General features: G+C 44.3%; 5 protein-coding genes, 1 non-coding gene and 4 pseudogenes across 11 annotated transcripts; 6 read left to right on the forward strand and 4 right to left on the reverse strand.

Moving 5' to 3' along the window:
* The first annotated feature begins 7,055 nt into the window (after nt 1–7,055).
* On the forward strand, nt 7,056–41,337 carry BBS2 (Bardet-Biedl syndrome 2). 2 transcript variants are annotated; one of them, XM_061594561.1, is made up of 17 exons: nt 7,056–7,408; nt 10,738–10,965; nt 12,949–13,074; nt 16,488–16,550; nt 18,192–18,269; nt 20,156–20,260; nt 21,217–21,303; nt 21,961–22,096; nt 23,180–23,319; nt 23,983–24,130; nt 26,260–26,431; nt 28,430–28,559; nt 29,697–29,828; nt 34,074–34,211; nt 37,292–37,404; nt 38,909–39,012; nt 40,825–41,337. In XM_061594561.1, exons 1-17 carry the CDS (start codon nt 7,292–7,294, stop codon nt 40,965–40,967), a joined length of 2,160 nt encoding a protein of 719 aa, XP_061450545.1. In that variant the 5' UTR covers nt 7,056–7,291; the 3' UTR covers nt 40,968–41,337. The 2 variants fall into 2 exon arrangements, with proteins under 2 accessions (XP_061450545.1, XP_061450544.1); XM_061594560.1 differs by having other exon boundaries at nt 7,059–7,408; nt 38,864–39,012.
* On the reverse strand, nt 40,297–68,873 carry OGFOD1 (2-oxoglutarate and iron dependent oxygenase domain containing 1). Of its 4 annotated transcripts, none has more exons than XM_061594563.1 (13): nt 68,603–68,873; nt 61,950–62,125; nt 59,757–59,803; nt 58,851–58,951; nt 58,517–58,633; nt 57,778–57,869; nt 56,889–57,017; nt 54,939–55,052; nt 51,351–51,430; nt 48,822–49,111; nt 47,721–47,843; nt 46,546–46,604; nt 40,297–44,366 (listed from the first exon to the last, which is right to left on the reverse strand). In XM_061594563.1, exons 1-13 carry the CDS (start codon nt 68,787–68,789, stop codon nt 44,205–44,207), a joined length of 1,677 nt encoding a protein of 558 aa, XP_061450547.1. In that variant the 5' UTR covers nt 68,790–68,873; the 3' UTR covers nt 40,297–44,204. The 4 variants fall into 4 exon arrangements, with proteins under 4 accessions (XP_061450547.1, XP_061450546.1, XP_061450549.1 ...); XM_061594562.1 differs by having other exon boundaries at nt 57,778–57,872; XM_061594565.1 differs by having other exon boundaries at nt 40,298–44,366; nt 61,950–62,095; nt 68,603–68,870.
* A 287-nt stretch (nt 68,874–69,160) lies between these two features.
* NUDT21 (nudix hydrolase 21) lies at nt 69,161–90,328 on the forward strand. The gene is made up of 7 exons (XM_061594407.1): nt 69,161–69,510; nt 71,376–71,576; nt 81,353–81,416; nt 84,595–84,684; nt 86,051–86,126; nt 87,412–87,526; nt 90,059–90,328. Exons 1-7 carry the CDS (start codon nt 69,395–69,397, stop codon nt 90,078–90,080), a joined length of 684 nt encoding a protein of 227 aa, XP_061450391.1. The 5' UTR covers nt 69,161–69,394; the 3' UTR covers nt 90,081–90,328.
* Nucleotides 90,329–99,279: 8,951 nt separating this feature from the next.
* Nucleotides 99,280–145,006, forward strand: AMFR (autocrine motility factor receptor). The gene is made up of 14 exons (XM_061593799.1): nt 99,280–100,056; nt 109,623–109,715; nt 113,046–113,210; nt 113,792–113,944; nt 116,691–116,731; nt 119,669–119,801; nt 121,658–121,791; nt 127,284–127,394; nt 128,958–129,148; nt 131,140–131,243; nt 134,821–134,955; nt 136,320–136,403; nt 139,863–140,047; nt 143,438–145,006. The coding sequence occupies exons 1-14, from the start codon at nt 99,799–99,801 to the stop codon at nt 143,580–143,582; spliced, it is 1,932 nt and encodes a 643-aa protein (XP_061449783.1). The 5' UTR covers nt 99,280–99,798; the 3' UTR covers nt 143,583–145,006.
* Nucleotides 145,007–159,431: 14,425 nt separating this feature from the next.
* Nucleotides 159,432–159,540, forward strand: LOC133369507 (5S ribosomal RNA; annotated as a pseudogene).
* Nucleotides 159,541–163,024: 3,484 nt separating this feature from the next.
* Nucleotides 163,025–465,115, reverse strand: GNAO1 (G protein subunit alpha o1). 2 transcript variants are annotated; one of them, XM_061594079.1, is made up of 8 exons: nt 464,090–465,115; nt 463,190–463,232; nt 349,842–349,983; nt 259,164–259,324; nt 219,699–219,827; nt 216,622–216,751; nt 168,820–168,973; nt 163,025–163,246 (listed from the first exon to the last, which is right to left on the reverse strand). In XM_061594079.1, exons 1-8 carry the CDS (start codon nt 464,205–464,207, stop codon nt 163,059–163,061), a joined length of 1,065 nt encoding a protein of 354 aa, XP_061450063.1. In that variant the 5' UTR covers nt 464,208–465,115; the 3' UTR covers nt 163,025–163,058. The 2 variants fall into 2 exon arrangements, with proteins under 2 accessions (XP_061450063.1, XP_061450062.1); XM_061594078.1 differs by lacking the exons at nt 163,025–163,246; nt 168,820–168,973 and adding exons at nt 195,001–195,188; nt 205,688–205,841.
* LOC133369475 (5S ribosomal RNA) lies at nt 223,477–223,595 on the reverse strand (annotated as a pseudogene).
* On the reverse strand, nt 228,694–228,812 carry LOC133369488 (5S ribosomal RNA). Its single transcript, XR_009758906.1, has one exon. It is a non-coding gene; the product is annotated as a 5S ribosomal RNA (ribosomal RNA).
* Nucleotides 238,932–239,228, forward strand: LOC133369201 (dynein light chain roadblock-type 1-like; annotated as a pseudogene).
* A 16,458-nt stretch (nt 465,116–481,573) lies between the features above and the next one.
* On the forward strand, nt 481,574–482,962 carry LOC133369382 (bifunctional epoxide hydrolase 2-like; annotated as a pseudogene).
* Nucleotides 482,963–576,716: the final 93,754 nt, after the last annotated feature.

Here is a 576,716-nt window from a genome sequence, read left to right on the forward strand (position 1 = left end):
TCTGGAAGGGCAGAAAGACACAGCAATGCTCTTTTACAGGACCGTTTCATGCACCATAAGGATTTTGTATCTGATAAAGGCAAGAATGGAACATGAATGCTACAAAAGATGGATGGCAGGCCCAATCAAGTATGCACAGCGGGAGAATTCATCAGTGTTACATCATACTATATGCGTGCTCATTGTACGTGTGATCTAAATTTGCAACATGTTCCTTGATGTCTCAGGGGAAAAAACAGTTCTGTAAAACCTAACCAAATAGGTTCATCACAGAAAAGCTGCATATGTGCAAAAACAGCTTTGAAGTTTCTTTTTTCCCAGACGATTGGGTGGTTTTTAAAATACAGTAGGGCCCCGCTTTTTGGCGTTCCGCTAATATGGCGGCTAAAATTAGAGTAAGGCCCCACTCATACGGCACTTGTTCCGCTTTTATGGCGTTTTTCAGGCGTTGGGCACCATTTTATTGAAGGAGTTCCACTTTTCGGCGGGTTTCGCTTTTAGGTGGGGGTCTGGAATGTAACCTGCCGTTTGAGTGGGGCCCTACTGTATGTGATTTGTTTTTATAGGTACTTTGGCTTGGTTTGAAAATGTATTTGGTAAGGAAAATAGAATGCTAGTAAAAATGTGAATAACGTCAGTAAAGTTCACTCCAGTGAGGTAGGTAAGATTTAACCACCTATTTTAATAGGAAACCTAAATGCCCTGTTCCAGATATTGTGGTGTAATCATGCCAAGGTGCTCTGAGGTGTACAGAGAGCTGTCAAGTATGAAGTATGGAATCCCAAACCTATTTATGATGGAGAGGTCCCACTGACTAATGGATCTCTTGAATAAATAGTCCATATATTGCTTCCAGTTTGGACTGAGCATAGTGTAGACTTGCATGGTTAGAACATACTGTGAAAATTCAGGCTGAGTGATTTGGGAAATTGGCACCTGAGGAAAATGTGCTTCCTTTTAGTCTACATTGTCTTTGATGTGCACCCCCCTGCCTTCTTTGCAGGTGCCTCTTACAAAGATTTTTATGGAAACTGGACCAAAACTGGACAGAACATTCCCCACTACAGACTTCATCAGCCTGGTTCCTTCCATTAGCTCCAGCCAGGACTATCCTAACATAACATGTATGAAGACTGAGGGTCAACTCAGGCGCAAACAGTATTCAAAGTGGGATTGTGTATGACTAGGGATGGGATCTTTTGGCCAGTGCCAGTTTGAAAGCATTCCATCAACCTAGCAGGCTGGTATCGACTCGAGTTTGTTCTTTGTTTGCAAGCCGCTGCTTTAACCGATCTGTTTTTGTCTTGCAAAAAATATTGATATTATTGATATTTTAAAAGGAAGTATCAATAAATGAAAGGAAGTATCGATAACATTGTCTTTCTCAATATCAGTATTTTGAAAATAGTCGCCGAAAATCACTACATAAAAATCCGAGTCGCAACAATAGAAAATAAGCGAATTGATGGAAAATTTGGTACCAAATCCAAATTGGGTGGAATTCTAGCACATCCCTATGTATGGCCACCCTGACAGAATCATGAGCAGAAATAATAATGAATGTGCCGTAAAAAGGATGTCTGGAGGGGCCTTGGGTAGGTCTGTTCTATATGGATTTATGACATGATGAAATGCATGTTTGATGGAGCTTTGTGTGCTCGTGGGTGGATCTGCGGGACTCTTGGAAAAGACAAGATGTCTGTTCTACAGGAGTAAAGTTCTGCGGATGTGCAGAGAGTATCTGTTTAATGAGAATTGGTGTTTTTGAGTATTGCCTAGTCTGTCAGTATGAATGGCCAGATAGTCATTGTGCTATGAATTTTTTTTAAAAATTGAACTGAGATGTCTAAGGCCTGGTCCACACACGCAGCAGAATGAGATAGTAGGATGCTGAGGAGGTAGAATGGCCTATACAGCACTGGGTGGCAGGTGTACGAGTGTGTTCATATTTTTGAAAATTATCAAAATGGTACCGTGTGTCCAAAATGGTAACTCAGGACTCTCATTCTATTGCATGTGTAGTCCATGTTCTGCAGGCTGGAGCTGATGGGAGTTGTAGTCCAAAACATATGGAGGGTGCCAGGCTGGTGGAGGGTGATCTACACTATAGATCTGGGATGGGGAACCTCAGGCTTGGGGGTCAAATGTGGCCTTCCAGGGACCGCTATTTGACCCTTGTGACTTTCCTGAGGCCATACAGCCCTCACCCCCTGCCACATCCCTTACCAGCCCTGCTTGCATCCTCATTGAACGTTTTTGCCAGGCTGGAATGTGTTTTCGAGTCTGAAAATGGCTCTTGCTTGCTTTGATGGAGGACTGGGAGAGGGGTGTGTGTATGTGTGACTTTGACTTTCATCTGCTTGGGTCTCCTGGGTGACTGAAATATTATCCAACAGGTTTCTGGATGTTGCCATTTTATGTTATCAGATTTGTGCCCATTTAATCTGAAGTGTCTATCCCAGGTAGACTGCAGACAGGCCCTGTTGGCAGATGATGGCGTATCACACTGGGAGGAGAATGAGCAGGTGGAATGCATCCCTGAAGGTGTGATGACTGCGGTTATTAGCTTTTGCAAGAGTTTTTGCAGACAAGAGGAACAGGAAGACCTGCTGTTGTCAGTCTGGTGAAACTTGGGTTGCTACCTCTTTGTCTCCTGAGAAATCTCCCCATTAAAAAAAATGAAGACAGCATGAGGAAGAATACCTGTTGAAGAGGTTAAATGAGAACAGCAAAGGGAACATTACTTGTTACAATCTAGGGTTATTTCAACATGTTTTAAATTAGTTTCACATAACCGGTGAATGAAACTGATTTTAATATGTTTATCGTAACCAGAATATAATTTATTCTTGTGTGATGCAGTACCTAGCATAGTGTAGTGGCCAAGGCTGCAACCCTATGCATATGTGCCTGAGAGTAAAAGATCCCACTGAATTCAGCGGGATTTCTTACTCTCAGGCACGCATGCGTGCACACACAGAGCATTATTTCAAATTGTCATTCATAGCTTACTTCATTGGTTCCCAACCTTTACGAGAACGGGACCCCCTTTATAAGCTGAAAAAAAATTGTGGCCCCCTCCCCCCAGGGAGGCAGGCTGGCTGCCAGGAAGGAAGGGGGAAAGCAGCCTTTCTGTGCACCCTTGCTTCTTTTGCTTCACAAAAAGCCCTCTCCTCTCATTCTAAGCAAGGGCGCTGCCAGTAGCGGCAGTGCAAGGAGACGGGAATCAGTGATAGTAATCCCCTCTTCTTCCTGGTTGCTCCACCCTCAGCCTCCTTTGGCATCTGCCATGTATTTTATAGGCAGATGCCTGCCCTTAGTGCGCCTGAAAGACGCTCTGGAGCTTCAGCAAAAGGCCTCCCCTCTTGTTTGCAGCAAGGAGGAGGTGTCATCTGCAGCAGAAGTGGAAAGCAGACAGTGTCGAGGGAGTGAAGACTTTCTTAAAAATATTAATAAATAATTCATTTCTTTACTGTTCATGGCCCCCTCTGGATTACTTCACGCCCCCCCGGGGGTCCCGGCCCCCAGGTTGGGAACCACTGGCTTACTTGATCTATCTGTTGACTCTCAAGTTTTAGGCTCCGCAATCCTAACTCCACTTACCTGCTGTAAGTAGCCCCCACTGAATTCAATAGGATTTATGAGTTAGACATGGGCAAGGTTTACACTGAAGAGCACTTTGAATCCTTTTAGACGGCAATCACAACACCACTTATCTAGAAGTAAGCCCTGATGAGTTCACTAGGACTTACTTATGAGTAATTAGTTAGGACTGCACTGTAAAGCCTTTTTCACCCTTACTTGTAGTCAGACAGCAATCCTAACACCACTTTTCTGGCAGTAAGCCCTGCTGCATTCAATTGGATTTACTTATGTGTAGATGTGGGCTAGTGACAGGGGTGTAGTCATCCGGGGTGTGTGTGCGTGAGGTTATAGATCCCTTACTTTTTTGGGAGCAGGGTCCCTATGTACAAGCCAATTGGCATGAAAGGGGAACATGTTAGCCACTAAGAAGAGACTTCTCACTTGGCAAACAACATGCTTCCTTGTCTTTTTGTGCTGACTGAAGCCAATCAGAGTGAAAGGAGGTGAGTCAGTCACTGAGAAGACTCTTCTCAGTAGCTAACCCATGCCTCCCCTTTCATGCTGATAGGCTCCTAGGGTAAGTGAGAAGGGAGCTTTATGGCAAAGTACTTTGGTCTCCCAAATCCTCGTCCCACACTTGGTTTCATTTCAGAATCCTTAAAATCAAAAGGTTTGTGGCAACATTTAGCCCTCAGAGACAGAAATTTGAGGGAGTGGGAAGTCTATGCACACAGCAGTTTTATTCTGGTTCTGTAACTTTGTAATTGCAGAAAAGACAGTGAATCCTGGGATTGTGCCTGTGAGGGGCATTCTTCTAAGCTTTCCCCCCTACTGCACGTGCAGCTGCCTGCCCGCGAACAAGTCAAGTAATTTATCCCATAAATTACTGCATTTGCTGCCCATACCAGCCATTTTGTGCCAGCACCCACAGTACCTTTACCAAGATATAAGTACTGGCACCTTGATTTTTTTCACCAAAAGAGTGCTGCCTTTTAGTTAAAGATTATGAAGATTTAAAAGGAACCAGCATTTATCTTCATTTTCTATTTCTTTTTATCTTTTCTCATATATTTGACCTTGACTCCAGTATTGTAACAGTTGAACCTAACGAGGTGTCCAGAACACAGTGTTGTTCTGTTTTATTGGATGAGTTTCAGTTGGTACAGCTCAAGGATGTGGACAAGGTCCTTGGACAGGTGCGGGCGACCACTTCTGCTCTGGATCCTTGCCCTTCATGGCTAATAAAAGCTAGCAGGAATGGGACAGCCGGTTGGGCCAAGGAGGTGATCAATGCCTCTTTACGAGAGGGAGTGGTCCCACTCCGCCTGAAACAGGCGGTGGTGAGACCGCTCCTAAAAAAACCATCCTTGGACCCTGATAATCTTGACAACTATAGGCCGGTAGCAAATGTCCCATTCTTGGGCAAGGTTCTAGAGCGTGTGGTCGCTCGCCAACTCCAGGCTCTCTTGGATGAAACTGATTATCTGGATCCACTTCAATCGGGCTTTCGGCTGGGGTTTGGTACAGAAACGGCCTTGGTCGCCCTGTATGATGACCTCTGTCAGGAGAAAGACAGAGGGAGTGTAACTCTGTTGGTTCTCCTTGATCTCTCAGCAGCTTTTGATACCATCGACCATGGTATTCTTTTGGAGCGACTCTCGGATTTGGAAGTTGGAGGCACTGCCTGGCAGTGGCTGTGCTCCTATCTTGAGGGTCGTCTCCAGAAGGTGGTGCTTGGGGAGCATTGCTCGAGTCCCTGGGTACTCCAGTATGGGGTCCCGCAGGGCTCAGTTCTGTCCCCCATGCTCTTTAATATCTATATGAAGCCGCTGGGCGAGGTCATTAGGAGATTTGGAGTGCGTTTCCAGCAATATGCTGATGATACGCAACTCTACTTCTCCTTTTCATCTTCTTCAGGTGAGGCTGTGGATGTATTAAACCGCTGCCTGGCCACGATAATGGACTGGATGAGAGCCAATAAACTGAAGCTCAATCCTGACAAGACTGAGATGCTGTTGGTTGGGGGCTCTCTGCCCAGATGGCTGATGTCCGACCTGCCCTAGATGGGGTTACACTCCCCCTAAAGGAGCAGGTCTGTAGTTTGGGGATTTTATTAGATCCGCTCCTGTCACTTGAGGCTCAGGTAGCCTCGGTGGCACGGAATGCGTTCTACCAGCTTCGGCTGGTAGCCCAACTACGACCCTATCTGGACAGGGAGAATCTTGCCTCAGTTATCCATGCTCTGGTTACCTCTAGATTGGACTACTGTAATGCACTCTGCGTAGGGCTACCTTTGAAGATGGTTCGGAAACTTCAGCTAGTGCAGAATGCTGCGGCCAGAGTTCTTACTGGGACAAAGAAATTTGACCATATAACACCTATTCTGGCCCAACTGCACTGGCTACCAATATGTTTCCGGGCCAGATTCAAAGTGTTGGTTCTTACCTATAACGCCTTAAATGGCATCGGACCGCAATACCTGGTGGAACGCCTCTCCCGCTATGTGCCTACCCGTTCGCTCCGCTCGACCTCGAAGGCTCTTCTCCGGGTCCCGACTCATAAGGAGGCCCGGAGAACGACAACTAGATCTAGAGCCTTCTCAGTGGTAGCCCCCGAATTATGGAATGCCCTCCCTGACGAGATACGCCTGGCGCCTTCTCTTCTATCTTTTCGGCGCCAGGTAAAAACCTACCTCTTCGCCCAGGCATTTTAAATGCATTTTAAGCTTAAACTTTGTAATTGATATTCTTATTTTAATCTTTTAATCTTGTGCTTAACATGTTTTATAACTGTACAATGAAATTCACACTTGCTCGTATTTTAAACGTATTTTATTCTGTTGTACACCGCCCTGAGAGCTCAATGCTATAGGGCAGTCTAAAAATGTAATTAAATAAATAATAAATTTCCTTTTTTGTTTTTAGAAGCTACCTAGCTCCTTACTAAATCAACTGCACAAAAGCTTATTTCACACTGCACAATTTATTTTGACACTGCACAAAATGTGTCTAGTGGCACATTTAGAATCACTAGTGTAAATGGCAAGTTCAAAGTTCAGAAGTTAAGGACAGTCACAGCCACAGCGCCCTCCCTCTTTTTTTGGCTGCAGAGATGAGAATGAGATCCTTGTTAATGCCTTCTCCCACAACAACAGAGTTCCCTGGGAGCCAGGAAGCGTGAAAGATGAGTGTTAGCGCCTGAGAAGAGTCTTCTCAGTGGCTGACCCACCACCTTTCACTTTGAGTGGCTCCAATCAGCAAGAAAAACAAGCATGTTGGATGACTCTTATCAGTGGCTAACACACTCCCCTCTCGTGCTGATTGGGTTGTAGGATGCTGGAGACATAGGGACCCTATTGGGAACTGGCTCCCCAAAAAAGTAAGGGGTCTATGACACACACACACATCCCGACGACTACACCCCTGGTTAGAATAAACCCTGTCTTCTTCTCCTCCTCCTGTCCACGGGCGCCCTCTCGCCTTCCACAGGCAAGCCGGGGCGCTCTCCCACATCTTCTTTGCGGCCTCCGGCTGCTGCTGCTGTTTCCATAGCAACGCTCCCAAATGGCCGCCACGTCGGCGCCGTGACGCGGAGGCCCAGCTCGGCCCGGGCCTCGCAGCGGCAGCGGCGGCGGCTTAGTTGTCGTCCTCCCTCTTAGCCGAGCCGGCCCGGGTTGCCCAGGGCCTCGGCCTCCTTCACTGCCGCCATGCTGGTGCCCGTCTTCACTCTCAAGCTCAACCACAAGATCCTGCCCCGCATGGTGGCGGTGGGCAAGTACGACGGCTCCCACCCGTGCCTGACGGCGGCCACGCAGGCCGGCAAGGTAACAAAGCCGGCGTTCCCCCCTCCCCCGTGGGTGCCCCCCGCCGGGCACCGCTTCCTTCCCCTCCTGGGGAAAACCTAGTTTGTTCTGAAGGCCCCCTTTCCATTTGGAGCCCTGTAAAAAATGGCCGCGCATCTCTCCCCCTACCGGGATATTTCACAGAGGAAAATAAAGCACGGCCGCGATATATGCATGGCTTTCCTCTAAGGAGCACAAGGCGACGTCCAGTGGGATTCTCCCCCCCTCCCAGTTTAACATTGCAACAACCCTGCGAGGTAGGTCAGGGCAGATAGAGTATGTGTGATTGGCCCAATGAGCGGTGGTGGCATCACTGCAGGGCTATGGGGCAAGAGGCCCACTCAGCAGCATGAGCACCAGGTGCTTCTAATTGGCGTAAGGCTATTAAGTCCAGAATCCAGTATTGTAGTGGCAAATTCAGAAGCGTGGGGTCCCTTCATGATAATCACAGGTACACCCCTCCCCCCCTTTTTTGCTGCTGGGTTGAGAATGAGATCCTTGTTAATGCCTTCTCCCACAGCAACAGATGGCCCTAGGAGCCAATAAGCATGCAAAGGGAGAATGTTAGCTACTGAGAAGAGTCTTTGCAGTGGCTGACTCATCTTCTGTCACTCTGGCTTCAAACAGCAAAGGACAAGGAAGCATGTTAACAGACTCTTCTCAATGGTTAACACACTCCTCTTTCACGCTGATTGACTCACACGATGCTGGAGACATTGGGACCCTGCTCCCAAAAAAGTAAGGGTTCTAAGACCCCCTGAGACCCTTAACTACTACACCCTTGCTGTAATCCCCACTGCTTCTAGACAGGTGTTTGGAAGTATCAAGCATACTTTTTTTAATACTGTCCACATGGGAAGCTGCCTTATACTGAGTCAGACCATTGATTCCACCAAGCTCAGTACTCTCTACACTGGCTGGCAGCATCTTTACAGGGTTTCAAGCAAGTGTTTTATTTTTCCTACCTGTAAATGCCTGGGGTTCAATCTGCAATCTTATGCATGCATGTCAGATGCTCTACTACTGAGTTGGCAACAAAATGCCAGGCCATATTGTCCCCTCCCCCTTTAAGCTTGGCTTATCCTTTCTGGAAAAAATCCAACGTCAAAATTGCTAAACGACCCATTTGCTAAGTCTCAGTGACCTGTTTACAGTAAGGCCACAGGTCTGGAAGCACTTCAGTGCCTCTGCCTGAGCAGCATGTTGAGTGGGGGGGGGACTTGAACCTGTATCTCCCCAGTCTTAGACCAACATTGTATAACCACTACACTCTAGCACCCTCCTGGCATCATTATTATATTCCAGGAACCCCACCTTCTTTAACTGTTACACATTGTCAAAGTCTCCCCAGTGTCTGCAGTCTGCTGTTTTTATTTACTCAGCAATAGCCTGTCTGGCACTGATTTAAAAGCCAATGAGATCTTTAGGTGAAAGATACACTCAAAAAACATAATTTCCCAACATTTCAAAATATACCTTGGCAGCTGTAATGTGGCAGATGTGTCAAGGCTATGTAGTGTGTCTTGGTGTTCCTGCACATACATTGACAGAGATGTGTGCTAGAGGCTGCATGCATCTTTGCCCACATGGAGGCTTACTTTCTAGAGCAGGGGTGGAAAACCGGTAGCCGTCCAGATACTGCTGGACTACAGCTTCCATCATCCCAAGTTATTGACCAGGATGACTGGGACTGATGGTATCTCAAGTATCTCACAGGTCACTGGTCACATATTCCCTATCCCTGCACTAGACACTAGGAAGTTAAACCAAGAAGGGAATCAACAAGGCGTCCGAAGAGGCAAAAATAAGGACAAAACAAGGGTGGTGATTTTCAAGGGACTAATACCTCAAAATAGGGGCTGGCCTTAGAAAACAGGAACAGTAGGAACGGATGTGATTGGATAAGGTGAGGCTGGGCAGATTGCACTTCTTTCCCCAGTGAGTAATAATCTTAATGAAAAGAGATCTACATGTACATCCATCTGGCCCAGGAATATTTTGGATCAGGGTCCAACTACTTTCCAGACGGGTCTAACTTTTTAGTTCTATGATTCTGTGATATTTCTTTCCGCAGTGAAATGATCTTATCAGGGTGGAGATGCCTCTGAGCACAGACAGAGTGCATTTGTCTCACCACGGACTAATGATGGCTATAAACTTTTTCCAAGTATGCCTCTGAATGCCATGCCTTACTTGTGAGCTTCCAAACGGTGCATCTGTCCACTGTGGGAAACAGAATGTTGGATTAGATAGGCCTTTGGTCTGATACAGCAGGGTTCTTATGCTCTTAATCAGCATGAAAAGAGATGCATGCACACCACACACAGCCCAGGAACATCTTGATGCAGGGGCTTTCTGCTTTCCAGAAGGGCATGACCCTCTCTGAAATTAATAGCCACCCTTACTCCTCATTTGACGTAATAATGGGCTCAAGTTACAGGAAGCCAGATTTTGGCTGAACGTCAGGAGAAACTTCCTAACAGAACAGTATGACAATGGAACCAATGACCTGGGGAGGTGATGGGCTCTCCAGCCTTGGAGGGGTTCAAGAGGCAGCTGGACAGCCACCTGTAGGGGTTGCTTTGACTTGGATTCCTCCATTGAGCAGGGTGTTGGATTTGATAGCCTTATAGGCCCCTTTCAACTCTACTATTCTATGATTCTGTGGTGCAGTGGACACATGCTGTGACCCCAAGATACAGTACCTCTATATTTATGTGGTGTTTCTGTGGGTGATGGGAAGGCTTCCAGTCCCACTGAGTGCCCAGTACTCAACAGCTTTGCCTTTCCACCTCACCTATTTTGGGCACCCCAGCAATCTAATAGCCTGTCATTCTGAAGTTGTTGCTGTTCCCTAAATATTTTCTCCCACTTCCTCTTGCCATTGCGCATATTATAGATCCTGATGAGATCCAAAGTGGCCTCTCACTGAACTGCGACTGTCCATATAGAGAACCTACGCTCTTATGGTCCCATCGACACACATCACAGACCCCTATCCCAGATAGACACATCCAGCAGTTGGAAAACCTACACAGATAGAGCGGTTTGCCTTAGAGAGACTTCATTCCAATGCATGGGACCACTTTCTCACCTGTACACACTGAGAGGAAGTCCTCCTATAGACATCCTAACCTTCTGTTCTTCCATGATGCGCACAGATTGCGCTGCACCACAAACAGGCATGAGAAACCCAAATGATGCTAGGTCCATTCATAAGACTGCTCTCTTTGTGGATCTTGACAGGAGATAATTTTTTATGGTTCACAAATGCTGTTGTGGCTGTCTTCACACAGTTTTTTTTCTTACAGGTTTTTATTCATAATCCTCATGCACGTGGCCAGCGCATTACTGCAAACCGTTTAGCGCCCAGTACCCAGGATGCTGATATTTCTCTTCTGAACATTAATGAGGCAGTCAGCTGCTTAACTGCAGGGGTGCTCAACCCCAACCTTGGCTGCGATTCCCTTCTAATTGGTACACGTACCAGCTTGTTGGCATATGATGTTCACAACAATGCTGACTTATTTTATGCTGGGGTGAGTTAATTCCTCTTGTTTGTCCCTCCCCTCGATGTGTTTATAGCAGAACAGCTTGGAATGCTTCAGTTAATTTATTCATAGAATGTATATGGAATGGGCCAGCATTTTTCATACTTTTCATTCTTTGGTAACAGTATATGTAATGCAATGACTTGTATTCCAAGGAACCCCAACTTGGTGTGGAGGGTTTGGGGGCACGTTTTAAGGCAGGGGTGGGAACCTCAGGCCAGGGGCCAAAAGTTACCCTCCAGGCTTCTCTACCTGGCCCTTGAAGCTCTCCCCAGGCTATACCTCTCACCAGTCCTGCTCAAAAACACCCTTGGAGTGTTTTTGCGTCTCTGAGATATGTTCTTCAGCAGTCATGCCTCTTGCTTTCCTAAATGGGGGGAGAGAGAGAGGTAGGAGTGTATGGTGTGTGTGTGTGTAAACTCCTACATGGCTGGAATGTAGCTTAGTGTTCAAAGGTAAGAGCTGTGTATATCACTCTGCCCACTTCTTGCAATGGGCATAATGTTTTCAGGGAAACATGTCTACCATGACTGATAGGAACCGTCTACAAGTGTCAAAGGTATCACAGGGTTCCCCTGAAATACAGTTGAAAGATAATATAGTTTTCCTCCCCACATGATTGACTCCATGGGCCACTGTTCAGCAGTTGGCTATTGTTATGGATGGGCTGAATTCAGCGTTCATTGCTGAAAGGGCTTATGGGCTACATTATGGTACATTTTCATACCTATGTGTGGAAATGCATGATTAATGGCATAATACTGTCATTGTTCCTGTGGACTAGTTCTAGTTCACTTTTCGCCATGTGAAAGTCACCTGTGAGAGTCACTGAGAAGATAATGAAATTGACAGAAAACCCACAATTTGTCAAAGCCCATCCCACAACACACTTTGGAATTTAAGCCAGGGTACTGTACCAGCAGCTATGTAAGAGTAGTATAACTCCTGTCCCCAAAGTAACATTACAGCACCAGTACTGTTAAATACACTGGGTAAATAATTGGGATTGCTGAGCTGGTGTTCTGAAGTCAGAGGGTTTAAACCCAAGTACTTTGCAAGGACATGACTTTCAGGTTGCAGTTCTCACTCTGAAATGGCAGGCCAGCAGGAGAGCTTGGAAAAGTTACTTTTTTAAACTACAACTCCCATCAGCCCCAGCCAGCATGGCCACTGGATTGGGCTGATGGGAGTTGTACTTCAAAAAAGTAACTTTTCCAAGCTCTGGGCCAGCTTAGGCAAGAGAGCTGGGTGGAGGGACACCTCTGCCTAATCCAACCCCCACCCTTCATCCTGGCACAAGGGATGTCTGGATTGCTCTGTCCAATTTTAGATGTCTGAAGGTATCTAAAGATTCACTTTTTAACCATGCATGGTTAAACATAACCTAGCATTTAGTGTTTTCTTTTGAAATTTGCAGTTGTCTGGTTCTTATTGGATGTTAATTTTTGGTTTTGGATAATTAATAATATATCCGTTCTGAACAATATAGGAATATTTGTTCTGCACAATATAGGAAACGGACCTTTAGTGTGGCAGCACATACCCTGTGGAATTCCCTCCCTTTGAATATTAGGCAGGCTATCTTTTCGGCGCCTTTTGAAGACTTTCCTCTTTCAACAAGCCTTTTAGGTTGAGACCTTATCCCAGACTGCGTCTGTGTTAGAATTGCTTAATATGCTTTTTAATAATGTTTTTAACCCTTTTTTAAAGTTGTTTTTTTAAAAATGTTTTTAACGCTGTTTTGTTTTAATGTATTTTAAGATGTTTTTATGATGTTTTAAAGTGTTTTTAGCGCTTTGTTTGCCGCCCTGGGCTCCTGCTGGGAGGAAGGGCAGGATACAAATTAAATAATAAATAAATAAATAAATCCTTCCCCCGTTGTAACCAATGAGCAACTTTTGAACATGCTTCCCGGTATGTTGTGTGGGAGCGGAGGCAGCGTTACTATATTTCTGTATTGTCTCTTTGTAGGTTCCTGACGGAGCAAACACGATAGTGCTGGGAACATTAGGAGACATTTCCTCACCTCTTGCTATTATTGGTGGAAACTGTTCCTTGCAAGGCTTTAATCATGAAGGAAAAGACCTTTTCTGGACGGTGAGGGTTCACGTGTGTTGGGCAGTTTTATTTTGATTTTATTTGACAAGAGTTATAGACCACTTCATCAGCAAAACCCTCTAAGTATGTTTATGTACACCGCCCAGAGAGCCTTTTTGGCTTAGGGCGGTATATAAATTAAATAAAATAAATAAAAATAAATAAATAAATAATAAGTGGTTTACATAAAAAATATAAAATGTTCATTTAAAAATACAGAAAAAATCTGGATAGGCTTGCCTAACCAAAAATGTTTTAGCAGGTGCTGAAAACAATGCCGTTTAATACATAAAGCTCTTTTTTACCTTCACAACAATTTGGGTGAGGAAGTTCCTATTATTTCAGCTTTACAGTTGATTGACTTGCCCAGGCCATTAAGGGATTTTGTGGCTGAGCAAGTAAGATGGAAGTGTTAGCTGCCTGAAAGCTCCTTCCCGTTAGGTTCAAGGTGCTACACTCAAGGTTACTAACCTTTGGTGCCTTGGGAAGGCAGCGTTCCTGGTCAGGGCTTTTCCTGCTAAGGAAGGAGAGGAGGGGAATTTCCTCACCCAGAACAAAAAGTAGAGGAGAGCCAGCACACTTTGAGTCCTTATGTATTTTTTTTCCCCATGACAACTGACTCTCTGGATCTCTTCTATCGCAATCTTGTGGTAATATGAAGGCAGGCTTTTTCACTTGGTGGAACCAGTGCTGTGGAAAGTCTTCCTGCTGAAATAAGAGAGGCTCTGTCAGTATTGGCGTTCTGCTGGCTCTTGAAGACACACCTGTTTAGACAAGCGTTCCCCTTATCTCCTGACTTGAACCTCCCCCAGTTTTAATTGCTTTCCTTGTTGTGCTGTTTTAATGGGCTTGTTTTGTTTTTTTGTTGTACATTTTAATTGTGGATGCTTATTGTTTTGATGAAATTGTTTTATTGTGTATTATAATTAGGCTTGTGTTTTTGCAATTGATTTTAGACTCCTTAGAAGCCACTTAGGGAATTAAACAGTACGTAAATTAATTAATTAATAATAACAATAAGCTTTTTCAAGTGGTGGGAGAAGAGGGGCCATTAAGGCAACTCATTGGCAGCAAAGAATATAACTTAGCTTGGGCAAGCCCTTTTTATTTACATGCGGGAAGAAGAGTAAACCTTCAGTTTAATCCTTAGGACACATTAAAGCAGTTGAAAGATTTAGTAGTACAAAAGGGATGTGCTTCCAAATTCTTTAGTTACAGATGTGTGGAGGGGCTTGGTGCTGTTTCAGTTATACCACCAAGGAGGATTGACGCTTATCTACACTAACCATGCAGACTGTGTCATTGGCCTTCTATTTCCAGAGCAAGGAAGCGGAATTCTTTTTCTGTACACTTACAAAGTGGTTTACAAATCAATAAAAATAGCATAGTCTTTGTCCTAAGCCGTGTAGTACAGTCTAAAAAGATATGACATAGAAGGAAAAAGAGAGGAGGAGGGAAGAGGAAAACAAGCAAACTCAGACACCAAATTCTTAATATTACAAGGTTGTTATTATAACCAGCTTGGATGGAAATGACAGCTCACAATTAAAAACAACAAAGTGCCTTGGTGGCCCCTGAGAAAAATCCATCATTACCCAAGCTTCCTGGGAGTGACTCTTAATGCAGCCATAATTTGATTTGATTTGATTTTGATTTGATTTGGTTTTAATATTTCTACCCCGCCTTCCGGCCAAAAGGCCCTCAAGGCGGCTTACAAAAAGAGCATCAAAATAAAGATACACCAATAAAACATCAATAATATATCAATAAAACAACAGTAATAGATCAATAAAACAATAAACAATAAAAACAATACAATTTATAATACATTTCAAGGTTAACACAAACTACCTCCCCCCTCACTTTGGCAAAATAGGTATTGTAGGCATTGGGCTACTTTCCAAGGCTAGCCACACTCTTTCAGTCATAGTCCTATCCCCATAGTTCTGGGTGTGGCATGGCCCTCTCAGCCTGCAGAAGCCAGGGCTCCTGCTTACGATGGTGACGGGATGGCAGTTCTGGCCCTGGAGCCGCTGGTTCGGCTTGCGAGAGTCCTGAAGGTGAAGCCCGATGGGGGGAGGGAGGGAGAGTGAGGAGCCGCCGGAGGCCTTTCCTCGCTGTGGTCTTCCTGTGTCTTGGGCCGCATCATCCGGACAAGAAGCTAGCAGCCCCCGAGAGGAGACAGGTGCCGGAATAGCTTGCAGCATGGCCTCCAGTTTCCTCCTGTCCACGTGGAACCTCTCCTCGCCTCACCTGGGGCCGGCCAAGGAGGAGCCACCGCCGTTGTCGGGCAAAGAAGGAACGTTCTTGGTGTCCTGCTCACCGACGGTGGGTAACGGCGTGCGGGTGGACATCCTGCACCGGAGGTGCCCCCGCAGCTGCTGGAGATAGCTTGATGCAGGTCTATTCTGTTGGTTCCAATGTGTCTCCACATCTCTTTTCTGAAAACGGGCACCCAGTTGTGCTCAAGTATGGAAGGTCTTGATGACCCATTATGTCTATCCCTCGCTGTGGCGACACGGGCGCAGCTAACAAGACAACCCGAGCAGGAGCCATCGCGGAAGACACCTGGCATGCATCTTGAACAAATACAAATTTGTTGACTTCACAGGCCCTCTGGACTAGCTGGAATCTGCTGGCTTCTTGTCATTTTCTCGTATGATTGGTAGGGTCACAGGAGCCCAATTGATACCATCATCTGCTTCCCTTCCTCGCAGAGCCGGTAGAACTGATGGCCTCTGTGAGGGGGAGGAGGAGACCAGCCCAACACTACTGGTGAGAGCAGCAGCGACTACTGATGGTAGCTCCTTGCTGTCTGCTGCTGCTTCTGCAGCCCTTTGGGGCTTCTCACCTGGCCCCCAGTGTGGTCCCCAGGCCTAGGTACTCCCCCTTGTTAGGCAAATCAAGTACTTCCAACTGGGCAAGAAGTGGACACTGCCAAGGGGCAATTAAACTCTCTTCCCCCTGATCCTTCCAGCACAAGAAGAGCAGCAGAGAGACAATCACAATTCTCATTTTATGCACCTTAGTCCGGTTTATCTATACCCTCACATAATCATGAGAGTGAGCAGGCTGGGATGCTGACGAGGGGAACTGCTTCAGAGCGGTTAATTAATCTGGGACTGTGTGTGGGTGTGTGTGGAGATTAAAGTCTTTGGCCTGTTGTTTTGGAATGGGTAGCTGTGCATAGTAAGGGATGGTTCTGCCGAAGCCCTCCTTGAGGAAGAAGACTTTCCCTGTGCCTCTGCTTGTACAAGAATAAGTCACTGAGCAGAGCCACTGTTGCTGGCTGTCCACCCCTTGTTCAGTCCAAGAAAGGAGTAAGCAGCATTTAAATGTCCTGTTGATGCTACCCATAGCGTGAGACTGATAAGCAGAAATACTGACTTATATTTTTAAAATCCTGATTATAGGTCACTGGTGACAATGTCCGCTCACTGGCATTGTGTGACTTTGATGGTGATGGGAAAAAAGAGGTAAGTGTTTTGCTTATGGGATTTGATATATATATATATATTTCAAACAATTATTGTCTCCCAGAGTGGCCTGCATCAGTTAAAAAAAGAGAGACAGGTGCTGCCCATCAGGCCTACCAAGAAAACGAAGGAAGAGAAGGAGGGAAAAGGCAGAGGAGAGAGATCAGATCTTTAAGGCCAGGATGAGTGGAGAACCTATCAGCAGGCATTTATATCTCATTGGGGCCAGGGTGTTCTTTCCTTGCTGGCGTTCCTGCTGGAACAGCTGTTGGTGGTTCTTGTCTTTTTGGCAGAGGGATGTAGGCCAGAGCGTCCTTTTCCCTGAGTTCCACAGCCCCAGGGCAACTTACCTGTTAGTTGGAGTTGAGTGTTCTTTCTGGCAGGGGGCCGGGGTAGCAAGCTCCCTGCAGCTGGTCCTCTGGTCAATGGATGGGCCAGGTTGGTCTCCCCCTTGCCGGGATGCTATTCTTGGAAGGCAGGGAGAGCAGGCACATCTGTGCTACATGATGAACTTGGTTTAACTTTAAGCTGACATGGCGTTCTCCCAAATAACCCTGGAGAAACATGGGGAATTCTGTAGGTGTCATGCTAATCACCAACAGAGTTTTCTCAGCATCCTCAGAAGGCTATAATCTCTGGGGCTTTTTTGAGAATTACAGTTGCCTGTTAATCTGATTACAAACCAAGTCAAGCTCAAAATGTATATATGCCATTATGTGGAGCAAAGGGGTGGTTCTTTTTAGAACAGTTTCACAACCTGACTTCTTTGTACAGTTTTTTAAAAGGGCAAAAAAAAGAAAAGAAAACTCCCTCATTTGAATTAAAGAGAATTTCATAAAGTCACCCAGCTAATTTCAATCACAGAATTTAACTTCTTTGGTTGCAGAATATGCATGTATGTGAGATGCTGTTCTCACACCACCATCACCCAATCCCTTTTTGGGTAATAGTACATAGTATAATGGCCCTTGCTTTATCTCAACAGCTTTCTCAGCCTATTCCCTTCCCAGGGCAGGAATGCAAGCAGACTTGCTGGAGGAGCTATACGTGTGAGGGCAGAGCGCACCAATGATCTCTCCCTAGTCAAAGGGAGTATATTCTTGTAATCCAAAGCCACATTATACTTATTTTTCCACTGTGCAGTTTGGTAGTTAGAACTGACATTTCTGATCTGGCTTGTACTTTAACAATGGTTGTCATACTTAAGGTTCAGGATCGACCAAGATGGCTCTCCAGAAATAAGTTTCCCACATCTCTTGGGGTCTGATCACAAACCACTTTGCACTGCTTTTTCACTTGTGACTGTCATGAACATGTCTGAATAGGCTCATGTTGAGCTTGCAGCTTCCAGAAGTTGTTACAGCTAAGATCGAGGATATATTTCAGAGCCTAAATGATCAGGAAATTGCTGAAGCGGTGTGTGATCTAGAAGATACCGGTTCATATACTGCAAGTGGACAGTTCCTATGAGTAAAATAGGCATCCTGAGGGACACAAAAAGGCTCTTAAACGTTGCAGAGAATTTAGGGTCAAATTTCTGGACTTGGGTTTCTAAGATTGGGTTGTTTGTTAGAGAGGCAGGTTCTGATTGGTATGGGATACCATGTATTAAATGTCTTGTGTTCCCCCCCTCCTTTTTAGCTACTTGTTGGGTCTGAAGATTTTGACATTAGAGTTTTTAAAGAAGACGAGATCGTGGCAGAAATGTCAGAGACAGAGGTAAAGAGAAAAATGAAATGGCAAAAACACCCCATTGTTATGTGGCAAAGGATTCAATTTGGATAGGAAGGTCAAAGAAGTGATGTGAAGTTATGGTAATACAAGATGGCCACACAACCTTTGCCTCTGGAACAGTCTTTAAATAGATGAGAACATCATCTTGGTGCTCTGAAGGTTTTGAAGTGAGGAGGTGAGGTCCTGTTCTTTCCCCCTTTTTCATCCTGGCAGTTTTTGATGGATTTATGGAGGCCAGACATGACAATAATTCCTTTCCATCCAAACTAAAAGTGCAAAAATGGATACTGGGGGGGGGAGTGCACGGACAGGAGGATGAGAGAGCAGGATGACAACAGCTGACTTTTTCAAAAAATACATTTTATTGGAATTTTTGAAGCTTACACAAAATACAGAACCAATCCAAAGCTTACCATAGCAATCAAACTCTGTGGCACATGTCTTGGACGTAATCACAGTTGACAGGAGGAAGCGCCAACCCTCAGTGTCAACACAGCAGACGTCTCAAGGCAAAAAGATCACAGCTATCTTCTGATATATTATGGGTTGCAATGGTGTTCCCTTGTCTGGGAGTGACCTCCGCCTTTTTCATTCTATTAAGACCTGCTCAGTAGCAGCACTTAAAATGGATTACACTCTAAGCTACAGTGGTGGGGGCTGAGTGCAGGGGGCCCTTTCAAAATGGACAGGAGGAGAAAACATGTAGAATGTGCTGTCTGCTGTGTTGACATTTTGATTGGTCTAAAAAAAGATATCACACGGCTGTTTTTTCCCCCCTCTAATGGACCAATGCTGCTACTAGTTCAGTGACGCATGCTTTGCATACAGAAAGTCCCAGAACCAATCCCCGGCGTCTCCAGGTAGGGCTATGAGACACCCCTGCCTGAAACCCCGGAGAGCCACTGCCAGTTCCTGGAGATGATACTGAGCTGGATGGACCAGTGGTCCAACTCGGTATAAGGTTCCTACGTTCTGACTCGCTGAGTGTGAAAACTGAATAGGGAGGTGAACAGGGTGGGTGCAGTGGGGATCACACATGACCCATCCTATGGATGCAGGCCTCACCATCTGCCCAGGAGGCCAGAGTGCCATGGAATCCAGCGCAATTGCTAGTTGATGGCCGTCGCTACAACTTTTGCAGAAGCAAACTCCACAGTTTTAACTATGTGCCGCGTGAAAAAGAGGGGGCTGTCCTCAGTCTCCTCCAAACAAAGCTGCTGCCAGCATTGTAAATAAGCCCACTAATGTTACTAGCACACACAAAGTAGTCCCAGCCGTCCTGTCCATGTATACATCTGTGTTTGTCGTTTGTGGCCTGAAAAGGCATGGAGGAGGGGAAAACCAATTTTTGAAAGCTTTCCTCCCTGCTCACCCTGACACCATTCTTAATGAGACAGAGCTGTTTGTGCATTGCTTTCTGTGGCAGCATAAGGGCTGGAGCAGATCTGTTCATGTGGGGCATTTTTGCCTTTAAACAATCTATGAGGAAGTTTTATAGGAGAAATACTGCTTTTCTGGGAACCGTTTGGCTCTGTTGTTTAAGACTTTTATTTATTTATTTACTGCTTTAATGGTTTAATCCTTCCTGCCTCAACAGGTTCCTTTGATGCTAACTCCTTCAGGCAGGCACTTTGCCTGAGGTCTTGTTTGAAGAAAATAGTAAGGGAATTGGGGGTGGAAATTCCCACCGCTACTTTCATTGGTTCCCTTCTCCCAAGGCTGATAACATAGTGGGACACTTGCCTGATCTGAGCAGGTGTTAGAATACTTTGAGAGTTTAGATATGCAGCTTTTATCCCAGGAAGGCATTAGTCGAGATTTGCTGTTTTGCTGCAGCAGGAGTTGATAATCTTTTTGTCTTTGTTTCCCAGACCGTCACTGCGCTAAGCCCAATGTGCAGCAGTCATTTTGGCTATGCACTTTCTAATGGGACAGTTGGCATTTATAACCGAACAGCCCGCTACTGGAGAATTAAAGTTAGTATGATCAAACTGGAAATCGGGAGGGGTAAAATCAGAACAGTGTGTGTGTGTTTGGGGGGGGGCATCTAGTTCCTGTGAAAGGATGCTAGTGAGGATTGCTTGCCAAGGTCACTATAAAAATGTGATGTAGGGTAAAAACCATCTAGCACACACATATTCATAGTTTATCTTTGCACTTTTATCTGTGTATAGACAACAGTTCTGATCTACCCCACATTTTTGCAGCAAGCAGTACTGTAGTGACAAATTCAGAAGTGCAGGGTCCCTTCATGATAGTCTTGCCACACATGCCTCACAGCCACACCCTCTTTTCTACTTTCCCTCGCCTCCCTTGCTGTCCCTGTTATCTCGTGAGCCAATCAGCATGAAAGGAAAGTCTGTGTGTTAGCTATTGAGAAGAGTCTTCTGAGTGGTTGGCCCACCTCCTTCCATTCATTCATTTTATGCTCCAGTCAGCATAAAAGAAGAAGGACTCAGTGGCTAACACTCCCTTTTCATGCTGATTGGCTTTGGCTCACGCATAGGGACCTGACTGGGACCCTGCTCCCAAAAAAAGAATGAGTCTATGACCCCCTGCGTCCCTGGACGACTACAGCCCTGGCGGCAAGGATAGCTGAGATGGTACATATAAAGCCATCGAACCCTTAAAAAGTACTATATGATTTATCAGGGCAATTATATAGCACTTTCTGAGTGTTCAAGGCACTTTGCGTATTACTTCAGTCATCTGTACAGCAACTCTGGGGGGCTGGGTTAGCATTGTTGTCTCTGTCTTGTTGGGTGGGTGGTAGGGCATGCCTTCATGCTTGTCAGGAGCCACCCAGACAGCTCATGGTGGGAGCAAGACTTGAGCACTTGCTTACATTAGCAACATTAGCCAATGGATGTGTGAAAAGGTTAAAGTTAGTTCATGGAAATTGCTTTACTCATAACTGTATTTTTCCCTCCAGTCTAAAAATCAGGCAATGAGCATACATGCATATGATATCAACTCTGACGGTGTGTGTGAGCTGATCACTGGGTGGTCCAGCGGGAAGGTGAGGTTGTATGACAGTTTGTCATTTAAGCAATTCCCCCTTCCTTTACAATTGTAATCTTTCCAGCTAGAATATCATTATAATGCTGACATTGCTTAGAATTTTGCAGCTAGATAAATCATCTGCAGTCAGAATATATATAAAACATATTAGGCAAATTTGCCTATATGGGTTTTTTGGATATTTTCTTTTGCTTCGCTCCTGCCCCGCCCCCCAGATTACTGCTTGTTACAGACTATGGAAGGAAGGCAACTGAAATACATATGGAGAAGGAATAGGATTCTATAGAGGGATATTGACTTGAACTGAGTGAAGTTTTGTATGCTTGGAAACCCTGCCTGATGTGTTTCTAATAGAAATGTCCCTCTTTTAAAATATTTTTTTTGTAACAATGAGGACTAGAGGTTTTGAAAAACATACAAATTAGGATTCCTGGACTCTTTATTGGAAGTGATACTCTGTGGTATGGTGACAGTTGCGCAAACTTCACAGAGGGATTTTCGGCTTCAGTCCTAAACCTTACCAGCATTTATTTGGAAGTAAGCCTCATTTATACTCAATGAGATTTACTTCTGGGTAGTCATGTATAGGATCACAGAGTTACTTCTTTTTTCCCTTTCCCTTTAATGTTGTCTTGGGGAATGCTTTGTGTTATAGGTCGATGCACGCAGTGACCGAACCGGAGAGGTCATCTTCAAGGATAATTTTGCTTCATCAGTTGCAGGAATAGTGCAGGGGGATTATCGAATGGATGGTAATAACCAGTTAATCTGCTGTTCTGTTGATGGTGAAGGTAAGAGTATCAAGTACCCTTTGCAGGTTTAAGGCCTTTTGACTAATATGAGGTGAAACTGTGTGGGTGTTTGTATTAAATGAAAAGTATGTCTTGTTGCTTCTAGAGCAACTGGTTTTTCAAGTCCTAGGGAATATAAAGGATTTGGGATGAAATAAAATAAGAGTTTACCCTGGATTTTGCGAAATGTTCAAGTGTTCCATACAAACGATCATCCCTGAGTTTTCTGGGAGTCCTTATGGAACTTTGGTGCACAGCTGTAAACTGAATGCTTTAGCATGTTGAGGAAAAACATGAGTTGGATGCAGTTGCACCTAGTTGCATGTTTGAAATCAGTGGGGAAAAATTTAACTCATTACAGTAGGGCCCCACTCATACAGCGGGTTACGTTCTGGACCCCCGCTGTAAAGCGAAAACCTCTGTAAAGCGGAACGCACTGAAGATAATGGTGCGCATCGCATGAAAATGACGTGAAAATGGCACGTGACAAGCAAAAACCGCTGTAAAAGCGGAACAAGTGCCATAAGAGCGGGGCTTTTCTGCAATTGACAACCGCTGTGTTAGCGGAACGCTGTAAAGCGAAGCGCTGTAAAGTGGGGCCCTACTGTACTAACTTCCCACTGGTTTCAGTGGAATCTAAATTCCAACTAACTTAGTCTGGCTCCAGCCCAATGTGTTCATACAGGCAACTGCTCTGCATAAAGCACTTTGCCAAGCTGGGGATAATGAAACCTTCCTGTTGTATGTCATTTACTTTGATTCTGCCCTTTAACTAGAGTTTCTTACTTTCTTTATATACATGAGAGGCCTTGGAACAGGATTTGTCATACTTCAGGGGGATTGTGACAGCAGGTTGGAAGTTAATTGTGTTGGGCTGAACTCTGCATCCTGCTACATTTTGGGGACGGGCATTGCTTTATGCTGATTTGCTTTGGGCTGTTACGTTGAGTTCCATGTACTTTGAAAGGATTTGGTCTAATCTTTGTCGTTTTCTAATGAGCTGTTCTTGTGCAGTGACAACTTTTCTCCGGCAAGAGTCCCTCTAGCAGGCTCGTAAAACTTTTTTCCTTTGCTTTGGTGCAGTACGAGGCTACCTGCCAGCTAGCCAAGAGATGAAGGGGAAATTGCTGGACACCAGTGTGGACCAGGACTTGATTCGAGAGCTGAGTCAAAAGAAACAAAATCTGCTGCTTGAGTTACGAAACTATGAAGAAAACACAAAGGTATTTATTTGAGTACAAGGGAGGGTTCAGTCCTGATCTTAAACCAGAGTAAAACATGAGTATCTCTAGCACAAGCAGTTGCCTGCTCCTAACTGAGGTGTGTGTATGTTTGATTGAGAGTGAATGAATGAGAGAGACTCTATTAATGATTGTGTGACTGGGCATTCCTGCCATTGCTCTCCAGTGACCACATGATGCATTAAAAACAGGCTGCTGCTTACACGAGGTATTTGTGACTTCATGGAACATATGACGACATTTGTCTGTGATCAAATAAACAGATGGTCAGTTTGACTGTATCTGACAGGTCAAGTGACCAATATCCCAACTCCAAAAAGTAACGTCTGGGATTTTTTGTCCAGCTAAACAAGGGTTGTTGAGCTGCTGTTCTCCATCAGTAGCCTTCGATAGTCTTGACTGGGTTCACATTTCCTAGGAGCTAAATTAGGGGACTTCAGAAGGTGGCAATAATAGCAATTCAAGCCTAATTTCAAAGCTGCCTGCCTCAGTAAAAGAACCATAGCTAAAATATTCTGTGAGTGATTAGGTGCATTTCTAGGGTGTGTAATCCCATTTTAGATGCATTGTGTGTAAGCACTTCTGAAATTACAGTCACAATAATCCAGTTTTGGGGATGACTGAATTTGGACTCATGTTTTACAGCAAGTGGAATTGAACATTCAAGTGAATGAGATGGATGTACAAAGAGGTGTGATTCCTGCAAACACCCAGCTCCAAACAGCACTCTCGGTCAACCTGGGCTCAGAGAGTGAATCTGCTCACGTTGAATTACGCATTTCCACATCCAATGGTGAGAGAGTCTTAGCACAAGAACTTATTTCCGTATATCAACCTCTCATCTTTTCTAGTCCTTGGCCTGAGCCCCTTCCAGCCATGAGGTACACATTTCTTTTTGTTTGGAGGATTCCTGGATATGATGAGTTAACACCCCACTACCGCCTAGGAAAAACAGAGATACAAGGTCTGAAATTCAATACTGGGCGGCCCCCATGGCTTCTACTCCAGTTTCTCTTCCTCACCTGGCCTTGGAAGAGCAGCTTTTCAACTATACTTGCTTAAAGCATATTTTTTTTTTTGGACTGTTTGATCTGGAGTGCGCTGACCGTTTTGAGCTTTTAGCACACTTTTGCATTAGAAGATCAAGGGTTCTTCTTCTTCTTCATTTGATTTATATCCCGCCCCTTCTCCCAGTAGAAGCCCAGGGTGGCAAACAAAAGCACTAAAAACACTTTAAAACATCTTAAAAACAGACTTTAACACATATTAAAACACAACCATTAAAAACATATTGAAAACAAAACATCTTTAAAAACATTTTTAAAAAAGCTTTAAAACATTTTAAAAAGAAGGTTCAAAAATATATTATTATGATTATGATTTGATTTATATCCTGCCCTTCCTCCAGCAGGAGCCCAGGGTGGCAAACAAAAACACTAAAAACTCTTTAAAATATCATAAAAACAGACTTTAAAATACATTAAAACAAAACATCTTTAAAAACATTTTTTTTTAAAAAAGCTTTCAAGACATCTTAAAAAAAGGTTAAAAACATTGTTTTTTTAAAAAAAGGATTAAAAATATATTAAAAAGCAATTCCAACACAGATGCAGACTGGGATAAGGTCTCAACTTAAAAGGCTTGTTGAAAGAGGAAGGTCTTCAATAGGCGCCAAAAGATAACAGAGCACCTGTCTAATATTTAAGGGGAGGGAATACCACACTAAAGGTCCATTTCCTATGTTGTGCAGAACGGACCTCCTGAGAAGATGGTATCTGCAGGAGGCCCTCACCTGCAGAGTGCCGTGATCGGCTGGGTATATAAGGGATAAAACGGTCTTTCAGGTATCCTGGTCCCAAGGTGTATAGGGCTTTGTACACCAAGACTAGAACCTTGAACATGGCCTGGTTTAAAAAGCAATTCCAACACAGATGCAGACTGAAACATTATCACATGGAATTTCTCCACGGCAAAAAAAACCCCAGACTGTTGGGGGGGGAAGGCATCCCCAGTTACAAAGAATATACACATCTGAAATGTGGTTAGCACCAGAAGCCTTTTACCCCACTGTTTAGCCACAACAGCTCCCAGAGCAGCTTCCATGGATCATTAGTAAGAGAAGTCCTTGCTCCCAGGCTTTCAGTATAAAAGACACAAGGAAAAAGGAATGGGGAGGAAGGAGGAAAAAGCAAACTCTCACACCACTTCTTATAGTACTTACAATGACCAGTTGGGATAGAGACGGTTCAGAGTGACCCTTGAGGGAGGGCGCTAGGCACTGGTCTTTCAGTGAAGGCAATGGAATAGCCCTGCTTTTCTTTGCTCTGCAACCTGATGGAGTGGCTGCCACTAGTTACTTAAGGGGAAGACCCTACAGATATATTCTACATTTTGAGGCATCAGGTGAAACAGGTGGGCAGCATCCCTTACTAGCTGCTTTTAAAGGCAGCAGCTGATGCTGTTTCTCCTTTGGTTCCTTTTTGCTGCTTCCTCTCTGTCCTTCACAAGCTCTTTGGGTCCCGGGACAGGAATGTTGAGTAACTCAGTGCTGCAGAGAACTGGGTATTGCTCTCTTGGAGAGTTGCCACAAATCTTAGATGCTGTGAATCCCATCCTGAAGGGGTGTGTGCATGTGGTGTCTGTTTTATGAAGGCCAATTAATATCGTGGTCATCCCCTCTCCCTCCTCATCTAAGCAATAGTATGTTCCTTTACTGCATGTCCTAGGGTTGGAGGGTGCTGGAAGAAAGGGAGCAGTTGACAGCTATGAAGGACTCTGATAAAAGGGACTCCTTCATAGTTGTCATGCTTTCATTGTGTTCCGGTATGCTGCAGTGTTTCTCACAATATGGTCTGCATTTTACCTCTGGAAAACATGCCAAAGAAAAGCCACTAATTGTTCAGGTCTTTTCTCCCTTTTAAGACACCATCATCCGAGCTGTCCTGATCTTTGCTGAAGGAATATTTGAAGGCGAGAGTCACGTGATCCATCCTAGTCTCCAAAACCTCTCGAGCCGCATTAAAATCCCACTCATCCCTCCTAAAGACATGCCAGTGGAGCTGAACATCAAGGCCTTTGTCGGTTACAAGAATAGGTAAGGGTGATGCGGGCAGGTAGATACAAGAGAGGATGTGTGCTTGACACATTTGCTTGAGCTGTCTGTTCACTAACACTTTGGTGGGCTGCATCTTCTTCACTCTGCTGTCCCCTTGGGGACCAGGGCCATCTGAATCACGTGGGTTGATTGTTGAGTCCTACATGTCTACTAATATAACTGTCAGCATTTTCAGTTAATCTATTCTGCATATTTTAAAGGGAATGAAAAGGTTTTAAACAATACAGAATTGGAATTGTGTACATTGGGTCTGTTCATCCTGTGGGTGTCAAACTTTGGCTTTCATTGGTGGGAAAAGAAATCAAAGCAACCTGTCCCCTGCCTTGCCCTGCCCCGCAGTCATGCTCCTGGTCTTGAAGGACTTGTTTACTTGACAATTTGGATTCAAAGGAAGCTTTAATCATGGCCTCCAGTAGTTTGAGAAGGCTTCTGTCCAGGACATTTCCATGTCTCTCTCTCTGTCTCTCCCCCCTCCTGCCTGCACCAGTCTGTCTGTTCCAAAATAGTCTGAATTTTGCAGAAATGCAGATGAAAGTTTTGGGAATAATGTTTGCATTTTTTTAAAAAGTGCACATCCCCCACTCCCGCTTTAGTTTTGGATGCTCCACCATAGCAATCTCATTTGAAATATAGGCTCTTCAGCATCTTTAATTCTGCAGGTAACCAATGTGAATTCGACCTACATTGAAACAGAGAAGCCTGATCTGTGAGGTATAAAGTGCTCTGCTGCTGCTGTGTGCTTGTTTCTTGGTGCCCTGCAGGGGTGTTGTCGTCCAGGGTCTGAGGGGATCTTAGACACTTTACTCTTTTGGGAGCCAAGGTCCAGCAGGGTCCCTATGTCTCCAGTGTCCTATGAGCCAATCAGCATGAAAGGGGAGTGTGTTAGGCACTCAGAAGAGTCCCAATTAGTGTCTGTTGCAAGCAGGCCTTTATCAGTGCCACCTTCAAAAAGCCAAGACGAATTGTGGAGAGGGAGAATTCTGTAATTGCAGAAGAAGTGATAGTGAATCCTGATGATAGCATCCCGTCTACGCCATCAAGCATTTTGGTAGCTGAGGAGTTAACATGCAGAAACTTAATTCTGTAATTCAAACAATATCTCTGACAGTGAGAAAGGACAGTCAGATGATGATAACAGTGATAGAGAAGCAGAAAGCAGCATTCAAGCATAGCCAGATTATTCTATAATTTTAGAAGGGTGTGTGGCTGTGACTGTCATGAAGGGACCCTGCACTTCTGAGTTTGCTACTACACTACTGGTGCCCAGTGTCTACAATCTTGGCAGACAAACCGAATACTGGCAAACAGTAAAGATGATAGGAATTGGTATTGGCAGCAAGGGTGGGGGGAAAAGGGATAATATGTTGCAAAGAGTGAAACAAATCTCTCTCTCTGACCAGTGGAAACCCCTGCTTGCCTCAGACTCTTGAACACATTCTCCCATTACCCTTTAAAATGTATCTCTGTACCCATGAGGTCTAGAGGCTTACTCTTATTTTTAGAACGAAAGCACAGGTTTTCAGGAATTTGATGAATATTAGAGACTTAACACTTGGGGTTGTATTCAGCTAAGTCCTACTCAGAGTAGACCTGTTGAAATCAATTAACCTATCTTAGTCATGTCCATTAACTTCAATGGGTCTATTGTGAGCAGGACTAGCATTAGGACCACCCTTTCTATTAAACCATTACTCTATATTCTACCCGGCCAGCTTTATTAAGTGGTTCTGTACGCTTCTGTTGTAGAGTACGTGGTTGGACAGACTGTTGCCAAAATGAATAAACCTCTGAATTGGAGTTGATCAATATTTTCATTTCTAAGTCATTTTTTTCCCATGTGCAATGCCAGTGAATGTCAGACCTGGGGCTTCAGGGAATGCTGTAGCAGGGATCTTGAATTATTTAGATGCATTTTATGCCAGAAGGCAAGTGATACCAGTTGCGCCCTCTTGATGGTTCTGTTTGATGTCCTTCCAGTCTGCAGTTCCATGTCTTTGAGCTATCAAGGCAACTCCCTCGCTTCTCAATGTATACTCTGAGTAGTCCAGACTCTGCTTCTGGGCCTTTAAGCTTTGTACGATTCGCAATCAGTGAGAGGGTGCAAACAGTAAGTCTTCAGTTATTTTCTCATCTTGGATGTAGTTAAAACTTTTTAAAAAAATTACTTGTACAAAAGAAAAGAATGCCAACATAATGCCAGGTATATTCAGTCTTGGCAGTGGTGGGAGAAGTTGGAGAAATGAAAAATCAGCAGGTAATAAAGAGGAGCTAGAACAGGCTTTGGGATGGGATGGGGCTACAGTAATACAGCATGCAAAAGGATGGAATGTCTACCTAATTCTTACTTTTAAAAAAGGGGAAAGGAATATAGAAAAAATATTGTCCAATCTTATTAATTCATTAAAAAACTGCAAAAAAAAAATCTCAGGAGTGAGAACCAGGAGAATGGGTGTATGTTATCTTGGTAGATGTTGTTCCGATAATTAAATAAAATTCACTTATCTGTGAATTTATCTGTCCAATGTTCCCCGTGCTCAGGGGCACGTTACCAAATTCTTCCAAGCTACACAGGAAGTAGATTGGACTGTGAAAGACCAACCCAAATTGTGTTTGCATTTTGACAAAGTTGTAGGGCAGTACAATATCTCAGAGGTCAGGTCTCCTGCTCCCCTGGTGCATTCACTATAGCTGCCCAATTTCCCTGCTTTTTAAAGTTTGATAGAAATATCTGCTGGCTATAGGTACGTTCTTAAACTGCAAGGTTTTTTGCCTGTTACTGAATATTTCTTGACTTTTAAAAGTGCTTTCCTCTTTTTCTATTTAGTTTCAGAACAATTGGAAGGGGCAGTATTTTATTTTATTATTTCTGAAAACTCTTTTTCTTGGTTGTATGCCTGAGAGAAAAGAGTAATTCCTCATTGAGAGCTAAGCCCCCCCCTTGCATCCAGAGCACAATGGCTTCTGATAAAAGGCGGTGGTGGGAGGGGCAGCGTAGCATGGGTCTCCCGTGGGACCCTGGTAGGCAAAGGGCTTGAGTTTCCTGAGAGGCTCTTTGGCCAGAATGAATGCAGCTGCAAGTTCTTCCTTGCTGGTATGAATACAGCACTTAACTATGTCACTTCACAGCTAGCAGGACATGGAAAAACTGTACGCACTGGCTCCTTGTGCCAGGTGTGGTATATTTACATCAGAAGAGCTGTAAAGTCTTTGTAGAGGAGTCATGCTGTGAATTTATGTTTCAAAGGTCATCATGTGGCTGAAACAAAATTTCCTGTTACCAGAGGACATGGAGACCCAAAATGAGTCATTTGAAGCCTGCTTTACCTCCCTGCGTGATGCAGGGCAGCTGTGCATCAAAATGAAGCCCAACGGGGAGGTAACGTTTTGCTCTGTGGTGCTGTAATTAGCCTTGTAAATGTTGATGTGTGAGCGCTGTTGCGTGAAACAACACGTTACTTTGGAGTTAAGTTGAGCAAGAAACTTCACAGAGGCTTGAGAAAGTGTTAAGAGTCTTTACTAAGACATTACGGCCAAAGGCATAAGATAATAGATACAAGTAGAGTTTCTCCCCCCCTTCATGGAGAAGCTCTCAGTTCAGAGACAAGACACAGACAGCAGAAGAAGGAACCAACAGCAGGCTGTTACAACTTTCCCAGCTGTTATCTCCCGTTACCATGACAACCTGTCTGGCCTTGGATGTCTGCTCTCTCAGGCCAGGCATAGCTGATAACACAGCTCCTCTCCCATACATCTTGAAACATTTCAGACTTGATGAAAAAACACATTGGTAGTATGGCCTAGTAAGCCAACATTTCCCCCTTTCATCATGTCTGTAAATCCATTACAACAATAACAATAACAGTAATACATTTCTACAATACATCTTGCAATACATTTCAGTACATTACATCATACAAATCCAGTTTACATTTCAGTACATTTCAGAACATCTCTGTACATTTAGCTAGAACTTTATTCAATCAAACTTCGGCTGAACACAAGTCAGATACAGTGTCTCAGGATCCATCTAAACCTCTTTGTGCATCCCTGGACTGGTTATTAATCCCACCGTAAATCTTTGTGGCGGTTTTCCAATGTTAGATCTCTCAGAACGTCTCAAAGGCACTAGAGCTTCTGCTCTCTCAGCCCCCCCATTTGAGCTGGTGCTTGGTACAGCCTGCGCAGGACTTTCCATTTCCTCAGCCTTGCGTTTCTTTGATCTTCGTTTCCCACAAATGAGTTCATTTAATGCATCCCTGAGTGGAATTTGTGTGCCTTCCACTTTTATGTCAAGATTTGGTTTAAATGTTTGTGCTTGTGTTTGTGCTTGTGTGTCAGCTGATCCTGTAAGAATGACTGTTTGCCTTTGATCCCAAGGCTTTTCTGAGACTTTAATGCTTCTGCTCAGAATTAATTGCTGTGTTTCTGGTAACCACACTCTGAAATATGCATTCTGAAACCCCAGAACAAATCCCTGTTGTGCTCTGGGTGCAAGTTTGCCCCTTCTTTTTCCCTGTGGTATGTGGACCCAGCATCTAGCTCCAAATTTCTGAATGTGTTGCACTTTCGGCTTTCTCCCAGTGAGTTTCTCATAAGGTGACATTCCAAGTGCACTGTGTAACATCCTGTTGTGAATGTAATTCGCATACATGATTGCCTCTCCCCAGAAAGAATTCCCTAAACTGGAATCCATTAACATGGCTCTGATTGCTTCCTGAAGCACCCTGTTTTTTCTCTCAGCAGTTCCGTTGGAAAACGGGCTAAACGGAGCTGTGAAATTCTGGTTTATTCACTTATTCTCAAGGAAGTCACTCAATGCTTTGCTCGTGAATTCCCCTCCCTGGTCTGAGCGTATAGCCCCCACCGTGGTGCCATGTTGAGTTTCTATTCTCTTAATGAACAGTTTCAGCTTCTGCTCAGCTTCACTTTTATGCTTGAGCAAATAAAGATGAGTATATCTCAAAAAATCATCTACCACTACCATAAAAAACTTAGCACCTCCTCGTGAAGTTTTTATTGGCCCTGATAAATCAACATGAATGAGTTCATAGGGAGCTGATGTGGTCCTTTCAGCCTCCCGGTTTATGGGTGCAATTGTCATTTTCGCTTTATGGCACGCATCACAATCCATCATTAACTGTCCACAATCTTTCAAACGCATGTTTTCACTATGCATTGGGGTTTTCTTTATTGTGTCAAAGTTTGCATGCCCCAGCCTCTGATGCCATTCATGGACGCAGCCTTGATGTGTCTGTGCCTCAGCGTTTAACACAGCACACCCTGCTTGACTGCTCTTTATTACAAACTGGGAATCATTCAGGCTTCCCTGCAAGCACACTTGATCTCCCCTCATTACATAACATTTGTCTCTGTCAAACAACACTGAAAACCCACAACTGGTCAGTTTTCTCACAGACAACATGTTATGAGACAGTTCTGGTACAAACAAACAATCTGACAGTATTCCAAGCTTATCAAATCTCACCAGTCCTCGAGCCTCCACATTTTTCCGCGATCCATCCGCTAGTTGAACAAAGTCCTGCTCATCTGTAGACGAATAAAACAAACTCCTGTCTGTAATTAATATATGGCTCGCACCGCTGTCAAGAATCCAGTCAACAGGTCCTAAATCTTGAGACTTCTGTTTACAAACAAAGTTCGCACTGCCGCTATGCGTCTTCCAGCCTCCGTCCCTGGAGTTTCGCTTGACTGCATAGTCTCTCTGGAGATGCCCACGAGCTCCGCAGACATAACAAGCCTTTAGCCGCTGCTGCTTCTGCTTGTAATCCTGCTTGCTTCCGACTGCCTCCTTCGGCACGGCACTTTTCTTCGCCTCTTGTCTCCGCTGCCATTCCTGGCTCAGCGTTTCCTCAATAAACGCAACATTGAGCCCCCCATCGGGCATGGCTTCAATTCCCATAACAAAATTATTCCAACTCCCATCGAGTGAAGCCAGGATCAAATAGGTCTTCTGAAGTTCAGAGTGCTCGACTCCACAATCCTGTAACTCAGCAAACAAGCGCCTGAATTCCGTGAGATGCTCACTCATTTCGCACTCACCCGTGAAGCACATCTGGTACAGCTTCCGTGCCAAACACAATCTAGATCCCACGGTCTGTTGCACATGAAGGGCCTCCAACACGTCCCACATCTGTTTGGCGTTTGTAACATCTCTCACGTGTAGCAGTTGAGAGTCGGATAGAGCCAGGGTAATAAAAGCCTGCGCCCTCTCATCATTCCGTGTCCAGGCCGCTGTAAGGGGTGCAGGGGGTGTTCCTTCAATAGCTTCCCATAAATCCTCTTTTATTAGGAAAGCACGCATCCTTGGCTTCCAACTGCCATAATTCTTTTCCGTAAGTCGTTCCATCGGCAAGCCTCCAGACATGTTTACAGCAGCCATCTCTGCTCACCTCTGTCTGGCACAATCAATCACGCTGCCCTCTGGATCTCCGTCTGCCGTTCAGACCAGCCACTTACTCCTGTGTAATGCGCTGTGGATCTGGGCCCATAACCCTGTTGATGTGTGAGCGTTGTTGCGTGGAACAACACGTTACTTTGGAGTTAAGTTGAGCAAGAAACTTCACAGAGGCTTGAGAAAGTGTTAAGAGTCTTTACTAAGACATTACGGCCAAAGGCATAAGATAATAGATACAAGTAGAGTTTCTCCCCCCCTTCATGGAGAAGCTCTCAGTTCAGAGACAAGACACAGACAGCAGAAGAAGGAACCAACAGCAGGCTGTTACAACTTTCCCAGCTGTTATCTCCCGTTACCATGACAACCTGTCTGGCCTTGGATGTCTGCTCTCTCAACATTTCAGACTTGATGAAAAAACACATTGGTAGTACGGCCTAGTAAGCCAACAGTAAATAGGCACTTGCTTGGTCTGTTGGACCAACTCGGAAACTTATCTAGGCGACCAGGTAGGAAAATGTCCATTAAAGCCAAGGGGAGTTGTTTTGTTTTCCTCCTTTCTTTTGATGTGCCACAAATTATGAATGGACTAGTGAAAACATGTGTGGCTAATTACCTTTGTGGACTTACCTGCAAGATAAATTTTGCAAATAAATAAATAAATGGTTTTGTACCATATTGCATTTTTGGAAGAGTGCAGAGAGATTTCCAAGTGAGTACCTAAGTCAGATGCAGAGGAAGTGAAGGGGGAGGAGGACTGCTCAGAACGGCCCAGCCATGGCTTTCTGCCACACCTTCATCTACTTGGGCGGTCTTAGCACATCCTTTTATGTTGATTCTTAAGTGACACATTGGTAACCTTGCAGTGGACAACCAGGCACTAGGAGGCTTCTCAGTCAGAGTGGGACAGACAGGTTGGTCCCAAATAAAGACTGTGTTCTTTTGAGGGGTCCCATTAATGAAAAGCCCTTTAACCACTCTTCTCCCCCCCTCACACACTTCAAACTCTTCATTATACTTTTACATCCTGTTCTTACAAGGGTCTCTGAATAGTGTTCCATCCAAATGAATATTCAGGCCCACATCAGTCCTCAGCAGTGATGCAGCATCACGATTAAGGCAATTAATCCTGAGTATTGGTGTTGTGATATGCCATTTTTTTTGTGGGGCAGGTCTGATGTGTCTTTTGTTCTTTTTCTGGTCTGTCAGATCTCTATCAACACGGACAACATTGACTTGGCTGGTGACATTGTCCAGTCGATGGCCTCCTTTTGGGCAATTGAGGATTTGCAAGTTGAAGCAGATTTCCCAGCGTATTTTGAGGAGGTGCGCAAGGCCCTAATTGTGGTGAGTGAAACAGAGTTTTCCAGTATTGCTGAGGGATACGATGCACAAATTGGCATGGACAAGTCCTTGGCTTCAGTGGGCCTTGTTGAAGAGATGTTTTTGGAGAATTATGTGCACAATGTATTGTTCATTCTTTTACTAAAAACTGAGTGATCTTAAGTGAGGAACTACTCCTGAAACAGCACTATGCTCTAGTTATTTCTCCATCAGTAGAGCAGGTTCTTTCAGAATGGGCTACTTCTCTCACATACAGCTCCGTGGTATACCCCGGAGCTGAGAGTGATGAAGCAAGAGAGAAGGAGGCTGGAGTGCAGATGGAGACGAACTCCAGACGGATGCAATTATGCTTTGGTAAGTGCCTCTACTAAGTCGTACATAAAAGCGGTAAGGGCGGCGAAGAAGTCCTACTTCGCTGCCTCTATCAAGACATCTCTCTGCCGCCCAGCAGAGCTTTTTCGGGTTGTACGAGGACTCTTACATTCTGGTCCTCAAGATACCATTGAAACATCTGAAGCTCGCTGTAACGACATTGCAGGGCACTTCCAAAATAAAATTGCATGCATCCGTAGGGACCTAGACTCTGATGTTACGACAGATGAATCCATTGAAGTGTCCAGAACACGGTCTTGTCTTTCATTATTGGATGAATTTCAGTTGGTGCAGCTTGAGGAAGTGGACAAGGTGCTTGGAATGGTGCGGGCGACCACGTCTGCTCTAGATCCTTGTCCATCTTGGCTGGTCAAGGCTAGCAGGACTGGTACCACCGGCTGGGCCAAGGAAGTGATAAATGCCTCCTTGAGTGAGGGAGTAGTCCCTAGTAGCCTCAAGGAGGCAGTAGTGAGACCTCTTTTGAAGAAACCTTCCTTAGACCCAGATAACTTGAACAATTATAGACCGGTGGCAAATATCCCCTTTTTGGGCAAGGTTCTGGAGCGGGTGGTTGCCAATCAGCTCCAGGTGCTCTTGGATGAGACCGATTATCTGGATCCGTTTCAATCCGGTTTTAGGCCTGGTTTTGGCACTGAAACAGCCTTGGTCACCCTGTACGATGACCTCTGTCGGGAGAGGGACAGAGGGAGTGTGACTCTGTTGATTCTCCTTGATCTCTCAGCGGCGTTTGATACCATCGACCATGGTATCCTTCTGGGGAGACTCGCGGAGTTGGGAGTTGGAGGCACTGCTTGGCAGTGGTTCCGCTCCTACTTGGCGGATCGTCGCCAGAAGGTAGTACTTGGGGAACATTGCTCGACACCTTGGACTCTCCATTGTGGAGTTCCTCAGGGGTCGATTTTGTCCCCCATGCTTTTTAACATCTACATGCAGCCTCTGGGTGCCGTCATCAGGAGTTTTGGAGTGCGTTGCCACCAGTACGCTGATGACACGCAGCTCTATTTCTCCTTTTCATCTTCTACAGGTGAGTCTGTGGATGTGCTGAATCATTGCCTGACCGCGATAATGGACTGGATGAGAGCTAATAAACTGAGACTCAATCCAGACAAGATTGAGACACTGTTGGTGAGTGCCTCCCCTGCCCAGATGGTGGATGTTCACCCTGTTCTAGATGGGGTCACACTCCCCTTGAAGGAACAGGTTCGTAGTCTGGGCGTTCTTTTCGATCCTTCCTTGTCTCTTGAGGCGCAAGTGGCCTCGGTGACAAGGAATGCGTTCTACCACCTTCGGTTGGTAGCCCAGCTACGCCCCTATCTGGACAGGGATGACCTCGCCTCAGTTGTTCATGCTCTGGTAACTTCTAGGCTGGATTACTGTAATGCGCTCTACGTAGGGCTGCCCTTGAAGACAGTTCGGAAGCTTCAGCTAGTGCAAAACGCAGCAGCCAGACTGCTGACGAGGACCAGCCGGTCAGCACATATAACACCTGTTCTGGCCCGTTTGCACTGGCTACCTATTTGTTTCCGAGCCAGATTCAAGGTGCTGGTTTTGACCTATAAAGCCTTACACGGTGTGGGACCGCAATATCTTGTGGAACGCCTCTCCCGCTATGAACCTACCCGGTCACTTCGCTCAGCATCTAAGGCCCTCCTCCGGGTACCAACCCATCGAGAAGCCCGGAGGACAGTTACTCAATCTAGGGCCTTTTCTGTAGTGGCCCCCGAACTGTGGAACAGCCTCCCCGAAGAAGTACGCCTGGCGCCTACGCTTCTATCTTTTCGGCGCCAGGTTAAAACCTGGCTATGCTCCCAGGCATTTTAAGCGTTTATGTTATAATTTAAATTTTTTATTTTTTTCTTTAGTTGCTGCTTGTGTTTATTGTTTGTTGTCTGATTTTATTGTTGATATTTTGTATTTTAACCTTTTTGTACACTGCCCAGAGAGCCACTCGCTATGGGCGGTCTATAAATGAAACAAATAAAATAAATAAATAAATAGCTGGACTGTTTGGATCCATCCCTTATGTCGAGAGAGCTTCTGTCCAGTTTGGGACCTGCTTGCACGAGGAGGACAGGTTTCTCACAGCTTCAGTTTCAGTCCTTTTCTGCATTACATGAGAGTGTGACAGCCTTTTTTGTCATGCCCTCCCCCATTATGGTCACTTGAGCTGGATTGGGCAACAACAGGGATGGGGAGCTTGATGATTTTGGGTGCTGCAGGAGGAGGTCAATAGGGCAGAAGTCCAGCAACTCTCTGAAGTCTCAGGGAGGGCCTCTGCCATGAGGAGGGACTTGGCTCTTTGACCAAAGTGGGATGCCTATGAGAGCTCCAACATCATAGGGGCCTGAAGACATTAGGATCAAGGGTTGTATCCAGTGCACGCAGTGACCGGACCGGAGAGGTCATCTAGTCCTATTCAGAGTAGACCAATTGAAATTAGTGGACATGGCTAACTTAGGTCCTTTAATTTCATTTGGTCTCCTGTGAGTAATAGTTAGTTGGCTACAACCCTGAGAATCTGCACAATTCCCACTTTGGTTTCTGCATTTCATTGAGTGTCCCCACATAAGACAATATGCTCACAGGAACCATAGGCACCTCCCTCCTGTTGTAAATGTATTCTGAATCTTTTAGTCTGCTTGGTGTGTAGTTTTTGGCTGTCCTAAACTGTGGCTGGTCCTCCTTCGCAGGTGGATAATTCTCATACATTCTCTCAGAAGCTCACAGCTGACATGGCAGAACATTCCAATCTCATTCGTAGCATGTTGGTTCGAGCAGAAGATTCACGCCTCATGGGAGACATGTGAGTTGGCTGTTTGTCGCTTTCAATGTATTAATGTGCCTGACCGGCTATTGTTTTTCTTAGTTCAACTGAAAGCAGAAGTCGGGTTTCAGGATGTGCTATCGGATAGGGGAAATGGTCCGTCCGTGCAATTGGCTGTATGTGACTTCCACTCAAACATGGCATTTCCAGAGCTACCTGATAGGAGCTGCAGAAGTTGAATTCCTGGCAGTCTTCATTTGTTTGTATATAACAAAATTTCTCAGCCTGTGTGAAGATGTTTTCAAAAGTAATATGAAAGTTTGATGTGTAAAGGGGACAGGTTTCATGCCTTCGTTTCCCCTTCTGCTCTTGTTGGGCTGTGTGTGGCTTGATGCGTTCCTGCTCATCCTCCATGCATAGCGACCTGACATGGGCTTGATAAACATCTTGCTTCTAGGAACATAGGAACCTGCCTTCTACTGAGTCAAACCCTTGGTTCATTTAGCTCGGGATTGTCTCGACGGACAGGCAGTGGCTCTCCAGAGTTTCAGACTGGAGACATTCCCAGTCATACCTGGAGATGTCAGGGATAGAACTGGGAACCTTCTGCATGCAGATACCACTGAGCTGTCAAGCAAATACATGGGCCACAAATATAAAGGCCTTATTGTAAGAGCTTGTCCCTCATTTGATTTTAGTACATTGTCATAGCTTATTTTATATGGCATTAATGTCCCACTTTTCCTTCAAGGAGCTCAGAGGTACCCAGTTCTTCTCCTCTCCCCCTTTAAGTAATTTAGGCTTATTCAAGGTCACTCAGTGAGCTTCAGGGCCTTGGGGATCTGAACTGTATCTCTCCTAGTCCAACACTCTGACCCCTACACCACGCTGGCTTGAGGCCACTTCCAGCAGCAGGCATATGTCTTCGTCGTATGCAAGCAATGCACTTTTAACGACTTCACAAAACTGTACAGCAGTTTTCAACAGTAAATCTTCATAGTAATTTATGCGTTTAAGGACCAAGCTTTTTCCAATGGTGTGGGTTGTCTCACTCATCAGCACTGTCTCTGGCAAACATGGGAATTTCTTCCTCATGCAGCCTTGGCCCAAATTTGCTTGTTCTGCCCCTCAGTAGCCTGTTTGCCAGGTATCTACACATGCAAGGGTGGGAAGGTAGCCCTAACCTATTTCCTCCACGATTTGTGGAGGCAGTTCAATGGGGTGGGAAGATTCAGGGCCCTAGAAATCTGCCAAGGCTTTCATATACTAAAATTACCAGGACAGGAGAAGCTGCTCTGGGGAATGAAGTTGTGCCCTCCCTCTCTCCCTTCCATAGTGCATCCTGGCCTGTGTGAATAAATTGTTGCTCTAATGTCTAGAAGGCTTGAGCCATAGTGATGAATGCCACCTTAGTCACAGCCTGTTGCATGGCACTGGCTTTGGGCAGAGTTTGGTTTCTAAGGCCTGTAATTTACACTCTTTGTGCTTACCCGTACAGGAAAAATATGAAGAAACGATACAAAGATCTCTATTATCTCAACAGGGATTTACAGTCCCAGTACAACATTCGCTGCAGCAATAATACAGAGCTTTTAAGTAACCTCAAGGCTGTAAACCAGGCTATCCAAAGAGCAGGACGCTTGCGGGGTATGTCGAGGGAGTGTTTGTGTGTAGACTATTTTTTCCTGCTTGCTGCTCATCATCCCAGCTGGGCAGGTCACAGGTGTCCATTTTGCATGCAAGGACCTGTGGAGGTGAATACAGGGATGGGGAGCTTTTGGCCCTCCAGATGTTGCTGAACTACAACTCCCATCAGCCCTATTAAGCATGGCCAATGGTCAGGGATGATGAGAGTTGTAGTTCAGCAACAGCATAAGGGCCACAGGTTCCATACGACATGCTTTCTTTCCCCGAGATGTATTTATTTTTAGTTCACACATGACTTCTGGTTCTTTCAATAGAGATGCTTCTTGAGTTGTCCAAAAGTAATGTAAAAATGAAGATGTGACAGCAGTTTCAAGTATTTTGAGGCTGTAGAAAGGAAAAGGGTGGGTAGCTGTTCAACAAGTTGATGATGGTATTTCCTTTATTCTTGGGTGATTTAATCAGGGTTAGTTTATCATGGATAAGTGAAGTAACATTTTCCTACTTGGATGCAGAGTATATTACCTGAATTTTCATGGAGATCGTATTTCACAGTGAAAGGTAACATTTTGGGGTGTGTGAAGTTTTTTTTCTAAAAAGAGCAGTTGTCCACAAAAAACAAAGCACTTGCCAAGAGAAGGACCTTGCGGGTATCTGCTAATGCTATTGCTGTGCTTTGTCTTTCTTAAATTAGCAGCCATAGTCTGTTTAAGGGAGGCAACAGACCAAGTGCAAGCCACCCCTTGTCTCGCTAAGGGAAGGGGATGATCAGATTGTTTCCTGTATCGTGCTGCTGCTCTCATTGCCTCTCCAGTATCTTAGCAAAAGGACGATGGAGTTGTGTATAGCACTGCCACGGAGGCAAATATTGGCCCATCCCCCTCCCTGAAGGGTTGGTGAAGGAGGACACTTTCCACAAGTGGCCAAGACATTTTGTGTGTTGGGGCAGGGGATGGCACCTGTTGGCATTTAATGTAGTAGGTACCCAAAATCTTTATTGTACTAATTGAGGTAGTCCAGTGGTATATTTTACCAATCAAAAATGCTGCGATGATGAAGACAGTGCTCATTTTCTCTACCCATTGAGCATAGAGCAATGAGGGTAGTTCTCCTTGCCTTTAGCCATGGGTTTGTTTACACTGCATGATGTAAACCCCTTCCCTTCGCCTTTTTCTTCTGGATTATTACCAGTGGTCCTCTGTCCGGATCCTGTGGGAGTGTGGGGATACTAGCACACAGGTGCCACTGTAGCACTCCTTTCAGCTATAACTGGTCAAAGAGGACAACTAGACTTTATAGAAAAACCATGAAGTAGCAAGATGGGGAACAGTGGGTAACTTTCTGCACAAGCTGTCACTGCTGTGTATGAGAAAACCACAGTGGATTAACTGTGTCCTTGAACACATCCCTTATATCAACCGGTGCTGCAGAAGCTGGGTTGAAAAGAGATTCGTCTTGTTGCAGTACCTTTGTAATTTGAGAAGTGGATTTTTCAAGTGGCATGGGGAACAATTTCTGATTCCCAGTTTTTGACAGGAGAAAAATGGCTCTATAGTGATAAATTTCCCATTGTGCTCTCACGATCACACGTTTGTAGCAGCTCCCTTTTTGAAACAAGCTCAAAGGCCATGCCTTGTACTGTGACACACTACTGGAGAATAGACCTTTCGGGGAATTGTGACCTTTGCATTGGAAATTATTAGGCCCATCCAACCTTCTAAAAACTTTGTTCTTGTTTAAGGTTAAAAAGCTCATTATGTACTGCTGAATGCTTACAATAGAACAGTCTTCAACTGTTTTTTCTTTCACCCCCAGTTGGTAGGCCCAAGACACAGGTGATTGCTGCTTGCCGTGATGCTATTAAGAACAACGATGTCAATGTGCTTATCAAAATAATGCGCGCAGGAGTCACTTCCTCTTTATTAAAGAAAAGATTGATGGAGACTGCAGTGGGATGATCCTTGTCAGAAGCCAGCAGCTCAGCCAGATGGGCAAAGGGGTGGAGCAGCTGACAGACCAGCCCCCACTGCCTGCTTGGGTAAAGGAAGCCCAGCAGACTAGGATGCGCCTGTGATGCTTCTGTATAGAAAAATTACTGTGACAAACTGTTAGCAGGACCTGAAGTCTATGGCAGCAGTAGGAGAGAGAAGTGAAACAAGTCAGCTCATTCTCTTATAAACATTCTACCAGAGAGGACCAAAGCCTAGAACAGGGATGAAGATTATCACTTCACAAAGCTTATATAGCCACACTGACTTTTTATTGATGAAAGCAAGTAGTGTTGTGCAGCACTTGAGGCTGTAATCTTTAATAAACACTTTCCTCTTATCTGTCTTTTTTAGATGATATTCGCGATGATTAAATAATGGTAGTTAATCTACATGTTCAGGATCCGCAATCCACCCTTGTATACAGCAAGAAAACAATGAAGTATATCTTGACACCTCTATAAATGAAACCCAGGGCTTATCCACACAGGAGTCTAGCTTTGTACGTAAGAAGCTGCTTTTACCACTGCAATAGCTTTTCAAAGTCCACACTTCCTGCTCAATGCTACTTCCTATCTGCTATTTTCCTTTCACACAAGTAGGTGCTCCTCTGGAAATGTTTAGTATCACTGTGTTCCTTGTGGCCGCGTCCTCAATTTTACATGTTTCCTCCCTCAGGATATCTATACAGTATTGTGAATGGAGAAGAGTTTTTGTCAAGTTTCATTGTTTCTTGTCAATTGCACACCTCTGGTGAGGGAGAGTTGGGGTGCAATTGACACTATATGAAACTCAGAGGGGGAGTGAGTGAAAGGCAAAGTAGGCAGCTTTTGCAGGTGGCAGAGAGGGGGGGAGCAGGTGATAGGGTATAAGAGCCCATCCACTAAAAAAGCATCAAAGTAAAATGCCTACACAGAGAAGCACAGCAATGCTGAGACAGTTTTTCCTTTCCACATTATAATTGGATTGGGGTGATACAGATTTAAAGGGGACATCTGTGGTACAGCTTCCACTTGCTGCAGAAAGGGATGCGAGTAGCACCAGATGCACACTAAGCTGCTGTATGGATGAGCCCACTGTTACATTTGCTAAGGCCCATGTTTATCAAAATCCTGACACTTCAGCCTGTTTGAAATTCTGTTTTAAAACTGCAACTTCATGATTGTGACACCCCCTTTTTTAACCAGCCCCAGTGCTAGGACAAGTCCTTGCTCTGTTGAAATGTACCTTCAAGGTGCACTGCCCTGACATGCAACAACTCCCTCTGATGGCTACACTCTACAACAGCAGCAGCAACTGGCCAAGCCTCCTCCCTTTGTCTAGGAAAAAAAGTGTTTGGCTGCATTGCTACTGCCCTCTGGAAGGAACCGAAACTTGCCAACAGGTTCTTGTAGCTGTAAACAGATACAGGAGGAGTAAAAGTATGTCTCCCTCCCTCCCACCAATTAAGAGAATGGCTAAGAACTTTGCCTCTGCTCCTGTTTCTTAGGATGAGGTAATGGTACAGGGAATGAAATGCATATTCTAAAACACCAAGTAATTAGATGAAATTGAGATCCTCCTTTATTAACCCTGCGTTTCCCTTATGGTTTCTGCTTGCAGATTTATTTATGACAATAGGATCATTCAACCCATTCAGACCACCCACCATAGAACAAAGACCAGACCCTGGGTTTATCCCTCCTCGTGTGCTGGGCTGATGGCAACTTGAGGAAGCCCCACAAGGAGGCCTCAGCGTGATTACTGAAGTTGCTCAGGACTACTGTTCTAGGCTCCTCCAGCACCACATCCAAGCTTACCTTGGTCAGGGAGGTTGCTGGGCAGCAGGGTGGACGGTGCTCCACCTGCAGACCCTCCAAGCTTGCTCCAAGGGAGAGAGGTCTGAATCCCTCTAACAGACAGCAAGACACCCTCCCAAGCCTGTGTTAATGTTACAAGGAGAATCCAGCTGCGTAAGATCAATACACGCATTGCTTTCACAGCCAGGTCTCCATAATGCATGCCAGGTCAGCTCCCTCATCTATCAGCTAATGAATGAGTAAAGACTTCCTGTGAATTGACCCATTACACAACAGCACCGCCAGAGTGGAGGGCTCAGGGGTAGAGCAATCGGATATCACAACTGTTAGAAGGGCCTAGAATGGGCACACTGTGTACACACCTGTTTCTCCTTCTGCAGCAGCAACGTACTGCCCCACCAGCCCCTGGACACAAAAAACTGCAACTTGTGCCCCCCCCCACAGTGCCTTCCACAACAGCCAACTGACTCAGGCCCATTTGGAAGCAATCTACACCCCACTCATACTTGTAGCTGCCCACTAATCATAAAAGGACTTCAGTTTCTCTCCCAAAAAACAGGCTGACACGATGCAATCAAAAACCATGTGTAACTCATCCCATCTTGCACATGGGGCAACAGAGAGTCTTTTGGGCTTCTGTCATAAATAAAACACTATCCTTATACACTGAATCCCAGGGATGTTTTTCCCTAGCTTAAATCAGGTACTCACCCTACAGGGTGATGAAAGCACCAACATACCTGCTCGCTCCACATCTCCCATGGAACACTAGAATATTCAATCCAACATGGTCTCCAGTCAGCAGTAATCAGGCAGGTAAGGTATGCTGGGAGACAGCAGGTACTCTTAGTTTGTCTTCCCCTACCATTGTCTTCCTCACCTCCACTTCCTTCACGATGTTCCTTCTGCTGAACACCTATTTTGACACGATACTCAAAGACAGGCTATTCTTGGAATGTTTTTAGGAAGAGGGTCTATTTTGGGGTTGAAAAAATGGGAACTAAGATAACTTAGGGATGATCCTGCCACGCCACCTTTTTGAGGCTACTTAGGTATAATTACTTTAAGACACCCCCTCCCGCCCAATAATAAGGATCTCTGGGCAGCTTACAATAAAATCCGCTATAAGCCGGAGCTGAAATCCTGCCTCAGCCCAAACACTACTCTGAAGGTCTCACTCTTGACCTCTGTGGCCCAGAGCAGTTCAGAGTCAAGAGACCACAAATGGTCTACAACACATTCAAGTTTCATAAAAAGGCACAGTGGGACATTTGATAAAGGCACAGAATAAGACTGCTGGGAGGAGGTCGACAAGCCTGCGTAACAGGATCTTGCCCTCTAACAAAAGCGGCCCTGCTGATCTTTTTAGTAGGAGGTCTGATCCTCCACCACACCTGTGCACCAACAGTCATTCATAGTACACAAAGCAGAAGTCCCAGAATCCCGTTTCCTCAGGCCCTGCAGCTGTTTCCTTCAAGCTACGATGGTTAATGTACTTCACAAATTTCAGCGTCTCTCGGTCTCTGTAAACCAAGGCCAAACAGTTCATCTCTGGATTGACTGTCAGCAGCTTGAAGAAAGAAAATGATAGGAAGCGTTAAGGAAGCAAACTGGTATTGTTTACTTCTGCAGAGAGTGTTTAGAAGAGGCGACATTCCATCAGCCTCAGGTTAAAGAAGGCATTCCTACAGAAGAATTTAGAGCTACAGAGACTTGCAAAAGAAGTCAGACCCCTGACCAATGCTCTCATATTACTGAATTACAAATGGTACATTATTATTTTGTTCTGTATGATATTTTATTTTGAAACACAAACTCAAAATCAATTATTGTAAGGTGACATTGGTTTTATGATGGGAAATGTTTGTAAGAAACAAACAACTGAAACATGTCGGTTGCATAAGCATTCAACACCTGTGCTATAGAAGCTCCCAGTTTACACAGATGAAAGAAATTGCCCTATTGAGGACACCATTACCTTACCATTGGCCTTCACCTGTGAACCATTAAAGTTGCTGTCACATTGTCACGATGAAACCCCCACTGTTGAAGGATCATTAGTCAGGCTGTGAATCTGAAGGAAAATGCAGACCAAAGAGCATTCTACAGAAGTGAGAGATAATGTAATACAAATGCACAGATCAGGAAAACGGTACAAACTAATATCCAAGTGTTTGGATATCCCAGTGAGCAGAGATGGATCAATAACCAGGAAGTTGAAGCTGCATCACACCACCCAGGCTCTGCCCAGAAAAATTCAGCACTCGAACAAGGAGGAGACTTGTGAGAGAAGCCACAGAGAGGCCAACAATCACTTTGAAGGAGCTACAGAGTTCAGTGGCTGGGAGTGGAATAATGGTGTACCAGTCAACCCTATCAAGACTGGCCTGTATGGGAGGGTGGCAAGAAAGAAGCCATTACTCAAAAAGTACCATCTGAAAGCACATCTGGAGTTTGCCATAAGGCATGAGAGTGCCCCAGCTGTGATGTGGGAAAAGGTTTTGTGGTCAGATGAGACCAAGATAGAGCTTTTAGGCCAAAATTCAAAATGCTATGTGTGGCGCAAACCTAACACTGACTATGCCTCAAGACACACCATCCTTATAGTGAAGTATGGTGGTGGCAGCATCAGGCTGTGGGGATGCTTCTTATCAGCAGGGACTGGGCATCTTGTTAAAATCGAAGGAAGGATGGATGGAGCAATATACAAGGAAATACTCCAAGAGAACCTGCTTCAGTCCACTAAAAAACTGAAGCTTGGGAGGAAATTCCCTTTTCAGCAGGACAATGATCCCAAGGACAAGGCCAAAGCAACATTGGAGTGGCTCAAGAACAAAAAGGTGAATGTCCTACAGTAGTTCAGTCAGAGTCCTGATCTCAATCCCATTGAGAATCTGTGGCGCTCTTTGAAAATTGCGGTGCACAAGCCAACCAACGTCCAACCAACCTGAACAACCTGCAATGAATCTGCCAAGAAGAATGGGCCAAAATCCCTCTGATAGCATGTGCAAAGCTGGTACGTACCTACCCCAAAAGACTTCAAGTTGTTATTGCAGTGAAAGGTGGCTCTACCAAATATCGTGTGGGGGTTGAATATTTATGCAAGCAACATGTTTCAGTTTTTTATGTTTCTTACAAACACTTCCCAACATAAAACCAATGTCATGTTATTGATGTTGAGTTTCAGTATTTCAAAATGAAATACCATACAGAACAAAATTACAGTGTACCATTTGTAATTCAGTAATATGAGAGCATCAGTCAGGGGTCCGGTTACTTTTGCAAGGCACTGTATACGTGTAGAGTAAGTGAACTGTAATCCCCTGCCAAGTGTACATTAAAAATGAGCAGGCAATGTTACACAGCCCTCCCAAGAAGATTGCTAACCTCCAAACGGGAGCTCTGAGCACCAAGACCACCCCCATTTCCCCCCTGCAAAGCCTTGACAACTTTATGCTATGGTTCTCCATATTAGGTCTGCCCTTCATGTGATGTGCTGGTGATGTTACGAAAAACAAGCAGTACAGTTTGCTCACACTTCAGGAAGAAGTCTTCACTACCTCTGCACACGCCCCAAACTTGTGTATGTTTGGGGGGGGGAAGGGAGAGGATGGGGGGACATTCATGCAGATGTTCTGGCCAGAGGCTTCAACAAATCTGCTTTCAAAATGAGCGGTGGCCTAATCAAATTACTTGCTTCTGCTTCCAAAAAAAAAAAGGGAGGCGGGGGAGGAGAGAGAACTACTTACCTCTTCATCTTCACCTTTTGCGATGTATGAAGTAAAGCCACCACACTCCACATCCCAATCTTGAAAAAGAAAAGAGTAGCATCATTTACTAGTTTTGTAACATTTCCCCACACCGCTGCTCAAACCACACTGCCAGGGCCGGCCCCAGACATGCCGGGGGCTTGGGCACAATCCTGCCCTGGGCCCCGGCCCTTCCCTTACGTGATCTGCGGCAGGATGGCAAGGATGCGCAGGCATAGCACGCATGTGTGCCATCAGCCAAGATGGTGGCAGAGGTTTCAGCCCCTTAGGGAAGCCATCTTGGTTAAAGGCAGCGCTGGAAGTGCAACTACACGACAGCCGAGAAAGGTAGGTTAAAGCAAGGGAATGACAGGAGCTCCGAAGCTCTCGCTCTGTGATCCGCAGCAGCAATCCTGCCGAGAACTGCGGGAGGGGAGTGGAGGGGCCCCTGTAGCCCCAGGGGCCCTCAGCCAGGGCCCCACCTGGCCTCCCTTTGGAGCCAGCCCTGCACACTGGACTATTAAGAAAAACCTGTATGTGAAGCGAATGCATTTATTTATGATGTAGATGAGAAGAAATTCACCTCAAAAGAGCTTTCTAGGGGTAGCTTATGATTTTTAAAATGAATACACATATCTACAGGCTACCAAAGAAACATCATTACCATAATTAAGACCTTGACCAATTCTTAGCTTTAAAAAATATCAAGAGAATGAAGAGATTTTACAGTCTGCCTTAAACTTTCCAATATGTTTGGGGCAGCCAGTGCCAACCAATGCTGGCTTTGTCTGAGGGAAGCTGTAGTCCAAACCACGTGGAGGGCACCTGGTTGGTGAAGACTGCTTTACAGGATGGTGCTTCTGGGATGGCCAAAGGAAGTTGCATCACACCCCCTTTCCCCCAACTTCAAAGCATAGCCTTGGGCAGCTGAGCGAGTACGCTTACTCCCTTCCCACTCCTTTTAAATCTCACAGAGACAAAGCAAAAACGAAACGAAAGGCACCTGCCCCTGTCTGCTTGTGTGGTACAGTGCCCTAGATTGCTATCCTCTGGGCACACACCGAGAAAGAAACACTGCAGGGAGATGGAAACTTGGAATAAACCCATCTTGAACTATTTATGGGCCTCTACCCAGCCTCATAAAACTGCTCCAGGAGGCTTAAAGCCAAACCAACCTTCACACCCACTGAAGAGGAGCAGATCTAGGGCAAACTCTGTTGTTTGGGCATCGTGCACTAGAGTGTAGCAACCTTTCTTCCAATGCCTCAGCTCTCCGGAACACAGAGGGATACTTGAGCCTGAAGAGGAACACAACAATAAGAGGTATTCTTTGCACCCCATACTGGTCACACTGTATACCTGGTGGGTGGGGAACAAACCAGCCCCCTAAAATCTCCCGTCCAGATCTTAGCATAGCTTCGGATCCAGGAATTCCTCACACTTCCAGGCTTACTAGGCTAGCAATATACTTTCTAATCTTTTCCCCACCCAACAGGAACAGCAAGAGGCACTTTGGCAAAGAGCCCTTCCCTTTATGTGCACTTTAACTCCCCCCACAAGCACAAAACCAACAGAGAAATGGATGTGAGCTCTGGCAAGGCCCTACCAACAGGGCTGTGCATACTCCCAGGTAACACAAACTGCAATTTTGTGCCCAGGCAATTCAAATATGGCTGCAAAGAATGCTGAATTCTGCAACGTGTCTTAAAGTGCAATAGTTCTCAGTTGGCGTACAACTCCTCTCATTTTACATAATTCATTCTGGTTTTGTTAATCGTCAGGAGGGGCAAGAAGCTATGTAGGGCATTTGGCCACCTTTCTGGCTTTGGAGATTTCAGTAGGTGTTGCCTAGACAGTTTTAAACATACTCTGGCAACTATAAGAGCTACAAACTAGCTTATAAAAATTAAATCTGTGCCCTCCCGAGGAATCACAGAGTATACACAGACTTAAGTACTGATCACAGTAACATTTAAGACACACATGACAAAAATGCAACACTTAACAGTTCTTAGCTGAATTTCCTGTTCTGAATGCACAGCCTTCAGTATAGTCACTTACTTTAGGTCAAATGATATTGGATCAGCAGGTGCCAGTCTTGTGCAGCTAACGGGCACCCAAGCAAGTTACTCCAGCCAAAGTAGAACAGAGCCACTGTGGCTGGAGTGCAACTCCACGAACTGGGCCCTGAGCATTTCACACCAAGGCACACATGAAACAGAGCCCCTGTTGAAAAATAAGGTGTCACTGCAACTAGAACAGGATGCTTTACATACCACTTTCTTGGCTGACCTCACTGTCAGAGCTTCTCCCATGTTCCTCTGGCAGTAGAGAGGGCGTAGTTTCCTCTCGGCTGCTCTCTCCTTGTGTACATATGGAAGAATCTCCTCCTCCAGCTGTTCCTCCTTCCCCTTCCTTCTCATCCTCTTCCTCCCCAGGAGCTAAGAAGTGCAGCTTCAAGCCTGTGAAGTTGGAAAGCAGCAGGAAAAAGGCTTCTGAGCGGAACAGCTCCATGCAATCCTTCAAGATGGCCGGCAGGCTCTCCTCTTCGGCTCTCTCATAGTGCCTAAAAACAACAGCAAGCGTTATTAACAGGGGCAAGTTCATTCTATACCCCTCCAAAATAATGTGTTTAAATTCTGAACCAAGGCCATGAAAATTATACAGAGAGATTACATTGTGCAAATAAAGGAGGCGGTGGCTTATTTGTAAAGTTGGTTCTGCTTCCAAGATGCAGGTTTTCAAACATGCATTTGTCACAGAGGCAAGGAGTCAGACGATGGGCCTTTCAAATTTGTCTCCTGCCTTGCCTCTGGGGAGCACAGGGGGGCAGAGTACATGGGCTTCCATTCCATTGTCTCCTCACAATAACCCAATGGAGGCAGATTAGACTGAGAGAATGCGATTGGCTCAAGGTCATCCAGAGAGTTTCATGGGTCAGCAGGGATCTGGTTCTTCCTCGTCTCAAGTGCTGAATTATGCATTAGGTGTGGCATGGGTCTGCCACTAAATACGGTATTCTTGTGCTCTACCCGTAACATGCAGGAACGGCGGCCCAAGCCATGCCACACCAGCTGTACTTTGTACGTTATCCCTCACTCTGCTCTGCACTGTTGGCTGCTGCTGCTGCTGCTGGGCGCCTCCTTCCTGCCCTTGTGCAATGACATCACAACACAGGGGAAAGTCCACGTAAATCTTACGTGGAGAACATACAACATGAGGGGAGGGAGAGAAGTATCGTTTGCAGCCGCTTCTGCTTAACCATTTAGTTTTGCCCTCCCCCCCCCCACCAGTCCAACAATCCACCCACTATACCATGTTAGTTCTGTTTTAAGAGCTGGAACAGGAGAATGGTTCATCCAATTTATTGACTGTAGTCCTCAAAATGGCCAGCAGAATTTCTGAAACAAAAGATGTCCTGGCTCCCAACCAGAGAAGCAGACTCAGGACTGGGTGTCTCTGCATAAAGCTTTATTGCTCCTAGAACTTCACTGCCTAAATTTAGATCAGTGTGGGGGAGGAAGAGGTGAAGCTTGAATGTGAGCAAAATGCAGTTACGCATAACTTAGCCTGTGTTTTCTTCAGGGATTCAGATGCACATTAAACACTGTGTCAGTCTTAACAGTTACGGTGGAGTAGTGGAATTACTTGGTGTGGCCAAGGAGATCTTTCTTTAATGAAACAAGAGTTGTTTGCGCTGAATGTTCTCTGCAGGTGGGCGGGTGGATGGATTGCCTTGTCACTGGGCAGAGGGTTTGCCTAGATGTCCTCCTTATGGGAAGCTCTGGTGGGAGAGGGATGGAAAAGGAAGAAGCAGCTGTGTATATTCGTTGTTAATGTTTTAATTGTTGTGAACTGCCCAGACAGCTTCGGCTATGGGGCGGTATATAAATGCAATATATAAATAAATAAATAAATAAATAATAAATACAAGCAAGGTCACTGCTATATATACACTGAAAAGGGGTGGGCACTTGATACTATGAATTATTTCAGGTTCTTTTCAGCATGAGCTACAAGGCAGGGATTACGACTGGGGAGGGGGACACGGCAATCTCTGCCTCTGCTGAATTACTTTTATTTTCCACTGCTGGAGACATTCCAAAGTGTTCATCGGGGCAGGGCTCATCTCTTCAACCATTGTGCCTGGCCTTGATGCCAGCAGAAAATTCCCAGCAGCCAAGCTTCTGGAGACATTCTCTGTAACTCCTTCATTTCCTTCATCAGTGCTGGCTTCTCCATTGTCCCAAACTTGCCAAAGATTCTTCTTGGGGCCCACCTAAAAAGCACCTCATGCCCCCAAACCAAACCAACCAGCCCCCTGGGAGCAGGAGCTGGTGTCAGGCATTCCTTCCCATGAGGCAGCTGGTGTCAGTTGGCTCTGAATGTGTGTGTGTGTGTGTGTGTGTGTGTGAATGAGAGAGAGAGAGAGAGAGAGAGAGAGACACACACACAATTGGAGCAGGCCCCGATGTTGTCTTTGTCTCCCTCACCCTTCCCTTCAATATTAGCAGCAGGGAAGGATAAGAAGCAAAGCAGGATGCTGAAGCCCCAGCTCTAGGTCCCCAGGAATCCTGCACTGCCCTCAGGGAATTCAAGCAGCATGATACAAAGGTTGCTAAGTTGTTTTGCTGAAATTCTCAGATTGTCAAATTCCTTGTGGAGACACTCAAATTACAAATCACAGGACTCATCCCTTACAAATAACTGAAATACACACAGTACAGATCAGCTGGCATCGTCAAAGTCGACTGAACAATCCCAGAGAAGCAAAATGTGGCAGAAATGGCCTGAGAGGGGCCTACCTTTTGTTAGGGGGGCCCCTGCTGCTCCATCTGAGTCCTTCCTTCTTCAGTGCCTCACAGATGAGCTGGAACTTCTCTCTCTAGGAATGAAGCACATTCAAATGGCTTTTGTGGCAAGCCCCACATTTCTGCCTAAGCAGCACTAGCCATTCTGCTTCAGTTTGAGTTTTACTGTTGGGGAGAGCCTCAAAGGCTGGAGAGAGAACTCTAGAGGGCCACATTTGGACCCCAGGTCTGAGGTTCCCCACCCCTGCCTTAGAAGGTCACCTGCTACCAAGTTTGATGCCCCTCAAGTGGCAGGGCAAAATGATGTCTTTCATGGTTTTTAACCTTCATGAAGAGTTGTGGGGTGACTTCCGGGAAGGGTGACTTCGCTTGTGCCTGCTTTTTGAGACGAGCTCTCGTCTCAGAAGAAGGAATCAGTCAGAACGTTCTTTTTGACTGGTAAAGATTTTCTTCCGGGCAGGGAGAAACGTAGAGATTAACCACAAAAGCCTGTTTTTGTTGGGAGGACTGGATTTCATTAATTTATGAGAGAAGATTCAGCCAGCAAATGCCGGACGGACTTCCAACAAGCTCTAACTGATTAAGCGACACGTTTATCTTTTCTTCAAAGAAAAACGGACTTTAACAGGCAAGCATCCTTCTTTCTATTTTTTTTTCACTTGGTTTAAATCGTTGCAGCAAAAAGAGATTTGTCAATGAATCAGCTATAAAGAATTTCTGGGTGAGTTATAACTCTTCTCTTTTATTCACGAAATTAAGGAGGAAAGAAATTGAAAAAGCTTATCTTTGGTTTTATTGCAAAAAGCTGGCCTGGAAGTGCATTCTAAAGATACAAACGGAAGAGGGATTTCTATTTCGAGGAGGGAAAAAAAACAAATAAATTTGATTTATGAACTTGGAGTATTATATTTCCGGGACTATTTTCTTTTTGGTCTATTTCATTTTGACGAATCTACTTGTTCACGACGCCACTAACTGTTTTGAAGCTGGGAACTAAATTTGTTTTGTATTCCTGAACAAATAAGAGATAAGGCAGGCTGTACTGTCTACACTGTGATGTCATCAAGCCTGGAATATTAACCCAATTGTGGCTGAAATAATTTTTGTTTTCGTGGTTTTAAGAATGGCAATCAGGAAAGTGGCTGAGACCATGGAAGAAATTATGTTTCAGAAAATAATGGATGAGATTGAGATAACAAAACAAACCCTGAGACAGGGTAGACAGGAGATGAAAATTGAATTAGGCAAAATGACGCAGGAGCTTAAAGAAATAGGGGATCTTGTGAGAGAGGAGATTGATGAGACTAGAGATGAGAAAAGAAAAATTAAAGGGAAGATACAAGCTCTGGAGATTGGAACAAATGTGGAATTGGAAAAAGATCTGGAGTTTATGGATATTAGAAATAAAGTTTACTGTTTGGAATTCAACGTTGTCTCTGAAGAAGTTAATGAAGATATTAGAGATAAAGTTATCAATGTCTTGGATAATTTTCTGGTCTGGAATGATGTGATGGAGCTTGACATAGAAAAAATCTATGGAATTAACTACAGATATGTGACAATGGAAAAATTCTCAAGAGATGAACCAGTGCATTTTGTAAAAAAGAAGAACAGAGATATGACTTTACAACAATATTTCAGCAACATATTCAGAATTGATGGCAAGGAAATATTTGTGATAAAGGAAATTCCCATCAGACTCTTATTATATGACTATGGCTATGACAGCAAGATTAATATGGGATACTGATAATGGAAGAATGGATACTGAAATTACTGGACTGAACAGGACTATTGAAGATGGAAGATGGAATTAATATTGATAATGGAAGAATGGCTATTGAAATTATTGGATCTAACAGGTTTGATGAGATGGATTAATCTATATGTTTATTTGGACTATGGCTATGACAACAAGATTATTATGGGATACTGATAATGGAAGAATGGCTACTGAAATTACTGGACTTAACAGGATTATTGATAATGGAAGAATGGCTACTGAAATTACTGGACTTAACAGGATTATTGAAGATGGAATTAACATTGATAATGGAAGAATGGCTATTGAAATTATTGGATCTAACAGATTTGAACGAGATGGATTAATCGACATGTTTATTTGGAGAAAAATTGAAAGATATATCTCTCAAGGAATTGAAACCTCTCTGACTTTTTGTGGAAAGAATAAAGTAATGCTTATGAGATTTGATGATTAATTAAGATAACTACTGGAGGAAAGTGATTTTATAATATAATCTAAGAGACAGGATTGTTATATATTGTAGACCTATAACTGATCTGCGACAAATCGGAAATCAACATTTTATTTTATTGTTTAATTATTTTTGTTTTGTTTTTTGTCTTTGAAAATTTGAATAAAAATTAATGATAAAAAAAAGAAGAGTTGTGGGGTACTTTTTGACCCCAGGTGCACTTTTCATTGTGTAATTTACACGAGTAGACCTATAGGCTTGTTCTTTTAGGATATTTTCACAAACTGTCACCCATACAACATCCCCAAATTTCAGCCAGGTAACACCATTTCCTTCTAGAAACAAAAAAACACCTGGGGTCAAAATATACTCCAACAAAAAAGCTGCCTTGATTAAGATTTGTATCTTGAAAGGGGAGATATAAACAATTGTAATAAGCAAATATAAATATGACAAAGGAATCCTAACCCTGTTCACTCAGAAGTCCTACTGAATGCAGTGGGGCTTACTTTTAGGTAAATGGGCTGCAGTCCAATACACACTTTCCTGGAAGTAAGCTCCATTGGGTCCAATGGGACTTACTCACAGGTAAGAGTGTACTGGATTGCATTATTTATTTATTATTTGATCTACATTGATTTATGTAGCCTACTCAATGGCACTTATGTTAGTTGTGTAAGAACTTTTTGGTGATCCTCGGGGTTAACAGCCACTACTTTGTTACTTTATACATAATTAATACAAACACACAAATAATTATAACTAACGAGCTTAACGTCGATAAAACTTCAGCATACATATTCTCTTGCAGATAGTGCTTGTTTCAACTTTCCCCAACGCTTCAAAAAGTGAGAGATGTTTAAAAAACAAGCAACAAAAGAAGCCAGGCTATTTAAAAACAACTGCATTCACCTAATTAATAGCTTCCCATCACCCCAAAGTACTCCAGGCAGATAATAACATATTTAAGACCATATGTAAAAATATGTAATAAAAGTCTAAATTCCCAGTTCCTTACTATGCTTACAAGCAAGGAACACAAATCAAACAAGTCTTTTTACAATTCTAGAACAAGTGAGTCCTGCAGTCACTGGGCAGCTAACAAGAAAGCCTCTGTATACCCAAAGTATCCTAACTTTCTTAAGGTACATTAAGAGGGTGCTGTCATCAGATTTTGTGAAGTAAGATGGGCATTTAAAAGCCCAAATGATGAAGATTTTTCAAAAAAGCCAAATGACCTGGCGGGATGTTAATATAGACATCACAAAAATGAAAATAAAGTTTCTTCCTTCTACCCTCCTTGCTCCCATTACCCAGAAAGTAGTGCACAATATTACAGGACAGGAACTGAGTGTCCCAGACCCACCTTGAGAAAATCCTTCAGCAAGCTCTCAGACCGATCCTCAAACTCTTCCTGGATCTGGGCCTGGGAATCCATGTCCAGATATACTGGATTGATCCACTCATACAAAATCTCATGCTAGGGAAAAATGGAAAAAGGTGGAGGGGAAGAAAAAGAGGCCCAACAAAATCTCCACTACAGCATTGAACAAGCTTGTCCAAAAGAGTCCTTCCTGTCCTCAGCCTGAATCCCCTTGAGGGCAAGAATGCTGCCATTTGTCAGTCACATTCAGTGTGTTTTCACATACTTTTTGATACTCCCATAGTGTAAACTATCTTCACACACCAAGTGCTCAGAAGCCAGATAGCTTCTGGAAATCAAGAATCACTGCACATGAATTGTCACTGGAGGCTCAGGTGGCTGTATAATGTAAATGTACTGCCTTCAAGTCAATTCCAACTTATGGCAACCCTATGAATAGGGTTTTCATGAGGCTGAGAGGCAGTGACTGGCCCAAGGTCACCCAGTGAGTTTCATGGCTATGAGGGGATTCAAACCCTGGTCTCCCGGGTTGTAGTCCAACGCTCTAACCACTACACCACACTGGTTCTCTCAGGCAACTATAGGAGTGCCTATTTCCAGCTCTGAGTGGTTTGCCAGCTTTGGCAAAAGGCGAGAAGGCTGCAAAGGGGAGCCGCAGCCACAGGCTCCCAAGCCCAGGCTCGTCTCACGAGAAACTGAGAACTGAAAAGGGGGAATGGCAGCCACTGGAGCCCTCCTAAGGAGGAGGGAAGGAAAGTAAAAAAAAACCCACCACCGCCTGGAAAGAAACAAAGCTGGTGGCAAAAGGCGAGAAGGCTCCCAGCCCAGGCTCGTCTCGGGGGAACGGCAGCTGCTGGAGCCCTCAACAGGGCTGAGGAGGGGAGAGGTAAAAAATCCCCCAACAAACGCCCCAGACAAAACAAAACCATGTAACACTACACTAGTAAAATTAAAACAGTTGAGTGTCCGTCCTTGCGAAGCGTCAGTACGTAAACAGGGGAATGGTGCTACTGTAAATATGTCCATACTCGCGAGTGTCCATAAATTGAAGGTCCGTGTAGCGGGGTATTCCTGTACTCCATGCTCAGGTAACTTCCAGATTAGATTACTGCAATGGGGCTGCCCTTGAAAACGACTCAAAAACTTCAACTGGTCCAAAATGCAGCAGCCAGATTACTGGCTGGGGTTGCCTATAAATTTCATATAACCAGTTTTGAAACAGCTGCATTGGTTGCCAGTTCATTTCTGGGTCCAGTTGAAGGTGCTCACACTAGTGTTTAAAGCCATAAATGACTTAGGGCCCAAATCTCTGAAAGGCTGCCTCCTTCCCTACAGACCCTCTCGGGTATTGAGATCACCAGAGGGGGCAATTTTGGTAGTTCTGCCACCCTCAAAACCTCAGAGGGTAGAGACCTGGGAGAGGGCATTCTCTGTGGCAGCCCCAATGTTGTACAATTCCCTCCCCACTGAAGTGTGTATCGCATCTTCACTGTACAGTGTTCATTGTATGCTGAAGACACACTTCTTTATCCTGGCCTTTGACACCTGAGATGCATATTTGCAGGACCCGCCATATTTTGTGATTTTAGGTTGTTTTTAATGTTTTTAATGCTGTATTTTAAAATTATTGTAATTTGTCCTGGGACTTCTAGGGGAAGGGCACATAATAAATGTTTAATAATAATAATGTTCCTTCCTATGCTGGAGAAATTGATGGCCTCTGATTTGGCCTGCGAGCTGACAGTTGCCAAACTCCTGTTATATATGCACTATTTCCTGCCCCAACTTGAGTGGAATGAAACTTCAGTCCTAAAGGAATCTTTCTTTTATGGTCCAATTACTTGGCAGGGTAGAAGAGACACTCTAAGTAGTGAACATACTGTGGAACGAGGTCATTCAGACCCACTCAAAAAGGAAGTAACATTTACTTACATCAAAAGGGATGTGGGGGCTCCGTGGGAGGAGTGGCTCAACATGGCGTGCCGGCCTTGCTACTGAGGGGCCATGAAACCAGCCACTCACTGACAAGCGACACTTCCCTTTGGAAACAACTTCAGCCACCTGAGATGGGAACAATAACAAAAACCCTGCTGTTAGCACTAGTGTCTCCGACACAGGAACTTAATACAGATCACAAATAGGCCAAGAGCTGCCTCAGCTAATTTAGCATTTTGTCCTGCCCAATCCTCCAGACTGGGCCACGCAGAAATATTGGAAAATAAATCTAGTATCAATTATGACATAATAGCTAAATGAAATACCACAGACCAAGGCTGCATGAGCCAGATCAACCCAAGCATTGAAAATAAAACCAAAGCTTTTGTCCATGGGATGGCCAAGCTATGCCCTAGGAAAAACAGGCAGCGGTGATCTAGAGCACTCCTAGACTGACCCAAGCATCAGTCGGGGGATGCTACTCAGGGCAGCTCTCAGAGTGGAACTAACCTAGGAGTTGTGCCAAGGGGTCAGAGCTGGGAGGGTCAAGATAAGAGGCTAGGGGTTGTAGCCAACTAATTTTTACTCAAAGCAGACTTACTGAAAATAATGGCCATGATTAACTTAGGTCTGTTAATTTCAATGGGTCTACTCGGAGTACAAGTCATTTGGCTACAACCCTAAGAACTGAATTTGCAATGGCTTGGGAGAGGGTGTGGCCTGAGGTGAGCCTCAAGGCCCACCGATCACACGGAGAGTGCCTCAAATGAATTGGAAGGACAAGTCTCCTGGAACACAGGGAGGGCATCAGAGGATAGAGGAGAATATGGAGGGGCACTGTGGCACATTTGCAGAGGAAGTTCAAGAACAAAGAAAGGTTTCTTGCCTGGTGGAAGGAGACTGGTGATACTTCAAAGAAAGCGAGCGAGTTCCACGAAGGCACCAATGACTTGACAATCTGCAAAGGTTGGAAGTTATCTGCTGGGGGGGAAAGTATCACACCACATGTAGCACTGAGTAGACAGATCCAGTAGCATAACCCAGTCACATTTCTAACATCACATCTCCAGATGAACCACAAAGCCCAGGAGAAATTGCACTGTACTTTGCACCAAGATCTCGCCTGCTCCTACAGGCCAGTTGTTTACATTAACCCCCACCTTTACTGGCATTTATAGCTTGCTAGCTGAGACTTTATAATACTAGGGGCTCCAGCCCTGCTCGCTTCACTTACCAACCCCACCTACCATCACCAAAGCCCCCCTCCTCCCAAGGTTCGCTGTAGCTCTCCCCTGTTCCCCTCAGGAGTTGCCAGAGCTCCCTCCCTCCTCTCCACCATACCCAGGGGTTGCCACAGCTCCCCTTCTCCCCCCCATCCCAGGGTTGCCAGAACTTCCCTTCCCTTTCTCTTCCCACCCCACCCCACCCCTCCCCTGGCTGGCTTCCCACCCACCTGGTGAGGCTGAACTCCAGGCTTTACCATGTGGGCCTGCCACTGCTCTGGGCCTTGGGATATGTCCTTGCCTGCCTCACCTGTAAGCTTCACACTACCCGTGAATGCTTTACAAACATATAATGTAGGTAGAAATACTGCAGGAGGAACCGGATTACTATTTCCCACCTACCATCTGTGCTGAACAGGTCCAGGGTGCCGCCATCCCTTTTATCCCATGGTGGTACAAGGTAAAGGATGAAAGCAATTCGCCGCCCCTCTAATTCATCGTCATGACAGAGCAAGGTATCTGCAAAAGAGTATGATTTGAGACATCTGTGTCATGTATGTCACAGAAGAGCAAATGGGTCAAGGTGGAGACTATTGAAAAAGCCTGGCCAGACTGTAAGGCTTTAGTCTTTTGCTCAAACCGAAGCCAATAATGTCCATCAGAGATACTGTACCCAGACTCTCCTACCTATACAATGAGCTGTTCTCTGCAATGGAGATAGCAGGGGTTTGCTTACCTGTATATTCATATTTAGCACAGGACAGATCAATGGTTGGCTCCAGCTCTACTTGGACCACATCAGAAAGCCAAGACCGGAACTCTTCAAAGAGAACTTTTCTGGAAGAGGGACAATTAAATGCTGAATGTGAGCCTGCAAAATCTCAGCCTACTGCCTATTGCCTGTGGGATGAAACCTGACTGCTTACCCTTCTGATAAATTACCACAGTTCACTAGAAATGTCTCCATATGTTCAAATACAATTCGCTGGTTAAAAACCAGATGAAGGTTGAGCAGGAAAGGGGTTCCCAGTGATTAGGGATGTAGGACTCCACTCAGCACACATCCCAGTCGCCCCATTCTGTCTCTAGTTCTCCCCCACCCCTACTCTGGTCTTAAGAACATAACCAAGGCCCTGCCGGATCAGACCCAAGGCCCATCTGATCTCACTGTGGCCAATGATGCCTCTGGGAAGCCCATAAGCAGGACATGAGTGCAACAGCACTCTCTTATTTGGGTTCCCCAGAAATTGTATTCAGAGACATACCACCTCCAATACTGGAGGTATCTTTATATGGAAAGTAAAAAAAAAAAAAAAAGGCAGATGGAGATGTCAAGTGCTCAAAAACAAACATTGAAATGTGTGGCCTGTGATTATTGGCCAAGAAGCAAGTCCCACAGAGATCAGAAGGGCTTACTTCCAAGTAAACATGCTTAAGTTTTTAGCCCAAGTTGTATAACCAGCATAAAACACACCTAGCAGACCAAATTGGCACAAACTTTAGATATGTTAGAGAATAAGGTGGCAGCAGATGTCCAGTTGTTTAGGACTGAATTCCAGACACACAGGAACACCCATGCTTCTTTGACTAGACCATCATAATCCACAGTAGCCTTTGGCATATTACACAGCAGCAATTTTACCTTAAAGCGGCAATGTGAGGCTCCCTTCTCTTTTTCAGGTCATCAGACTTTGCATATGGAACAGAAAGCAACAAGAGTTACAACTTTTACCCTCTGCTCCAAATGGATTTTATGGTAACAACTAAAGGAAAGAAAATAACCTGATATTTTATCTGGGCGTTCTCCCTAAAACAGCGGGAGCTCGCAAGGCCAAATCCAGTCCCCAGTACCACGAGTTGCCATCTGAGAGGGAGGAGAGGACACTGTACCTGATCAGGTAGTTTAGGGGCCACAATCTCCTCCCAATATCCCCCCCCCCAAAAAGTACATGCTGGCTAGCTTTTCTGACTAAGGGTAATATTTCCTCCAGAAATATTGTCAAAGGAAGTCTGGAAAGGACAACACAGAATGAACTGGGGGCCATACTGGTCTCTCAGCAGCATTCCCGGTGGAGAGGTTGAGCAGGGGATGCAGCGGCTACAAGGGTAGCTATACAACTTGATGGGAGGTGCACAGAACAGACCTGATCCCCGATCTTTCATAACTGCTTCTGAAAAACAGGTGCTGCACTTAGATCAAGCCTGTTTAGGAATACTGGGTATCACCATGCAAAGCGACCTGATGAACAAGTGGACTGATAAGCCCAGTCCAAACCGTGCAGCTCTGTAAGCCAAATTTCTACCTCTGCACTAAGAAAGAGCTGGAGAACAGCTCTTTCTACCTACCAATTCTCTAAGTGGGGCTCATCAATGCAACCCCAAAGTCTCTCAAATTCATAGCAGCATCTTACAGTTCAAAATTCTGGTTCTGACAAACAACCGTAAGCAACTAGACTCTACCTAAATCAGCAGTGCCTGAAATGGACAGGAATAGCCCATCCTATACCCTGTCACCTATTGACCCTGATCAGCCCTTACCTTCTCAATTTCCCTTCATGAAAATCAGCACACATTAAAAATAGCAACCTCCCTGCCCCGGGCAATGCCGAAAGCCTGCTATGGAGAGTAGAAACAGCCTGAAGTCAACAAAACATTATAAAAAGTCCCCTTCCTCCTCCTTGGTCACAAATGATCAGCGTAAATACAAGTGGGCAAATGGCTTGGATGCTACCCTGGGGGATGTATCTGCAAAGCAGGCTTAGGCAAGAGTTCCATAACATTCCCCCGTTCTTGTCGCTGTCTTGTATTACCTCCTACAGCCTCAGAACCTTAAAAACAACAACACTTCAGTCCACTTCTTAGGACTGTTACTTATTTTTCTTATAAGATTATATTAAAACATAAATAATAAACAATAATCATAAAAACATAAAACATAAAAACGGGAAGAGGCAAGAAACAGCAGCGGCAATATTGTGTGGCATGCATATGGGCACATTAACCTATGAAAGTGCCTCAACCCAACTCAGCCCATAAAACTCAGTATTATTCCAACGTATATCTCACCCTTCCTCCCAAAGGAACTCAAGAGTGGTACCGTCTCCTCTAACAGCAGCTGTCCAAGGGCTCAAGGAGTCTTCCCAGTCCTTCCATCAAACATCCTGTACACCAGGATCTAATGGTTCTGCTGCAAAGCATAGCCCTATTCCAGCCTTGCCCACCTTAGTGCTCTCCAGCCGTTTCAGACTACAACTGCCACTAACCCCACCCAGCATGGCTGTGCTGGTTGGGGCTGATGGGAAGTATTGCCCAAAACCTCTGGAGGGCACCAGGCTAGGGAAGGCTGCCCTATTCAGTCATCACCCCCTTAAACCATTCCAGGCTGCTCTGTTGATCCCACCTCTTTCATCACATTCTAGATGAACAGTCCTTGTCACTCTCCACGTGTTTGCCTACAGCGGGGAGCCAATTCTTACTTGTGTTAGCTCCCTGCACATTTTAAATCCCTACACGAGCAGGGTTTTAAACTGCATGGGAAGCTAACATGTGCAGAGCCGATCCTATAGAGGGTGGAGCCAAAGAGTGTCCTCCACTCACTACTGTAGTGATTTGATGCTAAGGCTACCCTATGTGAATTTTGCAGCTAAAGAACTAGTGCCAGGGTTTGCTTTTTCCTCCACCCCTCAATCCCTTTTCTTTTGGTGTCATGTCTTTAGACCTTGCCTAAGAACAAGGATTAGTGATTGTTGTAAGCAGCTACGGCAGCTTTCTTTGGTTGGAGTGGGGGCGGGAGGAATACTTGAAATAAATAAATAAAATATCCCAAATAAAGCACCTGCTTGAATTTGTACAAGTCATTGCACTTCTTGTGGAAATCCAGGCTCAAAAGTTCCTTCTGCAGACCTTCTAAAAAGCCCTCATTTTGAATGAAGTTTGGGATGATACAGTGGTGGAAGGGAACAGGGTCCAACACAATGGCCTCTGGAGAAGACAAAACAAGACAACAGCTTCCTGAAACACATAACAACACAGCCTTGTTTGCATTTTATTCTTGTTATTTAGCTGTAGACATGCAAAATTCTTAATCTTGACAAGGCTGGTCATTCAACATCAATTATGCTCAAAATTACACACAACATTTAAGATTATAGTACGTTTGCAAATAACACACAGAAGTTATGGGCCATGTGGAATTTGTCATGGGCCACCACTGTTTCTGTGGATATTGGCCATCTTGAGCCTTTGTATATGGTGAATTATGTTAACAATAAGTGGTACAGGGGTATGGTTAAAACGCAAGCCGGGTTTGGTGCTTTAAAATAAATTTTACTGTCCACCCACCTTAATTCTCCCCTTTCTGGGAAGTTAGCCAATGTTTCCCCGGGAAGTGTAAACAATAAAACCTTGGTTTCTTTTTATGAATGCAGCTGTCCATGAGACTGCAGTACAGAGTCAAGATCTGAGATGGCAGTTAGCAGAAAGATTGAGGTGCCAGATATCTTTGGAGTAAAGAGATAGAGGACAGCCAGTGTGGTGTAGTAGTTAGAAGGTTGGACTACGACCTGGGAGACCAGGGTTCGAATCCCCACACAGCCATGAAGCTCACTGGGTGATCGTGGGCCAGTCACTGCCTCTCAGCCTCAGAGGAAGGCAATGGTAAACCACCACTGAACACCGCTTACCATGAAAACCCTATTCATAGGGTCACCATAAGTCGGGATCAACTTGAAGGCAGCCCATTTCCATTTTTCATAGAGATAGAAACAGTATTTAGAAGGAACACGTGGTATAAGACCTATTTAATGCCAACAGAGTAAGAGGTCAGGACCAGTTCTCTTAGCCTGGTCAGAAGAAACAGATGACATCTACTCTGAGCGTTGAAGGTCCACACACAATGAGGGTGACACAACGGCATTACTGATGGTGCAATGTGATGTAACTGTAATATGATGTATAACATGTATTGCCGATGTACATCCTCTGTATGTGAAACGTATGACCTAATATTCTGATTTCCGGCACTAGCCACTTGTATCATTATATGCAGATATGTTCACAATAAAGAGAACTTTATAAGAACTTCCGTTGCCAAACTCCCATTTTTCCTGAGATATCTCTAACTCTTAGTATGTTCTTTTGTGGGACCTCCGACCATTAGTTTGCCTGGACAGACCTAACTGCTGGCAAAACATGTAGAAGCTCACGTGACCGCAATGTTTTGTCATCTAAGTTGTCTGTGTAGATACTGACCAACAGGAGTATGCAAGAACCCTCAATTCAGTGCATTCATGATACAGAGATGGTTTGAGGCCATTTCACACTTAACCTAGGAATGCAACGGAAGCCAGAATCTGCACCCCTTAGCCCCAGATACACAAAAGCTGACTCATTTGTGAAAGAAGGACACTCTGAGCATGCTCCTTTTTGACCAAGTCATAAGGCATTGTCAACTATTTCCATAATGTGGGCAACTCCAGGGATTAACATGAACCTGGCTCAGCTCCAGAATTTCTTTTCAAGGACAACATTTATCCCTGGAACATTTGACTAATGAACCCTTTCCACATCAACGTGTGCACACATCTAAGGCCCAAAGGCCCATCTAATCCAGCATTCTTTTCCCACAGCAGCTGATCAGAAGTCCATGGAAAGCCCGCAAACAGGGCACAAGCACAATCACACTCACAACTCCCAGCAACTGGTATTCAGAAGCATAATAGTTCTGATCTGGGAAGCAGCATGCAGGCATCATAATACTAGCCACGGACGCTTTAACCTCCATTAAGTGGCCTAATCCTCTTTTAAAGCTATCTGAGTGAATGGCCATCATCATATCTTGCAGTCGCAAATTCCATAGTTTAAATATGTGCTGTGTGAAGAAGCACTACCTCTTGTCTGTCCTGAATGTCCTACCATTCTGCTTTATTAATGACCCTGAATTCTATTATTATGAGAGAGGGTAAAAGCCTTCTTTCTCTCCACAACCTGTGATTTTAGAATTATGCATTACCTGCCTTTTCCCTAAGCTAAAAAGCCCCAAATGCTGCAACCTTTCTTCATAGGGAGTTGCTCCAGCCCCTTGATCATTTTGGTTGGCCTTTTCAGCACCTTTTCTAGCTCTACAATATCCACTGAGCCCCTGCTATAGAGGACTCTGGAGATAGTGAAATGCTTGAAGATTCTGTACAGTACTCATTTGCTTGTATTCAGTACTACTCCTTTCAGAACTGACCCCCTGACATGACTAACTTTGAACCATAATTTTAAGTGGGTTGTAGACCCATTAAAATTAATGAACCTAAGTTGGTCATGTCCATTAACTTCAAGGAGTCTACTCTGAGTAGGACTAGCACCAGATACCCCCTTGGACAGGTATGTAAAGCATCCTTGCTGTGTGATCTGAGAACACATCTCCATCTGGAAAAGGGTGAGGTTTTGTATGCTATCCTTGCATTTTTGTACAGTAGGGCCCCGCTTTACAGAGCTTCGCTTTACAGCGCTTCGCTAATACAGCGGTCTCAATTAGACGCAATTAGACTAAAGCCCCACTGATACGGCGCTTGTTCCGCTTTTACGGCGGTTTTCGGGCATCGCGCGCCATTCTATTCGATGAGTTCCACTTTACAGTGGTTTTGGGCCCTACTGTATTGGTATCATTTTGTCATCTGTTTCGGTTCAGTTATTTATTTATGTTGGTTTATTCGTATTGCTTTATACAATGCTGTGTGGATGCTTTGTACTTAATGATATTTATTTAACAATATTTATATGCTGCTTGATTGTAAGAAAACCTTTAAGTGGTTTACAATTTGATTATTTGTAATTGTTTCTAATACGTTTTGTATGATTATTGTTCATTTGATACATTGTGAGGCACTTTAGGCACCATCGTGTGGAAAAGTGGCATACAAGTAAATGGCTCATAATCCCCTCACCTCAAAAAGGATATTGTAGGGTTGGAAAAGATTAAGAAAAGGATGAGGCAAAGCCACACAGCAGGATTTCCTTTTTTTTCTTTCACGGACAATGTGAAAATTGCTGAGGCTTTTGGCCGGCCACTTAATGATTTTTCTGCTTGTGTACCAATTGTCATGCATTGTGCTAGATGCTGTATGATTTTTAATTGTATTTTTACAGACACGCTGCACACCACCTGAATAAAGCTTGTGGGCCGTGGTGGTCCACAGACTGCAGTTTGGGCACCCCTGGTGAGGAGAAAGTGGACAGAGAAATGTTTTTCATTCTCTCTCATAACACCAGAACTCAGGGACATCTGATGAAACTGTATGTTGGAGAGTTAAACTCTGGAAATTACTTTCACAAGATGTAGTGACGGTTACAAACTTGGATGACTTTAAAAGAGGATTAGGCAAATTCATGGAGGATAAGGCTATTGATGGCTACTAGCCATGAGGGCTACGCTTCAACTCCATTGTCAGAAGCAGGATGGTGCCTCTGAATACCGGTTGCTGGGAATCACAAGTGGGGAGAGCACAGCGGCACTCAGGTCCTACTTCCAGGGTTCCCATTAGAGCAATTAGTTGGCAACTGTGAGAACAGGAAGCTGCATTAGATGGGTCTTTGGCCTGATCTGATGATATTTCTGGCTTAAATGAAAACCTGCCCGCTCCCTCTTCATCATCAATTATAAGGAGCTCAGATCAGCCTATATTCTCCCCCACTTAATTTATCCACTCTCCTACCCTAGAAAAATGAATTTATGATCTCTGCACAAGCTCTGCCAGCCTGGGAGAAGACCTGCCCTGCCCCTTTTACCCCAAAGTGATTCTGGAAGCCTACACCTGTATTGAAGGGGAGGAGTCCAAACCTCTGCTTACAAAGAGACTGTGCTGCTGAAGCCTTCCCTCCAAAACAAGCCTCTGCTCAGAATAATGAAGCTTTGTAGGAGACATAGTAGAAGGTTTTCCTTAGGGAGGGGGAGTTATGGTTACTTCTTTGTTTGTTTTTAGATTGCTCTATTATGTTCATAACATTGGAAAGTTTTTGCTTGCTGTTATATTTGTTGTTATGTTACTGTTTTATTATTTTTTGTTATTAGGAAATTGCTTTTGAGCTGTATTTCTGTTCATCTTGTTGAAAGCCACCTTCAGCACATTTTTTTGTGGAAAGGCAGCATACAAATAAAATAATGAATGAATGAATGTTGAGGGTGTGGGGCATATGTTTTGTAAATAAATAAGAAAATTATTCAATTTACACATAAAATGTATACAAAATTAAACCAAACTGGAGTATTAATTATAAGCACAAATATGCCCTTTTCCAGATTTAGGGTCCTGGATTCTCCTCCACTATTTTATCCTCACAACAACCCTGTGAGGTAGGCTAGGTTGAGAGACAGCGACCCTTGGATGATAAGGGAGTCAAAGGTGTCCTAAAGAACGATAAGGAGATTGCAGAGAAGCTAAATGAATTCTTTGCATCTGTCTTCACAGTGGAAGATATAGGGCAGATCCCTGAACCTGAACTAACATTTGCAGGAAGGGATTCTGAGGAACTGAGACAAATAGTGGTAACGAGAGAGGAAGTTCTAGGCTTAATGGACAATATAAAAACTGACAAATCACCGGGCCCGGATGGCATCCACCCGAGAGTTCTCAAAGAACTCAAAGGTGAAATTGCTGATCTGCTAACTAAAATATGTAACTTGTCCCTCGGGTCCTCCTCCGTGCCTGAGGACTGGAAAGTGGCAAATGTAACGCCAATCTTCAAAAAGGGATCCAGAGGGGATCCTGGAAATTACAGGCCAGTTAGCTTAACTTCTGTCCCTGGAAAACTGGAAGAAAGTATTATTAAAGCTAGATTAACTAAGCACATAGAAGAACAAGCCTTGCTGAAGCAGAGCCAGCATGGCTTCTGCAAGGGAAAGTCCTGTCTCAGTAACCTATTAGAATTCTTTGAGAGTGTCAACAAGTATATAGATAGAGGTGATCCAGTGGACATAGTGTACTTAGACTTTCAAAAAGCGTTTGACAAGGTACCTCACCAAAGACTTCTGAGGAAGCTTAGCAGTCATGGAATAAGAGGAGAGGTCCTCTTGTGGATAAGGAATTGGTTAAGAAGCAGAAAGCAGAGAGTAGGAATAAACGGACAGTTCTCCCAATGGAGGGCTGTAGAAAGTGGAGTCCCTCAAGGATCGGTATTGGGACCTGTACTTTTCAACTTGTTCATTAATGACCTAGAATTAGGAGTGAGCAGTGAAGTGGCCAAGTTTGCTGATGACACTAAATTGTTCAGGGTTGTTAAAACAAAAAGGGATTGCGAAGAGCTCCAAAAAGACCTCTCCAAACTGAGTGAATGGGCAGAAAAATGGCAAATGCAATTCAATATAAACAAGTGTAAAATTATGCATATTGGAGCAAAAAATCTGAATTTCACATATACGCTCATGGGGTCTGAACTGGCGGTGACCAACCAAGAGAGAGACCTCGGGGTTGTAGTGGACAGCACGATGAAAATGTCGACCCAGTGTGCGGCAGCTGTGAAAAAGGCAAATTCCATGCTAGCAATAATTAGGAAAGGTATTGAAAATAAAACAGCCGATATCATAATGCCATTGTATAAATCTATGGTGCGACCGCATTTGGAATACTGTGTACAGTTCTGGTCGCCTCATCTCAAAAAGGATATTATAGAGTTGGAAAAGGTTCAGAAGAGGGCAACCAGAATGATCAAGGGGATGGAGCGACTCCCTTACGAGGAAAGGTTGCAGCATTTGGGGCTTTTTAGTTTAGAGAAAAGGCGTGTCAGAGGAGACATGATAGAAGTGTATAAAATTATGCATGGCATTGAGAAAGTAGATAGAGAAAAGTTCTTCTCCCTCTCTCATAATACTAGAACTCGTGGACATTCAAAGAAGCTGAATGTTGGAAGATTCAGGACAGACAAAAGGAAGTACTTCTTTACTCAGCGCATAGTTAAACTATGGAATTTGCTCCCACAAGATGCAGTAATGGCCACCAGCTTGGATGGCTTTAAAAGAAGATTAGACAAATTCATGGAAGACAGGGCTATCAATGGCTACTAGCCATGATGGCTGTGCTGTGCCACCCTAGTCAGAGGCAGCATGCTTCTGAAAACCAGTTGCCGGAAGCCTCAGGAGGGGAGAGTGTTCTTGCACTCGGGTACTGCTTGCGGGCTTCCCCCAGGCACCTGGTTGGCCACTGTGAGAACAGGATGCTGGACTGGATGGGCCACTGGCCTGATCCAGCAGGCTCTTCTTATGTTCTTATGACTGGCCCAAGATCCACCCAGGAGCTTTACAGCCAAGAGGAGTTTGAACTCAGGTCCAAGTGCAAAATTCTGCTTAACCTACTATGCTGCCTCACAAAACGGTCCCTGTTACCCGCGCAAATACAACACAGACACAGTTTCCTCAATGAGATCTAGAGCCTTCGAGGCAGCCACTAAGGCTGGGTCCTCCTTCCGTCCCGCCTTGACTTTCCGTCCCAATCCCTCACCACCTACCGTGGTCGAGCGCCTTCTTGCAGGCCCAAGCCGCGGCTACCTTCTCCCGCAGGGCCTGCTCCCTCACGGGCGCGGAGAAGTCTGCACGCACCTCTCGCTTGACTCGCTTCTTAGCCGCTTCCCCGACGAGGGACGAAAGCGAACCCCCCTCAACCACCGACCGGTCTCGGCTGCGCCTTCCACTCATCACTCACGCGAACCCTCGACGACAAACTACGGCTCCCATCATGCCTTACGCTAAAGGCGGGCCTAAATCCTAGCTGTCCAATCCTAGCGCTGGGCGGGAGGCAGTAGGGCGAATGAGAGAGAGAAGCGAGTATATTTGTGTGGCCTCTTTAACAGCTTCTAGGAACGTAAGTTGAGGGGCAGAGCTGCCAGCAACAGCCAATGAAAATTCAAGGGCAGGTTTCTGTCAACCAATAGGCACAGTGGCTAGACAGCGACTTGCCCCCTGCGCATTCTCATTGGCTGTGGCTTTATACCGTTCGCCCTCGCGTGACGTCGCTGACGGGAGTGAGTTTCCTTCTCCATCCCCTCCTCCTTTTTTAAAAAAAATCTCTCTAGTAGTCGGGCTGCCTAGAGAGGCCAGCAACTTCTGAGATACAGGCTTATGCAGCTGGTTAGATAGATGCCGCTCCGTCGCACCTCTGCCTCTGTGGTCCCCGGAAGCGAGGCCTACTAGTTCCGGTGTGGGATTCGGCGGGTTTGAGGCGAGCGGTGTGCGGGACGGAGCGGAGGTTCAGCGCGGCCGGGGGATGCGCGTGGCCTTCTGAGCCACTTCCCGCCTTCACGATGTCCGTCGTGCCGCCCAATCGCTCCCAGACCGGCTGGCCTCGCGGGGTCAACCAGTTCGGTAACAAATATATCCAGCAAAGCAAGCCCCTCACGCTCGAGCGGACCATCAACCTGTGAGTGGCGCTCAGTGTCCTTCCCCGCCCGCCCGAGAACAGCGGCGGCGGCGGCGAAATACGCGGTCACGCCGCCTCCGCCTCTTCCTTCCTCTTCTCTGCTCCCCACCCCACGACTTCCCAGAAACATTCCTCCCCTCCCCCTACACGGTTGCATTCAGACGTGCATGATTTCGCGCGCTTCTCTGTGCTGGGATTTATTTGGGGGGCAGTGGCCTAGTTCGCCTACGCACGTGCCTTAGCGCACCTGCCTTTTCGTGCAGAAGGGCCCAGGTATCTTGTGGCAGGGCTGGGACAAAAAACCCTGCCTATGACCCTGGAGGAGTCATACCAGTTAGTGTGGAGGATAGCGAGCTAGATGGACTAATGGGTCTGATTCGGTATAAGGCGGCTTCCTTTCGCACTTGGCCTGAGATGGAGGCAGGACCTTTCTCCTCCTTAAGGGTTTTATAGTTTGCAGACACCCAAGTGTTGATAGGCACACATGTTGCAGTGACTCTGGCAAACGTGTGTGCGTGATCAGCCCTGAAACGAATTGCTTTCCTTACCTTCAGCACTTCCTTCCTGCCATTTATGGGGATTTTTCTTTCTCTTTCCCGCTCTCCCTTTGTAACTCTGCTGCCTCCAGGTCCATATGGCTGAGCTGTACTGCAACACAGTATAATCTGGAGCGGGTCATCCGCCTGTGAGGGATGGCTCTGTATTGCTCATTTCTGTCTGCTCGATTTTCCCTCCCACCTCATCTCTACAGGGTTGTCTTCTAGGGTTAATGCAGCAGTGGTGCATATGTTGAGTCATCTCCATCCTCGCAAGAAATACCCCCTCACACTTTTTGGAAGCAGACTTGGACCACTGCTCCGTCTAGCTCAGTACTGTCTGCACTGGCTGGCAGCTGCTCTTCAGGGTTTCAGATGGGATATTCCCAGCTTTGCCTGGAGATCAAGCCTGGCACCTGCATGCAAAAGAGTTGGTCTATCACTGGGCCGTAGCCTTTTCCCTCTTCTCTTGAGTGGCCATCTTCAGTCTCCCTATAATAGTTCCTCCCCCTTTCTGTGGATGCATTTTCAGTTTCTAGGAAGTGGAGCACAGCCATTACTTAGCAGGTTTGGAATTGCTGCTAAGACGAATTACAAGAAAAAGCTGGTCAATGCAGCAAGGGTTGAGTACAGGGCTCAACATATTTTAGATGGCTTTGGTGGCAAACCAAAAATGTGTGGTCACTAGGACACACTCCTGCTCTAAGGGTTACAGTTCTATACCTGATGTTATGTTGCACCTTTCTAACACAACAGAAGGTCAGGGACAAACAGAAGCTGTGCAGAGACAAGCCCGCACACCTCTGGTGGAGGGCAGCAGAGGCTTGGAGTTCCAGAGAGGACTGGAGAAAGCGTGCTGTCTGTCTTTGCCTCAGCACCTGACAGACAGTTGCGGCTCCAACAGCCCAGCAAGTACAGTCAAACCTCCATCCCTGTGCCATCCCCTTCCCCCTCAGAGCCAGAGGCTTGTTTTGGATCTCTGTAACTAGCCTAAATCAAATTGTTTCCACTCATGTTTGGGGCTGGGGAGGAGGCAGGGATATCCGTTCTGGTTTGCAGTTCCAGTGCGGGAAGGGAAGTTTTGGTGAGGTTGTTCAATACTGGTTAAGCACAGCAGCCTGCTCCTTTTCCTTTGCCAGTTGTCTCCACTTAATGCTGTTTTGTACAGTAGAAGCAATGGTTGCAGCTCAGAGATATATGGTGGAGATGGAAGTATGTAGCGTAACTCAGAGTCGCTGGCTACACACTGTTCTGTAGAGTTGTGTTCAACGCTTGAAATAGGCTGCCAGTTTGCATGAAGTACTGTATTCAAGGTATAATTCCTTTCAGGTACCCACTGACAAATTACACCTTTGGGACCAAGGAACCCCTATACGAGAAGGACAGTTCAGTGGCTGCCCGGTTCCAGCGCATGAGAGAGGAATTTGACAAGATTGGAATGAGGCGGACTGTCGAGGGGGTCCTGATTGTGCACGAACACAGACTGCCTCATGTGTTGCTGTTGCAGTTGGGCACAACTTTCTTCAAACTGTAAGCCAGCTTTGCCAAATCTAGCACTACACAGTGATGCATGTTTGAAACTCCATAGAGGAGGAAAGTGGTTTGTGGGAGGAAGAGGGATTTGAAGTGGAGAAGCAAGCAGTTGTGGGGAGGGGAGTGAAACACCACTCTCCCCACCCCCATTCTACCAGGGAGAGGTGAGATAGCGAGGGCTCTCTTTCAAGTTGGTTGGAACAAGTGGCTCTTTGGCTCCTCCCCTCCCAGAACTGTCTTCTGAAGTACCATTTCTCCTGGTTGTTACATAGCAGTGTGAAAGAGTAGGTCCATGAACTGGCTTATTTTCCCTTTATATCTCTTTCCTTGTACATCATGTCAACCTCAAGTGTTCTGCCAGAAAGGCAGATAAATATTTTAAGTAAATATTGAAGATTATAAAGAGCAGCCTTGTGAGATCCCTAGCATCCTTCCCTCTCCTTATATGGCAACTCTCTGCCCTCTGTCTCTACTATAGGAATATAGGGAGGTGCCTTAAACTGAGTGAGACGGTTGGTCATAATAACTAACTAAGGCTGCAGTCCATTTCATACTTACCTGGGAGAAAGTCCTATTGAACCCAGTGGAGCTTATTTCTGAGTAGACATAAACAGTAGGGCCCCGCTTTACAGCGCTTCACTTTACAGCGATTTGCTAATACAGCGGTCTCAATTAGACTCAATTAGACTAAAGCCCCACTCATACGGTGCTTGTTCTGCTTTTACGGTGGTTTTCGGGCATTGTGCGCCATTCTATTCAATGAGTTCCGCTTTACAGCGGTTTTCGCTTTACAGCGGGGGTCCAGAATGTAACCTGCCGTATGACTGGGGCCCTACTATATTGGATTGCAGCCCAAGTATAAACTGTTAGTCCCGGTAACGTGAATTAGGTAGCCTCTGGATTAGTTTGCAACAACTGGCCATTTTATTCTGTATCATTGCAATTGACAGGTCAAGCTGCAAAGCCATTTTACTTAATGACCCACCATTTGGGCACATGCAAATCAATCAGTGCTAATTTATTCAAATTTACCTTGTAATTTATCAGCCTTTTGCTAATTCCCCCAAGAAAGCAAGAGTGTTCTAGTGTTGGTAAATTGGTGTTGGCATAGTGCAGTAACTCCTGTGGTGTGCAACAGTGTCCATATCCCCAAAACGGGGCTTCCATGAGTACACGTGTAACATGCGAGTTCATATACATGTGGAAATGGGGACATGGGCAAGTTTGGTAACAAAAGGCACTGCTAGACATTCTTGCAAGTAAGTTTGCAAAAATTATTAGTCCTTGTCTCCATGCGTATCTTAACTTTTTGTGAAAAAAAAGGAGGCTGCAGAGATTAGTTGTTCTTCTGCTATGCTGTTGCTGGAGGTGACCAGGCTAATGGCTTTTTACATTTTCTCAATCAATTTTAAAATTGAGTAGCTTATTTCTTAGCATTATCACAATCTGCTGGCACTGAACTGGGCATTATGAGAAATTTAACTTTTGAAAGAGAAGTTTGAAGCCCTATTATGGCCTAAATACATGTCAGTATCAAATGTAAAGCAGGAGGATATTTTAAATAGTGGAGAACAGCTGTCGGGTGAGAGAGGTGCATAGCCTTTTTCCTGCCTGCTGCTTCCCCACTCCAAATTGCTTGTCCCTGAGTCCTGTCCCCATGAGCTACCCTGTAGGAAGAAAAAGTGGCTCAGGGAGGAGTAGTTTGGGGTGGAAAAGGTTAAGCATGTTGGAATATTATTTTGATTATAGCTCATTCTTGTAGTAGTGTATAGCCTCTTGTCTGTAATAATACATGATAGCTTTTCTTCGTGAGGGCTTCAGTCCTATTAACATTTACCTGGGAATAAGCTAATAGTTATGCATAATACTGTACGTGTTTGCAATTCCTTCACTATTCTGTAAAAGCACCTATATCGAGGGGTTGCTAATATCAGTCAGTTGATCAGCTAGTAAGCTACATAATTAGTTGAAGCTATTTCATTGGCCAGCTGCTTAATTACTGTGACCTATCATTATTGTATCAAGTTCAACAAATTATCATTTATCATTTTTATCATTCATTCTGAACAGTAGCCTTGGGAAGTAGGTTAGTCTTGGTGAAGCCACCAGCTTTCAGCCTTTCTGACACAATTTATGGATTGGTCAATGGAGATCTGAATTTGGTGTCTTATATTCAAACCTAAACGTTCCTTTGTTGGGGAGAGACCGCAGTTCAGTGCTTGACTGCATGTTTTGCCTGCAGAATATCTGAGGTTTATTGCTGCCCCCCCCCCCAGAAACCCTGGAGAACCACTGCCAGTCAGAGTAGATAGTTCTACCTGAGACTCTGGAGAGCCACTGCCAGTCAGAGTAGACAATACTAGCTTAGATGGGCAAATAGTGTGACCTGGTATAAGGCCACTTCTGACATTCCCATGTATTTCCTGTACCATGCTGGCAACGGACTGTGACAGCCATTCATTCATTGGTGATCACTCGTGGCCAAGTAAGACTGTCTTCCAGGGTAAGATCTTTAACAGTGGGTCCATAAGTGACTGTGGAGGCCAATTCTGGATCCACACAGCCTCCCACAGTGAGGACATAGGTTTCCAGATGGAAGATGGTCACGATGAGGATTTGCTTGACGTGCCTGCTGTTTAGCTTGTTTGTCCCTTTTGCCCTGTACTCGTGCTGCTTCAAAGTCCATAGCACCTTTGATAATGGCTGACCTCCAATTGGGATGCTCATGGGCCAAAACTTCCCAGTTCTCGATGCTCATGTTACATTTTTTTAGATTAGCTTTAAGAACATCTTTAAACCTCTTTTGCTGTCCACCGATATTCCGTTATCCGTTCTTAAGTTGGGAGTAAGGTAGCTGCTTCGGAAGACTGTGATCAGGCATTCGAACAACATGGGCGGTCCAGTGAAGTTGATGTTGGAAGATCATTGTTTCAACACTGATGGTCTTTGCTTCTTCCAATACGCTAACATTAGTCCGTCTGTCTTCCCAAGTAATTTGCAGAATTTTCCAGAGGCAGTGTTGGTGGAATCTTTCAAGAAGTTGGGAGTGGCGTTTATAGATGGTCCATGTTTCACAGGCATACAGTAAGGTCGTTAGTACAATGGCTTTGTAAATAAGCATTTTGGTCTCCCTGTGAATATCCCGATCCTTGAACACTCTGTGCTTCATTCGGGAGAATGCGGCACTCACGGACCTCAGACGATGCTGAATTTCAGCGTCGATGTCAGCCTTTACAGAGAGATTGCTGCCGAGATAAGAAAAGTGATCGACATTCTCCAGTGTCGCACCATTACGCAGGATTGATGGTGCTACAGAGGGATTGGTTCGCACTTGCTGATGAAGCACTTTGGTTTTTTTGATGTTAAGCAAGAGGCCAAACTTTTCATATGCTTCTGCAAAGACATTTAGGATAGTTTGAAGATCTTCCTCTGAATGTGCAGAGACTACATTATCATCGGCATATTGAAGTTCTACAACAGAGGTTGTAATTACCTTACTTTTTGCTTTCAGCCTACTGAGATTAAAAAGCTTTCCATCTGTTTGATATGTGATTTCCACACCAGTAGGAAGTTTCCCCTCAACAAAGTGTAGAATCATGGCAATGAAAGTAGCAAATAAGGTTGGAGCAATGACACATTCCTGTTTGACGCCTGATCGCACTTTGAATGGATCACTTTGAGAGCCATTGTTGTCCAAAATTGTCACTGTCATGTCATGGAGGAGTCGCAAAATATTCACAAATTTATCAGGGCATCCAATTTTCAGAAGGATGGTCCAGAGAGCAGTTCAATTTACAGTATTAAAGGCCTTAGTCAGATCAATAAATGCCATATACAGAGGTTGGTTTTGCTCTTTGCATTTTTCTTGAAGCTGTCGTGCAGTGAAGATCATGTCCACTGTCCCCCTGGAAGGGCGGAAACCATTTTGGGATTCAGGGAAATAGGTAGGAGGCGATTTGCGAGGATTCTTGCAAGGATTTTACCTGCGGTAGCTAGAAGAGAGATGCCTCGGTAGTTCCCAAATCTGTTCTATCAGTCTTCTTGAAAAGAGTGATAATTATGGCATCCCTGAAGTCTTCCGTGATCTCCTCCCTCATCCAGATTTTTTCGATGAGTTTATGAAGTTGTTGTGTAAATTCAGGCCCACCTTCTTTAAAGACTTCAGCAGGAATCCCATCAGGTCCACTAGCTTTGTTATTCTTCATTTGATTAATGGCTTTACTGACTTCATCCGAATTAGGGGATACTGCAAGCTCATCTCTAATTTGTTGTTGTGGGCTTTGCGAGAAGATCTCACCAGCCACAATAGAGTTACGATTAAGGAGGTTGTGGTAATGCTCTTTCCAATGCAGTGCAATATACTCTTTATCCCTTAGAAGTTTGGTACCATCTATTGAACGCAAGAGATTTGTACCATACCGTAGATTGCCTTTGTGGCATTAAAAAAGCCCCGTGCATCATGAGCATCTGCAAAATGCTGGATTTCTTGAGCTTTCTTTATCCACCAGGCGTTCTTTTCTCTAGTTCTTTGGACCTCAGCCGTTGCACTTGCATAGATGTTTTTCTTAGCTAATGTCTTTTTGCCATATCTGGAAGGCTTTCCTTTTCTTGTCAGTGATATGTTCAATCTCACTATCATTCTCATCAAACCAGTCCTGATGTTTCTTAGTTTGGTATCCAATAGTTTGTTCACATGCTGCAATAATGGAAGTCTTCAGTTTAATCCAGTGTTCCTCAATGTTTTCAGGGAGTTCTGTCGGTAGATGTTTCTTGAGAGTTGTTTGAAAGCAAGCTCGCTTAATAGGAACTTGAAGGGCGTGGATGTTCATTTTACGCCTTGGTTTTCTTCCTTGGAGCCTATGTTGAGGAACAATATTAATGGCCGTAGTGGATTGAATTCATTGGTGATCTGTCCAGCAGTCATCGGCACTCGTCATGGCCCTGCTGAGGAGTACATCACAACGATCTCTGGCATGGACAATTACGTAATCCAGGAGATGCCAGTGCTTCGACCGAGGGTGCTTCCATGATGTTTTAAATTTATCTTTCTGGCGAAAGAGTGTGTTTGTAATAACAAGATTATGCTCTGCACATTTAGTCAGAAGTAGAATGCCATTCAGGTTGCTATCGCCAACTCCTTCTTTCCCAATAGTTTCTGGCCATAAATCAAAATCACGCCCAACTCTTGCATTGAAATTGCCCAGGAGGATAATTTTATCCTCCTTAGGTATCTCTGATAAGATGGTGTCCAACTGGGTATAAAAATTTTCCTTGATGTCTTCATCAGCATCTAATGTTGGTGCATAAGCAATTGCCTTCTGGTTTTTGGCGAGTTTTAATTGGAGAGTTGAGAGTCGTTCATTAATGCCAATAGGAACTTCTGACAAGAGCTTCACAAGATGGATCCGTTTCAATCTGGTTTTAGGCCTGGTTTTGGCACTGAAACAGCCTTGGTCGCCCTGTACAATGACCTCTGTCGGGAGAGGGACAGAGGGAGTGTGGCTCTGTTGATTCTCCTTGATCTCTCAGCGGCGTTTGATACCATCGACCATGGTATCCTTCTGGGGAGACTCGCGGAGTTGGGAGTTGGAGGCACTGCTTGGCAGTGGTTCCGCTCCTACTTGGTGGATTGTCGCCAGAAGGTAGTACTTGGGAAACATTGCTCGACACCTTGGACTCTCCATTGTGGAATCCCTCAGGGGTCGATTTTGTCCCCCATGCTTTTTAACATCTACATGCAGCCTCTGGGTGCCGTCATCAGGAGTTTTGGAGTGCGTTGCCACCAGTACGCTGATGACACGCAGCTCTATTTCTCCTTTTCATCTTCTACAGGTGAGTCTGTGGATGTGCTGAATCATTGCCTGACCACGATAATGGACTGGATGAGAGCTAATAAACTGAGACTCAATCCAGACAAGATTGAGACACTGTTGGTGAGTGCCTCCCCTGCCCAGATGGTGGATGTTCACCCTGTTCTAGATGGGGTCACACTCCCCTTGAAGGAACAGGTTCGTAGTCTGGGCGTTCTTTTCGATCCTTCCTTGTGTCTTGAGGCGCAAGTGGCCTCGGTGGCAAGGAATGCGTTCTACCACCTTCGGTTGGTAGCCCAGCTACGCCCCTATCTGGACAGGGATGACCTCGCCTCAGTTGTTCATGCTCTGGTAACTTCTAGGCTGGATTACTGTAATGCGCTCTACGTAGGGCTGCCCTTGAAGACAGTTCGGAAGCTTCAGCTAGTGCAAAACGCAGCAGCCAGACTGCTGACGAGGACCAGCCGGTCAGCACATATAACACCTGTTCTGGCCCGTTTGCACTGGCTACCTATTTGTTTCCGAGCCAGATTCAAGGTGCTGGTTTTGACCTATAAAGCCTTACACGGCGTGGGACCGCAATATCTTGTGGAACGCCTCTCCCGCTATGAACCTACCCGGTCACTTCGCTCAGCATCTAAGGCCCTCCTCCGGGTACCAACCCATCGAGAAGCCCGGAGGACAGTTACTCGATCTAGGGCCTTTTCTGTAGTGGCCCCCGAACTGTGGAATAGCCTCCCCGAAGAAGTACGCCTGGCGCCTACGCTTCTATCTTTTCGGCGCCAGGTTAAGACCTGGCTATGCTCCCAGGCATTTTAAGCGTTTATGTTATAATTTAAATTTTTTATTTTTTTCTTTAGTTGCTGCTTGTGTTTATTGTTTGTTGTCTGATTTTATTGTTGATATTTTGTATTTTAACCTTTTTGTACACCGCCCAGAGAGCCACTCGCTATGGGTGGTCTATAAATGAAACAAATAAATAAATAATTATTTTTAATAGCAAAGCCTACTCCATGTATTCGTCCTTCTTGTTCAGGCAGTCCTTTCCAGAAGAAGGTGTCGCCTCCTTTTTCTTCCTTCAATTGTCCCTCTCCTTTCTTGGAGTGCGGCTGTGTCAATGTTAAAACGTCTCAACTCCCTCATGTTGATGGCAGTCCTGCGTTCAGGATGTTCACTATCTGTATTGTCCAGCAATGTCCGTATATTCCGTGTTCCAAAATTCAATTGTTTTTGGCGACTGCTAAGTGGTGACTCCACTGGATGCATTGATCCAGTCAGGGAGAGAGATGAGGCAGGCTATGTTTAGGGCACCTTTTCTAGCCCCCTCCCCATACAGGGTGAGCAGAGTGGATCCTGAATAGGACTGCTCAGTCGTGGATATAGCTGCTAAACTACTCAACTGCCTCAGTCCTTGAGCCAGACGACTGAGTCTGTATCCACCGCCTATGTGCCGGTCCATGACTAGGGGCTGACTAGTCCTGCCCCTGTCACCATTTGCCGATTGCCATGGGGCTTTTGTTCTGTTTTGTTTTGGTTGGAAGACGCCTGTGTGTGAATTTGTTTTATGTGGAGAGATCAGTGCACAACGATCAACACACAATCTTGACAGAAAAAGGCTTTGATCCAATGTCATGGATACCACAACGATTGGAAGTCTTTTATCCGCTGCAGCCTTTGTCCGCCTTCACAGCCGTTGTAACGTATACATTGTTATCCTCCGCCTGTTCTGCCGTTGAGGGCATTCTTGGATCATTCTTCATCTGGTTCCTCTCCCTTGTCCTTACCACCATGGGTGACCATGCTGGGAGTACATTACTCCGACAGCATCGCTCACAGGGTTCATTGGAATACACAAGCTCACTACTACAAGGTGATGATCCAGCGAGGGGACTGTGACAGTATTTGTAGCTGGAATCCCAAAACAACAATAAACAGAAAAAGTGGGGGAGCACCAAAATGCGTGCAGGCCATGAAGAGGGGGAATCCTTGAAGTGCCAAACCAAACCAAAATGCAAAAGTAACGAAGATGATTTATTGTAGCCTGGTGTGTTTCGGGTTAACACGCAACCCTTTATCAAGGGCAATCTTAAGGAGGCTTAAGCAACCCTGGATTTTGTATTTGTAGTTGTTTTGTTATGTGCCTTCAAGTCGATCACAACTTATGGTGACCCTATGAATCAGTGACCTCCAATAGCATCTGTTATAAACCACCCTGGTCAGATCTTGTAAGTTCAGGTCTGTGGCTTCCTTTATGGAATCAATCCATCTATTCTTTGGTCTTCCTCTTTTTCTACTCCCTTTTGTTTTTCCTAGTATTATTGTCTTTTCTAGTGAATCATGTCTTCTCATGATGTGTCCAAAGTATGATGACCTCAGTTTCATCATTTTAGCTTCTAATGATAGTTCTGGTTTAATTTGTTCTAACACCTAATTATTTGTCTTTTTGGTGGTCCATGGTATCCACAAAGCTATCCTCCAACACCACACTTCAAATGAGTTGATTTTTCTCTTACCTGCTTTTTTTCACTGTCCAACTTTCACATTCATACATAGAGAATGATCCTAACTTTAGTGTTCAGTGATACCTCTTTGCATTTGAGGACCTTTTCTAGTTCTCTCATAGCTGCCCTCCCCAGTCCTAGCCTTCTTCTGATTTCTTGACTATTGTCTCCATGCTGGCTAAGGACTGTGCTGAGGTATTGATCATCCTTGACAAGTTCAATGTCCTCATTGTCAACTTTAAAATTACATAAATCTTCTGTTGTCATTACTTTAGTAGTGGGCCATAATAGTAATTCTATGCTGCAGGTTACTTATACATGGGGAAATGGGAGGATACATCATACCTAACTTAAGTCCATTCATTTCAATGGTTCTACTCTGAGTAAGACTTGGTTAGATACAGACCATGGTCTTCAAATTTAATTTAAATAGATTGTTGGTGGTGAAGTACTCAAGTGAAAGAGAATCTTCTGGCTAACAGTGCAATCCCAACCATGCCTATTCAGAAGGAAGGCATGGATGCAGAAGATCTGAGCTTCACTTCCGTTGTGTTCCCCTCCCCAATAACGTAATAAGTAATGTGAGAATTGTACCTGAGGCTTACTCCCAGGTCTTTTGGGTTACTTCAGCTTTATTCCCCTACAAATTTTAAACCTTACAATTTAAAGACAACTGTTAAGGTATATATATGTTGTTGAAATAAATAATTGACTTTGGCCATCTATCCTTTCTGAACTTTGCTCATCGCCCTGCCCACTGTTTTTCTCAAAAAAAGGAAGAAGGCAATTGTGATCTAACCACCACACATGATTCTTCTAAAACATTAAAAGATGTCTGACACAAGGTGTGTAGTGAACATCATATACATAATTGTTTTGCTGAAAAATTAACTCATTGCATCTATACAGTATTCTGGGGCTTAAGATCTTCCTGAAAAGCATGGGGATATGTAATCTCTTTGTGGTAGTACCTACTTTAAAAGCTTGGGAATAGTTTCATAAGTTTCTGAAGTTAACCATCTTTGATACCCTCAACCAACATTCTGGGACAAAAAAAACAGGTTCTTTTGTGATTACAGATTTTGCACAGAAGTAAACCTACAACGTAGTCCTTCTAGGATATTGTCACGTGCACAATAGTAAACATTGTCTCCAAATTTCAGTTACCTACTATTTACAGTTTTCTTTATGTAAACAAAAAGAGTCCAGGACATAAAATGTCCCAGTAAATCCATTGGTTTTTGCCACTGGGATGCTTTTTTGTCCGAGTCAATGAAAAGCGTTGGGGTAAAAAGTTTTCCTTTGGATTTTACACAAATATTGGTCCAGGTTTGTTTTGAGACATTTTACTATCCTGAGAGTGTAATATTTGGCTTGGGATATTTTTGCAGTGTTACTTAAAGTATTTTTTATTATGATTGTGCCTAAAACATATCCTTTGTTATGCATTTGTTTTCAACAGGCCAGGTGGTGAACTTAATCCAGGAGAAGATGAGGTAGAAGGTCTCAAACGTTTAATGACAGAGGTAGATGACACATTTATTTGGATTTTTATCCTGAGGATTCAGGATGGATTACAATAAGCCATTTATGGTTACATTTACATGAACAAAGATGAATAGCGTTCAGTACATTTGTAAGGTAAATTCAGGAATTAAGCTCCTTAATTATTAATAAGTTGTTGTGTGCAGAAATATGTTTGCATTCTTCCCCATCCAGACAAAGTTCAATAAAGTCCTGAGAGTATATATTTGAGTCCTGAGCTTTTCTGGTTTTCCCCATAAAAGCTAACAAGCCCTCACTGCTACAAAAGCCCTTTTCAGTTGTTCTTTGCACCCACTTCACTTACTGTCATGTGAGGGGGGGAGTGAGGACAAGCCTCTTGAATCTGCCACTCCTTTGCATCCCCATTGCTGGCTTTTACCTTTCATATGTTGGGAAAGGAGCGTCTGCTGTGGGAAGCCCATTGTACTGGTCTAGGATGCCGAGGTGTTGCCGAGCCCTGGTCTTCCAGGATTCTAAATTGTGTAGGGAACCTAGACGAATACAGCAGGCCACATGTGGAAGGCAGTGAACTCTGCTATGGATGGAGTGGAGCTGATGGACTTGTCCCCACCCCTTCCTTCATGACGTGAGGCTTGAGCGCCTGAAGAGGGCTAGAGATTTCTTAAAGAGGACAGAGTTCTCCCTCTGCACTGGAGGGCGGCTTACAAAGAGAGGATGGAGGATGCCATTTAAAGGAAATATACATTCTGTTCCTTGCTAATTTGAATTCCTCTCAGTGATAACCGAAGCAAAAACATGTTAAAATAACTTGTGTGAAGCTCTCATGTTTAACACAGACTCCTTTCAATTATTTTGTGTGCCAAATAGAGTGTCATACCATGTTGAGACTCTTCCTGTTCCTTTCAGCATGCTAGCAAGGTACCCAACTAATTGATTCCAACCCTGCCCCCTGTGTCTCTCTTTTCCAATATTTGATGGTACTGGTACAGTGTGAGCACTGATCTCATCCAGGGTGAGGCCTTATGTAGGACTCAGGCTGTGCTGTAAGAGAGCAGAGCCCTGATGTTGCTTCAGCAATGGTCAGTCTTAGATGCAGTCGTGTGTAGGAGCTATAGTTCAGTTTCAACCCTCAGCTCTGCCTTTACTGAAAGGTGCCCCTTCAGTTAAAGGGGCCTGGCCTACTCCAGAAGTCTTTTACTCCAATGGGACATGGAAGGCTGTGATGGTACTGGGGCTTCCATTACGGTCTTCTGAGGATGGCAGTGTAACATCCTTGGGCTGGAGGGGCACTGGTACCACAGGCTTATCTTGCAAGCCTTCTAGATTTCACCCTGCGTGCAGTTCACCTTCTGACTCAGAGTTCTTGATCTCATCCCCTGAAGAAGGGGAATCTGATCCCAGTCTGTGCCTCAGCTGGCTCAGTGCACCGTCTTTCTCCTCGGGACTCTGTGCGCTAGTTGCATTTTCTTCAGCTGTGCTCTGTTTCACCTTTTTCTCCAGCTGCCTCTTCCTCCCCCTCCTCTTTTCCCCTTCCCTGTGTGTGAGCTTCATCTGCCTCTTCCACCTTCCCTGTACAGCTGGTGTTCAACTTGTCTCATTAATTTTAGTTATGCAAGCCATGTAAGTGTGTTTCCTTGGAAACAGAAAGGCAGGATATAATTTATTTATAGATCGATTAATTACATTTATATCTTACCCTTCCTCTCAAAAGGAGCCTAGGGGCAAACAACAAGCAGTAAAACCATAAAAGCATCTTAAAAACAATTTCAATACAGATGCAGATTGGGAAAGATTGCTACTTAAAAGAACTACTGGAAGAGGAAGGGCTTCAGTAGGTGCCGAAAATTAAATTGTCTAATATCCCCATGAGGGGGGACAGTGGATGCTTGCACCCTGGGCACCAGTTGTATTGAAAGGGCTGAGGGGAAGAGATTTGCGCAGTCGGCAACACCAATTGGTACTGGGAAGGGCAAGGGGTGGGGGAGGAGGCAGCTTCTCATGCATTTGGCATTGACCAGTGCTCAGAAGGGAAACCCAGGAAGAAGTGACAAGAGCACTAGCTTTGCTCCTTTAATGCTACTTTGTCTTTCGTAATTTCCCGCCCTTCTCCCCGCCCTTCTCCCACCCCCAAATCTCATCTGATGAAGAAATACACACAGTCTGCATTACATAAGAGAAGCAGTTGTAGCAACTGTTGGGGTATACACAGTTGTGGTGGGGGACGCAAGGCTTGGGGCTTCTCAGAGGTAATGCTTGGCCATTGTAAGGAACAGAATGCTGTACTATATGAATCCTTGATCTGTTCAAACAAGGTAGTTCTTAGCTATGTTTTTTCTGAGAATGGAATTTCCACTTGCAGAGGGACTATACCTCTGAATACCAGATGTTGAGGATAAATATTTTGTCATTGCATAATATTTTAAAAGCAAAGTATGCCTGACACTACATAATCATTTTCTGTTAGAAATCTCTTGTGCATCTGCAAGTTTATGAAAATTTAATTGTCTGACTTTTTAAAATCAAACAATCTAAGGTGTTTTTAATTAACAGCCCAGCTGCTTTTATTTCTATTACTTCATTCTTCCTTTACTGTGTTTTAAAGTACCCCCATTTTATAAAAAGTGAGTTCTGAGCTTCAAAGTACTATTGCAAATGATACTGTGAAGCAGCTTCTTTTTAACGGACTGGTTTGCATGTAATGCTAAGCCATGGTTTGTTTAACAAACTATAGAGTAACCTTGACTTGTCCCACAGACTGTTTTTTTAAAATGACTTGTTTGTCCAAAGCTTGCTTCGTTTTCCAGCCTTGTGCCTTTGTAGCTTGATGAGCGCCTGTGATGGGGTGTCCAAACAAACCATGACTAAGGAAGAGTGCTGGGTTCACACATAATGTCAAAACAAGCCAAAGTTCAGAAGCCAACAACAAATCATGGTTTCAGATCATGCTGTGGCAGTAAATAAATATTAATCAAGCTGTGGGCAGAGGCTGGGCAAATCATAGTTTAATAAACCATAGTTTAAAGAACCATGGCTTAGTGTTATGTGCAAACCAGCTCATTCAATTAACAAAGCTTTTAACTGTTTGCACTTCAATATTGATTACAGAAATTTAAGAAGTTAGACTAACGTATCACATTCTGTTTTGGTGAAATACTGGCAAAGAGCATGTCAGGATTTTCCTTGCATCTGTTTTGACAGATCCTGGGTCGCCAAGATGGAGTGCAGCAAGATTGGGTCATTGATGATTGCATTGGGAACTGGTGGCGACCGAATTTTGAGCCCCCACAGGTGAGAATTGAAGTTACCACTGGCATTTTCATTTATTTATTGGACTTGTAGCAAATCCTCTCCCAAGAGTTCGGTGTGGGTTATTTAATTATTCTGTGCTATGCCTCTGTATTGCTGGTAGCAAGGTTGAATAAAAAAATGTCTCATCGCTTCGGACGACATCTGGCTCAGGCTTTGATGAGTCTCCAGAGGAACAGAACTGAGTGAGTAGCTTAGTTTCTTTTAATAGAAATGGTATGAATGGGAAGTTGGCTTTCCTTTTGTGGATTTTAAAAATATTTGTTACGTTTATACACTGCCTTTCTGCCAAGGCACCCAAGGTGGTTTACAGTTTCAAAATAATAAAACAAAATAAATGGTATTAAAACAAAGAGCAACAGAGTCCTCCTAGCAGACTGATGGCCTCTTCTGGAGCTGGTGGGACTTGCTTCCTGGGTTTCTTTGCTTCTGCCTTCCATCAGGGCATGCAGGCCTTTCTTAAGCAGCCCCAAGGAATGTGGGCAGGGTGATGGGAAGAGGCTGCCCCAAAGGCCCTTGCAGGCTGTTGATGGTCCCTTCATGAGCCAATGGTATGTGCTCCCTGGCCTGGGCTTCCAGATTTCCTTTTTCCCTTTGGCTTTCAATTGAAATGTTTGGTTTGTTAATTCAAACCAAACTTGGAGTGACGTTTTTCATTAACTTTGAGTGAATGTGCAGTTCTGAAATAACCACATTGAAATACATATATTGTAGCAAATGTTTGTGCCACTTCTGTGCATGCATGGAATCAGCAGCATTGCATGCCACTCCGAAAATAACCAGATGTGTGTGTGCTGAAGACCCACTTTTTTCCTTAGGCTTTCCCTGATTAATAAAGCTGGATTTTACACTTTTTGTATAATGCTATATTGCAATTCTGTACTTTTTATTACTATTTTTAGTAAGTTGTATTGATGGTTTTAGTGTATATTTTAGTATTTTTTTCTGTAGTTGTACACCATTTAGAGATTTTTATATATTGGGTGATACAAAAATTGTTTTAAAAATAAATTTCTACCCAAACTTTGAAAATAAGCGTTTTGATCTGAAGCTGACTTTAAAGAAAGAAAAACTAATCATGCAAAATCTAGTGACACTGTTGATATTAGCTCTTAGCCAGTGTTAGAGTCTACCAGTATTTAAAAAGTCAATTACCTGATTTTACATTTGAAATGTGCATAGAAAATAACTTGAAATTTCTGCATTTAATGTGCGTGATCCAGAGCAACTATATTCTAACCAACCTGGTGCACCCCCAGGAGCCTTTACAACATGTCAGCTACTTCAGTTTCAGGAAAACTGCATACGTGGACATGAACTAATAATCCTTTTTTGTTGTTTCCCACAGTATCCATATATTCCAGCTCACATTACAAAGCCAAAAGAGCACAAGAAGCTCTTTTTGGTTCAGCTTCAAGAAAAGGGTAGGCATTTTATTATGTCTTTAATGTTCATATATGTCTTAACTAAGATATAGGAATGTAGATTTCAGTGCAAACAAAACCCTGGCGAGATAGCCTGTACCATCTAAACTTAAAGAGAATTCTGAAAACTTACCTCCACTGTAGTTCTTTTTGTGAAGAAACAACTTCAACACCATCATGCTCTTCTGCACATTGCATTAAGCCACAGTTTAAAGCAAACAATGCTTTAATGTGCACACTGCTCAAAAGTTCCCAAGGTGCTCTTCCTTGGCTCCAATTGCTGCCCTGCCATGGATGAAACAAACCAGGGTTTGTTGTCTGAATCAGAGCTTGTGATTTGTTTTTCTCCAAACAAACCATGAACCAGGTTTGGATGACATGAAAAGCCAGACTCTGACTTGTTTTACCCATGGCATGGCAGCAGCTGGAGTTGAGGAGTGCTGTGGGAACTTGCAAGGAGCATGCACATTAAACCACCCTTCATTTTAAATGATGGTTTTATTTATTTGTAGTGGTGACTTTATCATCCTATCACCTTTTTTCAGGTGTTTCTTAAGTCTGGGGGATAGTGTTATGGCCAGGGCTACCCAGTGATCTTTAGCCTGAGCGGTGGATCTTTATGCTGCCTCTGGAGCAAGCCCAACCTTCTTGTCCCTTGCATCAATCACCCGGCTTTTACACAAGTGTATTAAGAACATATAGCACTTACCATTATTCACACTCCCAGCAGTTTGGCAATGCAATTCTGTTGGGCTTTCTCTTCAGTTATTTTGCTGCTTTACTAAAGGCTCAATTCATCCAAACTTAAGCACTTTAAAAAACTGTTGATTTCAGTGGGGGAGCTTAGCATTTCTTCAAATCTTTCTCGTTGGACACTATCTATATCTATCTATCCTATTTGAATCGAATCTTCAGACTGATATTAAAAGGTGGGAAATAAATTCAGTTTCCGCTCTACCATTAGTCCCTCCCAAAGGCTCTCAGGAACAAGATGGTTTTCAGAAGTCTCCAGAAAACCATTAGGGTTTTATGATGTGTTCTGAATTACTTGCATTTTGTGTATTGCGCCTGGAGAAGTTAGGATGACCTGAGGAACTCTCATGCTACGCGTGACATCTATGCATTGAGATTGTACAAACCAAAATTCTAAATATTATTAATGTAATATTTATTAATATATTATGTGACTTTGGATTTAAGAATGCTAAAACCAGCCTTAACTATTCTCCTGGCCCTGCTTGAAGCAGACTTGCCTTTAATTAAGTCCTCTCTTGATTCCTCCTAGCTTTGTTTGCAGTCCCCAAAAACTACAAGCTGGTAGCAGCTCCATTGTTTGAGCTCTATGACAATGCACCAGGTTATGGACCTATCATTTCAAGCCTTCCGCAGCTTTTGAGCAGGTAGAGTATGCTGTGGGTTTCCATGTTATACTGGGTTCATACTGGTACTATGGAGAAGCTTTCTTGAGCTTTTTTTCTTGCTTCTGTGGATACTAGCTGGCTGAGTGCTTTGAGGATTATGGTGCTTATGTGTCCACATTGCCTTGGATTCTAAGATAAGTTAAGGAAGTTCACAGAGTGAAAATCTGTCCTCCCTGCAGCAACCTGAAAAGCCCATCCAAAGGGCTCGACCTCCTGAATGCAATGTCTGATGGGACGTTGAGAGGATGAGGGAATGAGAAAACTTCTTCCTGTGAACTTAAGTTAATTTACTCTAGGATCCAAGCCAATGTGTTTACATTACATCACTTGAATTAGTTTTGCATTACAAAAAGCACTTCACAACCTTCATAAGTACTTGACACAGCTGCTTATTTCTTTTGCATTTGTTTTTTATGTGATTGAATTGCATCACTATTATGTATATATTCTGCATACCCCTCAATGTTACTCCTGAATGCAGATGGGCTTAGTTATTCAGACTGGGGTATTGGAATGCTTCACTTAGAAATCTCCAGTTCCGTCACTAAAAAATGCCAAAGCTCTGCACAGATAATTTGTGGCTCTGGACATAATGTTTATTACTTCACTTATTTCAAAATGTGGTAAGGCAGTCGTACTGCATTTCGGAGCCCTCCTGCTTGTTCTACAGAGTGGGGTCCTAACGTCTGTCCCAAAGTCTTGTGCTGTTGACAATGGTAATGTGCAGATTTCACAAAAATTACTTAACTTTGTGTGCTCTGAAGTTTTTTGCAGAAATCTGAAATATGTTTATTTTTCTCTGAAAATTTGGAAATGGATTAGGAATAAGTGGGTTGATGGAGATGAATGAGAAGCAGGAGGCCACTATATGTGCTGGCATCCAGACCCCTTGAACATAGTTACAGTTCTCAGGATCCCATGTCTTAAAGACCATGGGTTGTATTCATCCAAGTACTACTCATACCCATGTAAATTAATGAACCTCTTGGAAAAATGGAAATGGACTGCCTTCAAGTTGATCCTGACTTATGGCGACCCTATGAATAGGGTTTTCATGGTAAGTGGTATTCAGAGGTGGTTTACCATTGTCCTCCTCTGAGGCAGAGAGGCAGTGACTGGCCCAAGGTCACCCAGTGAGCTTCATGGCTGTGTGGGGATTTGAACTGTGGTCTCCCAGGTCGTAGTCTAACACACTAACCACTACGCCAGACTGGCTCTTAGTCATGTCTATTAACTTTGATAGGTCTACTCCGAGTAGGACTAGCATTGAATACCACCCCATGTTCTCATTTTATGGTATAGTTATGGCAACGGAAATTCCTAACTAGTGAATCTCTTTCACTATTCAATCAAGGTACCTCAGTTACATTTTTGTACGTGTCTTTCTCCCAGGAGGACCCTGAGAAAAGGAGGGCCTTTTGTTTAGAACAAAGGCTCAACAATTAAGATATTCAAACCCTTTACTTCTAGGATGGGATTTGGCTACTCCTGATGTTGGGCAATGTTAACGCTCACTAGGGTACGGAAAACGATATCAGGCTGCAGGCTGGATTCATACCCAGCCAAGTTTCCAGGGGCCACAGTCCGGTGGTAGTGGTGGGAACCCAAATAAAACAATCATTGTCTCCAACCTTCCATTCCCTTCATCCACACATACAAAAGTACCCTCATGATCCTTGAGCCTCCACCTCCTTGTATAACACATTAGTAAGTAGCACGGTAAATAAGGGGTGTGGCAGGGAGAGAGGTGGAGGCAAAGCACAGCAAACAGCTTTGTCGGGGGAGCTGTCTAAGATGAGACCAAAGACTAGGTTCCCCATTAGATGTGGCAGAGGGTGGGTCCCTGTTCCTTTCTGCACTATGAGGAGCTAGAATACAGCTTTTTGGATGCTGCGAGATGAAGGTGGGTGGCCAAGCCCATTAGCAGCATTCTTAGAGGCAGTAGTTTTCTGTGGCTTCCTGGAGCAGGCCAGTATTGTAAGCAATACCTCCTGACCAGCAGCATCCCACTTCTTCCTAGAGTGCAACAAATTCAAAAGCAACTTCAAAATTCAATATTTTATGCCATAAAATGCCTTTGGTCAAGCTGGACAGCAGTTCTCAAGCAATGGCTTGCATAACAGCCATGTGCAAAGCTGCAGAACATGCGGCTTTGCACAGAATTGCTCCAAACTTGCCATGGTTACTTGCCGGCTGACATCACATGATGGACAGGTGGACATGATTTACCCCAAATGGCCTCAGGATTCAAAAAAGGAGGCCTCACAGGCCTAATCAGGTGCATGAGGCAGAGGTTCCCTACCGTTGCAAAAGGGCCTGGCTAGTGCTGTCTGTGAACCAAATGTACACCTGTAACATGCTCCAGAATCTTGTAGTTCCCAGGTGTTCCACAATGGAAAGGACTCCCTGGAGATAGGTAGTTAGAACTCTTGCCCAACTGATTAAGAAAATCAATATACAGTTCCTTGTTCAGGATGAGTAATCGCTACTTTTTTTCTCCCTCTTTGCCAGGTTCAATTTTATTTACAACTGAATTTCCTGAAATGTGTGGTAGAAGCCGTCTCTGTGAGAACAGCTTTAAAATGTAGAAGAGAACCTGATGCAAGGATTTTTTTTATGTCTCCCCTGCCCCCTTTCCCAAACTCTCTACCATCTGAATAGGAAAGTGAATCTTGACTGTTTAGATAGTGGAATGATGAGTGTAATTGCGTTTTAATTACCTATGTTGTAATAGTCCCTGACTTTTTTTTAAAAATAACATTAAAACAAAATGGACTCCTTTCTGCTTTGTACATTTCTTTTTTCAGTGAGACATCATGAGAGATCTCCGTCCACTGATTTATTGATACCACAACATTGTTTGTGAAGATGAGAGTATTGCTTTATCCACTTAAAATACCTTGGGAAATGCAAGGTACTTACAAGCTAACAGTGAGGGCCTTCATGTACAGGAAACTTAGCAGGGTGCCTGGATTCAACTCCGCAGTAGGACTTGAAACAGATGGGGAGATCCAACTTTGGTTCCATCGCTCAGCTCAGGGGAGAAAAACTAGCCAGGCCAGCAAGGAAGTGTCTGAACAACAAAGGAGAGTGGGTCTGGTGAGACTGCCTTGCCCTATAAAAGCTCCCAGCTCAGGTTTTCTTGCTAGTCTGACCAACAAGAGGACACAATCCTGCTGCTTTTGGAGCTGCTTACATGTGCGCTTTGTCTTTGTCTCCCCTCATCTTCAATTTGACAAGAACTGGTTGAAGGATAGAGGTGAAGAGACTGGGCAGGAGACAAAAGTGTATGCCAGGAAAGTTTGGAGTGGGCAAAACTTTTACAAGAGTGTTTGTTTATTTCAAGCCTTTACTGCCTGGCTCCCAGAGGAGTTTACAAATAATAACAAGCAGCCTTGGACCTGGAGTTGCTCAGGAATTCTAAGAAACCCCAACATCAGTGCAGTTTTAAAAGGTTAATTTTGTCATCTTGATTCAAAATGGCAGCTAATTGTATCTAAACATAGATAAAAACTTGCTCCTTCATCTCAGAAACCATCACACAAAATTTGTTCACAATATCCTAAGAGGTGTCCAACAGAAAAACATCTTTTGATAATTATAGGAGGCAAGAGTCCTACCTTGGACTTCCAATCGAAAATACATGAAAGAAAAGGAAAAAGTATTAGAGGAGGGGAAAATGCCAACTCTGTCACTAGTTCTTAGCTCTTGTAATGACCAGCTGCAATAGAGGAGAGAAGCCATAAGCTGCTGATCTCTCAGCTCAATTGGATGAGAGGCCCTGAGGTCCCACCTGTCCCTCTTAATGTTAGGGCAAGCATGGGGAACTTTGGTTCCCCAGTTGCTGCTGAACTGCAACTCCCATCAGCCCCAGTAAGTATGGTCAATGGCCAGGGATGATGGGAGTTATAGTTCAGCAACATCTGGAGGGCCACAGGTTCCTCACACTTGCTCTAGGACAGCCTTTCCCAACTGGTGCGCCTCCAGATGTTGTTGGACCACAACTCCCATCAGCCTCAGCCATTGGCAATGCTGGCTGAGGCTGATGGGAGTTGTGGTCCAACAACATCTGGAGGCACACTGGTTGGGAAAGGCTGCTCTAGGATGATGGAACAGCGGCTGCTAGGTGACAATTGAGAGATGTTTCAGTTAGAAAAACCAAGCTTCAATGGAGTGGGGGAGTCTGTGTTTCCTGAAGTTTCAAATAGGGGTGTGTTGTAAATGTGAAATCAAGCTGTCATGTTATTTTTTAAAATATCATAAATGCAGCTGAGTGAAACAGGAACCCATATCTGCTATCTGATCAGGCCAGTTAGTTAAAGTTGCTGCCACCTTGTATGCAAAAATGTTCATCTGTGGTTCACCACTATCATCTCTAGTATATAAGCTGAATGTACATGAGCAACAAAACTTCTGTTTTGGGTGCTGGTTAGTATTTCAGTATCTGTTTTCACCCTCCTGAATAACTGGATTCTTGATTTCCTATCTCCATAAATTCCAGATTGTGTTTTGGTTTTTTAACATGGTATAAAAAACCCTAGCTGCAGTTATGATGTCTCCACAACTGCAATCCTATATATGTCTCCTCAGAAATAAGTCCCACTGAGTTCAGGTAGACATACAGGATTACAGCCTAAACAGTAATGACATGCTACTTTTCAAATTGCAGCCCTGAATGTACAACAATCAGTTGCAGAGACTATTGATTTAATAAAGAGGTTATTTTTTATTATTATTATTATTTATTAAATTTATATACCGCCCGACTAGCAATAGCTCTCTGGGCGGTGAACATGGCAATACAATAACATAAGAAATACAATAAATGACACAATATAGTACAAAAATAATGCAATCTAAAATCAATACAATAACATTTTTTAAAATTAAATCAATTTAAATTAAAATGCTTCAGAGAATAAGAAGGTTTTAACCTGGCGCCGAAAAGAAAGCAGAGTCAGCGCCAGGCGCACTTCCTCAGGGAGACTGTTCCATAGTTCGGGGGCCACCACTGAGAAGGCCCTAGATCTTGTCACCACCCTCCGGGCCTCCCTATGAGTTGGAACCTGGAGGAGGGCCTTCGTAGTAGAACGTAGTGTACAGGCTGGTTCATATCGGAAGAGGCGTTCCGCAAGGTAATGTGGTCCTGCACCTTATAAGGCTTTATAGGTTAATACCAACACTTTGAATCTGGCCCGGAAACGTATTGGCAGCCAGTGCAAGTGGGCCAGAACAGGTGTTATATGCTCAGACCGCTTGGTCCTTGTTAGCAGTCTGGCTGCCGCGTTTTGCACTAGCTGTAGCTTCTGAACTGTCTTCAGAGGTAGCCCTACGTAGAGCGCATTGCAGTAATCCAAACGCGAGGTTACCAGATCATGTACCACTGATGTAAGGTCCTCTTTACTCAAATAGGAACGTAGCTGGGCTACCAACCGAAGTTGGTAAAACGCATTCCTTGCCACTGAGGCTACTTGAGCCTCAAGTGAGAGGGAAGAGTCTAAAAAGACTCCCAGACTACGAACCTGCTCCTTTAGGGGGAGTGTAACCCTGTCCAGGACAGGGTATATATCCACCATCCGATCAGAGAACCCATCCACCAACAGCATCTCAGTCTTGTCTGGATTGAGCTTCAGTTTGTTAACTCTCATCCAGTCCATTGTCGTAGCCAGGCAACGGTTCAGCACATCGACAGCCTCACCTGAGGAAGATGAAAAGGAGAATTAGAGCTGCGTGTCGTCAGCATACTGATGACAACGCGCTCCAAAACTCCTGATGACCTCTCCCAACGGCTTCATGTAAATATTAAAAAGCAGGGGGGACAAAACTGACCCCTGCGGGACCCCATATTGGAGAACCCACGGTGTCGAGCAATGTTCCCCAAGCACTACCTTCTGGAGACGACCCGCCAAGTAAGAGCGGAACCACTGCCAAGCAGTGCCTCCAACACCCCACTCCGCAAGCCTCTCCAGAAGGATACCATGGTAAATGGTATCAAAAGCCGCTGAGAGATCAAGGAGAATCAACAGAGTTACACTCCCTCTGTCTCTCTCCCGACATAGGTCATCATACAGGGCGACCAAGGCTGTCTCGGTGCCAAAACCGGGCCTAAAACCCGATTGAAATGGATCTAGATAATCGGTTTCATCCAATAGCGCCTGGATCTGGCCAGCAACCACTCGCTCCAAGACCTTGCCCTGGGTCCAAGGAAGGCTTTTTAAGGAGCGGTCTCACCACTGCCTCTTTCAGACAGCCAGACACCACTCCCTCTCGTAAAGAGGCATTTATCACTTCCTTGGCCCAGCTACCTGTTCCATCCCTGCTAGTTTTTATTAGCTAAGAGGGGCAAGGATCTAGTACCGAAGTGGTTGCACGTACCTGTCCAAGCACCTTGTCCACGTCCTCGAGCTGAACCAACTGGAACTCATCCAGCAAAACATGACAAGACTGTGCTCCGGACACCTCACTAGGATCAACTGCTATAACTTGAGAGTCTAAGTCCCGGCGGATACATGAGATCTTATCCTGGAAGTGATCAGCAAACTGATTGCAGCAGGCCTCCGATGATTCCACCGTGTCCGGAGGGTTTGAATGAAGAAGCCCCCGGACAACTCGAAAAAGCTCCGCTGGGCGGCAGAGAGATGATTTAATAGTGGCAGCAAAATGATGTTTTTTAGCTGCCTTCACCGCTCCTACATACAGCTTAGTCGAAGCACTAACCAGCGCATAATTGTATCCATCGGGAGTTCGCCTCCATTTCCGCTCAAGCCGCCTCCTATCTTGCTTCATCGCTCAGAGAGTATACCATGGAGCTGTATGAGCTCTACACAGGAGAGGGCGTGCAGGAGCGATCGTGTCAACCGCCCGGGTCATCTCCGTATTCCACAGAGCGACCAGGGCTTCAACAGGAGTGCCAGTCCTATCAGCCGGAAAATCCCCCAGAGCCCTTTGAAAATCTTCAGGATCCATTAGTCTCCAGGGGCGGACCAATTTAATAGGTCCCCCACCCTTGCAGAGGGAAGAGGTTACTGAAAGTCTAAACTTCAGCAAGCAGTGATCTGTCCATGACAGAGGGAGTGTTGTAAGACTCCCCACATCCAGATCACTATCCCTATGTTCAGGTTGACAATTTGGCAATGGATAGAATGAAAACTTTGTGTGGATCCTACCCATAAGCTCTGGAACTATAGTAACCTTTTTAACAAAAATGTATATCTCACCCTTCCTGGCAGTTGAAGGTGGCTAACTCATAAAATACAAAAGTATAACCATAAAAACTAATATAAAAATCACATATCCTTAAAATGTTAAGAAACATTAAAATTCAGCAGCAAGAAAACTATACTAGCTGCAAACCTATATACACACTTATCTGGGGGTAGGTCCCATTGAATTTAGCACAATTTACTTCTGAGTAAATGTGTAGGATTGCACTGACAAACAGTAAAACCAGTTGCAGACTAAAACAATCTAATTAAACCATTTGCTAAAAAGCACAGAAAAATGCAAGGTCACAAGAAGGTTAGCGAACAGAGGCAAATGAGCCTCATTCTAAAAAAAAAAAAAAATCCTTAAAAGTGTAATGATGCCCTAGAGACTACTGTGATTCTAAACATAGTTGCCCTCCACAAAGCTACTTCACACAGTAAAACCAACTTCTGTTAAAAGTACTGAGGGATTGGAGAATAGCTGTAATTAGCTCTTGTAATTGTATGAACATTCCAGGTTAATTATAGGACTGCAAAAGTGATCCTAAAGAGAATACGAACGAGTCATCTCCCTTCTGTTCTAATAATCTTCGCTTTGACTCAACAAAGGTAAGTCCCTGAAGTACTCCCTTACAGGAGAGACAGGCTCTTGTGGAAGTCTGCGATATATTACCAGGAGGAATCTAGGGCATGTCCACATCTTTTTATGCTAATAAAGATTTAGTCAGGAGCAGAGATCTAAATGTAAAATGAGACTATATTTATTACATTTATATACCGCCCCATAGCTGAAGCTCTCTGGGCGGTTTGCAGCAATTAAAAACATTAAAAACAAATATACAAATTTTAAAACAAAAAACAATTTAAAAAACTGCAAAAACAATTTAAAAACACATGCTAAAATGCCTGGGAGAAGTGGAAAGTGTTGTAGGTGTTTAATCGACCTCCCCCACTGAATTTTCTTACAGGTTTTAAGGCAGACAGAGCTTCCTTCCTAAATTGGATTTCTCTCTAGTCTTACATCAGGTAAACTTCTGTTGAATGCAATCATATCACTGGCCATTAGATTAAACTGGTTGATTTTAAAGAACTCTTTCATTTTTTCCTGATCATATTTGGGGATGACTGCCTTTCCCATCTCTCCAGGTCCTTCTTGGCTTCTTGACATAACTGCCCATAGAGCAGGCAGCAGAGACCTCTCTTTCTTGTCATCGCGTTTGTTACATTCACTGAAGTAAAAGGGCAGAACGACATCCACAAGCACCCACATCAGAGAAGTAGCAAGAACCACCTTGCAGTAGATAAATCTCATTCTGTTTTTAGTTATTAGTAGTAACGATGGGTACTGCTTCGATGATGTTCTATTTTTGTGTTTTATGTCTGTTCTTACTACAGAACCATACTCCATCACACCTTGATCCTCAAACTTACTATTTTTACCAATAATTTACCATGTATATGCTGCCTTTCTGGCCAAGAACTCAATATGACTGACTTTAAAATAGTTTACAAGCTTACTTTTTAAAAAAATCAACATTTTCTTGGGAAAACCCTACATAGGTAGTGAACAATAAAAAACCAAAAAAAACTGAGAAAATAACAGAAAAAGCAGCAAAATGTACAAAAAAGTAGCCTTCAATAACATGTCAGTCAACAAAAAGGGGGAATAAGCACAGCAATAGAGAAACAGCTTTTTAAAAAGCCAAATACCAAAAGCCATACTTTTTACAGGCAATAGAATATGATTAACAATGAGGCCAGGTGGGCTTTCCTTACTCCAAAGGGTGCCACAACTAAGAAGGACCCGGGTAAGCACAAGTGGGACTTTTATAAATGGAATATGTTGTCCTGATTCAGCATTCAACAGTGGTGCATAACTCACGTTGGGTAGGAATTAAACCTGTGAACTGAAATTTTGGGAATAGCTGGATGTCATCTTGCACTTTAAGATTAAAGGCTGGCATCTGTTGACGTGTGCTTCTTCTTCCAATTGCATTTTGTTCTAGAATGTTTCATCTATTTCTATATTTAAGGAATGATAGTACAAGTCTGGTTTTTGAGTCCTTACCCTTAACAGCTCTGAGGTTCTGGTAGGTCCTTCATGCCTGTTTACAGCTCACCACTTTGTTCTGACACTGTCAAATTGATCTATCTCCTCTTTTTCCTCTATTCCTTCCCCCCTGTGCACATTCCCTTCTCTACCGCATGCCATAAGTTTGTTAATCTTCAAGGTGCCACAAGACACTTTAACCTAATAAACAATGAAGAGTCTTACAGACTTGAAACTTACTAAGCATATGTTTTTGTGGACATCATCAGATGTACACAGAATAATCCTAAATTGGCAGGCATATATACATACACAGCTGGGTAGTTTCATGCTGGAGTTTCCCTTTGAAGTTCCCTTGTTAGGAGATATTAGTCAGAATGCCCTGGTATGTTGGAATGTTCTATTTGCAGAGGTGGGGAAGCTGTTCCTTGCAAACCACTGCTACCCGTCCTACACCTCACATTGTGTGAGGCAAGTACCCACATGGCTAGAAAAAAGCAATGGGGGGCTAAAGGTGAGCTCTGGATTGCTCCTCTGGGGTAGCAAGGGTGCTCCTACATCCATTAGCTGATAGAAGCACAGCTTACTCCCAACAACACAAAGCAGTTTGCACTGAAACCACTGCTAAAATGGTGCTTTATTCAATGAAAGCTTTGACAGGTGAGCAGGACAACCAACCTGAATCACCTGGTGTTAATGGGATCAGGTGATTAACAGGTGGGTTGTTCTACCCGTCTGTCAAAGTTTGGCCCACAGGAGTGGTGACAGATAAATATCTGTTCCACCCCAGGCCCAAGTGTTCCCTACTCCTATGGGTTTCTGAATGTTGCCATTTCTGATGTCAGATTTGTATCCATTTATTCTTTTGCCTAGAAATCTGTCTGTCCTCCATAAGGGCATTGCTGGCAGATACCTCATTAGAAGATGAGCAGGTGAATGAACTGTTGATGTGGCTAACATGGTTAGGTCCTGTAACTGTGTTGTCTGAGTAGATATACAGACAAAGTTGGCATCTGGGTTTGGTCGCTGTTTCCAACCTTATTACGCAGCCCATTGTTGCTGGTGAGTAGCTGTTTTAAGTTCGAGGGCTGTCTATGACCAAAGACAGGCCTACCACACAAGGCCTCTGAGAGGGAAGGGTAATTCTCATGGTTTGAAAGTGTGAGGGCAGGGTTTAATGTTCTGCGTTGATGTGAGCTCCTTTGAGAGCCTATCTGACTGGAAAAAAAGATTAAAAAAAGATTAGGTATATCAAAATAAAATGCAAAATGGATCCATGCTAGGTGGGAGTCTATCTGCTTCTGCTGGTGGAGCCCAGCTGTGCTGTGAGCCTGCTGGCTCAGCCAGGGGTCCACCACATCCAACTTCCCCCAGCCCTGTGCAAATACTTGTTAGATTGAGCCCCCAGTAACCAGTAAAAAAAAGAAAAACCCAATCGCTTTCCACAATTAGTTTCCCATTGCTTAGTTAGCCCTTTATATAGCAGGCAGTTAAAAAGTTTCCCCTTGATTGTCAAACAGGAAGGAAAATGTAAAGATCAGGACCAGGACCAGAAGGAGGGACTCTCAAGGAGTTAACAAACACACCCTAAATTGTTTTCTCTCTGCCCTTTCCTAAACTTGTAGTATGGACAAGCTTGGTTTTCAGCAGGAATTTAAAACTGAGATAACTAATCCAGCATCAAAGCCGAGCTCACAGTCCAAGAGACAGACCACAGGTGAAAAGAGGGCTGTAGCTATAGAAGTTAAGCTTTTTGCTATTGCTGGGGATCTCTCAAACAGGAGTGAGACAATTCAACATATTTATTTTTATTTATTAAATTTATTAGTTGCCCATCTGGCTGGGCGACGTACAAAATAAAAACATACAAATACAGTAGAACATTAAAAATCTCAACAATAATAATAAAACCTAACCCACCCCAAAAGCCTGCCTGAAGAGCCAGGTTTTCAAGGCCGGTCTGAAGCTCATCATAGAGGGGGCATGGCGGAGATCATTTGGGAGGGAATTCCACAAAGTGGGGGCCACAATTGAAAAAGCCCTCTCCCTAGGGCTTTATTAAACTTCACTAATGTAAGTTAACACACACTCTGCATGGAGGGGGAAGGTCCCTTCCCCTGGCCTGGCCCGGAGGGGGGGGCATTGGCTGGTGCTATGTGCCTCCCCCCCCAACTACCTCACCTAGAAACGTGGCTGCCCTACCTAACAAGAAAGGCTTGTATGAGTGTTTGCTTTAGTGTGGGTCTAATATATGTAAAATGCACTGCATGTATTATATACACGTGTTTGCATACGTGTGTCATACACACACTGCATTTGTGTGTGCGTAGATACATATGCGCACGTGTGTATGTGTGTTTGCTTTGCATGATACATATACGCATACACACACGCGCGCACAAATCTTGTGTTATATGTAACACCACACACAAGAGTTTGCGCGCGTGTCTAATCCACATATAATGGATTGTGGCCCGTGGGTGTCCGTTGGCTTCTACACGGGAGCACACACTAGCAGGGAAACCCGCCCCACGATCCACCCCGGCTTTTCTCGGTCCGTTTCCTCTCCACGTTTTTCGCTTCCACCCTCCGTACCCGGGTAGGGTCACGCTGGCTGGCCCGGTCCCTCGGCCGCCTCCCTCAGCGTCAGCCGCCTGGGAGCTTCCTCCTCCCCCGCCACGAGCCCAGCCCAGCCTCCCTCTCTTGGCTGCACCCGGCCGGAGGAGCCGGCTCTGCCTCCGTCTGCGGGCTGCCACGGCCACGACGGAGCGAGCGGCTTCCGGAGGGAGGCGCCCGTTCGCTCGAGAGGCCCCGGGGCGCCAAGCGAGCGTCCGGTGGCTTGTCGGTCGGTCCGCTGCGTGCCTTTTCGCTACAAGTTCCGTCCGTGCGGGCCGCAGTCAGCAGCTAGACCTCCCTCTGCGCTAGGCCGTTGCCGGGAGACTCCGCGGAGCGTTAAAGGGGTCGGGACTGGAGCCCGCCAGGCCGCCGCCGCCGCGATGCCGCTGCTCTTCCTGGAGCGCTTCCCTTGGCCCAGCTTGCGCACTTACACGGCGCTCAGCGCCCTGGCCTTGCTGGGCAGCAGCCTCAGCGCCTACCGCGCCCTCAGCCAGGCCGCCGCTGAGAACCAGGAAGACCTCGGACCGCCGTCACAGCAGCCGCACCCGCGGGAGGAGAGCGACCCGTCGCCGCGGCGGCTCGGGCCGACCGCCTTGGACGTTGCCTATTACTTGCTCTCCGACAGCCTTTGCGTCTGGGTGAGCCGCCCCGGAAGGGACGAAGGGGCCTCCCCTGAGGGGTTTTTTTTGGAGGGGTTTGTTGGATGGGGTATAATAGCCTGGGGAGGGGGCAAATATAGGGTCTGGAGGATGGGGAGGGGGCTGCGAGGGATGGGCGGGGGTATTTGGAAAGCAGGTGCGAGGAGTCTGCCCGGGGGCGTGTTAGGGAAGGGAATAGTGCGGGGGGGGGACCTGCTTTTTGGACTGTGTGTTATGGGGCAGAATGAGAGCCGTAATAGGGTCATATCTGGCCCACCTTTAAATGTGTGTGTGGCGGGGAGCAGCTGTGGGGAAGATGGGGCTGGATCGAAGAGCCCCATAGAAGGTAGTGGGTTGGATCCCACGTAGTTATTGCCCTCGGAGTGGATCCATGGAAATGAATAGGCCCCTAAGTTAAGTTTTGCCCGCATGACTTCCTCTGAGTAGGGCTAAGACTAGATGCAAGCCAGCAGGGCTAGTGGTGGTGGTGGTTCAACGCTAGCCCTACTCAAAGTAGACCCAAGGTAGGAGTCTTCAGCTTTTCCTAGAGATTCCAGGGATTTAACCTGGGAACGTAAAGCTATGTGCTCAAGCAGCGAGCAATAGAATTGCCTCATCACATGTGCAGATTGAAGCAGTTAGAATAGGTATCCATTATGTTAACACTCTTAAATCATTTTAAAGAGTTACTTTTAGTTCTGTTAATCAGAAGAGGGCAAACTAATTCGAATTAACTATTTTGGTGTGTTCACACCATAAAACATATAACCATAAAGTTGTCTGATCCTAGCTAAACACCTAGAGCAGGGGCTGGCCACCCTTTTGAGTTGAGGGCCACTTTCCCTTGGGGGGGAATCTGTCACGGCTGCATGCTGATGGTGGGCAAGTCCAAAGCTGATGATGGATGGAGCCAGAGATAAAAGTGTTTTGGGTCGACTAATCCAGAATAAAGACTACCCTGCTTCCATTTTCACCATGGCTACCTAAGAGTGGAATTCCAGATTTATGCAACTTTACAGTTGTCAATGTGGACATTGAACTTGTCAAGGATTATCAATACCTTGGCACAATCATTAACCAACATGGAGACAATAGTCAAGAAATCAGAAGAAGGCTAGGACTGGGGAGGGCAGCTATGAGAGAACTAGAAAAGGTCCTCAAATGCAGAGATGTATTGCTGAACACTAAAGTCAGGATAACTCATACCATGGTATTTCCGATTTCTATGTATGGATGTGAAAGTTGGACAGTGAAAAAAGCGGATAAGAGAAAAATAACTCATTTGAAATGTGGTGTTGAAGAAGAGCTTTGCGCATACCATGGACTGCAAAAAGACAAATACCTGAAGTATCACTAGAAGCTAAAATGATGAAATTGAGGTTATCATACTTTGGACGCATCATGAGAAGACATGATTCACTAGAAAAGATAATAATGCTTGGAAAAACAGAAGGAAGTAGAAAAAGAGGATGGCCAAACAAGAGATGGATTGATTCCATAAAGGAAGCCACAGACCTGAACTTAACAAGATCTGAACAAGGTGGTTCATGACAGATTCTATTGGAGGTCACTGATTCATAGGGTCACCATAAGTCATAATTGACTTGAAGGCACATAACAACAATAGGGTCTACTCAGAAGTAAGCTCCACTGCATTTGATGGAGTTCATCTTAAATATACAGTGGACTTTTTTTGTTTTTGTTTTTTAGTACAACAGACCAATAGAGCTGCTGTCATGGAAAGCAAGTGAAAGTAATTTCTTTCTTATTTCAGTTTGCTGTACACACACACTCATACATATATGGCACAAGCCTACCAATTTGTTCTCAGACATCTGCAGGGGAAAACGTCTTTTCCTCAAGCCCTACAACAAGGAAAAAAGGAATAAATAAATATATTTTATCAAATAAAACACTAACCCCGCCAGTTGTCCCGAAACTACATAGAAAGAGGGGGAAGCACTTTAAAAAGCCCGGAGAAATAAGTGGTTAACAGAAAGAAGGAACTCTGGAGGGATGGAAGAATGGGACAGTTTCAGGAGGCATCAAGGGCTACATAAAATGATTTCAGCCCAAGTCAAAAGTTCCACACCTGTCTTCTGCAGTTTGTCCTGCTCTGTAGCTCTCCCAGCATAATCTCCAACATTTTGGAATTTTGTGACACAGGGAATATGTTTGCTTTGGGCAGGGAGGGGACAGACTAGAATTATGGTTCCTTGGTGTCAAGGAAGTGATCCGTCTTTCTACTTAAGAACATTCTCTGACCAGTTTAAAACTTGAAGAGCAAGGCCATTGCCTTGAGGCTGGCATTAGTAGCTGTGCAACTACTCAGTGGTCTCAGTTCCATTGCCATGGGCTCGGATTGTGCTTGAGCTATGTGTCTTGTGTTTGCCTGGAGCGTGTGGGGAGGCATACACAGGCCTAGATTTTGCTGGCTGCGTCTTGAAGCTAATATGCAGTTCTTAACATGCTTTACCTGGTTGTGTAAGCAAAATAAGACAGTGCACTTGATGCCTCTGATAATTAATTACCTGTTATGCAATTAGAGCTCAATAAATAACGCAATTAGATAAAGCAATTAGAGCTCAATTCTGGACATCGGGGGTGGGGTGAGGAACCTCATGCCTGGGGCTCCCCCTGAATTTGGTCCTCCAGGCCTCTCTATTGGACCCTCAGGACTTTCTTAGGCCACACCCTGACCAGCCTTTCTCTGCAACCTCCTCAAGTGCTCTTTTCTTTCTGTAAAGTGTCCTTGAACTGTGATTATGGGTTGTATCTAACTTAGTTCTATTCAGAAATTACTCGACCTAAGTTAGTCATGGCCATGAATTTCAGTGGGTCTGCTCTGAGAGTATAACCCAACGGTTCTTCCTTGCTTGGATGGAGAGAGATTGTGCGTATGTACAAAAACCTCTGACATTTTGCATACCTGGAATGAACCCAATCCACTGTTTCATTGCCTGTGGCCCCACCCACCACTGGCATGTGGCCCCTGGAAGGTGGCCTGTGAGGGAAAGTACCCCTGGGGCTGAAAAGGTTGGCTACCCCTGCTATACATGTTTACTCAGAAGCAAGTTCCATTCTGGCCAGTAGCTTTTGCTGTTAGACAAACATGCATAGGAATGCAGCCTTAATCCCTAAGGTGCCACAGGCAGCATGCTTTGAGATAGAGATAAGGGCTGGATTAACACATGTGCTTTCACTTGGAAGGCAGTGCCATGTGGCAGTCCTAGGAGCAGCTTTTGTATCTAGCAAAGCAATGGCTTTACATAGCTTGAATCTCTGAATCGCCTGTGGGGTTATTTGAAAGGCAGCATGTGAGGTTTTAGATACCGCTTCGTATTTAGTAAGTGTTGGTTCTAAGCATATGAAATGTAATGCATGAACAAACTCAGCAGTAAATTCTTCCTTCAGCTTATTTGGGATAATACAGTCCTGGAGTTTCTTGTAATCACTGCACTTCTGGTATGTGTCCTCATTTGAGCCTCCTCTGTCCAGTTGTATTGTTAGGGCAGGATTTGGGGGCAGAAATATTGGGCCCCACTCACCAGAATCAGCAGCCCCCCCCCCAATGCAGCAAGGCTGGCTTACCACATTTTAAAGTTATGCACATTACCTCCTACTCCATAGGACTTTTAAATTTAAGGTCTTGTAAAATTTCCTAACCACACCACTACCTGTGCCAGAGTTGTACAGTGTTAGTAGCAAAACGTTCTGCCTTTTTCTTTGTTACCTGTAAAGGCTCATTCATGTACCGTAGCTGCTGGCTGTCTTGTGCAGTAATGTTTGTTGCATTCAAATTACACACTTGACCTAATATGTAGTATCTTCACTAATAACGTGATAGAGTGTTTCTCCAAACTTATCAGAGTCGTTTCAGTTTTTAAAATAGTTTGTAAGCTTTGAATGTCCTGCACATACATAGTGATAAGTGGAGTTGGCTGGTGTTAAGTGTGGTTGTGAAAGAGTAATGAACAGAATATTATTTGCCAAGGGAATTCTTCTCCTTGTGCTCAGATGTGTGATGCCCATCTCTTATACATTTAGGTGTTTGGTTAACATCAGCTACAGGATGGCTGGCAACTTCAAAACTTCTGAATTTGACTTTACATATGTAGAATTCTTTACCATTCCAGTGAAGGCAAGTTGTAAGTAGTAATAGTCTTGATTGCTGTTCCTCAGAGGTGTGCCCTCCAGATGTTTTGCGATACAACTTTGACATTATAGTCCAAAAGAGCTGGAGGGCACCAGTTTGAGGAAGGCTGGTCTTGATGAATGATCCCATAATGTAGCTGAATTGGTAATATCCAGTTAAAATCCGCCCCTGTCTTGTGAGAGGCAGTGATGTGGGTTTTTATCGCATAGAAAATTTTTCAGATACCCTAGTGAAGCCTTCTGCAACCCAGCCAGCATGTTGTAGTTGGGAGTTGTAGGCCAAAAGAGCTGGAGGGCACCAGGTTGGAGAAGGCTGCCTTAGAGAGTGATCTAGTAGCATGTTTGTTTTACTTGTATTTAGTAAATAAAATTAAAAACTTTGAAATTATCAAACTTGTCTAATATTTATTTTGCAATTGGCATCCATTATTTGTTGCTAATGGACTTATGGAATTTTTCCAGCCCACACCATTAGTCAGTGGTAGGATTTTATGTGGAATTAGATGATGATGATATTATCATGTATATTTAAATTTACATTTAAAAGTGTTAAAAGCTGTTCTGGCACTGAATCCAGTAGTGCAACTGCCTGGCCTCCTACTGGGAGAGGAAGGGCGGTATATAAATTTAATAAATAATAATAAGCAATAATTATATTTAGCTGTCATAGTTAAAACCTTTGAAGGCAAGTATACATAGGCAAAATGTAAGGTATATGCCAACAATATGTAAATTGTTAGTATATTTATTACTTGTTCATAATTGAACTGCCCCAGTAGTAGCAATATCCAGATCTAAAAATATTAGTGCATGTTCCTTCTTGATTTTTTAAATTAAGATATAGCTAAAATAAAAAAACCCTTAGCTTTTTCTCTTATATAACTTAAATACAATAACTTCTAAACATTTCAGTTTTTAGGAATAGTCATCTATTGTAAGTGACATTAGCAACAATAATTTGTCATGGTGATCTCAGTATCTCCTGTGTCAAATGGAGTAAAGATGGAACGTGGACTTGCTTTAGAGTTTTGGTCTTGTGTTTCATTTTCTCCAGGGAAATTGTCGCTGTGGTTGGTTGTGTTTGCACATTATGATAAGCGAGAGTTGCTGGATTATCATGGTTTATTGTGCACAGGCGGCATTCTGCTGCATGCTGCCTGATTACTCTTACTTTGCTCCTCCCCTAGCAGGTGAAACCAACCAGCAAGCTGCAATACATCTTGGCTTCCCATAGTGTCCAAATGCCCTGGGATCATAGTTTGTTAATGAAAAACAAGCCAGGACAAAAAACCATGGTTTAAGGCTAGCTAGTGATCCTGGTTTGTTAAGGGGCAACAGACCACAATATTGAGTTCAGGTGGAATGGGAAGCCAAGCTTAATTGCAGCTCCCTGGCTTGTTTCTTCTGCTCATGCCAGGAAAGGAATGAAGGCAAAGCAATTGTTCATACATGGTAAACCATGATAAGCTGGCAACCCTAGCTTATCATGATATGCAAGTGTGGCCAATGATTAAGGGTCAAACTACAGATGAGCCTTTCCTCTACTTGCTGCTTCCCCTCATAAAATTCTCCCAAGTTGTTTTGGGCCCCCAGAGCCAGGCTGAGAAAAAGCGTTCTGGAGAAGCTGGTGTAGAATCTTAATTCCACTGTTATGAATAAAGCAGTAAAGTTAGTCATAAGCACATCTTGCTGGTAAGTATGATTTTATTTTTTAAATGTAGAAAGAATAGATTTCCTTGTTTTTGAGAAATGTAGCTCTTTGCTTTTGGAACTGAATTCTCAGTTCAATTTGAAAATGCATTGAACTATCGTTCACACTGTGCTGTCTGGTTGACAAACCACAAACTTGAGTCTCCAGGTCTATTTACTTGGGAATTTAGAGCAACATCCGTTTCCGTGTAAAAAGGCAGAGGCAAACTGGCTCAGCCACATTTTTATGTTGTTTTGGTCTGTGCTCTTATGCAACATGGAAGTGATGGCAGTTTAGCAAAAGATCACTTATATTTTGATGCAATAACATAATGATGTATTTTAGTAAAATAGGCTCAAGATAGGAATATTCTGGATCAAGGACAGATTAACATTTAGTTCTGGAACCAAGTCAAATGTTACATGATATAAATGAGCATTGTTAATGTTTGTTAAGTAGCATGCTTTACTGAGTTTACAAAGATTCACTATTTTTGTCCTTATGTTTAGTTAAGTAAATGTTTTATATGAACAATTGTCAAGCAGATGTTCATGAAAACAGTTAGGATACTATTTCTGTAAACTCATAAGCACTGCCTCTTCCCATATGAACCTACCACTCTTTTAGGTCTGGGATTGAGGACTTGTTCTGAATGCCCCCTTCCCTATCATCTGAGGTTAGGTTGTCTTTGCCTTTCACTGAAACTTTGGAACACAGAGTGGTCTTCAATTCTAGTTCTACTTAAAGTAGACACATTGAAGTTAGTGGAATGATTAATTTAGGTTCATTAATTTCAGTGGGTCTTCTCTGGGTAGGACTTAATTGAATACCACCCATGCTTGCTTTCCCTGGCATGTTCACCCGGCTCCCTCACTCCTGTGTAAGATTTTAAAAAAAGTCAGAGGGCATTTAGGATTACCTGGCAAGGAGCACAGAAGCTTCGTTGTGATTTTTTAATGTGATGTTAGCTGCTTTGAATGTTAGTATTAAGATAGACCCACGACTGTCACCTTGGGGTTAGGGTTCTGATTACCACTGGAAGGATGTAGAAGATCTGGGGAGGTGGGGGGAAAGGAAGAGGCTCCACGGACTGGTTGGGGCAGCTCTGAAGGCCACTTGTTTAAATAATTTTTTTAAAAGTTGGTAATGTGATATGTCTTTTTGACGAGCAGTTAGAACCTACAGGTAGATTCTAAGAAAGAGAAGCACTAATAAATCATCTGGAAACTATTGATTAAATAATTGCAGTATTGCTATCTGTAGTATACAGATAACTGGGGGGTGATGATCTGAATTGTTATAAAGCCAGACTGTTCTGAGACTTTCACTGATGAGTTAGGGATGGATGTGACTAGAATGCCTTGAGCTTTGGCTCTTGGTTACCCTGAATAAACAACTTCAAGGCTGTAAGTTCTGTCTTTCTGGGTTATGACACAAAACTTCCTGTACTTGGAAAGTTGTACTCTGTTTTGTCAGCAAGTGTCAAACAATTTGACCCAGGTTCAGATCTCTGTTCAGCCACGAAACTCATTGAGCGATTGTTGGCCGGTCACCGTCTCTCAGCCTCACAGTGTGTTTGTGAGGATAAAATGGGACAACCATGCATGTTACCCTGAGATCTTGGAGGAAGGGTGGGATGAAAGTGCAATCTCTGTCTCTCTATCCTGTATTTTTGTAAGACGTTACGCTGTCATGACGTCATGCAGCATGACATGCAGGCGCAAAGTGTCTTACAAAAAGGGATGGCAACATAATTGTCAGGCCCAGGATGTGACTCAGGAACCAGACCAACGGCTGTAGTTAATTCGTGTTTTATTAGGGTAATGTCCAAACAAAGACTGCGTTTTCTCATGAAGCAATACAGGGATACAGGTCCTGCGGCATTGGGAGAAAGTTGACAGAGCAAGGGACTTCTTCCCGCCTGTTCTTTAAGAAGGGGCCAAACGGGCGCGCAATCTTTCGCTCCTCCTTAACTGCCCCTCAGGTACTGCCCGCCTTCCCCCCCCTTCTCTCCTGTCTTTTCAGCTGTCTGCGTGTGCGCGGTGAGGGGGGAAGCATCACCCCCTCCTCTTCTGAAGTTTCCGATTCCAGGATGGGGGATAGGGGAGGGGCTGATGGTAAACTGCCTCCCCGCTTTTCGGCTGTGAGCAGCCCTCCCTCTTCCCCCTCTTGCTCTGAGCCTGAAAGAGGAGGAGGCGTGAGAATGTCCAGGGAGGGCTCAGGCTCCCCGTTGCTAAGCGACCTTATCACTGGCAGTTCCTCTGTTTCGTCTTCGCTCCAAAGGGGGGAAGTTCCTCCCCCTTCCCTCTGCCATCCATCCGAATACTCTTCTCCCAACTCTCCGGGATCCAGCTCCCCGGGATTGGGACCCCAGCTCTGCCTTCCGACAATAATTGGCGGGGGAGTGAGCGGCAGCAGCAAGGTAAGGAGTGGAGGTGGGGCTGCGGTGAGTCCCTAGGGGGCAGTTTAGGGAGCTGCCTGTGGGTGAAGGCAGTGTTGGTGATGTGTATGGGGGTGGGGGGGGTACGTTGGAGATCGGAGGGGGGAGCGTTGGTGACAGTAGGTAGGGTTGGCGAGCAAAGCTCTTAGCAAATAAATAAAAAGGCCAATGTTATGCCAAGCTTATAAATTAGCCCCCCAAAGTTAAGTGCCTGCAAACATTTATTGCTCATCTTCTTTTTCCTTGTAACAGAGGTACTCCAGCCTTCCTTTTGCTAATACCTCTTATGAGTGAAAAGCAAGACAGTAAGACATTTTGCAGACTAGAAACAAGCGCCCCTTGCTTCTTCTACCACCCTTTGATTTCTGTGCTGAGCATGCAAGGGAGAAACTTTTAAGTTCTCATTCAGCATAGAAGTGCAGTGGAAGGAAGGAGTGTTTTCTCCTTCTGCCACCAGCCCTCTTGGTTTCTATCCTGCATACGTGTGTGGCAGTTTTGCCTGCTGCATGTCCAGTATGGAAACAGAATGGGTGCTAAAGGAAGGTTGAAGTGCTCCGTGCCTCTGCCAGCAGCTTGCTTGGTTTCTCTGCTTGGTGTGGAAGAGGGCACTTTGCCTCCTCCCTGCTCAGCATAGGAACCAAGCAGGCTGCCTGGTGAGGGGCCAAGTGCTTTGGCACTCTTGTGGAAACCTGCTTTCTTGCCTGGGTGAAATTCATAGTCACCTATGATGACCTGGTGAATGGTTAAAAATAAGACCGTGCTCTGGCAGTAGGGGTGCCCTGGATCAGTGTGCCCAGAATGGTAAGCTCTCTAATGTGAAAGTTTGGGGACTTTTTAATCAAAACAGGACCTTGCATATCTGCGATACTATTACCAAACTGCTAATTTTGTATTATAACACCTTTTAATTAGAATTTCATGGTTTCTCCTCCCACCCCCAATAGTTTAGCCCACCAGCTTAGTACATAATTGAATAACATCGGCTTCTGGAAGTATTTATTTGCAGCCTCTGGTGGCCTCTTTTTCAGGGAACTGTTGACATAGCCCTTCATGTTTTCTGCTCAGGAGGGAGAGAAGCTGATATCCACTCTCTTACATCATGAACACTTTGAGGAGGCAAAGGCTGATCATAATCAGGAGAAACACTCTTATGGTTCTTGATCCATTGAGCAGTTAGGCCAAGAGGTTCCAAACCACTGAGGTTTAAAGTAGAGGGGTTTCATCTTGAGCCTCAAAACAGGGTAGGCTAAATACCCAAACTGCCTTTACTTTTTGTTGCAGGTACTGGTGAATACTGCTTGTTGTATTTTGATGCTGATTGCTAAAGTAATACAGAGTGTTGTGTTTGGCCCTCTCCGTGTAAGCGAAAGACAGGTAAGAAAGGCTGGTGGGTCTTGCCGGTGGGTAGCCTTCCTGAATAACTTAATGGTGTGTTGCAGATGGGTTAGTGGTGTTCATCATTCAACTGGGAATATTTGGTGGTGTTCAGGATAAAATTAAAATCCTAAAATGGTGTTTGGACCCTACTTTCCTCCTTATTTTCCTGGTTATTAGAAGTTTCCTAATGACAAAAGTTACTTGAATATTTCTTTTATGTAACATTCTAAAGCCAAGCCACAGACTCCAGATTTTTTAAAAAATGATTCTGATACAAGTTCAGAAGAAACAAAATAATTCTCTTCATTTCTGTTTCACATATCTAAAATTGTGGGCAACTTCTTGGCTATGAATAACCACATTTTTGAAAGGGGATAAATAACATATAGAAATTTTTTATGTTTGCTCTAGCAGCCCAGCAAGTTAAGCAAATTAGGCTGTTCATGAGCTTATGGCTTGTTTCTCCCAGGCCAACCATGATTGTGAAGCCAAGAACAAATCATGAGCATTGGTTCAAATGTAGTGCTAAGCCAGCCACTCTGTGGCTTGTGTCCTTTCTGGGGGAAGGAAGAAAGGAGCAAAGCGGGAGAGCTCAAGCTGTATGCCCTAGCATACAGGCTTGTGCACAGACTAATTTGCTTGACTGTAGTTTATGGCTTAGCATTGCATCTGAATGCAGCCAGTGGGTGTAGCTCAGAATTATTTTCGCTGCTGTGAACAAGGTAAGGTGTTCTGAACAGAAGAGCAATGCAGTGTTCTGCCCTTGCAGTACAGAAAGGAACTCATATATATATATATATATATATATATATATATATATATATATATATATATATATATACACATACACAAAGTTATACATATATAGGCGGAAGCTGGAACGTTTTGTTAATACAATAAAAACCTCTGTTTTGTTAATCACAATTACGTTCATATATATATAGATCCTCCGTGGCGCAGAGTGGTAAGTGGCGGTAATGCAACTGAAGCTCTGCTCACGGCCGGAGTTCGATTCCAACGGAAGGAGGAAGTCGAAGCTCCAGTAAAAGGGGTCGAGCTCCACTCAGCCTTCCATCCGTGGTTGCTAAAATGAGTACCCGGCATACACTGGGGGCAAAGAAAGGCCGGGGACGGAACTGGCAATCCCACCCCATATATACGGTCTGCCTAGTAAACGTCACAAGACGTCACCCTAAGAGTCAGAAATGACTCGCACTATAAGTGCGGGGACACCTTTACTTTATTTATATATATATATATATATATATATACACACACACACACACACATGTCTTGTTTGTCTTGTTTACAAGTACATCTTGATCTCTTCATGGTATGCAGATTGATTAAAGTAATTATAGATAATACAGAGGTTCAAAGCTTACATTGTCTTGCTTGGAGAGGTGTCTGCTTTGATTATATTACAGCATGGATGGGGAACCTGTGGCCCTCCAGATGATGCTGGACTGCAGCTCCCATCATCCCTGACTGTTGTCCATTCTGGCTGCAACTCATTGGAGTTGTAGTCCAAGAACATCTAGAGGACCACAGGCTTCCTATCCCTGTATTAGAAGGTGCTGCTGAGTAATTAATGTCAGTAAAGGAAGATGGGTTATAGCAGCAGCCAATTACTGGGTTTTAGGAGCCAACTACTTATGTACTTCTCATAAAGCCTGAAAGACTTAGGCCATCCCAGTTAAGCCATAGGCTAGGTTTTCTTCATGCAGCTTAACACCCATATCCTGTTTATTGCAACTAACACCCAATTTTCCAATAGTTCTTGAGCTTCCAGCATATAAAAATATCCACATACAATCAAAGTAGTAATGTGGCCTTCTGAAGCTTGTGTGGACTAGGTTTTGACTAAAGTAATTAGAATTCCTCTCCTCCTTTAAAATGGATTTTATTTGAGTCCTCCTGGTTACAGGGATAAGCTTGATAACATAAAATAATAATCCTACAGAATGGGAATTAAATTACTTGATGTAATATTAAGTTCAAAAGATGTTTCAAAGGCATCCAGGTATCTTAATGGGCCAGTTGTAATTTTAGAAAAGAATCTGAAGTAAGTGATACATGTCCACCAACTGTAGTTTAGCATCCAACATCTTTATGAAAATAAGACGCTATGTTGCTTTCATACAAGCAGAGATGAAAGTTACCTGTGTCTCATTCCACCTCATGATATATTTTTTATATTTGGCATTCCACATTGAACAAATTGCCCATCCTCAGATGTTCACTGTAAAGGTCTCTCACAGATTAAAAACCTCCCTGTGAATCCACAACAAAAAAGATTGCCAAATATCCTTATTTCCTGGTCCACATCCCACCATTTCCTTAAGGCAGGGGTATCCACCGTGGTGCCCTCCAGAATTTGCACATTACACCTACTGTGATCCCTGATCATTGGCCAAGCTGACTGAGGTTGGTAGGAATTGTAGTCCACAACATCTGATAGGCACCACTTTGGCTGCCCCTGCCTTAAAGCGTTGTATAATCTGCACCACGTTTCTCTACCTCTTAATTGCTGGGAAGGACTTCTTGCCTTTCATAAGAATCAATGAATGTGAGGGTTAAATGACAAAGCTACATATTTATAGTTAATTCTTAGTTAAGAATGTGGGGAAAGCACTAAGCACAATAACTTGTGTTTCTGTAAGCTGCTTTGAGGATTATTTGTGAAAAAAGCAATGGGCAGAGCAATCCAACTTGGGAAGCTGGGCTAAGTGGTGCTGGCGCAAAAGAGGATGGCATAAAGCCCCCCCCGCATCCAATTGCTGTTCAGGAGCCTCTGGATTGGCTGAACACAGGCTCAGCCAGGAGCTGTGCTCAGGTACCAGAAAGTAAAAGCCTGCTCTCTCAAATATCCCTACCAGGAAGTAAACCCTCTCCATTGACTTTCTATTGTATTTATTTTCTTAGACCAGTTTTTTTCCTGGCGTAACTTTTGCCTGCATTGGGACTTTGAGGAGTGATTCAAACATGAGTTGGATATGGCCTAAGTCCCCTTACCCCGGCCCCTCCCCTGACATGCCCCCAACATGCCCCTTTTTCAGGACTTGCACTGACTTCACTTACACCGGTCTGGGCTGAACCCTGGCTGAGCCGGGCTGAGGGACTTATGCCAGCGTAGCCTGGCTGAGCTGGGATCTAGCCAGCTCAGCTGGAGATCCACTGCATCCAACTCCCCTCAGCCCAGCATAAGTGTGAGTGGGATTGTGCCCTAATAAATATAACAACATTATTAACAGCTGTTTTGATGTTTGTGTCAGTAGCTCTGTTCTTGAAGAATTATATTTAACTACATGTACAAATCTCTTTCAGCATCTCAAGGATAAATTCTGGAACTTCATCTTCTACAAGTTTATCTTTATTTTTGGTGTGCTAAATGTTCAGACAGTAGAAGAAGTGGTCATGTGGTGCCTTTGGTTCTCTGGGCTGGTATTTCTACATCTCATGGTTCAGCTCTGCAAGGATAGGTTTGAATATGTAAGTTTTTGGATAGTGGTTTGAAGTGGAGGATGGGGGTTTCATTTATAGGGGAGTATTTGTATTCTGTCGCCAAAGAAATCTAAATTTGATGTGTAGAACAAGTGATACAAATCAGTTTAAATTGTTTATTTTTATTAGAATTGTCAGTGACTTCTTTGTTCATTGACAAGTCAACAAATGAGTACTGGAAGCCCTCTCAGCATATACCTTCTGTTCAAGTTGCCCTTGAGAGTTAAGTCTGTGTGCCATTTTCCTGTGTTTCTGTTCAGAAATGAAGAAGTGCTTCTAGATAAGACAGGTGTTTTGTGTACTGGGGATAAACCTCTCCCCCCCAGTGCAGGAAGCCAGCCAGGTAGACTGCACAATCTGTGCTTAGTCTAATTGTATGGATGATGAATGTGAGTGAAGGATCCTACCTCTGCAGGAATTCAGTGTGCTGAAGCAGCTCACCTGATTTCCCCCTAAAGACAAGCTGTGAAGATGTCCCCTTGACACGTTTTTTGAATGGTCATAGCTGATAACTTTGGCAGCAAAAATGAGCAATTGATGTTTTCTAATGCTATTATTGTATATTGCAGCTCTCCTTTTCACCCACAACACCAATGAACAGCCATATCAGAGTCCTAGCCCTGCTAGTAGCTATGCTTCTTTCCTGCTGTGGGCTAGCAGTTGTGTGTGGTATTATTGGCTACACCCATGGAATGCACACATTGTCTTTCATGGCGGCAGAGGTGAGATTTCTCATTATTGTGAGATTAACGTGTTCTGCAGTTTCTGGTTAGCCCTGCTTTATTTGTGGCACGGCTCATGTGTTTTAGTTCTGTAGCCAGAATTGCCTTGGCATACTCTTCTGCACACTGAACAAATCCAGTTTCTTCACTCTTTCCTCAAATGCCAAATTCTGCAAGCCTTTTTGTTTCTGTTACTCTCTGGACTTCCCCCTCTAGGTTTTTGTGGGATGTATTGCAAAACATAGATGCAATACTCCAGCCAATGCTTCACCAATGGCAAGTTGAACAGGAGAGGAACTTGCCATATCTTGCTCATGAAATGCAATTCATTATAGTGTTTACTTTCTTTCCCCTGGCACTGCATTGTTGCCAGGTGTTCAGTGTGTCATCTGCTATGACCTCAGGTCCCCTCTGGCGCTGCTACATGTTAGGCAGATATTCTAAGTAGCAATTGTGCTTTTGGCTATTCTTACATGCATTCTATTAAATCCATCCAAATTATTTCTTCAGGTAGCTGATTTTTCTCCCCCCCAAGATCATCCTGCAAAGGATGTGAAATTCATTCCAGTATAGCAGTGTTGAAGTTCAGGCTTTGCGGCAAATATGGACGAATCCTCAGCTGACGTGGGTCACTTTGGACAGATTTGGAGCTTGTCTGAACTTAAGCAAAGATCTCTCTGAAATGCCCCAAACCAAAGTAGGGACCTCCAGATTGATTGGGAGTGATTCAGAGATTTGGAGGTTTTTTTAAAAAAATGCTGCAGATGGTGTGTCTGCAAAAATGGAAATGTTTGTTCTCAAGCTTGCCATATAATGAGAATGCCAGCCGAAGAGAGTAGGAAGGGACAGCTCCTTTGGGATTCACAGGTCTAGCGTCTAATCAGAGGGAATGAGTTTACCAGGGCTCTCCACTCTCAGTGATTTTAGGGAGAGAAGTTGAAGTAATGTATCACCTTGTTCTTGTTGTGTTCTATACTCTTTGCTACTTCTGCTTGTGATTCTTGTTTGCAAAATGCTGGACGGTCAAGTCCTTCTGCCTCTATGCCATCTGCCCATACATCCACTCCTGTCAAGTCAACTTTAAACAGTTTATGTGAGTTTTGCTGCCAAGTTCTGTCAAGCTGCAGAACGCAAGCTTGAAGCTGTTTTCTCCCTATCATTCCTCTTAGTTCCCTAGTCCCTGTATCCATCCTTCTGATATTTTGCAGGTTGCTGTCCCTCCAAACTAGGGGAGATTGAGTCCTTTTTTAACTACTGTAAAGGCTGCCCTTGCAGAAAAATCACTGCAGCTATCCTTCCCATATTTAGTAGGATTCATGCTAGCATGTGTGCAGATTTCCATTTCTGGCAAAAAATAAAAAAGGTCTAAAGCGGTTGAAATGTTACATCCAAACAAAGTCACAGCTTATTTGGAGACAATTCATTTGTAACATACATTTCCCTTGTGTTATTTAGCTATTAAGAAAAACAAATACGAAGGCATTCTAAACTGTTAAAATACTATTTTTTCATGCCTAAAAGCTGCATAACTATTTGCTTCTGAGGGATGGTCACCTGAAAAACATTAGATATTAGATTTGACTGGATATTGTGTCTGTTCTAGTTGTCCAGTTTGACTTTTCTTGTATTCATTAAGTTACTAAGTAATGAAAAAATGTATTTGTAACAATGGAAAATTTCCGCTCCACATCACTGTATGAGCCACACTGAGCTTCTCCATCTGGCCTTTGCCTCTCCCCCTGTGTGGTTCTCTTCCCTGCTTCCAGTGGTTTCAGTCTTCCAGTCACGTGCACATTTTCATGAGGATATGTGGTTGCTGGAAGAAGGGCAGTCTGGAAGGTGTGCAACACCTCAGAGGTGAGGCCAGTCAGGGTGCGGGATTGACCCACCTGTAAAAACCTCTTAGTTTCACTGCATTATGGAGCACCAGCATACATATTTTCAAATTCAACAGTTTTTAAAAAATTGGATAATGTTACAGAAAACTAGTAGGAAGCAGACTAGTCAAGCACCATTCAGTGCAGTAAATGTCTCACAAATAGCTGAACTCTGACACAACATTTTTCATGTTATATTTGGCTGCTTATTTGTACTGTATGTACAACTGCTCACTCAAGTGTCTCCTCACATAAGTGGTATAAACCTCCAAGCAGGCAACTTGCCCAATACTGCTGTAGTAGCAATTTCATTAACCTGAGAAGGAGCAGTTGAAAAAAGATGCGAGTTGCATCTGAACCGGCCATCAGGAACAGCCCTTTCATATTTGGCTTATTATTTCCTTAGGCAGTAAGCTACTACTTGTGACTCTGACTGATTTTTTTAAATAGATGGAAATATGGAGTAAATATGATCCTCTACTTTGTCTTATAATACTCCATATTGGGCTTCATTTCTGTCTTTGACCATTCTTAAGCTTACCCTTAAAATAATGAGAACCACTTGCAAACTGTATTCCTGCACTGTTCAGTCTCCCAGGGAGGAGAGCTCACAGCTGACCGATTATATGCCACCATTCTGTTTCTTATGAAGGGGTGTTTTTAATTCCCTTTCATATCTTGGGCATATGCAGGAAGACAACACAGACTTTAAGCAAGAGTTTAACAGTGAAACTTAAGAAGCGCATTATATACTATCAGTCTGGAAAAGCAGTTTCCTCGTTCTTCTAGTTCTCTGTCTCATGTTTCTAGTTCTCTGGCAGGTTTCAAATGATGTTCAGTGAATTGTTTTCTGCTTTTGTCTCCTGCAGTCCCTACTTGTTACTGTGAGAACTGTGCATGTGATTTTACGGTAAGTAAGAGATTGGAGTTTAGGTAGGTACAAAAGGCATGTGTATGATTTCACTTACAGAGCACATGTATGCGTTGGGGTGGAGAATGCCTATATACTTGATCTTTGGTTCAGCTGCCAAACTGTTTTTTTCTTTTTTAAAACTTGCTGTTATCAATAAATTACAGAAGGGGTTGGCAACTTATCGTCCTTCAGAGGTTGCAGAACTACAACTCCCATCATTGTCCCTGATCCTTGGCCATGCTGGCTGGGACTGATGGGAGTTGGAGTCTGTTGAGGATTCCCCTGGTTCCTCAGCCTCACTTCATGTAAAACAGGCTTCTGTAACCCTTTCACTGCCAGCAAGTCAAACAGAATACTTGAAACCCTTCTAGTAGTGTGTATGGAAGACTTTAGGCATGAGATGACACCGCCGCTGAGAGACACTATAAATCCTGGACTGTGTTGTAGGTTTATTAAAGGGATATTATTTACCAAAATCAATACTGTTACTTATTTTGGGACTTTGTAAGTGCTTTCTGACAGATTCTAAAGTCTCCAGAGACACTGTTGCTGACACCAGCCTCCAAGTGGCTCTCCCCACAAGCCAATTTCCCTAAACCTCCACCAGCCGTTACTTCCACAACCCAGTCCAGCTACTGGGGCCACTCGGCCTCTGTGCCCCAAAGCTCCTCCTGGCTGTGGGACAGTTTAGCTTAGCCATTGTTACACTCCCACTTGTGTCACTTCCTTCTGGCAAGACTGTTCTTCAGGGCTGCGCCTCAGACTCACTCAGTCACTGCCCCCCTTCTGATCTTCACCAAACCACTATTAGTGACACCCTGGGTAATGATATACAGGCCTCAGTCCTTCCCCCAGCTATTTCCGTCAACCAACTCCTTACTCTATCGCCAACTCCGACTCTCTAACTGATAATTGTCAGTTATCTTCGGCAGATCAGAAGGAATTTACCAGGTCAGGCCCCCATCTACTAGATTCTTAAAGTGATCTCTCCCCTCTCAGAAGCTGTCACTGAGTAACCACTGCCAATCAGGCTTGCAGTAATGTACCAAAACAAGGCCTCATGGCAGTCACAGAAGTCATAAAATATTTTTTATAACACAAACACACATAAACATAGCATTTCTCCACAGAGTCCCAACAACATCTGGAGGGCCACAGGTTGCCCACCTCTGAATTACAGGGCCGCATCAGTTGTTTTTATGTAAATGGCATACAATAAAACATTATATTGAAATGAAATAACCAGTGGCCTTATACTGAAACATTGGGTTAAAATATGGTGCTGTAAAAGGCATGCAGTAGAACAGGAATGGAGAGGCTGATCAGCGCTGAGGGCCACATCAGTGAATATCATTTAATTTTCATATTAAACGACAATAAAAATTGAGTACTCTCTCTCTTTTAATGATATAGTGACTTCCAAACTCTGGTTGGTGCACTTGTTCTTACATTTTTCTTCAGCGAATGAGTGAAATGAGTCAGTCTTGGAAAGATGTCTGATTCAGCATGAGTGCTGAATAGCATAATGAATCTGAGTATCTCCCCCCCCCCCCAATTGCCTTACCTTCTTTAAGGCTTAGTTTGTTTGCCTTGCAGTTTTCAGATGTATCTCTACAACTTTAAGGGCTTCAAACTTCTATAGAGAAAAATATGCTGTTAGAACAGGATGACTTTATGGAATTATTTAGGTACCCTTGGTCATCTGATCACGTCTCTAGTGCACGGATCTATTTCAGAGGATTTTTTTAAATGGGTGCTTTTAATTTAAATGAGAGTTTCTAAAATATAAGTGGATTTATGTTTTGAAAAATCAGTTCCTAAATTACTCAGGTTAATGTAAATTTAATACAGATATGTTAGTCTGCTCACTCATAATCTCTCCCAGCTGAATCTATGAATCTCTGTGAAACACATATGACAAAAACGTTGGTGGGCAAGCATTACAAATATATATTGTATATCTTGTGTGAGCTGTAAATATTTACTTACACTGTCAGCCAAAGGGTATGGACGTTTATTCCTCATCTCATAAGGAAGCACAGTTTTATGCACTAACTTACCAATCTTTGATCATTTGGGCACTTAACTTTCAAGTAAAGCTTTTGGCTGATGTCCTTTTGGGTATATAGAGAGAGCCAAACGTTCCCTGTTGCTCACCTATCTCTAACCAGATATAAATTATGTAATGCAATAAGGCATTGGGGCAGTTTGATGAGATTTTTGAATTATGCTCTTAAGTAGTATAAAGGCCTTTTAAACTGCAAATGGATCTGTTTTATTATAGCAACCAGTTACAATGCATGCTTGTTAAATATGAATTGGAAAATCGATTTAAACCATTGATTTAAACCAGCCTCTTCTGTTGGAGATTTGCAACATGTCTTAAATGGCATTGTATTAAACCAGCCCCCTCTACCATTCTGTGTTTGCTTTACTGCAGGTGGATCGACAGCATAGGCTAAATAAAAATATCCTTGTTTCATCAAGGGTAATTTACTGAGGGATAGAAGCTTTGTCCATTAATCTTATCCTTCACCCATAAACTCCTATCATGTCAGCTTAATCCCCACTTTTACCTTTGTTGCATTGTTCCTATTGACATATAACCATTACACATGGCACTTTCTACCTCATGTTGAGACACTTCTGATGTGCCTTCCAAATTCACATCTCTGAGCTTTGCCTCTCCTTATTTGCCTTTATCTTTCCCATCCTGGCTATGTAGGGGGAGAGGAGGGATGGGGAGATAAACCCATAGACCTCCAGCTGTATCATACTTCCTTACAGTTTATGTGCTGTAGGATTAGTAATAAGAGTGTAGTTAGGAGATGTGTGCCAGAGTTCTTTAGAAACGAGTGTTTTGTTGTTTTGTTATTTCTAAAACTGGTAAAACACTATTCAAATAATACCGTGATCTCTCCTACTGTCACGTAGGTACATCATTCATCTCTGGGATCTGAACCATGAAGGCACCTGGGAAAGCAAGGGAACATACGTTTATTACACGGATTTCATCATGGAGCTAATGCTTCTGTTACTGGATCTGATGCATCATATTCACATGCTGGTATGCAGGGTTAAGTGATAAATCACGTCCCATATAGAATAGACATATACAGAACTATGCACGCAACTTCAGCTTTGCTTGCTGTTTTTGGCGCAGCAAAAGAGACAAGCAACTTTCTAAACTGGACACCAGCTTGTCTCTTTGGCTGTGTGATCTGTTGTGGTGAAAACAGCATAAATAAAATCCATTTATTTATGGGTATCTATGCTGCAAAACAAAAAGTATTTCCGAAGAGGCATACAATCAGTGTCATTAAACATTTAAAAGCCATTTAGAAAACAACACCACACATTTAATCTAAAAAAACCCAGCAGCATAAAACAAATCATAATCCAGACCAGCACTCCAGATAAAATTGTTAAATGGAACATGATTCAACACGGAAGGCAGTAATAGTTTAAAAACCAGCCCATCATTTAACCAAAGGTAGATGAGATTAAAAAGGTCTTTAAGCCTACTTAAGTGAGAGAAGGAGCCAACCTTGCCTTCGTTGGGAGAGAGTTCCCTTTGTAGGGAACTACCATTGAAAAGGCCCTGCCTCTTGTGCCTCCCAACCTGACCTTTCTAATGGGCCTGCAAGCAGGGCCTCTGTGGTTGACTAGAATGCCTGAGCAGGTTCACACAGGTACAGACCATTGTTCTTCAACCTTGGGCCCCCAGAGGTTGTTGGATTACAACTCCCATCTTCCTTAGCTGTCGGCTAAGATGGCTGGGGTTGATGGGAGTTGTAGTCTAACAATATCTATGGATCCAAAGAAGGACAGTGATACAGAGTCCTTCAACTAACCTGGTCCCAAACCATTTGGGACTTTTAAAGGTCAATACCAGCACTTTAAACTGGACCTAGAAGTGAATAGGTAACCAGTGTAGCTGGTATATAAGATAATATGCTCTATATTATCCCCTGCATTCTGTACCAGCTGAAGCTTCTGAACAGTTCTCAAAGGCAGCCCACTTGAGAGTGTACTACCCTAGGTTACTGCATGTACCTGGGTCATGAGTAACTGAGACAAGGTCCATTATTTCTAGATAGCTGATGGTCTAGCTGGAGCCGGTAAAAGGCAAATACGTTATCTGTGGTCAGTATAAGTCAGTGGCCAACTTGATTTGGGGCCTACCCGTAAAACCAGCCTGAAACACGGGACCTATTGTCACCTTTTAATCTTTTATCTAAGCCTCACAAGTAAAGTTTCAGAGGTAATTTCCCACCCCTTTTCCTTTTGCTTGAGTCCTCCCCACAGTCCCCCAGCAACCCCCCCCAGGCTGTATTCCCCACTTCTGCAGGACTAATAAAGGAGCTGTAAGGGGCAACAGTGTTCTCCTTTGCACATTGTGTTGCTAATAAAGTTTTTCTTTTTTATTTGATCTTGCAAGCAGCATCTGAGATGCTGTTGTCCCTCTGAGCAGGGCTTCCTCCTCCTCCCTTCGTGCTGAGAGGAGGAAGAAGAAGAAAGTGCTTTTGCTATTGTTGTTTAGGCGCCCCAGCCAAGCAGCACTCTGAGACACCTCCACGAGCAGCTTGTTTGTAATAAACTCAGAAAGAGAGAGCCTCACTGGCTGGTTTTCGGATGTGGCTCTTTTGGGGCTACCTAGAGAGAGTCATGTGCACAGTAGGATAATTTCTGGCACTGGCTTTTTACGTGCTGGGGGGACACCCTCAGCCAGCAGCCCCAGGTGACTCCATTCAGCTGGCTGCTCCTCTCCCATAGAGTTATTTCTGCTTCCTGACTTGAAATATCATTGCTGTGTGTATTCACATGTCATTTTCTTCTGCCTCTCCTTGTCCTCTTCCTGCCCTCTTTCAGTTATGCGTTGCTGGATTACTTAATGCTCTCTTTTTAAAATTTATTTGGAAGCTGTTTGGCAATATTTGGTTGTCTATGGCCAGCCTGGTGATCTTTATGCAACTGCGTTACCTGTTCCACGAGGTTCAGCGCAGACTTCGCCGCCACAAGAACTACCTGCGTGTGGTTGGAAATATGGAAGCAAGGTGAGCAAGTTTCTTTAATTTTCAAATAGTAGGAGAGAGTCCAGACTCACAAACTGACTGTTCTTAGTCTTGCCCATTAATTTCAATGTCTAACTTACTAACTTTTTCAATTAATTTTTATTGTCCGAAAGATACCAGAGACAAGAATATGTTTACGGAGGACTAATGCATACGTGAAACACACACAAAAGAAAAACTTATATCACATATAGTCTTTGGATAAAACCTGAATACATGACACACCAGACACTCAAGACTGAATGATTTCACTCCTTGGTAAAACCAGACCTCTCCAAAGAGTGACATGGGAGACCTTGGGGAAAATGTGCAGGTTCTTATTAATGTAACAAAGGAATGGATACCAAATTTTATCAAAGTGATCCTTTTTCAAGGTGCCTTGGGTCGCCTTGCATATTGGGTGAGGCAATCTGAAAGTACAATGGCGGGTCAGAGGAGACATGATAGAAGTGTATAAAATTATGCATGGCATTGAGAAAGTGGATAGAGAAAAGTTCTTCTCCCTCTCTCATAATACTAGAACTCGTGGACATTCAAAGAAGCTGAATGTTGGAAGATTCAGGACAGACAAAAGGAAGTACTTCTTTACTCAGCGCATAGTTAAACTATGGAATTCGCTCCCACAAGACGCAGTAATGGTCACCAGCTTGGATGGCTTTAAAAGAAGATTAGACAAATTCATGGAGGACAAGGCTATCAATGGCTACTAGTCAGAGGCAGTATGCTTCTGAAAACCAGTTGCCGGAAGCCTCAGGAGGGGAGAGTGTTCTTGCACTCGGGTCCTGCTTGCAGGCTTCCCCCAGGCACCTGGTTGGCCACTGTGAGAACAGGATGCTGGACTAGATGGGCCACTGGCCTGATCCAGCAGGCTCTTCTTAAGTTCTTACGTTCTTACATCCATGATAGCCAGCTGAATGTGAAAGGCCTGCTATGCATTTCCAATGAAGTGCCACCTGCATTTGTGCCACTGCCAACAGGAGTGCGAGTTGTTGTTGTTATGCGCCTCCAAGTCGATTATGACTTATGGCGACCCTATGAATCAGTGACCTCCAAGAGCATCTGTCATGAACCACCCAGTTCAGATCTTGTAAGTTCAGGTCTGTGGCTTCCTTTATGGAATCAACCCATCTCTTGTTTGGCCTTCCTCTTTTTCTATACCCTGCTGTTTTCCCCAGCATTATTGTCTTTTCTAGTGAATCATGTCTTCTCATGATGTGTCCAAAGTATGATAACCTCTGTTTCATCATTTTAGCTTCTAATGACAGTTCTGGTTTAATTTGTTCTAACACCCAATTATTTGTCTTTTTCACAGTCCATGGTATGTGCAAAGCTCTCCTCCAACACCACATTTCAAATGAGTTGATTTTTCTCTTATCCGCTTTTTTCACTGTCCAACTTTCACATCCATACATAGAGATCAGGAATACCATGGTCTGAATGATCCTGAGTTTGGAGTTTGGTGATACATCTTTGCATTTGGGGACCTTTTCTAGTTCTCTCACAGCTGCCCTCCCCAGTCCTAGCCTTCTTCTCATTTCTTGAAACCTCCCATAACAAGGAGTAAAACCTGAAGCTGAGTAAAGTAATTGTTGCACCACCTCAAAAATGTTAAAGCCCAGGATCATAGATTTTGCACAATTAATTTCAAGACCAGCAACCTTGTGGAAGAGGTCTAATTCAGCTTGTGGTGAAGTGATTGCCTGATGTGGGTTAGCTAACATTGTAAGGATGTTGTCCGCAAACAAGTTTGCTCTCTGTTTGTTCGTTCATATGACATAATTGTTGGCTTTGATTGTGTTCACCAAGACTTCTGTTATTATCACAAAAAGCAGGGCCGCCCTAGTTTGGTCTCTCTGATAAGGTGACCATCCAGGGAGCAAAACCTGTTAGTGTAGTTTGTGGCCAACGATTCCCAATACTACTCGTCAGTAAGGTGTAAAAATAATCACTGCAAATGTCCATTTTTTCAGAGCTTTAAGGAAACCACATTCAGTGCAATCAAACGCCTTGAAGGCATCTAGTGACAGGAGCACTGCAGGGATTTTCTTAGAGGTAATTTCTTGTATCACATTGCGAGATCTCCAAACAGAGTTCTGCAGTATTCCTTCTCAGAATGAAGCCAGTTTGGTCCAGGCTAATAAACAGATGTAGCTTTTTAACTTAGATTGCAGAAAGCAGTTTGGCGTCCTGATTGATCAATGCGATTGGCCTGTAGGATCCCCACTAAGTTGGGTCCTTGCCTTGCTTAAGGAGGACTGCAGGTTTTTTTTTATTCCCTCCATGTACTGGGTATCTGACTCCCTTCAGATGTTATTAAAATAACTTAGTCAACCACGGAGTCAGTTCCACCTGGAATGCCTTGTAAAATGAACTGTTAAGCCATCAGGGCCCAGAAACTTAACATGTTTCAAATTTCTTATAGCATCTACCACCTCAGACTCCTCTGTGGGGTTGTTGAGGTATGCTCTGTGTTCATTAGCCAGGGTCTTAACAGTAATGTCATCCAAATAACTGCTTATGAGATGCAATTCTGGGTTGTCAGAAGTATATAAAGTCCCCAAACTCTTGATTAATGCCTGCAGTGTCAAAATAAATCTTTCTTCTCTCTTTCCAGCATTCCAGGTATAAGATTCCTATTGTGTTACTTCTAAACCGCGTGGGCATTTAGAACCCTTGTCCCTAAATTCCTAATATCTTTTCCTAAGATGAGCCAATGCAATATGAATCCTATTGGCTTCCAAATATTGCAGCTCACTGTGCTTCTCTTGGAGCAGCTGGAAACCCTTGGAGCTACCTGTGCATTTATATTTGGCTTCAAGAGCCAGGATGCCACTTGTTGCCCTGTCTTGCTCTTTCTGAAGTCTGCTTGCCTCTCCAGTACAATGGCCCGTCAATATGGTTTTCATGGCATCCTATAACAGTTGGAGGTTCCACATCGGGGGATGTGTTTTCCAAGAAGAAAAAGCCAATTGCCTTCTTTAAGTTCTCAGAGGCCACCATATTAGTCAGCAAGCCAGAATTAAAGCTCCATTGGCCAATGCCTGGGCAGGAGCAATCTAGAGCAAAGGTCACAGCGGCAGGTACATGGTCCGATACGGTAATAATTCCCACCCCCGTATCCAGCACTATGGGTCTGAGGTCTTTAAACATGAAAATGTAATCTAAGCATGAGTGGGACTTAAAACGATTAGAGTATAAAGTGAATTCTCTCCCCAAGGGATTAAGGTCTCTCCATACGTTTAGCAGATTGTGCTGATCAATGAGGTCAGCCAGGTGTGATGTCGAAGATTGAAGATGAGCGCATGAGAGAACCTTGACTCCTGTCCAAGAAGTCATTCAGACAGTCATTGAGGTCTCCACCCAATATATTCTGTCTGTGAAAGCCTGTAGGGAGACTAGTGTATCTTTCAGAAATGGATATTGACCCATATTGTGGAAGTATATGAATCAGGGTAAAAGGCTCACCATGAAGTGTACTGTTAACAAATGCAAACTGGCCACCAGGATCGGAGAGAATGTCTTGGATAACGAGCGGGCATTTCCTTGCAGTCACAATTGCCACTCCTCTCGACTTTGACATGACTGCTTCATAGACCTGTTAACCCAGCCAGCCTCCCTTGAGCAGCCTGAATTGAGAACATTTATGTTGATGTGTCTCTTGGAGGAAAAACACAGGCTGTTTCAACTTGCCCTCTTTAAATGGGATTGCAGTGAGAGAGGATGTGAGAGAGCTTGAGTAGCTGTGTAGTTAGACATTGATAAAACATTGGACACTGTGATAAATGCCAGCAAGGCTAGTGTGTGAAAACTGCATGTAAAAACCAGGAGGATCAGGAGAGCTCAAAAGTCGTATTATCTGATATAGTATCTCTCAATCCTCCTGGTTTTTGTATGCAGTTTCACTTTGCCCCCGTGCGGAAGTGGTCCATAATGACTTCATGCGACCTCAGCAACCCGACACACCCAATTTCGGTGTGAGGTGGCGCAGCTGCTGCATCTTGGCACTCCCACCTGTTGGGAGCTCCTCTGTGTTTGGACTCTGTCCACAGTTGTGGACACCCATTTTGTGTTACGGTTTTCTGTTTTCTCTGTAGAGTACTCATTGATACTGCTTTTGCTTTCACAATATATGTAGCTCAATCGTCTTTTTGCCATATTTCAGCTCCCAAAGTTTATGAAGGGCTTTGAAAAATCTGTCTCTCACACCAACCCTTTCAAAGCGGTATGATGTCCCTTGGCAGGTCCTCTGAGAGAGGCCACTGCAATAAGGCACAGTGCCCATTCTCTGTTGCAAGAGGAGTCCCAGTATTTAAGTCATTAGACCAAGCAACTATAAAGGAGGCTACATCCACCCTTTCCTATTTTTCAGAGATGCCTTTTACCTGAATGTTGTTTTGGTGGTTGCAATTTGCGTATTCCTCAGGCTTAGTTTCAAGTTCAGTGGTGTCCTATTTCCATGGCTACATTAGCTGTTTGGAATATATCGGCGAGTTGGGAGACCAATTCTTGCATAGTTTCCAATGGAAGCAAAGACACAGCACAGTTTGAGTGGGGAATTTTGTGGATTTTTTTCAAAGTAATAGTTTCACCGGGCTCTGTGAAAGAGCTTGTCAATGTCCTACCTCTAGTTGCTTTGCTGCCACCATGCACCAATATCCCTGTCTGACAGCTTTGTCAGATTCTGGCATTGCTCATGGCTGAAACTGACCATAGGAATTTTTGCGTTTTTCCAGCAGAAAGGTGGTTGCATTACTTTTATACTTCTCTCAAGGTAAAAGTGATCTCAGTTGCATAGAGTCAGCTCCTGGTGCTCTTAAACCCCTGGGATATAGGGAGCTCTGGTTCTAAGCCACCGTACTTTTGGCATGCTGGCCACACCCTGTGGTCCATTAACTTCAGGTAGTCTATTCTGAGTAATATGTTGTTGGATACCACCCTTAATTTCCTTGCAATGTGACAATTACATAGCTGGTTTGTAAGAAAAACTTGTTGATCCTCAGGTTTCCAGCCACCTCAAATAAGACTAAATGGTCAAAAACAGCATATAAATGGTAATAACAAGGATAGGCTCTTCACTGTGTTTTTCCTTACCAGTATTTCTTTTAAGGCTGTCACCAGATAAAATTAATCTTAGATGATTAATTGCCCGATACATAATTAATTTTAAATCAATTGGGAGGAGGCAGTGTGAGAATTTGAGGCTCCTCAGGGCCTTTTCGTGTAATGACCAGCTGTGGCCTGGCATTATCTCTGAATTAGACCCTTGGTGAATTGACTGAACAGATATTTTGAATCTCCCCAATTGCAAAGTAAATAGCTATGTACTGAAATGGCATCCTCCTTGAGTCTCAGGTAGATATCTTGGCCCAGATGATGTTTTAGTTTAGCTGATACATAGATTTCCATTTGGAATTCTTTATGTATAAATAGCCTTGCTGATGGTGTGATATTCCCCTTTGCTTTTCTTTGCCTAGGTTTGCAGTGGCAACTCCTGAGGAGCTAGCAGCCAACAATGATGACTGTGCCATTTGCTGGGACTCCATGCAGGCTGCACGTAAACTCCCTTGTGGACATCTTTTCCATAAGTACGCACCTGGGGAACAAATCAGGGTGGAATAAGTTGTGTGCTCTAATTGTCTGCAGTTAATTGTTGAGTCTGAGACCCAGTCTTTAATTTTCGTCTTCCATTTTTACAAAACATCTCAACCATAAACAATATTACTGGTTTTCCTTGTTACAGTTATGGAGAAATTGCTTGTCCTGCCCTGGCTCTACCCAGTATAGACACTGACACAGGAATATGGACTTCTAACAAAAGTCACTGGGCAGAATTTTTGTACACTTACCCAGGATTCCACAAATTTAAAGAACGAAAGCTAGCATTCGTCGTGCAGTCTAGCTCTTCTGAAATGAACTGGTAGTAGAGTCAGGTCAGATATATATTTTAAAAAACCCTACTATATAACTTTTGAGACTCACTGCCACAAAATATGGTGATAGCCACTGGTTTACTGTGTAATCCTAAGAATGTCTACTCAGAAGTATGTCCTATTGAATTAAATGGGGTTTACTCCCAGGTAAGTGAAGTCAGGATTGCTGCATTAGATGACTTGGAAAACTGATTTATTAGTGAAAGGCATGAAGGGTAGCTCTATTAGTGGTTGTTGGCCAGGTTCTGAGACAGTAAGCTGCCTGAATGCCAGTTGTTGGAGGAGGGCAAGGGTCAACACTAGGAGATGGCTGTTGCCTTAATGCCCTTCTGGTGAGCTCTTTCTTGACACTTTTGGAGACAGGATGCTGGGCTGGATAGACATTTATTACTATCCAACAGGACTTGTTTTATGTAGTATCTGAAACATCCCTCACTAGGTGTGTGGTTTTGGTAGGCACTTTTTAGTAGCTTCTCCTACTTGTGTGCCCGTTCTCCAAGCTATCATCAGTATCAAATTGGAGGAGGTTAAAATCCAAGGACCAATTTGTGGTAATTCATTGCAAGGTGTGCCATAAATACTTGTCAGTGTTTCAAGAATCCTCTAATAAGACGATTAGCCACTGCTAGCAGACACATCTGTTCCTCTGAGAAGTGTGGGCCACGCCCCTTCAGAACTGCTTTTCCGCATACCTAAAAAGGCAGCATTGCTTTTCCATGAGGTCAGCTTAGCATTATTGGGCTCTACTAGATAATGAACCAAGATGCATTTTGGATGTCTTAAGTCACAGAGGGTGGCGTTCGACAGCAGTCCTACCATTGAAGTCAACGGACACAACTAATTTAGGTTAATTAATTTCTGTGGGTTTAATCTGATTAGGGCTTGGTTGAATACAACCTACTATACCTTAAGAGTCAGCCAGTGTGCTTGTTATAATATGAGGAAAATCCTAGTTAAAGCCATATCCAGGGGAGCTCACTTATTTTGACCTTGGGCAATCCTATCCCATTTTGCAAGGTTGTTGAGGGAATAAATGTGATAAGTAGCATGTCTTACATACTGTAGTAACTCTTGACTATAATACAGTGTGCATGGTCTAGTACAATCTGTTTAATGATTATGGTAAAATACTGCATGATTTGTTTCTTCTTCTGAGAGCACAAGAACATTCTAGAACTTCTCCCCAAGAAATTAACTGAAATTTCTCTTTATTGTTAGCTCATGCCTACGTTCCTGGCTTGAACAAGACACTTCCTGTCCCACCTGTAGAATGTCCCTGAATATCACTGACAACCATCACACCAGAGAGGATCACCAAAGAGAGAACCTGGATGAAAATTTGGCTCCTGTGGCAGTAGCTGAAGGCAGACCTCACCTGAACCAGCACAATCACTTTTTCCATTTTGATGGTTGGTTTATTTGCTGTTTACTGGCTGACATGGCTAGAACATCTTTGGAGAAGCAGGGCGCTCGTTTTGAGAAACTTCTTTCTGGAGAATGGGTGAACACAGACATGCCATGTTTTGCTGCTTCCCCTCTGGATGGTTTGCATGTCATTCTGAACAACCACTGCCCACTTTACATAGCCTGGCGGCAGCTTCCACCCATAACTAGATAAAATCTGGGAGTCCCTATGTTTAACAGGAACAGGCTTTGTAATTTCTTTCAAGAAAAACCTTTTCTGCTTGATGTGCTTTGCAACAATGTCTTGGTAGCCATTATAAAACCATGTGTTCAAAATTGCCCACTTCTTTTAATGCCAATTCACATTTGCTGTTCCATAAGTTTAAGTAGGTGTTCTCAAATCAGTAGGGTTTTTAACTGTCAACCAAGATGATTAGTTGATGGCATATGTACTTTAAAAAAAAATCACCTACACTTTCTGAACAGACGCAAAAGTGAAGGGCTTAGTAATGTCAGACTTCCTTCATCGCTAGTTCACCTGGTATACACTAGTACATACACCTTACAGTATGCCCACCAAACTTTTTTGTAAACCCAACCAAACTGTACTCAGTTTAAATGTGGTTGGTTGTAGGGTGGGAACACAACTGGGGAGGGAAGGTTAAATCTTTCCTTGTGCACCACAACCCTCTGCTGAAAATGCCGTCATGCTGCAACTAGACTTAAAAAAGCCTTTTTGCTGGAGGGGGAAGTTGGAGGGAGGGTCTCTTTCTCTCTCTGTCTCTGTGTGTGTGTTGTGTGTGTGTGTGTTAATGAATTAATAAGTTTGAAGCACAAGGTGTGTATGCTGACTACCTGTTACATTGCCAAGAACACTTATTCACTCTGTCTTTGTACCAGTTTTGCATTATTTTTTTAAAAGTTGTATTTTTGTTGTAACTTTCAGGGGTGCAGATTATGATTAATCATATATAACAGTTGCTTTTCAAAAGAGGAAAATATAAAGGAGGATGGAATTGACGACAGCAGCTAAAATGCTCATAGCATATATTGAGCCTTGGAATAATAAGCAAGATTTGAGGAATCATTAAAAATATACATAGCAATATATCCATTTCCCTTTTTTCTTCAATTAATAGGGTAACAAATGATAAATAGGTGGACATTCATGCAGTGCTTTTAACAATGAAAAATGTGGGCAGCATGCTTATAGGGGCAGAGATTAGACTGGCGGCTGTGCCAGTATCTGATTTGTTGACTTACATGTCTGTCATCTCCATTGTGAAGCTGGCAGGAAGTCAGTCTGACACTGCAGTTGAAGGATTTGCTGTTATGACTGCACAGTTTGTTCCTCACAGCTTGTATCGTATATTATGAAGGAACCATTCAACAGAAAATGTTTTAAATGGACAACCTTTCTGTATTGATGTTAGCCAGGCTGTGAGCAGGCCTGTGTATATGCCATGTAAAAATTCATATTCTCTGCCCAGGTTGACTTCTGTGACTGGGATCAATTATGTAAATTTGTATATTTTTATTCTTCAGTTCTGACTACTCTACATAGCTCTCAGTCTTGCCAGTCCATGGAGAGCTGGCAGGGAGGTGTTGAAGCCTCACCCTTAAGAGATGAAAGCCTTAATCAGCCATCTCTCGGGCATCTTGAGATCTCAGCAGGACAGGCCCCATGTTTTCAAACATACCTTATACATTAGTCACTGATAGTTACAGTAAGTGTAGTAAATCTTACTTTTCTTCTCTGCTCCTGTGTTTTTGTAGGGTAGAATCCACCTTGCAAATGTCTGTAATAAAGTATAGACCAGATGCAGGGAACCTTCGCTAAGCCGCAACTTCCATCCCTGCCCATTAGCCATGCTTGTTGGGGCTGATGGAAGCTGTAGTGGGTTCCCCACACCCCACAATAGACGATTAGGGATAAACTTACAAATTACTCAGAAACACCTTTCAAGCGGCTCACCGTTTGCTTCCTCTTTTCCAGGCTCCCGCATCGCTAGCTGGCTGCCCAGCTTTTCAGTGGAGGTGATGCATACCACCAATATTCTTGGTATCGCACAGGCAAGCAACTCTCAGCTCAATCCTATGGTAAGCCCCATTATTATTTTGTATACTGCTGTGTTTATTCATTAACGTAGCATCATCATAGTGCTGTGAAGAATAATTGGACTTAAAATCTAAACAGTCCAGGGGCAAAAACAAGGAAAGGAAGAGGCAAAGGTAATTAGGGATGAATATGAGTAAATGCTGTTTCATTTACAGCATGGGTCTAGTTTTTATTGAGGATGGGGACCAAGGGTTTAGGTCAAAGGTGTTGTGGAAGAAGAGAGATTTGAAGGAAGAAAGGGGGAGTACCATATACATATTCTGGAAGGGCCAGCCAAGGTGAAGGGATAATGCCAGCCAGGCTTTTGTGCTGAAGATAGGGGTTGTTCAAGAAATGCCAGAAACAGAGGCTTTGTTTTGGAGTAGCGTTCTTATTTATGTCTTTAATTATTTATTGCTAGAATATATACCCTGATCGTCAGTCCAATTATCAAGGTGGCTTAATTAAATAATTAAAAATACAATTCAATTAAAACATTTTTGTAAAAAAGTTAAAAGCAGTAGTTCTATAAAGCAGGGTAACACAAAATGAGTCAGTTAATATAGTTCAACCAGAGTGAAAAGCCTGAGAAAATAAGAAGTTCCTCAGTTGGCAGGTGAACTTCTCTGGGACACCATTCCAAAGTCAGGGTGCCACCACTGAAAAGCCCTTTCCCTGGCATCCCATCCTGCCCCAGGCAGCTGAGGAGCTCAGAAAGGCTTATATGCTGAATGCTTTGACAAGTGTAAAACGTTCCTTTGTTCAGCTGGTACTGTGTTGATTCATGGTGGTGGTTTCTTTTTTTATTAAAGTCTAGTAATAATGAAGGACCTTGAGTGTCTTCAGCTGTGGTGCCACAAGATGGGGGAGCATGTAACCCCCCAGATAGTGTTGACCTATAACTTCCATCTTCCCTGTCTATGGGCTCTGCTGGCTGGGCTGGGCTGAGGGGAGCTTCAGTCCAACAGCGTCTGGAGGTTCAATGTGTCCCCATCCCTGGGCTAGAGGAGTGGAAGTTATCTGAGTCTTAGATAAAACTAATCATGCTGTTAAATTTAGATCTCTTTTTTTACCAGATAAAAGTTAAATCTCTGGTTGTTGCTTTGTGGTATAAGTATCTCATTATAAATTATTAATTGCATACTATAAAACGGAAGGTAAATTTGGAACAGTGCACATGGACAAAAGACAGTGTAGATCCAGAGAAGTCAAAGGCAAGGCCTGAGGGCGTCATCACAGTCCATATAAATTATGGAACTCTTATCAGGGCTACAAAGCCCAAGTCTTTACAAAGGGTACATTGGGTACAACCACTTGCTCCATGCCACAGCATCAACCATGTTCCCTCTTACTTAGTACTTACAGGTACAGAATTCAGTGAATAGCAAGAGTGGAGGGCTGTGCAGGCAATAATTGCCAAAACTGCAGGAAAGATGCATCTAATATTTCCAGTTTCAGTATCTGATGGAACTGAATTGATGGGTCTAGTGCAGGGGTGCGGAACCTCAGGCCCAGGAGCCAAATACAGCCCTCCAGGCCTCTCTGTCTAGCCCAGCCTTTCCCAACCAGTGTGCCTCCAGATGTTGTTGGACCACAACTCCCATCAGCCTCAGCCAGCATTGCCAAATGGTCAGGAAGATGGGAGTTGTGGTCTAACAACATCTGGAGGCACACTGGTTGGGAAAGGCTGGTCTAGCCCTTGGAACTCTCCCTAGGCCACACCCCCTCAATAGTTGCACTTCTTCTCTCCAAGCCACACCCCTCACCTGCCTTGCTTTGCACCCTTCTTTGAGTGTTTTCGCCTATCTGAAATGTGTCTTTGAACTCTGATAATTCTTCTTGATTGCCTAGATCAGCCTTTCCCAACCAGTGTGCCTCAAGATGTTGTTGGACCACAACTCCCATCAGCCTCGGCCAGCATTGCCAATGGTCAGGAAAGATGGGAATTGTGGTCCAACAACATCTGGAGGCACACTGGTTGGGGAAGGCTGGCCTAGATGGAGGACAAAGAGGGATATGTGAATAAATCAACATTTGTTGCTCCACCCACTTTTGCTCCTGGCCCTGCCCACCAGTGGTATGTGGTCCTCGAAGGGTTTCCTAGAAGGGAATGTGGCCTCAAAGCTGAAAAAGGTTCCCTTTTTCTGGTCTAGTGTTAAATTCAGATGGAACCGACATATTTGGCGAAATAGATGGGTTCCTTTGTAATCTGCTGAAAGGGGGAGTCTGGGCTTCCAACCCATTGATGTCAAGGATGCCCTTAATTGCTTCCTGAGCCAGCAGCCTTCAGTCAGAGAGCCATTTGTGTGCTGCAGTTTACCCCATGTCTCTACGTTGCTACAAATAGGCTTTCTGTTTCATTATTTCAAATGCATACTTGAAATGCTGACGGCTAGAGTATTGTACAATATGCAAAGTAATTTCAGCCTTGCCTGTCAAATGATATGTGTCTTGCAAATCGATTCCTTTAGTTTTTTGTTGTCAACTAAATTTTTTTCCTGTTATCGTCATGACTGCCTTCACACAGGCAGCAAAATGTACATTGAGTGCTATGCAAGTGCTGATAAATGATGGTAGTTCATAATTTCTCTACAAGTTCACATATTCCAATACAAAATTCCATGGCTAAATATGCATCAAGAGACTTCCAGTTTTTGAGTACTTCATCATTTGTCAGGCTCTAAAAAAATGCCTGGAAAGAGTTTATTGAAGGCAAATTTGCTTGCTATTCTTGACCAGATGGTAGTTATGCACTCAATTCTGTTTTGTTGGCATAAAATGATGTTATTTTTAGGATGATGAGTAAATAAAGAAAGGCAAACAAGGAAGCGAGGGGGGAGGCACCCAGAAACAACAGTAACAAAAAGAGAGGGGAACCGTTAAAGTACCAGGCCAGTGAAAAAAACAGTAGAAACAGGAGTTATTAAAAACATTCCTGTTTCTACTGCTGTTTTTTTCACTGGCTTGGCGCTTTGAGGGTTCCCCCCTCTTTTTGTTACTGTTAAATAAAGGCCAGCCTGTCACGATCACTGGGTCCCAAAGCCTGGAAACCGCAGCTGTTGTAAGGCACCCTCAGTTGCTGATTTTACCAGGGCTGAAAAACAACCGAAACCAACCCTGTAAGGTAGGTGACGCTGCCACAACCCCTTCTGTCCACCAGTTTGGGCCAAGGGAAATCCAAACTTTAAATTAAATGGATGTCCCTTGGATTCCACAGAGGCAAGAGCTAAAAGGCAGACTCAGCTTCTTGGAGCCTCAAGCCAAAACAGCTAAACTGTAGCAAATAGTCAGGTTGGATTTTGTATCAAGGCTTGCCTGGAAGCACACACACAAATAAATGTAAGGGCTCCTAGTTTTAAACACACCCTTGTTAGTTTAATAAACTGAGATTAATTTAGGTGATCAATGCGCATGAATGACTGCCATTAGAAAGAAGCCACTGTTGTGGATGCTTTTGTGCTCTAGTTGTGAAAGCCTGACCTTTTGGGATTTTTAAGGTTTTGTTTACTTACGTGTTTTTATAAAGCGTGCCACAGTTGGATCGCCAGATATAACAGTGTAAGCCTTTGGTTTTTTTAGGCACACCAGATTCAGGAAATGTTTCCTCAGGTTCCATACCACCTGATTCTGCAGGATCTGCAGCTGACACGTTCTGTGGAAATTACGACGGACAACATTTTAGAGGGGCGAATCCAAGTGCCTTTCCCGACACAGGTTGGTCAAACCACACATGTCAGCATATTTCTAGTGCCATCCCATCAGCAGCAGGCATGCTGCATTTGCTCTGCATCATTAACATTCTGAAATTGGTACCCTGACATGAAGGTTTTTGCCCATGTTACCTTGAGCAATATTGATCTATGGACATAATGATTGTGACCTGATTTTATATTGCTGTTTATCTCTCTGCAATGTTTTAATATTACCAAGAGGTCTCTTGTAGGCAAAAAACAACAGTCTTGTGGTATTTTAAAAACTGACCAGCGTATGTCACAATTTTAAGGTGCCGCAGGAGGATTCTTGTTTTTAAGTTTGCTCTGTCCAGTTTTCAACTTCTCAGCAACCATATGGAATATATTTTTTAAAAAACAAAACTTTTGTCTACTGTAAAAGCTTCTTTATTGCAGCCTCTGCATGTTGGTTATGTTTGAGGGTTACATGTGATTATTTTGTCACTGAGGAAGAATGGATAAAAATGCATCTTTGTGTCTTCTTTTCTCAAGCTGTGGTCTCTTGTCGTTTCACGAACTCATCCATCTTGAATGGACCATACCTTTTCTGTACCACTTTTAATATGCAAACCATCCTTAAGTCAAAAGCCATGCAAAAAGTAGCTTGTGGCTTGTTCCCATTTCATGGATGAGAACTTGAGTTAAGATAGCAGCTATTAACAAATTGGATAGTGATGTGTTGTCAACAACAAAAAATATGGAACCCTAGTTGTTAAGATACCCACAGGATAGCCTGTTGAAAATAAGATGATTTTATGGATTGGTATATTTTAGTTTTATTGATAGGATTTTAAATGAAGTGTGGTTTTTGATGGTTTTTCTGTATTTATTTAGTTTTCATTTATTTATAAGATTTCTTACCTGCCCTCCACCATAATGTCCCAGGATGGGTTACAAAAAGATACTCATACAATTAAAAACAGTGCATGCAGCGATAAAAATAATTGTTTGCGCTACATTATTTATTTATTTTTTGTACTAATACTAATTTATTTTTTGTACAAATCATACTAAATTATTCAAAGTAAATCAACATGACATAAAATGGAACATTACAGAATTCTTGAACAAGATCAAAGCTTGCAAATGCTGAAGTTACAATGTTCCATTAAGTTTTCCATGAATTCATGTATAAAAACACATTTATTTGAACCTATTGACGTTTTGTACTGCATTTTAATAGTAAACCTGTGGATGAAAGAGGTTTACACAGTAAGCCTCTGTGACAGCAAGGTTTTGAACATTGCTCCATCACTCATCCTACAGAATCAATTACTGTTTTAAAAAAAAGTGTGGGACCTTTTTTGCAATACACATCAGTTGTGTCAGTTTTGTTTATGCTTACAGCGTTCAGATAGCATCAGACCTGCGTTGAACAGTCCCCTGGAAAGACACAACACTGATCAGGAGGACACTGAAGAGGTTACTCAGGTAAACTTGGCAAAAGAAAAAGAGGTGTATTATAGCAGAAGAAAATTGGATAGTTAAATGTCCTCATAAGATCTCGTGATACATATTTGGAGATTTGGTTACAGAGAACTTCTGGCTTAAAAGTAGAAGCAGGCTGCCGCTGTAAACATAATTATGTTTTCTGGGACTGCCTGCATGGGTTCTTAATTGTATTTCTCTTGTGCTTTGATGGAGAAGGGCTCAAGAGATCTACAGAGAAGAGAATAGTTTTCTTGTAATTTTATTTATTTATTAGATTTATATCCCGCCCTTTCTCCCAGTAGGAGAACTTCTTGAGCAATTAAGCCAGGTGTAGCCAACATGGTGCCCTCCAAATGATGCTGAACTGTAACTCCCATCAGCCCCAGCCAGCATGGCCGGTGGTAAGGAAAAATGGAAGTTGTAGTCCAGCCACATCTGGAGGGCACCATGTTGCCTGTCCCTGGATTAAGCTATTGGCTGTTAAAGGGGATACATGTAGGCCATTGTTCCTCAGATGGTGCTGTATTAGCCATAAAGAGGATTTGAGCTTTTCAAGCTTCTGTTTCTTCCTCATTTATTTATTTTTCTAAAAAATATTAATTTAGTACAAAATTTTAAAAACACAGAAGAAAGTTATTTATTGAAAGCTGGTTATATCTAACAAAGTCATGGCATTTGCACAATGGCTTCTGCTTGCACAGTGGAACTTTACCTGCACACCCCACCTATCTCCTCCAAATCTGCTCTGGAAATTCCCCCAACTATCCAGAGTAGGTTACTGGGGGGAGGAGAGGAGGGGAAGTACTCTTGCCTGAGGGGATGTTACTTTGCTCATGTGGTGATTTCATTAGATTCAACCCACAATTTTTACCCCACTCTTTAGCAAAAAAAGCTCCCAGAAAGGCTTACTAAAATAAGGCATAAATTAGTTAAACGTAGGGAAGACATAAGGACATATTGTTCCAATACATTACAAATAGTTCTCAATAAATGGGTGTGTATGTAGTTCAGAATGATTCCTCATAAGGTAAGTTAATTTTAACCTATGTGTTATATGCCAAATACTCTTAAACCCCTCTGTCAGAGGTGGTACCTCTTGTTTTTTTCAGTAGGGCGATATATGTATCTCAGTGGCCATAAGTAATGTCATTATTAACACTAGGTCAGTGTTAACCTTTCGAGAGAGCTTTCTACACCATCTTAGCGTAATGTTATCGGATGTCCTGTCATTGATCTGGCCAATTATTTCTCTCCAAGAAGTCTGCATGGAGGAAGAAGTGTTCTTTCTCTTCTTTAGTAATTAATGCTTTTGTTTATAGCATACATTTTTCACAGCATTATTCAGATAAAGGTTACATAAGAAAGAGTCACTGTCTCTGCCTTACTGTCCCCTGAATCTCTGCCCCATCACATGCAGGTGTGCTAAAGTATAGCCCCTTCACAAATTCTTTCCATGCATTATAAATGAGGGTGGGGGGGGGAGGAGAGAAGAGGGCTGTACCTGCAGGCCCCACATGCAGTGTTGACATCCTGCTTGGCTCTAGTGGCCCAGCCTTCACATGTTAATTAGATTGTATGCAGGCTCCCCTTTCAGACACTCAGCTGACTGCTCCCCCCTCATGCCGCCTTCTGTCACACATGCAAAGGTTGGGACGGCAGAGTCAGCCAGGGCAGTGATGGTGGGGGCATCAGGCGTCCCCCCCCAATTAATGAATATGTGAGGTTAGATTATGTGTGGTTTGGGCAAGTGTGTTTGGCCTTGGAAAATCCCTTTTTTGAGCCTTTTCCAATACAGGAAAGAATTGGCTGTGACATTGTGTGTCTGTGTAGGCCTTCATTGTTTCATCTGTGTTCACTGTATACTTGTCCTTCCATATGTTGTGACAGGATGCTGCTGTTTTTGTTGCTGCTTCTTATGAAACAGGATTTGGTTGATAATCTTTGTTGCTGAAGAATAGGATTCAGCTAGTAGGACAGTTGGCTAACTTGGTATCGGTCTCCATTTTAGGAATGGGTGACCATGAGACGTGGGCAAGAAAAAAATATCCCCTTGGCCCCAGCCATGTGGGCTTAGTTTCCTTTCTGTCAGAGTTGGGGAACCTCAGGCCCGGGGGCCGAATGTGGCCCTCCAGGCCTCTCTGTCCCACCCGCAGGACTCTCCCTAGGCTGCACCTCTTCCTCAGCCACTCCCCTCACTGGCCCTGCCCTAGACCTTCCTTTAGTGCTTTGCCTGGTTGGAATGTGCCCTTGAACAGGGAAGGTGCCTCTGGATTACCTAGATGGAGTGTTCTGTGTTTTTGCCTGACTATGGCATGGCTGGAATGTAGCTTGCTGTGCAAAAAGCCACATCTGTTGCCCTGTCCACCTTTTGCCTCTGGCCTTCCCTCATTATTGGCATGTGGCTCCCGGAAGGTTGTCCATGATGGAATGTGGCCCTTGTGATGTTCCTGCTTATAGTGTAAATATGGTAAGTGCTATTTATATAGAAGACATATGGTAAGTGGAGTGAAAGAGGAGGGGGGAGTACATGAGCAGTAGAATGCTGGATGATTGGCTGAGCGTTTGAATGGCTGGGAGTATAAATGGAAGAATGACAGTTGAATGAGGGTGGAGGTCAGGAGTGTGGAGAAAGAGGGAGTTGGAGTTCTGATTAATAATAAGTCAAGTACAAAACAGGAATAGATGAAACCATATGCTTGTGAAACATTCTAAAACTAATCTTGTTATTTCTGATACTGAATAAATACTTATTTGGTTTACCAAAGGCCTGATCCTTGGCTGGGGGATATACATACCAGAAGGGAGGGCAAAGTAATTACCAAGGCTGAACAGAAACAGTATCTAATGGTGGCAGCGGTGAAGGGAGGAATAATAACAATTCAAGTATCCAGAGCAACCCAGAGTTGTATGCGTTCTCTATAAAGATACAAGGGGGTTGGGAACAGCATAAGCACGCAGTCACAAAAGTAACCAGCTAGAGAGAGACTCAGGCAAAGTCTCTGGGAGTATTGGTTATAGGACGTGACTGGTGGTGCTGCCTAGCAGGGGGATCTAGTGAGATCTGTGCTAGAGCGGAGTGAGAAACCATATAAAGGACGGTCCGGACTGGTGGTATCCCTGGTGGTGCCTAGTGAAAGGCAGTAGCCACAAGCAGGTGGGAACCTGACAGGGAGAACCAGGGAAGGACGTCACAGCCCTCAGGTTGGAAATGTTTTCCCATCCCTGCCGTATGTGAAGATCTGTCTGTCCGTCTGTCTGTCTGTCTGTCTGTCTCTCTCTCTCTCATATATATATATATTATTGGGAGGGAGAAAGCCTTTTCATTTATGTTGTCAGTCTGTGTTCACCATGTCAGCTCGGTAAGATAAACTCAGCTCAGACCTCTCCAGTTCTTTTGGAAGCATTGAATTAAATTATGGAAATCTACATTAATCCCCCCCATGTTCTTTTTCATGGAAGACTGAGAGAGACCCACTGGAACTCAACTCAAGGTTGGAAGAGATGGCAGAGTTTGACGAGACAGAAGCAGAATCTGCTGAGACGGAAGACTTTGAAGTGAGAGGGAGCCGTTTTTCCAAGTCAGCTGACGAAAGACAGAGGATGTTAGTCCAGAGGAAGGAAGACCTGTTGCAACAAGCTCGCAGGTGTGTTGTGTGTGCACATGCCCTTTCGCCGCCAGTATTTTCCAGTCATTGTAAATGAGGCCCATCTTTGTGAGGCTCTCCTATCACAGCCACATTAAATAGGAAGAGCTGTTTCATAGCGGGGCGGAGGGGCAGGAGGAGAAACAGTTTTCACTGGAGTTTGGTTTGGGTTCCACCTCTGGAGGAAAAGCACATTTTTTTATGGTGGTGCATGTGTATTTCCTGTCACAGATACATTAATCATGCAACTGCTCATCTGTGTCTGACTTGGGTTGAATGGAACATTTTGCTGGTCCTTTGACATCTGGAAGTCCAATCCTGCTTTCTGTGTGTCTCTTGCGGAGAACTTAAATCTTCACTGTGAAACTTGAGAGAAGAAACATAACTAGGTGACCTGGGCATAGCCAGTATCTGAGAGTGCCAACAGCTCAGGACTTGATGTTCCTAACAGGGAGATTGCCTGATCCCTGTTCAGGGAGAGGACTTGGTAGACTAAAAGAGCAGCAAAGAATGAAGCTGTTTTTATCAAACCCTCTTTGAACTGTGGACCATTTCTTAAACATGCTTTCTATTCAGATACAGATTCACAAATTAAAAATACACATTGTTACCTCTTAATAATGACTGTGCACCAGTACCTGTTGTAGTTCTTATCTTTTTAAAATGCAAGGGCCTTTGAGCTGTATTGCTTTCCTGGTCACCTCTTGTGCCTATTATAAAGAAAAGGCCACATCATTCTGCACTGGATGAGGGGATCCATAGATCTGTTCTTTCTCCCACTTACTCCACTAGGTAATGTTTAAATTAAATGTTGATACAAAAGGGGATGTTCTGTTCAGTGATTGGTTGTATTTATAGATTGTGTAGTGTTTTGTGTGTTTGCTGTTTGAGATGTTTTAATTAAACCAGAACTGTCACTAGAATTGATAGAATTGATGTATTGTTGTTAAATTGTACGTCGCCTAGAGTGGCCATTGGCCAGATAGGCGACCCACAAATTAAATTATTATTATTATTATTATTATTAGAAGCTAAAATGATGAAACTGAGGTTATCATACTTTGGACACATCATGAGAAGACAGGATTCACTAGAAAAGACAATAATGCTGGGGAAAACAGAAGGGAGTAGAAAAAGAGGAAGGCCAAACAAGAGATGGGTTGATTCCATAAAGGAAGCCACAGACCTGAACTTACAAGATCTGCACAGGGTGGATCATGACAGATGCTCTTGGAGGTCGCTGATTCATAGGGACGCCATAAGTCGCAGTCGACTTGGAGGCACATAACAACAACACCACATTTATGTTGTATTCCACTTAGAGTTTCATTTAAATATAAGCAGTATATAAATTGCCTAAATAAATAAATAGGCAGGACCAATCAGATTTTAGCTTGTGGCCCGCTGAACAGCCCTTCCAGTTTTCCTCCCTGCCTTGCTCTGATAGGGAGAACTTCGACAGAGCTCTCTCACCTTTTATAATAGCAGTTTTTTGTATGCACCAAACTTTTCTTCATTTCTCTTTAGAGGGGAGTCAGCGTGGAAAGAGAGATGATTGTAAAAAAGAAAAAAGTTGCTGCAGGCTCCTGTGAGCTCTGTGGTTTTCCTGGTCACTTTTGAAGGAAAGGGTCACAATTTGTGCATGCATGTGGCCTTCCTAACTAATGGAATATATGCACGTTTTGTACTTGGGTTTCAGGTACAAAATATTTCATATGGAGTGGCCCCAGGAGGGGATTTGTGGAAGTGTTATAAGGGAAAGTCATTTGGAGCTCTTTGCATGGCTAGCACCTTCTCCTTTATTGTGATGCTGTGGTCTGTGTTGTGTTGCCCTAAGGCCAGGGTGGAGAACCTGTGGCCCTCTGGATGTTGCTTGACTCTTGACTCCTCCCCTCTCTGACCTTTGGCCATAGTGGCTGGGGCTAATGGGAGTTGAAGACCTCTGGAGCACACAGTGTTTAGCTGTAACAAGCTGGCTAAACACTTTGAGGATAAGGTCACTCAGCTCCGCAGTGATTTAGACACTGCTATTGTGGCATTTCCAGCCGAGGTATTAAATGCAACATTGACCTCAGTGTCGGGGGATCAGTTTCAGTTAATGCGGCCCAATGATAAGGACAGGATGCCTGCAGTGATGCGTCCAACCACCTGCTCATTAGATCCTTGTCCATTCTGACTCCCATTAGTCCCAGCCACCATAGGGATGAGGAGAGTTTCTAGTAAAGCAACATCTGGAGGGCCAGAGGTTCCCCACCCCCTCTCCTAGTGCCTGGATGGCCCTGGCACTATGACTGGACGTTGAACTGATGGCCTTTTGGGTACCTTCAGACTTCATGATTCCAAGCAAAGGAGCTGGCTGGGAGGCTCTCCTAGGCACAGTCAGCAGGTGAGGCAGCAGGTGGGAGTGGCGCAGGAGAACTAACGGGGATCTAAGAATAACAACACAGCCATGTCTTTGGGCAGTAGCAGAACATTATCTGAGAGCATTGGATCGAACTGTAGATCTTGCTGTCACCCTAGAATCAGTATTTATCTCAGTGATCAAGCAGAAACATAAGGGTTCAGGTAGTCCCTAAGGTACCCTGTACTATGTTTATGCCATAATTCTGTGTGTGTGTATGTGCATGTACCCTGAATGTGGTATAGAGCACAGGATTCAGTTCTTTCAGGTTCTCAGCTTCATAAAAAGTAAAAAAAACTTTTTATGACTGAGAAGAAATGCTTGCAAATGTATTAGCAGTGTCTGCTGAAGTCTAAGGGACTCTGCAGACATCCTCCTTATTGTGCATCCATGATGATTTGTTCTCATGATGCTCTTGGGGTGGTTATACACGATTCCACTTTCAGTACTTTGTGCCTGCAAAGGTTTTGGGGTGGTCACACTGCTTCATTTCCAATCAGTGCCTGTCCCCTAACCTTTTATACCACAGATGTTCTCATTTATTTTTGTCCCGCTTTTGTTGCACCCCTCCAGATAGCGATAATGTAGTATTATTGGGGAAGCATCAGAACAACTAATAAAGCAGAATAAATCCACCACTACTGTGCCAAGAATATCTTGCAGAATGTACCCACAATAAAACACCAGTCTGGAGGGGGCCTTCGAAAGAGGGGTGGCTCAACAATATTTCCAGAGCAGAATAAATTATTCAAAATGGCAAGCTGGCCACTAACATGAGCACATTTTTCACTGTTTACATAATTTGTACAGGCCATAGCTTTTCTTGGTGCAGAATTTTTCATTTGGGTTTATGGCTGAGTATGTTCAGTCCCAAGCACTTTATTCCTTGGTCCAGTGGGAAAGGCTGAATGCAAACCAGGGCAGCCTCTATAGTCAGAGTGAACCTTTTCTTTGCTTCCCCTTCACCCATTTAAATTTTCTCCCTCCAGGCGTTACCTCAGCAAAAGCTCCGACGACCCTGCTTCAGATGTCTACTTGCAGGCTGAAGGAGCGGCTTCAGACCCCGTCACCCTGCGCCGCAGAATGCTGGCTGCTGCCGCAGAGCGAAGGCTTCAGAAGCAGCACCCATCTTAACGCTTCCCGTCTCCTCCTGTTCCTCTTCCACGCGAGCAACGTTTATGCCAACCTGCACTCTCCCTATCAGTGAGGAGGGTCTCTTCAGAGCTCAGCAAGTGCGCTGAGGACGAGTGATCTGGCTGCGTCTTCACTGTATAAAGCATGTGATCTAATAAGTGTTTGGACAGCTGACAAATTAACCTTCCTTGGGTAATTTTTTTTAAAGTGACACACATCCCTCCGCTCCCCACTTCACAAACAAAAAAATGCAGTCTTTACAGCCCTGGGCATGGTGTGCTGCTTAAAGCGAGATGCAGGGGACAGTGGCTGCGGAGGGCCAGGTCCATTTGCTGCTTCTGTTCACTGTGCTTGCTGGTACGTCCCAGTTAAGCTCTTTTAAAGTGGAAGCTGAGCAAGTGAGAAATGAAGGGTTATATTGACAAAAGTCCTCTCCTAAGTAAGCAAGCATCATTGCCAAGCCATCACACGTCTCAAGAATGAGGTGTTAGTTTTTTAAAACACAGATACAAGATGGATGCCTTTGCAGAGTCTTTAGGATAAAAGTGGCATTTCTAAGCACTGGAGCATGGAAGTAGAGTGCACCAACAGGAGGAGACATCTTAGAGTGGAAGATGTTAGGCTAAGTTTTAGAGCACTGGCTCCAAGATGGACAGGTTGAACATTCCTGGACTCTTTTTTTTTCTGCCAGGAGGCTGGTTTGTTTTTTCTATGCATTTCATTGCCAGCAACAAACCTACGGCCAAAGGAAAAACATAGGCATACAGGGCACGAGCCCAGCTATCTTAGGCATCTTTAATTCAACATTTCAGTAAGCACGTAAACAGTGATGAAGATTGTTCTCAGAGGCAATCTGCAAAGAAGGTTTCATACAGGAACGGAAGTTGGCCATTTGAGAGGCGAGGGAGCGCGCAAAAGTATATTTTTTTAATCTTGCATTTGGCAATACTACATATGCCCATTAGCTTAATCATATTTGAGAGAATTGAGGGCTACTAGACCTTAGGCTAAGCGTGATCAAACTTTATCTTAGTATTGTAAAACTCTGGTAGATGTATTGGAGATCTCTGGTCTTAGGTGCGTAAATGAGTTTTATAATGGCAACCAAGTCATTTTTAAGTGTTTGAGTATCATTGTCCTTCAGAACGTGCCCAGTATTAAAAAAAAAAAATGGAAATTTTTACAGCAGGTTTTTAGGGTATCTGAAGGTGACTTAAGAAAACATGAATTGTGTAAATGTTAAGTGAAGATAACTTATTTCAATAAACCCCTTTGGGAAGCCTTACCTTGCAACGCTGTTAGTAAACTTTGAAAGAAGAAAAAAAACTCTTGTGATTCAGTTTTGCTTAGAGCACAGCTCTTTGTTTTTATTGTTTTTTTAAAAAAGAAAATAAATTCTTGATCAGTGTTGGAAATGTTGCAAACATTCACATCTTCTTTCTCTCTGATCTCTGCCCAAGTTAATCAATCTGTCTTAATATATCACCCCGGGATAGCTTTGGAGTCTGTATTATCCTACCAACTGTTACAATTTAAATGCATATCAATTGCTAGTGTGTGGTGGATCATCTATGGACTCACTGTTGGACACTTGATCTGAAATTTGTTTCTCAAGTTACTTTGATAGATAAGTAAGTTTTAGGGACATACTTGAATACATTTGATGTAGAATGTGTGAATGCTGTATTACACATTATGAAAAACTGGTCCTACAGAAATTTTAGTCTGCTGAAAGCAGGGCCTACCTCTGTGTTGGTACCTTCATGTGCAGGCTGGGGTGGAGGCAGGGGCATTGGATAGATTTATTTTGTTGAGATATATGGCACTCCCATCTCTACAACTGTAAAAATAACAGTGATCTGCTTGTTCCCTTTAGTTGCTGTTAAGTTAGCTGCCCACAAGATGGCAGTCTTATACTAGGATTCTCCACCCAACTGACCCACTTCAGTAATCAGAAGGGTGAAAATGGGAGAGTGAAATATAAAGAGACTGGGAATGAACTCTGCTTCATTCAAAATAAGTGATCCAAAGTGAGCCTTGGTACAGTGCTCTTTGCTTCATAATGAGCACCCTTTCCCCTTGTTGCATTTTCAGGAGGGAAATTCCCTTGGTTGCGGGGAGGGCTGCTATGGGGGCATAGCCAAGTTCAGATTTTCTCTCCATCCTCTTCCCTTGCAAACATACTGTGGACCCTTAAGCACTGCAGTTTTAAAAATAGCACCTAACTAAACTGTAAAGTGTCTTTCTTTGGTCCCTGCTATCACAGTTGCTTCTCAGCTGGGAGAAAAGTTGTATGGCCTCCATCTGCAGTGGACACTTAAGCATTTCAGTTTTAGTAATACTTAGCACCCAACAGAATGTTAGTCCTATGTTCATGAGTAAGCCCCATAGAACACAGTGGGGTTTGATTACTTCTGAATAAGATGAAGAGGATTGTATTAGTAACCCGCAGTGCTTGGAAAATTCATTTTAAGAAAGGACAAAAAAGTTCAGTTCACGTTCATCCAACTGCACTTTTGCTGTTAAAGGCAAAAGAATGCTGCTCTCCCCCAGTGCCAACCTTAAACCATGCAAAGAACTCAAATGAAGAGTAAAAAGAAAACACACATTTTGGCAACTTGATAATATATTTTTAAATTAAAACATATTTAAAATGAGCATCTGCGATTGTATAAATGGTTAGAATGTTGGACTAGGACCTGGAAGACCACTTAAATGAACACAGTGGGACTTACTTCTAACTAAAATGAATAGGGTTGTGTTAGTTACTACAGCTAAATCATCTATTCCTTATTACAGTTAACCATTACATATGTAAGCTTGCATGGAGAAAACGGCAAATATTATGTTCAGGATCATTGTTTTATTTAAGCTGTACCTGGCTTATTCCTTGGTACACAGAAAAAACTCCCTGAGCTAAAATTCCCAGAGTTCTCTGGGAAGAGACTGACTGTCAAACCACTCTGGGAACTGTAGCTCAGTGAGGGGACTAGAGGGTCTCCTAACAACTCTCAGCACCCTTCACAAACTACAGTTTCCAGGATTCTTTGGGGAAAGCCATGACTGTTTAAAGTGGAATAACGGTGGAATAAATGTATGGTGTGAATGTGGCCACAGTAAATTTTTTGTTTCATGAGAAACCAACAGGAGGTGATTCTCACTGTGTCTACTCCTAACACAGTCTGTCACAGAAATGAAGAAAAGCACAAGATGGATGTTTACAGGGTCTCAAGGATATGGATAGACAGGGAGTTCTTACTGCGTTTCTCTCAGGGAATGGAAGTGCTCAGATCTGCCATTTTCAGATAGCCGAGCAAGTGCATGGTCCTCCACCTGGTTCACAAAAATATTACTTGAAAGCTGCAGCATCAAGAGAAGACTTCCAAGCCCATTATTTATTTATTTATTATTTATTAAATTTATATCCTGCCCTTTCGCCCAGAAGAAACCCAGAGTGGCAAACAAAAACACTGAAACATCTTAAAAACAGATTTTAAAATATATTAAAACAAAACATATTTTAAAAAAAGCTTTAAAAACATCTTAAAAAGCAATTTAGACACAGACTGGGATAAGGTCTCTACTTAAAAGGCTCGATGAACAAGGAAGGTCTTCAGTAGGCGCCAAAAAGTCAACAGAGATGGTGCCTGTCTAATATTTAAGGGGAGGAAATTCCAAAGGGTAGGTGCCACTGCACTAAACGTCAGTTTCCTATGTTGTGTGGAAAGGATCTTCTGATAAGATGGTATCTGGAGGAGGCCCTCACCAGCGGAGTGTAGTGATTGACTGGGTATATAAGGGGTAAGAAGGCGATCTTGCAGGTATCCAGGCTGCATAGAGCTTAGTACGCCAAAACTAGAACCTTGAACTTTAACCTGTGCCATGAGGCCCATTTCTATGTTTTTGGCCCCATAGATATGTACGTCCAAACTTCTTTCCCTCTGGGATCTTGGATCATCAGATGTAAAGGAGAAACGGGTTCTTATAAAAGATGGAAGAAGTTGTGGCAGCTGCAACTCACTACAAGAAACGTTGCATCTGCCACAACTCCTTCCTCTATATTGCTATGAAAGGAGTTCTGTCTTCCTTTGCAGTTGGCCTCTTGCAGTCTTTCTGTTTCCCTTTTTCCTCACTTTTCAACAAAAAAGGTGCCGATGCCATTGGTGTGAAATTTGCTCATAGGTCTCATCTTGGGATGGGAAGTTCGGTCAGATTCAGTTTTCTCCTGTTTCTCATTTTCCCAATCTTAAGTTTAGTTCTCCACATTTCTGCAGCAATTTGCAATTTGTTTTTTTTTTAAATCCTCATGAAAATTCTCCAGCATTTTAGTGTGAATTTTTAGTGCAAATCGACACATTTCGCAGGCAGTTTTGACTATGTCCTCCGTGGCGCAGAGTGGTAAGCTGTGGTAACGTAGCCGAAGCTCTGCTCACGGCCGGAGTTCGATTCCAACGGAAGGAGGAAGTCGAATCTCCGGTAAAAGGGGTCGAGGTCCACTCAGCCTTCCATCCATCTGTGGTCGGTAAAATGAGTACCTGGCATATGCTGGGGAGTAAAGAAAGGCCGGGGAAGGACCTGGCAATCCCACCCCATATATACGGTCTGCCTAGTAAACGTCGCAAGACGTCACCCTAAGAGTCGGAAATGACTCATACTATAAGTGCGGGGACACCTTTACCTTTGACTATGTACACATTTTTGTAAGCCATTTGTTGTCATAATGCATTTTTGTATGTTATCTTCACTCATATCTTCATTTTTATACATGCTTTCCCCTAATGTATGCATTATTGTAAACATTGGTTGGGGAACTGCATTGCAAAATTCAAGGAAGTGTGCATTTCAGAGGATGGCCATGTTTGGTTCTCATATTGTTTTGGAAAATGCGAATTTGCTAGATTCAAATATGAACTGAATCAAATTTCTCACCCATCCCTAGTTCCAAACCCACCAGCTAAAGCCCAGGGCGCTACTGAGCCTGTCAGCCTCCAGGGAGTTCTGTCCCTTCACCCAGTGAGAGTGAGCACCTCTGCTGTCCTGGAGAGCAGCATTCCCATCCCGGAAGGCATATGTAGCAATGCCCATGCACACACCCTTTCACAATATGTTACTTAGCTTACATCAGGGGTGGGGAACCTCAAGCCTCAGGGCCAAATATGGCCCTCTATATTTAGCCCTTGGGACTCTCCCTAGGCCATACCCCCCCTTGCTCTACTTCATGCCCTCCCTGAGTGCTTGTGCTTTGCTGGAATGCGTACTTTCATCAGGCAGTATCCTGCCCGAACTCAAAAAACCCAGACTCAGACACGGCTGTGGTTTTTTCTTTTATTGTAGTAAGAGACAGTTTCAATTCTTTGTGTTTCATGAATCTACCTATGACTTACTCAGGACTCGGCATCTCTCTAGGACTAACTAGGCACTACTTTGCAGCATTAAGGCATTGACTCAGCAACTACTCCCCCCCTCACTTGGCTTAAGTAAGGCTGGTGGGCACCCTGCTTGCGTGTGCTGTTACTGTTGGGAGCGTGCACGCAAGTGAAGACTCCGCCTCAGCTGTGTCTGTCGAATCTCCCGCCGCATTTGCCTTCTGGTGCAAAGTGAAGGCAGAGCCCCCATCAACGCCTTTACAGGGAGGAGGGCTGCCTGCTGGCAATGTGGGTGCAGGGGAAGGGGAAGCATCAGGCTGGGAAACAACCAGCTGGTCAGGTTGACTCTCCCCAGGGGTATCTGGAGCTGCTGCTGGGGTTGAACTGTCCAAGTCCAGAGGTGGGGTGCCTACTGGGTCCCACTCCGGGCTTGGCCCTTCACCGGCTCAAACATCCCACTCTAAGTCCCCCTCCTCCGCTTCGTTCCCATCTGTTCACTCCCTCCTAGCAGGGCTCATGACATGTAGATTGGTTGCCTGGATGGCGGATAGCATGTGACATACGTGTGTGTATGAGTGTGTGTGTGTGCATATTTATGTAAAGAAACTAGTGAACTCTGCAAAGGCAACACACCGGCATGTGACCTCTGGCAGATTGCCTTTGTCTTTTGGGGAGGGGCCATTGCTTTGCATGTATAAAGTCCTAGGTTCAATCCCCAGCGTCTCCAGGTAGAGATGGGAATGACTGACTCCTACCTAGGGATGTGCTAGAATTCTGCCCAATTTGGTTTTGGTAGCAAATTTCCCATTCATTCACTTATTCTCAATAATCGAGGATAGGATTTTAAAGCAGTGAATTTCCGTGGTTATTTTTGAAAATGGACTTTAAAAAAAAAATCCACGTATAAAACATCAGTTTTAAGAATGAAAATTTCTGTTTCCTTTAAAAATATTGATATTTCCTTCAACATATAGATACCAACTTTAAAAATATTGATAATATATCTTTTCCAAGCAACAAAACAAAAAACATGCATTTGGTAACAGCAGAAGCTAGCAGATAAAGAACGAATGTGAATTGATGCCAGCCTGTTAGGTTGACGGAATGCTATTGCACCCACCAACGGTTCCCATCCCTAGTCCCGCCTGAAAACCTGGAGATTCACTGCCAGTCAGTGTAGACAGTATTGAGCTAGATGGACCAGTACTGAGCTAGATGGACCAGTGGTCAGACTCGATGTAAGGCAGCTTACTTTGTTCCTATGTCCAGATTGGAATGCCGGCTTCAGTCTGAAAAAGGTTCCCTACCCCTGTCTTAGGGCTTATCCATCTGGGAACATTTCTTCATAGTAAAGTCACTGTTTTTTCTTTTGTCATTGATGTGCACCTTCCACAGTTCGTGCTCAATGGTACCTCCAAACACATTTTTTTTCTATTCATGCAATAGGCATTCCTTGATGAAGGATCCATTACGCTGTCTCTTAATGGCCCCACCCTCTGATTTAGTATTTACACTCCCTCTGGTTGCTAGGGACCTGGGCATGTGCAGTATATATCTTGACTCCCTCTCCCCAAAGCCACAATGCAACCTGGCAAAGAAAGTACAATGAATACTGAAGTTGAACGTTTGCTGCTTCTTTGTATTTGCAACTGAATGCAAATCTGCAGAGCCATCAGTCTCACAGTACAGTCAGTTTGTTTTGGCTGCAGAGAGTGAGCCCTACTGTGAAGTTGATACCTCTGCAGACTTGCGATCAGTAGCAAACAAGCACAAAGAGGCAGCAGTGTCCATTAATCAACCTCACAGTAGTTATTTTTCATGTTCCTGCAATGGTGGGTTGACCACTCTACTTCCATGAAAGAGGGAGAGGGAGGGAGAGAGGGAGAGAGAGGGCAACTACATCTGTTTAATGTTATATTTGCTGGTTTTTTTGTTTTTTAAAAAAAGCAAATCCCAGTGTTGGGGAACAGCCATGGAAACTCAAAGCATAAAGACTGGTTAGCAGTACATGGCAAATAGGGGACTAACCCAGGATGAATGCAGCATATAATTCTGTATTGCTTTGTGTTTGGTTTTAAAATGAAATAGGAACAGTCTCATAGTCCTATTTCTTAGCAGAGATATAAACGCAAGCAGCAGAACGAGAATAAACCAGCCCACCTTTCCCTCAGACACAAATAACAACAGAGACAATCTTCTTAGGTAAAAAGAGATAAAAGAATGTTTACTCATGACCTTTCATAGGTTACATAGGCTCTAGCTTAGACAGAGAAACAGAAGTCTTAGTCCATGATAACGGTCATCTTGGATGAGAAGCATGCTTCTCTCCTCAAGCTTACTGGAGAATATGCAAGAATCCCAGACAAAGGAGGAAGAAGAGAAAGCCAGGTAACCCCACCCTTTAGGAAGTTACATCACTGGTAAACAGGTACATGATATTCCCCATATATCCCTTAAAGGAAACATCTCCCTTTTTACAAGGGAACACGCAAGTTTGCTTATTCTAACACTCCTCCTCAAACTGGCATGCAAGAACCCAACAGTCCCATCTTGACACGAAGTCTCTGGAAACAGTCTCTTGGTAGTGGCTTTGTCAAGACGTCAGCTGTCATTCCTGTAGTTGGACAGGAGTTCATCTTGATGAACCCTTTCTCTTTCAACTTACACACAATATGGTACTTTATCGCTATATGTTTAGTGCGTGGTGTGATTCAGTCTGAGAAAGTCTAATACAACTTTGGTTGTCTTCCATCATCTGAATTGGCCTTTGCACTCTTATTCCAAAGTCCTTTAGTAATCTGTTAAACCAAATGGCCTCTTTGCACGCTTCTGCAGAAATTATGTACTCAAATTTTGTGGAAGAAAATGCTATTATATCTTGCTTGTGACTAGCCCAGGAGATAGGTCCATCTCCATACGTAAACAGAAAGCCACTAGTTGACTTGGAGTCTGAACTGTCTCCAGCCCAGTCAGCGTCAGTGTAACACACAAGTTTTGGATCACTATTAGCTGGCAATCTCAGCTTAAAGTCCATAGTCCCTTTCAAGTATCTAGCCACCCTTTTGACAGCAATCCAGTCCTTTTGTGTGGGTGTGCTAGTTTTCCTACATAGGATCCCTACTGCACTTGCTATGTCAGGTCTGGTGTGTGTTGATTAAGTACAGAAGCTTCCCTATTGCTGTTCTATACTTGTTATTTGGTAAAGGTTCACGTACATCATTGTCTTTAAGAACGTCTGTTGCCATGGGCGTTGCTACAGGATAGGCATCCTTGAGTTCTAAAGGTAAAGGTGTCCCCGCACTTGTAGTGTGAGTCGTTTCCGACTCTTAGGGTGACGTCTTGCGACATTTACTAGGCAGACCGTATATATGGGGTGGGATTGCCAGGTCCTTCCCCGGCCTTTCTTTACCCCCCAGCATATGCCAGGTACTCTAAAAGATAAACAATCTTTTGCCTTTGGTTGAGTAGGTAGGAGCCATCTGCTTCCCTTTCAATCTGAATGCCTAGGTAGTATGTTGCAGTGCCTAACTCTTCGATTTCAACCTCCTTGTTTAAATAATGTACAATTTCTGTGTAGTCTTGATCTCGTTGAGTCACCACGATCAAGTCATCAACATAAATCAGGATATAAATCGATCGTCCATCTTTGCTTCTGGTGTACAGGCATTGGTCTACCTCACCTTGCCTGAAGCCTTGCTCCTTGAGCATTTTATCGAGTTTCTCATTCCAGGCCCTTGCAGCTTGTTTGAGTACATACAAGCCCTTTTTAAGTTTGCACACAAGATGTGCTTGCTTCTGGTTCACTAAGCCTGGAGGTTGTTGCATGTACAACTCCTCTGTTGTTTCTCCATGCAGAAAGGCAGTTTTTGTAGCTGCAGGATCACCTTTGGATCATGATGTCCCAGTCGCCTATGCCAAAGTTCTAGGCTGGTCTCATTCTTGTCCACCATGGCTGCATTTGCTTGTTCAGCTGAAAGACTCAGTTCATAAACACCGTCATTTTCATAAGCTTGAGCATACAAAGTATTATCTTTAGTTATTGTACACTTTCCATCCTGGAAATGTATTGCAAATCCTTTCTTATCTAATGCGGTGACACTTAGCATGTTGCAACTTAATTCAGGAACAAATAAAACATGATCTGCTACATTTTCTATGGTTTCATGAGGTAGTTTGCACTTTAGAGCAACAGTTCCAGATCCATTAATATTCATATATTGACCATTGGCAGTCTGAATTCTTCCTTTAGTATCTCTGTTTATTTCTTCAAATAAGGCTTCATTATAAGAACTATGGCTTGTACATCCACTGTCTAAAATCCAATTGTTTGATTTTTGCTTATAATTATTTGCCACAAGACCTTTTCTTGTCTGTAAAATGGTATAGATTTGCACAAACTGCAAGGCACCGACATAAAAAATAATGGCATTGCTCAGCTGAGCAGAGCTGCCAGAAGTTGCTGGATAAACCACAGGAAACAAAATAGAATTCATAGAGCAGGGGAAGAATAGTGAGTGGGAAAAGGTGAGTAGCAGAGAGTGGCAATTCACCACCACCCCAAAATACAGAGAAAGAAAGCGCCTGTTCTCAACTTTTTGGATTATTTGTGGATTGGGTTACTCCATATTTACAGGGGGGAAACCGTGTGCTAGTTTGTGTTTATGAGTAACATCATGTAAACGATGAAGATTTAAGAAAGTATTGGAGGAGCTGCAAACACACAGTAAAGATGTGGCAGACTTTAACTTGCTGGTAAAGGGAACTTACCTTGGAGTTTATGCCATAATAAATACATTAGCCTTTAAGAGGCCACAAGACTTTGTGGGTTTTTCTGCCAGAGCTAGAGATGGAATGATCTGTCAGTTTCAATGCTCCCAGTTTCTCATTTTTCTAATCTACAGAGCTTGGAAGATTACTTTTAAAAAGTAATAAATCACAGTTACAATTACTTGGCCCAAAAAGTAGTAATTGCCGTTACAATTACAATTGCTCTGAAAGTAACTGATTACTTTACTTTTCCTCCAAAGTAATCTCTACAATTGCATTTCAGTTACTTTTAAAAAAAAAGCTTACAAGGTGCTGGCCTTGGCTGCTGCACATCTAAGTCGCCTAAAACAACATTAAAAATAAACAAACATACAGAGGTAGTAGAATAATTATTTTTATTCATAAGATAGCAATGGTGGTCTCTCCACTGGTAAGGGTGGTGTAGAGGGAGGCTGAGGCCACTACTCAGATTTTTGCACGTCAAACCAAGTGCAACCCCCCCACTCAGCCAGCCAGCATAATCTCTCTCACTTAACCACCTCCCGGATCCTGCCCTGCCACCAACTAAGGGATACTCACTCAAGCAAATATTTTCCCCTGAGATGCAAAAAAGTTAAAATACTGCAAATGCAGCCCAGTAGCCAGAGAGGGTGGCGGAGGCCACTTTGTGTGCCAAGTGCAAACACAGTATTCACACACACAGACACACACAGACACACACACACACACACACACATGTTGTCATATTTCACCACCACAGTTCTTTATCTCCATTCTGCCGCTGCCTCCTTCTCCTCCTTTATCCATGTTCTTGACCTCCGGATCCTTTTCCCCTCCACTCCATTCTTCACCACCACTATCTGTTTTTTTAAATAATTGTTTTCTCCACTCCACCCCGTCTCACTCTCTGCCTCCTCCCTCGTCACCTCTGACCCATCCACAGAGCATGAGGAAAGAGTGATGTTGCACAGAAGCCCAGTTTGAGACTTCCCCTGCTCCCCTCCCCAAGTAATGCCCAAAAGTAATTCTGGAAATGTTACAATTACTCCACAAAAGTAGTAAAGTTACTCCTAGTTCTATTACAATCAAAATGTAAAGGAATTACCCACTCGTTACTCAAAAAAGTAATGAATTACAAGTAATTCGTTACTTGTAACTAGTTACTTCCAAGCTCTGCTAATCTCAAATACGGCATTTTAGTGGGAATTTCTTCTAATAAATACATTTATATATGACGTTTTGACTAATGTACATTTTTGCAAGCAATTTATCCTAACATAATGCAATTTTTCATTGTATATTCATTTTGTGAACACTTTCCCCCAATATATGCATTTTTTGTAAACATTGGATGGAGAATTGCATCGCAAAATTTGGATAAGCACAAATGTTGAAGGATGGCTCTGTTTCAGAAAGTGCAAAGTTGATAAATTTGGGTTTAAATGTGAACTGAATCAAATGTATCCCGCATCTCTAAAAGCTACATGTGTGGATATGAAAGAATGCATCCTTCCCTAAACTCAGAAGAGCACTGTGATCTATAAAATTGCTGGATGAAGGGGAGGAAGGATATGTAGGGAGGGCCAAGTTTAGTTTTGTATGCAGAAGTCCTAGGTACAAATCCCGGCATCTCCAGATAGGGCTGGGAGAGACTCTTGCCTGAAGCCCTGAAGAGCCTCTGTGGACAATTCTGAGCTCAATGGACCAAGTGTCTGACTCAGGTGTAAGGCAGCTTCCTGTGTCTGTCTGCTTGTCTCTCCTGAGTGCCTTGTCAACTCGTTTCATGAACTGTGGCCTGCGTTTCCAATCTTGGGGACCACAGTCTGAGGTGGAGGCAGGTTGCCTGCCTGCAGATGAAGGGTTTTACCGCTTGTGAACCCCCCACTTTTTGGTACTAAATGGTGTGTTCCCATTTCCATGTGCATCCGTACCTTCCTTTGCTGCAAGTACCACTTTCAGGGGATTTTCAGTACAAAAAGTCATTGGTTAGCCCCCCTTCCCCTCTTCCCAATCCTGTGTAGCAGCTGTTTTAAACAGGGGAGGAGAATCCCAAACGGAAGATTTCAACACGTATGTGTGTAATCTCTCGTTTGGTCCATGAGGGAGGGCTGTTGCTCAGTGGCAGAGCATCTGCCTTGCATGCAGAAGGTCCCAGGTAGGGCTTGGAGATGCTGGGCCATCATTTTGCTTTGTGTGCTGAAGGTCCCAGTTACAATTCCCAGCGTCTCAGATAGGGCTGGAAGAACCTACCCTTGTCCTACAGATTAATAGTGTGCTCATTCCCCAAGTGTCAGTCTTTACATAGCCGAAAAGGCAGCACCCAGGCACAAGAAGTAACTATTTGCAGGCCTGGGGAACCCCAAAGTTTGCAGAAGTGCCAAAATAAAATCTTGGGGGAAAGTTAATGGGGTGTCTCTCGGGGAGGGGAAATGGAAAACTGGGGGGTTGGGGAATAGAATAGAAGAGGGATGGGGGGGCTTGTGGCCCTCTAGATGTTGCTGGACTCCCAGCCAGCATGGCCAGAGGTCAGAGATGGTGGGATCTGTAGTCCAACAGCACCTGGAGGGCCACAGGTTCCCCATCCCTGGAATGCAGCATACTGGAAAAGGGCACGGCTGGCTGGCTGAACAGAAGCAGTCCTTGGTGTCTCCAAGTAGGGCTGGGAAAAGCTCCTGCCTGAAACCCTGGAGAGCCACTGCCACTTAGTGTAGACAGTACTGAGCTAGTGTGGTGTAGTGGCTAAGGTGTAGGACTACAACCTGGGAGACCAGGGTTCGAATCCCCACATAGCCATGAAGCTCATTGGGTAACCTTGGGCCAGTCACTGCCTCTCAGCCTCATGAAAACCCTATTCATAAGGTCGCCATAAGTCAGAATCGACTTGAAGGCAGTGCATTGCTGATGGGCCCATGGCCTGACTCAGTATAAAGCAGCTTCCTGTGTCCCTAATCCTAAGAAACGTTCATATGTTCCTGCCTATGTAGGGCTACACATTGAAACAATTGAGTTGACCACACAGTCCCAATAGTTTCCTTTGGGTTGGTGTGTATGTGGTCCGGCCATGTGAGTATGTGGTTTGACAAGTGCAGATCCTAACCAGGGTGAGGGTGGGGAGAGTACTTTTAACTTTCATTGACCTCGACCTGCTAAAGGAAAAATGAAAGCAAGCAAACAAAAAGGTATGTTAAATGTGTGAATGCGTTCAGTGTGTCTGTCTCCATCTCCCCCTTTAACAGCAGCAGCAGCAGCGAGGTATAAAGGCAAGCAGAATTGGAGAGTGGGTTAAACCCAGCGGTGGCTGGGGCTCCATGTCAGTGGGGCAGTGGAATCTGCTCTGGGTTTTAGTCTGAAGCACCTCGGACAGCTCCTTGAAAGTTCAGACTAAAACCAGGAGCAGATTCCACTGCTTCACTGACATGGAAGCTTTCACCCATTGCCATGCTCCCAATTAAGCTCCTCTCTCTCCTGCTTCTGTGACTATTAGCCTCTCAGCCTCCTAGTTGGCATTTGTGCCCATAGAAGCTTTGGCCCTTGGGCAAATAGTAGCTCTGCAGCCGAAGTATTGGTGTCACTGTGGTAGGGAAAGGATTAAACCAGGTGTGGGGAACCTTTGGCTCTCCAGATGTTCCTAAACTACAACCTTAGGGCCATAGGTCAGTGGTGGAGCATCTGCTTTGAGTGGAGAACGTCCCAGATTCAGTCCCCAGCATCTCCAGGGAAAACGGAGAGAGACCCCTGCCTGAAACCCCGGAGAGCCACTGCCAGTCAGTGTAAACAATACTGAACTAGGTGGACAATGGTATGACTCAGTATAAGGCAGCTTCCTACATTCCATCATCCACGGTCATTGGCCGTGCTTGCTTGGGCTGATTAGGGTTATAGTTCAGCAACATCTGGAGGGCCAAAGTTTCCATGCCTGGGTTAAATCCCTTCCCCTACCCTGGTCCCAATCTTGCTCAACTCTTGGTACAGCTGCTTTTGCAAAAAGAAGGCCACAGGCCACAGTATGCATTTGTGCATTTAACAGCACCATCTGTCTTGGCCACATGAAATCAGCTTTGCTAAGGACAAACCCTCCAATTTACCAATCTGACCCGTGTGTTCTGCTTAGCATTACCGGCAGATCTGAATAACTGCTGGCATTTTACGTTCTCGAAAGGTGAATAACTTTCTCTTCGGTCTCTGGGTGCTTCCAGATGGCCTGTTTTACTGAGCATTCATCCTGATTTGTTTGAAGGGAAATAAGACAACATTGGCCATTGAATGAGCACATATTCAGATTTGTTTGCAGGGAGGTTAGATGGTGTTGTATTAAAGCAAGTGTTATCCCACACTTGCCAATGCATTTTCCTGTCTCTTTCCTTATTGCAAAAAGTCTGATCTTTTTTGGGGAAGCGGGATTATGGGACAGGACTTCCCAATCAACAATAACTGCACCTCCTGAATTTCCTGGTATGTGATTGAATTTCACACAACAATGGGACTGCACATGCCACACACCATACATTTAAAGAACATAATGTAAGAAGAGCCTTGTGGGATCAGTGGCCCATGTAGTCTAGTATCCTGTTCTCACAATGGCCAGCCAGATGCCTATAGGAATCTCACAAGCAGGACCTCAGCGCGAGAGCACTCTCCCCTCCTGTGGTTCCCAGCAACTGGTATTCAGTTCACTGCCTCCGACCGGGGAGGCAGTGCATAGACATCATGGCTAGTAGCCAATGATAGCCTTATCCTCCATGAATGGCCGTCACTGCCTCCTGTGGGAGCAAACTCCATACTTTAATGTTCGCTGTGTGAAGAAGCCCTTTCTTTTGTCTGTCCTGAATCTTCCAGCATTCAGCTTCATTGGATGTCCACGAGTTCTAGTGTTACAAGAGAGGGAGAAAAACTTTTCTCTATCCACTGTCTCCATGCCATGCATCATTTTATACACTTCTATTGTATCCCATCTTACTCAGCTTTTCTCTAACCTTAAAAAGCCCCTAAATGCTGCAACCTTTCCTCATGGGGGAGTTGTTCCATCCCTTTGATCATTTTGGCTGCCCCCTTCTGAACTTTTTCAAGCTTTACAGTATGTTTTTTGAGGTGACCAGAACCATGCACAGTATTAAGGCACATGGCTTTCCCCAAACAATCCTGGGAATTGTAGTTTACCCCTCACAGAGCTACAATTCCCAGCACCCTTTAATAAACTACAGTTCCTAGGATTTGGGGGCGGAAAGTCATGTGCTTTAAATGTATGGTGTGTACGCAGCCTCAGACTCTCATATTTGTTGGGTGGGAATGTGAGACTCAACCACACTCCCCCTGTAATCCTCCACAAGTTGGAAGACGCTTGTCTGAAGCAGGTCTCATGGAAATTCAGAGTTATACACCATGTGGTAAGGTCTGCAAGTACAGGAGGCTCCCCACTTCAGGCAGTCACTCTCCAACTTATGGGGGGGGGGAGACAATGGAAATGGCAATAGGAGGCAGAGCTAGTGCCGATGTCCCTGCTGCCTCCATCCCCATGAGTTTATTTAACAAACAGGCTGCATACACACCATACATTTAAATCACATTTAAAGCACAGGACTTCCCCCAAAGAATCCTGGTAACTATAATTCGTTAAGGGAGCTGGGAATTGTAGGGTGTGTATGCAGCCACAGTATGAATGCCTGCAGAAGGGCATTGACAGTACACCCCTTGGATTTGGCTGACCTAGGTATCCCTTGCCTACGGCCATACTACCCTGAACGTGCCTGATCTCGGAAGCTAAGCAGGGTCAGGCCTGGTTAGTACTTGGATGAGAGACCGCCTGGGAATACAGGGTGCCGTAGGCTTAGAGGAAGGCAATGGTGAACCACCTCTGAGTACCTCTTACCATGAAAACCCTATGAATATATCCATTAAAAGATTCATAGGGTCACCATAAGTCGTAATCGACTTGAAGGCATATAACAACAAGGTATCTACTGGAGTGCATAAGGACTCTTCAAGGGACCCCAGGATAATCTGTCTTTCACATCCACCCACCCACTCCTCCTCAAAAAGAAAACTAGGGAGGGAATGGATTAATTTTTACAATAAAACAACTGCAGTCTTGAATCATAAGGTGAGAGAGAACGAGCCTTAGTGGTACAGACAAACATTCTCTTTATTAAGCTACACATGATTTTTTTCCCATTAGTCAGAGAAAGAAATTGGCAGTGTCTAATAAGATCACAGAAACCTCACCAACTGGTAATAGAAAGGCTTAGAAAGGCCTGGCGCGTTTAGATATTATATATATATATATATTATATATATTATATATATATATTATTATCTCTTTAGTTTTTCCTCTTTATTTTATTCCCTTTTTTAGTTGAAAAGGTGCAGTTGGCTTTTTCCAGCAAAGGTACCTCCTAAAAGTGAAACCGTGAAGATGTCTGATTGCTAACCAAAAGCAGAAGTGATAAAAGGTCGGTCATGAAAATGGTGGCTTTTTAAATAATCGAACTACATTCAATTTTGTTTTAGTTTTTTGGTGGGTTTTTTTTTTCCGGTGGGGTGTATTTTTATTTTTTTAAGGTTGTTTTATAATTTTTTCTTTGTTTTTTGTAATTTTTTCTTTTGTTTTTGCAGGACGAACGCCCCCACATGACACACACACACACACACACAGAGAGAGAGAGAGAGAGAGAGAGAGAGAGAGAGAGAGAGAGAACATTCATTAAAAGGAAAGATTGTAGTGGGGCGTGGGGTGGGTAAACCAAGAGAGAATGAAAGAAAGGAAAGGAAAATGTGTATGCAAAACACAGTGTTCTTCAGAGGAAAACAGTGAAAACAAGGGCATTTGGGTAATTTTGGCCCCTGGAAGCCAGTGACACCTGTGCTTATTATTATTATTATTATTATTATTATTATTATTATTATTATTATTATTAAAAATACAAGTCCAGAGAGTGAATGAGACAGTTCAGAACAGTGAATCATCGTTAAACTGAAAAGGTAAGAGACATCCCTTTCTCCTCGCCTGGCCTGCTCTGAAGGCAGGTTTGTTTGATCATTGGATACGCAAGAAGTTTTTGGGAGGAAACGTTTTTCCTGGATGGCCATCTGGAGTCGAGATGGCAACAATTCATATAGCATTGATTAAAATGTGAAGAGCTGCTAATATTTCCGCACTGGGATTCCACTGCTGACTTTTTCTTTTTTCTTTTTGCATCTTTTATCGCCTAGAAGATCATGGCTAAGGTGAGAGGGATGCAGGAGGAAGGAGTTGGCCTCCCTTCTCCCTCCCTCCCAAACAAAAAAGCAGCACATGTAATAATGAGGCGGGAGAGGGAAACTGGGAGGCAGGATTGAGAGCCCCGTCACGCCTCTGTTTTTTTGCTGCATTCCCCATAGCTGTAGGGTGTCCTGTTTGCTGGGCAAGCAGTTCCTGAACGCTCCGGGCTGATAGCCAGCAACCTTCATCTGAAAGGTTGTCAGGTCCTCCATCTCAGTTTGCAAAGTTTTGCAAAGATGGCATTTTGCATGCCATTGGTCAAAGGTGTGACTCCCCTCCCCATGCCAACAAGCAATCACAACAACCAACTCAAATGGAGTGGCTTTCTCTTAGAATGGTTTCAGAATGTCCTTATGTGTGTGCACATGTGCAATGCTTATCTTTCTCTCTCGCTGTGTGTTTTGTGTGTGTTTTAAATAAAGCAGGGGGGGGGCGCATGAGAGTCCTGTCTGTTCTTTTCTTACTTACGAAGCACGCAGAGAAGGCAAATCTTTTCTCTTCTTTTCCTTTTTTAATTCTTTTGTTTGTCTTAGGTTCTGAATGCAAAGAGTCGCCTAAAACCAGGTGTTACACAGCATCCTACAGAAACGCACAGCCACCTTTCCAACAATTCAGGACGTCATACAGTGAGGCAATACCGAAGGAAGGCTGTGTGTCTTTATACAAAGACTCAACATCATGCTACTACCAAAGAGGACAGTAGTGAGAACGTCCAGTGCTAGAAAGACACAAATGGGGATGGGGGGGGACACAGGAGGCCTGGCATTAACATAAATATTGGGGGGGGGGGAGGGGGACACAGGATCCAATACATAAGAAACAGAATAATCCTCCAAATTAGAGCCAAATAAAACTATTTAAATTGGGTTATAATTTTGTGATAAAAGGGTGGGGGGATGTTCTCCCCACCATCTCTCCTTCATTAGAGTGCTTTGGCACTGACTGTTCCATTTTTTTTGGGGGGGGCGCTAGCTCCTGGCTTCAGGGGGACGCTGTTTCAGGTGCCGCTTTCAAGTTGTTGATAGAAGTTCCCATTCTGATAGTCTCCCATGCTGGTTTAAAGAGAGCAGAAATACGAGCGCCCATCTCCCTGGCCTTTCTTGGGAAGAAATTACACTCCTTAAGAAAAGGATCCTTTTTTACATAGTCATCTAAGGGTCCCGGACTGACATCTCTTTATTGGTGGTGAGGAAACAAGCCCTATCCTTTTTCTATCACCCAGAACGTTTTCCTTTTAATGGGTTTTAACTAATCCGGAGCTGAACAGAACTGAGAATCCCTGAAAGCCCAGCCCACACCTGGCAAAGGATGCACTGGAGCAACAACTTTGATGGTGGTACCTCTTTTTTTAAAAAAAAAAACCCACAGGAACTGGGGGGAAAAGGGATTCCCTCCCCCATACCCTAAAGCACCCTATGCACAAAGGAGTCTTAAAAAAATAATATTACCACTTTTTTTGTTTCCTTTTTTTTTTTAAGAAAGTTGATTCCTTTAAAACTCACAGAATATGCTACTTGGGTGCGAAGTTTAGAAAAAAATCAGAGTATGGTTTTGTGTTTTGTTTTCTGTTCTTTTCTTGGCGTTTTCTGAAAACGATTTTTGCATTAAATTACCTGCCATGAATAGTGCAATCCTATGCATGTCTACTCGGAGGTAAGTCCTACTGCATTCAATGGGACTAATCCCCAGGTAAATAGGTATAGGTTTGCAGGCTAAGTTACTTTAGCAGAAAGAAAGGATTAAGGCCGTGTCAGGGGCATCAGTTCTACCCAGAGCTCTTTTGAGGCAAACTAAAAAAAAACAAAAACCCAAAAGAAAAAGAAGTGTTTTTCTAATATATATATTATATATATATTTATATGTATATATATATATAATTTTTCATTATGCCTTTTTATTTACCAACTTGCATGATTCATTATTATTGTGTCTGTGTGCATGTGTGTTTGCATGTGTGTGTGAGAGAGACTCATATTTTATTTTGCCTTTCCCCCCCCCCAAATATTTTATTTTATTTTCCTCTCGTTGTGATTGTTTCCAAATAAGTTGCTTGCTATACAGGATGGGATGAAGTAAAGGGAGAGAAGGTCAGTATAAGCCGCAGCCTCGGAGGTTGTTGGCAATGATGATGTCGGTGACAGCATCGAAGACCACCTGGATGTTGCCTGTGTCTGTCGCACATGTCATGTGACAGTAAATCTCCTTGTTGGGCGAGCGGTTTTTGCTTTCGAATTGTGCTTGGATATAGGCTGCAGCATCCTCATATGTGTTGGGACCTGCATGGAGGGGAAAAGAAGGCAGAAGACAATTTTTTAAAAAATGATTATTACTCTTATCAGTGGTTGTTAACAGTAGTGTTGTGGCAAATTCAGAAGTGCAGGGTCCCTTCACGATAGTCACAGCCACCACCCCTTTTCCACTTTCCCTTGCTCTTCCTGTCATCTTGTGTGTCCGCACTCCATTGCAACAGATGTCCCTTGGAACCAAGCATGGAAGGGGAGGCTGTGTGTTAGATACTGAGAAGAGTCTTCTCAGTGGCTGAGTCACCTCCTTCCACTCTGATTGACAGCATGAAAGGACAAAGACACTTCTTAGTGGCTAACATGTTGCCTTGTCATGTTGATTGACTCATACATAGGGACTTGGCTAGGACCCTGCTCCCCAAAAAGTAATGGGTCTACGATCCCCCGTGCCCCCAGATGACTACACCCCTGGTTGTTAATTAGTTTTCTCTAAAAATAAAAAAAATCAAACTTAAGGAATGGTAGCTATGAACTGAGAACATTCTGAAGAGAAGAACATCCATTGGACCAGGCCAAGGGCCCATCTAGTCCAGCATCCTGTTCTCACAGTGGCCAGCCAGGTGCGTGTTTGAAGCCTGCATGCAGTACCTAAGCCCAACAGCACTCTCAGTGCATTCCAAAGAAAAATTCTTCTTTAGGGGAATGATTATTAATGCCAACCAAGCATACTTTTCTGGGCATATGGATTTTAGGATTTAGGAAGTGGCCTCACAGCAGGTCAGATTATTTATCCGTCTTGCCAATTAAATAAGAACATTAAGAAGAACCTGGCTACAGGATCAGGTCAAAGGCCTATCTTATCCAGCATCCTATTCTCATAGGGGCGAGCCAGAGGCCACCATGGGAAGCCCACAAAGAGGACCCAAGCACAACAGCCCTCTTCCCACTGGTATTTCAGAGGCCTGTCACAGTGGAGGCAGCACAGCTGTCATGGCTAGGAATCATTAGTAATGTTGCTACCTCGAAATAATCAGCCAGGGAAGCTGGTGAGGATGGTTGTATCGGGAATGATCCCTCTGCACATGCCCTGTGGCACACTCTCTTTATTGCTTAAGCAAGTTCTATTTCTTTTCATTTTCTTCCTCTTCTCTCGACCCCCCCTTTGAAAAATAGTGAAATAAAAAGATGCTGGGACTTAAACATTAGTGGAAGGGCCCCTCCTCTTGATCCCAAAATTGGCATAGGTGGAGGAGAGCTAACACTGCATATATTCTGGGACTGGGGATGTAAGAAGGCATTGGTTTTCATGCCACCCTGTATCCTTCACATGGAGCACTGCTTTCGTTCTGTTGCAGTTAATTCTTCTGCCCAAAACTGCATTATTCGTCTCACTGTCCACTGTGGTGAAATTACATAACGTACATAATTTACTTAATTGCGTAAATTATGTATGTTACATTGTCATTAACGTAATTCCACCCCATTCATTTCAAAGCAAAGGAAACACAAGGCAAATGAGGGGAAATGTAATCACTTATGTACTATTTGCATACTGACAGCAATAACAGCAGCAATTTCTGATTGTATTCACTGGATTGATTTCTGTTCTGGACAGGGGATGAATAAGCAAACACTGGCAATTTCCACCTGTGTTTCTGTTTGTCAGACTTCTTCAACTTCCTTATCTGGGACACTCCTTTTTTGGCCCTCCCCACCCCATCACTAAACAGACTGTAGTTTCTCTGATAGAAAGGAACATTGCAAAAACTAACATAATATACATGCATGCTGTTGGACAATCAGTTATATGAGAATGTTGCACCTCCAACATCTTTCCAGTTTATGTGATCTTCCTGTGAAGCCTTGCTGTGGATAGCCTTACCAAGAGGTAAGGTCTAATCCAGCATCCTGTTCTCACAGTGGTCAACCAGCCGGAAAACAGGACCTGAGTGCAACAGCCAGCGGTGGGCTCCATGTCAGTGAGGCAGGGAAATCTGCTCCAGATTTTAGTCTAAACTTTCACTGTCATGAAGCCACCAGCTGCCACTGGCAGCAGCACTCTCCCTGCTTGTGATCAGGGCCAGCACCAGGCATGCCAGGGTCCTTGGGCAGCAGCCTGCCCCGGGCCTCGGTACCCACACACACCTTCCACCTACCTACCTTCCACAATCCGCAGCAGTGTCGTCTCCCCACCCTGCCACGGATTGTGGAGAGGGAGCTCCCAGAAATCCCCCACACTGCTGCACAGACCCGGGATGCCCCCCTGCATGTTCTACCTCCCTCTCCCTTGACGTAAATGCTGGTTGCGCTGCGGGTGCAAGCCTGCCATCAACCAAGGTGGCAGAAGGGGAATCAGCCCCTTAGGGAAACCTTGGCTGCCATCTTAGTTGGTGGCAGGCTTGCGCCCGCAGTGCAACCAACATTTAGGTCAAGGGAGAGGTAGGTGGAGTGTGCAGGGGGGAGTCGAGGGCCTGCGTGGCAGTAGGGGGAGTGTCTGGGATCTCTCTCTCGCAATCTGCAGCAGGTGGGGAGCCAATGCTGCTGCGGATCGTGGAAGGAAGCATTACCCCTCCACCCTTCAGGGGGCCCTGGTCAGGGCCTGACCTGGCTGCCTTCTGGTACCGGCCCTGCTTGTGATTCTCAGCAGCTGATATTCAGATACACTGCTGGAGTAGCCACTGATGGCCTTACCCTCCATATATCTTATCCCCCTTTTAGAGCTGTCCAAGTTGGTGGCCATCACTACTTTTGTGGGGTAGCAAATCTTACCATTTAACTGTGCACTTTGTGAAGGAGTACCTCCTCTTGTCTGTTCTCAGTCTTTCAATATTCAGTTTTTATGTTTCATTTTATAATAAGATCCATAAAATGAGGCACAGTGTGGAGAAAATGGACAGAGAGGCATCTCTATCCCTCTCCCATAATACAGTAGGGCCCCGCTCATACAGCGGGTTACGTTCCGGACCCCTGCTGTAAAGCAAAAACCGCTGTAAAGCGGATCCCATTGACTTACATTGACCAAAATGGCGCCCGGCGGCAAAAAACCGCCGTAAAAGCGGAACAAGCGCTGTAAAGCGGGGCCTTTCTACAATTCACAACTGCTGTATTCGCGGAATGCTGTAAAGCGAAGCGCTGTAAAGCGGGGCCCTACTGTACTAGAATTTGGGGTCATCCAATGAAATGAATTGGCAGAAGATTCAGAAGAGACAAGCAAAGAAATGTAGGAAGCTGGTTTGTAGCTGAGTTGGACCTTTGGTCTGTCTAGTTCACTAGTGGCAACACTGACTGGAAGTGACTATCCAGGATTTCAAAGAAGGTTTCCCCCAAGCACTACCTGGAGATAGGAGTGAACCTGGGACCTTCTGCATGCAAAACAAATGTTCCACCAGTGAGCTATGGCTAGAGACAGGGGAGAAATTGGATTCAGTTCACATTTGAAGGTGAATATATCAAATGTTCACTTTTGGAAACAATATGAAATTTGCACTTATTTGAATTTTGTGATGCAGTTCTCCAACCAGTGCTTGTAAAAATGTGTATATTAAGGGAAAGTGGGCCTAAAAATCAACATATTAGTGAAAATAACATACAAAAGACGTTACACTGGGAAGAATTGCTTGCAAAAACATGTACGTTAGTCAAAACCGCACATTTAAATGTGTTTGTTAGGAGAAATTTGCATGAAAACTGATGAATTTTCATGAGGATTAAAAAAAATCGCAAGTTGCTGCAGAAACATGGAGAACTGAAGAATGGAAAAATGAGAAAGTGAGAGAACCAAAACTGACAAGAGTCTTCTATTCCTGATCAGTAGTTTAAAGCGTTTTGGGTGCTCTGTTGCTGCGCCACTACAGAGCTGTTGCTGTTTGACAACTTGACCAAAGGACATAGGGAGAGCCCAGAGTTCAGGAGCAAAGAGCATGCACTGCACGCATAACATCTGAGGTTCCGTTCCTGGCATCTTCACTTAAAAGGACCTCAGTCAGCATGGTGGGAAAGATCTCTTTTTGCCTAAAGACCTTGGAGAACTGCTGCCAGTCAGAGTAGAGAATGGCCCCCTCCAGATGCCCTTCTTATTGTGCATGCACAGTTATTTGTGCCCATGATGGGATCGGGGGGGCTGTATGGGATTCTGCTCTCAATACTGGTTGTGCCTGTAAAAGTTTCAGTGTGGACACACTGCTGCATCTGCAATAGAGGCGTGTGCCACAGCTTCCTGCTGAAATCATTTTTCATAGCACAAATGTTGTTGCAAGAGTGTTCCTCCAGAGAGCAATAATGCTGATAACTTTGGGGAAGCAGTGCAGAAGCGGAATGATGTGTGGATGGTCCAGTGTAAACCCACTACTTACGCTCTATTATTATTGCTGTTATTGTGAGTGACATGTTGCAGGATACACCCACAAAAAACTAGTCTGGAGGGGTCCAAGGCTAGTGATTTTTCCACTTCAGATATTAAACTAAGCATCTCAGCATCCTTCAACACTTGATGTCCTGAATCCTAGCATTCCGGGTTTCAAGGGCTCTGGGGGATGTAGTATTCCATAGTGTCTGAGTCCTTAATACGGACATCAGGTGCCCGAAAAAAATACATGTCCCAAATTCTTAAGAACATAAGAAGAGCTTGCTGGATTGGATCAGACCAGACCAGTGGCCCATCTAGTCCAGCATCCAGTTCTCACAGTGGCTCATCTTTATCCCTTGTTGCTGGGATAATGTTGTGAGCATACCTAGCAGCATCCCGGGTGACAGGAGCCCTGAGGCATGTAGTTGTCAGGGCCCATAGTGGTCATATTAAACATCTATTAGCTTAATTTCCCAAGGTTTCTGACACAGCATCCAAAGTGCCACAGAGGGAGGCTTCCCCTGTGCCACTGCTAGTTGAGTGGGAAGAGGGGGAGAAGTTGGATTTGTGAGGTTGTGGGGAATGTTATCAGGGATGTGATCTGATACCAATTTGGGAATTGGGCTCAGAATAAAATGAGTGATGTTCCCACTTTGGGGGAAATAGCTTTGTTTGCCAAATCCAGTTCTAAATCAAGATGAGGCAGGTGAGTTTGCCCATCAATAAGTTATGTGCACATGGATCATTTCTCCCTAATCTGAATCTGTATTTGAAATGCACACACACCCCTCTAATATGTTAAGACAAGATGTGAACTCATTTTCTCAACCTGTTAGTTTTTTTTAAAAAAAATGTACTGGGATTATTTTTATGTTGGGGAGGCAGGACTTCAAGCGCGCAACCCCTGACTTGCCCTCTGGAATGGCATGATCTGGCAGAAGCTATGTTGTGTGACTAGTCTGATTGCTTGTTTCTGCTCATAGACTGACACATCCTTCCCTGTAATGAGAATCTGCCAACATTCTGTGACGTCATGGCAGCTCAGCCAATGGCCGGGGCGAAAGAGGTAGGCAATGAGCCACAATATGTATTGTTTTCTAGGGGAGATACCTCTTGAGCTGTGCTGGATTAAAGATCTAGGAGTTTAATGCTGAATTGTATCCTTGGGCCCCACCATACTCGACTCCATGGTTATGGTCCATTGGACTTAGCTTGCTTCACCTCTGGGATCTTGAACAGCCCAGGCACTGCCACCACATACCTGTATATTCAGGGAAGCAGATGGTCAGCGGTGATTTCTTGATCTTCTCACCAAACAGGTCTTTCTTGTTGAGGAAGAGAATGATGGAGGTGTCGATGAAGAATTTGTTGTTACAGATGGAGTCGAAGAGCATTAGAGACTCATGCATGCGGTTCTATGGCACGGCATGTATTGGAAAGAGAGAAAAGAGAGACAGGCAAAAAATGAGAGAGAGAGAGAGACAGGAAGTTAGGCTTAGAGAAAGAGAATAGGTACCAAACCAGCATTTGAGAAATAACCATGGGTTGTATCTAAAGTTGATCCTACTCAGAGCAGACCCATTGAAATTAATGGACATGACTGATGTATGCCCATTAGCACACTTACCCCTAATATATGCATTTTTATAAACATTGTGTGGCTGGAGAGCTGCATTTCACAGTTTGCATAAGTGCAAATTTCGAAGGACAACTGGATTTCAGTTCTCATATTGTTTTGGGAAGTGTGAATTTGGTAATTTGGCTTCAAATGTGAACTGAATTGAATTTCTTCCCCATCTCCAATGAGTATCTTGTTTGTCACCTTGACCACCCTTACTATCACATGGGGAGGTGTTCGTTACTCTCGGACCTTGACTCCATTTGCCTTGGAGTGCTGGACAAAAGGGGGAAAAACCCAACCCCAACCAAGTTTTTAGAAAATGATTTATATGAAACACTTAGGCTGCAATCCAACACATGTCTACTCAGAAGTATGTTTCACGGGGTTCAATGGGACTCACTCCCAGGTAAGTGTGTATTGGATTGCCGCCTTATTTTTAAACAATATATATCTAGGCTTCCTTTCTAGGGTGTAATTTTTGAGATATAGCCCTTACAAGTTGCAATCAGAATTAAAAATATGTTAGAGCCTAAAAATATTAGGGCACAATTATAAATTATATAGAAGTATAAAATGTATACTTATTAAGTTATAAAATAGCAGTTTAAAAACAGACCAAAATCATTTTTAAAAATGGTTTATATCATTCAAGGATTTCACCAAAACAAAACAACCCACCGAAATAAATAAATAAATAAATAAATTGACCAGTCTTCCCCAATCTGGTGCCCTCCATATATTTTGCACTATAACTCCCATCAGCCCCAGCCAGATGCCTCCCCACTGTCCTATGCTTACAGGACAGACCACATTCATACCAGACATTTATTCCGCTATTATTCCTCTTTAAGCAGCCATGGTCTGTAAAGAGTGTTAACTGGACACACCTGGAGTGGCAATGGGGTTGATGGCCAATCAGTTTTGAAGTCTGTGTGAAGCTGACTTCAAGGCACAACATGCTTGAGTGACACATTCTGATGTTTTGGAGTAAAAAGGGGCAGAGCTTGCCTAGCGTCCCCACGTTCAGAAAATGGAGGTGGAGAGGCCTGGAGGCCAGCAAAACTGCAAGTGTGTCTTTAGCCTATCTGTTAAACCGACCTGCCAATTGTAGCTCTGTGACCCAAGAAGAGGGGTCTCCTAACAGCTCTCAGAACCTTTCACAAATGACTCTTCCCAGGATTCTTTGGGGGAAGCCACAATGATTTAAAGTGGTATAATAGTGGAATAAATGTATGGTGTGAATGTGGGCAAAGCCCCACTGAGGATGTCATGGAGTATTCGGTACACCTGGACACTCTGGAAAATGCAGAATTCAGGTCCTCAAATTAAAGAATTAAAGAAAGAACACTCACAGGCACCCTTTGGGCACCTTGGAAGGAAGGTAAATACAACAACCCCCCTGCACCCCATCCAAGAGAATTTCAGATATTTTCTCTCCCCTTTCATAATTTTTGGATGCCATTTCTTTTTTGCAGTGATGGAGCCTGGGTGGAGGAGAAAAAAAGGACCCTTTTTTGGCACAGCTGTAATGCCAACTGTATAGGTTCTATGTCTTCAGCAGCTTCAGGTGCATAAGTCAACAGGTGAAGCTTTTCACAGGGTGAGGGTCTACGCTCACGAGGGCATGTTGTGTGCTGCTGTTAAAAGAACAGCTACAGGGGCAGGTTGAAAAGCTGGCAACCTTGACCCAAAGGCACTCCTCTGCTTGAAGGCCGAAGACATCTGACTGCTCATTGGAACCCTGGCTCCCCCCTGCCTGCCATTGGGGCACACATAGGTTTTCAGCCCTTTAGCCATAATAATATTTCATTGTACTATTGGGAAAAAGCCTTGCTGGATCAGGCCAATGGGATTTTTGTGCAAACGTCATTTCAGAACATAAGAAGAGCTCACTGCATCGGGCCAGTGGCTTATCTAGTGCAACATCCTGTTCTCAGAGTGGCCAACCAGATGCACTCAGGTCTTGCTTGTGGGCTTCCTTTGGGCAACACCACTCTCCCCACTTGTGATTCCCAACATACTGCCTCCAACAGTGGAGGGAGAACATGGTTGTCATGGCTAGTAGCCTTATCGTCCATGAATGTGTCTAAAAGATAGCCAGGTTAGTGGCCATCACTGTCTCTTGTGTGTGCAAATTCCGTAATTGAGCAATGCACTGTCCTTTCTTTTGTCTGTCCTGACTCTTCCATCATCCAGCATGGCCCTGAGTTCTAGCATTAGGATAGTCTTCATAACCAAGTTCTCCACCCACACTATGCAGAATCTTACACACCTCTATCTGCCTCATATCACCTGTTTCCAAGGAGATGGGACAGACTCTCATTACTTTCCTCAATTAAGCCTGGCAGCAAATGGCTTCTAGCGCATGGCAGATGAAGAAGAACTTTGCAAATCTTGCAGCTATCTAAATGTCAGTCTTTTCTGGCTTTTGAAGAGACATTGCCAAACATAAGGGAAGCACATCAGTATCAGGGGAGAGAGCCCACGAGAGGCTTTTAAAGGGGCCTCTTTGACCTCCTGTTTCTTTGAACAGTTGGGCCTTTTGGCTTTTCTGCTGCACCATCATTAATTGGAAGGCAAGTGCATTGGAATGGCTCTGGCTTTTACAAAAACGCACTCACACTCAAAACCCCCAAATCCCAACCATCCTATAGAACAGGTTGGTAGCCACAGTTGTGGTGAGGAAATGAGAACTGACTGTCCAGAAACTCTGTAAATAACACCACTAAATGGAGCATGTCTCACTTCACGACGTTGTTTTCATGTTTTACATCAAGTTTTAACGGCTGGGGATCTTATGTATAGAAAGAACCTGTTACAGAAGCAGGTCATCCGAATGAATGGTGAATGTACTTGTGTAAAAAGATGAGTGTGTCTACTGTACTTCGGGACCTTCAGGACACACAAAGTGATATCTCCTTTGGAAGAAACATTTGTGTCTGCAGCATGAGGAGTTCATGGTGGAAGGGAGTGCCCTAGGAGGAATTTACATGATTGGTATTCAGGAATGTAAGGATCACCTTGCTGCAGCCTCCCCCAACCTGGTGCCTTCCACATGTTTTGGACTACAACTCTCATCAGCTCTAGCCAGCATGAACACCGATTGGTCCATCAGTCATCCTCCAGGAATTCATCTCATCCATGTTGTGCCGTCCAGATGGTGCTGGACCACAATTCTCATTGGCCATTCTGGCTGGGGCTGATGGGAGTCCAACAACATCTGGAGGGCGCCAGCTTGGTTACCTCTGATCAAATCCTTTTAAAAAGCCACATGCAGCACAGCCCTTTGGATGTTACACTAATGTTAGTCTCACTGTGGTCAATAGGACCGACTGACTCCCTGACAAGCCTGTTTAGGATTGCAGCCTTAATCTAGCAAGAACCGCTACAGCTGCAAATTAACTATGGCCTAGGGATGAGCAGATTTTCTGTTCTCTCCTTTTCTCCTTTTCCCAGTCTTAAATTCAGTTCTTCATATTTCTGCCATTTTTTTAAAAAAAAAATCCTCATGAAAAGTCTCCAGCATTTTAGTGTGAATTTCTCCTAATAAACGTATTTTTGTAGGCAGTTTTGATTCATATATACATTCTTGCAAACCATTTCACATCAAATAATGCATTTTTGCATGGTTTTTCCACTCAGATATTTTTATGCACACTTACCCCTAACACATGAATTTTTGTAAACATTATTTGGTTGGTGAACTGCATTGCAAAATTTGAATATTTGCAAATTTCAAAGGATGGCTGCGTTTCAGCTCTCATATTGTTTCAGAAAGTGCAAATTTGATAAATTCGGCTTTAAATGTGAACTGAATCTCACTAATCGCTACTATGACCCCATGTGCACTATACATTTAAAGTACTATGATACCATTTTAAACACTCATGGTTTCCCCCAAAGAATCATGGGAACGGTAGTTTTTTAAGGGTGCTGCAATTTGTTGGGAGACCTCTATTCCTCTCACATAGCAATAATTCCAAGGGCATGTACATATTGCATGATAATATCCATTCAGTGACTGATGCAAGCACGTTTTTGGGGTGCTGTGCACACAATGTCATTCCTATGCCATCCCTGTCTCACATTGTTTGCAGACTGAAGTGCATTCTACTGGAATAGTTATCATCCATTTTGTGCCAAGAATGCACTTCTCAAACACTTACAGAATACATGCAGTGGCCACTGGTGGCTTCACCACCTTGGACAGCTCCTTGAATGTTCAGACTAAAACCTGGAGCAGATTCCACTGCCCCACTGGCATGGAGCCACCACCAGCCACTGCATACATGTGGACACAGAGAGTGCTTTCTCAGGTCACCTCCTACTGGGGCAGACCTACTGACATTGCAGGGCTGTGCCACTCCCCCCTCATGTCTATAAATGAAATAGGCAACATAGGAAGCAGTACAGTCCCTTAGCTGCCTCTGCATACCAACATATAACCCTGTATATCAGGGCTCCTACTGGGAGGAAGGGAGGGATATAAATAAAACAATAACAAACAAACAAATATCAACAATGCACCATTTTACAGCCCCTCTCTTCTGAAAGACTGCATTAAATAAATACATCAAGTAAGTAGGTAGGTAGGTCTGGGAGGGGAGTTAGAAAACAAACCCACCTGCTTGTATTACTACAGACAGCATGGATAGTAGCTGCCACATCAGATGATGTTACTATGTGAAGGTGTGTACAATTGCAAACCGCCATGTACAAAAGCGTACTATAAGAAAACAACCCGTGTGTTTCAAAGGCTATGCGTGTACCGAGCCCGAGCGGTTTAACCACCAATCCCTCCTCTCATGGAACTCTGGGAATTGTAGCTCTGCTTCCCAAATGCTACCTGTTGATGTGCAACTTCAGTGCTCCCTTCTTAGCACCTTTAAACCAGACTTGGACTGGACCACCCTTCCGGTAGAGGACTATTCTCTGCAAAGTGGGACATGTGGGCACTCTAGCAATGATTCTAGTTTTTGTTCTTGGCCTCTGCATGGCCAGCTTCAGGTCTGAACACAGCAAAAGCCTCTAGCAGCCTTCCCCAACCTGGTGCCCTCCAGATGTTTTGGGCTACAACTCCCATCAGCCCCATCCAGTAAGGCCATATCATGATGGGGCTAGGGATGTCTGAGAATCCCACTGGAAATGGAAAGCGGAGTAGATATTGTCGCAACTTGCATGTTTGAGTTCAAAAACGGAAACCATGCAAGTGAACACAAGCATCCACAAATGTTACATAAAGAATTACATTATTTTCTGCATTGTTTTTGACATTTCCATTGTGGATAACAAGACAATGTAGATTTCAACAGAAACCGAACTGTAATGGAATGGCAACAGTGCTGATTACCACAAACCCAGGACAGGATGTAAGTCGCTGTCTCCTTACATACCTAGCTGGGACTCATGAGAGTCATAGTCCAAACCTCTGGAGGGCACCAGGTTGGGAAAGACTGGCCATTAAACTTCATACATGTGACTGGGGACCCTGCTCTTTGCAACTGTGCAGAGAAACCCTATATACAGACAACTTGGACATGCCTTGGTTCTGTTCACACCTTCAGCTGAATGTGTTGATGTTAGAAGTGGATACAGTTGCCACAAACCCAGAAGCCTTACCCCATGCATTCATGTAAAGTGCAAAAAGGAATTCTACTTACCTGGGAGTAATCCCCATTGGACACAGTAGAGCTTACTTCTGGAGAAACATGCACAACAGTGTACTGTTCACTCCCCAAGAAGTGTCACACAGGCTTGGTTCAGGCATAATGCCAAACCATGGTTTGGTGGGCCATGAGAATGTTGAATAGCTTCAGGCGAATGGGTTGTCACATCTCATGGGCAGTGATTCCCTCCCTCCTTTCCTGACCTGAAGCAAACCATAGTTTACCATTTCACCTGCATAGGCAAATCGTGGTTTGCATTTGCTCTACAAACCAAGATTATAGCCAGAGGATGGGGAATATTTTTTCCTGTGAAGGGCTGCTGTCCCTTAGGAAATGTCAACTGGAGACCACAATTGATGATGTGGAGCCTGATGGGGTAGGAGGAACCAGAGCCAGTGGTGGGTTGAGCTTCTAGTATTACAGGATTGCATTGCTCTTTCTCACTGTCTCGCTCTCTCTGATGTGTGCACACACACATGAAATGGTATAGTGCAGACAGCAAGAGTGAGGCTGCAGCATTTGGACAGCTAGAAGACAATGAGGGCTGCATGAAAGTAGATCAAGGGCTGCATACATCCCCTGGGCTGTAGTTTCCCCACTCCAAACTTAAGCTGTGTTTTCTAATTCTGATTTGCAGGACAAATGCATACAGGCTTGGATAAAACAGAAAACAATTATTTGTCTCAAACTAAGAAAGGAAGGAAGCAATCACTGCAAGTGACAAGAGGGTTGGAGGCGGAGAAGGGCCAAGTGTATGAGCCTGAGGCTCCTTGAAGGCTCATAGTGCCTGACTCAAACCACTGTCAATAAACGGACAGAATCCGGTCACCCCTTGGGTTGATTTGAGATGGATACCCATGCAACTATACTTGTACCACCATTTACAAGTACAGAAATATAGGCATTCATCTATCACTCATCCATCTGTATCTACCTATGATGGAGGAACATAAGAGCCCTGTTGCATCAGGCCAAAGGCCCATCTAGATCAGCATTCTTTTTTCATAGTGGTCAACCAGCTGCCTGTTCTGGGAAGCCCACAAGTGGGGCCTGAGTGCAACAGCAACACTCTCCCCTCTTGTGATTCCCAGCAACTGGTATTTAGAGGTTTCCTCTGACAGCGGAGGTAGATCATTTTGGCTAGTAGCCATTGATAGCCTTATCCTCTCTGAATTTGTCTAACCCTCTTTTAAAGCCATCCAAGTTGGCGGCCATCTTGTAGGAGCGACTGCCATACTTTAACTATGAGCTGTGTGAGGAAGTACCTCTTTTTGTGTGTAACAGACAAGACTGTCAATCATTTTGTGATTTCCTTGATGATGTCATGGTAGGGGAAAACCCAAGAAAATATCTAACACGCTAGAAAAGAGCTGGCACTTTATTAACATTTGGTAGCTAATAAATACATTACTGACAGCCAATAAATTATTACAATAAGAATCAAAAAGTCTATTAAACCAACGGACAGTCATTCACACTCCATACAAAATGACAGTTAATAACGGTTCAGAACAATCAAAGGTGCAAAAAATAAAGTAAGTTTCTGCAGCTAACTAGCAAAGAAAAAGTAGGATTTAGCAAGGTTCAGGAGTCTGTCAAAATCCATGTGTTTATTTATTTAAAGCATTTTTTTCTAAAAAAAAAGATTACTTTGGGGAAAAAGAAGTGAATAGTAAGGATGGGAGGCCAGTGAAGAGCAAGATGTTTTGGACTACAACGTCCATCAGCCCCAGCATTGTACAGCCATGCTGGCTGAGGACGATGGGAGCTGTAGTGCAAAATATCTAGAGGGGGCGATGTTAGGGTTGCCAGGTCAGAAGCAGAGCTTGGAAAAGTTACTTTTCTGAACTACAACTCCCATCAGCCCAATCCAGTGGCCATACTGGCTGGAGCTGATGGGAGTTGTAGTTTAAAAAAGTAACTTTTCCAAGCTCTGGTCAGACGCATTTCAAATCCTGAGATTTCAGGGGTGGGCCCTAGTGATATCATGGGGCGGGCCCTTGGAGACAACTGCATCCCATGGGACGGGCTAGGAGGATCTGCCTCCTTGCCCCCCCAATGGGATGCAGGCAGTTCCAAAGTGGAAGGGGTGCAACAACAGGCCTAAATCTCCCGGAAGAAGGGAGGTTTGGGTCTGTTGTCATGCCCCCCTGGCTAACCAGAAATCAAGAGATTGGGGTGACTTGCCTGGAGACCCAGGGAGGACCCCCAAAAATGGCAGTCTCTGGGTGAAATCTGGAGACATGGCAACATTTCACCAGGTTGGTGAAGGCTGCCCTTGTGGATAATGAGCTATGCATACAAATGTTGCATGTGGATCTTTCTGTAGTCCCTTTCCAGGGCTGCATGCATGTAACCTGGGGCAGGAATTTGGCAAACCTACCAGTTTATTATCTCCTTCCACTCTGTCCTCCCCATCAAACAACTAACTGACTGGTGCCATTGCTGATTTTCTGATTGGACTGTGTCTGCAGACAGTGGGATGGAGGATTTTGCTTGCAATCCTGTTCCAGAGGCAATTCCAAAGGGTTTATATGCGGGATGAGGAACCTCAGGTGTGGGGACAGCACTCAAAACTCTCTCCAAGTCAGAAAGAAAGACATAGGCTGCGTACACACCTTATCTTTGAAACACATTCAAAGCACATTTCCCTCTCCAAAGAATCCTGGGAACTGTAGTTTGTTAAGGTGGCTGGAAAGTGTGGCTCAGTGAGGGATAAACTACAGTTCCCAGGATTCTTTGGGGGGAACTAATGTGCTTTGAATGTGCATGAAAATAAAAGAGAAGTACAAAGTCATGTTAATATGAGACAGTCTGTTTTATTACACTGGCTGTCATTCTGCAAAAAAAGAAAAGAAAAAGGTTGTAAAATAGCAACCAAATTTATGGAGAAGAAAATTATTACAAGAGGAAAGTCCTCGGTGGGACAGCTTTTAAATAAATGGGGCCTAATTAAGACAAAGATGCCAAACCAGAAATTCTGCACAACAGCAGGAATCCCAGAAGTGCAAGGTGGGGTGGGTCTCTCAGGATTGGCCATCTGGGGCAGCTGCCTCACTCTGCTTAATGGTAGGGCTGGCCCTCATCAGTTTCATTTATACACAGGGCTTCTTCCCTGGAACACAAGGCAAGTTAGACAAGAGTTTCCATATGGTTTCCCTTGTAGATATTAGGGATGGCATCTGTCGGCCAGTGCCGGTTTAAAAGCATTCTGCTGACCTAACAAGCTGGTATCGATTTGAGTTCGTTCTTTGTCTGCAAGCTGCTGCTTTCACCAATCTGTTTCCCTCTCCCCTTAGAAAAAATATTTATATCAATATTGATATTTTGAAGGAAATATCTGGAAAGGAAATATTGATAAATTAAAGGAAACGTTGATAAATTGAAGGAAGTAGCAATAAAAATATCGATGTTAATATCAATATTTTAGGTGTGGATTTTAAAAAAAACAAACCCATTTCCTAAAATAGTTGCAGAAAATCACTACATAAAATTCTGATCTGCAACGATACTGAATAAGTGAGTTAATGGAAAATCTGGTGCTAAATCCTAGTTGGGCGGAAGTCCAGCACATCACCACTAGGTACTGACCCCAGCTAGTCCTGCTTGGCTTAGAAGGCTGCAGAGATCTTACAATGACTCTTTACAGCCTTTCCCCATAAAGAAGACAATGTGTGTGTGTGTGTGTTTAAAAAAAACACAGCTTGAAAATGTCTGGTTGCATCCACCCTGCTAAGGCTCTTCGGCACTGTGAAAGATTGCTTTCTTGGAACCAATTGGAACCAGAGCTAAAACAGTGGTTCCAAACAGCCATGAAAAGCACCTTGGACAGCTCCTTGAAAGTTCTGACTAAAACCCGGAGCAGATTCACTGCCCCACTGACATGAGAACCACCAACCTCCACTGAATACCAAACTCAGATGGTGCATGCAGACAGGACTGTAGCAAAATGAGCTGCTGAGAAAGAGGTGGGAGGCATCAGAATACTTGAGAAAAGACCCTCGGTTTGCAGAAGTACAATAAATCTTAAATAAAAAAGCTATAACAAAAACCAGCTCAACGAAGACTGATCATGCATAATAACTATGGATGATCATTGATGCACTCCTTGGACAGAATGAGTGGCTGGAACCCTGAACAGGAATATTGTAGCTCCCACTTATAGTTTAATAGTCATCCAGTTATACAACCCCCAAGGCCAAGATCTTTCTATAATTTTTATTTGGGAGGAGAACCTTAGGCCTGAGGGCCAAATGTGGCCCTCCAGGCCTCTCAATCTGGCCTTCAGGACTCTGCCCAGGTGACATCTCCTCCTCTTCTGCCACACCACCTTTCGCCAGGGCACAACCCTCACCTGTGCTACTTCACATTTTTTTGCTTAGCTGGAATGCACCCCTGAACTCTTGCAATGCCTCTTGCTCATCCGCATGGAGGACAAAGTGGGTTATGTGACCTACTGTGCAAACTAGCTTATTGTACAAAGGTAACATTTACACCTGTTGTTCCGCTAGCTTTTGCCTTTAGCCCCGCCCAGCATTGGCATGCGGCCCCCGGATAGTTGCCCAGAAGGGAATGCGGCCTTCAGTCTGAAAAAGATTCCCCACCCTGCTATAAGCGCTAGGCATTTGGGGGCTGGGAAATTCAAACAGATATTCTCAGGATGTCATGTGGTATGCCAGCAGAGCCGCAATAGACATTTTACAGTTTTAGCTGCAAGCACGTTGGCAGATACAGAATGGGCTGGAGCTGGACTAAGTTAGTTTCAATTAGGTCTCACTGAAATCGATGGGACTTAAGTTAATCATGATAACTAACTTTTCACCCTTGTTTCTGTGGTAAAAAGCAGTGACAACACTGGTCTGAGTACAACCCAATGGGCTTATTCCAGGTAGCCATGGGCTACTGGATTTCACTGGCACATGTCTTCACGTGTTTACAGACATGTCCTCTGCATCATGCCTTACTGCAAGGGTGGGGAGCTGGTGGGCTGAATTTGACCAGGGGGGCACTGTCAATCTCCTGACATCATAGTCATGTCAGGTGACACTTAGCTTTGAAGGCTCAATTGTCAGAGACTTTCACTTTGTAAAAAGCCCTGTGCTGCTCCTTAAATCCCCCAAACTAGAGGTTTAAGGAGCAGCACGGGGCTGTTTATAAAAGGCTTTCAAAGAGATGGTCTGGGAATGAGAAGTGGTTTCCACTGAATGGAAACCACCTCCCTCTCCTTGAGCAAGTTGTGCTTCTCCTGCCCATCAGCTGATTAGCAACTGGGAGTTCACCTTGCTCCAGCAAAGGAACAATTGGGAGTTCACTTTAAGGTCCCAATTGCTCCTTTGAAGCCTCATCCTTAAGTGCATCATGACTGACATCATGCATGATGTCAGGTGTAGGGCGGATGAGTATGGTTTTCCCAAACGACCTGGCAGGCTAAACTCCATTTCTTGGATGCAGAATGTCATCTTCTTTAAAGCCTTATTGTATTTATTGATGCTGTAAGGGAAATTCTAATGGTTTGGTTAATATGCCTGCTGTGCAAGGTATGAATTCAGCAGATCAGTATATTATTTTGTTTATTTATTTATTATTTGATTTATATCCCGTCCCTCCTCCCAGCAGGAGCCCAGGGCGGCAATATTATTTGGACATCAGTGTCACAGAGGGAATTCACATTTCAGCTTTGCACAATAATGGTGGCATAAGTGCTATCCATGAATATAGGGCAGACACATACATTCTGCTTAAGAATTTCACATTTCTTTACTTTTTCATTAAAAAGAACCCCCCCACACCAAAGTTTCTAGCTCTTATGGCTGTGAAGATGTGCTTGAATTTGAAAGTGCGTGGGCAACATTTCCTGAAATCCCAGAAGCCGGAGAGAGATGGCTTAGTAGTCGCAGGAGAGGCTTCAGTGATTTTGCCCCACCCCATTTATAGCAAAACCAGACTGAACTATGAAAAGTATTTTTTAAAAAAAGAAAAACTACAAAAGATGTTATGCAAAATAAGAGAATAAATTATGCTCATTTACTCAGTTGCATAATTTATACAGAACACGGAATCCAGATGAACTTGGCACAGAAATTGGATTTCTTGGATGCAGAATTTCAACTTCTTTAAAGCACAGACTATGCACGCATCCCTCATATAGGTATGACAGGTATGTTAATAATGGATAAAGGCACACACAATTTTTCTGGATGACCTCTATGGGGAATTGCTTTGGTGCTGAATTTTGATTTATTGCCGTAACACCCATCCTGCCCATGGAAAGGGTGAAGGGATGAGCACAGTGGAATGAAAGCGATCAGTTTACTGTGGTTGCCAGTGGTGGCTGGTGCCCATTGAGACTGATAGGGTGGAAGGCGTGGGGGATCAACGGCAGGTGAAACTAGAGCCACAGAGTTCTAGTTTTGTCCTCTTCCCTGCAGAGTTCTACAAGGACAACCCTGAGAGTAAGCAGAGGGAAGCTGGCAAGCAGTGCCACAGGTTGGAATTAGGAAGGCAGGGAGGTGGGGGCTCTCTGAGGGCGGACTGAGCTTGGTGGGGCAGTGCCCCATTTGCCCTAATGGACCAGTCTCTGCAGATTGGCCACTACAAAGTGAGGAATTTCGGTTGAAGATTTGGCACTGTATTAAGTGTATGGACACACACCTGGTTTTTCGCAGGGGCACAGCTTCACAAGGGCAATTAGTATACTGCTTCTTGAAAAAAAGGAAAGAAAGATCAAAGCCCTGTTGAATTGCCATGAGATTAAGACGACAGCAGATTAATATGAAAATGTGTGTGTGTGTAAGAATAATTGTTTTGTGCTACATACATGATTCTCTGTAATCATCATCATACTAAGCTTTTGTGAACACTTTAGAGCAGCTTTTGCCAACCTGGTGCTCTTCAGCTGTTTTACCCTACAACTCCCATCGGCCCCAGCATTTGGAGAGCACCAGGTTGGCAAAGGCTGCTGGTGAGTATCCAAATGCAGTCTCTTACTAATCATTACATACCCCTGTAAGGTAGGCCAGTATATAAATTCATGGCAGAGGTGAGATTTGAATGGATGCTTCTTGGTTTCCAGCTCACTTCCTTAATTGCAATTCTGTATTACCTTCAAGGCACCCCTGATTTTAGATTTCTGTAAGACCCACAATCCACTCCTTCCACACAATTCATCTCAGTCCTTCTCTTCCCTGGGAATGTTGACATTTAACTTCTCACACGTGCCCCGACCTTCAATGTGTCCCTCATTTCCTTTCTTCAGTGCCTCTTTAAAGTCTTTGTGCAAAAAAAGGTGCATTTGCTTCCTATTTGCTGTACGCAGGCCTTGCATTTTAATTAAAGGTTGCAGTTTTGTTGTGGGGATGTCACATTTGCCAAGCTCTCAGAGTGCTGACTTTTGGACCACAGAAAATGGGCCATCTCCCCAAAGGAACATTCATGTCATTTTATGAACCTTGAGAAAGTTTTTTTTTTTTTTTAAATGAAGAGCAAATCTTATTCTGCAAAGGGATAAACAGAAATATACCTCCTTGACTGGAAGAAGATCAGTCTGTTTTAACTGAAACACAATTTAAATGAGGATGCACAAGGGTACTTGTACACTGTTCTGTTCCTGGTCAAGAGGCTAGACTTAAGGGCTGTTCAGAAGAGCCCCCTCCGTATGGGTGCAATGGGGAGTGAGGTTCCTTCCATCTCCATCCCCAAATTTTATGCAGCTCACCAACATCCATGTGTTTGGTGCAGGGATGGGGGAGAAATTCAGTTCACATTTAAAGCTGAATCTAACAAAGTTGCACTTTCTGAAACAACATGAGAACTGAAACTCAGCCATCCCTCAAAATTCACACTTATCTGAATTTTGCAAAGCAGGTCTCCAGCCACTGTTTACAAAATGCATATATTAGGGGTAAGTTGCATAAAATGAATATGTTTGTGAAAACAACCCCAAAAAAGGCATGATGTAAGGAGAAATTGCTTGCAAAAATGTATCCATTAGTCGAAACTGCAGACAAAAATATGTTTATTAGGAGAAATTTGCACTAAAATGCTGAAGAATTTTCATGAGGTTTTTTTTTTTTTTTAAAAATGAATTGTAAATTTCTGCAGAAATGTGGAGAACTGAATTTAAGGTTGCAAAAAAAGAGAAACTGAGAGGACCGAACTGATATAACTTTCCATCCCTAGTTTAGTGCAACATAGAAAAAGGAACATACACAGCATGTTTTACAATATCTGACATCTGATGTTATGCTCAGTGTAGAAATTTGGGGGTGGCAGGAAGTGCATGGATGTTTGGGGACGGGACTGGCGGGTATGGCATTACCTGTACGCATGTAGGGGTCTTTTCTGAATAGCCCATCTGTCTTCTAGGTTTACAGAGATACATACAAATTGAGAAGTTATAACAGCATAACATAAGATGAGCCCAGCTGGATCAGGCCAGTGGCCCATCTAGTTCAGCATTCTGTTCTCACAGTGGCCAACTAGATGCTCTAATGGGACGCCCCAAGCAGGATCTGAATGCAACAGCACTCTCTATACTTGTGATTCCCAGCAACTGGTACTGAGAAACATCCTGCCTCTGATAATGAAGTTAGAACATAGCCTTCCCAGCTAGTAGACATTGACAGTTTTATCATCTGTTAATTTGTCTAATCCTCTTTTAAAGCCCTCCAAGTTGGTGGCCATCACTGCCTCTTATGGGAGCAAATTCCAGAGTTCAAATATGTGCTGTGTGAACCAGTACTTTCTTTGGTTTGTCCTGAATCTTTCAACATTCAGCTCCATCAGATGTTCCTGAATTCTGGTGTGATGAACAAAAACTTTTCTCTATCCACTGTCTCCATGCCATGCATATCAACTCGGTTCACATCCAGTCCTGACCCAGAGAAGTATCAGAAATGAATCTGCTTCCCCATTCAAAAATCCCTCCTCCTGTACAAGATTTGGCATGAATATTCACCAAATATTGTCTGGATGTATAAATATACAGCATTCAGCACCTGCATTTGACAATATCTGACATCTGATTTGCACAGCATATAGTAGATTTTGTGCTACATGTTGGTCATTCAAATCAGGGAATATGTAATAGGGGGGGAAGTGATGGTGAATTTTGGTTCCAAATATTGAATTTTGATATAAAATTTCAGAACTAATGTCCAAATTGTGACATTTGAAACATTGATCAAATTTCAATTTGTGTTTCCAAAAGTTAGTCTTATCCATAGCATGAGGGAACATGAAGTTTTAACACAGAAAGTCATTGCACGTGACTCAAAAGAAAGACAATTTCTGGAACCCTTTTCAAGGCTCAAGCTGATTGGTGAAATAGCAAAACCTTATTTCTTTTGAGTTCTTCTACACATCTCTGTGGGTTCAAGGCCCATTAGGATTTGCTACAAAGTTCAAATGTTGACGTTTGGGTTTATTGAGTCCCGTCTTTTAAGCACGCCTTTTGGTGCACGACTACAAGGTCTGGCAATCAAAAGCAGGACTTCCTCAATCACATGTGGCCATCAAGAGTGCACAGTTACACTGGAACTTGAGTTTCCAGCCAATGTTATAAAAGATATGTCAAAATTTGCATCTCAAAATTTGAATTTTAGAATTCACCCATCAGAATAAAAATATTCAATATCCTGAAATGTGCATATTTCAGACATGCACATTTCAGTCCCAATTAGCTTCAGCTCAACTTCGTTACCATTTTCGCCATTACTCAACCCCCCTTGTCTTCACTCTTCTCCTTGAGCCTGAGGTCTTTTCCTGTTTCTTTTCTTATTTCTGACAGCCTCCCTCTTTATTCTCTCACTGTCACCCACGCACCCATTGTTCTAAAACTACATTTTGCTGACTGACACTACAGAGGGAACCAAAATTTAAAAGTCCACATGCCCATCTGAATAACACTGCAATAGCAATGTGTGGATGACTCATCTGTGTGTGGGTATTAAAACTTCAGATAATGAAAAACTAGTCCCAGCTCCTGCAAAAACAAAACAAAAACAGAAGAGAATTTTATTGATGTCAACAGACCAACAGTGATGCACTGTTGAAAGTGTCCTTGCTCTGTTGACATATTATTCCTCTTTCTACCATTTTAACTTTCATGGATCCCCCCCCAATGAATCCTGGGAGTTGTAGTTTGGCAAAGGCAGGCTGCTGAGAATTGTTTGTTAGAGACCATAGCTCAAAATGTTTTTGATGCTTGAAGCAAAGCGCCAAATTTCCATGCTAAGGGCAACACTTTAAAGAATCTCATGGCACCCTTCAGTCATCATCAGTGCCCGCCTTCATCTGTCTTCCTGTTTCCCTTTTGCTGCTTTACTTTGCTGGGAAGTGAGGTCAGCCTTAATCCCATTACAACTTTGCTGAACTGCAGCCTCATGATTCCCGAGGGCCACATATGGCCCTCAGACTAATTTCCAAGCCCTCTGCAAGTGATCAGTTCAGAAGTACAATCTGCCCCCTTCTCCTGGCAGCCTGCTGGGCTGGGAGAGGGGGTGTGGATGTCAGAAATAGAGAGTAAAGGTGCATTTGGCAACCTCACTGCACAGCTTTAAGCGAATGCTGAAGAAGCACATCTTTATCCTGGCCTTTTGACACCTGAGACATATACTTTTAGGACCCACCCTATATTGTGACTCTAGTTGTTTTTAATTGTTTATACCACTGTATTTTAACCTGCTGTATTTAAACCTGTTGTTGTAACCTGCCCTGGGACCTCTGAATGAAGGGCAGACAATAAATGCTAATTCTTAATAATAATAGATGGTCCAGCCCACTTTTGGCTCTGGCTGCACCCACAGCTAGTGTCATGCCAACCACTGCCAAGATGAGGCCCGTGCCTAGATTTCCTCTAAGGGAATGCATCCCTCAATAGTACAAAGGTCGCCCACCCCTGCCTGTCGTGGGAAGGTGGAACTGTTATTACAAGTACAAATAGGAATATACATAGGAAGCTGCCTTATACTGAATCAGACCAGTGCTCCATCTAGCTCAGTATTGTCTGCACTGACTGGCAGCCACCTCTCCAGGGTTTCAAACAGAGGACATTCCCAGCCCTACCTGGAGATGCCGGGGATTTGAACCCGGGACCTTCTGCATGCAAAGCAGGTGCTCTGCCACTGAGCTATAGCCCCACCCTACATGAGCATAGGAAGACGGTTTCCTCACACCGAGCGAGACCATTGGTCCACCTGGTGTCTGCAGTGACTAGAAGTGGCTCTCCGGCCTTGCAGGCAGGGATCTTTCTCAGTCCTTGAGATTCCGGGAGCTGGGAACTTCTGCGTGCAAAAACATGCTCTAACCACTGAGCTGCAGCCCTTCCCCATCTGCCCTTTTTCCCAAGCACGAAAATGCTTTGGGCCAGGCCTGCTCAGGAAGGGCAAAGACCAGTCCAGCCTGCTTCAGCATGTGGGATGGGATGGTGGTGCCATCTTGCCCAGAGCTTGGAAGTAACTAGTTACAAGTAATGAATTACTTGCAATTTATTACTTTTTTGAGTAACGAGTGGGTAACTTCATTACATTTTGCTGGTAACAGAACGAATAGTAACTTCATTACTTTTGAGGAGTAATTATAATGTTTCCAGCATTACTTTTGCACATTACTTGGGGGGGGGAGCAGGGGAAGTCTTCTGCTCCTCTGATTTGTGAATAAAAATCATGTGTTTCAAATTGGGCTTCTGTGCAGCGTTGTTCTTCCTTAATGTTCTGTTGGTGCTTAGGAGGCCACAAAGGAGGAGGTGGAGAGCGAGACGGGGTGGAGAAAACAATTGTTTAAAAATTGACAGGAGTGGAAGGAGAAAAGAGCTGGAGGCAATATATATGTACAAAAATAAGTGTGTGGGGGTATCATCATTGCAGGGGGTGGGGTGAGGGGATGTGAGATTCTGTTATGCCATTCTGTTAATCTTATGGGGGGAAATTCTACTACCATCTCTGTGTGTGTGCTCATTTTTAATGTTGTTTTAGGATACTTAGATGTGCAGCAGCCAAGGCCAGCACCTTGTAGGCAATTTTTTAAAAAAAGTAACTAAAATGTAATTGTAGCAATTACTTTTGAGTAAAAGTAAAGTAATCAGTTACTTTCAGAGCAATTGTAATTGTAACGGTAATTACTACTTTTGGGGGGCCTTGTAACTGTAACTGTAATTTATTACTTTTTAAAAGTAATCTTCCAAGCTCTGATCTTGCCGCAGGCAATAAGGTGTCTGGAGGGCCGGCCCTATCTGGGTCTGGCCACCTTCCGAGCCAAGTCTTTGTGCACCTAGCCAGTGTTACTCACCTCTACTCTGACTGTCAACAGCTCTCCAGGGTTTCAGGCAGGAGTCTCTCCCAGCCACGCCTGGAGAAGCCGGGGATTGAACCTGGGACCTTCTGCATGCAAGGCAGATGCTCTACCACTGAGCTATGGCCCTTCCCCTATGTCCAGTACAGCTACTATCCTCAAATTTCAGCACAACTGGATAAAGTTTTCTTCATCTGTGTGTGTGGGTGGTGGTGACATGACACCTCTTATTAAGTATCTGCTTTGCATGCCACAGGTCCCAGGTTCCAATTCTGGGACCTCGACATAGGGCTGGGATTCTGGACAGCCACTGCCAGTCGGTCTTGACAATACTGCACTGGACGGACCAATGGTCCCACTCGGTGTACGGCACAGTCCTAAGTGCCTACCTCGTCAACCACCCACAGAGCAGCCTCTGCAAGCCCGCCTCTCCTCAACAGGGAAGTCTGACGGCACCTCACGCTACTTCCTCCACCTTCTAAACCCACCTGCCCGTCCTTGGACCTCTGCTTCCCCTTGCCTGGCCCTCTCCAGGAGACCTTCATGGAGCTCCTGGCCCTTCCTTCTGCCTCCCAGTATGCCTTGTCTGGCTGTTCCTGGCTCAGTCTGCTCCAGCATGCCCTTGGCCTGACCTCTCTCTGCCCTGGATTAAATCCCACTCGGTGCCTTCTATCTGGACCTGATTCCACCCTTGGATCTGCTTCTTTCTTGATCTGATCAGCAGCCTTAAGCCTGCCCATGCACTGGGCTCACTGCCTCCGCTTCCTGGCAAGTAGTCAAAGAACAGTGTTGCCGGAAGATTGCGCTGCACTGCCCTCCTCCCTGTTTCATTTGCCATATCTCTAGCCCTCCTGAAGAAACATTGCAGCCGCTCTAAGCAGGGCCAGTTCCAAGTTTGAGAAGGGCCCTTGGAACGGCACCCTTTGGTGGGCTTCCCTATGCTGGCTGGAGCCCTGCATGCTGACAGGCCCCCTATTGACAGACTCCTGGGCCATCTCCACCTATTTATTTCCACTGGATGCAAGAAGAGGGGTGAGTCCAATAGTGTAGTGGCAAATTCAGAAGCACAGAGTCCTTTCATGATAGCTATGCCACGCTCCCTCACTGCTACACCCCCTCACTCACTTTGCTTGCTCTCCATTGTCATCTCCACATTCCTCAGTCCTTTCTGTGTGTGCCTTCTCCCAGAACAACAGATGTCCCTAAGAGCCTATCAGCATGAAAGGGGATTGTGTTAGCTACTGCGAAGAGTCTTCTGATTGGTTCCAATCAACAGGAAAGGGCAAGGAAGCATATTAGAAGGTTCTTCTCAGTGGCTAACATACTCCCCCTTCATGCTGATCAGCTTGTAGGACTCTGGAGACATAGAGACCCTGCTCCCCCAAAAGTAAGGGGTCTAAGACCCCCCAAGATCCTGGACGATTACACTCCTGGAGGGATGAAGGTGGCGGTAAAAGGGGTCATCCAATGATTGCTTGCAGGGGTAGTTACCTTTGCCCACAATGCACCAGAGTGATGAAGCACCTCTCTGGGGTATTCTGGGCAATTTCAATGGTGGCACTCATCAGGGCTCTGGAAAAGGGGGCTCAGATGCGGCCTAAAGACACTGGGTCTGGCCCTAAGCCCCAGGCCCAACATTCAAGTCCCTTCAAAGTGCTTACTGCCCCGTCATACAAAATCCTGTTCAAAAATTATTTTGTAAAACTCTGTTGTTGTCTCAAAAAGGCCTACAAGTCAAACGTTGGCTGGTTTGTCCCAACCTCTTGTCTCCTTGACAACCAGGAGCCCAAGGAACAAAACTACCTACAGATAACCAGTGGTACCTCTCCGGGAAAACCTCAAAGTTCAGCGCTCGCTGAGGAAAAAGTGGAAAGAGGACTATAGAAAAGTTGTCTCCTGGGAAATATTTCATCCCTGAGCCAGCTTCCTGTGGTTTCTGTTCTTGCCCCCTGCTCCCCAGGAAAGGCAGCCAATTATTCTGGCACTTTTGCAATTTCAACCAGCTTTGACTGGGCTGGCTGATATCTGTGGAAGAGGTAGACTGTAGTTGGCTTAACCTAGTAGCAGCTGATTATATGGCAACAAAGTCATAAGTGTTACAGTATACTAAATACTACACTATATTAAAACATTATATATAGTCCAGCTTTCCCCTACCTGGTGCCCTCTGGATATTTTAAACTCCATGCTGGCTGGGGCTGATGGGAGCTGTAGTCCAAAACATCTGGAGGACACCAGGATGGTGAAGACTAGTACAGGCAAATATACTCATGAGCACACAGTCTCATCACCCTGCCGTCAGGGCGAGCTATATTTTGGGAGCCTGCCCTCAAGAAATGCGGCCTCGTAGCTGATAGAACAGACAGAAAAATGAATGCCAACAGAAATTTGACACTCTCTCCCTGCCTAACTGCAGTGATTGTGAGAGTCACCATTTGACGCTTGATCAGTCATTATGCTGCACACTGTATGTTGACGTTTCCAGTTACATGCGGTTTTCTCTGATGATGGGGCCACCCTTCAGCCCAGTTTACATTATCATATCTTAGTTTAATAAAGTAAGATATGAATGATCATGCTTGTTCCAGTGGACATAGCCTCTTTCCTTCTTCCTTCTTGGCATGTGATTTAAACCAGAAGCTTCCAATGAACCAGAGTTTGCTGTTATGTCTGAACCATGAAACTATGGTTAGCAGGCCCTGAACATGCCAGGATTTTCAACCATGGGATGACGTTTGTTTAAAACCCTCTCGTGTTTGAAACCTGCTAACCATAGTTTCTCGGTTTGGACAAAATGGGGACTATAGCTAATTGAATAATTAAATTCTTAGGGAAAATGGAAAAGGGCTGCTTCAATGGGCACAAGGCTTATTCCTGTGATCATCTTGAGAAATAAGGTCTAGGTGTGGGACCAAAGCTCTACGAAATGTTCCCCATTTTGCAGGTTGTAACCGTTACAATTTGCCACCCTCTGCCTATTTCAGCATTACTATAACCCATTTCCATTATTCATCTGTTGTGCTGAAAAAGTGTCTCTATCCCCAAACCATGAAGACAATGAGCTTCAGGGTTAGAAACCTCTTGCGAATATATTCCATGGAGAAAGTAACAATGAGCCTGTTATAGGTAACGGGTCGCGAGATGGGAATACATGGGCCCACCATTACAGAGCATGTAGCAACCAAGATAATATTGTGCATTATGGCTTCTAAAACACAATACCAGAAGGGCCCAATTCTAGGGTGGCCTGTTACACTTCACCAAAGAGCCCCCCCCCAAAGAAAAGAAAAGTGATTAATATTTGTATAAATGTTGTATTCTAAATAGAAATGCAATCAACTGTCATGAACCCTGCAGAGTGTTCCTGAAGTGATGAGGAGGAGGAGGAAGAGGAAGAGGAAGAAGAAGATACAGGATGGGACCCAGGAGAGGTCTTAGCAACTTGCAACCAGGAATTGCTGAGACAGGCGGCTTCAGCACTTTTGACAGTGACAGCTCCTCCCCCTTAGCTCCAGTTAACAACTGTTGTAATGCTGGCTGATCAGGATCCAGCCCCTTCTCCTCCCCTCCAGCCCCCTCTTCGCCCAAGCCACAGCTGCCGCACACACTTCCTCTAGAGGAGGAGGAACTTGATGAAGTGTCACTGCTGCCGTCGCCCCAGATACGCAGACAACTGTGCTGGCAGGCTCAATTGGCCCTCACTTTTTCAACTAGAAGGAAGGAATGCTTGCTTGTGCAGGCACCCCCGTTCTGTGACACCTTCCTCATGCAAGTAGAAAGAGTCCACCCGAACCTATTTAAGGGTTATAGGCTGTGTGTGTGTCTAACTGCAGTGACAATGTCTTAGCTTTGAGTAGTCATGCCTAGTTAGGCTGGGTAGAGGTGTAGAATCTTGGGTGGCCTGCAAGCTGATCCACGCAGCGCTCTAAAGTGACGTTTCTCATTAAGAAAAATGCACCAGTGAGTCTGATTCCAACGGGCTTGGCCAGGACATACACTGTGGCCAGGTGACCTGCTCTCCAGGGGCTGACTGTTGATGGGCAATGTCAAGCCCCCCCTCCACACCCCCATTCTCCCTTCTTAGAGTTTGTTATCTTTAAATCGGCTCAGGCAGCCTTTCAAATAGAGGAGGTCTTCAAACAGAGGACGACCTCTGACACGCAGGTATGCTGAAGAAATTTGGGTCAGTTTGCATTGTCATATAATCCTACATAATTTGCGCTTCTGGAATGTTCACTTCTCCAAATTTTGCAATGCAGCTCTCCCAGTGGAAAAATGTGCATAGCAATGCAGGGAAAGTGTGCATGAAAATGCATCCATTTGCGAAGATAACATATAAAATGCATTATATCAGGGGGAACTGCTTGGGGAGAAATGTGTATATTACAGGAGAAATGCACAGTAAAATGCTGATGAATTTTTGGGAGGACGTCAACGTTAATTAATTAATTAATTACAGATATATATTGCCTTCCTTCTCGCATGGATGCAGAAATATGGTGAACTGAACTTAAGATTGGGGGGGGGGAACACGAGGTCCTAAAAGAAACCAAAATGAACAAATTTCATCCATCTGTACTTCAAGAGGGATGGGATGACCTGCCAGTTTTGGTTCTCTCCATTTCTAAATTTTCTAATCTTAAATTGATTCTCCACATTTCTGCAGTCATTTGTATTTTAAAAAAAATCCTCATGTAATGTATTCAGCATTTTAGTTTGAATCTTTCCCAATAAATACATTGTTGTATGCAGTTCTGAATAATGCACACATTTTTGCAAGCAGGTTATCCTAATATAATGCACTTTTGTCTTATTTTTACCGACAAAATATACTTATTTTGTGAGCACTTTCCCCTAATCTATGCATTTTTGTGAACATTGCTTGGTTGGAGAGCTGCATTGCAACATTTTGGATAAGTGCAGATTTCAAAGGATGGCTCTGTTTCGGTTCTCATATTGTTTCGGAAAGTGCGAATATGACAAATTCGGCTTTAAATGCAAATTGAATTGAAGTTCTCCCCCATCTCTCACTGACAACACTTCAAAAAGACTGTAAAGTAGATCCCATGTCTATGCTACCTTGTTAAAAATGTACCCAGTTCCTGATCCATCTGCATGGTGGAATGGGCACATGCCTCTCTCCTCCAACATGCACCTATAGGAACACAGGAAGGGGGCAATGGAGGCTCTTCCACTGGGGCAAATGGGGAACTGCCCCACCAATGTCAGTCTGCCCCTAGTCAGCCCCCGCTTGCCTGTCTTCTTACTTACAACCAACAGTCTATTGGAGGACGGGGACAAAGCTAGAATTGGTTGGCTTTGCCTTTCATTGCCTCTGCCTCCGCCGACTGTTGGGCTCCCTGTCTTCCGCCCCACCAGTCCCAAATGTGCACCAGCTACCACTGGAAGGGGGTGCCCCATGGGCAGTGGCCCAAGTGGAACATTTCTTCCACTCAAAAATAGTGGTTGTGGTGGGGAAGACTTCATACAAACTAGATAATCATTATGTAGAGGCCACCAAATAGAGGCATGGCTGGCTAGAAGTTGGAGGAGATCCTTGGCAAAGTCCCTGTGGTGGGCTTCCTTCCTCTGTGGACAGCAATGGGGCTTACCTCCTGGGAGGTCCTCTGCTGATGCCTGCATGAACCCCCTTTTACTCCTGCACCCTTCCAGCTTTTCTCAGTGAAGAGCTGACAGGACCCTCCCTAGACCATGCCCCCTCCTGAGCCACAACCCTCACCAACCCTGCTTTGTGGCCTCCTTGAGTGTTTTTGCTTGGCCAGAATATACCCTGGAACTCTGATCATATTTCTTGCTTGCCTGGATGGAGGCTAGAGAGGGGTGGATGACTGAGTTTGTGGAAACTTGCCTACTTTAGGAGGGTAAACGTCACACAAGTTGCTCCTCCCACTTTTGACTCTGGCCCCACCCATCAGTGGCAGGTCTCCCAGGAGGTCATGTGACAAAGGTTCCCCGCTGCTGGACTCTGCCCTAGAACACAGAACACCCCGGGTGTTCTTTCCAAACAGGTTGTTGAGATATTGCAAATGGGTCATTTGCAACAGTTTCTTTTTTTTAATTTATTGGATTTTGCACAGACAGGACAGATCCAGATTAAATGGTGGGAAAATATGGGCTGGCATTTTGATGCAAACTTGCATGCACGAGGGGCAGCGATCCTACAATACACAACTGCCCTTTGCCAATTTCTTCTGAAGCTGTACATGGGCCCAAGAAGAATGGAGCGGGCAATTGCTCTCCCAGAGACACCTGTCCACTATTACTGTCTTTTATCATTGAAGGACCCTGGCAAACCACTTTCTTAGGTTATTCCAAATTACTATGTACATTCTTCTACTCATCTATATCCAGACCTCTCCTATTAAAAGACACTTCAGTAAGACTTTTGCAGGCACCCCATTAGTTGCCTCTAAAGCAAACACAAACACCCTCAGCCTCAGTCCAAGCCATCCTATTCTGTCCATGTAACTTTGGAATAGAAGCTGGAGTCCAAATGGGTCTCCAGAGGATGTGCTCTTCTTATGGAACTGGGGAAAAAGTGAGGAAACTAGGCAGACCTCCTACCGATTGGCTTTGGAGATTCAAACATTCATGTTTCAACAGTCATTTTGGGCCAAACCAGAGGTGATGCTGGCAGATCTGTGAATAGGGTGTGTTTGCATGTGCACACATGAATGCCTGTGCTATTTGGATCAGGGACGGTTGCTGCACTGAAGGACGGTTGATCTGTCCAGGGCCCCCCCAGATATCCTTTCGTATCGAACATTAGTCATGATTTGTACTCATGTTGTTACTGGGGCTGCCATAGGTGATCCCACTTTCAATACTTTGTGCTTGCAAAAATGTCAGGGTGGATGTACTGCTTCATTTGCTGTTGTTCCGCTTTTGTCGCAACAATGCAGTAACATTGGAGAGGCACTGCAGAACAACTAATAAAGTGGAATGGTGTGTGGATGGTCCAATATGAACTCATCACTAATGCACTATTACTGCGACAGTGACATGTTGCAGGATATACCAGAGAAAACCCACCAGTCTGAAGAGGCCCTAAGTCTGAGCCATTTTCTAAGAAAAGCAGTCCCTTCTGAAGTTGCTGTTTGCTCTGTGGAGCTCCCACATTTCAAACAGCAGCTTTTTTGGGTGGGTGGGTGGGGGCATTAACTGGAAAAGCGGTGCAGTGAAAATGGCTAACCCTCAGTCCTCTGGGTCCCACTCCAAATCAACTCCCCCCCTTCCTGGGTTGCCATTAACATTTTTTAAAATCATGGGCGATCTTATTCAGACCTCCCACATTACATCTAAAGTTTGGCCTTCTAATGTCAAATACTGAAGGTTTTGGATTGCCTGATTTTTTAAAAAAACTAGCAACCTGGCTCATGAAATATATGTAGTGAGAGGCTTTGTTAACCGCCATTGTGTTAGTTTCAGTAACTGCAGAAAGAGAAAGGTTTTTAAAAGCAGAGGGAAGAGAAGGGGGAGAGGAAGTTGGATTTTCTGGCAAGATTTTGGAGAGTCAGGAAAGGGGATTATTTTGCTATGTCTTCATTTCAGGAGGGGCAAGAGGCTACCTCCCCCCGCCCCGCCCCTGCTGGCAACATGTACATGATAAAACAATCCTTTGAATGCAAATGCTTATAGTGGGATATGGGATCATCCTTCCCAAACACAGCGGTAGGAATGGGCTTAAACGTTGAGGGGGGCAGCAAAGAAACAAACCTGTCAGCCTAACCAGCAAATTGCTTCCCAGAAGGGCGAAGGGATGAGGAAAGAAAGAAAGAAAGAAAGAAAGAAAGAAAGAAAGAAAGAAAGAAAGAAAGAAAGAAAGAAAGAAAGAAAGAAAGAAGCTTTAATACAATCCACATCCACGCAAATTGTTGGCAATTATGACATCAGTTACGGCATCAAAGACAAACTGGATATTGTTGGTATCAGTGGCACAGGTGACATGCGTATAGATCTCCTTGTTGGACGACTTATTCTTGCTCTCGTATTGGGACTGGATGTAACTCACGGCTTCGGTGAAAGAGTTGGGCCCTGCAACAAAGAGACATGAAAGCCAGCAGCAAGCCTGTTGGGAAGCACAGCTCTAAGCCCACCCACCCACACTGACTCCACATGGGGATGGGCCCATCTAATATCGGGATGGGATTAGACGCTGCACATAGCCACAGTTGGGATCTCTCTCAAAACTTACGCAACCCGTGGGCCCACAGGAAGTGCAATGCCAACACTCTCAGCAACACTTCTTGAACACCCCTCCCCTGCAATTGTGCTTTATAGTCCTTAGTTCGGTTGGGAATACGGATGTGTTCTGGATGATGCAATTCATGGTGATGCTTAGCATTTGTACAGTGCTCAAAACACTTCACATATGTGACCTAGGGTCCAAACAACACGTTATGTTAATTGTGTGAATGCAATCATCTTTGAAGTTTAAATTGCAGCTACAGAAATGCCTGGTTAGGATTGGGACTGTAGTTTGGTGAGGAAGGATGGCTTAACCTGAAGAAAATACCCCTCTCCCCATTATTGTGAAGGTCGCAGTAGTGCCAATGGAAGTTTCCATCTCAGGGATAACAGCACCTTGGTGAATGGAGAGGGATTTTCATTGGAACCACTGCATGGGTAGGAAAGTACCTCCACATCCTATGCTCCTGCTCCTGATTGGCCATCCCTCACCTCCTGGATGCAATTTAAACTTTAAAAACCCAAAGCATCTTAACTGCATGCACACAATTAATGTACCGTGAAGTTTGGCTCCCAGAAGTCCCTACAAAAAGGCTGAAAGGGAGGGCCATGATTCTTATCCCTATGTTGCAGAAAGCCAGAGGGAAAGTGGCTGCCGAGTGAATTAATGGAAGAGGTGAGATTTGAACATGGGGCCTGCTGGCTCATAGCAGAGTCTCCCTACACTCTCTCTCAGCATTTGCAACAATTTATTGAGAAGCAGCATGTTACATTGTTGAAGGTCCTGCATTAATCATCTTCTCATTGATGAACCCTTAAGAGTCTTCCTGGTGGGCCAGACTTTCCTGGAACACCATCTGAAAAGCACCGTAAAGTCATTGAGGGCAGGGATTTGTCTATGTTTGCCATATAAGCAGTCATGCAAACTGATGACATATTGTTGTTGTTGTTGTTGATGATGATGATGATGATGATAATAATAATGTAGGTTAATGTTGGTGGGCTCTTGTTGGGTTCATATCAGTGGTTTAGGAGCAGTCTTAGGAAGGAGGGACATGGGTGATGCCACCTCAGTTCCAGTGATCACAGATAGAGGGAGGTATAGCCATGGGGAGGTGGTGAACTACCACAGAAGACGAGGGCAACGCTATCTACGCCTTGTTCCTCGCTCCCACTCCACTCATGGATGGGTTTCTCATTGCTCATATGCTGTGCCACTGGCCTGTGTGTGCTGTTGTTTAATGCCAGATCGGTACACAATAAGACTACACTCATCCATGATTTGATTGTGGATGAAGGTGCCGATCTGGTGTGCATTACCGAGACTTGGGTGGGTGAGCTGAGAGGAGTTGATCTGATCCAGCTTTGCCCACCTGGATACTCGGTGCAACACCAACATAGGCTGCAGGGATGGGAAAGGAGGAGTTGCTGTGGTCTACAGAGCTTCCATCCCTGTCACCAGGAAACCACTCTGTCTTGGAGCTGGCTTTGAGGGCCTGCACCTGGTGTTGGGCCAAGGAGACAATACACTAGGGTTGCTGCTGGTGTGCCATCCACCCTGCTGCCCAGCAGCTTCTTTGATCGAGCTGGTGAAGGCTGTCTTGGCTGTGGTATTGGAGGAACCCGGAACGATAGTCCTGGGTGATTTCAATGTCCATGCTGAGGCTGCCTCTAGTGTTCCAGCTTGTGACTTCATGGCCTCCATGACACTGGACTGACACACAGGGTAGGGCATACCCTAGGAAGTGGTGGTCTGCAGATGGGTGGGTGGATGTCACCCCATTGTCATGGTCAGATCACTTCCTGGTAACATTTAGACTTATGGCTCTGATCCTCCCCTGCAGGGGTGGTGGACAGATTAAGATGGTCGGCCCCCCAGAGACTAATGGAATCCACAGGATTCCTGAATGCCCTGGGGGAGTTCCCAGTAGATAGAGCAGGTGACCCTGTTGAAGGCCTTGTCATGCTGTGGAACAGTGAGGCACATTGGGCTGTTGACAGGGTTGCCCCCGAGTGCCCTCTCCAGTATTGTGGAGCCCGGTTTGCACCTTGGTACACCAGTGAGCTAAGGGCAATGAAACAGGCTGGATGATGGCTAGAGTGCAAGTGGTGAAAGACATGCTGTGAGGCTGATTGGGCACGAGTAAAACATCATCACTGTGCCTACTGTGTGGTGGTGAGGGTGGTGAAGAAGGCCCACTTCTCTGCCACCATTGCATCCTCAAGTAGCCATCCAGTGGAGCTTTTTTGTATTGTCAGGGGTCTGTTGACATCAACCCCAGGAAATGGAGATTTAGACCCTTCGAAGGCCCACTGTGAATGTTTGTAAGGCACTTTGAGGGTAAAGTTGCTCGCCTCCATAGCAGTCTTGATGCCTCATCCGCATCTACTGTAATCCTCAGTGGGGTGTCCAGTGCAACGTCTGCTGCAACTTCTTGGGAATGGTTTGTTGATGTGGCCTGATGATGTGGACAAGGTGCTTTCGATGATGTGGCCAGCAACATGTCCTCTCGACCCTTGTCCTTCTTGGCTTATTAAAGCTTGCCGAGGGGGGTTGACCGAGTGGATCCAGGGTGTGGTCAACGCATCATTGCGGGAGGGTGTGGTTCCAGCTGCCCTGAAAGAGGCAGTGATCCAACCCCTCCTGAAAAACCCCACCCTGGACCCACTGGTTTGTGACAACTACCGACTGGTTGCAAATACCCCCTTCTTAGGGAAGGTGATTGAGAGGGTTGTGGCGCAGCAATTGCAACTACTCTTGGATGAAACAGATTATCTTGATCCATCCCAGTCTGGGTTCAGGCCTGGTTATGGGGCTGCATTGGCCTTGATCGCCCTGATGGATGACCTTTTTTGGGAAAACGACAGGGGGAGTGCGACCCTGTAATTCTTACTTGATCTCTCAGCAGATTTTCATACCATTGACCATGGTATCCTTCTGGGCCAACTTGGGGAGATGGGTATTGGAGGCACTGTTTTAGTGCTTCTGATCTGATCTCCACGGTCATTTTCAGAAAATGGCATTGGGTGATTGTCTTTTGGCCCTCTGGCAATTGTGATGTGGGGTGCTGCAGGGTACTATCTTGTCCCCCATGCTGTTCAACATCTATATGAAGCCCTTGGGAGTGGTCATCAGGAGATCTGGGCCGAGGTCTCAGCAGTACACTGACGATACCCAGCTCTGTTTCTCTGTAACATCTGAATTAGGAGAGGCCGTGCAAGCCCTGGACCGCTGCCTGGACTCGGTGGTGGGCTGGATGAAGGCCAATAAACTGAGTTGGAATCCTAGCAAGAAGGAGATGCTGTGGGATGGTAGTTCCTGAGTTCAGATTACTGGTCAGTTGCCTGTTTTGGATGGGGTCGTACTCCCTCTGAAAGAGCATGTCCATAGTCTGGGGGTGCTTCTGGATCCATCTTTGTCGCTAGATGCTCAGGTGACCTCAGTGGGTAGGAGTGCCTTTTACCAGCTTTGGCTGGTAAGACAGTTGCTGACATTTCTGGACCGGGATAGCCTGACCACTGTTGTCCATGCACTGATAATCTCCAGGCTGGATTACTGTAATGCACTCTATGTGGGGCTGCCCTTGAGGTTAGTCCGGAAGCAGCAGTTGGTGCAAAATGTGGTGGTGAGACTGCTCAGTGGGACAGGGTATTGCCAACATGTCACCCCACTGCTGAAAGAATTGCACTAGCTGCCCATTTGCTACTGGGCTAAGTTCAAGGTTCTAGTTTTGGTGTACAAAGCCCTATACAGCTTGGGACCAGGATACCTGAAAGACCATCTTACCCCTTATATACCCAGTTGATCACTGTGCTCTGCAGGTGAGGGCCTCCTGCAGATACCATCTTATCATGAGGTCCGCTCTGCACAACATAGGAAGTGGACCTTTAGTGCATTATGGCACCTACCCTTTGGAATTCCCTCCCTTTAAATATTAGACAGGCTGTTATCTTTTCGATGCCTACTGAAGTCCTTCCTCTTTCAACGAGCCTTTTAAGTCCAGAGGGTCACATCACTCGAAAATGCTTGGAAGTTGTTTAAAAACACTATATTAGAAGCTCAACTGGAGTGCATACCGCAGATCAGAAAAGGTACCGCCAGGGCTAAGAAGATGCCAGCATGGTTAACGAGCAAAGTCAAGGAAGCTCTTAGAGGCAAAAAGTCTTCCTTCAGAAAATGGAAGTCTTGTCCAAATGAAGAAAATAAAAAAGAACACAAACTCTGGCAAAAGAAATGCAAGAAGACAATAAGGGATGCTAAAAAAGAATTTGAGGAGCACATTGCTAAGAACATAAAAACCAACAACAAAAAATTCTATAAATACATTCAAAGCAGGAGACCATCTAGGGAGACAATTGGACCCTTGGATGATAAGGGAGTCAAAGGTGTACTAAAGAACGATAAGGAGATTGCAGAGAAGCTAAATGAATTCTTTGCATCTGTCTTCACAGTGGAAGATATAGGGCAGATCCCTGAACCTGAACTAACATTTGCAGGAAGGGATTCTGAGGAACTGAGACAAATAGTGGTAACGAGAGAGGAAGTTCTAAGCTTAATGGACAATATAAAAACTGACAAGTCACCGGGCCCGGATGGCATCCACCCGAGTGTTCTCAAAGAACTCAAATGTGAAATTGCTGATCTGCTAACTAAAATATGTAACTTGTCCCTTGGGTCCTCCTCCGTGCCTGAGGACTGGAAAGTGGCAAATGTAACGCCAATCTTCAAAAAGGGATCCAGAGGGGATCCCGGAAATTACAGGCCAGTTAGCTTAACTTCTGTCCCTGGAAAACTGGTAGAAAGTATTATTAAAGCTAGATTAACTAAGCACATAGAAGAACAAGCCTTGCTGAAGCAGAGCCAGCATGGCTTCTGCAAGGGGAAGTCCTGTCTCAGTAACCTATTAGAATTCTTTGAGAGTGTCAACAAGCATATAGATAGAGGTGATCCAGTGGACATAGTGTACTTAGACTTTCAAAAAGCATTTGACAAGGTACCTCACCAAAGGCTTCTGAGGAAGCTTAGCAGTCATGGAATAAGAGGAGAGGTCCTCTTGTGGATAAGGACTTGGTTAAGAAGCAGAAAGCAGAGAGTAGGAATAAACGGACAGTTCTCCCAATGGAGGGCTGTAGAAAGTGGAGTCCCTCAAGGATCGGTATTGGGACCTGTACTTTTCAACTTGTTCATTAATGACCTAGAATTAGGAGTGAGCAGTGAAGTGGCCAAGTTTGCTGATGACACTAAATTGTTCAGGGTTGTTAAAACAAAAAGGGATTGCGAAGAGCTCCAAAAAGACCTCTCCAAACTGAGTGAATGGGCAGAAAAATGGCAAATGCAATTCAATATAAACAAGTGTAAAATTATGCATATTGGAGCAAAAAATCTTAATTTCACATATACACTCATGGGGTCTGAACTGGGAGTGACCGACCAGGAGAGAGACCTCCGGGTTGTAGTGGACAGCACGATGAAAATGTCGACCCAGTGTGCGGCAGCTGTGAAAAAGGCAAATTCCATGCTAGCGATCATTAGGAAAGGTATTGAAAATAAAACAGCCGATATCATAATGCCGTTGTATAAATCTATGGTGCGGCCGCATTTGGAATACTGTGTACAGTTCTGGTCGCCTCATCTCAAAAAGGATATTATAGAGTTGGAAAAGGTTCAGAAGAGGGCAACCAGAATGATCAAGGGGATGGAGCGACTCCCTTACGAGGAAAGGTTGCAGCATTTGGGGCTTTTTAGTTTAGAGAAAAGGCGGGTCAGAGGAGACATGATAGAAGTGTATAAAATTATGCATGGCATTGAGAAAGTGGATAGAGAAAAGTTCTTCTCCCTCTCTCATAATACTAGAACTCGTGGACATTCAAAGAAGCTGAATGTTGGAAGATTCAGGACAGACAAAAGGAAGTACTTCTTTACTCAGTGCATAGTTAAACTATGGAATTTGCTCCCACAAGATGCAGTAATGGCCACCAGCTTGGACGGCTTTAAAAGAAGATTAGACAAATTCATGAAGGACAGGGCTATCAATGGCTACTAGCCATGATGGCTGTGCTCTGCCACCCTAGTCAGAGGCAGCATGCTTCTGAAAACCAGTTGCCGGAAGCCTCAGGAGGGGAGAGTGTTCTTGCACTCAGGTCCTGCTTGCAGGCTTCCCCCAGGCACCTGGTTGGCCACTGTGAGAACAGGATGCTGGACTAGATGGGCCACTGGCCTGATCCAGCAGGCTCTTCTTATGTTCTTATGTTCTTAAGCTGAGACCTTATCCCACTCTGCGCCTGTGTTGGAATTGCTTTTTAACATGTCTTTAAATCTTCTTTTTTTTTAAAAAAAATGTGTTTTTAAACTTTTTTTAAAAAAATATGTTTTTTAAAGCTTTTGTTAAAAATGGTTTTTGAAAGTTGTTTTGTTTTAATATATTTTAAAGTCTGTTTTTATGATATTTTAAAGTGTTTTTAGTGCTGTTGTTTGCCACCCTGGGCTCCTACTGGGAGGAAGGGTGGGATATAAACAAACAAACAAACAAACAAACAAATAAATAAATTTTTATTGCCATCAAGAAGAGTTATGTAGCTGACACTGCAAATTCTAGTCCAACAACCTGTTCTCACAGTGGAAAGTCCATAAGCAGGACCTGAGTGCCAGAGCATTCTCCCCTTCTGCAGTTTCCGGCCACTGGTATTTAGAAGCATACCAGCTCTGATTATGGAGGCAGAGCATAGCAATCACGGCTATCACCTCTACTTCTCCAGTGAGTTAATGATGCTTAAAGAACATAGGTAGCTGCCTTGATTCGAGTCAGACCAATGGTCCATCTAGTTCACTATTGTCTACACTGACTGGCAATGGTTCTCCAAGGTTTCAGAAAGGGGCTATCTCCAGCCCCACCTGGAGATGCCAGGGATTGAACCTGGGACCTTCTGCATGCAAAGCAGGTGCTCTACCATTGAGCTATGGTCCTTCTGCTGCGCAACCGCTCATCAGGGATGCTTATTCCTGGGTCAATAGGTATTGGATTGCAACTGGATACTTGGGTGACCATTTTCTTCTTGGCAGACCTCCCATGCCCATTAACAGCTCCGTGGCTAGCAGAAATCCAGGAGACAATGCTATCCCCATCACTGCCTCTTTAGGTTGGGAGGGGCAGAACCTGTTGCATTTTAATGTATTGATTACATTGGTGTCCTGCTTCTCCTTCTAGGGATTTGAGCCTGGCTTTCCTACAACCAAATATGCTACTGTGGTTGCTTCATTGCACTAGCTCTGTTGAATTTCAGCCCATCGTGTAAAGACACAGCAGCCCTGCCAGGCAAAAAGGTGGCAGCTCTACCGGATAGGGCAGCAGTTCAGTACAGAGAGTTGTTAGTTATAATTCCTTCCAGAGTTGAGAAACAGGAAAATGCTTCTCTACTTACAGCAACTGTAAGTCAAGAACTTTGGCTTAATGAACCTCACTGTGCTCATTCATGCAGTCTGGTTGCTTCTACTTTGCTCCTCCCCTGGTGCAAGTGGGTTAGAAACCGAGAAGGGAACAGTTCTTAGAACTGCGTCCAAACCTGGGATCATTTCCCCTTAAGACACCAGGATTGCCAGCTGGCTGTAAACCATCAGTTGCTTACAAATCCTGGCTTAGGGTGGAACAAACCACAAGCTTGGCTTCAAATGTAATGCTATACTATTCCCTCCCTGGTTTGTTTATGCCAGAGGTGGGAAGCCTAGGCCCAGAGCCAGCAGACACTCAGGCTGGCCCCTGCGACTTGCTGCAGGCCCCTGCAGCTGGAAGGGTGGACGGGGAGCTCTACTCTCCAGGGCAGCAACACCCCCACACAGCCGATACACGCTTAAACATGCCCACTTGCACCACCGCTTGCATCACTGTATCGGTGCACTGCATGGGCATGCCTAGTACCATCACCCAAGATGGCAGGCATGCATGTGCAGCACTCTGACATGATGACACAAGAGGTGGTGCGACCAGGTGTATTTAAGTGTGCATGCTCGGGAGAGGCGGGGCCCCACAGTGATCTGGTGCTGGCCCTGGGGGAGCCTCAGGCCTTGGGGCCAAATGCAGCCCTCCAGGCCTCTCCATCTGCACCTCAGAACCTTCCCCAGACCACACCCCTCTCCCCAGGCCACACCCCTCTCCCCAGGCCACACCCCCTATCTCCAGGCCACACCCCTCACTGGCCTTGCTTTGCACCCCAAGTGTTTTTGCCTGGCTGGAATGTGCCCTTGAAGTCAGATAATGCCTCTCACTTGTCTAGATGGAGGTCAGAGAGGGATGTGTGTGTGTGGGCAGAAACGAGCCTACTGCACAAGCATAAAACTTACTTTTGCCTCTGGCATGTGGCCCTTGGAAGGTTGTTTAGAAGGGAATGTCTTCCTCAGGCTGAAAAACGTTCTCCCTGCCTGCTTTACTCACTGATGCTAGGGAGGTGCAAAAGGGGAGTGCTCGGGCTATGTGCACCAACCTGCAGTTCATGCACAGCATGGCCTGCTTCTTGGCTTACCATTATGCGCAAAAGCAGCCTGTATCTTCATTTTCAATCCCTCCTCAAATCTGGAGTTAACTCAGTTCATGCTGGTGACAGATTTTGCAATAGCAAAGCAACCTTGACATGAAAGCGTCCCTGGTTAATTACTAGGGATGGGTGAATATGTCCACTTCTGTTTCTCATCTTTGCCAATCTTACTTTTCTCCACTTTTCCACATCAGTTTGTGATTTTTTTTTGATTTTTTTAAAAAAGCTCTCATTAACATTTATAGTGCAGATTACTCCTAGTATGCACATTTTGGCAAAGCAATTTTGCCTAATAGATACAGTTTTGCAAAGCAATTTCCCCTAACGTAAGACATTATTGTGTTATTTTCAGTAATGTTTACATTTCTATGCACAGTGTACCCTGCTATATGCATTTATGCACACATTAATTGGTTGGAGAACGGTATTGCAAATTTGGAGAAGTGCGCATTTTGAAAGATGTTTGTGGTTTGGTTCTCATACTGCTGTGGAAAGTGCACATTTAGTAAGTTTGCCTTTAAATACGAACTAAATCAAAGTCCTCCCCGTTCCCTACTCATTAGCATGGGCCAACCCCTCTTCAGTCTTATGTGCACATAGCACATAAGAGAACTGCCCTGCCTCATTTGTGCAAGAACTCCATTATCCTCTTGCCAGAAACAACCAGCCAGGTACCTCTGGAGATATATACACAATGGCCTTTCCCTGGCGCTTGTCACCAGCATCTAGAATCCAGAGGCATACTTCCTGTGAACGTGGAGATTCCATGGAGTCATCATGAGTATTAGCCATTGCTGAACCTATCCTCCACAAATCGATAAAATCTTTTTAATTCTATTTTTTTTATTTATTAAATCAGTTGCTTTTTTACACAAATATGTGCACTCAAAGCAACTTACAGTTAATAAAAATTAGAAGTAAAAGGTAATGCGGTGGAGCAACCTTTCTTAGGAAGGCTGCACAACAGAAGCCCTCCAAAGCCTTCCAAAGTTAAGAAGCAAATGCCTGGGAGAAGAGAAATGTTTTTGCTGGGCGCCTAAAGATGGATAATGGTAGTGCCGGGCGTACCTCCCTGGGGAGAGCGTTCCACAGATGGGGGGCTACCACTGAGAAGGCCCATTATTGTGTTGCCACTCTCCGCACCTCCTTCAATGGGGCATATGAAGAAGGACCTCTGATGTCGAGTGCAGGGTCTGGGCTGGTACTAAGGAGTGGTGGTCCTTCAGATACTTTGGTGGTCCTTGAGGCTTTATAGGTCAAAACCAGCACTTTGACTTGAGCCCAGAAACGAATTGTTATTCTGTGCAGTTGCGCCAGATTTGGTGTTATGTGCTCAAATTGTCTTGTCCCGGTGAGCAGTCTGGCTGCTGAACCAGCTGCAATTTCTGAACTATCTTCAAAGGCAGCCTCAAGTATAATGCATTGCAGTAATCTAACTTAGAGGTTACCAGAGCATAGACAACAGAAGTCAGGCTATCCATGTCCAGACAGGGTTGTAGCTGGGCCACCAGCTGCAGCTGATAGAAGGTACTCTTCGCCACCAAGGCCAGTTGTGCCTCAGGCGATAGTAGTGGATTCAGAAATGCTCCCAAGCTGTGTACCTGAACTATCTAAACTACTGCCCATCGTCACATTTTGTATAAGAACGTATCTTCTGTTTGGAGCACAGAGCTAAGGCCAGCAGGGAGAGGGAGGGAGGGAGGGGATCTGTGTGTCCTTCTAGATGTTGTTGGATTCAGCTGTTTGAATTGAAATGCATTTATTTATTTATTTATTTATTTATTTAAAGCTTTTTTGAAGGAAACCTATGTTTCCCTTACCTATGTAATCTGGAAAGCAGATAGTTAATGCAGACTTCTTAATCTTCTCTTCGAAGATGTCCTTTTTGTTGAGGAAAAGGATGATGGATGTATCCGTGAACCACTTGTTGTTACAGATACTATCAAAGAGCTTCAGTGACTCATGCATGCGGTTCTGCAACACAAAGGAGATGCCCAGTCAGGCCAGAGATAGTTTGAGTGCCATCTTCAACATGTAGGGAAGCATCTAAAACTAATAAAGGGAGAAAAAATAACGCAAAAGGAAGCAGACAACAGTGGATGTAATAAATCAATACTAGGATATGTGTATACATACATAAAGAGATGCAGTCCTTATAGCTCTGAAGTACAGTTAGTACAGAGCTGTATATGTTGCATAGCATTCTTTTTTTTTTACAAGATTCCAGCTCAGATCAATTTCATCATGCATCATGCATGTATGGCGGTGAGGAAAGGGGGAAGGGTGGAACTACTACTGCCCTTAAGGTCAAAAAAATCTAAACCGTAGATCATGCAGATTTTCTAGAACATTCTCATTAAAATGCCGATCATTTCATTGGTGAGTGTGTGTATGGGACACGTATTTGGTTGATACATTAACCAAGGACTGGTGAAATCCTTGAATTAATTGAGAGTTGAAAGCAGTCCACGAGGCGACGTTTTTGTGGCAGTGACCTTGCAGTGACCTTTGGCTTTAGTAGCTTGTTAATTTGTTTAGTGTTGACATTCTTCGGCTGATGCTTTTAAGTGTGAGTCTTGGTTGTTGTTGGGTTTTTTCTTTTTTTGGAAGACGGTTTGATTGAAAGCGTATCACAAAAATAAACAATAAAAATAAATGAAAATGAATTAAAGAAAGAGAAAAGGAGAAGAAAGCCAGAACACAGAACAACCAATGCACCAATCAGCAGACTACTTTGCTGATGTTAGCTCATGCCTTTAAGATAGAACGATTAGATTTGGGTTTTGGAGGGCAATGCCACAACAACAAATGCACGAATGAAAGGAAGGCAGCTTTTTAGTCGGAATTCATGCAACAAATAACAACAAAAAAGTAAAATAAAAACCAATGCTTTGGTGAAGAAGCTGCAGAGTCTGGTGCATAAGTATGGAGCTCACGGCAAAGTCAGCCTGTTGGCGCCACGTTCCTCCAGCTGCTTTCAACTCTTTTGGTTTTTCTCAGTTCAAGAGAAGCTTCATACCTGCCAAATTTGGAGGGTCTCTCAAAATCTCATTTTTTTGGCCTTTGTTTGGTTAGATAAGATCAGACGGCTGAGGAAAAGTAGTGATGGCGTGGAGGTCTGCTGGAGCGAGAGCTGTGCCACCTCTCCCGGCCGGAAACGGAAGAGCAGAGAGAAGCAGCCGTAATGGAGGCCGAAGGCAACCCAAAGAGTCAAGGGGTGATCAAAAGGCAAAGCAGGTTACAGAACAGAGAGTTTTCCTGTCTAGCATCCGCAGCACCTCGTCAAAGGGGCAGCAGTTCCCCACCGAATATGACTAGCACAAATTGCAATCAATAGAAGAAAGAGGATAGATGTAAATGTGTTCCGGGTGTCTAATGGAAGCTCTTTTGGAATAGCTGGAATGCAATCAACTCCCCGCCACCCTGCAAAGATTGCATAGTACGACTTAGATGACCCTTCCTCAACTTAGTGCCTTCCAGATCAGCTGAGTGGGGCTTGTAGTTGATGGGAATTGTAGTCCAAAATGGCCATGCTGGCTGGGGCTGGTGGGAGTTGTCATCCGAAATGGCCATGCTGGCTGGGGTTGATGGGAGTTGTAGTCCAAACATGTGGAGAGCACCAGGTAAGGGAATGTTGGACTCGACATTCCCCAACCTGGTTTCTCAGTGGAAGACACCAATGCATTGGTTTCCAAACTATGATCCAGGGAACTCAATGAGAAGATAACCACTAATGATGGACAAGCTCCCCTGAAAGGCATCTTCCCTGTCACTATTAATCTTCCCCATCCAATAGATATCTCTGGGGGAGTGCAGGGCAGTGATGGATCAAGCAGACTATTGTCTCGGTCAATTTAACACATTTATAAGCCCATTCCATCCTCATCAATCTGTAAATTAGGATTTTGTGTAAACCACAACAATAAACCCATAGAAAAGCTCATATTTGAAAAGGTATTTAAATATCAGTTTACATGTTCTGGGTTTTTTTGGAAAAAAAAAAGTATTTAAATACATATTTAAACATGCTCCAGAAATCCACTCTGGCATCCTCTCTGACATGCTTCAATGTGGAAAGGGCTCTGTGAAGGTACAATGTTTGAAAATGGCTACAAAGGTAAAGCTCTGATTTGCTCCATTGCTGCTGTTATGAGATAAGACTGCATTGTAGCCACTTCTATGTCCACTAACCATGTTCTCTGCCCACACCTGCAGCCACAGCTAAAGACCAGGTTGAGAGCCCCTGAAGCAGATGTACAATGCATATTTCTGCAGGGTCCATTTAGACCAGCCTTTCCCAACTAGTGGGCCACCAGATGTTGTTGGACCACAATTCCCATCTTTCCTGACCATTGGCAATGCTGGCTGAGGCTGATGGGAGTTGTGGTCCAACAACATCTGGTGGCCCACTAGTTGGGAAAGGCTGATTTAGACAGACATGGTCCCTGCTGTTACGACTACCTTGGCTCGTGTGACTACCAGTATAACTGGCCTAGGAGAATTAATTATAAACTGATTCTTGTCCCCCACCCCAACATGCCTTGTTTTAACTTGTGCAAAACATTTTCTTGAAATGAAAATAAGGTTATGCTCTTGTTCACTTAAGAGATGGCACTGTGAATCATTCGAAAAGTGTTAGGTTCCTTTTGTCTTACAGAATGAACAGTAATCCCTGCAAAGTATTTTCACTGCTGCCACGAATATGGCTTTTAAGTACGTGGTTGGACGCCTATGTGGTCTTATACGATGTATTTGCACAAAGTCTGTTTATGTACGTATGAATATATATGATTTGCATTCTTAACTCTTGTACAACAGCAACAATTTAAAGCTAAAAAACCACAACACTGGAGCTTCTGCATGAACATCTAACAACTGAATGCTCAAGGAAACATGTCAGCATCACATCTGCATGGAAGTCAAGGCGAAGGACAATAGCACCCCTTGAAATATACCATGGGTGGAGTGGATTGAACAGCAGTGCTATGTAGCAGATGCAGTATGACTAAAGATGCCTTTCGAAAGTGCTCAGTCAGGTGGTTCAGTACCTAGAAATCTGAGGAAACTTTATCCTTTCCAGAGGAAAAAGAGATGAGTTGTGGGATTTCTCACCCCAACATTGCACCTTGCCATGAGTAGGAAACCAATCTGTGTGCGTGATTTTTTTAAAGAAACCTAGTGTGCAATTGCATTCTCAGTTACTGAATTTGGGCAACAAGGTGGAAAGCCAGTTTGTTCACATGGGCCCAATCCGCAATGAACTCCACTGCCACCACAGTTTCTGCGGGCAAGATTTTTTGTTTTTGCTTCAGTCTGCCCCAAAGGGTGTTGAGGCCGCCTTGCTCAAGAAATGTTGGACTGCCTGAGGTGAAGGACAAAATGCTCCCTCCCCCCCACCATTCCATGCACTGAGAACAATTGCATTAGTAGTCATAAGAAAATAAAAAGACCGCCATAATAGTTCCTGGCCTGTTCCATTAAAGACCCCACCTGCTGTGATCCAGTACTACCATTCTCCCATGTGGGGTCTGCAAACTCTTCCAGGCAGTGCACTGAGAGAAAATGTGCATAAGACTCCCCAAATCTGGGGCATCCCCTTTATTTAGGTACACCTCAGTCTTCACTGACTATTTATTTATTTATTGCAATTATATCCCTCCTTTCCTCCAAGGAGCTCAAAGTGGTGTACATAGCTCTTCCCCACTCCATATTATCCTCACAACAACCCTGTGAGGTAGGCTAGGTTGAGAGTTGGGGATGGGCCCATGTCACCCAGCAAGGATCGTGGCTGAGTGGGGATTTGAACCCTGGTCTCCCAAGGTCCTAGTGAGACACTGTAACCACATCTCCACACTATGCTCCATCCTTTTGCCACAGGACTATTATGGGGATCTCCTGGACCAAGTTGCCCAAGGGACTGTGCCAAAAAGCTGCAACCAGCGTGAAGGCAACAGTTAGTGCATACAGGAACCTGTAAATCCTTTCATTCTGGAAGTAATGAAATGCTGTTGTGTTTACCAAGGATGGGAAAATGCACTGTTTTCTTAACTGGGTGAATCCCATCTTTATCGGTGTACCTGTTAGCTATACCAAGTGCGTAAATTCTATCCAAGGAAAAATATATCATTACAACCGTACTAGAGCTGCTAAACCCCTTTTTGTAGGCTTCAAAACAGCAAGTCTTGAAAAAGCCTTAAAATGGTTTTTTCACCCAATCTTGTGGAACGGAAGAAAGAAAGGAGCTGAGGGTGGGAAAGCACAAGAGATTTATAAAATGTTGGAATCGCTTTTCCTAGAGAAGAAATATCTGTGTTGTGTTTATGAAGGTATCTTTATTGCGTACCAAATGCAGGCATCTTTAAGGTGGAGCTCCTGAGCAATTCTTTGGGTTCCCTCCCTTCTTCCTCTCTCCCTCCCCCAAAGACCCCTCACCAATTTCCCCAAAGACCCCTGGATTCAGGCTTCATACTCCTTCTTCCCCACCATTTGACAAAGCCATAAACGTCAACTCTGCAAGGGCACTAGGAAATAGCTTTCCGTTGTTCTGCTTCTCGTTGGACACTATAAATCCCTGTAATGGTAACAATACTTACTGTTCTTTTTGTTTTGTTGTCCCCTAACCATGTTAGAATCAGGGGAAAAAAAATATTAGAAGAGGTTAAAGCAGAGGTGTAGGTGCACATGAATAAATACTGGTAATTTGTACCGTAATCAGAGCACACTGGATGACTTATGATGAGTAGCTGCTGAGAACCCCTTTTTCAGCAGGATTGGTTATCATCCTGCTTTGATACCACTTGAGATGCCTCCTGTTTCTTTAACAAGAACACTTCTTATAGCTAAGCAAGCCCACCAAGCCACCTGCTGCCAGGTCAAGATATAGCAACATAATGCACTTTTGTTAACTCACATGCAGACTGGATAGGAACCCCCCCCCCTAGAAACTGCCACCCGGGGAAATCATTAGTGGGTTCTTGTGAAGTGCACAATGAACATTTATTCCTCCACCGTGCAGCTTCACTGCTTTTCTATGCTTTACAATGACTTCTACATCCCTGATGTGTCAGAGCAGAGCAAAGAGAAAATGCTTCAGTCCCCAACATCTCCAGATAGGACTGGGAGAGACCTCCGCCGGGGAGCCTGGAGAGCTGCTGCCACTCAGTGGAGACCACACAGAGCAAGATGGTATGACTTAAGGCAGCGTCCTATGTTCCTATAGGGGAAGGGATGTAGCTCAGCGGTAGAGCATTTGCCTTGCATGCAGAAGGTCCCAGGTTCAATCCCGGGCATCTTCAGACAGGGCTGGGAATGTCCCGTCTTAAACCTTGGAGAGGAGCTGCTAGTCAGTGTAGACTAGAATACTGAGCCAGATGGACCAATGGCCTGATTCAGTATAAGGCAGCTGCCTACGCTCCTATGTCCCCCTAACAAAAAGCTTCTTCAGACCTGTGCCCTGAAAATGGAGACGCAACGCTGCTGTTCCTGGTAGATCACCAGTAAAGGAGGCCAGGACTCCACACACCTGGATGAATGCTGCCGGCCGGGCAGCTGGGCCCTGCTTGGGGTTACAGAGCTGTTCCTTGGTCTTTTATTCCAAAGGTTCCCACTCATCAATCCCAACCCCCTTTTGAGATTTGCTGTTCTTTGCTGCTGCTGCAGACATGTATGGCTAGACAGATTCATTAAGGCATTGCTCTTCAACCTTGGGTCCCCAGATATAGTTGGACTACCACTCCCATCACCCCTAGCCATTGCCTAACCATGAGAGTTGTAGTCCAAGCAGTAGCGTAACGCCAAATCCAGAAGTGTGGGGTTCCTTCATGATAGTCATGCCATGCCCCCTCACAGCCACACCCCTCACTCGCTTGCTTGCTCTCCATTGTCACCTCCACATTCCTCAGTCCTTCCCACACGTGCCTTCTCCCACAACAACAGTCATTCCTAGGAGCCAATCAGCATGCAAGGAGAGTGTGCTAGCTACTGTGAAGAGTCTTCTCAGTGGCTCTTTCACCTCTGTTCACTCTGATTGGCTTCAATCATCAGGAAAGAAAAAGGAAGCGTGTTAGAAGGTGGCCAACACATTCCCTTTTCATGCTGATTGGCTTACAGGATGCTGGAGACATAGGGATCCTGCTCCCAAAGAGGTAAGGGGTTCTAAGACCCCTTGAGACCTCAGACGACTACACCCCTGAGTCCAAGAACTGCAATAGGGTGAAGTTAGCATACTCTGTGATGAGGTTGTCAACCAGCCTGGATTCTATTGGTTCAGGACTGACATCAAGAGGTAGCAAGGGGTAGAGAATGCACCCCCAATATTTCCTTGCTGTCCTGTTCACTCCCCTTGCTTTCAATCACAGCGTCTTCTATTCTATATTCTTTGTATAGCATGGATTATATCCTTCCTCCCCTAATAATGGTCTCAGCTGCCCCTTTGATCCCTTGGAGTGAGGCATTCTAGGCGAGGTGGCATATGAAAGTGTCTGCATCTCTGCTGCTTGGCGAAGGCGGCTAGAAAATCTTTTTTAAAAAAAAAGTTTAGTTACTTTAAACTTTTTACTGTTTTTAAAAAAGATTTTCTAACCATTTTGGGAAGTGGCAGCAATGCAGGCCATCTCCTGGGCTACCTTTCCCAGAATGTTGTAAGGACCCCCATCCTCAGAGCAAGGGAGAGCGAGACAGAGTGTGTAAAACCAGTTAGAGAGGCAGTGAGGAGAGGAGTAGCAGCAGGCCACATCCTGTGGTGCTCTGCAGAGTCTTGTGGCCAAGGCAGGTGGCCGAGTGACAAGTGCGATTTGCCCAGGCCCTGCGCTCCCCTAGGGATGCCCCTGCCACCATGCTTGGGCAGGTTTGACTTCAACTTAGAAGTACTCTTCTCCCTCTCTTTTTGCATAGGTATGTGTCTGCATGCCTAAGAACATCAGAAGAGCCAAAGGCCCATCTAGTCCAGCATCCTGTTCTCACAGTGGCTAACCAGATGCCCATGGGAAGCCCGCAAGCAGAATATGAACGCAACAGCCTTCTCCCCAGCTATGATTCCATATTCCACACATATTCCATACATATTTGTAGTTGCATTCAGCTATAGTTCAAAGGGAAAAATACGTGAGGGGAATCTGGAAGAGTGCCTCTTCTAGAGTGCTTATGAAAGTAGCAGCAACAGTGAAGCGGTGAGGGGGAAGAGCTGAATTGCAGAAAGCCCCCTTGATTTCCTTGCTGGTGCGCCCATAGGGATCTTGGGGGTGACACCCCTCCCTACCCTGTACTTGTGACTGAAATTCCCTTTTCAGACATAACACCTGAACATGGCAACTCAGGTGAGGGCCTCCTGCAGATACTGTCTTATCAGGAGGTCCATTCCGCACAACATAGGAAGTGGACCTTTAGTGTAGTGGCACCGAACCTTTGGAATTCCCTCTCCTTAAATATTAGACAGGCACCATCTCTGTTATATTTTCAGCACCTACTGAAGACCTTCCTCTTTCAACAAGCCTTTTAAGTACAGACCTTATCCCAGTCTGCGTCTGTACTGCTTTCTAAGATGTTTTCAAAGTTGTTTTTTTAAAGGTGTTCTTAAGATGTTTTGTTTTAAAGTCTTTTGTTTTTCAATATGTTTTAAAGTGGTTTTAGGGTTTTGGTTGGCCACCCTGGGCTTCTTCTGAGAGGAAGGGTGGGATATAAATAAATAAATACATACATTTACAGTCAAGACTATAATGCTGCAATTACACCATTTTATTTATTAATTTATTATTTGATTTATATCCTGCTCTTCCTCCCAGCAGAAGCCCAGGGCAGCACTACAGATATTGATGATCTGAAGGCACACAGGCCATTGTTCAGTATCTTCTAATGGGAGCTAAACTTCAGATTGTGCTGCCCCTCTACCCTTTCCCTCCTCATTTCCAGCAAGATTTTAAACATTCTGGAATGTTATTGTGAAATTCTTGTAACCATCAAAATTACCTAGTTTTTGCTGTTTTCAGTGATATGTCCAGGTTTGAAACCAAAAAGACCAGTGAAGACTTCTCTTGTACACGGGACAGAACGCTAGACCATTGCTAATTTCTTGAGGCTATTCTTTGTTGCAAAATGTAGGAAAGCGTTTACACTGTCCTGCTTTAATGTTCTCCTTCTGGTTATTTTGGAATGAGGTTTCATGACATTCCATACAAGAATCATGTCTGTATGACAAGTATGTCTCTTACGTGGTTTTGATAGAGATGAAAACATCAGACTTGCTTATCTCTAGACTGCTGCCCTTCCCAGGAAGGGGTGAGGAACCTGTGGATCTCCAGATACTGCTGGACTATAGCTCCCATCATCCCTGACCATTGATCATACTGGTGGGGACTGAATGAGTCCAACATCTAGAGCAGCCTTTCCCAACCAGTGTGCCTCCAGATGTTGTTGGACCACAACTCCCATCTTTCCTGACCATTGGCAATGCTGACTGAGGCTGATGGGAGTTGTGGTCCAACAACATCTGGAGGCACACTGGTTGGGAAAGGCTAATCTAGAGGGACACAGCTTCCCCTTTACGGCCTTCTTAGTCATAGATTCACAACCACATGCAATTGAATCAGTTGCCAAGTTTGTATTCTGAGCTATAAAGATTTGTAAGCAACTTTTCCAGAATTGTTAAGGGATACTGGTTTTAACAGCATCCTTATCTCCTTTAAATTTTCAACAGTGATAAATGCACTCTTAGAAACATAAGAACGTAAGAAAAGCCCTGCTGGATCAGGCCAAAGACCCATCTAGTCCAGCTTCCTGTTCTCACAGTGGCTCACCAGATGCTTCTGAGCTGTCTTGTATTTTTGAGTATCATTCCTATTGTTGGACACAGTGGTGGCTCCATGTCAGAAGGGCAGTGGAATTCGCTCCAGGTTTTAGTCCGAAAGTTCATGGAGCTGCCCAAGGTGCTGAAGTGGACTCCGCTGCCCCAATGACATGAAGCCACTAGGTGCCATTGGATAGATGACATCAAACATATGGTCTGGGAATATGGAGGTCTGTGGACTATTAATAAATTAGATCTGAACATCTGCTTTACAGCTCAAGAAGCCAATGGAACAGTCATTGTGCACTTGGTGGGCTACAACCATGGCAACAACTTGCCAACCAACAGTGAATCCATTATGTGACTCTTCTTTGGGTTGTGACAGGTGTGGATCTCCTGACAGACTGCAACAACATCTGGAGGGCAACAGGTCATCCCCCCCCCACTTAGGAAGAATCCCCAAATGCAGGAGAAGCCGAGATTTGGAAACTGACAGCCAAGCACAATTCAGGGGACTGAGATTCAGGGGAAAGAGAGACCTGCTTCAAAACAACCCAACAAATATGAAATACATCATACTCAGTGTTGACTGGGAATTATACAAAACCAATATATCAGTGCAGTTTTGAAATCAGTGGTTTAAATCAGGGCAGTTTTGAAAAGATCTGTCAGCCTTCTTGATTCAAAATGGCATACAACTGCATCCAAACATAGGTGAAACATAGACAAAACTTCATCCTAGATCTCAGGAACTGTCAGGCAAAATTTGGTTGTGATACATTAGGAGGTGTTCTAATGCATAGTAAAGGGAGGAACAATTTTCCAAAATAGATAGTAGACAGATATACAGGAAAAGGAAATAGGATTAGCAAGGCTAGAATTTCACCAGGTCAAGAGTTCTGAATAATCCTTTGTACGCTGCAGGCACCAACGAATGTTAATTTAGAGTAGGAACAATCCAAAACAGTTCCCTGTTCAGAATATATTTTTTCCTTAAAAAACAATCAACAGTCCTGTGTGGCCCTTCCCAGCTTTGACCCACTGCTCCTTATTGTTTGAACATAAACCAGTTTTTCAAAAGAGACCCTATATCTCCCGTGCTCCCTCCTTTGGAGAAGACTCCCCATTCGCTGGCTTCCTCAAACAACCTGTTACTCAAGGGCGAGGGCGCGTCAACCAGTATGGCTCCATTTTGCTGAACAGCTGCGTTAATAGCATGCCTCAACCAAATGCACAGGCAAGTGAGTCGTTTGTTTAGGGTATGTATTCAATATATTTCAGCCTTCCGTTTTAGTATATTGGGATGCCCACTTTCACTCTTGCTCACCCGCCTCTAGAATTTCGGAGTCGGGCCCTGCCTTTTCATTTGTTTTTGTAGTGGAAATAGTGACTGCATGAATCCACTCAATAACCCAAGGACAGGCAGCAGAACGCTTGTCACTTAGGCCTTGCTTTGTCTACCTCTCTTGTAGTTTGTTTTCCCCACTGTAAGCACACTGGGGCAGGGACCCATATTGCTCCCTCTTTTGTTCTGCAAGTTCTCCATGAGCAGAACAGTAAACTGTCTGAGCAGAATAACAAAGAATAGCAACACTTCAGGGTTCCCTTTTTTTAAAAAAAAATGCTGTTCACAGGCAGCCCCTTCTCCACCAGGGATGCTTAGCATGGTAAAACCGAAGAGAAAGGGGAACGGATCTTGTGGCCCAAGTCTTTACCAACTGAAAGCAATCAAGGAGCGGTTACCTGGGCTAATGCCATCCTTGCAGAATGGAAGACTTAAATCCAACTGTCGGTGGTGGAGTGGGACCTCCATGGCATATAAGAGTCAAAGGAAGACGTGTGAGTGATAAAGGATATCTGTTAGATCCTTTCAGTCTCAGAATTGAGAACGGATTGCGAGATGACCTTGGGACAAATGCAAAAGGCAGAAAAGCAAGGATCTCTCAGGGACTCTTTTGCCCAGAGAATACTCACCGTAGTTTCATCTTCATGGAGCACTTGGTCATACCCGCTCAGTGCGACACAGAAAATGATTGCTGTGACATCCTCAAAACAGTGAATCCATTTCTTGCGTTCTGACCTCTGACCTCCAACGTCAAACAGCCTGAGGAAGAAACAGGGACAGTTGCTCATGATGCCCTAGATACAAAGAGTTATACTACTTGTTCTGTGAGGCCAAGCAGTGTTCGCTGTTGTGCCAGAGTGCAGGACTGGAACCAAAGAATGGAAATGGCAAGGGAGCAGTTTTTCAGACAAACCCTTAGCTCATGTTGTAACAGGGAGAGCTGGATGACAGTGGGAGAGACTACTTTGGGAGGTGGTGGGCTTTCCTTCACTGAAGGTATTTCAGCAGAGGCTGAACAGAGACACTGTACTTGCATCCTATCTTATCAATCAATCAATCAATCAATCAACTAACTAACAGATCCTTCACTGAGCAGGGGTTGGGCTAGATGACCTTCATGGACCCTTCTTGCAGATAGTTTGTTTTAATGTGGAAGCATATTCAAAAGAGGTTTCCTTCACCTGCAGTGTGCAGTGATACAGTCCTTCCTGCCACCTCAGGACTCTACCACCTCTTTTGTACCTCATTCTACGGGATGGGGAGGCCAGAACTTTGAGAGGTGATGGCTAGTACAAGACAAATGTTGTGATTATTATGGAATAGCTTTCCTATTATTATTATTATTATTATTATCATCATCATCATCATCATCATCCCACTCTTCCTCCTGAAAGAGCCCAGGGCAGCAAATACATCAACAAAACAAATAAAAAGTATTATAACAACAGTTAAAAACATTCTAAAACACATTTACAGTTAAACAGGAATGCTTTCAAATTTCTCCTGAAGGACACTAATGAGGGAGACAGATACACTGCACTGGGGAGGGCATTCCACTAATGGGGAGTTGCCACTGAAAAGGCCCTGTCACAGGTCAGCACCAACATTCTAGGGAACCTAAAGCAATTCATTGCTTTAAGTTTGCTGCAAAACACACACACCCTTTTTATTTCCCATGGGAGATTCCAGAATGGCTCTTTATTGTGCATTCATGCAGACATGTCTGCACCAATCCTGAATGGAAGCAACACAACGCCCCCTGCTTATGGAGCATTCGTCCTGATATGTTTGTGCAGAGGTTATAAGACAGGGGTGGGGCCCGAGGGCTACCTTCCCTTCCGGGCAACCTTCCGGGGGCCACATGCCAGTGGTGGAAGGAGCCAGAGACAAAAGTGGGCAGGGCAAGAAATCCAAATATTGGGTTGTATTCAACTGAGTCCCACTCAGAGCAGACCCAATGAAATTCATGAGCCTAAGTTAGTTATCTCCATTGCCTTCAATGGGCCTACTCTGAGTTGGACTAGCACTGAATTTCACCTTTTCTTTGTGTATAGTAGGCTAGGTTCTACTTGTCCTCCATCCAGACAAACAAGAGGCACTACCAGAGTTCAAGGACACACTGCAGCCAGGCAGGGCCACTGAGGGGTGTGGCCTAAGGGAGAGGGGCATGGCCCGAGGGAATTCTGAGGGACAGGTGGAGAGGCCTGTAGGGGCCACATTTGGCCCCTGGGTCTGAGGTTCCCTGCCCCTGTTACCAGACATTGCCAGCCAGTTGCAGGGGCGCAGTCGTCCAGGGGTGTGTGTCTGAGACCCTTTACTTTTTTGGGAGCAGGGTCCCAGCAGGGTTCCTAACTCTCCAGCATTCTGTGAGCCAATTAGCATGAAAGGAAGAGTCTTCTAACATGCGTCCTTATCATTTCCTGCTGACTGGAGCCCATCGGCGTTAAAAGAGGCAAGTCAGCCACTGAGAAGACTCTTTTCAGTAGTTAACACTCCTCCCTTTCATGCTCATTGGCTCCTAGGGTTATCTGTTGTTGGGGGAGAAGGCATGAACAAAGATCTCATTCTCAACCTAGCAGCAAAGAAGGGGGGAGGGGGCGTGGCTGTGGCTAACATGAAGCGACCCTGCACTTCTGAATTTGCCACTACGCGACTGGCCAGTTGTTGATCCCACACTTTCCAGTGCAATTTCCCATCACTGTTTTCTTTTTGCAGTTAGATTTTTTGCAGTTAGAAAGATTATAGGATAATTACACAAGAAGTGTGGGTTAACAACCAAATTTTGTGCGAATAAACAGCCCACCTGGAAAGGCCCCGAGTCATTTTGATTTGGAACTTTTTTCATGAGGTCGGTGTTGCTGTTTAATCTCATTTGCTGTGAACATTTATTGTTTTCAGATTTCTGTGATGCAACTGCTTTGCGTGTTTATACGTCTTCTTTCATTGTCTGTTCCTTTGAGGGTCAATAAATAACATATAAATAAATAAAGTTTGATGACACTGTAACAATGTCATGCAAACGCAGGAGGGAGGCACCGAAAACAATAAAACCAAAAAAGGAAACCAGTTCCTCAGGAACACTAAGGTCAGGCACAATTGAGTAAAAATGTCGTGTTGTCAACAGAAGGTTTTTATTAGAGCCCAACGTTTCAGGTCCAAATGACCTGAAAGGCCAGTCTTAGAGAACACTTCATGTCCAGGTTCCCTTTGCAATTGTAAGGCAACGAAAACAAAAGCTTCCAACTTTATGAAGTTTTCTCTAAGGATACCCTTGAAAAAAGGTCATTTAGACCTGAAAGCAGTGCTGGCTGGTGGCTCCATGTCAGTGGGGCAGTGGAATCTGTTCCGGGTTTAGTCTGAGCTTTCAAGGAGCTGTCCAAGGTGCTGAAACCCAGAGTGGATTCCACTGCCCCACTGTCATGGAGCCACTAGCCGCCGCTGCCTGAAAGGAACTGGTTTTCTTTTTTTGGACTTCACCAATGACAACACCACCAAAACGTAGTTTTGCAGTCTTTCACACTGATAGCACAAACATGCATTTGCTAGTTCAGGCTGGAATTTTGCTTTGTAAGTTTCTATGCTGTGTTAGGGTGCACAGTTATGAAATGTGAGCACTGTTGTCTGGCTGAGCAGTAGGACTGTAGTCACACAAGGCTGAGAGTTGCATAATCATAGTGATCTGATTGCATTTTTGCACCACACTAACCGGAAGTGGAGGTTTTTGAACGTGAAATGGGTTTCTACAATGCCAGTTGTTTTGACCCTGGTTCGAAGGATATCTTGCTCTGTCGGCTGGTAGTCAGCACCCCCGATTCGATCTAAGCTGTCCAGGTAGCTGTAAAGTAGAAAAAAAGAAAAGGTGTAAGGATAAAATATACTGCAATATTTTCATGGCTATAGATGCTTAAGGGGAAAAAATCCCTGTGAAAATGTAGTTTTCAACAACAGAGGTAAAACAGAACTATAACATACGAATTATCATTATTACTATTTAGAATTATATCCCCCTGTTCCTCCAAATGGCCAAGAGTAACTTTAGTAACTCTCTCCCTTGTGATGTTTCCTAGACTGTATGCCTCTTGGGGCAGAGACCTCTCATTCTCTGAAAAGTACCATGTACATTGTTATAATTATTGCTATTAATAACCCCAATGATAGCCACAATAATCAGCTATCACAAAGATGTCCTCCTTGTCTTAGCTTGTAGACACTGGCACAGATTCCCTGCATGTCAGAAACCAACATTATACAACCAGAAAGTTTGTATCCTGCTAATGCAGGGATTGCCAACTTGGTGCCCTCCAGATATTGTTGGGCACCAACTCCCAGGTGCCCCAGCTAGCATGGCCAATGGTCGGGGTGATGAGAGTTGTAATCCAGAAACATCTTGAGGGCACCACACTGGCTACCTCTTCATGAGCAAAATACATTATGGAAATAAAGTTGCACAGAGTTCATTTGAATGTGAACATTGATCCATTGAATTTGATTTGTTACAGTGTAGGTACAAATTCTGCTTCGTATCAGGGAGAAAACAGCTTTTTTAAAAACGCAAAAAACAAGACTCCTAGGGCACCTGGAAAACTAGCACATTTATTGTGACACGTGCTTTTGTGGATTAGTGGCCACCAGCAGTGGCTGGGAGAGTGAGGCAGAATTGCAGAACTGCCCTCTTGACCCCAGTGCCACTACAGCTTACCTTCCCTGGATGGGGATGCAGCTGGGCAGGGCGGTGACGAGGTTGGGACTGTGAGGATGCACTTCCAGGAGCACTGGATTGGCTCCACTGGTGTGTCCATACAGCCCTGAACTCGTTGCTGTGCTGCCCTGCCAAGTGCTGTTGAAGTAAGTTGTAGGGACACCAGTGTTGAGAGGGTAGTTCTACAGCTAGGGGTATTGTCATCCAGGGTCTCAGGGGGTCTTAGACCCCTTACCTTTTTTGGGAGCAGGGTTCCAGCAGGGTCCCTATGTCTTCAGCATCCTCTAGCCAATCAGCATGAAAGGGGAGTGTGTTAGCCACTGAGAAGAGTCTTCTAACTTGCTTCCTTGTCCTTTCCTGCTGATTGGAGCCAATCAGAGTGAAAGGAGGTGAGTCAGTCACTGAAAATACTATTCTCAGTGGCTAATACTCTCTCTTTTCATGCTTATTGGCCCCTTGGGATGTCAGGAGGGAGGGGTGTGGCTGTGACTATCATGAAGGGACCTGCACTTCTGAATTTGCCACTACATTACTGTCCAAGGCTCTGTCCCAGTCTAGGGGCCACTAGTAAAGACCACTTTGTCCAATGTTGCTTTGTCAGATGTAACAACTGTATTAGGTAGGGCCATATATTCCACTTACCAAACGGTAAATAGGTACGGAGGAGATTCAGTTCGCATTTAAAGATGAACCTTCTCAATTTGCACTTTCTAAAACAATATGTGAAGCGAAACACAGCCATGCTTTGAAATTCACACTTCTCTGAATTTTGCAACCCAGTTCCCCAACAAAGTAATGTGTACAAAAATGCATATAATGGGGTCATGTGTGCATAAAAAGGCATAGATTAGTGAAAATAACACACAAAAATGCATTCTGCTAGGAAAAATGGCTTTGCAAAATGTGCATATTAGGCAAAATTGCATACCAAAATGGCAAGACTGCAAGAAGTCTTTATTAGGGGAAATTTGCAGTGAAACGCTGATGAATGTTCATGAGAATGTTAAAATAATCACAGGCTGATGTGGAAATGTGAAGAACTGAAGATGGCAAAAAATGAGAAATGGAGAGGAATGGAAACGGGCAGGCTCGCCCATCTCTAGCCATAGTCCCCGAGGAAGAATGGTCCCATTTGAAGACTCCGCTGTCCTTGGGAAAAGTGTAGAGGGGAAGGATTGGCAGAAATGTGTCTTTTGTCCTGAGTGAGCACTTGATCTGCTGGAACAGACAACCTCAATACATGGAACCTACTTCACCATCTGACTCCCACTTCCGTGCAACTGAATTGAGCTGAGCTGAATGGAGAAAGCCACCTGCTTTTATGGCTTCATTCTGCCCATTTCTGTTTTTTCTCCGCTTCATTTCCATTATTCATTTCCAGGAAAGCGTTGCAAGAACTGCGTCACCCGAAGAACTGTGTAAGGTCCAAGTGGAATTGTTTCCCTTGTACCCTTTGCCAAGCATTTTTTCAAAAGGCATTCATCACCATCTGGAGGCAGGTGCTCACTTAATAGACTTGCAGCGGGCCAGGGATGTATGAATGGAGTTGTGAGAACTTATGTTTGTCATGCGATTCCTCGTTCTGATTCCTCAGCGGCAAGTATTCATCTTCCACTTGTCTTGTCTTTTTGTTATATGTGGGAGGCCTTTTTGAAAGTGGCTTAGGCTGCAATCCTATGCTTACTTACTTGGGAGGAAGTCCCACTGAACTCATCAGGGCTTGTGTCTGAGTAGATGTGTAGAAGATTGCACTCTAAAGCCCGAACTTTTGGTTGGCTTTCTCTATTAGGGCTGCCTCAAAATGACAACGATCATTTCGAAGCCATATCACTCCCGTTGAAATGGGTTGTTTCATTTCAATGGTCACAAAGATGCTTTATTTGAGAGCAGACCAAAAGGCTTTTTTTTGGGGGGGTAGGGAGGGGAGGATCAGAGTTTAGCAGTGCAACCGTATGTATGTCCAATCAAAAGTGAACCCCAGTGGAATTTACTCTCAAGCGAATGTACTGACTTTTCAACAGAAGCTGCATCATAGTCTGCTTCAAGGCCAAAGGCATGTACCCCTTCACCAAGGCAGATATTCATTAGGGGTATGCATCGGCTCTGCACACTTCTAGAATTACAAGATAAATAGGGGTGATTCAGGTGAGTTTTTCACATTCCTGAGTTGGATTGCACTCAGGAACTCCCTAAAAGCCAAATCCTGAGCCAGTCTGTGGACTTGGGTGCCCCAAACGCTGCACTTTTAAAGTGTCACACACACATAAAATTAAGCAGACTAAGCTCTCGTGGAGAGAGGGTGAGAGATGGGGGGAATATTTTTGGTGGGCAGGGTTAGGTTTTAATCGCAGTGCATTATTTTCCCAGGGCATTCTAATTACTGTGATTTTGGGGAGGGATATTGAAGTAAACATTAAAACTGTGTTTGTTTTTCACGTGGATCTATGCTGTGTTTTTTCACCACTACCCCTTTCCCAATTTAAGTCAATGGCAGGATCTCTCGCTCCTAGGGGAAGAGGATGTATCCTGCAACATTCACAAAGGGGATCAGAAGTCCACCCTCCAACAATGGCCCTTGGGGTAACAGGGTCTTTGCTGATGATGTGACATTTCTTGGGATACATGATCTTTTTTCCACCATGCCCCTCCATGATTCCTACTGTTGTTGTTGTTATATGCCTCCAAGTCGATTACGACTTATGGCGACCCTATGAATATATATATATATTCATAGGGTTTTCATGGTAAGAGGTATTCAGAGGTGGTTTTCCATTGCCTTCCTCTAGGCCTACGGCACCCAGTATTCCCAGGCGGTCTCCCATCCAGGTACTAACCAGGCCTGACCCTGCTTAGCTTCTGAGATCAGATGAGATCAATCATGTTCAGGGTAGTATGGCCATAGTGATTCCTACTGTACCCACCCCCAAATAGAAAAGTAGGAGTGGGGCAGCTTTTTGCAGCCCAAGGGTTGCATTCCCTTTGGGGCAACTTTCTGAGGGCCCCATGTCAATGGGGCCAGAGGCAAAAGTGGTTGGAGCAATGAATGCAAATGTTACCTTTGTACAGCAGGCTACTTACTACACCCACACCCAACCCCCCTCTCTATCCTCCATCCAGACAAGCAAGAGGCATTATCAGAGTTCAAGGGCAACTCCAGCTAGGCAAAAACACTCTCAGCATGTGAAGCAAGGCCAGTGCGGTGTGTGGCCTGGGAAGAGTTCCGAGGTCCAGATACGGAGGCTTGGAGAGTCGCATTTGGCATCCAGACCTGGGGTTCTCCACTCTTGTTCTCCATTCTTCATTCTGAAATTTGGCAGGCTTTCACGCCTGCAAATTACATCCAAGTCTGGCAGAAAATAAAAGAAACCTTTCCTTTTCTTTTTCTTTTTAACATCGAATTTTAAAAGGCCCTGCACCAAACCCCTTGGATATATCTGCCTACAGCTTGGGAGGCTTCATCCACTGGAGAGCTCCCATGCCTGCAAATTTTATCCACTTCTGTGAAAAGGAAAAAAAAGTAGTAGCTGTTTTTACAGTCTCCATTATAGTGAATGGGAAAACACAGAGCGTCATTTTTTAAACAGATCTAATTCAGTCCTGAATCATGAGTTGAACTGGAAAGACAGAGAGGGGCTCTGAAACAGAATTGGCTTCTTCCCAACACTACATATACAGGTCAATTTTTATGATTGGTGCACATGCCTAGCATGTATTACCCTCTCAGCCCGTGTGCGTAAGCCTGAAGGTGTCATCAGCCATGCTAGCAGGGGGTGGACCGGCAAGGAGGAGATGGGGGAGGACTTGGGCGGGAAGTTCCAGTCGGGGAAGGACCGAGTGAGGGGAGGGACACTGAAGTGACCCCCACTCTGGATGCTGACGGGTTACCTCCAGCAGTTCCAGACACCCCCCTGGAGAAACCACCAGACCCGCCGGTCATTCCTCCACCTGACCATGCTCATCTCCCAGTGCCCGCACTGCTGGTGGACAGCTCTCCCCTTGCAGAGGAAGAGGACGGGACAGTGACTGAGGCCCCGCCTTCACCCCAGTCCAGGAGGCAAATGCGGTGGGAGATTCAGCAATCCCAGCTGAGGAGGAATCTGCACATATGCACACGCATCCAACAGTGACTCAGGGTACACGCAAGCGGGGAGCCTGCCCAGCTCTACGTAAGGTGGGTGAGGGGGGAGGGATAGTTGCTGAGTCAACGTCTTAGAGCCACCAAGTTGTGCCTAGTTAGTTAGAGAGGGATGCTGAGTACTGAGTAAGTCGTAGGTAGATTCATGAAGCGCTCTGAACTGAAAATTTCTATTACTTCAGTAAAAGAAAAACTACAGCTGTGTCTGAGTTCTTTGAGTTTGGGCAGGACAGGTGTTGATTTTGTCTTAAACATTTTGTTGTGCAACTGAGTACCGTCTCCCTGAGTCATTTGCTTGAGGAGGCTAACAAGGGCCAAACTTTACTGTAGCTTGCTGCTGAAGGCAAAATTGCATCTCCTGGGGCACAGGAGGAAAGGAAGTCGCTGAACTATAGGAAAAGGCAGGAAACCTTTTAAGGAGCCACCCTTCTGGAAGACTTCACCTGTTAGTATTCCGTCTGCTGGAAAGATTTCCCCCTCTCCATTTTTTTAGGCTGGAGAGAGACAATATTTAAGAGGCACCACTGATTGGGATGTACACAAAACATTTATCCTATTCTACCATCATCTGTGGTCAATGAGGGTTTTCGAAGCACTTCACCAGCCTGGTGTCCTCCAGATGTTTTGGACTACAACTCCCTCCAGTCCCAAACAACAAAGCCAATGTGGCAAAGGCTGTAAAGTAGCTATACAATAATTCACAAAAACCTGTTTACCGAAGGTGATTGTAGGATGAGTGGACATACCCAGGGCAACAATGCCTCTCATGGACCATCTTTAGCAGACAAGTATTATAGTCACCGGATAAGAGGTTTCATTCTCCAGCTGCAGAATCTTGGCATTTTTCTGATGGAGGTGACAATGTGCCAGCCAATTTTTGCTCCCTAGCAAATCCTCAAGGCAGCAAACTGACCCTTTGAGCAATACCGATATACGGACCATGCCAGTAAAGTATCTTGGAGCCACACTGCACTGCTTGCATCTTGAGAGTATGTAAGCCTCCACTGCGATGAAGCAAATTCATGTTGTACGAGACAATTGGGAGGATTTCATCCTAATGAGCATCTCAGCAGGCAGCCTCAGATGAAAATTGCACTTGATACACTGAAACGATGCAGACCCGCGATTACCACAGGGGAACATCTGCAGTATGGGCTCATCAGAGTTCAGTCTGCCAACCATAGATGTTGACTTAAGAACACAGGAAGAGCCCTGCTGGATTTGGCCAAGAACCCAATGTTGCCAGCATTCTGTCCTCACGGTGATCAACCAGATGCCTATGGGAAGCCCGCAAGCAGGACCTGAGTGCAAGAGCATTACTTCCTCTACTATTACTGCTGCTGCTGCTATTAGTATGATTATTATTATTTAGATGTATTAGTTGCTTGTTGCCCAAAGGTCTCCATTAAAAACAAAAATAAATCTATCACACCCTAACACAAAATGATAAAAAAACCCATCAACAACCCATACAGCCACTGAAAGCTTTGTTAGCGCACTAATGCAAGCAGCATCATGTTAGTCTTCTCACTTGTGATTCCCAGCAACTGGTATTCAGAGGCTTACTGCCTCCAACCGTGGAGGCAGCACACAGCCATCATAGCTACTAATCGTTGGTAGCCTTCATGAATTTGTCTAACTAACCCTCTTTTAAAGCCATCCAAGTTGGTGGCCGTCCCTACATCCCGTGGGAGCAAATTCCATAGTTTAACTGTGCACTGCGTGAAGCAGAGCTTTCTGTTTCTCTGTCGGGAGAATCCCGACATTCAGCTTCATGGGCTGTGCGGGGCAGAAGGCAGGGAGACCGGGGTTAGGTGGAGCCAGAGCCAACGACAGGCTGCATACGCACCAATACATTGAAAGCAATTTTAAAGCACATGAATCTTTGGAACTGTAATGTGTTAAGGGTGCTGGCAAGTCTAGCTCTGTGAGGGGTGAGCCACACTTCCCAGGATTCTTTGGGGGAAGCTATCTGTTTTCAATGTGCATGCAGCCTAATTCTAGTTTTGTCCCAGTTGTCCTCCCTGCTGAGTTCCACAAAAGCAACACTGTGAGGAGAAGGGAGTTGGCACGAGTTCCTTCCCTGAACTGGTAGTACAAATGTAAGCAGATGGGGACTCACTAAGAGCAGACGGAGGCTGGTAGGGCAGTGGTAGGGATGGGCGAGAAATTCAGTTTGGTTTGCATTTGAAGCTATCAAATCTGCACTTTCCGAAACAATATGAAAACCAAGACACATTTCCAAGGCTTTCCTTGGAAATTCACACTTATCCGAATTTTGCAATGCAGTTTGTGCTCATGCAGCACAATCCTAGGGGAATGTGGAGCCACGTTCCATGTCATGCCTGTAGGGGGTGCTCTGTGTTAGGGATGGAGAGAATGGTCTATTTTCAGCCCATGCTAGTTTTCCATGAGTCCATTCAAAAGTCTGTTCTGTCCTGTTCCCACTTTTCCCACATCAATCTTTACTTTTTTTGTCCCTGCATGAAAATTTGCATTACGTATGTGTACACAGATTTGCATGCACTTTACCCTGAACTAGGGATGGGGGATAAATTCAGTTTTGTTTATATTTAAAGGCAGGCCTATCTAATTCAAACTTCTTGAACAATATGCAAACTGGAAAACAGCCATCCTTCAAAAATTCCACTTATCAAAATTTTACGACAGAGGTCTCCAGACAATGTGTACCAAAATGCATGTATTAGGGGAACGAGTGCATCAGTGAAAATAACATTAAAACGCATTCTGTTAGGAGAAATTGCTTGGAAAAATGTTTTCGTTAGTCAAAACTACATACAAAATCATGTTTGTTAGGAGAAATTTGCACTAAAATGCTAATGAATTTTCACAAGGATATATATATATTTTAAAAAGAAATTGCAAATTGGTGCAGAAATGTGGAGAGCTGAATGTAAGATTGGAAAAGAGAAACGGAGAGAACTGAAATTGACAGACCCTTCCATTCCTACCCTGAACTCTCAGTTTTGTACACATTTTATCTAATAGACGCACTGAAGCTTGAAATATGCACTTTTATATGCATGTTGGAATTTTGTTGGCCAAGAATTGTATTGCAAAATTTGGAGGAGTGCCAAACTGAAAGATAATTGTGTTCCAATTTGAACATGAATCCAGGAACCATGAATTCGTTCACTTACAAATGCAAACTGAATGAACTCCTTGCGGATCTGTACTCTGTTTATATGCAGAGCAAAAGAAGTAGGCAAGCCAGCAACACAGATGATTAAGAAAGGACCCAGTCTGCGTCTGTGTTAGAATTGCTTTTTAATGTTTTTTAATGATATGTTTTAACCCTTTCTTAAAAGATGTTTTTAAAGCTTTTAAAAAAAAACGTTTTAAACATTTTGTTTTAATGTATTTTAAGGTCTGTTTTATGATGTTTTAAAGTATTTTTAGCGTTTCTGTTTGCCGCCCTGGGCTCCTGCTGGGAGGAAGGGCAGGACATAAATCAAATAATAAGTAGATAGATAAATATTACAGTGCTGTGTCCAGGAGTTATTAATGTGACATACAGACAGAATAAACAGCCATACCTCCATTCCTGCCTAATCTACTCTTCAGAAACCTCCCTCCATTGTAGGGATGGGCAAATCTGTCCATTTCACTGTTTCACCGTTTCTCATTTTCCCAGTCTTAAATTCAGCTTCCAACATTTCCACATCAGTTTGCGATTTTTTTAAAAAAAGTCCTCATCAGCATTTTGGTGTAAATTTCTCTAAATTTTGCTGTTACATGCCTTCAAGTCAATGATGACTTATGGTGACCCTATAAATCTTTTGGATATATTCATAGGGTTTTCATGGTAAGAGGTATTCAGAGGTGGTTTACCATTGCCTTCCTCTAAGCCTATGGCACCCCATATTCCCAGGCGGTCTTCCATCCAAGTACTAACCAGGCCTTGCCCCGCTTAGCTTCTGAGATCAGACGAGATCAGGTGTGTTCAGGGTAGTATGGCCATAGGCTTCTCTAAATGTACACATTTTTATATGTAATTTTGCCAAATATGCACAGTTTTGCAAGCAATTTTCCCTAATATAATGCATTTTGTGGTGTTATTATCACTTATGTATGCATTCCTGTGCATACTTTCCCCTGGTAGGAAGGTTCCCAAACTGTGGTCCGTAAGCTTCATTCAGGTGGTCTGTGGCGTACCTGTAAAAATACAAAACTTCCTGCATCTAGCACAGAGCATTATGATTGCTACAACAGACAGAAAAATCATTAAGTGGTCTGCCAAGGCCACCAGCAATTTTTAGTTGGTCTGTGGGGGAAAATGTTTTGGGGCCACTGCCCTAGTATATGCATTTTTGTAGACACTACTTGGCTGGAGAACTGCATTGCAGAATTCAGAGACGTGTGAATTTCGCAGGACAAAATTCTGCAAATTGGGAAGGGTGCATTAGGTAGGTTCACCTTTAAATGCAAACTGAACCTGATTACTCCCCCATGCTTACTCCTAAGCCAGCCACTCCTATGCTTTTGCTCTCCACCTCAATTCCACGCTGCTGTTGATGTAGGGGGTGTCCCTCCCCCCCAATTTTGTTTTCCATGTCCCATCTTCCAGGAACAAACTCCCCTAGCAACCATCTATCTGAAAATGACATTTGTTCCCTTTATGGTAGACTTAAGCGCTTGTTAGCTGGTCTCTGCTGAATAACATGCTTGAATGGGTCTTGGTAAATGAGAGCCAGAGGAGGAGAACAGAGGTGCAAGCACACAGCCTCATTGGGTATTCCCGAGTTGTAAAGGAAAAGAGAATATGCTTGTCCTGCAGGGCTGGCACACCAGAGGCTTCTGTAAATGCCAACAATGAGGAGGCGTTTTGGAGAGTTGGAGGCTGCATACAGATGATAGATTTCCAGAGGCTTGAAGATGGCATGATCAGGGATGGAGAGGGGAGGTCAGAAGGCCCGTCCCATCTGCAAGGGCTGGATATTGACCAAGGGTGGGCCTGCTGTGACCAGAAGGTATCCCTTAGTGTGTGTGTAAGAGAATGGTTAACAGCACCGACTAAGGGCACAGACTGAAGTCATTTCTTTGCCATGGGAAGGGCTGCTTTGAGGACAGGAACTGTTTTTCTTCCTCTCTCATAATGCTAGATCCTGGGATCATCCAGTGAAGCTCAATGTTGGAAGATTCAGGACAGACAAAAGAAAGTCCTTCTTCACACAGTGCTAGGGATAGGTGAGAATTCTGCTGAATTTGGATTTAGCACTGGATTTTTCAAGGGTCCACATATTCAGATCCTGTTTGCTCCGAACTTCACTGGCTTTCCTCTGACTCCAGATTTCTTCCCCTTGAATGTTTTTATTTATTTTATTTATTTAATTACATTTCTAGACCGCCCTATAGCAGAAAGCTCTCAGGGCGGTGTACAACAAATAAAATCACAATTAAAATATGAGCAAGTGTGGAAAAATATATATATATATAGTACAATTATAAAACATTAATAAAATTGCCATTGAGATTTATAAATTAAGATCATATTAAGTTTAGAATGTTCAATTAAAATATTTAAAAATTTACAAAATTTAAAAAGCCTGGGCGAAAAGGTAAGTTTTTACCTGGCGCCGAAAAGATAACAGAGAAGGCGCCAGGCGTATCTCATCTGGGAGGGCATTCCATAGTTCGGGGGCCACCACCGAGAAGGCCCTAGATCTAGTTGTTGATCTCCGGGCCTCTTTATGGGTTTGGACCCGGAGAAGGGCCTTCGACGTCGAGCGTAGTGAACGGGTAGGTACATAGCGAGAGAGGCGCTCCATCAGGTATTGCGGTCCGATGCCGTTTAGGGCTTTATAGGTAAGAACCAACACTTTGAATCTGTTCTTTTAGTAATTTTACTCACAGCACAGCAGTGCAGGTCCCTTTCTGTCTGTCTGTCTGTCTTTCTTTCTGCCACCCCCCATCACTCAAACAATCCAAGCGAGGAGGAAGGAAGCCAAGCCTATAATAGCCTATAAAAGCGGAGGAGGAGGAGGCAGTGGCGAAGCTGCTTTCCTTTCAAAATATCAATTATTCCTTTCAAAATATTAATAACTTTCAAAATATTGATAGTTTCTTTCAACATACTGATAATTTCTTTCAAAATATCAATAATTCAATTTCAAAATATCAGTATTAATACTGATTTTTGTTTGGAGGCAAAAAAATCAGACCATAAAAGCAATGGATAGTGGACAAAGAATGAACTTGAACTGATACTCAGTGGAATGCTTTCAGAGCAGCACTGGTCAATGGATCCCATCCCTAGTGCATAGTTAAATTATGAATGCACTCCCACATGAGGAAGTGATGGCCACCAACTTGGATGGCTTTAAAAGTGGAGTAAACAAATTCATGGAGAATAATGCTATCAATACTTATGATGGCTGTGATGTGCCTCCCCTGTCGGAGGAAGGGTGCCTGTGCATACCAGTGGCTGAAAATCACAAGTGGGGAGAGTGCTGTTGCATTCAGGTCCTGCTTGTGGGCTTCCTACAGGCATTTGTGAGAACAGGGTGCTGGAGTAGGTTTTGTTTAATGTTGGAGTTATGGGAATTATAGTCAGGGATGGGCAATTCTACCAATTTCAGTCTTTTTTTGTTTGTTTCACACTTTTCCAATCTTAACTTCAGTTCACTACATTTCTCCACCAGTATGATTTTGTAAATGAAGTCCTCATGAAAATTTGTCATCATTTCAGCGCACATTTCTCTTAATATACATATTTTTGCACAAACTTTTTTTCTAATATAATGCCTTTCCCTCTAAGCTATTTTCACAAAACTATGCATTTTTATATAGACCTTTTTTGTACAAATTTTGTTGGTTGGACCACTGCATCATAAAATTTGGAGAGGTGCCATTCAGCAACTTGGGCAGCTCCTTGACTGCTCAGACTGAAACCCAGAGCGGATTCCATTGCCCCACTGACATGGAGCCACCTGCCGCCACTGCCTTCCGGCAACTTTCTGGGAGCCCCATGCCAGCAGTGGGGCCAGAGGCAAAACTGAGGAGGGCAGCAAATGAGAATTTACTTTTGTAGAGGAGGCTAGTTTCTACACACACACGTCTCTGTATCCTGCATCCAGGCCAGGAAGAAGCACAATCAGAGTTCAAGGACATATTAAGGCCAGGCAAAAACGTTCAAGATGATGACAAAACAGTGCTGGTGAGAGCTGTGGCCTGGAGAGAGTGGGTGTGGCCTGGAGAGAGTGGGTGTGGCTTGGAGAGAGTGGGTGTGGCCTGGAGAGTGGGTGTGGCCTGGAGAGAGTGGGTGTGGCCTGGAGAGAGTGGGTGTGGCCTGGAGAGAGTCCCAAGGGCCAGATAGACAGGCCTGGAAAGCTGCATTTGGCCCCCAGGCCTGAGGTTCTCCATGCGTGCCCTAAAACCAGGCCCAAGATTCTTCCCAAAGAGACTTTGCAAGGGAAGGGCTGACAGCCATATTAATTGCAGAGTTTATATTGGTGCAGATGGAGACAATCTCAATAAATAACATTGGCCTTCTGTGTATTGATTTCCCACTCAGTTTCTGGCATAGACTAAGTGCACCGTTTAGGAAGGCCCATGTGCTCTTATAGCAATTTGTTTCCTTAGTGTGTGCGGATGGTGATGATAAACAGAGACGGTTAGCTATCGATTCTTCCCGTTCTAGCTGCTGCCAATGCACGAAAACATCTGTGCACGTTCTCTTACCGTCTGCAGCATCTTTGAGCTGTGGAGGGAGGAGGCCCTCCAATGACTTACATATGCTACAGATCTTAAATAGGTTCACCCTCTCCTCCTTCTGCCCTTCCCTGGCCAAAGAACCCTGAATATTGGAGTTACACCTGCCTGGACTTTGAGATCATCAGGGCATGGTCCTTCTCACGGTGCTCCAGTTCTCTGAGATACAGTATGTGGCAACTCATGAGAGGGCATTTCCCATGATGCCATCCTGACTCTGGAATGCCCTCCTCTCTCCGGCGTTTCAGCACTAGGTACAAACGTGGCCATTCGCCCAAGCAGTTGGTTAAAGTGTTGTTCTGTGCTTGGCTGCTGTGGTGTGCGGTGCAATCCAAATCCAAGTTCTAGTGAGATGAGCAAGCTTGGAATAGGTGGATTTGGGGCTGCCCTGCCTGAGATGGGGCTATGTCGGTCTATGCCAGCATAACTCCTTCATCCTGGCTCAGCCAAGGCTGCACTGGTGTAATCCCTTAACTTGGCTGAGCTGGGTCTCAGCCAGTGGAATGTAAGCCAGCAGAGCTTACACCGGGGTAAGTCCCCCAAAAGGGGTGTTCTGAGGGTGGGGCAAGGACAGACTAACACAATAGTGTTGTAGCAAATTCAAAAGTGCAGAGTCCCTTCATGATAGTCACAGCCACACCCTTCCCCCCCTTTTTTTCTGCTAGGCTGAGAATGAGATCCTTGTTGATGCCTTCTCCCACAACAGCAATCTTTAGAAGCCAATCAGAATGAAAGGGGAGGTGTGTGTTAGCTACTGTAAAGAGTCTTCTCCGTGGCTGACTCGCCTCCTTTCACTCTGGCTCCAATCAGCAGAAAAGGATGAGGAAGCATAAGAACATAAGAACATAAGAAGAGCCTGCTGGATTAGGCCAGTGGCCCATCTAGTCCAGCATCCTGTTCTCACAGTGGCCAACCAGGTGCCTGGGGGAAGCCCGCAAGCAGGACCCGAGTGCAAGAACACTCTCCCCTCCTGAGGCTTCCAGCAACTGGTTTTCAGAAGCATGCTGCCTCTGACTAGGGTGGCAGAGCACAGCCATCACTGCTAGTAGCCATTGATAGCCCTGTCCTCCATGAATTTGTCTAATCTTCTTTTAAAGCCATCCAAGCTGGTGGCCATTACTGCATCTTGTGGGAGCAAATTCCATAGTTTAACTATGCGCTGAGTAAAGAAGTACTTCCTTTTGTCTGTCCTGAATCTTCCAACATTCAGCTTCTTTGAATGTCCACGAGTTCTAGTATTATGAGAGAGGGAGAAGAACTTTTCTCTATCCACTTTCTCAATGCCATGCATAATTTTATACACTTCTATCATGTCTCCTCTGACCCGCCTTTTCTCTAAACTAAAAAGCCCCAAATGCTGCAACCTTTCCTCGTAAGGGAGTCACTCCATCCCCTTGATCATTCTGGTTGCCCTCTTCTGAACCTTTTCCAACTCTATAATATCCTTTTTGAGATGAGGCGACCAGAACTGTACACAGCATTCCAAATGCGGCCGCACCATAGATTTATACAACGGCATTATGATATCGACTGTTTTATTTTCAATACCTTTCCTAATTATCGCTAGCATGGAATTTGCCTTTTTCACAGCTGCCGCACACTGGGTCGACATTTTCATTGTGCTGTCCACTACAACCCCGAGGTCTCTCTCCTGGTCGGTCACCGCCAGTTCAGACCCCATGAGCGTATATGTGAAATTCAGATTTTTTGCTCCAATATGCATAATTTTACACTTGTTTATATTGAATTGCATTTGCCATTTTTCTGCTCATTCACTCAGTTTGGAGAGGTCTTTTTGGAGCTCTTCACAATCCCTTTTTGTTTTAATAACCCTGAACAATTTAGTGTCGTCAGCAAACTTGGCCACTTCACTGCTCACTCCTAATTCTAGGTCATTAATGAACAAGTTGAAAAGTACAGGTCCCAATACCGATCCTTGAGGGACTCCACTTTCTACAGCCCTCCATTGGGAGAACTGTCCATTTATTCCTACTCTCTGCTTTCTGCTTCTTAACCAATTCCTTATCCACAAGAGGACCTCTCCTCTTATTCCATGACTGCTAAGCTTCCTCAGAAGCCTTTGGTGAGGTACCTTGTCAAACGCTTTTTGAAAGTCTAAGTACACTATGTCCACCGGATCACCTCTATCTATATGCTTGTTGACACTCTCAAAGAATTCTAATAGGTTACTGAGACAGGACTTTCCCTTGCAGAAACCATGCTGGCTCTGCTTCAGCAAGGCTTGTTCTTCTATGTGCTTAGTTAATCTAGCTTTAATAATACTTTCTACCAGTTTTCCAGGGACAGAAGTTAAGCTAACTGGCCTGTAATTTCCGGGATCCCCTCTGGATCCCTTTTTGAAGATTGGCGTTACATTTGCCACTTTCCAGTCCTCAGGCACGGAAGAGGACCCAAGGGACAAGTTACATATTTTAGTTAGCAGATCAGCAATTTCACATCTGAGTTCTTTGAGAACTCTCGGGTGGATGCCATCCGGGCCCGGTGATTTGTCAGTTTTTATATTGTCCATTAAGCTTAGAACTTCCTCTCTCGTTACCACTATTTGTCTCAGTTCCTCAGAATCCCTTCCTGCAAATGTTAGTTCAGGTTCAGGGATCTGCCCTATATCTTCCACTGTGAAGACAGATGCAAAGAATTCATTTAGCTTCTCTGCAATCTCCTTATCGTTCTTTAGTACACCTTTGACTCCCTTATCATCCAAGGGTCCAATTGTCTCCCTAGATGGTCTCCTGCTTTGAATGTATTTATAGAATTTTTTGTTGTTGGTTTTTATGTTCTTAGCAATGTGCTCCTCAAATTCTTTTTTAGCATCCCTTATTGTCTTCTTGCATTTCTTTTGCCAGAGTTTGTGTTCTTTTTTATTTTCTTCATTCGGACAAGACTTCCATTTTCTGAAGGAAGACTTTTTGCCTCTAAGAGCTTCCTTGACTTTGCTCGTTAACCATGCTGGCATCTTCTTGGCCCTGGCGGTACCTTTTCTGATCTGCAGTATGCACTCCAGTTGAGCTTCTAATATAGTGTTTTTAAACAACTTCCAAGCATTTTTGAGTGATGTGACCCTCTGGACTTTGTTTTTCAGCTTTCTTTTCACCAATCCCCTCATTTTTGTGAAGTTTCCTCTTTTGAAGTCAAATGTGACCGTGTTGGATTTTCTTGGCAATTGGCCATTTACATGTATGTTTAATTTAATAGCACTGTGGTCACTGCTCCCAATCGGTTCAACAACACTTACATCTCGCACCAGGTCCCGGTCCCCACTGAGGATTAAGTCCAGGGTTGCCGTCCCTCTGGTCGGTTCCATGACCAACTGGTCTAGGGAATAGTCATTTAGAATATCTAGAAACTTTGCTTCTTTGACATGACTGGAACACATATGCAGCCAGTCTATGTCCGGGTAGTTGAAGTCACCCATTACTACCACATTTCCTAGTTTGGATGCTTCCTCAATTTCATATCTCATCTCAAGGTCTCCCTGAGCATTTTGATCAGGGGGACGATAGATCATTCCCAGTATTAAGTCCCTCCTGGGGCATAGTATCACCACCCACAACAATTCTGTGGAGGAGTCTGCCTCTTTTGGGGTTTCGAGCTTGCTGGATTCAATGCCTTCTTTCACGTATAGAGCGACTCCGCCACCAATACGTCCTTCCCTGTCCTTCCGATATAGTTTATATCCAGGGATAACCGTATCCCACTGGTTTTCTCCATTCCACCAGGTCTCCGTTATGCTCACTATATCAATACTCTCCTCTAAGACCAAGCACTCCAGTTCTCCCATCTTGGTTGATGTTAGAAGACTCTTCTCAGTGGCTAACACACTCCCTTTCATACTGATTGGCTCATAGGATGCTGGAGACATAGGGACCCTGCTGGGACCTTGCTCCCAAAAAGTAAGGTGTGTAAGACCCCACAAGACCCTGGACTGCTACATCCCTGGACTGACACCTGTTCCACACCTCTTTCAGCTCAGTCATGCGACCTAACAACCAAAAAGAATGTATGCCAGCCAAAAGGGTGGTGTAAGTCAAACTCTTATTTTTAAGGCTTGTTTCCCCTCTGCCAAGCGTAGGGGCCAGTTCAGCCATCAGTAGCCCCGCTCCTGAACAGAGTTTGGAACAGGTGTATTATTATTATATTATTATATTATATTTATTAGTCGCCCATCTGGCTGGTTGACCAGCCACTCTGGGCGACGTACAAGATAAAATACATTGAACATTAAAAATTAAAATTTAAGAACCCAACAGTAAAACTTAACCCATTCCAAAGGCCTGCCGGAAAAGCCAAGTCTTCAAAGTCTGTCGGAAGCTCATCATAGAAGGGTCAGGTGTAAGGTCCACTAGCTCCCTGTACTGAGGTATGCGCTGCCTTTTATGTTAAGCTGTATTTAATTGAAATATTGTTATTGTATTGTTCTTGCTCGCTCTGGGATTGTGTGAACTCTGAAGAGCAGGTTATAACAAATTCAAATAATGCATGAAGAAATAAAATATTGTAGGGGCAGGGAAGGGCAAGCAAAATGTCCAAAGGGCTGGAGCAACGCTTGTGGTATTTTAATTGAAAAATATGGTGAGCATACGGGGACATGACAGAGGTGTATACAATTACGCATGATGTGGAGAAAGTGGAGAAAGAGTGGAAAAGGAGACATTTTACAAGAAATGGAGAGGATTCAATGACGTTGCATGTTGGGACGTTCAGGACTGCACACAGTTAAACTATGGACTCCATTGCCACAGGGGCAGTGATGGCCACCAGCTGAGAGGGCTTCATGCAAGGAAAATCAATCAATGGCTATCAGCCATAATGGCCATGTGAAACCTCCACAGTCTACCTCAGAATACCACAGGGATCAATGTAATGCCCGAGTTTGTTGTGCAGACCAGCAGGTGTGGGTCTCTCCTTTGCAGATTGCCTCTCGAATGTTAGGGTCTCTGTGGGATCTTGTATTTTGAAGCCTATTCCCTATGCAGCGGAGGGGCTCAATTATTACATCATTATTACAGAGAGGACATGACCAGGCTTGTACTGGCTGTCCCCTTTGAGGCGCATGAAGACTGTCAGCTCTGGGGAACATTCCATTTGCATTAGGTCACTCCACTGTCCATGGGGCAAGCATTCATACAGTTGCTGACCCCTCTGAGGGAGGGGGCCAGGCAGACTATAAGGAGCAGCCTGGCCCCAGAGCTTGGGAAAGTTACTGTTTTGAACTACAACTCCCATCAGCCCCAGCCAGCATGGCCACTGGATTGGGCTGATGGGAGTTGTAGTTCAAAAAAAGTAACTTTCCCAAGCTGTGCCTGGCACACAGACGGGGCAAAGGGCGGAGACACACAGCAGGAGAGTGAAGGAGAGAGGAGGAGACATAATGCTGCAGAGCCACAGCTCGAACAAAGTGGCGGAGGCCCTTCCCAGGAGTGGCAGAGTGGCAAGCAACCTGCCCCCGGGGGAGATCCTCAACACGGCTGCTCAGGGATGTGAGATATCAGTGTGGCATAGTGGTTAGAGTGCTGGACTACGATCTGGGAGACCGGGGTTCGAATCCCCACACAGCCATGAAGCTCACTGGGTGACCTTGGGCCAGTGACTGCCTCTCAGCCTAAGAGGAAGGCAATGGTAAACCACCACTGAACACCGCTTACCATGAAAACCCTATTCCTAGGGTAGCCATAAGTCAGGATCGACTTGAAGGCAGTCCATTTCCATTTTTTCATGCTTATTTCTATGTGTATGCTCAGCAATAAAAGCTACTAGACTGCTTACCTCTTGGTGTTTTAATGGCCTAACTGGGATTCACGAACTAACTGCCTCTTAACCATTGGATTGGCAGTAACTCTGAGCCAGGGCTAGCACCCTGTGACATAACAATCAACCATGGGAGAGGACTGCTCTCTTCATGGCCTGCTTGTGTGGGGCTTCCCATAGGTATCTGTTTGGCCACGTGGGTAAATGGGATGCTGGGCTGGCAATACTTTTGGTCTGATCCAAGAGGACTCATCTTATGTCCTTCAAGAAGTTTGGCAGTCTCACATTTTGTGTTCATTCACTGGAGAGCTAGTGTGATGTATTGGTTAAGAGTGACGGACTGGGACCTGGGAAACCAGGGTTCAAATCCCCACTTGCCCATGAAGCTCACTGGATAACTGTGGGGCAGTCACTGCCTCTCAGCCTAACCTACCTCACAGGGTTGTTGTGAAACTAAGAGGCTGGAGAACCATACATGCCACCTTGAGCTTCTTGAATGAAAGGTGAGATATAAATCTAATAAAACAAACAAATAAACAAGCAATATAGGCTCCATGTTTTAAGTGGATTATTATTATTTGGCTTTGCACTCTGTCCCTTCCTGCAACATGGCGGAGGTGGAAGAAATGCTGAAGTGAATTCAGAGTCAAAAGGGGGTCCAAGGAATCATTATTGTTAATTCAGGAGGTATTCCCATCAAAAGCACCACGGATAACTCCAGCACAGTGCAGTATGCAGGCTTAATGCACAACTTAATAATGAAGGCAAAGGGCACCATGCAAGATATTGATCCCCAGAATGACCTCACATTCTTCTGGATTTGCTCCAAGAAAAATGAGATCATGGTTACACCAGATAAGGACTATTTCCTGACTGTCATTCAGAATTCAACAGAGTGAAATCTACAGTTCTTTAAACAAAATGATCAATAGCTTTTCCTCTGAGGGCAGGGAGTGTTTTGTTTATTGTTTTTATTAATATTTTGTAAGCCACTTTGGGAGTGGGGTAAAAATGGCTTTAAATAAACAATTAAAACATTTTAAAAACAATTCCAATACAGACCCAAACTGGGATAAAGGTCCCTACTTAAAGGGCTTTTTGGTGCCAAAAAGACAACAGAGATGGTGCCTGATATTTTTTGTTGTGGTTATGTGCCTTCGATTACGACTTATGGAGACCCTATGAATCAGCGATCTCCAATGGCAGCTGTTATAAACCACTTTGTTCAGATCTTGTAAGTTTAGGTCGGTGGCTTCCTTTATGGAACCAATCCATCTCTTCTTTGGTCTTCCTCTTTTTCTACTAACAGAAGGGTTTTCCCCAGAATTATTGTCTTTTCTAGTGAATCATGTCTTCTCATTATGTCTTCAAAGTATGATAACCTCAGTTTCGTCATATTAGCTTCTAGTGATAGTTCTGGTTTAATTTGTTCTGTCACCCAATTATTTGTCTTTTTTGCAGTCCATGGTATGTGCAAAGCTCTCCTCCAACACCACATTTCAAATGAGTTGATTTTTCTTTTATCCGCTTTTTTCACTGTCCAACTTTCACATCCATACATAGAGATCGGGAATACCATGGTCTGAATGATCCTGACTTTGGTGTTCAGTGATACATCTTTGCATTTGAGGATCTTTTCTAGTTCTCTCACAGCTGCCCTCCCCAGTCCTAGCCTTCTTCTAATTTCTTGACTATTGTCTCCATTTTGGTTAATGACTGTGCCAAGGTATGGATCATCCTTGACAAGTTCAATGTCCTCATTGGCAACTTTAAAGTTACATAAATCTTCTGTTGTCATTACTTTGGTCTTTTTGACATTCAGCTGTAGTCCTGCTTTTGTGCTTTCCTCTTTAACTTTCAACAGCATTCGTTTCAAATCATTACTGGTTTCTGCTAGTAGTATGGTATCGTCTGCATATCTTCAATTATTGATATTTCTCCCTCCAACTTTCACAACTCCTTCATCTTGGTCCAATCTACTCTCCGTATGATATGTTCTGCATATAGAGTAAACAAATAGGGTGATAAAATACATCCCTCCAGGGCCGGCACCAGGCATGATTGGGCCTTTGGGCATGAGCCTGACCTGGGCTTGCGGTGCCCGCCTGCCCGCCCCACCTACCTCTCCCATAGCTGTGAATGCTATGTGCACTGTGTGCGCATGCCTACCATCAATCAATATTGCAGAGGGGACATCAGCCCCTTAGGGAATACATTGTCACCATCTTGGTTGATGGCAGGCATGTGTGCATAGTGCACATGACATTCACAGCAACAGAAGAGGTAGGTGGGGCGTGTGTGCCGGCTTATTGAAGTCCATGTTGTCCATATTGGGGATGCCTGGGAATGCCATCTCCTTGATCCATGGCAGGGTCAGTAGCTGCTGCTGCCACAGATTGCAGAATGGGAGCACTACCCTCTCACCCTAAGGAGGGACCACTCAGGGGCCCCTCTGCGCTGCAGGGGCCCTCAGCCAGGGCTCAATCTGGCCACCCTCTGACGCCAGCCCTGCACCCCTGTCTCCCACGCTTTCTGATGGGGAACCAATCGGTTTCTCCATATTCTGTCCGTGCAGTAGCCTCTTGTCCAGAGTATAGGTTGCACATGAGGACAATCAGATGCTGTGGCACCTGCATTTTTTTTAAAGCATTCCATAGTTTTTTGTGATCTACACAGTCAAAGGCTTTGCTGTAGTCTATAAAGCACAGGGTGATTTTCTTCTGAAATTCCTTGGTCCGTTCCATTATCCAACGTATGTTTGCAATATGATTTCTGGTACCTCTTCCCTTTCTAAATCCAGCTTGGACATCTGGCATTTCTCGCTCCATATATGGTAAGAGCCTTTGTTGTAGAATCTTGAGCATTATTTTACTAGCATGTGATATTAAGGCAATAGTTCGATAATTACTGCATTTCCTGGGATCCCCTTTCTTAGGACTTGGGATATATATTGAACGCTTCCAGTCTGTGGGCCGTGTTTTCCATATTTGTTGACACACTTTTGTCAAATTTGGACAGACTCCGTCTCAGTAATTTGTAGCAACATTGTTGGTATGCCATCTGTTCCTGGTGATTTGTTTCTTCCAAGTATTTTAAGAGCATCTTTCACCTCACATTCTAAAATTTCGTACATATTCTTCCATTTCTTCATCATACGGTTCCTCCGTGAATGCATCTGTCATCCTTGCATCTCTTTTATAGAGTTTTTCAGTGTATTGCTTACATCTTCCTTTTATTTTATTGTAACAGTAATTGTAATAGTATTGTAATAGTTTTCTTTGTCCCTACATACTAGTCGCTGTATTATTGCATTTAGGGTTCTGACCGTGTTTCTATCTCCTTTTGCTTTCCTTCTTTCTTTAAACATTTGAAGAGCTTTGTCAGTCATCCATTGAGGTCTTTTTCTCCTTTTAACTGTTGTCTTTTTGCATTTTCCCCTGATAATGTCTCTGACTTCAATTTATAGTTCTTCTGGTTCTCTATCAACTAAGTTTAAAGCCTCAAATCTGTTCCATATTTGATCTTTATATTCTTCTGGGATGTTATTGTATTTTGGCATTATGATTGCTTTGTTCTTCTTCTTTAGCTTTACTCTGATTTTCGATACAACCAGTTCATGATCTGTACCGCAGTCTGCTCCTGGTCTTGTTTTCGCAGAAAGTATGGAACTTCTCCATCTTCTGTTACCAATTAAATAGTCAATTTGATTCCTATATCGACCATTTGGTGATGCCCACTTGTACAGTCATCTTTTTGGCTGCGCAAAAAATGTGTTTACAAGAAACAAATTATTGGCTTCACAGAATTCAGTAAGTCTTTCTCCTGCTTCGTTTCTAACTCTTAAGCCCCATTTTCTCACAATTCCTAGTTCTTCTCTGTTCCCTACTTTTGCATTCCAGTCCCCCATGATTATCAGAACATCTTGTTTTGGTGTGTGATCAATTTCTTCCTGTACTTCTGTGTAAAATCTCTCCAATTCCTCTTCTTCTGCATTTGCCTTTGGAGCATAGACTTGGATGATGGTTATGTTAATAGGTTTCCAGTAGTATCCAGTTTCCAGTTTAATCTCATTGATATAATTCGCTCAGACCTTGTGTTATAGCTCCTAATTGCTTTTGTTACATCACTTCTAACTATTAAATCAACCCTATTTCTTCTTAATTTCTCATTTCCTGCATAAAATATTTTGTAGTTGCCTGATTGAAAATGTCCTGTTCCTGTCCATTTTAATTCACTCATGCCAAGTATTGTAATGTTGATATGTTCCATTGCTTGCTTGACAATTTCTAACTTTCCCTGGTTCATGCTTCTCACATTCCATGTTCCTATTGTGTGTGTCGTACAACTCCGGACTCTCCTTTCGCATATGTGTGCATCAGCCTCTGGGCTTCCTTTTGGCTTTGACCCAGCTGCATCATTAGTCACAGCGCTACTTGTACTTGTCCTTTATTCTTCCCCAGTAGCTCGGTGAGTGTCTTCTGACCTGGGGGTCTCCTCTTCCAGCACTATCTCATGTTGCATTTTGGATACTCTGTTCATAGGGCTTTCGTGGTAAGAGGTATTCAGAGGTGGTTTACCATTGCCTTCCTCTGAGTCTGGATGCATCTTAGTCTGGTGTCTCAGCTTTGACCATTCCGCCGTGGGTGCCCCTGCTAGGTGTCTAGCCGGCTGTTAGGTAGCGACCCACAAAAGCATGTTAATAGTACCCCAATTGTTTCTCATATGCTCTCTTATTCCAAAGTAAAGCCATTTTGAAAGGGGGAAATTAGACTGGAGAAATGGCATGGGGGGGAGAGGAAATACATATGTATTTGAAAAGCTGGGGTGGGTGGGAGCTGGAGCAGGGAAACAGCAGGTAGAAAATGGGTTAAGTGCCCCAATCCAGTTCCTGCTTTTCCTCCCATTAAATTTTAACCGCCCAAAGCACTTCCCTCCCTTTTAAACTAAAAGATGGTAGCAGTGATTTGGGGGTTTTGGGGGTTTTGGGGGTAAAAAAATAAAGTGCCGGTACTCGAGATGGTGTAGAATATTCGCAAAATTGGATTTGGTATTGAATTCAGGGATAATCCACAAGTTCATCTCATTGTGGAATAGGCTCCCACTCTTTGTGTGTGCAGCTGTCGGGGCCACCATAATTTAAAACAACAATGTAGAGAATTACGTAATTATTTACATAATTATTTTTGTAATCAGCTGCTGCTGTATACATTATATAAATTATACAACAGCATGAGGAATAATTGTAAAAATTTCCCAATTTTTCAGAAAAAATAAAGGAGGGGAACAGGGAGAACTGGGAATCGCGATTACTAGCGGAATACAATTTATTGGGAATTGTAACTGGCAGCCCATCTGACAAATTGAAAAAGGAAATGTAATCAGATAGCGAACCCCGTCCCTAGCCGGTACTGATACCTTGATAAGAGTGCTGTGAGTGCCAGCAGAAAGTGGTTTCCATGGGCAGCAACAATGAGTTCTATCATGGAAAAAGCACTGGATGTTAGCATGTAATATGTAATTAGCCCCTTGATCTTCCTGATCCCAGCATCCTCTGTGAAGGGATTGGTTTCGATGTTTGAATCGACATTCCTGTTGAGCCCTCTCCCGACAGCCTTGTTGACAAAGCTGAGTGGACACAGGAAGCTGCCTGGGACTGAGTCAGGTCATGGGGCCATTGAGCTTACTATTGTCCACACTGGGGATGTGCTAGAATTCTGCCCAATTTGGATTTGGTACCGAATTTTCCATTAATTTGCTTACTCTCTATAGCTGCAAATTGGAGTTTTATGTAGCATTTTCTGTGGCTATTTTTGAAAATTGTTTTTTTAAAAAAACAAAAGTTCTCTAAAGTATTGATATTAAGAACAATAATTTTATGTATATTTCTTTTTGAAGTGCCTATATTTCCTTTTAAATATTTTAAAAATATTGATATTGATGGGGGAGAGGGGAAAAAACCTGAAATCCGTCAAAGCAGCAGCTAGCAGACAAAGCACCAACTCAAACCGAGACCAGCGTATTGCTTGGAAAGCAGCCCCAGCCAACAGATCCCTTTCCACACTGAGTGGCAGTGGCTCTCCAGGGTTTCAGGCGGGTGTCTTGCCCATCCCTACCTGGAGACCCCAGGGACCCTCTGTGCGCAAAGCAGATGCTCTGCCGCTGTGCCTCCTGCAGCCCCTTTCTTGGTGGTCTTTTCTTCCAGGCCCGATGGCCTCCATCATCCTGAACAGCGGGTAGGAGGCCAGAGGGCCCAGAAGCAAAAGAATAGATCCCCAAGCACCTCCCGTGGGAAATGGGGACACTGTCCTTTAGGTACACCACAGACAGCTGGACAGTCACTTTTTGTTCAAGTATTTAGCTCGGTTTGCATCAATCACATGAGCAGAGAGCTGCGGGGGGAGGATTTAATATGAAGGAAATTAATAGGAAGAACATGGAGCCCTGTTTCCTGACAAGTCATGTGAAGTTGTCAATGTTATGATGAGGGCAGTGTTGCCAAAAATATCCACAATGACATTCTGAACGGGTATCTTTTTAGAGCAAAGCGGCGTGCAATGTTTGTCCCTGGGAATATCAGCACAGCACAAACATATAACTGAATTTGAGCTTTGAAAAGGCAGAAATCTTCTATCTAGATTTATCACTGTAATGAGACTGAGCCAAATATTAAGCACAAAGAGTCACTTAGGAAGTATGAGTTCTCAGCTCTCCCAAGATCCCTCTGTAGTCTAAACGGGAACAAGTTCTCCAGAGTTTTGCAGTAGAGTGCAGAAATAAGTGGTCTGCTAAAACTTGTCTGTTAATACAAACAGGTAAAGTCAACATGATGAAGCAGCCATGCAGCTTCCACTCAGACAGCCATTACTAACTAACTGAGAACAATGATAGGACAAGAAGGGAGAAAGGGGAGGAGCAAAGCCTGCAAAAGCAACAAACACTTTACAGGAGGAATCATTGCCTCTTTGTCTATGGCTCCATACTGGTTCAGGTCACTTGCAATATGTGCTGGTCCTTTACTCCTAATACTCCAGACCAGTCAGAAGTCAGCAGTGTCCTAGACCAAGGCCCCAATCCCACCACCACACACAGTTTTTTCTTTAAAAAGAAACATTTTCTGCCATTGTCTGCAGGCTTCCAAACGCCACTGATGTATCAGAAGATGAAGGGCCAATAGAATATTTACTTATCAGGCTTCTATGTGGTTCTTGAATACGTAATGACGTAGAAAGAAAAAAAGAGTATGTGTGCCAAGGCTGCCTTTGCCTTTCCTTCTGAAATGAACCCAATCTCTGGGCCTCTCTGCTGCAGCAAAGGCCTAAATTGATGTAGCAGCCATTCTGTCTTCCCAGGGATCTTGGGGAATTGTGAGGGCTCCCTCTTGTCCGAGCCCACCCCCCTCCTCCAACAAGGTTCTCTTTTCTTTACCAGTTTGCAATTATGAGGAGGGAATGACTGATAAATGTGGAGAGGCGGAATAGCTCCCTCAAACTGTATTGCAACTGAAGACTTTCTGGAATTGGTAGTGTGTGTGTGTGTGTGTGTGTGTGTGTGCATGCGGAAGTACATCTATTTTGGCTTTTGGAAGACTTTGATGGACGGATAAGTTTCAGCCTGTATATCCCTATAGATCTGTAATTCCAACATCATGATCATCATTTCTGGAATTGATTAATCTTTATTGTCTGTTGACGACATGGCATTCTCTGTCCTAGGGACTGGTAATTGGGGTGGGAAAATGGTGTCTTGTGTGCTATAAAACCCAAGGAAACTCTGCAATGAAACAAGAGTTTAAGACCGTTAATACGTGAAGAGCTGGACATGACTGGAGAGGGCGGTCTCCATCTTTGTCTCTTCTCCAGTCATGCCAGCCCTTGGCGGAGGCTGCCCGTCAGCTACAGACTATCCAGCTGGCCAGATGAGGTGATGTAACAATCACCGGGGCCCTAAGCATCTGGAGCTCCCTGGGCCTCCTTGCGAGGTAGAACATTTCCAGGGGAAGGGCTTATGGTTACCCCGGTAACACATGGAACCTTCAGAGGAGCCGTTTGTGCTCTTTGCGTCTCCAGTTACCGCAGAAACCTTGAAGAGCAGCGACTGGGACAGCCACAGGAGCATCAGCCACGTGGAAGGCTGGACTGCGGAGAGGATGTTTCGTATGGTGGCCCATCCAGGACCTTCTTATTCAGCCTTAACTTTAAACATCATATCAGGTATTAGGCAACCCTATTCACTTATACTCAACTGGAGGTACATTTCACCACAACCCCCCCCCTCACATTTAAGTGCCAATCATTACATCACCAGTTATTTCAGTACTATGATGCGCTCCTTTTTCCTGGGCCCAGAAGTGAAGGTCACTGGATGTGGCAGGAGGAGGAGGAGGAGCTGGCCACGAAAACATTGAGGGGACAGGAAAGGAGGCAGTTTTGGAAAACACAATACCCACCCCCATTTTAGGGAAAGGAATGGATTATTTTTTTCCTGATCGAGTGGTCTTTTGGCACTGATCCCTGAAAATATCTGTCATCATCACTATATGGATATTTAATAATTCTCTGTTTTTCCTTTTATTTCCAGGTTGCAAGTTGGGGTGCAGGAGCAAGAAAAGGCACCTGAGTCAGCATTTTCTTTCCTCTACAGCAGGTCATCCTCCCTCCAGACTTGGCCAGTCTCTGCCCAGCAGTTTTAGGCTCATCTTCTCTTGCACCTTCACGTTTCCAGGACACTCCAAGCGGCCTCCTCCCTCTCCTCCTAAAAAGGTTGTGCTGAGGATGCCTTTGCAGGCCGTAAATGCTTCCCTTTTCTTTTGGGGAGAATGTTAGAATTCCTCCATGTGGGGTGTCTTAGCAATGGAAGGGGCTATACACACACACAAGAGCTGACACCCAAGACAGATACTCCAGAGACTATGCCTGTGTGGAAAGCAGGTGAGTGTCTCTGTCTCCATAGAGAAAAAAGCCTCTTGCTGGATCACAGCAAAGGCCTGTCTAGTCCAGTGGCCAGCCAAATGTCTCCAAGAAGCCCATAATCATTAGCCCACTCCTGTTGCTTGCCCTCTAGCAGGTGGAATTCAGTGGTAGGCAGGCCTTTGAACCTGGAGGTTCTATAGAGATATCATTGATAACAGCCTTTTTTTGCTGGTCTCTAAATTAATATCTTTCCAGTCAGTTTGAAATATCTTGTGAGGTCCAGGTTTTTGTTTCTCTGCTGTCCCTAGAGCATACCCCATAAGGGGAGTTGGTTTAATCAATAAACGAACTATTTTTTTCTGTGCTTAATGCTGTATTGGACTGGGGAGCTCTCACCCTAGGCCACCATTTTTCTTGGCATCCAAGCCCCACCGCCTCTCTATGGGTTTCAGATGCGGAGATTCCCATCCCTACCTGGAGATGTTGGGGGCTCAACCTGGGACCTTCTGCATGAAAGCAGATTGCCTAATACTATGCAGTAGACGTCCCTCAGCTTGGGAGGTATGAGTTTTCTAGTGTATTTAAAAGGAGGTTGGGATGGTCTCTCTTTAGAAATGCTGCTTAGTGAAGAAGAATCAGGTTTTTGAGCGAAACAGATACGAAGATGAAGAGAGGTGCTTGAGGAAACCAGCAGACAGAACGGCAGGCGCCTCCAAGTTCTGAAGACGCATAATTCAAGACAAAGGAGGAGCCAGGATCAAGGGGGTGGGTTGTCAAGGTAACAGGGCCTCCCCTCCTTTGTGAGGCCTCCTGCTGCTGGCTTAAAAGTCGCCAACCGCAAATGCCCAGTGTGGGAGTTAGGAGTAGATCTAGGAGAGGAGGTGAGGAGAGCAGTGGTGGCAGAGCTTGGAAAAGTTACTTTTTTGAACTACAACTCCCATCAGTCCAATCCAGTGGCCATGCTGGCTGGGGCTGATGGGAGTTGTAGTTCAAAAAAGTAACTTTTCCAAGCTCTGAGTGGTGGTTAGTGAGCAGAGCAGAGAAGGAGGTTTTGAATTTTCTATTTTTCCTTTCCTTTCAGTTTTATTTATTTATACTTTTCTTTATTTGATTTGTATTTTTCTTTATTTTCTTTATTTTTATTTTATTTCATTTTTTTTATTTTGTATATACTTTGTATATATCATATTTTGTATATATTTGTGTATATATTTTATAGATCTGTAGGGCTAGGCATAGGCATAGGGCTAGGATTAGGGGAGGGGGTGGAGTGTGTCAGGGAGGTATTTAGGTAGGTAGATTAGATAGGGCTTGGGGGTTTGAGAAACATCATAATGTCCAAACTGTAAGTGGGATTTCCTCTGACTCTATTTATATTCTGGGGGGAGGGCCCAGGTTTCCCCCCATGGCCTTGCCTCCCCACCTGAGGTCTCTAGGCCGGTCGCTCCGCTGCTCTCATGAGCTCAGGGGCTTCCCTTCATGGGCCCCTCGAAGCCTGCCTCCACCACCTCCTGAGCCACAGAGACCAGGAGGACTCTCCCTCTACAGTCTGACCTACTCAAGAGAAGCCTTCTTAGGTCCTGCCTTGAGCTAGCCGACTCCCCTCTGGAAGGGCTCCACTCCTCCAGACTCTTTCCCTGCGTTTCCCCTCTCCCTCCCGCCTCAGTCCTTCTCCTCCATCTTTCATCTCTCCTGCTGTCTACCTCAGCAGACACTCCCCGCCTGCCTGCCAACCACTCTAGCTCCAGCCAAGACTCCTTTATGTTCCTGGGCTGCCCAACTGTTTTGGCTCATCTTCTCTTGCACCTTCACGTTTCCAGGACACTCCAAGCGGCCTCCTCCCTCTCTTCCTAAAAAGGTTGTGCTGAGGATGCCTTTGCAGGCCGTAAATGCTTCCCTTTTCTTTTGGGGAGAATGTTAGAATCCCTCCATGTGGGGTGTCTTAGCAATGGAAGGGGCTATACACACACACAAGAGCTGACACCCAAGACAGGTACTCTAGAGACTATGTCTGTGTGGAAAGCAGGTCAGTGTCTCTGTCTCCATAAAAGAGAAAAAAGAGCCTCTTGCTGGATCACAGCAAAGGCCCGTCTAGTCCAGTGGCCAGCCACATGTCTCCAAGAAGCCCATAATCATTAGCCCACTCCTGTTGCTTGCCCTCTAGCAAGTGGAATTCAGTGGTAGGCTGCCTTTGAACCTGGAGGTTCTATAGAGATATCATTGATAACAGCCTTGGACAGACTTCTTCTCCTTGCCTCCATGAATTTGTGGAATCCCCTTTCCAACCATCCAAGCTAGTAGTCCTCATCATATCTTGTGCCTGTGAATTCCATATGTTAATTACATGGTACTTGAAGGTCATCCTCCCTCCAGACTTGGCCAGTCTGTGATTAAGCAAGAGTGAAGGTAAGTAACAGCCACACCCTGGAAGCCCAGAATGAGCCCAGGGGACTCACTTTCCACATAAAATCCATGGTCTGTAGCCTCAACTGGGGTCTGAGGAAGGTCTGCCTCTGAGGTGCAAGGTGCATGCCGAAACAAGGTCCTAACAACACGGAGGGAAAACGAAGACAAGGAAATGTGGTCTGAGGAGGAGGAGGAAGAGAGGTTCAACAACACTCACCTACCCAACCAACAAGTGACCACAGAGTCAGTGAGAGGAAGAACAGGATTACATCTCTCAGCGTCCACTGCTTTAGGTAACTAAATCTTGTTGTCTCCCATTCCAACTCTTCCAGGCCCACTGGCCACCTTGAACCGTCCCCCACCCAATGGGGGCTGCATCTCTTAATTCAAGGCCCACTGGCCTCCTTTCCCCCCCAACTAAGGGGGCGTCTTCTCTTCCTTCCAGGCCCACTGGCCTCCTGCACCCCACCAAGGGGGTTTCTTCTCTTCCTTCCAGGCCCACTGGCCTCCTGCACCTCCACCAAGGGAGCTTCATCTCTTACTTCCAGGCCCACTGGCCTCCTGCACCTCCACCAAGGGGGCTTCATCTCTTCCTTCCAGGCCCACTAGCCTCCTTGAACCCCACCAAGGGGGCTTCATCTCTTACTACCAGGCTCACTGGCCTCCTTTCACCCCCACCAAGGGGGTCTCTTCTCTTCCTTCCAGGCCCACTGGCCTCCTGCACCCCCAGCAAGGGGGTTTCTTCTCTGCCTTCCAGGCCCACTGCCCTCCTGCACCCCCAGCAAGGGGTCTCTTCTCTTCCTTCCAGGCCCACTGGCCTCCTGCACCCCCAGCAAGGGGGTTTCTTCTCTTCCTTCCAGGCCCACTGGCCTCCTGCACCCCCACCAAGGGGGCTTCATCTCTTCCTTCCAGGCCCACTGGCCGCCTGCACCCCCACCACGGGGGCTTCATCTCTTCCTTCCAGGCCCACTGGCCTCCTGCACCCCCACCAAGGGGGCTTCATCTCTTCCTTCCAGGCCCACTGGCCTCCTGCACCCCCACCAAGGGGGTTTCTTCTCTGCCTTCCAGGCCCACTGGCCTCCTGCACCCCCACCAAGGGGGCTTCATCTCTTCCTTCCAGGCCCACTGGCCTCCTGCACCCCCACCAAGGGGGTTTCTTCTCTTCCTTCCAGGCCCACTGGCCTCCTGCACCCCCACCAAGGGGGTTTCTTCTCTTCCTTCCAGGCCCACTGGCCTCCTTTCACCCCCACCAAGGGGGCTTCATCTCTTCCTTCCTGGCCCACTGGCCTCCTTTCACCCCCACCAAGGGGGTCTCTTCTCTTCCTTCCAGGCCCACTGGCCTCCTGCACCCCCACCAAGGGGGCTTCATCTCTTCCTTCCTGGCCCACTGGCCTCCTTTCACCCCCACCAAGGGGGTCTCTTCTCTTCCTTCCAGGCCCACTGGCCTCCTTTCACCCCCACCAAGGGGGTCTCTTCTCTTCCTTCCAGGCCCACTGGCCTCCTGCACCCCCACCAAGGGGGCTTCTTCTCTTCCTTCCAGGCCCACTGGCCTCCTTTCTCCCCCACCAAGGGGGTCTCTTCTCTTCCTTCCAGGCCCACTGGCCTCCTTTCACCCCCACCAAGGGGGCTTCATCTCTTCCTTCTAGGCCCACTGGCCTCCTGCACCCCCACCAAGGGGGCTTCATCTCTTCCTTCCAGGCCCACTGGCCTCCTGCACCCCCAGCAAGGGGGTTTCTTCTCTTACTTCCAGGCCCACTGGTTTCCTTTCACCCCCACCAAGGGGGCCTCTTCTCTTCCTTCCAGGCCCACTGGCCTCCTGCACCCCCACCAAGGGGGCTTCATCTCTTCCTTCCAGGCCCACTGGCCTCCTGCACTTCCAACTAAGGGGGTTTCTTCTCCTACTTTGAGGCCCACTGGCCACTTTCACCCCCTTCCGCTGTGTTGTTTCCGTTAGGCCCTTGCCTATGTGCCCAGGGTAGCGCTGATCGCCACTTTTGGGGTCGGGAAGGAATTTTCCTCTAGGGCAAATTGCACACAATCCCTGGAGGTTTTTTGCCTTCCTCTGGGCATCCGGCAGAGGCCACCTCTTAGGTCTGGTAGCACTAACCTTTTTAACCATAGAAATCTATGTTCATTCATACTGAGGCGTTCTTGTGGCCTTGATCCATAATTATTATCTGTAATTAACGTGGGCTTCACCAATTATTGTAGAATTAACCTCTAGGCAACTCTTTTGACTATAAGTAGGGGAAAGGCTAAAAATGGTAAGCATTACGCGACATAGCTTCCTCCTCGTCCTGGGCTTCCATAGAGTCAGCCAGGATAGGGCCCTGAGGATAAAAGCATTTCAGACAGAACCTCCAAGTTTACAGACATGGACTCTGGATTAGGTCGGAGAATAACTGCAGGCCTCGTTCTTGATTTAAATAATAATAATAATAATAATAAAATTTTATTTTTGAGTCGCCTATCTGGCCAAATAAACGGCCACTCTAGGCGACGTACAATATCATGATAAAATACAATATAACCAAAAATATAGTAATTAAAATTAAACAGCATTAAACAACATTAGAAACTGACCCATCCCCAGAGACCCCATAGGCCTGCCTAAATAGCCAGGTCTTTAAGGCCCGGCGGAAACCTGTCAGGGAGGGGGTGTGGCAAAAATCGAAAGGAAGGGAGTTCCAGAGGGTGGGGGCCACAATCGAAAATGCCCTTTCTCTGGTCCGCACCAGCCTAGCTGTTTTAACTGATGGGACCGAGAGGAGGTCTTGTGCGGCTGATCTTGTCATGCGTCATAATTGGTGATGCTGGAGGCGCTCCTTCAGATAAACTGGGCCGGAACCATATAGGGTTTTAAAGGTCAATACCAACACTTTGAATTGGTCCCAGTAAACAACTGGTAACCAGTGTAGATCCACTAACACCGGGGTGATATGATCACGGCAACGGCTGTTCTTAATCAAGCGCGCCGCCGCAGTCTGTACCAGCTGTAATTTCCGGACCGTTTTCAAGGGTAACCCCACGTAGAGCGCATTACAGTAGTCTAAGCGAAAGGAGACCAGGGCATGTATCACCCGTGGGAGCAGATGTACAGGAAGGCAGGGTTGTAGCCTCCGTATCAGATGTAATTGATAGCAAGCCGCCTGGCTCACTGGCGAGACCTGAGCCTCCATAGACAGCTGGGAGTCAAGAATGACCCCAAGGCTACGGACTTTCAGGGGTAATCCTCACTTCAGGCAGATATATGCTTTCCTATTATTAAGAAACCCACACTTTAGCAACTCTACATCCTCCCATTGGAATGCCCCTTAAGGAGATCACAGAATTTTACATTAATTCGTACTGAGTAGCTCTCATGCCTTTAGTCCATAGTTATTATCCACGGTAACAAGTGGGAAACAGAGGGTCGTGTCAGGCCAACTCCAGTTAGTAAGAGTGCATGTTTATGGCCTTTTCCCCACGTGCCCAGGGTAGCGCTGATCGCCACTTTTGGGGTCGGGAAGGAATTTTCCTCCGGGGCAGATTGGCCAAAGCCCCTCGAGGTTGTTTGCCTTCCTCTGGGCATCCGGCAGAGGTCACTTGCTAGGTTAGGTGTTAAGTTTCTATAAATAATTGTGTTCTAATCATGCTGTAATCAGGCTTCAATTGGCATAAACAAGATTCAATTGGCATAAACAATTGGCATAAACAATTGGCATAATCAAGATTCAATTGGCATAACACTGAAATAAATACTTTTGACCTTTGAGCTCTACTTTTTGCCTCCTTTGTCTTTTTCATTGTGTTACGAATAAAAAGTATTGGTTTACGTTCACCATTGGTATAAATGGACTGAATAGCCAGTTCTGCCTCCATAGGGAACTTTGGAAAGTGAAGTCTTGTGAGGGGGACTGGGAATCTCTGAAAGAATTCTTGACGGCATTTTCTCCTCATCCCGTTTTGTGGGATATTCATGACAACTGACCAAAGTACTTGCATCCCTTTGAAATGCTGCACCAATGTAGCCACAATAGTTCAGAGGGGGCACAATTCCCCCCTTCTTCACCTGGGCTTTGTGGTTGTGATGTCCACAGTGATAGCGTAGCGGGGTGGAGGGGGGTCATTTTTGCATTCTTGGATTGTGATGATGCCCTTTGCTTCCCTGGATGGAGGTGTGTGTGTGGAAACCTCTGCTTTTTGCATGGCTGGAATGTAGCCTACTGTAGATATACATCTGCTGCTTCTAGGGATTTTTTCATTGTGTATTTCCAATCAAGTCGTCTGCATTTCTGCAGGAATTTGTGGGGTTTTTTCAAATGAAAATTGTCCACAGCATTTTAGTGTGAATTTCTCCTAATAAACACATTTTTGTAGGCACTTTTATTTATTATTTGTCATTTGTTATTTTATTTATTTATTAAATTTATATCCCGCCCTTCCTCCCAGAAGGAGCCCAGGGTGACAAACAAAAACACTAAAAAAACACTCTAAAGCATCTTAAAAACAGAAGACTTTAAAACATAGTAAAACAAAACATCTTTAAAAACATATTAAAGCAAAAAACATATTAAAACAAAACATCTTTAAAAACATATTAAGACAAAGCATCTTTAAAAACATATTAAAGCAAAGCATCTTTGAAAACATCTTTTTAAAAAAAAATGATTAAAAACATATAAAAATATAATTACAACACAGATGCAAATTGGGATAAGGTCTCTATTTAAAAGTCTTGTTGAAAGGGGAAGGTCTTCAGTAGGCCCCGACAAGATAACAGAGATGGTGACTCTCTAATATTTAAGGGGAAGGAATTCCAAAGGGTAGGTGCCACTACAGTAAAGATCGTCTTCCTATGTTGTGTGGAATGGACCTCCTGATAAGACGGTATCTGCAGGAGGCCCTCACCTGCAAAGCGCAGTGATCAAACAGGTATATGAGGGGTAAGACTGTCTTTCAGGTATCCTGGTCCCAAGCCGTGTAGGACTTTCTGTACCAAAATGAGAACCTTGAACTTGGCTCAGTAGCTAATGGGCAGCCATTGCAATTCTTTCAGCAGTGGGGTAACATGTTGCCGATACCCTGCCCCAGTGAGCAGTCGAGCCACCACATTTTGCACCAGCTGCAGATTCCAGACCAATCTCAGGGGCAGCCACAGTTGGAGGCAGTATGATTCTGATTACCAGTTGTTGTTGGAAGCCGCAGCAGGGGAGAGGGTTCTTGCTTCCTATGGGCAACTGGTGGGCCACTGTGAGAACAGGATGCTGGATTAGATGGGCCACTGGCCTGAACCAGCAGAGAGGCTCTTCTGATGTTCTTATGTTTCAACAGGCTGGGTTCAGTAACGCAAGGAAGCATTTCCTGTGTAAGTGACCCACTTCTCTCTCTGTCTCTCTGTCTCTGTCTCTGTCTCTCTCATCAAATGGGACATTTTAAACTGTTGTTAACTTTAAAACTACACAATGACTTTGCACCAAACCAATGAACGGCTCATCCCAGCAGCACACTGAAATGTGTGAAATTGTTTCACCTTTAAAAACAAACTTTAAAGTATGTTATTTACCAACATACATTAAAATATATTAAAATGAGAAAACAAAGACCCCTGTTCCTCCATCCATCATGTTCGGGCTGCTGTAACTCAGCCAGTGTGTAATCTGATTCAAACTCTCCATTCCAAGTTTCATAGTAAATGGGCAAATTTCATTTAAGAATGTAAGAAAAGCCCTGCTAGATCAGTCCAAAGGCCCATCTAGCCCAGTATCCTGTCCTCACAGTGGCCAACCGGATGCCCCAAAGCAAAGCTCGCAAGCAGGACCTGAATGCAACAGCACTCTCCCCACAAACGATCCCCAGCAACTGATGTTCAATGGCATATTGCCCCCAACAGTGGAGCCAGAACATTTCCGATAGATTGAATTCTTTTGATTGTGAGAATACTTTTGTTTTATAATGACAGCATGATAAATATGCACTCCGCTGTAACTACTGCAGTTCTATATTCTCTCTAGTTCTTAGATTATGAACCATTTCTCTTCACTGAATGAACACCATTTTAGCAACTTGCTGGAGATTTATACGATCTTTTTTGGTGGCAAAAGGAAAATGGTCAAGGGCTAAATAAATTGCAAGTGTGTCATTAACAGCCCTGAGTGAACAGTCATTTGTATTACTGCCTGGAGCAAATAATGGCCTGAAATAGCTGTTTTTGTATGGTGATGGGGGTGAGCAAAGGAAGCGCTCGCAACCCTGACGACTTTGACCGTCCCTCTCTTTCACAGAGTTAAAAAGCACCAGAGGGACAGCAGCAGTCACAGATCTGAACATATTATGGTCAGATGGGATTTCAGCTTAATGATAAACTTGGAACTGCACAGTCTTCAGCCATAAAGATTCATGGGGAAAGGGTAACACTGGGTTTCAGTTTCTTCCTAGCTATAAGAGCAATTTATCCAGATATTGAAAAGATCATACCTAGTTAGTCCAGGGCTCTAAGAAAAAAGGTTACTGGCTAAGGTGCACCAATATGAAGCCACCAAATTGCTCTAGAAGAATAAACTCCCCCCCCCCAGGATTGAAGACAATGCAGAATAGCTTCCAGCAACACCAGTTCCATATATATTGACTGAATATCCCCCCCTCCCCGATTTGCAAACAGAATTATGCTCAGGTAAGCTTCTCTGCATGCGGTTCCCTTGGGCAGCACTGACTTCATTAGTTATTATGGCTTGTGGACATGTATATACAAGTATTTAAAGTAACACTTGCTCAATAATTTGCTTTTAATAATGTTATTTGTTATTTAATTTTGAGAATTGTATTATTTTATTGATGTATTATGTTCTATTGATGTATTGTTATGTTCGTGTTTTTTGTAAGCCGCCTTGAGGGCCTTTTGGCCATAAGGCGGGGTATAAATTTAATAAATAAATAAATAAATATTACCTGAAGGTATGTAATCTTGACAATGCAACATTTATATGTTTCTAGCATGCCTTTCATCAGTAACAATGCCAGAAATATGTCTACAGTTCAGACAAGCATATTTGTTTTCATTTTCCTAGAGAGGTGAACAAAAATGGCATGTCTTGAATTCATGGCATTATGTACCGAATCAATACTATTTTCCAGGGGGCATCTGCCCACAGGACGGATTTGAGAAACTATGGCTGTGAGCACACTAGTTGCCTACAGCAAAGCGTTTCCATTGGTCATACCTGGAGGCGCAATGGGTTGATCTGCTGATCTGTTGCAAAATCTGTTTGAAGCTGATTTTTTTTAAAAAAAAAGTATTCGAGCTGATCCCAGTAGGATTTACAGTAAAAAGGGGCAGGGTTTGATGAGTGTCATGTGCCCCTGTTTTCAGAAAAGAGAGGTGAAGATGCACTGGACCGGCACAACAGTAAGAGAGTCTCTACCCTAAGCAACTGAGGCACTGAATGAGAATACTAATAATTAATTGTAAGGTGTTTGCCTCTCACGGAGGCACAGAGGAAGTGAAGGATTTGAGCTGGGGATAGGGGAGAATTCAATTCAGTTCACATCTGCGAGGCCAGCGAGGCCCAGGCCAGGCCAGGCCTGCCCAAGCCACCACCTCCACCGGGGCAGGAGGAGGCGCAGGAGCCGGAGGGGAAGCCACAGCAGCAGCAGCCGCCACTGAGGAGCAAGCCCGGAACGAAGAGACTGGTGCCGTTGGATTATCTGGGTTGGGGCAGTCGGTGGTGGCTGGACTAAAATCCACCCTGAGTAGCATGGCGTTGCTAACCCAACATCTCAGTCGTCATGGGAAAAGGATCTCTCCTCCAGGTCTTTCCTTAAAATCCATTTCTTTGGACTTCTCCTGTGCCCATCCTTCTTCTCACCCACATTTATTTATTCATGTATTGGCTACTGTAAATTGTAAATTGTATTGTTTTATTGATGTATTTTGATGTATTGATGTATTTTATTGGTGTATTGATGTATTTTTATATTTGTGTTTTTTTGTAAGCCGCCTTGAGGGCCTTTTGGCTGAAAGGCGGGGTAGAAATAAATAATAGTCATCATCATCTCAAGCCAAATCTATCAAATCCACACTTTCTGAAACAATATGAGAACTGATATGCAGTTGTCTTTCAAGATTTGCACTTATTCAGATTTTGCAATGCAGTTCGCCAACCAAATAATATTTGCAAAAATGCCTATGTTAGGTGAAAGCACTAAAATGAAAATATGAGTGAAATTAACACACAAAAGTGCATTATATGATAAATTGCTTGCAAAAATGTTTACATTAGTCAAAACTGCCTACAAAAAGGAGAAATTTGCACTAAAATGCTGGAAAATTTCATGGTTTTAAAAAAATTCTCAAATTGATGCATAAATATGGATAGATGAATTTAAGACTAGAAAAATGAGAAATTGAGAGAACCAAAATTGACAGATCTTTCCATCCCTAATCTGAGCTATGGCCCTTCCCCTAACAGTATGCTTAACAAATCCAATAATTTGTTCTGTTGTGGCTGCATCATGTGGGTGACATATCATATGATTGGCCAAACAGCTGAATCTCTTTCCCCCTCATGCTTTACAACTGATGAGTATCCAGCATCTGCCAAATTATGATTGCTGATTCCTAAATGCAAAGGATCTTACTTTTTTATTCAATGACATTTTTCACAAATGATCTGATGAAGCTGAGGTTGCCAACAAAAGTTGCCCCGTTCTGCTCAGCAAAACATTGAATAAAATTCATTATTTAGAAATTATGTGGGTTGCTGCTCTCCAGTTTGCAAAAGGATAATTGCCAAGTGAGAGCTTTGAAAAGTTTGAAATGAATTCCCGTCTCATATGCCCAGAGGCATCCTACTCTTCCCAGCCACTTATGGGTATGGCTATAAGGGAGTTCATCTAGACCAGCCTTTCCTAACCAGTGTGCCTCCAGATGTCAGCCAGCATTGCCAATGGTCAGGAAAGATGGGAGTTGAGGTCCAACAACATCTGGAGGCATACTGGTGGGGAAAGGCTGATCTAGATGGGTGTGGCCTATGCAGGCCGACTGAGATTCTTGGGCAGGAGTTGTCTGCAGTGGCATGTGGCTGGGTGATGGAGTGCAGTGGTGCTGTTCCAGCGGCGGCAGTGATGTGCTGTGCTCACCAGGATGAGGATGGGGTGAAACAGCAGCAAGGACAAGGAAGCTCCGGGTTGTTGCTGGTGGCCCTGCAGGCATGCTTGCACCTGCAAGGGCCACTACAGGTGCCAACCCTGCTCAACTCGCCACAGGCATGCACCTCCAGGGCTACCGCCAACTCGGAGCTCTCCTGACCTTGACACCACCTTGCCTCACTCAATCTCTGCTCCAGGGAGTGACAGCACTGCTGCGACACAGAGGGACCTACTGGTCCTGCTTGACACACACCTCTTGCACGGCTGCTGGAGGTTGCTGCCAGCCCAACTGCTTCAAACTCTTGAGCTGAAAAGGTCTGGAAATGGGCGCTAAGCTCATGCTGAAGTATGAGAATGTACAGCGCTGTAGCCTCTCCTTGGGACCGGCGGAATACTCACTACTGAGCAGAGTCGTTGAGCTGATATTCTCGGGAGCGGTTGAAGCATTCTTGGAGGCCAGAGTCTGCCCAAAGTCTCATCATTGCGGAAAGGAGCTCTGGAGAGAATGGCTCTGTGTCCTCCATCCGACTGACGACGTCACAGACCATCTTTGCGTCAGCCTAGAGAAAGAACAAGGGACGTGTTACATTTGTGCATTGCTAGAAGAATCTGCAAGAACTAGGAAAGCACATCAGGAATGAATAAATAAATTCAGTTTATTGTTCATTTTCATTCTTAAAGCCGTCATTTGTTTCAGGTTCATATAGTTACAATGGCGCCCATTTTCTGAAGAATATCATCGACTTCTTCCTTTCCTATCGGTTTCTATGTGAGACCCGGGCAACCTTTTGCTAACCTCCTATTTCCATATTTTAACCCATTTTGCAGGAATTTTTCAGGTATTCTATCACTTCTCCAAACAATCAGACCTGCCAAAATTCAGATAGATAGAAAAAAGGATGCCCATTTAAAAGGGAATTTTAAAAGATCGATAGCAGGAGCGGGGAACCTTTTTAAGCCTGAGAGCCACATGGTCTTCCAGGCAACCTTCTGAGGGTCACATAACAGTGGTTGGTGAGGCCAGACGCAAAAGTGGATGTAGCAATGACTGTAAATTTTACCTGTGTAGGGTAGCCTAGTTTGCACACTCTCTCCTCTATCTTCACTCCAGGAAAGCAAGCGTCATTATCAGAGTTCAAGGGCATATTCATGTCAGACAAAAACAGGGTGCACAGTAGGGCTAGGAAGGGGTGTGGGCTGGGGAGAATTCCAAGATATAGATGGAGAAGCTTGGAGAGGCCACATTTGGCCTTTGGGCTTGAGGTTCTTCACCCCTGGTGTACAGCATAACTGCTATGTGAACATTCACCTATGTTTAGTCCAAGTCCTGCACACCAAGAGGTGTTCAAAGAGAGCAATATATATATATATATATATGTTAGGTTGCTAGGGACTGGAGGGCAAGTTTCAGTGATGCTCCCAAACTTTTTATTCACGCTTAGCATTCTTCAAAGAATTCAGTTCTGTATGGGCATGGCATTGTTGGTTTTGTAGACTCATGAGGAGGTATGGGTGAATCTATCAATTTTGGTTTCTTATCTTCCCAGTATTAAGTTCAGTTCTCTACATTTCCACATCAGTTTGCATTTTTTAAAAAAGTCCTCATTAAAATTATTTATTTATTTATTTATTTATTGCATTTGTATACTGCCCCATAGCCAAAGCTCTCTGGGCGGTTTACAACAATTAGTCAGCATTTTTATGCAAATGTCTCCTAATATACATTTTTACATGCAGTATTGCCTAATTTAAAAAACCTCTGTGGTGCAGAGTGGTAAGCGGCAGTAACGCAGCCGAAGCTCTGCTCACAGCCGGAGTTCGATTCTAATGGAAGGAGGAAGTCGAATCTCCGGTAAAAGGGGTCGAGGTCCACTCAGCCTTCCATCCATCCGTGGTCGGTAAAATGAGTACCCGGCATACGCTGGGGGGTAAAGAAAGGCTGGGGAAGGAACTGGCAAACCCACCCCATATATATGGTCTGCCTAGTAAACGTCGCAAGACGTCACCCTAAGAGTCGGAAACGACTCGCACTATAAGTGCGGGGACACCTTTACCTTTTTTATTGTCTAATTTCTTTGTATTCTATATTTGCCTAAGAATGTCATCACACAGCAGTTTACTTGGCCACCAATAGGTGGTGCTGTGAATTACAGTGTGACAACAGACTTCTGAGAGCTGCTGGGCCAGGAAAGAAGGGAGATGGAGGCAGACAGACTGGTATAAATAGCAGCGGTGGGTTTGGTGACCTGTAAAGCGGAGGGGTGGGTGGCTTTGATGTGGGGTAAAAGAGGGGGTGTATAGCTTTCGCAAGGGGTAAAAGGAGGGGGTGGGTGGCTTTGGGGACCTACAAATGGAGGGGTAGCTGGATTTGGTGAAGGGTAAAGGGAGGGGGGTTGGAGTGGGTGGGGATAGGTGAGTTGGAAAGCAAACCAAGCAGGGGCACAGCCCCTAGTTTACACATTTTTGCAAAGCAATTTCCCCTAATATAATGCATTTTTGTATGTTACTTTCACAAATATATGCACTTCACCCTAGTATATGCATTTATTGTATGCCTTACTTGGTTGGAGAACTGCATTGCAAAATTCAGAGGCTGTGTTTCCGTTCACTCAGTGTTTTGGAAAGTGCAAATTAGGTAGATTGGCCTTTAAATGTGAACTGAATCATTTCTCCCCCAACCCTACTCATAAGTAAGACTCTGTAGAATAGGTAATCTATCTGGTCTCCCAGTACATGTACCCAGAGAATAGAAAAGTTGGATTTCTTGCTCACGCTCTAAAGGAGATGTAATACAGTGCACAGTATAGATACTATAGCTATTTTGAAGGACAGTAAAGCATTATTATTTCTATGTATCTATCTTCTAACAGTTTACATAAAACAATAAAAAACATTTCTAGGAAAATAGCAATAAAACCAAACTTTACAAACAAGTAGATAATCAAGATACAGATAAATGCAACAGTTTTAAAAACAAATACACATAATAAAATTCCATGTCCTTCAACCCAAGACCAGCAGAAGTAAGGAAATACCGCCCTGCGCTCCTTTGGGAGGAAGGGTGGGATTGAAATTCCACAAACAAACAAATAAATAATACATGCACATTTGCTGAAGTGTCATAATTCATGGAAGCTGCAGGATTTAGCTTTCCTTGGGGCAGAATGATGTTCTTCCCTTAATGTGGACAGAATTATCCATGAGCATATCATGCTTCATCTCCGCTATGAGAGGAGAGGATTGATAGTGCCTGTCGCATGCATCCTTAAAATCTATAATAACAACCTCTCTGTGGTCGCTTTCAGATGACCTATTTATTGAGCATTCATCCTGATTTGTTGCACAATGTTTGCAGGAACGTTAGACAACATTGACTATTTATTGAGCATTCATTCTAATTTGTTGGCGGGGTTAGATTGCATCAAATAATTGTTATCCCACACTTGCCAATGCATTTTCCAGTCACTTTCCTTATTGCAAAAAGTTTGTGGGGTTTTTTTTGGAGGGGGGGGACACAAGAGGTCCAAATCAACTGTGCAACCTAAATTTGTCAGTATGTGATTGAATCCCACTGTCAAATAGTGACAGTCTGGAAGTGCCCCATATAAGGCAGAAAGGATGTGTCAATATGAGTTATCTCAGTTTCTCATTTTTCCCAAGGTTAAATTCAGTTCTCCACATTTCTGCACCAATTTGCAATTTTTAAAAAATGACAATTCTTCAGCATTTTAGTGTGAATTTCTCCTAACATGTTTTTGTAGGCAGTTTTGACTAACAGACACATTTTTGCAAGCAATTTCTCCTAATATACTTTATTTCCCTATGTTATTTAATTTTATGTGCGCTTTCCCCTAATATGTGCATTCTTGTAAACCTTATTTGGTTGGAGAACTGCATCACAAAATTTGGGTAAGGGGAGATCTTGGCTATGCTTCAGTTGACTTGCTGTTTCAGAAAGTGCAAACTGAATCAAATTTATCCACCATCCCTTGCCCGTATGAACTTTTCTTATCCATCAGCTATCTTGTTGCTAATATACAAAAACTGCGAATTCTCTCTAGTCTTCCTCCTTCTGTTTCCTACCCTTGAAGCACCACTGCAACCTTTTCCTTTCCGGCAAGTCTTCCACATATCACTGTAGCTCTGCTGAGGAAGCTGTTTGCTAGAATGCATCAATTTGTTGTCTTTGAAGTGCAGAAACATATCATTGGAAGGGACAGGCACTGGTTCACTAGCAACTGGCTGGATGCACAGGCCTCTCAAGCCAAGGAGGGACATTGTGTAATTTATTGTGGCATGACTATAATTTGGGGGAAATGGCACGCCAAGGAAAATACAGTGGCAACTGATTACAATGAACCTGTGGTCAGAGGTTGGCAATGTACAGTCCCACAGGCTGTATCTTGCCTGCCAATGCTTTTCCCACACAACCATGTAAAAGTGCTTGGATGACTCATCGCTGTGCAGCAATGCAGGTCTGTACAAAGCCTGGGTGAGCCTTTATTACTCTACTCTTTCTTCTTGCTCCAAACAGGCCTAAACTCAGAGCCGCCCCTAGGAACCAGGAAGTGGGGCAGTTGCCCTGGGACCCGTGCTTTGGGGGGGCCTGCACTTGGCGATGAGAAGCTGGGCTGCGGCAGGGTTTTTTCTCTTCAGCCGTGCAGTCTCACCAGCCGCTTTCCACTCTTGGGGAATCTCCCGCTCTTCGGCTGCATGCCTGAGCGGTTTTTCCCTTTTCCGCTCATCAGCTGTGAAGCGAGTGTGCGTGCGGTGCTTAGCTAGCTAATTTTAGGCAGGAGGTTTGAATCCCCTGCCTGAGTGGCTTCCTTGTGCTGCCTGCTGCCCGCTCATCAGCTGTGCAGCACGTTTACAGGCAGCGCTTGCAGGCTTATTCTGGATGGGAGGTTTGAAAGAGAAAAAGAATGTGGGGGGCCCCCAACTATGCTTTTGCCCTGGGCCCCACACACATGCTAAGGACAGGCCTGCCTAAGCTATCAGCATCCAGAAACCAGGTCAGGCCTTCACAATGTGCAGCCCACCAGGGGGTGGGAGGGGATGGAACTGAGAATTTCAGGCAGCAGAGCTCAGTCCCCAAACTCGATAGGATACAGAAGCAAATCACGGGAGTTACTGGCCTGATCTTTTCCGTGCAGTTTTACCACCTCTACAGCGATTGGAGGGAGTACTGTGACTCAGTCTAAGGCTGCAAATGAATTCCATCTAAAGAGCCCCAGAGTATGGTCTGAAGGCACATTGAGCCACCACCTTGCTGAAGCTAAGCAGGTCTGGAGTCCAGTCAATGCCTGGATGGGGGATCTCGTGTACATCCCATTAGCTTCCATATTGGAAGGAAGGTGGGATATAAATAATAAAGTAACATGGAGGTTTAAAATGAAGGGTTCCACAGAACTGTGTGTCAAAATGGGTGTCTGCAGTATCTTTTAACCACCTGGGGGGGTTATTGAGGGGCAGTATTAAAAATATTTATAATAAATAGATAAAATATGCACATATTTCAGTTGCTCCCTCTTTGTAAAAAAAAAATCTATTTTTAATATCAAACAGACTCTGGATGCATTTGCAAAAGCATATATAGTTCAAAGTTCACCCTGCATCATGGATTTTGTAGTCTTGGGCAGATTTGTATAAAATTAGATGGGAAGAATGGCACAGCAAACAACAGTTTGGAAGCAAGGTCCAAGAGACCAGATGGATTTGTCATGGAGATTTGTGACCCCTGTAGATTTGTGTTCCCTGTAGGAAATAGATTTCAGAAAGGGAATCCCAACTCTGGGTTCCACACATCCATAGCAAATGCCTGTTTTCATTCTGGGTTGGGGCAGGGAGCGTGAGAACCAAGGATGGAAGGATCTGTCAGTTTTGGTTTTCAGTTTCTCATTTTAAATTCAGTTCTCCACATTTCTGCTGCAATCTGTGATTTTTGTTTAAAAAAAATCCTTATGAAAAACCAGTGTTTTAGTGTGAATTTCTCCTAATAAACATGTTTATGTATGCAGTTTTGACTAAGGTACATATTTTTGCAAGGAATTTCTCCTAATATAAGTCATTTTTGTATATTTTCATGAATATATTCATTTTATGGACACTTTACGCTAATATATGCATTTTTGTAGTCACTGGGTGGAAAACCGCATCACAAAATTTGCATAAGTGAAGATTTCAAAGGACAGCTAAGTTTCGATTCTCACATTGTTTCGCAAAGTGCAGATTCGCCTTTAAATGCAGACTGAATTGCATTTCTCCTCCACTGGCAGTTATGAGTGTCCTTTTTTTCATTTTCCAAATCATCTCAACTGGAGTCTGCCCTCTGCAGCCTTCCCCGGCTTCCCTCACTTTGGCTGCAGCCCAGGGGAAGGCAACATGAAGTAATTCCTCTATTGAGTCTTTTCCAGATCAGGAATCATGGGCAGCCAGCCTTGGTCACCTTGCAATGACAAGATATGCATGAAACCCGCACCCACAGACGTGAAGAAATCCTCAAGTTCTCTGAGAATGAGGCATAAAAATGGCAGCCTCTTTTGCAGGGGAAGAAATGTTTCAAGAAATGGGAGGATGGATTTTGGCACAGCACTAATTTAAGCAGCATGAATTTATTTATTTATTTTATTTTATTACATTTTTAGACCGCCCTATAGCAACAAGCTCTCAGGGCGGTGTACAACAGAGTAAAAACAGATTAAAATACATGTGGGTATGAGTACTATACAATAGAAAACATTTTTAAAAACAAAATTAAGACAAAAGATTAAAATTAAAATAAAATGAAAGCTGAAGAGTAGAAGACATGTCGTTAAGGAGGGTGAGAGGCTTGCTGTGCTGTGACTGATTCTGAAAGAACCAATATCCTATCAGTAGGGATGGAATAAGCTGTCAGTTTCAGTTCTCATTTTTCAAGTCTTAAATTCAGTGCTGCAGCAATTTGCTTTTTTTAAAACTCTCAAAATTCTTCAGCATTTTAGTGCGAATTTCTCCTAATACATACATTTTTGTGTCCACTTTTGACTAATGTCCACTTTTTTTGCAAGCAATTTATCCTACCATAATGCATTTTTGTGTTATGGTCACCCATACAGTCATTTTGTGCACATTTTCCCCTAACACATGCATTTTTGTAAACATTGCTTGGTTTGAGAACTGCATTGCAAAATTCAGATGTGCGAATTTTGAAGGATGGCTGTGTTGTTTTGGAAAGTGCGAATTTGATAAATTCAGCTTTGACTGCAAACTGAATCAAATTTCTCCCCCATGCCTACTTAGCAGCTAGATTGCCTCCTGGACCACAGGCTTGCTTACCATCCCTTCTCAGTTTCCCAAAGCATCTCATCTCATGTCATTGCTGGGCTGTGAGATACCTTTCCCTGTTATTTTTCCCAGCCAGCTTCTCTGAACACTTCAATCTGAAGCCCAGCGCCTGCAGAAGCTGTGACAAAAATAGCCAAACATCAGATGACTGATGCCCGAGAGTCCCTCCCTAAGGGCAACAGAAGTGCCAGAGACAGGCCGTTACAAGCAAAGGCTCTCTTGAGTTACACCAAGGCTGCAGACAACACAATTTTGCTTGGAGAAACATGATAGCATTCAAGAGGGACCTGCAACAAAATGTTGCAGTGTGTCCTCACCTTCTACAGGAGTGATGCTCTTCAGGGCTTCCAGCTAGCCAGCCATGCCCTCCTCCAGGAGACTCCCTTCCAGTCTGCATCCCACATCTTCATATTCCACTTTTCTTTTCCAACTGATGCTGCAGATTCCATGGATGCTATGCATGCTTAGTCTTCATTACCCAGTGGGTTTTTTTTGGGGGGGGGAGCGTCCATTAGAATTTTTAAAAATTTTAAAATTGTAATTTTAATTTTTTAAAAAAAAATGATTCCTGCACATTCTGGGTTCTCCCAAGCATGTTGATTCTTCCCTCTAGATGAAAATCAGATGAATGCTTCCACTCATCCAGGCTTCTATGCTCAGTATTAATGCCTTTGGAATTGACATGAGAGCAATGACATCCCACTTTTTAAAAAAAAAGTTGGATAAATTTATAAAATCTACATTGTGATTTGTTTTCTGGCAGCTCACTAGTGCACCACAAGATGAAAAGAGATTTATTCTCACTAGGGATGGGGGACAAATTCAATGTGGTTTGCCGTTAAAACCGAATGTTTCAAATTTGCATTTTCTGAAACAATATGGGAACCAAAACAGAGGCTTGACTGACCTCAGTCAGAAGTAGAACATTTCTGTGTCACCAGTCCCATGCCGTGGAACACTCTTCTGGCAGAGATTTGGGCATCCTTGCCATTGACTTTCAGGCAATCTCTTGAAGACTTTTTGATGCCGACAGCTATGCAGTTGTTTAAAATGTCTCTTGAGCAGCTGGTCATTTTAAATCATTGCTTTGCATTGCTGCGTGTGCGTGCGCTGCACACAGTGCTAAAGCAACTTGGACAGCTCCTTGAATGTTCAGACTAAAATCCGGAGTGGATTACACTGTCCCATTGACATGGCACCACCAGATGCCACTAGTTGTACACCCCCCTGATGTTTTGCAAATTGCTGCAGAAATGTGGAGAATGGAATTTAAGACTGGAAGAATGAGAGAGACTGACAGAACCAAAGTTGACAGATCCTTCCATCCCTACTCACAACCCCCACCAGTTACCTTGAAAGTAAAGTAAACGCAACAAAAAACCTGCACCCCACATGAGAATTTCACCAAAAATCTTTCCGTTTTGATAATGTATTATTCAATCGTTTTTGGATGCAATTTCTTTTCTCACTCATCGATGGAGAGTAGCAACAGCAACAGCTGAAACAACATCAGACTTAAAGATCAAATAAGTGACTACCAGTGGTATTCTATGCTAGTCAGAGTAGGCTCCCACAAGACGCAGTAATGGCCACCAGCTTGGATGGCTTTAAAAGGAGATTAGACAAATTCATGGAGGACAGGGCTATCAATGACTACTAGCCATGATGGCTGTGCTGTGCCACCCTAGTCAGAGGCAGCATGCTTCTGAAAACCAGTTGCCGGAAGCCTCAGGAGGGGAGAGTGTTCTTGCACTTGGGTCCTGCTTGCAGGCTTCCCCCAGGCACCTGGTTGGCCACTGTGAGAACAGAATGCTGGACTAGATGGGCCACTGGCCTGATCCAGCAGGCTCTTCTTATGTTCTTATGTTCCCTACACATTCAAAGCAGTATCATATTAATCTAAACAGGAATGGCTTCCCTCAAAGAATCCTGAAAACTGGAGTTTGTTCAGGGTGCTGAGAGTTGTTAGGGGACTCCTGTTCCCCTCTCACAGCTGCAGATTTCAGAGTGGATGAACAGTCAATCCATCATCTCATGGCACTCTGGGAATTGTAGCTCTGTGAGGGGAATAGGGGTTTTCCTTAACAAGCTACAGTTCCCAGGATTCTTTGAGGAAAGCCAGGAAGTGGTATGACACTGCTTTAAATGTTCAGTGCAGGGGGTCTGAGGTTCATTCATTTCAATGGGTCTGTTCTGATTTAACTGAATACAACCCTATAGCAATCGACTTTGTTGGTTTTTTTAAAAAAACATTCTGTAAATAGCTCCAGTGAGGTAGATTAATGCTGCACAGTTATGTGCATAATACTCTGTCTTCAAACACTGTCATATACAACCTCTGAACATGAATGCCTTCTTTCGTTTCATCAGTGTTATTTCTGTATTGGTATGAAATTAGTCATAATCGACTTGAAGGCATATAACAACAAACAAAATCAGAAGAAGGCTAGGACTGGGGAGGGCAGCTACGAGAGAACTAGGAAAGGTCCTCAAATGCAAAGATGTATCAGGATCTTTCAGACCATGGTATTTCCAATTTCTATGTATGGATGTGAGAGCTGGACAGTGAAAAAAGTGGATGAGAGAAAAATCAACTCATTTGAAATGTGGTGTTGGAGGAGAGCTTTGCGCATACCATGGACTGCAAAAAAGACAAATAACTGGGTGTTAAAACAAATTGAACCAGAACTATCACCAGAAGCTAAAATGATGAAACTGAGGTTATCATACTTTGGACACATAACGAGAAGACATGATTCACTAGAAAAATGCTGGGAAAAACCCTTCTGTTAGTAGAAAAAGAGGAAGACCAAACAAGAGATGGATTGATTCCATAAAGGAAGCCACAGACCTGAACTTGCAAGATCTGAACAGGGTGGTTTATAACAGATGCCATTGGAGGTCGCTGGTTCATAGGATCGCCATAAGTCATAATCGATTTGAAGGCACAACAACAACTGTTATGATTAAGGATGATGATTCACCATCACATCTCCCTTTGGAAGCACTATTTTTTCATGCCATCATTTCAGCCGTTCATTGGCTACTCACATAGGCCTGGTTCACCCGTATGTGTGCAACTGTGGGTATCTTTTGACAGGTGGCAGCTGAATGCATGATATGGCTTTGTCGAAAAGTACAGGACTCGGGAGGCTGTGAGGAGAGATGGCAGCTCCCCCCTGGTGGTAGTGTTATCTTTGTGAAGGCTCTTTCATGTATGCAAGTCATTACTTGATATTACAATCATCACATGCATGTATGACCCTGTCCCAATGGTATAGTAATTGAGCACAGAGAAATCAAGCAACGTGCATGTTTGTGAACTCATTACTTAAGCCTTTTGGCAGTTTTCACCAGCTTTCCCTATTATTATTATTTTTTAGCATGTTATCAAGGCCACATTCACACACCATACATTTATTCCACTATTATGCCACTTAAAACAATCATGGCTTCTCCCAAAGAATCCTGGGAGGAGTACTTTGTGAAGGTGCAGAGTTGTTAAGAGACGCCTATTCTCCTCACAGAGCTACAATTTCCAGAGTGGTTTAACAGTCAGTCCCTCTTCCCAGAGAACTCCTGAGAACTGTAGCTCCATTAGGGGAACAGGGCTCTCCTAACAACTCTTTGCACCCTTCACAAACTACACTTCCCGGGATTTTTTGGGGGAAGCCATGACAGTTGAAAACGGACTAATAGTGGAATAAACGTATGGTGTGAAGGTGGTCCTAGTGCTTTCAAATGAGTTCATGTATGATGGGTTGCATTATCTTTGGGTTGAATTCAACTGACTCCTACTCAGAGCAGACCCACTGAAATGAATGAATCTACGTTAGTCATGCCTATTAATTTCAGTGAGTCTGCTGTGAGTAGGACCAGCATTCCCCTTCTATGGAGGGAGCTGGGATCCAGCAGAGGTTGCTGCCTGCTCACAGAAGTAGAGGAGCTGATATTTGCCAATTTCTTCCTCCTTTCTCTACCACCCATGCTGTTCTGGGGAGACCCCCAGCCCTCAAGAGCAGATTTTCTGGGGTGCACAGGGAAGGAGGAGCTGAGACTCAAGAACACCCCATTCTGTGGGAGGAACTTCACTCATGCGTCCTTGGATCTGGCCCTGTGTATGGGCAAATGAATCTGCAAGGCATCGAGATGTACACTGAGGAGGTTCAGAGTGGCATGCCCCCATTCCCTCATCCCATATTCTTGTCTCACACTCCTATTTTTCCTGATTATTGCTTTCTCAGACTGCTTGCATGGTACAGTAGTCTGTGAAGCTCTGTTTAGGACAGTAAGCTCAACTTGCAGGCTTTCCCGCTCTGCATATATTGACAAAAAGCTGGGAAGAGACCTCTACTCTGCCTATGCTGAAAACAAAAGCTGTGAAAAGGTTGTTTAATTAGCCAAAACAGACAATGAATGAGCTCATCACATACACTGACAGGGCTGGGAGTAAGCTTTACAGCTGTATTCTCAGCCCTGGCTAGCACAAATCCAAGGTCACTGAGGGATAAACCAAGGGCAGAGGTGTGAGATTCAAGTAAACGGGCCACTGAGAAAGATAAAAATCTGACAGGTATAGGCGCCACCTGTGCTGCCTCCCAGAGGCCCTTTTCGGTATAAATAAAGGGCCCTAGATCTGGGAAGATAAGCCTCAACACCAGCCTGAAGAGAAGCACAGTTCACTGTTGCTGTCTGAGGCTTCCAACAGGAAAAAGGAGAACATAAGATAAGTCTGTGCTCACCATTAGCTGCTTTAAGTGTTTTAGCGCCTGCCTGTTGAAAAACAACAGCTTTGCTTCAATGAAGCACTACATTTTCTTTCATGTGTTTCATTCAGTGTGTTTCATGGCCTTTGAGATCTCAACCTTTCTTTCCTCTGGCAAAACTACCTTTGGCAAAACACCCTGTTCCATAAGGAGGAAGTACACAGCTTGGGGGTATTCTTGGATCTGACACTGTCATTGGAGGCACAAGTGGCCCCAGTGGCAGGGAGTGACTTCTATAACCTTCAGCTGGTAGCTCAGCTGTGACCCTATCTGGATTGGGTTTGGTTGTCTATGCTTCAGCAAGCTCCAGATTAGACTACTGCAATGTGTCGTATGTGGGGCTGCCTTTGAAGATGGTTCAGAAACAACAGCTAGCGTAGAATGCAGCAGCTAGATTCTTAACTTGAACTAATTCAAGTTTGACCTTTATAGCTCAGGACTCCTATACATAAAGGATAATCTTATACCATATGAATCTGCCCTGGACCCTGAGGTCCTTCTGTGCATGACACCTCCAAGAGAGGTCTGGAGGGTGGAGACAAAATAACAGGCTTTCTCTGTAGTAGCCCCTGTTTATGGAATGCTCTCCCCAGGGAGGCTTGCCTGGCACCAGTGTTGCCATCTTTTTGGCATCAGGCAAAGACATTTTTGTTTTCCCGAGCTGCACCAGTGATATGTTATTGTACTGTTAGATCAGTTTTTAATAATGGTTATGTGATTTTATTTTATTTTTACTTTGTGTGTAAATCATGTTGGGATTCTTTAGTGGGAAGCGATTTAATGAACCTAAATCGTGCAATCCTTACAACAATCCTGCAAGGTTAATTCAGGACCTTCAGTGGGGCCTACAACAATAATTTGCAGCATGGAGTGCTCCTGTTCAGGTGTCCAGCCAGCCTGCTATGCTTTTCCACAACATTCCTCCTTCCCACAGCTTTCTGTCTCCCCTCCAACAGTCAGTCCTCACTGAGTTTTTTTTTTTTAGGGTTCCTCTCCACCTTAGGTTTTTCCCTCCAAAAAGGTTTTTCGTACCTTTGCAATCTCAGCCTTGAGGCTGCTGATGTCACCCTCTTATGCAGGAGGCTGGTGCCATTTTGGTTCCATGAAGATCAATAATTTGAGAATGAATTTGCTATTAATATATAGCAGGTGTGGGGAACTTTTGACCCTCTGGATGTTGCTGAACTACAACTCCCATCAGCCCCAGCAAGCTGGCCAGTGGCGAAGGATGATGGGAGTTATAGTTCAACAACATCTGGAGGACCAAAGGTTCCCCACGCCTAGGGATATATGCATGTGTCAGGTGTGTCAGGCTGAGGGTGTGTAACCAGGAAATCTTATTAATTCCTGACTGAGGTAGGATTCCCACAGGCAACTTCTTTCTCTGTGTCTTAGCTGTTATGCTAAACTCGTTCTCGGAAGCACAACACCTTTGCTCCGTGCTAGATGAAAGAACAATCTGGCCTTCCTATTAGCCATTCAGAACTGCATCTCTGCTGCCCTGCCTTCTTCATAAACTACAACAGGATGACAACAATATCTTTCTTTCTCTCTCTCTTTTTGTAATCTGTTCTTTTTGGTGGTCTCTGGCCAGACTGCAGTGTGGAGAAAATTTGTGGCTGCCTGCCGTTCACAATCAGATCCAAAACAAAAGAACCACCCAGGAGAGTGATTTTGCAACTGCCAGGGGAGCCTGGCAAATCCAGTGTCAGTGGGGCAGTGAATCCGCTTTGGGTTTTAGTCCAAACTTTCCAGGAGCTATTCAGTGTGCTTGTTCAGACTAAAGCCTGGAGCGGATTCACTGCCCCACTGACATCGGAGTTGCCAGTCTCCACTGGCCACCGCCCAGGATTGCATGTTTGCCACAACAATAAGAACATAGAAAGGTGCCTTATCAGACTAGTGGTCCATCTAGCTGAGTGTTGTCTATACTGACCAGCAGTGGCTCTCCAGGGTTTTAGATGACACATTTCCAGACCTACCTCTGTATAAGGAAGTGGTAGTGAATATGCTGCCTTTCAGATATTGTGGGCTTCCTGCTTCACATGTTTTTTTGCCTAAGCTGAAGGCCACAAGGCCTGAGCATCTGCCTGGGATTGGAAACAATGATTTTTCTTGATTTAATATGCTAAGGAACTTAGAGCTCAAATGCACAAGCAGTGGGGCGGGAGGAGAAAAAAACATGATTGATCCAAAATGTTTGCTTTGCCAGTGCTATCTATAACCACCTTTCCCATGCTATTAGTTCATATTGTTATTATTCTGTCGTTGGTTCGTGTCAACATTAATCACTGAGGCTGTAGTTTCTCCGTGGCTGTGCTCTGCTTCCATCCTGCTCTGCTGTTCGAGTTGGGTTGCTACTGAGCAAATTGAACCAGGATTGAAGGGCCCAGTCAGGGTTGAAGTGTGGGCCAGAACTTGGCATGAGGTGCATGAGCCCTGGCTGGATTCCACGATGAACACCATCAACCCCAGCCAGCATGGCCAAAGATCAGGGGGGATGGGAGTTGTAGTCCAAAACATTGGGAAGGCACTGCATTAGCTAACCCCTGGTATAACTGGTATATATGTTTTTAGTGCTTTTGTTTGCCTCCCTGAGCTCCTGCTGGGAGGAAGGGCGGCCGCGGGATATAAATCAAATCATCATCAACATCATCATCCCTGATATAACTCTGGGTCTAGCCCTTTCAGAAAGTCATGGTACATGGAAGGCTTGCTCTGAACCTAGATCAGGGGTGGGTAACCTTTTCCAGAACAAGGACTGAATTCTCTTATGGGCAACCTTCTGAGGGCCACAGGCCAGTGGTGAGTGGGGCCAGAGGCAAAAATGGTCAGAGCAATAATGTAATGTATAGCAGGCTAGTTTCTACAGATGCTCACCCCCCCCCTCTATCCTCCACACAGGCGAGCAAGAGTCATGACCAGAGTTCAAGGACGGCCAGGTAAAAACGCTCAAGATGCAAAGCAGGACCAGTGAGGGATGTGGCCTGGGGAGAGTTCCTAGGACCACATAGAGAGGCCTGGAGGGCCACATTTTGGGTTCTGCACCCCTGCCATAGATGACAACAACAACAACAATTTCTTTATTCGACCTTTTGGTCAGCTTAAAACATGGTATACAAAAATACACATGTAGCAATATGCTATATGGCATTTTAGTTAATACACAGTTTTAAATTTGGTCATAGATTAATAAAATTGGATTAAAACATTAAAACTTTGATTTATTATTTAAATTTCTATAGGTTTAAGATTAAGCGTTTATTAATAAAGTTTATATAACCTTTCTAATTTATAAATTGTTATCTTTTATTAATTAAAATTCAATTAAATCTTAAATACCAGTATTTATATCATATTTATCTATTCAATGTCTATCTATCCAGTATAACCTTTATATTTTCATTATCATCGAGGGGTATTTTTAACAAAATTGGATCGTAAATTTTGTACATCTACACTGAACTTTGCTACTTGAGTTGTTATTTTAGATGATGTATCACCAAGGAGATATTCTAACTGATCCGATTCTGATTTGTATGATACGGATGTTATCAATGGAGTTATTATTTGTTGTCTTAAATTCTCATAGAGAGGGCAGTGAAGAAGTATATGTATATTATTCTCCACAGCGTCTTCCCCACATATACATATTCTCTCCTTATATGGAATTTTTTGTATTCTGCCATCCATAACAGCTGAGGGCATCACATCTAATCGTATCTTAGAAAAGGCTTTACGATGTTTAGGTAGTTCTAGAGTCAATAAATATGACATTGGTTGAAAGAATTTTGGATTATGTCTTTGTTTTTTTATTAGAAGCAATTGGTGTTGATGGTCAATATCTCTCAGACGCTGTCTCACCTCTGTAATTGCTGTTTCATATCCCATAAGTTTGATAAGATGTTTAGAAAAGCCTATCTGTAACAATTTGTCCGTGACTAATTTAGCCCAGGGAGATTGATAATTATCAATCAAAATATCTGGACTTATACCTATTGGGTTAAAAATGAGTTTTAACCATAGGTTAATCCTCAATGACCATATCTTAGTTTCAATCAATTGGGTACCTGCCTCTAATCTTATGATATTATTCGAGACACATGTCGGAATTGACATAATAGATCTTAAAAATATTGTTTGGATTGATTCAAATGCGGTAAAATTCAGGTTCTTATTTTTTTGAGATCCAAAAGTTAATTGTGATATTATTTTAGCATTAAATATCTTCATAGCTGGACGAAAGGCTTGTCCCCCTCTTGAATAGAAATAAGCTAGTAAAACTTTTAAGGTTCGTCTTGCATTCTGAATCATACATTGATTATGCATCCGATGGCTGCCAGAAGATTGGAATATATATCCTAAATATTTTATGGAATTAACCTGTTCTATTTTGTGTCCATGAATTTGCCAGTCAAATTTCAATTTTTTATGAGTAAATGCTATTATTTTTGTTTTTTGATAATTTATTGTTAATAATTCACTGGAACAATAGATTGCTAATTTAACTAAAAGTCTTTTTAGATCAATCGGTGTTCGCGCACATAGTGCTACATCATCCGCATATAGCAGAATATTACGCGGTTTCTCAGCCAAAATGGGAGGATGTGTTGAGAATGATGTTATGTTGTGTACAATGTCATTAATATAGATGTTAAATAAGACAGGCAATAATACACAACCTTGTTTCACTCCTCTGGATGTATTAACTGGATTAGATAAATGGCCTTTACTGCTACATCGTATTTGTAGTGAAGAGTTTTTATATAATCCTTGAATCAAGGCTATAAGGCATTTATCCATCCCTAAATGATTTAATTTCGACCAAAGGCAGGTGCGAGAGATCGAATCAAATGCCGCCTTTAGATCTATAAAAGCCGTATAAAAAGATCCTCCTTTTCTGTTCGCGTATTTGTCTACTAGATGATGTAAAACTAGTATATGGTCGAAAATTGACCTACTCGGGCGAAATCCTGCCTGTTCTATCGCTATTATGTTATTTTGGTCAATCCAATCTAATAACTTTATATTTAAGTGGGCCGCATATAATTTACTAATAGTGTTTATTAAGCTAATTGGTCTATAATTGTTCGGATCATTGACAGGTCCTTTTTTGTAAATAGGGACTATTGTAGCCATACCCCAGTCATTAGGTATTTCGAGTGATCGATCAATATCGGGTCCTGCTTGCGGGCTTCCCCCAGGCACCTGGTTGGCCACTGTGAGAACAGGATGCTGGACTAGATGGGCCACTGGCCTGATCCAGCAGGCTCTTTTTATGTTCTTATGTTCTTAATATAGGTAAATAGTGAGGCAAGGACCATAGATGATAGTCATTTAAATCATAGAGCACCAATAAGTGTCCAAATTTTTCAAAGTGAAAACAAGAACATAGGAAGCTGCCTTCTACCAAGTCAGAGCATTGATCCATCTAGCTCAGTGTGGTCTGCACTGACTGGCAGCGGCTTGCCAGAGTTTCAGGCATGAGTCTCTCCTAAACCTACCTGGAGATGCCAGGAACTGAACATGGGACCTTCTGCATGCAAGGCAGATGCTCTGCCACTGAGCTAGAGCCCTTCCCCTGCAAAGTTCCAGCAGTTTTATGCTCCTTGTCATCCTACATCCTTCTTATCCAGTTCCACCAGAAATGGTCTTTTCTTGTCTCTTTCTACTACGTGGACAGAATTTGCTGTGCACCTTATTTGAGCCATGCCACTTGTTACGGAGCTGATTTATGATACAAGGCAAGAGGAAGAACATCAATGGACAGTGATGATATAGCAGAAACAAAAGCTAAGTAGGGATACTCAACAGGAACACATCCCTAGATCCTTCGCTTGGGACAGATGCTGAGCTAATGTGTCAAGACAGGGGAGTTATTTTGGAATCCACTGGATCAGCAGAAATGGCCCCTGCCCTCCCCACCTTTATTTATTCAAAAAACATGATAGTTTTCATGGCTATCTCCTTTCCATGCAGTGAAAGTCCTTTCGCAGGGACTATTGAAAGTCAACAAAGAGGAGAAGATGGCATAGTATTTCCTTATCACAGAGGTCACCAACATGTTGCCCATGAGCACAATAACGCCCTTGAGGTTTTCCTCTGAGCTCCCTCTGTCTGCTTCTTTGGACATGAGGTGGCGAGGGTAGTCAGCTTTTTCTCCCTTGCAAAGCACATAGAGGTCAAGGAGGAAGTTGGAAGAATGACCCTCTTTCCACTTCCTCTTTCAGCTCTATGCGCTTTTCATGGCTCAGTTTAATTCTACTCAGTCCGATGTTTACCCAGATCTCTTGGAAAATGAAGTTTGTGCACACACCCCTTTTCTCTGTCTGTCTCCCTGTGGGGCAAGGGGGGGGGAAGGGAAGAACAATGAGAGAAGTGACCAGAGGGATGGTACCCATGGCACTCACTCAAAAAATCCAAATGTGCCCACGGGCCTAAAAAGATTGCCAACCTCTGCCTTAGCACATTGGATCGCAAAAGGGGGAAGCGTCCTGCCCCTTCTGGCTGGAGAAAACTTGCTTCATTTAAAACTGACCAAGTTTGAAAAAGAAAGATTAAATAACAGCGACACCCCCCCACCGCCGTACACAAAAGGATTTCCGAACAACGCAGCCTTCCACTGAAAGGGCACCGAGCCCAGGCCTTCAGTATGTGCCTTCGTTAGCCGATTTAACAAGCAATTAACAGTCCAGGCAGAGATGATGCCCCTTCCTTTCCTAGCTCCCCAGGACACGTCTCCAACTGTGAGTGACCTTAACAGCTCTCCCCCTCCCATCTGGGCCCAGCAGGTAAGATTCTGAAATGCCGCCTGGCTGGGTTCCCTCCCCCTTCCCCTCCAGCCTGCCTTAAGTCTCTCCACTCCCCTCCCTTTCTCCAGCCCTCCCAGGCAGTGGGATTCAAGCCTCCTGCCAGGCTTTGCCATCTGTACCAGAGTGCACAATTAAATAAAACAAAACAGAAAAAAAAGGCCCTCCACCCCTTCCACATCCTAGCAGTTTTCCATCCCACTGGGGTTTTGTTTAATGAATACCACGGTGGTATTTCAGACAGGAGAGAGCTAAAAATATATAAGTGGGCACTCAAGGGAAGGCTGGACCGAGGTGGGGGGGGGGGAGAACGAGGCAGCTTGCTGAAAGGTGCCACAATGATTCTCTTATTTTCCTCCTTGCTGTTTTTCCATTTTATTTCTTTTTTTAAAAAAGATAATCCCTCCCCTTCCCCCTTTTCAGCTGCTAGTCTCAGGGCTTTGCAATTAATAAATACAGAGGGCAATGTTATTTATCTTTACGATGTATTGCTACGCTAGTGCTCACTGCATGGAATCAAGGGGGGAGTCTTGGTGTCAGTTCTTCTTCCTCTGCGTGCGAAAAGGGAGAAAGGGAAGCATCGAGGCCAACGGCACTGCCTGTCACCCTCAGGGCCTCAGAGCCAGTGTGATGTAGTGGTTAGCATGTTGGACTAGGACCTGGGAGACCAGGGTTCAAATCCCTGCTCTGCCATGAAACTCACTGGGTGGCCTGGGGCCAGTTGCCAAACCTCAGCCTAATCCCCTCACAGGGTTGTTGTGAGGATAATATGGAGAAGGGGAGAGCCATGCCTTGAGCTCCTTGGAGGAAAAGTGAGACATAAATGCAGTACCTGAAAGATCTTTTTACCCCTTATATACCCAGTTGATAACTGCACTCTGCAGGTGAGGGCCTCTTGCAGATACCATCTTATCAGGAGGTCCATTCTGCACAACATAGGAAAAGGACCTTTAGTGTAGTGGCACCTTTGGAATTTCCTCCCCTTAAATATTAGACAGGTTCCATCTCTTATATTTTCGGTGCCTGCTGAAGACCTTCCTCTTTCAACAAGCCTTTTAAGTAGAGACCTTATCCCAGTCTGCATCTGTGTTGGAATTGCTTTTTAATACGCTTTTAAAGTTTTTAAAAAGATGTTTTACAAGATGTTTTAATATATGTTAATATATTATGTTAATAATATATGTTTTTAAGATGTTTTAGAGTGTTTTTAGTGCTTTTGTTTACCACCCTGGGCTCCTTCTGGGAGGAAAGGCAGGATATAATAAATAAATAAATAATATAACTATTATTATTGTTTATTATTTATTGCACTTTTAGACCGCCCTTTAGCGACAAGCTCTCAGGGCGGTGTACAACAAGATAAAAACAGATTAAAATACAGGTGTGGGTACAATACAATATGAAAACATATTTAAAAACAAAATTAAGACAAAAAATTAAAATTAAAATAGATTAAATTTAAAATTTAAAATTTAACATTTAAAATGCCTGGGCAAAGAGGTAGGTCTTTACCTGGTGCTGAAAAGATAATAAGGAAGGCGCCAGGCGTATCTCGTCAGGGAGGGCGTTCCATAATTCGGGGGCCACCACTGAGAAGGCCCTAGCTCTAGTTATTGCTCTCCGGGCCTCCCTATGCGTTGGAACCCGGAGAAGGGCCTTCGACGTCGAGCGCAGCTAACGGGTAGGTACATAGCGGGAGAGGCGTTCCATCAGGTATTGCGGTCCGATGCCGTTAAGGACTTTATAGGTAAGAACCAACACTTTGAATCTGGCCCGGAAACATATTGGTAGCCAGTGCAGCTGGGCCAGGACAGGTGTTATATGGTCAGATTTTTTAGACCAAGTAAGAACTCTGGCCGCAGCATTCTGCACCAGCTGAAGTTTCCGAACCGTCTTCAAAGGTAGCCCTACATAGAGTGCATTACAGTAGTCCAATCTAGAGGTTACCAGAGCATGGATAACTGTGGCGAGGTTCTCCCTGTCCAGATAGGGTCGTAGTTGGGCTACCAGCTGAAGCTGGTAGAACGCATCCCATGCCACCGAGGCTACTTGCGCCTCCAGTGACAGGAGCGGATCTAATAAGACCCCCAAACTACGGACCTGCTCCTTTAGGGGGAGTGTAACCCCATCTAGGGCAGGTCGGACATCAACCATCCGGGCAGAGAGCCCCTCCACCAACAGCATCTCAGTCTTGTCAGGATTCAGTCTCAGTTTATTAGCTCTCATCCAGTCCATTATCGCGACCAGGCAGCGGTTTAGTACATTAACAGCCTCACCTGAAGAAGATGAAAAGAAGAAGTAGAGTTGCGTATCATCAGCATATTGCTGGAAACGCACTCCAAATCTCCTAATGACCTCGCCCAGCGGCTTCATATAGATATTAAAGAGCATGGGGGACAGAACTGAGCCCTGCGGGACCCCATACTGGAGTACCCAGGGACTTGAGCAATGCTCCCCAAGCACCACCTTCTGGAGACGACCCTCAAGATAGGAGCACAGCCACTGCCAGGCAGTGCCTCCAACTCCCAAATCCGAGAGTCGCTCCAAAAGAATACCATGGTCGATGGTATCAAAAGCTGCTGAGAGATCAAGGAGAACCAACAGAGTTACACTCCCTCTGTCTTTCTCCCGACAGAGGTCATCATACAGGGCGACCAAGGCTGTTTCTGTACCAAACCCCGGCTGAAAGCCCGATTGAAATGGATCCAGATAATCAGTTTCATCCAAGAGCACCTGGAGCTGGCGAGCGACCACATGCTCTAGAACCTTGCCCAGGAATGGAACATTTGCTACTGGCCTATAGTTGTCAAGGTTTTCAGGGTCCAAGGAGGGTTTTTTTAGGAGCGGTCTCACCACCGCCTGTTTCAGGCGGAGTGGGACCACTCCCTCTCGTAAAGAGGCATTGATCACCTCCTTGGCCCATCCGGCTGTTCCATTCCTGCTAGCTTTTATTAGCCACGAGGGGCAAGGATCCAGAACAGAAGTGGTCGCCCGCACCTGTCCAAGCACCTCGTCCACATCCTCGAGCTGTACCTACTGAAATTCATCCAATAAAACAGGACAGGACTGTGCTCCGGACACCTCATTAGGTTCAACTGCTACAATGTTGGAGTCAAGGTCCCGGCAGATGTTCGTGATCTTATCTTGGAAGTGTCTCGCAAACTCATTACAGCGGGCTGTTGATGGTGTTATTGCGTTCTGAGGACCAGAGTGTAAAAGTCCCCGAACAACTTTATAAAGTTTCGCTGGGCGGTTAGAAGATGACTGAATAGAGGCAGCAAAGTACTGCTTCTTCGCTGCCCTCACTGCCTTCATATAGAGCTTAGTAGAGACCTTCACAAGTGCAAGATTACAGCCGTCGGGAGTTCGCCTCCATTTGCACTCAAGCCGTCTCCTTTCTTGCTTCATCACTCTTAGCTCCAGGGTAAACCACGGAGCCACTTGAGCTCTGCACAGGAGAGGGCACACCGGGGCGATCGTGTCAACTGCCCGGGTCATTTCCGTATTCCACAGATTGACCAGGGTTTCGACAGGAGCGTCAGTTTTATCAGCCGGAAAACTCCCCAGAGCCTTCTGAAAACCCTCAGGATTCATTAGTCTCCGGGGACGGACCACCTTAATTGGTCCTCCACCCTTGCAGAGGGGAGAAAACATTGAGTCTAAACCTTTTTGTGGGCAGCCAGGGCAGCTGCAGAGTGCTGGAGAGATGTTTAATGGAAAGAAAATACACACCCTCAGCTACCTTGCCATGACAAGGTACCCTTAATGCTGCAGCCCCTGCAACTCTGATGAAATTCTAAAGAAATTCTAAGGTATCCTGCAAATGAGGCAGAAGCCTCTTTCGCAGTGGGGGATTCCCCCCCCCCGAAATTGGAGGTGAGATTTTGGTGCAGTGTTAAATGGTGGCTGAAATGGGCACGGTTTTTTTTTTCCCCCAGGATGTGGGATAAAGCTGCTGTCACCTTCTGGGGCAAAAAAGGGTAGGTATTTTAAATCTGAGACTTTAAATCTGGCAGTTATAAAAATAGCGAGGGCAGGTATTGGTCTCTGAATTTTTCTTCTGCACCTGATTAGGATGGTGAAACAGGGAGGGCCATCCAGTGCAGCCTGAAATTTAACCCTTTCCTTCTGTGCTGTTTTCCTGATCAATATTGCTCCTCCCGGACTGCTGTTTTCTCTGTTGGAGAAACCTAGGAACAAACTGAAAGTTTAAAATCCAAACACCACCATTAAGGATGGGTGAATCTGTCCATTTTGGCTTCTCTCAATTTCTCGTTTTTGCAATCTTAAGTTAATTCTTCCCCATGGTTCCACATGAGTATATGATTTTTTCCAAAAGGTCCATGAAAATCCATCAGCATTTCTGTGCAATTTCTCCTAATGTACACATTTTTGTATGCAATTTTGTCCAATGTACAGATGTTTGAGAAGCAATGTCCCCAGTGCTTTTTTGTGTGTGACGGTACCAGCACTTCTGCTTTTTGCTTTCCATGGAAGCTATTTTGTGTTGGCACCCACAACACTTTATCAAAAGCTGAGTACTGGCACCTCATATTTTATATAAAAAAAAGTACAGCCCATACATTTTTGTATGTTATTTTCAAAACACATGCATTGTATGGACACTTTCCCTTAATGTATGCATTTTTGTGTGCATTCAATGGCTAGAGAACTGCCTTTCAAAATCTGGAGAAGTGCAGATTTCAATGGATGGCTGTGTTTCCACTCTAACTGTTTCAGAAAGTGTGCATTTAAATTAACCTTTAAATGTGAACAGAATCAAATTTCTCCCCCATCCTTACCACCATCCACACAGAAGCATCCATTAACCATCCATTTACAGTAGTGTAGTGGCAAATTCAGAAGTGCAAGGTCCCTTTATGATAGTCACACCACATGCCCCTCACAGCCATCCCCCCAGGATTCAGTGTTTTTCTGCAGTTACAGAATTATGCAACTAAAATAAAAGGCCTGTGTGCAAAGGCTGTCCCCCGCCCCATTTCTAAACGTTGCCAGAAATGGTTTGATTTTAAGAATTCTGAAATGAAGCCAAGTGTGGAGCTAGGATTTGGGAGACCAAGGTACTTTGACATGAAGCCAGCTTCTCACTTACCCTAGTAGTCAATCAGCATGAAAGGGGAGGTGTGTTAGCTACTGAGAAGAGTATTCTCAGTGACTGACTCACCTCTTTTCACTCTGATCGGCTCGTCTCAGTATGAGAGTATGAGGAAGCAATTTGTTAGCCAAGTGAGAAGACTCTTCTTCAGTGGCTAACATGCTCCGCTTTTATGCTGAATGGTTTGCACATAGGGACTCTGATCCCAAAAAAGTAAGAGGTCTACAACTCCCCAGTGCCCTTGGATGACTACAGCCCTGTCCATTAACCACATAGAAGCAAAATACATGTAACTTAAATCTATTGATAGATGCAGCGCTCTTTTTGTGTGACAGTACTCACCAATATGGAGCACTGCCAGCTTTATCTGCTGCCCACGGCAGCCATTTTGTGCTGGCACCCACGGGACTTTTATCAAGACATGAGTACCAGCACCTCAATTTGTATATATAAAAAAGAAGCACTGGATATATGTACATGCACAGTGTATCTTTATTATGAGTTAACTAAAAGTAAATAAAAGAGGGCACTGAATGTTCTGATAATGACAGCAACATCTTCCCATGGGCAGTCCATTGCAGCCTACAGATGATGTCCATGGACTTACTGTGCACTGACAAATCTGCTACATTAATTACAGACTGGATTTTCGTCCCACCTTCCAGCACTAAGCTCCAAACAGGCAGCTAATTACTGGCTCCCCAGCACTGTGTGGCTTCCCAGCATGAAGCGACTGCCCTACAAATCATCCAGCTGTATTTAACTACAGATGTGTGCCTGGTTGTATTTAAAGAAAGAGTAGACCACACCACCCATATCCTTTTGAAATTTGCATTTTCTCTGCCTTACCAATTCTGCCACTAGAAATGGTCCTTGGATCTCATCCCCTTTAAACCACTCTTGTTCGGTAGATAAAATAAGTAGCTCCTTCCTCACAATGAGCACTGACCAGAACTTGGAAAATTCATTTTAAGAAGGAACTAGTTTTAGCTCAAGTTCAACATACCCAAAAAGAACAAATTCCAATCCACACCCATCCCTTTACCCAATGAACTAATTCGGTTCTCATTCAGTTCACAGTTCAATTCAAGTTCATCGAAATGAACTACAGCCAGTTCCCCCCCCCAGCATTCAGAATGTTACAAGCTGATGTGCTGAAGTATATAAAAGATACTTAAGAAGATGAAGAAAACATCAAAACACACAGTGGAGTGTAAATTGTTCAGTTTGTTTTTCCCAATAATTGTCACCCTGGACTCCTACTGGGAGGAAGGGTGGGCTATAAATCTAATAAAGAAATAAAAATAAAGAAATAAAACAATTGTGTTCTTTAAGCTGAAAGGTCCAAAAAGTCTAGAGAGTAAAAAACACATGTAAGAGAATGAACTTGAAGATGAAGAAATTATTGAAAATGGACTTAATTTAGCCCCATATTTAATTCACATTCAGTTTAGCTGGCAATTATGGTAACTACTTTCAGTAATTCAGTGAACTTTGTTAAATTGAACCACTTCATTCCAAGCACTGGAATATCAACTTGCAAATCCTTGTCCCATATTAATTGAGACTTCTTTTGATCAAGAGCCTGTATACTTTCAAAATTGAACTGTAAATACCTCCAGCTAGACCTTTTATATTTTGACTGTTAATTAAATCTTCAAAAGTAGTTTTCTATTTCAATTTGCCAGAATACCTTTAATGATGTAATCAAAAATACCAAGAGAGGTGGTCAATAATGACTTATTCTTTCTACTACACCCAGTAAGCATAAAATTTGATAAAATGCTGCTGAGTCTTCAATAGAAGCTATATTTATCCTAATGACATGTATCCCCCATAATATCGTCTATATTACTATCTTGATTGCACAATTCACCTTGTGTTTCTCTGCCTCCACTTCCTTTCCCTTCCTCCCAAATTTTAGATTGCATGCTCTCTGAGGCAGGGACCTAGACTCTCATATTCTGTAAAGCAGCCTTGGCCAACCTGGAGGCCTCTGTGTGTTTTGGACTGCAATGCCAATCAGCCCCAGCCAGCATGCAGAGCTTGGAAAAGTTACTTTTTTGAACTACAACTCCCATCAGCCCAATCCAGTGGCCATGTTGGCTGGGGCTGATGGGAGTTGTAGTTCGAAAAAGTAACTTTTCCAAGCTCTGCCAGCATGGACATGTTGGCTAGGGCTGATGGGACCTGTAGTCCAAACATCTGGAGGACACCAGATTGGCAAAAGCTACTGTATAGCCCTATGCATACTGATGCCACTGTATAAATAGTCAAGCTACTGTAATTAGCCCTAAGCCACAAAATGCAGACAAGGCCTAAAAATAGCAGGAAGAAGTATTAAACACAATGCACAGCAAAATATAAGGCAAAGACATCACTGTACAATTAATAGCGACTTCACCTAGCTCCAGCAATTTGAGACTCATCCTTCTGAAAGGAAGAACCTTGGACCACACTCAGGGCCAGACCTGCCATGCAGCAAGGTGAAGTAACCTGCTTCATGCAGCACAATGTGCGTATGTGATTGTGTGGTAGGGCTGTGCCATTTGGGCTGGGCCCTCATGGATCTGGATCGTGATCTATGAATCTGGATCTCCTAATCACTTGCATTGGGAAACAAACAAATGACCACAAATGGTTTTCCCCCACACACAGGTGCATCCAATTTGGCAATGTGGTAGCTCCTCAAGAGGGGATTAATCCTGGCCGAATTGCAGACAGGTAGGTCCAGAGTTTTTGCGCTAGCCAATTTTAAAGTTTGCTTCTTTTTTTTTCTTCAAAAAAGAAAATAATTTCTTTGAAAGACTGTACAGTCAGTTTAGTGCTCAATCTTGCCACTTCTCACTATGCAGTGGTCAATGGAGAATGTTGGAAAAGATTCTTAACTCTGGACCTCTCAATAAGCTCCCTTCCTCCCCCTCTCCCCATCCTGACATTTTCCTATTATGGTGATGTAGATAACACATTGCAACACTTTGGAGACACTTTGTGTGGAATTCTTAGAGACTGTTCTGAGCTACAGATCACAACAGATTGCAATGGATTGCTCTGTGTCTATGTGATTTGGTCTGAGTTGATCTTTATCTGGCCCGAATCAACACAGATCATCCAGATGCAGTTCATTATTTGGGATTTAGACAGATCAATTGCACAGCCATAGTGTGTGAGATATATGAAAGTAGGAACTGGTGACTGAATGGTGTGGCAAAAAAGAGAAGATAAACTCTGCAATTTATATCAATTATAAATGAGCCTATGAGCTGATTCATGTGTAGTACTAAGCAGCCTCCCTGAGAGAAGATCTCAGCCACTTTGCTCAGCCGTGTTGCTGGTGTGACCTAAGCCATGGTTTGGCTTATTGTGTTGTCCAAACTTGTAATAAACTTGATTTGTCTTGCTCCAAATAAACTACGAGCTGTAACCAAGGTATGTTCTTGGATTTACAGCTCATGGCTTGTTTTCTCTAGAGGAGTCAAACCATGAGCGCAGGTTTGGACGACATGCTAAGCCAAACCACGGCTGCAAACTCCTCTCCAAGAACCCTCATGCATTTGTGCTAAGCCACCCTGCCCACCCCAGTAGCCCAAGATTCCTCCCAACCATCAGATAACTCTCCCTCTCCCTCCCTCATTCCATCTTCCTCTCTCTGTCTCAAAGTGCACCACTGTGCCTCGTGAGTTTCACATTCAAAACCATCCTCTAGCTCAGGAGTCACCAGCCTTTTTTAGGCCTGTGGTCACATTTGGATTTCTGAGCAAGTGCAGAGCTTGGAAAAGTTACTTTTTTGAACTACAGCTCCCATCAGCCCCAGTCAGCATGGCCACTGGATGGGGCTGATGGGAGCTGTAGTTCAAAAAAGTAACTTTTCCAAGCTCTGAAGTGCCATGGCACCACCCCCTCTGGCAGGGCTGGTGCCAGAGGGTGGCCAGGTTGGGCCCTGGCCGAGGGCCACTGCAGCAGATAGGGGCCCCTGAAGGGCCCCTCCTTAGGGTGGGAGGGTAGTGCTCCCATTCTGTGATCTGCAGCAGCTCCTAACCGTGCTGTGGATTGAGGAGAGGGAGCTCCCAAGCATCCCCCTTTTGACAGTGTGGGCTTCAATAAGCCTGCACACGCCTCTCCTACCTCTTCCGTCGCTGTGAATGTCATGTGTGCTGTGTGCACATGCCTACCATCAACCACGATTGCAGCGGGGGCTTCCCTAAGGGGCTGATGTTCCTGCTGTCATCTTGGTTGATGATATGCATGCACGCTTATCACGCACAGCATTCACAGTGACGAGAGAGGTAGGTGGGATCCAGGCCTGGGGCAAGCTGGTGCCCAAGGGCCCAGTCATGCCTGGTGCTGGCCTTGCCCTGTCATCACTCCTCCTCCCTGGATTAATGCAACCCCCCTCCGAGTACACAATTCACTTTTATAATGGATCTGGATAAAAATCAGATTCAGCTGAATTGATCTGAGCTTTGAAAAGTGCATAGAGCTGGAAGAGGAAGTGGGAAAGAGTGTCACTCTACCAACTCCCTATTTCAGCTCTATGTCCTTTTCAAGGGAGGAAAAAGTAACCACTGTCATCACCTCATGATGAAGGGAGCAGCGGCTTTGGGGGCACCGGGGAAGACCTCAGGGGTGCCATTACACCTCGCTGTCACCATTTGTTTCCATAAAGAGATGTTTTCCTGGCTATCCTGAATCAGTAACAGCAATCTAGCTGGCAAAAGATATGGGCAAACCAGCACTTATCACAACAATTCTTCTGAAGCAAGCCCTATTGATTTGGATGGAATTAAATTTCAAGTAAGAATGCTTATGATCACAGCTTTATTTGGCTAACCCGTAGTCTCACGATCCTCAAGAGGTTTTCCCCCCTTTTTTTAAAAAAAAGAAGGGCTGTGGCTCAGCGCTAGAGCATCTGCATTGCAGAGCTTCCCAAACCTGGAGAACTGCTGCCAGTTGGTGCAGACATTACTGAGCTGGATGGACCAATGGCCTGGTTGTAGAAGACAGCTCCCTATTTTCAAAGAGCATAATACCCAAGCACAGCCAAGTTATCTTTATGGGGAAGGGCCATAGTTCAGTGTCAGAGCATCTACTCAGGTCCCAAGTTCAATTCCCGGTGCCTCCAGGTAGGGCTGGGAGAGACCCCTGCCTGAAATCCCAGAGTGTTGCTGCCAGCCAGTGTAGACAATACTGAGCTAGATGGACCAATGGCCTGGCGGTAGAAGGTGGCTTCCTAAGTTCTTACGATTGCTGAAGCAATAGCTCCCAAGACGCCCCGAGCCTTCATGACCTGGGGAAACAGACGTGGTGCTTTCCTCGATTCATGATGCACATAATAGCCTTCTTTCTTTCTGAGAGAATATTCTCAGGGGCTGTAATTTCCTTGCAGACATTCTGCCAAGCGATGCACAGCTGAGGAGAAGGAGGGGAGCAAAATGCTGTGGTGGAGAGAGTATTGGCATGGAAGAGAGACTCCTCCCCTCCGTCTCCCTTGGCTACCGCTCCATTAGAGGTGAGCCTGATGGATCTTTGTCTGGTTCATAAAAATAACATTATAAAAAAGTGCTCAGGACCGGGCGCAGTGGCCCCAGAGCTTCCAACCATCTAAAGGGCTTTGTTACCAAGGCAATGCCTTGTCTCCTAGCTGCAAAAGGCCTCGAGAATGAAAAATGAATAGGGTGATGGGTAAGGCAACAACCACCGAAAAGGAAAAATTGCCAAATAGAGTTGGGGGGGGGCGCTTTCTTGGGCCAAAACCAAAAATCAAAGCAAGCCAAGATTAGTTAATGAAGTGCTCAACAAGGCCTCAAGATCAGAGCTGCTGAAACGGAAGGCGCAAATTGATCCCATTGTCTTTGCGATGAGGCAGGAAGGGAAAGAAAAGCGGCAGGAATCAATCGTTTTGGTAAAGAGCAGTAGTTTGAATGGCAAGGCAAGGGCCAAAGATGGATGCGTTTTCCCAGCAGGGCCACTGCATAGCTTTTATTTGCATGGGTGCTTCATGGCACCCGATCCCTTCAGTGTAAAGGTTGTAGCCAACTAACTCTTAGTCAGAGTAGACCCATTGGAAATCAATGGATCTAAGTGAGTCATGTCCATTTATTTCAATGGGTCTGCTCTGAGTAGGACTAATATCGGCTGCAAACTGTTGATCTGGGATCCAAAGAGGGCACTAGTGTAAACAGGTGAGAAGAATACAAGCAGCCAGAGCATCACTCCCAGCACCAGTTCCCATTGCTAAACAGCGGTGTAGCGGAGGGGGGCATTTTTCAGGGTAGAAGCAGTGATGTCATCTGCCAGAGAACCAGGGTAATAATTCTGGCAAGGGAATGAGGTGATAACGAGGCTTCAAGTTGGTAACAGACTGTGCTGAGGAAAGTAATCAAACAGAGACTGGGTACTTCTTTCCTTTTCTTCAGCAGGATTCCTACTTCATGCTAGCAGTTTAAATGGCAGGAATTCTTTGAAAGGCAGTGCACATGGTTCACATTTGAAGCCAAAGGCTCAGTTTCAGCTGACTGAAGATCATTTGCTATAGCTCAGTGTGTTTTACAAGTTGATCCTAGGCACTCAGGAGTCAGCACCACTGTGTTCAGTGGCACTTACCCCCAAGAAACTCTGTAGAGCTCTGCAGTCCTACCAATCCTAATAAACTGCATATGATACCATGTGCTGCTGCTCTTTGGCTTGTGCAAGTGTCTCAAAACGTATCAACACATTACAGCCTGCATTTGAAAACTCTCTTTTAGGCATGGCTATGCAGGCTGTTCCGATGAACTCTTGCACTTCAAAATTTACCACTACACCATTGCTGCCAAAGAATCAAGCCACTTTTAAACCAGGAAGAGGCTTGGCTCTTTCAACTTAGGAATCTGCAACAGGGAAAACATTAGTGAACGTAGGAATCTCCCTTATACTGTGAGTCAGACCCTTGGTCCATTTAGCTCAGCATCACCGACACTGACTGGCAGCAGTTCTGCATATTTTCAGACAAGGGATCTCTCCCAAAGACCCTCCTCCTTCCTTCTCCCCAGTCAATCAGGGCACAAAGGGATCATCCGCCTCTGGTCTCCTCTGCATGCCTGGAAAGACGTTAGACTGGCAGGCACACGGGAGAGAGCTTTTTCAGCTGTGGCCCCCAAGCTTTGGAACACCCTACCCCAAGAAGACCGCTCTGCTCCCTCCAGAGACTTCTGAGAATGATCTTGTTCCGGAGAGCCTTTGGGAGGGACTGAAGGTAGAGCCTGACACTGATTTTATGCCTTCTACGTTAAATTTTACCCTTGTAGTCCCCTTTAGTACCACTCCCTATATATATGTATATATGTTTGTGTGTGTGTATTGTATTTTATGGGTTCTAATTGTATTTTAATTTATTTTAATGTTTTTGTGATTTTATTGTTTACAATTTTATTATGTACGTGTTTGATTTTATTTTTGTAAGCCGCCCTGAGTGCCCTATTATAGGGTAGAAGGGCGGGATAGAAATATTTTAAATGAATGAATGAATAAATAAATAAATAAATTTGATATCTCATAGAGAGGCTGACAGAGAAGCCCACAATACATGGGCTTTCCCTCTCGGTCCTCTAAAGGACATGAAGGTGGCCCTGGCCCAGTGTTGCTATAACGTGCTATTGTGGCATAGTGGCTTAAGCGAAGAGGCGGGGAACCATTTTTCTGTCAAGGGTCTCGTGTGGGGGATGCATGCCACTGGCAAGTGGGGCTGAAGCCTGTAGCAGGTGGGGTCAGAGGCAACACATGGAGACCCTCCCTCCCCCCCTCCCCCCTTCTGCCTCTCCCTCCTCTCTCCCCCCCTCAGGCTGCTGCGGGAGGGACAGACCCCTCTTGCCAGAGGTACCTATTCCTTGCAGAGGGCTTCTCCCCCATTCCTCCCCTCCCCTCCATCTCCTCTCCCTTGGATCTCAGCCCTGAGTAGAAGCACACAAGCTTTTCAGCAGTTGCCGCTTACTGGGAGAAAGGGAGGGAGGGGAGGAGCAGCAGGGAACCCGTCACACGTGATGCACGGGCAGGAGTGCTGGATTGGCTCCACTGCTGCACTCGCACCGCAAGGATCTCCCTGCCACCCCCCCCCCCAATGTAGCAGTGACCTTGCTGATGCCGGAAAGCTAGCATTGTGGATCCACCTACCCAGTAGGTGTCATGTTCTGATCTGATGCTGTAGCCCATGGAAACTCCATCACGGAGAACTTCAGGGCCTTAAAGGATCAGCCCTCTGGCCCAAAGATGGGCACTCCTGCTTTGTTCCATAGCCTCCCTCCTGGTGCACTCCCAGTGCCAGCAGGGTGGTGATGTGCAGTGGGAGGCATCTGGTTCTCCGGCTCAGAGGAAGGTGCCTGTGATGGTCTGGGCTTTGGCCCTCATGGTCTGTAAGATTCCTCTGGGGCTTCTCAGCCGCAGTGGTCTCATGATCTCAAGCAACCAGCTCGGGGTCCTGAACTTGATCTGGCTCCTCAGCTGCAACCTCTGCAGCCTCCGACCCTGTCTGCATTACTGCTGGATTCAGGGATCGTGAGAGTAGGTTGCCCATCCCTGGCTTAAAGGCTGAGCTGTAAAATGATATATTCCTGGTTGAAATCTGATGTGAATTTATTATGTGGCCTTTGGGATGCCATTTTTCTCAGCCAAATCCTCAAATCTGCAACATGGACATAATACAGTGTGCTCTACCTTGCACATGGAATGCTTCATAAATGCGGAGTGTTATGAAATCACGTAACTTGTGAATCAGCCTATCAAGACTCCATATTTCCTGCCCCTCCTCACTCAGATGGATTGCAAAGCACTAACAACAACCCCAGAAGTGGCCACAGAGGTCTGGCCAGAGGGTTTATTGGCCTTGTGAAATACTTTCCCTCACTCTCAAGAAAGCTCATTTAGGTGATGATGAGCTCTTGCCTTCAATGCTCTGCCTCATGTTAAGCCCTTTCCATTTTGCTAAAGCTTCTGCAGTACAATGCCCCCAATGCGGTTGATATGATCAGGCTGACAAGTGCACTGGTTCATCCTGCAAGATGGATCACTTTGTTGTCTGCTCCCTGTGTGGCTAGAGAGAGTGCCCTAGAGCTGAACCACTGGCTTTCCTCGCAGATGATTTACTGTTGATTACAGAGGAAGGCAGCAGTTCCTTACCGGCAAAGTATATGGCAATTACATATTGGATTATTTTCTGGGCAGAGAGGTTGTCGACTCCCCTTCTCTTGGAGACCTGAGCTTTAAATGGGGCGAGTACTACTCTGGTGGGGGTTGCAGTCTAAATCACTCAGAGGGCATCAAGTTGGTGAAGGCTGCTTTGGAGTTTCATAGGTAAGAATCCCCGCCTTGGAGAACAGCCTAGCTCCGTGGTAGAGCACCTGCTTTGCATGCAGAAGGCCCCAGGTTCAATCTCTGACATCTCCAGGTAGGGCTGAGAGAGACTTCTGTCTGAAATCCTGGACAGCTGCTGGCAGTTGACCATGTTGAGCCAGATGAACCAATGGCCCAACTTTGGGTCGTAGGTCAGTGGTAGAGCCTCTGCTTTGCATGCAGAAGATCCCAGGTTCAATCCCTGGCAATCCAGCTAGGACTCTTGTCTGAAACCCTGGAGCGCTGCTGCCAATCAGTGTATACAGTAGTGAGCCAGATGTGCCAATGGCCAGACTCAATATAAAGCACCTTCCTATGTTCTGAATTAGGTGCAGGAACAAACAGGAAGCCAGCGCAACTGATACAAGATTGGTGCAATATGAGCCCAAATCATCTGCTTTTCCTAATGGAAAGATTAGAGTGTCACGTCTTCCACATCTGGTCTAGTGTTGCTGGACATGTAGAGAATCAATCAGCCCCTTTGCAGGCAGTTTTGACAAAGGTACACATTTTTGCAAGCCGTTTCTGATCTTTGCATGCCTTTCTGCGTGTTATTTTCACTCAAGTATTCATTTTTATGCACACTTTCCCCAAATATATCCATTTTTGTAAATGGTTGGCGAACTGCATCCCAAAATTCTAATGAGAAGTTTGAAGGACGGCTGTGTCTTGGTTCTCATTTTGTTTCAGAAATTGCGAATTTGATAAATTCTGCTTGAAATGAGAACTGAATTGAAATTCTCACCCATCCCTGCTCTTGAGCCACTCGGGTCCTGTCCGAAGTGAATCAAGCCTTCAGATGCTTCCTGGCCTCTGCTGTAGCCTTCACAAGATGAATGGACGCCTCCCTGTTACTCCTCTCAGTTACTAATTACTGGAGTTTCAGTGGATGCCCAGATGTTTTTACCCCTGGTGATGAGGGCACAGACTGGGTGTTGCACAAGTGCAGTGCATCCCTGGAAGCTGGGACCCCTGGGAGACGGCTCTTATGGTGCTGTGTTTGTGCAGGGGGCAGGGAGTGAGAAAGGTGTTTGAGCTGTGGAGAGGCATGGGAATCCATAATATCACTGGACCAGTCATGGGATAAGCACTTGCAAGCAAGCACAACTGCTCCATTTGCAGATGGCTCTACCCGGGAGGCTGTTTTTGGCGGCATACTCACAATCTCTCTAGTTATACCACAAAACTAGAACTCCCAGAGTTCCCTCAGGTGAAAGGCACAGCAAGATGAAAACCCTGTCCTGCCTGTAATGCAGATGCCGTCTCTCTAGCTCAGCCTTTTCCAACCGGTGTGCCTCCAGATGTTGTTGGACCACAACTCCCATCAGCCTCAGCCAGCATTGCCAATGGTCAGGAAAGATGGGAATTGTGGTCCAACAACATCTGGAGGCACACCGGTTGGGAAAGGCTGCTCTAGCTCTTAAAAACAGTGGCTGGATATTATTGTCAAACGGAGAATCTGGGTTGACCTTAACGCGTGCGACACAGTTTGCCTGCAGGAGATGATCCCCAAGGTTAAGGAAGGCTGATCTATCCTTTGCTTAAAAAAATTGAAGATGGAAGCTGATTACAAGAGCCGGCCTGTGCTCGCTTGTTTGTAACATGACGGGAAGCCCGGTTATAAGCCCCTGGATCTCCCAAATGCTAGCTCGATAGCAGGGGTAGGGAACCTGCGGCCTCTCTATTTGGCCCTCAGACCTCTCCCTAGGCTGCACCTCTCACCGTCCCTGCTTCACACGCTGAGAGTGTTTTTACCTGGCTGCAGTGTGCTCTTGAACTCTGATCATGCCTCTTGCTTGCCTGAATGGGGGATATAAAGGGGTGAGTGAGTCTCTGTAGAAACCAGTGCACTGTATAAAGGTAAAATTTACACTAGTTGCTCCACTCCCCTTTGCCTCTGGCCCTGCCTGACACTGGCATGTGGCCCCCGGAAGGTTGCCCAGAAGGGAATGCGGCCCTTGAGCTGAAAAAACAACCCCCACCCCTGCTCTACTTCAATAATGAGCATCCAGCGATTGCCTTCTGTCCCTGACAGCTCGAACTAGCTCGGGAAGCTGTGTGTCATCCCTTCTGTTTGCTAGAGAGAGCCACAGAGCCTAGTTACGGGGCCACGGAGAGGGCAGCGGCATGTCCCCTTGTCCCCGCCAACATCACACTTGTCTCCATTCAGTGCTTCCAGATGGAAAACGCCAGCTCTGCCAAGTGCCTGCCTCACTTGCCAGGACAAAAAAACCCCATCGCTGATCACACGAAGAGAAGAAGAAAAGGGAAGCAGAACTCTTGAGCCAAGCTAGAATCCCAGCTCCCAGGAGGGAGGGAGGCTGCCTTCTTCAGCTTGAGTTGCTTACTTCTAGGGCAGGAGAACAGCACAGTTCAATCTACGGTGGCCCTATGTCCTACTTTACAGGGCTGCCTGGCCCAAGTGTGAGAGCCATTGTGATATAGTGGTTAAGGTGCTGGACTATGACCTGGTAGACCAGGGTTCGAATCCCCACACAGCCGTAAAGCTCACTGGGTGACCTTGGGCCGGTCACTGCTCTCAGCCTCAGAGGAAGGCAATGGTAAACCACCTCTGAATACCATGAAAATCATATTTATAGGGTCGCCATCAGTCGAGATCGACTTGAAGGCAGTCCATTTCCATTTTTCATAGGTACATTCTTAAACCAAAGGTTTTTTGATTATACAATTGGCTGTGGCTCCACCTACTGTTGGTCTCTCTGCATTCTGCTCCATTATTTATTATTTATTTATTACATGTATACACCGCCCCATAGCTGAAGCTCTCTCCCAATGGGCACCAGCCACTGCTGTTTATATTCCATATAGAAAGAGCAGTGCCCAAAACTGATCACAGTACTTCTGATTAGGGGTGTGCTAGTATTCCACCCAATTTGGATTTGGTACCAAATTTTCCATTAATTTGCTTATTCCCTATAGTTGCAGATCAGATGTTTATGTAGTGATTTTCCGTGGCTGTTTTCAAAAACAGGTTTTTTTTTTTTTAAATGCCTCTAAAATATAGATTTTAAGAATGATAATTTTATGGTATTTCCTTATTAATATCAATATTTTGGGGATGGGAAAAAACAGATTGGTAAAAGCAACAGACAGTGGACAAAGAATGAACTCGAATCAATACCGGCCTATGAGGCTGATGGAATGCTTTTGAATTGGCACAAGCCAACAGATCCCATCCCTGCTCCTGATGAGGTCTGACTAGTTCAGAATAGTGGAACTGTTATGTTCCATGACTTGGGAACGACAGTCTTAAAAGATTCATCTAACTGACTTGCTGACTAAATGGTGCAGTCCTGACAGGAACAGCACAATGCTTTCTCAGGGAAAGAAAACAGAAGAAAAACAAAACTGTATGAGCAGATTCAGCCGATCCTGATTTTAAAATTGCTTTTAAAAAGAAAAATATTGCCACTCACATTTTCTTTTAAAAGAAGAAATTTCCATTGCATTCTGCTTCTTAACTTGTGTTTTTAAAATAGATTTCCTCCTAAGTTATGCATTTTCCATTGATTACATTTCCTGCCTCAAGCGGGCTAATGAAGATCAGGTGAAAAATTTGTGTGTGTCTACTTCTGTCTGTGTGTGTGTGTGTGTGAGAGAGAGAGGTTTGTTGTTATGTGCCTTCAAGTCGATTACGACTTGGCGGCCCTATGAATCAGTGACCTCCAAGAGCACCTGTCATGAACCACCCTGCTCAGATCTTCTAAGTTCAGGTCTGTGGCTTCCTTTATGGAATCAATCCAGAGAGAGAGAGAGAGAGATTGTTTATAAATATTTCCACAGAGGTGCTGTTTTTCCCTCTGTTCATATTATTAGCTTGTTAAGATGATGGCTCCTGTGCTGGTGTGCCATACAAATTTAATCACAACTGGAAGCCTGTGTTGTACATAAATATGAATATGATTTTATCCGTGAGGGATTCATTAGTGGAGAAGATTAGTCTTTAAATCATTCAGAAGACAATTATTTGAAGTTCTGACATCTTGGATAAAAAAGTATTTTTTAAAGAATGGCTCAAGGAAGAAAGAGACACAGAATTTGATTATGTTGCTTAGCTAAAGTCCTGAGCATGAATATTAGACTAAGCCCCAACACGGTGCAAAGATGCATCCGAGTGGGCCTGTTTCTTGCTCATGCCCTCTTGCAGCCTTTGCCAACTAGGAATGGCCAAATCTCTCATTTTTCCACTCTTAAGTTCAATTCTCCACATTTCCATGTCAGTTTGCTTTTTTTCTTAACATTTAAAAAAGGCCTCATGGAACATTTTAGTGCTAATTTATCCTAATATACCCCCTTTTGTATGCAATGTTCCCTAAAGTACACAATTTTGCAAAGCGATTTCCCCAATATAATCCATTTTTGTATGTTATTGTCACTTATATATGTATTTTATGTACACTTTAACCCCGTATATGCATTTTTTGTACAAATTACACGACTGGAGAACTGTGCTCCAAAATTCAGAGAAGTGTTAATTTCGAAGGATGGCTGCGTTTCGGTTTGCATATTATCTCAAAAAATGTGAGTTAGGTAGGTTTGCCTTTAAATGCGAACTTATTTAAATGTCTCCCCCATCCCTGTTACCAATGTGGACCCTCCAGATGTTTTCGACTATAGCCCTCATCAACCCCAGCCAGCACAGCCCCAGAGTTTCAAACAAAGGCCTTTCCCAGCCCTGCCGAGAGATGCTGGGGTTGAACCTGGGACCTTCTGCATATGAGGCAAATGCTCTGCTACTGACCTATGGCCCTTCCCCAACATCTGGAGAGCCATCGCTTCCACATCTTGGGCCTGGATGGATTTTGGTCTGATCCAGTGAGGCAATTCTTGTGTTCTAATTTCCTTCAGCAATCCATTTCTCTTCCCAGCCAGAGGTGCTACTCTTCCTGAAAGCGTTTTGAAATGCATTTCATTCAGAGTGGATCCTGGCAAGGAGAGTGTCTTAGGCAAGGGGACCAGAAAGACACCAGCAGAACTGAATTTGTCCTTCATTAACCCATGGGGCAGCGAAGGAGGTGTGCTTGTCAGGGCTAAGTGCTAATCCATTATCAATTGAAACTCAGCGCCAGGTCTGATGGAGCTGGTGGGTCAAAAGAAGGCCGTGTCATTTTGCCTCCTCTTGTCTCCCCCCCTTCTAGTACTCTGCAAAGGAAAACATTCATGATATGCCAGGGCAGGGGGATGTAACATAGGGCAGGAAAAACAGAATGCAACTCATCATCAATGCAAAGAAATGAGAGACTCACGGAGGCTGATTAGATAGGTTCGAAATCATCTGTTGTAATGTCATCATTATACAAATCTATTCTGCAACCACACTTGGAATACTCTGTACTGTTCTGGTTGCCTCTCCTCATAAAGGACATTGTAGAGTTGGAAAAGATTCAGAAACGGGTAACCAAAATGATCAAGTAGATTATTTTGATCCCTATGAGGAAAGGCCCAAATATTTGGGGCTTTTTAGTTTAGAGAAAAGGCCAGTAAGAGGCAGCATGATAGAAGTGTATACAATTATGTGTGGCATAGAGAATGTGGAGAAAGTGGTTTTTCTCCCTCTCTCATAACCAGTAGCATAGTGACAAATTCAGAAGTGCAGGATCCCTTCATGATAGTCACACCACACCCCCTCACAGCCATGTCCCCTTTCCCACTTTCTGTCATCTCCCTTTCATCTTGCGAGTCCACACTCCACTACAAAAGATGTCCCTAGGAGCCAATGAAAGGAGAGGCTGTGTGTTAGCTACTGAAAAGAGTCTTCTCCGTGGCTGACTCACCTCCTTTCACTCTGATTGGCTACAATCAGCATGAAAGGTCAAGGACTTTTTTCAATGGCTAACGTGCTCTGTTTTCATGCTGATTGGCTCACACATAGGGACCTGGCTGGCACCCTGCTCCCAAAAATGTCCCGGGTCTTCGACCCCCTGCAGCCCCGGATGACTACACCCCTGCTCATAACACTAGAACTCATGGACGTCCAATGAAGCTGAATGTTGGGAAATTCAGGACAGACAAAAGAAACGACTTCTTCACACAGCGCACAGTTAAACAATGGGATTTGCTCCCACAGAAGGCAGTGATGGCCACCACCCTGGATTGCGTTGAAAGAGGGACAAATTCATGGAGGAGAAGGCTATCAGTGGCTACTAGCTGTGATGGCTATGCCCTGCCTCCACTGTCAGAGGCCGTATGTCTTTGTATGCCAGTTCCTGGGAATCACAAGTGGGAAGAGTGCCATTGCACTCAGGTCCTGCTTGTGAGCTTCGCATAGGTTGATCACCGTGAGAACTGGATACTGTATTAGATGGGTTTTTGCTCTGTTCCAGAAGGACTCTTTTTATGTTCTTATCTAAGTACATGGACCAAAGAAGGCAACCCTGATCTGTCCCCATCATGTAGGGTAGGGCTGTAGCTCAGTGGTAGAGCATCTGCCTTGCCGGCAGAAGGCCCCAGGTTCGATCCTTGGCATCTCTGGGTAGGGCTGAGAGACACCTGTCGGGAACACTGGAGAGCCGCTGCCAGTCAGTGTAAACAATACTGAGCTAGATGGACCAATGGCCTGACTTGGTAGAAGGCAGCTTCCTATGTTTCTGTGTCGGCTCTGAAAAAATTGGAAACTTGTTGGGTGCTCCATGATTTAAATGACTGTCATCTATGGCAGGTGTGAGGAACCCCAGCTGTGGCCCTCCATGAAATTTACGTTCATTGCTCTGACCACTTTTACCTCTGGCAGCTTCCTATGTTCCTATGCGCAGCCATGTTCATTTTCACATGGCAACCTCACTCTCTTTTGACACACTGTATCTGTGAAGAGTTGTGACAATTGTTTGCAGGAACGGGGAGACATGGCATCGTACATTGTTCAGAAATGTACTGCACCACACACACCCCCGGGATCCCTGCAGCATTCTGGTCCTTTCTCTCCCTTAGGGATAGTCACATGGTGCCTTCCAGATGTTTTAGACTCCAGCTCCCATCAGCCCCAGCCAGCATGGCCAGTGCTCAAGGATGATGGGAGCTGCAGACCAACATCTAGAGGGCATCACATTGGCTGTCCCTGCTACACATGCACATACACCCCTTACATAATAGAAATGTCTTTAGTCAATATTACGACTACTACCAAGAATAAATGAGAATGACAGGAAGAGCAAGATTTATGTTGCAATTTCCCCAAGGGCTCCAGTTCTTTGGCAAGTCTTATAATAGTTTTGTAATGATGGGGAGACAGAGGTTGAGAGGTTGAGGCTTTTCTATGGGAAGCCAAAGAACAATCCTAACCCCCTGATCTGTGCAGAGGTGTCCATTTGCCAGTCTCCACTGATGGGAGGCTTCACTGCGGACACCCCTGCTGAAAGCATGGCGATGGAGAAGTTACCTCTGGTGGTGTTCCCCATGGTGGTGGGAAGCATATGCCCTCAAAATAGGGCATTATGGCAGCTAGGTGGGACAAAACACAGCCAGCTGTGGATCTGTTGGATGCAAAGCTGGCCCATCTCACTGAGATGGGCTCAATATGGACTGCTCAGATGTGCCAGCCTGGAATTAGCACAGCACCGAAAAAGTCCCCTCTGCTGGGGTGTGTGGGACAGGTATGGGGTTCGCTCTTCGGTTCTGGTCCGTGTTTTGGCTGATCTGGAACAGCTAACGAAATTGCTGCCAGGCAGACCAAAATTGTAAATGGCGATTGTTATCACCTCATTGAGACAGAACTTCAAAGGAATACACATTGCAGCACTTCAGAGCAAAGCTGTTTACATTAATAGCAATGTCAAGTTAGCCACAGATTTATTTATTTTTTTAAAAGCTGGTGTCGCTGACAGTCGCAAGCATTAGTCAAACCCGATCAAAAGACATACAGGATTTATGGATTCTGACAGAATTCGGTAACAAATCCGAAAATTACTAAATTTGCCTCCATCTCTAGTGTGGGATGACAAGAGATGCAGTGGTCAGTCCTTCACCCTGTTCTGCCCGGTTGCTTCCTGGATGGGGTTAGGATTACTGGGCCAGTGAAATTAGACCAGGGGATTTCCAGCTCATGCTCTTCACCACTCATCCATCCCTGAATCACTGTTTTCATTGTTATTTTGCAGGGAAGGCTATGGCAAAACTCTTCATAAGAGAATGGGAATCTTGATTTATTTTTATTGACAACAGAGATTAACTTCACAGAACTAGGCCCACAAAAACAGGCACATCCACTGCATAAGAACCAAAGATACAGTTATTAAAATATGAGTTTTGTACATGTTTTGAGTTGCACAGCCATTTTTTAAATTAAGTGGTCTGCCAAGATCCCTAACAATTTTGAAGTACTCTGCAAGGGGGGTGGAGGTAGAGTTTGACAGCCACTGATTTAGCACAACTTGCAGAAAGAGTCTAGTCCAAACCAGCTCAATTTGTATTATGGTGATTTTCTAGTTGCAGGGATGTTTTTATTGTTTTAACATAGGAAAGCATTACAATATGTGACATGCCACCCCATCCACAGTCTGAAGTGGTACAGATCGTACAACAGCCTCCACCAACCTGGTGCCCTCCATATGTTTTGGACTACAACTCCTATCACTCCAGCTTACACTCATACATTTCTTCCTGCAGTTCTTGTTGGATTGGCTTCTAGATTCCTTCCAAATCCTTTCTCTTGCTTCTTCAACTCTGCTGTCCAAAACTAGATGGGTTGTAACTCAGTGACAGAGACCATGCTTTGCCTGAAGAAGGTCCCAGGTTCCATTCTCAACATCTCCTGGTAGGGCTGGGGAAGCCTCCTGCCCCAAACCCTGGAGAATTGCTGCCAGTCAGTGTTTATAATACTGAACCAAATGTACTATATGCAAGACAGCTTCCTAGGTTCCTGGGGCTAGAGTTACATCATGGCAGAGATGGGAAAGCACTGATATTCAATCCAAAAATGAATCGGGTCCTTCAATCACCCCGTGTTACGACTCAAAAAACCTTAAGAGAATCTTTTGAGTGATTGGAAGTGTTAATTCCCTTTGTTGCCAGGTACTCTGTCAGTCTCCTGCAAGTGGAAAACACCTCACCTTGGGGAAAAGAGTTGCTGTAGAGGGCTCTGTTGAGATAGGGAGAGATATTCTTAATATAGGCTCTGGACACCTATTAGCTACCGGGCTAAGTTCAAGGTTCTAGTTTTGGTGTACAAAGCCCTATACAGCTTGGGACCAGGATACCCGAAAGACCGTCTTGCCCCTTATATACCCAGTCGATCACTGCGCTGTGCAGGTGAGGGCCTCCTGCAGACACCATCTTATCAGAAGGTCCGTTCTGCACAACGTAGGAAATGGACCTTTAGTGTGGTGGCACCTACCCTGTGGAATGCCCTCCCCTTAAATATGAGACAGGCACCATCTTTGCTATCTTTTTGGCGCCTACTGAAGACCATCCTCTTTCAACAAGCCTTTGAAGTTGAGACCTTATCCCAGTCTGCATCTGTGTTGGAATCTTCTTTTTATGTTTTTAAAGCTTTTTAAAAATGTTTTTAACGATGTTTTGTTATATATGTTTTTAATGGTGGTTGTGTTTTAATATATTTTAAAGCCTGTTTTTATGATGTGTTAAAGTGTTTTTAGTGCTTTTGTTGGCCACCCTGGGCTCCTACTGGGAGAAAGGGCGGGATATAAATCTAATCAATCAATCAATAAAGAATAAATTAATGGACAGGTGAGTTTTAATGTCATGCAGCAGAGGAATCCAGTGCAATAGCTGTGCGAGCAGAAATGTGTTGTGCAACAGATTATGCAATCTATTATGCAACCAAGTCACCAGCAACCTGCTTATGCATTCTCTTGTGCAACAATGTTCCACTGGTACAGGACACTTTGCCAACAGAAAAAGTACACCGCTAAGTGACTTTGCGCTACATTGGATAGAACCCAAGGAGTCTCGTGGCACCGTAAAGACTAAGCGCTACAAAACTATTCAATACTTCTGTTGCAAGACACTTGGGATTTGCTAGAATTCTGCCCACTGTGGATTTGGTACAGGAATACCCCGCATTAACGTACACAATGGGTCCAGAGCGAGTACATAAACCGAAAATGTACTTAAAGTGAAGCACTACCTTTTTTCACTTATCAATGCATATACTGCACTGCAATCGTCATATACGGGCATAACTGATGTAAACAACACATTTATAACTAAAATAAACACAGTAGGCCTTATTTTAAGAAAAAGTTTGTCGTTGGAAACTGATCGGGCAGTGGCGTCATGCCGTTAAGTGTCCGTTCTTGCGAAGCGAGCGTACGTAAACGGGAATGGTGCTACTGTAAATATGTCCATACTCGCGAGTGTCCATAAAGTGAAGGTCCGTATAGCGGGGTATTCCTGTACTGAATTTTCACTTATTCTCTTATTGAGGATTGAATATTTAAGCAGTGATTTTCCACCGCTATTTTCAAAAATAGATTTTTTTAAAAAAAATCTGCCTCTAAAATATTGATATTAAGAACAATAATTTTATCAAAAGTTCCTTCCATTTATCGGTATTTCCTTTCAAAATATCAATATTAATATCAATATTTTTTGTGAGGGAGAAAAACCCAGATTGGTAAAAGCAGCAGCCAGCGATAAAAGAACTCGAATCAATACCAGCCTCTGTGGTCGACTGAATAATTTAGATCCAGCACCAGCCAACGGATCCCATCCCTACAACAGACTAACATGGCTACCTCCCTAGAAACAGAAAGGAAAGCGCATTGGCATTGTAGTGACATTAGCAGTGGCTTTTCCCCCTGGGGATCATAGGGGCTGAACTTAGGGAAGGGGGACAAATTGATACCTAATTTACACTTCCAGAAAAAATGCATGGACCAAAATGTGGTGATCCTTTGAAATTAGCACTTTCCCCCACATTTTGCAATGCAGTTCCCCAACCAAATAACATGTCTAAAATGTTTTTTTTGGGGGGGGGGAAGTGTGTATAAAAATCCATACAGTAGTGAGAATAACACACAAAAATGCATTACATTAGCGAAAGTTGTCATGCAAAATAATGTGTACATTAAGCAAAATGGCTTAGAAAAATATGAAGAACTGAACTTAAGGTTGGAAAAACCAGGAACTGACATTGGCAGCTTTATCCATGGAACCTTTAGGATTCCTGGTGGAAATTGACGCTAACAGTGTCCTTTACAGCCAATGGGAGGAATGCTGGTCTACTGGCTTTTGCCTTTCCCCAAAGTGCCTAACTTCCCTCTTACACAATGGTCACAAACTGGCTACAAAGAAGAAGGTAAATTTATAGGCACATCAATCCTGATGCCTCTGCTTGCAGCAGTTGCCTGTTATTAATAGTTTTTTTAGCCGAGAAGCCCATAAACAGGGTAGAAATCAACAGATACTCTAAGAAACCTTTCCAGCAAGCCTGCAGTTAAGTGGCAGAGAGCATCCCAGTTAGGACTTGCATGTAAGAAAATGAGCTATTTATTTATTTATTTATTATTGCATTTCTATCCCACTTTGCCTCCAAGGAGCTCAAAGTGGTGTACATAGTTCTCCCTCTTCTAATTTAATCCCTACAACAACCCTGAAAGGTAGGTTAGACTGAGAGGCAGTGACTAGCCCAAGGTCACCCAGTGTGCTTCATTGTACTTCACTGCTGAATGGGGATTTGAACCCTAGTCTCCCAGGTCCTAGTCCTCACTCGAAGTGAGGTATGGGATGCCAGGAAATGTCTTGACTTATTCAGACCTTTACTGGCACCAGAAACCAGCAACAGTGCACTTTTACAGCTAGCCCCGGGACACTGAAAGAATAATGGAGGGACAACTTCTGGACAAGTACAGGGGAGGGCCTTAGCTCAGTGGCAGAGTGCCTGCTTTGCATACAGAAGGTCCCAGGTTCAATCCCCAACATCTCCAGGTAGTCCTGAGAGAGGACCCTGTCTGGAAGTTTGGAGAGCAGCTGACAGTCAGTGTAGACAATACTGAGCTAGATGGACCAACGGTCTGATGCTATAGAAGGCAGCTTCCTAGGTTCCATAAGGACAACTGTCTTTGGCAGGGTGAATTACCCAAGTGGCCTCAACCTGCTTTGGGGATTGGGCATTTAGGGCAAAGAACAGGTTTCTGAGTAGCACTTTACATTTTATATATTAAGCCACGCCAAAAAAGGAAAAATTAAGTCTCCAAACTCTAATTGGTGTGCTTCAATGTAAATGAATGAATGAATGGATCTTTATTTTTACCCCGCCCTTTTTCCCAAACTGGAGCTCAGGGCGGCTTACAAATAAAAACTACACATAGGTAAAAAAACAGACAAAAATATATAATTAAAATAGAATTAAACTATTCGCGACATTAAAACCATGAAACATACACTTAAGATACTAAGACAATTTAAAACATTAAGAATGGGACCTGCCTTCAAGTCGATTCCAACTTATGGCAACCCTATGAATAGGGTTTTCATGAGGCTGAGAGGCAGTGACTGGCCCAAGGTCACCCAGTGAGCTTCAAGGCTATGTGGGGATTCGAACCCTGGTCTCCCAGGTCATAGACCAACACCTTAACCACTACACCACACTGGCTTTTAGTAGATTAATAAACAAATGAGTCCAGCAGTTAAGGGAAGATGTTCAGTTTTAAAATCTATTTCAGCTCCGTAATAGGGAATGAAAGGGAAACAATGAATACGTGACTTTTTCTTCCACGCAGCATAACCCATCCCTTCATCTGCATAACTCCATCTTGGCTTCTCCTTATTGATCATGCCAGAGGCTGGTGGAATATCAGGAATTGGTTTTTAAAGAGGGCCCTCCACCAGTATCTTCCAATGTATTCTCACTTTCTAACTTGAGTGCTCCTGTTTAGGGTTCCTGCCAGCCAGCCATGCCCTTTTCCAGTTGGCCATTCCACATTTGAATTGTGTGTTAAATAAAGCTCCATCCCCATCTTCATTGCCTTCCATGAATTGGAGGGCAACTGTTGGAAATGGGGAGCCCCCTGTACCTGTGGGAGCTCCACACATGATGCAGAACCCTGATTTTCCAAGAGGCTCCTTGCTTTTGACAGCTATCCTTCAACTCACGGACGGCCATAGAGATGGCAGCAGGAGGAAAGTTAGTGCACATGGCATTATAGCCTTGCATGTTTATTTAACATGGAATCCAGATGCCTGGGAAGCCTAGGCAAGATTTACCAATGCCATCCTCCAGGCTGGATTACTGTAATGTGCTACGTGGGGCTGCCCTTGAGGTTGGTCCAGAAGCTTCAGATGGTGCAAAATGCAGTGGCATGACTTCTCTCTGGGGCAGGGTATTGCCAACATTGTTGAAAGACTTGCACTGGCTGCCCATTAACTACTGGGCCAAGTTCAAGGTTCTGGTTTCAGTGTACAAAGCCCTACGCAGCTTGGGACCAGGATATCTGAAAGACTGTCTTACCCCTTATATACCTAGCTGATCACTACACTCTGCAGGTGAGGGCCTCCTGCAGATACCATCTTATCAGGAGGTCCGTTCTGCACAACATAGGAAATGGACCTTTAGTGTGGTGGCTTTAGTGTGGTGGCTTTAGTGTGGAATTCCCTACCCTTAAATATTAGACAGGCACCATCTCTGTTATCTTTTCGGCACCTACTGAAGACCTTCCACTTTCAACAAGCCTTCTAAGTGGAGGCCTTATCCTAGTCTGTGTCTGTGTTAGAACTGCTTTTTAAGATGTGTTTAAGATGTTTAGTTTTAATGTTTTACAGATGTTTGTTTTTAAGATACTTTAGAGTGTATTAGTGTTTTTGTTTGCTGCCCTGGGCTCCTTCTGGGGGGAAGAGTGGGATATAAATTTAATAAACAAACAATTATCCTGATTCTGCAAGCATATATCTGGCTCTGACCCCACACTGTTTTGCCAGGGTTCACCATGTGTGGCCTGTTGCTTTGGGATTGGGAATGGGTGGTAGGAAATAAGACCCTGCGTTGTAATAATTCCTAAATCACTCAGAATGGGTTGCTCTAAGAACCAGGCAAGTGACCTCATTTACTGACATCACATTGCATTAGTACAAGGTCAGGTTAAAAAGCTTCCAGACGCTGGCAGATTCTGCTTCAAGTCTGATTTCTCTTGATTTGCCATGTTTTTCACCTCTTGAAGAACCAGATAGATAAATAACCAGAAATAGAAAATAAAAGATCCAGGAGGCTTTTCCCTTAAAGAAAAAAACTGTTTTTGTTTCTAACTAAGGCTGAGCACTTTACGCATATGAGTGGACATCTAATCTCTAGCTTGCTGCAGGCAGCCTGTACCAGCATCTTGGCTGGTGAGAGAGTTCGCCATTGACTTGTCACCTCTGCACAAATGAGGAAAAGATCAAAAGTGCCTTCAAAGAGAGGGAAGGAAGGAACGATAAGCAAGCCATTTAACATCTGTGTGTGCATAAGGCTCTCTGCCTCATGCATGGCGGAATGTGGGGTTTGGCTCAGTAAGGCCATCTCTCGTGACCAGCCTAGAGCAGGGGTGGGGAAACCTATGCCCGGGACCCAAATGTGGCCCTCCAGGTCTCTCTGTCTGGCCCTTGGGACTTTTCCCCAGCCATACCCCTCACTGGCTGTGTTTCACACCCATCTTGAGTGTTTTTGTCTGACTGTAATCTGTCCTTGAACCCCAAATAGAGGGTTGAAAAGGGTGAGTGTGTGTAGAAACTAACTCAGGGTTGTATTCAAATAACCTTTACTCAGAGCAGACCCATTGAAATTAAGGGATCTACGTTAGTCATGTCCATTGATTTCAATGGGTCTAAACGTTTGTTGAATACAACCCTTACTATACAAAGGTGGTATTTATATTCATTGCTCTGCTCACTTTTGCCTCTGGGCTCCACCCACCACTGGCATGTGGCCCCCGAAAGGTTGCCCAGAAAGGAACGTGGCCCTCAGGTTAGATAAGGCCCCCCACCGAGGTCTAGAGATTGGCATTCCACTTGAAAATGGTGGTAGGCAATCCAGAAGAACAGGCAGCAGGCTAGGGAAGGCCGTCTCAGCACCTTCAGCAAGTGAGGAACAGAAGTTTGAGTGCTGGCAGGAGTTGAGGCAAAGAGAAGGCAGTCCAGCAACAGACTGAAATCAAGGAACGTCTTCAGCACCATCAAGGGTGCCGCTCAACAAGATCGGCCTCGAGAGGCTGGTTCATCCCCCCAGTCAAAGCAGCTAGACTGGTGAGGACTAGGATGAGAGCCTTTTCAATTGTAGCCCCCACCTTATGGACCTCTCTACCAAATGACCTTTGCCAGGCCTCCTCTATGACGAGTTTTCACCGGGCTTTGAAGACCTGGTTGTTTAAACAGGCTTATGAGGTGGGTTAGGTTCTGTAGGTTTCATAGCTATTGGTTGTGATTTTAATGTGTTAATGTTTGTATGTTTTTTGGCTAATGTAATTTTATATTTTTGGTTGTACATCGCTCAGAGTGGTTGGACAACCTCCCAGATGGGCGACTAATAAATCCAATAAACAAATAAATAAATAAATTGTGGGTCAAGGTCTGAACCGGGAAGTGCTGTTGGGGCTGGTGCAAGGATAGACTTTTTAAGCAACACACAAGCAGCCCCCTCCCTCTTTACATTTTGAAGTAACCAGAGCAATACCATCTGAAGTAATATCCATTACCAGACATCTCTCCCCCGGTGAGATCAGTCTCAGAAGAATGAGGGGAGATATGATCGGACTCTTCAAGTCCTTGAAAGGTTGCCACACAGAGGAGGGCCAGGATCTCTTCTCAATCATCCCAGAGTGCAGGACACAGAATAATGGGTTCAAGTTACAGAAAGTCAGATTTCAGCTGAACATCAGGAAAAATGTACTAACTGAGAGCGGTACGGAAATGGAACTAATGACCTATGGAGGTGGTGGGCTCTCCAACAATGGAGGCCTTCAAGTCATAGCTGGACAGCGTTGGATTCCTGCACTGAGCAGGGGGTTAGACTTGATGGCCTTATAGGCCTCTTCCATCTTTACTATTCAATGATTCTATGCTTTAGACTATAGTCTCTAGAGTCTAAAATTACCTAATTGCATCACTAGGGATGGAAGGATCTGTCCATTTCAGTTCTCATTTTTCCAATCTTAAATTCAGTTCTCCACATTTCTGCAGGAATTTGCAATTTTTTAATTAAAGAATCCTAATGAAAATTCTTCAACATTTTAGTGTGAATTCTCCTACTGAACACATTTTTGTAGGCAGTTTTGACTAATGTATGCATTTTTTAAAGCAATTTCTCCCAATATAATGTACTGATATTTTCACCAATATATTCATTTTTATGTACACTTTCCCCTAATACATGCATTTTAAAAAACATTGGTTGGTTGGCGAACTGCATCGCAAAATTCGTATAACTGCAGATGTCAAAGGTTGGCTGTGTTTCAGCTCTCATATTGTTTCGGAAAGAGCAAATTCAAGAGATTTGCCTTTAAATTGAACTGGTCAAATCTCTCTCCCATTCCTATGCACCGCTGATGCATAGGCACTCTCCTCCACCCAGACAGGATAAAGGAGTCTAATAAGTTCGGTGATCCTACCCTATGGTGCGCTGAGCTTAATGAGAAATTCAGCCCCGGAGACCTGCATTTTGGGAAACTTGAACATTCGTGACAAGCACCCTTGAATGACAATTTGCTTTTCAAACTGACTAGGCTTTGAGAAGTAGCATATTACCTATGGCAGGCTCACTGTGGTATTTATTTGTTTAATCTCTGCATTGTTTTGACCTAGCAAGGCACTTTGTTACGCCAGTTTGCTAGCCTGAAAAAATCTGCTCATTTCCAATGGCTGCTTGCCTCAACCCTCTGATCAGGCCCTGCAATATAGCACTGGAAATCCTGTCACTAAACCCACTCTTCTGTTGACTCTGCAAGAAAGAAATTCGGAAATCTTCGCTGGCACGTGGGAAGAGAAAATGGCCGCCATGTGAATGGAAGCTTTGCAGAGTAATTCCTTCCTGTTCTCTCTTGATCTGAGACCTTCCAGTCCCCCAGGAAGGCTGATTTCAAATGGTCAGATCTGCATTGGAGTATAGCCAGGGTACCTGTTGGGGTCACTCTGCTGCTCCCTATCATGGAAGACAGTCAGTGCTACTCAAAGCCATTTCCTAATAATTGCAGCAAGAAAAGAGAGAGAGAGACCGAGCGAGAGAAGGAGGGACAGTGTCGTGGTTAAAACAATCCTTGGCAGGGAAAGGGAATCATATGGATTTGTTTATCTGACATCTGGAGGGTAACCTCTGTCCATTTTGTGGCTGGTCCCGTTTTCATAGTGTTGGCTCCGGGACGGAGCAAAGCATCATTGCCAACACTAGTTATTATTATTATTATTATTAAAATGACGCTTGGTTTTTTTTGGAACACAGCCGTTGGGTTTATCTGAGGCCACAGGAGAATTCTGATGACAACTCTATATTTGTACTAATAAACGCCAATCTTTTTTCTTCAATAATCTCCAAAGGGAAAGGTAACTAAGGAATCTGCCAGGGACCCTGTGCTGCAGAGATGTGCCCCCCTCCCAATCCACTGAGCTTGCAGAATGAGAAATTTGCCCAGTGGAGGCTTGTGCAGATTTGGGACTCGCAGGGCACCAGGCAGAGAGCCCAATAGAAAGTGAAGCCAGAGCCAATGAGAGGCAAAGCCAACTTATTCTGGGTTTCTCCCCATCCTCCTCCCTGCTGGGTTCAACAAAGGCAACACTGAGGCTAAAAAGGAGGAAGCTGGCAGCCAGGGCCAACCCCTGGATTGGTTGCAAGTAAGAAGGCTGGCTGGCGGTTGGTGGAGCAGTGCCCCACTGGCTCTGATGTACCAGCCTCCACTGAATCAGCCTACACACGCATCTCCCCTATCATTCTCTCTCCAAAGTTGGGTTGCTTCCCCTGTGATGTGCAAAAAACAAAGTTTACAGTGGATTAATGCATTGGAAAAAACAGCAGGAAACAGTCACTGATTTGTCAATGAAACTCTCCCCCTACCCACTAAGTACTAGGTCAGTTTTCATGCAAAGGATTATATTTGAAGACAAGGTTATACAATCAACAGTAACATGCAGTAGAGGTTTTTTGTGTGATTATACCACTTCAGCCTGGAGCAGGGGCTTCATACTCAAATGTTTCCCCAGCACTTTGGGAGCCAGTGTGGTGTAATGGTTAGGGCGTGGGACTAGGACCTGGGAGACCAGAGTTTGAATCCCCACTCAGCTGTAAAGCTGACTGGGTGACCTTGGGCCAGTCACTATCTCTCAGCCTAACCTACTTCACAGGGTTGTTGCGAGGATACGATGTGGAGGGGAGAGCCATGTATACTACCTTGAGGTCCCTGGAGGAAAGGTGGGATATAAATGTAAGAAATACAAGAAATAAATAGTAGTCACATCAGGGGGAAGGTTAAGTGCAAGGCTAGTACAGTTCTACGTATGATTACCCAGCAGTATAGTATCAGAGTTGTAAAGAACCTCAGAGGCCAGTTAGTTCAGTGCTCAGTGCAAGAATAAAAGTAATTCACTAAAGAACTCACTCCCTAGTAAGTGGGTTTAGGAATGTAGCCTGAATTCTTCTCACTGATGTGCTCTTTTTTCTGTACATGGTGGTATTTATTATTATTATTATTATTATTATTATTATTATTATTATTATTTCAAATATACAGTCTACCTGAATCCACAGCCAAAAGTTGCAGAATCCAATAAAAGGTTTACCATCATGGATGTCTGCAGAAGAGGCACTTGTCCCTAGATCCCCAGCTTTCATTTATAAGAACAAAAGAATACGTTTATAAGATTTGTAGAACCCAAGATATGATGCAAAACATTCAGGCACTGTTCTCCTCATTTGTTTTGTAAGAAAGTAGCCTGCTCCTGCCTTTCAGTGTTTTTAGCCAATGAATGAAGTCACAGGAATGACTGGCATTTAGGAGAGCAGATCTAGTCCATTAGATTGCGAGCAGGGTAGAGTGAAACACTCATTGGCCCTGTTTGTATGCAATGCTAAGCCAAACCATTGTTTAGCACAAATGAGCAAATGTGTTCCTCTCCTGGTCCTGCAGCTGCATGGGCTAAGCCATGGTTTGGCTTGGCATTACATTTGAACCTGGGCTTGTGATTTGTCTTACTCCAGATAAACTAGGAACTGTTACCAAGATTTGTTTTTGATTGTTCACTCATAGTTTGTCTGGGGGGGGCGCAGTGGCATCAGGACCAGGGGATGTGAGCAGCAGCAGTGATCGTTGCTTTGGAAACCTGCATGTTTGGTTTGCAAACCCACTTGTTTGTGCTAAACCATGGTTTGGTTCAGTCCAGAGCTTGGAAAAGTTACTTTTTTGAACTACAACTCCCATCAGCCCCAGCCAGCATGGCCACTGGATTGGGCTGATGGGAGCTGTAGTTCAAAAAAGTAACTTTTCCAAGCTCTGAATTACATATGACACTGATACATGGTGGGCTTAAGTCTAGATTCTAGAGAAGTGACTTCATTTGTTCTTAAGCCTTTTCTGTTGGCCTTCCCTGATGGAGAAATTATAACAATGCAGATATCTAGGATTTTAATGTAGCTCTGCTGGGGAATAATGTGTCAGCTTAAAAAAAAAACAGTCGCAAGGGCAAGAGCTTGTGATCTTTCTAACTTAAAGGTAAAGGTGTCCCCGCACTTGTAGTGCGAGTCGTTTCCGACTCTTAGGGTGACGTCTTGCGACGTTTACTAGGCAGACCGTATATATGGGGTGGGGTTGCCAGTTCCTTCCCCAGCCTTTCTTTACCCCCCAGCATAGGCCGGGTACTCATTTTACCGACCACGGATGGATGGAAGGCTGAGTGGACCTCGACCCCTTTTACCGGAGATTCGACTTCCTCCTTCCGTTGGAATCGAACTCCGGCCGTGAGCAGAGCTTCGGCTGCGTTACCGCCACTTACCACTCTGAAGATATGATGCAAAACATTCAGGCACTGTTCTCCTCATTTGTTCTGAAGAGGGTCTTCTTTCTAACTTAGAATAATAAAATAGTAGAGTTGGGCCTATAAGACCATCGAGTCCAATCCCCTGCTTAATGCAGGAATTCAACTTAAAGCATACCCAACAGGTGGCTGTCCAGTTACCTCTTGAACACCTCCGGTGTTGGAGAGCCCACCACCTCCCTAGGTCATTGGTTCCATTGTTGTACCGCTCTAACAATTTTTTCCTGATGTTCAGTTGAAATCTGGCTTCCTGTAACTTGAGTCCATTACTCTGTGTCCTGCACTCTGGGATGATCGAGAAGAGATCCCGGCCCTCCTCTGTGAGACAACCTTTCAAGTACGTAAAGAGTGCTATCTTATCTCTCCTCAGTCTTCTCTTCTCAAGGCTAAACATGCCCAGTTCCTTCAGTCTCTCCTCACAGGGCTTGGGCTCATGTTCACAGTGGTTTAGTGTGTGTTTGGTGCTACTCACATGCCCTTTTTATTTGCATGGTTCACATGATGTTACTGGCAAACAGAAGGTATCATGCAGTTTCATAAATCCATACTAACCCGATCCTCTGATAGTACGAAAAGGGAAGGAAAAAACATCTTCACTCCGTATCTCCAATGCTTGCAGATGCTTTGATCCGATGCTTTGTGGGTGTGTCAATTGTTCCCCTCTCCACGCCCACTCCCTCCTCCTCCCTTCATTCATTTAATTTTCTGTGGGCTGAAGAGAAACTTCCGGCTGCTGTCTCGCATTCTGCTGGCATGTTTACGTTGCTGCAAACGGTGCCTTTATTTTCTTTCCCCCCTAACTTGTGTGCACAAGCGTGACACTGCTCAAACAGTCCACTGTTGTTATTCAGGTGTCTTGGGGTTGTTTGTGTGTGTGTGGTGGTGGTGTGTGTGAAGTTGATTGTAACAGCAGTGCAGTTAGTTTCTCAGATGCCAGCTCTAGGCAGAACTCACCATTGCTCAGTCATCAGATTTATCAGAAATGGTAGAACTGTTCTCTGATGCTAGTCCTGTTTATTGGTTTATTTATTTGGATATTTACTTTGCCACTCTCCCCAAGAAAAACAAATTCCTGTGGGCAACCATGCTTACCGCTGGATTTTGCTGCATGTATCCACTGGTCCCAAAGCCTAAACTCTCTGGATGATATCCAGCACTAGTAACACTCAGAGTAGACTGATCCATGCATCTACTCTGAGTATGATTTAACTGCGCTTCACCCTCTGTATTCTGCATAATTGCTATTAATCTTCTCACATGCAGAATTTAGGCATCTGATGCAATCTCCACGACCCTCAGAATCATTCCCTCTCTCTCTCATTCTCTTTTTAAAAGAATTACTCAGTTGCAGTTCGTTACAAATGAATCCATGATGCCTGCTAGCTAGGAAAAGGGAGTGGTTCTCAAAAGTTATCAACCACGCCTTATTACCAGCAACATAATGCCCCGCAACTCCATGCCCCATGCTGGCTAGTCATCTCTTAGGATGCAGGCCCACACAGTGGGTCTTCAAGTGGTGACTCAAGAGATGCCAAGCAGGAATTCAGTTTGTCTAATCCTCTCCCTATTTTCCTTTGTTTAAGGAAACCTCCCCCTTCTCCCAGTACCCTGAGCTTGTTATAATCATACAAAACCGAATGTCTTTCTCCTACCCCAGGGAGCTTTGAGGGAGCCACAGGAGTTGGGGGGTGGAATACTGTGAGATAGGGATGGGGGAGAAATTGGATTCAGTTTGCATTTAAAGCCAAATTTATTGATTTGCCATTTCTGATACAATATGAGAACTGAGATACAGCCATCCTTTGAAATTCGCACTTACCCGAATTTTGTGAGGCAGCTCTCCAGCCAAGCAGTATTTGCAAAAATGCATATTTTAGGGGAAAGTGTGCACAAAATGAATATATTGGTGAAAGTATCATACAAAAATGTGCTATTACTACGCTGTGCAGGTGAGGGCCCCTTGCAGATAACCATCTTATCAGGAGGTCCATTCCGCACAACATAGGAAGTGGACCTTTAATGTTGTTGCACCTTCTATCCATCCGTGGTCGGTAAAATGAGTACCGACATATGCTGGGGGGTAAAGAAAGGCCAGGGACAGAACTGGCAATCCCACCCCATATATATGGTCTGCCTAGTAAACGTCGCAAGACGTCACCCTAAGAGTCAGAAACGACTCGCACTACAAGTGCGGGGACACCTTTACCTTTTTACCTACACTTTGGAATTCCCTCCCCTTAAATGTTAGACAGGTGCCATCTCTTTATCTTTTCAGGGCCTATTGAAGACCTTCTTCTTTCAACAAGCCTTTTAAGGAGAGGCCTTATCCCAGTCTGTGTCTATGTTGGAATTGCTTTTTAAGACGTTTTAAAAGTTTTTATAAAAAGATTTTTTTAAGATGTTCTGGTTTAATATATTTTGAAGTCTGCTTTTAAGAAGTTTTAGAGTGTTTTTTGTGTTTTTGTTTGCTGACCTGGGGTTCTACTGGGATGAAGGGCGGGATATAAATTTAATAAACAACAATAATAAATAAATATATTATATTAGGATACATTGCTTGCAAAAATGTGTACATTAGTCAAAACTGCAAAGAAAAATGTATTTATTACGAGAAATTTGCACAAAAATGCTGAAGAATGTTCAGGAGGATTAAAAATTCTTTTGGACATTGCTGCAGAAATATGGAAAACTGAATTGAAGATTAGAAAAATGAAACACCAGAATGCTGAAACTGACAGATCCTTCCACCCCTACCTTTAAACAACAGAGATCACAATAAGCTGCAGAAACAGTTCTGAATAGGCACAGATTGCTCCTGCTCTCCTTGATCTCTAAATCATTCCTGGTGGAACCACCAGTGGGATTGGCCACTGTGGGAATAGGATGTTGGACTAGGTGGGCCTTTGGTCTAACCCTGTAGAGCTCTTCTTATGTTCTTAATGGGGCACAGCTACTGAGAAGCGAGGGCTCTTCATGAATTGTTTGCTTTCAGCAGTAGGTGAACTACTGCCAAGTACGGCTGACAACCTGGACTAGATATGGACCATTACTAGTATGACTTACTTAATATGGCAGCAGTGCTTTCCTGTAGAGCATGGCGTGACTTGCAATGGCAGCAGCTATGAGTAATAGCTGTTCTCTTCCACTAGGGGTCACTGTGGCACTTGCGAGTTCCTGACAGCAAGGAGAATCCAGGACCCCATGCCCATGCATACAGGCGGTTGCTTTCATTATTTCAAAGGCTGAGGTCTGCCAGGTTATGCACTACCTGCCTGGGCAGCAAAGCTAATTCTCACAATTTTGCAAGCAGTCATCTCTGGCATTAATATGTTTTTGATGGAGCGTTGCTCTCTCCCAGCAGCATCTCCGAGGCTCCAGCTAGTTCTGGTGGAAGGTGTCACACTTAGGAAGAATAAGGTCTCTCTCTCTCTCTGTGCACAGAGTGGACTGTTAGAGAACGACATGTACGCTGCTGTTCTCTTGAGCTCTGCGTCACCAGCTGCGGAGACGCTCCATTTGAAACACATTCAAGGTCTATACTGTGACAGAAACGGTCCTTGTCCAGATCATTTTTCTGAAGTGGGGGGAAAGGGCCTCTCATGGCATGTTGCTCCAGGGTTGGCCAACTTTTATGTTCAGGGCTCTCCATTCTCTAGACAGTTGTATACAGGGACACAGCCATAAAAGGTCGGGGGTAGGGGTTGAAGTCCCTTCAGGGGTATATGCCAGGATGCTTCCTTGAAATCAGGACAGACCAAAGAAAGAACTTCTTCACACAGCACATGGTTAAACTATGGAATACGCTCCCGCAGGAAGTAGTAATGGCCACCGACTTGAATAGCTTTAAATGATGACTAGGCAGATTCATGGAAGAGAAGACTATCAATGGCTACTAGCCACAATGGGTAAGAGGTACCTTCATTGTTGGAGGCATTATGTCTCTGAATGCCAGTTGCTGGGAATCACAGTTGGGAGAGCACTGTTGCGCTCAGGTCCTGCTTTCAGGCTTCTCTTGGGCATCTGGCTGGCCACTGTGAGAACAAGATGCTGAATTACATGGGCCTTAGGCCTGATCCAGCCGGGCTCATCTTATGTCCAACAGTGGAGGTAGGACACAACCATCAGAGTTGGTAGCCACTGATAGCCCCATTGTCCAAGAATTTGTCTAATCTACTTCTAAAGTTATCCAAGTTGGTTGCCCTCACTCCATCCCGTGGTAGCGAATCTCACAGTTTACCTCCGCACTGTGTGAAGAAGAACCTCCTTTTGTTTGTCCTGAATCTCCCAAAGTTCAGCTTGATTGGATGACCCCAGGTTCTGGAGTCTTTTTTAAAATTTTCCTGTTGATTGTGAAGGAAACAATCACAAACGCAGAACTGTGAAAAAGGTGTTTTTTTTTTGTTAGATTAAAAAACAAAAGAAAAATAATTGTGTTTGTAGAGAGCCAGTGTGGTGTAGTGGTTAAGGTGTTGGACTATGACCTGGGAGACCAGGGTTCAAATCCCCACATAGCTATGAAACTCACTGGGTGACCTTGGGCCAGTCACTGCCTCTCAGCTCTCAGCCTATCCATAGGGTCACCATAAGTCGGAATCGACTTGAAGGCAGCACATTTACATTTTTATATCCATATCTTTTTAAAAAAATGGTGCACAGGCAGAATTCTATTACAGTACCTATGTTCTGAAATCTGGATTTCCAAGCAGATTTAAACAAGGATCCTGGTCAATTATCAAATGTTTTTGTTTTGCTCAGCCTCACCCTGGATGGGATACTTCCTCACAGCACCCTGTACACTATCTGGAGTTCCATTGTGGAAGAAGGGAAGGATACAAAACAGCTCAATGAGTACTGAGTTTATGGGTGGGCAAAGAATGCTGATAAGACTGAGGAAGGTGAAGGAATGAAGTGGAGTGGCTAGAATCTTGGACAGATGTTCTCCACACTGCAACATTTTGTTGCAGGGCCCCACTAACCCATTCCAGTTGCACATGAGAATAGTAGAATTACTTGTTGCAGAATGAATGTCCTGTCCATGATGGCCAGAGTGACATTTATTTTTATTTGCTTATCATTGGAGAACAATGTAGCTAACTGATGTTACAGCAATACAGCCAAACTTGCAAGACGCAATGCCACTGGAGACCCTAAGAAATTAAAGCGGCCTCCAGAAAAAGCATTAGGGTTTGCCAAAAACAGAGTGTTGAACCCCCTGCAAAATGGATGAGATTAGCCATGGCTTTAATGGCCTCTTTCTGTCAGCTCCTGCAAAGGTTTCAATGATTTTTTTTTTTAAGTGCTACATTGCTCCCAGTGATTCTGGGCAGTGTTTGCTGAAGTTGCAAGATCTATGGGATGCAAGAAAGTTCCTCCATAGAGCCCTTTAGGGGATGCCTGTCAAAGGAACTGATATAGCCCTGTCGACAGATTGAAGTACCTCACCTGTATATTTTGTTAGTTTTGTTTCTAGCCACAAGATCAGGGGTGTAGTCATCCAGGGCCTTGTGGGGTCTTAGACCCCATACTTTTTTAGGAGCAGGGTCCCAGCAGGGTCTCTATGTCTCCAGCATCCTATGAGCCAATCAGCATGAAAGGGGGGGAGTGTTAGCCACTGAGAAGGGTCTTCTATCATGCTTTTATGTTCTTTCCTGCTGATTGGGTCCAATCAGAGTGAAAGGAGGTGAGTCAGCAATTGAGAAGACCCTTTTCAGTAGCTAACACTCTCCTCTTTTGTGCTTATTGGCTCCTAGGAACATCTGTTGTTGTGGGAGAAGGCATTAACAAGGATCTCATTCTCAACCTGGCAGCAAAAAAAAGGAGGGAACGTGGAGGGGGTATGGTGTGGCATGGCTGTGACTATCCTGAGGGGACCCTGCACTTCTGAATTTGCCACTACACTACTGGTTCTGTGGTATGGGAAGGTGCTAATGGAGATTGTTCATCTGGCCAGGACAACAAGTAACAGTATCTATCACAGCAATGCGATATGTAGGGTGTAACCCTGTGCTTAAGATTGAACAGGTGAGGGCCAATAGGATTTGGTGGAAGCACTATTACCGGGGCCACAGAGGAACTGCACAAATTTCAAACGTCGGCGGTGTTTCGGTTCACATATTGTTTCAAAAATGGTGAATTAGGTTCTTCTTCCCCATCTACATGCAGGCTATCACTTGAATGAGATATCAGCGCCCACCTTGGCTGCCTGTGGGAGACCAGCTGCTGCCCCTTTCAACACGGGAAGGGTCTTCTGCCACTGGTGAGGATGAGGACGGATCCTCCCTCTCTGCCTCCTTCCAGCCTTATCTGGGCTACAGCTCAGTGGTGCATGCTGGAGGTCCCAAGTCCAATCCCCGGCGACTCCAGGTAGAGCTGGGAAAGCCTCCCTGCCTGAAACCTTGGAGAGCCATTCCACCGCCAGTCAGTGCAGGCAACACTGAGCTCAGTGGACCAATGGCCACGCTCACTATAAGGCAGCTCTCTGTCCCTCTTTCTGTCTGATAGGTTGGAGGCCACTCTCTTTCCCAGCATTCCAAGAGCGTCAGGAGGATTCAGAGAAATGGACTCTCGTGTCAGGAGGTGAACCGGTGAAGCAGACAACTCGCCAAACAAGTCATAAAAAAGGAACAGTCACCTTTCTAAGGGATGGGGGGAATCTTGCACGTTTCCATGCCCCACTGGCTATATTCACTAGTTCAAAAAGGTCTGATATTTGCATCATACATTTAAAGCACTCTTAAAGTGGTATAGTCATGGTTTCCAGGGCTGGCGCCAGAAGGCAGCCAGGTTGGGCCCTGGCCAAGGGCCTCTGCAGCCCAGAGGGTCCTCTGAAGTCCCCCAACTTAGAGTGGGAGGGTGGCACTCCTGTGATCTGCAGCAGTGTCGGGTCCTGCAATCTGACCCTGCTGTGGATTGCGAGAGGGAGCTCCCAGGCCCCCCAATACAGACAGTGTGGGCCCCACTTACCTCTCCCATCAGTGTGAATGCTGTGCATGCTTGCCTGCTGTCACCCAAAATGATGACAGGGGCTTCTCTGATGCCCCCCCATCTTGGTTGATGGCAGGCATGTGTACGATGTGTGCATGTCATTCACACAACAAGAGAGCTGGGTGGAGCGTGTGGGAAGGCTTATTAACCCTGCACCGCCTGTATGGGGAGTGTTGGACTACTACAGCTCCGCAGGCCCGGGGAGGGCTGGTGCCCTAGGGTCCAGGCATGCCTGGTGCTGGCCTTGATGGTCCCCCCCAAAGAATCCTGGGAACTATAGTTTGTCCAAGGTGCTGAGAGTTGTTAGGAGACCCCTCTTCCCCTCACAGACCCACAATTCCCAGAGTTCCATGGCAAGAAAGATTGATCATTAAACCAGTCTGGGAATTGTAGCTCTGCGAGGGATCTCCTAACAACTGTATGGTACAGATGTGGCCTCAAATCCTCTGAAATGCACGGCAGGGAAAAGGTGTTCTTAGTCCCATGTGTGAATGCTCTAGTGATCTACTTAAAAGTCAGAGGTTGCTGAGTTAAAGGCTGGCGACCCGTGCCAAATTCCCTTCCGTTGCACCCATGTCATAGAAGGCATTTTGAAAAGTCTTAAGTGTTGAGCCGGCATGTCCAGAAATTGGCATGATTCAGCAGGATGAGTCAGCAACCATTTTAAAATGTTTGTCCACACAGAGGGAAATGACAGCTATTTCTACATGAAAGGTATTTAAATGCGAATTGCTGGGCAGTCCACGATTCTCTGAAAGTGGAATTAGATAAATTGGCTTGCACTGGGATCCTTGGGGATCAACTCAAAATTGTTCTGAGCAGAGCATCAAAGTTAGGTGCTAGGGGCCTACTGGGGTGCAAAGAGCCCTCTGTTTCTCCAGGCTGATCCCAACAGGGATAATGTCAGGAACTAGGTCTCGTACAGAACTCGTACAGAACCACCCCATCAAAAATCTGACACATATCACAACACAACGCCAGGGTGGTGTAGTGGTTAGAGTGTTGGACGAAGACCCCAGAAGACTAAACCTCTACTTAGCCATGAAAGTCACTGTGTGTCATGGGTCCCATGGAGAGTTCCTAAGGAGGAGGGGGAGTCTGGGATCCTGGGGAGGGGCCCAGTGGGTTGCAGAGAGAGGAAGAGAGAGGAAAAAGGAGAAGGCTTCAGCACATTAGAGAATGACAGCTCTGCCCCTGTGGTTCCAGTTATAACAGAAGAAGTGCTGCCTAACAAAGAGCCTTCCCTGGTCACCGCTGCTCATGCCTCCTCTCCAGAAGGAATTGGAGGCTCACCAGAGGCATAGAGATGTGCAGGTGTGCAGAGATGGTGCCAGTTTTTCAATCTGTAGGATTGCTGGATTTCTAGCCCAGTCCCATGCAGAGAAACCCTCCCCATGCAAAGAGAACGCCCAAGTCTATTTAAAGGGTTTCAAGGAGTGTGCAACAATGTCTTTGCTTGACTAGACATCCTAGTTATGCTGTGTAGAGACACAGAGTCCTGTATAATCTGTAGGCTATGAAACTCTCTAAACTGAGATTTCAGATTAAACATAATGGAGAACAGACACCAGTGAGTCTGAGTCTGAATCCAACGGGGTTGGCCAGGACACTGGGTGACCTTGGGCCAGTCACTGTCTCTCAGCCAAATTTGATCCTTAACATGCATGCATGGCAACCTCCTGTCACCCCTGCCATTGCTTCCACATTTAACCACCACTGGAGGCAGTGTCGCATAGTGGTTAGAGCAGCATTTGCCAACCTGGTGCCTTCCAGGTGTTTTGCACTACAACTTCCATTAGCCACACCAATAGCTGTGCTGGTTGAAGCTGCTGAGAGTTGTATTCCAAAACATCTGAGTTAGTGTCAGACTAAGTCTGGAAAGACTCAGGGTTCAAATTCCTACTACACCATGAAGGTCACTGGTTAACCTTGGGCCAGTCACTATATTTTTCAGCCTCCAAACTGCAAGAAAAGTGACAGACTGCTGAGACTTGTACTCACCAGAGACTCAGAGGTAAGGGAGACATCCAGTATGATTCACATTTAATGAAGACCTACCTAATTCACACTTACCCGACACAATGAGTAATCTGAAGTGCAGCTATTTGTCATAATTCACACCTCTCCAAGTTTTGTAATTTAGTTCTCCAACCAAAAGATGTATACCAAAAATGCACAGATGTGCAGATAAAAAATTACATATTAGTGAAAATAACATACAAAAAATGCATTAGGGGAAACGGCTTGCAAAACTGTGTATATTAGGCAAAATTTGCATAAGATAAATGCTACTAAAATACTGGTGAATTCTCATGAGGACTTTGTTTTTAAAACCCCAACACAAATTGATGCAGAAATGAGGAGAACTGAATTTAAGATTGGGAATAATGAGAAATTGAGAGAAACCATCATGGAAAGATTAGCCCATGGAGGGGAATTTACAGCTGGTGAGTGGATTAGCGAACACATGATTATTAAATGCTTTGTAATATCAGTTCATTCATATACAAACTGAGTAGGAGGCAGAAGGCAGGCAATCCATATTAAAGTAACATCACTCATCCAAGCGCAACAGCTCTCGAAATCCAGCAGGATGATGGATGGTATATAAATGGTTTAACAAACAAACAAACAATCAAAAACTGTTTGCAAATAATCAAGACACAACTTGTAAGGTGGGCTGCAGCGCTGCCTTACCAGCTGCAGCAGGGATGTAAGAAACATTTGTTTTGCATTCCACCCTGCATTCATCACTTGCAGCACTGTTTCTGTTCCACTGCGGTTCATCTTCCATCAAAAAAGTACATTATTTGTCTCGCTCTCTGCTTGGGCAAAATTGCATAGCTTGTGTAATTCACGATGTAACTTATAAAATTAATTACATAGCTTACGTTGTTATTATGTTATTCTACCCAATTCATTTCTCTGCAAAGGAAACACAACACAAATTGTGGTAGGGGTGGGAAAATGTAATCAATTACATATTTTTCATGGACTGAAGCAACAACAACAGCCAATACCACTTGCAATCGCTGGATTGACTTCCATTCCAGCCACTGGACGGATAAGCAAACGTTGGCAATTTCCACTCCCATTTCTGTTGGAATGATCTGACAACCCTAACTGCAGGGACACAGCCAGTCACTGGGACTGAGAAGGGATGGGACAGTAATTCATGTGCACATCCTCCTGTTGCAACCAACCTAGTGCTCCCCTGCCCTGTCTGCCTCCTGCCCCATTCTGGTCCTGGCGAGCAGCAGCACTGCCACAGCCGTCAGGGCAGAGCTTGGAAATAACTCGTTATTTTTAACGAGTTACTTGTAATTAGTTACAATTTTAAATAATGAGTGGGTAATTCCATTACATTTGGCAAGTAACGGGACGACTAGTAATTTCCCTACTTTTCAGCTGCAACTTTAACGTTTCCACGTTAGGTTGGACGTTACTTGGGGGCGGGAACAAGGGGAAGTCAGCTCCTGGCTGTGATTGGTTAACACAAGACATGTGCCTCACACTGATTGGACCTCTGCGCAGACTCTCTCTTCCCTCATGATCTGTGTTAGGAGGCATGAGGGAAGAGGTGAATAGGCAGGGCCTGCTAGCGTCTGAGAGGAAAAAATGGATGCCAGAGGAAAAAGCCAGGGCAAGGACAACGGAGAAGGCAGCAGCAGAATGGCGAAGAGCTGTGGAGGTGAGTGACGATGATTTGTGTGTGTGTGTGTGTGTGTACCCCCCGCGGCCCCTTCCGCCCCCCGTGGCATTTTTGCCCCCCCACCCCCCTGCGGCCCCTTCTGCCCCTCCCACTGCCTCTCCTTGCCTTGCTGCCCCCCATCAATCACAAGGCACTTCTGAAACTTCAGCCTACTTCTCTTCCTTCCCCCCCTTTTTTAACTCTCCCCCTTGTTCCTATGCATACCTGTGTGCTGTATTTATCCAGACAGAGCACTCCTGCCTTTTAAAATGCTGGCTAGCTTTTTATTGTATGTTTATTTGAACTCCATCTTTCTTTTTATTTGTATTTTTGTCCTGTTTAATCACAAGACTGAATTGTATGTGGGACAAAAACTGTCTCAGTAATAATAATAATAATAATAATAATAATAATAATAATAATAATAATAATAATAATAATAATAATAATAAAAAATCATTAGGCGTATAATAAATGGCTTAAGGCTGATTTTTTTGTTCTTGGCAGAGATGAGGTGAGAAGTAGGGTCCTTGCAGCTCCTCCTCTCAGTCCCCCAGCTCTCAAACTCATGTTCTGTGAGAAAGAGAGAGATTCCCAGTCCCAGAGAGAGATAGACTGTTGACAATCTCTGCTAATATCTATACAAATGTACATAACATGCATCACCTGAACTCACATGATCTAGAGTTACCTTAGATCTTGCAAGATTTGCAAATGAGAAGCAATAGGGTTTTATATTAGTTCTGATTGTCTATTGGGCTATCATAGGTTATATGTTTTTTTCATTTTCTATGGCAAAAACTCCAACTTCAGTGGAATTTATGTGATGTGTTCTAATCATTTGAATTTGGCTAATGAATGCTTTATTCTTTCATCAGAACTTTAGCAGTAGTACTAAAATATTAATAAAAAAGAAAAGGGAAAGAAAAAATACTTTACATACATCATTCAGCTGTATTGCTAATTATAGATATAGATATAAAAGATAAACGGCATTTTGTCAAAAGTATTTTTGTCTACATTTTATACCTCATCCTTGGTTTTCCAAGCTTGGCATGGAATGCTTCTCATACAGAATTAATTTGAAATGCTGCATATTTATTATCATAATCATCATATTCAAAATAAAAAATATATGTACCGCCTTCAAGTTGATTCCAACTTATGGTGACCCTATGAATAGGGTTTTCATGAGGCTGAGAGGCAGTGACTGGTGCAAGGTCACCCAGTGAGCTTCATGGCTATGTGGGGATTTGAACCCTAGTCTCATTTTGTTCTCACAACAACCCTTTGAGATAGTAGGTTAGACTGGCCCAGGCAGGGTTATTCAGTGAGCAAAAATGATGCAAATAGGATCTCTTTTAATTGTGCTATCGACCTGCTTACTTCCACTCTGACTGGGGCATCTTGCAGCATGGGGAAGAGATGGGGGCACATCACAGCTGAAGTTCACCCATATTATTATCTCTTGTTTATTACAGAGACGCCTGTTGCAGGTTTTGCTGCTGAGAGCAGCAGTCAGTTAGTGCGGCCGCTTGAGACACAGCTTGTTGATCCTAAGGAGGCAAAACTAAAAAGTGAGGTTCAGAAAGGAGGCCCTGTGCATGAGGAGGAGGAGGGCATGAAGCAGTGCCAGTTGCCCACAGCCACATCTGCAGAACAGCAAGTACCATGGTTTGGCTTTGAGAAAGCTTGTACATTTGTGAGCCAGAGTGGGAAAAATGTTGTTGTACGATGCAATTACTGCCTTCCAAGGATCAAAAATCTGAGATCAGCTGTTTCCTCCTCATCCAATGTGAAGAAACATTTTGAGGTAAGCCTTTGTCATGCTGGTCCTCAAAGAGTGACCATTGTCTATTTATGTTTAAATTGTGAAGTTCCTCTCCCATTTTTTCTTGGATTCATGCTTTGTTCTTCTTCCTCAGAGGGCACACCCTGAGAAGCTGAGAGCAATTGAAGAAGCAATAAAGGCAAGGAGACGTGGCCTTCCTGAACCAATGCATGACACCCCTCCTCCCAAAATGCTGAAGCAGCAGCAGACAACCCTTGAGAGGTGGGGATCTGGCAGGGAGCCTGTCACCCAGAGCAATCTCAACAGGAGAATCATTGATTTCATTGTAGAGGAGACCTTACCACTTCAGACTGTGGACAAACCATCATTCATTAATCTGGTTCACATTGGACTCCCCAAAGATCTCACCATCGTATGTGTCAAGACTCTGAGAGACAGAATTGAGAAGACAGCATGCCACATGAGAGAAACTCTTGCAAACCGAATGGGTGCTGTGGCATATATAGCAACCACTGCAGATTGTTGGACCAATGGCAAGAAGAGTTACTTTGGGGTAACAGCCCACTGGATCAACCCAATTACCCTGAAACGTGAGGTCGGGGCCTTGGCTTGTAAGCGTCTGAAGGGGCGCCATACATACGATGTCCTTTCAAAAGCACTGCATGATGTACATGTGCAGTACAGGATCCACAACAAAGTTATGTGTACTACTACAGACAATGGCTCCAACTTTGTGAAAGTGTTCAGAGTTTTCATGGCCAAAGAACCAGTGGAAGCTGCAGGCACCAGTGACGATGATGGTGATAACCAGGAGGAGGAGGAGGCTGAAGTGGAGTTTGTGCCTATCTGTGAGATCCTGGACACAGGACCTGAGGCAGAGGAAGAAGCTGCAGACTCAGGAGAGGATTTTGTTTTACCACCACACCAGAGATGTGCTAGCCACACCCTCAACCTTGTGGCAACACAAGACACAGAGGCCATGCTCTCTGACTCCTCCAAAAGTAGTCTTCTTGGTCCTTTCAAGAAACAGTTTCGTTCCTTGATGGGAAAGTGCAGCAAGTTGTGGTCAAAGCAGAACCAGTCAGCACAGATTGCTGAGTATATCCGTGCACAATGTGGTGTGTATCTGAAGGTACCGAATAAGACCAGGTGGAATTCCACCTTTGATGCGTTGAAGCACCTACATGAGCTCCTGTCAACTATGCCACTAAAAATGCATGCCATAATGGACCGCTGCTCCTTGTCCAGGATCACAGCTGCTGAGATTGAAGTGGTACAGGAATACACAGAGATTATGGAGCCACTAGCCCAGTCCCTAGATATCCTGCAACGGGAGAACGGCATGTTCATGGGGTATTTGCTACCAACGCTCTGCAATCTGGACCGCAAGTTAGAAGGACTGGAAAACAAACCTGAGAGGTACACATACTGTTTTCAGCTGCTGAGAGGTGCGCGCGAAGCCCTAAGAAAGCGGTTTGCAGCTATCTGGGAGGACAAGAGGCTTCTTCTGGCAGCCTGTCTACACCCTCGCTTCAAACTAGATTGGCTGGAATCGTATCAGGCCGCCACCCATACCAACAAGTAAGAACATTAGGGAAGCCCTTTGGGTGGATTACTCCAAGGGAAATGTTGTCTCAAGGGAGGCATCAGAGGGCTTAAGGTGGTAGGCAGGGGCTGGGCCTTTTCTTCCTGGGGCTCCTCATCACAACCTTGGGTTGCTGCAGGTAATCCTTAAGGGTCTGCTGTGCTGCCCCATGAGTGTGGTGACTTGGTCACCTTCCTACCTTCCATGTCATCATCCACAGGCTCAGGCTGGACCCTGAACCAGGGGACATGACAAGCATCAGGAAATGAAGAGCAGATGATGGTTTCCTAACATATATGTGTTAACATATCCTCTCTCTTTCTTAGATACACAATGGAAGCCTTGTTGAAAGCTGAAATAAAGATGGGTGTACTTAATGAGGACAGTGATCAGTCTTCAGATAAAGACCAGGAAGGAGATGACTTAGAAGATGACTTCTTTAACTTTCTGCCCCAGGGCAAGAAGTCATCAGTGGACACTGCTGAGGAGGAACTGGTGAGGTACCTGAGGTCTCCCAACAGAGAAGTGTCATCACTCCATGGCTTTCCACGTGTGCTGCGGTGTTTTTTGCAGCACAACACAGGCATGCCTTCAAGCGCCGCAGTAGAACGCCTGTTCAGTACTGGTGGCAACGTAATGACTGTAAAAAGACATTCCTTGTCTGACATGCTCTTTGAGCATCTTGTTCTTTTGAGACATAACAGAAACATATTATAAAAGCATTTCAAGTGTAAAATTTGATTTCAAGAGTTGGGGTATCTTCATTGCTTGGGGGGATGTGAGATTCTGTTATGCCATTATGTTAATCTTATGGATAAAATTTTTTATTCTACTACCCCCTGTGTGTGTGTGTTTATTTTTAATATTGTTTTAGGCTTCTTAGATGTGCAGCAGCCAAGGCCAGCACCTTGTAGGAGTTTTTTAAAAAAAGCAACTGAAATGTAATTGTAGTGATTACTTTTGAGAAAAAGTAAAGTAATCAGTTACTTTCAGAGCAATTGTAATTGTAATGGTAATTACTACTTTTTTGGGCCAAGCAATTGTAACTGTAATTTATTACTTTTTAAAAGTAATCTTCCAAGCTCTGCGTGAGGGTGGTACAGCCTCCGCTCTCCATCTTACCTATTGTGACTGCCCTCATTTCATTCTTTGTCCTGATTTGCACTGCAGAACTGTTTCCTTCAATTTCCACTGATACAAGCAGGTGTGACACAAATATTCAGTGGCTCAGAGTAGCCACCGGCCCGCAAAGATTATTTAGCTAGCTATTGAGCTATACAAAAATCTGCAAAAAAAAAAAGAGTGAAAGAGTATGCAACACATTTTGAAAGATCAAAGGGTGTCATTATAATAATGTTCTGGCCTTGGCTACCAAGACAGCAGCTTCCTGAGGCAGCTTCCTGGAACACTCTTCTCTCCAAGTGGCTAGAAGTGCCTTTTCCCAGTTTTGGCTGGTAAGACATTTGCTGCCATTTCTGGAATGGGATAGCCTGACCAGTGTTGCACCCGCCGTATAAGCGGGGCCCTACTGTACTTCCAGGCTGGATTACTGCAATGCGCTCTGTGTGGGACTGTCTTTGACATTGGTCCGGAACCTGCAGCTGGTGCAAAATGTGGTGGCTTGCTTGCTCACTGGGGCAGGATATCACCAGCATGTTACCCCACCACTGAAAGAATTGCACTGGCTGCTATTTAATTACTAGGCTAAGTTCAAGGTGCTAGTTTTGGTGTATAAAGCCATGAGACCCAGATACCTGAAAGATTGCCTCACCCATTATATACCCAGTTGATTACTGCACTCTGCAGCTGAGGGCCTCTTGCAGATGCCATCTTATCAGAAGGACCGTTCTGCATAGCATAGGAAGCGGACCGTTAGTGTTGTGGCACCTACCCTTTGGAATTCCCTCCCCTTAAATACTAGACAAGTGTCGTCTCTGTTATTTTTTTGGTGCCTACTGAAGACCTTCCTCTTTCAACAAGCCTTTTAAGGAGAGACTTCTATCCCAGGCTACATCTGTACTGGGATTGCTTTTAAGATGTTTTAAAGATGTTTGCATTGTTCTATCACTTGTGTGCCCCCCGGGCTCCTTTTGGAAGGAAGGGAGGGATATAAATGTAATGAATGAATAAATAAGGCCGTATACAAGTGAGTGATGATTAAAGCCCCACTGAGTCAATTAGAAATTGGGCTTGGCAAAGCAAGGTATTTCACAAATGCACAAAATCTGAAAATAGCTTGGTTGATTTTGGGCCCAATTCAGACTCTGTTACACTTTCAATGAGGTTATCAAGTGTCTAATGGGGCCTGAATGCCTCCTCTTCATTCTCCTGTAAACCCCATCACTTATTAGCCCCCAAACCTCTTCACTTGACTGCTATAGCAACAATAAAACGGGCTGCTGTTACAACAGTCATGGTGAGAGGCAGGGCAGGTGAGAGAGATCCTTTCCCCTTCATGGCCCTTAGAATGCTGTTATGACAACATTTTTCACGTTAGGGGCCTATCAGGTGTCCTGGGAAATTTATATTTCCCAATGGTACAGGCTCCAGGGACATTGCTACAGCCATGCGCCAACCATCAGGGAGAGGAGGAATAAGAGAAAGAGGCCCCATCTGTGCTATACATTGCAAGGACTATTATACCCCTTTATACAGTCATGGCTTTCCCCAAAGAATCCTGGGAACTGTAGTTCAGTGAGACGAAGAGGGGTCTCCTAACAACTCTCAGCACCCTTAGCAAACTACAGTCCCCAGAATTCTTTGTTTAAACTCGTCTAATAGTGCTTTACATGCACGGTACAGATGAGGCCAGAGATATTTTCCTCCCTCTTTGCCAGTATCTCTTTGGCACAGCTAGTAAATCAGTGGGGACGATGGGGAGGGGAAAACTGTTCAGATTAGAGTCTGAGTCAAAGAAGAATATGGCTCAGTTCTGAATGCTGATGCACTTTACGAGCATGGCAAATGAGTAATTATGCAGCTCAGTGACATCGCTTGTCTGAAAACCTACGATGGAAGGCAGGGTTCCCCATCCCACTTTACCCTACCCCAATAATTTGGTAAGTTTAGAACCAGCTCCTTTTGGGGCCCTATTTGTTGCTAGCTTTTTCTGTGGCATCTTCTCATGCGGCTGGTGCTTTATGCCCTTTCGGCATTATTCTCTCCTGGGTGCGTCAGAAGCCGCTGCTCTCTTCGAAGCCGCAAACAGCGAACACTCCACAGCCGCCTCATCATCAATCCCGTGTTGGTGTCACAATCTTCTCGCTACCCTTTCTAGGTCTCTTTTGTTCTCCCTCACAATCTCCCTGTGGCAGCTCTGAGGCGTTGTATTTTAATACATGAAGCACATTCGGAAAAGCCGTCAGCGTTTCTGCCGATGGAAATATTTGAGAACTTTTTTTTAAAAAAAGAGAGCCAACAACAACAACTAGGAATCCTTGCCAATCCCTTTTGGTTCGGCCCCTCCCCCCGTCGCCTCAACCCCTTTGCTCACCAAGTAGAAGAGGCAAGATCACCTTTCCCCAAGCTGGTGCCTTCCAGATGTTTGGATGCTGTGCTGGCTGGGGCTGATGGGAGCTGTAGACCAAACCAGCTAGCAGGCATCAGGTTGGCGAACACTGGGGAAGACAGGAATCCAAGCCCCAAAGGAGATACTAACGTTTCCAAAAATCTCTCAGGGCTTTTTTGGAGTTTTTGTTTCGTAAACCTAAGAACATAAGAACAGCCTTATAGTTGGACGAGGCCAAAGGCCCATCTAGTTCAGCATCCTGTCCTCACGGTGGCCCACCGGATGCTTCAGTAGGAAGGCCACAAGCAGAACCTGAGTGCAACAAATGCTCTCCCCACCTGTGGTTCATAACAACTGGTATTCAGGGATACTGCCTCAGACAGTGGAGGCAGAACACACCCATGATGGCTAGTAGCCATGGAGAGCCTTGTCCTCCGTGAATTTGCCACATCCTCTCTGAAAGCCATCCAAGTTGGTGGCCACTGCTGTCTCCCTGTGGGAGCCACTGCTCAGGAGCAGAATCTAGTGCGGCCTGGGGGGAGGTCTCTGCTCTGTGCTGGGCCTCATCCCGGCTGCTCACCAACAGAGCCATCCCCTCATCGTGATGGAGGTAGGGAGGCTGTGTCTCAGAGGACACTATTTGAAGGACTCTCAGAGGGCACTCCTCTACTGGAAGATGTCTTCTATGTGAGAGACAAGTCCTGTTTAAAGATAAAGAGCCCTAAAAAGGGAGAGCAGGAAAGGCTTTGAAGGTGCCCATCGGCAGTTAGCACTTGAAGAGCAGATGTTTGTAATGAACTTAACAGTGATATTATTGTACTAAGCACAGATATTATGGATAAGTGGCATATAAGGGTTGAAGGACCTGTTTCAGACAGAGGGCCACATTCCCTTCTAAGCAACCTTCTAAGGGCGACATGCCACTGGAGGGCAGGGCCAGAGGGATAAATGGGTGGAGCAACACATGTAAATATTGAATTCACACACACACACCCCTCTGCGTCCTCCATCCAGACAAGCGAGAGGCATTATCAGAGATCAAGGACACCTTCCAACTCTTGGGGTGTGAAGCAGTGCCAGGAAGTGGTGTGGCCTAGGAAGACTTCCAAGGGCCAGATAGAGAGGCTTGGAGGGCTGCATCTGGTCCCCAGACCTGAGGTTCTCTACCCCTGGGATATATAAATAAACCTGACTTGAGATGAACTGGGCACTCATGTGATCAGGTACCAGCATGGTGTCCCCTTCACATCGATGTGGTGGAGGACAGAGTGGACTTGTGTTCCTCCCAGTGACAGCTGGTGGCTACATGATAGTGGGAGCTCCTTGAAAGTTCAGACTAAAACCCAAAGCGGATTCCACTGCTCCGCTGACATGGAGCCACCAGCCGCCAGTGGTTCTTTCACATCCGCCCAGGTGGAGCACTGCACCAGGTACTGTATCAACCTGGAGTCAGGAAAAGGACGGAGCTATGAAAAGATGGTAGTCTGCAGGCAGGAGAAGGCTTGAGCTGAGTGCGTGGGGTCCCACGAGGCAAGGAAAATGCCTGTCTGTCAGCTGAGTGATGTCCCTGAGAAAACCCCTTTATTTCTCCCATGTACGTGGATAGTTGACATGGGGTAAGGCTTTCTTACTTTTGGAACTGGGCACGACACCCAGGTCATGATTATCAAAGGACACTAACAGGCACTAGGCACCCCCCCCCCAAAAAAAGCTGTATTCAACTAAGCCTTGCTCAAACTAGATTCAATGAAAGTAATGAATCTAAGTTAGTGACATCCATCGACTTCAGTTATACTCTGAGTAGGACCAACACTAAATGCCACCCACAGTGACCACTGAGGCTGATGGGCACATGCTCGTTTCCCCATTAGTAATCCCTCAAAACGTCTCGTCCCCTGTAAATGAAAATCGGAACAGTAATTTCAGATGGGGCCATCTGGATGGCTTGGCTCTGTAGATGTGCTGGGCTAAGCCCACTGCAGATTCAGAAGGGGTGGGGTGGGGAGAGTTAGAAGTCTCCTCGCTGATAGCTGAGCACAGGTAGGACCAATCTCTCTTGGTTTGAGTGTCAAGCATGAAAGGACACCTGGCGCCAAGAAGACAGTTGCTTTCACAGTCAATCCTTCTTCCCAGAGAACTCTGGGAATTGTAGTTCTGCAAGGGGAAAAAGGCTCTCCTAACAACTCTCAGCATTCTGTATAAACTACACTTCCCAGGATTCTTTGCAGGGGAGCCATGACTGTCTAAATTGGTATCACAGTGCCTTGAATGTATGCTGTGGATGTGGTCTGTGTTAAAAAGAAGGGACCAAGTGTGGTCAGAGACAGAAGGCCAATCCCATCCTATTCTGGCCCAACACAGTCCCATAAGAAGCCACTAAGAGCAAGCCCTCCTTTCTCTCATCTCACCCTGATAAATGCAGTTCCAGGTTCAAACAGAATCAAGGATGCGGGCTGAAATGATTACTTCTAAGTGAGGATTAGAGATGCTGCCATGACAACAGAGGCGACATTACCAGGATGCAGATCAGACGTCAGAAATACCATGCTGGTAGGTACTCTGATTACGTTTTCAGGAGAGCAACACTAGAGTACACACACACATATACAATCACACAACCCTCTTCTGTCTCTGCCAGACACTTCTCTCTCTCTCTCTCTCTCTCTCTCTCATCAATTAATACCAAAGCCCTGTCTGGATGCTTGCATAATCCAGTGTGCATTAAACATGATTAATTCTGGCATTATTGTGTACCTGCTGGCTGATGGAACAGCTGGACCTAATGTCCTATTTCAAACATTTGCCATCCAAAGGTTGTGATGTTCACTCCCTGATGAAACAAAATCACATTGTATCCCCAGTGTGACCAGCTGATGTCTCATGGGTGAGATCTGGCCTATGAAGCAATTTTATCAAGTTCTCAACCCCCCCCTTTTAATCCAACTGTAATAAACAGCAGTGCTGTCGGGGCAGGGTTTTGGGGTGGAAGGCCAGCCCCCATCCCTCAGTTGAATGATGGTCCTCAGATGCAGTACAGCTGGCTTGCCACATTTTGAACAAAGTGAAGCAAAGCTCATTACCCAGGGGTGTAGTCATCTGGGGTCGCAGGAGGTTGTATATCCCTTACTTTTTTGGGAGCAGCCAGGTCCCTATGTATGAGCCAATCAGCATGAAAGGGAAGTGTGTTAGCCGCTGAAAATTGTCCTTTCGTGCTGACTGAAGCCAATCAGAGTGAAAGGAGGTGAGTCAGCCACTGAGAAGGCTCTTCTCAGTAGCTAACACACAGCCTCCTCTTTCATGCTCACTGGCTCTTAGGGATGTCTGTTGTAGTGGAGTGTGGACTTGGAATCGACACGGAGAGCAAAGGAGATGAGGAAAAGTGGAAAGGGGTGTGGCTGTGACTATCATGAAGGGACCCTGCACTTCTGAATTTGCTACTATATTATTGACATTGCCATCAAAAGAGCCCTCCACTCCACCTCAGTAGGCTATTAATCCAGAATTCAAAACTACCTAACTGCGCCATTGATGGTACACGTTTTGGGGCTGCATCCAACTAAGGCCACATCTGCCTCATACATTTAAAGCACTATGATACCACTTTAACAGCCATGGCTTTACCCCAAAGAATCCTGGGAACTCAGAGTAGTGAGAGTTATGAGAAGACCTTTATTCCTCCCACAGAGCTACAGTTCTCAGAGTTCCTTGCGAAGGACTGATTGCTAAACCACTCTGGGAATTGTAGCTGTGTGAGGGGAAGAAGTGTTTCCTAACAACTGTAGCACCCTTCACAAACTACAGTTCCCAGGATTCTTTTGGGGCAAAGCCATGGCTGTTAAAGTGGTATAATAGTGCTTACCAAATTTTGAAGTAAGTGAAGCCATATACCTTAACTTCTAATGAAGGCCCCTTCCATAAGACCATTAAGTCCAGAGTCTAAAATGAACTAACTGTACCACCCTAACCTTACACACAGTCCCATTCTGGTGTGAGCTACTGGGAAGAGTCTTCTCAGTGGCTGACTCACCTCCTTTCACTCTGATTGGACAAGGAAGAATGTTTGAAGACTCTTCTGGAAGTGATCATATTCCTTATGCTCACCTGTCCATGTGCATGGTGTAGGATTCTCCTTATTTGGGTGCCTAAGTGGAAACTCATCTCTTCTGAAAACACAATCGCCCTGGGAGGATTCAGAAGGATCTTTTATTCCACTGCATGATTTTGTTGGGGTGTGTGTGTGAGAAATAAAAGCCAACCAACATTTAACACTCCCTGTACAAGTCTACATGCCCCCCCCCAACCTGCAAGGCAAATGTGACCTTTTCTTAAGTAACACTGCGACACTGACCACTTTAACGGTATTTAAGACAGTTGCTTACATGACAGAAGCAAAAGCACTTTGGAGTTAACGGTCACTTTGGACCGCACCGTTGGAATATGTACCAAGAGATTAAACTGCAGCTGCTTCAGTCATTTGGTCAATAACCTACATTTAAAAAAAGGACAAAAACAAATCACAGTATACGTGATTATGTTGATTGCAGCAGAAAAGCCTTTGCATTATTCATCTGTACGCCCAACACGATGGAGATGAGGCCACTTTTACGTGTGTGTGTGTGTGTGTGTAGACCACTTATAGTTCCTCCTCTGCGGCTAAAGCCACAGCAAGGTGGGAAGTAAGGATGAAAGAGATTTATTTTTTTTTAGTGTGCATTTTAAAGCAGATAACTTGCAGGTCCCAGAGTTATACACTGATCAGAATTATCAGCAAGACTGCACGCTTACTGCGCACACTGATTTTCATTCATGACGTTCTTATGTTTATGAGAATATTTTGTTTTCCTCCTAATTGGGTTTCCTAAATGCATATTTTATAGCTGACCTTCATTCTGTCTTCATTTTGATACTTTGTAATGCTTCATTTGACACTTTAATTTAGGTTGTAAACTACTCTGAGATGTTTGAAATCTATAAAGCAGTATAATAGAAATGGCTTAAATAAGAATATATAATTCTCCAAATTTTGTGATGCAGTTTTGGTTCACAAAGTGTGTAGAAAAGGTGTCTTTTAGCAGGAAATGGCAAGAAAAGCATACAAACATGCATATTTTTAGGGAGAAGCGTGCACAAAAAGTGTATTTTTTTGGGGGGGGGAAATGTGTGCAATTTAAAGGCAAATATTTCATGTGGTTATTTTTGAAATATTTTTTAAAAAGCCACAGAATGGAGACATAATTAAATGACAAGCAATGAAAATATTTGGATCAGTCCATCCCTAGCGGGCAGAGACTGGCTCTCTTTCAGAGACAGAAGATTAGGGCTGGCCCCTTAATCATTTAGGCAGAGTGAAGTGGTTGCTTCAAGTGGCAGATGATTTTTTGTTGGGGGGAACAGTGACAAGATGTTGTTCCTTACGCCAGCCTGTTGTCCTCAAGTGTAGTGGAGGATAACGTCTCATTGCCAATGTTGAAGTAAGGCCTCATCTGCACCATACATTTAAAGCACTATTATGCCTCTTTAACAAACATGGCTTTCCCCATAGAATCCTGGAGCCATAGTTATCTGAGAGTTGTTAGGAGACCCCTATTTCCTTCACAGGGCAAAAATTCCCAGAGTTCTCTGGAAAGAGGGACTGATGGTTAAACCACTCTGAGGACTGCAGCTCCACACATGAAAATGCCAGGAATTAAACCTGGGACCTTTTGCATGCAAAACATGTGTACTGCCACTGAATTATAGCCTTGCCCATGAAAGCAGGAGTAGGCAACATGGCGCCCTCCAGATGCTGTGGACTACAACTCCCATCATCCCTGAACAACAGCCAGGTTGTCTGAGGCTGATGGAAGCTGACGTCTACAACATCTGTCAGGTGCCATGTTGGCTACCTCTGCCTTAAGGGAAGATCCAGGGAAACTGAGATGTGGATTTGCTCCCATAAACGGCGCTTTTGAACTCTTGGAGAACACGGTCAACACAAGAGAATGAGGGTGATGGCTTAACCATCACAGCCAGCCAATTGTGGGCAATTGACACAGCATTAAAGAAAGGGGGCAGCTGATGCACAGAATTAACAGCTTGCCACTGGAGAAATTGTGAAATGCCCACTGGGGGGGGGGGAGCCTTCTGAATTATGAACAAAGCAGAAGAGATCATGACTGGCACAGCAGTGACCCTCAAGCTAGAAAACAAAGCTGTATTATGAGTGGTAAATTATTTGCTTAATTCAAATTCAAATTCAAATTTTTATTGTGCGGCCAGAGACCCGTTATACATAAAATATTAGAAGGTAAAAATTAAAATTAAAAATACAAACATATAAGATTAAAGTGGCAGGTTATGCAGAGGTTGCATCTGTCATCACTTTGAGTTTGTGATATTTTCACATCGTAGGGACTGAGCCAGGTGGAGAAACTTGGCGACCCCAAACGATATGGATTTGTCGGTGGCACTTAAAAGGAATTGTAGTCGATCAGGGACTGTTCTATTTTGTGGGAGATTTGCAATCAGGGGGTTTAGGAACTTAGCACGTGGGGTGGAGTAGAAGGGGCAGGTAAAAAGCATGTGTGAAAGGGATTCAATTTCGTTGAGATGACATGAACACAGACGATGGGCAAACGGGATGCCCCGATAGCGGCCTTCGAGAAGGGCTGAAGTTAAACAGTTAAGCCTAGCCCTGGTGAAAATTAGTCTGTAGCGCGGGAGATCAAGAAATTCAAGATACGGGGCAGGAAAAGGGGAAAAAAACCTCAGACCAAAGTAAGTGGGGGAACAGGTTGTGGCGGCGTTAGCTGTGTCCCGCTGAAGGTCAATGTCCTTTAAACGCCTATTAATGGCTGCTTTAGTTGAGCTTGGATCGAGGGAAGTTGAAGACTCCAGTGAGAAGCCATGGGAGGAAAATTTGTACTGCACCGCTTTGGCCCAAGAGGAATTAAAGGAGTCACACTGCATAGCCGAGAGGTATCCCAGCGCTGGGTTGGGAGAGGCCAGCTTGACCCAGAAACACAATGTTTGGGACGAAGCCAGGGATTCTAGGGAGGACAACCCAGCCTCGAGTCTTAGAACAGCATTGGGAACGCAGCGGGGGACACCTAGGATGGAGCGAAGGAAGTTGGATTGAATAGCCTCAATTTTGGGACAGAGATTCAGAACCCATATTGGGCTTCCATACAGGAGTTGGGGAATGATCTTGGCGGCAAAAACTCTGGTGGCTGCGGGAACAAATTGACCGCCTTTGGAAAAAAAATAGCGGAGTAGCACTATGGCCGTGATCCTGGCTGAGGCAATGGAGGAACGAATATGAGGGGTCCAAGATAGTGAGGAGTGGAATGTGATCCCCAAGTATTTAAATTCCCGGACCTGGGAAATCCTCTGGCCGTTGATTCTCCAGACTGGTGTAGCTAGGCGCGGGGAGAAGATCAAGATCTTAGTATTGGAGAAGTTGATGGTCAGAAGGTTTGTATCGCAATAGGCCATATAGGTACGGAGGAGCCTTCTGAGGCCTATTCTAGATAAGGACAGTAGTGCCGTATCGTCGGCATAGAGTAGTAGAGGGCAAGACTGGTTTGCAATTTTAGGAGGGTGAAAATTAGCGGATTGGCAATATGAACTAAGATCATTTAAATACAGATTGAAAAGTGTGGGGGCCAGTATACATCCCTGCCTTACCCCCCTGGTGACTGGAATAGGGTTAGTCATGGAACCATCAATTCTACACCTAACCCGAAAAGTAGAGGGCTGGTGGAGTTGGAAAATGAGATATAAGAGTCTTTTATCAATGGATGTATGCATAAGTTTTGCCCATAGCCTATCTCTGGGGATTGAGTCAAAGGCCGCTTGAAGGTCAATGAAGGCCATGTGTAGACCGTTACCAAGGGAACTGGTGTATTTTTCGGCAAGGTGGCTTATAAGGATACAATGGTCTAGGGTGGATCTAGATTTTCTAAAACCTGCCTGTTCGGGGCCTAGAATGGATTCCTTCTCAATCCATGAGGTCAGTCTACCATTAAGGTAACTGGCATATAGTTTCCCAACAATGGAGAGTAAGCTGATAGGTCTGTAATTCTTGGGGTTATCCTTGGGTCCCTTTTTATAGATGGGGATTACAATGGCGTCAAGCCATGAAAGGGATGTGGCCAGAAGTATTTATCCAAGTGAAGAGATTGGAAAGAAGGGGGGCCCACCATGAAGATTGTGTCTTCAGGAGATTGGAGGGGATAGCATCGGGTCCAGGGGCTTTACCGGCCTTCAATCCATTGATGAGTGAAATAATCTCTTCCTGTGTAACGGGGGTCCAAGGGGGAAGGTCTAAGAGATCAAAGCCGTTTGGCTTGGTGGAAAATAGTGCTGTGGGTTCCTTGAACAGGACTGAAAAATGTTTTCCCCAAACATGTGGGGGAATATGACAGGCAACTGGGTTTGAGGAGGAAAGAGAGTCCATAACCAGGGCCCAAAACATCCTAGAATCATTAAGTTTGGAGGCGTTGATAAGAGTCTTCCACCCAGCGAGTATGGCTTGCCTCTTTTTGGAGCGCAGGAGGGATTTATATTTTCGCTTGGTGGCATAATATTCCGGCAGGAGATGGTTTAAATTGCTATTCCTATATGTAACATAAATCCTCAGATTTTTCTTGGCTTCAACACATTCAGTGTCAAACAAGCAGCTAGGGTGGGTGGAGCCGTGTGGCTTATGGTGGGGGGAGTTACGTTTTAGAAAGGGTTCCAGAGCAAGGGCCAGGTCAGAATATGCAGCTAGTTTAAGTTGCGGGTCAGTAATCTTCATTACATGTTCTTTAAGGTCTTGGGCCAGAGGGGATTCCAGGAAAGCGGCTAGCCTGGCGGAAATGTCCTGAGACCATTTAACCCTTCTTTGACTAGGCTGGATAGAATTATGATGGTATGTGGAAATGGGTTTTAGATGGACAGGCTCCCGGGTTAAGAATGACAGCATTAGCGGGAGATGGTCGCTGTCCAATCTGGTGCCCACTGTAAAGTGGGCAATGTCGTTGGTCAAAGAAAAAGAAACCAGAGCGTAATCAACCAAGCTGCTGCCCCGGCCCGAAATAAAAGTAAATTCAGCACAGCCATCGAGCTGGCGATGGCCATTCAAAATTGACAGGTTAAAGCAGTCCGCCATGAGCAGTAGGCGGGTACCTCCGTAGTTCGCCTTTTGATCTTTAGAGAGCCATTCATAGGAAGGCCATAGATCAGTGGCTTCCCAGAGATTGGAGGAAAAGAGGGTGGAGTTGTTTGGGCCTATTCTGGCATTAAAATCCCCCATTATGATGAGGGGTGTGTGGGGATAACGCGCTTCGGTGTCCAGAATATAGGACTCCAAGGTCTCCCATGCCTCAGAGACGTCTCTCTTTAACGAAAAAGGTGGAATGTAAACGTTAATTAGTAGAAATGATAGGTTGTTAAGTTCTAATAAAGCGGCCATGGCCATCGAGCCACAGGAGGGGACTTTAGAGATTGTGGCATCCAAAGAGGTTGCGTATAGGATGGCCAGCCCTGCCTTGGGTCTGCCTTTGCCCTTAGGAAAGGCTGCTGGAAGGTCAATGGAAGAGAAGTCTTCTAGAGTGATTGTGTCGACTGCCCAGGTTTCTTGTAAAAAAATCAAGTCAAAATTATATAGGAAAGTTATCAGGTCTGGAGATTTATGTTTGGATGCCCAACCGGCTATGTTCCATGAAAGGAGATTAAGTAAGGCATTTGGTTTGTCGGATTTGGAGGGGGAAGGCTGGGGTAAGGGGCAGTAAGGAGGGGAGTTAGAAGAGCGTGCTTTAGGTTGTCAGTGGTGCAGCTCAGAATTGGGGACGGTAAGAATTGGATCGGGAGAATCTGAAAAGCCGTGTTGGGGAGGGTATTTCGGGTTATCCAGATCATCCAGATTATGGGAAACAAGTGGGGGTAGAGGAGCCCCTGATGGCCGTTTAGTGTGATAGAGAGTAGGTAAGAAATAGGAGAGGGGCTGGTAATTCGGGGATTGGACTGCCTCTCCAGACAGTGAAGAATGGATGGGGGTAGGGTCAGTCTCGATTGTTCGTCGGGCTTCCGTTAGTTTCCCTTCTCTGAAGATGTTCAGCAGATGATCCTTAAAGCGTTCAAGTCTTAGCAGGACGTCGAGTTGGACCTGAGGGGGCAACGTAGCAAAAGAACGAGACGCCATGACCTCTTCACCGTTAGGGAAACCCTCAGAGGTATTTATGGAGGATTGGGAGTCTGAGGATCCATCCTTGTGGTACTGCTGCCATTGGGGTGAGAGAGAAAGACCGAGTATGGACTGGGAACCAGGTGGTACCTTGACACAAGAGGATGGCTGATTGCTAACTTTTCCATCTTGCCCCTGATCATAAGTAAAGTGATCTTGAGGGGGGGGGATTGATTTGAAGCTGGAAGGTGAGTTTCTAGGTGATCCTAGGTTAATGGAATGAGTAAGTATTAATGGCCTGGGGGGGGAAATATTTAAAAAATAACGATGGAGCAGGATACCTTGCTTTTGAAGTTTCTCTCTTACATCATATATCCTATTTGTCAAATACTCTGAATGGAAGGTGACAATAAGTCTCCAAGATCGTGAGTGAGTGGAAAGGTTAGTCATATGGTTGATATAACTCGTCCGATGGATGGCCCAAAGGGCATGACTAAAGCAGGAGTCTAAGAAAGGAATGCTTGGAAAGGAAGGACGAGTGTCGGGATCCTTTTGATGGCAAATGACAACAAGTTTTCGTGTTTGCAGCACTAAGTTCCAGGGGGAAGGACCAGATGATATATCGAATGGTATGGTAGAGATGAGTTTTGACTTAGTCCTGGGAATAGAGGGAGTTTCCTCCTGCCTGTTATAGGCATAATGGGAGAGCAGATGATTCTTAGTGGAATGGAGGGGACTCATTCTGGGCAGTTCAGGCTTGTAGAGTTGTCTTGCAGAGGTAGACGTCAGGGGTAGGTCATTCCCTGCAGGTGTGATCCTGGGACTTTTGGATTGATGATCAAAGGAACTGTTAGCCCTAGGAGGGGCCTTCTGTGAAGTAGTTTTCTTGTTGTCAATGTCATGATGACGTAGAGTTGTCGCAGAAGGATTTGAAGGAGGATCTAAGAGTTTGAAAAGAGGCTTAAAGTTCATTTTCTTGCCTGTGTTGAATTTGGTGTTCTTGATGTTCTTGGGGTTTTTTTTTGATCTTATTGAAGCCAACTTGGAGGAGCTATATGCCTTTGAGGCCTTTCTAGAGGCTGGTTTGGTTGAACATAAGGAGGTAGATGAGCTGGCATGTTGGCCAGAGTCACTAGATTTGTTGCTTAATAATAAGCCCGTAGCCTGGACCAGTGTTGTCAGTAGGCTGTTAGTCTCAGTAATGTAGGCTTTAATCGATGCCAATTCCTTCATCATTGTGTCATCTCTGGCCAGCAGGGGGGGACGTGAGTCTGCAATGTCTTGCAAGGAAGGCGTCCCACATAGGGATTGTGTAATTAAAGATGGAGACGAGAGTTCTTGCGATTCATGCAGAGAATCGAGAGTTAACAGCTCAATAGGGACATCACCCCCAGGCGAACAATTAAAGCCAGCATCTAAAAGCTCCTCAGCCAAATTTTTAGAGTGAGAGAGATCGCTCATCAGTTGTTTAGGGAGCTGACGATCTAAAGTCCACTCGAGCGACTCTCTCCCCAGGGAGTTTGACTTTGGCTTGGGGGGGAAAGAAATGTGTAATCGAGAGTTGCTGGGGGTTTGCCTCCCCCTCGAGCAAGCCCAGTTCTCTGCATTTCTGCCTTGTATAAACCATTTTAAATCCCTGAAGTGCCTTTGTCGAGTGGCTGGAAAGAAGCAGGAGACTTAACCAGACATGAAAAAAAACTCTGATAGCGAAGTTATTCAGAGGGATAGAGAGAGCTGGAGAAGATCCACAATGTAATTCGAGCGTAGACAGTTGAGAGTAAGCAAAAAGAAGTTGGCAGAGACTCAAACGTCTTATCTGAGCTTGAAGATTAAAAATTGGACCTTCAACGGAAGTAGGAGTTTGTTAAAAGCTCTGGCCAAGCTTCGGTGAGTCCTGCTCTATAACGAGAGCTCAAGGAGTGAAATTAGTTAGAAGAAAAACCGGCAGAGGGGAAGCAGGATCAGAGGAAAGTAAGAACATGTCTTACCCTGGCTGCTGCTCAACCGGAAGGGGAGAACAAGGGGACAAAGGTCTTGCAGCAACTGAGAGACAAAGACTGATATTATGGGCATGCTGCAGTCAAGGGGGAATCACAATGCGCATGAAGGCAATCCAGAAGCATTACCCAGGATTTTTTATTCCCATATGGACATAGCTTGAAAATCAATTTCCTGTTTGTACAAGTCGTCAGACCTAAAGTGCTGTTCATTCTCTCTCTCTCTTATTTAGGTGGCTAGCCTTAGAATGCAGGTTTTGCAAAAGAATGACAACAATCCATTTGATTACGACGCGGAATGCTGAAGGAATTTCCCCTTGACCCATTCACATTTTATAAGAAGGCACGAACGTCTCCTTTTATGTGACTAATGTGCATTGACTATTCATGACTGATAACCCTCTCTGAATAGCAAAGAGAATACAGAAAAAGTACCCTTCCTGCTTGATGGTGCTTTTCTCCACTGATCACCTCTATGTGGACTAGCTTTCAGCAAGAGCGCGAGTGGGAGCTGAATCAATCGAAGCCTCTAAGAACCTAAGAAGAGCCTGGCTGCAGGATCAGACCAAAGGCCAAACTAGCCTACCATCCAAACATTGGCCAACCAGATGCCTAAAGAAATCCTGCAAGTAGGACCTGAGCGCAAAGAGCACTCTCCCCTCCTGCCATTCCCAGCAACTGATATTCAGAAGCATACTACCTCTGACTATGGAGGCAGAGCATAGCCATCATGAATAGAATCATAGAATAGTAGAGTTGGAAGGGGCCTATAAGGCCATCATGTCCAACTCCCTGCGCAATGCAGGAATCCGAATCAAAGCATTCCCGACAGATAGTAGCCACTGACAGCCTTATCCTCCGTGAATTTGTCTGATCCTTTTTTACAGCCATGCAAGTTGATGGCCGTCACCATCTCTTGTGGGAGCGAGTGTAGAAGTACTTTCTTTTGTCTGTCCTGAATCTTCCAGCGTTCTGCTTCATTGGATGTGGCCAAGTTCTAGTATTATGAGAGAGGGAGAAAACCTTTTCTCCATCCACTTTCTCCATGCCATGTATAATTTCATGCATCTCTATCATGTCTCCTCTTTCTCATCTTTTCTCTACACTAAAAATTCCAAATGTAATAAACTTTCCTCATAGGGGAGTCGCTCTATTCCCTGATCACTGAGAGCAGAAGGACGACGTTAGGTGGCATATTGCGATGATGATGGCAGGGCAGGTTACAACATACAAAATCCACAATTAAGATCCGTTAAAATGACGTGCAATTAAATAATAAGGTGGGCCTCCAAAATATAAAGCTCAGTTTTCAAAGGCCAGGTGGTGTGTCTTTAGCATACAATGACAGCTATGCAGTGAACGTGCCAGACACCCCTGTGTGGAAAGGGAATTCCACAGCTTAGGGACTGCCACAAAGGACGCCCTCTCCTGGGCCACCACACTTCAAACATCAGAGGGTGGTGGAACTGCCAAGAGGGCCCCCTTTGCCTATCTTAACACCCAAGAGGTAGGGAAGGAGGTGATCTTTTGAATGTTTGGGACTAGAATTATTGGGCTTTAAATGCCAATTTGAGGACCTTTCGCTGGAAATGAAGTGGCAAGTACCAGCTGTTTGATAAGGAAGAGGACAGGATGTAAGGGCAATAAGCAGCATCAGCCTAACCATTACTCCTTACTCCTCTCCTGGTGCATTATGTGCCCCTCACCCTTCAGCCTTTCCATCATCCACTGATGAAGATCCCACATCCACCACATGCAAATTCCACGACACCAAAGGAAGAAACTGGGAGCAGGGGTACTTGAGGTCCCAGAAGGTCTTGGCAGCTTCTTCACAGCTCTCTTCACCACTAGCAAATGCTTGAAATAACCCTCATTCCAAACTCCCCTTTTCACCTCCAAGTACAGAATTTCCAGTGCCATAACCATTTGGGGGCTGGTTCACGTGCCTGCATGTTCAGCACTTAATGGCGGTCACATCAAGTGAGGCCATGCATATGCCAATGAGCAGAGGCACATCAAACACCACAGATCATAATAACTTTCATGTCCTGTCCAACCTGCAAGGCTTCGGTGTCAGTTCACACATTTAGCTGTGAGTCATCCCCACTGAGCCATTCGTTCTGTGAGGAATAAAGTGATTTATGTGCATGTGTGAACCAACCCTTAGTCATGTTTGGCTGCCACAACAGACTGCAGGGAATTGCTGCTGGTTTTGCAACACTACTCTGGATGGTGTACCACTGTAGAACAATAGAAAAACTGTTGGCCAGGATATGGATAACTGGAGGTGTTTCCAGGAATGCACTCTCAGCTAAACAACCTCCAATAATTAAGAGACACAGCTGAGCCATCAGAAGGGGGAAATTGTCATACAGCTCAGCCAGAAAATCAGGAAGGAAGTCTACAACTGCAAGAACAAGACAGAAGAGTCTTTTGATACCACTGACCATGGTATCCTTCTGGGCCAACTTGGTGAGATGGTATTGGAGGCACTGTTTTACAGTGGTTCTGATCCTATCTCCAGGGTTATTTTCAGAGCATAGCATTGGGTGGTTGTCTTTAAGCCTCCTGACAGTTGTACTGTGGGGTGCCTCAGGGTACCATCTTGTCCCCCATGCGGTTTAACATCTATATGAAGCCCTTGGGAGCAGGCATCAGGATATCTGGGGCGAGGCATCAGCAGTACGCTGATGATACCCAGCTCTATTTCTTTGGAACATCTGAATCAGGAGAGGCTGTGCAAGCCCTGGACTGCTGCCTGGACTGAGTGGTGGGCTGGATGAGGGCCAATAAATTGAGTCTGAATCCTAGCAAGATGGAGGCACTGTGGGTTGGTGGTTCCTGAGTTCAGATAATTGGTCAGTTGCCTGTTTTGGATGGGGTCGTACTCCCTCTGAAAGAACAGGTCTGTAGTCTGGGGGTGCTCCTGGATCCATCTTTGTTGCTAGAGGCTCAGGTGACCTCAGTTGCTAGGAGTGCATTTTACCAGCTTCGGTTGGTAAGACAGCTGTGGCCGTTTCTGGACCGGGATAGCCTGACCACTGTTGTCCATGCACTGGTAACCTCCAGGCTGGATTACTGTAATGTGCTCTAAGTGGGGCTGCCCTTGAGGTTAGTGCGGAAGTTGCGGCTGGTGCAAATGTGGCCGCACAACTTCTCACTAGGGCAGGATATCGCCAACATGTCACCTCGTTGCTGAAAGAATTGCACTGGCTGCCCATTAGGTACCAGGCTAAGTTCAAGGTGCTGGTTTTGAGATGCAAAAAATGGGTATGTTAGGGAATAGTGTGCATAATAGTTCAAGGTTCTGGTTTTGGTGTACAAAGCCCTACACAGCTTGGGACTAGGATACCTGAAAGATCATCTTACCCTTTATATACCCAGTTGATCACTGCACTCTGCAGGTGAGGGCCTCCTGCAGATACCCTCTTATCAGGAGGTCTGTTCTGCATGACATAGGAAACGGACTTTTAGTGTAGTGGCACCTTTGGAATTCCCTCTTAAATATTGGATCAGCATTATCTCTGCTATCTTTTTGGCACCTACTGAAGACCTTCCTCTTTCAAGAAGCCTTTTAAGCAGAGACCTTATCTCAGTCTGCCTTTGTGCTGGAATTGCTTTTTAAGATGTTTTTAACACTTTTTTTAAAAAAAGATGTTTTTAAAGATGTTTTGTTTTAACATGTTTTCAAAGATGTTTTGTTTTAATATCTTTTAAAGTCTGTTTTTATGATGTTTTAGAGTGTTTTTAGTGTGTTTTGTTCCCACCCTGGGCTTCTACTGGGAGGAAGGCTGGGATATAAATGAAACAAACAAATAAATAGGAGTCATGGGGAATCTTCATGATCAGCTAGGTTTCCTGTATCGGCACCACTGTGCTATGGTTCATAAGCAGTTCTTACGCTTCAGCTGCTCATTGTTCTGTACGGAGTGGAGGCTGGTGGCTCCAATATCAGTGGGGCAGCGAATCTGCTTCGGGTTTTAGTCCAAACTTTCAAGCAGCTGACCAAGGTACAGCACCTTGGACAGCTCCTTGAAAGTTTGGATTAAAACCTGGATGCTTCAGCTGATCATCAGTCAAGGAGCTGTTGGACAGCTCCTTGCAAGTTCGGACTAAAGCCAGGAGCAGATTCACTGCCTTGTTAATATTGGAAGCACCAGTCTCCACTGTCTGTATGGCAGGCATGTGGGATCTACTTTAGTTTTTAATAAGATCCTGAAGTCCAACAACTGGAATCAGGTATAAAATGGTGACTCAGGCATGGGGGCAAAGCAGCAGCTCAGCAATAGAGCATCTGCCTTGTTTGCAGCAGGTCCCAGGTCCAATCCCTGGCATCTCCAGGTAGAGTTGGGAGAAACTTCCTGTCTGAAACCTTGAAGCACCACTGCAAGCCAGCGTAGACAATACAGAGCTAGATGGAGCAATGACCTGACTCAGTAGAAGACAGTTTCCTGTGTCCCAGTTACATAACCTTACCCCATAAACCCTACACTGGGATGAATTGTTTGCGGCAACTTCAGGTCTACATTTCAGTTACTGCAGATCAGGGGAGTCTAATTTAGGGGTAGGATACATAATTAAAATTGAGTTTTTTTAAAGGGTTCATTGTTAGGAGGCTGTCTTTTTGTGTGTCTGTTTTATTTATTTTGGGAGAGTGTGTAAGTCTTTTGCCTTGTTTGGGAGCAGTTCTGAGCCTCTCTCTGTGTTTTTTCTGTGAAATTGGTATTTTGTGGTGCCCATAACAGTTTTTTAGATTACCAAATGTGTCCCTGCACCCAGATCAGGCTGGGAGCCCCTGATATAAAGGAAATGATGTACATAAAGTAAGCAGCAGCTGTTCTGCTTTCTCTGGGAAAGAGGGTGACTCCATACGAAGACCAAGCCCATTTTCCCCCCTGATGGCAAAACAAGGAATTTCAGTCTCACTGGATCATGAAGGTAGTTCCCTGGTCAGCAGCTAGACTTACCAGAAAGCGACTCTGGCAAAAGGAGCAAAGGGACAGAGTGCCAACAGATGCCATGTCCCACCCCAAATTGGCATGGACACAGATGTTGCTCCTCCCTGCCCTTCTTTTGCCTTTGAGGTTGGTCACTGGAGATTGGAGATGGCCTGGGAATGGCTAGTTGTTGACAGCTACTGCAATGGCACCCAAAGAGCCTAAACGGCATAAAGGGTGCGGAGTCTGTTGCTCATCCAGATGTTGGACTAAAACTCCCAACACCCTGGTCCATTGGCCAAACTGGCTGGTGCTAACAGGAGTCGTAGTCCAACAACATCTGGGGACCCAAGGTTGAAGAGCAATGAATGGTCTACCACAGAGATGGGGAACCTGTGGCCCTCCAGATGTTGGCCTACAGCTCCCATCATCCCTGATCATTAGCCATGCTGGTTGGGGCTGATGGGATTTGGAGTCCAACAACATCTGGAGGGCCACAGGGTTGCCATCATCCTTGCTTAAATTACACATTTTCTGCAGACGCATCGGAAATCAACCTAAACCCAAAAGGTACCTCATGAGTAGAAAATGTAACACTGAACTAGTACCTCCTGCCTCCCAGGACTTCAGAGACACATTTGGTAGCCAAAGGAGATTCCTGTGCATGTAAGTGGGGGCAGTTCAAGCCACATTCAGGGATGGTGACCAAATTTTCTGCAGGTAGGTCTCTTAGAATCCAACACCTGTGTGTGCTTCTGAGACACGCAATCAGGAGAACCACTTGATGCAGACCTTGCTAGACTATACCATTTCAGACTGTAGGCGGGGGGCTGCACATGTTAATGATCCTCATATATATATAAACACCCCCTCCCCAAAAAACTTGTCAGAGCATGGAACACTTCTAGCATGTCAGGAAGGGGAGGTCTGAGCTAGGGATGTTTGAGGAATTTGATCTTTGTGAATTCTAATATGAACTGACATGATCCCCTCCTCCCAGATGAATGGATGGATTGGAATTCAGGACCAAAGTACATGTTACATTAGTGACGCATAGGCACAGCACTTAAAAACACACACATGTAAAGAGATAAGGTGGGAGGCCATCAGGATGCTACCATGGGGGTGGGTGGGTAGGGAGGCTTTAACCCTTTATCCCCACTGTATTCCCAGTCTGGATAAGGCCCCCTGCACCTGCAGTTTTGCTGTGATAGGATTCCTCCCCCTGCAAATTGCAGGCATGGGCCTCCACATCTGGAATGGGGCCATAGCAGGGGTTAGTCAGTTAGCAGGGTTCTCAGACTATGCCTGGAAAAGGTTGGCTTCAGTGGGAAGGAGTTTGGGGTGCACTCCTTTAGAATTGGGGCTGCCATCTCTGTAGCGGAGTAGGGTTTAACGCCCTCTACCGCCATGTTAGGGTCTTGATCTGTATTGCAACTCTCATTCCGCCCCTCATCTTGGCTACTTGTTTTTTTTTTTTAAACTACACTTAAAGGAACAGAAATGTAGCAAATGGAAGATGTGGATTGGTCCTTAATTATCTACCTACCAAATTTGCATGTCCTCAATACGCCCATGGAGTTTTTGCCTCAAAACTCAGATCAAAACACATTAAAATGAATCTTTTGAGATAAATTTAGAAATGCATATGTTAAGAGAAAAAATACATTTAAAAATACTATTTAAATACATACTTAAATAAAATGTTTCATGCCATTTGAAGAGAATAAATGCAGAAACAGGACAGATTGACTTATGAGTCACACTTTGAAAAAATGACAGTGGCCAGAAATGAATCATAGAATGTTACAACTGGAAGGCTCCTTGCAAGTTATCCAGTTCAACCCCCCTGCCCAGTGCAGGAATAGATGAATTCATCCATCCCAATCTAGTCTAACCTTCTCTCTGATAGGCATTTGCATGCATCATGCGAGAAGAGATGTTGTGTACGCTGGCTATATCCCACTGACATGGAGCCACTAGCCACTCCTGCCTCTGCTAATGTATTCCCTGCAAGACACTTGCTCCTCCCCACCATGAGTTGTGTGCGGGTGGGTGGGAGGATTGAAGCACAGAGTCTGTTCTCTAGATACAGCCTGCTCTGTGTATACAGGCTCCTCTGTACATGCCGAGTAGGGCTAGCCAAAATGGCGTCCTCCAGGCATTGCATGCAGTCCGATGGGGTGGCCCTCCAGATGCTGTTGGAGACCAACTCACGTCATCTTCAGCCAGCTTGGCCAATGGTCAGGGATTATGGAAGTCCAACAACATTTGATCCCCTGATGAAGAGCTCCCCACATGGCTCAGAGGCCTGCTCACTCAGGGTTCTCAATCGTGGGGGGAACCTACTGTGCAGAGCAGGAGCCCCACTTCAGACCTTCCCACTCCAACATGTGGAAGACAGTGGGGCTGGGTGATGGGGATGTAAGAGAGGGGCGTGGCCAGCAAGCGCAGCCGAGCAACTGTAAGTGCGTGGGGGTGGATGCCTGAAGAGGACGTGTGTAGGGTGCTGTTGTCAAAAGGAGAACTATTTGACCATGCAGCGGTAGATCCTGCTCTATATCATTCTCCTCTTTGTATGTTTTCTAACTGCCACTCATTTGCTCACCCCATTTCTATTCAGTCCTATAAACCAGCCAACCTGCTGCCCTCTAGCTGTTTTGGTCCAAAACAGTTGGAGGGCAACGGTTGAAGGCTTCTATGAAGGAAGTGCTTTTTTCCTCCAAAATCACTTACCTGGTACATTTTATCCAGGCAGCAAGATCTTTTATAATGCAGTAAGACTCGAATCATAGGTTCCAGTTCATTAGGCATATGCATACTCGTGGGGAGACAATGATCGTGCCTGCACGGCGCATGTAAATTAGCATAACAATTTGCTTGCACATGTAACCTGAACATCTCAGTTTACATCCAAGTGTGAAAATAGTCTCTCCCACGCACACACTTTTGATGTATGTGTACAAGTTGGTGGTTTTTGTTGTTGCCAGTTTTGTTTGCTGCTGCTGCTGCTGATCTTTTAATATTTTTCTTGCCATGTATAAATTAGCTGTTGGGAAAGTGCTTGTTCATTTGAGCCTACTGGGTCCTGGCTTACCTTTCTCTCCTTGTCACCATATTCAATGCCCAAAGTGTCCATGGCACGGACAATTGCCGCCAGTGATTGAATAGTGTTGCTATAGACCACGGGCTTATACTGCTTCACATCTTCACCGGAGAAGCCATCTTCATGGATAATCCTTGAAAGAGAGAGAGGGAGAGAGAAAGGAAATAAAATTATTTTATTATTATTTATGAAATTTATTAGTCGCCCATCTGGCTGGCTGTCCAGCCACTCTGGGCAACGTACAAAATAAAAACATACAAATACATTAAAACATTAAAAATCTCAACAATGATAATAAAACCTAACCCACCCCAAAAGCCTGCCTGAAGAGCCAGGTCTTCAAGGCCAGGCGGAAGCTCATCCTAGAGGGGGCATGGCGGAGATCATTTGGGAGGGAATTCCACAGAGTGGGGGCCACAATTGAAAAAGCCCTCTCCCTAGTTCTCACCAGTCTAGCTGTTTTAACTGGTGGGATAGAGAGAAGGCCTTTTGAGGCTGATCTTGTTGAGCGGCATCCCTGATGATGTTGGAGGCGCTCCTTCAGATAGACTGGGCTGAAACCGTATAGGGTTTTAAAGGTCAGAACCAACACCTTGAATTGGGCCCGGAAAACAACTGGTAACCAGTGCAACTCCTTCAGCACTGGAGTGATGCGATCTCGCCGGCAGCTGCCTTTAATCAGGCGAGCCACCGCATTCTGTACCAGTTGCAGCTTCCGGACCGTTTTCAAGGGTAACCCCACGTAGTGCGCATTACAGTAGTCTAGGCGAGAGGAGACCAGGGCATGTACCACAGATGGGAGCAGATGGTTGGGAAAGTAGGGGTGCAGCCTCCGTATCAGATGGAGTTGATACAGCGCCGCCCGGCTCACAGCTGAGACCTGAGCCTCCATGGACAGCTGGGAGTCAAGAATGACCCCCAGGCTGCGGACCTGGTCTTTCAGGGGCAATTGTACCCCATTGAACACCAGGTCAACATCCCCTAAGAGCTTGTAAAGTCTGAAAAGGATTTGTTGTTGTTGCTATATGCCTTCACGTCGATTATGACTTATGGTGACCCTATGAATCAGTGACCTCCAATAGCATCCGTTATAAACCACCCTGTTCAGATCTTGTCAGTTCAGGTCTGTGGAAGGAAGCTGTTCTTAAATCTTTCTTCCAGATTTGGCTTATTGTAAGGGCCTGCCTTCAGATATTACACGCTTCATGCAATTTGATTCAGTTTGCATTTAAAGCAGAATCACACTTTCCAAAACAATATGAGAATCAAAAGACAGCCATCCTTCAAAATTTCCACTTATCCGAATTTTGCAATGCAGTTCTTCAATCAAACAATTTTTACAAAAATGCAAGCATTCGGGAGAAATGTGCATAAAAATGAATTCATGAAAATAACATATAAAAATACGTTTGTATTGCAAATGGTGTATATCATTTAAAAAAATATTTTGATTAGAAGAAATGCGCATATAAATGTTAAAGAATTTTCATAAGGTTTTTTTTTTAATTGCAAATTGCTGCAGAAATGTGGAGAACTGAATTTAAGACAGGAACAATGAGCGACTGAGAGAACTGAAATGGACAGATCCTTCTGTCCTTAGCATCACGTGAAAAGAAGTCCCCTATATGCCTGGCTCTGACCGTTGAACATTCTGAAGGATCCCCTGGAGATGGTCACAGAAAGCTGGTGGGAATTGCAGAGCTGCTGGTCTCCTTTGTCCCTTGGTTGTTTATCTACGCTCCTCTGATCTCTCCTTAGCTGCTAATTGTCCCTGCTCCTCCTGGTCCCAACCCTTAGGGGAAATTAGCAACTAAAGGAGAGATAATGAGCACAGATAAACAATCAGTGTCTCCATGATCCCCTCCAACCTTCTCTGCTTGATTCCGGGGGGGGGGATCCTTCAGAATTCACAACAGTCTAAGCTTGGCTTGTACATAACTTTTTTTTCATGTGATGAGAGTGAAGAAGGAGTGAAGAATCTGTGGTCCTCCAGATGTTGCTGGACCATGTCTTGATCATTGGCCATGCTGGCTGAGGATGATGGGAGTTGGAGTCTAACAACATCTGGAGGAGGGGCACAGGACCTTCACTTCCTGGCATAAAGTGTAGCCAGACTCTAAGGATATGAACTGTGAGCCAGGAGGTCCTTGATCCAAATCTCACTTCTGCCATGAAGTCACTAGGTGAACATAAGAACATAAGAAAAAACCCTGCTGGATCAGGCCATCTAGTCCTGCAACCCATTCTCACTCTGGCCGGCAGCTTCCCCAATGGGAAGTCAAAAGCGGACCTGAGCACAACAGCACTCTCCGCATTTGTGATTCCCAGTGACTGATATTCAGAGGCATACTTCAGCATTATGGTCATAGCCACAGATTGCCCCATGCTCTATATAAAAGCGGGATAAAACCTGTTTCAGTGGGGAATAAAACTGTTTACAGGACTGCAAAAATCAAAAGGGGTTTTCTTGGAGCTGGAAAGGCATCGGGAGAACTTCAACCAGGCAGAACATTCCATAACAGGGGAGCCACCACTGAGAAGGCCCTCTGGAACATAAGAACACTCAGGGGTTGCATAACAACATAGCCTTCGGGTAAGCACTTTCTTTAAGATTCTCAGTATGGAGTTAATAATATAGGCCTACTTTAAGGGTTAGGCTACAGGGCTGTTGTAAGCATTGCTGAGAAAATATATATCAATTACAATTATTCTGTAATATTTCTAGAGCAGAATCAGAGTGCGTAGCACTTTGCAGAGTGCATGGGGACAGGTCTCTGCCTGAAAGTGCCTACAGTCTAAGACTCGCCACAGGGAAACACCAGGGGAAGAGGAAGGAAGCAGAGGCCAGGGTAAACGGAGATGCACAATTATTATTATTATTATTATTATTATTATTATTATTATTATTATTATTATTATTATTATTATTATTATCTTTATTTATACCCCACCCTTTTTCCAAACTAGAACTCAAGGCAGCTTCCAGATAAAAATAAGTACATATCATTAAGAACCTATAAAAATATAAAACATATAAACATATAAAATCAACATTAAAACAGGATTGAACTATTAAGATGTTAAAACCAATTAGATATACACTTAAAATACTGGAGCCCAGTTTAGGAGCATACAAGTAAAACAATAACATACAGCATCCTCTTCAGTCACTACCCTTAAAACCTTCCGTTCCAAAGGCCCGCCAGAAAAAAAAAGAAGAAGAAAAAAGTCTTTAGCTGTCGGCGGAAGGACTGCACAGAGGAGGCAATGCAGTTGTTTCAGTTGCATCTGGGATGCAGGCCCAGGGGCCAAATGAAGCCCCTCCATGCCTCTCTCTCTAACCTTTGAGTCTCTCCCCGGGCAACGCCCCTTCAGGGCACACACCTCCCCAGCCCTGCTTTGCACCCTCCTTGGCTGGAATGCATCCTTGAACTCTGAGAACAACTCTTGTTTGCCTGGATGGAGGATAGAGGGGAATGTGCGAGTGTGTGCAGAAACCAGCCCGCTGCACAAAGGTGAACATGATTGCTCCACCCAGTTTTGCCTCTGGCCCCGCCCACCATGGGAAAGTTGCCAAGAAGGGCACCTGGTCCTCAGGCTGAAAACAGTTCCCCACCCCTGAGTTGCATGTACGGGAAAGGCTTAGTTGGGCCTGGGAACCAGGGGGTTGAGCGAACAGCGCCATGGAGAAAAGGTGTTTTGAAGAGGGGCTGGTGCTCTGGGAGGCAGTTCCAAGGAAAAGGGGCACCAAAGGAGAACAGGCAGAGTCTTTTAAGGAAGCAGGAGACCTTCATGTGGCAGAGAGTGACAGAGCTGGAGGAGGGAAGTAAGTATCGGGGTAAAGGAATGGGGGAGGAATTTGATTCAGTTTGCATTTCTAGCTGAATCTATCAAATCTGCACTTTCCAAAACAAAGGAGAGCTGAGACACAGTTCAGAAACTGCACTCGTCCGAAGTTTGCGATGCAGTTCTCCAACCAGCCAATGTTTATAAAAATAAAAATATTAGGGGAAAGTGCATAAAAACAAAAATCTTGGAGAAAACAACACGCAGTAATGCAATCTAATTGGGAGAAACTGCTTGCAAAAACATGCACATTTGTTAAAACAGCACACAAAATCATGTGTGTGTTAGGATAAATTCACACTAAAATGCTGGAAAAAATTAAAGAGGATTTTTTTAAAAAAATTGCAAATTGCTGTAAAAATGCAGAGAACCGAATTCAAGATTAGAAAAATGAGAAACCGAATCAAAGCTGACATACCCTTCCATCTCTAATCGGTACATAGGAGTGGAGAATTATTGGAGGCAGGGGGGAAGAAGGAGGGCTTTGAAGGGAAGGACAAGGAGCTTGTGCTGGATCCAGGAGCAATGGAGGAATTTAAGGAGAGTTGCCAACAAACAATGTGAATTACTTTGGCAGCACAGGGCTGCAAGAGGGGAGAGAATGGAAGACCAGAGAGGAGAAGATTACAGTCATAATCCAGGGGATGGACCAGAGGTTTTCTGAAGGGCAGAGAGGAAGAACCTCTTTTTGCAGTGTCATAGAGGGAGTAGGGATGGAGGAAAAATTAAGTTCAGTTCACACGTTAATGTGAATCTACCAAATTTACACATCCCTAAACAACGTGCAAACCAAAACACAGCCATCATTCAAAATGCAGTTTTAGATGCAAAAAATGTGTATGTTAGGGGATAGTGTGCCTAACAGTTCAAGGTTTCAGTGTACAAAGCCCTACACAGCTGTGGACCAGGATACCTGAAAGATTGGCTTACCCCTTATATACCCAGCTGATCACTGCGCTCTGCAGGTGAGGGCCTCCTGCAGATACCATCTTATCAGCAGGCCCGTTCTGCACAACATAAGAAATGGACCTTTAGTGTTGTGGCACCTTTGGAATTCCCTCCCCTTAAATGTTAGACAGGCGCCATCTCTGTTATCTTTTCAGCGCCTGCTGAAGACCTTCCTGTTTCAACAAGCCTTTTAAGTAGCGACCTTATCCCAGTCTGTGTCTGTTCTTGAATGGCTTTTTAAGAGGTTTTTAAAGTTGTTTCTGAAGGCTGCTTTGAAATATGTTTTGTTTTAATATATTTTAAAGTCTTTTGCTTGTAAGATGTTTAAAAGTGCTTTTGGTGTTTTTGTTTGCCACCTTGGGCTCCTTCTGGGAGGAAGGGTAGAATATTATAATGATGATGATTTCATGAAAATACCAAAAATGCATTATAATAACGCAAATTTCTTGCAAACAGGTGTATGTGAAACCCATGTACAAAATCCATCATGAGTGAAGAACTTTTCTTCAGCCTAAGGACCATATTCCCTCATGGGCAATCTTCTACTGCTGAGCACCATTGTTAATCCCCCCCACAACACCAAAGCAAGGTTAGGTAACATCATCCTCACTTTTGATTTGATTTCAGTTGTCATAATCATTAAGCCAAATCTCATTGGCTATGTTGTATTGTAATGATGCTAAATCAGAGGGAGGGCAATGTTGTCTGCCCTTGCTCTCATGTTGGGAACGGGGGAGAAAAGGTGGTAGTGAGCAGGAGGGAAGTATGGGATTGCCACTAGTGGTAAATGGGCAAACAATTTGCCCTTTTGCAGCTTGTGACCAGGGCAGGAACACGAGGGGGCATTTTGATTCAGTCCTCTAGGCAGAATGCTATGACAATAGGAGCATGCCTACCAGCTCCTCTGTCCTTTCATAATTAATCAGTCAAGCCTTGCTCAGGTGAAACTCAGCTCAGGCTATTGGGAATACGCAAGCCACCAAGTAACAGAGGACAAGAACTGTGCCACGACAGCTCATCAGCAATTTTCATTTATGGGAATAAGCAAACATACTGCAGATGGCAATCACATGTTGGCACAAACAGCAGGTGGTGCCTGGACCTGCAGAAACTCTGGAGGGAATTAAGGAAAACAAATAAATCTGTGTACTGGATTTTTTTTTGAGAGGTGAGGGGAGGGCATGCACACTGCAATTGGTCAAGCATGTAGCAGTAAGGATGTCAGTGGGTACGGGACCACGGGTTGTGTCGCATCTATTGCACAACGCCTGTGCTGCAAACCGATTTGCACATTTCCAAATATTGGTGATTACCATGAAAGTCCTAAATTAGTGATGGGAAACCACAGGCTCGGGGGCCAAATGCAGCCCTCCTGGCCTCTCTGTCTGGCCACTGGAACTCACTCCAGGCCACCCACCCCTCACTGCCCTCCTGAGCATCCTTCTTGAGTGGTTTTGCCCGGCTGAAGTGGGCCTTTGAGCTCTGAGAATGCTCCTGGATGGAGGCTAGAGTGGGGTGGGTGTGAAAGGGTGTAGAAACCAGCCTTCTGTACACAGATGAAATTGACATGTATTGCTCCACCTACTTTTGCCTCTGGCGCTGTCCACTACTGGCTTTGGGCTTAACGATGTGGCCCTACAGGGCTTGTGTCAAGGATGCCGGAGGGATTGCCTCCTCCCTTGCCATCCTGCCAGCTCTCTAAGTGCAGGAGACGCATGACTCTGTGTCTCATCTAGGATGGAGTAACAGGGCCTTATTAGTGGCTCCTCCAGTCATGTGCAATATCTTGCCCCGTGAAGCCCGCTCTCTGGCTGGCTTTGCCATTTGGCAAAGACGTTTTTATCCTAGCAAGGTTTCCCCAGCTCTGCCAGTTTATTTAAAGGTGTTTTATTTGTGCTCTCTGCCTTAGTTGCATTTTAAATGTATTTTAATGTTGCAATTTTAATGTATCTTATTGCTTTATATGACAATGTGGTTTTTAAACTGTTTTTGTCAGCCACCCTCAGTACTCCAGAAGCTGGGCGAGGGGCACCTTCTTCAGTCCGATGGCTGCCGTCCCTCACTGGTAACCTTCCGGGAGCCACATGCCAGTGGGGGCGTGGATGGGACCAGGAGCAAAAACAGGCAGTGCAGTCGACACGAGTCTTTCCTTTCTAGGGCAGGCTGCATTCCCGCCATGGGGATGTCAGAGGTTTGTGTACCTGCACACTTCTCGATCCTCCACCCACGTAAAAAACAGACATGATCACAGTTCAGTTCTCCCAGTTTCTAATTTTTCCAATCTTAAATTCACTTCTCCACATTTGTGCAGCAATTTGTGATTTTTTTTAAAAAAAAAATCCTCTTGAAAATTCTCCAGCATTTTAGTGCAAAATTATCCTAACAAACTGTGTTTATGTATATGGATATCATTTATGTATTTTGCTTTGTAAATTAATTTGATATATTTTTATTGTACCTTGTGTATTCTATTGTAAACTGCTTTGAGATCTTCTAGATAGTAAGCGGTCTATAAATGGAAATAACAACAACAAACACATTTTTATAGGCAGTTTTGAGTAAGGTACACATTTTTGCAAGAGATTTCTTGATATTTTGTATGTTATTTTTACTCATATATTCATTTTTATGCACACTTTCCCCTAATATATACATTTTTATAAACAATGGTTGGTTGGTGAGCTTTGCATTGCAAAATTCAGACAAGTGCAAATTTTGAAGGACAGCTTTGGTCTCACATTGTTCTGATATTGGTTCTCATATTGTTTTAGCAAGTGAAGATTTGATAGATTCAGCTTCAGATGCAAACTGAATTGAATTTCTTACCCATCCGTACTCTTGGTACAGAGAAACTCTTGGTGTATTAGAACACAGAGTTCTGAGGAGTGGTTCAAAACATCAGCAGCTGTCTGAATAATAAATACCAGGATCCATTTATTACTTAAACAGCCTCAAAGTTCTGCACTCACAATCAATTCTGAGTATAATTTTGTGGACACAGTGAACGGCAGCTGAACATTGAGCTATGTAATTGCATCCACAAATCAACTAGAGGAACTATGTCGGACTGCCAATCTCTCTCTCTCTCTCTCTCTCTCTCTCTCTCTCTCTCTCACACACACACACACACACACACACACACACAAAACACACACGGTTTTCTGTGCTGGTTGTTAAGGATGGATGCAGACAAACTGGAACAGGTTCAGAGGAGGGCAGCAAGAATGATTAGGGGACTAGAAACAAAGCCCTATGAGGAGAGACTGAAAGAACTGGGCATGTTTCGTCTGGAGAAGAGAAGACTGAGGGGAGATATGATAGCACTCTTCAAGTACTTGAAAGGTTGCCACACAGAGGAGGGCCAGGACGTCTTCTTGATCGTCCCAGAGTGCAGGACACGGAATAATGGGTTCAAGTTACAGGAAGCCAGATTTTGGCTGAACTTCAGGAAATCTTGCTAACCATTAGAGTGGAACAACAGTGGAACCAATGACCTAAGGAGATGGTGGACTCTCCAACACTAGAGACATTCAAGATATCGGGTATGCTTTAAGTTGAATTCCTGCATTGAGCAGGTGTTGGACTTGATGGCCTTAAAGGTCTTTTCCAACTACCATTCTATAATTCTATGAGGCATTTAATCCAGTTGACATTTTAATGCACACCTCAATACATATTTCCCAAAACAATAATGAAACACAGACAAAATGTGCACTTCTACAAATTCTATGGTGCAGTTATCTATAAAAAAAAAGTGTACAAAAATGCATATATTAGGGAAAGATATGCATATAATTGCACGTATTCATGAAAATAATAAACAAAAATGCATTATAATAAGCAAAATTGCTTGCAATTTAGAAGACGTGTGTGCTAAAATGCTGACAGGTTTTCACGAGGCCTCTTTTAAAATAAGAAAAAATCACAAACTGATGCAGAACTGGATTGGAAAAACTGAGAAAGTGAGAGAAACAAAAACGGATAGACCCGTCCATCTCTATTTGCAGCTGGTTCGAGAAAAAGATGGTTGTGATACCAAGATCTTTTTGAAGCATCAGGATGAATGAATGATTCCCTTTATTAGCCCACTAACCAATCAAGAATGATAACATTTGCTTGGAAAGCAAGCCTGCAAACTGTGCAGAGAAGATGTGGCCTACATTATCAGCAGCCTTCAAGGGTTAGAGTTTCCTGGTTCAAATTTTGCTTCTGCAGTAAGCAAGTCACTAATCTCTCAGCCTCTGGTCCAGAGCTTGGAAAAGTTACTTTTTTTGAACTACAACTCCCATCAGCCCCAGCCAGCATGGCCACTGGATTGGGCTGATGGAAGTTGTAGTTCAAAAAAAGTAACTTTTCCAAGCTCTGCTCTGGTCCAGTCTACAATATGAGGGAAATACTACTGACTAACCTTACAGGGTTGTTGTAAAGATGCTGTGAAGGAATGTACATGGCATGCTTTGAACACTCCACAGCACTATACACATTTTTTTTTATTGTGGCTAGTATTGTTTAGTTATTTATTAATTAAATAAATATCCCACCTTTCCTCCAAGGAGCTCAAGGTGGTGTACATGGTTCTCCTCCCTCTCCGCATTTTATCCTCACAACAACCCTGTGAGGTAGGTTAGGCTGAGAGGCTGTGACTGGCTCCAGATTACTCAGCAAGCTTCATGGATGAGTGGGGATTTGAACCCTTGTCTCCCCAGGCCCTAGTCCAGCATTCTAACCACTGCCCCATAGTAGCTCTCATTGTTGCCACACATGTAGTGAGTCTGCTGTTCCCTCCAATCACAGCTTTCCATATAAAACTAATCAGATGAGGGAGAAATGTGACTAAGGTCACAGTGAAAGGCAAACCTATCAAATTTGCACTTTCTGAAACAGTATGCAGAGCGAAACACGGCCATCCATCAAAATGCACATTTCTCCAAATTTTGCAATGTAGTTCTCCATCCAAGTAATATATGCCAGGGTAAAACGTGTACTTAAACGCATATATTAGTGAAGACAATATCCAAAAAAATTATATGAGGGGAAGTTGCTTTGCAAAATTGTGTATATTAGACACTGTGTGCAGAAATATCTTTATCAGGAGAAATTTGCACTAAAATGCTGATGGCTTTTGATGAGGATTTTTTTTCTCCAAAAAAAATCTCAAATTGGGGTAGAAATGTGGAGACTTGGATTAAAGATTGGAAAAATGAGAAACTGAGAGAAACAATATTCATCCCAAATGACCATTTTGATTAAAGAGAAGATTTTTTTTAAAAAAAGCTGTATTTTGAACAAAAGATGTAGATTAACATAACAACGTAAGAACAGCCCTGCTGGCCCTGGCCAAGGGCCCATCCAGTCCAGGATCCTGTTCTCACAGTGGTAATTCGGTATTCCGAGGGGGTTGACCATTGCCTCCCTCTGAGGCTAGTCCTTCCCAGCCGGCTAGGGCCTGCTCAGCTTGCCACAGCTGCACAAGCCAGCCCCTTCCTTGTCTGCAACTGCCAGCTGGGGGGGGCACTGGGCTCCTTGGGACTATGCAGCTTGCCCCCGGCTGCCCAGGTGGCAGGGCACGTAACCTCTGAGCCACTCACTGTGGGGTGATCTTTAGCTGGCCCTTGACCGCCAGGAGACACGAGCAGGGATTTGAACTCACAGACTCTGGACTCCCAGCCAGGCTGTCCTCCCCACTGGGCTATACTAGCTGTGCTGTTGATTGCCTTATCCTCCATGAATTTGAACTGCTTGCCTTTTCTCTAAACGAAAAAGCCTCAAATGCTTGTTCTCATAGGGGAATCGCTCCTTGATCAGTTGCCCTTTCCCTGAGCCTTTTCCAACTCTACAATATCCTTACTGAGGGGAGGCAACAGGTTTCAAATAATGCAAATACTAAAATTTCTCCAGCTGTCAAACACACGCTTAGCATGCATAGCAATACTGCCTGCAGCCTCATCTGCATTCATTCAGTGTGCACCCCAGACTACTTCAAGTGCTACCAGCAGTATTGTACCAATGCCTGCTTATTATTATATTGGCTCATGGTGCAGAATACTTGTAGCTGAGGCTGGGGTGGGGGGTGGGATGCCTCAGCTGTATCCCATTGTCACTCCATGTGCATTATTTTAAAAAGCACACAATCAGCTCTGTTCTGATCACAGAGTCTTTGTTAATGTCCGTGATATAAACGGCGAAAGGGCCCAGCTGTCTTTTTCAGAGCCCAGAGGGTCGACCCTTAGAAAAATGATCTCTGGATTTTGGAAAGGTTTCAAATCTCAAGCTGATTAACAAAATCCAGAAAGCAGAATTTTTAACATGTTGCTGTGAAAGAGTCAGAAATCTGCTCAGCAGTGGACTCCAACACCCAGCAGTCTACCTAGCCATGGACTGATGGATCTGGAAGTCAGCATGAGATGGTTGTTTCCTGCACTTGACACGGGTGTGAGAGAGGACCTGAATCAGCCTTTAACCAAGGCCTGATCTGGCATTAAAGAAAGGGTGTCCACTGTCACCTCTGTTTTACCTGTTTGAGGCTAAACTGAGTTTGCCATCAAGTGTACCTTCAACTGGGAGGTTCAGTCAATCATGGTGTCCTATAATTGGGATCCTGGGTGATAGACACGGGTGCTAACAAGGTGACCTGCATGATGGACATGTTTGCTGCATCACCTTAACGTATTTAGATGAACATGTAAAATGTCATAGGTGTACATATATAAACATGCAATGTGAGCAGAGATCCTAAGGGTCCGTAAGTCTCCATTTGATGCGCATTCTTCATAGCTGTCTGTGTGCACGGCAATTTAAGAACATAAGAAGAGTCCTGCTGGATCAGACCAAAGGCTCATCTACTCCAGCATCCTAATCTCACAGCGGTCAACCAGTTGCCTCAATGGGAAGCCTGCAAGCAGGACCTGAGTGCAAGAGCAACTCTTCCCAGTTGTGATTCCCAGCGACTGGTATTCAGGGCCATAGTGCCTCTGACAGTGGAGGTAGAACATAGCCATTGTGGCTAGTAGCCATTGATAAGCCTTATCCTCCATGAATTTGCCTAAGCCTCTTTTGCACCTGTCCAAGTTGGTGGTCTTCATTACCTCTTGCGATAGCAAAATCTATAGTTCAACTATGCCAGCCTTTCCGAACCAGTGTGCCTCCAGATGTTGTTGGACCACAACTCCCATCAGCCTCAGCCAGCATTGCCAATGGTCAGGAAAGATGGGAATTGTGGTCCAACAACATCTGGAGGCACACTGGTTGGAAAAGGCTGAACTATGCACTCTGTGAAGAAGCACTTTCCTTTGTGTGTCTTGAATCTTCCAGCCTTCAATTTCATTGGATGGCCCCATCCGGTTCTAATATTATGAGGGGAGAAAAAAAATGCCACCCTACGCACCGTCCCCACACCATGCATAATTTTATACACATCTTTCATGTCCCCTCATACTCACCTTTTCTCTAAACTAAAACACCCCCATTTCTAGGCCTTATTTATTTATGGAAGTATTTCTATACCGCCAAATCATAAAATATCAAGAGTGTTACAATGTGAAAACATAAAACACAATTAAAAAAAATACTAAATGGGAAGAGCTAAATGAGAAGAGTTGCTTGGTTGAGGGTTGAGTGCTCTTTGATGGCCTTGCGATCTTGCTGCCACACTTTGAAGCTGGCCAGGAAGCAGATGCATTGTGGGATAATGCCTCAATTAAGTATAAGGAAAAAGGAGGTTGCCTTATACAGAGTGAGAGCATTGGTCAGCATAGCTCAGTATTATCTCAGTATTGTCTATATCAGGGTTAGGGAAACTTTTTGGCTTGATGGGCCAGATCTTTATCAGGATCGGCCTTGTGGATCAAATTTGACAGGCAGCCCACTGGACAATTGCCTGATGTCACAATAACCTCAGGTGCAGGTGCTTTGAAGTCCCAAAGTTGGGACTTCAAAGAACCTTGCAAGGCACTAAAACAATTCCCCCCCCCTCCATTTTAGCTGGGCTTTTGATGCAAACCCTCTTCTGAATCAGGAAGGAGTTTGCATAGAAAACTGCCAAACTGAGCAGGATTTAACCCCTACTCATCAGTTAGGAATCAGTGCACAATCAATGCAGGATTTAACCCCTACTCATCAGCTAGGAATTAGTGCACAGTCAATGCAGGATTTAACCCCCACTCATCAGGAATCAGTGCACAGTCAATGCAGGATTTAACCCCACTGTCCTGCCCATCAGATGATGTCACAAGTGATGTCAGTTGATGGGCAGGTGGGCATGGTTTGAGGAATATGGCCATGAGGGCCAACTTAGGCCCCCTGACGGGACAAGTTTGGTCCATGGGCTGGCGGTTCCGCACCCCTGGTCTACACTAAGCAGCACCTCTTTGGGGTTTCAGGCAGGGGTCCTTCCCAGTCCTGCCTGGATTGAACCTGGGACATGCTGCCTGCAAACTATGTGTTCTGCCTCTGTGCTATGGTCCTTCCCCATTTATTAAAACATCCTGCTGTAGAAGCTAGCACAGGGCAACCTGTATCCAAGTAAATGAACACACTGCATAATTGCCGCCCACCATAGCCATGTGCATTACGTTTGTCCATTTGAGCATGTACATAGAACTGCTCATTTGCACAGGAAATGAACAACTAGAGAGAGTCTCAGGATGCCCAGAGGCCATTTATACATGTGTATGTTGGGAAGGTTGCTTCCAGCAGCTATGCACGAATCTCTCAGCACACTTTGCCAAAAGAAAAGAGAGGACAGTCTTGCATAAAATTTGCATATGCTGTTTTAATGCAAAATGTAGAAATGGTCACTATAATTTAAACAGAAATATAATACATCTCATCATGGTGGGCAAAACTGAGTCCAGGTGACCCGTGTGCCTCCTCAGTCTTCTGTCCAGGATTTAACTGTTGATGAACAATTTTAAGAGCCCTTCTGCTCTCCCTGCTTAAGGTTCTTTATCTTTAAAGACTGGACTCGGGTTGGAGAGCACTGTAGAGAGGACTGTACTCTATAAAGGAGGACAGATGCAATGGCAACTGGTGGCTCCATATCAGTGGGGCAGTGGAATCTGCTCCAGGTTTTAGTCTGAACTTTAAGGAGCTATCCAAGGTGCCAAACCTAGGTTAGGTTAGACTGAAACCTGGAACGGATTCCACTGCTCCACTGACATGGAACCACCGGCCGCCATTGGACACATGGTCACCCTACTCTCTTTACTTTCCCATAATTCATGTAACAAGCTGTACAAAACTATAGGAACTGGGCCTCTAGTGTGGTGGTACCAACCCTGTAGAATTCCATCCCATTGCATATCAGATAGGAGCTGTCTCTGTTTTCTTTTTGGCACCTACTGAAGAACTTCCCTCTTTCAAGAAGCCCTTTAAGTGGAGATGTTTACCCCAGTCTGCATCTGCACTGGAACTATTTTTGCATGAGGAACTGTCTTTCCATGAGGAACTGTCTTTTTTGCATGGAATTGTCTTTCCATGTGGAATTGCTTTCAATATGGAACTGATTTTAATTGTTTTACACTTGTTTCTTATGGTTGTAACCAGTAGTGTAGTGACAAATTCAGAAGTGTCGGGTCCCTTCATGGTGGTCACAGCCACGCCACACCATGCCATGCCCCCTCCCCCTCCTTTTTTGCTGCCGGGTTGAGAATGAGATCCTTGTTAATGCCTTCCTCCACAACAACAGATGTTCCTAGGAGCCAATGAGTATGAAAGAAGAGAAGAGTCTTCTCAGTGTCTGACTCACCTCCTTTCACTCTGATTGGCTTCAATCAGCAGGAAAGAACATAGAAGCATGATAGAAGACTCTTCTCAGTGGCCAACACTCTTCCCTTTCCTGCTGATTGGTTCATAGGATGCTGGAGACATAGAGACCCTGCTCCTAAAAAATTACAGGGTCTAAGACCCCCAAGACCCCAGACGACTACACCCCTGGTTGTAACTGTTTTGTTTGTTTATAATTGTACAATTTATGGTTGTTACCTGCCCTGGGATCTTATGGTGAAGGCCTGGTAAGAAATATAAATACATACATAAAAGTGATAAAAGCACTGTCAGTTACCCCGACACACACACACACACCTGCCAAAACTATCTCCCTTTTCAGCACTCTCCAAATAAATATGGGTGTACTATGATGAACAAAATCTTTGTTAGCTACTAATATTTCTCACAACCGTCAAATCAGCATCTAGTTCAGGGACTGCCATTTAAATTTCCCATCAGTGCTTCTGCCGGGCACTATGGCAGAGTCAGTATAGGAAATCAAAATGGCAGTGTCAAGTTGCCTGGGGCTGCTGTTGCTGTGTAATCCCACAGGAGCCCACCAACATACGGAGGGCTACACTTTACAGAGGGACCCCTCACCCTTAGATCCTGATTTCTGAAAACACTTCGTTATTTAATCTGTGATTGTCATCGCCCTAGGCCAGTCTTACTGCCCACCAGATGTTTTGACCTCTCATCATCCATGCTGGCTGGGGAGCTGTAGTCAGTGGGAGCTGGTAGCTCTATGTCAGTGGGGCAACGGAATCCACTCCAGGTTTTAGCCTGAACTGTCAAGGTGCTGCAGCACCTTGGACAGCACCTTGGACAGCTCCTGGAAAGTTCAGACTAAAACCCAGAGTGGATTCCACTGCCCCACTGACATGGAGCCGCCAGCCACCACTGTTTGTAGTCCAAAACATCTAGAGGGCACCAGGTTGGTGAAGACTGGTCTAGTACCATCAGAGAAGAAGGAAAGCTGGCACAAGGCATTTAAAAGCTTAACTGCATTGGCCACCAATCGTTTTGTATTACATCAGGTTTCTGATGCAACGTCAATAATAAAAGCTGTTTTGAACACCTAGAAAGCTTTTAGCAGGAACAAACACCTCAAGTCACCTGCTCCTGTTTTAAAAATTATCCTCTTAGGGTCAAACAAAATTGATCAGAATCTTCAGCACAGAAATGCTTGGCAGAGTCTCTTTCAAAGTTAGCTTTAACATGCAGACATCATTATGTCATATCATCGTTTGCCAACCCTGTGCCCTCCAGCTGTTTTGGAATACAACTTCTATCAGCTCTGGGGGCTGGGGCTGATGAGACGTGTAGTCCAAAATAACTGCAGGGCACCAGGTTGGCCAAGGCTGAGTCATGTAATTTGTCCTGCCTTCAAGCTCCAGGTTACAAGAACCGCACATTTATTTGTGTTGGGGAGTAGAAGGTAGAAGAAGTATGAGAGCTGGTCAGAGAGCTGAATAAAGAATTCAGAGAACGGGTGGTCAGAAGATGTAGATCAGGTGTGGGGAACCTTTGGCCCTCCAGATGTTGCTGAACTACAACTCCCATCAACCCTGGCAATTTTAATGATTGTTTTGTAATTGCTTTTAAATGTTTTTATGTTGCTGTGCACCACCCTGAAGTTCAACAAGTGGGCAGTATTTTAATAAACAAATATAACTGGAGGACCAGAGGTTACCCACACCTGATGTAGACATAGGTCTAACTGTCACTACAGCTGCATGAACATTTCTGAGAATCTATTTCTCTGAGTATTTTCATTTTCTTTGCTGCCTCCACAAAAGACAGTCATTTGGTCAAAGATTCTTGGAATATTCCCCACTATTTGTGCGGGGGGGGGCATCTGCCTTTTTTTTAAACCCACAGTTCCCTGGAACCATTGTTAGTTCTGGATGCCCCATCTATCCTTGGTATATGCCTTCCTGCTGAGAAAGATCCAATGGTGATAAAACTACCTGGAGTTCAATGGTTCACTTCATGGGGCAGTAGGATTCCAGCAGCTCCTGACACATGGCATGAAAGGAAATGCAATCCCCATAGCAATTCTGACTGTGGATGCTTCTGGACAAGCACATCATCTAGGCCTGCTTCATAGGAGGCACTCCCTACATGTCTGAGGCAGTGTGGGGCAGCTTGAGAAGCTGAGACCATTGACGTTGTGACATTGTTGGCACATACCAGAGGATAGAAGCATGATGGCAAGCATAGCACATGGCTTCATACATCAGCAGACCGAGCTGGACTGAGATGCTTTGTGAAAATTCTGAAAAGTGTCTACCCAACTGGCATCCCTAGTTGGGGGACAGGGAATAGTAGTTATAGCATTGGGAAGCACCATCGTTCCGTCCGGAGAGCACATATTTTGCATGCAGATGGTTTCAGGTGGCATCTCTGACATCTCCAATTTAATATTATATTGGGTAGCAAGTGATGGAGAAGACACCTGCCTAAACCCTTGGAGAGCTGCTGGACAATAGTCAGTTCCTGGTATCTCCAGATAGGGCTGGGAGATATTGCTGCCTGAAATCCTGGACAGCCACTGCCAGTTAGTGTAGGCAATACTGAGCTAGATGGACCACCTGACTCAGTCTAAGAGAGTTTCCTAGGTTGTGACTTAATATCTTGACTGTGCCAGATACCACCTCGACTGTGGGTGCTGCAAGACCCTCTCCTACTTGCTGGCCTCTTTCCACCTGGCCTGGGAGGGTGGTTCCAGCTATGAAAGCTGCTCTTACCTGGAGATGCCGGAGACCGTCTTCACTGTGGGGTGTTGTTTAGGGGCATTTGTTTGGGCCAAAATTTAATTCTGGAGATCAGTTGTTATTGGGATTATGTTTTTGTATTTTATTGTTGGACCTTATTATGACTTATAGGGGCACTGTTTCAGCTTATTGTATATTTCTTAATGAGATCTTTTCTTTAACTTATTGACTATTTGAATTTTGTATTGTAACAATGAATTATGGAACTTTTTTCAGTTTGGAAGCTGCCTTGAGCATCCAAATGGAAGGGTAGCATCCAAATAAACCATGATGATAATGATGATGATATGACAACCTCTTGTGTTCCTTTTATGGGATGGGATCTGGTGATCCATCCTTCCACCAAGGTTATAGTATTGTAGTTACATCTGCTTGTGTGGCCGGCCTGATGCTGCAGGTTCCCCATCCCCGGTTTCGTGCTTCTCATTCATTTCAGGAAGTCTTTACCACATGCAACGGGGCTGAAGCTATTTTGACTGGTGGAAAGTTTCCATTATCATGAAAAATACTTTACTTTAGTTCAGATTTTGCTATATGGTACCCTCCAGCCATTTTGCACTACAAATCCCATCAGCCCCAGCCAGCATGGCTATGCTGGAGGGCACCAGATTCGGGATGGCTGTTGTAGATGCTTGCTCATCTACCCACAGCTGAGAATTTAGACTGCAAGAGGAGAATCCAGAGTCCCCAAAATCAATGGATTTTTCCTGTTGAGAGGCAACTGCACCCTAAAAATGTAGCCAGAATCACCCCTCAACAACAGCTGTGTCCTCTGGGAAGGTGACCACCCAAATACAATTTAGCAACGTGGCATATTTAGAGAAGCTGCCTATCTGAGCACAAATTGGTCAGAGGGTGTGCCCTTGGAATGACACCACCTTCAGTGTCAATCAATGAGATTATTGTTTTGGAGTTATGTGTTGGAAAGGCAGCATCCAAACTGGAGAAATGATACCTTCTCTTTGGTAAAGGGACCAGATGTCCTATCAGGAGAGCCATTACTAGAGCTGCAGATTACAGATGCCCAAATTCCCCAACTGAAAGGCAATCTTATCTTGGTTCCCTTATGTGAACCGCCCATAGAGCTTCGGCTATGGGGCAGTATATAAATGTAATAAATAAATAAATATAAACCCCCCATCCCCTATAGACCTCTGACTTAATGCTCGGTAAGGGCATTAAGGTCATCAGATGAAACCTGGCTAGTTTTGCCACAGCCTGATGACTAACAGCTTGTGGTAATATGGAGGCAGCCTTTTTCACTGGTGCCATCAGCATTGTGGAACACCCTCCGTGCTGAAATGCAAGAGGCCCCACTTGTAATGGCGTTCCTTCAGCTCTTGAGGACACACCTGTTTAGGCAAACTTTCCCCTGAACTTGAACTTCTTGATCCAACTGTTTTAACTGATTTTTAAAAACTGGTTGTAATTTAAAGACTGATTGCATTTTAACAGGTTTGTTTTACTGTATATTTTAAATATGGCTTTTTTAAATGTTTTGATGGAATTGTTTTTTTGTGTATTTCAATTGTGTCTGAGTTGTATAATTGGTTTTATACTTGTAAACCGCTTAGAAGCCATTATGGCATGTAAGTGGTATATAAATCAAATGAAAACAACTTTTTTTAACAAAAGCAACCTCAACTCAGACAGCACAGGGGGAAAGAGATCATTCCTGTTTTAAGCAAATGGATTGTACCTTGGCATGTATAACTACTGCATGGAACCATTTAACAATTCATAACAGGCATAATCACGACCCAAAGTATTTTTTCCAGCTCCTCCCCACCTCCTTCCATTTTAATCAGAACTGGATAAAATGTAGGGCTGTCACCTGATTAAATACATCACCAAACTATGGCTAGCCTTTGCTCTCTAAAAGTGCACTAGAAATTCTTTTCAAAAACAAGCCACAGTTTGGAGGATTGCCTAAGTGAGCCGCAATATACATAAAAGGCGAATCAGATATCACAATCTGGTAACATCATTTCCTCTAATAGCCAACTCAGGCCCTGAGTGCCGACAGGAGAGTAGCCAACAAAATAGCTTCACTGAGAAACAAGAAGGAGGAAATCAGCATGCTTGGAAGAACCCCAAAGCTTGCAAAAGCATGAAAATACTGACCCTAACCCCCCCCCGAACAGTCCAATGAGGGAAGTCCAATGAGCCACAGAGAGCTGAGTCTCTGTAGTTGTACTGGGTGATTAGGAAATCGGGGAGAGGTAGCAGAGGGAATGGAGTGGAGTAAGTGGAGCCGGGCATGGCTGGCACTTGATGCTGCAACTTTTTTGTTGCTGTGTCCCATTTGTAATATAGAATTCAGATGGTTAAAATATAGAAGTCGATGAGATATTCAAATTCTGCAATGGCTACAAGCCATTTGTGTTCTGAAAAACTGTTGGAAGTAAGTTCACATTATTTCAAAATGTGACCTGATAAAAATAGCAACCTTCTCCAACCTGGTGCTCTCCAAATGTCTGGGGTTGAAGGTAGTTATAACCCGAAAAATCTGGAGGGCATCAGGTTAGTGAGGCTGAATATAGGGTCTAATAGGTAGTTGGCCACTAACCAATTTCAGGAGAGCATGTATTTATTTTTATTTATTTATGGGGGGGCATTTATAAACCTCCAAACTCATAAGAAAAAATATTGCAGCAGTGTACACCGGAAATACGATAAAAATCATGGAATCATAAAAATACAGGACCAAATGGCCAACAATGTATAGATTGTCTAAAAACGCTTGGCAAGACAGAAACATTTTCATCATGAGTCAATTTCCTTGCACATCTCCTGCTATCCACATATCACATGCTTCCCAAGTGGACATATGCTTGAACAATAAAACAGACATCCTGTAGCTTCTCTAGTGCGCTTTGAAGTACACAAAGCCCACTTTAATAGTTTTAAAACTCTGTGACCCACAATGCAAAGGTGCTTCAATGGCGGACTCTTCCCAAAATCACCTGCGTTGATTCCAGTGGCTGAAAGGTTTTGTGAAGACTGGGAGCGCACAGGCTCCACCAGCTGTCTGCCAGGCACCAGGTTCTGCCTGTCCTGGTCCACTCAAGGAGCCCATAGTTTTGAAATCAAAAGTTAGCAGCCGCTAGTCCAGCCTGGATATATTTGTACTCTTTGCCGATTTCATGCAACTGAACACATAGATTGCAGAGATTGATGCCACAATTAACCAAACCATCTCCAAAATGTCAATGCATCTCCCCCAACCCTCCCCAACTCACAATCTTTGTGTATAGTTTAATTAAGACAATAAAATAAAAACTCTCGTTAAAATAAAACCCTAGTTCTCCCACAGAGAGAGCAGACAGCATCAAATGGGGGTTCTCTGCAAGGCTGAAGGCTGGGTTAACACGAAATTTAGCAAACCTGTACTTAATCAGAAAAGCCTTCTTGGATTATCTGTGACTATCACATCTTCAAAGATGACCATTAATCACTAGCTAATGCCTGGCAGCCTTAACTCTTACCCTTTATATATGCTTTGCTGTTTGAATCAGCACATCTTTGGATCAAGGACAGTAACAAAGAACTGTCCCCTGCACTGAGCTATGGCCCTTTTCCATTTCTAGTTGGTTTTTTATTGTGACAGAAAGGAAACGTTTGCACGCTATTTGCCTTGGCTTTTGTGAAACGTGTCAGTTCAGTCATCATGGGCCAAGACAGCCACTGAACGGTAGGTGGGCTATTACGTTTGCTCTCTGCTTTTTTGTGAATCAGTTCAACCACTCAGCTGATGCCTTGCAACACCAGTCTGGTGATGTGAGAACAAAGTGCAGATTGTATGTGGGAGATCCAGCCTGAGCACCAAATCAGTTTTCCTCTGAAAAACTATGCAGTCCTTTAAAGAGTACTAGGACAAATACCCTGTGCAGAATTGTGCATGTCATGATCTACTCATTCACATCTACTGTAGTCCCCAGTGAAGTGTCCAGTGCAGCATCTGCTGCAACTTCTTGGGAACGGTTTCAGTTGATGCGGCCTGATGACGTCAACAAGGTGCTTGCAACGATGGGGCCAGCAACGTGCCCTCTCGATCCTTGCCCTTCATGGCTTATTAAAGCTTGCTGAGGGGGGTTGACCGAGTGCATCCAGAGTGTGGTCAATGCATTGTTGCGGGAGCGAGTAGTTTCAGCCGCCTTGAAAGAGGCGGTGATCCGACCACTCCTGAAATAGCCCACCCTGGACCCATTGGTTTGTGACAACTACCGACCGGTCGCAAATACCCCCTTCTCAGGGAAGGTGATTGAGAGGGTTGTGATGCAGCAATTGCAAGGACTCTTGGATGAAACAGATTATCTTCACCCATTCCAATCAGGCCTGGTTATGGGACTGAATCGGGCTTGGTCGCCCTGATGGATGACCTCTATTGGGAAAAGGACAGGAGGAGTGCAACCCTGTAATTCTTACTTGAGCTCTCAGTGGCTTCTGATACCATTGACCATGGTATCCTTCTGGACGACCTTGGCGAGATGTGTGTTGGAGGCACTGTTTTACATTGGTTCTGATTCTATCTCCAGGGTTGTTTTCAGCGAATAGCATTGGGTGATTGTCTTTCAGCCCCCTTGTAGTTGTGCTGCGGGGTGACACATCTTGTCCCCCATGCTGTTTAACATCGATATGAAGCCCTTGGGAGTGGTCATCGGGAGATTTGGGGCGAGGTGTCAGCAGTACGCTGACGATACCCAGCTCTTTTTCTCTGTAACATCTGAATCGGGAGAGGCTGTGCAAGCCCTGGACCGCTGCCTGGACTCGGTGGTGGGCCAATAAACTGAGTCTGAATCCTAGCAAGACAGAGATGCTGTGGGTTGGTGGTTCCCGAGTTTGGGTAATTGGTCAGTTGCCTGCTTTGGATGGGGTCATACTCCCTCTGAAACAGCAGGTCCATCGTCTGGGGGTGTTCGCCAATTCATCTTTGTTGCTAGAGGCTCAGGGGACCTCAGTGGCTGGAATGCCTTTTACCAGCTTCAGCTGGTAAGACAACTGTGGCTGTTTCTGGCCTGGGATAGCCTGACCACTGTTGTCCATGCACTGGTAACCTCCAGGCTGGATTACTGTAGTGCACTCTATGTGGGGCTACCCTTGAGGTTGGTCTGGAACCTGTAGCTGGTGCAAAATGTGGCAGCAAGACTGCTCACTGGGGCAGGGTATCACCAACATGTCACCCCACTTCTGAAAGAATTGCACTGACTACCTATTAGCTAGCGGGCTAAGTTCAAGGTTCTAGTTTTGGTGTCTAAAGCCCTATACAGCTTGGGACCAGGGTACCTGAAAGACCATCTTACCCCTTATATACTCAGTTGACCACTGCGCTCTGCAGGTGAGGGCTTTCTGCAGATACCATCTTATCAGGAGGTCCATTCTGCACAACATAGGAAACGGACCTTTAGTATTATGGCACTGACCCTTTGGAATTCCCTCCCCTTAAATATTAGACAGGTGCCATCTCTGTTATCTTTTCGGCGTCTACTGAAGACCTTCCTCTTTCAAGAAGCCTTTTAAGTTGAGACCTTATCCCAATCTGCATCTGAACTGGAATTACTTTTTAATATGTTTTTAAACCCTTCCTTTCCCCCCAAAGATGATGTTTTGAAAGCTTTTTTTTTAAAAAAGTTTTTACATATGTTTTTATTTTAAGGTATTTTAAAGTCTGTTTTTATGATGTTTTAAAGGGTTTTTAATGCTTTTGTTTGCTGCCCTGGGTTCCTACTGGGAGAATGGTGGGATATAAACCAAATAATAAATAAAATAAAAAATAAATAATCCTGGTCTCAACTAGGGATGGGATCCATTGGCAGGTGCCACTTCGACCTAACAACAATTCTGTTGACCTAACAGGCAGTATCGATTTGAGTTTGTTCTTTGTCCACTATCCATTGCTTTTACCAGTCTTTTTTTCCTCCCAAAATATAGCAATATTAACTAATATTGATATTTTGAAAATATCAATTTTTTGAAAGAAACTATAAATATTTTGAAAGGAAAGTGGCTTCACTGCCAACGCCTCCCCCTCTATTATAGGCTATTGAGGCTTAGCTTGCTTCTTCCATGCTTGGAGCTTGGATTATTTGAGTGCAGGGTGGTGGGAGAAAGAGAGAGAGAGTGCTGTGCTGTGAGCAAAATCAATAAAAGAAAATATATTCAAAGCAATATTCAAGGAAAAAATCTGGTGTTGGGGGAAGCTACTGAAGTTCGGAGCCAGGGCCAACGACATGCATGCTGGGGCTCTTGGGCACCAGCCTGCTCTCAGCCTGCAGTGCCAAAGCACAACCCCGCCATACAGGACAGGCAGGGCTAATAACCCCCCACGCATCCCACCTACCTCTATTGATCTTGCAAATGACATGCATACTATGCGTGCATGCCTGCCATCAACCAAGATGGTGGTGGGGGCATCAGTCCCTTAGGAAAGTCTCTGCCTCCATCTTAGTTGAAGGTAGGCATGTGTGCTCTGTGCATGCCTGCCTGCCATGCACGTGCAGTGTGCACGTCATTTACAGGAGCAATAGAGGTATGTGGGGCATGAATGGCTTGCACTAACTATATTGGGGGGAGGTGCCTGGGAGCTCCCACTCCATAATCTGCAGCAGGATCAGGAGTTGTTGCTGCTGCCGCGGATTGCAGAACAGAAGCGCTACCCTCCCACCCTAAGAAGGCCCCTTATGGCCCCTCTAGGCTGCAGGGGCCCCTAGTCAGGGCCCGACCTGGCTGCCTCCTGGCACCAGCCCTGTTTGGAGCAAACACGATTGCTCCACAAAGATGGAAAATATGCATACCACTGAAAACTCCAGAGCTAAATCCAAATTCAGTGGAATTCTCACCCATCCCTAGTCTCAACAGGAAAATAGAAGCATAAGAGCTGCCTTAGATCGAGTCAGACACTTGGTCCATCTAGCTCAGTATTGTCCTCAATGACTGGCAGTAGCTTAATAGGGTTTCAGCTTTTCCCAGCCCTACTTGGAGACACCAAGGACTGCTTCTGTTCAGCCAGCCAGCCAGCCGTGCCCTTTTCCAGGATGATGCATTCCAGGGATGGGAAATCTGTGGCCCTCCAGATACTGTTGGACTACAGCTCCCATCATCTCTGACCACTGGTCATGCTGGCTGGGAGTCCAGCAACATCTGGAGGGCCACAAGGTCCTCCACCCCTTCTTTATTCTATTCCCCAACCCCACAGTTTTCCATTTCCCCTCCCTGAGAGACACTCAGTGCTCCCCATTAACTTTCCCCCAAGATTTTATTTTGGCACTTCTGCAAACTTTGGGGCTCCCCAAGCCTGCAAGTAGTTTCCTCTTGTGTCTGGGTGCTGCCTTTTTGACTATGTAAGATTGACATTTGGGGAATGAGTTCAGTATTAATCTATGGGACAGCGGTGGTGGTTAGCTCCAGGGGCTAAAATGCACCCCTCCAAGCCTATCTGACTTTTGAGATGTTTCCTAGACCACACCCACTTCCAGTGGTGGCTGGTGCCCATCAAGACTGGTGGGATGGAATGCAGGTAGCCAAACAATAGGCGGAGCCCAAGCCAATGAGAGGTGGAGCCAACTAATTCTTCTTTGTTCCCATCCTCCTCCCTGCTGAGTTCAACAAGGTCAACCCTGAGACTGAGGAGGAGGAAGCTGACAGCCGGGACCACCCCCTGGATTTGTAAGTAAGAAGGCAGGCAGGTGGGGGCTGGCTGAGGTTGGTGGGCGCAGTGCCCCATTTGCCCGAATCGGCCAGCCTCCACTGTATGCACCCCAGCAGCGGCAGCATCTGGCCCACAGGCCTAATTAGGCCCATTGGGTCTCCCACTTTGGCCCGCAATGCTCTTTCGGCCAAGCCATGCCCACCTGCATAGCTGGCCCAAAGGGAGTGTGCCCTGGGCTTTGCAAGCCCTGACAATCAGCTGATCATCCACATGGACAAAAAAGGATCACCTGACATCATTGTGACATCAAGTGATTGACAGGTGGGTGGCCCCACTGGTCAAACTTGGCATGTGAGGTGTGAGGGAGACTAGGATCCAGCTGACCAGTTGCATCCAGTCCCCCCGCACATGGTCTTGAATGCTCTGCCCCACACAAACAACTGGTAGGGAACAGCAGCTTGCGTTCACTGTGTCTGCAAGATAAGGTCATAGAATCGTACGGTCAGCAACTATCACATACAATAATTCTCATGTCTGAAAGCAGCCAGGGGAAACTAGCTGGAGTAAAGTGAACACAGAGAAGAGAAAAAAGGTGGGTTACCCTTTGCTTTCTTCTCACTTTCCAGCAATTAGAGAGAAAACAATAATTCCATGCACCCATATGATGACAGCTATGCTGGACCCTTATAAGGGATCAGACTGTGCTGGGACCATCAAGGGGGAAGTATTTCTACCTGCCGTGCCCCCTCACCCCTGCTCTTTCGGACATCTCTCTGGGGACTGCCCTTTACCAAGAAGGTGAATGCGTCTGGCTTTTAGTTGTTGTTGCTTTTTAAAAATGTTAAGAGTTTGTTGTCTTTTTTTTTTTGTAAATTGCATGGCTCTTTTCTGTCTTATATTTTTCATCTGTGTGCATTCTTTGTGAGCCTTGGGGGCTTTTTTGGCCAAAAGGTGGCATAGAAATAAACCATAACTTAACATACAATAGTAGAGTTGGAAGGGGACTATAAGGCTATTATTGTTATCGTTGTTGTTATTATTATTTACATTTATAAGACACTTTTCTTGATAAAAATGAACCTAAAGTGACATATAATTAAAAAATTAAGACTAATATAAAACTAACACAACTAAAAAGTTTAAAAAACCAATACATGGATAAGACGGTGGAACAACCCACCCACTAAAAGAGGCTACAACATGAAAAGCCCTACAAAAACTCTCCAAAAATTATAAGCCAAATGCCTGGGAGAAGAGGAATGTATTTGCCTGGTGCCTAAAGATGGATAATGATGGCACCAGGTGTGCCTCCCTGGAGAGAGTGTTCCGTAAGTGGGGGGCCACCACTGAGAAGGCCCATTCTCATGTCACCACCCTCCACACCTCCCTCGGAGGGGGCACACAAAGGAGGGTTTCAGATGCTATCTAGTTTGTCGAGTCCAACCCCCTGCTTAATGCAGGAATCCCACTTAAAGCATCCCCGACAAGTGCCTGTCCAGCTGCCTCTTGAAGGCCTCCACTGTTGGAGAGCCCACCACCTCCCTAGGTCTTTGGTTCCATTGCTAGCCTGCTCTAACAGTTAGGAAGTTTTTTCTGATGTTCAGCCAAAATCTGGCTTGGATAACCTGGATAATCCCCTCAATCACAGAGTAGCTGCCAGAACAGGACTATCTCCCTACATGAACCTGTCCGGGATTTGAGATCTTCAGGTGAGGCCCTTCTTGTGCTCCCCACACCTTCGCAAGTACATATGACGCGGACACGAGATAGGGCCTTTTCAGTGGCCGCCCCTAGGCTATGGAACTCCCTTCTGAGTGAGGTGCGATTAGCTCCCTCCTTGCCATCTTTCTGGTGACAAGTAAAGACTGTTTTATTTCAATGGACATTTGGGATAGAGAATGACCAAGATTAAATGTCATAGGATTGGTGACTACAGTATATGATTTTATTATTTTAAATTGTTCGCTGTTTTTAACGTATGTTTTATGGTTTTTAATTTTTCTCATAGTTTAATTCTATTTTAATTGTATATTTCTGTATGTTTTAATGGTGTTGTTTTTAGTTGTAAGCCACTCTGAATCCTATTGGAAAAAGGGCGGGGTAGAAATAAAGTTTATTAGTATTATTATTAATGAAAGCACCTAGAGGACTAGAAGTGTCTGGAGACACTAATGTACTATGAAAAGGAGATCCCGTGGTTATTGTTTTAACATCTGAAGCCGTCTTCAAAGATAGCGTGCATTGCAATAATCCAGTCTGGATGTAACCAGGGCAAGGATGACTGTAGTGAGATCTAACATATCCACATAGGGTCGTAGCCAAGGCTGATGAAAGTCATTCTTGACCATTGCTGGAACTTCAAGAAGTCCACTGTATGTCAGATCAGAAAGTATCTTAGCAATGCTTCAGAGATGATTAGAAAGTATTTTGCTGACCAGGAACAACTAAATCTGGGAAGGTTTGATGACAAAATGCCACTGTGTTGTTGTGTCACATTTTATGGGGAAATAAATCTTACACCTTATCCATCAAGGACATCAAGGTGTAATAATATGCCGTGGGTGAGCCTGAGCTACCTTGCAAGACTGAGAGCAATGATCCTACTCAGATGAAAACTTCTTTCAGTTCAGTGTTTTGTAAGCCTTCAAGGATTAGAGAGGAATGGCCGATTTTCTGAATGATGTCTCAACAGTGATGAGTTACTTGTTTCTTTAAGCAAAAGGAGGGAGATGTGTGGATAATGTCATTATATAGTTTAGCCACTAGGTGGCACTGGATTTAGTTGTATTTGGGCAGAGTCAGGTTTCCTCTCATTGTTCTGTAACTTGCTTAAGAGAGCCAATAAAGTTCTTGCCTAGCTTTCGGATGGGTGTGCCCATTAAGCCTTCATGACATGCTATTTCTACTCTTTCATGTTGTTCTATTTGACTGAATTTGTAATTAGTAGGTTTGTTGTATTCTAATAATATTTTTGCATGTCTTTCCGGACATTACCCTGGAGGTACAGAAATAGATATAGATGGGGGGGGGACCTGTGTCCCTCCAGATGTTATTGGACTCCAATATCTATCACCCCTGCCAGTATGGCCAATGGTTAGGAACAATTGGAGTCTGACAAGATCTGAAAACCACAGGTGTTCCCCCTATTGTAAATTAATTAAATAAATAGTGATGTGTATTCTGACATACTCAGAAGTTAATCAGAAGCTGAGATAAACTGAAAACAACAAAATGTGCCCCAGGGAAATTAGGGGCTGATGTGCAATTTCATCATAGAAATAATATAATTGCCTTTATCCTGGGTATATAGGGTTGTATTCAATGAAATCCTACTTGTGTGTGTGTGTGTGTTATGTGCCTTCAAGTTGATTTTGACTTATGACGACCCTATGAATCAGTGACCTCCAAGAGCATCTGTTGTAAACCACCCTCTTCAGATCTTGTAAGTTCAGGTCTGTGGCTTCCATTAAGGAGTGCATCTATCTCTTATTTGGTCTTCCTTTTTCTCCTCCCTTCTGTTTTCCCCAGCATTATTGCATTTTCTAGTGAATTATGTCTTCTCATTATGTGTCCAAAATATGATAACCTCAGTTTCATCATTTTAGCTACTAAATGATAGTTCTGGTTTAATTTGTTCTAACACCCAATTATTTGTCTTTTTCGTGGTCCATGATATCTGCAAAGCTATCCTCCAACACCATATTTCAAATGAGTTGATTTTTCTCTTATCCACTTTTTTCACTCTCCAACTTTCACATCCATACATAGAGATTGGGAATACCATGATCTGAATGATCCCGACTTTAGTGTTCGGTGATACATCTGCATTTGAGGACCTTTTCTAGTTCTCTCATAGCTGCCCTCCCCAGTCCTAGCCTACTTTATTTTATTTATTTATTATTTGATTTATATCCCACCCTTCCTCCCAGCAGGAGCCCAGATGAAATCTTCTGATTTCTTGACTATTGTTTCCATTTTGGATAATGACTGTGCCAAGGTATTAATAATCCTTGACAAGTTCAATGTCCTTGTTGTCAACTTTAAAGTTACGTAAATCTTCTGTTGTCATTATTTGAGTCTTCTTGATGTTCAGCTGTAGTCCTGGAGATCCACTGAAATTAATAAACCTGCTTTTGTCATGTCTATTAACTTCAGTGGGTCTACGCTGAGGAGGACTAGCACTGCATACCACCCATAGAAATAAATGGGAGTTCAGAATTCACTGCAGACATTCAGGCAGAAAGCCAGCTACTCCCACTGCCTTTCTCCCTTGAGATGCTAGCTTTCTAAATGCAGCAGGGAATTGTTTCTGAATGGTGAAGCATTTGGCCATGTGAGCCCCCGCTAGCAATCTGAAGCAGTAAAGCCCCAAGAGAGGCTTACCCTGCCCCGTGTGGCAGAAGCTGCCTAGTCCTCCTTGCCTGGAAACTGTCGCCTGCTTTGATCTGCTCCTAGATCTGATCTAGGAGGAAGATGAGTGCTTTCAGGAAGGGTGAGAGTGCCAGAACTGCCACTGACATTGGGGTGCAGTAACTCCATCAAGCCTCCTCCTCTGAAGATTTTAACTGCCACTGAGTCAGCTGTCTGAGGGGGAAGATGTGTACATCAAGAGGTGCCCTGTCCTCCAGGCCTGGACACTGTTGTCTGCTCGGGTCCTGGATCTTCTCCAGGAAAAATGCTTCCAGGGAGGGACTGCTCTTGATCAAGGGTAACCTAGCCAGAACCTATAAGAGCTGCCACTTGAAGAGCTTGCACTTGAGCTTGCTTGTCCCTCTTCCCTCCCAATCCTTTTTTCTCATCTGTCATGTCTTTTTTTTTAGCTTATGAGCCTAAGGGCAGGGAGTTTCCTAGCATGTTTTTTTGTAAGTTGCTTTGAGAGCCTTTTCGGCTGAAAGTTAAGGGTGTACAATGTCAACAGGAACAAACCTTTGAAATGGAGATCTTTATCGCAGTTGGTATTTGAAATGGATTTGATTTGGTTTTATGGCTGTGTACACACTCCTGTTTACTCTCCATCCAGGGCACTCCCACTGCTCGTTTGGGAAGCGAGGTACACACCACATTACCCACCATCCATATCTGTCCTGTATCTCCTGTTATTTCATATGAAATACTGCATTTTGATGCATTTTCCCCTCCAAAGCAGCTTCACTCTGAATTTAGAAAAAGAGCTACCTGGCTCCATTGTAAGGTGGCAATGTGTTCGCAGCCTGTGTATATGCTGATGTTGTTTCAAATGTCATATGTGTATTTTTAAAGAAATGTTTCTATATATGCAATCGCTTTCACTGTTTCACATGTTTTTATTTTATTGTAAATCACTTTGAGATCCTTTTGAGATAATAATAGTAGTAGTAGTATTAGCAGTAGTAGTAGTATTAGTAGTATTAGTAATAGTAGTATTAGCAGTAGTATTAGTATTAGTAGTATTAGTAATAGTAGTATTAGCAGTAGTAGTAGTATTAGTAGTATTAGTAATAGTAGTATTAGCAGTAGTAGTAGTAGTAGTAGTAATAGTAGTATTAGCAGTAGTAGTAGTAGTAGTAGTAGTAGTATTAGTAGTATTAGTAATAGTAGTATTAGCAGTAGTATTAGTATTAGTAGTATTAGTAATAGTAGTATTAGCAGTAGTAGTAGTATTAGTAGTATTAGTAATAGTAGTATTAGCAGTAGTAGTAGTATTAGTAATAGTAGTATTAGCAGTAGTAGTAGTATTAGTAGTCACCAGTGTCTGAAAGAGCAGAGTCTATCTTCTGAGAATTGGATGTTAAGGTAAATGCTTTTACTCTCTCCTTCTCTAAAAATGGGACTTCTAAGTTTTCCACCCGTTGATCATGCTAGTGATGGCTGTTACACAAAGAATGGGGAATGCAGTGCTTTTTGGTAAAAAAAAAATTAGGGGCCGGTACTCATATTTTGATTTTTAAAAAGTGCCACGGGAACCAGCAGAAACTGGCTGGCATGGTCAGAAGAAAAAGAGGTCCCGGTACTCAGTACCAGCCAGTACTGTCACCAAAAAAGCCCTGAGGAAGTGCATGGCAATTTGCCAGGGGTTGCAGTCTGGAGGCAAGCAGGGCCTGGCCAGGCAAGTGGTTGAGCCAGGAAATGGGGTGGCAGCCAAGCCAAAGGCAGAGGGACAAGCCATCCAAGAGAACAAGAGGAACTTCAGCACCTTGGTCAGCTCCTTGAAAGTTCAGACTAAAGCCTGGAGCAAATTCCACTGCTCCACTGCCATAAAACCACTGGCCATCAGTGATTGATCGATCGATCTGTCTGTCTGTCTAGCCCTCCCTCCAAACAAGAGCACAGCGCAGCTTATAATACAAATTATACAATTATACAATAATAAAACCATCAGATACATTTTTGTATGCATCTTTGCCTAATATAAGCATTTTTGCAAGCTATGTTGAAATAATGCACTTTTGTATGTTATAGACACTAATATACACATTTTGTGCACTTTCCCCTGCATCTCACAATTTGAAAAAGTAAAAATTTTGAAGGACAGCTGCATTTCAGTTCGTGTTAAATTTCAAATTGTGAACTGAACTACTTTCTCCTCCATCCCAAGCCACAACCAGAAGTTTTAGAGCTTCAGGTGGAACCTTGTTGGCTCATTGCGTTGCATGGCCACTGCTCTCTGACCATCCCCAGTGATGGTGCTGAAACATCTGAGAGCTTCCAGTTGGAATAAGGCTCTTCTTATGGTGTATGAGGTCATGGTCCCATTCATGACAATCCATGAATGAGGTGGTGGTCGACATTGGCAGTAGACCTGCATCCTTGATTTGTCACCATCGTATTTGCAGAAAGCAAACAGGCAACAACTCAACATTATTTCATTATGAGGGAGGCTCTTTTCTCCTGGATAATTTTGTATGCCAAGAGATAACATATTTGATCAACTTTTTATTCTTTCATTATTCCTCCCAGGTAATTGTACTCTGGATAAAAATTAAAGAATGAGATACATAATTTTGGACAATTGATCAACTATTAGGGAGGGAGGAGACATCTGATTTTGTTTGCATTTCAGTGAGAAATGGCCTAATTAGCATGCTTGACTTCATATGCAAACTGAAACATAGGTATCTTTTGAAATTCACAATTCTCCAAATTTTGTGATGTGTACAAAATGCATACCTTAATGAAAATAACATAGAAAAATGCATTACATTAGGGGAAATTGCTTGCAAAATATTTATTAATCAAAACTTCATACAAAAATGTGATTATTAGGAGAATTTTTCATGAAGATGATGATAAAGTTTCAATAGGATTTTTGGTTTTTTGTAGTTGGCAAAATGTAAATGCTGCAGAAATCTACAGTACTAAATTTAAGATTGGAAAATGAAAAACTGAGATAAACCAAAACTGAGAGATTCATCCATTCCTATCGACTTTGGCTGTTAGTGTCTATCATTTAGCTATATTATCATTTCAGAATCTGATGTACAATATAATATGATGAGTTTTTTAAAAATGTGCATTACTTTTCAGACTCAGGAATAGCCAATCAGTATCCAATCTAGGCAGTAAAGTAAAAAAGTGAAATTTTTGAAGTTGTATGAAACAGAGAGATCCCATTCTTTTTACATCTCTCTTTTAGATGTTGCATGTACATATGTTCATATGTCTGTGCCTCAGTGTGCATGGGCCATAACAATGAAGCAATTGGTGCTAGCTAGCAGAATCATTCTTTAAGAAGTCTGTATATTTGCTTTTAGCCTTTATGTCAGGTGAGAGGAACAGTTGGCTCTACAGATGTTGATGAGCTATACCTCCCATCATCCTTGGCCACTGGCCATGCTTGCTGTGGCTGATGGGAGTTGTAGTTCAGGAACATCTGGAGGACCAAAAGTTCCCCACACCTGCTTTAGGTTATTTGCAAAGAGAAATCCCCTGGAAATCAGTCTATTTCCAGTCCATATCAGTTTTGCAAGTGTTCATTTATAAGTCTGTTAAAACAAACACACAAATTCATATTTAAATATCCATTTAATTGCATATTCTATCTCCATGTATGCATTTATATAAAAAAATGCACATTTACATTTTAGCTGTGCTGGCTGGGACTGATGGGAGTTGTAGTTTAAAAAAAACCTGGAGGATACAACTGGAGGAAAGCAGGCTGGGGGAAGCCACCTATCTGAAGGGGTTGGGGATGTTTAGCCTGGAGAAGAGATGGTTAATAAGTCATATGAAAGCCATTTTCAAATATTTTGAAGAGCCGTCATATAGATTAGACAAATTCATGAAAGATAAGGCTACTATTGGCTACCAGCCATGATGGCTGGGTTCAAACTGAATTGTCCAAGGTAGTATGCCTTTGAACACCAGTTGTTTGGATTCAGAAGTGGGGAGTGCGCTCTTGCATTCAGGTTCTGCTTTTAGGCTTCTGACTGGACACTGTGAAAACAGGATGCTGGCCTACATGGCCATTGGCCTGATCCAGGCTCCTCTTGTAGTCTTATGTTATGGTCTTAGATGATCTGATGTTAGCCATTTTTGAAATGAAGGGGATATTGTCATTTCAGAGTAAAGGCCAGGAACCTTTACTAATCAGGCCAAGGCATGATTGAACTCTCATCCATGTGAGAATTCTCTGTGAAACTGGAGTTAAAACCCACTTTCTTGCCACAGCTATCTTTGCTGCTTTTTCTTTTTTCTCTTTAATATTGAGAAGCATTAAAAATACAGTTTCCCACCTGCACTTCCAAGTGATAGCACCCCCAGGAACATATACTCAAGAATTTCAGCAACACTACCTTGAAAATGTTCACTAAGATTCTTAGGAGGATGGATATAAAAATTATAGTTACGACACTGATTATATTAACAGAGGCACTGGACACACTGCAGCCTCTAAGACTTTACCAAAAAAAATGCTGAAATTCTGAGAACTTGTTTCTAGTCCTCTTGGCTGTAGAGAGTAAATCTGAAAATGGATGGGAAATATTTCCAGTTCAGCCTTCAGTGCTAAATAAGTTATCTTGCCCATGCTTTAAAATCCCTGAGCACTACTGACAGGCTGAAATGCTGAGGTGTATCACACCAGAGCCCTCAGCACCTTGCAGGAACAAATTCCTCTGGGAGACTTTGGGAATGCGTGCAGGGTGTGGGGATCAAACCGCAAGAAACTGTCTCTCATAACAATGGAGAGCGGATGTTCCTTTGTCACCAGCCCTTGCTCTGGCTGCCAAGAAACTAAAGCAGATTGTAGCAAAAGCATGAACTGCCAAAAGGCTATAAATAATTGCTTCCACCAGACGTGAGTGGCTGTCATAACCGGATTCCTAAGTGCAGCCATCGCACAAAGAAATCAAGACTGGACGCTTGTTCGCCTGGAGATGCATGCGCCACTCCTCATTTGGAAGGCAATTAATCAGGCCTTTGCCCTTTCAAAATTCATAACAGCAAAAGAATTGCCTCTCCCCGCTCCCCCTCTAACCACCTCCCTTTTCCTGGCTGGACACACAACAAAGCACAGCAAGAGCTTTTCAAAGGAAAATAATAAACAAGGTTGTTTTCCTCCTTGCACAGCCTATCGCCTGATAACTAAGGGTTGCCCAATGGGGATGCATTGCAAAAGGAGCACTTAAAGAGATGGGGAGGGGTGGGAGAGGGAGGAGAGCAAGCGAGCGAGAGCAATTTTCAAATTCCCCCAAGGCTCTCGGAGCTGTATATATTTCCTGCAATCCCAATTGCATCATGACGTACATTCAGATTTCAGCATTTGGTACAGGATTCAGTCCCTGTCTAACTTGGGGAGAAAGCCCTTTGAAATTACATTTTAAATGGAGTGTCTCCTACAAGCTTCTCAACTTGGGGAGGGCCAACTTTCTTTGTTCCTTAGGCAGGGCCTAAACAATAAACAAAGACCTGTATTTGTAGGGAAATATGCTCACTGCTATTAAAACTGCTGCTAATCCAGCTGCCAGTCTTTCAAGAACAAACCACTGGGTTCTTCTAATTCAGCCTTAGACGGCTTGGTGCCCTCCACGTGTTTTAGACTACAGTTCCCATCAGCCCCCCCAAGGAGAACCGGGGCTGATGGGAGTTGTAGCCCAAAACACCTGGAAGGCACCAGGGGGCCAAAAGCTGTTCTAATTAATAGATAAATTCCAACCTTGTACTCAGCAGGGTGATGATTAAGTTGGCAGGATGGACTGCAATTTATTCAGATGCTTATCACAGTGATGTGGGGCTCTGAGTATAGGATTGTAAACTCTGTCTCACTCAGCCAAAATAATGCCAATTTCTCAAATAAGTACAGTAATACCTCCCTTAAGGAATCCTCCAGGAAGGAAGCTCCTTTTAAGGAAGGCTTTTTAAAAGGTGAAACTGACCAGCTTTGCTTTGCTATAGATAAACTTTCAAGCCTGTGCTTTTGCTTCAAGGTGAAAGGGACCAGCCCCTGTCTTTGCTTTGCTATCAATAAACTGACAAGCCAGTGCCTTTGCTTTGCTAGGGTGAAACTGACTAACCTTTGCATTAAAGAGATCTCTTGCTTCCTCCCAGGAAGGGAGGATCCAATACGATTCAGAGGAGGAGGAGAAGGGGAGGGGAAAGGATGGGGAGTAGGAGGGGTGCCAGGTAGGTACCCTATAAAACCCCTATTGAAGCTGCCCCCAGTATCTATGAGTGGGTGTAGCAACCTATCCCTGTTCTTTCCATGTTATTCCTACCATTCTGGTACCAAAGTTTCTGTTAAAGAAGTCATCTACTTCATTAACTGGGGTATACAGCAGGGATGGAAAGATCTATCAATTTCAGTCCTCTCAGTTTCTCATTTATTTCCTTAATTTATTTCCTATCTTAAATTCAGTTCTGCAGCAATTTGCAATTTTTTTTTTAAAAAAAATCCTCATGAAAATTCTTCAGTGTTTTAGTATTAATTTCTACCAAACACATTTTTGTATGCAGTATTAACTAATATTCCCTTTTTTTGGGAAGCTTCTAATATAATGCATTTTTGTATGTTATTTTCACAAATATATTCATTTGTAGGCACATTTCCCCCTAATATATACACTGTTGTAAACATTATTTGGAGAACTGCATTGCAAAATTCAGATACGTGCAAATTTCAATGGATGTTTCAGTTCTCATATTTAATAAATTTGGCTTTAAATGTGAATTGAATCAAATGTCTCCCATGTCCCTACTGGATAGTCAGATGTATTGAAATCAGCGCAATGGGCACTCTTCCGCCAAAGTTGAGCACATTTACATCTCACTGATATCAATGGGAGACAGCTAAGCACATGCTTAACTCTCCTATTGATATCAATGGGGCTAATGTGCTCAGTCTGGGCTGGCTCATGTACATGCTTCATTCTGAGCACAGAAGTTTGGATTTCCATGCTAGTTTATGAAATTGTGGACCTTTGAGTATGGGGGTTTATAAAATGATGCACGGTCTGACAAGCAAATAGAGTGGCTATTTCTCCCTCTCTCAGAATACTAGGCCTCAGGATCACTCAATGAAATAGTTTGGAAGTAGATTCAAGAGAGAGAATAGAAAGTTCTTTTTCACATAGTGTATAATTAATTGAGAGAATTCAACAACACCATCAGAAGATGTGCTGATGCCCTCCAGCTTGGATGGCTTAAAAACGAGACAAGAGAACTATGGAGAAACCTCCATGATCAGATCTGCTTCATGATCTTTGAATCCTGCCTTCCTTGAGCGTTTTCTGGAAGCATCTGATTGGCCACTGTGGAAAGCAAGATGCTGGACCACTTGCAATGTGGAATTTGTGTTTAATACTTTTTTTTTGGACTACACCAAATACAAGCTGCTCTTACCAATATTAAATGGTCAGTGAATATCAGAATCAAAGCAAGTAAGCTCTGCACATAGAAGATCAGAGGTGTAGTCGTCCAGGGTCTCAGGGGGTCTTAGACCCCTTACTTTTTTGGCAGCAGGGTCCCAATGTCTCTAGCATCCTATGAGACAATCAACATGAAAGGGGAGTGTGTTAGCCACTAAGAAGAGTCTTCTAACATGCTTCCTTGTCCTTTCATGCTGATGGGAGCCAATCAGAGTGAAAGGAGGCGAGTCAGCCACTGAGAAGGCTCTTCTCAGCAACTAACACTCTCCCCTTTCATGCTTATTGGCTCCTAGAGATATCTGTTGTTGTGGGAGAAGATGTTAGCAAGGATCTCATTCTCAACCCAGCAGCAAAAAATGGGGAGGGGTGTGGCTGTGACTAACATGAAGGGACCCTGCACTACTGAATTTGCCACTACGCTACTGTGGAAGATATCCCCATTAACATATGCACTTGGAAAATTCTACAGGGAGGAAGAGGGGAAAGACATAAGGTCTCAGACTCTGCAACCAGCTCTGCTAGTCTAGACTTGGTGGAAGCTTCTTTGCAGGAAGAGAGCGGAAGGAACAGCCCCTGGACATGGTAAGGCTCTTTCATCTAAGAGCTTGGCTAATCTCCATCCCTGCACTTAAGATCATCTCATTGAATTTATATTACCTAATGACAGTAAAATAAGTTCTGGTCTACCAAGAAAGAGCTCCAAAGTTATGAGAAGGAAATCCCTGGAGACGTAAAGCTTTTTCTTTCTTTTTAAAAATAGTTCCCCCTCCTACTACTTCCTTTCCCAAATTTACACTCGCTTTATTGGGTAACATTCAAATCTGTGCTAGGAGACTTCCTCCACTCCAGGGTTTTATTTTTAACCAGTTTTTTTTTTAAGGACATAAAAAGAGCCTGCTGGATCAGGCCAGTGGCCCATCTAGTCTAGCATCCTGTTCTCATAGTGGCCAACCAGATGCCAATGGGAAACCCTTTGCTGCGCTGGGCTCCTGCCGGGAGGAAGAGCAGGATATAAATCGAACAACAACAACAACAATAATGTTGCGCGCCTGCCCCAATCTCCGAGCAGTGAGATTTCGGGGGTCCCTGCGCCCATCCAGGGTTTGGTTTCCTTTGGGAAGAAGGTCTGCGGAGACTGCGGTGTCTTTATGAAATATGGTTTATTTATTTACACACATTCCAACCTGAGCTCAAGAATGGAGGGGTTCAAGGCATCAGCAGTCCAATATCCAGCTTTCCATCTGGGTGCAGGGGCATCTGTGATGTTCCTATATTAATGTATATATGGTAAGTGTTGTTTTAGAAGATACATGGTAAGTGGAGTGAAAGAGGGGGAGTGAATGGGCAGTAGAATGCGAGATGATTGGCTGAGTGTTTAAAATGAGAGAATAACAATACCAGTATTCAGAGTCTCTGGGAATACTAGTATTGGGACGTTACTGGTGGTTGCCTAGCAGGGGGATCTGTTGAGATCTGTGCTAGAGCGGATAGGTAAACCATAAGAGAGTGCGGTCCGGACTGGTGGAGTCCCTGGTGGTGCCTAGAGACAGGCAGTAACCACGAGCAGGTAGGAACCTGACAGGGAGAGCCAGGGAAGGACGCATCACAGCATCCTATAGCCATGATGCAGAGGGATAGCCTCTCTGCATGCCTGCAGCCCCAGCCATTCTCTAGAACACGCACAAAGCTACCAGCACACTTCTGCTAGCTGCCAGGAGACGGGGGGGGGGGGAGGCTCTCCTACAGAGTTTTTAAATGACAAAAGGGGTCTTCCTGGCCCATTCACTGTTGCTGGGCAACTGAAAGGCCCATCATCTTACCTGGCGACTCCATTTGATTAACAAAGGAGATTCATCTGGCTAGCAGAGCCAGCCCCCAGAGCATAGGATTCCAAATCAGAGGCTGGAAAGGTGACCCATAGAAATCATCCATTCCAACCCCCCCCCATGCTCATAACAATAATAATAAACCCACAAGCAGGATCTGACCACAACAACACTCCTGGCTTTCAGAAACACATGGCCTCTAGCTGTGGAAGCAGAACACACCCACCAGGTTTGGTAGCCACTGATAGGCTTCTCCTCCCGGACTCTGTCTAATCCTCTGTTAAAACCCTCCAAGATGGTGGCCATCGCTGCCTCCTGTGGGAGCGGATCCCATCGTTTAACTATGTTCTGTGTGAAGAAACAGTTTATTTGTCTGTCCTGAATATCCCAAGATTCAGCTTTGTAGGACATCCAGGAGTTCTAGTGTTATGAGAGAGGGAGAAAAAGATTTCTCTCCACTTTCTCCATGCCATGCATAATTCCATACACTTCTGACACGCCACCTCTTACTTACACCTCTTTTTCTCTAAACTAAAGAGCCCCAAATGCTACAACCTTTGCTCATGGGGGAGTCACTCCATCCCCTCAATCATTCTGGTTGCCCTTTTCTGAACCTTTTCCAGCTCTACAATATTCTTTTTGAGTTGAGGTGACCAGAACTGTACGCAGTATGTCCAATATGGCTGCACCGTAGATTCTGCCCTCTCCTCACCCCCCACCCCCTGTCCACCACCTCTGTGGGTTTCCTATTCCTTAGCTCTTTGGCCACTTCTGACTTTTCTCCCTGGAACCTCCATGGCCCCATTCTCCTATAGCAGCTTCCCCCAACTGGTGCCCTCCAGATGTTTTGCCTACACAGCTGGATGGGGCTGATGGGAGGTGTAATCAAAAACATTTGGAGGGCACCAGGTTGGGGAACACTATCCTGTAGCACAGAACCCATTCTTCCCCAACACCCTGATTTCTTATATATTACATTTCTGTCCCCCCCATTCCCCTCCCCAGATATCAAGGTAGCATAATGCGTGGAAGCCTACCCCAAAGTAAAGGCAAAAAAAAGGAACCTAAGGTAAGCTTGTTGGCAAATCAGTTGCTAATAATAATCAATTGCCGCCCTGGGCTGCTACTGGGAGGAAGGGCGGGATATAAATCAAATAAATAAACACACAAACAAATAAATAATGCTTAATTAATACCTCCCCATCCCCTCTTGTTTTGAATTAACTAATTTAAAAAGGTAAAGGTGTCCCTGCACTTGTAGTGCGAGTCGTTTCTGACTCTTAGGGTGACGTCTTGCGACGTTTACTCGGCAGACCGTATATATGGGGTGGGATTGCCAGTTCCTTCCCCGGCCTTTCTTTACCTCCCCCCAGCATAGGCCGGGTACTCATTTTACCGACCACGGATGGATGGACGGCTGAGTGGACCCCGACCCCTTTTACCGCAGATTCGACTTCCTCCTTCCGTTGGAATCGAACTCCGGCCGTGAGCAGAGCTTCGGCTGCGTTACCGCCGCTTACCACTCTGCACCACGGAGGATCTTAACTAATTTAAGTTGAACCTAATTAAAGGGTTAAGCGGAATCAAATAAGTAAAATAAATTAAACTAGGAATGAAAGGATCCATCTCTCCACACGCACACACATTTCTGTTCCTTCGTTGTTCTGTTCCATGCAGAGGGACTATACCTCAGTGGTAGAGCCTTCCTTTCAAACCAGGCATCTCTGTTTTTTTTTAAAGTATTAATTATTATGATTGTTATGATTGTTGTTGTTATTTCCATTTATAGACTGCTTACTATCTAAAAGATCTCAAAGCTGTTTACAATAGAATACACAAGGTACAATAATTTTATTATTATTATTATTGAAGGGATTAGCTAGAAGGTAGTGCGGTTCATGGCTGAACAGGGATTCAAACATTGGTCTCCTCGTAGTGAGCCATACATGGGCAGGGCAATAGCTCAGGGGCGGAGCATCCGCCTTGCATGCAGAAACTCCCAGGGTCAATCCCTGGCATCTCTAGGTTGGGCTGGGAGAGACTTGCATCTGAAATCCTGGAGAGATGCTGCCAGTCAGTGTAGACAATACTGAACTAGATGGACCAACGGTAGAATGATCTATGAATCTATGCTCCACTGGCCACGTGTGCCCATGGAAGTCTTCAGGGTGGTCTGCACAGGTGCCAAATACACCCTCCTGCTGAATTTGTGCTTCTCCAAGCCCATGCATCATCATCTCCCAGTAAATCATCCTCTCCTCCCTCCACCAAACAGTTGTTTGGCAATTGAGGGAAGCATACTTATGATGGGGAGGACAGCACACAGGAAGCGGAAGGTTAATCTCCCCATAAATGTGTGTGGATGAGTGTGTGCAGATATGCATGTGTGGGAATGGCCCCACCCAACACCACACTATGCACCATACACCGCCAGCTCTGGCCAAATGTACTGACATGTGGCCTTGGACAGTCCATCCATCTCCTGTGGCCACTGGGGACAAAAAGGTTGCCCAATCCTCTTCTAAGTCTACACCCTGTTCCAGCCTTTCCCAACCGTTGGGAAAGGTTGCTAGACTCCAGATGTTCCTAAACTCCAGTTCCCATAATTCCTGACCATTGGCTACACTGGCTGGGGTGATGTCATGTTCTCAACAGGCTCCTCAAGAGGCAAGAGACTCCCCAGCAGAAACACAAGGGAGGGCAGCACAGGGGCACCATCCAGGGACAGTCCAAAGTCAGAGTCCAGAGTCCACCGCAACGACAAAGGGGCCAGGCCCAAAGCAGGGTCAGAGCCATCCCAGGTCAGGAGCCAAGCAGTCTGTAAGCCACACGGTTCAGGGGCAAGGCAAGAAGCAGGCCCAGAGCAGTCCGAGGTCAGGTCTGGCATCAACCACAATCCACAGACAGGGCAGGTACAGAACTAGAATCTCAACACTGTTCCAGCAGCCCTTCCAGCCTGCACTGGGGGTTTTATGCTGGAGCTGCTGAACCACACCCCAAACCTCAGCTGACTTCCATTGATCACCTGCAGCCAGACCTTTACTCCTGAGGTGTCCACGCCTGTAGTCGGACACTCCTCCAGATGGGTCAGATCTCCACTTGCCATCAGAGACAACACCTCTCCCTTGGTCTCAGGGACTGTCCAGCCTTGATGTCAGAGGCTGAACTTGCCACAAGTGCCAATGGCCCATCCTAGGCCTCGACATAGGATGCTGGCCCCTCACGCTCAGATGGAGCCTGAGCCAGGACTGGCTCCAAGATTGGAGCCTACTGGTCTTCATCCAATGAGGACTCCCCCGACTGGGATCTGACTGGCTGATGCGAGTTGTAGTCAAGCAACATCTGGGGAGCCAAAGGTTGGGAAAGGCAACTCTCTATTATGCCTTTGTTACCACCTTTTGCTTAGCTGTGGGTAAAGCTGAATCAAACAGGCAGCTGAAAGAATGCTCTGAACTGCAGTAGCTGTGAGGTTAACACCCATCAATATAATTTCTGTGATAAGAACAAAAAAAACCCTCACACGTTGGTGGAACATGTTGCCCCAAAGCATCTGTTGGAGGTCCTGCTTCCGTGCAGTATTAAATTCCTGGGCGTCCTTTTTAAAGTCACACACTCTCTCCCCCCCCCCACATCAGCTCTTCTGGCCCTTTACGGGGCCAGCAGGGAGATCGTACATCACTGACACATTTCTTTTGAGAGATTGATGTCAGCCATATCTGTCCAAACAGTTTGAGGTCAGTTGGGGGTAGCTCTGATGTTGGCCAACGTGAATCAAATGGAGCCAGCTGGGGGACCAGCCATGGTAATGCCTTTAGCACAGCCAAGGTATGTGGCTCCTGAGCAGAAAAACATTGTGATTCTGGCCATTTCTGTTTCATTGATTTGCTACAGGTTTTTTTTTTAAGTGAATATACATGTTTTCAGCGCTTGATTTTGTTCATATGTTCGATTACAAGTACTTTTATGATTGCAAATTTACTTACCAGTATTTACTGATTAGGGATGGAAGAATCACTTCTCTAATTTCTCATTTTTCCAATCCTGAAGTCAGTTCCCCACATTTCTGCAGCAATTTTCATTTTTTAAAAAAAATCCTCATGAAAATTCTTCAGCATTTTAGTGTGAATTTCTCCCAATAAACACACTTTTGTACACAGTTTTGACTAATGCACACATTTCCACGAGCGATTTCCCCTTGTATGTTGCATAAAGCCTCAGTTTACTTTTATGAAAGCATGGATACACTTAATAAATAAATATATTGCTCTGGGCTCTTGAGGAACGGTGATTTATAAATGAACAATCACCCTAAAAGATTGGCTCATCCTTTACATACTCTTCTGATCACTGCGTTCTGCAGGAGAGGGCATCCTGCAAACACCATCTGATCAGGAGGTCCATTCTGCACAATGTCAGAATTGAGCCTTTAGTGTGGGGGCACTTATCCTTTAGAACTCCCTCCCATTAGATATCAGACAGACACAGCCCCTATTGTATTTTGGCACCTGTTAAAACCTTCCTTTTCCAACAAGCCTTTTGAGTGGAGATTTTCATTCCAGTCTGCTTCTTCCGTATTGGGCTTGACATTGTTTTTCTATGCATCTTGATCGTTTATGTTTTAATTGTTCGATAGCTCTGGGATGTTTTATTTATTTCTATTTATTTTGTTCCATTTATGAATCATTTCCTGTGAAACACCTCAAAGCAATTTAACAATAAAACATACGTTATAACGATTTCATGGAACTACTTTCATATGTAGCTATATTGGCTTTATTGTGTTTAAGAAGCGTGAGTGTGTGAGAGAGAGACCCATTCCATTTATTTATGGCTTTCTAATTTGCAATTTTTTGAGGGACTATCACTATTTGGACCCCAAAGGCAAGCCTGCACAACTAGAAAGATGTTTTGAGTGGCCTGTGAGTTTGCTGATTCCCTAACCAACTCTCCTCACCTACAGTTATCTGAATTAAGAATATCCCCTAACTCTTGGAAGAGTAAAGTTTAATTGGGTTTATAGGGCAGTCTTTTGTATATCTACTCAGAATTAAGCCCCACTGCATGCAATGAGATTCACTCCCAGGTAGGGATGTAACAAAGCATTGATTTCCTTTCCACCCCATATTTGTCTAATGCAGCAACTACATAATTTGACTCACTGTCAACTATGGCAAAATTTTACATAGTATAGCAAATCCAAGTCTACTTTACTTGATGGTGCTGTAGATAAGGTTCCTAATGCTAAATAACCTTTATACATATTAGCACCTACATATTATATTTACCATGGAGATCACCAATAAAGTGACCTACTGTGATGCAATCTATGTTGAGCTGTTTTTAAACACAGGCCAGAAACTTCAGTTGGTCCAAATTGAAGGGTCTATTTTTTCTGGATTATCCAGATAAGACCAAATAGCCCCAATCTCATATCGACTCCACCAGTTACCCATTTATCTCTGAGTTCAGTTTAAAGTAGTTTAAAACATAAATGTTTCAAGTATCTCCAAGACTGCTTATTTTCATATAGACTTGCCTGGGATTTGAAATCAGCCTTGGAGGCCTTGCTTTCTGTGCTATTGCAGGATGAGTGGGCATAAGAGACAGGGCCTTTTTAGTGGTGGTGCCTTTCAAAAACAAGTTGAAATGTTTTTCCAGGGATTGTCTTCTAGAACAGGGGTGGGGAACCTTTGGCCTTCTAGATGCTGCTGAACTATATTTCCCGTCAACCCCAGCCAACATGGCCAGTAGTCAAGGCTGATGGGAATTGTGGTCCGACAACAACTGGGGGGAGGGTTAAAGGTTCCCTTCCCCTTCTCTAGCACAAGGGGTGGGAAACCTTTTTCAGCTGCATTGCCTTGAGGGCAACCTTCCAGGGGCTGCACACCGGGGGGAGGGGGCAGAAGCAGAAAAAGTGGGTGGGGACTAGGCATGGGAGAAAAACTCGATTCAGTTTGCATTTAAAGCGAAATCTACCAAATTCACACTTTCCAAAACAATATAAGAACTAGAACTCAGCCATCCTTTGAAATTGGCATTTATCCGAGTTTTGTGATGCAGTTTGCTAACCAAATAATGTTTGCAAAAATGCATCTTTTTCTAGGGGAAAGCATGCACAAAACAACATTTTCAAGAAAACAACATATACAAATGCATTATATTAAGAGGAATTACTTGTAAAGCTGTGCACATTAGTCAAAACTGCATACACATTGGCTTTTATTAGGAGAAATTTGCAGCAAAATGCTGACGAATTTCCATGAGGATTTTTTTAAAAAAAGAAACGTGCAAATTGCTGCAGAAATGTGGAGAACTGAATTTAAGACTGGAAAAATGAGAAACCGAGAGAACTGAAATGAACAGGTCTTTCCATCCTTAGTGGAGTCGGAAGTAAAAAGTGGGCAGAGCCAGAGGCAAAAGTGGGTGGAGCATGGATGTGACTCCACCATCGTACCGCAGGCAACTTTCCGGCCATAAAAAAGTCAGAGATTTCTGGGACCCCCCACCTGTTCATCCTCTATCCAGGCAAGCAAGAGTCATTATCAGGGTCCAAGCACAAATTCAAGGCAGGTGAAAGCACTCGAGGAGGATGTGAAGCAAGGCCAGTGAGAGGTGTGGCCTGGGGAGGAGGCATGGCTTAAGGAGAGTTCCGAGGGCCAGACAGAGATGTATAGAGGGCCGCCTTCAGTCCCTTGGCCTGTGATTTCCCACCCCTCATTTGGAACACTCTTCCAACAGAGTTCTGTCAGGTTTCCTCTCTAAACTCTTTTCAGCAGAAATGGAGAACGTATCTTTCTCAACAAGCTTTTATGTTTGACTAATTAAGCATTTCTTTGATACTGCCAAAGATTTGCCTTAGTTTTTAAAACTACGTTTTGCTTTTAATTGCGGCTCTTAGTCTTGAATGTTATTGGTTTTATTATTATTATCCCTGTCTGATGCACTTCAGATATAAGCTGCTTGCAAGTATAATTGCAGAATATAAACAAATTCTTGCCCACTTACTAAGCTCATTGTGAGCTCAACTCTCTGCCCAGATTCCAGAAGCTTCTATTTCAGGAGCTGGCAATCCTGGCTTTGGTGGCAAATTCTTCCCATAATAATGTCTCTAATTAGCTTCTCCCCAATTTGTCTGTAAAGTTTTGATGCTACGACACCACCGCCACGCCAGTTTGAAATCAGCATGAACAATCACGTGCATGAACTCCACTGCATTCAGTGGGCCTCACTTCCCAGGAAAAGAAGGCATAGGTTTGCAGCCTAGAGCTGTTTATTAATTATTCTTATTTTTATTCTTATTTTTATTATTAGAGTGCCTTGTGTTTGGAAAAAGGAAAAATTCATATGAGAGTCAGATTAGAAAGTAGAGTGAATCCAGCCTGGGAAATAATCAAATGAATGTTCAGGTTTTGTAACTTGATTGAATCCGACTTCTTAAGGCATTCAGCTGACAATTGTCTGAGTCAGGAACAGGAGCAGGAGAAGGAAGTTTTTGAAGAACAACAATTCTCCCTGAAGGATGTTGTTAAAACGTCCCAGTGAATTTTGGCAGTTTGGGAGTACAAGCATTCCCTTACAAGACAAAGTAAAAATGAAATAAAAAAACAAACAGATCCGTTAAAAATACTGGAAGGGGTGAGAATCTGCACCCATTTACAACTGCTCTGGCTAGTTAAGATCAAAAATGAGGGATAGCTCAATGAATACTTTTGCTTTGTTGCAGAACCCATTCAAAGAAGGGAGGGTTGCACCTCCAGCATAGACTCCTTGCAGATCCTTATCCTTGGACATCCTTAGGGCTGAGCTTCAGATCCAGGGCTGGCCCTATCATTAGGCCAAGGGGCATGGAACCACCAGCCCTCAGACCTAATTAGGGTCACCCTTCCCATGCCTGGTGTCCTTGGAGGAAAGGTAAAGATATAAATGTAAGAATACATGAATATATGACATCAGGCATGGGAAACTTCATGCCGCAGCTAATAGGAAGAACAGAATGTGCTCTTAACTGTTATTTTTAACCATGGCTAGAAGTTGCTTGCCCCTGATGTCATGTTGTGTGCTCCCAATTCTTCCTTTGAATCAAAACATTGCCACTTTTAAAAATTTGGTGCCTTTCCCCCTGCTGTTATTGCTTATATGCATACATTCATTCATTCCAAATGGCAAATTTCCAATTGCTCACTGCCTGATGTCAATAAGAGCCCTACTGGATCCCACGGTGTTAAAGAAATCGAAGAGCAGCTGGGGGAGAGGAGAAGGAACTGGATGAGAACAATGGTGCTGTGGGGAAGTGGTTTTAACCCTTGCCCCCATACAGTTTTCCCAATTAAAATATCCCCTCTCCTGGAGCTGCTATTTGCTCATGGGACAAAACATAAAAATAGCTTAAGAGGTCTCAGTTATTGTACTTTTTAATTAATTAGAATATGTGGGGAAAGGCTGAAGACCGGTGGGTGAGGGCACGGCAAAAGCCCACCCGTTCAGATTACTTGAGGCTAGGCTAGCCAATGCGGTGTCCTTTAGATTTGGTTGGGCTATAACTCCCATCAGCCCAGCTAGTGTGGCCAATGGTCAGGGATGAGGGGAATTGTAGTCCAACAACATCTGGAGGGCCACAGGTTCTCCAGTTTTCTAATTTTCAATTCCATTCTTTACATTTATGAAACAATTTGCTACTTAAAAAAAAAATCCTCATGAAAATTCCTCAGCATTTTAGTGTGAATTTCTCCTAACAAATACATTTTTGTATGCTGTTTTGACTAATGGACACATTTTTTGCAAGCAATTTATCCTAACACAATGCATTTTTGCATGTTATTTTCACCAATCTATTCGTTTGGTTCAGACGTTCCCCTAATATATGAATTTTTGTAAACATAGTTTGGTTGGGTGACAGCCCGTGTGGCGAAGTGGTTAGAATGTTGGACTACGACCTGGGAGACCAGGCTTCGAATCCCCACACAGCCATGAAGCTCACTGGGTGACCTTGGGCCAGTCACTGCCTCTCAGCCTCAGAGGAGGGCAATGGTAAACCACCCCTGAATACTGCTTACCACGAAAGCTCTATTCATAGGGTTGCCATAAGTCAGGATCGACTTGAAGGCAGTCCATTCCCATTTCCAGTTTGGCTGGAGAACTGCACTGCAAAATCTGCATTAGTACAAATTTCAAAGGATGGTTGTGTTTCAATTCTGAGATTGTTTTGGAAACTGTGAATTTGACAAATTATGCTTTAAATGTGAACCGAATCAAATTTCTCTCTCATCCCTAGCTGAATGGAAGAGTGCATACTTGGCCAGCAGGAGAGCCCAAATTCAATCTTTGGCATCTCCCAGCATTTGATAGTGTATAATGCTGAGTGGTAAGCGGCGGTAATGCAGCCGAAGCTCTGCTCACGGCCGGAGATCGATTCCAACGGAAGGAGGAAGTCGAATCTCCGGTAAAAGGGGTCGAGGTCCACTCAGCCTTCCATCCATCCATGGTCGGTAAAATGAGTACCCGGCATACGCAGGGGGGTAAAGAAAGGCCGGGGAAGGAACTGGCAATCCCACCCCATATATACGGTCTGCCTAGGGAACATCGCAAGACGTCACCCTAAGAGTCGGAAACGACTCACGCTACAAGTGCGGGGACACCTTTACCTTTTTAACCAGAGCCACTGCATGCAAGCACCTTGCAATAGTAGTCAATTTCTCTCCAAATTCTTTAATATTGCTGCAGAGGTACGCAGGTGTGTGTGTGTGTTTATAGTGACCCGGCTGCACTTTAACACATTCTTTATTTATAAAAGTATTTATGTTCTGCAAATACTTACAGTGTAACTTGGTGGTGTATAGCAGTATACACAATAAATCATTTTGTTGTTGTTATATGCCTTCAAGTCTATTACAACTTACGGAGATCCTATGAATCCTTTGGATATATTCATAGGGTTTTCATGGTAAGAGGTATTCAGAGGTAGTTTACCACTGCCTTCCTCTAAGCCTACGGCACCCGGTATTCCCAGGCGGTCTCCCATCCAAGTACTAACTAGGCATGACCCTTTTTAGCTTCCAAGTAGACAATAAATCATAAGCCACAGTAAAAACAGGACAACAGGATTAAAATGACCAGCTGACCTAAACCTAAACAGTTGCATAGGGCCATCTACATAAAGAGGTATTCAAGAGATGCCTGAAAATCAAAAGTGAGGGTGCCTGCTGAATTTCTGCTGGAAGAGTGTTCCACACTAAATGGCCAATTTCAAGTGGAGGCCAGTCAGGCCTCTGTAACACAGGGGACAACTAGCAGTGCTCCTGAGGATGATCTCAGTGATCGAGCTGGGATATAAGGGGAAACCCCAGACAAGATCTTTTTTTAAATCCTGCTTGTGGCTGGCAGTGGATTCCATTCCTGCCACTCAAATCAAGTTTAGCAAAGCAAAGACTGCTTGGAGATCATGCCTTAATCTGGCTTGCCCTAAAACCAATGCAAGGAGTGAAAGAGAAGGTCACAGGAATAAAGCCCGAGTGTGCCAAGCTGTAAATGTCCTCGTTTCACCAAGTTAAGCCATTCTCAAATGTTAACCCCTTCCCTATCTGCTGGTGTAATCAAGGCTGTCCCTCTGACAGTTCACAAAGCAACTATGTTACTATTTTTTCTTGTATTCTACTTAATTCTATATGCAGTGTTTATACTATAGCGCTGTTTTAAGATGTTTTAACTTATGTTGTACACCGCTTAGAGTTTTATTTAAATATAAGCAGTATATTAAATGGTATAAATAAATAAATAAACAGTGTGAGTTAGGTTGCATGCAGGGCCGGTGACAGGCATAACTGGGCCCTTGAGTGCCAGACGGCCCCTGCTCCCAGCCCCCCATACAGATAGTGCGGGACCGCTCCACCTACCTCTTCTCTATTTCTGCCAATGACCTGTGCACTGGGCATGCAGGTCACTGCCATCAACCAAGATGGCGGCAGACGCTTCTCTAAGGGGCTGATACCCCCACTGCCATCTTTGTTGATAGCACGCATGTGTGCTATGCTGCGTGCATACATATGCCTGCTATTAATCAAGATGGTGGTAGAGACATCAGTCCTTTAGAGAAGCCTCTGCTGCCATCTTGGTTGATAGCAGCTGTGCATGCAGTGTGCAGGGCATTCACAGAAAGGGAGGGGAGGAAGGTGGAATGGGCGGGTGCTGCAGGCCTGCACAGTCTGGGGGGGGCTGGGAGTTTTGTCTCTGTGATGTGCTGCAGGGTCAGGAGTTGACCCTGCCGAGGATCGTGGAAGGTGAGCGCTATCCCCACACTCTAAGGAGGGGCCCCTCTAGGCCACAGGGGCTCTCGGCCAGGGCCTGACCTGGCCACCCTTTGGCTCTGGCCCTGGCTGCATATCCCACAAGCTTGGTTTGGTCCAAGGAGCTTTCAAAATGAATATATTCTCCAATCTCTGCTTAGATTGTGCTTAGTGGTCTGTCAGTGTTGTAGTTGTATTTCAATCACACTTCCTATTGAAGGCTTGCAGAGGTTATAAGAACACAGTCTGAGGACATCTGTTCACACCAGTCTTGAACAGAGACATTACAGCACCACCACCAGCAAATTTCAATTCCCAGGATTCTTTGGGGAAAATCAAAACCAAACAAAATGAGGTCTATATGGATATAATCTGGTAAAATATGCTGTGCCTATCAAAATGTAAGGCAATGTATGTATGCTAAAATGTATCAAAACAAAACAAAAAAGTGTTGCAGCACCAGATGATGCTCAGGCTTTGATGCTCTGCTGGTAGAAGGTCCCAGATTCAGTCCATCTCCAGGTATGGCTGGGAGAGACCCCTCAAACCATGGAGAACCACTAGAACAGGTGTGGCCAGGGAGGATGGGAGTTGTAGTTCAGCATCATCTGACAACAATACAGAGCCAGATGGACCAATGGTCTGATCCTTCTATGTTCCTATGTGCTCCTATGATGAATCTCAGGGGGAAAAGAGTAGCCACAAGGAATATATTGGTGCATGTTCTTTATATTAGCACAGATAGCAAAGTCTAGGCTGTGCTCTACTAGGGATGGAGTAATGTGAACCTACATAATTCATGCTTCATGAAACAATATGGAATACACGATACGCAAACTGAAATGCAGCTCTTGTCTAACCAAAAATATGTACAGAAGATGTGAATATTAGGGAAAGCGTGCATAAAAATGCATACATTAGTGATAACAGCATATTAAATGCATTATATTGAATACTGCATTGTGTGTGAGTTAGTGTGTAAATGTTCCCCGCACATAGAAAGTGGCAAGACTGAACTCTTCTCCATAAAATACTAGTTTTCTCTATGTGGGATGTTTTTATTTACAGGGGATCATTGAAACACAGAGTTGCTCCCATTCAGCCTGAATGGCAAAATCCAGGAAAAAGCTTTACCACTTGATTCTGCTGAATGCATAACCTGGGCCTCAATGTTCTCTGTATGTTGTAATGCCAGCTTGATATACTTTTATGAAAAATGTGACTTATAAATATTTTAATAAAATGAATAAATAAGTAAAGAGGCAGTGTGGTGTAGTGATTGGCTATGAGTCAGCCTCAGGCTTACACACTCCCCCTCCTCTCTCCTCCTCTAGCGTAGCTGGGAGGAGGAGATTTAGAAGTTCTGCTTTCATTTTAGACTAGCTACAGTTTAGCATTGCATAAATAAACGTCTATCCTTCTCCAACTGAGTGCCCTCCAGATCTTTTTGGACTACAATTTCCATCATCCCTAGCCAGCACAGCTGTGATGGGAGTCGTAGTCCAAAATATCTAGAGGGCGACCAACTGAGGAAAGCTCTTACTGCATTTTCCATTTGAACACAGTTGATCAATGCAAGGCTAAAGGGAGCCAAGGAGGAAAGGAAGCCCTGGATGCCCCATCCAAATCACCATTATACACCTCAAATGTTCAACTGCAATGTCTACAGACATCATGCACTCCAGTGGTCCCTACTTACCAAGGGTTGTCCCAATTTTCTGGGACCTGCCCCCAGTAATTCACTGTTTCTGCCTTAAAAACAAGATTATTTATTTATTTATTTATTGGATTTATTAGACGCCCATCTGGCAGGTTGTCCCGTCACTCTGGGTGACATACAGTAAAAATATATAATACACTCAATATAAAAACATATACACAGAAATTAAAATCACAACTAATTGCAAAACCTGTGAAACCTAACCCACCTCAACAGCCTGATTGAAGAGCCAGGTCTTCAAGGCCTGGCGGAAGCCCATCAAGAAGGGGGCCTGGCAGAGGTCAATTGGTAAAGAATTCCATAAGGTGGGGGCCACAACTGAGAAGGCTCTCGCCCTAGTCCTCACCAGTCTAGCTGCTTTAACTGGTGGGATATAGAGTAGGCCTTTTGTGGTCGATCTTGTTAAACGGCACCCCTGGTACATGAGTTCTTATGTTGCCATTTTTTAAAAATGTTTCAGCCCTTATGGGCACCTTTTGGGGAGCTGCATCATGCCAGTGGTGGGTGTGGCCTAAGGCAAAAATGGACTGAGCAGCAGATGTGATTCTTACCTTTCTACAGTAGATTGCATTCAGTCAGAGGGTTCTGTGCACACTCCCAGTCAACCATCTCTTCATCCAGGCAAGGAAGAGGCATTGTCACACTTCATGAATGTGCACAAGCGCTTGAGGAGGATGTGGAGCAAAGCCAGTGAGAGTTGTGGCCTAGGGAGGGGTGTGGCCTTGGAAGAGTCCCAAAGGCCAGTTAGAGAGGCCTGGAAGGCCACTTTTGGATCCCGAGACTGAGGTGCCCCACCCCTGGGTAGATCATGAGTGGAAAGCATGATGACAGACAAGTAGCCGTGCAAGACAGAGAGACTTGACTTACTAAAGGAGGAGGCCAATAAGCTCCTCACCTGGGGCGAGTAACCATTATCACTGGGTGAGTGAGTGAGCAGCAGGACCACCTTCTTGCTAGAGGAGGGAAGACAGAGCTTGAGGAAGAGAGCAGAGAGAGGAGAGGAGATGGAATGGTGAAGGACAAGACAAGGAAGCAGGTAGATGGATTTTAAGAGACTACAGTAGCTCTGATCTGGTAAGTCTTGGTAAGTACTTCTTCACACAGCACATAGTTAAGCTTTGCTCCCAGAAGATGCGGTGACGGCCACCAACTTGGATGGCTTTAAAAGAGGACGAGATAATTTCATGGAGAAAAAGGCTATCAATGGCTACTAGGCCATAATAGCTAAGTTTTCGCTTCACTGTTGGAGGCAGTTTGCTTCTGCATTATAGTTTCCGTGAATCACAAATGGGGAGAGTTGCTTTTGCACCCAGGTCCTGTTTGTGGGCTTCCCATGGGCATCTGCTTGGTCACTCTGAGAACAAGATGCCGGACTACATGGACTACTTTGATCATGTCCAGCAGAGATGCTCTTACATTTTGTTTATATGTATGATTTTTCTGTGTACTGATGGTATGTTTTTGCTACTAATTCTGTTCCTGCTGCTTTACTGGGTCTGTTTTACAAGCCTCTGTATGGCTTTTATTGTAATATATTGTTCTGCTTTTCCTGATTTTGTTATGCTTTATGCTCTTAAAATTTTTGTAAGTTGCTTGGAGACTCCTTATGTGGCAAGTGACTAACAAACTGCAATAACAGGAGCAGCGATAACAATACTATTCTTAACCTTGAGGGACAGAAGCCTTCCCCCTCCCTTTCAAAATGAAAGCTGAGATTCTAAGGAATCCATAAGCTTCATCAGACATCTTATTCCATGAAAAATACTGTGTGCAAAAAAACAGAAGGGAAGACAAACAGCTGTGGCCAAGGGGAGGAGGCTGCCACTAAAGCTGCATCAACCTGCAAAGCGTTGGAGGATTTGGCTTGTAGTTTGTCTTGGTGTCAAAGGGAGCCGAGCATGGCAAGAGCCGGCTGATGTGATGCTGGCAGTCTCCCCAACAAAATATAGAAGTATTCAAAATCCTTTATTGTTTATTCAGACTGAACCCCCAGAGAGAGAAACAACAAGTGTCCGGAGAAGAGATCTTGAAATCCCTTGCAAAAGCACAGAGCAACCGTCAAGGTTATTCTAGGGGAAATGCAAGAAGCACAGCCAAACAGATGTGAATGGAATTTAACAGAATATTTTCAATGCATTTCAGGACACAGCATTGCAGTCCCTTCTAAATCTCTATTAGTAGAGTATTAGATGTACCAAAATGCGTTGGGAACTAGGAGGAGTGGAGGAAACGTTCAGTTAGGTTCAGATTTTAATGTGAGCATACCTAATTCACAGCTTCCAAAACAAATGCAAACTGAAAAACAGATACCCTTCAAAGTTCACACTTCTCCGAAAATTGTGATGCTGTTCTCCATCCAAATGATGTGTACAAAAATGTGTATATTAGGGGACAGTGTACATAAAATGCATATATTAATGCAACTGAAATATAAAATGCATTATATTTTGATTGCAAAAAATGTGTATGCATTTCAGGCAAAACTGCATACACATGGTGTACACTAGGAGAAATGTGTGCTAAAACGCTGGCAAGTTTTCATGAGGACTATTTTAAACTGATGCAGAAATGTGGGGATCCGAACTTAAGACTTGAAAAAAGAGAGATTAAGGGCGTGATCCAACTCACCTTTCCACCGGGCTGTGGTTAGATGCCATGGATCCCTGTCTGCGCCAACAGGCCCCTGTCTGCGCCAACAGGCCCCTGTCTGCGCCAACAGGCCCCTGTCTGCGCCAACAGGCCCCTGTCTGCGCCAACAGGCCCCTGTCTGCGCCAACAGGCCCCTGGCTGCGCCAACAGGCCCCTGGCTGCGCCAACAGGCCCCTGGCTGCGCCAACAGGCCCCTGGCTGCGCTGGGCCCTGCTGGCCTCCTGCTGGCAGCAGCCCTCTGCCGCTGCTGAGCCATGGTGCTGCCAGGAGCCTGCCGGTGCCTTCACGGGTCTGCAGGGGATGGCCAGCCTAGTGGATGAAGGGCTGGTGGAAGCCGGCGGAAACCCCCCCAAATGGGGTGTTCTTGGGGCGTGATGGGGAAGAGCCATGGAGGGAAACTTATGCACAATCCTCCTTACGTTCAGAGCCCTCCCTTGGGTCCCGCTTCACCTGGAAACTCTGCCAGCCAAAAGGCTGATACAGTAAAAAAAACTGAAAAGGACTCCAAAAGGAGTGCTTGCTCCCTAGGAGGCCGATTCATGGGAGCCAGCGCTTCCCGGCCGGCTCATTCACGTGGCTCCTGATGGAGCCGGCCCTCAGCCAGGCCAGCAGCTCCTGAGCAGGAGGAGGGCCCCACGGAACTTTCTGCCAGCTCCTCCTCCGCCAGCCCCCCAGCATTTGAGTTGCTCTGTAAAAGAAACCAAAATGGAGAGATTTGTCCATCCTTAGGAATCACCTATTAAACTCTGTCTGCACCTGTATTTGCTTTTGTGTCTACAACCTTTCTTGGTGTTGTTGCTTCGGCTCTCCTTTTTAAGGTTTGCTACTCCAGGAGAAACCTGATCATTTAGAGGAGATGACTGACCCCCAGGTGAAGTCCTGAAGCTTAACCTGCTCTCTGACGAGACATTCAGTGCAAGAAAGGATTCTTAGTGAGATCCTAATAACAGTTGTTTTTGTTGATGATGATGATTCTCTCCATTGGCAAACTTTCCAATTTTATTTTATTACTAGCCCATATACAGTAGTCATAATACAAAAAGTCTGTATAGTAATATAAAACGCCTATATTATAGACAGGTGGGGTAAGGTTTGTTTGGGGGGGAGGCCAATAAATCAATTTCATTCCGATTCCAGCTGAAGTTTTTCAGGGTGAAAAAAATGTCCATTCTCCCCATTCGGCTTCACTTGCAAATATATATCTGACATACAATCCTACACATAGGAAAGAACACAGTAAGTTGTCTTATACTGAGTCAGACCATTGGTCCATCTAGCTCAGTACAGTCTACACTGACTGGCAGCGGCTCTCCAGGGTCTCAGGGAGGGTTCTCTCCTAGCCCTGCCTGGAGATGCCAGGGATTGAACCTGCAACCATCTGCATGCAAAGCAGATGCTCTGCCACTGAGTTATGGCCTCTTCCTTTAACCTACTCAGAAGTAAGCCCATGAAGTGCACTGGAACTTACTCTCAGGTTATTGCATACAGAATTTCAGCCCTAGGATGCAATCCTAAGGGAAGGAGGGATGGCAAGCTGAAGGCATTTCAGCTGTCTCATCCATTCCCCTGCCACATTCATGCTGGCTGGGTTGGTGAAGCACTCTTCCCTTCCTCTCCTGTCTTTTTCTGTTTTTGATTTTAAACAAATAAATGGGAATAACCTACAACAGCTCCCAAGCTGGGGTGGTCTTGTCCCTGATTTGTATGTGTGTTGGTGGACTGGGAAGGTGTTGGATTGTTTGGACCCATGTCTTCCCCTGATCTGCCAAACTACCCCCTGACACACACCCTATTCACCCCTACCAGTCGGAGCTGCTATATCACATAATGTGCTTTGCCTATATTCATCTGAGAGATGTGCCCCAGAACCGCCTTCAAGGGTCGGGCAATTCGCTCCGGTTGTACATGGGCCAAGTCGGTCTTGAGCTGCAACCTAAGCAATGACAAACCTGTGTGTGTATGTGTTGCAATGTCGGTTGTTGAGAAAGTACAGGCTCCCAGGCCCCTCAGAAGCCTGTCTTTGTGCAACGAAGCTGCTCTCTCTCCAAGCCCAGGGTCTCCAAAGGATGCAACTCTCTTTCAGGCAAGAAGTTTACAAAGCCTTATAAATAGTTCAGTGCGGGAGAGGACTGTGTAAACTAGCTGCAGAGAATCTAAATATTTAAAGCGTTAAATAAATGACTCTCTAACACATTTTCAGAATCCATTATGCATCAACACTGTGGCCTGTGTCAACTTGCATAAATATTGCAAGGAAGAAGAAAAGGGATGGGGAGTTTGGCTGTTCAGAAGACACACGACAATGTGGACCTGCCTGCCTGCCTGTTCTATCGTATGAAGACTGGCCTGTCAGGTTGCTGTGGACGATCACCCGCCTTTTCTGCTATGCATGCTTCACACAAAAAGAAAATCCTGCATCCAATCAAAATTCCACAACAAGCAAAATTGAATTCTTCAGCATGTGTAAATGAACCAAACTGGCACAATCTCTCTTTTGCAATAACCCTGAAAACAGCAACAACTTCAGTAGAAGAAAACATTTCGTCCATAAAAAAGAAACATCATAGTCCGTCAAATGCCTGAGAGAAGAGAGACTTTTCCCCTGGTCCCAAAAGGATGTTAACGATGGTGCCGGGCAGACCTCATTGGGGACAGTATTCTTGAAGAAGAATCATCAGAAGGGAAAGCGGGGAGGGGTGTTGGCAAGTCACCTGTCACCTAGTCACCGTCTTCTCCACGGTGAGATGGACTGTGTTTCTACTTAAATTACAGTGATTATTCCTAAATGTAAAACTGTATGGATCAAACAGCACACGTGGATTTTATACAAATATACACACTCTTCTTTTTAATGACGTGTTTCCTCTTTTTTTGGCCATGCGCATACCCCCCCCATGCTTCTGAGGTCACACCAGACATATCCCACCCCACAAACTGTGCAGCACACCTTTGCAGCAATAAGGTCTAGGAACAGAGTGGATAAAAATAGATGATGATGTAAGAAACGTGATTTTCCGCTAACAACCTGCTGGATCAGGCCACAGGCCTATAGTGGTGAACCAGATGCCTATGGCAAACCCCACAAGCAAGACATGAGGGCAACTGGTATGAACCAGGATTCAGAGGTATTCTGCCTATAATCCTAGAGGTAGTATATAGCCATCATGGCCAGTAGCCATTGATAGTCTTATCCTTACCCTGAATGAATTTGTCCAGTATCAAGTTTCCCACAGTTGTGAGCCAGATGCCAAGCAGGGTATGACATAGTTCTTCTCCAGCAATTGGTAATTTAGAAGAAAGGATGGGGGTGAAATTAATTCAGTTCTCATTTAAAGCTGAATATACCAAATTTGCAAACAGATACATAGCTATCTCTCAAATTTCACACTGATCCAAATTTTGCAATGCTCTTCTCCAACTAGCCAGTGTTTACGAAAATGTGTATACTACGGGGAAAGTGTACACAAAAATGAATATATTAGTAAAAATAACATACAAAACTGCTTTATGTTAGGAGAAATGGCTTGTAAAAATGCGTACATTAGTCAAAACCACCTACAAAAATTGTGTTTATTAGGAGAAATTCACACTAAAATGCTAGTGAATTTTCATAAGGAGTTTTTTAAAAAATCACAAATTGCTGCAGAAATATGGAGAACCGAATTTAAGATTGGAAAAATGAGAAACTGAGAGAACCAAACCTGACAAAATCCTGTCAGGCCTATTCTGAGGCATACTGTCTCTGAACCTGGAGGCAGCATATATAAGTTGTCTTTTCAGTGCCCGGTGAAGGTGTTGTTACTTTTCCAGACGTTTGTGCATTGATATGATGGTGGTGGTGGTGGTGGTGGGGTTGAGACATTTTCCCTGGCATCCATTCAAGTTGCTGGGTGGGGAAGCATTTTTCTGTTTTGTGACTGATTTTTGTGGTGAAATGTTGAGCATATTGTTAATTGATATATATTATCTGTGGAGTATTTCCCCCCCCCCCTATTTTATTCCTGCTCTGAATCACTCTAAGGGAAGCAGCACCTAAATCAAATTATTATTATATTATTAAATAAATAAAAATGGTGCATTAAGTGTTCTATACAATATTGTTTTAACTTTCAAATTTTTGATGTTTGCCACTATGGACTTCTTTGGGAGGAAGGCTGGTATACAAATATAGGCTTGTATTCAACTAAGTCTTACTCAGAGTAGACCAATTGAAATGAATGTAATTTAGTCATCTATTAACTTCAATAGGTCTAATCTGAGTAGCATTGAATACCACTCTAAATAAATCATAGAATTATAGAATCATAGAGTTGTAAGGGCCTCTAAGGTCATCAAGTCCAACCTGTTGCTCAATGCAGGAATCCAAATTAAAGCATCCCCAACAAGTGGCTGTCCAGCTGCCTCTTGAAGGCCTCCAGTGTTGGAGAGCCTACAGCTAACCTAGCTTGCTTTAAAATGATACCTGATTGTGACATTAAACTTATTAAAATCCATACTCCTATAGCAGAATCCTATACATGTCTACTCAGAGGTAAGCCCTAGTCTCATAAAACTGAATTCACAACCGTTTATCAAATAGATTGTCAAAATCATACCCTGTTTAAAAAAACATTATTTTTAGTAATTATTTACTTATTAAACTATGACCCACCCTTCCTCCCAGAAGGAGCCTAGTGTGACATGACTTTTGAAGTTACATTATAAATGTGACATTGTTGGTCATGTGTGTTATATTTATTACTGTGCAAAAGAGGAATACTGAATGCATTTATTATTCATAGTATGACAAAACAATTTTCTGATCCATAACTACTAGTCCTGGCTTATGGAACATCCTAGGTACTAAGGTTGCAGTCCTTTACACACTTATCTAAGAGCAAGTCCCACTGAACTCAATGGGGATTACTTCCGAGTAGAAAATCATAGTTTGTGGTCCATGGACCACCACTGGTCTGCGAGCTTCATTCAGGTGGCCTGCGGCATGTCCACATTAAATATTCATACTGATTTTTAATTGCATTTTATTGCCTTTTTATTTCTTGAACTGTATTTTACTGTATGACAATTCAAATTCTATGGAATGCAAATTGTAATACAATAAAGTATTAAGCAATACAAACAGAATTAAAATCATACAGCACCTGTTACAAACTATTACAACAGGCAGAAAAGTCATTACGTGGTTCACCAAGACCCACAGTAATTTTCAAGTGGTTTGTGGGGAAAAAAGTTTGGGAACTATTTCTAAAGGGATATAAGTGTTCCTATTTAGTGTTCTTAATTGTGTACAGAAAGAGAAAATTTACAATGACTTCCCAAAGCTAAAATTCTTGGATATTGATGGATATAATAGCTTCTCCAGATGGTAAGAGAATACTGTCAGAAATGTATTGATTATTTACTGTGAATATGGAGAGGTTTGGTATTAGATTTATTTATTTTTAATATGTGAATAGGGTGTGATGTATTTCATATTTGATGTTTTGAAATTATAATAAATATTTAAAAAAAATAAAAATAAAGGGTTGTATTCAAAGTCAGTCCTACTGAGAGTAGACTTATTTTTAATGTTAATAGGTCTACTTTGAGTAGAACTTACTTGGATATAATCCAGAATTCTATTGTACAAAAAGATCATGGGTGGCAAGACCAAAAATCTTGGTTTTATTTTCATAGAAATCGCTTTTTGAGTTGCAAACAGATCTGTGGTATGCATGCTCATTTAGGAACTCTATGAATTAGCAAGCAAGACATTTGATTTAAACAGGTGATTGAAATAGTCTCAATTTAAATAAACCAATCTACACTTGCTAGGCTAAACAAATAACATCCAAGAATTCATAGGAAGCCAAATTGTGTGGCCAACACCACATTGCATGGCTTTTATGAACTTCTGTTGAACTTGGCATACACACAGCTGACGTGCTCATTTATACAGTGAAAGTAGCAAGTCTCAGAGACATTTCTCTTCTCTAGTTGTTTTGTGCTGTGTTAGAGCTGCCAAGATCTTGCCTTCACTTCTAGAAAGAGTGCTTGGGTCTCTCTTGTTACAAATGCCCAAGCTTCTGTCACCGGAATTAATGGAGATGGGTTGGCTTGCACTTAAGAGGGACCCAATATGTTTGGCAAGGATGTCAATGTTTCAAGAAATTGGCAGCCATTGAAGAAGACGACAACGACTGCATTAGTATCCAATAATTATTGCCAGGACCTCTGCAGAACTGGCTTCACAATTAGTACAAAGTGGGCAAGTAAGAACATAAGAACATAAGAAGAGCCTGCTGAATCAGGCCAGTGGCCCATCTAGTCCAGCATCCTGTTCTCACAGTGGCCAACCAGGTGCCTGGGGGAAGCCCGCAAGCAGGACCCGAGTGCAAGAACACTCTCCCCTCCCGAGGCTTCCGGCAACTGGTTTTCAGAAGCATGCTGCCTCTGACTAGGGTGGCACAGCACAGCCATCACGGCTAGTAGCCATTGATAGCCCTGTCCTCCATGAATTTGTCTAATCTTCTTTTAAAGCCGTCCAAGCTGGTGGCCATTACTGCATCTTGTGGGAGCAAATTCCATAGTTTAACTATGCGCTGAGTAAAGAAGTACTTCCTTTTGTCTGTCCTGAATCTTCCAACATTCAGCTTCTTTGAATGTCCACGAGTTCTAGTATTATGAGAGAGGGAGAAGAACTTTTCTCTATCCACTTTCTCAATGCCATGCATAATTTTATACACTTCTATCATGATCCAGAACTTAGCAATAGTTAGTGGTAAAAAATGTTTGGCCATATCCACACCATACATTTAAGGCACTCTCATAGCACTTTAACAATCATGTCTTCCCCCAAAGAATCCTGGGAACTGTAGCTTGTTAAAGATGCTGGAAGTCATTAGGAGACCCCCTGTTCCCCTCATTGAGCTACAGTTGCAGAGTGGTTATTCCAGAGTGGTTTAACAATCAATCCCTCTTCCCAGGGAACTAAGCTGGCTTCCATGGGCTGGGTTAACCTTTTTTTAGTTTATATGCAAGAAGAGCCCAACTGGAACAGACCAAAAGTTCTGTGAGCCCAGCGTACAGATTCCCACAGTGGACCCCCAGATGCCGTTGGGAGGCGGGGCTTTAAAGCAACAGCCCTCCCTGCTGTTGCTTCTAGGGGTGGAGCCAAATGGCCGCCTGACATTCTCCACATTACTTGTGAGCAGCAACATTGGGACGGCAGCTCACTGAAAATTCGGCCAGCATCCTCGCTTTTGCCTTTTAGGCGCCTCTTGAAGACTTCCTTGTGCTGATATCCTAGGCAGCCGTTAAAAATGTTTTTTGAGTCATCAGTAAATTTAACAGTTGTTTGGCATGATTTTTAAATGTTTTTATGTTGTACTGCACCGCCCTGATGTTTTGTGAGAAGGCAGTATATATCAGTTAATCAATCATGTATTCCGGTCAAAGACCAGTACTATAGATGGTAGTATATAAATACTTGTATAACTAAAACGTAAGCAACAAAATAAATATTCTTGTGGAAGAAGGTAAAATTCTTCAACAGTTTCAGTGAGGATTTTAAAAAAAACCTCTTGGGAAATTTCGGCTTGCTTAATACTAAGTGAAACTCTGCTGTGGCTTCATCTGTACTATATGTTTAAAGAAGTATCATGCCACTTAAAACAATCATGGTACCCCCCCCCAAAAAGAATCCTGGGATCTGTAGTTTGTTCAGGGTGCAGAGAGTTGTTAGGAGACCCTTCTTCCCCTCACAGAGCTACAATTCCCAGCGTTCCCTGGGAAGAGGGACTGTTCGTTAAACCACTCTGGGAACTGTAGCTCAGTGAGGGGAAGAGGGGTCTCCTAACAACTCTCTGCACCCTTCACAAACTACAGTTCCCAGGATTCTTTGGAGAAAGCCATGGCTGTATCATAGTTTATTTTTATTTATTTATTTATTTATTCTATTTATTAGTCGCTCATCTGGCTGGTACCCAGCCACTCTGAGTGACGTACAAAGCAAAGACATATAAAACATCAAGAACATCAAAAACTCAGCAATAAAACTAAACAATAACATAGAAACAACTCAGTTACAATAAGGCTTCTCGTCTGTATGGTCCAAAAAGTGCACCTTCAGATTGAAACTCCTGATGTAAGTCTTCCCACCCCAGCACAAGACCGGTGTGGGCGATCGTCCATTTGCAAGATGGAAAAACGACACCCCCTCTTGATCTCAGCATCCAGCGTCCAGTACTTTCAGCGGAGAGTGGGGCGCGGCAAACAGACCTCTTGAAGTCGCGACTAACAGGGAGGTTTTTTTCAGAGAAGCCAAAACCGAAGGCACTAGGATGTAAGCACGGCCAATATCAAGGCGAAGCACAGAGAGGTCTGATGGTAAAACAGCGACAGCTGCAGGGGCGCTCCCCCGCCCTCAGCAGTCACCGAAAAATCATTGCAACAGTGTGGCGTCTCCCAGGAACAGGCAGCAGTGCCAGGCCCGCCAAAAGGCCGCAGCCCCAGCCCATCTTCAGCTCCAGCCCAGCTCAACGCCCCCATTTGTGTAGTCGGCGGCGGCCTGGCAGAGATGTAAGCAACAAGCCGCGTCCTGGGCCATACCGACAGCTGGTGTCCCAGTCAAGTATGAGGGAGATGGTATAAAGAGGGGGGAGGCTTCCCCCTATTTCCAATATGTTGTAGCCTCCGGCAAGGGGGAAAAATGTAGAAAATTACCCCATAAAAGCCGTCATTGGTAGAGCTCCCTTGTCTGTAGTTGTTGCACCTCCTCCATCTTCCATGCATCAACTCCAGTGCGTTAAAAATGTGGAGCAGATGGGGCCTGTCAATTCATACTTGTGGATCAAGAAAGCCATGCAAGGAGGAGGAGCCAAGCACATCCCTTCCTTCAACAATATTAAAATCATATTAAAGAATATTAGAATCGAATCTGCAGGTGTGCTTGAAATTCTTCATCCAGTTCACTGACAGTGAAACTGGGGAGGCGAATTTCACCAAATATTCTCCAGGGGAGGACGGAAACGTCTCCACCAGTTCAGGAGCAGCTGCAAAAAGAACACTTTCAAAAACGTATCAGAACTTCCATAGCTGCTTCCCAGCAACTGCATTCAGTGCCTCTGGATATGTAAGTTCCACTTAGTCATCCGTGCGCTTGGATGACTCCATCAACTGCGCTTTCTCTTAGTTCCTCACTTTTCCAATCTAAAGTACATTTCACCCAATTTCTATATCAGCTGGTGATTTTTTTTAACGCCCTCACTTTCAATTCATAAGCAGTTGTGCGCGCACTCCTCCTAAAATATTTACTCAATTTTGCTGAATACAGCCATGTTGGCAAGCAGTTTCCCCTAATACAGTGCATTTTTGTACGTTATTTTCATTAGTATCCACATTTTTGTAGACGCTGTTCCCTTGTATAACAAGATCTTGTTAAGTTTTTTTGTGTAAAGTGACTAACAACAACAACAATTCCATTTTGCACAATTTTGTTTCAGCTAGAGAACCGCTCCAAAAAACTGAGTGCAAATTTTGAAATACGGCTGCATTTCGGATGGTGTATTGGTTCAGGAAGTGTGAATTCAGTAGGTTTGTATTAAAATTTGAACCAAATTCTTCCCCCACAGCTACCTATTACAGATTATAGCTGTGAGTAGATTTATCCTCCATGTTTTTCTCTAATCCCCTTTCAAAGCCATCTAAGCAAGCAGCCATCAGTACTTTTGGCAATTAGTTCCCTAAATTCATTACGCGTTGCATTAAGCAGCTTTTGCCTGAAGTAAACCTGAATCTGATGCCAATCTGACCCATGAGTGTGAGAAAAGGAAAACACCTTTTCTCTGTTTTCTACACATCTGTGCATAATACATTTTTGCTTCTAAGTACTGCAGTAACCCTGTTCATGCCCACAAAATGAGGCAAAATAAAAATAGAATAAATAATTCCAGAAATGCAGAGATATGTTGTCATTGCAGAATTCCCTTGGCCAATTCCCACTTTCAAAATTTTTATCTTACTTTTAAAACTCTGATATGATTTGATCACATCATTTTCACGTCATTTTCATGTGGTGAATATTTTCAGTGGAACAAACCATGTACCCACCCACACACAGAGGCTCCAATCTGCACTATACATTTACAGCAATATCGTACCACTTGAAACTGTCATGGCTTCCTCCAAAGAATATTGGGAACTATAGTTTGTGAATGGTGCTGAGGCCCATCTTCCCGTCACAGAGCTACTATTCCCAGAGTATCCTGGGAAAAGGGATTGATTGTTAAACCCAGTGACGACTGATGGCTCCATGTCAGTGGGGCAGTGAAATCTGCTCTGGGCTTTAGTCCCAACTTTGTTGAAGCACCTTGGACAGCTCCTTGGAAGTTCAGACTAAAATTCAGAGCGGATTCCACTCCCCCACTGGCATGTAGCCATCAGCCACCACTGCTTAAACCACTCTAGATTTGCTCCAACATGGTAAATGCCAATTCTTATGATGGGAGGACATATTCATATGGAATGTACACCATATAAAACTGGCATCAAAGTATCAGTGGGTTGGATCCAGACTTTGTCGTGCTTAAAGTAGCCCACTAAAATCAACAGGGGTAAAGAAGCCATCCCACTGATTTCAGTGGGCCTACACTGAGCTTGACTTACAGCACAATCCTAACCAATGTCTACTCAAAAGTAAGGCCTATTCAATTAAACGGGGCTTACTCTGAGATAAGAGGGTTTACCATTGCGGCCTGTCTGGATGTAACCTACTGGGCCAACAAAAAACAAGACATATCCAGGCGGTGAATCAAGAGTGTAGATTTCCAATAGGCCCAGATGGTTGGATCCTTTCTAATACACCTTATACACCTGTTTGACCTGCTACATTATAAAAACAGGTCTGGCTGATTCAAAACAGAGAAATTAACTCTCCCCTCCCAGGCAATTAAAACATCAGCTTCCCGTGAAGGCCAGGCATGTTTTCAAATTGCTGTTGTGAATTTGATCATTCACATTGATTGCGAAAACAGGACACATCTCCTCTCTAATCCTACCAGAACAGGGATGCCCAACAGGCTGGCCGAACGTCCCTTGTCAGTAGATCAAGAGACACTCTCTGACTTAATGAGAACCCCATGCCTAATGAGTCACTTTCTCCCAGCACTGGAAAATAACATTGCCGAAGCATAAACGTCTCTCCGATTACCAGAACAAGCAGCCCAGCTGCACACTGGCTTTTTTATTTTCAGTCTATCGGAAGAGGACCATGGTCCTGCTCCTTCAGCCCATTAACATTACCTCTTAATTATATGACATGCTTAACATGGGGTGTCAATGGACAGTTAACCTTTCCCTGCATTAATTACAGCCAGACATCTCTATGCTGCAAAGGAACTATACACTTTAAACCCTACTGGAGGCTACTGGAAATGGAAAGTCTTAAGATCTCCAAAGATGTTGGGTGTATCTCATTCTTTTCATTGTGTGAGCGCTTCCTAGTGGAAGAGACAAAGTGGATGTAAAAAGGTGCTTCCACTGGATCTCGTAACTCTCATTCTTCTCAACTCCTTCCCCCATGTACTCTATGTTGAGACTAAATATGATTCAGTTTGTGGGATATGATTTGGGTAGTGTGATGGCAATTTGAAATGGCAATTTTATGTGCCACCTCAAGTGATGCAGACTTCAGGCATGGGATCAAATTCTATACTAGTTGCCAATCAAAGTCATGTATGTGTTTTCTGGAACTCTCCAAAGTTTTAGTACTCCAAACTTAGATGGATAAATATTTTGACAGTATCCATATCTTTACTCTTTTGCCCACTTTTGTACACTGGTGGTACGTGACCTTGGAGAAGCCACTAATTGCAGCTTATCACTCATCACATAATAAAACTGCTCCTAGAATGTTCCACTACGCACTGTGGAAAATGAGTGGAAACATAGGGAGAGAACGGTGGCTCAGAGGCAGAGCACGTGCCAGGTTTCATCCTAGCTATCTCCAGGAAGGATTAGGAAAGACTCCGGGTTGGGAGACCTTTTGGGCGCAAGGGAGGGGGCAGATCTTTAACTGTCTCCACCCTGCGGGACAACTTTGACAGGTGGGTAGGACAACTCACCTGTCAATCACCTGACATCATTTTAACTTCAGAGGACTGACAGGTGGATTGTCCTGCCCGTCTGTCAAAGTTTTCATTGAAAATGCTGCTAAAAGGAGCTTTCCCCCTCCATTTTAGCAGCAGTTTCAGTGCAGACTGCTCTGTGCTCCTGGGGCAAGGGGCGCCCCCACTTTTGGTGGGAGCCAGTGTTGCTGTAGCAAAGGAGAAATCAAGGAGCTCACACAAGCTCCTGACTGTTCCTTTGCAGCCACGTGGAAACCTCAGTAGATACCACATGTGACATCAAGTGTGGGGCATCTGGGCGTGGTTTGCTAGAAACTGCCTATCAGGCCAAATTGGGAGCTCTGTTGGGCCACCTCTGGCTCAGAAGCTGGAGGTTCTCCAACCTTGCCCTAGAAAAAGCTGCTAGTCGATATAGACAATACTGGGCAAGGTGTACCTATGGTCTGATTTGGGATATGGCAGCTACATATGTTCCCAGCATGTCTAGAGTAGGGCAAGTATGACCACTTCATTCAAACATCTATTTTTTATATATATACACAGGGACTCTGAATGAATTTTATTTGTTCACAACCAAAACTCCCCAAATACGCAAAGACTTTTAATTTTTTTGGGGGGGGGAATCCATCAGTTGATTTGCCCACCTCCGGTCTGAAGTGATACAGTTACCATGAGTGGTGCAGAGTGTGTGTTTTTAACGTAGACCTGACATTGCTTTCACATGTGTTTGAATGGGAATATTATTGGATCCATTTCACAGATTTCCTGTACAAATGAAGAATGCAAGAATGATAACTTTGCATATAAAAATAATGGATGTGTGTAACTGAACAATACATATTTGCACTTTTGGTGTTGGGGCAGGGAATCCTGCAAATGCAGTATCACAGGATGTTGTGGGTGTCCAAACTGTTTATACTAGCAAGATTGTTTTATGTGGTACCACATAAAAAAGAAAAGTTGTATTCTACCAGCCAAACGAATATATTTACTGAAAATGTGAATTAATCTCTCAGCTTGATACAGCTCCTTCCTACCAATCTGGAACATGTGGACTACCTTACAGGGTTACGTATAAAGCAATGATGTATGTGAAATGCTTTGCACTCTTAAAAGTCATTAATAGAATTTGTAATCCCACTTTAGACAATGAGGTTCCTCCTCTTTTTCTTCAAAGGAAATGTCTTCAGACGGTCCTACATATCATAAACGTTTATATTTCCAGCCCTGTTAGGCCATTTAAATTAGATCCTCAATTGCAACATCTGTATCCGTATACCCCATCTCCTACTGGGAGGAAGGGCGGGCTATAAACCTAATTAATAGATAACTAAAACAATATTACACACCATACGCATATACAAAAATTAGTACATAGGAAAGAACCCTGCTGGATCAGACCAAAGACCCATCTAGTCCAGCATCCATTTTTCACAGTGGCCAAGCAGATGTCTATGGGACACCCACAAGCAAGATATGGCTCTGCCATTTTTCTCCAGCAGCTGGTATTCAGAGGCATCCCACCTGCCACACTGGAGGCAGTACACAGCCAGTAGCCTTATCTTCCATGACTTTGTCTTACCCCCTTTTAAAGCCATTTGGATTGGAGGCCACCGCTACATCTGACGGAAGCAAGTTCAACAGTTTAACTATGGGCTGTCCAAAGAAAACTCCCTTTATTCTGACCTGAATCTTCCAGCACTCACCAGACACCATCACCAGACACATGTACAAAAATTGGCACATAAGAAGAGCCCTGCTGGATTAGACCAAAGACCCATCCATGCCATGTTCCGGGTCAGATGCCATATATCCCACAGAAAAAGGGACCAGGCTGCTAGCACCATGGATAGCTCCAAATGAGCAACTTCATCTGGCAAAGCTTGGGAGCAGACCAAGGCCTTTTAAGTCTCTGTCTCCAGACTCCCTCCTCCAGGCTCCATCCCCTTCTGGAGAACTCCAGAGTTTTAAAGGGCCAACCTCTGGCCTGAAGATGGGCACTCCTCCTCTGTTCCACAGCCTCCCTCCTGCCTGTGCCGCTGGGCCAGTGATGTGCAGTGGAAGGCATCTGGCTCTTAAGGCTCAGGGGAAGGTGCCTGTGAGGGTCCAGGCTCTTGTCCTACAGGCCTCAGTGGTCTGGGAGGGTCCTCTAGGGGCTCCTGTTTGACCTGGTTAGGCACAATGGTCTACTGATCTCTAACAGTCAGCTCAGAGCCATGAACCTGACACAGCTCCTTATCTGGTGCCTCATAGAATCACAGAATAGTAGAATTGCAAGGGGCCTATAAGGCCATTGAGTCCAACCCCTTGCTCAATGCTGGAATCCAACTTAAATCATACCCAACAGATGGATGCCCAACTGTCTCTTGAATGCCTCCAGGGTTGGAGAGTCCACCACCTCCCTAAGGAATCGGTTCCATTGTCATACTGCTCTAACAAGTTAGGGAGTTTTTCCTGATGTTCAGATGAAATCTGGCTTTCTGTAATTTGTGCCCATTATCCCATGCCATGCACACTGGGATGATCAAGAAGAGATCCTTACCCGACTCTGTGTCTGGATTGCTGTTGGATTCAGGGGTGATGACAATCTAGTTCAGCATCCTGTTTTCACAGTGGCCAGCCAGATGGCCAACTCTCCCATTCTGATCACTCCTAGTTCACACAGATCAAGACGGGTGGTCCAGTAGAACCAGTCAACCACTATGTACTTCCTCTTTGAGATAACTGTCTATGTTTGCCACCCTTGAGAGATGACTGTTGAGAGAGCTATAGTTATTTCTACTCAATCTTGTACTCCACACTATATTTCCACTTACTCTGCTCTGCTGTTTATATCCACTTGCAGCTATTTCTAGATAAATTTACTCATGACATGGAATTTCTTCTATCATCATTTTGCAATCCAAACTCAGTGGTGATCACAGGAGATGAACTGCTAGACAGCTCATATGAGCTCTTGAGCCGAAGAGAGCTCCTGTGCCTTTTAGCAGCGTCGATGATGTCACAGCGCTGCAGACATTGAAGGTCTAGAAACACACCTTCAATCATGGACATTTGTATCAAAGAGTTAGGCTCCCAACAGTGTAGACCTCTAAACTTTTCAAGTAGAGACCTTATCCCAGTCTGCATCTGTGTTGGAATGTCTAAGATGTTTTTAAAACTGTTTTGTTGTAAGATGTATTAAAGTCTTTTGTTTTTAAGATGTTCTAGAGTGCTTTTAGTGTTTTTGCTTGCCACCCTGGGCTCCTTCTGGGAGTAAGAACAGGATATAAATTTAATTAAAAAAAACAAGTGATCCCTTTTCAGTTCCTGGTCAGGGATGGAAACCAGAGCATTGTCTATGACAGTTAAAACAGAGCAAGATCCGTTAATCAGGTAAGTCGGAGAGGTATCCAACGTGGTGCCCTCTCATCATCCTGACGACCAGCCAAGCTGTTTGGGTCTGGTGGAAGCTGGAATCCAACGACACCTATAGAGGACCACTCTGGCTGTCCCTGAAGTAATTGCAACACAACTGTGTCATGTCAGGCCAGCTCTGATTCATTGATGTAATAGTAAACAATGCTGAAATCTGTCTGCTGCTCAACATTGAGAAGTCTGAGCCAGAAATGCTGCTCCCTCAGTGAGGTTAAAAGATAATGAGCAGGAGGTAGTCAAAGACCATTGTTGATCACCAGTGCTATAGGAAAGGTTGTCCTGTGCTTGTCTAGAAGGTTACAAGTTCCCCACCCCACATTGGCTAAACAGATGCCTCTAGGAAGCCCACAAGCAGGTACATAGGAAGCTGCCTTATACATAGTCAGACCACTGGTCCCCCTACCTCAGCATTGTCTGCACCGCTATTCTTCAACATTGGGTCCCCAGATGTCATTGGACTACATCTCCCACCATCCCTGACTATTGGCTAATCTGGCTGAAGATGATGGGAGTTGTAGTCCTGGGGACTCAAAATTGAAGAACACTGGTCTACACAGATTGGTGGCGACTCTCCAGGATTCCAGACTGGGTACATTCCCAGCCCTACCTAGAGATGCTGGGGGTTGACCCTGGGACTTTCTGCACACAAAGCAGATGCTCTTCCATTGATCTATGGACCTTCACTGCAGAGCATACAGTGAAAGCACTAACCCTCTCCCCTTGTTGCACCCAGCGGTTGGTATTATCCAGTGATTCTGGAGGGTCCACAGAGTCATCACAAAAGGTAGCAGAGTGGAGACACTATCTCTGACAGTGAGAAAGGACAATCAGATAGTGACACTGACAGAGAAGCATCCAGTCATGTTTTTGAAAGAGCCACCTCAATCTTTGGCTGAGAGCCTTGAGTCATTTTCTGACGGTGGACAAAAGGTTGGCCGTGGAAAGAAGCAGCTCATTATTTCATTCAGCATAGTTCTGATGAAGAAACCTAGAATGTTTTGCCCTTCCATTTCCCCTGCTCGCCACCACTAGGGCCACAAACTACCTGCATGTGGTTGCACAGCAGCTCGATAGAACATCAGTCTGCTGACAGCCAATATTTGCGGCACAGCTTTGAAAATGCTGACCTGAGAATATTCCCGAAGTAATTTATCCATTCTCCCTTCTTGTAATATTTATCATCTCCCACCACCGTTTGACCATCTAATTTACAAGCCATTACCTGAAAGGAAAAGCGGCTATAAGTTAACAATGCACATTTATCATCTCTTTGGAGTGCTCCATTCTTTTCTGCAGAGTAATCGCCAATGAATTCCCCTCCTGTTTAGCTTGGGTCTTCTAAAGAGCTTTTCCCGTGATTTCAAAGGCTATGAGCTCATGGGGACAGGGTGTAGCTCAGGGTGTATGCTTTAGATGCAGAAGATCCCATGTTCATACCTCAAGCTCCCCACTTACTCTTCCTGAGACCTGGGGTCCCAGGGGGGTCCCATCTGCGGTTCTGGGGGGATCTTAGACCCCTTTCTTTTTTGGGAGCCAGGTCCCAGCAGGGTGCCTATGTTCCCAGACTACAAGACATTCAGCATGAAAGGGGAGCGTGTTAGCTACTGAGAAGAGTCCCAATGAATGTCAATTGCAAGCAGCCTTAATTATTTTCTACAAAAAGGCAAGTTGTAGAGTGTGAGAATTCTGTAATTGCAGAACGGACAGTGAATCCTAATAATAGCATCCCATCTACATCATCAAGCAGTTTGGTAGCAGCAGAAGACAAATGTGCAGACAGTGAATTCAGTAATTCAAACAATATCTCTAACAGTGAGAAAGGACAATCAATTGGTGACACTGATAGTCTCTCATTTTTTCCAATCTTCAATCCAGTTCTCTGCGTTACTGCAGCAATTTGCATTTTTTAAAAAAAAAATATGAAAATTCTTCAGAATTTTACTGTGAATTTCTTCTAATAAACTTATTTTTGTCTGCAGTTTTGACTAATGTACACATCTTTACAAGCAATTTCTCCTAATATAATGCATTTTTGTGTTTTATTTTCACAAATATCCATCTTATGCACACTTGCAAAACTTGCACTGCAAAATTCGGATGTGTGTTAATTTCAAAGACTGGCTGTGTTTCAGTTCTCATATTGTTTCGGAAAGTGAGAATTTGACAGATTTAGCTTTAAATGCAAACCACATTGACTTTCTCCCTCATCATTAGCTATAACATAGATGGGCCGATTCAGTTGACAGCATCTTCATACAAGCGTGAGAAGGGATAGCTCCTCTGTCAACTTGTAAGCCACAATCAGAATATTTGTAGTCTATCTCCTGGAGGGAAGGGAAAGTTGTCAGCTTGGATGGGATACATAATTACCCCATAGTGCCTAGGGATAAGAGTAGTTTTGGGGGACAGAAGCCTAAAGCTTCTGCAAGTAGGAAACTAAGAACTGATATGTAGAGGTGGATTTGTTTCAGTTCACACTTTAATGCGAACCCACCTAATTCACACTTTCTGAACTGATACACAAACCAAAACACAGCTAATCCTTTGAAATTCATACTTTTCTGAATATTGAGAAAATTCAAAAAAGTGTGCTCAAATGTGCATATTAGGGAAAGTGTGCTCAAATGTGTATATTTGTCAAAGTATCCTGCAAAAATGCATTATATTAGGGAGGGCAGCTTGCAAAAATGCACACATTAGGTAAAATGTTCAAAGTATGTATATTAAAAACAGTGTATACAAATATGCACATGCATTTTCATGTAGTTTTTTTTAAAAAAAAACCACACAAATTGATGCAGAAGTGGGGTGAACTGAACAAGTCTGGAAAGATGAGAAACTAAGAGAAACCAAAAATTTAAAGTTTTATCTTAAAAAGTAGGGTGAAAGCCCCATATCCACCCACTAGTATTCTGATCCCCCACCTCCCAGTACCCGCTATTTACTTTTTAAAACCGCATAGATAATTGCTGTTTGTGAGTATGACATCACTCTTCTTTGGCCCGAAAGCAGCAGATAGCACACAGCCTGCCATTTTGTACACACTGCAGCTGCTAAGATACATTTGGAAGAAGAATAAATTGCAGGACAATTGTGTTTTTTCTAGTATATCTTTCACCCAAAGAACAAGCCCTCTGCTTCTGAATCAATGGAGGGCAGCCAGTTGTAGAGTAAATGAATACAGCAGATGGAATGGAGCATCAGCAAAGTATAATGGCGATGGGGCAGAGTTCTGGATCAGTACAGTCCTTGGTATGAGAAAAAAACAATTGTTACAACTGTGTCTCTCAGCCAAAGTAGATCAGATGTTTATCACATAGTTTGGCCCTGTGTGTCTGACTTTTTTAAAACAAACAACCAGCACAGAAAGGGATTGTTCAAGCTGGATCAGGGTCATGGTTGGGGAAAGGGGGCATTAATCCTTTGTCCATGCCACTGTCCCAATTGGGATCTCATTTTTGCCAGCTCCCACTGGTGCCCGCTGACCAGATCCAGATTTGCAGGAAGACCCTTGTCCACCAAGGCTTCAGCATGGTTGCTTCACCAGGCTGCTTTAAGGAGTCTTTCTTCCACAATTTGTCCTTGTGGTCCAATGAAATTTATATCATGCCACATGGTTAGAAGGGAAGGGATGGGAAAACAGCAGAGGAAAAACTGGGGTGGGGGCTTGAATCTCAGTGCCAGAAGAACATTAAAATAATTTGATAGAGATTCTGGCATTTCCATCTTATGATTTCTCTGGCACTACAAGGCTCAGATGAGCGACCCTGCAAAAGCAGGCACCTACCTGGACCACTGATCAAAGAGGAGAACAGTTAACCATTTCACATGGGACACTCTCAAAACAAACAAAGATCCTCCAGGCCTGGAGAGTCAGGTTGCCTTGTAGGGTAGGTTCTGCCAACCTGGTGCTCTCCAAATGTTTTGGACTACAACTCCCATCAACCCCAGCCAACAGTTGGCTTCTGCCAGCCACAGCCAGGTGCAAAAGGCATACAGTTAGAATTAAAGAGCAGGGTGACTTTGAGCATCTTCTGAACCTGGGGATTAATTTTCAGTGCCAGAACTAAACTGACCTCACAGCCCTTTCACCGCAATGCCTACTCCTTTCTTTCAGCAGCTTAATTTTTTTTTTTGCGGGGGGAGTCATTTTGTTGTGGCTATTGTTGAAACAACTAGCAAGCCAGAAACCCTTGCTGCAGATCAGTCAGAGATCTACCAGAAAAACCTGATCTACCTTCTGCCCACCTTGGGGCTACACGATGCAGAGTTTTCTGCAGGAGTTTAACAAGCCCTGATCTCCCAAGTTCAAGAACATCCCCTCTCAATGAGGTAAAACTAGTGAATTAGCTTGAAACAGAGATTATGTCTGGAATAGAGAAAATGCATGGGGAGGGTTTTCCCCCCTCTCTCATAATCCTAGAACCCAATGGGGCCATCCAATGAAGCTGAACTTTGGAAGAGTCAGGACAGACAAAGAGAATATTTCTTCACAGAGTGCAGGCTTAAACTATGGAATTCGCTCCCACATAGTGTAGTGATGGCCACCAACTTGGATGACTTTAAAAGAGGATTAGACAGATCCATGGAGGATAAGGCTACTAATGGCTACTAGCCACAGTGGCTATGATCCAACTTCACCATCAGAGGTAGCATGCCTCTGGATGCCAGTTGCTGCGAATTGCAAGTTGCACTCAGGTCCTCCTTGTGTGCTTCCCAGAGAGATCTGGTTTGGCCACTGTGAGAACAGGATGCTGGACTAGATGGGCCTCTGGCCTGATCCAGCAGACTCTTCTTAAGTTTTTAATCCTATGGAAGAATAATCATGTGGTCTCAGAAACGTGGGTAAATATGCTTCTCCTAAATTCCATTTGTGCATGTGCTTAACTTTAGAAGAGTGGGACAGGGTGTATTGGTCATCCTTTGACACACAAACCCCATTTCAAATTCAAAACAACAATGATAAAGGACTCATCAGATCTGGAAGAGGCCACAAGGCAAACAAAAAGTTCTTTATGAAGAGCAGGCGGACACAAATGTGCATGCTTCTTTTCTCTCCCAACACTGAAGGAGTTGATTCTTCTCCATTTGAAAAGCAAACCGGGTGCCACAGAAATAAAAATAAAATAGAGCATGATCGACCCTTCCTCCCGAGAGGCAGCACATGCAACATCTTCCTGTTGCACAGACCAGCTTGGTGCCAGCCAGAGTTGGGCACAAAGTCTGTTCCACCAGACAAAAGGGCTATTTGCCTACAGCTGTCATATGGAGCAGACTTTCTGGCCGGGAAAAGAGAAGCCACAAGCTTGCAGGGGGGATTTAAGATAAAATAAAATAAACCAACACTGCAGCAAATGCTTCTGTTATCTATGTGATTATCAAAACATATGTCAACAGCTGTCTTGATGTGTTACTTTTAACTACCAGCACCTCTCCTCACCATCTTGCTTGAGTTACCATCATCCCTGAGCTCGGACACAAATGCCCCAAATGCAGCCTCCAAGCCTTTCTCTACACCACACTTGTTACAGTCTCATCATCATGTATTTGCACTGAATGTCCTTGCCTTCCTAATTCCAGAAACAGCATCTTTCCCTGCTTTCTGATCTTCCACCCTTTTGCTGCTTTCCTTGCAAGACTTGTGGTTGCTCTCAGTTCTTTCCACAGTCATTGCTAACCTTGGGCAGGGAGTCATTACTGGCTTGGATTTTTCTGCACCTTCGGTTTAATTGAATTTCCTTGCATATCTCCATAACTGCTTTTCCTCCAAGGCCTTTCCCTTCCTTCCTCCTTCATTCATCCATGCACCATTCAGATGTTTCTAGAGAGCACCAGCTGCAGACACCAAGATTTGTTCGGCATCTTCTGCATTTAGAAAACCAGCAAGCAACTGAACGACACCAACGATTGCTCAATGAGGCTTGAAGACTGATGCTTAGGAATTTTTTCTCTCCTTCCTTTGGTAACAAAAAGCTCCTTTTGAATTGACACCATGCAACAAAATACAGAGAGCTAGTCACCTTCTACAGAATCGTGTGAAACTGCTGATTACCTAATACTGGACTCCAGTAAGTTACAGGAGTCTTTCAGATAGGACACCAAAAATGGTATTCAATGCTAATCCTATTCAGAGTAGACCTACTGAAGTTAATGGGCATGGCCAACTTAGGTTTATTAATTTTAATAGGTTTACTCTGAGTAGGACTTAGCTGAATACAACCCCAGGCTGCTGGTGGTATCACAGAGCTGAATATGTAAGATTACCACATGTTCAATGTTGGCAAGAACTAGGGATAGGCAAGAAATTAAATCCAGTTTGCATTTAAAGCCACATTTATCAAATCTGCACTTTCCCAAACATCATGAGAACTGAAACACAGCCATCCTTTGAGATCCACACTTATTTGAATTTTGTGATGCAGTTCTCCAACCAAGTAATGTTTGCAATAATGCATAGATTAGGAGAAAGTGTGCTTAAAAATGAATATATTAGTGAAAATAACATCCAAAAATGCATTACGTTAGGAGATATCACTTGGGAAAATGTGTATATTAGTCAAAACTGCATACAAGAATGTGTTTGGTAGAAGAAATTCTCACTAAAATGCTGGACAATTTTCATGAAGATTTTTTTTTTTTAAAAAAAGTCACAAATTGCTGCAGAAATATAGAGAACCTTGTTTAAAACAGGAAAAAAATGAGAAACGGAGACAACCGAAATTGACAGATCCTTCCATCCCTAGCAAGAACTCTCCCAATATCAGAAACTGTATAAAGTTACAGCTTAGGAACTGCTTTGACTTTAAGCAGGTCGAGGTGGCTCATGTCAAGTGGCTGATTCTGTGGGGTACCATTACAGGACAGCAAATGGACAATTACTCCGCTTATTATTTTTACTACCTTGCAGGCGCCATTCTGGATTTTTTGCCTTTGGCACCAAACTGTCCTAAGCAGCTGGAATCTGCAGATCATACAATTCTTTCACACTGTATTCTATAACAAAAGAAAATGGCATTGCCTTTGGCAGACAGATTCTGGGGAGCACTTCAAAGCTGCTACTAATTAGTAAGAACACCGCGGGATGATAATCACCTCCAGTGATAGCAGAAGCAATGACTGTGGAAGCAGTGCACAGTCCACTGTTAAAGAAGCACTCATCAGTACTGATAGTTGGCTACGTATATGGTACTCAAGTGACCAGATTTAGATTTAAAGCCATCCCAGAGCCAGGACTCCTTGCAAAAATCCAACTGAGCTCTTCCAGAGGTTCACTTCCACCTTGGGGCTTATCCAGATGTTTGGAGAAAGTGAACTTCATTTTAGTCTTAGTGAATTACTCCTGTAAATCTCTTTAAAGAGGCAGCGATACTGCATCTTGACAAAGTGGGGGACAGGCCTGGGGATTATCATTTTTAGTGACGAGTCTCTCACCCAAGCAAGGTTGTCCTGGGGAAAGTGAAACTGACACGAAGAGAGGTCCTTTTGAGGATTAGGAACTGGTTAAGTAAGGGGAAGCAGAGAGCAAGAATAAATAGATAGTTCTCCCAATGGAGGGATATAGAAAGTGGAGTCCCCAAAGGATTTTTAACTTGTTCATAAACTATCTAGAGATAGGGGTGCACAGTGAGGTGGCCAAATGTGCTGATGATACCAAATTGTTCAGGATGTTTAAAACAAAAAGGGATTGCAAAGAGCTCCAAAAGAAGCTCTCAAAATTGAGCAAATGGGCAGTAAAATGGCAAATGCAATGCAATATAAACAAGTGTAAAGTGATGCACATCGGGGCACAAAAATCTTTCATTTCACATATACACTCATGGTCTCCGAACTAGCAGTGACTGACCAGGAATGAGATGTTGGGGTCATAATGGATAGCTTGATGAAGATGTCAACCCAGTGTGCAGCAGCTGTGAAAAAGGCAAATTCCATGCTGGGGATCATTAGGAAAGGAATTTATAGTAAAAATGCTGATATCATAATGCCATTTTACAAAATATATGGTGTGGCCATATTTGGAATACTGTGTACAGTTCTGTTTGCCTCATCTAAAAAAGGATATTCTAGAGATGGAAAGGGTTCAGAAAAGGGCAACCAAAGTGATGGAGAAACTCCCTTATGAGAAAAGGTTACATTTGGGGCTTCTTAGTTTACGGAAAAGGAGAGCAAGAGGCGACATGACAGAAGTGTATAAAAGTATGCATGGCATGGGGAAAGTGGATAGAGAAAAGTTCTTACATTCTTAAGCCAGAAGCCTGTTAGAAGAAAAGCCCTGCATACGATTATAAGGGGAACAACACAAAATTGCGCAGTCCTTAGGGCAGGTGGTGAAATTGACAAGCAAAGAGCAAAAGTGATCAGCCATGGGGGGAGGGGGGAAGAGTTTCTGATCCAAGGATTCTACTTCCATTTGTACAAGGTTACCAATCTACTTCTGTACCTTCCCTCCCCATGCCTCCAGAGGGCCAGGATACTCTCTAGAGTGGCTTTTGAAAAAGTCCAGGGTGATGCTTGAATTGTTGGGGAGCAGGCAGGGAGCCCTTGAATGAAATATGTCCCACTAGGGATGGAAAGGTCTGTCAATTTCAGTTCTCTCAGTTTCCCATTTTTCAGTCTTAAATTTAGTTCTCCACATTTCCACAGTAATTTGCAATTTTTTTAAAAAAAAATCCTCATGAAACTTCAGCATTTTAGCGTGAATTTCTAATAAACACATTTTATTAGGCAGTTTGGACAAATATCCCTAATATAATACATCTTTGTTTGCTAGTTTCACTAAAATATGCATTTATATGCAAAATTCCCCAAATATATGTATTTTTATATACATTGTTTCACAACTGCATTGCAAAATTTGGAAGAGTGAATTTCGGAGGATGGCTGTCTTTCGGTTCAATACTGTATTGTTTTGGAAAATGAAAATCTGGTAAGTTCTCACCTGAACTTAATAGAATGTTTCCACATTCATAGCACCTTGATTGTTCGTTTTAACACCAGAGCCCCTGCTTTCAACCATGAAGAGCACAATCACTGGATTTTGTTGTTGTTGTTGTTGAGTAATTTCAGAAAAGTGATTTCTCAAGATTTGTTTAATTTATTTTAGAAAAGACATGTCAAAACTGAGAAATGCACAAAATCAAACATCTCAGAATAAAATAATCAATTTAAAATATTGCTCTGGAGAACAATCTCGAATTTGTTGAGATGTCCTTGAGATCTTATCAATCAGTAACTTCCAAGATCCTGTTATCAACCTTAGCAAGGATAATTATTTCAAGTCTGTGGCACCACAATTGACTTTTCCTGATAATGCTTCCACATACTGAGTTGTATCTAACTTAGATATACCCAGAGTAGACCCACTGAAATCAAGGGAGTTAAGTTAGTCAATGGCTACTGTGAGTATGAGCCAGGGCACATCTGCCCTTTATATTTAAACCACAACGGTACCACTTTAAACAGCCATGACTTCTCCCAAAGAATCTTGGGAACTGTTGTTTTTATTATGTTTTAATGTTTTTAGTGCTTTTGTTTGCCACCCTGGGCTCCTGCTGGGAGGAAGGGTGGGATATAAATCAAATAATAACAATAACAACAAGAGCAACAATAATAAAAGGGTGCCAAGAGTTGTTAGAAGACACCTATTCCCCTCCCAGAGCTACAGTTCTCAGAGCGGTTTAACAATCAATCCATCTTCCCAAGGAACTCTGGGAACTGAAGCTCTGGGAGGGGAATAGGTGTCTTATAACAACTCTCAGCACGCTTAACAAACCACAGTTTCCAGGATTCTTTGGAGGAAGCCATGGCTGTTTACAGTGTTATCAGTACTTTAAATGTCAGGTGCAGATTAGGCCTTAGTCAAATACAACCCACAGTTATTTCAGGATGAAGAGTTCACCTTTCCTATCTTACTCTGTTACAATGTTCTTGATCCATTTCAGACAAGTCATCATAATAAAATATGCTGTCAGCTTTTGCATCCAATAAAACCCCAAAGGCTGAGGAGGAGGGATATTTTTGTACTGAATCAAACACAGCAATGTTACCAGGCATTAATTATTCAAGGGGTCTTTCCTATCAGATTAAGACCTTTTCCTTCCTGTCTTGTACAACTGTGACAAAATCTCCTCGGGCCAAATTCACACATGCAGGCCACCTGCTTTTTTTTCACGTGTGATCATTCCTGTTCGCCACAGGTAGGGGATCAACATCCAAAAATGTAATGTGTGAACATCCTGCTGTGATTTCCACAATCACAGTGGCACTTTTGGGAACAGCTGCAAATCACAGAAGCTATCTGTGTGGCCAAAGATCACAACAGGTCCACACATTACATTTCCCCACAAGGTATCTTGCCTTGAAACATCAAGGTTGGGGGGAGGTGTCCAGCTTGCTTCTGTGAAGTTACTTATGAAAGTTTTCCAGTAACAAAAGGAAGAGGATCTTAATTAGATAGTCAAGACCCACTGATTTATTAATACCTAATCACTGATGTCTATTCACCTGGAGCAAAACTACTTCTCTTTCACACACACAGGTTTTTATCAGAGCTACCACAGTCCTCTCTTATGATGATTTGCCTGAAATTGATCAAGAAAATTGTAATACAGCAAGCTGGGAAAGGTGAATTTCCAGACAAGGTGTAGTCTTAGGAAAATTTGGAAGTGGACATGTAGGGGTGGGAGAGATATTCAATGTAGTTTAAATTTAAAGCCAAATCGATAAAATTTTCACTTTCCAAAACAGTATGAAAACTAAAACACAGCCATCATTTGAAATTTGGACTTATCTGTATTTTGTGATGCACACCCCCAACCAAACAATGTTTACAAACATGTATAATGTGCATAAAATGAATATATTTGTGAAAATAACATATACAAGCATGTTACATTAGGAAAAACTGCTTGCAAAAATGTGTACATGAGTCAAAACGGGATGGAAAGCACTATCCAGTTTTGGTTCTCTTAGTTTCTCATTTTTTCAATCTTAAATCCAGTTCCCCATATTTATGTAGCAATTTGCAATTTTTTAAAAAAAATCCTCATGAAAATTCTCCAGCATTTTAGTGAAAATTTCTAATAAACACATTTTTGTAGGCAGTTTTGATTAATTTAAACATTTTTGCAAGCAATTTCTCATCACTGAATGCATTTTTGTATTATTTTCACTCATGTATTCATTTTTATGCACACTTTCCCCTAATATGCATTTTTGCAAACTTTCATTGGCGAACTACATTGCAAAATTCAAATAAGTGTGAATTTCAAAGGATAGCTGTTTTCGGTTCTCATATTGTTTTAGAAAGTGCAGCTTTGATAGATTTGGCTTCAGACGCAAACTGAATCTAATTTCTCCCCCATCCCTTGAAAAATGAGAAACAGAGAACCCAACTTTACTAGATCTTCCATCCTTATATGCTTTCACTACATGCTCGGTTTACCTGCATTTTCACTGGCCATTTAATAGCTGTCCAATATGCAGCTATCACCAGATACATCCATGTGTTGATTTTCTGTGCATCAAGTTTATATTAAAAGATCATAGAATCATAGAGTTGGAAGGGGCCTATAAGGCCATCGAGTCCAACCCCCTGCTCAATGCTGGAATTCAACTTCAAACATACCTGACAGCTGCCTCTTGAATGCCTCCAGGATTGGAGAGCCCACCACCTTCCTAGGAAATTGGTTCACTGTTGTACTGCTCTAACATTTAGGATATTTTTCCTGATGTTCAGCTGAAATCTGGCTTCTTGTAGCTTGAGCCCATTATTCTGTGTCCTGCACTCTGGGACGATTGAGAAGAGATCCTGGCCCTCCCCTGTGTGACAACCTTTTCAGTAACTGAAGAGTGCTATCAGATCTCCCCTTAGTCTTCTTTCTCAAGGCTAAACATGACCAGTTCTTTCAGTCCGGGCTTTGTTTCCAGTCCCCTGATCATCTTTGTTGCCCACCTCTGAACCTGAACTAGATACAGGATCAGGTCAGGCAACTGTCACTTGACAAACCCTACCCACTTACAAATGCCTCCATATTGACATGCCACAGTCAACCTACTTTTAGCTGTTCCCAACTGTCCACAGAACTTTTAAAGCGGGGGTAGCCAATGTGGTGCCCCACAGATGCTGGACTCCAACTCCCATTGCCAGGGCTGGCTCCAGGCATGCTGGGGCCCTTGGGCATCAGCTTGCCCTGGGTCCCGCTGTGTGCGCACGAGTGCGAGTGTGAGTGCGCGCCCCCCACCCCCACCTTCCTGTCTCCTGTCTTTTACCATTGCCCTTAATGAAGATGGCGGCTGCGGTTTCCCTAAGGGGATGAAGCCTCCGCCACCATCTTTGTTGATGGCACGTGTGCGTGCTACACGCACGCATCTCTGTCATCAACTAAGATGGCGGCTGCGGCTTCAGTACCTTAGGGAAACCGTGGCCGCTATCTTCATTAAGGGCAATGGTAAAAGACAGGAGACAGGTAGGTGAGGCAAGGGAATGGCGCGCAGGCGGATGGTGCCGCAGATCATGGAAGGGGAGCAGAGGGCCCCTCAGGAGCTCCTGTAGCTCTGGGGCCCTCGGGCCAGTGCCCCACCTGGCCGCCCTTTAGAACCAGCCCTGCCCATTGCCCCCAGCCAATGGTCAGGGGTGACGGATTATTTGGATCCATACCAATCGGGTTTCAGGACTGGACATGGAACTGAAACAGCATTGGTCGCTCTAGTTGATGATATGAGGAGGGCATTAGATAGGGGAGAATTCACCTTTCTTGTCCTCCTCGATCTCTCAGCGGCTTTTGATACTGTCGACCACAGTATCCTTTTACATCGCCTGGAGGAATCGGGAATAGGAGGCACTGTACTACGGTGGTTCCATTCCTTTCTTTCTGACAGGCATCAACAGGTAGCATTGGGGGAGGAGGTTTCAGACCCTTGGCCTCTCAATTGTGGTGTGCCACAGGGCTCTATCCTCTCTCCCATGCTATTTAATATCTATATGAAGCCGCTGGGGACAATCATCAGGAGATTTGGGCTGCAGTGTCACCAATATGCGGATGACACTCAGCTCTATCTCTCGTTTAAATCTTCACCAGAGTCTGCTGTGGAGACCATGTCCAAGTGCCTGGAATCCGTGAGTGGATGGATGGGAAGGAACAGGCTGAAGTTGAATCCTGATAAGACTGAGGTGCTACTCGTGGGAGACAAGGGAAGGCTGGGAGATGTTGACCTGGTGTTCGACGGGGTGAAATTGCCCCTGAATGACCAGGTCCGCAGCCTTGGGGTTGTTCTTGATTCCAAGCTGTCCATGGAGGCTCAGATTTCGGCAGTGAGCCGGGCAGCTTGGTATCAATTACACCTCATTCGTAGACTGCAGCCCTACCTTCCTGCTCATCAGCTCCCACTGGTGGTACATGCCCTGGTCACCTCTCGGTTGGATTACTGTAATGCGCCGTACGTGGGGTTACCCTTGAAAACGGTCCGGAAATTACAACTTATACAAAATGCTGCGGCTCGACTACTTACAAACTGTCGCCGCCGGGAACACATCACCCCAGTGTTGTTCGACCTACACTGGCTCCCAATTATTTTCCGGGCCCAATTCAAGCTGTTGGTATTAACCTTTAAATCCCTATACGGTCTCGGCCCAGTTTATCTGATGGAGCACCTCCAGCGCCACCAACCATGCCGCCCGACAAGATCAGCCACACAGGACCTTCTCTCAATCCCGCCAACTAAAACAGCTAGGTTGGCGGGGACAAGAGAGAGGGCATTTTCAGTGGCGGCCCCCACTCTCTGGAACTCCCTCCCATATGACCTTCAACATGCCCCTTCCCTGAATGTATTCCACCAAGCTTTGAAGACCTGGCTCTTCAGACAGGCCTTTGGGACTTACGGGGAGGGTTAAATTTTTACGACCAATAGCCTACTACTCTGTACTGGAACTGTTTTATTGTTTTATTGTTATATTGTATTTTATGATGTATTTTATTATGATGTAATGTATTGTAGTTAAATTGTACGTCACCTAGAGTGGCCATTGGCCAGATAGGCGACCCACAAATTAAATTATTATTATTATTATTATTATTATTAGTCTAGCAACAGCTAATTTTGGATAATCCTGCTGTAAAGGCTGCACCCAACCGCCTCCTTCCCTTTGGCTTTGGTCAACAGTTCTCAATGCCCAATAGAAGTGTTTCTTGTGACTACCAAATCAAGGCAGTTTGAATCTAGATATAATATAAGGATGGAGTGAAGCCAGAAGAGGAATTTTTAAACAAGGAGGCCATTAAAAATGGTCACAGGACTCTTCATAAGATAACTGATCGTGGAGATGTTTGGGAGAGTAGGGGTCCCCCATGACTCAGATGCATGGCTTACATCCACTAAGAGCCAAGCATTCACCATTGTGGGCCCAACTCCGTGGAACTCCTTCCCAGCTGAGATTAGACAGGCCCCCTCCCTGTTGAACTCGACAAAGACCTTTCAATCTCAGAGGGGATTTTAAGGAGGTTTTCTGTTTTTATGATTAAGTATGTTTGATTTTATCTATTATATGTCTTTTGCCATTTTTATGTACACCGTTTAGAAACTTCAGTGCTATATAAGCGGTATATAAATAGCTGAAATATGATAATAAATTATAAATAAATAAATTTCTGAAATTGATAAAATCACAAATGGTATAAATAAATCATGGGGGGATAGTAATTCTTTCAAAGTACAAACATTTGGAAACTTCCCTGGAAAGGTACGTGCAGCAAATTTAATATAAAGGATTTTTTTTAAAAAAAATGCATAAATTACCTATGGAACTCATGGCCACAGAATGGCCACAGAATAGGGAAAGGCCATTATTCCGTGGTAGAGCATCTGCCTTGCAAGCAGAAGATCCCAGATTCAATCCCAGGTATCTCCAGGCAGGACTGGGAGAGACCCCTGGATGAAACCCTGGAGGGTTGCTGCCAGTCAGTGCAGACAATACTGAGCTAGATGGACCAATGGTCTTCCTGGTCTGACTCAGTAAAAGGCAGCTTCTTATGTTTCTAGCATAGATGGTGTTTTTAAAAAGGATTAGATGAATATCTAAGAAGATAGGAAGTTGCCTTATATTGATCAGACCATTGGCTCAGCATTGTCTACACTGACTGGCAGTGGCTCTCCAAGGTTTCAGGCAGGAGTTTCTCCCAGCCCTATTTGGGGAAGCCAGGGATTGGACCTGGGACCTTCTGCATCCAAATCAGACACTTACAAGTGAGGTACTGACAGATCTAGTGCAGCTGCTTGCCATGATTAGCTAATGGTGGCCCTTCTAGTCTGAGTGACAGATTTCCTTCCATCACCAGAACTGTGTGTGTGTGTGTGTGACATTCTACAGCCATCACACCCTGCTTCTAAATATCCTTAAAGCTTCCGGTTGGCAAAAGCAGTGCAACTGAATGCCAAGCCAGGCGGGCTGCTGGGCTGATTCAGCATGGCAAATTTTATATCCTTAATGAAAACCTGGGCTATTGCCTCTCTTTCCAGTGGATCGAAATCCACTTCTACCCCAATACATCTATGGCTGCTTGGGCTAGGAGGAAAAGGACGCCTGGATTTTTTCATCCAGTCCCTGTATAGCAAACCATTTGTTCTTGCATCTAATAAGCTCTACCTGATAAATATCAATGAGCGGCTGACGTGCCTGCTGGGTAACTAAGGAGACGCTTTGTGCTGTTCTCTCTCGCTAGGCTGCAAGATAAACACCACACATACGAGTAACTCTCCTGCCTTCACCTACGGAGGAAGGAAAAGAAGGTGTGGATTCCCCATCACAGCTCTTCCCGTCCAGGCTTATGCCCCTTCTCAGCCTCTCCTTATGAAATGCTCTGCCATTCTGATTTGCTGCCTGTTCCACACTTACTGTTGGCAACTCTCAAAGGCAAGATTTTAGCCCAGGAAAAAAGAATAAAAAATAAAACACCTTCATGCAAGCTGGCACCAGCGCTCTTGCATTCACAGCGCTGCCATTTTTCATCAGGACAAACAGGGGAAAGCGAAAGGGAGCCTGGGAGAGCCACAGTTTTTAAGCTCCAGTCAATACTAAAGGGGGGGGGGAAGACATGTCAATTTTGGATATTTCCATTTCTCATTTTTCCAGTCTTAAATTCAGCTCTGCAGCAAATCACTTTTTAAAAAATCCTCTTGAAAATTCTTCAGCATTTTAGTGTGAATTTCTCCTAAGAAATACATTTTTATATGAAGTTTTGACTAATGTACACATTTTTGCAAGCAATTTTTCTTAACAATGCATTTTTGCATGTTTTTTCACTCATACATTCATTTTTATGTGCTCTTTCCCCTACTATATGTATGTCTGTCAACACTGCTTAGATGGAAAACTGCATCACAAAATTCGGATAAGCGCAAATTTCAAAGGATGGCTGTGTTTTGGTTCTCATGTTGTTTTGCAAAGTGCAAATGTGATAAATGTGGCTTTAAATGCAAACTGAATCAAATTTCTCCCCCATCCCGATGCATCGGTGAAGCTCACTGGATGACCGTGGGCCAGCTGCTTTCTCTTTCAGAATAGCCTACCTCACAGGATTGTTGTGAGAATAAAGTGCAGCAATCCACATCCACACATGTCATCCTGAGCTCAGTGCAGCTCAGCAGCAACCATAGGCCTGGCAAAGAGCCATCTTGCTCTGAGGGGAGGGGAGAGGAAGCAGAAAGAGCTGCATGAGCTGCCCTGATCCAGCCCCCAGAATTCCAAGCAAGGTGATCACCCCCCTCCCTCACAGTTGCTGCCCCAAACAGGGCTCCCACAAAGGAGAAGAGAAAATCTGAGTTTAAGAATGCAGCAAGAAATTGCTCTTTCAAAAAAAGCCTTTTGCTACTCATCTTTTCTGGTTTCCTATATAAGTCTTGTCAGTCTTACTGTCTCAATTGTTTTATGCAACCTGCTTTCTATGATCCGCCTCCTCCCCCTCCTTCTCCTCCATTCAGGGCAATTCCAAAGGCCAGTTCTACCATTAGGCAAAGAGAGGCAACTGCTTCTGGCATCATATGCTGGGGGGACTGGCTTTTCCTCCTGAGGCCCCCCTCCCCCCAAGCCATTCCTCTTCAGTGCCTGTCCTGGTCGCTCTATCCCAGCCTGCTATCTCAGATATGGCAAGAGGGATGGGATCCTGAAGTAAGATTCAGCAGCGAGTCCTGTTGGCTTCTGTACGTGGAATTATTGCATTGATTTACATACCGTTTAATTGCCGAAGTGTCTTCTAAGCAGTTAACAAGCGTAAATCCAATTACAAAAATAAAACAAACCCACGTAATTAAAACAGACAACAAAACAATTCTAGCAAAAACATTAAATAAACACCCATAATCAAAATGTACAATGAAACATTTATGGGCCATTTATGGGAAATGGGAAAGGGGCGCCATCTTGTCCTTTGTCCCAGAAAACAACTTGTCTTGGGTCGGCCTTGCAGACTCCCTCCTGTCTATTTTTTCCAATCCTGCTTGCTGGGAAAGTGCAAAAACCATTTTGCCAGTCCAGTGCAGACAAAATGGCACAATAGGGTTTGCTGAAATGCAGAGAGGAGGCAAGGAATTGCCACATGGTAGAGGAGGACGGGGGGACACAGGAAAAGAAGGAGAGAGCGCACAGGACCGAGACTCCTGCTTCTTCATAGAACACCAAACCATGGTCTGGTGTCACACTCCTCTATCTATTTTTTTTATTAAATTTAGATAACTGCTCATCAGTTCCCTGGGCAGCTTACAACAAAAAAAGGCAATACTAAAAATATAATATATACTAATTAAAATCAACAATTAACAATACAAGATAGCAAAAAAGAAAAAAAAGGAGAGGCTTCCTTACGACAGAGGTTGCATAAAACACATGGTAGCCTGGATTTTTAAAACACAGTTTAAAAGCCTAGGCCAGCCTTTGCCAATCTGGTGCTCTCCAGATCTTTTGGACTACAACTCCCATCAGCTCCTGACAGGATGTGATGGGAGTTGTAGTCCAAAACATCAGGAGGGCACCAGGTTGGCAAACGCTGGCCTAGGTGAATTAAAAACATATTTTATCTGATGCTGAAAAGACCACAGAGAAGGCACCAGGTCAGCCTCTCTGGGGAGGCTATTCCATGACCAGGGTGTCACTACTTCATTTGGTGGGGGCACATGGTGCAGGGCCTTGAAAGAGGATCCAATGGAAGGAGAAAATCTTTAAGATGACCTAGTCCTCAACTGATCAGGACTTTATGAAATAAAATTAATTAAAATGGGCCTAGAAATGCTGGGTTTCTGCTCTCAACAGTTTAATTGCAGCAATAACAAAATGACTTTCCCCACCTAAATTAGGCCTGATGAAATGGCAAACGCTAATTTTGTGTGAAAGGACTGGGAGCTCAGCTGAGTTCTGAAACTGAATTCCTAGGCTCAGGATGTGCTCAGAGGCACTCTGTTCTTTAATACTAGCTATGTATATTTTGCTGACTTTGTTAGGTGAGTTTGAGGGCTCTAGTAAAACATAAAGTAGATCCAACAAGCCTAAAGTCCGCCCATTACTGGCCTACACAACAATAGAAATGGAGATAACTGGATCTCCATCAAAAGGAAGTTCCACAACCAGGATGCCACCAACAAAAAGGCCCTGTTGTCTGTCACCACTCCCTGAGCCAGGCCTGTTGGAGATGCACAAGCAGGGCCTCCCCCTTTGATTTCAATGCACGAGCTAGTAGATACTAGGGATGATGCTCCTTTAAGTGTGTGTTGGAGCTCATTTTCCAGAGAACCCACAAGAAGTCCCCCCAATCGTAGAAAAACTCCCCTATTGTCTGCTACCCCCTTTAGGATGCACACCTTAATGTGGTGAGGGGGTTTGAGAGTGTTGAAGAAGCTGAGAGCAATGCCGTCAGGAGTCTAGACCAAGAGGCTAGACTCCTAGCAGGGGCACCCATGGTGGAATGGTCAAAGCTGAGACACCAGACTAAGATGCATCCAGACTCAGAGGAAGGCAATGGTAAACCACCTCTGAATACCTCTTACCACGAAAACCCTATGAACAGAGTATGCAAAATGCAACACGAGATAGTGCTGGAAGATGAGACCCCCAAGTCAGAAGACACTCAACAAGCTACTGGGGAAGAACAAAGGACAAGTACGAGTAGCGCTATGACTAATGATGCAGCTGGGTCAAAGCCAAAAGGAAGCCCAGAGGCTGATGTGCACAGATGCGAAAGGAGAGTCCGGAGTTGTACGACACACACAGTAGGAACATGGAATGTGAGAAGCATGAACCAGGGAAAGTCAGAAATTGTCAAGCAAGAAATGGAGCATATCAACATTACAATACTTGGCGTGAGTGAATTAAAATGGACTGGAATGGGACATTTTCAATCAGGGAACTACAAAATATTTTATGCAGGAAATGAGAAATCAAGAAGAAATGGGGTTGCTTTTATAGTGAGAAGTGATGTAGCAAAAGCAATTAGGAGCTACAACGCAAGGTCTGAGCAAGTTATATCAATGAGATTAAATGGGAAACCTATTAACATAACCATCATCCAAGTCTACACTCCAACATCAAACGCAGAAGAAGAATTGGAGAGATTTTATGCAGAAGTACAGGAGGAAATTGATCACACACCAAAACAAGATATGATGATAATCATGGGGGATTGGAATGCAAAAGTAGGGAACAGAGAAGAACTAGGAATTGTGGGGAAATTGGGCTTAGGTGACAGAAATGAAGCAGGAGAAAGACTTATTGAATTCTGTGAAGCCAATGATTTGTTTCTTGCCAACACATTTTTTGAGCAACCAAAAAGAAGACTGTACACGTGGACATCACCAGATGGTCAATACAGGAATCAAACTGATTATATAATTGGAAACAGAAGATGGAGAAGTTCCATACTTTCTGCAAAAACAAGACCAGGAGCAGACTGCAGTACAGATCATGAACTGATCATATCGAAAATCAGAGTAAAGCTAAAGAAGACCAACAAAGCAATCATAATGCCAAAATACAATTTAAATAACATCCCAGAAGAATATAAAGATCAAATAAGAAATAGGTTTGAGGCTTTAAACTTAGTTGACAGAGAACCAGAAGAACAATGGACTGAAGTCAGGGACATTATCAGGGAAGAATGCAAAAAGAAATACCTCTTGTTAAAAAGAGAGAAAGACCTCAATGGATGACTGAAGAAACTCTTAAAATGGTTAAACAGAGAAGGAAAGCAAAAGCAAAAGGAGATAGAAACACAGTCAGAACCCTAAATGCAACTATACAATGACTAGTACGTAGGGACAAAGAGAACTATTACAATAGTTATTGTATAGAAATAGAAAAGGACAACAAAATGGGAAGAACAAGAGCCCTATTCCAAAAGATTAGAGCAGCTTTTCCCAACCAGTGTGCCTCCAGATGTTGTTGGATCACAACTCTCATCAGCCTCAGCCAGCATTGCCAATGGTCAGGAAGATGGGAGTTGTAGTCCAACAACATCTGGAGGCACACTGGTTGGGAAAGGGTGGATTAGAGAAATGAAAGGGAAATTTAAACCACAAGTAGAGATGTTGAATAATCAACAGGGGAACACACTGAATGACCGAGATGAAATAAAAGGAAGATGGAAGCAATACACTGAAGAACTCTATAAAAGAGATGCCAGGATGACAGATTCATTCACGGAGGAACCATATGATGAGGAACCAGAAATTTTAGAATGTGAGGTGAAAGCTGCTCTTAAAATTCTTGGAAGAAACAAATCACCAGGAATAGATGGCATACCAATAGAGTTGCTACAAGCTACTGAGACAGAATCTGTCCAAATTTTGACAGAAGTTTGTCAAGAAATATGGAAAACTAAACAATGGCCCACAGACTGGAAGCGTTCAATATATATCCCACTTCCAAAGAAAGGGGATCCCAGAGAATGCAGTAATTACCGAACTATTGCCTTAATATCCCATGCAAGTAAAGTAATGCTCAAGATTCTACAACAAAGGCTCTTACTATATATGGAGCGAGAAATGCCAGACGTCCAAGCTGGATTTAGAAAGGGAAGAGGCACCAGAGATCATATCGAAACATACGTTGGATAATGGAACGGAGCAAGGAATTTCAGAAGAAAATCACCCTGTGCTTTATAGACTACAGCAAAGCCTTTGACTGTGTAGATCATGAAAAACTATGGAATGCTTTAAAAGAAATGGGGGTGCCACAGCATCTGATTGTCCTGATGCTCAACCTATACTCTGGACAAGAGGCTACTGTAAGGACAGAATATGGAGAAACCGATTGGTTCCCCATCGGAAAGGGTGTGAGACAGGGTTGTATTTTATCACCCTATTTGTTTAATCTGTACACAGAACATATCATACAGAAAGCGGGATTGGACCAAGATGAAGGAGGTGTGAAAATTGGAGGGAGAAACATCAATAATTTAAGATATGCAGACGATACCATACTACTAGCAGAAACCAGTAATGATTTGAAATGAATGCTGATGAAAGTTAAAGAGGAAAGCACAAAAGCAGGACTACAGCTGAACGTCAAGAAGACTAAAGTAATGACAACAGCAGATTTATGTAACTTTACAGTTGACAATGAGGACATTGAACTTGTCAAGGATTATCAATACCTCAGCACAGTGATTAACCAAGATGGAGACAATAGTCAAGAAATCAGAAGAAGGCTAGGACTGGGGCGGGCAGCTGTGAGACAACTAGAAAAGGTCCTCAAATGGAAAGATGTATCACTGAACACTAAAGTAAGGACCATTCAGACCATGGTATTCCCGATCTCTATGTATGGATGTGAAAGTTGGACAGTGAAAAAAGTGGATAAGAGACAAATCAACTCATTTGAAATGTGGTGCTGGAGGAGAGCTTTGCGTATACCATGGACTGTGAAAAAAACAAATAATTGGGTGTCAGAACAAATTAAACCAGAACTGTCACTAGAAGCTAAAATGATGAAACTGAGGTTATCATACTTTGGACACATAATGAGAAGACATGATTCACTAGAAAAGACAATAATGCTGGGAAAAACAGCAGGGAGTAGAAAAAGAGGAAGGCCAAACAAGAGATGGATTGATTCCATAAAGGAAGCCACAGACCTGAACTTACAAGATCTGAACAGGGTGGTTCATGACAGATGCTCTTGAGGTCGCTGATTGATAGGGTCGTCATAAATCGTAATTGACTTGAAGGCACATAACAACAACATTGTCTGCTATGACCAGCCTTCTCCTGCAGTGTACCACTGTGGGTGTGTTTGAGGGCCTCTCTCATACTAGGTAAGGAGAGTGAGGCTCAAGCTCCCTGCATGAACTAAGCTAGCATCTTACAGCATGATTCAAAAACGCTCTGCAAGATGTCAGATTTTGGTGCTAGGGAGAGAGGGGGTTCCACAGCAGGTGAACTGAGGTGGAAATGGTACCCCCATGGGGAAAAGTTTGAACTCCCCTGGTTTAAAATAATGGTAATGTGTGAGATGTTCTCCTTTCTGGAATGTGCATTCCCCATGCAGAAGGCAGAAATCATATTGTCAACTGGACTGCCCAGTTCAGTCCGAATACATTATACATGCAGACTTTTAGCAGAATCAGGATTCCCATTTAAAAACTGGCCATGCCACAGCCACCTTGGAAATTACCAAGTTGATACAGCACTTTGGGTTTTTCTGCTGAGCTGTAAAACAGGAGGCTATAAATTCATCCCATCGCTGAATTGGGGAGAAACAAGAATATGCTCCCAGAAGTCTTGTGCTTTGTTAAGTCAAAGATTTTCATTAGAGAAGAAGGATTTCTCAAGTCGGGCCTGGAAATCAATCAGAATACGGCAGCAATAAAATGTGGAATGACTTTGTGAAAAGCTCAGCTACCATCACTGTGACTTTCCTTGTCCAGCAATTTTGTCCAGATACTGATGCACAAATGGATTCATGCACATTAAAAGGCATAACCAAGTATTATAATCTGTTTTCCAACAATAACGTAGGAAGCTGTCTTATAACATGTAAGAGCATCTAGCACAGTATTGTCTACAAGAGAGGTAGGGAATCTCCAACCTTCAGACCTAATTAGGCCTCCCTGCCCCCCCCCATTTGGCCCACCAGGCTATGTCAGCCAAGGCAGACCCAACTGCACCACACCTCATATCATATATAACATCAGATGTGGGGCAGAAAAAGACATGGTTGAACCAAAATGGAATTTGTAGGAGCTGCTGAAGTATCAATCAGCTGATCAGTGGTACCTGCAAAGCCCTGCACACCTGGCTTCACAAGCACCAACAATCAGCTGATTCTCAGAGCTTGCATTTTGGGCTTCAGAAGACCTGACAATCAGCTGGTTGTTGCAAAGCCCTGAGCATTGAACTCCAAAAGACCAACAATCAACTGACTGTCAGTCTTGCAAAGCCCCGTGCATAGCTCTGTGCAGGGGCTATACCTTTGCCCACATGGGTGGATTTCAAACCATGTGGGCAAAAACAGGTCACCTGAAGTCATTGTGATATTAGGTGACTGAGAAGTGAGTGCCCCCCCCTTCAGCTGTCAAACTTGGCCCACAGAGGGTGGAGAAGATAGCAATCTGGCTGTCAACCAGATTCAGACAGGATTCTCTTCCTCCCCTCCTGGAGACACCAGGACTACACCTGGGACCTTCTGCAAGCAGAGTAGGTTCTTTACCACTGAGCCATGGCCCTTTCCGGAAGCGGAGAATGCATTCAGCAAATGGCATTCATCCCTTTGCATCTGTGTGGTTGTCTGCAGAAAAGAACCCTACGCGCACACAATCAGCGCACCCAGTCACAGAAGTGTCCCAATCACAAGGATAGCTTACATGTGTAGGCTTCTTCACTGCAGACAACAATGCTAATGCACGAGTGTCTGGAGATGGGCCAGTCAACAGGCCAGATGTCAGGAGCAGGACTACAAGCACGGCCCCACTCCCCAGCAACTCTGTTGGTCCATCTAGCTCAGTATTGTCTACACCGACTTGTGGCGGCTCTCCAGGAATTCAGACAGAGGACATTCCCAGACCTACTGGAGATGCCACTGAGGATTGAGCCTGGGGCTCTCTGCACGCAAAGTAGATGCTCTGCCACTGAGCTATGGCCCATCACCCAACTACAGAAAGGAGCACTGGGTTTGGATCTGGGAAACCTGGGTCCATATTCTACCTCTACAATGTATTGTTTGGGTGGCCTTGGATTCTGTACTTATATCTCATTTCAGCTACATGTCTGGGATATGCTTTGGATCCTTTGGCACATTAGCAGCCTTGGAAACAATCTCCGATAGGGATAATAAAGAAATTGGATTCCGTTCGCATCTAAAGCCAAATTTATTACATTTGCACTTTCTGAAACAATGTGAGAAAAGAAACAACCCCGTCCTTCAAAATCGGCATTTCTCTGAACTTTCCAACTCCCCTCAAACCGTGTTTACAAAAATGCATGTATTGGGGGAAAGGGTGCCTAAAAATGGATACATTCATGAAAATAACATACTAAAAATGCACTATATTAGGAGAAATTGCTTGCAAAAATGTGCACATTATGAGAAACTGAGAGAACCAACTTCGACAGATCTTTTCATCCCTAATGTCCAATGGCAGGGACAAGCCCTTTAATACAGCCATCATCTTTGCTGTTTGTCACCATCTTTAGCATGTCATGGATGACTTAAAAATAAATACAAATGTATTTCTTAACTTTTGGGGGACGGTGGCGGCGGCAGGGAAGCTTTTAATAATTTTGAAATCTCATAGATCGTCTCCCCCTACACAAAATAATACTTGAATTTCACTTCTACCCACCTCCCCAGCCTTTCAGTCAGCTCCACACAGGGCTGAGGTTAGGAGTCGGCAACCTCAGGGAGATGTTGAGGGCGCACAACGTACGGAAGGCCCAGCACCAGAAGTGCCATGGCAAATTCAGAAGTGCGGAGCCCCTTCATAATAGTCACAGCCATGCCCCTTTCTAAGATTATACAACCTTCTAGGATTATGGAATAATCTGGCCAGGCTTGAATACTGCTTTCTGCTTCTCTGTCACTGTCATCAGGTGACTGTCCTTTCTCACTGTCAAGAGATATTGCTTGAATTACTGAATTCTGGGTCTGCACATTTATCTCCTGCTGCTATAAATTGTTTGATCATGTCGATGGGATGCCACCATCAAGATTCACTGTCTCTTCTTCTGCAGTTATAGAATTCTCACTCTCCACACCTTCGCTTTTTGAAGTAAGAACTCCTTTCACTCTGATTGCCTCCAATCAGCAGGAAACGATAAGGAAGCAAGTTAGAAGATTCCCAGTGGCTAACACACTCCCCCAGAGCTTGGAAGATTACTTTCAAACAGGAATAAATTACAATTACTGTTACATGGCCCCAAAAAGGAATAAATTACCATTGTTCTAATGGAAATTGCCTTAACATTACTCCAAAGTAATCACTACGATTACACTTAAGTTACTTAAAAAGAACTAGAGTGCCTACAAGGTGCTGGCCTTGGCTGCTGCACACCTAAATAGCCGAAAACAACATTAAAAATAAGCAAACACAGAGAGAGGTAGTAGAATAATTGTTTTTATCCATAAGATAGCAGTGGTGGTCTCTCTGCTGGTAAGGGAGGCAGAGAGACCACCACTGCTACTCAGATCTTTGCATGCCAAACCAAGTGCACCCCCCTGCACATACACAGACTCTCAGCCAGCAAGCATCGTCTCTCGCACTGAACCACCTCCCGGACCCTGCCCTGCCCCCAACTAAGGGACACCCACCCAAGCAAACATTTTCCTCCAGGGTGCAGAGAAGTTAAAACACTGCAAATGCAGCAAAATAGCCAGGGAGGTTGGTGGAGGCCGCTTTGCATGCCAAGTGCAAACACAGTATTCATACACACACACACGTATGTTGTTGTCTCTCACTTCCACAGTTCTTCATCTCCATTCTGCTGCTGCCTCCTTCTTCTCCTTCATCCACATCCTTGCCCTCCGGCTCCTTTCTGCCTCCGCTCCATTCTACTCCACCACCATCCATTTTTCAAAATGTTTTTTTCTCTCCACTCCACCCCGCCTCGCTCTCCACCTCCTCCCTTGTCGCCTCCTAAATACCCACAGAGCACGAAGGAAGAGCAATGCTGCACAGAAGCTCAGTTTGTGGTATATGGTTTTTATCCATGAATCAGAGGAGCAGAAGACTTCCCCTGCTCCCTCCCAAGTAACGCCCAAAAGTAATGCTGGAAACATTACAATTACTCCTCAAAAGTAATAAAATCACTCCTAGTTCTGTTACAATCAAAATGTAAAGAAATTCCCCACTCGTTGCTCAAAAAAGTAATAAATTACAGGTAATTTGTTTTTTGTAACTAATTACTTTCAAGCTCTGCTCTCCCCTTTCATGCTGATTGGCTCATACAATGCTGGAAATATAGGGACCCTGCTGGGACCTGGGTCCCAAAAAAGTAAGGGGTCTAAGACCCCCTGAGATCCTGGACGACTACATTCCTGCCCAGCACCACTGGGGAGGCAGAAGAGGAGGAGCAGCCACGACCTGCCCAATCTTGCTATGTGATAAGGATTACACACATACACACACACCCCTTGGGAGAACCAGACACTCTCTGGCTGACCCTCCCTCATGCTGCACCACAGCCCAATCCAGTTCCTCTGTACACCGCAGAAAGGGAGAAGGCAAGTGATGGTGGTAATTAATTGCCATTACTGCTCACTAGCTCTCTCTCCTGGCTGCCATTACGGCTCGCTGGGTTGTGTGTGTGAGCAAGCTTAGGGGGCTGGAAAGAGCTTCCACAACCATACTCTGCTCTTTATGCTACCTCTGGGCAGTAAGTTGGGAGGAGGACCCTAGAGCAGCCAAGTGAAAAGGAGAAGAGGGCAACTGCACCTTCAAAAGTTTTTTGTTTTTAAAAAGCTTTTAAAAGGATATTATAGAGTTGGAAAAGTTTCAGAAAAGGGCAACGAGAATGATCCACTATGAGGGAAAGTTGCAGCATTTGGGGGCTTTTTAGTTTAGAGAAAAGGCGAGTCAGAGGTGACATGACAGCAGTGTAAAACATCAAGCATGGCATGGAGGAAGTGGATAGAGAAGTGTCTTTCTCCCTCTCTCGTAATGCTAGAGCTTGTGGACATCTGATGAAGCTGAATGTTGGAGAAATCAGGCCAGAGAAAAGAAAGTGCTTCACACAGTGCACAGTTAAACCTATGGAATTCGCTCCCACAAGAGGTAGTGACAGCCACCAACTAGGACAGCTCTCCAAGTGGATTAGACAAATTCATGGAGGATAAGGCTATCAGTGGCTACTAGCTATGATGACTGTGCTTTGCCACCATAGTCAGATGCAATATGCTTCAGAAAACCAGCTGCTGGAAACAGCAGGAGGGGAGAGTGCTCTTGCATTCTGGTCCTGCCTGCAGGCTTCCTGTAGGCATCTAGTTGGCCTCTGTGGGAACAGGATGCTGGACTAAAGGGGCCATTGGCCTGATCCAGCAGACTCTTCTTATGTTTAAGTTGTGTAGGAGATGCAATTCCTGCAGGTAGAGCATGTCAGTGAAATTCTTTCTTGTATCTTTAGTAGCTGTGCTCCAACCACTAAAGGTGCAGAGTTCCCATCCTGTTGTCCAGTTGGCCTCCCTAGAGACTGGTGGGGAGAACCAGCAGAAGGACAACTTGCTGAGGGCTCCCCAATCCCAGAGCCATCCCTCCATGCCAGGTTCAGGTTGTATGCCGGGTGTCCTCCTGTTACTCAGCAAGTTATAATTGTACTTCTGACACCACCACATATCCTTTGACTAGGCAGTCCTGAAATCTAAAGCATAGATGTAAGCACAGACTGCAATCCAATGAATGCTTCCTCAGACCTACCACTGTCTTCAGTGGGACTTACTCCCAGGTAAATATGCATAGGAGTACAGTCTTGGTTGCTTTGTTTTTTGTCTTGTTCTGTTCAAAATGTATGCAGGAAACCCATTCATCACAAAGAGCCTAAAAGCATATTGTGAGTGGGAGACAATGTGTAATTTGCATCTTTCGGTGCATGACTCTAATAGGATTTGCAAAACTTTTCCAGAAACATGGGGGGCGGGCTGCTGAATAAGAGACTTGCCCTTTTTCTGCAAGATCAGAAATGATACCCTTCACATTAAATTTTTTTGTCATGCCTCGAACAGTCTCAAACCATTATAAGCATTATATTATGTATACAAGAGTTTTTACTTTGCCTTTTGACTTAAAAGAAAACCCCAACACAGCTAACAAATATACTCATTTAGAATGCAATAAAATACAAAATCAAAGTAAGGCATTCATTAAAAGCTACAGAATTAAAACAAGGCATCCATTAACAACTACAAAACAGAAGCAGCAAGCTAATACTGCAGCTAAAACCCTTTTTAAACACACAAACACTTAAAATACTATTAAAAGAATGAGAGGACAAGAGAGACCTTGCCTGGCCCCTGACTGGTTTCAATGATGCAACAGGCAAACACGTCTAGGAAGAGTGTTCCATGGTTTGAGCATCACCATGGAAGAGCATGCAGCCTCATGATGGTGTAACACTTTGCAAACTGTTAATGTCTATCCCTTGAGCTGAAAGGGACTTAATTTCAGGTACATGCGTATAGGACTGCAACATTCAGAGGAATATGATGTAAAGGTGGCTGGTTATGATTGTAAGTGGTTATGGTTGTAAGTGTGGCAAGTAAAAAAGAAAATGCAGAAGAGCAATTCCACTCCAAGGCTTCCTAAGTCACACAATACTTCCCCAAGCTATATATGCATATATATATTTAGACAGAATTCTTAACTCAGATAAGGTGGGCGCTTCATACATCCAGCAAATGGCTGCTTACACACAGGAAATGGGGTGGTGGTGAAGAGAAGATGTTTCAAAATGACATGATCACGGTTGCTTATACCCAAGAATCCATATGGCAATAGCTATCTAGGAAAACAGAGTGGTTCTCAGCATCATTAATAAGCAGCAAAATACTTTCTTCCACACTGGCTAAATATCTATAAGGATTCAAGCTTGCAGTGGATCTCAAACTGGTGACCTGAGGGATATCAGGCAAGGATTCAGCTTGTGCTCCACCATCCCACTCTATCAAAGTAGAGAATTGCAGGAGGCAAGGTACACCATCCAAACGACCCTCCTTATGCAAAAAGGCCAGAGCTGATCAGGCAATCCTTCCTGATGTGTACAAAAAGGTATGGGTTAGACTTTCTTGCTCTATGAGCAACAATGACTAGGGATAGACAAATCTGTCCATTTGGGTTTCTCTTATTTTCTCATTTCCCCCCATCTTATGTCCAACTCTCTACATTGCTGTATCAGTTTGCGATTAAAAACAACAACAAAATCCCCACGAGAATTCATCAACCTTTCACTGCACGTTTCTCCTAAGATACACATTTTTGTTTGCAATTTTGCCTAATAAATACACTTTTGCAAAAGATTTCCCCTAATATAATGCATATCCACTGGTTATTTTCACCAATGTACAAGTTTTTGGACACACTCTCCCCTAATATACACATTTTTGTACACATTTTTGGCTGGAGGACTACGACATCACAATACAAGGAAAAGTGCAAATTTGAAAGAATATAGCTGTGCTTTGGTTTAGACATTGTTGCAGGAAATGTGAAACGCAAACTGAACCAAATTTCTTCCCCATCCCTATCTTCAGCTATGTAGAAACCAGGACTGGCATTGCCTAATTGGATGCTGCATTCACATTCGGTGACGATCCATTGTTCTATTCTTATGAACTGAACTGATGCAACCATGACAGTGTTTCACAGAAGCTGCCTTATTATAGCAAAACCATCTCTTTGTTCCTCCAGCACCAATGAATGGAAATGAGACACACCAATGCTTGTTATGCCAGGCCTAATTCACACAATTTTTCTCAAAAAAAAAAAACCCCACACAAAAAAGAGTGGGACTTATCATGCAAATCAAAGCCAGGGCTACACAGCAGTGAGCACTGGCTATGCTCACACGGCAGGTTTTGGCTGATGGGCTTGATCGGAGGAGATCAGCATGTCTGCTCCTCCTTAGATAGGAGAGGATATGAACCGGTGGTGTACAGGGCAGGGTTAGGAAACCTGTGGCTCTCCAGATGTTGTTGGATGACAACTCCCCATCATTCCTGACCATTGGCCCTGCTGGCTGGGGCTGATGGGAGTTGAGCAACGTCTGGAGGGTCTCAGATTCTCCATTCTTGCTACTGGCATTGGTAAGGGCAGGATGGAAGGATGGTCAGTACAGCCTGTGCACCCTGATGTCCCAACTTTAGATGCTGTACAATCCCTAGAACAGGGATGAGGAACCTCAGGCCCAGAGGTGGAATGCAGCCCTCCAGGCCCCTCTACATGTCATTGGCATTCTCTCCAGGCCACCTCTCTCATTGGCCCTGCTCCATGCCCTCCCTTGAGTGCTTTTGCCTGACTGGAAAGCAGCCTTGTGCATACTGAAGCTATTGGTTAGGGATGAGTGAATTAAGCCGTTTCTCATTAAAATGCAAGCTAAATCAAATTTCTTTCCTATCCCTATCACCAACTGTATAATTGTGAAGTCAGGGTGGTGTGTTTATTCTACGGCAAAAATTAAAATAATTTTTTTATAAAATTAATAAACAAGAAATACCAAAAAAGTGATTTCTGTTTTGTGTTGCTGCCCATGCTATAGATAGGGAAGCAGAAAAGAGAACTCCTAACACAGAAGACAACCACTCCAGCCAAACTTAACTACTTCTAAATCCCATTCATTTCAACAGAGATTCAATTAAGCGCATGCTTCACTCTTCCCTCATAATGGAATGAGGCTTAGAGGGGCTTACTTTTGGCTGGATTGTTTTATTTGCTTAAAACAATTGAACACTGAATATATCCAAGGGCAGGACTTTTGGACCTTGCTAAAATGAGAGATGGTGGGATCCCTAAAGGCATCTCAATCAGTAGTTCATTGCAGAGGCAAGCTTTTAAGTCAGAAGCTGCCTTGTTCACAGGCAGTGGGCTCCACAGATATGGTTGCCAGGAGCAATTATAAGTGTAGTTCTCTGTACCGGCAGGGAAACCATAAGAACACGGAAGCTGCCTTTTACCCAGTCAAGCCATTGATCCATCTAGCCCAGTACTGTCTACTCTGACTGGCAGCAGCTCTCCAGGATGTCAGGCAAGGGTCTCTCCCAGCCCTACTGGAAGATGACAGGGATTGAACTAAGAATAATGAGTTTTTAGAGAAACCAGTAACAGGCCCAGGAAGCAGAGTGCCTGCTTCAAAATGGTGCCAGGCTGCATCTAGGGATGGGCAAATCTGTCAATTTCCATTTCTCTCAGTTTTCTACTATTAAATTCTCCTTATTTCCATCAGTTTTCAATTTTTATTTTTATTTTTAAAAATAGTCCTCATGAAAATTCAGCATCATTTTAGTGTGAATTTCTCCTATCTTGGTATGCAATTTATTTATTTTATTATTTATTTATTTTATTACATTTTTAGACCGCCCTGTAGCAATAAGCTCCCAGGGCGGTGTACAGCATAATAAAACAGGTTAAAATACAAGTGGATGTAAATACAATACACAATAAAACATAATTAAAAATTTCCAATTTTAAATTCAAATTTTAAAATTTTTTAAAATGCCTGGGCGAAGAGGTAGGTCTTTACCTGGTGCCGAAAAGATAACAAAGAAGGCGCCAAGCGTATCTCATCAGGGAGGGCGTTCCATAGTTCGGGGGCCACCACTGAGAAGGCCCTAGCTCTAGTTATCGTTCTCCGTGCCTCCCTATGCGTTGGGACACGGAGAAGGGCCTTCGACGTCGAGCGCAGCGACCGGGTAGGTATATAGCGGGAGAGGCATTCCGCCAGGTATTGCGGTCCGATGCCGTTAAGGGCTTTATAGGTAAGAACCAACACTTTGAATCTGGCCCAGAAACATATTGGTAGCCAGTGCAGCTGGGCCAGGACAGGTGTTATATGATCAATTTTTTTTGTCCCAGTAAGAACTCTGGCCGCAGCATTCTGCACCAGCTGAAGTTTCCGAACCGTCTTCAGAGGTAGCCCTACGTAGAGTGCATTACAGTAGTCCAATCTAGAGGTTACCAGAGCATGGATAACTGTGGCAAGGTTCTCCCTATCCAGATAGGGTCGTAGTTGGGCTACCAGCCGAAGCTGGTAGAACGCATTCCGTGTCACCGAGGCTACTTGAGCCTCCAGTGACAGGAGCGGATCTAATAAGACCCCCAAACTACGGACCTGCTCCTTTAGGGGGAGTGTAACCCCATCTAGGGCAGGTCGGACATCAACCATCTGGGCAGAGAGCCTAGTATACACATTTTTGCAAAGCAATGTTCCCTGATATAATGCATTTTTATATACTATTTTCACTAATACATGCATTTTTATGCACACTTTAACCTAGTATGTGCATTTTTGTATATGTTACTTGGCTGGAGAACGGCACTGCAAGATTCAGAGAAATGTGAATTTCAGCGGATGGCTATGTTTTAAGGTTTCAGTGGCTATTGTTTTGGAAAGTGCAAATTAGGTAGGTTTGCCTACAAATGTGAGCTGAATTGAACTTCCCCCTTGTCCCTAGCTGTACCTTCTCCTGGGTTACAGCATCAATAAGATCGCTTGGGTGGGAGAGGGAGTCCTTGCCGGAAACTCAAATAAACACTTGGACAACCAAATTGCACACTTCTTCCAGCATATGATCTCCCCTATGCCTATTTATTTAAGAAACTGATAAGCTGCCATTCAGAATAAAATCTTCCCACGGCAGCTTACATTTCAAATGAACTAAAACTATATAATCTATAATACAACATCCTCTCAATAGCAACAGTAAAAATAATCACAAAACCTTCTACATCATCAAGCCAGACATTCCAAAACGAGATTAAGAACATAAGCCACTATCCACTATAACCCCCTCACTAAAAGCAGTCTTAAACAAGGGCATTTTTAGAGCCCTCCTGAACAATACCAGAGAGGAGGCTGCTCATATAACTTGCGGAGGAGAGTTGCACAATTGTGGAACCACCACTGAAAAGGCCTTGCACCTCCCTTTCTGGCAGGGCCTCTGATCTCAAGTCTCTGGCAGGTTCATATGGGTACACGCAGTCCTGGTGAAAGGCTTTAAAAGTCATTGCCACCACTTTGAATTGGGCCCAGAAACGTATTGGCAACCAGTGGTGCTGGCACAAAATAGGTGTAATGTGCTCATAGTGTTTAGCTCCAGCCAATGATCAGGGGCTGCCTTCAACTACATCCTACTCAGAGTAGACTCACTGAAATTAATGAACCTAAGTTAGTTAAGACGATCAACTTCAGGGGGGGGTCTACTCTGAATAGGTCTAGCACTGAATACCAGCCCAGTCCTCTGCATTATGCACAAGCTGGAGCTCCTGGACCATTTTCAAAGGTGCATTGGAATAATCCAATCTGGATGCATCCAAGGCAAGGATCACTGAAGCAAGATCTGCCATATTCAGATAGGGTTGTAGCCTAGAGGCATTCTAGGCCATTGCTGGGTTTCTAGAGATAATGCTGAGTCCAGGAGGACCCCAGGCAGTGAAGCTGGTCTTTCAGAGGAAGTGGAATCCTATCCAGATCCAATTGAATTCCTAGCTTTTTAAAAACAGCAGCAGCGACTGTAGCTTTCTCCTACAGTCAGGCTCCAGTCCCTTAACTTCATGCATATAGAAAGATGGAAGATTCCTCCAAACAGTTCCCAAACCAAGTTTTGCCAAACTGAAAGCAGGCTGTGAAAATCGCAAGCGATTTGCAAGCAAAATGTTGGCATAGCCTCGGGTGGCTGTGTGCCATCTTTACAGAAGACTGTCCTCCATTGAAAGGGGTGTCAGAGGTCAATGCAGCCTATATGGAGTCCTCTATTTGATGGGCTGCCTGGTCCAACCAAGCCTGTTTTAAAGATTAAAAGTCCGAAGAAGGGAGAGCGGGGGAGGAGGGAAGAGAACAGACTTGAAGTTGGCCTGCAACAGTGAGCACCTGTACAACAGAGTGAGCAGGAACTCAGGTCACCCAGTCTCAGTCTTCACTATTATGGCGAGATATATTGTATTTGTATTTCAATTACAGTACCGATGTCTAAATTTTCATTTATGTGTATAAATCAGCATATACTGTCTACAGCTGCTGCCCTTCTCACATTTAGAATTAAGAACTGGAGGCTTAGGCATCCTCCCCCACCCCAAAAACACCATGAGGCAAGCTGCCACTGCCGATGGCGTTAGACACCATTTTCAACGTAAGTAGTTCTTTTCTTCCACTGAAAACACAATCATCATCATCATTTATTGAATTTATAGCCTGCCCATCCTCCCAAAGGAGCCCAGGGCACCAAACACACCAACACAACAATTTCAAAACAACAAAAAGCATTCTAAAAACAGTTAACATTCCAAACACAATTACAGTTAAAAACATTCGTCCATCCACTGATATCTGGGTTGCCGGGAAGAGTTTCCTTCAGCCATCAAATGCCTGGATGGACAGGAATGTTTTCAAGTTCTTCCTGAAAGTTAACAGTGATGGAGACAGATGCACCCCACCAGGGAGGGAATTCCACAAATGGGGAGCCACCAACGAAAAGGGCCTGTCATGGGTGAACTTCAACTGGGCAGCCCCTGGTGGCAGCACCAACAACAACGCCTTGTCTGCTGCTGAGCATTATCATAATCAACAATGACATCTCCTGGTTTTCCTCCTGCATACACGCTTCCCATTCCAACATCCCAATTCCCAAAATCAAGATGCCTTTTTTAAGGACAACTTTCCAGCACGGTGGAAGAAGGCACTCTTCATGGTCAATGTTCACTGGATGTAAATTATCAATAAATTAAAGGAGACAAGGGAGGAATGGACCTTGCTTTGTCTCCTTTAATTTACTATGGATCTCCTACCCCATTCCCCTCCCCCAGACCCTTCCACCACAGCCCCACCTCATTTCCCCCTCAACCTCATGGGCTTAAAGAAGTGGCTAAAATCGAGCCGATAGTAAAAACATCTAATGTGCATTTCCCAATAGGGCTTTGAGAAGGCATGTTCAGATGCAAGGGTGGAGGGGGCATGACTAGAGCATTTGAGAAAGGGCTTTCTTCACACTGACCCCCTCATCTCTGGAATGCCTTACCATTCGGGGTCTGGCGGACCCTGGCATTACCGGCCTTTCCGAAAGCCCAGAAGGCACATCTCTTTTCCTTGGCCTCCTTTTGAGGTGTGCTTATTGGACTGCTGGAGTTAAAGTTGTCTTTTATTGTTACACAAAAGCAACCCTGCTGGGTGAGGCCAAAGGCCCACCTTGTGCAGCATTACAGTGGCCAGCCAGATGTTCATGGGAACCCCACAAACAGGACTTGAGTTCAATAGAACTCTCCTCACGTGTCATTCCCAGAAAGTGGCATTCAGAGGTAGAACATAGCCATCACGACAAGTATTGGACTTTTTAAAGAGTGGTTCTTGTTGTAATGCTTTTGCTGGTTTTATTTATTAAGTGTGTTTTGCTGTTGTTTTTAATGTAGCTGCCTTGAGAGGGATTTAGCCCTTAAAAGCAACATATAAATAAATAAATGTGACTATATCTGCCAGTTTATTTGCTTACCTCAATGCCAGTTTTTAGCTATGTGATCAGTCATCAGCCTCCTCATAAAGGGCATCAAAATTAAGTGGCTTATATAAGATTTTAGCAGGCAACCCACTGTTCTGGGTTCTGCATGCCAGTTTTAGCTGTCATAGATATGTATAGTAAAAAAATTAATGAATCCCTTCTTTAAAAGCGATATAGGAACACAGGAAGTTGCCTTATAGTAAGATAGTCCATTGGTCTGTCTAGCTCAGTACTGTCTAAGCCAGCCTTCCCCAACCCTGCCACCCTCCAGATATTATGGGCTACAACTCCCATGATCCCTGTCCATTGACCATGTAGGCTGGGGTTCATGAGAGTTGTGCTCCTTAATAACAAAAGCTGTTTATTTATTTATTTATTACATTTATATACCGCCCCATAGCCAAAGCTCTCTGGGCGGTTTACAGCAATTAAAAACAATAAAAACAAATATACAAATTTTAAAACACAAAAAACAATCTAAAAACACAATTTAAAAAATAAATAAAAACAATTTAAAAACACATGCTAAAATGCCTGGAAGAAGGGGAAAGTCTTGACCTGGCGCCAGACAGATAACAGTGTTGGCTCCAGGCACACCTCGTCACAAAAATCATTCCATAATTTGGGGGCCACCACTGAGAAGGCCCTCTCCCTTGTTGCCTCGGAAGGTAGTGGACTCTCCTTGGTTAGAAGTTTTCAAACAGAGGCTGGGTGGCCACCTAGCAGCAATGCTGTAGTAGTGAGTTTCCTGCATTAGCAAGGGGGTGGACTAGATGAACTTTCAGGTCCCTTCCAACTCTATGTTTAATCCAGTTCCTGTTCTGATTTTAGCAATATTTCACTCTTGTTGTGTTCCCTATAGCAACAGTGATCTTCAGCCTCTCCAAGCAATGCCAGCTTCTCTCACAAACAAATCCTGATGATGAAAACATCCATGCAGAATAGCTTGACATGCTTCTGTAATCTTGCAGATAACACCTAAGACCTATTTTCAGCTTCTGTGAATGGCCTGCAAGGAATGCACTTTCTGTTACAAGCTCAACACAGATTCTGGAGAGTAGCTACATGACTTGTAGCAGTGGCACCTTAGAGTCTCAGCTGCTGTCTGTTTGACTGGATACTTGAAATCAATTGAGAAAATGCACATGCATGTGCAAGCATATACAGAAATCCCAGTTGTGTCACTGAGGAGGGCAGAAGACTATGAAACCTATCAGTTTGTCCATTCACTTATTTGAAAGTCAGAATGGTGTACCAAGAGGGGAGACTCGGGTTGAAAACCTACTCAGCTATGAAGTCCATTGGGTGATGGGCAGATCATGGCCTCTCTAACCTAACCTACCTCACAGAGTTGTTGTGAGGATGAAATGGGGGCAGGAAGAACCACGTATGCCAGAGTTGGCTAACTTTTGCCCATCCAGATGTTGCTGGACTACAACTTCCATCATCCCTGACCATTAGCCATGCTGGCTGGGGCTGAGTTGAACAACACCTGGAGGGCCCCATATTTGAACACCATCTGGAGGACCACAGATTCCTCACCTTTGATGTATACCATCTTGAATACCTTGAAGCAAAAGTGAGATATAAATGCATATAGATATGAGCTGATGAATCTACCTAGATTAACTTTCCCTAACCCGTTCCCTATAGATGATCTGGACTACAACTCCCATCAACTTTAGCTCTTGGCCATACTGGCTGGAACTGATGGAAGTTGCAGTTCGGAACATTCAAAGCTGCCTTATGCGTAGTCAGGCCATTGGTCCATCTAGCTCAGTATTGCCCACACTGACTGGCAGTGGCTCTCTAGGATCTCAGGCAGGGCTATCTCCCAGCCCTACCTGGAGATGCTGGGGATTGAACCTGGGACTTTCTGCATGCAAAGCAGATGCTCTACCATTGAGCTAAGGCCCTGGCCCAGTCCAGAACATCTGGAGGGCACCAGGTTGGGGAAGACTGATCTAGTTATAGGTATGCACATAGACATACACATTGAGGTTAAGGCTGGGGGACAAATGCGATTCAGTTGGCATTTAAAGGTAAACCTACCAAATCTGCACTTTCTAAAAGAATACACCAAGGGTTCCACAACTGTTGGTCCATGGACCACTAGTGGTCCACAAGCTTAATTCAGGTGGTCTGTGGCATGTCCACATTAAATATTCACATTGATTTTTATTTCTTGTATTGTATTCTGCTGCATTTAGTTTGAATTCTATGGAATGCAATTGCAATACTATGAAGTGCAACGTGAAAAATAAAAGAAGCAACAAAAATACAGTTTAAAATCCTACAGCACCGAGTGCATTACAACTGCTACAGCAGGCAAAAAAATCATTAAGTGATCCACCAAGACCATCAGCAATTTTCAAGTGGTCCATGGGGGAATAAAGTTTGGGAACCACTGCAATACACAAACCAAACGGCCAAAACATCTGCACTTCTCTGAATTTTGCAATGCAGTTCCCCAGCCATGTAATATGTAGAAAAAAGCATATACAAATGCATATATTCGTGAAAGGAATGAACCGGAATGTGTTATATTAGGGAAAATTGCTCTGCAACAATCTGTGCTAAACACCAATGAATTTTCATGAGGACTTTTAAAAAAAATCACAAACTGATGGGAAATGTGAAGAACTTAAGACTGGAAAAGTGAGACATTCAACATGACAGATTCCTCTGCCCCTAGCTGAGGCACACTGAAAAGAATCCATGGTGCAAACTAGGCCAAATTGTTGCAAACAGCAGAAGAGGTGGTCCAATTTGTGGACAGTACCACTTCAGCTAACAGGTGGGGCTTATATAATTGGACACACATCCATTTAAAAACAAATCAAAGCAAGCCATGACAAGGAGAAAGCTAAGCTAGAACCTTTCTTGCAGACATTTAGTTTCTAATGTAAATGGAATAAGAGGGCTATGGAGGAGTATTGTGAGCTCCTCCCCCACCAGGAGATTGAAATGATACAATCCAGACACAAGTTAACCCCCCCACACACATCTATTGATTGTAGGAAGGAGGCCTCAAAGACAAAAATGGGAACAAAAACAGGTTCAAGGTTCTTGTGCCTAGCATACAAAGCCCTGAATAACTTACGCCCAGGATGTCTTATGGACCACCTTTCCCTGTATGTCCCATGTTGGTCACTGAGGTAATCTGGGGGAGCACTATCAGTGGTCCCCCAAGGGCCAGGAGCACAACTCATGTCAACGAGGAGTCATGTCTTCAGTGATATGGGCCCAGCTCTGTGGAACTCCCTCCCACTAGACGTTCGAGAGTCCCTGCTGAGTTTCAGATACCTAGTTAAAACCATTGTATTTTGGGAGTCCTTTGCATCATGAATGCTTCTCTGATGTTTTAAATTTTCTGATCCCCCCCCAGAGTTTACATTTCTGAGGTTTGAAATGTTTGAGGTTTAATTTATGTTTTAAATTTTGTGTGTTGTATATTTTTATCATTCTAAGACGTTTTGAGAACTAGATGGTAAAAAGTGGAGTGTAAATTTTAATAAACAAATAAATAAAAACCAACCACACATTCCCCATCTTGATAGCTAGGATCCTAAACATGGAGACTTAACTAAATAGAAGGTGATACTGTCAAGTGTGTTTATCCATTCCTGTTCTGCAATCAGTTCCTGTTAAGCTGAACTTTCCTTATCTAACAACAAATACCTATTAGATGCAATCTGAGCATTTCTATCGTCAGGAATATACAGGATAAATTATCTCCTTGGAATTCAGCTAAAGTATTTCCCATCACCTCTCTACTCCCTTCTATTTAAATTAAATTATAGCCCATTCCAAATCATTGGGCAGGCCCATTTAAAGAACACTGCTGCTCTGACATTCTTGAAAGAAGGAAAGGGGTCAGCTCAAATGAAATCTTCTGTAGTGTATCACCCTCAAATGATCAACAGATCTGTGTAGCCAGGTGGAATGCATGTAAGCAAAGCCATCTGGGGCAAAGACAAGCAAGACTCCAAACCTTTCATTGGAAAAAACTAAGAAGCTCCCTTTTGCAGGGTCAGAATGCCCTTGGTTCCTGCAAGAATAGTTCACTGGTGATTATTGACCGGTACTGGATAGCGTTCTGTTTTATTATGGTGCAAACTGCTTTCGTATTTCTCTGTTGTAAATGAAAAGTGATATAAAATCTTTCTAATAATAATAATAATACTTTTTATACCTCATAATAACAACAGCAATGATATCAAGAATATACAACGCTTGTTTCAAGAAAGTGTATGTGTAGAAACAAAAAAAAGGCAAGGTCTGTGGTTCAGTGGCAGATCACATGCTTTGCATGCAGACTACATTAGTTCCCACTGAAATCAATGGATTAAGTTACTCATAGCTTAAGTCAGCCTTCCCCAACCTGGTGCCCTCCAGATTTTTTTTTTAACATTACAATTCCTTATTGTAATTATCAGCCTCAGCCAGCACAGGCAAATCATTTGGAGGGCACCTGGTTGAGGATGGCTGACTTAAGTCATGAGTAACTTATTACAGTGACTTCAGTGGGAACTAATAAGCTGTGAATAACTTGTAATAAGTGGGTAACTTGTCCCATTGATTCCACCGAGTCCAGGTGCCTTTGTCTGCATACACCCCCACCCCCACCCCCAAATACATACAGCAGGAGTCGGAGCTTGGAAAAGTTACTTTTTTAAACTACAACTCCCATCAGCCCCAGCCAGCATGGCCACTTGATTGGGCTGATGGGAACTGTAGTTCAAAAAAGTAACTTTTCCAAGCTCTGCAGGACTGGGGAACCGACAGCCCTCCAAATGTTGGACTGCAACTCCCACAAACCCTGACCATTGGCCATGCTGGCTGGGGCTGATGGGAGTTGGAGTCCAACAACTCCTGGAGGGTTAAAGATTCCCCAGCCCAACAATTCCTCATTAGCACAACCCCTGTGGATGTCTCCCTGCTTCCCTAAGACACTGGAAGTTTAAAGCACTCCACCCCACCCCCAACCAAACACCCCCGTCATCAATCACTTGAAAGGCAGAAGACTGGGTTCAGATCTGGATTTTACAAAAAATCCCTGGCCAAACATAACAGCTTGGAAAAGTTACTTTTTTGAACTACAACTCCCATCAGCCCAATTCAGTGGCCATGCTGGCTGGGACTGATGGGAGTTGTAGTTCAAAAAAGTAACTTTTCCAAGCTCTGATCTGTAAAATGAGAATAAAAGTGATCCACCTCACAGGGGTGTGGTGAGGATAAACAGATTAAAAAATAAGCCATATAATGTGTGGTGCTGCACACTCCCATACATGTCTACTCAGATCGGTGGTGGCTAGTGCCCGATGGGCCTGGTGGGGCGGAAGGCAAGGGAGCCTCACAATAGGTGGAGTCAGAGCCAATGAGAGGCGGAGCCAACTCATTCTAGTTTTGTCTCCACCCTCCTCCCTGCGGTGTTCTACAAGGGCAATCCTGACACTGAGGAGGAGGAAGCTGACAGCCGGGGCCAATCTCTGAATTAGTTGTAAGCAAGAAGATAGGCAGGTAGGGGCTTGCTGAGGGCAAACTGAGGTTGGTAGAGCAGCATCCCATTCACCATAATGGATCAGAGATAAGATGCATTGGGCTCAATGGCGCTTACTCGTGGGTAAGAGGATAAAAGAGGAAAGGCATCGTGAAAACTGTGCATGTTATTGTGCATAACTGCAACATTAAAGTTGATAGGGGTTTAAACTCCTTCCCCAGCACAGCTCAGAATATATATTGTTACTAGAGGTTTTATCCTCACAGCAGCCCTGTAGGCCCGGGGGGCTGCCGAAGTAAATCTCCCTAGCTCTGAATAGGATTTGACTCCTATTCCATCCAGGACGGTCATGGCTAAACGCATTTATATTTGCAAATACGTGGGTTCCAATAATTACAATCCGGTGTCTGAACAGGGCGGAACCATGCCGACTCTTGCTGGAGCGACTGCTTCCGAAGACTGCCGAGTCTGGTGCTCGACAATAGCCGAGACAAGCCGAGTCTTGCCGATCTCCCAAGAGCCAATCGACTCTTCGAGTCTGCAGGGCGCTGTCCACCACTTGCACAGTCTGAAATCTTTACCTACCACCCAGGTGCAATCAAGGGATTAAGGCTGAGGGGAAAACACACACACACACATCTCTACAAAAGGGAGGGGGCGAGAGAGATGAAGAGTGCAGCTTTGCGAATGCTAACTCTCACATCTGATGAGAATCTAGAGGAAGACTCGTTTGCAGTCAGCAACAGCAAACCTCTCTCGCAAACAAAAAGCCGGTCCTGATCCACAACTTGCAACTGCCAACGGGGAACAAATGCAAATACCAAAGGGGCCACAAATACAATGCGAAGCTGAGATTGTCCACCCCGACTTTTCTTTCTTTCTCTAAAACATTAACACATACTTCCCCTCTCCTCTGCATTCCTTCCTCCTCCTCTCCCCTTTCCCTTCCTTAAGCCCACCCCATTTGCCCACATCTCAAAGCAAGGTCCAGCTAGGTGCAATTGCTAGTGGTTCATTCTGCAGGAAACCGAGCCCGCGCGTGCGCCTTCATGGGCGTAGGGCAGGGCCCCAGAAACACCTGTGTGTCGCCAGCTGCTCACCACACTCCTCTCCCCCTGACAGGCGTCACGGCTTTTCAAAATCAATATCAGGGAATCCGCGGAGGCAGCACAGAGAAGGAAACTGACCAGAATCAAGAAAAGCAACTGGTATTGTTTGCTGGGGCCCCTCCCCAGGTGTGGGGAAGGAAATTAACACAGTTTCAGTGTCGTGTGTAAGAGGGGAGGGGAGGGGAGGGGAGGGGAGGGGAGGGGAGGCGGGCAGCTTCCTCCCTTAGCATGTTGTTGATGAATTTCCTCGAACATCGCAGCTGAATGCACAGTTTCAGCCAAATTCTGCCATAATTAATTAAAAGGGAAGGGCAGGTTCAAATCTAGACAGGGGAGGGGGCAGGAACACAAACAAGGGAGGGATGGGGGAAGAGGAGGAAGAAGATGACAAGCATCCCTGAGGCTTGCTTTAAGTGCCGCCCTGGGCTCCTAGTGGGAGGAAGGGCGGGATATAAATCAAATAAATGTGAATGACGAGCAGATCCACCAGCCCACATCAAGGCAGAGATGAACCAGCCCATGTCAGGAGATCAAAGGCGGGTGAGAAAGCCCCAGCTCAGGGAAGGGGGTAAGATCCTGTCATTGACAGTGGGGTCTTCAATGGTGGTGCCCTGGTGGCAAGATCTGTGCCGGGCACATCAATCTCAAGACCTTGCCTCCTCCTCCTCCTTTCTCTCTCTCATCCCCACCCTCCTTTCTTTGGGGTGGGGATGGGAGGGAGGAAGGGAAGCTAAGCAAAGCACACTTCAGCACCACAGCCAGGGAACAGCGGACACCTGGAGCATCCCGGTTAGTGTGAAAGAGAGCCGGATGGAGGGGCTGGGGTCCTCTTCTCGCCCCTCCCCCATACCCATATTTTGCCCTTGTCAATCACTGCTCCAGATGTTGCCTCCCCCCCAGCACCAAGTGGGTCCATCCAAGGAGTCACAGCAGGAGCGGAGCCCAAGAAGAACAAACATGGCTGACGCCTATTCAGACAGCAATGCCCCCCTTCGCCGGTTCCCTCCCGGATTCTCTCTCCCCCCCCGCCACACACACACACACACACACACACACACACACACAGCCGATTCCCATGACAAGAAATCGACAAGCGTTGCAGGGAGGATGGTACCTGGACACCCCCTCCCTTTCTTTTTTTGACAAAAACGGCAACAACATGCTAAAACCATTCGTGTGATTTTCACTCGTGTTATCACCCAACACGCAGGCGCTGCATCAGGATGCGAAATCCTCAAAAGGGACTTACTTCATCTGCTTGACGATGGTGCTTTTCCCAGATTCCCCAGCCCCTGTTAGGACAAAAAGGCAAAAAATAAAAACCCCGATAAAGGAAAGCTCTGGCCAGGGGGGGCATATAAGGAGATCAAGGAGATTACATAGAAAGGAGCGGCTGCACTGATGGATACCATGGTGGGGGGCAGGGGGAGGGAGAGGAGCGATCGTGTTTGTGTGCAATTGAGTTTACCCTGCAAAAGGCAGTAGTAGTAGTTGTCAGTGCAGAAGCCTGGGGCGGGGATGATGGTGGTAGAGAATCATACCTGCTTGGGGGTGGGCGGAGAAAACGGCGGGGGGGGGAAGGGAGCCGAGGAAGGGTTTACATTTGGGCAATGCGGTGTTTTTGGTTATTTTGTTTTATTTTTGCAAAAGAGGAAATGGGACTTAATCAGATCACTGAAGACCCGGAAAGGAAGGGGGCTGCCAATGTGGTGTGTGCGTGCGCGCAAGCTAGTGAAGGGGAGGGATGGAGCCTATCTGTGCAACACAGCAAAAAGGTGCGGCTGAAGACGTGTGGGAAAGAGATCACACCTAGTTGCTGGAAGAAGGGTTGATCCCTTGTTATTCTTTGGGAAGGGGGGGGGGAGGAGATGGCGTTTGTGCTCTGGAGTTTGCCCAGGCAGGGTGGGAAAGGCTTCGACCTGAAAGTAAAGAATCTCTCTGTGTGTGTGTGTGTGTGAGTAAATTTTGAACACCAGTCGTGGAAAGCAGAGGTGCAATGCAAATCTAGACATGAAGGGGGGGGGAGGAGAAGAGGGCCGATCGTTGGGGATGGGATCGCTCCAGGGATTGGATGCATCGGAGGGGTGCGTGTGTCAGAACCCTACCCGGGCGTGTGTGGAGGGCGGCGGGGGCTCTGTCGCCGGCTTACCTAGCAAGAGCAGTTTGACGTCTTTGGCCGCGCTGATGCCATCCTCCTTGAGGTTCTTCTCAATCGCTTTGCTCCTCTCCAAGGCGGCTCGCTCCTCCGCGCTCAGGGTACATCCCATGGTGGCCGCGAAAAAGGCGCTCTCCTGGGCTGGTGGACACTTCTCTGGTCCCCACCCCCGCCCCCTTTTTTCCCCAGACACTCCAAGAATGGGGGAGGGAAAAAAACCCGGGAAAAGCAGGGGATGGGAAATCAATGAATCGCGATCCAACAAGGAGCACAACAGAAAAGCAAGGAACGGAAGGCGGATGAGGTTTTAAAAATAAAGCCCCAGGAGAGGGAGAAAAAATGTATTTCTCTCTCTCTCTCTGTCCTCCGCCTCTGGCTGCCGGCCCCCCCGCGATCTTCCTTTCTTCCTCCTTCCCGACTCTGCGTCCCCGTAGCTCCAGCAAATCAATGCATCCACAGCCAGATCCGAGCCTTGGGGGGGGGCTGCAGGCGCTGCTGGGGGCGGCGGCGGGTGGGGGGTTCGCAGGGAGAGGGCGGAGATGTCTTGCCCCAAATCTCTCTCTCTCTCTCTCTCTCTCAGTACCAAAAGGCGATCTCTCCTCCTCTAGACCGCGGTGGCCTCTTCGGGGAGCCGGGGCCGAGGACCGCTGCGCTCTGTCTCCTTTGACGCGAGCAGGCTGGAGAGAGACAGGGAGGTGGGTTTTTTCCGCGCCCCTCTTGCAAGATTTCTTCGGAATTCCTGCCTCGATGACTCCGACGGCGAGGCGCTCTCTCTCCCCCCCTTCCCTCTCCCCCTAACGTGGGGGTCTCTAATGGGCGGCGGCGGCAGCGGCGATGGCCGCGAGCGATCGCATCGTTCAGCCGATCCTAATGGCGAGAAAGGCAGGAAGGGGGGACGGGAGCGAGCGGCGGCAGGCGGGTGCGCAGGCGGGCAGGCAAGCAGGCAGGGCGAGTGCGCCAGGGCTCTGCGCCGCTCCTGCCTTCGCTTGCACAGGCGAGGCTGGGCTGGCTGGATGACGTCTGCCGCGCCGGCCGCGCATGCGCCCTCGCCGGGCCAGCCCGGACAAGATGAAGCGCGGCCGCGCGGGGAACGCAGCGGAAAATGAGCTGAGGGAGCCGCCCCGTCGCTGCGATGTCGCTTCCCATCAGTGGTGTAGTGGTCCGGGGTCTGCGGGTCTTGGTACCCTTACTTTTTTGGGAGCAGGGTCCCTATGTCTCCAGCCTCTTATGAGCCAATCAGTGTGAAAAGGGAGTGTGTTAGCCACTGAGAGGAGTCTCCTTACACGCTTCATTGCCCTTTGCTGCAGATTGGAGCCAATCAGAGGGAAAGGAGGTGATTCAGCCACTGAGAAGACTCTTTTCAGTAGTTAAACACTCTTCTGTTTCGGGCTTATGGCTCCTACGGACGTCTGTTGTTATGGGAGAAGGCATTAACAAGGATTTCATTCTCAACCCAACAGAAAAAAAGAGGGAGGGGTGCCTGTGACTATCATGAAGGGACCCTGCACTGCTGAATTTGCCACTACACTACTGCTTCCCACTCAGGAGCATACAGGGGTGTAGTTGTCTGGGGGCTTGGGGGAGGTCTTAGACCCTTTACTTTTTAAGCACCATGGTCCCAGCAGGGTCCCTATCTTTCCAGCATAATATGAGCCAATTAGCATGAACAGAGAGTGTGTTAGCCACTGAGAAGAGCCTTCTAACATCCTTTCCTGCTGATTGGAATCAGACTTAAAGGAGGTGAGGCAGCCATTGAGAAGATTCTCCTCAGTAGCTAACATTCTCCCCATTCATGCTTATTGGCTCCTAGGAGTGTCTGTTGTTGTCGGAAAAGGCATTAATAAGGATCTCATTCTCAACCCTGCAGCAAAAAAAGGGGAGGGAGGGGTGTGGCTGTGACTAACATGAAGACTCCTGCACTTCTGAATTTGCCACTACGCTACTGGGAGTATAGTAGCAAATCTAGAAGCGCAGGGTCCCTTCATGATAGTCATAGCCTCCCCCCCCCTTTTTGCGGCTGGGTTGGGGGGGGCTTCATTTGGCCCCTCCAAAGTCTGAGGTTTCCCACTCTAGATCTATAAAAATGTAAATGTACTGCCTTCAAGTCGATTCCGACTTATGGCAGCCCTATGAACAGGGTTTTCATGAGGCTGAGAGGCAGTGACTGACCCAAGGTCACCCAGTGAGCTTCATGGCTATGTGGGGATTTGAAGAACCCTGGTCTCCCAGGTCGTAGTCCAACACCTTAACCACTATAGACAGATAGATTGTCTTCCGATCATATTCCCAGGGCACTTTATAGAAAAGAATAAAACAATTCAAATGTAAATACAAAATAATAAATAAATAAATAATTGGCGTAATGTACCTCACAGGGTTGTTGTGAGGATAAAACGGACAGGGAGAGACCCCTGTATGCCACTGCGGGGTGAGATATAAATGCAATAAATAAAACACAGAAACAAATAAAGAAGAAACCGACCAAAATCATGAAAGCGGAATCCAGAAGAATCAATAGAGTTTGTTGCATCTCAAAAGCCCAGTGCACAAAAAGAAGTTTTTCTGGGGGTGGTGGTGGCTTGGCTAGCAACCAAGATGGATGCCTGAGGCCTTTGCTCCCCAGTTCATGGGGCCTAACTGCTACTGACAAAGCATCAAAAACTGAAACTGACAAGAAATTGACTAGAGAGTGAGCTTTGGTTATGCAGCAAGGACCTACTCCACCTTTCAAAAGGCCTCAAGGACACTTCTATTATCTGGATTCAGGAGATAGTTCCTCTGACTCTTCGGACAGTGAGTTGACTCTGGCAATGGGAAAAGGCCCAGGTAAAGCCTCAAAGACTGCTAAAATGGTGGCCCAGTCTTGTAACAGTGAGCCTTTGCAATTATTGAGGAGAGAACTGAACAGTGACTGGGCAAAATTACTGCAACCTCTTGAAAACCGAGTTGATAATCCGATAGCCAAGGTCTCAGATGTAGCTACGACAGCGAATAGTGCATATGAGCAAGGGCTGAAGCATCAAAGACAGATAGAAAAAAGATCGGGGGTAATCAGAGATTTGCCGCTTAAGGTGGAGGATCAGGAGAATCGGGACTGTTGCCAGAACATTCGCTTTTGTGGGGTGAAATCTGGCTTAGAGGAGCAAAACATGGTATCTTTTCTAGTGAATTGGCTGAATGAGTGATGCCCAGAGCTGAATCTGACTGCAGACGGCATCGAGAGGGCGCACAGGGCCCAGGAAGCAGGTCCTTCTGACAGCAACCTCCTCAAAGGTATTGTTCGCTTCTATCGCCTTCCTCTAAAGGACAAACTGTACACAATACTCAGTGGGTCGAAGAATCTCAATTGCCATGGTCAACCAATTCAAGTCTTCCAGGACTTGAGTCAGGAAACGATGAGGAGACGAAAGGCACTTCAACCTGTTACTGAAGCACTTTGCAAGGTGCTATCGGCGGGGAATGCCCTTTCTATTGATCGTCTGCCATGATGGCCTTCTTTGGTCAGCAACTTCAAAAGCTCAGGCACCGGAGATCTTATCCAAGCTGAAGTTAGCCTTACTGGGATCAGAGAGAGTGGAAAGTGAGGGAGAGGAGGAGCAGCAGAACCCATCAGCTGGGTCAGGTGCAGGAAAGCAGAAGGAAAAGAAGTGAAGAACTATTTGGTGCAGGCTTTTCAGTCTCCTTTAGCCTGTTATATGCATGTCAGTTTCATATGAGTTGTGGGACAGTCTATGTTTTCTATAGGGTGCTCTGTTGCACCTTGATAAGCCCTTTTGTATCCTTCAAAAACAAGGACAGAGCTTTTCTGGCTGGTTTCTGCCACATTATATTAGCCTCCATGGCCTTAACCCAAGGTTCCAGGGAGGGGAATGATGTTGGTGGACTTACTAGCACAGACATTCATGCTCCTCTTCTATTCCTCCCCTGGGGTGCCTGGGGTATTTCCTTTTGGCACAGGAACCCAAGGACACAGGTTTCCCTCCCAGGAGGATTTTGTATGAGAGTTGTTTGTTTTATGGGTTAATGTTTCTTTGTTTGTTTTCCTCTGGAGGTTTCATAACATTACAGGGAAGAAGAGACATGGGCAAGTGCTTTCAACTTTTTGTAGAGCTTTTCATCTGGCTACCCTAACTATGGACACCCATGGCTAGCACCTCGCTTAAGGTAATACCATTCAGTGTAAATGGCTTGGGGTCTGTGATTAAGAGGGCCAGGGTAGAGTCCATGATAAAGACCATGTCTCCCAATTGTTGGAGAGGTTGTGCGCTAAGGGTATCCCTTTTCCATATGTGGTGGTAGTGTCACCATGTAGCAGGTTTTTGGGATTTGGTGTTTGATCACATCTGAAAAATTACTAACCAGACAGTTTCCAAATCACCGGCTTTGGTGCTTCTCTCTGTACAGTTGGGACCCAAATTAATGCATATGGATCTTATTGCCCTGCAGCAGATGATTGTGGGGGGTTGGAAAACATCCTCAGGCTTTACGCTGAGTAACTGGTATGCCTGCGTCTGGTCCCTGGCTCTTTCTGAGAAGTTGACACCATTGGTTCGACAAGCTACGGGCCATCCCAAACCAGGGTCCTTTGAAGAAACATGGTTCCCTTTCTTCACATTTGTGAATGGTTTGGCTGAGAGCGCTAGACTACCTGTAACCCAGAGACAGTTTTGGAAAGGATTTCTCTGATAAGATCCTTGTGGGAGTCCCTTTGACTGCACACTGGTATCCCCTTGCTCCCACCTTGCCCCCCCCTTAATGGAATGTAACACTGAAACCTTATGTTTGTGATCTTTATTGTTGTTTGTTGTCCTTTTTCCTTTTTATCATAAACACCTTAATAATTAAAAAAGACTTTTTTAAAAAGAGGATTTGCCTTTTGATAACTAAAGGAGTCAAAAGGACATCTTCCAGGGCAAGGGAACCACCACCAAGAAGTTCTATCTTTCTTGCTTCCAATGGCAGGGGCTCTGGCAGGAGGTCCTCTGTTGAAGATCCCTTAATCTGAAGGGGTAGATGCATAAGGAAGCAGGTGATCCTGCAGATCTCCTAGACCAAAGCCACAAGGGCTTTAGAAGTCAAAACAACCCTTTGAATTGGGCCTGGTAATAGCCTACAAGTGCAGTTGGCATACCACAAGGGTGACATGACTATAATGCCCAGTCCCAGTTAGTAATCCACCAGCTGTATTCTGCACTAGCTGCAGTTTCCAAATAGGCTTCAAGGGCATCCCCACATATAGCACGTTACAGTAGTCTAACCTGGGGGTTATTAGAACTTGAGTAACTGGGCCAAGGTATGTCCTTTTTTTAATTTCATTTTATGGATTTATACTCTGCTTTTTAGAAAAGCTCGCATGACAACATGCCAAGATACAACAACTTTTTTAAAAACCGAGAGAAGTGAGCATCTTTTTGCTAGGAGTTGCCAATGTCTACTATTGGTACTGAAGACCTTGCTGGGGGAAAAGGTGGGCTAGAAATGTTTTAAATAAGGTATTGGGTTTGTTTATTTCCTTGCCTGCTTGTTTAGGGGACCAAGGCTGCAATCCAATACACACTTGTCTGAGAGTAAGTCCCATTGAATCCAATGGAGCTTACTTCTGCATAAGCATATGTTGGACTGCAGCCTAAAATGGGACAGGATAGAGGCTTTGAGGCTTATAAAATTATGTGTGGTATGAAGAGAATGAGAGAGATCACTTTTTCTCCCTCTCTCATAATACTAGAACCCAGTGGGGTCATCCAGTGAAACTGATCAGCAGGAAGCATTTCTCAGAAGGCATAATTAGTCAACGAATTCAATGCCAAATGAATGCCCAGTGATGGATTTTTTAAAGGATTTGCAGAAATTCATGGGCCATAGGTCTGTTACCCATCACCCCGAGAGCTAAATGGAACCTGTGGGTGTTTGGGTTTAAACGTTATGTTTTCTGGCACCGTACTCTGTTCCGCTATTCTCTGTTCCCTGACCAATCAGCTGTTGTGCTCCGGCATCTGAGCCCCCAAATTCCACCAGACTCTACTGCTCCTCACCCCAACAACAAAATGCTGGTCCAAAATGGCCTGGTTTCCATTGAACATATGCAATGCCTGAGTGTCCTTTTTTCATCCTCCCTCCCCAGCCCTTTTTCCTTTTGTGTCATGCCTTTTAGATTGTAAATCTGAAGTGACTTTCTTACTACTGATGCTGGGCTGGGCTCCTTTTCAGCTAAAGAGCAGTGTAAACAGAAGAAAATGGACAGAGAGGTCTTTCTCCCTCTCTGTGTTATAACCCAATAGGGTCATTGTGTGAATTGAAATGTTGGGAGATTCAGGACAGACAAAAGGAGGTAAATCGTCACATGAAAAATGGAAATGGACTGCCTTCAAGTCGATTCTGACTTATGGCGACCCAATGAATAGGGTTTTCATGGTAAGCAGTATTCAGAGGGGGTTTACCGTTGCCTTCCTCTGAGGCTGAGAGGCAGTGACTGACCCAAGGTCACCCAGTGAGCTTCGTGGCTGTGGGGATTTGAAGCCTGGTCTCCCAGGTCGTAGTCCAACACTCTAACCACTACGCCACACTCACATCGCGCATAGTTAAACTAAGAAATTCACTCCCACAAGAGGCAGTGATGGTCACCAACTTGAATGGCTTGAAAAGAGAATTAGATGTATTCATGGAAAATAAACATTAATAGCTAATGGTCACAGTGGCTGTGTACTGCCTCCAGTATTGCAGGTAGTATACGCCTATGAATACCAGCTGCTTGGGAACGACAGTGGGAAAGGTTTGTTCTGCTTGTGGGCTTCCCATAGGCATCTGGTTGGACACTGGGAAGCAGCTGTAGAAGTCCCCATTCAGACATTAGAAATGCCTGTTCTTCTGCATAGCAAGTTTTGTGAACATGGTTTAACAATGAAAGTTTGCTTTCAGTATTCCAGCATGGTCACAATTTTGAGAGGCAAAAACCTACCCCCAGTGCTGTTTTCGTTGTGCAGTTTACACATTTCTAGGATATTGTCACAAATTGTCACCATACAAAGTCCCCAAATTTCAGCCAGTTTTTTTTTAGTTCCTTCTGGAAATAAAAAAACACACCTGGGGAATAAAATGTCCCAGAAATGCATTGGGATGTATTTACTACCCCAGCCAGTACTAATGGATTGGGGTAGTAAAACAGGGACAGTTTAACAAAGAGCACTGGAGCTAAATGCACAGAAACATTCAATCTCCTCTCAATGTGTTTTCTGGCTCTGGGTGTTTGGGTATTGCCAAGCATGCATCTTCTGACACCCCGGACACAAATGTCCTCTGGAGTCAAGATACCAGCTCACCATACATTGGAAATTGCATTTGGGTAGAAAATACAACCCAGAAACCGTTAGTGTGATTTTTTCCCTTGACATTGGATGAAGGTTCTGGGCCGCTTTTGGGTCGGTCTATGCCAAGGGTAACCAATAAGGTGCCTTCCAGATGTGGTTACACTCCAACCCCCATCAGCCCCAGCCAGCATGGTCAATAGATAGAGGTAATGGGAGCTGTAGTCCAACAACAGCTGGAGAGTACCAGCCTTCCAGGTTACCCCATTCTACGCTTGCAGCGATTTCTCTTATCTGTGCATACCTGAGCCGTAAGCCATGTACTTTTTTATGCCAAGATGAAACTGAGCTTCAAGAGGAAAATGAAACTTCACTGGTTACTTGTGCAGAGCCTTCCTTCTGATTTATTTATTTAGAACATCTCTACCCTGCTCTTCAGCCAGAAAGGTTCCCTGAGCGGCTGATAAGACAGTTCCTGCCTACAGGCTTTCAATCTAAAAAGCACAGCACAAAAGGAAAAGGGGACAGGGAGGGAAGAGGGGGTAAAAGCAGACACCAATTCTTAGTTTAATAGTAAGAATTATAGTGACCAGCTGGAATGGAATTATATTTCAAGAGAGGATGCGAGCAAGAGTATGCTTTCCTTCTTTTTCTCTGCAAGAAGAATAATGTGCAGTGGAATCATCTGAAGATATCTGAGACCTCCTGTTCTGCATAGACAGGAAATAAGGGGTGAAGAGGGCATGGTAAAGCCCTCAAGAGCTGGTAGAAAGTAGTTTATAAAAATACGAGCTATGAGTAAAGAAGTCCCTGGCATAAACCATACTTTATCCATGATCAAGTAGACTACCTTGACTCCCTGTCAGGTGACTCCCTTTTAGCTTTAGCTCTCCTTCTGCAACATAGTGATAACACAATCCTACCTTCACTGTTGTTAAGAATCAGTAATGTACTTTCTCAAAAATCATTATATACATTCTAATTATTCTAAAAGCAAACCTTTCTGTGGGAATATGAAGAAAGAGGAATGTTATGTTCTTGCATCCCCCCTCCCCGCTTTACCTCTTCCCTTAGAATAGGAATTAAAGCTTGCTAAAGTTTGTCAAACTGAAGAAATTAGAGCTGAGTGGACATTTCTCAGAAGCAGGCCCGGCACTAGCAGGTGGCCAGGCTGGGCACTGGCCAAGGGGCCTTGGCTGGCTAAGGGCACCTGCCACTAGCCAAGGCGCATGAAACTGGGAGGGTGGAGCTCCCACTCTGCGATCCCCACTAGCATTGGGTCGCCAGCTGCAACCAGATGGTGGCACGGATTGCGGAGCAGGAGCTCTGCTCTCCCAGCTGATACCACCCCTGCATGTACACACACACAGCAGGCAGGCACTTAAATACACCCGGTCATTTCACCTTGCGTGTCAGCGCATCAACATGGGCTCCTGCCAGGAGGAAGGGCAGGATATAAATCAAATAAATAAATAAACAAACAAACAAACATGCCCCCACTGCCATCTTGGGTGATGGCAGGCATGTGCACTGACATGGGAGGTGGTCCAACCGGTCATATTTAAGTCATATTTAACACAGGGGGGCACAGCAGGTTGGTGCCTGAGGGCCTGTGGCAGGCTGGTGCTGGCCCTGCTCAGAAGTTATTTTTCTGAGAAAATTGCTGAGATTTTGTTTTTTCTCATGCTAGAAAAAGAAGGCCAACTTAAGGAATTTTCTCCTAATATTCTCCACCGTTTTCTATGTGGCATCCACCCTTCCACCACCCCCAATGCTCCAGAGCGATTGTGGAGGATGCAAAATGGTGACCAAGCGGCCATCACTGTTGCTGCTGATGTCCCTTGCAGCAAAACAAAACAAAAACCCTTAGGAATCCAGGGTACTGCCCCTGCTAATGGTGAGCCCCACCCAGGAGAAACTGTCAGGAGAATTTCTCTTTCCCCTGGAGAAATTTGGTGAAATGCTCCCCCCAGGTTCTGTGGCCACAAGCAGCAAGCAGCAATCTTTAAAACATTATGCATAATAACATCACACGATAAAATTGCATGCCTAGGTAGGCTTGCTAAAACAAGCAACAAAAAAAGGTTTTAGCGGTGTCAAAAGCAATGAAGTGAAAGTGCCTGCCTAATACGAATGGAAAAGGAGTTCCAAAATTCAGGGGCTGCGACACTAACGGATTGATTCCTTGTAAGTGCAGAATGGACATTGTGTGGCACTTGTAAATGTGCCAGTTTGGTAGATCAAAGTGGTTGAGTAGGCACATATGGGGGAAAGGTGATCCCTTCACGTAAAGTGGCCCCAAGCTGTTAGGGGCTTTATATACCAATAGCGACTCCCTGAATTTGGTCCAGAGCAAATTAGCAAACAAACTATTTGGGGGTGGATACTTACACCACTCTGAAAACACTGGTTTTGACCAGAAAAATTGAATCTGAAGATGATTCCATGCAGGTAGTCTCCTGTCATTTGCAGACATCGTGTAGAGTTTCCCCAAGTCAAGGAAATTAAGGTTTAGAAGCATTCCAGGAGAGAAGCCTGGTTTTGAGAGGGTCCTTAGCAAAGCAGCTTCTGCTGGGATGTCTCCGTAAAGTTCGTGGGATAGGGCAAGTTCCCCTGTTTTCTATTTAATTGCTTTAACGACCTGGCCTCCCAGAGTCCATGATTCTGGTTTCCCCACGATATCCCCGACTTCACATCTGTCCAGGGCATTCTTTCTTTTCTTTTTTTAGACTGGGAAATTAAATGTTGGACTTTATTAAATTAACAGATTGAATAAAGAATAGAGAGAGATGAGGAAAGTAGGTTAGAGCACATTGTCTGGAGAAGGTTTTCAAATATAGTAAGGATTTGAAAATATTTAATAATGCAAATTAGTAAAAATAAGAGATTGTTATTGTTGATTATTAGATTGATAGAATTAAAATGTTTTGATTTTTTAAAACTAAAAAACAAGACAAAATGGAAAAAAGTTTTAAAAAACAAGACGGCAGCCGACACAAACACATGGTGGGCCCCGCTGCTGGTGACCATTTTTTTCTCTTGCAATATCCTATGCTGACACATCTTGGGCATTAGGAAAAACACATTTTATTTATTTGTCTGCAAATATAACGGGAGAAAAAGAAAGATATATCATAAGCTGACAGTAACAATAAAAGTATTTTGATGGTCTTTACTAAAACATATACATTAATATAGGCAGTCTGTATGCCCAAGTAGGTATCCAAATGAGATTGATGATTATTAGCTATACGTCCAAACATACAAAGGTAGGAGGGAGCTGTTCAGACCACTGAGTAACAGATGGCAGGTGTTTACTCTTCCAGCCTTGAAGTACAAATCTCTTTCCAACCATGATGGACTCACTGGGTCCACTTTTGTTGACCAACTGGTAGTCCCCACACCATAGGAATATAATTTAAGTGTTCATGAACATCCACACATTTCAAAGGATTTTTCCAAAATAAAGTTATTATGAACAATAATTTCTGCCCGGAAAGGAGACATCCAACCTAGAACATAACCACATCATGTGCCTCAATAATCTACATCACCGGCATCTATCTGAATTAGCCAATTCCATCCTATAAAGGTGCTGTGGAGTCCAATATATCCTGGCCAACCCTGCTAGATTCAGACTCAGACTCATTGGTGTATTTTTTCTCCATTATGTTTCATGTGGAATTTCAGTTTAGAGCATTTCATAAATCAGCTTACAGGCTACACAGGATTCTGCATCTCTAAGCAGTAGAACTAGGCATGGCTACTCAAGCTGAGACATTGTTGCAGTAATTATACATGCCCCTTAAGACCCTTTAAGTAGACTCAGGCAGGCTTCCTCTGTTTGCGTGAGGAAGGTTTCTCTGAATGGAACTGCGTACACAAGCGAGCACTCCTCCTGAGTTGAAAAGCTGGCACTATCTGTGCACACCTGCACATCTGCCTGTGTGCCATTGGTGATGGCAGCACTTCACTGAGATCTTCCTTGGACACTGGATCCGACTAGGTCTCCGGCTCCTCCTCTAGAGGAGGCATGCACAGCGATAGCTCAGGTGAAGAGGGAGGGTAGAGGGGAGGAGAAGGGGCTGACTTATGGTCAGAGATTGTTTCTTCAGTTGTAACTGGAGCTAAGGGGGTGGAGCTGTCACTGTCAAAAGTACTAAAGCCTTCTATTTCATCCCCCCTCCCGCTACAACCCACTGAGCCCCACCTCCGGATCCCATTCTATTTCTTCTTCCTGATCACTCCAGCAATGCTTCATGGGGCTCATGACACAATATAGCAGGAACATCTGTTGTTGTTGTTGAGTCAATCTCAATTTTAAATGTGAAGGAAAACCAAAATGATGTCCACCAATCAACTTGCAGCTACTGGAGCCCAGTTTGCCCTCTGTGTGTGTGTGTGTGTGTGTGTATGTGGATGTGTGTGGATGTTGGGTGCTGATCCCAGCCTGGAGTCATCTTGTTAACCCCTACAGCCAAAACAGCAGTCTAGTTGCGAATGCCAGAAGGGTCAATCCTGAAGCCATCTCTTCAGCCTGACTTAACACCACAAAAAAAGGTCAAATTCAAATACCAATCTGCATAACATTTGCATGTGCTATGGGTACCAGTGTAGAAGCAATTAATATAATTTGAATAGAAATACAGAAACCTCACTGTACGACTGTGACCAGGTGACAGGTGACCCTGCTCCATCCGCCACCGAGGTGCTCACTGTTGATGGACAACTTCAAGGTCTCCTTGCCCCCATCTCCCTTCAAACTGAGCTTTATCTTTAAACCAGACTTGGACCACATAGCCATTCAGGTAGAGGACTCCTAATAAAGAACTGCTCAGTAAAGTAGCCCTACTAGTGACAATATTCCAGCACGTGTCAATGTGATTCCTAGCAAACTGGGAAATGGCCACCTTCCCCTTTACAAGAGGACAAGAGAGATTCATTGAGAATAAGGCTATCAGTGACTACTAGCAATGGTGGCTGTGCATGATCTCCAGTGTCGGATTCAGTATGCCTCTGAATACCAGTTGCAGGGAATCACAAGTGCAGAGAGTGCTGTTGCACTCCTGCCTGCAAGCCTCCCAAAGGCATCTGGCTGTGAGAACAAGATGTTGGACTAGACGGGCCTTTGGCCTGATCCGGTAAAGTTCTTCTTATGTTACGTTCTTGGTCTGATCAGCCTTTGGCTTTGAGAAACCATTGTCCCTTCCACAACCCTTTCATCTAAGAAATTCCTTTTCTGGTTCATGACTGCCAGGGCTCCTGAACCGTGCTGCTGGCCTTGTACCTCCATCCCTTCCATCCTCCTCATCTTGGCAAGTTAGCCTGCCATGATGACCGAGCCCAAATTCTTACCACTTGAGAGCAGATTGCTTGACCCTTTAGAAATGCCCGATCTCAAGGGAAATACAGTGTAAGCCAACACCTCTGTTATGTTTTTTAAGCACCAGGGCTCTGCTAAAGTGGAAGGGAATAGAAATCACACTAGGCCTTGAGGGTGGGAATAAAGCAGCAAAAACAGTTTTCAAAAGAGAAAGGGTCTCCTGCAGTGTTAACCACCATATTCCGGCAGGGTTGTTTTTTTCCCCTTCATGGTGTGATGGAGATCAAAAGCAGGAAGTTTAAGTTGGGGAGAGAGTAACCGAGTGGCTTCTTTTCACAGGGCAGGGAATGGAAATAGAACAAAGGACTCAGGTGGTGAAAAGTGTGCTACCTATTTAAATTATTCACTATGAGTAGATGATGATGAGTATTATTCAAGAGAAATATTTAACTTGGCAGCCATTGATATTTCCATAGTGCTTAGTTCCTCAGCACACTTATGTCATAGTTATGCTGCTGACTATTGGTGAGGGAGGCCAAGAATGCTGGAAAGACAGAAATCTTTAGGTCTCTGCAAATTGGTAGCCAGTGCAGTCGTGCCAGGGTTGGTGTTATATGCTCAGACCATCTTGCCCTTGTCAGCAATCTGGCCGCTGAATTCTGCATTAGCTGCAGTTTCTGAACTTCCTTTAATGGCAGTCACATGTACAATGTATTGCAGTAATCTAACCTGGACATTATCAAAGCGTAGACAAAGAAGCTAGGCTATCCCTATTAGGCCCTTTATTTTATTCCATTTTATATTTAAAAACAATTTCAAACCCAATACAGATACCAACTGGGATAAAAATCTCCACTTCTTTATTTATTTATTCATTAAGTTTATATCCTGCCCTTCCTCGCAGAAGCAGCCCAGGGCCGCAAACAAAAGCACTTTAAAACATCTTAAAAACAAAAGACTTTAAAAGAAAACCTCTTTAAAAAACATATTAAAACAAAACCTCTTTAAAAACATATATAAAAACAACTTTAAAAACATATTAAAAAGCAATTCCAGCACAGATGCAGACTGGGATAAGGTCTCTACTTACAAGGCTTGTTGAAAGAGGAAGGTCTGCAGTAGGTGCTGAAAAGATAACAGAGGTGGCGCCTGTCTAATATTAAAGGGGAGGGAATTCCAAAGGGTTGGGGCCACTACACTAAAGGTCTGCTTCCTATGTTGTGGGGAATGGACCTCCTGATAAGGTGGTATCTGCAGGAGGCCCTCACCTGCAGAGTGCAGTGATCGACTTAAAAATCTTGTTGGAAAAGGAAGGTCTTCAATAGGCACAAAGACAATGGAGATGGCGCCTGTCTGATATATCACATGAGGGATTTCCAAAGGTAGGTGCCACTGATCAGTTGAATGTATAAGGGGTCACACAATGGCCCCATCTGCACTATACATTTAGAGCAGTATCTCTGGTTCCCCCAAAGAATCCTGGAACCTGTAATCTGTTAAGGGTGTTGAGATTTGTTAGGAGACCTCTTCTCTAATCACAAGGCTACAAGAGCCATTTAATAATCAGTCACTCTTCCCAAGGCATTCTGGGAACTGTAGCTCTGTGTGGGGAAGAGGGGTCTCCTAACAACTCTCAGCACCCTTCACAAATTATTGTTTGCAGGATTCTTTGGGCCTGCAGGGGTTTTTTAGAGCTTTTCCAACTGCACCAATTCCCCAATCAGGCATCCCATCCTAAAAAGGAAAATAAAAGCGGAATGACTGCAAAGCGTGCTTTGCTTCCTTATACCCTGTATCAATGGCAATTTCTCCACTGCGAGTTCAAATCCCCGCTCATGTCTCCTGGGGGTCAAGAGCCAGCTAAAGATCACCCCCACAGGGAGTGGCTCAGGGGTTACGTGCCCTGCCACCTGTGCAGCTGTGGGCAAGCTGCAAAGTCCCAAGGAGCCCAGTTGCCCTCCAGCTGGCAGTTGCGGACAAGGAAGCGGCTGGCTTGTGCAGCTGTGGTAAGCTGAGCAGGCCCTAGCCGGCTGGGGAGGACTAGCCTCAGAGGGAGGCAATGGTAAACCCCCTCTGAATACTGCTTGCCATGAAAACCCTATTCATAGGGTAGCCGGGATCAACCTGAAGGCAGTCCAATTCAGTAACTAACAGGCACCCACAAAAAGGTGTACTTTAAGGGTATTTACAAAGATGCAACAAAATGTTACCTGTCTGAAGATGAAGGTGAAGAATAGGAGGACGTTCTGGTCCCAAAGATGGTGTTTTGATATCGTTTGGACACTTTAAATACAGAACTCAGTGCTTTCTACCTTTATATAATGTGTATATGTTCTGTCTCGGATGTTGTCTGTCCTTTAAGCACTTAGTAACAACATACACCCAGTAGTGTAGTGGCAAACTGAGAACTGCAGGGTCCCTTCATGTTAGTCACAGCACCCCCTTTTTTGCTGTGGGGTTGAGCATGAAATCCTTGTTAATGCCTTCTCCCACAACAACAGACATCCCTAGGAGCTAATCAGCATGAAAGAGGAGAGTGAGTCTTCTCCGTGGCTGACTCACCTCCTTTCACTCTGATTGGCTCCAATCAGCAGGAAAGAAAAAGGAAGCATGTTAAAATACTCTTCTCAGTGGCTAAACACTCCCCATTCATGCTGATTGACTCGTAGGATGCTGGAGACATAGGGACCCTGCTTGGACCCTGCTTCCAAAAAAGTAAGGGGTCTAAGACCCCCTGAGACCCTGGACAATTACACCCCTGCATATACCGAATCTAATTTTCCACCCATTTTTCAAACGGCACATTATCAGCTTTTCAGCTGCATGCTTTCCCCCCCAATTCCACAATTTGTGTCCAATTGTACACACAAAAAACCCACCACACCTTTCTTTGGGGAAACCATGACTGTTTAACATGGTATGAATCTGCTTTAAACGTGTAGTGCAGAAGAGGCCAATCTTGAGATCATTATGAAATGTGAAGGACCAGAGCCTGGAGTTTGCTTGTTTTCCTTTTTCCTTCCCATCTCTTTTCTCTTTCTTTATTGTGTCTTTTAGCTTGGAAGCCCGTGGGGATAGGGAGTGTCTTATTTGTGACTGATCTTACGTAAGCTGCTCTGGAAACTCTTTTAGCTGAAGAAGCAGAAATATTTTAATTAATGAAGCAAAGTGTGAATAGGTAGAGCTGCCAACTGTCCAGTGCATATATTATTTTTTCTATCAAGCTCACACTCGGATCTATCAGTCTCTACCTCTGCCTCACCAAAATTCCAAGGGCCGTAATGGAGTCTGGTATGTATTGCAGCAGAGTGCATAAATGAATAATCTGGTAAGACTGTTAGTTGAAAGAATAAAGAAATGTAAGGTTTATTACTACTAGGAAAGACATTCATCCTGACTACAGGCATACATGGGGCCATTGTAGAGCCATGAGGCTCACACATACCGACAGTATCTCTGACTGACTAGAAAGGAAGAGAAAGGGAGGAAGTAAAGCCTGAGGAGAAACAAACAAGTAGTTACTAAAGAAGGAATCAGTGAGGGAAGAATAGGTTGTCTGTCTATTGCCCTGGCTTACCCTATGATTTCCCAAAATCTCATCTGGCCCCACCCCCTGACTTGTCAAAACCCATTCCCAGCTCTGTCCATTGACCAGGTAAAATCCAAATTTAGCATCCCTATTTGTAAAGCTGTCATTTTGCCAACCTCAGCAAAGATAGCAGCAAAATGGGCTTGTGGAAAACACATCATGCCAGACTAACTCAATATTTGTTTTCTTTTGAGAGACTAACGAACTCAGGAAATATAGTCTTTGAGTTTCAGGAAGACACTTGATACAGTTCCCTTCCAAGCAATGTTCTCAGAGCACTGAATCTACCAGGTGAAATTGCTGTAACATGGCCTAATATAGTAGGCTCCGAGGAGACAGAAACAGCGCCTGCATTGTACAATTCAGAGGAGCACTGGAATGGGGGTGTTGAGGTTCTCTACTAAACACATCCCTCCAAAGGATTCCGGTGGACTTAATTGCTCAGATTTGCATGCTATATGGTGCAGCTCTGCAGGGGCTGAAGGAAGTGCAAGGGGGAGATCTGTCCTCCTTACCACGAGATATGCCCACTACTGTAGTGGCAAATTCAGAAGTACACATCCCTTCCTGACAGTCTCAGCCATGTCCCTCCCCCCTTTTGCAGCTGGCTTGAGAATGAGATCCTTGTGAATGCTTTCCCCCACAACAACAGGCATTCCTAGGAGCCAATAAGCATGAAAGGGGAGAGTGTTAGCTTTTGTGTGGCTGACTCACCTCCTTTCACTCTGATTGGCTCCAGTTAGCAGGAAAGGACAAGGAAGCGTGTTTGAAGACTCTTCTCAGTGGCTAATACACTCCCCTTTCATGCTGATTGGCTTGTAGGATGCTGGAGACGTAGGGACCCTGCTTCCCCAAAAGTAAGGGGTCTAAGACCCCCTGAGACCCCAGACAACTACACCCCTGGATGTGCCACAACACTTGGAGGACCACCTTACCCCATATACCAAACACCATGCATCAACCAGGCAATGGCTCCTGAGGAGACCATATGTGGACACTGCCTGGAGGTTCTGCGTGTGCTAGAAGGAGCCGGACAGAGCCCTCTCATTCACCTGTCTGAGCGAAGGGCAGGGCAGGGTCTCAGCCAGAAGGAAGGGTTGGGACCCCTGAAAGATATAAAAAGCCTCAGAAGGGAAAGAGGGTCAATGGAAGTCCAGAGGAGAAACTGGAATAGGTAGGTCTCTACGTGTGCCTGCCCCCTCAGAGAGGTGAACTTTCCTCCGCCACTTACCTCAGAGCAGCTGTCATCAGGGCCCGCAGAGGCGATGGCGGCCAAGCGGCGGGTGGTGCTCTTTGACCTGGGCAGTGTCCTGTTCGGCACCGGCTTGCAGGGTGTCCTCCGGCACTTCGAGCAGGCTCTGGGCCTTCCCAGCAACTTCTTCCAAAATGTCATCCTGCACGGAGGCCTTGAGGGACCTTTCTCCAAAGCAATGACGGGCCAGATTGGACTAACCCAGCTGATCAGTGACTTTGAAGAAGACTGTAAGAAGATCACTGCTACCTCTGGAACCTCCCTGCCGAAACAGTTCTCCATGGCTTGGGTCTTTGAGGAAATGACAGAAGAAGAGACTTTCAACTATCCTCTCCTGCGGGCAGCTGTGACCCTCCAAAACCATGGCTTCAAGATTGCTGTCCTGACAAACAACTGGATTGATGACACCTCCTGGAAATGAAAGGATACAGAGACTCCAAAGCTCCCCCAGACATAGGAGAGTATTCTGTGGAAGAAATATGCAAGGATCCGGTAGTCTCCCTGGACAAATTGGGCATCTCCCAGGCTACCTTCATTGGTCATGATTGGGGTGGGGCCATTGTGTGGAACATGGCTCTCTTCTACCCAGAGCGCATCCGGGCAGTGGCCGGGGTAAATACACACTACCAGCCTTCAAATCCCAAGAAGGATGTGATGAAGTTGATTGAAGCCAACCCTGTCTTTGATTATCAGCTCTACTTCCAGGAGCTGGGAGTTGTGGAGGCCAAACTGGAGAAGGATCTGAGCAGGACTCTGAAGGCCGTGATCCGATTGACCAAGGAGGAGGATGAGATAGAGGGGACTTCACTTGATGTCAGCAAAGTCCGGCAGAGTGGAGGGCTGCTGGTGGGATTACCCGAAGACCCACCCCCAAGTTCTCTTCTGCCAGAACCTGTTCTCCAGTACTATCTCCAGCAGTATCAGAAATCTGGATTCAGAGGACCGCTGAACTGGTACCGAAACCTGCAAGCAAACTGGCGCTGGAACATCTCTGCGCAGCGCAGAAAGACCACAGTTCCCGCTTTGATGGTTACTGCTGGGAAGGACGATGTTCTCCATCCAGATATGAGCAAACACATGGAGGAGTGGATCCTCAGCTGAGCCGTGGGCATATTGAGGACTGCGGGCACTTCACACAGATGGAGAGGCCTGCAGCTCTGAACAAAATCCTCATTGAATGGCTGGAGGGGGTTCACAAGAATGCTTCGCTGCAAACTATTGCCAAGCTCTGAGCAGGACTTTGGTGCCCATCCAGACTAAATTGCTGCTGGTTGGTTTTGGGGAAGAAGGGTCATAATGGATATTTTCTGGAGCTCTTTCAATGCTTTCAGAAACAAAATGTATTTTCATGTTGGTGACATGCAAAAATGTGTTATATTGGGAGGAATTAGTTAACGACAGAAAGTGAAATAAAATCATGTTTTAAAAGCACAAAACACCCAAAGTGACCTCCTTCCTCAGCTCATTTTGATTCTGCTGAAAGGAGAAAAATATTTTAAAGAAAACAATCCAAACCTGTAAACCGCCCAGAGAGCTTTGGCTATGGGGTGGTATATAAATTTAATAAATATAATACGGGAGGGGCTTCCAACAAAGGAAGGGAGGCTTGGCCCTTGCTCCCCTGCCAGGGGCCAGTTGATCTCTGTCTAAGCCTCATGGGTGGGGCCAAAGAGGGAATAGCTGCATCCCAGGTTCACCCAACCCCCTCCTTCCACAGGAGGACCCAGGAGACCTGAACCTGAGCCTGTCCAGCCAACAGCCAGGCAACCCAGGAAAGGAGGCCGACAGGAGGACTGTACTTACTGGTGAAAAGTAACCTGGGATGTAGCAGAGGGTGGCCTGTGAAGCTGCAGACATGAAATTAAGCCACGCTTGGAGCAGACCCACCTTGAGTCAGGGCCTTCTTGGGCTCCTTAATCAGCTGTGGGTTCCTGGGAGAGATGGAACACCGCTCTTTTGATGGGCCCCTTTCCTTGGCGTACAGCACAGCTGGGAGAAGTTTTCATGGCCCTAGAATGGGTTATCCCTAACACATGATCAGCCAAGTTTCATAGGACCAGTGTAGCGTGGTTGGTTCTCCACCACTATCAGTGAAGAGAACTCAGTGGAGAAAGAAGGTGCCCTGTCTGAAACCCTGGGCAGCCGATGCTGGCTAGCCTGCTGGGCTAGACAGATCAATGATCATCATCTGACTGAGTATAAAGCAGTTTCCTATGTTCCTAAGCCATAGCTCAGTGGTAGAGCACATGCTTTGCATGCAGAAGGTCCCTCCCAGGTTCAGTCCCTGGCATCTCTAAGTACATCTCAGAACAATTCCCGCCTGATGTCCCAGAGAGCCACCGCTAATCACAGTGTTAGTCTACACTGTAGACAATAGTGACCTTGAGAGATCAATAGTCTGACTTGGTAGAAGGCAGCTTCCTGGTTGGGGAAAGTCTATAGCTCTGTGGTAGAGATGGACCGATGGTCTGACTCAGTATAAGGCAGCTTGCTCTGAAAAGATCAGGGGTAGGAGACCTCCTTGATAGATTTCTGATAATCTTCAAATTTCATTTTAGATGAACTCCAGTGACCACGTAGGGATGTGCAAAATCAGAAACGTTGCTAGCGTTATTAAAATGTTTGGCGTCTCTGAAATTGTGTCAGCTTTTGTTTGGAAAATGAGTTCTCATATTTGGTTTGAATTTTACTTTGAGATTACGTGAGTAGCTGTCTTTGGTAAGTCACTAAGGCGGGGTCACCAAGATGGCACCCACGGGCACCCATGTGTCCTTAGAGGCCTTCCCTGGTGCCCAAAGAATCTCCTCCCCCCATGGAAATTAGGCTTGGAAAAAGGGTTATAGTGTAGCCATTAGGACAGGTTGCGGTGTGGGCTTAGTTGTGGTATGTGTTGTACCCACAGTGCTTTCTCCATTGCAAATATACCCACAGGCCTCAAAATGTTGTCGACCCCTGGACCAGAGAATGGTATGAAAACGTGGGTCCATGTTGCCCTGGGATAACTCTGCTGAGTTCAGTTAAGCTTCACCAAGAAAGAATGAGTTTGATTTTACTCCACAGTATTTTTCTCCAGCTACGGTTCAAAGGAGTCTTAGCTGCTCCTTGTTGTGCCAGGTAATCATCTTTGACAGTGGCAGGCTTGGGAATTAGACGGAAAGGTATGGATTCACTCTCTCTTGCAAGATAAATCCTACTCTGAAATGTTAAGAAGCTAACACTGCATTCTCAAGCACACTTATTGGCAACTAAGTCCCACTGAACTAATTGAGACTTACATTTGGGTCAGCTTGTTTGGGATCATGCTGTAAATTATAGGCTGGTTCACATAGCCTGTGCAAGCAAGCCATTGCTAGATTTGCAATTATGGGAGACTGCAATGTGCAGACTTGGGTGCTTGTCTGCTGTGGGGGCAAATCAGGAGCAGCAGACAGACTAGCATGACTCAGGAGGTAAGTGACCAAGGCTTATGAGGACACTTTCCCACTGTGGCTTAATGAACAGTGGTCACAGCTGGTTTGGGATGGCCACCAGTAGAGACTGATGGCTCTGACATCAATGGGGCAATGAATTTGCTCCAGGTTTTAGTCCGAACTTCCAAGGAGCTATCCAAGCTCATTGAAAGTTTGGACTAAAACTCAGGGGGATTCCCTGCCCTTTTGACATCAGAGCCACCAGTTTCCATTGATGGCCACAAATGGCAGATAGCTACTGAAGAGGTTTTGCTTTGAGTCATCCTATTGAGTTGGCCCGGGGATTAGAGATGGGGGAGAAATTCACTCCTGTTAGTGTCTGAATGCATACTTATCTAATGCACATTTCCCGGGGGGGGGGAAGTGAATAATAATAATAATAATAATAATAATAAATTTTATTTTTCAGCCGCCCATCTGTCTGGGTTAGGGACACTCTAGGCGACGAACAACAGAATAAAGCAATACATATACATCAACATAATCAAATTTTAAGCTAAAGAAACCATCCGTTAATTCAATTATAACATAAGTTAATCTGTCCCAATCTTGTAGGCCTGCCTGAACAGCCAGGTCTTCAAGGCTCGGCGATAGCTGGACAAGGAGGGAGCATGTCTGAGATCGAAAGGGAGGGAGTTCCAGAGGGTGGGGCCCACAACAGAGAAGGCCCTCTCTCTGGTCCGCACCAGCCTAGCTGTTCTCACCGGTGGGACCGAGAGAAGGTCTTGCCACGCTGATCTCGTCAGGCGGCACAATCGGTGATTCTGGAGGCGTTCCTTCAGATATACTGGGCCGAAACCGTATAGGTCAACACCAACACCTTAAATTGGGCCCGGTAGACAACTGGTAGCCAGTGAAGATCTAATAACACTAAGGTGATATGCTCCCAGCGATGGCTATGCGTAATCAAGCATGCCGCCGCATTCTGTACCAGCTGTAATTTCCGGACCGTTTTCAAGGGTAACCCCACGCAGAGCACATTGCAGTAGTCTAAGTGAGAGGAGACCAGGGCATGTATCACCTGAGGGAGCAGATGAACAGGAAGATAGGGACGCAGTCTCCGTATCAGATGTAATTGATACCAAGCTGCCCGGCTCACTGCTTTAATCTGAGCCTCCATGGACAGCTGGGAGTCAAGTATGACCCCAAGACTGCGGACCTGGTCCTTCAGGGGTAAACTTACCCCATCAAGCATCAGGTCAGTAATTCCTAATTTCCTTCTATCTCCCACAAGTAATACCTCAGTCTTGTCGGGGTTCAGCTTCAGCCTATTCTCTCCCATCCATCCACTTACGGATTTCAGGCACTTGGACATGGTGTTCACAGCCAACTCTGGTGAAGACTTAAAGGAGAGATAGAGCTGAGTGTCATCTGCATACTGATGGCACTGCAACCCAAAACTTCTGATGATTGCTCCCAGCGGTTTCACATAGATGTTGAATAGCATGGGAGAGAGGATAGAACCCTGTGGCACTCCACAGTGAAGAGGCCAAGGGTCTGAAACCTCATCTCCCAATGCCACCCGTTGCTGCCTATCCGAGAGATAGGAACGGAACCACTGCAAGACAGTGCCTCCTATTCCTAATCCCTCTAGGTGATTTAAAAGGATACCGTGGTCAATGGTATCGAAAGCCGCTGAGAGGTCCAGGAGGACAAGGAAGGTGTATTCACCCCTATCCAATGCCCTCCGCATATCATCTACCAGAGCGACCAAGGCTGTTTCCGTTCCATGACCAGTCCTGAAACCCGATTGGTATGGATCTAAATAATCCGTTTCCTCCAAGTGTGTCTGTAATTGCGTAGCCACCACCCTCTCAATCACCTTGCCCAAGAATGGTAAATTAGAAACTGGGCAAAAGTTGTTTAACTCTTGGGGATCCAAGGACGGTTTTTTTAAGATGGGCTTTATTACCACTTCCTTGAGGACTGATGGCATTGCACCCTCTTGCAAGGATGCATTCACCACCGCCTTGATCCCTTCACCCAGTCTCTCTTTACAGCTCATGATGAGCCATGATGGGCAAGGATCAACCAGACAGGTGGTTGGCTTCACAGTACAGAGCACCTTGTCCACTTCCTCAGAGAGAAGAGGCTGAAACCAATCCCAACAGACCGGAATGCAACTGGCCGACTCTGGCCCACTTCCTGTCTCCACGGCGAGCGGAAGCGTGCTCTTCAGACGTTCGGTTTTATCGGCAAAGTGTTTAGCAAAAGTATCACAGGAGATTTTAGAATGTTCCATGGGTTCCTGAGCAACTGGTTCGACCAGGCTTCGGACCACTTGGAACAATCTCCTGGGACAACACTCTGCCGACGCAATAGAGGCAGCAAAGAAATTTCTCTTTGCTGCCTTTGTTGCCACCTGGTAGGCAGCTATTGCTGCTCTAACCCGTGTCCGATCACCTTCAGTGCAAGATTTCCGCCACCGGTGCTCAAGTCGTCTCACCTCCTGTCTCAGACCCCGCAACCGTGGTGTGTACCAAGGTGCTGTCTGAGTTCTGTTCAGGGGGAGAGGACGTTTCGGAGCCACCCGGTCCACCGCCCTGGCAATCTCCTTATTCCACTCCATCACCAGGGATTCGACCGGGTGACCTTCAGTCAGCTCCATATCCCCCAGTGCATTCAGGAATCCTTTGGGCTCCATCAAGTGAACTACAGATTGTGAACCAGTTTGTGAACCAATTTGTGGATCACAATGCAGCTTACCCTTCAAACTGTGCACTTCTCCAAATTTGGCAGTTCAATCAAAAGATGTGTACAAAAATGTGTAAATTAGGGAAACGGGTGCATGAAAATGTATCTGTCAGGGAAACTAACAAAAATGTGTTAGGGGAAATTGCTTGCAAAAAAAAGTGTATATTAGGGATTAAAATGTGCATATAAGGAGAAGCATACGCTAAAATGCTGGTGGCTGTTTTAAATCTCAGAAATGTAGAGCATGCAAAATGTGAAATTGAGAAAAACTGACATGGATAGATTCATCTTACCCTAATGAGGACCAGAGACAACTCATCCCTTTTAGCTGAGGCTTTTGGGGGACTGGCTAGAAAACAGGGAGAAGTGTTGGGTTTTCTCCAATTGTGGCAGCTATTAACATTGCATGTGGTCCCAATCAGGAGTGTAGTGGCAAATTCAGAAATGCTGGGTCCCTTCATGATAGTCACAGACACAGTCACAAACACCCTTCCCCCCCTTTTGCTGCTGGGTTGAGAGTGAGACCCTAGTTAATGCCTTCTCCCACAAAAACAGATGTCCCTCGGAGCCAATATTCATGGCTGAAGACTCTTCCCAGCGGCTGACAGACTCCCCTTTCATGCTGATAGGTTCGTAGGATGCTGGAGACATAGGCACCCTGCTGGTACCCTGCTCCCCCCGAAAAGGAAGGGGTTTAAGACCTCCTGAGACCCCAGACGACTATACCTCTGGTCCCAATTGTTAAAAAAATGTTAGGTACACTGATTGCTTGTTTACCCTGACACACTGCATAGTTCAAATGGGGGTGGTGGGGGTGAGAGCACCAGTTAGGCCTCATTTGCACTATATATTTAAACCAGTGTTATAACACTTTAAATAGACATGGCTTCCCCCAAAGAATCCTGGGAACTGTTGTCTGTTACGGTTGCTGAGAGTTGTTAGGAGACCCCTATTCCCTTGACACAGCTGCAATTCCCAGAGTTCCCTAGGTTTGATTGTTAAACCACTCTGGAATTGTAGCTCAGGGTGTTTCTGGGGAAGCCATGATTGTTGAAAGTAGTATGATACTGGTTTAAATGTTTAGAGCAGATGGAGCATTTAGTAGGGGTAAGCTTTTTTAGTCTCTCTTATTGTCTGTTCAGGTTTCTAGCCCGTAAGTGTGTAGGACATTATGTAGGCAATGATGGGGGAGAAACTTGATTCAGTTCAGATTTAAGGTGAATCTGCCTCATTTACACTTCCTGAAACAATATGCTAACTGGAATACAGTCATCCTTTGAAATATACACTTCCCTGAATTTTACAGTGATCTTTCCAAACAAATAAAGGGTACAAAAATGTATCTACAAGGGGAAAGAATCCATAAATGCATGTTAGTGAAAATAATATACAAAATATTAGGAGAAAGTGCTTGAAAAAACATGTATGTTAGGCAAAAAACATACAAAAACATGTATATTAGGAGAAAGATGCACTAAAATGCATATATATCAAACTGATGCATAAATGTGGAATTGAACATAAGTTTGCAAAAAGGAGAAATGGAAAGAAACTGAAATGTACAGATTTGCCCATCCCTAAATGTTGGTGACAGTTCTTTAGCATGGGAATACTTTCTATAATTCTTGTCCTGCTATGTTGTGATTTTGCTGTCTTAACACCATTTCATTGATGATTGATTATTTATTTATTTATTTATTAGGTTTATTAGTCGCCCATCTGGCTGGCTGTCCAGCCACTCTGGGCGACGTACAGAATAAAAACATACAAATACATTAAAACATTAAAAATCTCAACAATATAAAACACCTAACCCACCCCAAAAGCCTGTCTGAAGAGCCAGGTCTTCAAGGCCCGGCAGAAGCTCATCATAGCGGGGGCATGGCGGAGATCATTTGGGAGGGAATTCCACAGAGCGGGAGCCACAATTGAAAAAGCCCTCTCCCTAGTCCTCACCAGTCTACCGGTTTAAACTGGTGGGATAGAGAGGAGGCCTTTTGAGGCTGATCTTGTTGTGCGGCATCCTTGATGAGGCTGGAGGCGCTCTTTCAGGTAAACTGGGCCGAGACCATATAGGGTTTTAAAGGTCAAAACCAACACCTTGAATTGGGCCCGGAAAATAACCGGCAACCAGTGCAACTCCTTCAGCACTGGAGTGATGTGATCTCGCCGGTGGCTGCCTTTGATCAGGCGAGCCGCCACATTCTGAACCAGTTGCAGCTTCTGGACCATTTTCAAGGGTAATCCCACGTAGAGCACATTACAGTAGTCTAGGCGAGAGGAGACCAGGGCATGTACCACCGATGGGAGCAGATGGTTGGGAAGGTAGGGGCACAGCCTCCGTATCAGATGGAGTTGATACAGCGCCACCCAGCTCACAGCCAAGACCTGAGCATGGACACCTGTGAGTCGAGAATGACCCCCAGGCTGTGGACCTGGTCTTTCAGGGACAATTGTACCCCATTGGGGACCAGGTCAACATCCCCCAACCCTCCCTTGTCTCCCACAAACAGTACCTCGGTTTTGTCAGGGTTCAGCTTCAGCTTATTCCTTCCCATCCAGCCACTCACCGACTCCAGGCACTTGGACAGGGTTTCTACAGCCAACCTCGGTGAGGACTTGAATGAGAGGTAAAGCTGCATGTCATCCACATACTGGTGACACTGCAGCCCAAATCTTCTGATGATAGCCCCCAGCAGCTTTATATAGATGTTGAACAGCATCGGAGAGAGGATAGAACCCTGTGGCACCCCACAAGTGAGAGGCCAAGGATCCGAAACCTCATCCCCCAATGCCACTCTCTGGTACCTACCAGAGAGGAAGGAAAGGAACCACTGCAATACAGTGCTCCTTATACCTAACCTCTCTAGACGGTCCAGAAGGATACCGTGGTCAACGGTATCAAAAGCCGCTGAGAGATCAAGGAGGACAAGGAAGGTGCATCTAGCGCCCTCCTCATATCATCCACCAAGGCGACTAAGGCTGTTTCAGTCCCATGTCCAGGCCTGAAGCCTGACTGAAATGAATCCAGATAATCCGCTTCCTCCAAGTGCACTTGCAACTGCAAGTATTTAACAGTATTTAATAACTTCTTTGTGTCTTCTGTTTTGTTGATGTTCTGTTCACTGCTTTGGGGACCTTGGGCCCAAAAAGCAGTACATAAACAAACTCTAATATAAACTATAACATGGATAAACTTTGTGCCATTTTCCTTGATCACAAGGCACCAAAAATAGTTCTATGATTTCTGAAACAGCTTCAAAAGTGAATTACTTTGCCAGCAATTTGCACAGTTCCACAGTTGGCACACAAAACATAAGGAAAAACCAAATGGAGAAATGTTGATGATGAAAACTGTGCAAATTCAGAGCCAGCATCAGAGGTTGACACCTGTCAAAGCCCAACCTCTGCAGTCGCTGCTAAGAGCCCTGTGGAGAGACAAGGGGAAGTGTGGCAATGGCAGTGATTCAGACCCGTGATTTCCTGCTCCCAGCTCATTTGTGGGGTGAGCATGGAGTGTTGGTTGAGCACTTCAGTGCCCTCCTTGCAGTTCGCCTGGATGTGGAAATCGGTGGACTGGAAGGAAGACATAGGAGTGGTGATCCTTGTAGGGGGATGCTCTGCGACACACTACCCTGGCTTAAGGCCATATTGGCAGGAGCCACAGAGCTGTGGGTTAGCTTGGAGCACTCCCAGCACTGGACAGAAGGCAAAGGGAGTAACTCAGAGCAAGCAACTGGGAGAGTGACTGGGCAAGAGACCAAGGCACTTTTAAGTAATAGTTGTGTGTCCAAAAGGACACCCAGTCCTAGCATTTGGACGCCCAGTAGACACAAATGGACACATAACATCTAATCAATGAACCAAGAACACAAATTCAGATTGGAAGCCACTGCCTTGAGGTCTGAAATGTTAGTGAAATTGAATAGAAACAATAAAACAAAGGGGCACATTACACAATCATTCTTAGGGTTCTCACAAACCACCAGTCTTTTTGGAAATCTTTTTTCTTTTTGTAAGAATTCTGCTACTGCAGGGTGTGGATCACAAGCAGCAGTTTTTAATTTTAATTTGCTTTTTAATTGATGTATTTACTGGTGGGTGCAGGCTAGTAAGACTTTTTCTAGGCTAATAATTTGTGTAAATGCATTTGCAAGGCTTTATTCACCCCCCTCTCTTTTTCCCCCCAAACTACTTTAGCCCCAATCCAAATGTCAGAGCTCGTACATGGTAGGGAGGCTTTTGTACGCAAGCAATTTGTATGAAAAAAATGGACACCTGGTAAAAATTCTGTAATAAAAAAAATGCCCTGTGAGAAACTGAGAAGGAGATGGACAAGGTTGGGTGAAAGATAAAAGAGAAAGCTGGCAAGAAGGCTTGGTGCAGGAGAACTGGAAGGATTTGGCTCAAGACTCAAGAGGAGAATGGGGGGGGGGAGAGGATGGAAGGATAATTGGGAAGGCAGCAGTTTGAGCAGGAATCTCAGTGGCAAGCCAGTCAATTGTGCCTGCTATAAGCCCAAGGAGCCTGCTGATGAACTAGATCTTCAGTCCCTTGGAAGCTAGGGGCTGCCCAGTCAAACCCTGCAAAAAGGAAGTGGTCTTGTGTTCTGGGGGCTTCTTTTATTGTGCAAGCACCCTCACATGTCCCGCTTTGAATGTCTGCTCCTGTGGATAGGGATGGAAAGATCAGTCCGTTTCGGTTCCCTTAGATCTCCATTTTTCCAATCCTAAATTCAGTTCTCCACATTTGTGTGGCAATTTGTGATTTTTTTAAAAATCCTTATGACAATTCTTCAGCGTTTTAGTGCAAACTTGTCCTAATAAACATATTCTGCATGCATATTTTACTTATTTGCAAGTAATTTCTCTGAATATAATGCATTGTTATATGTTGTTTTCATGAATATTCACTTTTATACACAAAGTTGTTTTTAACTAACGTACACATTTTTGCAAGCCATTTACCCTAACAATGCATTTTTGTATGTTACTTTCACTAAATATATCAAATTTCATACATATGTTTCCATAATAGCCACATTTTTGTTTGCATTTTGTGCATCCATTCTGTAACTTTACTGTACACCAGTTAGAAACCATGTTGTGAAGTGGTAGATACATTGCTGAAATGCAGAAATAGTAGTTTGGCTGGGGAACCTCTCTGCAAAATTTGAAGAAGTTTGAATTTCAAAGAATGGCTGCAATTTGGTTTGCGTACTGTTTTGGAAAGGGCGAATTAGCACACTGAATTTCACCTCCCAACCCAGCGGCACTCTTTGTTATGGTTTTAATGTAAGTAGCTTTGCATTTTCAATTTGCAAAGAAAAGCAACATCATCATGATCATCAGTCGTCATCCATCACCACCACCATGCTGAAAATGAAGGTGAGAGGGCAGGGGATTATGTGTGTGGTGGAGATAGAGCTATACTCAACGTCCTTCTTCTGGCCTGTCAAACTTGACAAACATTTCACTAGTAAAAGAGAATCTTCCCAAAAATATCTTAGCAACAGCTAGAGCAAATGGGGCGTCAAGAACATCCGTTGGCATTAGGCTTCCTTGTATGGCTGCAGAAATTATGACATAGGAAGGCCAAACAAGAGATGGATTGATTGCATAAAGGAAGCCACAGACTTGAACTTACAAGATCTGAACAGGGTGATTCATGACAGATGCTCTTGGAGGTCACTGATTCATACGGTCGCCATAAGTCGTAATCGACTTGAAGGCACATAACAACAACAACAAAATACTGATATATATCGTGATGAGAACACAAAAATGGATGGACCATGTCACTTCACTAGTTGTGGGAACTCAGTAGGGTGGTTGCTTGCCCATCTCCCAAAAGAAGGACATGCATCAACCCCCCCCCCCATAGAGGACAAAAGAGGACACAGATCTGTGTAAAATTTGCAGATGCTAATTTATATACGTAGATGCAAGTTTAGAAATAATTACTATAATTTAAATTGAAACACAATACATCTCAACATAGTGGGGACCAGGAGTCTTCTGTGCCAGCTCAGTCTGCTATCCAGGTGCTGACTGCTAATGGGCATCTCCCCCCCCTCAACTTTCCTTCTTAGGGTTCTTTATCTTTAAACTGGGCTTGGATCAGACAAGCCCTTCAGATAGAGCAGAGGTCAGCAACCTTTTGGGACCCATGGACACGTTTGCAAAATGGAGAAACCACCGTGGACACCACACATGCATACAACACAACCAAGCAGACATTGCAACCTGCTCTATTGGCTGCAAGAGAATGCTCCTTTCAAGCCTAATGGCAGAGCAGGGAGGAGCGGAGGGAGGGGCCCTGTGGTCCCCAGGGATGATGACCACAGGACTGTCCTCTGATAGATCTTCAAGTTGAGGACTGGCCTCTGCAAAGTAGGACACGGTGGTGGCTGGTGCCCATTGGGACTGGTGGAGTGGAAGGCAGAGAGCCCAGCAGGTGGTGGAGCCAGAGCGAATGGGAGGTGGAACCAACTCATTCTACTTACCTTCCTCTCTGCTCTGTGCTCCAAGAGCCATACAGGAGGAGGAGGAGGAGGAGGAGGAAGCTGACAGTCAGGGCCAACCCCTGGATTAGTTGTAAGTATGAAGGGAGACAGATGGGGGCTGGCTAACAGGAGAACTGAGGGTTGTGGGGCAGTGCCCCATTTCCCCTAACAGACCAGCCTCCACTGGCCACCCTGGAGATGAGTGACTGCTAGCCCTAGTCAGTATAGACCCACTGAAGATAATCACCACGACTAATTTAGGTTCACTAATTTTAATGGGTCTACTTTGAGAAGTACTTAATTGAACATAACCCTGAATCACCTGAGGTTTTTTCCACAATAAAACAAATATGTAGGGTTCTGGATTTATTATGAACCCCAGTAACTGGGGGGGGGAGAGCCTGACCCTTTCTCCATGTCATTTTTTCAAACTAAATCAACCCCCAACGAAGCTGCTATCACCCTCATAGCAGGGAAAAGATTCATTTTATTTTGCAACATCAACCTTGTATATAGCATTAAGTGGCTGTCCTCAGATGAGCCTTATACACATTTTTAAAAGCAGCTAAACTGCACTGAGGAGAGTAGACATTAAATAATTGGGAGGAAATGTCTATGCAAGGGTAGGTTATTGGGGATCAATTTTGTAATGGATGTTTTTGCTAGTACAAGTAAGACAACTGCCATTAATGGAAGACTGTCCAGTTACTATAATCAAGAGAGCTCACAGAATCCATAAAAGTGTGGCTTAATGAGGCCACGTTTTATGCACAGGAAATGGGTCGGGTGAATCTAATCACTGCATCCTCATTTTCAATGTATTTTAAAGTCTGTTTTTATGATGTTTTAAAGTGTTTTTAGTGCTTTTGTTTGCAGCCCTGGTCTCCTGCTGGGAGGAAGGGCGGGATATAAATGAATGAATGAATGAATGAATGAATGAATGAAAATTTTTACTTATAGTGGAATACCTCTTAAAAGATGTTTTTCCAACGTGAGTAGCTACAGGATAGTAATGAGATGTAGCTCATTTTCTACTTAGAAAAGGGGTGTGCGCATGTGTGAACCTTATATAAAACATTTTTATAATATTTTTCTAAGCAGAAAACTTACATATTAAAATACAAATTCAGGGAGGATAAGGTTATCGGTGGCTACTAGCCATAACGGCTATGTTCTACCTCCACAACTGGAGGCAGCATGCTTCTGAATACTAGTTGCTGGAAACCGCAGAACTTGCACTCGGTTCCTGCTTGTGGGCTTCCCACAGGTATCTGAGGTTCCTCACCTCTGACTTACATTATCAAGTGGTAACGAGGTATGGAGGAGAAATTCAATTTGGTTTGCATTTAAAGCCAAATGTATCAAATTTGTACTTTCTGAAACAATATGAGAACCGAAACAAAGCCATCTTTTGAAATCCGCACTTACCTGAATTTTGTGATGCAGTTTGCCAACCAAGTAATGTTTGCAAGATTGCATATACTATATTAGGTGAAAGTGTGCAAAACGATGTATATAATTGTGAAAACAACATGCAAAAATGCTTTGTATTAGAAGTTGTTTGCAAAAATGTGCACATTAGTCAAAACTGCATACAAAAATACGTTTATCAAGAGAAATGTGCACTAAAATGCTGAATTTTCATAAGGATTTTTATTTATTTATTTATTTATTTTATTTTATTGCACTTGTATATCACCCCATAGCCGAAGCTCTCTGGGCGGTTTACAGCAATCAAAAACATTAAAACAAATATACAATTTAAAACACATATTTTAAAAACAATTTAAAACACAATTTTAAAATTTAAAACAATATAAAAACAATTTAAAACACATACTTTAAATGCAAGATTGTTGCAGAAATGTGCAGAACTGAATTTAAGATCGGAAAAATGAAAAACAGAGAGCCCCAAAATGGAGAGATCCTTCTATCCCTAGTAACTTGCATGTGGGAAGTTGCACCATCGTCAGGCTAATAACACAGACTGAGTTTCCTATTTTCTTTGCAAAATGCTTGTGTAATTTATTTGCTTGCCACACATATAAGCCGCCTTTCTGCCAAAGTGCTCATGGCAGTTCAAAACACTGGCTTACAATTTAACAGAAAAAGAATGAAGAGAAGAAAATAAGCAAATCCAGGTACTGAAACTGTCATACATCATAGCCGGATTATGACCAGGTGCAGGGCCGGTTCTAAAGGGCGGCCAGGTTGGGCACTGGCCCGAGGGCCCTGGAGCTACAGGAGCCCCTGAGGGGCCCTCCGCTCCCCTTCCATGATCCACCCCCCATGCTCCCCACTTACCTGTCAGCTGGCTTTTTAGCATTGCCCTTAATGAAGATGGCGGCTGCAGCTTCCCTAAGGTACTGAAGCCACTGCCGCCATCTTAGTTGATGGCAGAGATGTGCGCACATAGCACTCACGTGTGCCATCAACAAAGATGGTGACGGAGGCTTCATTCCCCTTAGGGAAACCGCGGCCACCATCTTCATTAAGGGCAATGGTAAAGACTAGACAGGTGGGGGGGCCGTGGGGGAGCCACGCATACGCACACACATACACACTGGGGTGCCAGGGCAAGCTGATGCCCAAGGGCCCCCGCATGTCTGGAGCCGGCCCTGACCAGGTGGAGTGGCCCTTGCCAGTGACGGATCTGGGAGTGGAGGAGCTAATTAGCAGTTAGCTCCATGAGGCCTGGATCCAGATGGGTTTTGGGGGGGAGGGGGTCCTCTTAGGCAAGCTGCTCTGAGGGTCCTCCCCTCCAGGCATTAACCAGTGAGCACTGCTGTCACAGCAGGCAAGTCGTCAGCCCCAATGAACCCAGCAAGGAGTTGTGTTCTGCTCCAATACTGGATCCCATTGAGAAGGTGGCAAGGTGAGGCAGAAGTTGCAAAACCACGGATAACTCTGAGCGAGCAACTTGCTCCAACAAAGTTTGAGACAGCAGACTGGGGATGGAAAGATCTGTCAGTCTCAGTTCTCTGTTTCTCTTCTTTCAAATCTTAAATCTGGTTCTCCACGTTTCTGCAGAAATCTGTGATTTTTTTAAAATGAAAACTTCATGAAAAGTCTCCAGTGTTTTATAGTACTAATTTGACCTAGTAAAATCATTTTTTGTAGGTAGTTTTGACTAATATAGACATTTTTGCAAGCCATTTTTCATCAAATCATCCATTTTGTATGTTCACTCATATATTCATTTTTACGCACGCTTTCTCCAAACATACGCATTTTTGTAAACCCTGTTTGGTTGGTGAACTGCGTTGCAAAAGTCAAAGAAGTGCCAATTTCAAAGGATGGCCATGTTTCGGTTGTCATATTGTTTCAGAAAAGTGCGAATTTGATAGATTCGGTTTGAAATGTGACCTGAATCGAATTTGTCCCCCTTCCCTAGAGCACACTGATGCCTTTTAAGCCTCTGTCACTGGACCGCCTCCTCCAGGCTCTACCCCCTCATGGAGTATATCGGAGCCTTTAAGGGCCAGCCCCCTGGCCTGGAGATGGGCATTCCTCCTCCACGCCATTGCCTCCCTCCTGGTGTACTCCCTGTGTTGCTGGACTGGTGAGGCGTGGTGGGAGGCATCTAGTTCCTTAGGGTAAGGCCCCATGAGAGTCCGGGCTTTGGCCCTGCTGGTACAGAACATTCCTCTTGGGGCTCCTCAGCTGCAGTGGTCCCTTGATCTCCTGCTCACAGCCAAACTTGATCTGGTTCCTTAGCTGGTGCCTCTGCAGCCTCCAGTTCTATGTCTGGATTGCTACTGGATTCAGGGTCCGTAGCACCAAGGGCTTGGATTTTTTTTTTTTAAAGATTTGTTGTATTTCTGCAAACCTCAGTGTTCCCCCACACATGTGGATAACTTCCTCTTGATTTCGAGTGGCTTCATTTTGGCTGAAGACCTGCCGTCACTCACCACCTGAGTTTGCTATTGGAGGAAGTGTTTTGTACAATGGGGTGATATTCAATGCTAGTCCTACTCAGAGTAGACCCATTGAAGAGAGTAATCATGACTCACTTCGGTTTATCAATTTCAGTGGGTCTAGGACTTAGCTGAATATACCTCATAATTTATTTTATTTTGTGTTTTGCCCATGTTGTTAATTCTGCACTATGACTGATAAAACTCACAGGGCAAACTTTTTTCTGTAACATTACTGCCATGCTCTGTGCTAAAAGTGGATCACTTTGTTAAAAAGTCAAAGAGTCTTTTCTTACAGATTTATGAGCTCTTGAGCACACAAAATGGCCTGGAAGTTTCAACAGTATAGAGGACTCTCTTACACAATGTAAACAACATGGTACAACTCAGCTCCTTATCTAAGAGCTTTAGTCATAGTATGCTTTAGGACATGAGAAAAGCTGGTGCATCCCATCTTCTTGCTGCCTTCCAGGCTTACATTCATTAAAATGCATTTTCTTCTATGGTCTTGAAGTTTTGCATTGTTCCTTATTCAGCAAAGGCACTGGCACTTGTATTTGTTGCTTCAGTAATGACTGAGGTTATATAGGAGCTAGAGGTTCCACCCTTTCCTGTTCTCAGATGAGTTCTGATCTTACATAAGCTTCCCCCTCCTCCTGAGTAGACATACAAGCAGATCGCCAGGGACTTCACCAGCAGCCCTTGAGTTTCTGCCTGGCATGCCATCTCCTCTGTTCCTGTGGTCCTGGGACAACTGTCCAAGAGGCAGTCACAAACTCAGGTGTGTGGAGACCTCTGGCACTGAGCTAGGAATCTGAAGGTTCCTTAGGGTTGTTGAGGGTCTGGGGAGCTGCTGCGGATTCTTGCTTGCCCTGTTCCTCCTCTGAGGAGACCCCAGGTTCCAGATCTGGGCAGATCTGAATGCCGACATTTTGCTACTTTCTACAGAGGGTGCCTCTAAGATCATCTATGAAGGCTGTCCTGAAAGTACCCCCTCCTGCTGAAATTTGGAGAGTGGCAAAAACAGACAGGGCCTGGTTGGCACTGTCTCTCCCCTGTGGAATGCCCAGAGAAATGTACCTGGTGCCCAGTTCCTTTACAAAAGGAACAGATAGGTCAACCAATTTCCATTTTGTGTCAGTTTCACATGTTAATGATTGGACCATTCAGAATGAGGATGGGATGCACTGGCCCTCACTCTGATTTAACTTTGTGACTTCTTAGACATCCAAATCCTATTAGTCTTCCTGATTATACCATTTGGAGCAAGGGTAATTCTTCCTGCCTTTCACTCTGCTTCAGTTTATATCAAAAACTACATATAGCCAAATCTGATCTGTTGTTTGGTACCATGACATCATCAAAATGGCTACACAGACCCTGACTGTTGGATCATGAGAGGCAAAAGAAGAACCTTGTGGTGTTGTTTTTCACAGAACATGGGCCGAAGCAGTCCCCCTTTTCCCATAAACATGTTTGCCCACAAAATTCACTGTAGCCGCAAGATTAAAAACAAGACTACAAAGAGACTTTCTGTGCCTTTATCCGCGGCATGATATCTCAAAAGTCCAAGAGATGCGACTATTCCTGCACGAAGATTTGATGATGTGAAGAGCATCACCAGATTAATTTCTGCCTGTCATGCTATAGTTGAAGATGGAAGGAAAAAGTCAAAAGAGGAGGGCAGGGGATGACCTCTTTAAGTATGCCATGTTGTAGGTTTGTGGTGAACAGTGGGATAAAATGATTAAATAAAGAAATATATGAATTCATTTCTGCTTGCTTGTAGCTTGCTAGAGGTGGACAAATCTGCCAATTGCACCTTCTCATTTTTCCAGTTCAGTTTGTGATTTCAGCATGAGTTTGCATTTCTTTTTTTAAAAAACTCCTCTTCAGCACTTTAGCGGACATTTCTGTTAATATACACATTTTTTACACAATTTTGCTTAATATACACATTTTTGTAAGTAATTTGCCCCAATATAATGCATTTTTGTATGCAATATATATTTTGCATGCACACTCTACCGTAATATATGCCCATTAGCTACCAGGCCAAGTTCAAGGTACTAGTTCTGGTGTACAAACACCTACGCATCTTGGCACCAGGATACCTGAAAGATCATCTTTGCCCTTATTTACCCAGTCAATTACTGTGCTCTGGAAGTGGCCTCCTCCAGATACCATTTATTTATTTATTTATTTATTCAGCTTATATCCCTCCCGACTAGCAAACAGCTCTCTGGGCGGCAAACATAGAAGCATATACAATAATAAAATTACAAGATCAATATGACAAATATAAAAGTACATCATTTAAAATAAAAATTACAACATTTACATAAATAAATTAGATTAAAATGCCTCAGAGAAGAGAAAGGTTTTAACCTGGCGCCGAAAAGATAATAGTGTCAGCGCCAGGCGTACCTCCTCGGGGAGACTATTCCACAATTCGGGGGCCACCACTGAGAAGGCCCTAGATCTTGTTACTACCCTCTGGGCCTCCCTATGGGTCGGGACCCGGAGGAGGGCCTTCGTAGTAGACCGTAGTGTACGAGCCGGTTCATAACGGGAGAGGCGTTCCTGCAGGTATCGTGGTCCCGCGCCGTATAAGGCTTTATAGGTGAATACCAACACTTTGAATCTGGCCCGGTAGCATATTGGAAGCCAGTGCAAGCGAGCCAGAACAGGTGTTATATGCTCAGACCGCTTAGCTCTTGTTAGCAGTCTGGCCGCCGTATTTTGCACTAGCTGTAGCTTCCGAACCGTCTTCAGAGGTAGCCCTACGTAGAGCGCGTTGCAGTAGTCCAAATGTGAGGTTACCAGAGCATGAACCACTGATGTAAGGTCCTCCTTACTCAGATAGGGACGTAGCTGGGCTACCAACCGAAGTTGGTAGAATGCATTCCGTGCCACCGAGGCTACATGGGCCTCAAGTGATAGGGAAGAGTCTAAAACAACTCCCAAACTATGAACCTGATCCTTTAGGGGGAGTGTAACCCCATCCAGGACAGGGTATGTATCCGCCATCTGACCAGAGAAACCATCCACCAGCAGCATCTCAGTCTTATCAGGATTGAGTCTCAGTTTGTTAGTTCTCATCCAGTCCATTGTCGTATCCAGACAACGGTTCAGCACATCGACCGCCTCACCTGAAGAAGATGAAAAGGAGAAGTAGAGCTGCGTGTCATCAGCGTACTGATGACAACGCACTCCAAAACTCCGGATGATCGCACCCAGCGGCTTCATATAGATATTAAAAAGCATGGGAGACAAGACCGAACCCTGCGGGACCCCATATCGGAGAACCCACGGGGTCGAGCAATGTTCCCCAAGTATTATCTTCTGGAGACGACCCGTCAAGTAGGAGCAGAACCACTGCCAAGCAGTGCCTCCAACACCCAACTCCGCAAGTCTCTCCAGAAGGATACCATGGTCGATGGTATCAAAAGCCGCTGAGAGATCAAGGAGAATCAACAGAGTTACACTCCCTCTGTCTCTTTCCCAACATAGATCATCACACAGGGCGACCTAGGCCATCTCAGTGCCAAAACCAGGTCTGAAACCCGACTGAAATGGATCTAGATAATCGGTTTCATCCAATAGCGCCTGGAGCTGGTCAGCAACCACTCGTTCCAAGACCTTGCCCAAGAATGGAACACTTGCCACTGGTCTATAGTTGTTAAAGTCCTCTGGGTCCAAGGAAGGTTTTTTCAGGAGTGGTCTCACCGCCGCTTCTTTCAGACAGCCAGGGACCACTCCCTCTCGTAAAGAGGCATTTATCACTTCCTTGGCCCAGCCAGCTGTTCCATCCTTGCTGGTTTTTATAAGCCAAGAGGGGCAAGGATCAAGTACTGAAGTGGTTGCACGTACCTGTCCAAGCACCTTGTCCATGTCCTCGAACTGAACCGACTGGAACTCATCCAACAAAACATGACTAGACTGTGCTCCAGACACCTCATTAGGACTCACTGTCATAAAATGGGAATCTAAGTCCCGACGAATGCATAAGATCTTATGCTGGAAGTGCTCAGCAAACTCATTACAGCGGGCTACAGATGTATCTGCCATGTCCTGTGGGCCAGGATGGAGTAGCCCTCGGACGACTCTAAAAAGCTCCACTGGGCGGGAGAGAGATGACTTAATAATGGCGGCAAAATGTTGTTTCTTCGCCGCCCTCACCGCTCCTACATACCGCTTGGTAGAAGCACAATCCAGCGCATAATTGCATTCGTCGGGAGTTCGTCTCCAACTCCGCTCAAGCCGTCTCCTATCTTGCTTCATCGCTCTTAGCTCCGGAGTATACCAAGGAGCTGTATGAGCTCTACAAAGGAGAGGGCACGCAGAAGCGATCGTGTCCACTGCCCGGGTCATCTCTGCATTCCACAGATTAGCCAAGGCTTCAACAGGAGCGCCAATCCTATCAGCCGGAAAATCCCCCAGAGCCCTTTGAAAACCATCAGGATTCATTAGTCTCTGGGGGCGGACCATTTTAATAGGTCCCCCACCCTTGCAGAGGGAAAAAGCCACTGAGAGTCTAAACTTCAGCAAGCAGTGATCTGACCATGACAAAGGGAGAGTTGTAAGACTCCCCACATCCAGATTACTATCCCCATGTCTGGTAGTAAAAACAAGGTCAAGAGTATGCCCCGATGTATGTGTTGGGCCACTAACACGTTGAGACAGCCCCATGGTTGTCATGGCGTCCATGAAGTCCTGAGCTGCCCCAGACAAAGAAGCCTCGGCATGGATGTTGACATCCCCCAGAACTAATAGTCTGGGGGATCTCAACAATACCTCCGAGACCACTTCCGTCAGCTCAGTTAGGGAAGCCATTGGGCAGCAAGGTGGACGGTACACCAGAAGGATTCCCAGTCTGTCCCTCTGGCCCAACACAAGGTGCAAACACTCTAGACCCGTAACTGTATGGACATGGTGCTTGGTGAGTGAGATGGAACTCTTATAGACCACAGGAACCCCACCTCCCCGACCCTCAGATCTACCATGATGCTGAACCAAATACCCCGGTGGGCAAAGCTGGGAGAGACTAACTCCTCCCTGCTCGCCCACCCAGGTCTCGGTTATGCATGCCAGATCGACCGCCTCATCCATAATCAAATCATGGACGAGGGAGGATTTATTTTTTACAGATCTGGCATTAAGATCTTATCAGGAGATCTGCACAACATAGGAAATGGATCTTAAGTGTTGTGGCACCTATCACTTGGAATTCCCTCCTCTTAAATATTAGGCATCATCTCTTGTCTTTTCGGCACCTACTGAAGACCTTCCTATTTCAAAAAGCCTTTTAAGTAGAGACCTTATCCCAGTCTGCTTCTGTGCCAGAATTGCTTTTTAAGATGCTTTCAAAGATGTTTTAAAGAAGTTTTGTTTTAATATGTTTTTTAAAATGTTGTGTGCTAATATGTTTTCAATTATGTTTTGTTTTAATATGTTTTAAAGTCTTTAGTTTTAAGATGTTTTTAAGTGTTTTTAGTGTTTTTTGTTTGCTGCCCTGGGCTCCTTCTTGGAGGCAGGGTGGGATATAAATTTAATAAATAAACAAACAAATAGTATGCCCATAACTTGATTGGAGAACTGCACTGCAAAATTCAGAGAAGGACAAATTATGAAGGACATCTACGTTCTGGCTCATTTATTGCTTAGGGAAGTATGAGTTAGGCTCACTCCCGGGTGCGCACAATTAGAAATACAGCCTTAAAGTATGTTTGCAGTGAAAGGGTGCACTCAAGCTCAAAGGTAGGTTTGCACTGAAATGTGAAGCAGGCCAGATTTCTCCCCCTCCCTACAGATTACAAGCCAGACACACACTCTGGCCCAGAGCTTGGAAAAGTTACTTTTTTGAACTACAACTCCCATCAGCCCAATCCAGTGGCCATGCTGGCTGGGGCTGATGGGAGTTGTAGTTCAAAAAAAGTAACTTTTCCAAGCTCTGCTCTGGCCCTTAATCGTTGAAGTGGTGCGTCTTGCTGCCGTGGATCCTTTGACTTGTTTCTTTCCCAGACCTTTTATCTGTACCATCTCCTGCCTATCGTAATGAGCAGACCTCCAGATGTGCTGGACAACAGATACGGGAGGGATGTGGACGAAAGGACTGGAAGAGGAGCAGAGTGGGTGTGGAGGGTATGGAGAGGCGAAGCCACAGATGCTCTCTTCTCCACTGCTCTTGGCACTTTTTCAGTCATGCCATGAACCTCCTCTCCTGCTTGTATCCCAGCAACCCTTTGTGTTATACAGCTGTTAAGGAACACGGGCTCTGGCAAGGAACAAAATGGCAGCTTGATGAACTACATCGTTTGGGCTGGAATGGAGTCGGGGAGGAGGGGCTGACAAAATGATGACTTTATGGATTCCAGTGGAGTAGTCTGTTGTTTCTCAGGCTGCATTCACAGCAGACATGTATTCCACCTTTATTCCACTTTAAACAGTCATGGCTTCCCTCAAAGACTCCTGGGAAGTGTAGTTTGTGAAGGGTGTTAGAAGACTCATGTTCCCCTCACAGAGCTCCAGTTCTCAAGAGTTTTCTGGAAAGAGGAAATGACTGTTAAACCACTATGGCAAAATTGCAGCTCTGTGAGGAGAACAGAGGTCTCCTAACAACTCTCAGCACCCTTCGCAAACTACACTTCCCATGATTCTTTAGGGGGAAACCATGACTGTTTAAAGTGGAATAAATGTCTGGTGTGAATGTGGCCTCAATGATTTCTCTGCCCACCCCAGCCCCTGCCTTTGGTGAAAAAGAGATAATCTCAGCCGCTTGCCAGCGGATAGTTTGCACAAGATCAAGATTTCAGTGCATGCCGTGCAGTAAAGCATTTGTTGCTATTTACTTTTTAAAGGACCCCTTTGAGGCACTGTATTTACTGTAGAACTGCCATCTGTTCAGCGCTGCATTTCAAAACCCAATTATCTCTCTGCAAACTTTCTAATTTGTGGCATATGCATTGCATATTGCATGATGGACAACTGCACAGGCGATAAGGGACAACTCCTGGTGAACATAGGCCTCTGTTAGGGGATGGAGGGATTGCTTTCATGGTTTGTATTTTGCTTTGCTTTGTCTCATATATATATATTGTATTGTGAACCTTACAATTATTGGTAAGCCACTTTGGGATGCTTGTGTAAAGTGACTAAGAAGCAATAATGATAATGCTGATGATGTATGGAGGCAGCCCTACCCGCTAAACTGTTTTTGGACAAAGCTTTGGACAAAGCTCATTTCCTGGTGAGGTGTTTTCCACCATCACAGTCTCCATCGGCAGGTCTTCACCTTTCTGTTTTCCCCATTCACACAAACTTCTCGCCCTACTGAAGACCCCATTTTGAGGATGGTGGATTCTTCCAAGGAAAAGTAAATTATGGTTACAGTTGCTCTGTGATGGGAATAGGGGCGTCTCCTAACAACTCTTAGTACCCTTAATAAACTACAGTTCCCAGTATTCTTTGTGGGAAGCCATGAAGGTTTAAAGTGGAATCATAGTGGAATAAATGTATGGTGTGAATGAGGCTACAGTCTCTCAGCCTAATCTACCTCACAGGGTTGTTGTGAGGATAAAATGGAGAGGGAGGAGAACCATGTTCACCATCTTGAGCTCCTTGGAGGAAACTGGGATTCAAATGTAATAATCAATCAATGAATCAGTCATGATACTTTGCATGTACATAGACTACAACCCTCCCAAGGAACCACCCTACCTAGTTTAGCATATTGGTGGTGTCTTAGTTTTCTCCTAAAAGAACAATCAACCCAGCTTGCAAACAGATTTTTAAAAATACAGGAGAAGAAAGCAATCAAAGCAATATATCTAGTGAACCAAGGACACAGCAACAGTTAAAACATCAAAGAGGCAGGTGCTAAACCTCCCACCAATTTATATATGTGTGTGTGTGCGTATATATAAAAAATGGTGGATCACAAATTAAAAGCCAGCCAGTATAAAAAGGTATCACTCTCAGAAGACAGTAAGAGAAGGAAGGAGCCCTGCAAAGCTTCACTCCAGCAGGGGTAGCCCACATGGTGCCCTCCAGCTCCCATCAGCCCCAGCCAGCATGAAAATTCATTAGCATTTAGTGCAAATTTCTCTTAATATACACTTTTTTGCAAAGCAATTTTCCCTAATAAAATAAGGGTTGTAGCTCCATATCCATTTCCAGACTCACAGAAAAGCTCCGGGGTGCAGCTTCTTGTTGGATGCCCAGTTATGTTCTCCAGTTGTCGGATGGCTCTTAATTATTTAATTAGCCATGCAAAGGCCGTCTGAGAACTCTGCACATTGACATCATTACGGCAACAATTAGAAGGCAGCTCTGATTAGCTCTTTTCACACAGTGTCAAGCGCAGAGGGCTCTTATCAGCCATCTTTCAAGCAGGCAACTGTTGGTTTGGTCAGCCTGTGGCATGGCAGACAACGCTTGCAATCCTGCACAAAATTCAGTCGCTGAAATCCCATTGACTTCTATTATTAGCAAAGTGGAGGGGAAGATTTACAGGAAGGTTCAGAGGCCTGATCTTGAATATATTAAAGATTAAACTGAGAGAGAGAGAATCATAGAGTTGGAAGGGGCCTCTAAGGCCATCAAGTCCAATCCCTTGCTCAATGCAGGAATCCAAATTCAAGCATTCCCAACAGGTGGCTGTCCAGCTGCCTCTTGAAGGCCTCCAGTGTGGAGAACCCAACACCTTCCTAGGTCGTTGGTCCCACTGTTGAACTGCTCTAATAGTTAGGAAGTTTTTTCTGATGTTCAGCCGAAATATGACTTCCTTCAACTTGAGCCTATTATTCCGTGTCCTGCACTCTGGGAGGATCGAGAAGAGATCCTGGCCCTCCTCTGTGTGGCAACCTTTCAGGTACTGAAGAGTGCTTGAATATCTCCCCTCGGTGTTCTCTTTTCCAGGCTAAATAGGCCCAGTTCTTTCAGTCTCTCCTCATAAGGCTTTGTTTCCAGTCCCCTGATCATCCTGGTTGCCCTCCTCTGAACCCGTTCCAGTTTGTCTGCATCTGTGATGTCCAGAACTGGACACAGTACTCAAGATGAAGCCTAACCAGTGCTGAATAGAGGGGAATCAATACTTAACTTGATTTGGAAACTATACTTCTGTTAATGCAGTCTAATATAGCACTTGCCTTTTTTGCAGCCACATCACACTGTTGGCTCATGTTCAGCTTGTGATCAACAACAATCCCAAGATCCTTCTCCCATGTCATATTGCTGAGTCAAGTATCCCCCATCTTATAACTGTGCATTTGGTTTCTTTTTCCTAGGTGTAGAACTTTGCATTTATCCCTGTTAAATTTCATTCTCTTGTTTTCAGCCCAATGCTCCAGCCTATCAAGATCACTTTGAATTTTGTTTCTGTCTCCAAGGTATTAGCTATCCCTCCCAATTTTGTATCATCTGCACATGTGATTAACATTCCCTGTACTTCCTCATCCAAGTCATCAAGGAAAACATTGAAGAGCACTATGTCCAGGACCAAGCCCTGCGGTACTCCACTCTTTACCTCCCCCAGTTTGATAAGCACTCTGTGGGTATGATTTTGTAGCCAACTGTGGATCCACATGATAGTTGTTCCATCCAGCCCACATTTAGCTAGCTTGCTAATCAGAATATCATGGGGCACTTTGTCAAAAGCTTTGCTGAAGTCGAGATATATTATGTTCACAGCATTCCCACCGTCTACAAGGGAGGTTACCCAATCAAAAAAAGAGATAAGATTAGTTTGGCAGGATTTGTTCTTGATAAATCCATGTTGGCTTCTAGCAACCACTGCAGAGAGAGAGAAAGGCTGGGTATTTAAAGAGGATTTGTTTTTATTTCTTTTCTGTTGATTCTTTTTAAAAAATACCTCATCATAAGCTGTAGCAGTGCTATTGACACAGATCAATGACATTCATCCACCCTTTTTAGGCAAAGGGATTTATGACTCTGGTACGTACTCCAAGTATATAGACTCAATGAGCTGCAGAAGAAACATCAGAGTCGCTTCCATCTGTTTCAGGCCAAATTACATGTTTACGTTAATGACACTGTAAAGAAAGAAAGAAATCTTTATGCTTTTGTTTTGAAGGCAAAGCAGCTAATGGGCCTCTGATTTGGCACAATGCTCCCAATCTGTTGTGCACCGCCCAGAGAGCCTTCTGGCTGTGGGCGGTATAAAAATTGAATAAAATAAAATAAATAAATAAAGTCTGGATTAGGGCCTCACGCCTGTTTCCTGATGAAAATCCTCCCCAGCACCCAGTGCTATTTCCTCTTGAAGGTGGTATTTGTATATGCTTAACATTGCTGATGGGCACCAGGGTGTGTGTGTGTGTGTGATTTTCAATGGGAAGTTTGTTGTTATGTGCCTTCAAGTTGATCACAATTTATGGCGACCCCATGAATCAGCGGCCTCCAATAGCATCTGTCATAAACCACCCTGTTCAGATCTTGTAAGTTCAGGTCTGTGGCTTCCTTCATGGAATCGATCCATCTCTTGCTTGGCCTTCTTCTTTTTCTACTCCCTTCTATTTTTCCCAGCATTATTGTCTTTTCTAGTGAATGTCTTCTGATTATGTGTCCAAAGTATGATAACCTCAGTTTCATCATTTTAGCTTAAGAACATAAGAACATAAGAAGAGCCTGCTGGATCAGGCCAGTGGCCCATCTAGTCCAGCATCCTGTTCTCACAGTGGCCAACCAGGTGCCTGGGGGAAGCCCGCAAGCAGGACCCGAGTGCAAGAACACTCTCCCCTCCTGAGGCTTCCGGCAACTGGTTTTCAGAAGCATGCTGCCTCTGACTAGGGTGGCACAGCACAGCCATCATGGCTAGTAGCCATTGATAGCCCTGTCCTCCATGAATTTGTCTAATCTTCTTTTAAAGCCATCCAAGCTGGTGGCCATTACTGCATCTTGTGGGAGCAAATTCCATAGTTTAACTATGCGCTGAGTAAAGAAGTACTTCCTTTTGTCTGTCCTGAATCTTCCAACATTCAGCTTCTTTGAATGTCCATGAGTTCTAGTATTATGAGAGAGGGAGAAGAACTTTTCTCTATCCACTTTCTCAATGCCATGCATAATTTTATACACTTCTGTCATGTCTCCTCTGACCCGCCTTTTCTCTAAACTAAAAAGCCCCAAATGCTGCAACCTTTCCTCGTAAGGGAGTCGCTCCATCCCCTTGATCATTCTGGTTGCCCTCTTCTGAACCTTTTCCAACTCTATAATATCCTTTTTGAGATGAGGCGACCAGAACTGTACACAGTATTCCAAATGCGGCCACACCATAGATTTATACAACGGCATTATGATATCGGCTGTTTTATTTTCAATACCTTTCCTAATTATCGCTAGCATGGAATTTGCCTTTTTCACAGCTGCCGCACACTGGGTCGACATTTTCATTGTGCTGTCCACTACAACCCCGAGGTCTCTCTCCTGGTCGGTCACTGCCAGTTCAGACCCCATGAGCGTATATGTGAAATTAAGATTTTTTGCTCCAATATGCATAATTTTACACTTGTTTATATTGAATTGCATTTGCCATTTTTCTGCCCATTCACTCAGTTTGGAGAGGTCTTTTTGGAGCTCTTCGCAATCCCTTTTTGTTTCCACAACCCTGAACAATTTAGTGTCGTCAGCAAACTTGACCACTTGACTGCTCACTCCTAATTCTAGGTCATTAATGAACAAGTTGAAAAGTACAGGTCCCAATACCGATCCTTGAGGGACTCCACTTTCTACAGCCCTCCATTGGGAGAACTGTCCGTTTATTCCTACTCTCTGCTTTCTGCTTCTTAACCAAGCTTCTAGTGATAGTTCTGGTTTAATTTGTTCTAACACCCAATTATTTGTCTTTTTCGCAGTCCATGGTATCCACAAAGCTCTCCTCCAACAACACATTTCGAATGAGTTGATTAGGCAGCACCAAAAAAGGAGGATAAAAGATAACTTTCCTCTTTCAACAAGCCTTTTAAGTTGAGACCTATCCCAGTCTACGTCTGTGTTAGAATTGCTTGTTAATATGCTTTTTAAATAATGTTTTTAACCCTTTTTTAAAAGATGTTTTTAAAGCTTTTTTTTAAAAAAATATTTTTAATGTTGTTTTGTTTTAATGTATTTTAAGGTCTTTTTTTTTTTGATGTTTTAAAGTGTTTTTTGCACTTCTGTTTGCTGCCCTGGGCTCCTGCTGGGAAATAAATCAAATAATAAATAAATAAATAAAATAACACAGATTTGCATAATACTTGCATACAGTAGTATAGTAGCAAGTTCAGAAGTTCAGGGTCCCTTCATGATAGTCACAGCCACGCTCTTTTATAGCCACACCCCCTTCTAAGTTTATGCAATCTTCTCAAATTATAGAATAATCTTACCTGGCTTGAATACCACTTTCTGCTTCTCTATCACTGTCACCATTTGACTGTCCTTTGACTCACCATCAGAGATATTGCTTGAATTACTGAATTCATTGACTACATGTTTATCTATTTGCTGCTATAGTCTTCTCATGGCTGACTCACCTCCTTTCACTTTGATTGGCTCCAATCAGCAGGAAAGGACAAGGAAGCAAGTTAGAAGACTCTTCTCAGCAGTTAACATACTCATCTTTCCTGCTGATTGGCTCATAGAAAGCTAGAGACACAGGGACTCTGCTGGGACCTGGCTCCAGAAAAAGTAAGAGGTCTAAGCCCCCTCCCCGAGACCCCGGACAACTACACCCCTGCCTGCATATGCTAACATATGTATAAATGCAAAGCTAGAGATGATCACTATAATTTAAACTGAAATACAACACATTCTACCACAGTTATGGGGAGGGGCTATTTTTCATATGCTGTATGAATATGTCAATGTTTTATATGAATTTTTCTTTTTTTCCTATAGTATAATGTATTTGTCCTTAAGTTTTTAAAATGTAAGTCACCTGGAAACCTTTTAAGTAACAAGCTACCATTACGTTTAAATAAAATAAAAATAATGATGATAATGATGATGATGATGCAGCCTGTGACTAGGTCGCTGGCATGCTGCCATGATGTTGAATGTTGATAGTCAAATTCAAGGCTTATTTTTCCCTTCTTATGGCCAAACTACATGTTATATTAATCCCACACATACAACTACATGGAAATTCACATGTAGATATGAATTTTAAGTACTTTTTCTATCAGAGTACCTATTTCTAAATGTATTTTCTCTCAGCACAACTCTGTTGGGATATTCAGGAAGAACAGAAGTTGGTGAGTAAGCTGAGTTCCAATCTGCCCATTAGTCCAAGAAGTGCAGATCAGGTCAGGTCAGGTCATATCAGAAGGCACAGTACAGTAGGGCCTCGCTTTTTGGCGGCCCGCTTTTCGGCCTTCCGTTAATACGGCGCTTTCAATTAGAGTAAGGCCCCACTCATACGGCGCTTGTTCCGCTTTTACAGTGGTTTTCGCGCGTTGGGCACCATTCTATTGAATGAATTCTGCTTTTTGGCGGGTTTTGCTTTTAGGCCCTACTGTAATCAAATTCCTCAAGGAACTCTAGGTCAGGGGTATGCCATGTACTTAATCTCCTCATTCACAGGCCTCTGTATCCAAACACCATTCAGAAATTGCAGCATCTCTCTCTCTCTCTCTCTCTCTGATGTAAAGAGGCTTCAGTTACGTTGGCTCTAGCTATGGGGGAGAAATTCAATTTGTATTTTAATGAGAGACTGCCTATTTTGCAATTCTTGAGCCAGTTCTTGAACTAAAATGCAGATATCTGAAATTCAAAATTTTCCAAATTTTGCAATGCAGTTCTCCAATCACACAATATGTACCAGAATGCATACATTAGGAGAAAGTATGCATAAAAATGTGTATATTAGGGCTAATAATATTCAAACCCTGCATTATATTAGGGGAAGTTGCTTGCAAAAATGTATATATTAGTCAAAACTGCATTAAATGTGTTTATTAGGAGAAGTGCATACCAAAATGTAGATGAATTTTCATATGAATTTTTTCCTTATGAAATGTATTTTCTCTGAACACAACTCTGTCTGGATATTCAGGAAGATCAGAAGCCAGTGAGTAAGCTGAGTTCCAACCTGCCCATTAGTCCAGGATGGGCAGATCAGATCAGGTCATATCAGAATGCACAGTAATCAAATTCCTGAAGGATGTCTAGGTCAGGGGTAAGGAAATTCAGGCTCCTGTCTGGCCCTCGGGACTCTCTGCAGCCACACCCTTTACTGGCCCTGCTTTACACCCTCTGAGTGATTTTTTTTTTTTGGCCTGGCTGGAACGTATTCCTGAACTCCAAGAATGCCTCCTGGTTGCCTGGATGGGAGATAGAGAGGAAAGTGTGAGTATGTATAAAAACTAGCCTAGTATACAAAGGTAACATTTACATTAATTGATCCTCCCACTTTTGACGCTGTCCCCGCACACCGCTGGAATGTGGCCCTCAGAAGGTTGTCCAGAAGGAAATGCAGCCCTCAGGTTGAAAAAGATGTGTGCTGTACTAAGTCTGCAGCCACCACTCTTGTTACCGGTATAAAGAATGGCAAGAGCAAGAGCGTCAGGTTCCGCATGCCTTGCCCTTCTCTTTGGGGCGATGGTGTGGATTGGGCCCTGATGGCAGGGCGATTGAAGGATGGTGGTGAGGGGGAGGGACCCACTCAAGAAAGGATTTCCCTGGGGGCATCTTACCCAAGAGATCCACAAACCTGCTGATAACAGCGGTGATAAACCCTTCACCCACCCAAAGATCCAGGCTCCGCAACAGGGATATGAACTCATGGCCTTGGGCCTAAGTGGAAGGTAAGTACAGCAGGCCAGCAATTATCCAGCAGCCCAGTGTTTATGACAACAGTCCCCCTGGTGTGGAGAACCAGTGAGCTGAACAAAGGTATGGATGCTCCTGTGGGCCAATCGCGGGTGGTCCAAAATATAGTGGGTGGTGCTACTGACTGCCTTCCCTCTATGACACCTCTGTTCCTTTGGACCCAGCCTGTATATGTAGATATCACGACACAGTGAGACACGGTGAGACCAGAGTTCAATTTCGGAGCCCCCCTCGTAATTCTCGTCTCCGCTTTTATTTTACCTCCGCTTGGAGGCGTGGATTATTTTCTCTCCATAAACAGCCTATGACCTTTAACTATTGTATAACATCACGTACATACATAGTACAACAGCATTATCTACGTGGCAATATGCAGGCAGTTATTTAACCACTACAGATGTCAGTATCGTTTACAGCCATAAAGTTAACCACATCCTGTTTTTCCACTGGTCAGATCGCAATGTCTTGAGAGATAGTGTACTGAGAACAGCAGCGTGGTTTGCCAACGTATGCTGTTCATTCAGTCCACCCCACATCTCCCCCTTTTTTATTTTTTAGCAAAAAGTAATTACTACGTAATGGTCGCGGAGCAACAGGTGTACACGTCTGGAAAAGGTATTGTAAAAAACAGCATAAGCCTATACTTAAAATGAGTAAAAGAATAGCATATCTAAGAATCGGACTTAGCCATCCAGTGGGCAGCCAACTCCAAAGCCACTGCCACCAAGTTGTAGGGGCGTCCTGCAAAATGTTATTAGCTAGATCCTTCAAGTTTTTTACCTGTGTTCTGATTTCAAAACTGTTGTCAGTTAAATTAAAACAGCACATATTCTTTATAGTTTCGCACCCCAACTGATGTTGTAATAGCAGGTAATCTATAGCTGCACGATTATCCAAGATAGCTTGTCTTAATATACCCTGCTCTTCATTTAACAAAGCAATGGCTCGAGAGGTGGCATTTATCATCTTAACATAATTACAGGCTAATTTATGTAATTGATTGCTGTTACTTACTGCCAATGCAGGAAGTCCAACAAGGGAGATGGCTAGTGATACACTTTCTGCTTTATTAAGCAATTCCACCTTGTCATTACAATCAGCCGGCATGGCAACAGCTTCTCTTTTCCTACGTTGGGCTAGCAACTCCCTTTTATGAAGGAAAATGGGAACCAGTCGACTCAGGCAACAGATGGTATCAGAAATATTAGCGGGAACATAATTAAAAGTGGTTTCTCCACATGTCCAAAACCATCCACCTGGTAAAGGAATGTGTCCATACATACTGGATATGTTAATGTGCTGTGTACAATTCCATGTGGGTCTCCCAACCTTTAGACATCCCTTCTGCACCTTATGTCGACTACAATTAACCATCCGAGCACACGTATTATTAATGGAATTTGCAACATGTGATGTAAATAATTGAAAAGCATTAACAGGCAGCTGGAAGGTTGGAGTTCCCCAATTCGAAACAGTATGATATTTAATCTCTGAAGTATTCATGAACCGCCCAAGTCCTGTAATGTTCCCAATATCCCCAGGTGCTTTGCATACGGGTATTAAACATGTTCCCAACATACCCATTTCCTGTACATGTTCAGTCATGCAAAAGTCACTCACATTTGTCATTCTTGCTAACTGAACCCAGATATTGTGTTGAAACCGCATCCCCAACTCCTGCCCCAACCTGTCAGCCCCGGCGCTTCCTAAAATCCAACAAATGCAAAGTACAAAAATAGAATTTGTATTTAAAGACGCAATTAAAGCAAGAATGGTATTCTCAGTTGTCTTGTCCACCCCGGCTTGTTCCATTGCTTTTTCTGCTTGTGTTGCTAAGTTCTTTATTTGGCCCCAAGTCACGGGAGGTTGCGGAACATTCCGACCACGCTTCCTGGAAGACATCCCAGTATCCTGGAGTTGCAGAGAAAAATTAGGGATGGGATTCTTAAGATTATCGTGCCAGGACATCGTCTTTCCAGGGCCGGATACACCTAGCAGGTACCCACACAGGACCGTCAGGCGTAGACACAGCCGCGTAACCTCGACCCCACGTTATAAGCGGAACTGGGCCTTTCCACTCTGGATTTGGTAGTTGCCGAAACTGCACCCGCGGGGCAGGTAGAGACTCCGACTGCTGAAAATGCCGCTGCGCTCGAGTAGAAAAGGAAAAATGAGTATTGGGAGATTGAGACAAATTTAAATGATTAATGGTAAACAACACTTGTGCCAGCCACTCCTCTTTGGTGGCCAATCCCAGTGGTACTCCTCCTTTTTGTTTTTGTTTAAGCAAATGCTCTTTAAGGGTACGATTGGTACGTTCGACGACAGCTTGACCTGTAGAATTATAAGGAATACCAAACAAATGTGTAATGGACCACTTAGTGCAAAACTGTGCAAATTGCTGTGAAACATATGCAGGACCATTATCAGTTTTTATCGTCTGAGGTTGGCCCATGATGGCAATAGAACGAATGACATGATTAATAACATTCTTAGTTTTTTCCCCTTTCTGAGGAGTTACCCATATGTATCCGGAATATGTATCTACTGTAACATGCAAATACTTCCATGGGGAGAAAGTAGGAAAATGTGTAACATCCATTTGCCACAACTGGTTAACTATGAGACCTCGTGGGTTCACTCCTGGTTCTGGGGATAGAGTTAACTGTGTGCATTGGGGACATTGTTGAATAATGGCAGAGGCTTCCTGGGCAGTAAGATGGAATTGCTTCTGGAGTGCTTTAGCATTTTGATGATGAAGGGCATGACTTTCTATGGGTGTGCAAAGGAGGGCACGAAGAGCCTGATCAGCATATTGATTACCTTCTGTTAACAATCCTGGGAAAGGTTGATGACTGCGAATATGAAATATAGCAAATCGACAAGACCGAGTATGTATGAGTTTTTGAAGTGTAAGCATAAGAGCAAGTAGATTAGTGTCCAGCATGGGAGAGACATAACTACCGGGTAATGCAAGTACAACATTCTTAACATAAAGACTATCGGTAATAATGTTAACCTCCTGATCTGCAAAAGTCAACAGCGCCATACTAACAGCGGCCAACTCAGATCTCTGAGCGGAAGTTTGGGGTAAGGTGAAAATTGTCTTCCAAACCCCCTGCTCGTGCCATGCAACAACCCCTCTAGTTGGACTGCCATCAGTATAGACCGTGACCGCAGGTAAGGGTTGTAAACTGATTACAGATTGAAACTGGATAGGAATTTTTTGTGTAATTTGAAGCCGTGGATCTGATGAGGAACGACATGAAATTGTGCCCAAATAAGAGACTAAAGCCCATTGAAGGTCATCAGAAAGTGCAACAGCATTTTCCCATGTGTAAAGTTTAAGAGGCAACGAAATTTCAACCGGATCGATACCTAATAATTGCCTTGATCGTAATCGTGCTTTTTGGATTATTTCTGCTGCTTGCATTGGCAAAGTTGTGATAGATGACTTTGGTGTATGGGCTAAGTAAAGCCACTCTATTATATGTGTAGCATTGGAGCCTGACTCCTGAGTGAGTGCAGCAAAAAGTTGGCTTCCATCAAATAAAACAAATAAAATCAGTGGTTTATTCAATATTTGTCGATCCACCCAAATAGCTTTTAACGTTGTAGAAACTAATTCTAGGGATTGCCTTGCCTGTTTCGTTAAAGTAATAATATCTGCAGGTTGACGTCCTTGTTTTAAACATTCAAATAAAGGCCCCATGTCTTGAGTGGTAAGTTTACAATATGGTCGAATCCAATTAATAGAACCCAAGAATTGTTGTAGTTCTACATAAGTTGGCTTCATTGACAAAGTAAGACAGGGCAATACAGGAGTGGAGTAGGATTGCATTAATTTATGTCCTAAATACAGAAATGGTTCTTTGAGTTGTACCTTTTCAGGGGCAATCTGCAACCCTGACTGTGACAAATGATCAGTAAGGTGTTGTTGCCACATAGATGGGAGGGTTCTCCCAGCCACCAAGATGTCATCCATATAATGGTAGACCAATAATGTAGGGTATTGAGCCCGAAAGGGTCGCAGGGCCATGTCTACAAACTGTTGACATAGGGTTGGACTATTTAACATGCCCTGAGGTAGCACTTTCCATTGATATCGTTGCGCAGGGCCAGAGTTATTATATACGGGAACAGTAAACGCAAATTTCGGTGCGTCTTGCGCTTGTAACGGTATTGTGAAAAAGCAATCTTTCAGGTCTATAATAGCTAAGGAATAGTCATATGGAATTAAATTTGGATTGGGCGTCCCACATTGTAGCGGACCCATGGGCACAATTAATTTATTTATTTCTCGTAAATCATGTAAGAGCCTCCACTTTCCAGATTTCTTTTTAATCACAAACACTGGGGTGTTATAAGGGCTATTACTTTCTGCTATATGATCAGCTTCCAGTTGCTCCTTTACCAGTTGGTGCAGAGCTTCTAATTTTTCTTTGGGTAAGGGCCATTGTTCTACCCAAATGGGTATGTCTGTCTTCCATTGTAAAGGAAGAGCTGCCTTTTGTTGGCTAATCATTAATAACAATGGTGGTCTGGAATTGCTCCAGTAAATCCCTTCCCCACAGATTTACTGAAATGTCCAAAATACAAGGGCGAATGTGGGCTATACGATCACCATCAAGAGCAACAACTTGTATCCAATCCTTACTCCGTTTTGAATCCTGAGCTCCGCCCACTCCCCACACAGAAGGGGCCACTTCTACTGGCCAAGAGGATGGCCAGTTATGTTCAGCAATTACTGTGACATCTGCCCCAGAATCTATAATACCTTCAAAAATAACATTGTTTAAACAATACTTACGAACCGGTTTCTCCCTGGTCACTTCTGCCAGTACTGCAGCTACCTGTGGATGGAAAGGATTACCTGAAATACTCACACTCGGCGATTTCGTCCTTGTAGATCCGAATCCACCAGTACGTTTTTGGGAGGAAGTGTTCGATGTGAAAAGACGATATGGCAATAACAATAGTTGCGCAAAAGAATCTCCCTTCTTCAACTGAAGGGGAAGGTGACTCCAATACTGAATATAAATAATTCCCTGATAATCAGAATCAATAACACCAGGTACCACCATTATATTATTCTTGGAAGCAGAGGATCGCGGTAGTACAAGGCCTACGGTGCCTTCTGGTAAAGGGCCAGTGAGTGTGGTAGGCATTAAAAGAACTGCTCCAGGCAAAGGAACATCTTTTGACTCTGCATGTATTAAATCAATTCCAGCGCTTCCTTGAGTAGCAGGGGTGGGTACACTTCCTTGAGATTCGGGGCTGGAAGCCTGCCCCAAGTTCAGTTTCCCTCAATAGGACGGGAAGACACGTTGGTATTGGTAGTGGGAGCTGAACGACACTGATTAGCCCAATGATAACCCTTTTTACATTTCGGACAGATTTTCTTTGGCCGGTTTGTAACAGTGCCCCCACCTTTAAATGCTCCTCCGCCAGGAGCCCGACATTCCCTTCTGAAATGACCAGGCTTTTGACAATTAAAACAATTGCCTGTAGGTTTGTTACCCTGTCTTAATGCCCCAGCTAACAATGTCATGGCATGAACATGTGTACCTACCTCTGCACAAGCTTGAATCATGTCTCCCAATTCATATTGCGGTCTATGAATAATGTTTTTCAAAATCTTTTTACAGTCTGTGTTAGAATTCTCGTAAGCTAATTTTAACAATAATTCCCCTTGTGCCTGAGGGTTATCAACCTGCCGTGTCAGAGCCTCTTTCAAACGGTCAACAAACTGAAAATAGGGCTCTGTTGCTTGCTGCCGTACATTCGTAAAAGAACGTAAGGGTTCTTTCCCAGCAGGCACCTTTTTAAATGCTTTCTGTATACACTCAGCAGTTCGATGAAATGCGGCTTCAGGCAATACCCCTTGTTGTGCTATGGTAGCAAAATTACCTGACCCATAAATTTGCTCGGGAATGATATTAGCATCCCCAGCTGCTATAGCAGCATGTCTAAATTCTTGGTCCCAAACTACATATTGCGAAGGAGTCAAAATCATCCTAAAGAGATCCTTCCAATCTTGAGGGATCATGTTATATCCAGTAGCTACTCCTTCCAACATCCCTTGTACATAATTAGCCGTAATCCCATATTCTCTTACTGCCTTATTTATTTCTCTAATAACAGAAAACGGAAGAGCTGTCCAAGTTGCTATGCGATTATTAGCATTATTAGGATCTGGCTGATATGTAACGGGAAAAGCTGAAATTGTACCCTCCCATTCTCCCATTTCTTCCATAGATAATAATCCTGAGGCTGCAGCCTGAGCTATGGCTGCTTTAACCTTCCCAGTAACCTGTTCTTGTTGAACTGGAGGGCTATATGGAGGAGCATTTACAAATTTCTCAATATCCTTTTCAGGTGTAGGTAAAGAAAGTTGGGGATAAAGAGGAGTTTTCTGGTCAGAATTGGCAAACAGCGATGTCTCTTTTATCCCTAAATGACTAATGGCCTCAGCACACTTTTGCCATAATAAGAGATGGTGAATAGGTGCTCTTGGTTCTTCATGTAATTTTCTCCCTATCTTTATCCAATCTGACTGACGTAGTGATCCTTGCTCTGGATACCATGGACATTGACATTGAATTGTTTTTAACAATGATTCAATGTGAGAACGACTTATAAAAGCTGAGGTATCCTGTTTTAAAATTTTTTGTAGCTCTTGTGCATGAACCTTCTGCTGAGCTGACAATTCCCCCCCCATACTCACGAATGGGAGCTGTACGCTGAGGTGCACCGTTGGCTGATCCTGCCAGTGGGTACGAGGGTGTTTGTTCTGAATCACGTCGGGGTCACCAGATGTAGATATCACGACACAGTGAGACACGGTGAGACCAGAGTTCAATTTCGGAGCCCCCCTCGTAATTCTCGTCTCCGCTTTTATTTTACCTCCGCTTGGAGGCGTGGATTATTTTCTCTCCATAAACAGCCTATGACCTTTAACTATTGTATAACATCACGTACATACATAGTACAACAGCATTATCTACGTGGCAATATGCAGGCAGTTATTTAACCACTACAGATGTCAGTATCGTTTACAGCCATAAAGTTAACCACATCCTGTTTTTCCACTGGTCAGATCGCAATGTCTTGAGAGATAGTGTACTGAGAACAGCAGCGTGGTTTGCCAACGTATGCTGTTCATTCAGTCCACCCCACATGTATATGGGACAGAAAGGGGGGAAATCCTGCTAGATTAGCCATAGGATTTTAGAGCTGAGCAATTTCACCTCTTCCCTGGGTGAGGGCGGGCATTTGCCTTGTCCCAGGGCCAGCAGAACTCCTCCGCCCGTGTCACCTTGGAGAGGGCCGTGTGTATGGCAGAGGCTCCAGGAATAGATCTGTTTGCCTCTGGAATGACTCAGCCACCACCCAAGTGGATTCTTTCTCCTTCTTGGCCATCTGATAACATGATCGGGGATGCAAAGCTTGGATTTCCACATGCAGGACTAATCTCCTAAAACCCAACTTGTGTGTGCCCTTTTCTATCTCCCGCCCTTTGCCAGGGGAATTATCAGGGAGCAGGTGGTGAGTGGGGGGGGATAGAGAGGAAGAGAGAATTGACCAGGTTGTTAGCATTAATAAAGTAAATAGCTTTGGTAAGCTGACTTAGAGAAATGATGTGGTTGGCAGCAGAACAGGCCAAGGTCTCCCCCCTCCCTCTCCACAATCTGTCAAAGGGCGTGTGCTCAGGCACTGCAGGAGTGACATGCGCTGGATGAAGCAGCCGGATGAAGCAGGAACGGCATCTTGGTTGGCTTAACCAGCCATGTTAACAGACACCCTCCCTTCCCTGAATACCCCCCCCAAAGGTTTAGGAATGGCGGCTGCCATGTACTTAATCTCCTCATTCACAGGCCTCTGTATCCAAACACCATTCAGAAATTGCAGCATCTCTCTGTCTCTCTGATGTAAAGAGGCTTCAGTTAAATTGGCTCTAGGTATGGGGGAGAAATTCAGTTTGTATTTTAATGAGAGATTGCCTGCTTTGCAATTCTTGAGCCAGTTCTTGAACAAAAACGCAGATATCCGAAATTCAAAATTCTCCAAATTTTGCAGTGCACTTCTCCAGTCACATAATATGTACCAAAATGCATACATTAAGGGGAAAGTATGCATAAAAATGCGTATATTAGGGCTAATAATATTCAAACCCTGCATTATATTAGGGGAAATTGCTTGCAAAAATGTGTATATGAGTCAAAACTGCATTAAATGAGTTTATTAGGAGATGTGCACACTGACATGTATATGAATTTTCATATGGATTTTTAAAAAAAACCTTCTGCAGAAATGTGAAGTGAATTTAAGACTGGAAAAATGAGAAATTGAGAGAAACCAGCATTGACAGATTTGTCCATCCTATTGATCTCTAAAAGGATAACAATGGGGTTTTTGACAGCCAAGGAAAATTATAATAATTGCCCATTTGCTTCTTGTAGGAAAGCCAGACTAAGATGTTCATGCAAGCAAAGGATCAGTGAACTGGTTAATAATCTGGTTCAGCAAGATATAATTTAAAAGTGAGAGAAAAGAGAGCACACAATTGCTCGTCCTTTGCATTAAGTCTCTCTGACTCTCCATATGCCGGCTTTTTTCTCCCTTTTTCAGGGAGAAGAACATATACCCTGTTCATGAGTGACAACCTGACTACAGAATTGAAGTTTGAATATATCAGTGTCGTGATGAGCAATAGACATTTCTGGACCGTTTGCATGACAGCCACTTGCAAAAAAAAAAAGAAATATCAGAGGATCATCTTCATTTTCTCATTTGTGCCTCTTAGGACTTCTGCTAATGATGTTTCCCAGTCTAATGATTGCAGAAGTGTGACTCAAAATCACCTGCAATTACCCAGTTACCAAGGGCCAGTTCATACATGTCCACATGTACTCCTGTGTACATAGCCATGTGGAGAAACTGTAATGTGAGCTGGGCCACACACAAAGAAAGCCTGCAGCTGTTTCTGTATAGTGGCAAAAAGTGCCCCCATCACCATCTGGAAGCTCCTCATTGATTTCTCTCTCCCTGCTACTTCCTGGGCCTCTCTGGGAAACAGACAGACCCAAAACTCTGATCATCCAACATGGATGAACAGCCATCAGCACAAGAGAGCTTCAACTGACATCTTGCTTGTAGGTGTTGGACAGCCCACACCAACCTGGTGCCTTTCAGATGTTGTGGACTCCAAATCCCATCATGCCTAGCCATTGGCCGTGCTGGCTGGGGCTGATTATACAATGCTCCTGGAAAGCTGAAGTCTGGAAATTCCTCAGTTATTACATGGTCCCCTGACATTTTTCTTTAAGGAAATGCAGCTGCTTCAAGGAAGCCACATTTCCCCAGCACTTACATCACAGTGGTTTGTCACGATGACAATGAAATGTCCCCCTCCACTGGTTCATCTTAGGCTATCATCAAGTGTGTGCCGAATATGGCTGGATAAGAGTAATTAACACCTATTAGGTCATACCTGTGACAACACTAGTGATGAACAGCATGACTCCACCATCATGGTCAAACCATTTTTAAAAATTGGCAACACTATGTTACTCTTCATCCTCAGGGGAAGAGGCTAGGGTTGCAGAGGACATTGTGCACCAGGAGAAGAATTCACCTTCAGAGTCAGCTTTTGATGTCCCCATTTCATTGGGCATTCCATCTGCAGAAGAGCCCATGATGCCAGTATTTCTTGAAAAGGTTGCCTTGCCTTCCTTAGACTTCCGCTCAGAGGCCATTAGTCAGTAACTCCGGCCTTCCCTGGGCCACAAGAGTCAATGGCTTCTAAAATAGACTGGGCCCTTTTAAGATGGGGGCTCCATTCATCAGGGGTGGAACTAAGAAACCAGATGAAGCTGCAGGCCTACTGAAGGCTTATGTCTATATAGCAACATTCAAACCTGACTTGTCAGACTTGGAGCTATCCAGGGTGCTAAAGTATTTGCTTATTTGCCTTTTCAGCCTTAACCTCCCCTTTTGCCTGGCCTTTAAAAATCTATCCTCTGCTTTGTCTGATCTTCCTTGCTTGAGTCTGATCTTTGCTTGACCTTTGAACTGCCAATGTAGTGCCCGTGGGCACCATAGTGCCCCCGATGACGTCTCCTTTTTACCAAAAAGCCTCTGTCTACACACACAGTGGTCACTGTCCCCTTAATTATGAGGGTGCTTGCTTACCTTTTATCCGAGAGCCAGTGTGGTGTAGTGGTTAAGGTGTTGGACTATGACCTGGGAGACCAGGGTTCAAATCCCCACACAACCATGAAGCTCACTGTGTGACCTTGGGCCAGTCACTACCTCTCAGCCTCAGAAGGAGGCAATGGTAAGCCACCTCTGAATACTGCTTACCATGAAAACCCTGTTCATAGGATCACCATCAGTCGGAATAGACTTGAAGGCAGTACATTGCTTACCTTTTATCCTCCTTACAAAGCACATAAAGGTGAAAGAGCAGGAATAGGAAACCTGTGGCCTTCCAAATATTGTTGGATTATAACTCCCAGCATTCCTGAGCACTGGCCGTGCTGGCGGGCGCTGACACAAGTATTTATTTATTTATTAAAATTTATTTATTGTTTATTAAAAATCACTTTCACTTCCTCTCTCAGGTCTATGTGACTTTTCAAGGCAGCTGAACAGAAAGGCAAGAAGTCTGGGAGACTTGGGGAGCAGTGGAGAAGAAAGTTGTGTATTACAGGTGTCAGAAAGGAGTATCTGTGAGGGAAGGGATAGATAGACAGATGCACACACTCACAATTGGATCTAGTAAAAAGGAGATTCTTAAAATTGCTTATTTTGTTCATGGGTCTCTCTCTCTGTCTCTCACTCACTCACACACACACACACATACACACACACACACACACACACACCACCACCATCAAATCACAGTTAACATCTGACTTCATTGATCAAACCATAGAAGTCATGTATCCAACGCTTTCCAACGCAGTCATGGTGCAAAAACATGGATCCAAGGCACAGATCCTTATAATTTTTGAAGGGATTCCCTCAAAATCACCAACAAATCATGGGTCACCTTTGTATCCACAGATGTGTACTGTCATTTGTTGGTGGTCGTCCTATAAGAAGATCCATGGGGATCTGTGTCTTGGGTCAATGTTTTTGTAGTGGTAGCAAGCACTGGATCTGTAACTTTTAAGAAACAACAGCTAGAACTGTGCAGTCTATCATTGTAAGTTTTGGTTTGATAGTTTGGTTTTTGGGGGACCCCATGTAAAATCATGCAAAATCAAGAGGATCCACTTTCATTCTACTGGATCCAACTTTTACCCAGACCTTATGGAAAATATTGTCCTCTCTTTTTCGCTATCTGGAGGCTATAGGGGGATCTATAGCTGCCTTTTGTGAGAAATTCTCCATCTTTTCTTGTGACAAAGTATGAAATGGATTGCAATCCAGGAGATCTCATCTGACTGAGGTGTTTAGAGAAATTGTTGTAATTGTCACACAACTGTGGCTAGCACTCATGCTTGTTTATACATCAATATGCCCATTTTAAATACAGTATTTGTTTTGATAATTCATAATTACCTTTTATATCTTTTTTTTTGTCTGTTGGGGTTCCTGTGACCTTGTCTGTTGTTTTGACACTTTGGGGGACCTTTTTCTTTGTTTTTGTAATGTTAGAAAGAACCACTATTATAGAGCATAGGGGGCTATCCACAATCTGATAGAAATCATATAGATTTTGTCTCCAGGTTTGGAGACAAGAAGAGCCCCAAATTTCATCATTCATTTTAGAGGCAGTAGGGCTGCTAAAGGTACTCTGTTTCTGTGACTTCTAATGTGAACTGCCCTGATCAGCACCTTCCAGATCTATGTACAGACCAAAACATCATTATCCTTTTACTTTCAAACTTCTCTTGATTGTGTGAAACAGTTGCTGGCTCAAAAACATACCAAACTGCATTTTCAGTGTTTTTTGATGTTCTAAATGTTTTTAGATGGTTTTTAATTGGTTTGAATATATTTTTATTTTATTTTAAATTGTATAGTTTACCATTTTGAGGTTTGCTACCCTAGACTCCTTTGGGAAGAAAGGTAGGATACAAAAGTCATAATTATGAATAATATTTTTTTATAAAATACATTTAGAAATGAACACCTTGAGGAATAATGTGTATTTTTGGTGTGCAGTTGGAAGCAGGACAGACCAGAATGAACACATATGAAATTGACTGGAAATAGACTGATCTGCCCATCCTTAAGAGGTAGTTCTACTCAAGCACCCAATTACCTTGCAGCAAGTAAGCTAATTAAAAACAACAGACACCAGGAGTTGAACCCCTGTCCCTTGCACCAAAATCTCCAGCAGAGGAAGACTTTCTTTTTTAGTTAGTGTCATTTCAGCTCAAAACCCACCAATGAAAAAATTATCTCATGCATAAAATTGGTCTTCACTAACTAACCAAACAAATGAAGCCAGATATTAATTAATTAATTAATTAAGCAAATCCATCCATCCATCCATTTCTCCAGAAGGAGCCCAGGGGGGCAAAGGCATCAACAAAACAAATTCTAAAAACAATTTAAAACGTTATCAAACAGTTCAGTCAAAACATTCTAAAAACAGTTGCCAATAAAAACGTTCTTCTATCCTGTGATCTCCGGGTTGCCAGGAACAGTCTCCTTCAGCCACCAAATGCCTGGTTAAATATAGCAATTCCTGAACTAGGATAACCTCACTTTAGTTACCCACACTCTAACAACCTCATGGTTAGATTACTGCAATGCACACTGTGTGGGGCTCCCCTTGAAAACAGCGTGGACAGTGCAGCTGGAGCAGAATGCAGCTACCCAATAATTGAATGGAGCAATGAACATAATACTAAACCTGAAGGCAGTACACTGCCTACCAGTAAGCTAGAAGGGGCAATTCAATGTTCTGGTACTGGTATACAAAGCCTTAAAAAGCTTAGGACCCAAGCCATAGGAAAAAGAGTGTCTCCCCCACTACCGATCAACTCATGTTGTAAAACCTTGCAGGGAGCCCCTGCTCATGATCTCGCTGCTGGGGATTGCCTGAAGTTCAGTGATGAGAGACAGGGGCTTCTTGGTGGTAGCATCTTGTTTATGGAACTCCCTGGGGAAATACAGCTAGCCCCCCCACTGCTATGTTTTCGGTGGTCATTAGACACACCTATTCACCTGGACTTTTGGTGCATATTTTAGGCTAGAGTCTTATTGCTGATACTGATACTGTGTTATTTTATTTGGATCATGTCCTGCTGTTTTGGTTCTACTGTTATTGTTTTGTACAGTTAGGGGTTTTTTTGCTGTTAGTTTAGTGGTAATAATTAAATATTTTAAACTGTTATTGCTGTATTGCATTTGATTGTGTTGTACACCTCTCTGTTCTCTGTGAGAATGGTAGAAGAATAACAACAGTAATAATAATAATAATTCAGTTGATCAGTCAGCCACAGCAATTCCAGAATGTGCCCCGATGGGCTACTCTTGTGTGTCCAGAGAGGAACAAAGGTGTGCCTCAGCCAGAATTTGTTATGTTGGGTGCATCCATTACCTTAGGGGTAGGGAACCCTTTCCACTCAGAGGGCCACATTCCCTTCTGGAACAACCTTCCAAGGGCCACAAGCCAGTGGTGGGCAGGGCCAGAGGCAAAAGTAGGAGGAGCAACAAATGTCAATTTCACCTTTGTAGTGTAGTCTAGTTTCTACACACTCTCATACACCCCACTCTATCCACCTGGACTGGCCTCCTTTCACTTGGATTGCCAGCAATCAGCAGGAAAGAAGCATGGTAGAAGACTCTTCTCAGAGGCTAACACACTCCCTTTCACGTTGATTGGCTTGTAGGACGCTGGAGACCAGAGCTTGGAAGATTACTTTTAAAAAGGAATAATTACAATTGCTGTTACATGGCCCCCAAAAGGAATAAATTACCATTATAATTACAAGTGTTCTGAAAGGAATTGATTACTGTTACTCCAAAGTAATCACTTCAATTACAGTTAAGTTACTTTTAAAAAAAGCTGGCCTTGGCTGCTGCATATCTAAGTAACCTAAAACAACATTAAAAATAAACAAACACACAGAGGTAGTAGAATAATTCTTTTTATCCATAAGATAGCAGTGGTGGTCTCTCCACTAGTGAGAGAGAGAGGGAGGGAGAGAGGCAGAGGCCACCACTCAGATCTTTGTGCATTAAACCACCCCAAGCCTCCCCACAAACACACACACTCAGCCAGCAAGCATCATATCTCTCACTCAACCACCTCCTGGACCCTGCCCTGCCACCAACTAAGTTACAGCCACCCACCCAAGAAAACATTTTCCCCTAGGGTGCAGAAAAGTTAAAACACTGCAAATGCAGCAAAGTAGCCAGGGAGGGTGGCTCTAAGTGCAACACAGTATTAACACACATACATGTCATAATCTATCACCTCCACAGTTCGTTATCTCCATTCCGCTGTTGCTTCCTCCTCCTTCATCCACATCCTTGCCATCTGGCTCCTTTCTCCCTGTACTCCATTCTTCTCCACCACCATTAATTTTTTAAACAATTGCTTTCTTCACTCCACCCTGTCTCACTCTCCACCTCCTCCATCACCTCCTACCCACCCCAGGGCCGGATTATCCATTAGGCTTAGTAGGCTGAAGCCTAGGGGCCCAGAGCTCTTGGGGGCCCATGATCCACAGAAGCAGGACAGGAGCTGCAGATCGCAGGACAAGTGCTTCCGAACCGCCCGCCTTCCCCCCACTTCACTTACCTTTTTATCCGCTGTTTTTTGCTGTTTGCTATCAATCAAGATGGCAGCCGAGGTTTCCCTAAGGGGCTGAAGCCTCTGCCGCCATCTTGGTTGATGGCACGCATGCATGCTACACGTGCGCATTGCTGCCATCAACCAAGATGGTGGCAGAGGCTTCAGCCCCTTAGGGAAACCTTGGCCGCCATCGTGATTGATGGCAAACCTGCGTGCGCAGTGCGCGCAGCCGCAAAAAACCCAGAAAGGTAGGTGAAGCGGGGGGGATGGGATGGGACAGGATGGTAGGCGGCTCAGAAGGGCCCTTCTCAGCTTAATCTGGCCCTGACTCACCCACAGAGCGCAAGGGAAGAGCAATGCGGCGCAGAAGCCTAGTTTGAGGCACATGATTTTCATCCATGAATCAGAGGAGCAGAAGACTTCCCCTGCTCCCCCCTCAGTAACACCCCAGAGTAATGCTGGAAACATTACCATTAGTCCTCAAAAGTAATAACATTACTCCTTGTTCTGTTATAATCAAAATATAAAGAAATTACCCACTCATTCCTCAAAAAAATAATAAATTACAAGTAATTTGTTTTTTGTAACCAATTACTTCCAAGTCTTGCTGGAGACATAGGGACCCTGCTGGGACCCTGCAAACAAAAAGGTAAAGTGTCTAAGACCCCCTGAGACCCTACACGACTACACCCCTGGTTCTGAACATGCTGCGATATATTGAGACATGTCAGTGAGAGGAGTGGGGGTCAATTACTCTAAAAGTAGATTTGTCTTCTCCATAGGCCAGGCTGGGCCCTGTTTATTGCAGAGGTTTGAGAAGGGCGAGGAGATGCTTCTTGGTGGCAAACTGCCCTTAAAAATGTTTGGCTAGCAGCATTAGGTGGTGTGGAGGGAGAATCTGGTTTCTTTATGGGTTGGACTGGTCCTTTTTATTATCAGGGTGAGGGAAGAGGAGATTCTTGGTGGCAAACTGCCTCCGTCCCAAATGTTTGGCTGGCATCATGCATGTGTGTGGAGAGAATCTGTTTTTTTCATGGGCTGGACCTGAACTGGACCTTTTTTTTTTGTCAGGGTGGGAGGGAGAGACGATTCTTGGTGGGAAACTGCTTAGGCTGGACCTTTTATTTATGTAAAGTGTCTGAAACTTTGATATGGGCTTATGCAAGATAATAAACTCCCATAGGGCTAAGAGCAAGAAGTTAATATAATTATTTTAATGAAAACTTAGGAGTACTCTGAAGAGGACCAGATGTTTATTTTCTTTCTGAGCCCAGGACTGTGTCTTCCATGATCGGGTATGGGGGAGAAGACAGCAGGAGAGTAATTGATAACACAGATATCCTGGCATTGGTAAACCAATTAGCAGGGCATGTGTGGGGTTGTTACACACTTCCAGCCCCAATTTCACTTTGAATGGGGAGGTGGAACCTGTGTAAAGGTGGCTGATGAAAAGGAGAAGGAATTTTTAGTGATTCAAATCCTGCTTTTATAAAAAACCAAATATACTTTGTGTGAATGTCTTGAGTCCCCACACCAGTGGAATGCTGGAGGAACTTGTGGAACATCCGGCTACAATATTCAGAATTGATCATATGGTGTGAAAAACGCCTTTTTCTAACATTTTGGCTTCTTGTTTTTCCCCACCGGCCATCTTTTTTTCTCTGAGCAATTGAAATGTAACAGTTTAGAGGATTTTTTAAACAAAACATTCTGGAGATCTTTAGGCAATAACTATTATCTATGATACTGCCGTGAAAGCAGCCAGAACTCCTTCTGAACCAAAGTATCCCAGTCTGCCTCTGGTTGGAATTACTTTTTAATATGTTTTTAAACTTTTTTTTAAAGATCAATATGTTTTTAACCTTTTTTTAATGATGTCTTGAAAGCTTTTTGAAAATGTTTTTAAAGATGGTTTGTTTTAATGTATTTTAAAGTCTGTTTTTATGATGTTTTAAAGTGTTTTGAGTGCTTTTGTTTGCCGCCTTGGGCTCCTGCTGGGAGGAAGGGTGGGATATAAATCAAATAATAAAGACACTACAGTTTAGTTAGGTGCTATATGCAAAACTAGAATGCTTAAGTATGCACAGTATGTTTGCAAGGGAACAGGATGGGGACAAACGTGGCTACTGCCTTCTGACCTCGTTCATCACACTCACATAGCTGCCGTACCAGGTCTAGTGGGAACCAGTGGTTACAGTCCAAGAATTATATATTATAACAGTAGCTAGAATCCTATATACTAAACCCTGGAAGAAAGCACAGACACTTAACAAGATGAACTCCTTATGGAAAACTGAGTATAGTAAAATTAACTACATTGCTTAATGACACAAAAACACAGACAGGTCATAGGAATGTGGAAATTGGTAACTATATGTGAATAACAAATTACAAATGCTGATGAATTCTCAAGAGGCCTTTTAAAAAGAAAAGTCACAGACTGATGCAGAAATGTGGCAAACTGAACTTAAGATTGGAAAAACGGGAAAATGAAATTGAGAGATTCACCCATCTCTAGCTGACCATATTTCTCCCACAAGCCCTTGGGAGCAATGCTCACATGGAGAAGAGATTTCCCCTCCACCCCACGAGTCCTGCTTTTCGCTCTTGAATTGCATGCTTGACTCATCTGGGGTGAACGGAACTACATGTTTAAAAGGTTTTAAATTAAAAGGGTACAAAAAACTGTTACCAAGCTAAGCCACTCTCTGCAATTCCTCCATAATGTAGTCTGGATGGTGGCCCTTTTGATTCGTGTTTCTGGTTTTGCTTTGTTTTTGCAGCAGATAGGAGGGGAAATTGTAGACTACCCACACCATTTAGAACTTATCAGTCAGCAAGCATCGTTTTTTTTAAAAAATATGAAAGGAATTAGAATTTTCCTCACCCATTCTGCCCATATTACTGATGAAGCCATTTTCCAAAATGTCAAGGTGAAATCTGCACTCCTCAAATGGCAAAGGGTCAATGCCTCGTGAGATGATCATATCACCCCCTTCCCATTTACCATCTGTCCTGTATCATAATCTCTAGTCCAAAACTGAAGGTTGGTGGTTGAAAAGTACAACACATCTTGCCATGGAACGTTGCCTTTGTGTCTACAAATCCCCCTGTGGAACACTTTGCACATTGAAAGCCCTGCTTATTTACTCTGTGTGATTGTGGACCACGTTACATTTACAGGATCATATGATGCATTTTTACTGGACTGTACCACTCTAAATTGTAGCTGGGGGGATGATTAAATGTTTGACTGCTCCCCCATTATTGTTTCTTAAAAACGTCTTCTCTGCCTATGAAAATTAATGTACAGGGGTATAGTTGTCCAGGGTCTCGGGGGGTCTTAGACCCCTTACATTTTTGGGAGCAGGGTCTCAGCAGGGTCCCTATGTCTCCAGCATATTAGGCAATCAGCATGAAAGGGGAGTGTGCTAGCCATTGAGAAGAGCCTTCTAACTTGCTTCCTTGTCCTTTCCTGCTGATTGGAGCCAATTAGAGTGAAAGGTGGTCAGTCAGCCACTGAGAAGAGACTCTTCTCAGTAGCTAACACTCTCTCTTTTCATGCTTATTGCCTCCTAGGGACATCTGTTGTTGTGGGAGAAGGCATTAACAAGGATCTCATTCTCAACCCAGAAGCAAAAAGGGGGGAGGGTGTGGCTGCGACTATCATGAATGGACCCTGCATTTCTGAATTTGCCACTCCATTACTGCTAGTGTGTCAGGGATAGGGATACATGGGAATTTCGATTCAGTTTGCATTTCAAGCTGAATTTACCAAATTCGTACTTTCCGAAACAATATGAGAACTGAAACAGTCATCCTTTGAAATTTGCACTGATCTGAATTTTGCAATGCAGTTCGCTAGCCAGACAATGTTTACAAACAAGCATATATTATGGGAAATAGTGCATAAAAATGAATATATGCATAAAAATAACATGTAAAATACATTATATGACAAGAAATGGCTTGCAAAAATGTGTACATAAATCAAAACTGCCTACAAAAATGTGTTTATTAGGAGAATTTCACACTAAAATGCTGATGAATTTTCACAAGGATTTGTTTTAAAAAACCCTGCTAATTGCTGCAGAAATGTGAAGATTGGAGATTTTAGACTGGAAAAATGAGAAACTGAGAGAACTGAAATTGACAGACCTTTCTATCCCTAGTCAGGAAGTAGGGGTTCTACCCTAGCCTTTTCCTCAATGTAATGTGTTAGCTGGTATCTTACATTTCTGAATAAAATCATTTGGAAGCAGCCAAGGACTTTAATCAAGGATGGGAATCAAGGATGGGAAACCTGTGGTCCTCCAGATGTTGTTGGACTGCAACTCCCATCAGCCCCAGACAGCATGGATGATGTCCAGGGAGTTGCAGTCCTTATTGTACACTGTGACGTCCTTCCCTGGTTCTCCCTGTCAGGTTCCCACCTGCTTGTGGCTACTGCCTTTCACTAGGCACCACTAGGGATACCACCAGTCTGGACCGTACTTTATATGGTTTCTCACTCCGCTCTAGCACAGATCTCACTAGATCCCCCTGCTAGGCAGCACCACCAGTCACGTCCTATAACCAATACTCCCAGAGACTTTGCCTGAGTCTCTCTCTAGCTGGTTACTTTTGTGACTGCGTGCTTATGCTGTTCCCAACCCCCTTGTATCTTTATAGAGAACGCATACAACTCTGGGTTGCTCTGGATACTTGAATTGTTATTATTCCTCCCTTCACTGCTGCCACCATTAGATACTGTTTCTGTTCAGCCTTGGTAATTACCTTGCCCTCCCTTCTGGTATGTATATCCCCCAGCCAAGGATCAGGCCTTTGGTAAACCAAATAAGTATTTATTAAATATCAGAAATAACAAGATTAGTTTTAGAATGTTTCACAAGCATATGGTTTCATCTATTCCTGTTTTGTACTTGACTTATTATTAATCAGAACTCCAACTCCCTCTTTCTCCACACTCCTGACCTCCCCCCTCAAACACCTCTTTCTCCACACTCCCAACATCCACCACCAAACACCTTCTTCTCCACCCTACTAACATCCACCCAGATTCAACTGTCATTCTTCCATTTATACTCCCAGCCATTCAAACGCTCAGCCAATCATCCAGCATTCTACTGCTCATGTACTCCCCCCTCCTCTTTCACTCCACTTACCATATGTCTTCTATATAAACAGCACTTACCATATTTACACTATAAGCAGGAACATCACATACACCACTTTGGAAACATTTGATGGGAAGTTCTCTACAAATTTTTCTTTAATGGTAACCTCTGGAGGGCCACAAGTTCTTCCTCATCCCTGCCTGAAATGAAAGGAAAAGAAACATGTAGCCATGTGACCCAAATCCCTTTTTATGGGTGGTTCCAACACTCAAGAGGAGGAATGGCTGAAGCAAGTTATGAAAATAATACATATTTTGGGTTGTATCCAGTGTTAGCCATACTCAGAGTAGAACCATTACAATTAATGGACATGATTAACATATTCATTTCAATGGGCCTAATCTGAGGAGGACTGTTTCAAAAACTTCTATGAACTCTGTTGTTGTTTTTAAGTCTGTGTGGTCCAAAATGCAAAATGGCAGAACATTCTCATTTTCTTATGCTGATAATTTATACTCAGGATAACCACTCATCTGCCCTAGATAAGTTCAGGCTTGTCAATATTGTATCTCCAGTATTTCTACAATCTCCATATGTCATGATGAATTTAAAGCCATGTTTACAACACAGCTATATAAACAAATCCCTGTATTTCATGGAAGCTTCTTCCATATCTTCTGCTTCCATCTCATGGCATTAAGTATATTCTCAAGAGCAAGCGTCTGATCAGTTGCATAATATGCATAAACTTCTAGTTTTCCATTTTCCAAGGTCTCAGTCTGTCAGATCTAGTCTGCAAAGTTCATGAGTCTTCTATAATGCTCCCTGCAAAAGTGCAGGATGCCCTGATAATTTCCCTTGAGGTTTTTGCAGCCTGATTCAACATGGTTACTCAGATATAAGTGCCTCCCCTCACACACTGTTCAGTGAGATTTTGTTTCTAGTAAGGATGCTTTGGACTGGTAACATTGTGCAATGTGCTCAGATTGGCTATTGAACCTCTCACATTGGCTAAAAGTGATGATTTGGTGAGGGGAGAGGAGAAGAGAGATGTTGCCAGATTGAAATCTACTCTGAGAACAGTTGGGCTGGGATTATGCTCGTTCTCTTGACCTTATCACTGTAATAAAAAGCAGTTCTATTGATCAACTCATCATCAGCTATTCCCATTTAGATGATTACCATATTTCCAATCCCATTTCTAGTAAACGAGAATTGCTGTCCACTTTTGAAGCAGAAAGTGAGGGGTGGGGTTGTTTATCTTCTCATGGTGTTTATGAAGAGAGAGTCTGTGCATTCGTTCTCCCTATCATCAAACCCAACTGGGATAATTATTTCCCTAGGGAGCATGAGCAGAGTTTAGTGGCCCGGGGCTTTTTGCTAGCATCAATAATATTTGCGCACTTGTCAGTTCAAGGCTGGGAGGTAGAGTCGCAAGAGGTAATTCTCCAAGTCTTTCCAGGGAGAGCAAAATGCATTTTGTAAATGTAAATGTATTTAGGACCAAGGAGCTAAAATAAATAAATAAAAATCACTACAGATGGGTAAGAAATTTAATTCAGTTCACATGTTGGGCTGAATATATTAAATTTGGACTTTCCAAAACAATATGAGAACCAAAACACAGCCATTCTTTGAAATGTACACTTATTTGAATTTTGCAATGCAGTTCTCCAACCAAAAATGTTTACAAAACTGTATATGCTAGGGCAGCCTTTCCTAACCTTTGGGTCCACAGACGTTGCTGGACTACAACTCCCATCAGCCCCAGCCAGCATGGCCAATGGTCAGGAATGGTGGGAATTGTAGTCCAGCAACATCAGGACCCAAAGGTTTGGAAAGGCTGTGATAGGGGAAGTGTGCATAAAAATGAATAGATGAATGAAAATTACATACAGAAATACAACCCTGAGTGTCCTCTCTGGCATTGTGGATCATTTCTCCAGCATTCTAGTGCAAATTTCTCCTAATAAACATTTTTGTATGCAGTTTTGACTAATGTGCACATTTTTGCGAGTAATTTATTGCCATATTATTATTATTATTATTAGGTGATAAATTACTCACAAAAATGTGTAATTAGTCAAAACTGCATACAAAAATATGTTTATTAGAAGAAATTTGCACTAAAATGTTGGAGAATTTTCATAAGGATTTTCTTTAAAAAAAATCTCACATGGCTGCAAAAATGTGAAGAACTGAATTTAAGTTTGGAAAAATGAGAAACTGAGAGAACTAAAATTGACAGATCTTTCCATTCCTAGTCATTATCAGAGAGGCCAACTCTTTTTTGTTTATTCATACTAAAAAGATTTCTTTCAGGCTGGGCTGTCAGCAACAACAAGGAAGCCCTCCAAATTTTGCAGCTGGGCAACTCAAAATCTGCGAGGAGAATAAACCATGGCTGGCATTTATTTACAGCCATTTAGAGGCCATTTCCCCCCAATGAGTTGCTCACAGTGGTACACAAATTAATAGTAAAATGTACAGTTGTGGGTGACTGGTGGCAACCTCCAGGCTTTGTCAAGTCTGGCCTGACTGGATGTAGTTTAGTTACTGTAAACGGCCCAGAGAGCTTCAGCTATGGGGTGCTATATAAGTACAATAAATAAATAAATATGGGCTGGCCAAAAAGGGATGTTGTGCAGTGACAGCCAGTTGCTGCAAACACTCTTGCCTTCTCTGCTGCTATATAAAGAGGGGAGATAGTTGGGAGAGAGGAGAGCAGCCTTGTGCAAAGGAGTTGGAACCATACTGACCTTTACCAGAGTAAACTCCCTCTGAATACCGCTTCCCATGAAAACCCTATTCATAGGGTTGCCATAAGTCGGAATCGACTTGAAGGCAGTCTATTTCCTATAGTGATGGTGGAGAACCTACTAATCCACGCTTTCTGAAACACAGCCATCCTTCAAAACTTTGTACTTCTCCAAATTTTGCAATGCAGTTTTCCCACAAAACAATGTTTACAAAATATCTTAGGGAAACATCTGCATAAAAATGCGCATCTTAGTGAAAACAGCATTCAGAAAGGCATTATATTAGGGAAAACTGATTGCAAAAAAAGCGTACATCAGTCAAAACCTCTTACAAAAATGTGTTTTCCAGGAGAAATATGCGCTAAAATGCTGGAGAATTTTTATGAAGATTTAAAAAAAAATGCTGCAGAAATGTAGAGAACTGAATTTAAGATTGGAAAGATGAGAAACTGAGAGAACCGAAACTGACAGACTTGTCCATCTCTGCCCTAGCGTGGTTATTACTGGAGATGCATTTTCGGAGCGGGGGACCTACAAGGACCAGAACCTGCTAGGATAGAGAACCCAGTGAGGAGGCAAGGAACAAAACCTCGAATGCAGGTAGAGGGGAATGGAAAGGGGGGTGTTTCTGTGGGGTGGGTGGGATGAATATGTGCATATCAAAGAGAAAGGAGAAAATCCGAATGGTGAAGTGTGTCCTCACTTTCCCGATGAAAGGATCAAGGGACTGATTAACCCTAACCCTAAAGGAAGAAAGGATCATTAGGAAATGGGTGGGAAATAAAACAGCCAAAATCACAATGTTGTTACAAAAATCAGCACTTGGCATACTATGTACGCTTAAGAGGCTCACATTCTTCATTTCTGAAAATCTGGGAAGAATATTTGTTATTGCAGCACATCTTAAATGTGATGAGTCCCACTTTTAGTTATTTTGTGGAGGATTTGGGTTTTTTATTTTTTATTTATTTATTTAATTTATTAGTCGCCCATCTGGCTGGCTGTCCAGCCACTCTGGGCAACGTACAAAATAAAAACATACAAATACATTAAAACATTAAAAATCTCAACAATGATAATAAAACCTAACCCACCCCAAAAGCCTGCCTGAAGAGCCAGGTCTTCAAGGCCAGGCGGAAGCTCATCATAGAGGGGGCATGGCGGAGATCATTTGGGAGGGAATTCCACAAAGTGGGGGCCACAATTGAAAAAGCCCTCTCCCTAGTTCTCACCAGTCTAGCTGTTTTAACTGGTGGGATAGAGAGAAGGCCTTTTGAGGCTGATCTTGTTGAGCGGCATCCCTGATGATGTTGGAAGCGCTCCTTCAGATAGACTGGGCCGAAACCGTATAGGGTTTTAAAGGTCAGAACCAACACCTTGAATTGGGCCCGGAAAACAACTGGTAACCAGTGAAACTCCTTCAGCACTGGAGTGATGTGATCTCGCCGGTGGCTGCCTTTGATCAGGCGAGCTGCCGCATTCTGTACCAGTTGCAGCTTCCAGACCGTTTTCAAGGGTAACCCCTCGTAGAGCGCATTATAGTAGTCTAGGCGAGAGGAGCCCAGGGCATGTACCACAGATGGGAGCAGATGGTTGGGAAGGTAGGGGCACAGCCTCCGTATCAGATGGAGTTGATACAGCGCCACCCAGCTCACAGCCGATACCTGAGCCTCCATGGACAGCTGGGAGTCAAGAATGACCCCCAGGCTGCGGACCTGGTCTTTCAGGGACAATTGTACCCCATTGAGCACCAGGTCAACATCCCCCAACCTTCCCTTGTCTCCCACAAACAGTACCTCGGTTTTGTCAGGGTTCAGCTTCAGCTTATTCCTTCCCATCCAGCCACTCACCGACTCCAGGCACTTGGACAGGGTTTCTACAGCCAACCTCGGTGAAGATTTAAATGAGAGATAGAGCTGCATGTCATCTGCATACTGGTGACACTGCAGACCAAATCTTCTGATGATAGCCCCCAGCGGCTTTATATAGATGTTGAACAGCATCGGGGAGAGGATGGAGCCCTGTGGCACCCCACAAGTGAGAGGCCAAGGATCCGAAACCTTATCCCCCAATGCCACTCTGGTACCTACCAGAGAGGAAGGAATGGAACCACTGCAATACAGTGCCCCCTATGCTTAACCTCTTCAGGCGGTCCAGAAGGATACCGTGGTCAATGGTATCAAAAGCCGCTGAGAGATCCAGGAGGACAAGAAAGGTGCATTCGCCCCTATCCAACGCCCTCTTCATATCATCCAAGGCGACCAAGGCCGTTTCAGTCCCATGTCTAGGCCTGAAGCCTGATTGAAATGGATCCAGATAATCCGCTTCCTCCAAATGCACTTGCAACTGCTTTGCCAGCATCCGCTCAACAGCCTTGCCCAGGAATGGCAGATTTGAGACTGGGTGAAAGTTGATCAGATCTTGGGAATCCAAGGAGGGCTTCTTTAGAATTGGTTTTATTACTGCCTCCTTGAGAGCTGATGGCATTACTCCCTCTTCCAGGGACGTACAGTATTTACCACTAGCTTAATCCCCTCACCCAGTCTATCTTTGCAGCTCATAATGAGCCACAACGGGCATGGGTCGAGTAAGCAAGTGGTTGGCTTTAAGGCTGAAAGCACCTTGTCCACTTCATCAGAAGGAAGAAGCTGGAACCGATCCCACACCACTGGAGCACCACTGGCTGCCTCTGGCTGCCTCTGGCTCACTCACTGTGTCCACAGCGCACAGAATAGCACTCTTAATACGATTGATTTTCTCTATAAAGTGTTTTGCAAACTCATCACAGGAGGCCTTAGCTTGTTCCATTGGTTCCGGGGCAACTGGACCGACCACATTGGGTGGTAGTAAATGCTGGTCTTACTCAGAGTAAACCCATTAAAGTTAATGGACAAGACTAACTTAGGTTCATTAATTTCACTGGGTCATCTCTGAGTAGGACTTAGTGGCATACAAGCCATTATATGCATTTCTATATATATATACTGTTTTATAGTTTTGAAGATTATACCTTTGCATTCATGCTCAAGCTGGTGTTTACAATTCTTGATTTGCCCCAAAAGGCCTTTTGGTCGAAACATGGCCAGCGATTGGACATTGGCTATAGGAGATACCTATTTCATGCACATGGTACATGTTATGCCATCCTTACTGTTTTTACATGTATCTAGTTTGCTAATGTGTACCACAAGAGTGGGAAACTGGGTCTGGCCAGTGGGCCAGAATGTGATCTTCCCCACCCCTTGCAGGTGAAGTTTGACAGGTGGGCAGAGATGTCTACCTGTTAATCACCTGATGTTACAATGACATCAGGTTACCTATTTTATTTTGCCCATAGGGATCTGCATAAGCTCCTTTGTTTTGCACAGTGTTTTGAAAATCAGCCGATCGTTGGGTCTTCAGATGCCCCTTTCAAAGCACTAACTTGCCCAGGGCTTTGCATAGGGCTTGGCAAATCCTCTTTTAGCTGAGCCAGGTCTTTACCTGCCCCACCGGTGATGTTGTATATGACATCAGATAGAAGGCAGGTGGGCATGGCTTAGACAAAATGGCCCAATCAATCAATCAATCAATCAATCAATCAATCAATCAATCAATCAATCAATTACATCTCTATCCCACCTTTCCTCCAAGGAGCTCAAGGTGGCCTGCATGGTTTTCCCCTCCCTATTTGATCCTCAAAACAGCCCTGTGAGGTAGGTTAGGCTGAGAGGCAGTGACTTGCCCAAGGTCAGCCAGTGAGCTTTATGGCTGAGTGGGGATTTGAACCCTGATCTCCCAGGCCATAGTCCAATACCCTGACCATTACACCACACAGGGGAATCTTGATGGGCATAATTAGGCCCACAGGCTGGAGGTTCCCCCGCATAAATGGTGTATTGTAAATGAATATACAGAGGAGCACCAGGACCTCTTCTCGATCTTCCCAGAGTAGCTCATTTGAGGGGTCTTTCCTGGTGATGCCATGTGCTTCTGAAGTCTGCTGTGTGGTTACCCAGAGCAGGGCCTCAATGTGGTGGTACCTATTATATGGAACATTCTATTCACTAATATAAGACATGCACCAACTATTTTAACTTCTGACATATGTTCCAGACCTTCTTGTTTACATAAGTGCTCTTAGGGTAATGACACCAGCCACTGTACTATAGGTCACCGTGGAAGTATTGAGCTCTATTTATCTTCGTTTACTGAGTTAACTTCGCTTAGTCATAGTATTTTTTTTAATGTTCTCTACACCACTTGGAAATTTTCTTGAACTCAAGTGGTACAAATATATTGTTAATTTAATCAATTTCTAATCCCAAATAACATTGGCTCTTAGGTGGCCTCAGTTGCTTCCTGGCAATGGGAAATGTTCTTGGTTGCCTCATTGAAAAAAACACACCCTGCCCCCTGTTCACAGTGCACTTATGGTGATAAAGCCATTTGTATCTCATAGCAGTTTGGCATGGACGAGTAAAAGACTGAGCATTTGTGGGATCAAGGACACCTCTTCCTCACTAAACATTAATAATCAGAAAGAACTTCTGAGCTGCAGAAAACAATCACAGTGGTTTTTTATCTTTCTGGCTACAAGGAATTCCTTCCACATTGACTTAGCTGCTGAGTCCTTTTTTATCAGAATCAAGGGCCAGGTTTTCATTTCATTTCATGTCTAATTTGTATACTGCCTCTGTACTGTACTCAAGGTGGTTTAAAGGTAAAGGTAAAAGTGTCCCCGCACTTGTAGAGTGAGTCGTTTCCGACTCTTAGGGTGATGACTTGCGACGTTTACTAGGCAGACCATATATATGGGGTGGGATTGCCAGTTCCGTCCCCGGCCTTTCTTTACCCCCCAGCATATGCCGGGTACTCATTTTACCAACCACAGATGGATGGAAGGCTGAGTGGAACCCCTTTTACCAGAGATTCGACTTCCTCCTTTCGTTGGAATCGAACTCCAGCCGTGAGCAGAGCTTCGGCTGCGTTACCGCCACTTACCACTCTGCACCACGGAGGATCTACTCAAGGTGGTTTACAACTGTAGAAATGACAAAATATACATAAAAACCCACTGTCATCCTATAATAATTCAATTAAAAATAAACAATTGGCAAAATTCAAGGATCCATTTCACATATTATCATGTGGACAAAATATCCACAAATAACAACAAAACAAAAATACCTTCATAAATTACAATAAATCATTAAGGGTGCAATCCTAACCCTACCCCTTATGCCAGACTATTTCACCAGTCCTGTAGCTTCAGCCAGCCTTCCGACTCCGTCACCAACAGAGTGACACTTACATCACTCCGCCACTGATATTTGAAAGACACTCTGGGAGCCTTTTCTCTTTAATTATTTTTGGCCAAAGAGAGAGAGAGAGAAATGATTTAGACAACAAACAGAGAGGGGGAAGTCAACAAGCAACACCAGCGACAACACGAAAGTCAACAAGCAACAACAGCAAAAGCACCTGTTGTGAGCTCTCACGATGTTAGGACATTTTGAGGAAGGCTTGTTGACTTCACAGTCTTGTTTGATTTGATTTGATTGTTCAAAGGTTGCCTGTCTTTCTGCTTATCTTACTAGCTAAAAACACCAACTTGAGGAAGCTGGGGTCCCCATTTGTATGTCTGGGAAATGTGTTCCCACTCAACACTGAGATGAAACCAAGTCAAGGGATTTAAATGAAAGAGAGGAACTTTAATATGAAAACCTGGTGAGTTTTCAGTCACAAACAGTGGTACCCCAAAGGGAGTCAGAGAAAGCTATACCTCAAAATCTAGGTGCACACCTGACAATTTATGCCTTGGAGTTCTACTTGCAGCTTTTTTGGCGTACAGGTGCTACTAAATGTCCTATGCACCACACTTCTGGGGCAACCTCTTTTAGAAAAAGCAGCGGAGGGATGTTCTTACAGTCTAGGGGAAGGGATGTAAGAAGGCATCATTTTCCGTTCCACCCTGCATTCCTCGCACGTGGCACTGTTTCTGTTCCATTGCAGTTCATCTTCTGCCCCAAACTTTGTTTATTTGCCTTGCTGTCTGCTGTGGCAATATTACATAACTTAAGTAATTTACTTAATTAATTATGTCAATTACAAAAAATTATGCTGCCATTACATTTCTGCACCCCTTTCGTTTCAGTGCAAAGGAAATACAATGCAAATTGTGTCTCTCTCTGTGTGTAATAAATTACATACCATTTGCGGACTGAAAGCAATCACAATAGTGAATAGCAATCATACTCACTGGAATGATTTCCATTCCGGACATAGGAGGACATTGTTGGACATCTCTGACATCCTGCCTGCCAGACCTTTTATTTATTTCATACATTTATACCCTGCCTTTTCTGCAAGTAGCTCAAAGTGAGCAATGCACATGGTTCTCCTTCTCCCTGTTCCATCCTCACAATGACCCTGTGAGGTATGTTAGACTAAACAGACAGCTACTGGCCCAAGGTCACTGAGTGAACTTTTTGGGTAAGTGAGGATTTGAACCTGGCTCTCCCCAGCGCCTATCCCAGCACTCTAAACACTGTACCACACTGGCTCTCACATGGCCCTCCCTTCTTATGAAAAGCAAGCGCGTGCACACACACAGTGGTCTTCAGAGATAAACTTCAGATCACTCAGATAAAGCTTGATCAGCTTTATTCAGATGGTTTCACTGAAGAGAAAGGCAATGCCTGCTTTACCATGTTTCCTGAACGAGTGCCCAGGTTACCTATTAAAATGACATATGTGAGTTTGATCAGTCATCCCTGAGAACAGCGATTAGCAGATGTTCTTGGCTAGCAGGCTGTTGAGCAAGAAATGTACACACAAACCATCTTTACATTAAACCACGATTCAAAAGGAGCAAAGCATCTTTCCTAACCGTTCCAATTGATCCTATCTGTTGCAGAGTAGTTTCCCTGGAAATGTCTGTTTCTCAAACCAGTCACTTCACCACTTCTAGATAGGACAGTCACTTTTGCAAGAGCACCTAGAATAATCTCTCTCTAGCAAAAGGTATTCTTCAGCTAAAGTAAACTTTCATTACAGAGACAATAGTATCCTGTCTGGTAATTAAAACTACAACTTCACCAGACTGTATGCCAGGGATGAGGAACCCTTTTTAGTCCGAGGACTGCATTCCCTTGTGAACAAATATTTGGGGGCCGCATGCCAGTGGTGAGACATGGCGACCAGCAAGATGGGTAGAGCAACAGATGTGATTCTGACCTTTGTAGAGTAGGCTGCTTTGCCATTGTGTGTGTCAAATCCTCACTCAGCCATGAAGCTCACTGAAGACCTTGGGCCTGTCACTGTCTCTCATCTTAACGTACCTCACAGGGCTGCTGTGAGGAGAAATTTTATTTATTTATTTATTTATTTAATTTATTAGTCGCCCATCTGGCTGGCTGTCCAGCCACTCTGGGCAACGTACAAAATAAAAACATACAAATACATTAAAACATTAAAATCTCAACAATGATAATAAAACCTAACCCACCCCAAAAGCCTGCCTGAAGAGCCAGGTCTTCAAGGCCCGGCGGAAGCTCATCATAGAGGGGGCATGGCGGAGATCATTTGGAAGGGAATTCCACAAATTGGGGGCCACAATTGAAAAAGCCCTCTCCCTAGTTCTCACCAGTCTAGCTGTTTTAACTGGTGGGATAGAGAGAAGGCCTTTTGAGGCTGATCTTAGGCATTCCTGATGATGTTAGAGGCACTCCTTCAGATAGACTGGGCCGAAACCGTATAGGGTTTTAAAGGTCAGAACCAACACCTTGAATTCAGGCGGTCCAGAAGGATACCGTGGTCAATGGTATCAAAAGCCGCTGAGAGATCCAGGAGGACAAGGAAGGTGCATTTGCCCCTATCTAACGCCCTCTTCATATCATCCACCAAGGCAACCAAGGCCATTTCAGTCCCATGTCCAGGCCTGAAGCCTGATTGAAATGGATCCAGATAATCCGCTTCCTCCAAATGCACCTGCAACTGCTTTGCCACCACCCGCTCAACCACCTTGCCCAGGAATGGCAGATTTGAGACTGGGCGAAAGTTGTTCAGATCTTGGGGATCCAAGGAAGGCTTCTTTAGAATTGCACCTTGACCACTGACCATAACTACCAAGAAGAAGGGATTGATTTTGGCTTTACCAGAGGCTTCTGGACAAGGAGTGCTTGTTTGGCTCTTGTCTTTAGGAATCCTTGGTTTACCTATATCTGGGCTCTGGGTTTCCCCTAGACTCAGAGTGGAACCAGTTGAAGGGGTGGTGGCAACCTATCTTCTACCTTGCAGGGTTGGTGTTGGTTTGCACAGCCTTGGCAAGGGGAAATTGGGAATTGGGTTCCAGATCAATTGCCCAAGGTGGGGGAATTGGGTCTGAAGCATGCACCCCTTGGCTAGGGGAAACCCAGAGCCCAGATATAGGTAAACCAAGGATTCCTAAAGACAAGAGGGAGGCTGCAGAGCAGGATCGGTGAAGGCTGTGGCCTGTGGAGAGTCTTCAGGGCCAGAGAGGGAGTTCTGGAGAGCCACATTCAGCCCCCTAGGCCCGAGGTTCTCCATCCTTGCCTTGCTGTGAGGCAAACCAGGAAACTTTAAGCTTTAGGTCAAACTGAAATTAGGAGGCCACCAGCCTTTGATATGACATCTAATATGAACATATCTAATACGTCTAATATGAGGGGAGAGTGCTCTTGCGCTCAGGTTCTACTTGCAGACTTCCCATTGGGGCATCTGGATGGCCACTGTGAGAAAGCTGAACTAGATGGACTATTGGCCTGATCCAGCTGTAGGGTTCTTCTTAGATTCTTATGTGGCCAAAGGCTATAAATCCAGATCTACACAATCTCCAAATTGAGATTGTTCTGCCACACATGGCTTGCTCTCTAGTGATGATTTGATGCCCTTTGGAAAGAAGAGCCTGCCACACTCATGATCCTTCCTGTAATCACTGATCTTTTCGATGCCTGCTTAAAGCATTTTTATTTAGGCAAGCTTATCCAGACGCATAGATGATTATGTGCTTTAATAACTTTTTAACCTACTGTTGTTTTTAATCACTTTTTAAAATATTTTAAATTACTTTTTAAGTGTTTTATTGATAATTTTAATGGGTTTTTTTTGTAAATAGAGGTTTTTAAAAATCAAGCACTATATACTTTTAAAAATAAAATAAAATAAAGAGGGAGGATTGTAACTGCAGGGAGATTGGTTGGGGCTCAGGGCTATCACATGTAACCCTGCATCTCTTCCATGAAAAAAAAATTAAGAATGCCTAAACGGGTAAAGTGTTTGAGAAAACTAGCTCATACTCAGGTACGTCTAACTTCAAAGTAGTTTTAATCCCTCATTTTAACCTATAGTTTTCCAGAAACCTGATATGAATATGGGCCATATACCCAGCATCATTCAAGGTTAAAGTGAGTGATGCCAGCAAATAATTTTTCTTTTCACCCGCCAGAGGGGGAGGGAATCCTCTCCTGCCTCCCCCTCCCCTCCTGCTTTTAATGGGGAATGGGGAGTATAGCATTTAAAGGATTAAAACTAGAGATCAAAAGGGAAGTCTAGAGAGGTGTGCCCATATTAAGGCAAGCATCTCTAGGCTTCCCTGTTAGTCTCTATAGTATTAACCCATTAAATACATTTCCTCCTTGTTCCTACCCACTTCTTTTACTCAAACCAGATGAAACCTGAAGTTAGCAGGGAAAAACTAAGCCAGGTCAGAAATGCATTCCAATTTGACAGAATGTGAGTGGATCGGGCGCAGAAAATGGAGCCCAACCCTAACTCAACATGTAAATACTATGTAGCTATGCAGATTAAGCATCCATCTTGTCAATTCTACTAGGTGGCTGCACATTTTGAGGCTTACTATTTCCTAAAACTTTACTCCTTGGTGTCTGCCACTATGCATTACAGAAGGCTATGGACAGGGACATCACAACATCCAGCCAAGAGGACTTGCAAACTCACCCACCCGGTGGTGACTGGTGCCTCCATATCAGTGGGCAGTGGAATCTGCTCTGGGTTTTAGTTCAAACTTTCAAGGAGCTGAGCACCTTGGGCATTTTTGCTAGCAATGTCTCATCATATAATGAATGTTTACTGTTATTCTCACTCATATATTCATTTTTATGCACACTTTACCCTAACATATGCATTTTTGTAAATGTTTTCTGGTGGGCAAAGTGCATGGCAAAAGTCAAATAACTGCGAATTTTGAAGGATGGCTGTGTTTCGGTCCTCATATTGTTTCATAACGTGTGCATTTGACAGATTCAGCATGAAATTCAAACCGAATCAGATATCTTGCTCATCGCTAGTGTACACACTCACATAAAGACCCAAATATGGGATGCACGGCTTCTCTTGCCTAATGTTAAACAATCCAGACTTTAGCCAACAAGTGTGCACTCCCCAGTTGCCATGGAAACCAAGCAGTGGAAATTCTTTGGAAAGATGGAGCAAGCATGGACCTTTTCAGTATATAAAAAAATAAAATGGGGGGGTGCAATCACAGTTTAATTGTGTTAGCGTATTGCACTCAGAAGCCCCTCCAAATGCAATTAAGGGTGCAGCTGTGTATATTACATTAGTCATTAGTGTTTTAAGCTATTGAATGATTATGTAAAAGGCTTCATATATTATTCCCATTTCCCTCTTTCTTATGATGTTTTTCCTTCTTCAGTCTGTGCTGTTGTTTGCTGCTGCTTTCCATATAAAGAAAAGCATTTCCTTGCAAACCACACACATCCTGCGTCCTTCTGGCAAGATGCAGAGATGGGGAATGTGCTCAAAATCCATTGAAGGTAATGGGGGTGGAGATATGCAAAACTGAAAACTGACTTTAAAAGTAAGATCCTGCCAGTCTGGGGCTGAGTTAGCAAAGGGCAACCTTAAGTCAATATATCTTAACCCTCCCCTTTCCTTTTGTTGTTGTTATGTGCCTTCAAGTTGATTATGACTTATGGCGACCCTATGAATCAGCGACCTCCAAGAGCATCTGTCATGGACCACCCTGCTCAGATCTAGGACTAGGTTTTTCTCAGAGGAAGATAGGTCTTTGTAGGGAGGATTGGGCTGCTCCTTGGGGAGTTGTGACTCAACGTTGTTCCTTTTCCACTTCTCATGTGTGTCTTGACTGGGCCATAACCACAGCACTATACCATTCCCTTCCACTCAGCACAATGCAGGATGCTTGTATTGCCCATTCTGTTGTCGATTGACAAGGAGTGGGGGCTAGTCTTTGTTTTTACCCCTGAGCCTTTTAATTGCCTTGATTGCCTCTTGCAGGGACCTTAACAATGTATTGGGGTTTACAGATGAAACTGCTCCTCTATTTTTTTTTCTCTTTCCCTTCTCCTTGCCCAGCGACATGTCTTACAATAAGAGATGTTTGCAGCTTGATCCTAAGTGTGCCTGCTCAGAAATGACTCCTGCATGACTCCTAGTGATATACTTCCAGGTTAATGTGCTTAAGGACTGCAGCCTTAATTTTGTCACAAAATACAGTGATGCCAGCTTATCCTTGGATGAGGTACCAGAGCCTTCATCCAAGCCATCAGAATTTGTCCTTTTCAGTTTCTCTCAGCTTCTCATTTTTCCAAATCTTAAGTTCAATTTTCTTCATTTCTGCATATGTTTGCAATTTTGTAAAAAAATGTTCATGTGGAACTTTAATGCATCTTCATGCACATTTTTCCTAATAGTTGCATTTTCCTAAGCAATCTTCCCCTACTGGAATGCATTTTTATACATGTATTTACATCTTTTTGCATGCACTTTTCACTAATATACACTCTTTGGTATACATTCTTTGGCTTCAGCACTGCAAAATTTGGAGAAGTGTGGATTTTGAATGAGAGATGTTTTTTAGTTCACATATTACTTTGGGAAGTGCAGATTTGGTAGGTTCACGTTAAAATGTGCATGGAATGAATTTCTCTTCCGTCCCTACCAGTGCTCTAAGAAATGAAGACTAGTACCTGTCATAACGACCACCTGACCCCTTATATCCCAGCCCAATCACTGAGATCTTTCAGGGACTCTCTGTTGGTGGCTCCCCGTGCCTCAGATGCATAGCTTATAATGACTAGAAGCCATATTTTCAGTGTAGTGGACTCAAGCCTGTGGAACTCCCTCCCAACTGAGATTAGACAGGCACCCTCCTTGTTGAACTTCAAGAGTATGAATAAAGGCATTTTAAGGCAATGTTTGGCTTTATGATGATTTTATTGTGTACTTTTTATGGTTTGTTTTATGTATACTGCTTAGAAATGCAAATGATTAAGCAGTATATAATGTATTAAACAACGATAATAATAAATTATAGGCCCTGGACAGAGTAGATACCTCTGTTTCCCACCCCCCTCTTGTTGGGAAAAGGCAGGATGAGCAGATTATCCAGAAGCCCAGGTACAGAAACAACAACCCCAGGGAAAAAACATCCGATGCAACTAGGGATGGGTGAGAATTTTGATTCAGTTTGCATTTTAAGCCGAATCTATCAAATTTGCACTTTCCGAAACAATATGAGAGCCAATACGCAGCCATCCTTCAAAACTGGCATTTATTTGAATTTTGCAATGCAGTTTGCCAACCAGTGTTTCCAAAAGTGAATATGTCAGGGAAAAGTGTGCATAAAAATGAATATGTGAGTGACAACAATATACAAAAATGCATTATAGGACAAGAAACTGCTTGCAAAAATATGTACATTGGTGAAAGCTGCCTACCAAAATGTGTTTATTAGGAGAAATTCGCACTAATATGCTAGAGAATTTTCATAAGAATTTTTTTTAAAAAAATGCTGAAAAAATGTGGAGAATTAAATTTCAGACTGGAAGAAGGAAAAATGGAGAGAACTGAAACTGACAGGTCTCTCCATCCCTAGATGCAACCTAGCCTTGGCTGGTAGGTAGCTCATTTCCAATCTCTGTGTATGCGACTGTTAGGTGTCCATTGCAAAACCTTAAAAGATCTGCAGCTCAAGCAGCCACAGTAACATCTACAACAAGGCTGTGGAAGCTAAGGCCTGGAGGCCAATTGCAGATCTCCAGGCCTCTCTGTTTGGCTCTTGAGACTCTCCTGAAGCCATGCCTGCTTCCAAGCCACACCCACTTCCCAGCCATACCCCTCACTGGCTTCGCTTCACACTCTTCTGGAGTGGCTGCCACGTATCCTTGAACTCTGACGGTGATGGATTGGGGATAGAGCAAGGTGTGTAGAAGTGTGTGTAGGAACTCACTTACCATACAAAGGTAAACTCTGCATTCATTGCTCTGCCTGCTTTTGCCTCTAGTTCTGCTCACCGCTTGCATGTGGCTCCCAGAAGGTTGTCCAGAAGGAATTGCAGCTCTTGGGCTGAAAAAGGTTTTCCACCTTTGATCTACATCCTAGAGACTGGGCAGTTGACATGATTGTCTCCCCCCTACCTTCAGTCAACACTGTTGCCAGGAAGATCTGGGAACCACAGACCAGGAATGGGAAGACGTTTTGAGCCATGGGCTGCATTCTCTCCTGACCACCTTCTGGGAGCTAGATGGCATTAGCAGGTAGGGATGGAAAGGTCTGTCATGTTCAGGTCTCTGCGTTTCTCATTTTCCCAATCTTAAACTCAGGAGTGTAGTTGTCCAGGGTCTCGGGGGGTCTCAGACCCCTTACTTTTTTGGGAGCCAGGTCTCAGAAGGGTCCCTATGTCTCTAGAGTCCCAGTAGCCAATTAGCATGACAGGGGACTGTCTTAGCCAATGAGAAGAGTCTTCCAACTTGTTTTCTTGCCTTTTCCTGCTGATTGGAGCCAATCAGACTGAAAGGAATTTCCATCAGTTCCTCAAGGACAGTCAAATGGTGACAGTAATAGAGAAGCAGAAAGCAGTATTCAAGCCTGGCCAGGTTATTCTATCATCTTAGAAGACCGTACAATTTTAGAAGAGGATGTGGCTGTGACTATCATGAAGGGACCCTGCACTTCTGAATTGGCTACTGCACTACTGCTTAAATCCAGTTCTCAGCATTTCTGCTGCATCTAAAAGTGTGTAAAAAGGCATGCCTCATTGTTCAGGCATTCTCAGTGGATAGATGTAACTCAGGCCAGCGGTAGGCCAAATAAATTAATTGCTTAATTGACAATTCTATTTTACAGCACTGTGTTTTAACCATTTTCTCTGATTACCTCATGCTGGTCATTGACAGTAACAATAAAGATAAGATTGCTTATCTGTTCTGTTATTAGGGCTGCATCGTTTTAATTGCAGCTTTAATATATATATTTTTAGCATGCTGTGTTACTTATTGTTCTTGTGTTTTGCGTTGTAACTGGCCCTGGTTTGATAAAGCAGGCTAGAAATGGAAATAAATAAATAAATAGATAAATCTTGCTGGGCAACCCCTTCCCCCCCCAAATGACTTTGACTTGGTTCCATTGGCTTGCTTGGGCTGTGTCCAAGCATGTAAGGCCAGATGAAAAGCAAGAGGGCAAAGATGTGGCTTATACCTTGGTGAAGTACGCTGCATCTCTTTCAGCCCTGCAGAAGTCCAAAGTTCTCCCAGGTCTCCCCACCCTTTATTCAGGAATCTAAGAGGCGGCATCACAGTTCAAGAACATGCTCCAGTCAGGCAAAAGCACTTCAGGTGGGTGCTGAGCAAGGCCAGTGAGAGGCATGGCTTTAGGAGAGGGGGAGTGGCCTGGGTGAAGTTACAAGGGGCAGATAGAAAAGCCTGGAGGGCAGTATTCCCCTCCCCCATCCCCGGGGCCCGAGGTTTCTCACCCTTAGACACCAAGAAGATCTGTTCCTTGCCTAGGGACAAAAATGAGGGGGGGCATTTTCTCATGTGGCCACTATGGTGCCTTTAAAAAGCAGACTTTGGTGCACACCCAACCTTTTTTTAAATCCTAGATTCAGGCTGCCTATAACCCATACATTTAAAGCACATGGCTTCCCTCCAAAGAATCATGGGAACTGTAGTTTACCTCTCATGGGGCTACAATTCCCAGCACTCTTAGCACTACCATCGCTAGGATACTTTTGGGGGAAATAATGGGTTTTGTTCAACTGCATTGAAATGAATGAACCTATGTTCATGATGTCCATTAACTTCAAGGGATCTACTCTGAGTAGGTCTAGAGTTGTCTACCACCCAATGTGATTTAAACATATGGTGCAGGTGCAGCCTGTGTGCTGATTTTCGTTATGGTAAGCTGCCTTTGTTGTCAGGCAGACAAGTGAAGTGGGGTCTGCATACATGCATGGATACAAAGCCAAATTTAAAAACAGGCTTCTAAAAATGAGACAACGGAAAGCGTGAAGAGTCTTAAGCACGGCTTTCTGCAGGATTTTTTTTTTCCGGGGAGGGGGAGCAAAGTAAAGCACTGAAAGGAAGAGCAGGCTAATTTCTCAGGAAAAAACATTGGGGAGAATAGTGCTTGTCTATTTTGCCTCCTATCTCAGGTTCTGCAAATGCTAGGACCTTACTCTTTTTTAAAAAAAATCAAAGCTGGGAATCTGGGGATTAAGGTTCATCTGGGGGAGGGGGTAATTTATCCCATGGTCTTGAGAACCTCACCCCAAAGGTCACCACCTCTTGGAGAGCCAGTGTGGTATAGTGGTTAAAGTATTGGACCAGGAATAGGACTTGGGAGACACAGATTCAAGTCCCCACTGAGTCACAAAGCTCAGTCATGGCCATCGCCATCTGTCAGTTTAACTTACCTTGCAGGATTGTTGTGATGATAAACGATGGGGGAAGCATTCATTGGAGGAAAGGTGGGATAGACATATAAGAAACAAATGGGCTTCAAAGCCTATTTTGCCATTAAGTCTTCTTGTTGGTTAGATAATTCATTCTTTCTTTCTTTAATTACAAATCGGAGTGACTCACCTCCAGGCTGAGCCTGATAATTAATTTGTCTTATTGATTCTGATTTTATTGACTGGGAGGGGGGCCATTGTGCTTTCTTATCCATTTTCACATTTGAAAAGCAAACACCCACAATACGGTCTAGCGGGCCAGAAGACACCCCCCCGTGCATTACAAATTACAAATCTGCTTGCCTGCGTGAGTACACACGCTCGCCCAGTCTCCTGGTACCTCCTTCTGTTGCTGCCGCTGCAATGTACAGTCTGCTTAGAGTCAAAAACATGAGATCAAACAGGAGCTGGGAGAGCAATGAGGCAGACTGATAGTGGTTTACAGAAGCTGGTGATGGGAGCTTGGTGCGAAAATGGGAACCGCCACTGCCTCTCTCAAAGCTTACGGTGCCTTGGAAAGCAATTTCTTCCTGTAGCTGCCTGTTCATGTATTGTGAAACGTCTCTCTCTCTTTCTCTCCCCCCTCCCTCTCTCTATTTTTAGCTTCTCACAGAGGAATGGCAGAGGGCTAGCATCATGTAAATGCCAGCAAGTATTTGAACAAAACAGGCTGTCTGCAAATCAGGTTTTTGCATGTGTGTGTCTGTGTGTATAGTAAGATCACAGAAGACAAGAGAAAGGAAGAGATGGCTCCAATCCTTCATTTCTCAAATGGAACTCAGGACAGACAGCTGGGTGGTTGCCACATTTAGGTGGCCATGTTAGGGTTGTTGGCAGCTGTGCAGTGCAAGAAGTGGGGAGGAAGGCGAAAGGAAGGGCGAGGAGAGAAGCCAGAATGTTCTCCTTGGTCCGGATCATGGGAGTCACCTTGGTGAAGCAGCTGCTCTCTGCCTTTCCTTGCCGTGCAGCCCTAGTCCAGATTGCCTTGTGCCTTACCATACGCATTGCATCTCTGCCCAGCTAAGGAGCTTGTAGGATGGGTGCCTCTCGCTGCTGCCAGCGAGACCAAGATCCACCTGCGGTCTTTTCCAGGAAGGGAGAAAGATAAAGAAAAGCATGTGTGCATAGACGCGCTCGCACACATACACACAGTTGCTAGGCAACCACGACATGCTTGCTCTGTTTCCCACCCCAAAATAGATCCCCACCAGACCCAAGACATGCAGATTTATGGAGGAGAAGGCAAATTTATCCGAGTGGCTGCTCAAGCCAGGAGTCCTGGGAGACCAAGTGGCATTCTGGGAAGCATTTGCGTCTCCTTCCCCCCTGACCTCTCTAACTGTGTTGCCCTCCTCTGCTTTTCCTGTCCTGTTGCTGTCCATCCTTTTCCTCTTCCCACCATCCTTTTGCAAGCTCCTCTTACTGCTTCAGGGCCCGTGGTTCTGGATTAGGGATGGGCAAGAGTTTTGATTCATTTCCCATTTCAAGCCGAATCTATCAAATCTGCACTTTCCGAAACAAGTTGAGAACCGAAGCTCACAGCTATCCTTCGAAATCCGCACTTCTCCAACTTTTGCCAACCCAACAATGCTTACCAAATGTGTATGTTAGGGGGAATGTGTGCATAAAAAATGAATGTATGTGTGAACTTATTACACAAAATGCATTATATGACAAGAAATTGCTTGCAAAAATGCATACATTAGTCAAAACTGCAGACAAAAATGTGTTTATTAGGAGAAATTTGCACTAAAATGCTGAAGAAATTTTCATGAGGGTTTTTAAAAAAAAGAAAAATAGCAGATGGCTGCAGAAATATGGAGAACTGAATTTAAGATGGGAAAAATGAGAATCAGAAAGTCCAAACTGATAAACCTTTCTATCCCCATTCTTGATCAATCATCAAGGAAAGGCTGTAGTTCAGGGGTAGAGCATTTGCTTTGCATGCAGAAGGTTCCAGGTTAAGTCCTTGACACCTCCATGTAGGGCTGCGAGAAACTCCCTGCCTGAATCGCTGAAGAGTCAGAGCTTGGAAGATGACTTTTAAAAAGTAATAAATTACAGTTACAGTTGCATGCCCCCCCAAAGTAGTAATGACTGTTACAATTACAATTGCTCTGAAAGTAACTGATTACTTTACTTTTACTCAAAAGTAATTGCTACAGTTACATTTTAGTTACTTTTTTTAAAAAAATGCCTACAAGGTGCTGGCCTTGGCTGCTGCACATCTAAGTAGCCTAAAACAACATTAAAATGAGCACACACATAGAGAGGGTAGCAGAATTTCCCCCCCATAAGATTAACAGAATGGCATAACAGAATCTCGCATCCCCTCACCCCACCCCGAGCAATGAGGATACCCCAACACACATTATATATATATATATATATATATATATATATATATATATATATATATATATATATATATATATATATATATATATATTGCCTCCAGCTCTTTTCTCCTTCCACTCTTGTCAATTTTTAAACAATTGTTTTCTCCACCCCATCTCGCTCTCCACCTCCTCCCTCGGCGCCTCCTAAGCACCAACAGAACATTAAGAACAACGCTGCACAGAAGTCCAATTTGAAGCACATGATTTTTATTCACAAATCAGAGAAGCTGAAGACTTCCCCTGCTCCCCCCCAAGTAATGCACAAAAGTAATGCTGGAAACATTACAATTCCTCCTCAAAAGTAATGAAGTTACTACTCGTTCTATTACCAGCAAAATGTAATGAAGTTACCCACTCGTTACTCAAAAAAGTAATAAATTACAAGTAATTCGTTACTTGTAACTAGTTACTTCCAAGCTCTGTGAAGAGCTGCTGCCAGTCAGTGTAGACAGTACTGAGCTAGATGGACTAATGGTCTCATTTAGTGTAAGGCAGCTTCTGTGTTCTCATTCTCCTCTATATCATTTCTTGCTCCTCTGCTTCTCCTGCGCGTTCCTATCTTCTCTTTCTATTCTTCTCCTGGTGTGGCCTGAAGACCCAGCATACAGCAGCCTTGTGAAAAGAAAGTGGGTCTGGGTTTGGCCAGTGCCCAGATGGGAGTCCACCTCAGAACCTTAGCTATGTTTTCTTGAATTCCATCTTGGAAGAAAGGCAATATACTCTTCCCCTTCTTGCTTTCCTATCTCTGCCCCTTGTTGCCAATAATGCAGATAAATGAGATATGCATGGGACTGAACCATGATCAATAATCATTTCATGGCAATGGTGTTGATGGAATGGATAGCAAGATGAAAGATTAGCAGTCAAGGACAGAAGGATCTGTGAGTTCAGTTCTCTCAGCTTCTCATTTTTCCAATCTTAAATCTCCCCATTTCTGCAGCAATTTGTGATTTGTTTTTTTTTAAAAAAAATCCTCATGAAAATTCATCAGCATTTTAGTGTTAATTTCTCCTAATTAAAAACGTTTTTGAATCAGGTTTTGACTAATGTACACATTTTTGCAAACAATTTTTCTTAATATAATGCATTTTTGTATGTTTTTTAATGAATATATTCTTTTTATGCACATTTCCCCCTGATATATGCATTCTGTAAATATTGTTTGGTTGGTGAACTGCATCACAAAATTCAGATACATGCAAATAGTTGCATTTTGGTGTGTGTATTCTTTCAGGAAGTGTGAATTTGGCATATCCGCCTTTAAATGTGCCCTGAATTGCATTTCTCCCCCATCCCTCAGCAATGCAGGGAAACTGGTAGACTCCTTGGTTGGCCCCTAACTTTCCCAAAGGGCTAGCAACATTACCTTTGCCCACTGACTCACTCCTACACAGGCTGAGACAAAAGCAAAGGCTTTCCTTAGCCACATCACCCCCCCATGTGAACAGTAAGAGAGGCCTTTTTGAGATGGTGAAACAGCATACTCTTACTTTTCACTTATCGAAGCCAAATATACTCTTTTTGAAATGACAAAATGATGGAAACCCTAGCCGAAGATGAAGCCAAAGAGTCATGATTCCAAAATGTGATGGGTGTCATTTGAGCATTTCCCCCCAGGCATTTCTTTTTAGACAGCGAAACCATTTCCATCACCGTTAGACTTAGGGATGTCTCGTGATATTTTTTTTAAGCAAAGAAATCTTAAGTCAATTAATTATATTAAATTTAGTTGATCCTTCAATTAATTAATTGGCAACATTTGCACATGAGTCAAAACCCTAACTCTGAAGCAGATGTGCACATATATCATGGAAAGGGGTCAACTTATTTATTTATTATTTATTTATTTATTTATTTATTGCACTTGTATACCACCCCATAGCCGAAGCTCTCTGGGCGGTTTACAGCAATTCTCTGGGCGGTTTACAGCAACTTAGACTCTCCTGGGCCAAGGATTCTCTTCCTTCAACTACCTGAAGTCTGAACAACAGTGGCTCTATCAGAATTCTACACTTTATCATCTCAGTTGCCATCACCACTTCCCTACTGTTGTAGACCAGAAGTAGAGTCCATTTGTGATGATGTGATGCATGGAAGCTACCAATTTGATTTATTTTTTATTTATTTATTTTCCAACTCACAGGGAGGCCCGGAGGGTGATGACAAGATCTAGGGCCTTCTCAGTGGTGGCCCCCGAACTATGGAACAGTCTCCCCGAGGAAGTACGCCTGGCGCTGACTCTGCTCTCCTTCCGGCACCAGGTCAAAACCTTCCTATTCTCTGAAGCATTTTAAGTTACACTGATTTACTTTTAAAAATGTTTATTGTATTGGATTGTTGATTGTATTTTAGTATTATTTTGTTATTCATTGTATTTTTATGCTACTTTATGTTCACCGCCCAGAGAGCTATTGCTAGTCGGGCGGTATATAAATTTAATAAATAAATAAATAAATAATAAATATTATTGCATTTATATCGCACCTTTCCTCCAAGGAGCTCAAGGTGGTATACGTGGTTCTCCCTTTCAACTTTATCTTCACAAAAACCCTTGGCGAACCACTTAATGGTTTTTCTGTCTACTGTAGCCATTGTAATGCACTGTTGTAGATGCTATATGATTTTTAATTGCATTTTATTGCTTCTTTTATTTCTTACCTATTATTAGTATTACACTTTACATTCCATAGAATTCAAATAGTAATACAATAAAAACGCAATATAAGAAATAAAAGAAGCAAAGAATATATAATTAAAATCAATATGGCTATTTAATGTAAAAATGCCTCGGACCACCTGGGTGAAGCGCCTGGACCACTGGTGGTCTGTGGACCACAGTTTCGGAAGCCCTGGCATAAGATAAGCAGGACTGGAAATAGGGATTTATGAACTTGTCAGTTTTGATTTCTCTCAGGTTCTCTTTTTTAATATCTTCAGTTCACCACATTTCCACATCAGTTTTTGATTTTTTTAAAGTCCTCACAAACATTCACCAGCATTTTAGTGTGCATTTCTCCTAAAAATGCATACTTGTATGCAATTTTGCCTAATATACATGTTTTGCAGGCAATTTCCCCTAACATAATGCATTTTATATGTCATTTTCACCAATATCTGCTTTTATATGCAAGACTTTCCTTTAATATACGCATGTTGTGGTTGGAGAACTGCAAATTCAGAAAAGTGCAAACGTCTAAGGATGGCTGCATTTCAGTTTGTATACAATTCCTCGAAGTGCAAGTTAGGTAGGTTTTCATTACAATGCAAAGTGAACTGAATTTCTTCCCCAGTCATGCCTGGAAAACAGTGAATTTGTCAGCTGAGGAAGAGCAGAATGTATTATAGTGGGGCTGTGAAAGGAAACACACACGCATGCTGTACCCCCCTACACAGTGTTTCTTCAAGGATCTTTTAAAAAATAGTCCTGGGGAGTCAAAGATATTGCCAAGAACAGCAAATGCTATTTTGATGAGCATCCAGGGAACGAGATCCAGATGTGCTTTCCTGTTGTAACATCCTGCTTTGCTTGGGTCTCTCTTTCTCTCTCTCTCTGTTTAGTGCAGCCTAGATTTGAAATATTTTATTCAGCAAAGCCAGCAGCCAACCCACTCACTACAACATGGAAAACCACAGCAGCAGCAGGAGGCAAAGAGAAGGGGCAGAGAGGCCTCTATGGCTACACATTTTGTAATTTGCCCCATTATTTTTTATTTTTTTAAAAAGCAGTCCAAAAGTGTCATTTTGAAGGAAAAATGATAATGGGACCCTGATCTAGAATGTGTTCCCAACCTGAATTGGGCTGTTGCGCCAGTTTCCTACCCAAATCATCCTCCCCCCAAGATGCTTTGTAGCCCCCTAGGAGTTGCTTACTGTAAACAGCACCTTTGGAGGAAATAATAGCAGCTGGGAGAAGTGTTATTTGGCACAGAACTGGAATGGGGCCCTTATCTGGATCTGGCACAGGCTCCAGACTGGGATCCCCTGTCTGGTATTTTCTTCACGATAACAGTAGGTTGGCCTTGACAAAACGAGGCACTCTCCAGATGGTTTGAACTACAGCTCCCATCATCCCCAGCCAGGACAGCGTGGGCTGATGGGAGTTGTAGTCCAAACCATCTGGAGGGTGCCATGTTTGGCAAAGGCTGCAGTTGATAGTATAAACATACTTTTTTTAAAAAAGTGTACGTAACATAAAATGCCACCTGTCCTCCTTGTTCCTATGAGTTTAGCTGGATGTGATGGTGCAAGCCTGCCAAACAGATGTAAAGTAGCTTGTGTGTATGTCTGTGTGTGGAGCAGGGGTGGTGTCACACCTGAAAGAACAGCAGGAAGGTCAGCACTGAACCCTTCTCCTATCTATCCTTCCTTCCTCTCATCCACAACAACCTTCCCCTTTCCACTTTTCTTCTGGCTGGATCCCAAGACCAGAGCCACTTTAAACAGTCATGGCTTCCCCCAAGAATCCTGGGACAGGTAGTTCGTTAACGGCGCTGAGAGTTGTTGGGAGACCCCTATTCCCCTTACAGATCTACATTTCCCAGAATTCTCAGGGAAGAGGGACTTACTGTTAAACTACTCTGGGGATTGTAGCTTAATAGAATAAATGTATGGTATGAATGTGACCTGGAAGTAAGCCCCAGAAATGCAAGAAATGTTGGTGGGTGATACAGTTTTGGGTGGGGATGGTTATGTTTAGCACCCGCATCCGACCTGCCTTCAAATCACCCCACATCCAAAACCCCTACTTTTTCCTTTTTGGCCTAATCTGCTGTCTTCTAATGCACAGAATAGAAGACACAACTCAGAATAGACCCATTGAAATGAATGAACTGAAGTTAGTCATGTTCATGTTAACTTATTTCAATGGGTCTACTCTGAATAGAACTTACTTTGCTACAACCCTGTGTGACTGTCACATCTGGTTAAATTCCATTTTCAAATACCTATGAAGGCTTTAAAGAACTACCAAATGCAAGAAGCTGCCCTATACCGAATCAGACCATTGATCCATTTCATAGAAATATTTTTGTACACATTTTTGGGTTGGAGAACCACATAGCAAAACTCAGAGACGTGTGGATTTGAAAGGATAGCTGCATTTTGGTTTGCAAATTGTTTTGGGACGTGTAAACTAGGGTAGATGGAGAAATTTGATTTAGTTTGTATTTAAAAATGAATCTATTGAATTCATACTTAATATGATATGAGAACTGAAACACAGCCATCCTTTGAAATTTGCAATTATCTGAATTTTGCGATGCAGTTCTTCAACCAAACAATGTTTACAACAATGCAAATGTTAGGAGAAATTGTTTATAAAAATGAATACATGCATGAAAATAACATGCAAATATGCATTATATCACGAGAAATGGCTTGCAAAAATGTACATTCATCAAAATTGCCTACAAAAATGTGTTTATTAGGAGAACACACTAAAATGCTGAAGAATCTTCATGGGGATTTCTTTTTTAAAATTTGCACGTTCTTGCAGAAATGTGGAGAACTGAATTTAAGATGGGGAAAATGGGAAACTGGGAGAACTGAAATGGATATCCCAAGGGTAAATCCCAAAAGGTAAATTAGGTAAGTTCACATTAAAATGGAAAGCAAATCAAGCTTGTGCCCCGTCCTTAGTATTCACTACACCTCCACAAAACTACACTTCCCAGAAGGATGAAAGAGAGAATGAAAGAGGCCTATGCACATAATTACATTACGGGAATAGACTGGGGCAGAGTAGCACTTTAGATCCATTCCTAACAATCATCTTTCTTTAACAAGACAGGCTGCATGACGGCTAGAGCACAAATGGTGCAAGATGTGATGTGAAGCTGATCAGGCACATGTAAAATATCATAACTGTGCCTACCGTGTGGCAGTGAGGGCGGCAAAGAAGGCCCACTGCTCTGTCACCATCACATCCTCAAGTAGCTGTCCAGTGGAGCTTTTCCGTATTGTCAGAGGTCTGTTGACATCAACTCCAAGAAATGGAGTTCTAGACCCTTCGGAGGCCCACTGTGAATTGTTTGCAAGGCACTTGGATAGTAAAGTTGCTCACCTCCATAGCAATCTTGATGCTCCATCCACATCTACTGTAGTCCCCAGTGAGGTGTCCAGTGCAACGTCTGCTGCAATTTCTTGGGACTGGTTTCAGTTGATGTGGCCTGATGATGTGGACAAGGTGCTTGCCACGATGTGGACATCAATGTGTCCTCTCGACCCTTGCCCTTCTTGGCTTATTAAAGCTTGCTGAGGGGGTTTGACTGAGTAGATCCAGAGTGTGGTCAATGTATCTTTAGAGGAAGGAGTGGTTCCAGCTTCCCTAAAAGAGGCGGTGATCCAACTGCTCCTAAAAAGAGGACTGCTCCACCCTGGACCCATTGGTTTGTGATAACTCCATCCCAAATACCCCTTTCTTAGGGAAAGTGATTAAAAGAGTTGTGGTGCAGCAATTGCAAGTACTCTTGGATGAAACAGGTTATCTTGACCCATTCCAGTCCGGGTTCAGGCCTGGTTATGGGACTGAATCGGCCTTGGTTGCCCGGATGGATGACCTTTATCGGGAGAAGGACAGGGGAAGTGTGACCCTGTTATTTTTACTTGATCTCTCAGCAGCTTTTGATACCATTGACCATGGTATCCTTCTGGACCAACTTGGTGAGATGGGTATTGGAGGCATTGTTTTACAGTGGTTCTGATCCTATCTCCAGGGTCGTTTTCAGAGAATAGCTTTGGGTGATTGTCTTTTGGCCTCCTGGCAGTTGTGCTGTGGGATGCCTCAGGGTACCATCTTGTCCCACATGCTGTTTAACATCTATATGAAGCCCTTGGGAGCAGTCATCAGGAAATTTGGGGCAATGTGTCAGTAGTATGTTGATGATACCCAGTTCTATTTCTTTGTAACATCTGAATTGGGAGAGGCTGTGCAAGCCCTTGACTGCTGCCTGGACTTGGTGGTGGGGTGGATGAGGGCCAATAAACTGAGTCTGAATCCTAGCAAGACACTGTGGGTTGGTGGTTCCTGAGTTCAGATAATTGGTCAGTTGCCTGCTTTGGATGGGGTTGTACTCCCTTTGAAAGAGCAGGTCCGTAGTCTGGGGTGCTCATGGATCCATCTTTGTTGCTAGAGGTTCAGGTGACCTCCGTGGCTAGGAGTGCCTTTTATCAGCTTTGGCTGGTAAGACAGCTGTGGCCGTTTCTGGACTGGAATAGCCTGACCACTGTTGTGCATGCACTGGTAACCCCCAGGGTGGATTACTAAAAATGTGCTGTATATGGGACTACCCTTGAGGTTGGTCCAGAAGCTGTAGCTGGTGCAAAATGCAGCAGTGAGATTGCTCACTGGGGCAGGGCATCGCCAACATGTCACCCTGCTGCTGAAAGAATTGCACTGGCTACCTATTAGCTACCCGACTAAGTTCTTATCACTTATACACCCAGTTGATCACTGTGCTCTGCAGGTGAGGGCCTCCTGCAGATACCATCTTATCAAGAGATCCATTCTGCACAACATAGGAAGCTGACCTTTAGTGCGTTGTGGAATTCCCTCCCCTTAAATATTAGATGGGCACCATCTCTGTTATCTTTTCGGTGCCTACTGAAGACCTTCTTCTTTCAACAAGCCTTTTAAGTAGAGACCTTATCCCTGTCTGCATCTGTGTTGAAATTGTTTTTAATAGTTTTTAAGCTTTTTTAAAAAAATGATGTTTTTAAAGCTTTTTAAAGATGTTTTGTTTTGATATGTTTTTAAGGATGTTTTGTTTTAATATGTTTTTAAGGATGTTTTGTTTTAATATGTTTTTAAGGATGTTTTGTTTTAATATGTTTTTAAGGATGTTTTGTATTTACATATATTTTGAAGTCTGTTTTTAAGATGTTTTAGAGTGTTTTTAGTGCTTTTGTTTTCCACCCTGGGCTCCTACTGGGAGGAAGGGCGGGATATAAATCAAATAAATAAATAATAAATAAATAAATAATTGAGATTCCATGGTCCTGCCCGAAGTCGAAAGACCCAGTTGCAGTTGCATCTGTAATTTTCTCTCTTTTTATTAAAGTTATAGATACATCAAAAGATTTGTGGCTCATTGACCTCTCTATGCTTTCAAGCAACTTTTGCCCTAACTCTGACTAAGCATGTCTTTGCAGACACTGACTCAGCAACTAACACCTCCCCTGAGTCAACTTAAGTAGACCTGGCTTTTGCGCGTAAATGACGGCTGGTCTTCAACTCTGCCCATTGAACTTTCTGCCTCTGAAGCCTCTGAGCGTGGGGCGATGGGGGCTGAATCTCAGCTTCTCCCTCTGACTGATGGGGGCTCTCTCTCTACTCCAGCATGGGAAGCTGCGGGGTGCTCAGCTGGGGAACATCAGGTTGACAAAGCAGTGCCTCTGGTGCAGATGTGGGGGCATGTCTAATGGAGCAGTCTCTGACAGGGCAGTCTCTGACAGTTCAGGTTGCATTTCAGCCGTGGGGCCAGGACTGGGGGGATTTGAACTGACAGGAACAGGGGTCTGGGTGTGCTGCAAGCTCTCCTCACTGCTCTACCTCTCCCTCAGCTCATCATCCCAGTCCTCAAAGCTGGTGTCGCCCTCATTGATGCCTCCCCTCCCAACCCAATTATTTCCAGTGATGGCTGCTACTGCCAGACATTGGAAGAACTTTAATGCTACTCCATTAGAAACTTGGTATCAAAAGGTACTAGCAAGGAGCATCTCTGGAAAAAATTAGAGGAAAAATGAAAATATTAAGGGGGCAAAGTAAAATGAACTATTACTATTACTGCTATTATTATTATTATTATTATTATTATTTAGAACATGGTGGGACTTTATTAGATTATCCCAACAGAAGAGGCACTGGAAGGACACGTTCTTTCAAGTATGCATATTTATGGACCTTGAAGAAGATTTTTTTGCTTTTGGCTATCTATCTTTACATGTAATATGACGTGGCAGACATGAGCCGAGCTACGATTGCAGACGAGCAGGTGAGTGAGGCGGGCATGAGGCGAGCAAGCAAACAAGTTGGAAGAGCAAGGTGGCCCAGGCGAGCCACGAGGAACAGTCAGGACAGGACAGCTCCTCATCAGCCGTCCTGCTCTGTTGTTGCTTACGCCTCTCAGCTTCAGTGGCGGAAGGCAAGGAGGAGGGAAGCGGTGGGAGAGAAGGATGGTTGCTGAGGTGCTGCCCTGGCCACTCCCCACTGTTCCTATGTTGTTTGCCTCCGCAGGCTGCCCCCTCCTCCTCACAGGAGAAGGTCTAAAGGGCAGGAGAGGAGAAAGTGTAGCAACCAGTTGGTGAGAGAAGGGAAGAGGAAGCTTAGTGACCCTGTTTTGGGGGGGAAGTGACCTGTTTGGGAGTCCCTCTGTGTGTGTGTGTGTGTGTGAGAGAGAGAGAGAGAGAGAGAGAGAGAGAGAGAGAGAGAGAGAGTCCTGGGGGTTTGGGAATCCATGTGTGTGTGGTGGGGGTGTTTGGGAGTGATGTGGGTGTGTTTGCTAGTCCCTGGGGGGATTGGGAGTCCCTCTCTGTGTGTGATTGGGAGTCCACGTGTGTGTGTGTGTTTAGGAGTTCCTGGGGGGAATTGGGAGTCCCGTGTGTGTCTGCATTTTTTTAAAAAAAATCCTCATGAAAATTCTTCAGAGTTTTGTGTGAATTTCTCCTAAGAAACACATTTTTGTCTGCAGCTTCGACTGATGTCCACATTTTTGCAAGCAATTTCTCCTAATATAACGCATTCATGTATGTTCACTAATGTATTAATTTGTATGCACACCTTCTCCTAATATATGTATTTTTGTAAACATTGTTTAGTTGGAGAACTGCATCACAAAATTTGGATACCTGCAAATTTGGGATGGCTGTGTTTTGGTTCTCATATTGTTTTGGAAAGTGTGAATTTGATTCATCTTTAAATGTGAACTGAATCCAATTTCTCCCCTAACCCTAATGAATGGGGAGGGGAAAGCCTTTTGTTTTAATTGTGGAAATGAATAGGAATTCAAATGAATACATTCATTCTTTCATTTGTTTGCCTCGTGTTTCATTCATTTCCATTGGGATGAAAAACTCTAGTATCCTGGCCCAGGCCGTGAAGTCATGGAAATGTTACAGGGACAGTCAGGAAGGAGTGAGAGACGAGGGGAAAACAGTGGACAAACATGCAACAGATAAGATGAAGGGCTTTTGCCCCATCTGACTGAAATTTGGTGGGTCTGATGCCCCAAAATGTTGCCCTGTTTAATTGGAACAGGCAGCAAAAGACTAGTTTGGTCTTCCATTGAATTCAGTGGAAAAATGAAAATCAATGAATGGAAAAGAACAAATGTAATTCAATTCAAACAAATGGAAAATAACACATGAAACTTTTACTAGGGCTGTGCATGGACATGTGTTTATAAATACAGATCAGCCCAATTCACAATCTGGGTATTACAAATCTACAGTCATGCCATTGAATTACATTGCAAATCCAAAATGGCCATAACTTTCTGGTGTTTTTGATCTAAAGACATGACGTTTGGAGATACAGTATGTTTCCGAGTTCAATTCAAGGTGCTGGTTTTGACCTATAAAGCCTTACATGGCTTGGGACCACAATACCTGATGGAACACCTCTCCCGATACGAACCCACCCGTACACTACATTCAAGATCAAAGGCCCTCCTCTGGGTGCTTACTCCAAGGGAAGCTTGGCGGGTGGCAACAAGGGAGAGGGCCTTCTCAGTGGTGGCCCCCAAATTATGGAATGATCTTTCTGACAAGGTGTGCCTGGCGCCAACACTGTTATCTTTTTGGCGCCAGGTCAAGACTTTCCTCTTCTCCCAGGCATTTTAGAATGTGTTTTAAATTGTTTTTATATTGTTTTAAATTTTAAAATTGTGTTTTAAATTATTTTTAAAATATGTGTTGAAATTGTATATTTGTTTTAATGTTTTTGATTACTGTAAACCGCCCAGAGAGCTTCGGCTATACAAGTGCAATAAATAAATAAATAAATAAATACAGTAGCTGCTATGTAGGGGATTATCGTGCCAAGTTACAGGAGGATAGCTCGAGGAGGTTTTATTTATTTATTTACTTACTGAATTTATATCCCATGTTTCTTCCTAGAATGAGCCCAGGGCGGCATAACTGTTTGTTTTTTTTCACACAGGAACATGAAAGGAACATGAAATGGTAGACCCTTTAGAGGGAATTAACCTTGCCAAATTTCAGATGTGTGTCTCCAGGGGTTTTCATGCTACCCGCTTTTAAAGCTTGCTGTTTCCAAAACATACTTTGGCACCCAGAGCGGAGGAAGGCAGAGATAGTGTCACAGGCTTCTCCTGCTCTGTGTCTATCTCCTGCTGAGCAGATAACACTATTCACCCCTCAAACAGCAGACAAGGGCACCAGCCTTGTGGATGGAGGAGGAATCCGTTTTACATGGATTTATACATGGGATTGGGTGGTTGAGTCATTTTAACCCTCATCAGACTGCTTCTTACATTGAGTGCCCACTTATGTCTGAGCCACTTGTGCACTGTTGGTTAATTATTAAAAAAAAAGCCTTGCTATATGCAAAACTATATGTACAATAATTATGTATATTATACATATATTTTATTTATTTATTTGCTTTATATCCAGCCCTTCCTCCTGAAGGAGTCCAGGGCAGCAGACATATCAATGATAAAACACTTGTGGGAGAAAATCCAAAAAGAATTAAAATGTTTATTTATTTATTTATTTATTTATTTATTTATCTATTTCTTTAGTTTGTATCCTGCCCTTCCTCCCAGCAGGAGCCCAGGGCAGCAAACAAAGCACTAAAACACTTTAAAACGTCATAAAACAGATCTTAAAATACATTAAAACAAAACAGCATTAAAAACATTTTTTTAAAAAAACCAGCTTTAAAAAAGGGTTAAAACATTATTAAAAAACTTATTAAACAATTCTGACACAGATGCAGACTGGGATAGGTCTCAACTTAAAAGGCTTGTTGAAAGAACAAGGAATGTTCTAAAACACAACAATCTCAACCAGTGATCTCAGAGTTGCCAGAAAGTGTCTTTCAGCCATCAAATGCCTGGGTGAACAGGAATGGATAAAACAGGAATACAACATTGGTTGTGTCTAATCTAATGCGAGACATATTCAGAATACATCCATTGAAGTTAAATGGACGTGACTATCTTAGGCTCATTCATTTTAAGGGGTCTAATCTGAGTAGAACTTAGCTGGATAGATACAACCCATAATACATATAAAAGAGTTAACCCCTGTGCAGTAATATATTTCTGCAGCATAATTTTAAGAAGTATTCATACATAAATATTTGTTTACAGTTAGATACATTTTTGTATATCTGTGTGCTGGTTGATATATACCTGGACAGTATAAGCTAAATATGTAATTATCTATTTATACAAATAGTAATGCTTATAATTTATTTATTTATGGCATAATCATACATTTAATATGTAAGAATTGTTCATTTTCTTAGCAGAACTGGTTAAAAAATAATAACAACTCGCTTCTCCCTTAAACTGAGGAGTGGGATGGGAAGGAGAAAGAATCCTTGTGGGGTAAGCTCAACATTGAGATTTTTAGAAAATGCCACCCCTTATCTGCAGATGCATGAGGATGGGGGGAAGGTGGCAGCTCCAGCAAGAAGCCTAGATGTCAGGGAAGGGGAGGGGAGGGGAATAGGCAGCATCTAGACAACTTAGGACTCCAATATTTGAAGGAGTGTCTCTTCATATACCAACCTACCCGTGCATTCAGATCTGCAGGAGAGGGCCTTCTTGTTGTCCTGCCACTGGGAGAGTTACACTGTGCAAGAGCCCAAGACAGGGCCTTTTCTGTTGCCCCTTCATGTCTATGGAATGTCCCCTCTGAGGTACAACTGGTGCCATCACCATTTACACCTGGTGATTTCAGGAACAGTAACTTTCAGCAATCAAGTACCTGGATAAATGGGAATGTTTTTAACTTCCTCCTAAAATTAAATCATGAAGAAGAAAGACCTCACCAGGAAATGTAATCTGCAAATGGGGAACCACACCACCACTGAAAAGACCCTGTCATAGGTCAACACCAACTGGGTAGCCCTGGCCACATCTGCTGATCATAGCAAAAGCAGACCCTGGCTGGGGGAGGGGGAGGGGGAGGATGGAAGGTTGCACACACACACACACAGAGTTCATTCTTTTACCCTTCCCTTCATTATATAACTAACTCTGCAGACGCTTTACAACTTCAGTTACATCCAGCTTTTTTCTTTGATGGTAGAAAAGATAATTAGCATCCCTGCCCTATCACATACAGTGGAGGCTGCTCCATTAGGATGAATGGGACACTGCCCCTCTAACCTCAGTCTGGCTTCAGCCATCCCTCACCTGCCTGTCTTCTTTCTTACAACCAATCAAGCGGGTAGCGCTGTCTAGCAGCTTCCTTCTCCGCAGTTGAAGTGTTGCCCTTGTAGGGCTCAGCAGAGAGAAAGACGGGGACAAAACGAGAATTAGTTTGCTCTGCCTGTCATTGGCTCTGCTGCCCCCTACAGTTGGTCTCCCTGTCTTCCGCCCCACCAGTCCCAATGAGCACCAGCCACCACTGATCGCTGGCATGTGAGGATTTCCCCTCCAGAATGATGCTCTTTGCTACCATCCTTTGCTAGGGGCGCAACCTGAGCAGTAGTGTAAGGAGAAAGTAAAGGAGTAGGAAGGTTAAAAGCTGAAGTTAATGAAAACAAAGCTTTCTGGTTTACGACCGCCGTTACGGCTTTCTCACACTGATACTACACAAAGCTGGGCAACAGGAAGCTAACGCTGATGCATTAACAGACGTGCCTCCATTATCAGTATTGAACTTCTGCAATGTCTCATATTGGGCTTGCTTACAAATTACCCACCCTTAGTGACTGGAGGGATGGGATGGGAGAGAAATTCAATTCAGTTCACATTTAAAGCTGAGTCTATCAAATTTGCACTTTCCTAAACAGTAAGAGAACTGAAATGCAGCCAACCTTTGAAATTCACGTGTATCCAAATTTTGCAATCTAGTTCTCCAAGCCAAGTTTACAAAAATGCATATAATCGGGGGAAAGTGTACATGAAAATTAGTATCTTAGTGAAAATAAAATGCAAAACTGCATCATATTAGCAGAAAGTGTTTGCAAAAATGAGTCAGAACCATATAAGTGGCAAAAATGCATCATATTAGGGGTATTTGCAAAAATGTGTATATTAGGCAACACTGCATGTATACATTAGGAGAAATTATGGATTTTTGTGTGGATGTTTCATTATTTATGCAAACTGTGGAAATGTGGGAAACTGAAGATTGAGAAAGAGAGAGAGAAACCAAAACTGACAGATTCATCCATCCCTTACCCTCCACACACTTTCCCTCTGCCTTTTAGGCCCAAGTCCAAATGGGGAAGATGGATTGCCTGGGACCAGCAAAGATGCCCAACATTGTCCTCATCTTGTATTGCTGTATGAAGCAGCTGAGCCTTAACTACATTGCTCGAGGAATCCTCAGCCAATATAAAAACAGGCCGTGTTCATCTTCTCCCTCCAGTTAGGTGTTAAGAGGGCTGATCCTGAGAGGACAGTAAAGCACCTTTTCCTGCTTCTTTTCCCCACGCCCACATCCACCCCCATGCGAAAATCGATCGATTGATTTATGAAACACGCTATTGGTTTTTAAAAATGGCAAAAGGTAAGGGGGAAAAGAGGGGAAATGGATTGGCTCTTTCTGCCACTCTTTCCATCTCAGCAAAGCTGACCATCCAGTATCAACTGAAAGCTAAATCAAATGCATTGCCATGCCTTTTTGAAATAAATAAATAAATAGTCCATTTGCTAAATGCTAAATGCCTCAAACATCTGGCGCATGCAGCCATTCCAAAAGGCATGGCCGCTGCTGAGCAGCAACAGAGGCGCTTACCACAGGCACATGTAACTAGCTTAAATATGTATTATATGCCTATGTTGTACGTCACCCAGAGTGACTGGACAGTCAGCCAGATGGGCAACTAATAAATTCTATAAATACATAAATACATAAATAAATAAATTAAACAGACAGAGAGACTCAGATGTTTAAAAGGCTGATGAAGGCATTTTGCAGGTGACGGGGAGGGAAACCCTTTGGAGTGTTTAGACTTTATTTTAAGATGGTGGCTGGAATATTGTTCTCGAGTGCAATTATCATAGTTGGGCCCTTCCCCAAGCTTGGCGCCTGTTAGCAGGAGCGAATGGAATGAAGCAGGTGGAGTCCAGAAAGAAAAGAAACTGAGATATTTTGCTGAGGCAAATTGAACATGAACAGTATGTGATATGAGAAAATACACAGAAAGGTTTGTCTTTCTTCCAGACTTCAGGGGGAAAATCTCCTTCAAAACCACCTTTCCCTCCAACTCTCTGTCAGATCTGAACTTTCTCCTCTGACAACTAACTTCCCACTGACTACAACATCCAGCCAGAGTCTGCTGTCAGCCAGACCAATCACAAAATTAACCCCTTAAGTCACACACTGAGTGATCCCTGCTGTTGTACTTCCTACAGTGCCCTTCTACTGTTTTGGACTACAGTTTCCTGAGCCGGGCTGGGTCTGATGGGAGATGTAGTCCAAAATACCTGGACATCTGGTTTAGGAAAGCTGGGTTAGGACATGAAAACGGAGGTCGGTCAGCATTGTTAAGAGGACAAGGCACATGATGAAGCTCCCCAGTTAAGTGGTGAGTTTCTCCAGAGGTTTGGCTTAGTGAATCTCACCAGACTTTGGAAAGATTAGGTGGGGTCCTGTCCTGTCACATGAATAAGCTGGTGGTCTGGTGTGGTTACAACAAAGAAAAGAGCAGGATATTGCAGCCCCTGACAAGTCCTCTTAATGTAAGAGATCAGATATGCTCTTTGGAATATATGCATGAGCCCCTGCTGGGGATAGATTTGAAAGGAGCCAGAGTAGCTGGCTTCCCTTGATGAATGTGCGTGTGTGTGTGCGTGCATGTGTGTAGGATCACACAGTACACTTGGCCCCAACTGCCATATACCCAAGACTGCAGAACTGAAGGAAAACAGATGCTGTGTATACATCATACATTTTAAACACATTTAAAGCACATTTTCCCCACAAAGAATCCTGGGAACTGTGCTTTATTAAGGGTGCTGGGAAAGGCAGTTCTATGAGGGGTAAACTACACTTCCCAGGATTCTTTGTGGAGAAAAATGTGCTTTAAATGGGCATTAAATGTACTTTAAAATGTATGGCATGGATGTGACCACTCATTGCCCTCTCAAACAAATGCTGCAGTACAAGAATACTGGTGCCAGTGTGCATCAGATGAGAGGAGCGTTGCATGTAGAGACATGATGCCTGCTAGGTAGGGATGGAAGGAACTGGCAGAGCTTGGAAAAGTTACTTTTTTGAACTACAACTCCCATCAGCCCCAGCCAGCACCATGCTGACTGGGGCTGATGGGAGTTGTAGTTCAAAAAAGTAACTTTTCCAAGCTCTGGGAACTGCCCATTTGGGTTCTCTCAGTTCTCATTCTTCCAATCTTAGATTTCGTTTTTTACGTTTATATAGCAGTTTGCAACTTTAGAAAAAATCCTCATGAAAATTCATCAACATTTTGGAGCTCATTTATCCTAATAAACACATTTTTGTATGCAGTGTTGACTAATGTACACATTTTTGCCAGCATTTTTCCTAATGTAATTCACTTTTGTGTTATCTTCACTAATCTATTCATGTTAATGCACACTTTCCCCTAACATGCATTTTTGTAAACATTGTTTGGTTGGAGGACTGCATTGCAAAATTCGAATAAGTGCAAATTTCAAAGGATGGCTATGTTTCAGTTCTCATATTGTTTTGGAAAGTCCAAATGTGATAAATTCAGCTTGAAATGCAAACCGAATCTAATTTCTCCTCCATCCCTACAGCTACAGCGTGTTTCCTGGGCTGGCAGCCTCTCCCTGCTTGCTTGGCCAGGAGCCCTTCCCAGTGGTGCTATCGGTGACACATTCGTTGGAGAAAGGTGACGAGATGAAATAAGCCAGCAGAGCAAGCCCAGCAAGCATAGCGCAATTGGGGCAACAGGTCAGGAGGGGAAAACAGCCACGTTATGCAGGGAGAAGATGTGGGGAAAGGCCTGCCACCCCTCAGCATCCTTTGTCTGAGCTGGCTGCCTTACTCTAGCTCATGGAGATGTGTACATACACAGCCCCAGAATTGTTTAAGAGCCATAGATAGCCTTAGTTAGACAGGGTCAGCCATGGATAACCTCCAGCCCACAGGCCAAATTAGACCTGGCAGACTTCCGCATTTGGCCCAAGTGCCCATTTCAGCAGCCAGACCAGCCTGCCCTACACATGACAACATATATGATGTCAGGTAAACATGTGACTCTCTGCCAAAAATGGGGCTTGCAGGCACTGTTGGGCAGCTGATAACCGGCACCTGCAAAGCCCTGCGCCATTGCAATTGTCACTGTGATCATCACAGCTTCAAAGGCACAGGGCTTTGCAGCCACCAACAATCAACTGATTGGCAGTGCTTGCAAAGGCACAGGGCTTTGCAAGACCTAGCAGTCACCTGACAGCTGCAGTCGATTTCAAACATGCATGCACATATATTTCATCTGACAGCATTGTGATGTCAGGTGATTGACAGGTGGGTGGCTCTGCCCACCTGTACAAATGGCCTGTGGCGGGGAGACCTAGGTATCCAACCTGACAGCTGGAAACAGTCCCCCACCCCTGCCGTAGATTAAACGAAGGATTTAGCATTGCCATCCAACCAGGAAAAAAATTAGTCAGCCTAGGTTTTGTTTTATGCCTGAAAAGCAAAGGGCAAGATTATCCCTCTCTCACACACTTTTTTTTAAGGTTAGGCAAATAGAGCAGTCTTGTACTGGGCTCTGGCCCCAGATTCACCAAAACCTGCTAGACTCATTGCCATAGCTTCAGATTTTGACCTGCCGCTTTGGGCTTAATCCCCGACCCAGAGAATTCTGCCTCCTAGCTCTACGCAGGCACCAGAATGTTTGATTAGAGAGAGTGAGAGTCTTCAACAAGCTCTCAATCAATGGGCTTTGCACAATGCTCATAAGTAAGAAACATAGCTATAGCCTCAGAGGAACTCTTGTCTAGCGCTGTCCCATCAAACACAGCAAGCAGCCACGTATTGTCCGTGCTGGCCGACAGTGCCTCTCCAGGGTTTCAGGCAAGAATACAAAACATGGCCACCCCCTAACATATAGCATTGTCCAACTGCAACGCTGGCATTTCCAGCTTGCTTCAAATCCCTGACTGGCAGTGATTTGCCGGGGTTTCATGCAGGAGTCTTCCACAGCTCTCCCTGGAGACACCAGAGACTGAGCCCGGGACCGTTTGCATGCAAAGTGTGGCTCTGTCACTGAGCTATGGCCCTTTCCCAAGAGTCTTTTTTTTTAAAATGCTTTTAAAAGGAAGGATTATTGAGAGTGCGGGTGGTGTGGGAATGAAGAGTTGTCAAGCATTGCTGCCATTTGGCTCTCCAAAGAATGCTCCTTCCCCTCCCTATCACCATGGCCTGCTTTTCCTTTTGTCTTCCATTTTGGGCAGTAATGTTCCAACATTGACCCTGATGGTTATTGATAGAAGTCATTGTTCATTCTTCCTTGGTTCCTCTCCAAAGTGCTTATTGTGAATTCTCTCGGGGAGCTGTCTGCTATCTTCCAAGCAGAATGGAATGCACAATATGACCAAATTCAAAGCCACCATCTGTAGTTAGCATTCTGTTTTTCCCCTCTCACCCCTCCCTCCAGGTATAAACCAGCATACTCACATGGATCTTAAAGGGACTGAAATGAAAGAATGCTGTGGTGGAACTTAACGTTTGCCTTGGGATACTGAAGTCCCAGAAGAGGGGAGCAAACAAATTATTTCAGCAATGGTGCCCCGCATGTGCTACTGGACACCAATTCCCAACACCCCCAGCCGGCATGGTCAGCGTGCAGGGATGATCAGAACTGCAGTTCAGGAACATCTGGAGGGTGTCAGTTTGGCCACCCTGCCTTAGAGCGCCTTCCTCTTACTTGCACCCTCCAGATGTTTTAGACTACAACTCCCATCAGCCCCAGCCAGGATGGTGAGCGCTCGGAGATGATGGGAACTGGAGTGCAGCAATATCTGGAGGGTACCACGTTGGCTACCCTGAGTTGGCTGATTACTTCATTGTTTTCTTCTTGGTGCACACTTTCTGAAGACTTTCCTAGGTCAGTTGCTAGCTTCCGTGGCTACTGCTAAGGGTAAGAGGACAGAATTCTGAAATGTGGCGGGGCGTGGCAGAGGGAGAGGGTGACAGTTATCAATGGGAAATGATTTGCAATGGGAGTGCATTACTCCTAGCTTCAGATTTACAAGCCAATGGCAGGCTTGTTGTCACAGCAACGACAGTTTCCCCACCAAGGAGAGAGTGTTACCCCATCACTAAAACTGCAGAGGCCCCTGGCAGCAGCACTTGCCAACAGACGGAGGAGACTCACAGCGTATGGCTGGCCCTTCCTGAAATCGCAAGCTGGCAGGCTCAGCTGGCGGTCATGGAATAGCATCAGAGCAGATGCTGAGCTCAGCTGTGGCATGGGGGGGGAGACAGAGCAAGCTTGATAATGATTATATGGGGTGTAGGGATGGGATCCGTTGGCCGGTGCCAGTTCACAAGCATTTCATCGACTTAACAGGCTGGTATCGATTCGACTTCGTTCTTTGTCTGCTAGTCGCTGCCTTTACCGATCTGTTTTCCCCCCTTGGGAAAAAAAACAGTATTTTTAAAGGAAATATTAATAATTTTAAAGGAAATATAGATATTTTGAAAGGAAATATCTATAAACATTATTCGCAATATTGATATTTTAGCTGCTTTAAAAAAAAACCGCTGAAAATTGCTGGGTAAAAACCTGATCTACAACAATACAGAATAAGGGAATTAATGGAAGATTCTGTACCAAATCCAAATTGGGTGAAATTCTGGCACATCCTCAATCGGGTGGTAGATCCACTGAAATTAACGAGCCCAGGTTAGCCATGTCCATTGACTTCAATGAGTCTGCTCTGAGTAGGGCTAGCATTGCCCATGCTGATCCTATTCAGTGTAGACTCATTGAAGTTGATGGACATAGCTAACCTGGGCTCGTTAATTTCAGTGGATCTACTCTTGAGTAGGACTTAGTTGGACACAATCATTGATTTATTTATTCTTATGTAAACTGAGTTGTGTTCAATGTTTCCTCAGAGTAGACCCACTGAAATTTATGACCATGATTAACTTCATTCAATTAATTTCAATGAATCTACTCTGAGTAAAAGTTAGTTCACACAGCTTTCCGGTCACAGTTACAAAAAGTGGTGTATAAGCACGCATAACAAGAGCAATAATTAATTATAATGGCACGGCAGGACACAGTAAGAGTCTAGTCTCTAGAGCAGAATGGGGGACCGTAGGCCTGGGGGCCAAATGTGGCCCTCCAGGCCTCTCTATCTGGCCCTCAGAACTCTCTCCAGGCCACCACTCTCCAGGCCACTCTCTCTGCGCCACAACCCTCACTGACCATACTTTCACCCCAAGTGGCCTTGAACTCTAATAATGCTTATCTGGATGGAGAATAAAAAGGATAGTGTGAGTGTGTGTGCTGTACAAAGGTAAAAACTGCATTTGTTGCTCTGTCCACTCTTGGCTGTGGCTGTGCTCTCCACTGATATGCGGCCCCTAGAAGGTTGCTCAGAAGGGAGTGTGGCCCTCAGGGTCAGAAAGGTTTCCCAGCCCTGTTTAGAGCAGTGAAGAAACAGGAAGACAACCCAGCGACCTCTTTGCAGATAGTCAAACTCTACCTCCCACAGTGCAGGGCCCCAAGATAGAAAGGCGGAGTGGCCCTGCTGATGGAGAACCTTGGCAGCAAGCAGCGACAGCCCAGCGATGATCAAAACAGATGCACAAGCGACCTCAGTGATGCAACAGGGGACATCCATATAGTGACGCACGAGGGACTGCAGTCAACACAACTGTACTTGAGTGGGTCACTGGGGCTGAGCATGCAATACAAAGAGTTAAGGAGTGCTTGGGCTGTAGCTCGGTGGTGGAGCAGCTGCTTCGCATGTAGAAGGTACCAGGTTTAATCTCTAGAGCTGGAAGAGACCTCTGCCTGAAACACTGAAGAGCCGCTGCCAGTTGGAGTAGACAGTACTAAGCTAGATGGACCAAACTTCTGATTCAGTATAAGGCAGCTCCCTACATCCCTGTGTTCCTAATTGATGCTGGGAAGCCCCAGGATCACCTTTAAGTGCTACTTGTGTCAGCTAAGGGAGTTTTCAGAGTCTGCCCAGATGAGTCTCCAGGAAGGTGGCAGCTTTTTAAATTCTACACTAATTAGAGATGAGAAAACACCAGGGGCGGGGGAGGAGGGAGACGGCAGCAGCAGCAGCAGGAGAGTAGCTCTTGCAGCACTATACTATTTCTGAATGTGACAGGGCACCTGAGGGCACCAGGCAAAAGTACTTCCTGGGCTTCCTTTCTTGGTTCAGGCCTTTGCTGAAATGGCACGCTCTGTGTGCATGCTAGAAAAATGAGACACGGCATCAGAGATGTTTATGCCCCAATCTGCCAAGCAGTTCCCATACGGCAGATAATTGCCACAGGTCTGGCTTCAGTTTATTGAGGTGAGCAGAGCTGATGCTTGGGATGGGGGGGGGAATTCATTTCTGTTCACATTTTAATGCCAAATTACCAAATTTGCACTTTTTGAAACAATGTCCAAAGTGAAACTCAACTATTCTTTGAAATGCAATTCTCCAGTAAAGTGGTGTGTGCAAATATGTGTGTGCTAGGTGAAAGTGTGTATAAAAATACATATGTGAAGGGGAATGGAAGCTGAGGGTTTAATACTGTGCACATTCACCAGGCCTTATGGAGAATGTGCTCATAATCCTTCCATGAAGAGGGAATTCTGCACATTTCCTGGTCAATATACATAATCTCCATTATGCCTAACCTATCTCCATTATTCAGACACAGTGCATAATCCCCAACAGGCCTTGGGGAGTGTGCATATTTTGTACATTCTGCAGCCATTATGCATAATCCCCAACAGATTTTGGGGAATGTGCATATCTCAGCTGAATTTTGTACATTCTCTGGCCATTGTGCATAATCCCCAACAAGCCTTGGGGAATGTGCACATCTCGGCTGAATCTTATACATTTTCTGGCCATTATGCATAATCCACAATAGGCACTGTACTGTAGCCATTGCTTGCAGCTCCTGGAATTAATGTGCTATCAAGGATGAGGTACCTCATGCTCAGGAGACAAATGTGCCCTCCAAGGTCCTATTGGGCCTTCAGGACTCTTGTCATAACACACACACCCAGCCATACCTCCTCTCCTTACTGGCCCTTATCAGAGTTCACAAACATTTTCCAGCCAGGCAAAAACACTCAACGAGGGTGTGAAGCAGGACCGGTAGAGGGCGAGGTCTGGAAAGAGTCCAGAGGGCCAGAGAGAGGCTAGGAGGGCCACATACACCCCCCAGGCCTGAAGTCACCAGCTCCTGCTCTGATGCTATTTGTTGGGGAGCAATCGTAGTAGATAGGTGTCGCTTTTGTGCTTTGCTTATGGGCGTCCCTTTGGAGCATCTGTCTTGATGCTGTGGGGAAAATAGGATATTGGACATGGGGAACTTCTGCGATCTAGCAGGGGCTCTTTTTATGACCAGTTCAACTTAGTAACTTGCATAAGTAGATAAGAAGAGAAGAGCCTGCTGGATCAGGCCAAGGGGGCTCCATCTAGTCCAGCATCCTTTTCTTGCAGTGGCCAACCAGATGCCACATGGGAAGTCCGCAAGCAGGACCTGAGCACAAGAGCACTCTCCCTTCCTGCAGTTTCCAGCAACTCTCAGAGGCATGCTGCTCCTGAATGTGGCTAATAGCCACTGATAGCCT

This window comes from Rhineura floridana, chromosome 13 (assembly GCF_030035675.1).
Source record: "Rhineura floridana isolate rRhiFlo1 chromosome 13, rRhiFlo1.hap2, whole genome shotgun sequence".
Taxonomy (NCBI): domain Eukaryota; kingdom Metazoa; phylum Chordata; class Lepidosauria; order Squamata; family Rhineuridae; genus Rhineura; species Rhineura floridana.

Bases quoted from the DNA above. Each gene is read 5' to 3' on its own strand.
- BBS2 (XM_061594560.1), top strand. From the start codon at position 7,292: ATGCTGGTGCCCGTCTTCACTCTCAAGCTCAACCACAAGATCCTGCCC. The intron at 18,270-20,155 runs GTAAAGAGAAAA...TTTGTTTCCCAG, and splicing joins CAGAAATGTCAGAGACAGAG to ACCGTCACTGCGCTAAGCCC. The intron at 23,320-23,982 runs GTATTTATTTGA...CATGTTTTACAG, and splicing joins ACTATGAAGAAAACACAAAG to CAAGTGGAATTGAACATTCA.
- OGFOD1 (XM_061594562.1), bottom strand. From the start codon at position 68,789: ATGAGTGGAAGGCGCAGCCGAGACCGGTCGGTGGTTGAGGGGGGTTCG. The intron at 62,126-68,602 runs GTAGGTGGTGAG...TATGTGTTTCAG, and splicing joins CAAGAAGGCGCTCGACCACG to GAAGCTGTTGTCTTGTTTTG. The intron at 55,053-56,888 runs GTAAGTAAATGT...ATTTTTCCCTAG, and splicing joins GCCCCCACATCCCTTTTGAT to CATGAGATTTTGTATGAGTG.
- AMFR (XM_061593799.1), top strand. From the start codon at position 99,799: ATGCCGCTGCTCTTCCTGGAGCGCTTCCCTTGGCCCAGCTTGCGCACT. The intron at 113,211-113,791 runs GTAAGTTTTTGG...TGTATATTGCAG, and splicing joins GCAAGGATAGGTTTGAATAT to CTCTCCTTTTCACCCACAAC. The intron at 136,404-139,862 runs GTAAACTTGGCA...TTTTCATGGAAG, and splicing joins ACACTGAAGAGGTTACTCAG to ACTGAGAGAGACCCACTGGA.
- GNAO1 (XM_061594079.1), bottom strand. From the start codon at position 464,207: ATGGGATGTACCCTGAGCGCGGAGGAGCGAGCCGCCTTGGAGAGGAGC. The intron at 349,984-463,189 runs GTAAGTCCCTTT...CTCTCTTTCAAG, and splicing joins ACCATCGTCAAGCAGATGAA to GATTATCCATGAAGATGGCT. The intron at 219,828-259,163 runs GTGAGTATTCCG...TCTACTTTACAG, and splicing joins CTCAACGACTCTGCTCAGTA to CTACCTGGACAGCTTAGATC.
- NUDT21 (XM_061594407.1), top strand. From the start codon at position 69,395: ATGTCCGTCGTGCCGCCCAATCGCTCCCAGACCGGCTGGCCTCGCGGG. The intron at 69,511-71,375 runs GTGAGTGGCGCT...AATTCCTTTCAG, and splicing joins CTCGAGCGGACCATCAACCT to GTACCCACTGACAAATTACA. The intron at 86,127-87,411 runs GTAGGCATTTTA...GATTCCTCCTAG, and splicing joins GGTTCAGCTTCAAGAAAAGG to CTTTGTTTGCAGTCCCCAAA.